At 42.6% G+C, this 576716-nt stretch overlaps 4 protein-coding genes across 6 annotated transcripts; 2 read left to right on the top strand and 2 right to left on the bottom strand.

Moving 5' to 3' along the window:
* Positions 1-161511: 161511 nt before the first annotated feature.
* Positions 161512-195500, bottom strand: LOC127572136 (RNA-binding protein 5-like). Of its 2 annotated transcripts, none has more exons than XM_052019087.1 (25): positions 195391-195500; positions 191172-191247; positions 190457-190631; positions 187221-187373; positions 185612-185684; positions 184772-184845; positions 180748-180834; positions 180307-180367; positions 179439-179504; positions 177269-177429; positions 176182-176279; positions 175268-175355; positions 174466-174552; positions 171790-171880; positions 169579-169667; positions 168929-169004; positions 168681-168772; positions 167949-168113; positions 166175-166324; positions 165985-166068; positions 164808-165002; positions 164629-164703; positions 164438-164535; positions 162825-162954; positions 161512-162303 (listed from the first exon to the last, which is right to left on the bottom strand). In XM_052019087.1, the coding sequence occupies exons 2-25, from the start codon at positions 191186-191188 to the stop codon at positions 162178-162180; spliced, it is 2511 nt and encodes an 836-aa protein (XP_051875047.1). In that variant the 5' UTR covers positions 191189-191247; positions 195391-195500; the 3' UTR covers positions 161512-162177. The 2 variants fall into 2 exon arrangements, with proteins under 2 accessions (XP_051875047.1, XP_051875046.1); XM_052019086.1 differs by having other exon boundaries at positions 161513-162303; positions 190457-190640.
* A 12267-nt stretch (positions 195501-207767) lies between these two features.
* Positions 207768-242220, bottom strand: LOC127572135 (RNA-binding protein 5-like). 2 transcript variants are annotated; one of them, XM_052019085.1, is made up of 25 exons: positions 241979-242163; positions 235871-235946; positions 234265-234478; positions 232294-232449; positions 231284-231356; positions 226991-227064; positions 225496-225573; positions 223967-224027; positions 223381-223443; positions 222262-222422; positions 221523-221620; positions 220798-220885; positions 220229-220309; positions 219398-219488; positions 217577-217650; positions 217169-217247; positions 216988-217079; positions 215730-215897; positions 215244-215390; positions 214786-214872; positions 213618-213809; positions 212965-213039; positions 211203-211300; positions 209983-210112; positions 207768-208105 (listed from the first exon to the last, which is right to left on the bottom strand). In XM_052019085.1, the coding sequence occupies exons 2-25, from the start codon at positions 235894-235896 to the stop codon at positions 207980-207982; spliced, it is 2532 nt and encodes an 843-aa protein (XP_051875045.1). In that variant the 5' UTR covers positions 235897-235946; positions 241979-242163; the 3' UTR covers positions 207768-207979. The 2 variants fall into 2 exon arrangements, with proteins under 2 accessions (XP_051875045.1, XP_051875044.1); XM_052019084.1 differs by having other exon boundaries at positions 207769-208105; positions 225496-225576; positions 241979-242220.
* An 8623-nt stretch (positions 242221-250843) lies between these two features.
* mon1a (MON1 secretory trafficking family member A) lies at positions 250844-280149 on the top strand. Its single transcript, XM_052018288.1, has 6 exons — positions 250844-251049; positions 259626-259771; positions 261548-262000; positions 264031-264796; positions 268317-268464; positions 272255-280149. Exons 2-6 carry the CDS (start codon positions 259645-259647, stop codon positions 272393-272395), a joined length of 1635 nt encoding a protein of 544 aa, XP_051874248.1. The 5' UTR covers positions 250844-251049; positions 259626-259644; the 3' UTR covers positions 272396-280149.
* Positions 280150-297500: 17351 nt separating this feature from the next.
* On the top strand, positions 297501-440527 carry LOC127571307 (macrophage-stimulating protein receptor-like). The gene is given in 23 exon segments (XM_052017578.1): positions 297501-297682; positions 318291-319720; positions 359998-360165; positions 370786-370902; positions 373481-373651; positions 384888-384993; positions 388831-388951; positions 396903-397041; positions 400252-400388; positions 401743-401913; positions 402732-403012; positions 409570-409661; positions 413755-413970; positions 416891-417034; positions 418409-418565; positions 419769-419861; positions 422098-422307; positions 425396-425473; positions 427258-427439; positions 429310-429419; positions 431468-431633; positions 436461-436601; positions 438577-440527. Coding segments are annotated over 22 exon segments (4329 nt in total). The 5' UTR covers positions 297501-297682; positions 318291-318526; the 3' UTR covers positions 438712-440527.
* Positions 440528-576716: the final 136189 nt, after the last annotated feature.

Below are 576716 nucleotides of genomic sequence, written 5' to 3'. Positions count from 1 at the left end.
CACTGGCAGGCATGAAGGTAAATGGAATAAAATGCATGGGATCTTTTGCTGAGACCCTGGCAAGCACCATCCATCTGTTGTCAACTAAAGTTGACATCAGAAGAAAGAGAGGAATAAACTCCACACTTTGGGAGGCATTTCTTGGGAAGGACAGGAAATGGGACTTTCAGAGACTGGCATACAATTGGAAGCCCAATGGGGTTCCTTCTGATCTCGGAATTCTATGAAAAAGATCCTCTACCATCACCTGAAGGGGAAAGAGTTCTCTGGAACAACATCTCTGCCTCAATATACACCAACACCAAACTACAACACCTGACTATTTTTTAATGGCAACTTGCTTTGTGCAAGTTGGCTCCCACGTTTGTCTACAGAATAATAATGCATTATGAGGTGCTGTGGGATGAACAAAGACACAAAGGATGATTTATGACCAGAAGTTCTTTCTTTCTTCAGTTATTGATTTGAAATCTAACTTGCAGATTGCATTAATGGTCAGGTAGATGCAGGACTCCATTGTTACATATCAAAGTCAAACTTAACAGAAGTCTTAGTGTGGACTTTTTACAGCAACCTCACCAGCCTGGTCTTCAATAATCTTTGGCATACACAAAGAATTGAGGTCTTCAGAGTTTCACTAATCTCCAACAACGCATATGTGAGAGAGATGAACGAGAGTTACAATAGTTTTCCTGTGTTAAATTCCAGCACAGAACAAGTCAGTAATATTGGGGACTTACAAAACCATAAATCAGACCCCCAACAATAAATCCCAGGAAGTTAAAGTTCCAAGTTCATTGTAGCTGAAAATGTAGCAAACAGGTCTGTCAATGCTCAGCGTACAGTTTATGTGAGTTTTCTGTTGCTTGAAATAAGTCACCAGCACAATATAAGCTATGAAAAACATACAAACATATATGAGGAATGACTAACTGGTCTGTACAGGTTATCACTAGTTGTTTGGCCATCACCATTCATGCCCTCACCACTATAAGGATAGAACTTTGACCTCTGGTGTATGTTCTAAACGTGTGATATAGTAACATACACATACGGAATGCCTCTTCTGAAATATGGCTCTACCGGTGTAAATGGACTCATGTCCATGGATAATGTCCTCTCTTTCTTGCACTCCCCACTACGATCTACAAGCCAGACCTGTGCCCTACTTGTTTTCCTCCCTGAGCAGTGATGAATCCTTCAAATGCATTAATCATGCTGTATTGTATCTGATGCTTTAGGCCTAGTGTGTAATTGAATATTGCAACAGCGGATCCTGGTAAAAGAACTCCTTGGTCTGCCACATACCACATTGTTGATACAAGCCACCAAAGAATTCCTGGGGCAGTTTTTCAATATGAGATATTGTTCATGCTTTTATAATTAGGATTGAGATGAGGAGTAATTTCCTCACTCAATGGGTTGTGATGCATTGGAATTCTCTTGCCAGGAGCATTGTGAATATTCAGAGGTTGATAGATTTTTGAACACTAAAGGAATCAAGGGGAAAGTAGACTTAATGTAATGATTAGTCAAGACCTTATTGTATGGCAGAGCAGGGTCAAGGGCTGGATGATCAATTCTTGCTTTTGCTTCCTATATTCTAACAAACAGTTACAAAGGCAATGGAGAAAAGGTTCAGTGCCATCAATGTCTTCCCTGAAAATACCCAGCTTTGTGCACCTGCCCTGCCAATCTACTCGCAATGATAACACTCCTTGGCAAAATAAACCAGTAAAAAAGTAGGTTGAACGCAAGTTCAGGATAATTCTATTAACGAGACAGAACCAACGTTTAGCATTTCTGCACCTGTCCAAATGATACTGCCCCTTTACAATTCAGTAGCCCTTGGCTACTTTCTCCTTCCACATCTAACCTTCTCTCTGGTGCCCTTTTCAAAAGCCAGGACTCAACAGAAATGGTGATATTGAGGCATCAGAATCCAGAAGTGAAATTATTTGCTTTCCATAATCAAAGTCAGTTGGCATCAGCAAACACAAAAGCTGTGCATCTTCACAGCAACACCTCACAAGGTAGCTCTGAGAAGTAGGCCTCTGCTTAATTCAATTAGCTTCAGTTCTCTCCAACTCCATTCATAGTGAGCTTCAAAGCAAACGTTGGTCGAGAGAACTACTCCAAGAAATCCTTTGTTTCGCACATGTCCTATTGATAAAAGCTCTGCACTCCCATCACCTTCCCTTCCCTCTCCTTTTTCACCTTCCAAAGCTTCAAACCAATAAGTGTGGCACAGTAGAGCCGCTGCCTCACAGCTTCAGAGACCCGGGTTCAATCCTGACCACGAGTGCTGTCCATGTTTCCGCATTCCCTGTGACTGTGTGGGTTTTCTTCTGGATATTCTGGTTTCCTTCCATATCCAAACACGTGCTTCTTGGTAGATTAATTGTCCACAGTAAATCACCCCTAACATGTGGGTGATTGGTGGAATTTGAGTGAAGTTAATGGGACTGTGGGGAGAATAAAGTAGGATTAGTGTAAAATGGGTCAGCATAATAGCATGGATTGGTGGGCTGAAGGGCCTGTTTCTGTGCTCCATAAGTTGCGAAGGAGTAGAATTGAGGCTTTGATATATTGCACCTGCTGATCTCAAGAGATGAAAACAAATATATAAACATTTTGACTGCTTCAATCTTAAATAAAGACCCCAGATATAATGAGACTATGTGCCCTCTGGTGCAGTAATATAAATCTTTTCATGGTTTATTCATTAAATAAAACTTTGCAGTTCTTCCATATGCATCAGTGTTTCCTGTGTAGTGTTTAAATCTGACATCAAGTCATAGGCTAATTGCTGTAAGAAAGAACCAAAAGAGTATTTGAACTCAAGCAGCATTTTGAAATAGCTTCAGGTGATCCAGCTGTCAATGGTGGCCTGGTTTCAAAGGTCAGGAGGTAGTGATCTTCAGGGGCCTACAGGGGATGGCTTGTTGAGAAATATTCAGGGGAGTCCTTCTTCCAAGGAAGGAATTTTATGCAGAGTCCCACAGCCCTCCATGACTTTCCCACACTTGACCAAGTGCACTCAAACCAGTCAGATCTTATTACGTTGTCCTGAAGTCAGTCCACTAACAGACACAAGCATCTTTAAGTCAGGTTTTGCTTGGGCCATTCTGGAAATCAGAAATAAGGTAAAAATTGGCTTGGCCTTTGGAGAGGGTGACGGTTGAAGATTATTTTTTGTGATTGAATGCCTATGACTAGTAGTGTTCCACAGGGATCGGTGCTGGGACCTTCGCTTGCTTGGAATATCTGGATGTGGATGTAGGAGGGATGATCAGTAAGTTCACGGATGACATGATTGGTGGAGTTGTTGATAGTGTTGATGGTAGACTCAGGCTGCAGAGAGATTTTGACGTGTTGCTGAAACGGGCTGAGAAATGGAGCATAGAGTTTAATGCTGATAAATGTGAGGTGATGCATTTTGAGAGTACTAATGAGGCGAGGGAGTATTGAGGAACAGAGATACCGTGGTATGCAAGTCCAAAGATCCTTGAAGGAGACAGCGCAGGTAGATAGAGTCATAGAGTAATACAGCATGGATACAGGCCCTTCAGCCCAACGAGTCCATGCCGACCATGCTGCCCAGCTATCAAGTCACAATTTCCTTCATTCGACCCATATCCCTCTAAGCCCCATCCCTGCATGTACCTATCCAAGTACTTCTTAAATGATAGTATTGTACCTGCATCAACCACTTCCTCTGGCAGCTCATTCCATATACTCACCACCCTCTGTGTGAAGGAAAGGTTTACCCTCAAGTCCCTTTTAAATCTTTCCCCTCTCACCCTAAATCTATGCCTCCTAGTTTTGGACTCCCCTACCCTGGGGAAAAACTGCTACCATCCACCTTATCAATGCCCCTCATGATTTTATAAACCTCTATAAGATCACCCCTCATTCTCCTACACTCCAAGGAATAAAGACCTAGCCTGGCCAACCTCTCCCTGTAACTCAGGCCCTCTAGTCCTGGCAACATCTTCGTAAATCTTTTCTGCACCCTTTCCAGTTTAACCGCATCTTTCCTATAACAGGGCAACCAAAACTGTACACAGTACTCCAAGTGCAGCCTCACCAATGACTTATACAACTGCAACATAATGTCCCAACTCCCATACTCAATGCCCTGACTGATGAAGGCCAGCTTGCTAAACACCTTTTTCACCACCCTGTCTACATGGTTAAGGAAGCAGATTGGATACTGGCCTTCATTCATCAGGGCATTATTATGAGAGCAGGGAGATTATGCTCCAACTTTATTAAACATTGGTTAGACCTCAGCTGAAGTACTGCATGCAGTTCCGGTCATCACATACTATGGAAAAGACGTGGTAGTGCTGGAGAGGGTGCAGAGATGATTCACCACGATGTTGCCTGGATGGAGCATGTCAGTTCTGAGGAGAGAATGGAGAGGCGGGTCTGTCTTTCCTGGAGCAGAAAAGGTTAAGAAGAGACATGATTGAATTATATAGAATTATGAGTGGTATTGATAGGATAGACTGCAGGAAACTTTTCCTCATATCAGAAGTAGATAAAGGACATAGATTTAGGGTAAGGGGTAAGAGATTTAGAAGGAATCTTCACCCAGAGAGTGGTGAGTACCTGGAATGCACTTCCAGAGAGAAAGGTAGAAGCCAAGTCGCTGACAGGATGTAAGAAATGTCTAGACAAGCACTTGAATCATGTAAGCACAGAAGGTGACAGACCAAGTGCTGGAAAATGAGATTAATATGGATGGGTGCCCATTGGTCTGCATGGATGTCCTGCTTCCATGATGTATGACTATGACTATATGACTCTAAGGTAGTGCCTGGATACACACATTTTGTAATATGCCCATCTATGGCACAGAAGGAAGCCAAATGTCCATTGAGTTCATGCCAGTGGAAAAAGTACTATTCAAACTAACCCCACTTCCCAACCGTCAACACAGAGCTTTGGAGGTTATGGGGCATTAAGTGCTCAGTCTAGTACTTTTTAAATGTGAAAATGGTTTCTGCTTCCACTATCACTTCATTCAATAATTTCCAGATTTTCCAACAGGTGAATTTTTCTTTACCCCTCAGCTCCCCTCTAATTCTTCTACTAATTACCTTAAATCCATGCCCCCAGGTTATTAACCACTACGCTAAGTGCTTTCTAATCATCCCATGACTCTCCATTTTATACACCAACTAAATCTCCCTTCATTATTGTCAGACTTTCTCATAACTAACCTTGGCCAGCCCTAGCATCATCCTTGTAACTCTCCCCTTTGCCTCTCATTTTATCATTACACATTGTTAGGGAGCATTAGGTGGGACCTAGTCTTGCTACACCAAACTGATTTCTTGCAACCTTATTTCCATCCTGTCTCCTCTGGTCCAGACCCTTCCCACTTACAACCATGGCATCTCCGACACCCTCAACCACTTTGATGGTTTCCAGTTTCCTGGTCCCAACCGGCTGATCATTATCATGAGCACACAATCCCTCTACACTTCCGGCCCACACCCAGATGAACTGAGGGCCCTGCGCTTCTTGCTTGAACAGCAGATGATACAGTGGTTAGCGCTGTTGCCTCACAGCTCCCGAGACTCAGATTTGATCCTGATCTTAAGTTCTGTGCTTGTGGATTTTGCACGTCTTCCCTGTGACCATGTGGGCTTCCCTCTGTTACTGGTTTCCCCCCCATATACCAAAGAAGTGCTGGTTGTTAGGGGAACTGGCCACTGTAAGTTGCCCTACTGTAGATGGGTGGCAGGAAAACTGGTGGGGGGGGGTGAATAGACAAATATTTGGGGGAAAACATTGGGACGGGGAACAGGTGATGGAATTGAATTGTTGTTATTCTTTAAAATGAGGATGCAAGAGGAAAAAATAAATACCTGTGGACAGGTACTTGATAGTAAGCACAGACACAGTGGGTCAAGGGGGTGCTGTACAACTCCATGACTCTGTTCCCTTCCAGCAGCACACTCATTTACGTGATTGAACTCACTCTCACGTTAAACAATTACTCCTTCAACTCTACTCATTTTCTCCAGATCAAAAGCATAGCTACGGGAACTTGCATGGGCCCATGCTACAGTTCCCTATCTGTGGAATAGTCCCACACAGGACCCCTTCCTCAGTTTTTTTTCTGGAACATCAACTATTGTATCAGTCCCTCACTCAGTGATAGCTCAAAAATGTCATTACTGTGCAGTTAAATTCCACCCAGCTCTCATCTGCACATGGTCCATCTCTAACTCTTTACTTTCATCTCCAGGGATAAGTTACTGACAAACTGCCATTGCAGTCCCACAGATTCCCACATCTATCTTCCTTCCACCCTGTTTTATCTGAGAACTCCGTTCCATTTTCCCAGTCCTTCCACTTTTGCTCCGATGATGAGACTTTCCATACAGATGTCTCTGAGATGTCCTCCAACATCCTGAACTGAGGCTTCTCCACACCATAGTTGGCAGCAGTCTTGACCACATCCTGCACCTCTGATCATATCCCCTCTCCTCCTAGACAGAGCAAGGATAGAGTTTCCCTGGTCTTCAATGTTCAGCCCACCAGATTCCAACACACTATCCTTCACAATTCTGGCCACTTTTGAAGCAATTCCACTTCCAGACATATCTTCCTCTCCCCTTTCAGCGATATGAAGGGACCATTCCCATCTTGACTTCTTGGTTCACTCTTCCATTCCAGCAACTCTGCCACTTCTAATGACACTTTCCCATGCAATTTTTTATAAGATATCTTTATTAGTCACATGTACATTGAAACACACAAACCAATACCAATACCAATACCAGAATGCATCTTTTGCATAGACTGTTCTGGGACAGCCCGCAAGTGTCGCCACGCTTCCGGTGCCAACATAGCATGCCCACAACTTCCTAACCTGTACGTCTTTGGAATGTGGGAGGAAACTGGAGCACCCGGAGGAAACCCACGCAGACATGGGGAGAACGTACAAACTCTTTACAGACAGTGGCTGCAATTGAACCCAGGTCGCTGGCGCTGTAAAGCGTTATGCTAACCACCACACTACCTTGTAGGAGATGGAACACCTAATCTTTTTCCTCTTCCCTTCCCACTATGCAGGGGCTCAAACAGTGCTTCCAGGTGAACCAGTGAATCATTTGCTATTCTTCCAGTCTAGTGTATTGCATTTGCTGCTCACATTGTGGTCACCTCTATACTGAAGAAGCCATATGCAGATTGGGTGACCACTTTGCAGAGAACCTATAGTCAGTCCACAGGGGTGATCCTGACCTTCCAGCTGCTTCTCCATCCCACTCCTACTCTGACCTATCTGTCTGTGGCCTCCTGCACTGTTTTATCGAGGCCCAATGTAAACTTGAGGAAAAGCTCTTCATCTTCTGCCTGGGCACATTACAGCCTTCAGGACTCAACATTGCCTTCAACAATTACAGTTCTCGCTGTTTGTGTCAGAACTGGTCAGTTCTGTTGTGGGTCATTTATCTGAAATAATGATTCAGTTTTTCCCTCTCTGCGAACATTGCCTGATGTACTGACATTTCCTATGGCTCTAGATTTCACAGATATTACATGTACCTTTGTTTGTTTTCTCTCTCCAATTGTCTTCATTTACCTATAAGCTAGATAGCTTCTTTTATAGCTTATCACTATGGCAACCCTGGCATCACCCGATCAGACATATTCCCTTTGTTCTACTCATCACTTCCCCTCCCTCTCTTTCCAGCAGTTTTTTTCATTTCAAATTTCCAGCATCTGCAATTTTTTGGGTTTCTAACCCAGCACATGGTTTCCTAAACACTGCTATATTTATCATCTTTAAATGTTGCCTTTTTAGCAAAATAGCTTGATCTTTAGGTTTCATTCAGTGGTCTACAAGTGAGATTGTACAAGCTCCCATTCCTCTCCTCTGGTTTGTTCCTGGCACTTGCTGAATATCTATTAATTTATTCAATTCATAGGGTGAATCAAGGTTATGACCAATCTGGTTTAACATAGGACATAGAACAGTACAGCACAGAACAGGCCCTTCAGCCCACAATGTTGTGTCAACATAGCTCATCCTTCCAACCTACAGAATGCCCATATCCCTCCATTTTCCTCTCATTCATGTGCTCATCCAAACTCCTCTTAAAAGCCCACAATGAATTAGTCTCCACCACCCTATCAGGCAACGCATTCCAGGCATCCACCACTGTCTGAGTAAAAAACTTACCCCTCACGTCTGTTCTGAACCTACCCCCTCTCACCTTAAATGCATGCCCTCTGGTATTGGATCGCTCAATAATGGGGAAAAGATATTGCTTGTCCATCCTATCTATGCCCCTTATAATTTTATACACTTCCAACACCTCTCAGCCTCCGCAGCTCCAGAGAAAAGAGCCCAAGTTTGTCCAGCCTCTCCTGAAAGCACATGCCCTCTAATCCAGGCAACATCCTAACAAACCTCCTCTGCACCCTCTCTAAAGCCTCGACATCCTTTCTGTAGTGAGGTGACCAGAAATGCACATATTACTCTAAATGCAGCCTAATCAGAGTTCTTTGAAGATGCATCATAACTTGGCTCCTGTACCCAATACAGTACCTTGATTAATGAAAGCAAGCATTCCATAAACTGTCTTAACCACCCTATCTACCTGTGTAGCCACTTTCAATGAGCCATGGACTTGCACTCCAAGGTCTCTCTGCACTGCAACACAGCCTCTGTTTATTGAAAAGGAGAGTGATGCAGTGGTGTCCAGAAAGCAGAGTTTCTAGTGGGATGGATGAGGCCTCTGGTTTAAAAATCACACGCCTTTACTCAATGGTTCATCACCCGGTGGCCCTGCTTGTTAATCAGGAAAACGAAACATACATTTAACAGAGTACAATTCCAACCTGGATCACACTGCCTGAGAAGATGGTGGAGGGAGGTATGCTGATAACATTTAAGAAGCATCTGGACAAGCACTTGAATTTCCAAGATATAGAAGGCTACAGACCAATTGCTGGCAAATGGGATTAACATAGATAGGTACATGATGGCCATCATGGGCATGATGGGCCAAAGGTCCTGTTTCTGTGCTGTATGATCTATGCCTCTCTCTAACTTTGAAAACATCATTGTTCCAATCAGGGGCCCAGTCATTTTCCACCACAGCTTTAGAGAAAAAAACATTAATTTGCTTTTCCTATTTGACTGATCTTTTCGATGGATGCCTCTTTGTTGAGGAACTTTACTTTGTTAAATGTCCGTTTCATTTTCCTGGTTGACAAGCGGGGCCACCGGGTGACAAAACATTGAGTAAGGGTGTGTGGTTTTAAACCAGTGGCCTCATCTATCCCACCAGAAACTCTGTTTTCTGGACACTACTCCATCATCCTCCCTTGCAATAATCGGAGGCTAAACCAAATTGGTCATAACCTTGATGCCTTATTTGGATGTGAGATTTTTTTCACTAAGGCTACTGCCTTCCACCTCTGGAATATCACCCAGCCACATCAGCTCAACAGATGCTGAAATCCTCATCCAGGTTTTTGTAACCTTGAGATTTGATTATGCAAATGTTCTTCTATCCATCCCCCATTAATCACCCTCTGTAAACATGAGTTCTTCCAAAAACCCCACTCTCATTCTCCTAATTTGCACCAAGTTCCATGGAACTATCTTCTCTATGCTCGCTGATTAGATTCTAGTCCAACAAGACCTGAATGTCAAAATTCTCTCCTTTGTTTTAAAATCACTCCATGGTCTCTCATCCACCTCTCCTGCCCTCAGAGATAGCTTCTCTCCCATAACTTAAACTTCTTGCATTCCTCCAATATGAAGCACCCCTCCAATAACCAACGTACCTTCAGCTGACAACATCCAAAAGTTATTCCCAGTTTAAAATCTCAGCTTCTCTATCTCTGTCTTTCTTTAACCTCCCTCTGAATAAGTTTTTCATCATCTGTCAGAATCCCCATTGTGTACTTCAGGGTTAATTTTGGTTTGAATCAGAATGAGAATCAGATTTGTTATCACTGACTTAGATGACATGAAATTTGTAGTTTTGCGGCAGCAGTACACTGCAAAGACATAAAATTACTATAAATTACAAAAATAAATAATAATGTCTAAAAAAGGAATAATAAGGTAATGTTCATAGGTTCATGGACCGTTTAGAAATCTAGTGGATTACATTCTTGTGACATAGCTTGTGTTGTTTTGCTATGTTAAAAGTGCTACAAACAATAAAAGAAAGCTGTAATCTACTATTCTAACGGTGAATGGTTACATGTACTTTTGTATATTGTTTCTCCAGGACAGCATTTTTTGCATAAGATACATTTTTTCCCAATTTAGTATCAGGTATCTCCTCATTATTAAATTCCCATTGTTTTTATTCCTTGGTGGGATGTTGGTGATGGGGACATGTCCGACAGTTATTGCCCAGACTTATCCTCCATCATGCTTGGGTGTTTTGTGAGCTTACTTCAGAGGGCAGTTCAGGGTCAATCATGAAGTTGGATCAGGAGTCACATGTAGGCCAGACTGGGCAAGGATGGTGGACTTGCTGTCCTGAAGAACATCAGTGAGCCACTTGGGTTTTCCCACAATCCAGCAGTGCCATAGTTGCCAACACTGTTACTGCTTTTATCCCAAAAAAATCCAATTCCCATGCTCCATGGTGGGATTTCAACTCTCTTCTCCAAACTATTGGTCCATCTTTCCACTCTCTTTAGATGACAATAAGACTGAAACTCACAGTGGGATGAGTGGGAACAACTTGCCTACTCTTGAAGAAATGCCTCAATTACAACAGATGGAGACCCAAAACACAAACTTCTAAAATCTTGTTTAGTCTTTGCAAGGGAAGTTACGCATATCATGTTACCTCAATTTCACACTGCCCTATTGTTCTACGATTGAAATCACAGCAACTTGTTGATGGAGACCAAGTTTACTCATGCTCCTGGTATTTTTTTCCTTAATGATCCAAGGTAGTGCAGGTAGGAACACAAACTAATGGCCAGTTCAATTAAAAAGAGCCTCACTTTCTATTTACATCAGCAGATAAGCACAGATGAAAACTTAGAATAGTTTTCTCACCCAAAATGGGCAGCACAATGATACAGCAGTTAGTGCTACTGCTTCACAGCTCCAGGGATCTGAATATATTTGAAAACAAGAAAGATGGGAAAATTTCCAATGCGGTTCCAGAAAGGGAAGCCAATGAATACCAAACAAACATATTGGATGAACAAGATTTGATGCAAGCTGAGTCAAGGCAGATAGTGTTGTGGATGAGCTTACATGCATGGATGGTGGAAGCTGGGATGTCAAGAGGGTTTTAGCTGGAGGTGGCAAAGGCACTGATGAGGTCTCAGCAGCAGACAAGCTGAGGCACAGCCAGAGTCAGGTGATATTAAGGAGGTGGAAATAACTGAGCATGTTGCTGGACTGGATGTGTGGTTACCCTCAAACACTTCCAGTTCAGATCTAGCACAGATTAGACAATGTTCCAGCTGCCTAGCCACAGTATGTCTGCACACCAACCACAGTAGTCTAAGGATTTCTTTGTTCGTTTTTACAAATACTCAACAAATGTTGGTGTCCGCTCGCAGATCAGTTTTCCATTCTAATATCCGTAGCAAACATTTCTAATCATGTACAGTACATGAAGCTTGTTCTACCCTGCTCAAAAAAACATGCCTGGACTGCACTGCACCATTCATCTTTAAGGCCTCTCTTACTGCATCGGCCAATTTACAAGCCGTTCCATGCTCCAGGTCCACACAAATGAGCAAGTGGGTTTATTTAATATTTTTACAACTGGTGGAGCGAGGATTTTCTGTCATCCCATCAATCTGAGCTGAGTTGAAACCCAGGTCCCAGAAGTGGGATTTCATCATTTTAGGGGAGAGAATCGTTCTAGAATAGATTAATGCTGTGTGCCCTCTTGTGCTATCCAACGTTCAAAATGCTTTCGAATGGTGATGTTACTCCACTTTCAGGGAAATTCGCCTTCTGTCATTTGCAATAAACATCATATTCTAATCCACTTCTGAAATTCAGGCCTATTGACCTCAGTGGAGCCTAATTTAGAAGGCAGAGTGCAGCTGCTTCTATGTATGCCTGCTTTGTGCAGGGACCAAGAAGGGGTTTAACTGAGAGAATCATATGGAATATACAGCACAGAAACAGGGCAACCAATTTACGTTCTGCTTCAGCTTTATATTTTTGACTCATACAGATATTAACAATAGAAATGCAACAGGAGCAACAATAAATCCCCATCCCCCGGTGGGTCTGCTCACCCCTCCTCCCCCCCCCCCCCACCTGTCTATCACTATCTCTTACCTGCATCTACCTATCACCACCTTGAGCCCACCCCACCTCCCCACTTTTGTCCACCTATCACTGCTCTGCTTTTCCCTCCTATATATTGGGCTTCCCCTTTTCCTATCTTCAGTCCTGAAGAAGGATCCTGACCCGAAACGTTGACCGCCTGCTTTTCTCCACGGATGCTGGCTGGCCTGCTGAGTTCCTCCAGCATCATCGTGTTTTTCATCTAGATTCCAGCATCTGCAGTCCTTTGTTTCTCTATTAAATCCGCAACATACTGAACCAGGAGATAAAGGCACAATGTCATATCATGTCGGGATAATCAAAAGGATCTGAGTACAAATAAAACCAAGGGATCTTTGGCCGGAAACAGTTGAAGCTCATTCTTATTTTCACAAGTGAACACCATCATGATTACAGATTAGATTAGGACAGCGGAGTACACCTATACAAAGGTACCTATAGCCCTAGGGGACAAGCAGTTCAGTCAGAAGGATACTCAGGAATAAAAGAAAACAAAAGAAAATCTTTCTAGGTTCTCCCAATGATTTTGCTGGTAAGGTCCCACTAGTGCGATTATAAACTGGACAGTCCCCAAGACTCAAGGCTCATTTCTTGATTGATGCACCAGGATCTACCTCAGTGTCTACTTTACCAAAGAGAAGAGAAAACCAACCAGGATTCTCACTCCTAACCGTGGATCAGCCCTCCCGGAACAAGTGTGCATGAATATATTGGTTGAGTCAGGACCGGGTTCAGCTGAAATAAAAAAGAAAATATTGGAAATACTCATCATACGTGGAGTGAGAAGCAGAGTTAATGTTTCACGTTGATGGCCTTTCGGCGGAACTGATGATGCATGAGTTGTGATGAAATGACATCATGAACTTCTGGTTCACTCCCCACTGGTTCTGCCTGAACTTCTGAACACTTTCTGCTTTACTACAGTTTTTTTTTGCTTCTGGGTTCCCTTAAGATGTCTTTGGCAAACAGAGGCACTCATTGTTTAGACTCATGCATGGTGAATGACCACCATTCACCATGCATGAGTCTAAAGACGAGGACGGAGAAACTTTGGTGGAAAATATCCTAGTTTTCGTAAGACATTCATTATCATAGAGTCATTCAGCACAGAAACAAACCTTGAAGCCTATCAGGTCTATACAATGATCAAGCACTCACTTATAATAATCCCATTTTATTCTCCCGCATCCTCACAGACTCTACCACTCCCTGCACAGTAGCAGAAAGTTACAATGGACAATTAACCTACCAGCACATATTTGGAATGTGGGAGGAAACTGGAGCACCTGAAGGAGAGCCACACAATCACAGGGGGAATGTGGAAATTCCACATAGACAGCATTGGAAGTTGGAACTGAACCCAGGTCGCTGGAGCTGTGAGGCAGCAACTCTATTGGCTGCATCACTGTACTGCCCTATAATCCTTAGCTCTAATACTGCACAGAACTATGGGCAGGTCCAAGCTATCCAACACCATCCATCCACATAATGTTTGCCAAGCTTAATTTTATATAGAGTAAACTATGATGGTAACTGAAATATTAATCAAATACAACAGCTTATACCATGTACAAATGCACCTTCTGTTACTCTCCAGCAGCTAGCAACCACCTTTGTCATAAATCTCTCTCCCACCCTCCATTCTATCACAGGCCTTCCCTTTTGTTCTCCCTGCCCTTCCCTACATTCTCTGCAAGTTAAAATTTCCTTATCACCAACTTTTCCCAGTTCAGACCATGAGCTGAAACCTGTCTTTCTCTCCACAGATGCTACCTGGTCTGCTGAGTAGTTCCACCATGAATAAAAACAAAATCCTAAACACAGAAATTAAGTCAAATAACCAATGAAGCATTTGATGTCACACTGACTTCCCAATGGTCCACAGACAAGACTGAACTCTAATAAGACCTAAATCTGTTCAATCCATCGGACTGAGGCAACAGCACCACTGTTTTTATTTAAAGAGAAAATGGAAATTGAATAACAATTGCTTTATTCCCCTTTCCATAGAGTTGGTACATTTTCTGAATTCCTAACTGTTTAGAAACAGGGAATAATTTGCTTAATTATAGACCGCAAACACCTCCAATTACTCTTTCACCCAGAATTACAGTAGTTAACACACTAAGGTATTTTCAGTGTTAAACCACGGGACAAGTACATAACAGTATGTTTCTAAACTGCCTGAAGTCAATTCATTTCCTTACTAATAAACCAATTAATGCAGTTGCTGGCTCTTGATAGTCTTCATTTAATATTTGAGGAAGGTATATGACTTTTTTGCTCTCTACAAGCATTACAAAACCTCTGCTTGTCCATGGCTCAAAGAAAACATCATTCCTGCTTCTCCCCAACAGCCACCCACCCCCCTTCCCCCTCCCCACACCAATTCTGAACAATTTATGACCTGAGCCTTAGGCTCCAGTCCAAATGAAATCACTTGTCCGTCACTGCATTTCGCTCCATCTCACTGAAATGCAGCCACAAAAAGAGCGCTGAATTTTCTGTAATAAGACACAGATGAGCTCTGAAAAGCAAAAAGAAAACATGGAAATCTTTTGCTGAGAGAGGAAGGAAAATTAAGGTTTGGCGGGTTGGTTGAGTTAGAAAGAGCGTCAAGCTTTTGAGCTCCCAATCAGAGAGAGCCAGTCACACAGATGCTTAGCAATAGAACTTCAAAGTTAATGTCTTTTAGTTCCAATTTGTGTCTATTTTTTCCAGTTTATGCTTCACTTGATTTCTATCTTACCTATACTAAAATGGTAAAGGCTGCATACATTGACATGATAATTCCAGACCAGAACAGAAATGATTAGATAATGAGTCCTTTATTCCTTCTTGGATTGACAGGAATTAAGTTTACACATGTAATTTGTATAATGCAACTATCTTCCACTCACTGCATTTTGCTGGAAAAATTACCCTGCTTTTGTTGGGGGCATTTGTTGTGTTTCTCATCATGAATCTTTGCTGCAGTTTGTTGAAACTCTCTTCTGTTTGCTAAATAAATTGACCACTTGTTGTAAGGAGTGTGTGGGCAGGATGGTGGGGTGAGTGGATGTCAGGTGAAGTTGTAAGCTATTGGGGGAGGGGTGACCATAACTGGGGAGCCCGAACAAAAGTCAAGGAAGAGTGGTGGGCTCCAAGATCCAATATTCCATAGCACCCATCCAAGCTCCACAATGTGCTGGTGTATAAAATGGAAGGGAATTTCTGACTCCTGCCAACAATCTGGTGATGATCTTTGCATCCTCACTGGCCACAGGAGTAGTGCCAGATGATTGGAGGGTGGCAAATGTTGTTCCTTTGTTTAAGAAAGGGAGTAGGGATAACCCTGAGAATTACAGACCAGTGATTCTTACTTCAGTGGTAGGCAAGTTACTGGAGAAGATTCTTTGAGACAGGATTTATGGGCATTAGGAGAAGCATAGGCTGATTAGGGACAGTCAGCACGGCTTTGTGAGAGAGGGGCAGGTCGTGCCTCACGAGCCTGATTGAATTCTTTGAGGATGTGACAAAGCACATTGATGAAGGTCGAGCAGTGGATGTGATGTACATGGATTTTAGTAAGGCATTTGATAAGGTTCCTCATGGAAGGCTTATTCAGAAAGTCAGGAGGCATGGGATCCAGGGAATCTTGGCTGTGTGGATTCAGAATTGGCTCGCCCATGGAAGACAGAGGGTGGTGGTAGATGGAGCATATTCTGCCTGGAGGTCTGTAACCAGTGGTGTTCCACAGGGATCTGTTCTGGTACCCCTGCTCTTTGTGATTTTTATAAATGACTTGGATGAGGATTGGAAGGGTGGGTTAGTAAGTTTGCTGATGATACAAAGGTTGGTGGTGTTGTGGATAGTGTAGAAGGTTGCTGTAGATTACAACAGGATATTAATAGAATGCAGACCTGGACTGAGATGTGGCAGATGGAGTTCAACCCGGAAAAGTGTGAAGAGATACACTTCGGGAGATTGAATTTGAAGGCAGAATACAAGGTTAATGGCAAGACTCAGCAGTGTGGAGGAACAGAGGTATCTTTGGGTCCACATTCATAGATCCCTCAAGGTTGCCGCACAGGTCAATAGGGTTGTTAAGAAGGTGTATGGTGTGTTGGCCTTCATTAGTCGGGGTATTGAATTCAAGAGCTGCGAGGTGATGTTGCAGCTCTATAAAACTCTGGTTAGAACACACTTGGAATATTGTGTTCAGTTCTGGTCGTCTCATGAGTGAAAGGATGTGGAAGCTTTAGAGAGGGTGCAGAGGAGATTTACCAGAATGCTGCCTGGATTGGAGAGCATGTCTGTGAGGATAGGTTGAGTGAGCTAGGGCTTTTCTCTTTGGAGAGAAGGAGGATGAGAGGTGACGATAGAGGTGTACAGGATGATATGAGGCATAGATCGAGTGGACAGTCAGAGACTTTTTCCCAGGGTGAAAATAGCTAATACGAGGAAGCATAATTTTAAGGTGATTGGAGGAAGGTTTAAGGGGGATGTCAGAGGTAAGTTTCTTACACAGGGAGTGGGGGGTGCGTGGAACGCAGTGCCAGCAGAGGTTGTGGGGGCAAATACATTAGAGACATTTGTGGGACTCTTAGATAGACACATGAATGATAGAGAAATGGGGAGCTATGTGGGAGGGAAGGGTTAGATAGATAGTAGAGCAGAATAAAATGTCGGCACATCATTGTGGGCGGAAGGGCCTGTATTGTGCTGTAACGTTCTATGTTCTATTAACTCACAAGAACCCGTTAAATTTCTCTTGGGTTCAGTGTTCCACAAATCAATTTCTAAGAAATTACAAGGTCATGAATCATATTGCTGCTTGTGGCAGCTTGCTGTGTACAAATTAGCTGTCATGTTTCCCACAATACTAAAGAACTACATTTCAAAAGATGTTTCATGGCTGCGAGAGCTTTCTGACATTCTGTGGTATTGAAGGGCATTTTATCAATGCTGAGTATGATCCTTTATTATGTAATTAAGCCCATATATCGCCCTGGTCTCTTCCATTTAGTTAAATCACAGAAACATGCCCTTCAGCCCAATTGGTCCATGCCAACCAAGATTCTCATCTAAGCTAGTCCCATTTGCCCACGTTTGGCCCGTATCCCTCTAAACCTTTCCTATCCATGCACTTGTCCAAGCACCTTTTAAATGTTGTTAATGTACCTGCCTCAACCACTTCCTCTGGCAGTTCATTCTGTGTAATCTCTGGGTGAAAACGTTTCCCCTCAGGTTCCTATTAAATCTTTCCCTTCTCACCTTAAACGTATATCCTCTAGTTCTTGATTTCCCAACCCTGAGAAAAAGATTGTGCACATTCATCCTATCTATGCCCCTCATAATTTTATACACTCTGTAAGATTACCCTTCATTCTCCTACGCTCCAATGAAAAAGGTCCCGACCTGCTCAACCTCTCTCTATAACTCAGTCTCTCAAGTCCTGGCAATATCCGTGATACCTCATTGTCTCGCCAAATATTTCACATAGCCTCCTTCACCAAGTCAAACCTAATTGGTCTGCTAGTTGCCAAAGTACCAGATCAGCTGGCGTCTGCCCCTAGCCATCTCTTTGAACTTTGCACAATCCAGAGGGAGTATCCGATATAAATGTACTAGAAAACTGGAGGAAGGGCAGCAGAACTGATAAGTGAAGGGCAATGTTGGACACCCTGACATTGCTTGGATTGGAACTGCAGTTAGATGTTCGATAAAAACCACAGAGTAGAATGGTCAACTACTGGGCTGAAGGATGGTTATGTGAGAGGAAGGATGAACGTGAAGAACAGGAGAGGCATTTCCTGTCCATAACTTGATTTCAGAAGTTGTCGTCCGTATGTGACACTACTTCCACTGTAAATATCAAAAGGAAGAATTTCAACTACAGATCATTACTGGTTGAAGAAGCCACACAATGCACTTCAGTGTTGACAAATTATGAACTTTCTTCACCAATTAAGAGTGTTCCTTTCACTTGTTCAATTACTTTACCAGGTTTCTTTAAGCAGTATTTTTCAAAGGCTGATATTTCCCCCCACAATGTGGGAGAGACTCCAGGAATAACACATTCAATGTGGAGTTAAGTGCTTTTAAAAGTATCTTGTAAAATTTCTACTCAAGAGAGGAGGTGGGAAACTTTGCAAAGCCAAAAAGGATTACATTTTTCTATTAAGTACAGTTGAATCCTGGTAAACATGTAACTTATTTGCCAAGGAATGTTATAGTTGGATGAGAAGCTCTATAAATCCAAGGTTAAGAAAATAACCTAGTTTCCTGATCTTTATACCACAGCTCATTGATCATGTATTCAGTTATTCAATCTGAGAAAAAAGAAAGTGAAGCAAGAGGCTAGTTCAATTTACAAAATTCTTCTCCCTGTGACATTAAGAGGTGAAAAAATGGGTCTGGTACACTTAGTATTGAAATAAGATAATTAAAGAAACTTTGACATTTCCTAAACATTTACTTTGCAAAGAAAACTGTGGCTTCCAAACTAAATCACTCCATCTTTAACAAGTTGTCCCCCATCACCACCTAATTCAACCAATCACGTTATCTATTTTGAACAACCCAGTCTTCCTCCCCATAAACCAACCAAAACTGCTGTATCAAATGGCCTCCCATTTTAAACCAATCAGATCACAGTTTTTCAAATGTACCTTAGAATGCTCCAATAATATCAACACTGTGCAACACCTACCACCTTATTGGCTGCATAAGCATAGCTGGACAGTCAGTAGGCCAAGTGATAGCAAGCTCCTCCCTTGCATTAGGTGGTCCTGAGTTCAAATCCCAGGAGATCTTATCATAAAACCTCATCTACTCCACTCATGTTTTTTTGGGTGAGAGATAAAACCGCTCTACTCTTCGAGGTCGATGATTCTCTACTTCAAAAAGGAGAGGTGAAGTTAATTCTATTCTCCTAGAAAATACTTATTCCATAATTAACACTAAAATGTGGATTAGTTCATCATTTGTCACATTGCTGTTTGTGGGAGCTTGCTGTGCATAAATTGGCAGCTGCATCTATATTACAACAGTGACTGCACTTCAAAAGTGACTCATTGGCTGCAAAGGTGGTGAGAGGCTCAATATAATAATTTGTTTTTCTCTTTCCAGCATACATCAATCATAGAATCACGGTTAGAAGCAATTATATTAACAACTCAAAAACCAACTCCTCATTAGGTGCCTGTGTGTTATTGTTTCCCCATCCATACATTCAAAGAAATGTTTTGTGAGTGTTATTTGGTCGCATCTACGGCATTAAGAGGCTTAATTGATTTTGTTGCGTTGATAGGTCACACTGGGCTCTGGAAGGTGAAACTATGTAGTAAGGAACTGGCTCGGTGCATCTCTTCGACAATATTATTCCTTTCAGCTCCAAGACCATCTAAATGAGCAGAAAACCTCGTGTCCTGTTTAATTTAAACTGTTAAAAGCCAAGGCTGGATCCAAAGAATTTGAGCTGCTGTTCTGAGTTTTCTCATACATTTTAGCCAAGATTAACAAGCAAAGTGACATCATCAGCTTTGACAAAAGGGCTGCTAATGATCTCCCCAGGGCAAGTAATGGCTGCACTCAGTAAGGGGAAAAACATCAGTCTGAGCTTCCTGCGTGGATGAAATGATAAAAAAAAACACAGAATTAGATCTCATAGGAATATTGCATGTATTAAATATAAGTAAGTTAGAATCCATGGTTTTCCAATAAGGCCATGGTTATATCAAGGATCCTATATATGTTGTGACCCATTGGTAGTGGATGGGAAGTGGTTTAATTGAAATTCTGTACAATGGAAGTGATCCTGTCATTGGAATTCTGCACAGAGATTTTGTTTGCATCTATCTATAGTACCTATGTTGGAAATGTATGTCCGCTAGTTACTTAAATGCATCCCCATTCTCACACCCATTCCCAGATCCCAGATTATGGTTCCTGTCAATTATGCACCAAATTGGGAATATGTGCATAGGATGAGAGCAGGCAATTTATCTCTAATTTCACACGGCCTTTATTTAAAACATGGCTTATCCTTCCATCGGTCCAATTTATCTGCACCTTCTTTACATCCCTCATACTATCATTTAATTATAATCCATCACTCTCAGAAATTTCAACTGACCAAGCATCAACATTACTTGGAATGAAAGAATTTCAAATTTCCAGTCTGCTTTCTGTGAGGAATTGCTTCCTGAATTCACTTTTCTCTGGCCTGGCTCTAACCTTCCCATTTTGTGCAGGATTTCCCCATTAGAGAAAATAGTTTCCACGTACCCACTCATAAAGTTTCTCATCTTATATACCTTCTTTAAATCACTCCCCCTCAATCTTCTATCTTCACATGAACATACACTGGATTTATGCACCCTGTCATCATATTTTAGCCTATTAATCTCCAGTATCTTCTGAATTTGCTTGTAAACTTCTAAGGCTGATATATCCCTCCTGAGGTAGGCTACCGAATACTGAACACAGTATCAGATGACCAAGGTTCTCTACAGCTCATGTGCATCATCCAACTTTTTGTATTCCAGTTCCCTTGAAATAAAGGATATATTGATTATTTTCTAACTTGTCCACTAGCTTTTAATGCACATAGATACTCAAATCTCTCCACTCTGCCACAGTTCATAAAAAGTCATTGTGTTGTTATGCTGTTACCAGCAGCATTTTATTCCTTTGATAAAATACTAATTGTCACATGCTGTGGGTTCTTGCTATAAGATATATTTAAGCTACTTACAAGAATACAATATGGATATCTTCCATCTTGGCAAGACACCGAGCTCTAAAGCTCAAAATGCTTAATGTTTACAATTGTTGTATTGCCATGAACTGGTGCTACATCACTTATAGCACCATTTAAAAATGATTCCTATTTATCTTTACTGGATGCAAAATACGTGATGTCACATTATTGTTTACCAAAATTGATTGTTATTGGGTGTCAAGTCAATAAATGTTAACCCAGCCACATCATTACGTCTGATTAACGTAGAAGCCACCTTTCCAATTGCATCCCTGTAGAATTTTCCTGATGCATCTCAGTAGAGGGGTTCAGAGGAGATTTATGAGGATTTTACCAGGACTAGAGCAATATGATTATGTGTGGAGGTTGGCTTGGCTTGGAGTATTTACTTTGGATCAAAGAAAGTTAGGGTGAGATTTAATCCACGTAAATGTAGTCTAAAGGGCCTAGAGAGTTTGAACAGGAAGGACTTATCTCCCTTACAACAGAATAACCAGAGGCTTAAATGTAAGGTCATCGGAAGACGGATAAGGGAGATTTGAGGAAAATGTTTTTACCCCAAAGAATGATGAACCTTCTGCTTGAAAGGGTGTTGGAGGTAAAAATCCATGTTACATGTAGAAAGTGTCCATGTGATTATCAACTGCAGGGCTATGGATCAAAAATATGGAAGTGGGATTAGCCTAAACAGTTCATTTTTAGCTGACATGATAAAGTGGAACAAGTGGCTGTAAATCTCTATAATCCTATAAACCACAATCATTATTCATCTTGTGAGATGACAACATGGAGCAGCTTATTTTTTTTTGTTTGGATAGCATATAAAATTGGAGTGGTACTAAAGAGTCAAAACATCTTCTGCTCATTCAGAAGGACAGCTCAAGGGTACCTCCCCATGGGTAAGTATGTGCATCCTTCCTAAGTTCTGCCAGTAAGCCATTGTTTCTGCAAGCTGCAAACAGGATAGATCTTCTTTCTTTTGGCAACTAGCATCCACCTTCCTTTCTCTTATATTTATGTTCCCTGCAGACAGATCAAAGATGAGCAGAACATCACATCCATGATGTAGTAATTTATTATATTATAACAAAATATATTTTATTTCACTGCCTGTCTTAAATCACAAATCTGCAATTTCTCAGGGCCTTATCGCAAGTAAACGCCTACGTCAGACTATTTGGGTAACATATTTATTAGAGAAAGTGAGGTAAAAAGATACCAACTTCATTTCCTTGGGAGATCTTCCCTCCACAGCCTCCAACTTCACAGCTCTCCAGTCCTATAGATCCCCCTTCTTGCTCCTCCCCAAGATCCACATGTAGGATTGTCCCATTGGACCTATTTCTTCCTACCTTGACATTATTCTGTCACCCTTGTCCAGTTCCTTCCCACATCCATGACACCTCTTATACCCTCTGCCAGTTTGACAGTTTCCAATGCCTTAGTCCTAACTAGCTCATCTTTACCATGGAGGTCAATCATTCTTGACTTCTATCCCATGCCAGGATGGTCTAAAGGCCCTTCACTTCTTCTATGAACAAAGGCCCAACCAGTCTCCCTCCGCCACCACCCTTATTCACCTGGCAGAACTCATTCTTACATTAAACAACTTCCTTGACTCTTCTCTCTTCCTCCATATCAAAGATGTGGTTGTGGGAACTCATATGCACCAAGGCTATACCAGTTTCTTTATGGAACACTGGTCCTTCCAATCCTAGTCAGGCATAGTCCTCACCTCTCTGTCTAGATGAGTGGAAATTGATTTTGCTGCAATCTAGACAGATCAGCTATGATTGATTAGCATTCATTTCCATTTTGGACAGTACTAAAACCAATTGTGTTGCCACAATTGTCACAGATATTCCCTCTTTTCTCTCCACCTCTCCCTTTCTCTACAATTTAAAACATGTTTTTTCTCACTTTCCTGGATAAGGATCATCGCCTTGAAACATTAAGCCTGCTTCTTTATCCACAGATACTGCCTGACTTACTGAGTATCCCCAGCACTTTCTGGTTTTAAGACACACAGCACATTGGAACCACACTGTAATCAACAACTAAAATGTTTCAAAACCTGGTGTAAAGTTGCACAAGTGTACATTGCTCAACCTAGATTCCCCAAAGCTTTTATCCCCTTCCAAAAATACCCAGAATATCACCTTAAACACAAACTTTTGTGATGAATAATTAAAAGTGTTGTGCCAGGGTCAATGTTTAATGAATCCAAGGAAAATGGGTTCATGCAGAAGATTCAAAAGCCTGAAAGCACATACCACCAGGCTCAAGGACACCTCCTCTCCTACTGTTATAAGACTATTGAACAGTCCCCTAGTACAATAAGATGGACTCTTGACCTCACAATCTACCTTGTCATGGCCTTGCACCTTACTGTCTCCCTGCACTGCACTTTCTCTGTAACTGTAACATGCTGCATTCTGTTCTTGCTTTCCCTTGTACTACCTCAATGCACTGTTGTAACGAAATGATCTGTATGGATGACATGCAAAACAAAGTTTTTCACAGTACCTTTGTACATGTGACAATAATAAACCAATTTACCGATTTATAGATTGGTGAATCAGAAATTTGAGTTAGTTGTTTAAAAATTCACAAATTTTAACTGTAATTATCTCAATTGAATCTGACAAATAGTGATAACAATTATCAAACAGCTGAGAAAGGATGTATGACATTTCAGCAACTGAATGGTGTCTTACCCACTTCATTGCCGTGCACTAATAGTATGATTGCATCTGGTGACTATGTTGCAGTAAGCCAGAGTGGAGATAATCGGGTAATTCCCACCATTCACTCTTGCCAAATCACTACAGTTTAGCAACACTATGACCACTTCGATCAGTTTGCACTCAAATGGACTTTGGTTTTTGTTCCAATTGTGTTCTTTTTTGTAAAAATTGTGTATAATTTATGATTAATTAATGCTTTCTTGAGAATGCTGCTTATATGATGTTCTGTGCCAGTGATGCTGCTGCAAGTTTTACATTGCACCTGTTCATACATGTATTTGTGCATATGATAATAAACTCAACTTTGACTTTGACTTTGCTGACCACACCACTGCAAGTGATGGGAATTAATTCTATCCACATAATTTATGAGTAACTTATCATAACAGTGACAATCAGTGTGTGCAAACATCAAGGAAAGAGCACTTACAGTTCAGCAGCTTTTCTCCGTGTGCTTGAGTATGTGAAGCCATTTTGTTTTGTGTCATCCTCCAACCACCAGAAGCAATTGAATAACAGCATCACAACTCAATTTCTCTAATGTCATCTACAGGGTATTACAAAAGTATCCTCCACTCAGTGCATTTCCAGAGAATTTACTTTGCTTTAACTAAAGAAGTTGCTGCAGTCGTTCTTCTGTTCATTACACAGATGCTGTTTCCTGAGTAAATTGACCTTCTTTACTTTACAGAAGACTGCTAGTGTGAACCTTCTGCCACAGTTCACTGGCTGAGGCTGTTTCAGCAAGAGAATTAAACAATGATACAAAATTTGAAATGTCATTTGCTACAAAGGGGTAACAGAGAATATAAAGACAGTGCAGAGGAATGATTGAGAACACATAAGAGCATAAGAAATAGAAGCAGGAGTGGGTCATTCCACCCCTCATGCCTGTTCAGCCATTTTATAAGATTATGGCTAATCTTTTACCTCACCCCCACTTTACTGCACTAATCACAAATCCCTTGGCTTTCTTAATATCTAAATTCAATCAACCTCTTGTCTTGAATATCGTCAGCTACAGAGCCTCCAAGTCCCCTTGGGTAGAGAATTCCAAAGATTCACTAGCCTATGGGTGAAGAAATTTCTTCTCATCTCTATCATGAATCATTTACCCCTTATTTTGAGACTTGTTCTAGACTATCCAATTAAGGAAGACATCTATCCTGTCAAAGCCCATGAGAATATTTCATGTTACAGTAAGATTACCCCTCACTCTTCTAAACCCCAGAGAGAATAACCACAGTCTGCTTAATATCTTCCCACACAACAAACCCTCCATCCCAGGAATCAATCTGGTGAACCTTCACTGCACTCCCTCTGTCACAAGTATATCCTTCCTTAGGTAGGGGGACCACATCTGTGCATAATATTCCAGATGTAGTCTCACCAGAGCCCTATATAATTGGAGCAAGACGTCTCTACTTTTTAACTCAAATCCTCTTGCAATAAAAGCCAACATACCACTTACCTTCCTAATTGCTTGCTGTACCTGTATGTTAAATTTCGATGATTCATGTACAAGGGCAGCCAGATCTCTATGAACACCAACAGATTTCAATCTCCTGCCATTTAAAAAAATGCTCTATTTTCAGTTTTTTTATACCCCAGTGGACATGTTTCCATATTATATTCCATCTGCTATGTTCTTGTACATTTTAATAACCTGTCAATAACCCTTTGAAGTCTCTCTGCAACCTCTTTACAGTCCTCACTGTCACGTAGCATTCTACCCATTGGCAAACCTGGATATATTACAAGTGATCCCCTCATCCAAATCATTGATCAACTGGGCCCCCAACGCTAAACCCTGCCTCACCCCACTGCTCACAGCCTCCCAACCCAAAAATGACCCACTTATTCTTACTCCCAATTTACTATCCATGAACCATTTCTCTATCTATGCCAGAACGTTATCTCCAGTAACATGTGCTCTAGTTTTGTTTAATAATGTTTCCTAAGCACCTTATGGAAGCCCTTATTAAAATCCAAATATATAACATCCACTGGGTTCGCTCTTACAAATTCTGTTGCTTACAGTCTTAAAAAACTCTAACAGATTTGCCAAGCATGGTTTCCTTTTCATATATCCATTTTGAGTTTGCCAGTCCAATTATTATATTCCAATTGCTCTGCTACCATCTCCTTAATAATAGATTCCAATATTTTCCCTACTACTCATGTAAGGCCAACTAGTCTACAGTTTTCTGTTTTTTTATCTTCTTCTGAAGTAGTGGGATTACAGTTTCTGCCTTCCAATCTGTGGGAAACGTGCTAAAACCTGCGGAATTTTGGAGAGATGACAACAAATGCATCCGATACCTCCATAACTACCACCTGAGATGCAGGTCATCAAGTCCTGGGGACTTATCACCTTTCAATCCCCTTAAGTTCTAATTCTTTACCAATACTCATTTCTTTGAGCTCTTCATTCACCCTAAGGGGAAATGCAGCTAACAGCAGAAGAAAAAAATTAATAAGGGGTGAAGATGTGTGGAAGGCTTGTTACTTTGAACAAGTGAGATAAACAAGATTAAAATTAAGATTTGAGATAGTATTGCAATTTTAAAGTTGCACTCCAATCCCAGCTTTCAATAAAAAAACAATAGCTACTACAGGTTCATTCTCATATAATGGAATCTCCTGGATTTGTCTTCAATTTACTGATATTTGGCCCATTGAGTCTTTGCTGACTTTCTGATGAAAAATCCATATAGTCTCACTCACAGTTCTCTCCCCATTTTACTGTAATTTGTTTCTGCAAGTACTTATCAACTATATGTGCAGTGGAGTTTTGGATGAGATAAAATCTGTAATAGAGTTACCATGATACCCTCTGTGAATAAGGCTAACAATTATTAGTGGGTTTACCCTACTGTGGAATGATGCCTCCAGAGCACGACTGACACTGGTCAATTTAATTATGCAAAGGGCCCTGATAGATGGCTTTCATTTCAATTGGGTGGGATGGAGTCTCGAACCCTATTCAACTTCCATGGTAAAACTTGAAAAGGAACTCTCAATAATACCACAACAAAATTAGAAAGGAGGGGAAGTAGAAATTAAAGTTGAATATGTTATGAAGCATAAAGTATGCTGATTAGTACATTTGATCATTTAAGATGGCATTCAGGAAATTAGCTTCAGTTTTGTGTTTTATCCCATTACACAGCCTCAAGCAAAACCCAGCCAAGGTCTATCCATAGGTTATTCTCCATCTGAACTTCTTAACTACTCAGTTAGTGTCTGCTTTTCATCACAGTAAACCTCCAAATTATGTTTTCCTCAAACTAGGTTAAAGCTTGAGATCACATCACTTGGAAGATGGAGCTTTCTCTTCATTATCCAATATGCTGAGAAAACAAATTCCTTAACAACAGTGCCAAAATGTATATATTAATCATTCCTTAATCTAATCAGTTAATTGGACTGTCCTCTGGAAGTTCCTTTAAAGATCACAAATTCTCCAAGTCTGGCTGAACTGGGTGAACTACTTTGGTCTAAGACACACTAGACATCAAGGGGGTAGATTTTCTGCTAAGCTCAGCTAAACTAATGTGACAGAACACCCAGCTTCACATGCACGTAACATTCAATTCAAGTCAAGTTTGGAACACTTTAATAAAGTGGTAAAGTGGTGCTAGAAGCCTGCCTTGACCACAAAATCTGTCCCCCATCCAGCTCTCAGATTTCATTCTCCCCTCCCCTCTCTCCCCTACCATCACCAAGCACGTCACGAAAATAACATTTGTCACCGGGTCTGTCTTCTATTGGTTGTGACCATTTGTGGAGCTCATGGGGGCTCTTAAAGTGGTTATTAGGCCCGAAAGCACTAATAGGCATCTTTTAAACATTTTTAAATATTAAAAACGTTCTAATTACTAACTATTGTGTACAAATACAACTAAAGCATAGTCCTGCATAGTTTTCAAAATCAGTTAAATAAAATCTGGTGGTAGACAAGACACTGGTTAAAAATCCTTTCTTTTATGCTGCCCATTTTTATGTGTAATGAAAAGACTGCACTAGGGTTATCCCTGATAAATATATGATGGAATATACATACTGTATATATAGCAACAAAGATTATGAAGTGTTGTCCATTTATGCTGCTTCATAGACATTTATACTTATGGATCATAAAACCAATTTGAAAAGCTCTAACATTGAATCATAGAATTGTTACAACAAAGGAGGAAGCGACTGAAGTCTACGTTAGCCCCAAGTTGAGCACCGCATCAGTCCCATTCCCTTGCTCTTTTTCCCATAGCCCTGCAAATTATTCCCTATCAACTGCTGATCCAATTCCCTCTGGATTGACTCTGTTTCCACCACAACTACAGACAGAGGTCAAGATCCTAACTGCTCTGTGCTTTAAGATAAGGTAAGATAATATATCTTTATTAGTCACATGTATATCAAAACACAGAGTGAAATAATCTTTTGCGTAGAGTGTTCTGGGGGCAGCCCGCAAGTGTCGCTACGCTTCCAGCGCCAACATGGCATGCCCACAACTTCCTAACCCATACGTCTTTGGAATGTGGGAGGAAACTGGAGAACCCGGAGGAAACCCACACAGTCACGGCAAAAACGTACAAACTCCCTTACAGACAGTGGCCGGAATTGAATCTGGGTTGCTGGCGCTGTAAAGCGTTACGCTAACCTCTACACTACCATGCCTACCCTGGTATTCACAACCCCTTGGAAATATATCACCTATCCTTCATCATTGCTTGGTCTAAATACTTGAGCTCACTAACCAATAGCGCTGTCAAGTATCTCCATCAGAAGGACTGCACCAGTTCAAGAAGGTGGCTCATCACCATCTTTTCAGGGACTGCTGGGGATGGGCAATGCTTGCTAGCATTGCCGGTGATGTCCAAATCCTGGAAATGAATTAAAATGTGATAATAATTTGCTCAACACTTGAAATCTGTGCCCTTTGGTACTTGAACATCATTAATGGGAACCTATGAACTTCTACCATTGATCACTGAAGCTACTTTTCTCGGAGTTTCTCCACTCTAACCTTATAGCTAAAACCCCTCACCACTGGCACTGTACCAGTGAGTCTCTCCTGGACCCTCTCTAAGACCTTCCCAATCTTCCAGTGACCAGAACTGAATGTAATACTCAGTTAGTGGCCTGGCCATGTGTTTTATACAGGCTCATTATAATTTTCCTGCTTTTGCACTCTATTTCTCCACTTGTAAATCTATTTATAGTGCACTTCTGTATGTGATTTTCACTAGGGCCCATTCCTCTGCTGTATCTCTCAAAGCTCATGAGGTAAAAAGATAGACAGCGCATGGGAAACTGAACTCCAGGGGGAAAAGTAGGAGAAAATGTTCGGCTCTGCCCAGTGACGTTGGCTTAACTGATGAGAACCTAAGGTCAAAAGTGAGCAAATGTCACTAGGCTCATTGGCGTTCATTCCTCCATCAGCTTATCTCTTCAGCTCTAACATGCAACTGCATTCAGACCATATCTTCTGGGCTTACTTTCCTCTAACATCTGCAAGCATTTCCTCTGACCCCTCACTTAAGATAAATCTATTTTCACTGTACCATCAAATAATAATGGCTCACGTGTCAGCAAATTGGTGATGACTCGGCCTTGCTGAGGTTTCGATGTGACTGGAGACTCAAAGCACATTGAAATTGTCTACCCTTATCCTTCAACCCCAAAACAGACAATTCTAAGTCTTTATCTGAAAAAATTCTTGCTCGCACGATGACTCACTTGTTTGTTTTTTTTGAGCCTTTGCACCGGACAATGTCATAGGTTGAATCTATAATGAATGACAGAGATGCTACTGACGATATCATAAGGGGAAAAGATCAATGAGATCAGGGGCAACAGTACAAAATCTGGATAAATGTTGTTAAATGTGCATTCAGGATCTGAAATACTATACCTTGTAATAAGGCATCCATTGTCAGGGTATATAGAGAGTTCACTGTTAGTAATTTAAATTGGTGATTAACTTTAAACATATGTTCAGTGTCCGTTCACTTAAGCTGGGTTCTTTTCCTGCTCTCACTCCAACTTTCTGAGTAACGTTACCCCTGTACCGGACATTTTCCACTGCCACTCAAAATCAACATTTGCTCAGCAAAGATTTGTGGGGGGGATAGAGGGAGGTGAGGGAGTGGGGGAGGGGGTTATATTTTCTATTGCAGCAAGGATTTAGTTTCCTATATGCCAGAGCTGCAGACATTCTGAAACAGCCTTTTGTCTTTATGGCTCAGTGACAGGTTTGTCTTGTAAACTGTTCCATAAGGGTTACATCAAATTAAATTGCCGAGTAGGACAATATTAAATGTATACTCTCGGGGTATTGGAGGTGTTCTTCACTGTTTTACTACAGCCGAAGTATTTTTTTTGTTTAAAAGCTGGGTTGCCATAGTAATGTGTTTTGGAAGACATCTTACCATACTACTTAAAACAGGGAAGTGTACTTTAATGTTTGAGTAACGGAAGGATAACTCCTCTAGAGTTTATTTCAGTCACACTTACAACAAACAAAAAGAGCAGTATTTTAGACCTTGTGGCCTTGCCTTAAAGCGCTTTCCATAATTTGAACTTTTCCCACAGATGTTAGTCCGATTGCATTTTGAAAGGAGTTTGGATGTCAGTGTGATGCTGGCTGCTCCAGTCTAAAATTGTTGTAAGCATTGTAGGTAAGTAGTTTTTGTTTTTAAAAAAATGTAGGGGTTCTATGGAGAAAGGCCAATGTTCAGGGCCAATTGCATACAAATCAGTTAAAATTGGTGTTAAAACCCCATGAACTATTTACTTTAAGTCTCTAAATGGATGATAACTGAAGATTTGTTAATGTTATGTAATGGAATAACATTACTTGTGAAAGTGTTGACTTGAACATTCTGTATTTATGTATATTAGACTTTTTAATGAATAAAGTATATTTTGAAATTAAAACAAATGTCACTCATCCCAAAGTGTTCCTGTACAGATCCACAAACTCCACAGTCCTGATGCAGAGTCTTGACCCAAAACGTCGATTATCCCTCTGCCTCCATAGATGCTGCTTGACCCATTGAGTTCCTCCAACAATTTGTTTTTTGTTCCAGATTACAACACCTGAGTCTCCCATCTCACACTGATCCTAGGCATGGAATCCACCAACTGATTCCAGTACAAATATTGACTGGTTTATTTCACCTATCGCTTGCGATATTTATAATACTGAAGAAATTTGATCTGGTTATCAGGCTGGGATCAAGGATGACTTACTTCCACTCTGGTTTTGTGAGTTCTGAGATGGCTATTGAGGCAAATGTGGAACCATAGACTGTTCCAAACATGGGGCAGGAGGTGACCAACAGATTGGGTAGGTAGGTACTTTGTGAAGTGGTCTGCTCCTCCACCACTTACATAGAGCTTCTAATGAATGTCCTTGATGTTCTCAATACCATCCCAAAATGTTCCTTCTCCACCTTGAGATTCCTAGGAGTTAATGGGGATGTCACATTTCTTCAATCAGACTTTGAACATACCCTTGAATCTTTTCTTATGCCCGCCTAGTAATTTCTTCCCATGATGAATGTTTCAAACCTATTTCCATTGGAGCAATACAGAACCATGGAAGGCATAAGATCAATCCTAATGTGTGCTGAGTAAACATATCACAATCTGTACACCAGAAAGTTCACAGTTATTCACAAAGGTTGAACAAACTTGGGTTGTTCTCCCTAGGGCGTTGGAGGCTGAGGGGAGACCTGATAGAGGTTTTCAAAATTATGAGAGGCATAGACAGGGTAGACAGTTAGAATCTTTTCCCCAGGCTAGAAATGTCAAGCTTTTAAGGTTAGAGGGTTAGAGGGGGGAAGTTTAAAGGCAACATGAGGGGCAAGTATTTTACGCAGAGAGTGGTAGGTACCTGCAATAGGTTACCAGGGTAGTAGTGGAAGCAGTTTAGTGGAATTTTAAAGGCTTTTAGATAGACACATGAATATGGATGATACACAGGAGGAGGACATTTAGTATAAATTGGCATCAAGGCCAGCACAACATCGTGGGCTGAATGGCCTGTCCACTGCTGTACTGTTCTATGTTCTATTGCTTCTAGGATCCATAAGCTGGAATAGGGGGGGGGCAGTGAGTGAGGGGGTGAGGTAAGAACATGGAGGTAAAGATGGGTCAAGTTCACAGGAGTAATTGTAGTCTAGTGGCATGACATATGTTCCATTGGAGTTACTAGATTACAATTAGCGAGAATTATATACACCTAGATGGATGGATGGATTGATTGATAGGTGACTAGACTGGTACATAACTTGTTTGCCTCTCTCTCCTCCTTTAAGGTGCTCCTTGATATCTGTCTCTTTGACCAAACCTTTGGTCATCTGCCTTAATATTCTTTGCAATGAAAGATCATCAACCTGAACATTAACTCTACTTCCCCCTTCACAGAAGCTGCCTGACCTGCTGAGAACTTCCACCATTCTCTGTTTTTATTTTGGATTCCTAGCATCTGAAGTACTTTGTTTTTGATTTCCTTACATGGTTCCCTGTCGTTTTTTGTTTCTTGACCCTCCTGTGTAATGCCTTGGTAGGTTTTGCCATGTTGAACATGCCAAGCAAATGTATGTTGTCATTACTGAGACCCTCTGGTTTATCTTGAGCAACTAGACAGTGAAGTGAGGAAAGAGCTTGACGTGAACTTATGACAATTAATTAAGGTCTGAGCTAGACCATGCCTGGAGTCCTGTATACAATTTTGGTCTTATTTCTGGAGGAGGACAATACACGTTACAGAAGGACTGCAGCAAACATTCACCACCTTGGTTCCTTGGATAGCACAGCTGTCATATAAGGACAGACTGAGTAGGCTAGACCTGCGTTCCTTTTAGTTTGGAAGAATGAGAGGCGACCTCATTGGAATATGAAAAAATCTTAAGGGCCCCATAGGGTTGCTGCGGGAAGGATATTTTCCCTGGCAAAAGAGTCTAAAACCAGAGGTCACAGTCTCAAAATAAGGGGTTAGCCATAGAGGGCTGAGAGCAGGAGAAATTTCTTCACACAGTGGAGGGTGAGATTTTGGCATTCTCTTCTCTAGAAGGCTGTGGAGACTGTTGTTGAGCTCAAACAAATAGAAATTGAAAATTGTCTGGATATTAAGAGACTTCAGAGATATGGGAATAGTGCAGAAAAATGCTGATGATTAGGAGGATGAGGGATGGTGGGACAGGCTTGAGTGGCCAAAATGCTACTCCTGTTCCTGTTTGCTTTCATTTTTATAATCTTATACTCTATATTCATATGAACTCCTGTCACCACTGCTTTCAATCAAAATCAAATCCATGTTATCACTTTTCTGCAAGCAGTACTTTAAAATTCAGTGTAACAGAATATACGGGCAGAACGTTCCCCCTCAGTTTGATCATCAGGTGTTATACAATGTCATGCTTCAAAGGCATTTGAATTCCCAGGAAGATCTTGGACATAACTCAGCAGTGTTCATTTTCCCACTTATGACTGGATGCTGGAAGCAATCTTGCTTTTTATATAGCCACCTTTGAACTGAAGGAGTCATCAACAGGACCTGTTAAGGGTGCCCCATTTGGATGAATTGACCTCTATGATCGGTATGCAAGACAAGCTTTTCACTGTACCTCAGTACAAGTGACAATAATAAACCAATACCAATACCAATTCCTCATCAAAATAGGCCTTAATGGCACCACATGATCACTGGGCTTTAGTCCAAATTCAGGTGAGACTGATGGCAATCCCTGATGGCTTATTTAATGATTCGCCAGATCTACATGATGTTGGCAAAGTGGACATCCCCAATTGCCCTTTAACATGTATTGGTATTGGTTTATTATTGTCACTTGTACCGAGGTACAGTGAAAAACTTGTCTTGCATACCGATCATACAGGTCAATTCATTACACAGTGCAGTTACATTGAGTTACTACAGAGTGCATTGAGGTAGTACAGGTAAAAACAATAACAGTCCAGAGTAGAGTGTCACAGCTACAGGGAAAGTGCTGTGCAATAAGATGCAAGGTCACAACAAGGTAGGTGAGGTCAGAGTCCATCTCATCGTATAAGGGAACCGTTTAATAGTCTTATCACAGTGGGGTAGAAGCTGTCCTTAAGCCTGGTGGTACGTGCCCTCAGGCTCCTGTATCTTCTACCTGATGGAAGAGGAGAGGAGGGAGAATGACCCGGGTGGGCAGGGTCTCTGATTATGCCGGCTGCTTCACCAAGGCGGCGAGAAGTAAAGACAGAGTCCAAGGAGGGGAGGCTGGTTTCTATGACGCACTGGGCTGTGTCCACAACTCCCTGCAGTTTCTTGCGGTCCTGGGCAGAGCAATTGCCGTACCAAGCCGTGATACATCCAGATAGGATGCTTTCTACGGTGCCTCGATAAAACTCGATGTGACTCACAAGGCTACCAGGAACGTCCCTACCATTACCCGACCTTAGAATCCGAACTGAAACTACGTGGATGTTGCTCCTGTTGGTTGCAAGTCGCCAGTACATGTTCTTCCAAAACTCCGTCCCAACTGACAATGTCACTTGGACACCCCACAGACTCAGTGTATGCAAGGGCATGATAGCACTGTGTTTAAGATACTGGATTAGCTATCCAGAATCCTGGAAGATATGAGTCCAAATCCCACATTCAGTCAGTTAAATGAATTCTGGAATTAAATAGTTTCAGTGTAAGAGAAAATTTCTTTATCAGTCACATGTACATTGAAACACACAGTGAAATGCATCTTTTACGTAGTGTGTTCTGGGGGCAGCCCGCAAGTGTCGCCACGCTCCCAGCGCTAACATAGCACGCCCACAACTCCTAACCCGTACGTCTTTGGAATGTGGGAGGAAACTGGAGCACCCGGAGGAAACCCACGCAGACACAGGGAAAACTTACAAACTCCTTACAGACGGCAGCCAGAATCGAACCTGGGTCGCTGGCGCTGTAATAGCATTATGCTAACCACTATGCTACCGTGCTGAGTAGCAATGAAACCATTAGATTATTGTAAAAAATGCATGCAGTTCACTAATACGCTTTAAAGGAAGGGAATCTGCAGTCCTTATCTGGTCTGGCCTGTTGTGATTCCAGGCTTTTATATGTCCTCTGAAATGGCCTAGCAAGTCCCTCAGTTCAAGGGCAATTAAGAATGGGCAATGAATTCTGACCTTTGCCTCATCCTACTAAAATAGTTGCTGGTTTTGCAATTAGATCAGTCTTCTTCAATACCTAGGTTGGGGTTAAGTTAGGTCAGACAAATCTTTGTTCAACATTTAACCAATACTATTCTTCATCAGGATTCTATTCATCAACAATGACTTCAAAATGAATGTCTTTCTTTCTTCACTGCAATTATCCCTCACCTCACACAACAAAACAAACAGAAGGAATGGTCTTTCAAAATAGTGGGTGTTCCACATTGTAAAGTTCTCGCTATTGAATAGATCTTGCCAGTACAGTCAAAACTTGTCAGGATATTGTCTCTTTCAATCTATGAAGAAAATAAACCAATTATTTTTGAGTGTTCTTCAAAGGTAGCCCTTGATTTCAGAGGCAACTTAATAGAACAACTTTCTTTTCTAAGATATTCCAAAAGAAATGCCCTCCCTCTCCTCCCTCTCTCTCTCTCTTTCTCCCTCCCTCAAAAAACAATCTCCATGAAGACTTTCTCTCTGTGCTTGATGTTCATGACCAAAGGATGGTCTCCAGCTCGGAGAAACCTCAATGGAACACAACCGTACAAATTACACTGGTAACACCTAATACATCCTCCCACCGGAAAAGTCCCACTTCCAGGGAATGCGCTAAAGAGGACAATCCAAGAGAGCGCAGTTGTCAGCTGGTGGAGTCATGCAGTATCTGCCTGCCCATGACATACAACAGTGTAAGGAGCTGGGCTGGCAACGCTGCTTAGTGTGCAGTTCCAGTTTCCGTGTCTGATGATGTATGGTGTGCAAAGAGCGAGAGTTATATAACACCGCAGTACACACTGGAGAACAGATGGCTGGGAGTATGTTACTTATAAATACACTCCGGGGAATCCCAAGGACATCATAAACCACACCGGTGACGCCTGAGTGATTTATGAACTTCATTTGAACCTTTCAAATGTGTTACACACTCAAACAAATTCAACTTCCAATCCTCTAACTCTGAGCACCCCCCATTCCCGTGTCTCCCACACATCCCTCAAAGCAGAGGTTTTTGGGGTGCAGGTGGCTTCCTCTTGTTTGAGATGTTGCCATTAGGAGTTTGGATCATTGTAAATGAGAAGAGTTTCTGGACACATCCAACTCATGGCTGGCCTCATCGGTGCTGACTTCTGTCGTGGCCTCACTGATGGGAAATCCACCTTCCTGATGTGAAGAAAAGGGAAAATAAAATGCACGTCTTTCTCGTGTAACAGGAAGACAATGTTTTCTCTGGAAAATAATACAGTCTCTGTCACTAATTTATAACACTCCTGTATACATTACACTGATTCAATATATACACTGAACTAAATAGGTCCTTGTAAACATTGGTGTGTGGTCTGCAAATGAGAAACAGAAATCCTGTCCTGTCACAATGCTGTCACCCTTGGTACTGATGTTGTACCATCTAAAATCCATGTAATCCTCCAAGATGTGTGTGTTATTCAGAGATGTATCATCCATCAGCTGCTGAATCTCTTAGCCATTCTTTAGTTTTGTAAGGCTCATCTTCCCCGACACTCTTGTGGATGATTTCCCATCATCTGTGCTATCTCACTCACTTTAGCCAAGTCTCTCTCAGCTCTAAGCTCACTCACCGACACTGTCTTCCCATCCAGCAATGCCTCATGCTTAAACTTCTCATTTGTATGCTCGAATCCCTGCTTGGCCCCAGTTCCATCCTGTCTCTGTAACCAACTCCAGGCCTACATGCCTCAGAGAACTCTGTCTTCCTTCATTTCTAGTTCCTTATGATTCCCTGAATTCCTTCACCTCTCCATCATTGGTAATTCCTTCCTCTGTCAATGGGGAGGAATTAGTCCTCAATTATTTGTCTTAAATGCTGGAGAGGGAGCGAGATTGAGAGAGAGAGAAAGAGAGAAAGAGTGTGTGTGGGTGTGTGTCTGTGTGGGTGTGTGTCCGTGTGTGTGGATGTGGGTGTGTAGTGTGTGTATGTATAGTGTGTGCATGTAGTGTGTTTGTAGTGTGTGTGTAGTGTATGTGTGTGCATGTGTAGTGTGTGTGTCTGTGGGTGGGTGTGTAGTGTGTGTGTGTGTCTGTATGTGTAGTGTGTGTGTGTGTGTGTCTGTATGTGTAGTGTATGTGTGTGCATGTGTAGTGTGGGTATGTGGGTGTGTAGTGTGTGTGTGTGTCTGTCTGTATGTGTAGTGTGTGTGTGTGTGTGTGTGGACAATGGACGCCTGCAATAAAGGATGTTCTGCTGTTACCTTAGACCAGATAATACTTGCGGTAATGCCAAAGCAATCCACAGACACTCGAATCACTAATAAAGAAGCTAAATTGTCAGAGTTTACATGGTATGTGAACCTCCCCACCACTCTGCCAAAAAAATCCATCCCTCGATTACTTTATCCAGTTCTGGTCATCTATATATGAAGGGGACCTTCAAAGGAATAGAAGCTATGACTCACAGGACAACTGAGATCAACATAAGTGCTGTAGTCACCTCCTGATATTCAGTCCCAGAATCTAATTTTGAGAAATTACATCTGGCATTCAATATACTTGAACCTCATTTCATACTTGTAAATAAAGACAAATATCTTCCCACTTTCCCCAAAAGCTCTGTGGTTCCTTCTTGGCACCTCTCTGCTTCCCTATGTGTCTTTCCTTATTTAAGGCACTCCTTAAAACACACCCCTATCCAAACCTCGGTCATCTGTTCTGTACCTCCTTTGGCACTGCGTCGTGTTTGTCTAATTCTGCGCCTGTTGAACACCTTCTGCTACATTAATGCAAGTTGCTTTGTGGAGCTAAACCCATGAATTTAAATTGCCTTTCCGCCCCGCCTAAAGAACCCAGCAATGAATCAGAAAACAAGAGAAAATATTTTGTTTTAAATGTCAATGAATTGAATGACAAGACTTAAGAATTTGTGCAAGGCTGATTTACAAGCATTCTTTGGGTCAAGATGGTCCCTGTGAATTTAATCCCCGTTTATTGAGATAGATTAGCAGAAAGGCCAAAAGTTAGCTCGGATTACACAGCGCTAAGGACTAAAGCTTCCTCTGTGCTCATAGCGGTCTCACGCAAAACATAAATTAATATTAAAATTACTTCATTAAAGCAACACACTAGTGTTCTAAATGTGCACTGGAGTGTGGTGAAATGGGATTTTAATTTTTACTTTATTGAGTTATAATGCCTCGTTCAAATGAATTAACTACTATTTCATTACTCCCTCCAGCATTGTAATGTTAATGTACTGATGTCAAGGACTGCTCATGAGTAAATCTGTGATTTTTGCTGCTTGATTTCAGTCACGGAACATTATGCTTTACAGTGTCTGGATTCTGCTCATTGGAAATTCACAGTAACAAAGGAATTCCCACATTAACATCAATAAAAATTCACAGCCTGGAGAGTGAATTGAGAGAATTGGGCACAGAAGATGGAACCCTGCACCAGATGGGGAGGTCCGTGGCCCACCCAAAATTAAGCTTTATTTACATTGAGCTAACAATGCATGAAAACCTGATGACCTCCAAGCAATTCACTAGTCAAGCAACTTGTACTTCAGCTGCTGTTTCCCTGCTCACTTTGGAGTTCAAGTCATGGTTGGAGTCCAACACCACCAGATTGTTATGTTCAGAGAAGGACGCCAACATCTCCAAACAGGTGCCCTTTCTGGCTGCTCAGAAAAGATAGTCAAGGTTCCAGCGATGAAATCATCAAGGAAATCACTAAAGTAGACAGAGTTAAGCTTTTCCATCTGTTCAACAGAGAAGCCCAGGTTATTTCAATTTTTACTCCAAGGATGAGCAGCTTCAAATTCCTGGGTGTCAACATCTCGGAGGATCTATCCTGGGCCCAGCACACAGATGCAACCACGAAGAAGGTGAGCTAGCATCTCTACTTTCTTGGAAGTTTAAGAAGATTTAGCATGTCATTTAAAACTCTGACAAACTCTACAGATGTTCAGTGGAAAACATTCTGACTGGCTGCATCATGGCCTGGTGTGGAAATTCCAACGCACAGGAATGCAAGAGGCAACAGAGAGTGGTGGACTCAGCCAGTTCCATCACAGGTATAGCTCTCCCCACCATCGAGGACATCTACAAGAGGTGATGCCTCAGGAAAGTAACATCCATCAGCAAGGACCCCCACCACCTGGGCCATGCCCTCTTTTAATCGCTGCCATCAGGCAGGAGGTACAGGAGTCTGAAGATCCACACCTCAAGGTTCAACTATAGCTTCTTCCCTACTGCCATCAGGTTTTTGAACCGAATTCCCTAATCCCTAATTCTACCTCAGCGTACATTTCCCTCAAATTGCACTAATGTCATGATGTTATTTTTCTTTATTGTGTCATGTAAATTATGTGTAATTTACGTTAATATAAGTTTATGTAATTTATGTTTGTAATGTACTGAGCTGTTGCTGCCAAACGCTTTCATAGCATTTACGCCCTGGGTATGAATGCCCCATGACAATAAACTTGAACTTAGAACCATAGAACCATAGAAAAACTACAGCACAGAAAACAGGCCATTCGGCCCTTCTAGTCTGTGCCGAACTTAACTGTGGAGATCGGCTTTGTAGGTCTTGGCCTCTGTCTCGTTGAAGGTCTCCTTCATGCTTGGGGTGACCAGAACTGAACAAAGTTATCAGAAAGGTAGATTTGCTTCTTCTTTGGCAGAGTGGAGGAAGAAAATGCTGGTGGGGACTTCTACGCGTCCTTTAAACTCTGACAACCCATAGACCTGTGGCGTTGCTGCAAGTACTGTAGTTCAGACTGGACAGAGCTAACAGCAGAACATCTACATATATACATAGTGTTCTCCTCAATGCCGAGATCGTGGTGTTTTTGGGAAGTTATCTGATGTTACTCTTTGGATCCTTGGCAGGCCCTATTTTGGTTAACCTTTGTAAGAGCTATGTCTACAGATTTGCACTCAGCAGAACCAAAATCAGCCTCCACATTTTTTATATGCTAATATTGGACAACATCCTTTACTGAAGGCAGCCATTCTCAAATGAATAGAGTCATAGAGAGATATAGCAAAGAAACAGACTCTTTGATCCACTGAGTCCATGCCAACCATTAAGCACCATTTACACTAATCCTACCTTAATATCCACATTCTCATCAACTGCCCCCAGATTCTACCATTAGCCTACACACCAGCAGAAATTTATGGTAGCCAATTAACCTGCAAACCCGCACATCTTTGGGATGTGGGAGGAAACTGGAGCACCCGGAGGAAACCCATGCAATCACGGGGAGAACGTGCAAACTCCATATAGACAGCACCCGAGGTCAGGATTGAACCGGGTCTCTGGTGTTGTGAGGCAGCAGCTTTACTAGCTGTGCCACTAGGCTGCCCATGGTACAACAATGTCTCAGAGACATATCACAGGGTACATTTAGTTCATAAAGGCTATGCAGACACATGTACGATATACTGCCCCCTCATTAAAACAGGAATAAACCCATGCAAACCAATAACAATCTGTATATATAAAATAATGCAAGCATTCTTAAGGTCATCTAAACACAACTTCACTCATTTTCTTAGCCTCATTCACAAAACTCTTTACTACAAGCTGTACCTAACATCTCTGATGTCAGGGACTTTTGGTCTGATATCTTCCTACATGACTTTTGTATAAACATAATTATCTCCATATCTTTGAACACGCTGTATTGCAGTACATAGCAGTATAAGCCTTAACACAAACATCCGACAATTCTAATTAATGACTATAATAAATACTATAAAAACGATGTATTTGACACACTTCTAAATAATCATGGACTCAAGGAAAACAGAGTCTGATTTGATTGGCTGCTGGCATTCTTTGCTTTCTTGCCTCTGTTTCCATGTCGTGTTCCTGGCTTTCCTTTTCTCTTTTGATTCCAAAACCAAAATTCCTTCTCCTGTTTCTTCTTTTTTACCTTTGCTGTGGATCTGTCCATTTGAGACAGGTCTCTTGGCTTGGGCTCTGTCTCCTACAGTTGTGCAGTGCTGGGCATACAGAACAATTGGGGGACCCATCATCCACTGGTGCCCCAGGTTTGATCTACCATTGCCCAGATTATGGGCAAATCTTGGCATGTTTTGTGTCCTTCAACCTGAATATATTGTCTACCTTGTTTGATCTTGCACTATATTGTCTACCTGCAATGCACTTCCTTGTAGCTGTGACACTTAACTCTGTATTCTACTATTGTTCTTACCCTGTACTACCTCAATGTACTGTGTAATGAATTGATCTGTACAAATGGTATGCAAGACAAGTTTTTCACTGTACCTCGGTACATGTGACAATAATGAACCAATACCAATACCAATACAACATAGATAACAGTGGCCAAACCTTGGTTAACTTGTTGCCCCAGGCATTTCATTCTCAAGTTCAATAAACATTACACCCTGAGATTCCAACTGGGAATTCTAATGTTTATGGCATTCTTGCAGATTTCCTTGAGGTCAGCCAACATCAATTTGTGTGGAAGATGCCCAACAATGAAAAGAAAAAATTGCAGCTGTTGGAAACCTGAAATAAAAACAGAAAATGCTCAAGATTCTCAGTAGATCAAGCAGTCTGTGGAGAGAGAAACAAAGTTAAAGTTTCTTTTTCCACAGAGGTTGTCTGATCTGCTGAGTATCTCCAGCATGTTCTGTTTCCATTTCTTAACAATCACCATGCTACCACTCTCTGAGTTATTTACTCTGTTACCTGCCTTCATTAATTTCTCTCTGGTTAGTAGAACATAGAACATAGAACATTACAGCACAGTATAGGCCCTTCGGCCCACAATGTTGTGTCGACATTTTACCCTGCTCTAAGATCTACCTAACCCTTCCCTCCCACATAGCCACCTAGTTCTCTATCATTCATGTGGGTATCTAAGAGTCTCTTAAATGTCCCTAATGTATCTGCCCCCACAACCTCTGCAGACAGTACATTCCACACACCCACCACCCTCTGTGTAAAAAACTTACCTCTGACATCCCCCTTATATCTTCCTCCAATCACCTTAAAATTATGTCCCCTCATGTTAGCCATTGTTGCCCTGGGAAAAAGTTTCTGACTGTCCACTCGATCTATGCCTCTTATCACCTTGTACACCTCTATCAAGTCACCTCTCATCCTCCTGTCCAAAGAGAAAAGCCCTAGCTCACTCAATCCATCCTCATAGCTCGGCTTGAAGCTTCTTCTCAAGCAGTTTCTTCTCCTTCTCTGTCTCTGTGGGGATTTCTCACTCCGAGGTATTGCCCTGCTCTTGTGCCACTCCACATTGCTGGAAAACCTCACCTGAAGCCTCCTTTTTGTTCAGCTGATGACTGTTCCAGTACGTTCTGAAGATCAGCTTCACTTGATGACTCAATTTAGCTTCCTTGAGCACATCACAGTGAAAGGTTTTATATTTTGAAAGACATTAAGATGTCAGGCATGTTTCCAGAAGTTTTTAAAATATGCTATCCACTGATTTAGATGCTACGTTTCAAATTCTCATGGTTTTCCCCTTCCTCAGGTAGTTTCACTGTAGCTGTCCACTCACTGGTTCCTACAGCTGGCTCACCAGAGTTGCAGAATGCATCCCAGGTCCGCAAACATCTGCCAGCTGGAAAATCCTTGGGACCTGTCGAGCCCATTTAACTAATAGTCTGCTCAGATGGGGACAGTGTAATCCAGAGTATGAGTGGCATCTGAATCCCTTCACTATCCCAACTATGATCCTTTCAAAAACATGGTCCCTCAATCTCAGGAGCTTGAGCTAATCCACTTCCAGTATCACAAGTGTGCACTATTCACCCTTAAGTACAATGGGTAACCAGACCCAATTACCCACGATATTACATCCCACCCACGATCCGGACAATCTCTCCCAAGTAAATGCGCAATACTATCTGATAGTGGAAGCTGATGGAAGTATTCCATTTACGCATACTCTTCCTTCTCAGAATGACTTACCTTGGTTTCTATACAGATATTGTCACTCCTTCAGTCAAGACAACAGCTTACATGTATCACCTTCAACACTTCTTCAGATGTGCAGCATTCCTATTAGAACATTAACCCCTCTTCATCCTTCCACTCCACTGTTTTTTTGGTAGCCCAGTGGATCGATTCCAAAGACCTCCCTCCCTGGTTCCAAGGAGTACAGGGACTACCTTCTCCATCAGCCGCTCGCTTCTTGAAGGACTAACACTTTGGTACAATGCACGCTATCCAACAGTGATCATAACTCTGTGCCATCTTGAATGGATGTTCTGATCCTGGGTGATTCCCTTAGGTTCCATGGCAAGGGCTCCCGTGTTTTCCCCCACATAACCTGCAACCTTTAGTGCTCATGTGACCTGCAACCTTACCGTTGGACCAATTGCAGCATCAACGTCACTAGACCTTGTTTGGGAAGATCACCCTGCCATTACTGTTTCTCTTTGATTTGTTTCCTGTCTGCACCTCACAACCATGCCCTCAGTCCCACTCCCTCATCTTCTCACTCACCACCTCCCTGCAATCCTGTACGTTCCTTCAAATATTGGGTTCACTGTATCAACCCACTTCACTTGAATACTCTCAAAAGCTTCTGAGGGCTCAGACTGAAATCATCAAAACATAGTCATACAGCACAGACATAGGTCTTCGGCCCATGAGTTCACACCAACCGCCAAGCACCCATTTACATCAACCTGATTTTCTTCTCCCCACGTTCCCATACACCACTCACGTGTGCACTCTATCGTGGACAAATAACCTACCGATGTCTTTGGGATGTGGGAAGAAACCAAAGCACCTGGGGGAATTTCATGCAGTCACAGGGAGAACATGCAAACTCAACACAGACAGCACCAGACGCCACCGTGCCATCCCCTTTAAGGCTTTCATAAGGTCCTCATAAAGGAGTTTGTACATAGTTCATGGTAATAGTAAACTCACCACAGCTTCACATGTCTCTGACTCTACCACCAACGCTGAAATCTCCTTCACCTCCTCATGTCATGGTGTTCCTTTATTCTATGTCCTCACACAGAAATTTACTGATGTTGTTCACCTTAAGAACCAACCGCATAGGGTCTACATTCAGGGTGAATGGCTGAGTCTGCCCAATGTACCTCACACATCCATTTCCTGCCATCCTCTTCATGTATGCTCCTGTTCAGAGAACCCTAGTTTCACCTCAGTGGATCTCCTACAAGCAGCAAGATTCCAAACTCAGCACCAATGTAGGGTCTGTGGGACTCCTTAGTGTTGCTGCAAGTACCATCATTCAGATTAGACAGAGCTAACAACAGAACATCCTCTACTGAAGGCAAACCTTTTCAAACTAAACAACCGTAACAAGTACAAGAGAAACAAAGGACTGCAGATAGAAACATAGAAAAACCTACAGCACAATTCAGGCCCTTCCGCCCACAAAACTGTGCCGAACATGTCCCTAGCCTAGAAATTACTAGGCTTACCCATAGCCCTCTATTTTTCTCATCTCCATGTACCTATCCAACGGTCTCTTAAAAGGCCCTATCGTATCCGCCTCCACCACCGTTGCCAACAGCCCATTCCACACACTCACCACTCTCTGAGTAAAAAACATACCCCTGACATCTCCTCTATACCTACTCCCCAGCACCTTAAACCTATGCCCTCTTGTGGCCACCATTTCAGCCCTGGGGAAAAGCATCTGACTATCCACCCGATCAATGCCTCTCATCATTTTGTATACCTCTATCAGGTCCCCCCTCATCCTCCTTCGCTCCAAGGAGAAAAGGCCGAGTTCCCTCAACCTGCTTTCATAAGGCATGCTCTGCATGCCAGGCAGCATCCTTGTAAATCTCCTCTGCACCCTCTCTATGGCTTCCACATCCTTCCTGTAGTGAGGCGACCAGAACTGAGCACGGTACTCCAAGTGGGGTCTGACCAGGCTCCTATATAGCTGCAACAATACCTCCCGGCTCCTAAATTCAATTCCACGATTGATGAAGGACAGTACACCATATACCTTCTTAACCACAGAGTCAACCTGCGCAGCCGCTTTGAGTGTCCTATGGACTTGGACCCCAAGATCCCTCCGATCCTCCACACTGCCAAGAGTCCCACTATTAAGACTATATTCTGCCATCATATCTGACCTACCAAAATGAACCACTTCACACTTATCTGGGTTGAACTGCATCTGCCACTTTTCAGCCCAACTTTGCATCCTATCTATGTCCCGTTGTAACCTCTGACAGCCCTCTATACTATCCACAACACATCCAACCTTTGTGTCATCTGCAAACTTACTAACCCATCCCTCCACTTCCTCATCCAGGTTGTTTATAAAAATCACAAAGAGTAAGAGTCCCAGAACAGATCCCTGAGGTACACCACTGGTCACCGACCTCCATGCAGAATACGACCCTTCAACAACCACTCTTTGCCTTCTGTGGGCCAGCCAGTTCTGGATCCACATTGCAACATCCCCTTGGATCCCATGCCTCCTTACTTTCTCAATGAACCTTGCATGGAGTGCCTTATCAAATACCTTGCTGAAATCCATATATCCTACATCTACTGTTCTCCCTTCATCGATGTGTTTAGTCACATCCTCAAAAAATTCAATCAGGCTCATAAGGCAGGACCTGCCCTTGACAAAGCCATGTTGACTATTCTTAATCATATTACACCTCTCCAAATGTTCATAAATCCTGCCTCTCAGGATCTTCTCCATCAGCTTACCAACCACTGAGGTGAGACTCACCAGTCTATAATTTCCTGGGCTACCTCTACTCCCTTTCTTGAATAAGGGAACAACATCTGCAACCCTCCAATCTTCTGGAACCTCTCCCATCTCCATCGATGATGCAAAGATCATCGTCAGAGGTTCCGCAATCTCCTCCCTCACCTCCCACAGCAGTCTGGGGTACATCCCATCCGGCCCCGGCGACTTATCCAACTTGATGTTTTCCAAAAGTTCCAGCACCTCCTCTTTCCTAATATCTACATGCTCAAGCTTTTCAGCCCACTGCAAGTCCACACCACAATCCCCCAGATCTTTTTCCATAGTGAATACTGACGTAAAGTATTCATTAAATACCTCCACTATTTCTTCCGGATCCATACACACATTCCCACTGCTGCACTTGATAGGCCCTATCCTTTCGCATCTTATCCTCTTGCTCTTCACATACTTATAGTTCACACCTGGGGACAAAATCAGGCAGGTCAGGACCCTTCTTCACGTTCTCTCTCCAAGGATGCTGCCTGATCTGTCGAGTTCCTCCAGCATCATCGTGTTTTCATCTAGATTCCAGCATCTGCAGTCCTTTGTTTCTCTTGTGCTTGTTACGGTTGTTTTTCATTGTAACTAGTACAATGCACCAATGCCACGTTAGTGGAATGCTCAATTCTTACAGGTGCACTCACACTCAGAAATGATTAAACACAGATTGAAAAGTAAAAATCAGGAGACGCTGGAAATCCATTAATAAAAACAGAAAATGCTGAAATAGGCAGTCGGTCAGGCAGCATCTGAGGAGAGAGAGGCACAGTTAGCATTTCAGGCCAATGACTTTTCAGCAGAGCGAGAAAAGGTTAGAAGCAATTGCAGAGTAGGAGGAAGGGTGGAGGGAACAAAAGAGGTGTCAGTGATAGGGTGGAGACTAAGTGAGACTGGAGGGCAGGTAAGGCAGTGGTGCTCCTTCCCTGGGACATTCATGAGTTCAATACATACCAAAGCACAAATAAGAAAGAGAGAATAAAAGCAAAGTTGGGGGGGGGGGGGGGCGCGGTGGGAGCGGAGAGAGAGAGAGAGAGAGAGAGAGAGAGAGAGAGAGAGAGAGAGAGAGAGAGAGAGAGAGAGAGAGAGAGAGAGAGAGAGAGAGAGAGAGAGAGAGAGAGAGAGAGAGAGAGAGAGAGATTCAAGTTTTCTTTTGATATCAGGCCATAGAATTCTTACACCATCTGAGAGGGAAGTGTACGCCATACCCTAATTGATACCACTCACGCTTCTGAGTTAGGATGTCCTAGGTTCAAGTTTTAATCCAAGGATTTGAGCACAAATGCCTTGGTTGAAACTCCAGTGTTGAAAGTGTCGTCGTTCAAGTGAGACTCAGAATGGAGGATCTGCCTGCTCTTTCTGGTGGATGTGAAAAGTCCTACAACATTGTTGAAAGAGGAGCAGGATATGCACACAATGGATTTATTCCTCACCTGACATTATTAAAACAGGATTACTGTATTGGCTAACTGTGTGCAAATCGTCTGGCATATTTCTCCAATGACTACACTTCGAAAGTTATTGAGCGGATGTAACGAACTTAGTGCCCAACGTGAACATTGCAACATAAAGCTTTTCAAACATGTGGCCTCATTTTATGTGCATCTGAAGGTCTCCTCCTCTGACACTGCCGTTTAGTATGACACAGCAACATCCGTCTCAGTTTTGCAATCCACTTCCCAGAATGACACTTGAACCCAAAATCTGGTGACTGAGAGGTGAGAATCCTTCCCGCTGAGCCATATCTGACCTTCCATTTGGCACCTCTGAGCCTGGATGGCAGGTGTTACTCAATTACTGCTAGCCCTGGGACTCAATCCCACCCTCACCAGCACACGGTAGGACTCCCCAGATCAGAACCTGGCAGCAGCAACATAGTGGTTAAATCAGTGGATTAGCAGCTGGAGTTCTGGACCATTGATCCAGAGACATGAGTTCAAATCCCACCATGGCAACTGGGGAATTTAAAATCAGTAATTAAATACATCTGGAATTACTGAAATAAAACTTTCCTCGGTAACAATAACCATGAAGCTACCAGATTGTTGTAAAAAACCCAGTTGATTCACCAGTGTCCTTCAGGGAAGAAAATCTACCACGCTGACCCAGTCTGGTCTACATGAGGCTCCAGATTTTCCAGTGTGGTTGCTTTATAATTATCACCTCAGGGGACAATTATGGATGCACAATAAATGCTGGCATCGCCAGTGATGTCCACACCCTGTGAATAAATAATTAAATAAAAACAAAGCAGCTGAGAATTCTGGCTAATATTTTTCCTTCTTCCACATTCTGAGGAAGACAAGCCATCTGTATCACCCCCAATGATAATAAAAAGAAAGTTAGATCGCAGTTTTGGTCAGGTTTGTTTAAAGTGTCTGAAGTTTTATGGCATACAGTTCCTTTAAATTAGCCATTTATTGGAATCCAGACCCAAGCTGTAACAATTGCTGGCCAAGTCGGCACGCATTTCTCAGGATTCAGCTGTAATAACACAGGCTGGTTTGGAAAGGTTTTCTTTCAGTGGAGTCATTGCGGATCACACAGCTGTGTCCTCTCAGCCTCTGAGCTTGAGCCCGTGCACCACACAGACACCAGACGTGCTGGAGCAGGTAATGGGCTCTCATTTAACAGGGTCCGGTGGGACCACCTCTTCCAGTGAGCCCAGGTCGTAACCTTTCCTGGCTCGTTATTCAGCTCGCTGTCTGGCTCCATCCCTTGAGGAATCAGTAACCCAACCCAAGTGAGTGACCAATTTGAGAAGCTTCCCCTTCCCCCCATACTCCCCATCTAAACAATAGCGGATTTAATGATAATATTCAAGATGAGAAGCTTTATTGTAACAGTAGCTGGAGGACCTTACTCAATAAATTGTGAGCTTAAGCAACATAAATACATGTCACTTCCACAATTAGCATACGCCGAGCTAGTAAGAGAATGGGAGACCCCTTCAGGATTTGCCACTTAAAATGTAGGGAAAGCTCCAAAGATCTTATTGAGGTATCCAAGGTTTCAAAGGTCATAGGTAACTCGAATCGTATTAGCCATTTGACATCAATACATTCACTGCAAGAACTCAACCTCAAAAAGAAAAATTTGCATTTATTGAGCACCTGTCACAATCTCAGCATGTCAAAAAAGTGTTTTAAGAGCAATGAAGAACCACCACCATTGTAACATAAGAAACAATTTGTGCACAGCAAGCTCCCACAAACAGCAACAAGATAATCACAGGATAATCAATTTTAGTTAGTTATATCATGTTGCAGCTACATAAAACTCTGTTAGGCCACACTTGGAGTATTGTGTGCAATTCTGGTCGCCCCAAATACAGGAGGGATGTGAGGCTTTGGAAAGGGGGCAGAAGAGATTTACCAGAATGCTTGGATTAAAGGGTATAAGCTATAAGGAGAAGTTGGACAAACATGGGTCACTCTCCCTAGAGCGTCAGAGGCCAATGGGAGACTTGAAAGAAGTTTATAAAATTGTGTAAAGCATAGATAGGGTAGACAGAATCTTTTTCCCAGGTAGAAATGTCAAGCACTAGGGACATGCATTTAAGGTGAGAGGGGGAAAGTTTAAAAGAGATGTACGGGACAAGTTTTTTACGGAGAGTGATAGGTGCTTGGAACGGGCTGCCAGGGGTAGTGGTGGAAGTAGATACAATAGTGGTGTTTATGTTACGTTGGCGCTGGAAGCGTGGCAACGCTTGCGGGCTGCCCCCAAAACACTCTACGCAAAAGATGCATTTCACTGTGTGTTTCGATGTACATGTGACTAATAAAGAGATCTTATCTTATCTTAGATAGACACATGAATACACAGGGAATGGATGGACATGGATCATGTGCAGGCAGAAGAGATTTATTTTAATTCAGCATCATGTTCGGTACAATCATCGTGGGCCAAAGGGCCTGTTCCTGTGCTGTACTGTTCTATGTTCTATGTTTTACATCAGATAAAGCAGATTCCTTTTAGGTTGGGGTAATCCCTGGGACAAATAGGAAACTATTCAACCTATGACACCTCTGTTCCAGAACCAAGGTCACACCAACCTCAGTGCTCGAACTGCATTACACAGAAACTTGCTTCTGTGAATGTTCGGAGGCTGAGCTCTAAGTCTTCACTGAGTTGTTCACTGAAGCATAAGAGAGATTGTGCCTTACACCCAAAGGCCCTCTATTAACCTGACTCCCAGTGTACAACACTGCCCACTGACAACAAAATGAGACCCTGGAAAAGGTGGACCACTTCCTATGTCTCTGGAGCAATCTCTCGGTGAAAGCAGACATCAATGATTAAATTCACCACGGCTGTCTATGTGCTGACACAGCCTTTGGCAAGCAAAGGGTGTTTGAAGATCAAGGCTTCAGACCTAGCAGAAAGCTCATTATCTACTGGGCAGAAATGACCCCTGACCTCCTATATGTTTCTGAGACCATCCCACGGCACAGAGGCTCATCAGATGACCTGACTTACAGAAATCAGACCGTGAAAATTTTCCTGAACATTTTAAAATATTTTTCAAGATAGTAATAATAATAACAATAAAATGTTTTGTGGTATTCATTAATGACTGGATAAGGTATATATATCCCACTCATTTAGTTATGGGCAGGGTTAGGGTGATTATTCAATGAAATTAAGGAATTATAGCAAGTGTATATGGAGCAATATGTTATGGGTTACTAAATTGGTAAATTGGATTATTATTGTCACATATACCAAGGTACAGTGAAAAATTTTGTTTCGCATGCCATTCAGACAGATCATTTCATCACGTCAATACAGGACATTTATGACCTAGGGAGAAGTCGGCTTACAGACAGTTCTCAAGAACAAAACCTACACGTAACCCAGGGACTGCTTGTACTTGGAAGTCCCACCACTGACTAAATCCAATGGAAGGATAAGCTAATCAATATCAAATTCCTCTCTGGGTCCACATCGGCATTGGGTAAGACGCATTATTTACCTGCCTGACATCAGACCTCCAAAATAGACACTATTCCAAGCTCCAGAATGGGAAGAGATTACCAGGTGGATGGAGAAACCAGTTCAAAGGTGTTCTCAAAGCCTCCTTGAGAAAATACAACATCCTAAGAAACATAGGAGCAGAATGAGGCCATTGGGCCCGTCAAGTTTGCTCCACCATTCGATCATGGCTGATTTATTTTTCCTCTCAACCCCATTCTCCTGCCTTCTCCCTGTAACCTTTGTCACCCTTAGTTCAAGAACCTATCAACCTCCGCTTTAAATATACCCAATGACTTGGCCTCCACAGCCGTCTATGGCAATGAATTCCACAGATTCACCACCCTCTGGCTAAATAAATTCCTCCTAATCTCTGTTCTAAAGGGACGTCCTTCTATTCTGAGGCTGTGCCCTCTGGTCCTAGACTCTCCCACTACTGGAAACATCCTTTCCACGTCCACTCTATCCAGGCCTTTCAATATTCAGTATGTTTCAATGAGATCCCCCCTCATCCTTCTAAACTCCAATGACTACAGGCCCAGAGCCATCAAATGCTCCTCATACGTTAACCTTTTCGTTCCTAGGATCATTCTTGTGAACCTCCTCTGGACCCTCTCCAACACCAGCACGTCCTTCCTTAGATATGAGGCGCAAAACTGCTCACAATACTCCAAGTGTTGTCTGACCAACACCTCACAAAGCCTTAGTATTACATCATTACTTTTATATTCTAGTCCTCTCGAAATGAATGCTAACATTGCATTTGCCTTCCTTACTACTGACTCAATCTGCAAGTTGCCTTTAGGAAATCCTCTACTAGGCCTCCCAAGTCCCTTTACACCTCCAATTTCTGAATTTGATCCCCTTTTAGAAAATAGTCTATGCCTTTACTCCTTCTACCAAAGTGTATGAGCATACATTTCCCAATGCTGTATTCCATCTGCCACTTCTTTGCCCATTCTCCCAACTTGTCCAAGTCCTTCTGCAGACTCCCTGCTTCCTCAAGACTACCCACCCCTCCACCTATCCTTGTATCATCCACAAACTTGGCCACAAAGCCATCAATTCCTTCATCCAGATCATTGACATATAAAGTGAAAAGTAGCGAACCCAACACCGACCCCTGAGGAACACCACTAGTCACTGATAGCCAACCAGAAAAGGCCCCTTTATTCCCACTCTTTGCCTTCTGCCAGTCAGCCAATCTTCTATCCATACTAGTACCTTTCCTATAATACCATGGGCTCCTATCTTGTTTAGCAGCCTCATGAACAGCACCTTGTCAAAGGCCTTCTGAAAATCCAGGTGAACAATATCCACTGACTCTCTTTTGTCTATCCTGCCTGTTACTTCCTCAAAGAGTTCCAACAGATTTGTCAGGCAAGATCTCCCCCTAAGGAAACCATGCTGACTTCAGGAATTTCTGGCCCATGACAGCTCATAATGGAGAAGCAACATTCGGGATGGTGTTGAGAACCTTGAGTACATGCATCAGACCACACAGAAGCCCAGCGTAAGTAGCAAAACAAATGCACTGCTTCACAAATTGGTATAGGTATTGGTATTGGTTTACCCACTTGATTACACACTTGCCTGTCCTGTCAGGCACCTCCAGCCCCAGCTGTAAGAGGGTCAGCAGTTTCCACATTAGCCTAATGAGTCACCTCAGGACCCATGGAACCAGCGTCACCCTTGACCTTGAAGGACTGCCTGAGAAGGAGAGAAAAAAGATCTGGCTTGGACACAGGGAAGAACTCATAAAAAATAATGCCACAGATCTTTACCAAATAGCTGGCGGAGAGATGACGCCTCACAGTACATTTCCTCTGTACCTTCAGCAGTGTGGTAATCTCTCCGTACTGCACTGGAGTATAATTCCAGTGATGTGTTTGAGGTAATCATTGCTTCTACAGGAACCCGAGCTAGAGTATTGGTATTGGTATTGGTTTATTATTGTCACTTATTGTGGAAAACTTGTCTTGCAAACCGTTCGTACAGGTCAATTCATTACACAGTGCAGTTACATTGAGTCAGTACAGAGTACATTGAGGTCGCCAGCCCTGTAAGAAGATTTAAAAGAACATTATTAGTAATAGTAAGTGACATAGAAATTAAGTTTAAAAGTGTAGAACGATTAAGATTAAGATAGATATCTTTATCAGTCATATGTACATCGAAACACACAGTGAAATGCACCTTTTGCGTAGGGTGTTTTGGGGGCAGCCCGCAAGTGTCGCCACGCTTCCAGCGCCAACATAGCATGCCCACAACTTCCTAACCTGTATGTCTTTGGAATGTGGGAGGAAACCGGAGCACCCGGAGGAAACCCACGCAGACACGGGGAGAATGTACAAACTCCTTACAGACAGCAGCTGGAATTGAACCCGGGTCGCTGGCACTGTAAAGCGTTACGCTAACTGCTACACTAGTAAGGGTAATGAGTAGATCTGTAGAGAGCAGCTTGCAATGAGTCGCCACACTCTGGCGCCATGTGAATAGTTGGATCATACATCAAAAAGAACTGTGCTCGACTGCAGGAGTTTGTAAGTAAATAATTGATTGGCAGTTTGATGTCAGATGGAATAGAAACTAGAGAAATATGGAAGAATAAGAGAGGAAATAGACTAACATTTTAAAAAGAGAAAGGGTCAGAGGTTTAGGGATTCAGAAACATATATCACTGTAATTTGGAAGACATGTTTAAGAAAGCAAATGAGGTCTATAATAATGCAGCAGAAAATGCTGGAAGCACACAGCAGGTCAGTCAGCATCTGTGGAGGGAGAAACAGAGTTAACATTTTAGGGTAATTTGTCCTGAAACATTCATTCGATTGAAAGGTCATTAATCTGAAATATTAAATGTGTTTTTCTCTCCACGCATACTGCCTGACCTGCCCCATGTTCTGTTCTCATTTCAGGTTTCCGGCATCTGACATTTTCTTGGTTTTCTAATGAGATTTATTGTTTTATAAGTAACATAAAGAAGTAACATATAGAAGCCGTTAATCAGGTCAAAATGTTCTACTTGTGTTCCTGTATCTTATTTTAGCAAGCTATCGTGATAATGGGGAGAGAATTTGTAGGAGATTTTCACTGTGGTGCCAGAGAATGAAAAATTCAGTTATGGGTGGCAGAACGTTTGTGAAGTCAAGCAGGGTTCTAATACAGATGTTCAAAGCTAGGAGAGGCTTTGATGGGGAGAATTATATTTATCGCCTAGAGAATTGGGAAATAAAAAGCATTTATTTAAGGTGATGACTAAGAAGTGTGCACACTCCTAGCAGTGTGGAGGAACAGAGGGATCTTGGGCTCCACGTCCATAGATCCCTCAAGGTTGCCACGCAGGTTGATAGGGTTGTTAAGAAGGCGTATGGAGCGTTGGCCTTCATTAGTCAGGGTACTGAGTTCAAGAGCTGCAAGGTGATGTTGCAGCTCTATAGGACTCTGGTCAGACCGCACTTGGAATACCATGTTCAGTTCTGGTCGTCTCATGAGAGAAAGGATGTGGAAGCTTTGGGGAGGGTGCAGAGGAGATTTACCAGGGTGTTTCCTGGATTGGAGAGCATGTCTTATGAGGATAGGTTGAAGGAGTTAGGGCTTTTCTCTTCGGAAAGGAGGAGCATGAGAGGTGACTTGATAGAGGTGTACAAGATGGTAAGAGGCATAGATTGAGGGGACAGTCAGCAACTTTTTCCCAGGGCGAAAATGGCTAACACGAGGGGGCATAATTTTAAGGTTATTGGAGGAAGATATAACAGGGATGTCAGATGTAGGTTTTTTATACAGAGAGTGGTGTGTGCGTGGAACACACTGCCGGCAGAGGTGGTGCGGGCAGATCATTAGGGACATTCAAAAGATTCTTAGATAGCCACATGAATGATAGAAAACTGGAGGGTCGTGTGGGAGGGAAGGGTTAGATAGATCTTAGAGCAGGATAAAATGTGGGCACAACATCGTGGGCCGAAGGGCCTGTACTGTGCTGTAGTATTGGTATTGGTTTATTATTGTTACTTGTACCAAGGTACAGTGAAAAACTTGTCTTGCGTACCCTTCGTACAGATCAATTCATTACACAGTGCAGTTACATTGAGTTAGTACAGAGTGCATTGAGGTAGTACAGGTAAAAACAATAACAGTACAGAGTAAGGTGTCACAGCTACAGAGAAAGTGCAGTGAAGGTAGACAATAAGGTGCAAGGTCATAACAAGGTAGATTATGAGGTCAAAGTCCATCTCATCGTTTAAGGGAACTGTTCAATATTCTTGTCACAGTGGGATAGAAGCTGTCCTTAAGCCTGGTGGTATTTACCCTCAGGCTCCTGTATCTTCTACCTGATGGAAGAGGAGAGAAGAGAGAATGACCCGGGTGGGTGGGGTCTTTGATTATGCCAGCTGCTTCGCCAAGGCAGTGAAACATAAAGTCAGAGTCAAAGAAGGGGAGGCTGGTTTCCGTGATGTGCTGGGCTGTGTCTACAACTCTCTGCAGTTTCTTGCAGTGTTCTATGCTCTATATTTTATAACCTTGTTTACAGCTTATCCCCATGGTCATCCCAGTTTTATCTTATCAGAGACATCCTCTCTCCCACACCCTCCCTGCAGCTTAATGAGCTTCTTTTGTCTTCTTCCCAGTTCTGACTAAGGGTCTTTAACCTGAAACATCAACTCTGTTTCTCTTCCCACGGATGTGGTCTGACCTCGGAGTATTTCCAGCATTTTCTGGTTTTATTTTTGATTTCCAGCATCTGCAGTTTGTTTTTTTTGAATCATCAGAGTTGGCTTGTGTAGACAGGATGCAGGGTAGGAAATGACATGTGTGTTACTACCTTGGCTTCTCTTTTGGCAACCTGCAAACCCATGACCTCTGCCACCTAAATGGACAAATGCAGCAGGTGCATGGAACTCCTGCACCTGCAGTGTCTCCTCCAAGTCACCCACCTCCCTGATCTGGAAACATATTGCCAGTCCTTCATCATCCCAAATCATGGAACTCCCCGCCCAATAACACTTTTGGGAGCACCTTCAGCAAAAGCTGCCACCTTATCCAGAACAATTAGGGATTGACCCAGAATCCAGAGTGAATTAATAAAAAAAAACTTTTGATTGGAGCTGGGGAATTTAAATTTAGTTAATTAAATAATCTGGAACAAAAAATTGGTCTCAGTATTGGTGACCATGAAAGCACTGGATTGTCATAAAAATCCCATAAAGTTTGTTAATGTCCATTATGCTAAAAAAAATCATGTCCTAAAAAACTTGCTAAAAAAAATTGTCCTAAAAAACCTCCCAAAAAAACCCATTATGTCCCCAAAAACTTGGTAAAAAACCATTATGTCCTAAAAAACCTGCTAAAAACCCATTATGTCCTCAAAAACTTGGTAAAAAAACACATATGTCCTCAAAAACTGGTAAAAAAAGCCATAATGTCCTCAAAAACTTGGTAAAAACCCATTATGTCCCTCAACCACATGCACACAGTAGCAGCAATGTGGACCATTTACAAGGTGGTTAACAAGTTCCAGGAATTAGACCCAGCTACGATGAAGGAGCAGCAACAAATTTCTAGGTCAGGATGGCAAGTGACTTGACGATGATCTATAGGTTCCCATGAGATCTGTGCCCTTGTCCTTCTTGGCAGTAGCATTGACAGGCTTGGAAAATGCTGTAGGAGATTCTACGGTGAGGAACCATACTGTATTTTGTAAATTGTCTGTGGAGTGAATGCGTAGGGTGCCAATCCGGCAATTTCTTTGCCCTGGATGGTGAAAAACTTACTCTATTGACTTAGTTGTTTTGACAAGGCTACAATGAATGCACCCAGGTCAGGGTTACACACACCATCACTCACGAATATTCATTAATGTCGATGTGATATTTGTTTTCAGGGGCCCTATATCTCATGCAAACTCAACTAAACCTGTCCAGCCTCAGGATAGAAAGAGTCGGAGTCCAGGGCTGTCTTGGGTACAGAATAAACCAGGAGGCCAAAACCCATAGTTTGAAACAGAAGGAGCTCCTAGTCTTTCACAGCATTTTAAACATTGGTTAATCAGAAGAAAGGCAGTAACACTGACACATTATCCAGCTGGGACCAACCCATCATCTGTTATTACAGATATAAACAAACCACTGAGTTATTAAAATAGTTTACGTATTACACCCAGTTGGAAATGATACAATCACCGTACCTTTTTATGTTGTTAATGCTGAAGTTATTTCTGCTTCCGTGAGGAGTTGTATAAGAAAGTAAGTCATGATAAGTGTCCAATCATCCCACGGATCATATACTATCTACACTCTCCATTTAATACAGTCAGTGACCCTACAGATAGCTTTAGAGAAAGAAGCTCAGCACATTTAGACAGTCTCCATCTCCACTGCTAGATTCTGGACAATCGCCCTTTTGTCTCATCGATGCACAAACTTTAATGTCCCATGCAGTACTTTATCAGCTCAGCCTACACCCATCTCCATTCTTCCCAGTCGGCAAATGATAGCTTTCAAAGTGGAATTGAATAACTCCTGAGACAACAAATATGAGTAAAGATTACTGTGGTGGAGATAACAGAATTTCTCCTCAAAAGAGCTAGGGAATTTTTTTTTGTTTTAGGCTGGCACAGTGTCACAGCTGGTAGAGCCGCTGTCTCGGTGCTCTCTATGTTTGCACGTTCTGTCTTTGACCACGTGGATTTCCCCTGGGTGCTCTGGTTTCCTTCTACAGCCCAAAGATGCGCTGGTTGGCAGGTTAATTGGCCACTATAAATTGCCTCTGGTGTAGACAAGTGGTAAAATCTGGAGGAAGTTAATAAGAATGTGGGGAGAATAAAACAATGGGACTATTGTAGGATTTGAATAAGTGGCTACTTGATGGTTGGCATGCACACGGTGGGCCAAAGGGCCAGTTTCCTCTCTGTATGACTCTAATATCCAGCCAGAGGAAAGATTTTTGCTGTGTGTCATTCATTTTAACTAGGGGTGAAGTGTAAAAAAAATCATTATTGAATTGGCTGTGCATAGTGCATGCTGCCTGATGTCTCCTTCTCACAGTCATACAGCAAGGAAACAGGCCCTTCAACCCAACGAGTCTGTACTGACCAGCAAGCACCCATTTACACGAATCCCATGCTAATCCCATTCCATCCTCCCCACATTTCCCTCTGTTCCCCTCAGATTCTACCACCTCTACTGGCTTGAATGAAAAGTAGCATTGGATGGGCTGCCAACTCCATTGTTCGATCCAAGCCATTGTTCAGAGTTTCAGTTGCCAGCATTCCCTCTTGGCAGATCCATGACTCTCTAAAATTCAACTTTTCCTTTCCACCCTCACTCCCCAAACAGCCCCAGTTCTGAACTTTCTCCAGCTCCTTTCTGAAGAGTTCATCCTCACAGTTTTAACCACACATCTTCTTCACTTTAAAGAGTTAAACTTGCTGTCTGCTCCAATTTAACATTGAAATTAATGCCCCCAAATTCCAGCTACCAGCAGTGGGACTGCTTCTTTGATAGGTGTCCAGATGGTGAGACTTTTCAAGAATGTATCCATCACAAAAGCCATGCATTGAAGGTGCCTTGGTTAATAAATTCCTACACTAACACAGACAGCAGCTTTTGAAACTTGTCCACTCAGCCCCTGCTGCTTATCCTTCCGTTTGCTCTGTTGTAACTCACTGTGAAGTGTTATAAATGTAATAATCTGGAGCAATACCACGGATTACCACACAGTCTCAGCAAAGAGTGAGGAGAGGCTGTATGCCAATACCTGCTGGATGTGGAAGGTCATAAAAGCACTGAAGGTCTGCAAACAGATGTGAGGTATGTGCAGCTGGCAGTTCAAACACATGTGAGTTCAATTCACAATCTGCTGTTGGAAGTAAAATTTTGGTCAGTCCAGGGCTGAAGGTCCTTGGCCTCGAAGGCAACATGATGCTTTTCATTCTAGAATTCAGATGGTGCATTAGTGGAGAGGGAAGAGCAGAAACGGCACAATAAAAACACGAAACACATCCTGACCCCTTGGTGATCATCATCCCTCAGCTCTTTGGGGTGACTAGGTGCTGTAAGAACAAATTGTTGACTAAAATAATTGTCTTCCTCCAATCCTGTAGACCTTTTGTTAATTATTTTACTGATACGAACATGACTGGATACAATTTTCTTCCAACCAGTTTATCAAGATCGCCTCTAATTTTGAAAGCTTCTGTTAAATCTATCCTTAACCTTCTCTTTCATTATGAGACAATCTGAGTGCAGGAGTAAAGAGGCCTTACTGCAGTTAAATATTGTGTTGTTGAGACTGCACTTAAAGTATTGTGTACAATTTTGATCTCCTCACATCGAAAAGGATATACTTGCGTTAGAGGGGGTGCAGTGAAGATTCATTACACTGATTCCTGGGATGGCAGGTTTGCTGTATGAAGAGATATTAAATAGATTAGGGCTGTATTTCCTACAGTCTAGAATAATGAGAGGCAATCTTCCAAAATTCTTACAGAACTTGACATGCTGGATGCAGAGAGGCATCAGGAGTCACAATCTTAGAGTAAGGAACAAAAAAAAATTAAACTTATTTAATTTGTCAGCTGGATGATAGCAGCATCACGCTATTACAGCGCCAGTGACCTGGGTTCAATTCCGGCCACTGTCTGTAAGGAGTTTGTACATTCTCCCCGTGTCTGCATGGGTTTCCTCCGGGTGCTCCGGTTTCCTCCCACATTCCAAAGACATATGGGTTAGGAAGTTGTGGGCATGCTACGTTGGCGCTGGAAATGTGGCGACACTTGTAGGCTGCCCCCAGAACACACTGCGCAAAATATGCATTTCACTGTGTGTTTCGATGTACATGTCTTATCTTAAAGATATCTTATCTTATTTAGGTAAGTTGGTAAATTGGTTTATTATTGTCACATGTACCTTTGTATTTGTACAAACTTTGTTTTGCATGCCATCCATACAGATCATTTCATCACATCAGTGCATTGAGCTGGTACAAGGGAAAAGCAATAACAGAATGCAGAATAAAGTGTTAACATTACAGAGAAAGTGCAGTGCAGGCAGACAATAAGACGCAAGGCCATAACGAGGTAGATTGTGAGGTCAAGAGTCATCTTATCGTACTAAGGAACTGTTCAATGTCTTATAACAGCAGGACAGGATATCTTTATTAGTCACATGTACATCAAAACACACAGTGAAATGCATCTTTTTGTGTAGTGTTCCATGGGCAGCCCACAAGTGTCGCCACGCTTCCGGTGCCAACATATCATGCCCACAACTTCCTAACCTGTACATCTTTGGAATGTGGGAGGAAACCGGAGCACCCGGAGGAAACCCACACAGACACGGGGAGAACATACAAACTCCCTACAGACAACGGCTGGAATTGAACCCGGGTCGCCGGCACTGTAAAAGTGTTACGCTAACCGCTACACTACCGTGCCTGCCCTAGAAGGTGTCCTTGAGCCTGGTGATGCGTACTTTCAAGCTTTTGTATCTTCTCCCCAATGTGGGGGGGGGGGGGGGGGGAAGAAGAGAGAATGTCTGGGATCTTTGATGATGTTAGCTGCTTTACCGAGGCAGTGAGAAGTGTAGACAGACTGTAGACTGAAGTGAGGTGAAATTTCTTCACTCAGAGGATGGTGAATCTTTGGAAAGTTTTACCTCAGGGAGCTGTGGAGATTCAATCATTCAATCTGTGGAGATTGATACATTTTTGGATACGAAAGGAATCCAGGGATTTTAGGGTAGTGCAGGAAAATGGATTTGAGGTGGAAAATTTTCATGAAAAGCAGAGGCTGGAAAGGTCAGACGGCTTATTCCTGCTCCTCATCTTCTCGTGCTTCAGAAAAACAGCCCCAATTTCCCAGTTTTCTCCAATCTACTGAAACCCCTCAACACCAGTAACTCTATACTCCCCTCTTGCTCTTGCTGGTCTTTCCAAAGTTTGGTGCCTAGAACTGGACACAGAGTCTCGCCTGAGGTCTAACCAGAGTGCGTTACAAAGGTTTAGCAGACATCAATGTGCTTGTGGTCAGATGTGGCTGTTGGTAACACTTCCAGCCCTTGTGTCAGAAGGCTGCTCAGCTTCACAGCTACATCTGGAAATCTGACGCCTTGGTCAGGTGCAGGAGAAACCCACTTTCTCTGGGATTGATGGACCATGGAAGGGGGGCTAGAAGGGTTCTGCTTTCATCTGGAATGTGACCAGGATGGAGCAATCGACGGGGGAGATCATGCCCTGAAAACTAAGCATCAATGTGGAAGTGCCAGAATCAACAGAGAGAAAAGGACACCTGGACTGAGAGTGGAGAGCAAAGCAAAGAATGAGAGACTGTGCAAAAAGGAAGAGTGAGGAAAGGATGCTTTCCGCTTGAGGTTTGTTCCAGTAGACACCCTGCTGACTTCTCTCACAGACTGGGTGTTGCTATACCTGTTAATCTGCTCCCAGAATGGTTCATCAACAGGTTACAGCACAGACCTCTCTTTATTAGCACTCCCGAGATTTCATGCTGTTGCTGGAGGGCCTGGGTTTCAATGATATGATAGTGATTACTTAAAACCGACTTGCTAATGGTTTGCGCTTGTCCTGTGTTATTGCCAAGGCTCTTGCCTTGGCCCGGAGTCAGCGAACGTGCTCCATGAAGTCTTACTAATGAAGCAGCTGCAGAATGACTGTACGCAGCAAATCAATCTCATTGTTAGGAGGGGTACTGTGGTTTTTACCAGGAGGTGTCTGCCTTGCCACACCCCTTGAACTGTGTGTTGTGGAAGCTGGATGGAAGACAAGCTGTGGCTGTCTGTTGCCAAAGGATACGTGCCCTTTTTTTTAATTGGGAAGCGAATTGCGATGAGAATTAGGCTTGGTCCTGGGGCATCTTTATCCTGCTGGAATTATTTTAAAGGATGAGACAAGGCAAGGTGTTAATTTTAAAAGGGATCTGGTGTCAGAGTCAACTGGAATTGAACCCGGGTTGCCGGCGCTCTAATAGCATTACGCTAACCACTACACCACCGTGCCTGCCCACCCACTACAGTGCCTGCAGTCTCTTGTGTCTCCAGTAGAAAGGCAAGTTGGTTTTTATTTGGATACAAGCATAAAGATGTCTCACTACAATTATAAAGGGCCCTAGAGAGATCTCCTTACCCTTAACAGGATATACTTGCTACGAAAGAAGTGCAACAAGTATTTACCGGAATATTTCCTGAAATGACTGGTCTGTCTTATGAGAGAGATCGAGCTGGCATGCTTTAGCATTTGAAGAATGAGAGGTGGCCTCCTAGAAACATGGATAATCCTTACTGGGCTCAACTGGGTAGAAACAGGGAGGACATGTTCCCTGGCTGAGGAATCTAGAACTAGGAGTCACAGTCTCAAAGTAAGGGGTAGGCCATTTGGGATGAGATGAGATATCTTTATTAGTCACATGTACATCGAAACACACAGTGAAATGCATCTTTTTGCATAGGACTGAAACAAGGTGAATTTTTTTCACTCACGGGGTAGTGAATCTTTGGAATTTCCTATCCTGGTATTTTGCGAAGTTCAGTCATTAAATTTATTCAAAACAGAAACTGATATATTTCTGGACATTAACGGAAGCGAGGGATATGGGGGTAGGTCAGGAAAGTGGTTCTGAGTTAGAAGATCAGCCAGTGTTGAATGGCAGTGAATGCTAAACAGCCTTATCCACCTTTTACTGTGTAGTTAGGGTAGAATTGGACACAAGCAATGCAACTGGATGCTGCCTATAATCCGAGCCAGAGACTCCATCTCTGGTGAATGTTGGGAGTGAAGCCCAGACCACATCCTTCTGAATGTGAAGTCAGTGGCCCCTTCACAAACATCCAATACCCTGCTGGATGTCAGCCCAATATTAGAAACCATGCTCTTGTCTCCAGTCACTGAGATTTTGTTTATATGGTGTTTGATGGACCAACTATAGCTAAGTCAATTTAGTCCCCACCAAGTGACTTCACTCCCTACTAGGCACAGTAAGAGAGGCATCCTTATAATCACCCTATAAGTTCTATCATCAACCAATGTTTTTAAAAAGGAACAAACATTGGGCTTGATCAAGCAAACATTTGCTCCTTGATTTTGCTTCAGATGGTGTAAAATTAGAGGAAAGTATGTTTTGGTTAAATTAGAGGACATTAAATCCATGAGAGTGAGCTGGCTAATAACGAGCCAATGACTTGTTCATACAACACACTGTAAACCAGGCAATAATCCACGCGGGCAGGTCAATGGGTGAATCCGGCTCTCTCAATAAGTGTTGTCATTGTCTGATCTAACCTTTCCCCTTTGCTTTCTGAAAAGTGGATTTGATAAATGAATGCTCGGGGCTCTAGAGACCACAGATCAACAGAGAGACAGTAAGACAGTTGAAGACAAAGGGAAATTACAGGGATCACACGCGCCCTGAGAAACAATGGCAGAGGACAGACACAGAGGAAGGAGGAAATTGCTCAACTTCCTTTTGGATAATATGACGGAGAAAGGAAAATAAAGGAGAGTAAAAGGGAACAGGGTTTCAAGTAAAACATTATTGAAAACTGGGCTTCCCTTCTTAAAGTGGTCATAGCACCTCATATTTACTTCTGGTTTTTGCTCAGTAACACTCTCTGTTCAAATATTAAGGAACAGTCCTCATTGATGGACAATACACCCTTGTTGGAAAGGATGGTCACTCATTAATGGCCACTACATGCGTGTGCTAAAAGGATGGTCAGTCGCTAATAGACACTTCATCCCTGATATAAAGGGATAGACACTCACAGACAGACACTTTATAAAGGGACAGTTACCCACGGATGATACAACATCCCTACTGTGAAAGGATAGAAGCAGCTGGTAGAGTCCCTGTCTCACACCACCAGAGACCTCAGGAGCTGTCTGTGTGAAGTTTTCACATTCTCCCTGTGACAATTGTGTGGGTTTCCTCCAGGTGTTCCAGTTTCCTCCCACATCCCAAAGCCATGCGAGTTGGTAGGTTAATTGGCCACTGAAAATTGTGTTGGTGAATCTGGGGGGAGTTGACGAAAATGTGGGGAGAATAAAAATTGGGATTAATGTAGGATTAGTGTAAAAGGGTGGTTTATATGTGGTGCAGACTCACTGGGTCTGTTTCTGTGTTGTTTGTCTTTATGACTCCAAAGTCAATCACTATAAAGAGACAGTCACTTACTGATCAACACTACACCCATCGTAAAAGGATAGTCACTCACTGACCAACACCCCACCCTGTTCTAAAGAGACAGTCATTCACTGACCATGTTATAAGGTAATGGTCACTCACTGACCATTACTACATTTCCTATTACAATAGGTTTCAACTTGCTGACCAATGTTAGAACCTTCCATACAAATAGTTAAATAGAAAATGATGGAAAGGCTTACACCTAAAAAGAGCCTTTCTCTGCTTCAGGTTCAACCCAAAGCATTTGATAGCCAATGATGTAGATTTTGATGTGCAGTCACTGTTGTAATGTTGAAAAGGTGACAGCCAATACCAACATGGCAAGCTCCCAGAAACAGCAATGTGATAAAGAACAGATAATCTGTTTTACAGAAAATGATTGAGGTTTAAATATTGGCCAGGACTGTGGGGATAACTGCCTTTGAACCAGCAGCATGCCATCTTTTATGTTTACTTAAAAGAGAAGACAGAGAATCAGTTTAATGTCTTGTTGGAAAGATAGCACCTCTGAAAATGGAGCACTCCCTCAGTACTGGATGCTCGGACTTCAATTCAAAGCAATCAGGAACTTACTCTAAATACTGGAATGGTGTTCTCTCGCAGGATTCCCAGCACGTGGTCCCCATTCATTTGTTCCTTTTTGCCTTGCTGGAAAAATTGGGCAGGGATGGAATCTCCACTTGCGAGTCACTAGCTAATTTACTGTAAAATCCAAGATATATACTGCATTGTCATATCCAGGATCTTTACTGAGATTAATCACTCCTGTGAAGAAATATTTTCCAAGATCAGTACCCTAGGGTTTTTGTTGAGTAAACCCTTCCTAACTTTTTCTCACTGTTGTCTCAAGTTCAGAACACAGAGCACAGGAGGCTCCCATCATCCCCACTAGGATGAGACCATTGCTGCCCTTTCACCTACTGTAGTTCCTACCTCCGCCCTTGGCAAAATGATAGGCTAGGAACGTGGGGCGCACCTCTCTTCAAAATGCTGCAGATGAACGCTATCGACATCTACAGTTGTAGAAGGAGCATTGCACCCACTCTGTATATCCAGAAGTAAAGCTTGGGTACCTGACTCAAGCCCAGCTGTGTGTCAGGTGTGAGATAGATCAGGTATCAAAGAATCCTCAAGCTCAGCTTGTGTTTGGACTGACCATGATCAGGTTTTAACTTTATACATGAGCAGTTGTCTAGTCCTGGGCTATCAGTGGAGGCAAATTTAATCCTGCTTTTTTAAGGCTATGTCTGTGCACTGGGAGGTCCCTTTGATGATGTCGTCTTCAGGCAACAAATGATGGATCAATCATTTAATAATTCACCATTCACCCCTCTGCTTGCTGACATACAACCTCTCCAGTTTAACTAATGCCTCAATTTTGAAATACTGGTCCTTGTTTTCAAATTCCTGCTTGGTTACTCCTCTCCCTATTTTGAAAGATACTTCATTTCTATGATCCTCCGAGAAATTTGTCCTCTTCAAGTGGTCTTCTGCCTCATTGCTGAATTTGATTGCTCAACCATGAGTGACTGTGCCTTCATCTACCGATATTCTGGGCTGGGAAATCCTTCTGCTAGTTCTTGGCCTCTCTATTTTTCTTTCCTCCTTGAAAGCGCTCTTTGGAATTCATCTCTTTGCCTAAGCTGTTGGTCACCTGCCCTATTATCTCATATAACTTGGGATCTTTTTTTTTTGTTTGATAGCCCTCCTGTGAATTACTGTAGAGCAATTCTGCTGCATAAAAGGTCTGGGAGTTGTTTTTGTTGTAATTATCTACTCTGATCCCACACCTTCCATAAAGAGACAACAGGATTTTCCTGGCAAGATCTTTATCCTTCAGCTGTGCTAGTTACACCCTCATGGCTCTACATGGGCTCTTTTGGCTTCCAAAAGCCATGTTTTCCTTGGTAACTGTTCAAGGATTACAATTTACTGACTCTGATCATTGAGTGTTGTAGATTGACCTTTGATGATACCTTCAGCCCAAAAACTCAGCAAATCAGTAGGCAATGTTCAGGTTTCTTTGCTTATGTGAGAATAAGCTCATTATGAACGTTCACAGTCAGGCATGAAGGCCAAACTAACAGCAAAGAAGCTATTGTTAGTTAAGAAGAAGCCTCTGACTTTGCTTTCAATTATTCTCCTTATTAAATAGATCTACATTTGAGTTTCATTCCTCAGCATTTAGTCACAGAGTCATAGAGAGATACAGCATGGAAACAGGCCCTTCAGCCCACCAAGTCTGTGCCAACCATCAACTACCCTTTTGCACTAATCTTACAATAATCCCAGTTTTTACTCTCCCCACATTCTCATCATCTCTCCCCCAGATTCTACCAGTCACCTACATGCTAGTGGTAATTTACAGTAGCCAATTAACCTACCAACCCACACATATTTGGGATGTAGGAGGAAATCGGAGCACCTGGGAGAAACTCATGTGGTCACGCGGAGAATGTGAAAACACCACACAGATAGCTCTGCTGGCTGCACTACCATGCCACGTTTTATTCCCAGTGTCAGAGGAAATTTCTAACCGTATCCTGCTTGGTTGTCACAGTATGCACACAAAAGTACAGCTTCCTACCCCCTACTCTCTCCTGTCCGGTTCGATGGGAGTGACAGCCCTAATAGTTTCAAACTGGAAGGTCCTGAGCCCAAGAGTTATAGTAGAAGGTGAAAGGTACAAACCTCCACATCTGTATTGTTGTTGCTGCAGACAGCTATGACACTGAGCAGTCGCATATTCATTTATTTGTTGCATCCACATATAGTGCTTGAACTGAAGTGGTGAATAGGTCGATGTATATCCACGGATCAACATTCATGGTATCAGGTACACCTTACAGCGACTGAAATACTTATAAAGTTTGGTACTGCTGCAATGTAGCAGCCAATTTGTTCACAGCACGCTTCCCACAAAAAAATGACCAGATAACCAGTGTTGTTGATTGAGGGATTTGATATCATGAAAAAGACTGTAGTCATTTGTCCTGCCCTTCTTTGAAGTTGCATCATGGGATCTTATCACCAGTTGTCCATCGTCACTGGGTCCCCAACCATCAACATCCTGGGGATCACCTTTGGCCAGAAATTCAGCTGGACAAATCACGTAATAACTGTGGGTATGAGAACAGATCAGAGGCTGGTTATTGTGTGTGTCAAATGACTCTCGTCTCCTGATACCCCAAGGCCCTTCCACCATCCACAAGGCACTGGGCAGGAGCCTGATGGAATACTCTCCACCTGCCCACATGAGTGCAGTACCAACAACTGCCAAGAAGCTTGACAATATCCAGGACAAAGCAGACCACTTGATTAGTGCTCCATCTACCACCCTAAACATTCATTCTCTTCATCACTAATAGACAATGGCTGTAATGTGGGCCATGTACAAAATGCACCATTGCAGCAACACCTCCCAAATCCATGACCTCTCACACCACAAATGAAAACCATCATTTGCATGATTGCCTCCAAGCCACACACCATCCTGACTTGGAAATGTTACCAACAGCATCTTCTCAAGACTAACTAGACAATTAGTGCTAGATTTTGCAATTGTGCACAGATCCTGCAAATCAGTCGATAGAAAACTCTTACACATCCAGCTGAGAGGGCAGACAAGGTCTTGGATGACTCCAACAGTGCAGTACTCCCACAGCGCCAGACTGAAGTGAGGGCCTAGATCGTTGTCCTTAAGTGGGACTTGAATCCACAACTCCTAACTTGAAGGAACAAATTCTGCCCACTGAACCACAGGTGGTAACTATGCTGTTGCACTGATGATATACCCCCTAAATGGATAAGTATGCTTCCACATTTATCAAATGAATCAAATACACAATGACTTACATCGGTGATAGTCATTCCTCACTTCTCTGGAGCACCAGTGTGGATGAATGCCTCGTGGCATTTGGCTAGGAAAGTGATATGAATAAGAAAATACCAATTAATTCCAGCATTAGAACCTTGTGTCTGCACAGAGATCCATGTGGTTTCAATGAAAGGGCACTACACAATGGTAACAACTTATCACCAATCATTTTGTCAGTTCTAGCACTGTGTACTAGAAACATGCCTTTACATGATAGTTCGTGTAGAGATGTGACATCAGATTAAGTAGAAAACAATTAAGTTTAAGGAAAACAGGGCTGTGTTACCTGCTTAAAGCAACAGTGGACAGCCTGATGATCAGCTCCTGCAATGTGCCAAGAGATATGGTGGTTTTCTCCGTGTGAATGACAGGCTGTGGCTCCAGTTGTTCACTGCATTCACAGGGTTCTGGTTGGGTCCTGGCCTCAATGAATGGCAGCCCTTCATCATGGTTGTCCCAAAGCAATGGGCCAGATCTTGATGGCCTGATCTTCCACCTCGAATCCACGTCCAAAATTTGGCCAAAACAGTTGGGACAAGGTCCAAGAGGCAGTGAGGAGGCTTCACCCCCTGAAGGACCCCTAAACCTTTTGATGGCTGGCAAAGCTCTGCCCCCAGCTCTGCTGCTTGTCAAAGTTGCAAATATAATTTTACATATAAAAATTGTAAAGTAAATGATTAAAAAGATATTTATTTTAAAATAAAATTAACAAGTAAAACAAATTTTTTTTAGAAAAGGAGTTCTTTTCCTCCTAGTCCACTAGAGCTATCATCATTATTGAAATCAATAAGGTCTCAGATCCTCAATCATCATCACTTAAACAGTTTATCTCTTCATTATCTCATTGCAAGGGAATCTCAACATTCCCAGATGGGGCTCCACTTCTGGACTCCACATGCACTAAAGTCCCAGGCGAACTGCTGCTTCAATGGCTAAACACCAGCCAGCAAGATCCAGCCCAATACATTCACTCTGCAGAGTAGTTTGTGTTTTGATTATGACCTCCATGCTCAGAGTTCACTGGCCAGCTCACACTGTGACAGCAGATAACAGAAAGGGCTACTCCAATGGCTCTAGAAAATGTTCATTTATGAGTTCCTGCTCACTGATCCAAATGCTGCCTTTCCTTGTCAAACCTTCACCCCCTAGGGTCAGAGTTTAAGGCTCTTGTGTTAACCCCCCATTGCTCCTTCATCATTTTCTCATTGCTTGCCTTTAACAAGATCTGAATGTTTAATCAATATGTCATCACCAATGACAGAATGGAGTCTGAATCTTATTGCTGCTTGTTCCCACATCATAGAGTCATATATCACAGAATCAGGCTCTTTGGCCCATTGAATCCATACATCAAACACACATACACACTAATCCTACACTACTCCCATTTTATTCTCCCTACGTTCCCTTCAGCTCCCCCCAGATTCTACCACTCACCTACACTTGGGGCCATTTACGTTGGGATGTGGGAGGAAACCAGAGCACCTAGAGGAAACCCATGTGGTAACAAGGTGATTGTGCAAATTCCACATTGACCGCACTGGAGTTCAGGATTGAACCTGAGTCACTGAAGCTGTGAGGCAGCAATTCCACCAGCTGTGCCAGTGAGCTGCTTGTGGAAGCATGCTGTGCCTTGGTTTCTACATTGCAGGAATGGCTTGGATAAGATAAGATATCTTTATTAGTCACGTGTACATCAAAACACACAGTGAGATACATCTTTTGCGTAGAATGTTCTGGGGGCAGCCCGCAAGTGTCGCCACGCTTCCGGTGCCAACACAGCATGCCCACACTTACTAACCTGTACGTCTTTGGAATGTGGGAGGAAACTGGAGCACCCAGAGGAAACCAATGCAGACACGGGGAGAACATACAAACTCTTTACAGACAGCAGCCAGAATTGAACCTGGATCACCGGCACTGTAAAGCGTTACTCCAACCGCTACACTACAGTGCCTGCTCTAATGCCTGGAGGACTAATGCCTGCTGAAACAAGAACCAAGGTGCTCCTGTGCCCATGAGTGAGAAGGTCCTGGTTCCAGAAACATAGCAGACTTGAGCACAAAATGTACATTGACTCCCCAGAGCAGCACTGCAGGAGTGCCACACTGTTGGAGGTGCCGCCTTTCAGATGAGACATCTCTCATACAATATAATTTTTTTTGAATGGAAAAGATCTTACTAACTTATTACACAAGCAGAAAGCATGGTGGTAGGCCATCACTGGTGACTACCAGTCCCACTTGCCTGAGCCCCAATCCATCCTGCTCACTTCATTCGAGGAAGTTGCCTCCTTCTTTCAAAGCCCCAGCCAATGTTTGCAAATTGCATGCATAACTGTGATCCCGGCTCGCCCGTATAAAACTAATAAGGGTTGAACGCCCATGGAAGTTAAAAAGGTACCAACACGTCCCCCAGGTACAACAATTTGGCAGGTTGACAAGAACTACAAGTGAGGTCATTGATTCAACGGAGCTCAACAAGGTGTCAAACGTTGACATATGAAAGCCAGGAGTATTGTTTGGTCCAGTCCAGGAATTTCACTTACCTCATTCAGTCTGGCAATAGGTGTCAAAAGTACTTCACAAGATTTCCTCCACCTCTCTCACTTTTTTTGTTCCTCTCCCTCTGCTCTGCCTCTCCACCTCTCCACGCCCCAAGACTGCACCAACACCCTCCAAACACGGTGTACAAACACAATCTCCCCAGAAGCAACAAGTGAAATATTTTGGGCCTCTGTGTGTGTTTGGAAGTCGGCTAACTCTGGACTCACACTTTCAGTGTAATAATGGAAAAGGCAGAAGTACAAATCACAACTGCAGCAAGATTCGGATCCCTGGCAATGAGCCTGTCCCAATTAGGGCTGAGCCTATCTTCGTCAAATATTATTCTCTGCACACTAAAACCACAAGGCAGCACTTACAAGGCAAGCAAGTTTCCACTGGCAATCCCCTTGTGCGAGGAGTTTCAGTCTCACCTGGGTTGTCATGGTGAATGAGGAAGGGAGGAAGAAAGATTATTCCGTACAAGAAAGCTGAGTGGAGCAGTGAGTTAAACATTGGCCCTTAACCTCGGATCAGGGGTCAGACTGTCGAAGATCCTATGCGGCAGTGTTTGGATATTTCCAATCCAATTACAGGGCACCACGGCACTGGATAGCTCCTCACACATAGGGAAATCTCACCTGGGGAGGAATGGTTGCTGTCGACAATGGAAAAGTGTTTCTCTTGTGAGGGTAAGTGTTGTGGTTACACAAAGCCTCCTGGGATCAACCCAAAGTCTGTGCCTCCTAGAACCATAACCAAGAACGTCCTGTGCCCCTGGGTGAGAAGATTGCGGCTGCAAGATTTGAACACGATATTGAGGCTGAATCTCCAACAGGTACTGAAGGAGTGCTGCGCCGTTGGTGCTTTCCAATGAGATGTTCAAAGGAGGTGCGATACGTTCTTTCAGCTGGACGTAAAGGATCTAACGGTGCCATTTTGTAATAGACTGGAGAAGTTCTCCACAATATTCTGAACAATATTTTTCCTTCACTCAACATCAGTTATTTGGTCATTATCACACTGCTAATTGTTGGGAGCTTGCTATGTGCAAAATGGCCGCTGCCTTTCTTACTATAACAGTCACCACACTTTAAAAGTACTTAATTGGCTATAAAGTACCTTGGGACATCCAGAGGTTGTGAACGGAGTGTGTAAAACCAAATACTCATTTTTCCTTCTGTTTAGACCAATGGCCCAAAGCCTCCAGAGAACTACTCAGGCTCAAAGCCAAGTTTCCAGAGCTAGGCCAATGGCTGAAGACACTTGCATTGCTCATCTTAACTTTCAAATGAAACCAGAACAGAGAGATGAAATTTAAGCACTAAAAACTTACAAAGGCTTTTCTTTCAGGAGAAAACAACATTGCTTTTAAATCTCTCGGTGCTCCATCTATAAATGTCTTACATATATATTGCATTTGCCTCAGGCAGCTCAGCTCAAAATATGGCATTCCTCACTTTAATTTCCTGTCGTGGTTATGAGCCCAGGCACAGACAACAAGCACCATTCAATACCAACAAAAGGATGACATCGTTACTGCTGCTGCGGACAGCAATGAGACAGATCAGTCACATCAGCGTCAGCCCCCAGTTCCAAGCACGCTGTGCCTTAAAGTCAATTGAGAAAGTTCTAGTCTGGAGTCAGAAAGGAACAAGCCTGTTGGGTCACCAGACCTTTCCCAAATGTCAGAAACAGCAAGGTTTTGTCTTATAGAGTCGTAGAGTTATACAGCACAGAAACAGGCCCTTCAGCCCAACTGGTCCATGCTGACCAAGATGCCCCATCCAAGCTGGTCCCATTTAGAACAGTACAGTACAGGAACAGGTCCTTCGGCCCGCCATGATAGAACATAAAACAAAATTTGCCAGCATTTGGCCCATAACCTTCTGAACCTTTCCAATCCATGTATTTGTCCAACTGTATTTTAAATGCTGTTATTGTACCTGTCTCAACCACTTCCACTGGCAGCTCATTCCACATACATACCACCTTCTGTGTAAAAGAGTTTCCCCTCAAGTTCCTATTAAATCTTTTCCCTCTCACCTTAAACCTAGGCCCTCTAGTTCTTGATTCACCAGGCCTGGGGAAAAAGTCTGAGTGTATTCACCCTATCTATGCCCCTCATTATTTTATACACCCCTATTAAATCTCCTCTCAGTCTCCTACACTCCAATGAATAAAGTCCTAGCCTGTCCAACCTCTCCCTATAACTCAGTCCCTCAAGTCCTGGCAACATCCTTGTAAATCTTTTCTTTTCTAAGCCTGGAATATAACATAGGATAAAGAAGGGGCCATTCAATCCAACATGTTCCCCAATGGTAGAGTATAGGTCTGTATTCTATGCAAAGACCACACTTCCCACAGCTTTCTCTCCGTCAAGGACAGAATGGGTTAGATGAGGTGAGATATCTTTATTAGCCACATGTACATCGAAACACAGTGAAATGCATCTTTTGTGTAGAGTGTTCTGGGGGCAGCCCGCAAGTGTCACCACGCTTCCGGCACCAACATGGCATGCCCACAACTTCCTAACCCATACTCCTTTGGAATGTGGAAGGAAACCAGAGCACCCGGAGGAAACCCACGCAGACCCGGGGAGAATGTACAAACTCCGTACAGACAGCAGCCAGAATTGAACCCGGGTCGCTGGCGGTGTAAAGCGTTATGCTAACTGCTACACTACCATGCCTGCTTCACTACACTAGATGAGTACAACAGGCAGGGAGGGGAAGAAACAGATTCAAATATCAAAACTCACACTGAAGAACATCAGTATGTTTCTCATTTGCTTGGCAACATGAAAAAATCAACTATTAGATCTGGATAAGAGGCCGGCTAGTGGCTAATACATCATGTTTCACTGTACATGACTTGTCCAACTGAACAGTTATTCCCAAATGAATTTTCAAATATTTGCACGCGTTCTGCAGCCAGAACCAGGAAAGGTCAAGTGAAGCCTACACACACATATTGGATGCTTTAGAATCAGTTCATTTCCATGTGGGGCTTCCAGCAACAACACAGTACCTGTCAGATGCAATATTCCCTTACAAAACATGCATTTCATGAGCAAGAATGTGGTGTCAGTCTAAGAGTAAGAGCGCTGCTAATGAGAAGTGATGTGTATCTAAGTTTAGCAATGTCTTATAATTAATAAATACCGTTGATAATTGCTGGAAGTGATATTTATTGAATAAACTGAAAAGATTAATCCAAGAAGTAACATGTCTCATGTTGGATCTCAGCCTGTAGAATGTGTCAATTGTTTCTCAAGGCCCTGTCCAAAAGAGGTCGATGGGGGGAAAGGGGTGGGGTGGTGGTGGGGGGAGGTGAGGGTGTTACATTAGTGGGGAAGCAGCCCAAAACCTGATCACTCTCTATTGTCCCCTTCCTGGATGATAAGTGTGTGTGAATGTTGGGTTAGGATCCTCGCTCCTATCTGGGTGAATCCTTCAATGTGACAATGTCCAACATTCACTGCCTAGGTCACACTGATGCAAGGCACAGAAAAATTGCTTGCACTTATACCATGCAACCAAACAGCAATGAGTGGTTTGCAGGAGTATATTTAGTATCAGCCAAGACTCTGATGGTGAGTTGATTCAGAAGATTGCAGGTTTAAGTTACACTCCATAAACGTGAGTGTGAAAGTTGAGGTTGGCAGCCTTGAGGTGATGTAGCACTCTCAGAAGGGTTTTTGGACTCATTACGTCGAGGTTCTCAGGTGGGAGTGAAAAAAAAATCCATGGCACCATTTTGAAGAAGAATAGAGGTTATTCCTAGTATCCTGGCCAATATTTATCAACATTTTTCAGTCAGTTGTCAGGACTTCTGGCATTGCTGGAAAGACCAGAACTTATTTCCCACCTCTAATTGTCCTTGAGCTGAACAGCTTGCTAAGCCAATTTGAGAGCATTTAAGAGTCAACAAGAGGTGGGTCTGGAGTCACATATATGCCATACTGGGTAAGGATGACAGATTTCCTCCCCTGATGGACATTGTCTGACCACTATCACATTGCTGCTTGTAGAAGTTGAAGCAACATTTCCTATAGTACTATGGAGGCTACATCATTAGTTGTAAACCTCTTTGGGAAGTTCTGAAGGAATGAATGGTACTGGTATTGGTTTATTATTGTCACATGTATCAAGATACAGTGAAAAGGTTTGTTTTACGTGCCATCCAGACTGATCATGCCTTACATAATTACACTGAGGTTGTAAAAAGAAAACAGAATGAAGAATATAGTGTTCCACTTACAGAGAAGGTACAGTGCAAGAAGACAAATAATGTAAAAGGGCCATGACCGGGTATTGGTATTGGTTTATTATTGTCACATGTACCAAGGTACAGTGGAAAACTTGTCTTGCATACCTTTCGTACAGGTCAATTCAATACACAGTGCATTGAGGTAGTACAGGGTAAAAACAATAACAGAATACAGAGTAAAGTGTCACAGCTACAGAGGAAGTGCAGTGCAGGTGGACAATAAGGTGCAAGGTCGTAACAAGGTAGATTGTGATGTCAAGAGCCCATCTCATCGTATAAGGGAACCATTCAATAGTCTTATAACAATGGGATAGAAGCTGTCCTTGAGCCTGGTGGTACATGCTCTCGAGCTTTTGTATCTTCTGCCCAACAGGAGAGGGGAGAAGAGAAAATGGCTGGGGTGGGAAGGGTCCTTGCTGGAAGTGATGAAAATCATTATATAAATTCAAGTCTTTTCATTACAATGCCCCTTTAATAAATATGCAGGTGACACATACAGTCTGCAGGTACATGAATGGCAGATGTGAGTTCTCTTGATAAATTGCTATCCTGAGAGTTACAGATGTACTGAACTTAGTTTATGTAAATACTGTTGGACATTATTACCAATTCAAATTCTTATTTGCAATGTGAATGACATTGGTGGTCTTTAAATACCCCTGGGGCAATTAGAATCATAAACAGCATGAGCAGCCATTTGGGCCATCAAATCCATGATGCCTCTTTGTCGAGCAATCCAAACTGTCCCATTCCTGCAAGTTTGCTCCGTGTCCTAATATCTAAACAAGTTTGGTGGAAACTGGAGAGGAAAATCAAAAGAGGATTGAACAGAAAGCTCCTGTCAGTTAACAGAGAGAGACAAGTAAACACCTTCCATATGTAATGTGTAATGCCCCAGTTAACTAGGGTCTAAGACTGGCTGTCCCAGCCAGCTCATTGTATCGATTCCCAGATTTAGCTATTCCTTAAGGAGAGCCAGCATTGCTGGAGTGCAGTAGAACTCGTGTGTCATTCCATTGGGGAACAGTTACTTTAATGACTATCAGAGTCAGATTACCACTGCTGTAATAATCGTCTGCAATTCAGAGACAAATCTATTGGAATTCTCCATTACACTGCTGTTTGGGGAATATACCTCTGCTGACTGCAGTGACAAATGTACACCGTCTTTGATGTATGATGTTCATGTGAACCGCTAACCTTACAACAATTAAATAGGAAAGAAATAGCACAATTTAATAGAGAGAAATATTGTTTTGTTCTCTGAAGACTGGAGTAATGTGGAATTGGTTAGAAGGGATTCATGAATGGAGGCTGCTTTCTTTAAGTCCCACTACATTTAAAGCAGCTCTGGCATTGCATGGAGATTTCTACAGTCTACACTGACCAGCAGAATTCCACGTCAGAAAGCCCCATATCCTGGAGAGGGCTGTCTCCAGCAGGCATGTTTAAGTAACCTATCCAAGAGTTTCTAAAATATAAAATAGACACCAAAGCTTTTTGAAGTATAGGATTGCAAAAGAAAGCCATTTGGTCCTTCATGCCTAGGCCAGCTCTTAGCAAGAATTATCCAATTAGTCTTTGAAATGCTGGAAATCTGAAATATAAACAGAAAATGCTTGAAACACTCAGCAGGTCAGGCAGCATCTTTGGAAAGACAAACAGTTAGCACTTCAGGTCGATCACCTTTTGGAAATGATGAAAAGTTGTCTACCTGAGATGTTAACTGTTTTTCTCTCTCCTTGGATACTGCCTGATATGCTGAGTTTCTCCAGCATTTTCTGTTTATAATCCAATTAGTTCTATCTGGGAGCCCTCTGGATCTGGCCTGGAGTCTCAAGTAAGTTAATGGAAACTACTAGGTTTTGAGAGACCTCTGTGAGAAATGGAGTTCACCTGACCCCAGGCCATAATGCACCAATGGAGTTAGTGAAAAATCCCAGATGGAAGTAACTAAGGAATAGAGCAGCAAGACAATTACATGGAATTAGGAATATCGTGGAGTTACAACCTCCATTTATATAGAGAGAAGCCAATATGGCAAACTCCCTAAAACTGACACCATGTCACAGAAGGAGACATTAGGGAAGGTGAAAAAAAACTTGACACAGAAGGTCTCAATGTCAGTTCATTGGAGACTTTCCCAGCTTTGCTGCTCTTTTGCCCTATAGTCCTGGGAATGTTTTATTCATTTCAAGCTTAAGTCCAAATCCCCTCTACAAGATACGATAGAAACTGCTTGCACCAGCTTCCCAGGCAGTGCATCCTAGATCACAACAACTCTTGATATTCTAATTCTCATCCATTCCTCTTCCATATAATTTCTCAATTGTCGTCTAATTTCGGATGTGCGTAACCACAGCAAAGGTTTCCTGGGAGCAAATGAAGTCTCTGTCCTTCGAGACCAAATGCGGACAACACACGGTAAGGTCAAAAGGCACCTAGACCATGGAAAAAACTCATTCCCAGAGGTGCGCTTGTGTTATTTTTGGAATTCTGAAGATGAACGTTCCTTTTGGAGAATAGCAGGGATGGGGACCTGTGAGCTAAAGAAGTAGATGGGAGTCTTGATCATCAGAAGAAATGGAAACAGGCTGCTTCCAGTCGTAGTGGGGTCCAGATGGCCAACCATTGACATGGCGTTAAATGAAAGAGATTTGCAGCAGGGAGCAGGAGAATTTCTTCTTACACAGACTGTTGCGAATTTGCTGAATGCACCACTGGAATTAGTGAAAGATGCCAGATGGTGGATGAAGGAAGTAATAAAAGAACAGAGGAGCAATGGCAAATTCCCCGGAATTAACACCACATCACATAAGGAGACGATAGGAAAAATGACTAAAAGCTTGGTTGAAGAGGTAGATTTTATGAAATGTCTTGAGGAAGAAAAAAAGAGGTAGACAGGCCTAGAGATTTAGCAAGTGAATTCCAGAGTTTAGGGCTGTAGGAACTGAGTGGATGGCAACTGCTCTGCCCAGGACCACAAGAAATTGCAGAGTTGTGGACACAGCCCTGCGCGTCACAGAAACCAGCCTCCCCTCCTTGGACTCTGTCTTTACCTCTCGCTGCCTTGGCAAAGCAGCCGGCATAGTCAAAGACCCCACCCACCCAGGTCATTCTCTCTTCTCTCCTCTTCCATCAAGTAGAAGATACAGGAGCCTGAGGTCACGTACCACCAGACTTAAGGACAGCTTCTACCCCACTGTGATAAGACTATTGAACGGTTCCCTTATATGATAAGATGGACTCTGACCTCACGATCTACCTTGTTGTGACCATGTGCCTTATTGAACTACACTTTCTCTATAGCTGTGACACTTTACTCTGTACTGTTATTGTTTTTACCTGTACTACATCAATGCACTCTGTACTAACTCAATGTAACTGCATTGTGTAATGAATTGACCTGTACGATCGGTATGCAAGACAAGTTTTTCACTGTACCTCGGTACAAGGGACATTAATAAATCAATACCAATACCAATAAATTCAAGAATCATCAAGAGGCCAGAAATAGAGGAGCACAGATATCTTGGAGGGTTATAGGCCTGGAGATTCCAAAGGTAGGCAGGGATTAGGTCATGGAGAGCCATGTTAGGATACAGCACCAGTTTGATAAGTTTACCTTGCTGTAATTTCGACTATAATTCAATATCAAAATGAAAACATGGAATTCTGGGTCTTTACAGTGGTTTAACTAACCTGATGTGGGATCTTTAAACCCATGTATCAGAACTCGTCCTATCTTTTTGAAGATGCTGTCTGACTTTCCCACAGTCCTACTTCCCCGGAGAAATCCTCTTGAACATCTTATATTCCGCATCAATTATTTATTCCATTTGCTTTGATGTGTGTTCTTGTGAGCACAGTGTGAATAATCTGAAGCAGTCATCAACTCTGACACCCTCCTGATTCTTCCCTTGAGAGTCCATTGTTTCCCTTATTTTGTGCCCCATTCACCATTACTGTTTACCACAGTAACCTCCCTACATTCTACTGGCAGTCCCTCCCCTGGCCCATTATAGCTATTACCAGCTCTGCCATAAATGCTAATCATTAGGCCAAACCCATCCTCAGTACCCATCTTCCCTTTCCCATTAATTCCACCCCTCCAACTCCAACAAGCTCTCCACCAAACTCCCGTTCACAAGTCTTCTACCATCTCCATTCTCCATTCCTGAACTCCATTCTCTCTTTCCATCCCCTGATCCCATCACCCAGCCCACATCCACTCTCTCCCCATCCCCTAATCTCCATTTGCCCCTCTTTCCCATCCCTGAATCAACACTCACCCTCCCTCCTCCATTCTCTGAGCCACGTGTATAGAAGTTTGACAAGTGATTAAAGTGACTGATTAAGGTAGACAGCAAACTATTATCTCCCCTGGTGGAAGAGTACAGAACTGGGAGTCAGAACTTTATAATTAGAATGAGGCTGCTCAGATAGCAATTCACACTTCACACTCAGAAGGAAACAAAGGACTGCAGATGCTGGAATCTAAATGAAAAACACCATGATGCTGGAGGAACTCAACAGGCCAGGCAGCATCTGTGGAGAAAAGCAGGTGGTCAACGTTTCAGGTCCAGACCCTTCTTCAGGACTGAAGATAGGAAAAGGGGAAGCCTGATATATAGGAGGGGAAAGCAGATCAGTGATAGGTGGACAAAAGAGGGGAGGCGGGGTGGGCACAAGGTGGTGATAGATAGATGCTCTCCTCTCCCATCAGGCAGAAGATACAGAAGCCTGAGGGCACATACCACCAGACTCAGGTACAGCTTCTATCCCATGGTGATAAGACTATTGAAAGGTTCCCTTATACGATGAGATGGACTCTTGACCTCACAATCTACCTTCTTATGACCTTGCACCTTATTGTCTACCTGCAATGCACTTCCCTGTAGCTGTGACACTTTACTCTGTATTCTGTTATTGTTTTTACCCTGTACTGCCTCAATGCAGTATGTAATGAATTGATCTGTATGAACAGTATGCAAGACAAGTTTTTCACTGTACCTCGGTGCAAGTGACAATAATAAACCAATACCAATACCTCTCCCCACTTCTCCTGATCACTGATCCTGAACTCTCACCGAGGAGCCTCTCCCTCCCACATGAACCATTTCCGCATTTCCTGCATTCCTCCATCCCAGCTCCCCGGGGCAGGGGCAGGGTGAGCCTCCCACAGGATGTTGAGCAGTGGGGTGGGCAGAGAGCTTTCACGGTGGGATATTTCATTGGTGATTCCTCCTGGGCTTCAAGATCAGCCTGAAGGGAGTGAAGGGGCAGGGAGGTCAGATTGGCAGCAGCTCCTGTTTCACTGACTCTTGACAGTGCCATTAAGATGGTTACAATGCCGCTATTTCACCACTTAATTCCAACACAGAAGGAAGACATTCGGCCCACGGAGTTTGTGCTAGCTCCCATCAGTCCCATTCCCCCTCACCTTATTCCCCTGCAGCCCTACAACTTATTCTCCCTCTCCTACCTTCCCTTTCAATTCTATGGACACTCACCTACTAAGTGGCAATCTACCTACCAACAGACTAATCTACCAGCCCGCCTTTGGGACAGGGAAGAAAACTAGACCACCTGAGGAAACCCACATGATCACAGGAAGAACATGCAAACTCCACACGGACAGCACCAGAGGTGAGGATTGATTCCGGAGCTGCGAGACAGCAGAGCCACCTACTGTACTACTCTGCAGTATCTGTCTCCCTGCTAAACTCTCCCAGACCCTTAAAACTTCTCAATATCTTTGCTGGCATTCACTCTCTGCCTGACCATAACAGTAGGCACTTAAACAAAGCCAATCACAAGTGTACAGGTTGAACCACAAATGAGAGTGTACATTGCAATGAGTAGTACAGATATGGCTGCTTCCCATATGTGCACCAGACTATCTAGAAGGCTGTTCCTGGTGGGGATTGGAATGGTGGTGGGGGAATCCCTGCCATGATGGATCCTTTAGAACTCAATCCATTACTGTCATCTCTTTTCTTACAAGAGGACCTCTACTTTCCTTCTGCCTACTCTCAAATGTACACTGAGAAAACAAAACAAAGAGCATGAACATTGATGGATTCTGTATACAGTTCGAAGTGAAGCACAGGCTCCCTTCCCCCCCCACCCCCCACCCCCCACCTCCAGTGCTTTACTCTCAGTCCTGTGAAAATGATAGATGTCCCCTTTGAGCCAGGGCAGTTTTGGCTGGTTTCTCCATTACCAGCAGAGCCAGTTGTAAAGATCAACTTGAGAATTGGGGGCAGCCTAGCCCGACGTTCATCTTTCTTGTTGTAGGTCCCCGGTGTTTCTATATTGACTGGAATTCCGGCATCTTATGTGAAATCCCATTGTCTTAAACTGGTGCATGAGGACAGATAACACTTTACGGCTTGGTCAGATGCTCATGTTGTACTGTCACCTGTTGCTCAGGGAGCTGCACACTTGTCTCCAACTCAGAAAGTAATGGGTTCTGGTCTATGAAAGGCAAGAAAACACAAAGCGGATGTTCCCATGGAATGCTTTTCAAATAAGATAGGATATCTTTATTAGTCACATGTACATCAAAACACACAGTGAAATGCATCTTTGTTGCGTAGAGTGTTCTGGGAGCAGCCCGCAAGTGTTGCCACGCTTCTGGCGCCAACACAGCATCCTATCACCACCTTGTGCCCACCCCGCCTCCCCTCTTTTGTCTGCCTATCACTGGTCTACTTTTCCCTCCTATATATATTGAGCTTCCCCTTTTCCTACCTTCAGCCCTGAAGAAGGGTCCTGACCTGAAACGTTGACCGCCTTGCTTTTCTCCACGGATGCTGCCTGGCCTGCTGAGTTCCTCTAGCACCATCATGTTTTTCATCTAGATTCCAGCATCTGCAGTCCTTTGTTTTTCCACAGCATGCCCACAACTTCCCAACCAGTGCGTCTTTGGAATGTGGTAGGAAACCGGAGCACCCGGAGGAAACCCACGCAGACATGGGGAGAACGTACAAGCTCCTTACAGACAGCAGCGGGAATTGAACCCAGGTCACTGGCATGCTAACTACTACACTATCGTACCGTGTCTCTAAATTCTGTTTCCATATTTCCCTATGACATAGAGTCATAGAGTTATACAACCTGGAATCAGGCATGGCTGGGTCACAACCTCCAAAATTTTCAGTGGCCTGACGAAGACCAGTAAGATGCTCTGGTGGTGGGTACCAATCCATCCCCCAATCCCTTCCCCACCCCCACCAAATGACCAGCATTTGCCAGGAATCTCAGTCCTTCTGTGTGTCCACATTGCCCATGGCTACCTACAATATACATGGAGCTTCTGACTGGCACCATGAATGTGTAGGGGGTGGTGTGGAGGAGGGGCATGGTGTGGTAGAAGGGTAGTCAGTGCCCATCAACCATACCAGGAAGTGGGTTTCAACAGTAACTGTGGAATTCCATGGAATTTCAGCCCCGTTAACCTCTAACCGCTTCCCTGATGGACTGGGGTGGGTAGGACCAGTTAAGAGAGGAAAAGGAGGAAGAATGTAGTGAGGGAGGGCCAGAGGAACAGCAGGACTGCAGCGGAGATGTTCGAAACAAAAGGAGTGGAATAGAGAGTTTGAGGGATGGTCAGCTCATGGTCGCTCCTACAGAATATTGGGTAAACAGAGCTGCTGTTTAACTGTGACACAATGAAACGGCAAATACGAAAGACCACAAGCTTTCTCCTGTTCCTGATACAGAGGAATTTCATACAAATTCATTCATTTCTATCGACACCACTTGGGAAGGAGGAAAAGCGGGAATGCTGGGCTGGACCACACAAGTAGTGCCTAGACCTCCACAGTTCTTCCCTCACTCGTCTGCAAGGCTCTCTTCTCAACCCTCCCCTGCCTCTTATCCCTGTGCTAGCCTCCTATCCTTCCTTCTCTGGCAATGGCCTCCTTCTGTTCATCATTGCGTGCCCACTAGTAGCCAGCATCTTGTCCCATCGGAAAACAGATGGGCTTGTTAGGTGGGCCCAGCAAAATATAACCAGCAATTCAGGGTGAATCTTCCCCTCCCTTCGACTCCTAATTGCCTGCTCCTGGTCCCCTATTAAATTGATCCCTATGTCTTAAGATTGATGCCAGTACACAAGGAGCATATAGAATTTGTTTCTGCCACAACTGTACGGTGTTAAATATTTCCACACTCAGTAAATCTGCAAAACAAATATAGTACTAAGAGGTTAAACCCGTCATTGAAATATCCCACAGAGTCATTCATCATTTCTGTGGGACAAGGTTATGGCACCTGGTGGAAACGCTATTAAATGATATTTTCCCTACAAGCTATTTTGCTTCACATCAATCAAAGATCCATTCCCTCCACTTGGGACTGCCAGTTATTTTAAGCAGAGCCCAGCAGCAGATACACTGAGTTCTAGTCCTGGAGGTTGGAATTCTCCCCATTCATCCTTCTCCCATATTTACCAAAATAATGCAAAGAAAAAAATTGTTGTCGAATGATTTAGATGACTCAGCTGGTAGAGCCCTTGCCTAACAGTGCCAGAGATCCTGATTCAATCCTGATCTCAGGTGCTATCTGTGTGGAGTACGCACATTCTTCCTGTGACAGCTTGCGTTTCCCCTGGTCTCCTCCCACATCCCAAAGGCATGCAGGTCAGAAGGTAAATTAGCGTGGCACTATTACAGCGCCAGTGACCCGGGTTCAATTCCGGCCGTTGTCTGTGAGGAGTTTGCACGTTCTCCCCGTGTCTGCGTGGGTTTCCTCCGGGTGCTCCAGTTTCCTCCCACATTCCAAAGATGTACGGGTTAGGAAGTTGTGGGCATGCTATGTTGGTGCCGGAAGCGTGGCAACACTTGCAGGCTGCCCTCAGAACACTCTATGCAAAAGATGCATTTCACTGATGTACATGCGACTAATGAAGATCTTATCTTAAATTGCCTCTGGTGTATAGGTAAATGGTAGAATCTGGGTGGAGATGATAAAATGTAGGGAGAACAGGATTAATGTAGGATTAGTGTAAATGTGTGGCTGATGGTCAGCACGGGCTCAATGGGCAGAAGGGCCTGTCTCTGCACTGTATCTTTGTATGACTCTACCTGAGCAGTGGGATTGGGCTAGAAAGCTCTTTCTCAGCTGGTAGGGGAATGAAAGGCTGAATAGCCTCCTTCTGTTAATGTTAGTCTAATGATTCTATTCTATAACTTCACAGAGGGTAAATCTTGCTTTGTTGTAGATTGGCAATGGTGAGCCTACCATCAGCGGTGGAAAAGTTACTGGGGGGGATTCTGAGAGACAGGATCTATCGGCATTTGGAAAGGCAAGGACTGATTAACATGGCTTTGTGCACGGGAAATTGTGTCTCACAAATTTGATTGAGTTTTTTGAAGAGGTGACCAAGAGAATTGACAAGGGGAGGGCAGTAGATGTTGTCTATTTGGACTTTAGCAAGACCTTGGACAAAGTCCCGCAAGGTAGACTGGTCCACATGGGATCCAGGGTGAGCTGCCCAATTGGATACAAAATTGGCTTGGTGGAAGGAGTCAGAGAGTGGCAGTGGAGGGTTGTTAATTGGAAGATTGTGACCAGTGGTGTGCCTTAGGGTCCAGTGCTGAGTGCCCTGATGTTCATTATGTTTATTAACAATTTGGATGAGAATGTAAGTAGCATGGCTAGTAATTTTGTGGATGACACCAAAATTGGTGGGTGTGGTGGACAGTGAAGAAGATTGTCTGAGGTTACAGCAGGATCGAGATTCAACAAAGAAAGTGGGCAAGGGAATGGCAGATGGAATTTAATTCAGACAAGTGCGAAGTGATGCATTTTGCAAAGTTAAACAGGGCAGGACATAAACAGTGAATCGCAGGGCCCTGGGAATGTTGTAGAAGGGAGAGACCTAGGGACACAAGTACATAGTTCCCTGAAAGCCGCCACACAAATAGACAGGTTGTGAAGAAGGCATATGGCATGCTTACCTTCATCGGACAGGGCACTGAGTACAAGACCTCAGATGTCATGTTACATCTGTACAAGACATTGGTGAGACGCACCTGGACTGACGTGTGCAGTTCTGGTCGCCGTACTCTAGGAAGGAAATGATTAGAGCACAGAAAATTCACAAGGATGTTGTTGAGACTGGAGGGCTTGAGTTGTAAGGAGAGACTGAATAGGCTGGGGTTGTTTTCCATGGAGCAAAGGAGGCTAAGGGGTGACCCTATGGAGGTTTAGAAAATCACAATGGGCATAGAAAAGGCAGATTGTCACAGTCTTTTACTCAGGATAGGGGATTCTAAAACTAGAGGACTTGGACTTAAGGTGAGAGGGGAAAGACTTAAAAGGGACCTGATGGACAACCTCTTCAACACAGAAGGTGGTGAGTATATGGAACGAGCTGCCAGAAGAAGTTGTTGAAACACATACAAAAATGACATTTAATTGACGTTTGGATAAGTACATGGATGGGAAATGTTTAGAGGGAATGGGCCAAATACAGGCAAATGGGAATAGCTTAGGTGGGCACCTTGGTGGGCTTGGATTAGTTGGGCCGAAGGGCCTGTTTCCGTGCTGTATTACTCTATAATCATATGAAAATAAAGTGAGGAATCAACCACGTTGGTGGGTCTGGAGTTACATAAGGGCCAGACTGGGTAAGGTTGGCAGATTTCCTGTGATCCCATTGTCACCTATTAGTGATACAGGCCTTTATTGAAAGGCCTCAATTAGGGGCAGTTCAATTTGAACTCAGACTGGAATATGCTGCTTTTCTGCAGAGCACCACCAGTTGTCACTCGCTGGTCAGATCATCCTTGACGTCCATGGCTCATCCAGTGCAGAGATGTAGAATGAGTTGGGAGTCATTCAGATCTCCTGAACTGAGGAACTGGATGCACATCAGATCTGGCCCCTCAGCTTTACAGCAAGGATGTTTTTGATTTCTAAAGCATAAAGATGGTTTTAATTAAATGCACTACATTTTATTTTTTTTGTAGCAATGCTTAAATCTGTTTAGACATCTGAAAGTAAGTGGTCCAGCACCAGATTCCTTGAAGATTTCACCATCAAAACAACCATCAGGAAGATTGGGACTTTGAACACCCCTCAGGATGTTGGGGTTCTGAACATCCCAACATCTTGAGGGGTGCAATGTTGGAAGTTCCACAAGGAAATGCTGCTATTATTCAGGAAAATATGGGTCTTCAGTTAATGGATATGAAGCAACTCAGGAGCTGTTGCTGATAAGAGTAATCTGTTTGAAAGAGACCAATCCCTTTGTTCTGAAAGTGGGTATTCAGACAGCTTTACCGATGATTAGAATAAACAATACTGACAAAGCAATCTCTTCACTACCCCTGGCATGGTGAGCATCAAAACAAGACTTACTCCACCTCTGGAAGAATAAATGTTGGCCACGAATGCCAAAATGTTCCAATCAGAGATGATACACAAGATGCTGGAGGAAATCTGCAGGTCAGGCAACATCTGTGGAGCGAAACGGACAGTCGACAGTACGGGTTGAGACTCATCATCTGGACTGAAAGATAGAGGGGAGATGGCCAGCATAAATAGGTAGGGGGAAGGGGTGGAGTAGTGCTAACGAGTGATAGGTAGATCTGTGTGAGGAGGGGTGATAGACAGATGGAGGAGGGGAGAGTGGGAATAGCGACAGAGGCTGGGAGGTGATAGGTGGAAGACACAAAGGGCTGTAGATGATGGAATCTGATAGGAGAGGAAGGTGGCCATGGAATCGTGAGGGAGGTGGGGTGGGCAGATGGGAACAGTGGGGGACAGGACCCAGTGGGAGGACTGATTTGACCATCTCCAGAGATCGCCCTATCACATTGCATGGAACAGAGTTATTCCAAAGGATATGAAGTAGAAAGGCAAACCCTATCCAATACAACTCTCCCTCCAGCTGGGCCGCAATTATATGGTGACCTGAAAGTTGCTGACGATATTTAACAAAGCTTTGGTGCTCTGTCCAACTCTGATATTACAGCTCATGGAGATATAGTTTACCATTACCTCCTTCATTGAATCTGTACTGAGGGGATGGGCTGAGCTAAAAGAACTTGCCCCACTCCGATTTCATTTACAGGCACGGTTCCAGATGAGCTCAAGTATGTTTATCAGAACTGACATTTATTCAGAAGACTGGCACTCTGCCTCAGATTAGAGTGATTCATTACCGTTTACCTGTTGTGCAAGGTCTGCCATTCCTGCCAACACCATTGGATGTATTTTATTGGATAAAAAAGGAACATTGAAATCTAGCTAACCCCCCAGTGAGGTTCCTGCCATTCAACAAGGCTCCGTCCTGTTTGTTCTAGATACAGGATTACCAGGAGACCCTTGTAATCTCGTTACTTTGAGTGTGCGACTGTTAGCAAGGCAGATCTGTTTTTTATCCTGCACCATTTGAATTTCCTGCTAGCAAGGTTTATAACTGCACTCTGCTCTGACATCTGCAATTTCATGATATCCAGTTCCACCCGTCCATTCTGCCTCTCCCCTCCCCCCACCCCCACCCCCCACCCCCACCCACTCAACACACAGGGCTTTGAACAACTGAAGTTCCGAGAGTTTTTACTGGACCTGATATATCTTGGTGACCCTTGTTTCCTCACTCACATCCCCACTCCCCCAATCCCAAAGATATGGCTCAGTGGGAACACCGTCTAGTCTCTGAATCATAAGGTTGTAGGCTCAAGCCCCAGTTCAAATGGGAAACAGAAAATCTCTGCTCCTATATTGGTGCAGTACTGAGGGAGTGCCACATTGTCAGGGCTGCTGCCTTTCAAATGGGGCATTGAAAGTGAGATCCTGCCTGCACCATTAAGAGGATCATCCTTGGAGCTCTAACTAATATTCAGCCCTTAAATAGAGCTATAGAATTATACAGCACAGAAGTAGGCCCTTTGGCCCAACTCGTCCATCTCGACCAAGTTGTCTCACTGAGCTTGTCCCATTTGCCTTCATTTGGCCCATTTCCCTCTAAACCTTTCTGTGCAAGTGTCTTTTAAATGTCATAACGGTACCCACCTCTACCACCTCATCTGGCAGATCATTCCACATATCCACCACCCTCAGCGTGAAAACGTTGCCCCTCAGGTCCCTTTTAAATCTTTCCCCTCTCACGTTAAACCGGTTTTGGACTCCTCTCACATTAAATCTATGTCTTCCAGTTTTGGACTCCCCTACCCTCTGGAAATCAGTATCACTAAAACAGATAATTTGATTATTATTGCATTGCTTATTACTTATAACACAGAAGGAGGCCCTTCGGCCCATTGGCTCTATGCCAGTTCCTAAGGAGCAATCCCATTAGTTCTACTCTTCTTTATTTCCCTGTATCCCTTCTACTTATTTTCTCTCATACATGCTCATCAACTCCTCTTTAATTCGTTTGCCACTTACCGACACTAAGAGGCAATTTACCTAGCAAATTAACCTACCAATACGTCTTCGGGATGTGGGAGGAAACCACAGCACCTGGATGGGGATCCCATGCGGTCTGGGAGAGAATGCGCAAGTTCCCCACAGTCAGTGCTGAAGAGAAGGATCAAACCCAAGTACCTGACCACAATAAGTGCTGTGCCACCATACTGCTGCACTGAGTGCCTCATCATGGTGTGGAGTTTGAACATTTTCTATGTGACCGCATGGGTTTCTTCTGGGTGCTCCGGTTTCCTACCACGTACCAAAGACGTGCGGGCTGGTAGGTTAATTGGCCGCTGTAAATTGCCCCTGTTGCGTAGTTGAGTGGTAGGATTTGGGGGGAGTGGGTGAGAATGTAACATTGGAGTAAATGGGTGGTGGATGGTCGGTGTGGACTTGGTGGGTTAAAGTACCTATTTCCGCACCGTGACTGAAGACCCAGCAGAGATCCCTGGCTTTGACCTCCCCCAATGAGCAGCAGGGTCAACACAGACTGTGGATGGTGTAGCCACCTTATCCGCAAGTGCTCGATGACCTAATATATGATTGAGCCATGCAATCTAAACCGTGAACTGCGCCTGCTGCAGGAGGAACCTCGTTCCTCTGCTTGGCATCTCAAGTCATTGACAGAGTGGAGATGTGATCGTGACCCTTTTCATATCATGTTAAAGTAAAAGATCACATTGATGCTTGTGGAAACTTGCTGTGTGCAAACTGGCTGGTGTGTTTCCTACAGCACAGCATTGACTGGACTGCAGAAGCACTTCACTAACTGCCCTCCCACAGGGATGTCCTGAGAGGAGTGTAATATAAATACCAGCCTTTCCTACTCTGACTTGCTGTGGTTCTTCATTCTGTTGCCAATATTGAAGTTTTGGAGCCAGTCCTCACAATGTTGTTTTACAGCACACAATGTGGCTTCATTTACAGGGTCCCAACAGCAAATCAAACTAAAAAAACCCTCTCAATGAGGCATTCCTTTAGCTGTGAGGTATCCTGCCAATATTCATTCATGCTAAATGTGCCCACGGTATGTGTAGAGAGCTCAAAGGAGAGTGGTCAACACTGTTCTCATTAGTGCAGGAAAGAGTTGCCGAGGAAGAAAGTTGGCCCTGATCTTATTGAATGGTGGAGGAGGTACAAGGGGCCAGGTGGCCTCCTTTTGCTTTAATTTCTCTTCTGTTTAAGGTGATGCCAGAACTCTCAAGTTAGCCAAGACAAACTTGTAGGCTTGAACTAGTGGAAAGATTGAGGGAAGAAGAGATCATGATCCAGATCTTTAAATGTAGATCTTTAATCACAGAGCCACTCAGGCATTGTGCATTCAGTCTGATTTTTACACGTGGGATGTTGCCCGAGTAAGATCAGCATTTAATGCTCACCTGTAACTAGTGAAGACCCCATCCTTATCCATTGAATGGTTTGCCAGACCATATCAGAGGGCAGTGAAGAGTCACCACATTGTTGTGATCTGGAGATAAGCCAAATGAGTCATTCAGGATTCATTTGCCTAAAGGGTGTTGGGAAATACTGGGTTTTTATAATAAATTGGTAGATTCATGGTCACTGTAAGCAAGACTACATTTTCATTAATTGAATTTAAATTCGCCAGCACCACGGTAACCTTCCAACATGCATCTCCTGATCTCCAGTCCAGGTCCTTAGAGCAACAATGCAGTAATCTAACCATTATGCTATCATACCCATTGTCAATAACACTCAGGGTGATATATATATAAAGAGGGTACACAAGTAGGGGGAGAGTGGAGAGTTGAAGACACTCTTCTACAATACTTATTGCCAACTTCTCCACATCTAAATAAAGTTGATGAAAAACGATACATGGCAAAGGAAAGAGGCCTTTGCTGACCCATCTACCTCCTATTTTATGCTGACGGTGTGTAAATTAAACAAAAACTTCTCCTTGGCTCCTGTTCAAAGGGTCTGTGAAACAATATTGTCTTTTATACATTGCATAGGATGAAAGTTAATGAATTAAAGCAACACTGTATTGCATAGGGGTGGAAGGGAATGCAAAGTACATTTTTGTTGTGTGCTGTGCTGTAAGTGATCAACTTCAAGGATGAAGAGGTTAATCCAAGTTGTACTTAGCCTGAGGCTGCATTCCTCCATAATCACATCCCCAAAGATATGAATCCTACTTTCAGATTCAGAGATCTGCTAATAACTGAAAGATCCAGTTCCAAACCCAGTGCAATTTCTTACACACCACCGCGCTACTCATAACAAGCAACAGCACGCAGTTCAGCTCTGCAGAAATCCGGAGTGTGCGCAGTGGTCTTGCTCCAGTGGATGAACATCACAGCAACGCTTCCACCTAGCATGTTGAAGAATGAAAAGAGACCAAGAAGAGACTAATTATTTTCCTTTGGGCAGTCAGCTTACATTAGGATTGAGCTCCACATCATCAAGGAAAAGTCAGGCATCTACATCAGGCAGCGTCAGAGTCAGCAGGATCTCTTGGTCTTGTGGTCTTCATTGTCCCTGTGTGGATGTGCTGAGCATGTCAGTGAAGGGGAACAAGGGAACTCCAGGGTGCTGCAGCAATAACAGCCTGGATTTATATAGTGACTGTACAACATTCCAGCAGTCCAGTAAAACATTGCAGAGTTTCAATACAAAACGCTGACAGTGTTCAGTTCTGGTCGCCTCATTATAGGAAGGATGTGGAAGCTTTAGAGAGGGTGCAAAGGAGATTTACCAGGATGCAGCCTGGATTGCAGAGCAAATCTTATGAGGATAGGTTGAGTGAGCTGGGGCTTTTTCTCTTTAGAGAGGAGGACGAGAGGTGAATTGATAGAGGTGTACAAGGTGATAAGAGGCATAGATCGAGTGGACAGTCAGAGACTTTTTCCCAGGATGAAAATGGCTAACATGAGGGGGCATAATTTTAAGGTGATTGGAGGAAAGTATAAGGGGGATGTCAGAGGTAAGTTTTTTTACACAGAGAGTGGTGGGTGCGTGGAACGCACTGCCGGCAGAGGTTGTGGGGGCAGATACATTAGGGATATTTAAGAGACTCTTAGATAGCCACACGAATGATAGAGAAATGGAGGGCTATGTGGGAGGGAGGGGTCAGATAGATCTTAGAGCAGGATAAAATGTCGGCACAACATTGTGGGCCGAAGGACCTGTACTGTGCTGTAATGTTCTATGTTCTAATTCCTTTCCTCCCACAGATGCTGCTCGACCCACTGAGTTCCCCCAGCAGATTGTTTGTTGCTCCAGATTCCAGAATCTGCAGTCTCTCTTATGTCTCCTTCAGAATAAAAATCTCTAAGCCAGAGAAGGTGATATTACGATGGGTGACTGGGAATTAGTGCAAGAGGTAGCTTCCTGAGTATGGAAGGGTGGTAGAGAGATTCAAGGAACGCTGCCAACGAGGGGAAAATTAAAACTGAGGACGCACAGGAAGCCAGAGACGGGGGAGCCCAGAGCTCTCAGGGGAGGTTATCGAGATCGAGGGGAGCGAGGCCCTGGAGGGATCTGAAATTTAAACCTGAACCATTGCTGAGCAAATAGACCAACAGGAACAGGTGGGATGGGCAAGATAAAAACACAACATAGTTCCATTTTCCAAGGCAGGCTGGAAGTTTACACTAATTACTGTAGCAATTAATGTCATCAAGCAAGTAACGGGAATCAGATGGTTTGCAGGCTCTTGTTTTATTCATTAGTGGGATATGGGCACTGCTGGCAAGCCCAACATTTATCGCCCATCTCTGATTGCCCTTGGAACATTGAGAATGAGCCATCTTCTTGAACCGCTCTACTCCTTTTGGTGAAGGCACTCCAACTGTGGGGGAGAGTCCAATGATAAAGGGTCAAGGGCAATAAAAGGACAGTGATACGTTTCTAAGCCTAACGTGTGACTCAGAAGGGAACCTGCAGGAGGTGGCGCTGCCCCCACTCCCACAGCTCTTGCGCTTTATGGTAGTGTAGCAGTTAGCGTGACGCTTTACAGCGCCAGTGACCTGGGTTCAAATCCGGCCACCGTCTGTAAGGAGTTTGTACGTTCTCCCCATGACTGCGTGGCTTTCCTCTGGGTGCTCCGGTTTCCTCCCACAATCCAAAGACGTACAGGTTAGGAAGTTGTGGGCATGCTATGTTGGCACCGGAAGCGTGGCGACACTTGCGGGCTGCCCCAAGAACACTCTATGCAAAAGATGCATTTCACTGTGTGTTTCGATGTACATAAAAGATATCTTATCTTAGGATGTGGGTTTGGGAGGTGCTGTCAGAGTAGCCTAGGTGAATAATTACAACTCCTGGAGATGGAGTTAGTTTGAATATTCACTCAAAAGGCATTCAACCTCACTACATTAAAATGGGTGTCAGAAACCACTGAGTGCTTCAACCAACACTGAAGTTCACCATCTAATGAACAAGGTCTGCGCAAAAGGCACATCAGGGAGATGTTTACTGTTACCTTACTGGACTATATGGAGCACAAAAACTTTTAACCAACTTAATGGATCAAATAACAAATACCCAACAACAAGAAGCAGAACATAATCCAATCAATGATTCACACAGCTCACATACAAATGTAGTGGATACCTTCAAGTGAATTAATTTTATCAAGGAGTTCAGGTAATGTCAAGGACTGCACTACCAATCATCTGCCCCAAATTTATCCACAATTTTACTTTGAGTGCAGAGGTAGTTGGTGACTGGCGCAGACTCAGTGGGTCAAAGGGCCTGTTTCTGTGCTTTATCTCTCTCTGACTTGCTGACACAATGTCAGTTTTAGGTTGGATTACAGGGGAAAAGCAATAACAGAATACAGAATAAAGTGTTACAGTTACAGAGAAATTGCAGTGAAGGTAGATTGTGAGGTCAAGAGCCCATCTTATCATACAAGAGGTCAGTTCAATAGTCTTATATCAGCGGGAAGAATGATGAGCTGCAAAACAACTGAAAACTAAAGGTGGGTCCCTAGCCTAACATTCAGGTTATCATAATACAATGGTTATGTTAATTAATTAACTAGTAATCAGGCATTTTGGTATTTGGTTTATTATTGTCACATGTACAGTGAAAAGCTTTGTTTGCATGCCATCCAGACAGATCATTCCATACATAAGTACATTGAAGTAGTAAAAGGAAAAAAAAGAGTGCAGAATATAATGTTACCGTCACAGAGAAAGTGCAGTACAGGTAGACAAATGAAGTGCCAGGATCATGAAGAGGTAGGTTGGGAGATCAAGAGTTCACCTTGAGCATACAAGAGTTCTGTTCAAGAGTCTTATAACAGCAGGATAAAAGCTTTCCTTGAGCCTGGTGGTACGTGTTCTCAAGCTTTTGTATCTTCTGCCCAATGGGAGGGGGGGTGGGGGTGAAGAAGAGAGAATGACCAGCAGAGATTATGTTGGCTGCTTTCCCAAGGCAAAAGGAAGTGTAGACAGACTCAATGGAGCGGAGGCTGGTTTTCATGATAGACTGGGCTGTGTTTACAACTCTGCAGGTTCTTGCAGCCTTGGGGAGAGCAGTTGCCATACCAGACTGTGATCCATCTGGATAGAATGCTTTCTGTGGTGCTTCTGTAGAAATTGGTGACGGTCATTGAGGACATGCCGAATTTCCTTAGTCTTCTAAGGAACTAGAGGTGCTGATGCAGGACAAACTGTTGGTGATGTTTACACCTAGAAACTTAGTCTAATAGGGTACCAGAATGATAGTTCAAATCCTAATGTGAAAATATGAATTCATCCATCCTTCCCCACTTTGAACTACATAGATCTCCAGACTCTCCAATGTTGTTGACTCTTAACTCTCTCCTCATTTCAGAGTGGATTAGGGATGGACAATAAATGCTGGCATTGCCTGCCAAATCTACACTCTGTGCTTGAATGCAGAACAAAAATTAAAACAGAAAATGCTGGAAACACTCAGCAGGTCAGGCAGCATCTGTGAAAAGAGAAAACTGTTAACATTTCAGGTCTGAGATGTTAACGGTTCTCTCTTTTGTCTGACCAAGGATCTCGGACCCAAGGCGCTAAATGTATCCTTTTCCACAGATGCTACCTGACCTGCTGAGTGCTTCTAGCTTTTTCTGTTTTTTTTTCAGATTTTGAGCATTCTGCAGTTTTATGATTTTCCAAAAGCATTGACGCCTCTCTGTTACTAGTCCGGTAACTTAATCACTATTTACTATATTTACAAAAGTAAAGCAGGAGGTTAGCCCAAAACACACAAGATTAGTAAAATTCTCCGTTGCTTAAAAAGGACGGTTCTTCAATAGTCATGGTGTTCTAAATAAGGTAATAGAGACAAAGATATTTGAATTATTCAAATTACAATTAGAAATGTAAGGGAGATGATGATTGGGATGGGCTTAATTAATGAAAGAATTTTTCATCCATTTGATTTCTTTTTATGCCTATCCTCACAGGACTTGGTTTTATCAGGAGTGTATTTTGCAGCAGAATTGGGGGAAATTTATTCTCTGCTAATTACACAGAACACTGACAGTGAAGTATGCACGTTGACAACACTCTGCCTCTCCAAACGCAAGAGTGAAACAGTTTGATAAAGCACTTCAGGGATTTTAGGTCCGTTTCGAGGCAATATACTTGAAGGAAAAGTCTGTACTCAATAAGAATAGCTCACCAGGTAGGATATTGAGTGACAGAATAAACAGAACTACACCAACCAGTGACATATTGAGCTGACATTAAAGACATTAAATACAGAATGATTTTCCAATGTACTGTGGTTTTTATTTCATTAACGTGTAGACAAAGGATTTAATATCAGATGAGTTACCCTGACACAATATTTATATAAAATCTTAATCTATCACCTTTCAACAGAAACTAGCATTAAACTAAAATGTATTGTTAGGTCTGGAGTAGAAACTGCCTTCATTATCTGGATCAAGTCTGTCAAGTCTGAAGGCATTTTTCTCAGCTAATACTCACTGAGAATCGAAGGGAGGTTCTCAGTACCGGAGAGAGGCATAAAGAGTTCTCTCTGGCAAAGCTGGGCAAAGACAGATTACCAAGGTAACCATATACCATTATAACTTGCTAATTTCCCCTCCCTCTCTCTACAGCCCCTTAAAAGAGAGGAGCCCTTTCTGCAACATCCTTTCTGAACTGGTCATTGTGCTGGAATGTTCGTACCGTTCCTCAAACCATACCCATTTGAGGGGAGCTGATGGTAATGTGGGGAGGCCAAATGGGATTAGTACAAGGGGTGATTGGTGGTTAGTGTGGACTTTCTGGGCTTGTTTTCCTGTTGTATTACTCTTTGATTCTACACCACCTGACCTGCTGTTTTTATTTCAGATTTCCAGCCTCTTGTCTCTGTCAAATTTGATCCAGGTTCCAAGAAGGAAAGTGACCATTCCTAGCTTGTGGTTCTCCCTTTTTCTTCTCCTTGTTAAAGAAGAGAGGAAGCCTACATCCTCTCTCTCTCTCTCTCTCTCTCTCTCTCTATGCTGCATTTGAATCCAAGAGTAAAGAACTCTTTGCAAGAGGTGACACAACTCCCCCGAAATATCGAATGAAAACAAACCTCATTTGAATTCACATGCAATTAGTTTTTATCACTAAACCAGACAAACCAATTGATTGCGTTTAATTGCCATCCATCTAGAAGCCTTTTGGAGGATGATAAGATGATATTGATAAAGAAAGGATTTGCACGAAACATGCTAAGGAGATTTCTTGAATTTCTCATTACTTAAGGGATGGCTGGAGACGTTCTTCATTAACATTTGCATTTATCACCACTGTCATCTCTGAAAACCTCCCCCGCTAGTTCCCTTGTTACATTAAAAGAGTCAGTGCCACTCCAGTGTAGTCTACACTGAATGTGTTTCCAAGATTTCAGGGATCAGATTAACATGGAAACATCTTTACCACTGTATGCATCAGTCGCCACTGAACATCACGCATATTAGTGATATCACAGTATTGTGATCTACTGATATCTTTACTGTGAAAAATAAGGATGAGATCTAAATCCTAAATTTAGCTTCTTGTTGAAACCAGTTTCACTTATTAGTGCTGTGTTGCCCTCATCGGAATTCACCTTGGCTGAGTTCAGACACTCTCACTGGGTCTCGCCTCATGCCAGAGAATTGAATGCAAAATTTAGGCTTACACTCTGTTCCATTACTGAGAGAGTACTGCACTGTCAAAGGTATCATGTTTTTGGACACAATGTTGAGTAGAGGTTCAGTCTCCTCTTTCAGACGGAGGTGAATGATTTTGTGGTGTAACTTTGAAAAAAGGCAGGCAATTCTTCTCTGTTTACAACACATCGCTATCAAATTCTACAACTTCTGGTAATTCTCTTTATCTGTCTGTATCAGAACCAGACTTTACATAGTAAGCCACCCATCTGTGAGATTGGCTCAAGTTTGGTCTCTTCATTTGCACGGTCTGACCTATTGAGCACGTTAGGCAGCCTTGAAGTTCACATTTTACTCTCTAACTACTGCTATTAACCCATCGACCACTGCTTATCTCCACAGCAACCCTAGGCTCACCCTACCACACTCTGTCCTATCTATCCCTCCCCCACACTCTCTGCAACTTAAAGATAACTTTCTTTTCTCTCTTTCCTGGTCCTGATGGGGGGTCTTTGGCCTGTAATCTTAACTGTTTCTCTTTCCACAGATGCTGCCTGATCTGCTGAGGGTTTCCAGCATCTCCTGTTTTAGGTTTACAGGTTATCCAACTGTAACTACGTCACAGTTTGTGGAGCCCAGATATGCATATATTCCAGAAACAATACACAATGCCCACCAAAGTAAATATTTTATAGAGCCAAAATAAAATTGCAATCATATTATGTCATTCACATAATTTAGAACAATTGATTGCTTTTCAAGTGTGACTATCATTGTTACACGAGCAAAAAGTTACCAAGCAACAAGAGTTTAAAAATTAAAAAACCGCAGACACCTAAAATAAAGCAAATACTCAACGGGCCAGGCGGCGTCTGTGAAAGAGAGAAAAGAGTTAATATTTCAGATTGATGGTTTGGCTTGGGAATAGGAGACAGAGGATGAGGGTTGCTTTTGCGATTGGATGCCTGACTAATGCTGTCTCACAAGGATCGGTGCGCGGAGCCTTGAGGTTTGTTATGTTCGTGAATGACTTGGATGTGGAGGTGGGAGGCAAGTTTGCAGATGACATAAAGATTTGTGGAGTTGATAGTGTGGAAGATAGTCTTAGACTGCAGAGAGATGTCGATGTGTTGGTGAAATGGGCTGAAAAGTGGCAGATGGAGTTTAATCCAGGCAAATGTGATGCATTTTGGGAGCACTGATGAGGCTACGACATACGCCATGAACAGTGAGGTCTTAGAGAGTATTGAGGAACCTTAGAGTACAAGTCCATAGATTCTTAAAGGTGACAACACACATAGATAACATGGTTAGGAAGGCATATGGGATACTGGCCTTTGTTAGTCAGAGCATCAACTACAGAAGTTGGGAGGTTATGCTCCAACTTTATTGAATATTGGTCAGACCTCAGCTGGAGTACAGCATGCAGTTTAGGTCACCAAGGATGTGATAGTGCTGGAGACAGTGTGAGCAACTTCACCAGGACGTTGCCTGAGATGGAACAGTTCACTTCTGAGGAGAGACTGGAGAAGCTGGGTTGATAGGACGCAATTGTGGCATATAAAAATTATGAGGGGTATGGATAGAGTAGACTGCAGGAAACGTTCCACTATATCAGAGGTAGATAACACTAGGGGACACAAGTTTAGGGTAAAGGGGAAGAGATGCAGAGGGGATACGAGGAGGAACTTCTTCACCCAGAGAGTGACAAGTACCTGGAGTACACTGCCTGAGAGAGCGGTTGAAGCTGGGTCACTGACAGCATTTAAGAAGTGTCTGGATGAACACTTGAATCGCCCAAGCATAGAGGGCTGTGGACCAAGTGCTTGGTGATGGGATTAGTACAGAAGGATGTTCACTGTACAGTGTAGGACATATCCAGGAAATGGTTGGGCTCTAAGGAATGCTGATGAACAGAGTGACCAGGAGGCCCAAGTCCATAGTTAGCTGAAAGTGGCAACAGATGTCAATAGGGTAATGAAGAAGGCATACGACATGTTTGCCTTCATAGTCAGGGTATAGAATATAATAGTTGGGACATCATGTTGTAATTTTTTTTAAAAACTGGTTGGGCTGCACTGGTAGGCTGTCCAGTTCTGGTCACCGATCTAGAGGAAGGATGTGATTGTGTTGGAGAGAGTACAGAGGAGATACACCAGGATGTAGGCTGGACTGGAGTGCTTTATGGGGAGAGATTTGTGGGCTTATTTTCCCAGGAGCAGAAGTGGTTGAGGGGCAACTTGATGGAGGTGTATGAGATTATGAGAGGCATAGATAAGGCAGATAGTCAAAATCTTTTTCCCATGGTAGGAGTATCAAAACCAAGAAGGTATAGGTTTAAGGTGAAAGGAAGGAGTTTTAAAAGGGATCTGAGGGGTATTTTTGTTTTACGCTGAGAATGGCTGATATCTGGAACTCACTGCCACAAGAGCAAATGCAATTTAAGAAAGAGAATTAAATAGGCAAGGCATAGAAAGATACCGTCCTAATGTGGGTAAATGGGATTAGTGTAGATGGGCAAAGAGGTTAGTATGGATGTGCTGGACCGAAAGGCCCATATCTGGGCTGTATGACTCTATGAATCTAGGAAAAGGTTACAGGAGAAATTAGTGGGGGTATGGGATTGTTCTGTGAGCTGACATTGACACAGTAGGCCGGATGTTCTCTGAAAATATGGAAGGAAGACAAGGATTGAGTCCACCCAGAGCTGGGAAACTGGAAGACCATCAAATACAAAGACACCTTTGAACTTCATCAGAGCCTTTCTCGCCATCTCAGCAGCTCTCAGAACACTTGCAATCACAGAAGATTGTGTGATGTGCAGTTACTGCAATGTTGGAAATATGCTTGCCTCTGCGTACAACTTTAGAGCCCATAGTTTTAAAGCAAATGTCTTTACTTGTATCCTCCCAGGCTGAATTCCTCAGTGAGTAATTAAACTGACTGAGGTAATAGATTTGTAGACTGGTTGTTTTAAGAGAAACTTAACAGCAAGCAGAAAGTTCCTTGATTTGAAGTTAATCCACAACGAGTTGGAACAGGAAGACTCGCCAATGAAATAAATTTTAGTGAAGAGCTCCCAGAGGTATACAATTCAACCTTTTCCACTAAAGAAGCCATCGAAAGAAACCAGTTCCATTTGTGTCATGGATTTGATTTAAACCAAAGAAAGAAAACAAATCTATGATTTGAAGCAATTGCATTTATATGTTTTCAAAGTGTCTCAGCACTTCTCATACATTAATAAATTGCCTTTCGAGAGTAGTGACTAATTAATGAGGTGCACAGCAAAATGCCTTGGACAGAAATGATTGGTTGTAGAGGAGAGACGGTTGGGCATCGCACCAGCTGAAATGTTTGAATAATGTTATCCAGTCTTCAAATCTGGTGGAATGTCTCTGCTAAATGAACAAGATCATTTTCAACTTCAAGGACATAGAATAATACAGCACAGGAACGGGGCCTTTGGCCCACGATTTCTGTGCCGAATGCAATGCTGAATTAAACTAAATCTCTTTTGCCTGCACATGATCCACGTCCCTCCATTCCCTGCATATTCATGTGCCTATCTAACAGCCTCTTAAATGCCACTATCGTTTCTGCTTCTAGCACTACCCCTGGCAGCCTGTTCCAGGCACCTACCTCTGTACATCTAGTAATCTCTTCCTATCACAGAGTACCATCCATTTGGGAGCCTGGAGTCAACATAGCCTAATGTAGTTGACTGGGTGTAACAAGAGCCTTAATACTGGAGATATTGGGCTGGGACAAGGCACCGATGTCGATTCACTTATCCTTCCAATAAATTTGGAGTATTTTGTCAATGGTTTGAGATGCCTGCTGGAGATGGCCCAGGTCTCAGAGGCATATAGGAGATTATCCTCACTAGGAGTTCTCTGCCAGATCTGAGGCCTTGATCTTCCAATACTCTTTTCTTCAGTTGGCTGCGCTGGTGGGTTGAAGATAATGCTGAAGTTCATCATTGATATAAACTAAGCTGATATAAGTTATCTTTATTAGTCACATGTACATCGAAACGCACAGTGAAATGCATCTTTTGTGTAGAGTGTGCTGGAGGCAGCCCGCAAGTGTCGCTACCATTCCAGTGCCAACATAGCATGCTCACAACTTCCTAACCCGTACGCCTAGACACTTCTTAAATGCTGTCAGCGACTCTGCTTCCACCACTCTCTCCGGCAGTGTATTCCAAGTACCCACCAATTTCCGGGTGGAAAAAGGCCCCCCTCAGATACTGAAAGGCATGCATTTAAGGTAAGAGGGGGGAAAGTTTTTTTATTTACACGGGGAGAATGTACAAACTCCATACAGATAGCGGTGGGAATTGAACCCAGGTCACTGGCACTGTAATAGCGTCATGCTAACCGCTACACCACCGTGCCTGCCTGTGATGCACACTTTCCCCAAGAAGTGGCTCTTTGGAGTCATTTGGATATGAGAAGCATCCATACTTCCCATATATAGACAGAGGAGACTGCAGATGCTGGAATCTGGAGCAACAGACAATCTGCTGGAGGAACTCAGCTGGTCGAGCAGCATCTGTGGGGGGGGGGGTGTTGCGGAGGAAGGAAGTTCCTATGTTTTGGGTCAACACCCCGCATCAGTCCTGAAGCAGAGAATGGTAAGGCGCAGGGGCCAGGTTGGGAGAGAATCTCTGTTGCGTTGAAGAACCATCCTCACGTATGCTTCAGTGACGGTCTGGAGCTCAGCCTCTGAGCATGTGCAAACAAAAACACTGCCTGAATACATAGCTTGACTACAGAGGTTTGGGTGACCTCAGTGCTGGAGTGCGGTCACCATGGGCTGAACAGCTTCTCAATAGCTCTGAAGATTAGGTCTCCCTCCCACAGGAAGTTATGCAAAATAGCAACAAGAAATTTAGAGGCACAAACACACATAGAGATGCACACACAAAAACCACACATATGTAAACACACACAAACACACCCTGCTGCACATCTTTGAGGAAATGTCCACTACTCATTCTTTTACAACCCCTGCCCTCTTCCCTCCCCCTCCCCGCCCTCCCCGATACACAATCAACCAAGCCCTGCATTGAATGTAAAGCTCAGCACATCCCAATAATCTTCCTGAGAACTCCTTCTCGGACTCCATTCTCCCTTGTTATAAACTCCTATAATCCAAGCCTGGTGCTGCTGAATCACTGTGAATCTCCTACATTTCTCCACCCTTGACACTGTCCTGCACAATGAGCTTCACTTTCGTTCCCTAACCTAAGACTGGCTGATAAGACGAGACCAGTTTCAGGCCCTGTACATGCAGAAAAGACTCAACAACAATTGTATGCTTTTCAGAATTGCGAACAAGTGGCAAATGGAACTCACATCGAGTGAGAGCACCCAATAATTATTGCCTGCCACAGACTAAACACTTCAGCAAACTAGTTTCCTTATTGTGTTTGACATTGTGTGAGGGACAGGAGGGTTCACTTTAAATGACTGGAATTCAGCTTTTGTCAACTGACTTGCTGATCCCGCTGACTAAATAGTGATTAAATAACCCCCTGCAACTTCATTGTGCAAGTGAAAGAATTAATCATTAAAACAACAAAGAGCTGCTCGGTACCTTAACAGTAAATTTGTGTACATGATGGCTCGATATGAATAGTCCATTATGTTGGTCGGTACTGGGATGGGCAGCATCTTCAAGTGGCTGCTTCACACTAGTTGCTCTTCTCTACCCTAGGGACCGGTCAGGCAGTTCATTCCCACATCACTGCCCTCCAAAGTGCTTTGTACACGGAAAATGCTAAAAGGAGAGGCTGCTCATTAGCAAAGGGTTGAAGCATTTCTGAGCAACAGTGAATAACATCACGGAAACCAACCTCCCCTCCATGGACTCTGTCTACGCTTTTCACTGCGTTGGTAAAGCAGTCAACATAATCAAAGACCCCACCCACACTAGACATTCTCTCTTCTCCCCTCTCCCATCGGGCAGCAGATACAAAAGCCTGAAAGCATGTACCACCAGGCTCAAGGACAGCTTCTATCCTGATGTTATAAGATTAGTGAATGGTTCCCCAGTACGATAAGATGGACTCTTGACCTCACAATCTACCTCGTTATGGCCTTGCACCTTATTGTCTGCCAGCACTGCACTTTCTCTGTAGCTATTACACATTATTCTACATTCTGTTATGGTTTTACCTTGTACTACCTCCATGCACTGTGTAATGAATTGATCTGTATGAATGGTATGCAAGACAAGTTTTTCACTGTACCTCGGTACATGTGACAATAATAAACCAATTCCAATGATAAGGAAATCTATCATCCCTTATCTGCTTTGGTTTTTTGTGACTTCAGGTCCATCACTGCAATGGCTCCTGATTCTAACTGCTCTGTGAAATGACCCAGAAGCCATTCAGTTCATGGCCATTCAGGAATTCAGGCCTCATCAGCGATGGCCACATCTGGTCAAAGAATTAAACAGAAATGCTAGTGTGACATGGTAAATCCAGCCTAGGTCCATCCGCTGATAGCTTGAATTCTGCCCATCTGTCAGTTGCATTACTATCTATGATCTTAGCCTCAGCAGATTACTCCTGGTGCTCGCAAATCAATAAATCCTAAGTCTTTATTGAAGGCCACAAGCAGGTTGGAAATGCTGATCCAGCTTACAAACACAACCGCTGTAGAAACAACAAGCAAAGAAACTGTCGGAAACACTCAGCAGGTCAGGCAGCATCTGTAGAAAGAGAAACAGAATGGTGGAAGTGAGAAGACGAGTTTGTTTTATATTGCAGAGAGGGTGGGGAAAGAGTGGATAGGACAAAGGGAATAATTCTGATAGGGTGGAACCATTGTTCCCTGCAGGATCCCAGTTTTTAGAAAGCCATCTTTGTGGCATGGGAAAAGTGCCGTAAGAAGGGGAGCGTTTGGTGGGAACATTCAATCTTACAGATGCTGCTCAACCCACTGAGTTCCTCCAACAGATTGCTTGTTGCTCTCTGTTTTCTCCATCCCTCTCAAAAACATACCTGGATGCTCAGTTTTCAGCTTCTTATGAAGCACCAATGATCTGAAGCATTAACTTTATTTCCCTCCCCATAGATACTGCCTGACCTGCTGAGAATCTACAACATTTTCTATTTTTACTTTGGATTTCCAGCATCTGCAGTTTTTTGCTCTTTAGGCTTCATTGTTTTTGTGGGGGGTAGTTATGGTGACTCCAGTCATATAGTCAACAGTACAGTAGATAACAAAAGACATTTCCCAGTGAGAAATGTGGTGCCTAGGCAAATGCCATCTGACTCGTGTATAGCTTGCTACTTTCCTCCTGAGGTTCAGAGTGCTACACCCAATATTGCACGTAGGCAGGGTTCAGGGTAGTTATCAGGCACTCTGTCACAATTCTGGCTAAGCAGGTGAAAAGAATAGATAATCTGGTGGGAGCTCCCCTGTCAAGTCGTTCCTTCCGACTTCAACCACCTCAAGGTGGGAATTGAGAATTAACAACCACACTGACTACACTCTGTGGTTTCAAGTCCTGGGCAGGAGACAAAGGAAACCCTGACCACCTGACGAGGAAATACATCTATCATTTTTATCTCCTCACCACCACCACTCCTCCCACCCCCACTCTATCTCCAACCAATTGTTTCCTCTCCTTGTGAGAGGATGTGGAGCGGGAAGGGGTTTGGTTTGTAGCAAGTTGGATTAAAGTTTACCTCACTGGAGTCTTGCACAGACATGAATGCAAGAGGCCCAGTCGGACAGAAGTAGAAGCAATTTCCCTTCGCAGAGATCTCAACAACCAAGGGGACAAAGAGTCAGGGCAGGAGGATTAAGGAGGAAGGTGAGGCATGAAAGAGTGGTGGAGGGTGTAGAATATAAGATAAGATATCTTTATTAGTCACATGTACATCGAAACACACAGTGAAATGCATCTTTTGCATAGAGTGTTCTTGGGGCAGCCCACAAGTGTCACCACTCTTCTGGTGCCAACAGAGCATGCCCACAACTTCCTAACCCGTACACCTTTGGAATGTGGGAGGAAACCAGAGCACCCGGAGGAAACCCACGCAGACTCGGGGAGAATGTACAAACTCTGTACAGACAGCGGCCGAAATTGAACCCGGGTCACTGGCGCTGTAATAGCATTATGCTAACTGCTACACATCCGTGCCTGCCCAATATAGAACATACAGTACAGAATCAGGCCATTTTGCCCACCAGCAGGATCGTATTTACATTATATTTGGTAAATTGGTTTATTATTGTCACACGTGCCGAGGTACAGTGAAAAACTTTGTTTTGCAATCCATCCATACAGATCATTTCATCACATCAGTACATCGAGGTAGTACAAGGGAAAAGCAATAACAGAATGCAGAATAAAGTGTTACAGTTACAGAGAAAGTGCAGTGCAAGCAGATGAGGTAGATTGCAACAAGGTGCAAGGTCATGATGAGGTAGATTGTGAGGTCAAGAGTCCACCTTATCGTATGAGGGGAGCACTCAATAGTCTTATAACAATGGGATAGAAGCTGTCCTTGAGCCTGGTGGTACATGCTTTCAGGCTTTAGTATCTTCTGCCCAATGTGAGGGGGGGACGGGCGGGGAGAAGAGAAGAGAGAATGACTGGGGTGGGTGAGTGCTTTATGTTGGCTGCTTTACCATGACAGCAAGAAGTGTCGACAGATCCTACACAATTTCCATTTCATTCTCCCTACATTTCAATCAACTCTCCCCAGATTCAAACAAGCACCAACACACGAGGGGCAATTTACAGTGTCCAATTAACCTACCAAGCCACACGTCTATGGGATTGAACTGGAGCATCCGGAGGGAACCCACGTGGTTACCTGGTGAACATGCAAACTCCACACACACAGCACTCGAGGTCAGGATTGAACCCAGTTTACTGGAGCTGTGAGGTAACAACTCTGCTAACTGAACCACTGTGCTGCTCTGCCACATCCCAAAGACGTGCAGGGTGGTAGGTTAGATAGCTGCTGTAAATTGCCTTGTGTGTGTAGGCTAGTGGTATAATCTGGGAATGTGAGGGGAATAGCTAATGTCGTTCCTTTATTTAACAAGGGCAGCAGGGATAAGCCAGGTAACTACAAGCTGGTAAGACCTAATGTCAGTGGTAGGGAAATTATTGGAGAAAATTCTACTCATTATACCACTGTGCTGCCTCAAGAGATGGGAGAGGTGGAAGTCCTTCCCCAAGTTTAAAAAGCACTCGATACATATTTGAAATGACCTAAGAACTGGAAAGCAGGATTAGGCTGGATAACTCTTTACAGCTGGGTATTGACACCATATATTTCTATGACTACAATTCTAGTAAAATAAAACACCCCTTGATACTGATTCTTCACTGGGATAAGGCACAGTAGACACCAGATGTCACCTATTAAGCTGAACACAATAGCTCCTGCAGTAATAGTGAGGGATTTGCAGTTGAGGTTGTTATGCTTTGAGCAATGAGGGTGAAGTGGATTTGCTGGAATTATGAGGTATTTTCAAGGGTTAGGTAAAAGGTGCTGTTTCCATTGGTATTCCTGAGAAGACAGATTTCAAAACTGTGGCAAAAGAATCAAGAGGGAAATGAGGAGAACTTCTTTTGGAAGAAAAACACATACGGCCAATTGTTTTGATCTGGAATACATTTCCTGCAAGAATGGTGGAAATTGATTCAATAGTAAACCTCAAAGGGAATTGCAGAGATATTTTTTGGGGGGTGGGGGGGGGGGAGAGTTTGGCAGCACCAACAAAACGTTTCTAACCTGTAACGTTAACTCCATTTCTCCTGAGCAGTTCTCTCTGACCTGCTGCATTTTTTTCTTTCCATTTGATATTTCTAACGTCTGCAGTGTTTAGGTAATGCAGGGGGATGACATTAATTGTTCTGACAAAGATGGAAGAGAAGGCATGGAACAAGTGGCATCCTTCTGTACCAAAAAGCAAACAGCTGGAGGAAATCAGCGGGTCGGGCAGCATCTGTGGAGGGAAATGGACAGTCAACGTTTCAGGTCGAGACCCTTCATCTGGACTGAGAGCAGAGGGGAGATAGGAAGTATAAAGAGGTGAGGGGAAGGAGTGGGGCAAGAGCTGGCAGACAATAGGTGGATCCAGGTGAGGAGTGAGAGGCCGATGGAGGAGGGAAGAGTGGAAATAGCGACAGGCTGGGAGGTGATAGGTGGAGGCGACAAAGGTGATGGAATCTGACAGAAAAGGAAGGTGGAACATGGAACCAAAGAAGGGAGGTGGGGAGAGGGGACAGTGGGACAAGTGTGTCGGTGATGGGCAGATGGAGAAGGGGGCTGGGGGTGGGGTGGGTGGGTGTGAGAGGAACTGGGTAGATCAGAAGGAGAGAGAAAAAGGGGGAATAGGTTACCTGAAGCTGGAGAATGCAATGTTCGCGCCGTTGAGTTGGAGAGTACCCAGGCGGAATACGAAGTGCTGTTCCTCTAGTTTGTGTTTCTCCTCACCCTGGCAGTGGAGGCAGCCGAGGACAGACAGGTCGGTGTGGGAATGGGGAGGGGAGCAGTCCCTTCCTATGCTGTAGCATTTGATGAAACATTGAGCAATCTTTGATGGCATGTTGAGAGTTCCCTCTCACCCAGTGGATATCAGAATGAGCCAACATCATTTCATTCGTTTATCCTCCCAGCAAGGTCACCACAGTGTGATCAAGGCCAATAGAAAGTTGCCCTCACTGGGCCAGGAAGCTTAGGACCTCATGACCAGGTCCTGATGCAGGGTTTTGACCCGAAACGTTGACTATTTCCTTTCCTCCCGCAGATGCTGCTTGACTTGCTGAATTCCTCCAGCAGATTGATTTTGCATTTTTTTCAGATGTTTCTTTCGCTGCACAATCAAAGGTGGTCTTTCAGTTGAGGTGTTGATTTGAGGCCTGTCTGACCTTGCAGGCGTAAAAGATGCCATGGCACTATTTCAAAGACAAACAAGGAGCCCGCACCCACTCCTTATCCTCCCATTGTCCTCGACACATTTCTAGATTGTAACATTACAACAGTGACTGCATTCACTGGCTGTAAAGCACCACCAGGACTTCAATACTGGCAGGGTCCAGATACCAGGATACGTGCCTGCAGATGTGAGCATAGATATGGGATATACAAGCACATTAACACATTCTATCTGTGGCGGATGAAACACCGCAGGCACCAAACCAACCTGATGTGATTTAAGAATTCTTTGGTATTGATAGGGTTAACAGAGGTAGAAAATGCTTTGACAAGCTTGTGCAAGGAACTACCAGTTTTTTCTTATCAGCGCAGCCACAGTCTTTTGTTAGTTCACTCTTGGAATTTTGGCAATGCTGGGAAGGGTTTCCCCCGGGTGCTCCGGTTTCCTCCCACATCCCAAAGATGTACAGGTCGGTAGTTTAATTGGCCACTGTAAATTGCCCCTACTTAGGTGAGTGATAGAACCTGGGGGGTGGAATTAGTGTAAAATGGGAGGTTGATTGTCTGTGCAGATCGAAGGGCCAAAGGTCCTGTTTTCATGTTGTTTCTCTCTATAACTCTGACTCCATTTATTGATCATCCCAATCTTTCCCCGAGGACACATAAGAATCAACCACTACCTGCAGGTTCCCCTTCAAGTCACACGCCAGTCTTGCTTGGAAATACATCACTGTTTCTTCATCGTTGCTGGGTCCAGCTCCATCACAGGCACAACGCGGCCTGCCATTGAGGACATCTTCAAGAGATGGTACCCCATGTAGGCAGCATCCATCACTGAGGACCCTCACCATCCGGGACACTCTCTCTTGTCCCGGGAGGAGGTACAGGAGCCCGAAGACCCACACTCAACGACTTTGGAACAGCTTCTTTCTCTCCGCCATCAGATTTCTGAATGGTCCATGAGCCCATGGATACTACCTCGTTTTATTCTGCACTAGTTATTTATTTTTTTAATTTATAAATTTTTATGTCTTTGCTCTGTACTGCTGCCGCAAAACAATTTCACATCATATGTCAGTGGTAATAAATCTGACACTGATTCCTTCCGGTGTAGGACTGCAGGGGTTGAAGATAGTTGCTCACCACCAACTTCTCAAGGGCAGTTAGGGATGGGCAATAAATACTGCCCCAGACACTCCCAAGTGGAAAGATCTTAAAACATATTGCTATAGTTTAGGAGTCTTACACAGGCCAAACAAGGAAAGGAAGGCAGATTTCCTTCCTTGATGGACATTAGTGAGCCAGATGGCATTCTTAAGGTAATCCAGCAGCTTTCTGGTTGCCATTACTGATAATTCCATGTTTACTTAATTAAATTGTGCATTGTTTACATTAGTTATCCTACCAACTGAAGTAATAGAACCACAGCCACAAGCAAAGACATTGGATGACATGCAGAAGAAGTTCTATATGTCCACAAAGTATCATCCTTATTAAAAGGAAAACAGCTAAAACCTGACAAGTATTTTTTACCAGACCACAACATGAGACCACAACAATGCAGAAATGTGTATAAAAATTCAAAAGACCATTTGAAGAATTAATCACCCATCCACACCATAAGAAGTCTGGTTTATTTGTATCACTACTCAATATTCATATATTAGTACTTCTACATGGCTACAAAATTAAAACTAGCATTGCATTACAAGGACATGATCTCCATGGCAACATCTCGTGCAAGGCACGTCGACTTGTTTACTCACAGAGATCGGGACCATAACAAGTCAGCAACATAATGCGATAGAGAAGGGAGATTTCCTCTGCCCAATTTGTAGCTAACTCAAAACACAATCTTTTATCAAGATGCTTTTGTAGTGCAGAAGAATTCTATCCCGTACGTCCAGGGAGATAATGTATAATTTTTCTGCCATTACAGAACTCATTCTTGGGATGCAAAACCTCTAACCACAATAAAGTAAATCATCAGCCACCCACCTTTAGTATCCCTCGGCAGCTCTAGCCAGAAACAGCTGGAGCTGGGTCAGCTGTGGCTCAGTTGGTTGCGATAGCTGTCCTTCACGATGCTGTGGTTCAAGTCCCACCCCAGAAACTTGAACAAAATACCTCAACACTGAGGGAGTGCTACAACGTCAAAGATATAGGCTTTTGGTTGAGGTATTAAATTAAGCTCTTCTTTTGCCCTTTGGGGTAGATATCAAATTCCCAAGGCTCAGTGTAAGAAGAAAGGGGAATGTCCCTCAGTGTCCTGACAATTATTTTTATCTCAATTGATATCACAAGGAGAATGGACTTGGTCACTATCACAGTGCTGCTTGTGGGATATTGTTGTGCACAATTTGGCTGCTGTGTTTCCTTTTTTAAAACAGTAACCATACTTCAAAAGTATTTTGTTGGATAAAAAATGCTTTGGGATGTTCTGAGTGCTATAGAAATGCAGGGCTTTTACTTAATGTTAAAGAGACCAGAGCACAGCTAGAGGGATGATGAGGGAGAGAGTTGGAGAGGACCTGAAGGGAGGTGACAGGGAAGGGGGAGGTAGGTGGGGAGGGAAAGGGGAGAGGGGAAAGGAGAGAGGATAGAGAGGGATGAAGGGCAAAGAGGAAAGAAGAAGGGAGGAGAGAGGACTGGGGTTGATGGAGAAGTGTTCCGTGATGGTGGAAGTTAAAATAACATCTGTAAGGCATGAATCAAGATTATCTCCCATTATCCCATCACTCCTGAGTGGTAATCGAAGACCTTTGGAAGTGCGTGGTTCCAGGTAAGGACAAACCTTAATCCCTTCAAGTCAAATAGATTGCTCTTAACCCTGTGTAGGATCAGCCATTAGGAATGGTTAACAGTCTGAAGGTAAGAAATAGAAGCAAAAGCAGGCCTTTCAGCCCATCACGTCTGCTCTGTCATTCAATTAGATCTTTTGCCTTAGCACTTTCCCCATATTCCCTCATTCCCTTAATATTTAAAAGTCTGGCTTTGCCTTGAGTATAGTCAGTGACTGACCCTCCACAGCCTCAAGCAGAAAATTCCAAAGACTCACTAACCTCTAGGTGAAGAAATCTTATCCCATCTTACTCTTGAATGGTCAACGCCTTATTGTGAGACTGCGACCTCTGGCTCCAAACACCCCAACCTGTAAGAACTTTGTAACATTTTAATGGGATCACTTCTCATTCTTTTAACCTCAAGGGAGTACAGACTTAATCTGCTTTAGTGTGCTTTACTCTCCTCATACACAGACCCGTAATCCCGAGAATCAACCTGGTTAACCTTTACTGCCCTCTTCTTCCTTCAGCGTCTTCAGGGTCTCTTCACAGAAAGATTATCAAACAAAATTTAACACTGAGTCACGTAAAAAGATATTAGGGCAGACAACCAGAAGCTGGGTTTTCAGTGGGATGTTAAAGAATATGGAGAGGTCTTGGGAAGGAATATGAGGTCTGGCCAATTGAATTCTCAGTTGCGACTCTAAGGAATACCAGCAACGTGCACAAGGCCACAGTTGGAATTCAAAGAGAAAACACAATCATTACTCTGGGATCATTGGAGTTGATTGTCTGATGATATCTGAGTTCACATTTGAAACTCTGGATACCAAATGGCTCTCTGTCATCAGAATACTTTGCTAAGTTGTAGATATTTTCCCCATATCCTACTATATTGCTTTTTTATTGCATCGCTCATGCATCAGTTTGAATTATTCTTATTTCAGTTCATACTGTACTGGCAATCAACTCACTAATCGTAGTTTTGTAATGAGTGAAGTAGAAACATTACCAATGGCAACATCAACGGTCTAACTAAAGATTTTCCCTCCCCCTGCACATGGATGTGAAAACCCAGGTCTCACCAAAGCTCCACGAGCCCACCAACCAGCTCCGCCATCACATTCCAGTAACAGTCACCCTCCTCCAGTCCTGGCCTGTTAATTCCCTCTGTTCCACCAGCTGGTCATCACTCACCGCATCGGCACAATTCAGAGCTGGATTGTCCTGGCACCAATATGCTGCCCCGACTCAGTTACTTTTACCAGAGGAAGGGGGAGCCAAGCAAACTGACCTCAGACCCAAGAGGTGGAGTGAGCTCTGAGCCAAGTTGGCTTCAAGCCTGGAAAACCCTGACTACCTCTGATGGCTCTACCTCTACATTTAATACCTGAACACATAGATTTAAATAATTAATCATTAAAAGAGAATTATTAAAATAAAGCTTTTACCCTCACTTACCTTCTTCCACAGGTCTGACAACCTTATTCCAATGAGCATTCTCTGTCCATATACAAGCACACCTTGGTATAAAGCTGGGGACCTGATGTAAAGTTCATTCAGCCCTGTTTTCAGTGAGCCACTGCTCCACCACCAGGTTCAATGGCAAATCCAGCAACAGAGCGGACAGTCGGATGTGCCAGCAGCTGACCTTCAGTGTGTCTCGGACTCGCGCGGTTGACCAGCCACACGCCTGTGTCCAGGGACTCCTCAAGGAAGGAGATGGTGTCAGTCAGTAGGAGACCTGAAATGTCTCTGCCTCTCAACATCACTCCCACCGCTTTGAAAAGGTCCTTCAGGGCCTCAAGTCACATTATCTCGCTTCAGCATCTGCCCAAAACACAGCTCCAGATTGGCCCCTTCTTTAGAGGAGTATCTCTGTACGTTAAAAAGGTGTTGTGTGCAAGTGGGAATTAGTGGAGAAAGGCTTTTGACCTTCAAGTTAGTTGAAGCAGCTCGAAGCATCTTGTGTGGTAATGAGCCCATGGAATATTGCAAGCATATCATTTGCCTTCCAAACAATTAAAGCAACACTGCATTCACATGTGTAAACAGTCATTTAGACAACCTGGAAGGAAGCCACTTTGGTTCACAGTAGGCAAAGATTAGGTGCTCTTTCCCTACCACCACACACTGCCTTCTGTCATTGGCATGTGCCCATTGTCAAGAGCCAGTTCTCTCCGCCCCAGTGAGCTGGCCAGGGCATAGAGTATATGGTCACGGCCAATTTCAAATACTAGGGCCTTTTGCCAGCATAGTTTGAAAGGGAAGTGTTGAAAGGGAGGTCAGGTGGAGAGGGTGAGGTGGAATAGGGCTTCAGAAATAGGGGAGGCTCTCCCAGAGACAGTCACACTGGATGGAGTTACTCACGGGGAGCAGCAGCACAAGTGGCTCAAAGATGCAAAAGCAAAAAACTATGGATGCTGGAGATTTGAAAGATATACAGGAAAGGTTTGGAACTCTGACCTCACGATCTACCTTGTTGTGACCTTGCTCCTTATTTCACTGCACTTCCTCTGTAGCTGTGACATTTTACTCTGTACTGTTATTGTTTTTACCTGCACTACCTCAATGCGCTCTGTACTAACTCAATGTAACTGCACTGTGTAACGAATTGACCTGTACGATCGGTATGCAAGACAAGTTTTTCACTGTACCTCAGTACAAGTGACAATAATAAACCAATACCAAAATACTCAGAGGTCAGGCAGCACCTGTGGGGAGAGAAATAGAGTCAATATTTCAGGTCAATAACCTTCCATCAGATGTGGGAGTAATTAGAGTTAAACAGATGCAGGGATAGTAGGGAACAAGTGGGAAGGTATGTGATATAATGGAGAGATTAAATGATTCTGTGCTTAAGTCTCTGGAGTGAGACTTGATGTATTGAAAAGACAGCAAACCAAGCAGCTCCTTCCAAAGATCAAGCCATTGCTCACACATCTCACAAGAAAAGCATCTCTACCATTCAAAGCAAGTTCAATGTAGGTCACACATGCTCAAAATGGTTTCCAGGCACCACTGCAACCAGCACATTCCCATCAATGTAGCAGAAGCTCCACCCCTTACAATCTAATTTGTCCAATCAGATAGCAGAGGAGAAGATTGATTGCAGCAACATTGTCATGTGGCCCCATCCCACAGATATCTTACTGTCTGCTGATACCAGCCATCATATAACGCTCAGGTACAAGACATCTGGTGGAAAAAAAAGCCTCCCCAAAAAAAAACATAGCCCAAGGTGATTTTTAAAAAATCATTACTTCAAGCATCATCAGGATTCCTATCAGTAAAGAGCAGCATATTCACAATATTCAGCCAGTAAAGTCAGCTCCCTGAATTTAAACAGACCCTCATTAAATGTGAAAGAGACTCAAAAATAAACTAAAGACAACTGACAGAGCCTGACAGAGCCGTCCTAAGAAACAATCAGTCCTCCCCGGAGATGTCTTCAGACCATTTTCCAGCTGAGCTAAGAAAATCAATTGGTTACAGCAGGATTTAGAAGCTGCAAATCACAGAAAAGAAAATATTTTTCTTTAAAAATTTGGGTAATTAACAAGGGAATCACTCAAAGGAGAGTCCCCACTGCACCCTACTCTCCCTCTGAAAGCCCCCCTCACAATTGGTCATTCATAAGGAACTTTTGTTGAGGCAACTGTATGGATAATTGGGCCCCAAGTGCAGTCAGAAGTGACTCCTTCAAAAGACAAGTCCCCTGATATGTTCTGAAGTCAAGGCAGACATGCCAGGTTCTTTGGACCAGTGAACATTGGGCTGCGTTCTACTATTCAGAAGAGCGCCGTTGGTGAGATAGAAGTTAAAGCGCACACACAAACACAAACGAAGCTTGCCTAATATTCCACCACCTGTTCACCTCCAGAAATTATATTCAAGAATTAAAAGTCAAGAATAGAGACAAACGCAAGTCAGAACAATGACAAACACCATTTATCTTGGTGAGAGACAGATGGATGGAGTGGCCCTTGATAAACAAAAGGCATATTTCCGCATCATTGCCAAATATTAATTTCTGTGCTTTTTGTTTAAACAGAGGAGCTCGCTGTGAATGCAAGAACAAAGCATTAATGAAATGGATCTTTATAATGCTTGGTCAGGCCAGAATCCTGTAAATAATCCATTCACAATCAGCCTGAATCTCACATTCTCAGAACACAATCTGAAAGGACACTGTGGTGCCATTATATACTGAAGGAATTTGTCTAAGAAAGATGTTAGAAGGGATGTATTCTTGCCAAGCACCCCTCCCCTTTGCTTCAGAGGGAAATTATAATAGGCTTATCATCAACCCCTCTGTTTTAAAAGGCATCGACAGTTGGAGTTGCTCACTATGATATCAGCAAATGACAGCTTTATATGAAATTTAATCCTCTATTTTAACAAGGGGCACTGATCCATTGGGGTTAGGTCTTTGCTAAGGTGGCTGAGAAAGAATTTCATATGACACATTAACACATTTGTTACTAATGTCACACAGCCTTGAAACACCCTCTGATTTACAACTCCGGTATTATTTTCCTTTGCTCTGTGACGTGCTTCCCAAAACCGAACATTCTCATCACTGAAACTTTGCTCGGATTGGCCGACTGACCGACTGTGTGTGACAATTGTGTCTGGATACAGGGAAGCCTGATTTGGTCAGTGGGGGTAGGGTTGCCTGCTGACTGAGGACTGTGTTTGTGTGTTGAATTGTAGTTGGGCATTAGGCAGTGTAAACACTTCCAGCCCTCAGTTAACCACCCTGTCTGTGTGTTCAATGTCAAGTTAAACACACTTTGCCTGCCCCATATCAATCCCTCAGCATTCAACCCAACATCCAGCTGATGGATAATTGGGACCCAAGTGCAGTCAGAAGTAATTCCTTCAAAAGACAAGTCTCCTGATATGTTCTGAAGTCAAAGCTAACAATGCCAAGTTGATTGGACCAGTGAACATTGGGCTGTGTTCTCCTATTCAAATGGTGCTATTGGCAATTTGGTGAGATAGAGGTTAAACAAATACATACCTGCCCAGGACTTGCCTATTCTCAACTGCATGTAACAAGTGCCAATGGTCAACTTTTTCAACAAAAGTGTTTTTTGGTACCAACCCCCCCAAGAAGCGACCTTCAATAAAAGGGAGATGCCATTGTCTAACCTGATCCTGCCTTCACCCAAGTTCAAGAGACCAATACATCTTGAGAGCTGAGGTAACGGCTAGGAGAAGACACCAGTTGGCATGCTGGTATTGCAGCACAGATTTGAAGATTAGAAGCAGTGATGGAGTCAACAAGGTATCGTTACTGCGAGAGCCTCTGAAAGTGTGCCTTTTTTTCTGGAAATAAAGGATCTTTTCTGGAAATAAAACGAGGAATTGTCCATTTCTGCAGGTTGTATAGATTCTTCAAGTTCTGCAGGATTTTCGGATTCCTCAGTTTCCGCAGGTTTTAAGAATTCCGAGTTTCCACTGGTTTGGGGATTCTGAGGTTCAACAGGTTTTACAGATTCTGATGTTTAAAAGGTTTTACAGATTCCAAGATTCCCCAGGTTAAAGAGTCATACAGCACAGCCCTTCGGCCAAACTGGTCCATGCCGACCAAGATGCCCGGGTCATTCTCTCTTCTCTCCTCTTCTATCAGGTAGAAGATACAGGAGCCTGAGGGCAGGTACTACCAGGCTCAAGGACAGCTTCTATCTTACTGTGATAAGACTATTGAACGGTTCCCTTATACGATGAGATGGACTCTGACCTCACAATCTACCTTGTTGTGACCTTGCACCTTATTGTCTACCTGCAATGCACTTTCTCTGTTGCTGTGACACTTTACTCTGTACTGTTATTGTTTTTACCTGTACTACCTCAATACATTCTGTACTAACTCAATGTAACTGCACTGTGTAATGAATTGACCTGTACAATTGGTATGCAAGACAAGTTTTTCACTGTACCTCAGTACAAGTGAATAATAAACCAATATCAATACCCATTTAAGCAAGTCCCATTTGCCTGCATTTGGCCCATATCCCTTTCCTAGCCATGTACTTGTCCATGTATCTTTTAAATGTTGATAATGTACCTGCCTCAACTGCTTCCTTTGGCAGCTCGTTCCATATCTGGACCACACTCTTGATGAAAAAGTTGCCCCTCAGGTTCCTATTAAATCTCTCCCCTCTCACCTTAAACTTATGCCCTTTGGTTCTTTGATTCCCCAACCCTGGGAAAAAGACTGTGTGCATTCACACTGTCTCTGCCCCTCATGATTTTATACACCTCTGTAAGGTCACCCCTCATTCTCCTACGGTCCAAAGTCCTAGCCTGCTCAACCTCTCTCCATAACTCAGGTTGCACAAATTCTGAGGTCTCCCAAGTTTTATGGATTCAGAGTTCAACAGGTTTTACAAATTCCCGAGGTTCTGCAGATTTTCACAGGTTCCCAAGGTTCTGAGGTTTCTTGCATTGAAGTTAAAAAGAGAGGTATTCTGAAATAGATTTTAAAGACACTTAGCAGAATGCTCTTGTGTGACAGTGGCATCCTTTTTTGATAAAAGCCCACTCTCAAACTTTTGAAATGGCCACGCCAAACCAACCCCTGGTAGCCACATGGCTCCTGCTATCATTGCTGCCTGGATCTGTGAGGTGGAACAGGCTGTGAGCAGTGACTAGGCTGCAGGATGCCAGTCATACACAGTCCTGAAGACCTTCAGCAGCACATCCTGGCAAAAATCTCTCCCTCACTTCCAAGTGCTTCTGACAACATTGAGAAGGAGTGGAAAAATCTGTAAATAAATTTTAAAAAATTAAAATATATTCACATAAACATACTTAACTGATACAAATCGATTTAAAACATTACTATTAATTAAAATAAAGTAAAACCATTTACCTTCTCACTGAAGGTCAGTGATCCCATTCAAATGGATGGAGCTTGATATCATCTCCATTTTAGGCCATGTCTTGGGATTGAGGATGACTTGCTTCCACTCTGGTTTTGTGCGTTCAGAAGTGACTGATGAAGCCAATGTGGGAATTGCAGAGACTTCCACAGACGGGGCAGGAGGATAGTTTGTGAAGAGGGGTCTTCCTTCTGTAGCTTATGCAGGGCTTCTGAGTGTGTCCAATGCATGGACTCCAGGGTCTCAATACCATCCCGATGATCCTTCTCCACTTGGATCACTCATAAGCCAAGGATTTCCCAGGAGGCAGTAGGAATGTTGTATTTTTTTCCAAGTGATTTTGAGCATATCATTGAAACTTTTCCCCTGTCCATCTCTATTCTCTTCCCAGTGTCTGGACGAGACTGCATGATGTTGGGCATACCCAACAAAACAATCAAGTGTAACCACAATCTCAGTACCTGAAATGGTGTCCTGGGAGCAAATGTTGACTCACTTATCTTTCCAGTAGTTTTGGTGGATTTTGTGGAGATGACATTCCAGAGGTGCTTGCTGTTGGTAGCCCAGCTCTCTGAAGCATATAGGAGCTGCCTGGTAGATCATTTGTGCCAGGTCTGAGGTCTTTAATTTCAAATATGTCACCTTCAGTCAACCAAAGGCTATGCTGGTGCATTAAAGGCAATTCAAATTAATTAAAAACACTAATACTAATTAAAATGAAGTGAGAAACAACAAATGGCTTAGCTTCTTAATGAGAGTCAGCATTTCTGTTCAGGTGAATGGGACTCGGCTTGATGTGAGGTATATCCAGCCACTCAGTAAAATGAATCATGGAGTTATGGAATGCCTAGGAATGAGCAGTGAGTACGGAGGTGTAGTAGGATGTCAGATAGAACATAAAACAATACAGTACAGGAAAAGGCCCTTGGACCCACAGTGTCAAATTAAACCAATCCCTTCTGCCTGCACATGATCCGCATCCCTCTATTCCCTGCATATTCATGTGCATGTCTAAAAGCCTCCTAAATGCCACTATGGTATCTGCCTCCACTACCACCCCTGGCAGTGTGTTCCAGACATCTACCAGTCTCTGTGTAAAAAAAAAACTTGCCCCACATATCTCCTTAAACTTTCCCCCTCTCACCTTAAATCTGGTGTTTAACATTTCTTTCTTGGGAGAAAGGTTCTGACTGTCCACCCTTTCTGTGCCTCTCATAATTTCATAAGCTTCTATCAGCCTTCAACGCTCCAGAGAAAATAACTCAATTTGTCCAGCCTCTCCTTGTAGCTAAAACCCTCTAATCCAGTCAGCATCCTGGTAAACATCTCCTGCACCTTCTCTAAAGCTTCCACATCCTTCCTGTAATGGGGCGACCAGAACTGAACACAATACTCCAAGTGCAGCCTTTTATACAGCTGCAACATGAACTCTTGACTCTTGTGCTCAATGCTCTAATCAATGAAGGCAAACATGCCATACACCTTCTTTCCCACTCTCTCTACTTGTGTTGCTGCTTTCAGGGAGCTATGGACTTCCTCCGTACATCAATGCTTTAAGGCTCCTGCCATTATACAGATAGATCCACATCTGACCTGCAATATATCCCATACTGCTGTGCTATAGTGCACAGATGTAAAGGTCCAGAAAGTACTGACACAGGCACTGCAACTAGCTGGTGGTTCTCAACAGACCACTGGTTGACTATGGGAGCAATCCGGATGGCACAAAACAAAAGGCATAGGAGATAGTTTGTTTCTCCTCCTTGGCAAAGTTGGGCTTAAGCAGGTCAAGTTCCTTAAAAATACCTTTTCAAGTCGGATCAAGATTCCTGAATCATGGATCAGAATGGCTTTGGCAAAGAACCCTCCTGAGAAATTCAACCTGTTGGATCTTTGCATTCCGAAAGACGCAAACACAATGACTTTTATCACTCAGAAACACTCAGCCCCCGCTCCAGAAATAATCATTATACTGTATTTCCATCCTCGGGGGAACTCAGTCATTCAAAAGAGGTCAAAGTGAAAATTTGTTGCGTGAGATCACTTACCCTAATATTGAATGCTAGTGGGTAACCACGACAATTTCACACCTTTCATGTATCTGAATGGCGAGTCTTGTCTTTCAATGAGTATCACTTCTGCGGGAGTAAATCAAGCAGTATATATTGCCGCCAATACCAGGAATTTTTTACCCTGGCAGTAACCTTTTAAATTGTACCTTACCAAATGCACTACAGCCACTCATTCACCCTTATCTATCCTGCTTATTATACCTTCAACTTAATTTGTCAAACATGATTTTCCTATGTTGACTCTGCTTGACACTGTCCACTTAATTAAAGGTTCTGATATTTTCCCAATGGCAGCTATTAGACTAATTGGCCTAGTTTTTCTTTTGTCTTTTTTTTCTTCTCTCTCTCTCTCTCTCTCTCTCTGAGTTATAGAGAGCGAAGAAGGTTGTCTAAGGATACAGCGGGACATAGACCAGTTGGAATGTTGGGCAGAGTGGTGGTAGATGAAATTTAAGCCAAACGATTGTGAGGTAATACACTCTAGTAGGTCAAATTCTGGTAGGGCATATAGAATAAGTGGTAGGGACCTTGGAGCATTGCTGTACAGAGAGATGTTGGTCGCAAGTCCATAGCTCTCTGGAAGTGGTGACACAGGTGGATGGGGTAATGAAAAGGGCATTTGGTATGCTTGGCTTCATAGGCCGAGACATTGAGTATAAGAGTTGGGATGTCACCGTCCAGTTGTACAGAACATTGGTTAGATCGCACTTAGTACAGTTCTGCTTGCCACACTATAGGAAGGATGTGATAGCGATAGAGAGAGTGCAGAAGAGGTTCACCAGGGTGTTGCTTGGAATGGAGGGCTGTAGGTATAAGGAGAGATTGGATAGGCTGGGGTTATTTATTCTGGAACATAGGACGCTGAGTGGTGACCTTATAGAGGTTTATAAAATTATGAGGCACATAAATTGGATAGATAGTCAGAATCTTTTTCCCAGGGCAGGGGAGTCTAGAACTAGAGGGCACAGGTTTAAGGTGAGACAGGAGAAATTTAAAGGAGATCTGAGGGGTAACACGCACAAAGTTCTGGAGGAACTCAGCGGATCAGGCAGCATCTATGGAGGGAAATGAACCGTCGACGTTTCGGGTCGAGACCCTTCATCAGGACTGGAAAGGAGGAGGGCAGAAGCCGGAATAAAAAGGCCGGGGGAGGAGCACAGGCTGACAGGTGACAGGTGAGTCCAGGTGAGACGGGGAAGGTAGGTGGGTGGGGGAGGGGGGATGAAAAGGAGTGATGTGTGAAGCTGATAGGTGATAGGTAGAAGAGGCAAAGAGCTGAAGAAGGAGGAATCTGATAGGAGAGGACAGTAGACCATGGAATAATGGGAAGAAGGGAAGCAGATGAGCAGGTCATGAGGGTGGGGGTGAGGAAGGAGAAGGGGTATGGGTCCCTTTCATCCCCCCCCTCCCCCACCCACCTACCTTCACCCCCTCCCCCGGACTCACCTATCACCTGCCAGCCTATGCTCCTCCTCCTCCCCCTCCCCCCGGCCTTCTTATTCTGGCTTCTCCCCTCTCCCTCTCCAGTCCTGATGAAGGGTCTCGACCCGAAAGATCGTCTGTTCAATTCCCTCCATAGATGCTACCTGACCTGCTGAGTTCCTCCAGCATTTTGTGTGTGTGTGTGTGTGTGTGTGTGTGTGTGTGTGTTGCTCCAGATTCCAGCATCTGCAGAATCTCTTGTGTCTTTATTCACCTGCTGAGTTCCTCCAGCATCATCGTGTTTTTCAACCGGAGGAACTCAGCAGACCAGGCAGCATCCGTGGAGATAAATCCCCAGAGTTCCTCCAGCCCTCTGTGTGTGTTGCTCCAGATTTCCAGCATCTGCAGAAGCCCTTGCGTCTCTGAGGGGTTTTTCCACACAGAGGGTGGTGAATAACTGGAGCAAGCTGCTAGACTAGGTCGAGGAGGCATGTACAATTACAGGCCTTAAAAGAGTGTCAAGCACTTTGGTGGGAAAGGTGCAGAGAGATATGGGCCTAATGTGGGCAAATGGGATTGACTTAGATCGGCATCACGGTCGGTGTGGACAATGTGAGCCAGAAGGGTCTGTTTCTGTGGAGTACAATTCTATGAAAGAACAGGACCTTTTAGAACCAAAAGGTAACTCGTGTGAGCAGAGGATGTGGGTAAGATTCCTCGTGATTACTTTCCAGCTCTCTTCACAAAGGAGGGGACTATGTCAATGTTGTGTTTAATAGTGTAAAATATTGGATGGTATATACACAACGAGAAAGAAAATATCAAGGCGTTCATCATCCTTGAGAGAAAGTAATCCCCAGGTCTATTGAAATATATCCCAGGCTCTCAAAAGAACCAAGAGAGGAAATTGCCTAGGCGCTGGTCATAATTTTTCCATCCTCCCTAGCCACAGCAGCAGTGCCAGAAGATCACCGGGACAGTTAAGGTTGCGTTATCGTTCAAAAGGGGGAGAAGGGGATAAATTGAATAATTACGGACCATTTACCATCTATGGCAGGCAAGTTACTGAAACCATTTCTGAGGGACAGCATGAACCTTCATTTAGAAAGATGTAGATTAACCAAGGACAAACAACAAAGGTTTATCAGGGGGAGCTCATGCCTAGCTGACTTGATTGATTTTTTCAGGAGGTAAGAAAGAAGATTGATGAGGGGAGTGTATTTGATGTAGTCTATGTGGATTTTTAGCAAGGCCTTTGACAAGGCCCTACATGACACGTTGATTAAGAAAACAAAAACCTACAGGGTCCGAGGAAAATTGAATCCAACAAACAAACAGCAACGTAGGGAAGTTATGCTTGAACTGTATACAACACTAATTTTAGGCCATAGATTGAGAGGTGAGTACAGGTCTGGTCACTATATCACAGGAGAGATGTAATTGTACTGGTGGAATGCAGATTTAAGAGATGTTGCCAGCACTGGAAAACCTTAACCATGAATGAGAAATGATTGGATTTCCCTAACATCAGTAGTAGGGAAGTTATTGGAAAAAACTCCAAAAGACAGGTTTAAAAATCACTTGGAAAGGCAGGGACAGATCAGCATGGCTTGGTCTGACCAATTTGATTCAACTTTTTGAGGCGATAACAAAGTGTATTGATGAGGGCAGTGCAGGAGACATAATTTACATGGACCAGTGAGACCTTTGACAGGTTCCACTTAGGGGACTGGCTTAAAAGGTTAGGGCATATGGATCTAGGAAGTTGGCAAATTAGATCCAAACCTGCTTGGCAAAAGGAGACAGAGGGTGATGGTAGAGGGCTGCTTTTGTGATTGGACGTCTGTGACTACTGGTGTTCAACAGGGTTTGGTGCTGTGACCCTTGCTGTTTGCAATATACATGAAAGATTTGGATGTGGATGTAGGAGGCATGGTGAGTAAGTTCGCAGATGACACGAAGATTGGTGGAGTTGTTGACAGTGTGAAGGATAGTCTTACGGTGATACCGATGTGCTGGTGAGATGGGCTGAGAAATAGTAGATGGAGTTTAATACTGATAAATGTTTTGCAAGTTGAAAGATCCTTGAAGGTGTGTAGCGGTTAGCATAATGCTTTACAGCGCCGGCGACCAGGGTTCAATTCTAGCCGCTGTCTCGAAGGAGTTTGTACATTTTCCCCATGTCTGCATGGGTTTCCTCCGGGTGCTCTGGTTTCCTCCCACATTCCAAAGACGTACGGGTTAGGGAATTGTGGGCACGCTATGTTGGCGCCGGAAGCGTGGCGACACTTGCGGGCTGCCCCCAGAACACTACGCAAAAAGATGTACTTCACTGTGTTTAGACGTACATGTGATTAATAAAGATACCTTTAAATCTCTAATGTGGTTAAGAATGCGTATGCGATACTGACATTTGTTAGTTGGGGCAATGAATACAAGACCAAGGAGGTTCTCCTCCAACTTTATAAAACATTGGTCAGACCTCAGCTGGAGTACTGCATGCAGACGTGGTCACCGCACTGCAGGAAGGATGAGATAAGTGCTGGAGATGGTGTAGAGGAGATCGACCAGGACGTTGCCTGGAATAAAGCGTTTCAGTTCTGAGGAGAAACTGGAGAGGCTAGGTCTATTTTCCCTGGAGCAGAGGAGGTTAAGAGAGGACAAGGCTGAGGTACATAAAATTATAAAGAGTGTAGATAGGGTAGACTGCAGGAAATGTTTCCCCGTATCAGAGGTGAATAAAACTAGAGGACATAGATTTATGGTAAGGGGTAAGTGATTTATTTAGAGAGGATCTGAGGGGGACTTTTTACACCCAGAGTACCCGGAATACACTGCCTGAGAGAGCAGTTGATGCAAAGTCACTGACAGCATTTAAGAAGTGTCCAGATAAGCACTTGAATCACGTAGGCAGAGAAGGCCACAGGCTTTAGATGGGATTAACATGGATGGGTGCCCACAGGTCAGCAGGGACTTGGTGGGCCAAATGGCCTGTTCCCATGCCGGGTGACTCTCTGGCGCAGCCCAGACAGCTTTCAGTTGTCACCCGCATGGACAGTACAGACTTCCCACCACTTCCCATTCCTTTATGAACCAACTCCGTCTTTTTTTATATATAAACGTTTATTAACTAAAAGCACTACAAAAGGACAACCAGTGCCAAAACACTACAACTAATACAGAAAGAGGAGAAAATAAACTAAGCATCTACATAAGTACAGCAAAATAACGCTAACTAAACACACGCAAAATGCACACACAACACAGCAGAGAAAAACACCCGCTGAATGCACCACGCAGCACTTCAGAGAAGAATCGCATTCTCACCGTCCACGACACACACGATCCTCTGAGGGGCCCACCGAGCGCGGAACTCAACCAGGGTGCCCGCGGAGACTGTGTGCCCCCTACCAACTCCTTCCTTCCTGCCCAGTGACCTCTCACCTGCATTCCACTGTGCTGTTCTGAAAGACCTTTGATGACATTCTGCCCACAGCACTTGCCAGTAACCTGGCTCACATTTCTCCCAAGTGAAACAGATTAAGAATTATTACTCAGTCAATAGTGGAGAAAGAAATAGCTGTGTTAAGCTGGTCAGGGAATGCACTCTGCAGATCAATGACCTTAATGGCCCTCAATCTGTGCCCCAGCCGAGCAGTGGGAGAAGTGCAGGAACTTAATGCGTCTACTGGCAGCACACCAGACCACACAGATTCATACAACATGCATTCTGCTACTGTAACCACATCACAACCACAGAAATAGATTCAATAAATAGCCATTCCCTTCCACCAAGAACAGGCTTGTCACATTATATGAGGAGGCAGAGGAGTGTGGAAGAGATTTGCTAGGCTGAGCATCATTTCCCAGCAGTCACCCTGTAAGTTATAACAGGAAGATAAAGCTGCTTTCTCAATAGAGTCTTAAAATATCGTGGTCTATTATATGATAATTTCCCTGCAGTGACAAGTTAAACTTCTGCTTGCAGGAGGGGGAGTTCTGCAAATTAACCTTTTGCTGGGAGATTGAATAACGCACAAGGTCCGAGGCCTCAGGCCCAACTCAACCAGTCTTTAAAGAGGTGAGGTCTTCCTGCGTGTGAAGGACGTCAAGTAATTTTAGGGGCTGGGTCCAGAGTTGGTGGGGTGGTGGGGTGATCGTATGGTGATCGTAGGGTGACAGCCCCAACAGTGGAAAGAACATCAAAGAATTGGGCTGGTGTGTGGTGCGGTCAGGGTGGGAGATATTGGAGGCTCGTGACCGATGAGGGCGATGTGATAGGGATTGTGGAGGGGGGTGGGCGCAATTGTTCCCGATGGGAGGGAGGTGGTAATCAGGAAAAGGGGTTGCCTTGAGGGTGGGAGTTGCTGTTATGGAGAGGGACCTGAGGGAGAAGCAAGTAAGGAAAGGGGATACAGCGTCGGATTCTCAGTGATGGCCTGGGACACACTTGGTGAGGATTCCTTTAACCCACAGAGAAGTGGGCTTCACAGGCAGCCACTATAAAAGCCTTTACCTGCATGAGTGACTTGCCAACAGCAACTGAAAAGTGCCAACATGACTCCTAAGCATCCAAGCGTCCATTGTTGGACACCCCCATGCTCACGTCCACGGTGCCCTGTGTTTTCTTCTCCTTCTCAGGTCCCTCTGGATCAACGATGACTTGCTTCCACTCTGGTTTTGCGGGTTCTGAGGTGACACATGAGGTCACTGTGGGAACCACAGACCCTCCATAGATGGGGCAGGAAGCTGCTATGGGTGGGTAGTTTGTGAGGTGGTTGTCTCCTTCCGCCACTTACATGGGGTTTCTGTATCATAGAACACTACAGCACAGTACAGGACCTTCGGCCCACAATGTTATGCCGACATTTTATCCTGCTCTAAGATCTATCTAACCCTTCCCTCCCACATAGCCCCCTATTTTTCTATCATTCATGTGTCTATCTAAGAGTCTCTTAAATGTCCCTAATGTATCTGCCCCCACAACCTCTGCCGGCAGTGCATTCCATGCACCCACCACTCTCTGTGTAAAAAACTTACCTCTGACATCCCCCTTGTACCTTCCTCCATTGTCGCCCTGGGAAAAAGTATCTGACTGTCCACTTGATCTATGCCTCTTATCATCTTGTACACCTCTATCAAGTCACCTCTCATCCTCCTTCTCTCCAAAGAGAAAAGCCCTAGCTCGCTCAAACTCTCCACATAAGACATGCTCTCCAATCCAGGCAGCATCCTGGCAAACCTCCTCTGCACCTTCTCTAAAGCTTCCACATCCTTCCTATAATGAGGAGACCAGAACTGAACACAATGTATCCTCCTGACACATGCACTCATCCCCAACCCTCTTTCTCCAATTAGAGCGATCATGGGTCAGGAGTCAGTGGGGATGTTGCATTTCTACATGGAGGCTTTAAACACATTATTGAATCTCTTCGTCTGTTTGCCTGGTAATCTCATCCATGACAGAGCTCAGAACAGAGCGCATTAGAGCATCAGATGTACAAAAGAATTGATCTGAAAATTTGCAGATCTTGTGATCCACGTACCAAGTCCCTGATTTCCAATAATGCTTGATTGTTGATAGCTGTGAGATCAGTTAGTGCACAAGCATGTGGCCTACATCAACCAATTAGAAATGCCTTGTACATCTTGTACGGTGATGGGCATTTGCTTCTGATCTTCAACCAGAAGAAGAAAACACCTGTATGTATTCCAGATAAAAGAATTTGAGATTTGCACATGAACAGAAATATCCCAACTGACACTTGCAGTACAGAGAAGAGGGAGATTATAATTTCCGTCATGGTCGACACTGACTAAATGTTACACAGTAGGGATTGATAGGAGTGCTCTGAGAGCCAGCATAGGCTCAATGGGCCAAATGGCCTCCTCCTATGTCATCATGAGATGTAAAAAAAATATGAAACTGACTTGTTGTTAGTCCTTTAACGACAAGGACAGTGGTTTATTTTGGAGACACAAGAGACTGCAGACGCTGAATCTGGGGCAACAAACAACCTGCTGCAAGTGGCGGAAGGAGAGGACCACCTCACAATCTACCCACCCATCAGCCGCTTCCTGCCCCATCTCTGGAGGAGTCTGTGGTTCCCACAGTGACCTCAGCAGCCACCTCAGAACCCACAAAGCTAACGTGGAAGCAAGTCATCCTTGATCCGGAGGGAGCCGAGGAGAAGAAAAGACAGGGACCTCAGATGTGATCACCCATTCAGTGCTTGGTTCCTCAGACTTTTCAATGAAACTCAAATGCTTGCAGCTAGACTGTCAAAGATTGTGTCTCTTGGAGGTTAAGTCAAGGCCTGTCTGCAGAGGATTGACAATATTATATTCCAACAATAATGTACAGGTTGTGGGCAAGGTCACAACACGAAGAAGATCTCAGGGACCAGCAGAGGCTCGACAAGCAAAACCACCCTCCTTTGAACTTGGTGTCATACAATATGATATGAAAGCACAAAAAGGTAGCAAAGGATAAAAGATTAGGGAACCTTGGATGACAAAGGAAGATTTGATTAGGAAAAAAAGAAAACATATGGCAGGTCATTGGCAACTAGGTTCAAGGCAGTCTATTGAGGAATATAGAGTGTGCAGGAGAGAACTAAAGAAAGGAATTAGGAGGCCAAAAGGGGCCATGAAATATTCTTGGCAAGAAAGGTTAAGGAGAATCCTAAGACATTCTTTAAGTATATCAAGAGCAGAGGGTAGCCAGGAAAGAGTGGGAGTACTTGGGCACCAAAGGGGTAATCTATATGTGGATCCAGGAGATGTGGAAGAGGTCCTAAAGGAATACTCTTCATCTGTATTTACCAAGGAGAAGGACATGGAAGATAGTGAGCTCAGGGAGGGATATATGGATAATCTGGAGCAGGTCTGTATTAAGGAGGAGGAGGGGTTAGATGTTATAGGTTGATTAATCCCCTGGATAGGATGAGATCTATCCCAAGTCACTATAGGAAGAGGGAGGAGGTAGCTGGACCCTCACAGAGATTTTTGCATCTTCATTAGCCACAGGTGAGGTTCTAGAAGACCGGAGGATAGCTAATATTAAGGTAAGATGAGATATCTTTATTCGTCACATGTACATCGAAACACACAGTGAAATGCATCTTTTGCGTAGAGTGTTCTGGACGCTTCTGGCGCCAACATAGCATGCCCACATTCAGACAAGCCCTCAGGATGAAGGCTGTAGCAAAATAGAAATACAATTCCAAGTGGTAAAAATGTTCTCCTGAGCTTAGAGTAGTTCATTTTGTTAGAGGAAGTTGCCAAGCAGTTTCTGTGTGGATCTGTTGTTGACCTGCATTTTGTTTTATGAGTCATTAAGTGTTAAAGAAGGGAAGCATTAAATTCCCCAAGATTTATATGACCCCTTTCCTGGAGAAGCAAAAGTCTGAAAAGGCCAAAAACCATATTAATAGTTTATTAGCTCAGTCAGCGGTGACTGTGCTGGGAGCTTCATTGCTAACAACAGGAAGTTACCATCTTCTGTTGTGAACAATCCGTTTCTTTCTGCGTTAAGGATATGACTTAAATCTTTTTAATCACACTCATTCACCCGCAGCCTCCCTGTCCCCAAAGGCTTTGCGCAGTGCTGAGAATTGTCACCGTAACACTTGCGTATGAAGGTTCAGGAATACACGCATTCTGAATGTCAGTTCCTGACTCATTCAGCAGCTCAAAACCAAAACAGGCTATTCTTATGTGTGTTCCTCCTATGGGGTGAGGTTTGGTTTAGACTAGTGACCTTCACTATTTACAAGTAGGGACCACATTGGCAAAAATCCTTCAATGTGAGAAACACTTGAATTAATACATTGCTTACTGCTTCTCAATGCTCTCTCTCTCTCTCCCCCTCCCTCTATCTACCCCTCTCTCTCTGCTACTCCCTGTCTCCCATATATTTTTATTACATACTCCATCTCACTTTTCCTGATTCTGTCCCTGCCCCCCTAAATGAGATGCTCCCTCCATCCCTCGCTTGTCCCTCCACATTCTTATCCTCTTTTCCTTCCTTTCTATTCCCCATTTCTTGCCCTCCCTCTTTCTCCGCTTCCCTCTCACACAGTCCTGCACTAACCCTGTCTCCCAAACCTTTATTCTCCCTCAGTTAGTCCTTTGTATTTCTGTCTCTCACACTCTCTTTGTCTCCTTCTTTACTTATTGCTTTTGGTCATCTTTCCATTTGACTACCTCTTTCTGATCTCTCCCTCTCACTACAGTCAGACCCTAAATCTCCCTCTTTCTCAATGTCTTTCTCCTTCCATCTCTTTCTCTCATTCCCCACTACCCTCTGTGGCTCAGCCCTTCCCTCTGCTACTTTCTCACTCCTGCTCCGCACCAGTCCAGAAGTGAGAGAGTCGGTGTGAGTCCATCTGTTTCTGCACACTCTCTCTCTCTCCTGTCTCTCCGCGCTCTCTTTCTCCACCATGTCTGCATAAGTCTCTTTCTGTGTGCATGCCCTTTATCAATTTTTTTTGTTGTTTTTTTTCTTCAGTCTCTCATCATCTTTCTCTGTCCCTCTCTCTTTCTCTGCCTCTGTGGCTACTTTTCTCTTTCTGTTCCCTCTCTATCTTTCTCACTCCTCCCCATCATCAATAACTTCCCCATATTCTCTCCTTCTAACTCCAATGCTCTCTCTCTTCTAATTTCACTTTCCTAATTCCATCTCCCTCTCTGTATCTCACTGGAGACTTTGTGTACTTGATTTTTATGGCTGGTAGTGATACCAGTGGAAGAGAAATTACAGGTGTAGAGTGATACAGCACAGAAACAGGTCCTTCAGTCCAACCAGTCCATGCCAACCAAGATGTCCATCTAAGCTAGTCGCATTTGTCCATGTTTGGCCCATATCGCTCGAAACCTTTCCTATCCATGGACCTGTCCAGCTGTCTTTTAAATGTTGTTAATGTACCTGCCTCAACCACTTCCTCTGGCAGCTCGTTCCATCTACTGACCACCCTCTGTGTGAAGAAGTTGCCCCCTCAGGTCCCTTTTAAATCTTTCCCCTTCCCTGGGGAAAAAAGACTGTGTGTATTCACCCTATCTATGCCCCTCATGATTTTATACACCTCTATAAAGTCACCGCTCAGTCTCTTACACTCCAAGGAATGACCTATCTGGATGGCATGCAAACAAAGCTTTTCACTGTATCTCAGTACATGTGACAACCTCTTCCGATAATGCAGATCCTCGAGTCCTGGCAACATTCTCATGTCTTCTTTGCACCCTTTCCAGCTTAATGACATTTTCCTATAACAGGGTAACCAAAACCGTACACAATACTCCAGGTGCAGCCTCTCCTTTGTAATGTAATTAGAGCTCAGGGCCCAGGTAACCACAGTCAGGCTCAGCAGTAGTGAGACAGTTAAATGATGGAGGAGTGTAGGTACTTCAAAGGGCTATAGGGCCGGAGGGGAAGGTGAGATCGAAGCAGATGCCACTAATAGTCTCAATGCATCCATTGATAGCAAACACTGCTGACAGGCACTCCTGCCCAAGCTGACGGTACCATCAGGCTCAAGGACAGCTTCTATCCTGCAGTTATAAGATTCTTGAACCGACTTCTTATATAATAAAGATGAATTCTTGATTTCTCAATCTACCTCGTCATGGCCATTGTACCTTATTTGTCTACCTGCACTGCATCTTCTCTGTAACTGAAACACTCCACATTCTGTTATTGTTTCCTTTTGTACTACCTCAACGTACTTAACTATGGAATGATCTGTCTGGATGGCATGCAGACAAGCTTTTCACTGCATCTCAGTACATGTGACAATAATAAACCAATTACCAAACTAGTGTATGACAACCAGTATTTGCCTTCATAACTTCAAAAGTAAACTACAAAACACTTGGTGGCACAGGTGACTTTGAACACCATTAATTCCTGATGTATAGAGGAGTACGTAATCTTTTGCTGAAGCTTCCATCTTATGACACATACAAGGTTTGTTAGTGAACATCTTCTTATGTGTGGTAGGCAAAGGCACAGAACAGTGACTAGAATTTTATATTTCAGTTGTTAAATGGGTAATTGTGTCAAGATCACAGAGAATATTGCAGTTATAACACTTTTATAGTTGTGGATCGATTATTGAATTAACAGTTCAACAGTGTGGTCTAGATAAGCACAGTCACATCAATTATCTGCACCTCCCAAGGTTTGGGTGGATACAATTTATAATCACTTATGAGCAATGCAGAAGATCAAAGCAAGGGAGTGACCTTCTACATTGGATCTTTCAAAGTACTTCTTGTGAAATTCAATCAGTTTTCTAATGTTCTTTGTATTCTATAAGAGTGACATCAGAAGACAGGATTAGAGCAGAGGGTGAAGCAGATTTTGTCCATGAACAGATTTATGTTCATTTGGAAAGGCAGGGATGGATCCATAAGAGACAGCATGGCTTTGTGCAGGGGAGACCATGTCTCACAAATCTGACTCAGGTTTTTGAGGTAACAAAGAAAATTGATAAAAGCAATGCGGTAGACGTGGTTTACATGGACTTTTGACAAGGTCTCGCATGGTAGGTCCAGAGGTTAACGCACAAGAGATCTGAGGGGTGTTGGCATCACAGTCAGCATGGACAGGGTGAGCCAAAATGGCACGTTCCTGTGCTGTACCTTTCTATGAAATGGGAAGGAAAGACTGAGAGACACGTACAATAATACGTAAACAGAGAGAGAGAGAGACAGAGAGACAGAGACAGAGAGAGATGCACACACATAATGACAAAGAAGAGTAACAGAAGGAGGTAACAGCTTTAAAAAGCCAGGATTCTCTTCTCTCAGTACATTGGACAATTTTCATTAACCAGTCTACAATTCACCATCCCACTGTGGTGCTCCAAGCTGACAGTGCAACATTTTAATATGTGGCAATCACGATAATCTCCAGCCAATTACTGACTTTACTTGGAGTACTAGTTTGTTTGCCTTAAGTAAAAATTGGTGGCCAGTGGAATTGTGGCAGCATCGAGCCATGCGTCGACAGATTGGAATGTGGAATTTCTCCTCAGAACTCCGCTCTTTTGACAACTTCTAAAATGAATTCAAGACAGTTTCTCTGCAGGAATTAATTACAGGCAGCCAGTCGATCAGACCATTGACTGCTCCCATATATTAATAAAGTGTCACCAGAAACCCATCCATTAGGGAGCAGTAAGTGCAGGAGGGGGCTAATAAAAGGATTGTTAGGATGCTTGTACCTCAAAGCTGTGAAACCCTTAGCTATGCAGCATATTTTTGGCTTCTAGATGTTGACAACAAAATTTGGACCCAGCCTTTTCTTGTCCAGACAAGCAGAATAGTGGTGAGTGATGGGTTCTGTAATCATAAACCCAGCATCACACTTTTATTTTACGCCATCCATCATGAAGGAATGCCTCATTAAAAATAAGGCAACTTAATTTCTTTGTGTATTCCAGTCAAATGTGACATCTTTTTCTAAAGGAAAGGATTCATTCCACATTGCCTTTCGTCATCTGTTGTCTACCCCGGGAGGGAAGGGAATGATGTCAACTGCTCAACTGCACTGGTAATGAGCTTCTGTCAGCTGTGCAGTGAGGAGGATGAGGCAGGGGGCAGAAAAGGTAAGTGTGTGAGGTTGTACAAATGGTATACACACAGTCAGGACTCAGAGAGGAAGGACAGGTTTGATACCATTACCATATACCACGTTTAGGGGGCACTTAGACAAACACTTAAACAGGCAAGGCATAGAAGGATAGGGTCCAAATGTGGGCAAATGGGATTAGTGCAGATGGGCAAGAAGGTTGGCATGGATGTGGTGGGCTGCATGACCCTATGACTCTTCACTGTACGACACAGGAGAATCAACCTCGATTGTGTTCTTCAGTCGGAGGACATTGCAACATGCCGGAGGCTGTAAGATATCTTTATTAGTCACATGTACGTCGAAACACACAGTGAAATGCATCTTTTTTTGCGTAGAGTGTTCTGGGGGCAGCCCGCATGCGTCGCCATGCTTCTGGCACAAACATAGCATGCCCACAACTTCCTAACCCATATGTCTTTGGAATGTGGGAGGAAACCCGAGCACCCGGAGGAAACCCACACAGACACAGAGAGAACGTACAAACTCCTCGCAGACAGTGGCCGGAATTGAACCCGGGTCACTGGCGCTGTAATAGTGTTACGCTAACCACTACATTACCGAGACCAACTGGTGCTTCGAGTCTGCTACGCACTTTTAAGATGGTGCATGGTTTATTAAGAAGGTGTTGTCCAATGAACCCCCAAGAGGCTAGCTAACTGCTGACCAACACATGGAGGGCTTTTTCAAATCTATCCCTTGTTGCAAGATGCACATTGTCACACTCCTGACTTGAACCTTGTAGATGGTGGACAGGCTTTAGGGAGTTACAAGACGAATTACTCACTGCAAGTTTCCTAGCCTTTGATCTGCTCTTGTAGCCACATTGTGTATATGGCTAGTCCAGGTCAGTTTCTGGATATTGATAGGTACCCTGAATGGTGCCTTTCCTCTTGTTGAAGCTGCACTCACCCAGGCAAGCAGAGAGTCTTCCATAACTTTGTCTTGCTGATCTCTTTTGTAATCACGGTACTGATGTTAGAGCAGCGCGTTCTCCTATTGAAGTGGGTGAGGAGCACAACAGCCGAGTGTTGTATCTCTGGGATGTGGGACGTTTCTTCCACCTGCATGGAGTCATGTTAACTTCAGCCAGTGATGTTGGTATAGAGTAGGAAATATCAGATTGCCTGTCAATTGTAGATCAACCTCAACTGCGTTCCAGTTACATTAAGAAATTTTCTACAGTATTGTACAAAAATCAAGGTTGAAAAGTCGAGTTAATTGCTATTGTCACATGCACAAGTACACATATGCACAGGTGCAATGAAAAACTTACTTGCTGCAGCATCACAAGCACATAGCATCAGATAAGCAGCATTCACAAGAAAAAAAATAAATGATACACAATTTTTACAAGAAAGAACACAAGTAGAACAAAGTAGTGCAAAGTGATTAAAGTGGTCATGATGTTGCTATACTGTAGTGATTAGGGTTGTGTTGGTTGGTTCAAGAACCGAATGGTTGAAGGGAAGTAGCTGTTCTTGAACCTGGTGGTGTGGGACTTCAGGCTTCTGTACCTCCTGCCTGAATTTACACCTTGGGTGAGTTTGTACTCAATACCAGAAAAGTAATGGAGAAAATTGCACACGTCTCATAGAACAGAACTGGCACTACAACATTGTCTGAAACCACAAGGGTTGGTTAAATATTGGTATTGGTTTATTATTGTCACTTGTACCGAGATACAGTGAAAAAGTTGTCTTACAAACCGATCGTACAGGTCAATTCATTACACAGGGCAGTTACATTGAGTCAGTACAGAGTGCATTGAGGTAGTACAGGTAAAAACAATAACAGTACAGAGTAAAGTGTCACAGCTACAGAGAAAGTGCAGTGCAATAAGGTGCAAGGTCACAACAAGGTAGATTGTGAGGTCAGAGTCCATCTTTTATAGTTCGGTTGGTTGGGTGTCTACTAGTCATGGAACATGAAGGGTTTCCAAGCTAAACACTCTTGGCGTTTGTGACTGCTTGGTCAGGAGTGCACCCATTCTCCCTGTAAAGACACTTCCCACTTACCCATGCTGGATACCTTAGATCCAGATTCCTATCATCCATGGGTTTGGAACACCAAAGATGAACCAACCAGCCACACCACATGTCTTAGCTGAGAACTGGAAGGTGGGGGCAGATCCTTCTGATCCTTTGACACTGCACCAAAAACAAGACTCAATCACTTAACTTCTCCTGGAGAAGTTCCATTCGGAACCAGGTATTCCAGCGTCAAACTTTCAATAGCCAGGAGCTCCGGCTGATATGATGGGCTTTTAATGGAATGGGAACAAGACCTACATTTGCTTCGGCTTCTTGATGATAGGTTACACTAAAAGTCGCAGAAGATCATTTGTTGGGATTTTAATTGGGCAATAATGTGAGCGGCAGATTTTGGTGCCTTCATTATTTCCTGGCCCCATTCTCTCTGGAGTAGAGAAATGCTGCCATGAGACGGAAAGCCAGCAGGGGGAGCTGCCGAGAGCCATGCGGAGCTCAGTTCCACTGGAGCGTTCAATACAGCAGACACCATTTACTGGTCAAATGCACCATTTACAGTCTTCCTGTGCTGATTCAGTCGACCAGAACCATACAGAGCAGAGATTGGTTTTAGAGTATTCTGAGGAAGACTTCGCTCAGACTCTCCACACCTCGTCTCCCATAACCCATTAATAATTAATTTAAAATGTCACTGCCCTGCAGTCAGTGCACATACATCAACCCACAGGACAAGTTAATTCTTTATCACAAGGATTGACTAATTTCAGAGAAAAGAAATTAAGCCTTTTTCCAAGCAAGGGACTAAGAGCCATGGTCTGTCAGTGATGGAATTGCCCAACTCACTGCGGTTTTAAAATCAAGAAAACATTTCACATTGAATCCAGTTTGCATAAGAACATAACCAGGATTAGTGATATATGTGTCTCTAATGACCACAGCTAGCAATAGAGTCTGTCTGAAGCTCATATTGAGATAATATTGCAACAGCCTATGAGACCACCCTGCTTCCTGTATTCTACATTGAATGCTTCCCACATCTTCCAACCAACCATATTAGCAGCCGTATCCAGTCCATGCTCAACAGAACCAGTCGGTATTTTGGACGCTGTGGTTTGCAAGCACAAATTAAAACATTTATAACATTTTCAATTCCCCACGCCCTGGATTTACTCAAAGCCAAGTGGAGTGTTCCAAGCACATCACATTGGAATCATCCAGGAGGCAATGTGTAAATTAAGTGATCCAGGCTGGGTGGAAACACTCACACTCCCCACTGCCACCCTGGGCTCTTTCTTCTATCTATCCATTCCCCCCACCCTGGCATTTCTCTCTTTCCCAGTTCCCACAAAGGATCTTTGACCTGAAATGTTAAGTGTCTTTTCTCTCCACAGATGATGCCTGATCTGCTGCGGCCTTTTCTGTTTTTATTACACTTAGTACTTTTGCCTTGTAGATCCCTGTTGTGGTCCTGGTACTGTTGAATTGGGGGAACAGCTCAACACCCCTGAGTGTTGCATCTCAGTCATTTAGAGTGAGAAGGCGGAGAGTCATACAGCACGTAAAGAGACCCTTCGGCCCACTGAGTCTGTGCTGACACACTTACAGTAACTGCATTTCATCCTCCTCATATTCTCATCAACTCCCTCCAGGTTCTGCCACTCACTGCGTGACTTGCAGCAATTCAGTGGCCATTTCGCCTTAATATCCCGCACGTCTTTGAGATGTGGGAGGAATCCAGAGCACCCAGGCCAAACCCACAGGGGTCACAGGGAGAACATGCAAAGGCCACACTGACAGCAGCGGAGGTCAGGATTGAATCTGGGGGTCGCTAGAGCTGAGAGGCAGCAGCTTGACTAACTGCATCACCGTGCCGTGGTCATGTGGGAACGTTTGTAGAGGTTCATCTTCCAACTTGGCACATCACATCTCTTGGGAGCTATTGGTACCTGTTTTGGTCCATAAAGCATGTGCAATACTTTTCATTACATTTCTAGTATGGAATGTAAATGACGATTTTTATACACTACCGTAGAATATTTTCAACCTATACCAAAAGAAAATAATTGGGGTGAATATATAATCAACAGGTGATCTCAATCTGACACCAACATCACTGGGTGAAGTTGACATTAGCCCATGGTATGGGTTACTGTGGATGGAGGAAACACCCCACACTCTAAATGACTGAGATGCAATACTCAGGGGTGTTGAGCTGTTTCCCCCAATTCAACAGTACCAGGACCACAACAGGGATCTACAAGACAAAAGTACTAAGTGTAATTAAAAACAGAAAAGGCCGCAGCAGATCAGGCATCATCTGTGGAGAGAAAAGACACTTAACATTTCAGGTCAAAGATCCTTTGTGGGAACTGGGAAAGAGAGAAATGCCAGGGTGGGGGGAATGGATAGATAGAAGAAAGAGCCCAGGGTTGCAGTGGGGATAAGCAGTTATTGATGGGTTAATAGTTAGAGAGTATTAATACAGACAAAGAGTGTAAAATATTGTGAAATGCAGGGCCATCAAACACGTATACCAAAAACCGAAAACGCTGGAAATAGTCAGCAGGTCAGGCAGCATTGGTGGAGAGAAAAGCAGGGTTAACATATCAGGTTAATGACCTTTCATCAGAAATAGTGTCCAGTATCTGCATTTATTGGTATTGCTATTGGCTTATTATTGTCACTCGTACCGAGGTACAGCGAAAGACTTGTCTTACAAACAGATAGTACAGGTCAATTCATTACACAGTGCAGTTACATTAAGTCAATACAGAGTGCATTGATGTAGTACAGGTAAAAACAATCACAGTACAGAGTAAAGTGTCACAGCTACAGAGAAAGTGCAGTGCAATAAGGTGCAAGGTCACAACAAGGTAAATCGTGAGGTCATAGTCCATCTCATTGTGTAAGGGAACTGTTCAATAGTCTTATCACAGTGGGGTAGAAGCTGTCCTTAAGTCCGGTGGTACGTGTTTTCAGGCTCCTGTATCTTCTACCGGATGGAAGAGGAGAGAAGAGAGAATGACCCAGGTGGGTGGGGTCTTTGATTATGCTGGCTGCTACACCAAGACAACGAGAGGTAAGGACAGAGTCCAAGGAGGGGAGGCTGGTGTCCGTAATTCGCCGGGCTGTGTCCACAACTCTCTGTAGTTTCTTGCGGTCCTGGGCAGAGCAGTTGCCGTACCAATATTTATTTGCTTCAGAATTCAACACAGAGTTCAGCAGTGTCCAACAATCAGCCATTTCCATTTATATCTCACATTTCAGTTTTTTGTTCTCTCGTTTTCTCTCTCCTGGAGATTTCGGAGTTTGTCTGCCTTCTCCCATTTCCACCTTGCACAGGTACATTCTCACCTGCTCTTGTAGGTGTGTCATTAACTTGTGTTCTTCACTCTTTTCTGTTCACCACATTCTCTCCAACCTTCCCTCTGACCCTCCACCCTTTCTCTGTGACTTTCGGCTTGTTTCATTTCTAACTTCTTCCAGCTCTGACTAAAAGTCATCGGCTTAAAGTAATAACTCAGTCCCTTCCTCCACAGATGCCGCCTGACCTTCTGAATATTTGTTTTTATTCTGTGAATAGATGGTGTCCTAAACATAGTAAAACATCCTTAACAAGGGCATTGGTAGATAACGTTAGAAACTGGGGCACATAAGGATATTAGATCTGGGGGTCACTCAAAACTTGGTCAGGAAGGCACCTGTCAACATCAATGGTGTTGAGGTCGAGAGGGTTGAGAGCTTCAAGTTCCTGGGAGTGAACATCACCAATAGCCTGTCCTGGTCAAATCACGTAGATGCCGTGGCCAAGAAAGCTCACCAGTGCCTCTACTTCCTCAGGAGGCTAAAGAAATTCGGTATGTCCCCTTTGACACTTGCCAACTTTTATCGATGCACCATAGAAAGCATCCTATCTGGATGCATCATGGCTTGCTATGGCAACTGCTCTGCCCAGGACCACAAGAAACTGCAGAGAGTTGTGGACACAGCCCAGCGCATCACGGAAACTAGCCTCCCCTCCATGGACTCTGTCTTTACCTCTCGCTGCCTTGGTGAAGCAGCCAGCATAATCAAAGACCCCACCCACCCGGGTCATTCTCTCTACTCTTCCATCGGGTAGAAGATACAGGAGCCTGAGAGCTTAAGGACAGCTTCTACCCCACTGTGATAAGACTATTGAACGGTTCCCTTATACAATGAGATGGACTCTGACCTCACGATCTACCTTGTTCTGACCTTGCACCTTATTGCACTGCACTTTCTCTGTAGCTGTGACACTTTACTTTGTACTGTTATTGTTTTTAACTGTACTAACTCAATGTAACTGCACTGTGTAATGAATTGACCTGTACGATCAGTATGCAAGACAAGTTCTTCACTGTACCTGGGTACAAGTGACAATAATAAACCAATACCAAGGTCGGTTTCAGGAGTGTTGGAAGAAGGTGAGAGAGGTAGACAAACAGAGGGCTGCAGAGTTCAGGACTTGAGGAGTGGAAAGCAGGCAAAATTCAGGGATCGCTTTGTGGAGCACCTGTGTTCACTGACAGGAGTGGCCCTGAGCTCCCTACTGCCTGTCACTTTAATGCTTTGTCCCACTCCCTCCTGTCTGTGGCCTCTTGCACTGTTACAATGCAAGCTTGAGGAACAGCACCTCATCTTCCAACTTTGGCCCTCCGTCCTCTCCAATTTTAGGTAACCTGTCCTGGGCCCAGCACACAGATGCAATCACAAAGGTGTGCCAGCGTCTTTACTTTCTGAGAAGGTGAAGGAGGTTCAGCTTGTCACCGAACACTCTAACAAACTTCTATAGATGTACCATTGAAAGTATCCTGACTGGTTGCATCATGGTCTGGTGTGACGATTGGAATGTGTAGGAATGCAAGAAGCTGCAGAGAGTAGTGGGCCCAATACATCACGGGCACATCCCTCCCCACTATCGGAAGTACCTACATGAGGCACTGCCTCAAGGTGGCAACATCTATCATTAAAGATCCCCACCGTCCGGGCCATGCCATCTTCCCACAGCCACTGTTGGACAGGAGGTACAGAAGCCTGAAGTCCCATGCCACCAGGTTCAAGAAGAATTATTGGTATTGGTTTTGGTTTATTATTGCCACTTGTACCGAGGTACAGTGAAAAACTTGTCTTGTATACCGATCATACAGGTCAATTCATTACACAGTGCAGTTACATTGAGTTAGTACAGAGTGTATTGAGCTAGTACAGGTAAAAACAATAACAGTACAGAGTAAAGTGTCACAGCTACAGAGAAAGTGCAGCGCAATAAGGTGCAAGGTCACCACAAGGTAGATTGTGGGGTCAGAGTCCATCTCATTGTATAAGGATTACTTCCCTTCAACCATTTGGTTCTTGAACCAATCTACACAACCCTAATCACTGCCCCAGTACAGCAACACTGTGACCACTTTGCACTACAATGGAGTTTTTTTTTTGTTCTACTTGTGTTCTTTCTTGTAAAATTTTTGCATGATTTATGTTTAATTTGTTTTTCTTGTGAATGTTTTGTCTCTGATGCTATGTGCCTGTGATACTGCTGCAAGTTTTTCACTGCACCTGTGCATACATGTACAGAGTCTTCCTCCTGAACCAAGGTACCACAGGAATCTTCTAGGAGGAGGATTCAACATCTCATGACTAAATCAAATCTTGACAGTTTTGTCCCAAAATTCACATCAGAAGCTTAGGTTCTGGCTCCTGGCCCCTTTGCTGTAAAGGTCAATGAAACTGCTCAGCTGCAATCTCCCAAAACAGTTCCGGTGAAGGCTCATTGACCTAAAATGTATCTCTGTTTCTCTGCTAACAGATGCTGCCTGACCTACTGAGCGTTGCCCACATTTTGTTTCAATTGCCTGAAACAGCTTTGATTAATTGTGCACTGCTGCCCCTTGGTGGTCGAGACAATTATTGCAGCAGGTACAGCAAAAGTTGACCAGAGCCATGTTCAAATGTCAGTAATTTCATCAGTGTGTTCCCCACCCCTGCCACTATTTACCTTGCTCAAGTTCCTCTTCGTTTGATTTCAATAGAAAGGAATGTCAGGCTGGTAATTAAAGGGTGGTCTATTTTTCCAGACAAAGATAACATTGTCTCTGATACCTCATACCTTGTCAAAGAAAGACTCCTTGGCAGCGTATGGATTGAAAATATAACCAAGAAACTTGCCTTTATTATTTAATCATGGAGTCCACCACTCAGTGTAAATGGCCCCAGACTCAGTGATGCCATAACTATACTGAGACAGTAACCCAATGCTGTATTGTGCTGGATGGGATGTTGTGGCGAATTCATACTTGTGTTAGAGGCACACCACTGACAGCTGGTGAAAGGAATAGTTTATGGCTTTATTCAAACTTTTAATTGCAGAGACAAAATTACAAGCGCCCCCAGTTTGTATGGTGTACTACCTGTCAAGGCCCTCCTTACACCTGTTGGTCCCAGGCTCTTGTGTTGTCCCAAGTCTTGATAAGGAACCAAATCCTAATTCCACGATGCATCCCCCTCGTATTCCTTCCAGTGTCCTCCAATGAGACTGCTTCATATCAACAGAATAGTCAAGGTCTGACCAATTGCCACCATCTTTGTTGCATCACAGCCGGACTGTTGGTGAACACGGCATCACCTCTCATCTGCCGCCTCACCAATGTTTAGCCTCTTAACTGCTGTTCCCGAGGCAGCACATGATTGATTGCCGCAGATATCATTAACCCTGGATTATCAACTCGTACAAGGAACTGATTCTCCTCATGGGTCATGACCTCATCATTGAGGTATTTCTCCATCTTGGCCCAAGACTCTGGTTCTCTCCATTACCATGGAAACAGCCCATGGTGCTAATGAGGCCATGGGTATTACTGGGGTGGGCACACAGTCTCTTATCTCATCTCAATAGAAAGGTTGTGCTGACATTTTATCCTGCTCTAAGATCTATCTAACCCTTCCCTCCCACATAGCTCCCCATTTCTCTATCATTCATGTGTCTATCTAAGAGTCTCTTAAATGTCCCTAATGTATCTGCCCCCACAACCTCTGCCGGCAGTGCGTTCCACGCACCCACCACTCTGTGTAAAAAACTTACCCCTGACACCCTTTATTTCAAAAAAAAAGAATCTGTAGGCTTTGTTTGCTTTTATAAGGGTGCTTGACAGGGTAGATGCTGAAAATGTTTCCCTCAGAGGGCAGCACAGTGACACAAGGCAATGGCCCAGGGACATAACCAGTGGGTCTGCTGCCTCACAGCTCCAGCGACGAGTGGACAGTCAGAGACTTTTTCCCAGGGGGACAATGGCTAACATGAGGGGACATAATTTTAAGGTGAATGGGGCAAGCTATAAGGGAGAAGTCAGGGGTAAGTTGGTTTTTTTTACACAGAGAGTGGTGGGTGCGTGGAACGCACTGCCGGCAGACGTAATGGGGGAAGATACATTAGGGACATTTAAGAGACTCTTAGATAGACATATGAATGGTAGAGAAATGGGGGGGTTATGTTGGAGGGAAGGGTTAGATAGATCTTAGAGCAGGATAAATTATCGGCACAACAGTGTGTGCTGAAGGGCCTGTACTGTGCTGTAGTGTTCTATGTTCTATGTTAACCCAGGTCCAATCCTGACCTCTGGTTGCCATCAGTGTGGAGTTTGCACATTCTCCCTGCAACTGCTCCAGTTTCTTCCCACATCCCAAAAGATGTGACAGTTAGTAGGTTAATGTCACTGTAAATTGCTGCTGGTGTGTAGGTGAGTGGTAGAATTTAGAGGTGGGGTGGGGCGGTGGAGCTGAGAAGAATGTGGGGAGGATTGGCGTAAATGGGAGCTTGATTGTCAGTGCAGACAGGTGGGCTGAAGGCCCTGTTTGTGACGATATATGGGCGACTCCTCAGAACAATTCCTGATCCAGAATTCTTTGATCAAACAACTCACTCCTCCTTCAGAATCGAATAACTAGGGCTGGCATTGGAGGAGGTGGTGGGGAATGGGTTCTGGGGAGGGGAAGATCCTTCAATTAAAAAGAAAGAGGAAAATTCATAATGCAGGGTAGTGAAATTAGGTGATAATGACCAGAGTTGTGTCAGGAAAGGAGAAGAAAAAGTATAACTTCAATTAGAGTCAGAGCAGGGTAAAAATGATAAAGAAGCAAAACTGAAAGCTCCTTGTCCAAATGCACACAGGGTTCATAATGAGATGGGTGAATTATTGGACAAACAGACATAAATGGGTACAATCTGATACAGAGATTTGATAGCAAAATGACCAAGGATGGGGATCAAGTACTTGGAATTGGTTTATTATTGCCACATGTACCAAGGTACAGTGAAAAACTTGTCTTGCATACTGTTTGTACAGATCAATTCATTACACAGTGCATTGAGGTAGTACAAGGTAAAACAATACAGAATTCAGAATAAAGTGTCACAGATACAAAGGAAGTGCAGTGCAGGTAGACAATAAGGTGCAAGTTCATAACGAGGTAGATTGTGAGGTCAAGAATCCATCTTATCATACTAGGGAACCGTTCAATAACAGCAGGATGGAAGCTCTCCTTGAGCCTGGTGGTACGCGCTGTCAGGCTTTTGTATATTCTGCCCAATGGGAAGGGGGAGGAGAGAGAATATCCAGGGTGGGTGGGGTCTTTGATTATGCTGGCTGCTTTACCGAGGCAGCAAGAAGTGTAGACAGAGTCCATGGAGGGGAGGATGCTTTCCGTGATGTGCTGGGCTGTGTCCACAACTCTCTGCAGTTTCTTGTGGTCACGGGCAGAGCAGTTGCCACACCAAGCTGTGATGCATCCAGATAGGATGCTTTCATGGTACATCGATTAAAAATTGGTGAGGGTCAAAGGGGACCTGCCAAGTTTCTTTAGCCTCCTGAGGAAGTAGGGGTGCTGGTGAGCTTTCTTGGCCATGGTGTCTACATGGTTGGACCAGGACAGTCTATTGGTGATGTTCACTCCTAGGAACTTGAAGTTCTGAACCCTCTCGAACTCAGTACCGTTGATGTAGACAGGAACATGTGCACTGCCCCTCACCCTTCCTGAAGTCAATGACCTGTAGGATACATACCTTTTGCAAGGATTCAGCAAGTGGAGAAGGAAGTGAGGTAGCCCTGATATTACAGAACTGGAAAAAGGCAAAAGAGAGGAAGGATCTTAGTTGAGAAAATCAGGGAGAAGAATCAGTTTGGTTGAGCCAACCTCTGACCACACACTGCAGCTCGATTGCAGAGGTTCAGTTGACCTCGACTCTGGTGTGGAGTCACCATCCTTTGAAGAGTTTCCCCTTAGTTCTAAGTATTAGCTCCTCTGCAGCTGTAGGGTTGTTGGAGGCGAGGTGCAGCATTGTGGCAAAAAAAAAAGGAACAAGGTAAGAGTCAGGGCAAAGACACAGCCTTGCTTGACACCGGTCTTCACTGAGATCGCCTCTCGTAGATCTGCAGATCGGGATCACGGTTTGCATCCTAATGTGAGGCAATGTAAGATGGAGACGAATGTCTGCGCGCAGCCAGATTTGAGCAGAGTGATCCACCATCCCTCCTGGTCGATGGAGTTAAGGCCTTCAGTGATGTCAAAGCTGTCCACGTGTAGTGGTCCGTGCTACTCCCCACATTGCTCTTTGACAAGCGGTGTTCATGTAAAATTCACACGCGATACACACACAAACACCCATATACACGGACACAAAAACCCAAATACACACACTTGCAAACACCTATACAGACATGCAAACACCCACACACAAAACTCAGACACAAGCACCCATAATATATACAAAGTGAGAGAGGTAGAACAGAAGACACAAACTTGAATCAAAGACGTATCTACCACTTAACAACCAAAAATGAACATGCAATTCATTCACCCCGACAAATACAAATAACCATAAACCTCAGGGTTACCCATCCGAAATATCACCCACGTTTACTTTTTTTTTTAAGAAACTACTCCATGGGCAGTCAAACATCTACCAAGGAGAACGCCATTCTTGTGCATAACTAAAGAATTAAAAGAGCAGGTGAGGCAAGAATAGATTTGGTTAACTTCAAATCCGTAGGTCTGTATGAAACTTTGGTCAGGCCACATTGGAGTATTGTGTGCAGTTCTGGTCACCACGTTACAGAAAGAATGTGGAGGCTTTGGAGAGGGTGCAGAAGAAGTTCACTAGGATGTTGCCTGGATTGGAGAATATTAGATATAAGGAGACATTGGATAAACTTGGATTGTTTTCTCTGGAGCGTCAAGGTTTGAGGGGTAAACCAACAGAAGTATATAAAATTATGTGAGGCATAGATGGGATAGATGGTCTTTTTCCCCCAGGGTGGAAATATCAGATACTAGAGGGAATAGGTTTAAGGTGAGAGGGGGAAAGTTTAAAGATGATGTGTGAGGCAAGTTTTTTTTAAAAAAGGGAAACACACAGAGAATGGTGTGCTTGGAACATGCTGCCAGGGAACAGTAGATACAATAGCAACTTTTAAGAGGCATTTAGACAGACGCATGAACAGGCAGAGAATAGAGGGATATGGACCAATTGCAGGTAGATGGGAGTACTTAGATTGGCATCATGGTCAGTGCAGATAATGGTGGGCCGAAGGGCCTGTTCCTGTGCTGTACTATTTTGTGTTCAATGTTCTTTTAGGAAACAAAAGTTCAAATCGCTTTACATACTCGAAGTATTACAGAGAAAAGTGGTACTGCACACTGGTAAAATTCTACCAGACTCATGGTTAATGAAATTTAATATGAAGTGAGACACAAGAGATTCTGCAGATGCCTGAATCTGGAGCAGAGCAGACCAGAGCAGAGCAATGCAACGCCCAGCTGGAGGAACTCAGCAAGTCAGGGAGCATCTGTGGAGGGAAATAAACAGTCGACGTTTCAGGCCGAGACCCTTCATCAGGACTGGAGAAAAGGAGGGCAGAAGCCAGAATAAGGTGGTAGGGGGAGGAGCACAGGCTGGCAGGTGAATCCAGGTGAGAGGGGGAAGGTAGGTGAGTGGAGGAGGAGGGATGAAAGGGAGTGATGCAAGAAGCTGGGAGGTGATAGGTAGAAGAGGTAAAGGGATAAAGAAGGAGGAATCCGGTAGGAGAGGACAGTAGACCATGGAAAAAATGGAAGGTGGGGAATAAATGGGCAGGGAGAGGGGGAGGGGGTGAGTGGGGGTTACTGGAAGTTGGAGAAATTGATGTTGAGGCCATCAGGTTGGAGACTCCCAAGGTGTTGTTCCTCCAATCTGCGTCTGGCCTCAACGTGGCAGTAGAGGAGGCCGTGGATAGACATGTCAGTGTGGGAGTGGGATGTGGAATTGAAGTTGGTGGCCCCTGGGGGATCCTTGCTTTGTGAAGTGATTCACTTTGGTAAAAAGCATTAAGAAAGGCAACTTAAACTAAATGGGACCATTTTAGAGGGTGCCAGGACAGTGACCTAGAAGTGAAAGTAGGCCTATCGCTGAGGCTGGCAAGACAAATTGTGGCAGGTTGTGAAAACAAAAAAGGGATCTTTAGCTTCAGAGGCAATGTGTCCAAATACAAGGAGATTATGCTGATCCCTTAATCAACATTAGTTAGGCCACAGCCAAAGTATTGCATTCACACCTTCCCACCACACTTTAGGAGAGACGTCAGTTGTCAAGAATGATCAGAAGGGCAGACTTTCAGTGACGTGCCGAGACTGGGGAAGCTGACATTATAAACCCCCTTTTTTGCTCTAAAGTGAACAATTTCACATGACAGAGGAGGCCATTTGGCCCATCGAGCCTTGTGTTAGTTCTCAGAGTAATCCCCTCAACCTCATTTCCCCACTTATTTTCCTCCCTGACATAGTTATGGCCTTGCACCTTATTGTCTGCCTGCACTGCACTTTCTCTGTAACTGTAACACTTTATTCTGCATCCTGTTGTTGTTTTCCCTTGTGCCTCAATGCACTAGTGTAATGAAATAATCTGTATGGATAGCATGCAAAACAAAGTCTGTCACTGTACCTCCCTACGTGTGACAGTAATAAACCAATTTACTATCAACTTCTCCCCACTTCATTTGTTTCCACTTACACCAGGAGCAACTTACAGTGGCCAATTAACCTACCAAACAGGACTGTAGTCCTAATGCAGAGTCTCAGCCCAAAATGTTGATTATCCCGTTGTCTCCACTGATGCTGTCTGACCCTCTGAGTTCCTCCAGCAGTTTGCTTTTTGCTCCAGATCCCAGCACCTGCAGACTCTTGTGTCTCCGACCAACCAAAGGAAACTCACACGGGGATAACATGCAAAATCCTGATAGGACAGGAGATCAGGATCGAATCCAGATCTCTGGAGCTGTGAGGCAGCAACTCTACAGTGTCACCGAGAGGGCACAATTACAAGGTGATTCCCAAAAGGAACAGTAGAAAATATTTTGTTTTATATACAATGCAGAAAGAGCTGCTTTAAAACTTAGTGGAAGCACGCTCAGCAACAACTGTCAAAAGGACTTGGGATAAATATATCAAGGGAAAGGGACAAGTATGGGACTAATCGGATAACTTTGCCAAGGACTCACTGGTTGAATGGGCCCCTCCTGTGTTGTCTGAGAGTGAAGTTAATGGAGATGGAGTTTCTCCTTTCGATCATCGCAGTGAGCCGTTTTGCTTAATATTAGGGTGTGGACTCCGACTCACTGTAAAGGCATCCAGGCCCACGGGAACGTGTATGGTCACTAAGTTAAGAGACGACTGAAAACAGCGAGGTTTTTATAGCAGTTTACAACCTGTAATTGAAGTGGTTCAGATTCTATTCAAACTGTTGCCTTGAGACAGAGATGAGTGTAGCCTTGCAGCAGCTATAAGTGGGAACCTCTTGAAACCTAATCTGGGTCCATGCTGGGTAACAGGCATTTCAACTTGATCTAAATCTGGGTTTGTGCTGTTGAAAGGGATAAGTGGATAACTGGAACATAATAATGTATCCAAGCCCAAAGCACATTGACAGGTATAAGACTAGAAGAGAGAGGAGGAACAAGCCATGTAGCCCCTTGTGCTTGTTCTGCCATATAACAAAGAACAGTACAGCACAGGAACAGGCCCTTCAGCCCACGATGTCTGTGCTGAGCATGATGCCACATTAAACTAATCCCTCCATATTCATAGAACACTACAGCACAGTACAGGCCCTTCAGCCCACAATGTTGAGCCAACATTTTATCCTGCTCTAAGATCTATCTAACCCTTCCCTCCCACATAGTCCCCTATTTTTGTATCATTCATGTGTCTATCTAAGAGTCTCTTAAATGTCCCCAGTGTATCTGCCCCCACAACCTCTGCATAGAGTGCGACCATGCACCCACCACTCTCTGTGTAAAAAAACCTACCCCTGACATCCCCCTTATACCTTCCTCCAATCACCTTAAAATTATGTCCCCTTGTGTTAGGCCTTGTCGCCCTGGGAAAAAGTCTCTGACTGTCCACTCGATCTATGCCTCTTATCATCTTGTACACCTCTATCAAGTCACCTCTCATCCTCCTTCTCTCCAAAGAGAAAAGCCCGAGCTCACTCAACCTATCCTCATAAGACATGCTCTCCAATCCAGGCAGCATCCTGGTAAATCTCCTCTGCACCCTCTCTAAAGCTTCCACATCTAAAATCATGTGTCTATCTGAAAGCCTCTTGAACGCCACTATCGTATCTGCTCCCACCACTACCCCTGGCAACCTGCTCCTGGCAATCTACTGCTATCTATGTAAAAAGAAACTTGTCCGGCACATCCCCTTCAAACTTTACCCCTCTTACCTTAAAGCTACGCCCTCTAGTATTTGACATTTCTACCCTGGGAAAAAGATTATGGCTGTCTACTCCATCTATGACTCTCATAATTTTGTAGGCTTCTATAGGGGCTGATCTTCTACCTCAGTGCCACTTTACATCACTAACCCCAGATCCTTAATTATCTAAGAATCTATCGAACTCTCTCTTGAATACACTCAGTGACGGAGCCTCCACAGCCTTCTTGGGTAGAAAATTCCAAAGCATCATCACTTTATAAAGTCATGGAGTCATACAGCAAAGGAAACAGGCCCCTCAGCCCAACTCGATCATGGTGACCAAGTTGCCTACTTGAGCTTGTTCCATTTCCCCACGTTTGGCCCTTATCTCTCTAAACCTTTGCTGTCCAAGTATCTGTCTAAATGTCTTTTAAACATAGTAATTATCCCATCTCCTCCGGCACTCACCACCCTCTGCGTGTAAAAGTTAGGTGAAGAAAATTCTTCTCATCTCAATCCTGAATGAATGACTCTTTATTTTGAGACTGTGGCCCCTGGTTCGAGACACCACCCCAGGCAGGGTGAGGTGCTTTGTGAGGCCAAGGTGGTCAAAATGGAAAGAAGAGGTCATGGCTGGAACTTGGCCACATTGCCAAAAGGTTAAATCCAAAAAACAAAACAAATCTTTGCTTCTTCATTCACTAATTATGCCTGTTGATTTATGGTTCTAGACGGAACATCAACAATTTTAGAGGTGACCCTACACATCACCTGGTTTGACCCAACCTCTGGTTAGTTGTTGCCCCATTCCATTGTTTGGCTGTCAAAGCACTACAATCACGTACTCAACGAGCAGTGTCATAGCAGGAAGGAAAGAGCAGGAGCGAGGGTGAGCGAAGGGCAGAAAAGGGAGTGAAAAGGGGAAAAGGAAAATGGAAGAGAGAACGAGAGAAAAAGAACAAAAAGAGGAAGAGAGGAAAAAGGAGCAAAACACAAAAGAAGAGAAGTGCAGGGTTTTAAGGAGAGAATTAGAGCAACTGTCAGTAACACTGCACAAACTTTAATCAACCCAGGTAGAGAGATTGACTGTGCTGGTTCCACGAATCAGCAAACTGAAAGTAGCCATAATCCAGTGAATCCAGTCTTTTCACAAGCTACCTTATTACTTATCGAATGGATATGGTGCTGCTGCTGCTGCTGTGACTAAGTGACTGGATTCAGTAATCCAAATACCTGGATGGACAAACAGCAGAACTCAATTCAAAACAGGAGCTGTGGAACTTAAATTCAGTTTATAATCTAGAATTTAATTTTAAAAAAGCACAGCTAGTCTTTGTAACAATGACTACAGAATTACCAGAATGGCATTCAAACCCAGCTGTTCCACTGAAGCCCTTCAGGGAGGAAGTCTGCCAGTCTTACCCAATCTGGACCACATGTAACTCCAAACCCAGAGCACTGTGGTTGTTTAAATATCCTCTGACAGGGGCCAGCAAGCCACTCTATTCAGAGGCATTTAGAGTTGGGCAATAAATGCTGACATTGCTTGTGATACCTACCTCCTGAATAATTAGTAAATAAATAAATGGAGATCTTTATCACTGAGCCTTCTCACCTTGACTGATAAAGAGTAAATGTTAACTGAATCACATCCCACAGCCCTTAATTCCTGACACATTCCTCTTTTTCATTATCTTCCTCCTATGATGTGTCCAAATCTAATGCTGTCTAAGTAAGGTTTTGCACAATTTGAAGTAGGAGTTGAGGCTCTTATGACATAGTGGAGCAGTTCAATCTCCTTCTTTTCCAGTTTCGTGTGTTCTTATTAAATCCTTGGTCCCTATGTTTCTAGATACAAGACCAAAAGTATATAACAGATTATTTTCCTTTCTCACTTCAACTTCAAAGTAATCCCCATTGCCCTCACGCCACCAATTGTTGATCATTAGTTCATGTTGTGGAGTGTAACATACACTTGTATCACACACTACTGAAAATAGCACAAGTGAAATAAAAGACCACAGATCTCAATGCCACTAATCCAAATAAAACTATAGATAAATTAGAAGAATTAACTCTTACCTCAAGGAAACACACCACAGCTTCATGAAGGAGCTGACAACAATTGAATTAAAGTCACCAACAGAAACAGCTGTGTGAAATTATCACACTTTAAGTGCAAACAAACTTCTATCATCGATAATAGGTTGCAGGTGATGCAAGTAATACACAGTACATTTAGTTTTCCCAAAGATTAATTTCAAATGGTGGAAAGACAATTAAATAGTTTATTGCATTACCTTAAGACATTCAACCACTGATTTTTTTTGAATTATAATCACTGTCATAATGTGAGAAATTCAGCTTCAAACCTGCACACAGGAAGCAGCAAAGTGACTTTGACCAAATAATCCATTGGGCAGTGGAGAAATAATGGCTGGGACAGTGAGGAGAATTCCCTTACCTTCTTCAGAAGAATGACATGGGATATTTTACGTGAGAGTGCACAGGAGATTCACCAGATTGGAGGATTTTGGTTATGGGGAGATATTGCAAAGGCCGGCTTGTTTTCCCTGGAGCGAAGGAGGCTGAGGGGGGTAACCTGATAGAAGTATATAAGATTCTGAGGCATGGATAGAGTAGATAGAATCTTTTTCTGATGATAAGGGTGTCAAAAACAAGAGGAAGGAATTTTAAAAGGAATCTTAGGGTTAAGCTTTTTTTTACACAGAGGGTGGTTGATATCTGAAACTCGTTGCCAGGGGAGGTGATGGAATCAAATACAATTGCTATGTTTAATAGGCATTTAGACAGACACTTAAATAGGCAAGGCATAGAAGGACAAGGCAAGTGGGATTAGTGTAGAGCAGCAAAAAGGTCGGCATGCATGTGGTTGCCTGAAGAGCTTGTTGCTGTGTTGTACAACTCTATGACTCTAAATAAGGAGAACCCATTACCAGTGTCTAAAGGACACAGATTTAAGGCAATGCACAAAACACTGGAGGAACTCAGCAGGTCAGGTAGCATCTACGGAGGGAAATGGACAGTCAATGTTTTGGGTCGAGACCCTTCATCTGGAGTGTGTGTCCACAGATTTAAGGCAGTCAGTTAAAGAACCAAGGAGATGATGAGAATTATTTTTACACAGCAAGTTGCCATAATCTGGAAAGCAATGCTTGAAAGGATAGTGGAAGCAGATTCAGTAACTTCCAAAAGAGAGTGGATAAGTATTTGATGTAGAAACTTTGCAGGGTCAGCATGACAGAACAGAGACATTGGAGCATAGGTGGTTCTCTTAAACACGCTGGCACAGATGTACTGAATGGCCTCCCCTCATTGCTGTATCAGGCCATAATTCTTCTGTCTCTAAGAGCATGCCCCAAGGTCCAGGCCAATCTCTCCTCTTCCATCAGGTAGAAGATACAGGAGCCTGAGGGCACGTACCACCAGGCTCAAGGACAGCTTCTATCCCACTGTGATAAGACTATTGAACGGTTCCCTTATATGTTGAGATGGACTCTGACCTCATGATCTACCTTGTTGTGACCTTGCACCTTATTGCACTGCACTTTCTCTGTCGCTGTGACACTTTACTCTGTACTGTTATTGTTTTTACCTGTACTACATCAACGCACTCTGTACTAACCCAATGTAACTGCACTGTGTAATGAATTGACCTGTACAATCAGTTTGTAAGACAAGTTTTTCACTGTACCTCAGTACAAGTGACAATAATAAACCAATACCTATACCAATATCCCCCAGCCATTTTTACATAAAAACAGACCATGTTTTCATCACGATGCCATTTTCAGGACCTTGCTCTGGATAAACGCTCTGAATTAAGTGAATGAGCAGTTCACATCCAAATGAACGACTTGCATTTACCTATCACCTTTCACGTCCATTTCAGGACATTCTATGTGCTTGACAGGCAATGAAGTGCAGTTGAAGTGGAGTCACTGTTGGAATGTAGGAAAGGCAATGGCAAATCCCATAAACAGCAAGAGACACAAGGTACTGCAGATACTGGAATTTGGAGCAGCAAACAATCTGCTGGAGGAACTCAGCATCTGTCGGGGGGAAAGTAATCGGCAATGAGTCGGGTTGAAACCCTGCATCAGGACTGAGAGCAGATAGGGGAGATGGCCACAACAAAGAGGAGAAGTAAGTAGGAGGGTAGGTGGTGAGGTAGGAGCCCGAGGTGATTGGTGGACCGGGGGGGGGGGGGGGGGGGGGGGGGCAAAAGATGACGGCCAGGTTGCGCCAGGTAGCGGAGGGGAGAGGTGGGGTGGGGTGGAGTGAGGTGGGAGGAGGGGAGGCTGAAGGTTGGAGACAACTGTTGGAAGGTGATAAGTAGGAACACAAAGGGCTACCGTAAACAACAATTTGATCATGACCAGATAATCTGTTTTAAATTAGTTATGCTGAGTCAGGAACATATATTGACCGGGGCACCAGAAAGAACTCCAATGCTTTTGTGTGAAACAGCGACTATCAAATAAGGCTTTCTGTGTAAGCATCTGCATGTGGCCTTTGGCAAGGATAATGGTTTACTCTGACGCCCTTGTTAGTGATACATTTATCTTTGAGACACTCCAAAAACGGGTCTTTTGATTCGCCTGTGCTCTCCTTCAATATAACCATCTTCCTGATGTTTGCAATATGTATCCTATTCCTGATCATATATCTCAAGTTAGGCTTTTTTTGCTTCCTTTTATACAGAAATTACATTTCTTGAACAAATTGTTCTGTGCTTCGAGGTCAAGTGGAACATTGTTAACGGAAAATTATTACAGGCACACGTGTTGACACTGAAAACTCTTACATCATGGATGCAGAAAGAAAACTTTCTTTAGATTACCACCATCAATGACTGCTGTCTGTAGAAGAGTCACTACTTTGATTGCCAGGACAGCAGAAAACCTCCCAGTTTGGTATTGGTATTGGTTTATTATTGTCACTTGTACTGAGGTACAGTGAAAAGCTTGTCTTACAAACTGATCGTACAGGTCAATTCATTACACAGTGCAGTTACATTGAGTTAGTACAGATTCCATTGATGTAGTACAGGTAAAAACAGTAACAGTACAGAGTAAAGTGTCACAGCTACAGAGAAAGTGCAGTGCAATAAGGTGCAAGGTCAGAACAAGGTAGATCGTGAGGTCATAGTCCATCTCATTGTATAAGGGAACCATTCAATAGTCTTATCACAGTGGGGTAGAAGCTGTCCTTAAGTCTGGTGGTACGTGCCCTCGGGCTCCTGTATCTTCTACCCGATGGGAGAGAAGAGAGAATGTCCTGGGTGGGTGGGGTCTTTGATTATGCTGGCTGCTACACCAAAACAACGGGAGGTAAAGACAGAGTCCAAGGAGGGGAGGCTGGTGTCTGTAATGCACTGGGCTGTGTCCACAACTCTCTGCAGCATCTTGCGGTCCTGGGCAGAGCAGTTGCCGTACCAAGCCGTGATACATCCAGATAGGATGCTTTCTATGGTGCATTGGTAAAAGTTGGTGGGGGACAAACCAAATTTCTTTACCCTACTGAGGAAGTAGAGGCGCTGGTGAGCTTTCTTGGCCTTGGCATCAACGTGATTTGACCAGGACAGGCTGTTGGTGATGTTCACTCCCAGGAACTTGAAGCTCTCAACCCTCTCGACCTCAGCACCATTGATGTAGACAGGTGCGCGTACACTGCCCCCTTTCCTGAAGTCAATGACCGGCTCTTTAGTTTTGTTGACATTGAGGGAAAGGTTGTTGTCATGACACCATTCCACTAAGCTCTCCATCTCCTTCCTGTACTCCGACTCATCGCTGTTTGAGATACGGCCTACAACGGTGATATCATCTGCAAACTTGTAGATGGGGTTAGAGCAGAATCTGGCCGCACGGTCGTGAGTGTATAGGGAGTAGAGTAGAGGGCTGAGGACGCAGCCTTGTGGGGCACCAGTGTTTGAGAATAATCGTGCAGGAGTTAAAGTTTTCTTTAACTGCAAACATAGAGCAGCTGTCCCTACTTGCAGTTCTTCCATCCACATGCCAGATCTGATAAAAGGCAGTATTGTATTGCAGGAATGCAGTTACTGAGACATTCGAGTCTCTCTCTGCTGGATGCACCCTAATAGTATCAACAGCTCCATGCTTAGGTGGGTCTATGTATCTACCATATGGACGGTAGGAACTAATTTCATGAAAACACACAAGGGAAATCCACCCCCTTTTTATCTCCTGATACAGTTGGGTGTCAGTACAGCAAAATAACATTCACCACCACCGTACACCCTTGCTGTGCAAGTAAACGGGTGTCACAGAAGCATGGAAAATTTACAAGAGGCCATTCAGCTCATTGTGTCTGTGCTGATTGGAAATGTGCTACCAAATCTAACCCTACTTTTCAGCCTTTGCCTATCACTATCTCTTACCTGCATCTACCACCTTGTGCCCACCCCACCTATCACTGCTCTGTTTTTCCGCTCCATATATTGGACCTTTTCCTATCTTCAGTCCTGAAGAAGGGTCCTGACCCGAAATGTTGACTGTTTTTCTCCATGGATGCAGCCTGGCCTGCTGGGTTCCTCCAGCATCTTGTTGCTTTTTCATCTAGATTCTGGCATCTGCAGTCCTTTGCTTCTCTTCCCTACCTTTCAGCACTGGATCAGTAATCCTGATGGTCATGATTCTTCAAGTGTTCCAGGTACCTCATAAATCTGCTGAGGACTTGTGCCTTTACCACCCTTTCAAGTAATGAGCTCCAAGCCCAATAACTCTCTGTGTGGACAAAGTATTCCTCATTTCTCCTCTCACCCTTCTACCAAAATACTTTAAATCAATGTCCCCTGGACCTGCTGTATTTCTTCTGTCCTGGCTTCTTTTAATTTTATACACCTCAGTTAAAGCTTCCTATCGAGCTCTTCAGTTCCAAAGAAAACAATCTCAGCCTATCCAATTCTTCCTCAGAGCTAAAGTATTTCAGTCTTGGCAACATACAGTCATGGAGTTGTACAGCACAGAAATGGGCCCTTCGGCCCAATTCATCCATGCTAACTGTGATGCCTATCTATGCTAATTCCATTTGCCCGCATAGGCCCATATCCCTCTACTCCTTTTCTGACCAAGTACCTGTCCAAATGCCTTTTAAATGTAACATCTTTGTAATTATCCTCTGCACCCTCTCCAGTGAAATCACTTCTTTCCTATAATGTAGACTAGTACAGTACAAATACATATAGTTCAATACACAAAACGTGCTGGAGGAACTCAGCGGGTCAGGCAGCATCTATGGAGGGAAATAAGCAGTTGACGTTTCGGGCCGAGACTCTTCATCAGGACTGGAAAGGAAGAGGGCAGAAGCCAGAATGGGGTGGTGGGGAAGGGGGAGGCACACACGCAGACAGTGTGTACAGCACGTTCCAAGGTCCACTGCCTTGTCCTACCGGATTCCTCCTCCTTCAGCCCTCGGTCTCTTCTATCACCTCTCAGCTTATTACATCTTCCCCCTCTCACCTGAACTCACCTGTCCCCTGCCTACGTGTGCTCCTCCCTCTCCCCCTACCTTCTTATTCCGGCTTCCTCCCTCTTCCTTTCCAGTCCTGATGAAGGGTCTCAACCTCAAACGTTGACTGTTTATTTCCCTCCATGGATGCTGCCTGACCTGCTGAGTTCCTCCGGCACTTTTTGTGCTGTGCTCCAGATACTTCCGGCATCTGCAGAGTTTCTTGTGTCAAGTGTATATAGTGTAACCTCTTTACTCTTAGATTCAATGCCCCATGTGATACTGGGGCTGCAAACATGGATGTTCCAATAATTGTGGGCAGGCTCATTCAGGGATTCAATTAAGATAAATAACATTCATAACATAATACACTTAGGAACCTCACACCTGCCAGAGATTTAGCTTGCCCAACAAGAATCTCAACACCTATTTATAGCATCGATGATTGTACAATGGGGAATAAAAAGGGTAATTGGGAAATAATGTACTGGGTTATTGAACCGTGCATAAGTTTAGCACTGACGGCAATGATGAGAGTTGCTTTCATCCTGTTATTGCTACACATTTTGAAAGCATGGAGGTGACTGGTGTGAAAATGGCAGACATAATGGCATGGTTTTCTAAGTTCCTAACTCCCTAATTCAGTCTAGCAATATTCTACCCTGCAGACTAGATTTTCCATTAATTCACCCATTGTCAAAGGCTGGAGGATTTAAACTGCGGTTGATGTATTTGAAATAAAAAAAAACGCGGTAATAGAAACATGTCCAAGTCTCTCGTATTGGTATTCCTCATCTTACAGAGATAGTTGATTTTTTCTCTGACAGCTTGGCCTCGTCTCATTGTCACCACAGGACTTCAAACATTCTGTAAACTTTATGCTTTAATCTCCCTGTCAAGCCTCTGCTTAACTCAACGATCTTGTACACAATTTCTCATTCACACTTCTGATTCACCATTCACCAACACTGTGAGTACTGCCCAGATGTTCGATTTTTGTTTTATAAGATGCAGAGAACAAAAAACATTAAATTATCGCTCTTTAAGATGATCAGTGTCCATAATTTAATTTGCCCTTGCACCCAACATGGATGCAGTTTATCCTAAAAAGAATCACAACATCTATTTATAGCGCTGGTAATTGTACAATGGGGAATAAAAATGGTGATTGAGACAATGTGATGGGATATTGAACTGTTTCTCTGTCAACATCAGCTCACCAGAAACAGCCTCAGATGCACTCCATGAATATTAATAAGCACTAGAGGCAACTATCAAATTTTCATTTCATAGCCCTGTAAATTACATAAACTGGAACAGGCAACAATTAACATCCCTCAGGCACAATCTGCATACCTAAAGAATGTGCCAGTGAGTCAATTTTAGAATCTTGGGTGGGATACTGAAATGAATGAGCTTGATATTCAGAGTACGATCTATTACACACTAAATTGCAAAGATTTGTCTTTAATTCTCTTCATGAAATATTTTTGATTCAATATTCCCAAAGGTAGGGTGGGACAGTAAAAGCTATGTATAAAATGTTTACTTTGTTCCCAGTGATATTCAAGAATATTAGTCTGCAGAGAATGTGCATTTTTCAGGGCAAATGGCTGAGTCTGCTCATGCTGTCAGCTTTCCAATGTACCTCATGAGTTAATTTCCTGCCATCCTCACCATCCAACCCCTACTTAGAGAATTCCGATTGCCATCTCCTGTTACTCTCGGAAGTAGCGACACCCCATCCTCATCAATGGATTTCTTAGATGTTGCAAATGCTATCGCTCAGACTAGGCAAAGCTAATGAAAGAATGTCCTTGATTTAAGCATCCATTCTCAAAACTAAACCAGTTTCTGGTACTCTGTGTAATATCACGATCATACCACATATTACACTAAGTTCTTAAAGGTACATTAACATTCTTATTTATGGAAGTGATGGTTATGCTGTTGTCATTTACACTTCCACCAGACACCTCGTTACTTGAATTACTACCACCCTCTTTATGTGCATCACTTCATCCCCAAGATGGCTCCTCTCATCCTTCACTGCTCCACCACCACACTTCCTTCCCAACCTCTGGACAGATACAGCACAGAAATGGGCCCTTTGACTCATTGAGTCTGCACTGATTATCAACAAGTCATTTACTCTGATCCTACATTAATACATTTTTAATATGGACACCCTTTATGATAATTAGATCTCTAACTTTTCACTTCTGGTGAGACTTAAACTTGGTTTCTCTCTCTGCCAGATCTTGAGTATTTCCAGCAATTACTGCCAGACCTTCTGAGTAATTCCAACAAGGGCGGCACGGTAGCATAGTGGTTAGTGTAATGCTACTACAGCGCCAGCGACCCGGGTTCAATTCCGACCACTGAGTGTAAGGAGTTTGTACGTTCTCCACGTGTCTGCGTGGGTTTCCTCCGGCTGCTCCGGTTTCCTCCCACATTCCAAAGACATACAGGTTTGGAAGTTGTGGGCATGCTATGTTGGCGCTGGAAGCATGGGGACACTTGCGGGCTGCCCCCAGAGCATTCTACGCAAAGATGCATTTCACTGATTGTTTCGATGTAAATGTAACTAACAAAGATATCTTAAGTTTAATATTTACTTCCACCATCCATATTTCGCTTTAGTGTTCAAACATGGAATACATTACATGAAACAGTTGGATCTGAAATTCCATCTGGATAAAATGAAAAATAAAACATTGGGAGTGAGACTGTATGCATTGCCTGCAGGCAGCTGATACAGGCATGAGACGGGCGGCCACCTTTTATGCCATGAAATGATGTCAATGCAGAAACTCATTCTTAAGCATTTATATTGCACCCTTACTGCATTAAAATGTTGAACTGCCCTTTATCCCAACTTCATTCTTTTCAAGTGTTTGCAATCCTACCTTCCTCAGAAGAGAAAAATGTACATTTATATAGCACCTTCGTAAAAAAAAACAGGATTTCTCTCATTATTAACAATGACAAGAAGTTAACGACAAAGCTTTCAACTGCACTGAGAATGGAACTTGTTTCCATAACCTAAAGAATTATGCCTAGTCCTTAATAGTTCACTATCCCAATTACCTCTATTTTTTTCTTCTTTTGAAATTGGTACAAATTATCACAAGCAGATTAGGAATGGAAGAACGCCATGGCAATAGTTTCCCATAATATCAGATGGCACTGCAGCTGCAGTCAGATCTTGTGAAAATGACTGTAACCGCTCAATATTAAGCTTGCCAACCCTTGAAATCAAACCAACACTGAATTTAAATGGAATGCCTACTGTTCTGTGGGTAATGGAAGCTGCAGCTGATATCCGTTGCCAGAGGTACGAGCTAGTGCCATATCCACAGAGGTTGGAAAACACCACAGACCAATACAATCTTCTGTATTACTGTTCTATTTAATTAAAAATTCCAAAGATTATTTCAAAATGTTGACATTTTCCTCTCCACAGATGCTGCCTGACCAGATTAGAATTTGTTTTATTTTTTAATTCCTTGTGCATTAAATGGTCTGTAGTTCCTTCAGCTGAAGGGCATTTTAATATCAAATGCTCAATGGATGAGGTCAGTCTATTGAAGAGCTAACCTTTTAGCAGGAAACACTTCCTTTTATAGCCTTCTGCTGATTGACCTGGAGTTACCCAACATTAAGACCATGGCAGCCATGGGTATGAGAATTAGTCGAATGGTCAAGTTGTTGTAGCTAGCCATCTTCCAGGCCACATTTTCATTCTTGTCAAAATATCTGCAGAAAGCACTGCAATGTGATCTAAAATGTCAGAATACTTGTTGGGTTCTCAGCAGCGTACACCTGCTGTGCTTGCAGAAATCAGTGTCATGACTGGAGGACAAATAATGAGTTGATTTCTTTTAAGGTTACTGAAGGAGGTTGATTAGGTTTTCTTTGCAGCTAACCCATAAAAGATTTCCAGTAAATGAAGGGAACAGCAGATGACCTTTAACCTGAGTTAGTAGGGAAAAGGGATAAAGGGTACAAGTTCTGACTGGAAGCACTTGTCATATCTATCAGTCATTAAGGTCTTGAGAGTTGCATTTCCAAGATTGAAGTTGATGTCATTAAGGGCCTCCTTTAGCAGCTCCTCAGGGACAAGGACAATATGTTTCCACTCCAGTTGACTGGTGGTAAATGGCTTTATGGGAATTCTTACACTGTGGGGTGGGCATTGCACACTAGCAATCACAGTCTTGACAAAGCAAGAGCTTGGTCTGAGGGCAAGGTCCCATTTGCACAGTATAAAACACCACTTTTATGGCCTTTTGAAGCATTTCTTCCATTCATAAATCCAACTTGAACAGCATGGACAGATTAGCTATGGCAAAAAGTTCAATATGGGCAAGTGGTTAATCATGAATTTTAAATCCAAAATGATGAGATTGAGACTGTAAAAAGGGCTGATTGAAATAATTGGACAGCATAAAATGCATTAGTTTCAATGAACATTCTCCCCCCTTCACATGTGCATTCTATAGCAGCTCTGCCTCAATCATTGTACAATTCAATGAGAATGAACATCAGAATAGTTTGTCCAAATACTTAAGTAATTATTGTCAATTTAGAATTTCTTTTTGCACTACTTTATTCAGATTGCACTACTCTCTGTGCACTATTCTGCTGCATGGCCCTCGCTGTATTATTACTATGTGAGCAAGGAATTTCATTGCACCCTGATGTATCTAACTAAACTAATCTGATCAAGAAAGTTCAATTATACCAAGTAGGAATAGAACAACAGATTAAGATAATTGCAAGCTACAAAAGGGATCAGCGTATTCCAAACAAAAATACTGTCGCAATAGAATTCTGGATCAACAGGTCCTTCAGTCACATTGGTCATTTGTTTCCCAGGTCACTCCCTTTGTGCTGCAAAGTGGACCACAGTCAAGTAAATAAGAGACATATAACATCAATCTATACCTGGACTGATGTGACCAATTCATAGTGTCTCCTTTCTGATGTTCTGTCGCCGCTAAGAATCACATCCCATAAACAAAAGCAAAACTAGAGGAATAAACCAGGTGATATTAGGGAGCTACTTGAATGTTATGTTTAGGTTGTGATTTTTCAAATGCTTTGAAGTGCACTCTGCATGAAGCTCAGTGTGAGCACTAATTAGCTTACCAATCCCATGACCTTTTCCCCCATTAAATGCACATTTTAAATCCGACTTGCCTTCCCTTTCATCTCCTCTACAATTATATGAAAAGTCCAACATTGTCTAAATTTACTCAACATTTAACAGTGATCAACTTTAAAGACTCCTTCCAGAGATCAGTCAATGTCCCACTCATTTGCACTCTCCGTGTCCCACATCCCAACATGTCTCAAAATTGCCGAAGCCTCCTCAACACTGAAGAACACAAATGCAATTTTTTATGTTCCCTTACAACACGGGAACCATTTGGTGCAGATTCTTTGCCAGCTCTCAGACCCATCCCATCAATTCCACTCCCTCACCCATTTCACAGAAAAACATTCTATAAAACACCCCAACCTCAACTCATCCCTCTGACCACCTAACAATACCAGGGACAATCTACAGAAGCCAATTTACCTGCTAACCCACACGGCTTTGGGATGTGGGAGGAAACCTGAGCACCTGTGGGAAACCCATGCAGCCACAGGAAGAATGCCCAAACTCAAAAGAGTTGCACCTGAGGGCAGAATCGAACCCAGGTCCCATGAGCTCTGAGGTATCTGCAGCATCACTGTGCCACTTTATCTGCAAGCCCTCCCACACTAATGCTTCTGCTTTTACGTACAGCAATGACTCTTTATGTTCTTTCTTTTACAACACCCACACACTTCCATTTTATCCTGCCTCTGTCTTTGTGCATAAAGTGGACAAATCTTTCATTGATGCAGTAACAGAGGTGGCACACCAGCAGCTCTACTTCATTAGGAGTTTGAGGAGATTTGGTATGTCACCAAAGACTCTTGCAAATTTCTATGGATGTACAGTGGAGAGCATTCTGACTGGCTACATCACCGCCTGGTACGGAGGCTCCAATGTGCAGGATTGAAAGAGGCTGCAAAGGGTTGTAGACTCAGCCAGCTCCATCACGGACACAACCCTCTTCGTCATCGAGGTCTTCTTCAAGAGGTGGTGCCTCAAGAAGGCAGCACCTCTCATAATTAAGGATCCTCGCCACCCAGGACATGCCTTCTTCATGTTACTACCATTGGGGAGGTGGTACAGGAGCCTGAAGACTCACGTTCAATGTTTCAGGAACAGCTTCTTTCCCTCCGCCATCAGATTTCTGAACGGTCCATGAACACCACCTTATTATTCCTCTTTTGCACCATTTATTTTTGTATCTCATAGTAATTTTTATGTCTTGTACTGCTACCGCAAAACAACAAATTTCACGACATATGTCAGTGATAATAAACCTGATTCTGATTCAAATCTCTGATTAATTCCCGTATTGAAGACCAATCTGAAATGCAAGTAGTAAACATCTGTAAACAAATGTTGCCTGGCCTATGGTAACAAGACACTTTTTTGTAAAAAAAAGTTTACATATTTTCTTTTAAGCAGTTTCAATCCTCTCTTTACTCCTTTGCCCATACCAACTCAATTAAATGACTTGGGCTTCAAAATCAATCCTGCAATTTGAGACTTTGTTGCTCTCTTATTCACAACTTTCCAATAAATCAGCAGTTTATTAGCACCGAGGAATTTATTTAGGGAACAAGAGAAAAGAAAGGAAGTAGAAAGAAACAATTATTCAAAATAATCAGGTTTACAGTTCCTATTCCAGAATCTGTACAAAGGCTGCTGTGACTATAATACAGAATGTACACTGTGCTGGTTTTGTATCAAAATCCACATAAAACAAATCTTCCCCATGTATGTCATGCCCACCAGCATTTCATAACCTCCAGTTTTACAAGGTCATAATTTAAAAGACTAAATTGCAGGTTTTTTTTTGTTGGAACTTAGAAATATAACCAAAGCAGGAAGTGAAAAAGTTGACACACAAACATTCTTTCTTGGCACAACAAAACAGTAACAATATTTACATATTTACAACACAAAGAAATATTATTCCATTTCCGAGAATCTGGCAAACATGGCTTTTCGAACTGCATCTTTATAGGTGTCTGCAGTGTTGACACCATAAGAGCTTCCACGTGTCCCAAGTCCAGCTCCTTTCATTCGCAACTGTGCCTGTTCCAAGGAGATTCAAAGTCGTTTTTAGTACTATGCAGCTCAAAAGGACCAAAATTATATTCTCAGGTAGCTGAAATATTTTAAGCTGTAAACATGTTTAATTTTACAATAACATCCATGTTGCCATTGTTTCTGTGCTTTCCCTGCCATTGGGCTGGTTGCTCTTCCATGCTTATTTTGCAGCTGATCTATATTCCTCTGACAGTATAACAAGCTAAATAAGTATGGAAGAGCAACTTGGTTAGAAATGATCTTGTAAACCCTCAGTGTCTTGCTTCTGTTCTCCACTTCCTTCTCTCCAATCACATTCTAGACTACCAGCCATCCAAGTATTTGCAAACTATGCCCCACTAGTTCCACAGTAAGAGAACTGCATGCATGGTGCTGCCATTTTGAATGATAGGAATTCTAAAAACCAAAATACAGTCCCCTAAGTAACCCAACCAGTGCCCCAGTAATATGATCTGTTACAAGTAAAATTTCCACCTAGCTGCATTCCTTAATAGTCAAAAACAAACCTCAATTGGTGCAGTAATGCCTTGTTGGTTTCGACCGAGTCCTGAACCTTCTTTCCAGCCCATGGCTTGTAACATCCGGCTTCCAATATTATCACTACCGATGCCATCTTTGGTTGGTTGTTCAAAATCACTGTTCAGAAAAAAAAGTAGATATTTATAATGCAAGAGAACTTCGTTTCACTCTTCACATTGATATTTGTAGAGATAGCTTTTCAAGTATCAAATAAATTTCAATTTAACACAGGGACAGTTCAGGAAACAGCAAGTTGCTAAGATCAGTGATAGAACATAGAACAGTACAGCACAGCACGGGCCATTCGGCCCATGATGTTGTGCCAAACTATATGAACACCTCCTCCATGATCAATCTAACCCTTTCCTCCTGCACAGCCCATAACCCCCCATTTTCCTTATTTCCACATGCCTATCTAAGGGCCTTTTAAATGTCCCTATTGTATCAGCCTCTACAACCACCCCCGACAGTGCATTCCAGGCACCCACTACTTTCTGTGTAAAGAACTCTGACATCTCCCCTGAACATTCCTCCTCCAATGTTAAACAGATGTCCTCTGGTATTTGCTATTACCGCCCTGGGGAAAAGGTACTGGCTGCCCACTCTATCTATGCCCCTCATAATCTTATACACCTCTATTAAGTCGCCTCTCATCCTGCATTGCTCCAAAGAGAAAAGCCCTAGCTTGCTCAACTTTCCCTCATAAGACATGTTCTCTAATCCAGGCAGCATCCCAGTAAATCTCCTCTGCATCCTTTCTAAAGCTTCCATATCCTTCCTATAATGAGGTGACCAGAACTGAACACAATACCCTAAGATTGGTCTAACCAGAGTTTTGTAGAGCTGCAACATTATCTCGTAGCTCTTGAACTCAATACCCCGACAAATGAATGCCAGCGCACCATACGCTTTCTTAACCACCCTATCAACTTGCATGGCAACTTTGAAGGATCGATGGACTTGGATCCCAAGATCCCTCTGTTCCTGCACACTGCTCAGAATCCTGCCATTAACCTTGTACTCCACCTTCAGGTTTGTTCTTCCAAAGTGCATCACTTCACACTTACCCGGATTGAACTCCATCTGCCACTTCTCCACCCAACTCTGCATCCTGTCTATATCCTGTTTTAGCCTACTACAACCTTCTACACTATCCACAATCCCTCCGACCTTCATATCATCCGCAAACTTACTAACCCATCCCTCCACTTCCTCATTCAAGTCATTTATATATATATAAAAAAAATCACAACAGAAATCACTGATGTGCAGGAAACAGGTTCCTCAGTGAAGAATAAGAATGACCAAAGGCAACAGAGTAGTTGCACACAGAAGGTGATATACCAAAAATAAATACCCCAACAGTGAAGATGCAGGCTCTATGCATGTGGCATCAAGTACCCATTTCTGATGGCATAGTGGAGGCATCAAATGAATTAATATTGTTTATTGTGGATGGGTGGATGAGTCGATGAGTCAAAAAGTCCAATAGCCTCATTAAATGGATCATAGAAAAGCACTGACTGACCAAATGCTAAGTGAACTGGGAATGATATACACTGAAAGGAAACAAATGACTTCATAGAGGAACATTACTCACACAACTTGTGGTGTAAAGAACTTCTTTCTCTTGGGTTCTGGAGGCTCTGGGATCCCATATTTCTCTCTCCTCTCTGCTGCTCTGTCTCTGTATTTCATCTGTGGAAAGAGTTAAGATTCAGTGACACTAAATTACTTCAAAACAAAAGCATTATAGACTTGTGCTCTAAATTATAGAAAAGGCGATCATACCTCTCTTTCCGTCTTTTCTAAAGCTTCAAGTTCTAAATCAGTCATTTTTGCTCTTCTGTGAATCTCTAAATTTTGCTTTATGGTATAAAGAAACAAATAAACATGTAATTGTACAATTTAAGTGTTCTTTTAAAGTACTTCAAACCTACCTAAAAAATTTTTTTGTGAGATTTATATACCTTGTGCAGTTCAGAGAGCTGCTGGTGCCTGATAAGTGTCTCTTTACTAGGAAACTGCCGTCTACACAAAAGGCAAGCCATTTTCTTCCAATCTGTCAGCTTCTCCTCTCCTTCCTCAGCCTTTTCCTGCTCTTCTTCAGTGTCACTTTCTCCACTATAAGCTGCTACAAGTCCTTGCTGAGGACTCGCTTTTCTCTGAATTAAAGATTAAACAAAAGTTTACTCATATACCTCAAGTACAAAAGTATATGCATGATCTTTGTAAATGCAATCACTTTTTAAATTGGTAATTCAATGTACAAATAACTCTTAGCAGTTTTGCATCTGTTGCTTCTTTTACAGTGGATACAACAATTCTGTAATAAATAACATTCAACTAACTTAACATCTGTATCGGACTGGACATGGCTGATAAAAGATTTAATGGTAGGTACCTATAAAAGCACTATGTATTCTATGTAATAATAAACACTAACTGACATAGACTGCTTTAAAGGAACCAAGAGAAATCATTCCCTGAAGTATCCAAATTTTCAACAGTTACTTTGAGGTATGCACAATTCCATTTTAACTTGTTACGGTAATCTGTTCTAGAATGCAATCACAAGTAGGAAACTACAATAATTTCACCATTACTGCATATAGAGTGAGAACATATAACATCACAATTGAGCAACATGAATCATCCTTGGCAAACCATAGAACTATACAGCACAAAACAGGCCCTTCAGCCCACTGGAGATTTTGGAATTCTCAGACAAGTTATTACACACCATAAAACAAGCCCCAAAATAATTTGCGTACATGCAGGGAGTGCAGAAATGCTAGTGCCATCAATCAACTCAAATAGGACTTTTCATGCCCATATATTAAACTGACTCGACAAATTCACAATGTGCACCAACTCAAGTTGCACATGAAAACAAAATTCAGCAAGGAATAGTTGCCAAAAGCCATGTGCCAGTCCTGGCATTCATAAAATACTAATGTAACTTTACACATAAAAGCAGAAAAGGCTGGAAATACTCAACAGGCAGCATCTGCGGAAAAAGTTAATTTCAATTTGTGACTTTTCAGCAGAACTACACATGCTGCCTGAATTTCAAGCATTTTTTGTTGTTAGTTCAGATTTCAAACACCTGCAGTACTTACTCATAGGCATTTACACAAAACCAACCTTTACCATGTAGTCCTCATCATCAGGAGCGGACCTCTTCAGGATCTCTACTCTTGTTGGTGACCTCTCTGCTGACATACCCTGCTGCAAGAAAGCCACACACAAAAAAATAACATTTAAAGTGATGCATGTTCTCGTGCAAGACCTTCTGAACTGTAAGCTCACACTCAAAGTCAATGAAAATTTGCACCTTTTTCTCAAACAAAGCAAAGCCTGCGTCTGCTGCTGCGGACTCCTTCTTCTCATCTTCTCTCTGTGCACCTATGGGCTGAAAGCTGGTTTTGATATTTTCCTTCTGTTTGTTCAAACTCTTAGCCCATCGTTCCATGTCTTTGGCAATCTAAAGAGCCATAATCAAATTACCATTTATTTGGGAGTAACACAAGCAACAACTTTATTTGAAACATGCACTAACCAGAGTGTGATAGGAAAATGGATTGAACCTACTTGTGCAGTGGACTGAAAGATTGAGTATGATATTGGACAGGACTTTATTTTGGTATTTCCACATCCTCTCCTGCCCAGCAGTGCTCTCAATTTCACAGAAAGGCAATGGAAGATTAAAGAAAACCAGCAGTGGGCATGTCAATGTGGTCCACAGTCCATAACAGGGTTGGAGTTTAGAAAAAGGGAAGTAATGTTACAATTGTACACAGAACTTGTGAAGCATCACCTGGGAGTACTGTGCACAATTTTGATCCCTTTAAGGACATACTGACATTAGAGGCCATTCGAAGGGCATTCACCAGGCTAATTCATGGGTTGAGAGGGCTGTCCTGTTACAAGCAGCTAAAGAAATTAGTTCTATATTCTTTGAAGATAAGAATGTGGGATGGTTTTATTGAAACACAAAACCCTGTGTGGGCACGACAGGGTAGATGTTGCCACTAGAAAGAAAATCTCAAACGTGGGCAAAAGGTACAAAATTAGGGGATGGTCACTGGTCACTTAAAACAGAGGCATGTAGGAACTTCTCACATAGTGGTGAATCTCTGGAATTCTATATCCAGGAGGTTTGTGGAAGCTAGATCATAAATTTTGAAAGATTAGGGAACTGAGGGCAAAACAGCAATGATCATATTGAATGGCAGGTTAGACTTGAGGGAAAGAGTGGCCTACTCATATTTTATTATGCATTTATGCCTTTATATTCATTAAGAAGGGGTAATGATGCTCTCAGTTTGAGAGAACAGAGACACGAGATGAGAGTAGGTAGTTGTGCTATTTTCCATCTCTGGCTGACTGAGACTTTGATTCTGCTTGTTTCTCATTGGAGATTACATTCAGGAACTTAAAAGATTAATACACAAAGATAGAGTCTTAACTGGTCCTTTTCAGCAAAGGAAACATTGAAGCTGACAGGGCAGAGGAAATTAGTACATTACAAACCTGGCTGTTGACATGGTTATCTTTAATCCCAAGGGACAATGGGTAATTTTGTTATTGGATGTCAGTTTTAGGAAGTTCCCTCCCATTGGCTTTGGATGAGAATCAAGAACCAACTTTCAAGTGAATAAATTTACCATGGAAGGTAAGCAAGGCCCAAGGCAGACTATCTTAAAAACAGAGCTGACCAAGTGTTAGCCTGTGTTGAACCCAAGCTTCCCAAATGTATGTTTGTTCCGTCCAGCACAGACAGGGTGGAATAATTATTTTTTTTTCTCTATCACAAGATGGAAAGCAACTGAAATGGAGTTTATGTTAAAACAATCTGTATATCGGTCTTTCATTCTGAAGACTGGAGAAGTGCATTTCCAAACAACTGTGTCCTCTTTGTAATGAGGTTTCAATGCCAGTGATCATATACTAAGATACTGGATATCAATAGAAATATCTCTTCCCACTCCCCCTAACTGCAGATAACATGAGCCCATTTACACATGGATAACAATACTACTCAAAATACAGATCTATTTTAAAAAATACTTTATACATTGTGGATGTGCAATTTATTTTTTTTTTACCTGTTGTGCTGTTTTGCTCTTTGGTTTCTCTTTCTTCTCTTTGCCATCTTTGTTAGCTCCACCAGCAGCAGCATTCTGCTGTGCAGTAAATTCTGATGCAGGCAAATACTTTTGCTTCTCTCCATCCCAGTACAAATATTGTTGAGTTTGTGCATTATAGTAGTACTACAACAACATCAAGTTAAAAAAAGGTCTTCAATACACTTTTGATTTTAAAGGAATTGTAGTCAGCAAGCTACTGAAAAGATGACAGCAAACCACCTAAAAGGTGAATGAAGATTCTTTTAACCACAATTTGACTACTGGATTTTGAGAAGCAGTCATGGTTCTAAACACAACTCTGGAAGCTGAGCACGTAATGTTGCTGCTATTTCAATGCAGACCTGAGGAGCGGTGTATTATTTGAGACTGATCTTTCAGGTGAAGCCAGATAAATATATCATTACAAAGAGACAAAGCGCTTCCATGTCTTCGGCCAATAGTCATACCAATCAAACACTAATGGAGGAAATAATTTGGTCATTTATCACACTGACATATGTGGGACCTTGCTCTGTTAAAATAGGGTTCTGTGTTTGCATGACTGAATGCTGCAACAACACTTTGGAAGTAATTATTGTGAACTGCTTTGAAACAACCTAATGATTTGATAAGCAATGTAAATGTGTAAGCTTGCTCTTTCTTACAATATAGGCATATTTGCAAAGCTAACAAATGTAGTGTTTTTTTTACCTGAGAGTTAGGATCATAGTAAAGTCCAGACTGCTGATCATAGTAAAAACCGGAAGAATCATCATACTGGTAATTGGAAACATCAGGTACAGCTGTAAATGAGCATAAAAATATTTAAAGAGGCCCATCATTCTCATTGACTTGTGTAAAACAAACTGCTTGCTGGACTCTAAAATGTCAACCAATAACTTTTACAAGTATTTGCATTACCAGAAGGTGTGCGTATTATTTAAAACTAAATCACTTACAGAATTTAGAATCTGTAGATGCAGCATTTGAACCTGTACTCTGTTGACTAGTCGATATTTGCTGTCCAGCATCTACCTGTAGCATACAAAAGAAAGCCACATCACTTTTAACATTTAGAAGATTAAAATATATGCACAAAACACTTCAATTAATAATTGACAAAATATCAAGGCACTAGGCACTCAAGAATGTGGGGAGATACCTGGGAACAGATCCATCACTATTTAAGGCCAATAAATTATTTTAGTCAAAGAGCCCAACATTGGGAAAAGAATAAAAATGCTTTCTAAAAACTAAATATAAATTGTTTTAGATTTCTTTGCCAAAATCCAAGAAAGGAATGATTGATTACTACTTCATGATTATCCAGAAAATGCATAAAATGTGGAAAATGCTACAAGTTAAGTCTGTAGACATATTAGTGGGGGTGGAGATAACAATATCTTCTAGTGGCACATTTACATAAGATCTTTCACAAGTCAAGAATGCACGATATAACTTTCCAATTACCAGAAAAACACCCAAGCACGTATCTGAAAGAGCCAATGCCCTGTAGGTACTTAATGCTAATGCACAATTAAATCTGAAGATGGGACAAAAGAACAAAGCAACTTTAAAGAAAGACCAGTTCCAGATAAAGTAATCTTACCTGAGCGTTTTGCTGGTAGGTTTGAGCATGGCTTGAATATACCTGAACCTGTGATTCAGATGTATTTGATGAAGTGCTGACAGGAGGCCCTGCAAGAAAACAGAATTGTTTGTTTTAAACACACCAATTAAAACAGATGAAGTATCAGGTCCAAAAGACACGAGATTGCTTAATTTAAAGCAGCATATTTTAATATTTAAAAAAACATTGTGACTACACATTATGCCACTTTACAACTTAGATTCCATATCCCACATAATATTCAATTTGCTACTCATCTGATGGAGGGGGAAAGCAAGCATAATGCATGATTGTTCCCTATTGGCAAGTCAAATTCTCAAACTTCCTACATAGGATAAGCAAGGGTTCAAGGTGGCAGCTCACCAGCATCTTTTGTATTAGGGTCAGATAATAAATTCTGGCCTTTCCAGCAATGTGCATTTTCCATAAATGAAAAAAGGCACCTAGTACATTTAGTAAAACTCTAGACTGGCCCATTGCTTCAATTTGGCATTAATTACAGAATAAATTATAAAGTGCCTAAAATCAAGATTTCATTGTTTACTGTCACTGAATTTTAATTTGCTTTTTCTTAAACAATTGAGAAATAAAGTAAATAATGATCCTCTACAACAGAAGCAATTAGAATGTCAAATCTAATTCAATCTAACATACTTTGCATGCAATTTCAACGAAATAACCTAAGCATGCAATTCTGAGTTGAGGAAGCACATCACGATTTGCACTAAATTCAATCTAGTACATCAGTTAATACAAATAAAATACCAACATTTCCTATCTTGCAATTTTTCAATGCTCAAGGGAGCCTGCAATATATCAGTATTGTATTGAACTTTTAAAACTGGATAAAATAAGCCAGTGCCTGTTCTTTTTCTGTAACCTCTACAAAAGTTAATTTAACCCTAAACTTGATTTAGGAGATAATTTAAAAGTGTGGTTCAGAATGAAGATTACTAAATTACGACTCCAGTGATTCTACAATAAAATGTGCCAAAACATAGCTGAATACTTGACTCCTCACCTAGAGCTAATCAGTTCAAAATTATCAATCCAGACAAAACCTCCATTTGTTCTGAGTATTTTTCTACAGTGCAAGTGGACAGAGTGCAACAATTACAAGTGTAAACCACTGGGTTTCCTAAAATCCTGATGCCATTGCTGGAATCTACAACAGAGAAACTTATTTACAAGGCAAAATATAGACACACAACCTTGAATGTGTGGAGTACAGAGCACCACTGGAATGCACTTAAATGCTCCATTACCAAAATACAAGTGACCACCGTGTTACAACCATTCAGGCTATGGAAATGTGTCCTTACAGAATTCACAAATCACTACCCGAGAATTTGAGATATGGAATAAAATTCACTCTTACAGAATTTATGTCAGAAGAAATAAACTAATTTTATTTTTAATCACTCAATACTGTGGGGCAATAAGGTATGATGTTACCACATCGATTGGATCGGCGATCGCAGCCGAGTCCCTCCTTTGCCATGCCCTCTTCAGTCTGAGGACATGTGAACAGACGTCTCAGAGAAAATGCCTTGCAGATGAACAGTGCAACATGTGTCTATTCGCATGTTCTCAGACTGGAGAGGACAGGGCAGAGGAGGAACTCAGCTGTGACTGGCAACAAAATTGATGTGGTGACGTCATATACAAATCTTATTACCCCACAATACTGAGTGATGAAAACTAAAATTGACAGAATTTGTTTTTTCTTTCACACGAGCCTTGTCCACCCCACAGGCTAATGTTGGCCTTACCAATAAAATGGCTTAATACAAGAGAAAGACATCCCATAGGAACACATCTCCATTTATAACATGGGATTCGAATTGGAATAGGGGGTTCGCATTACAGAAAAGTGCAATGCAGATAATTTTCTAGCAACGCAAACCCTCTGTAACGCAGGGGTCACTGTAATGGCAAAACTAAGATAAATGTTACTTAAGTATTCTTGAGCCAATGTTTCGATAAGATTGAATTGTTGTAGGTGAACAAAGATTGACAAGTTGGCAAGTTTTAAGCTGAAGTTTATACAAAAAAAAACCCTGTACATTTCTCAGGATTTAAAGTATCTATTCTTCAGCTAAACCTGGTTTAATGGTTTAGTAAAGGAATAACATTTCACCAACCTCTCAATTCAGTCTTTCTTTCTGAAAGAGAACGCTGACACCCTACCTGTGAGAGTAGCTGCTGCCTGGTATGTGACAGGAGGCTGTTGACTGGGGTCCACAGAGCCTTGTTGAAAGTACTGGTATTCCTGCGAGTACTGTGCCGATTGCACACATTTCATAGTTAGTGTGGTGCACACAGAAGAACTAATTAAGACTGCACTTTAGAATATCTGTACATAAAATACATACAAGGCACTGTCCTGTGTTTCCCAGTGAAGTAAAACTCAAAACGTTGAGGCACAGAATAGAATTCGCAGATTTATTTTCTCCTTTACAGAGGCACCTTTGCCAGCTGCAAATCCTTGGACAAGGCAACCAGACAACATCCCGTTTGCAGGCTTTTGTCAGTGTTGCTGGCAACAAAGCCCACAAGTGCAGATGTGATATAACTTTTACTTTCATTTTACATTCCTTTAAGTTTGCAAGGAGGCACCTGGATTCTCCAACCGCTCCAACACCCCTTCACCATTCTCCCCCACTCTCCCCCCACCCCAACTATTAGCAAAAAAAAAAGTTGTTTTGAACTGTTGGTACCTTTTGAAAATTCATGTGTCTGGTAAAACTACATTGCAGGTGTTACAAAACGTCCCACTTTTCCCAAGATAACAGATGCCAGGACTCGGGACACATTTACAAAATTTTCAAGCACTGCATTTGCAGATCAAGACTTTGGATGGCTGGAATATTCAACTACACTAGTCTGATACTTGCATATTTTCATTAGCACTGGAGAACAAGCAATATTTAAGGTACACCTAGCACTTATATTTACATCAATTTATGAAGCAAAAGCTACCATTATTATTACTGTGGACTCACAGAAAATGAAATATAATTGCCAGGCTGTGAAGTAGAACATTTCACAAGCTATGTATTTATAAATCAAAAGCACTAAGCTCTGTGGTGATTTGGCATAACAGTACATTAGTCAATCATTAAAACCTTGACTCAATTGGGAAAAACATCCAAGCTATCACTGGGTGGGGATGAAAGGAAATGTCCCTTATTGGTGGAAGCCCAAATATCCTAGAAATCTGGTAGCATGTGGGAATCTGACTCTTATTCTGCAAGTAAACTATTCAACATAATCTGGTAGACTAGGTATTAACAGAAACCCCTTAGAAAATCCCTCAGCACTGATATGCATTTTCTTTGTTGAAAGTAAAGAATATCTAAAGAGACATTCCTAGGTCAGGGACAGCATATTTGCTGTAGAGTTTACACACATCAAGGCTTCATCTCAAGAAGTACCTCAAACGTACAAATATATCATGCTGCTCTGCAAATGATGAATATTAAGATAGAAAATAGTGCAGTTGGGCTACAAGCCTTTGAGTACATTAAAATATTGAGAAATTATACAAAAATAAAGTAACAACCAATTTGGAATCTTGATCAGGACAAAATAACTTGGAAACTTTTGCTAAAAACAAATGTTTAGAAATATACTTCTTGGAATGATAACATGACACAACATGCTCACTTTCCGTTCTTATTTTCATGACATGGTAGGGCACAGTCACAGTTCCCAATCCCTTAACACCACCCTCAAGCCACAGCCAAAACACCTCTAGAAAGGTACTTCAAATTTGGTTATGCCATTGTAATAAAGTGCTCATACTTAGTACATAATAGGGAAAAAAAATTGCACCACAAGACAGCTGGTCTGCACTCCAGAGTAGACAGAGCATTACTGGCTGTTTTAGGACACTGGAAGTAGGCAGTGACATGAGACATTTTAAGTCTTGGACAACTGTACTATTTTATCAATAAATTGCACTCCCATGTCTACCAATGCTCTCTGTAACTAGTTACTTGTATGTTGGAGATGACTCTTCAAACATTCCCAATATGGCATTTCTCACTTAAGACCTTACTCTGAAGATTTCTTAAGGTAAAAAAAATACTGGGAAGGTGACAAGCTAAGCAAGTGGGAAGCAACTGAACCTAGTCTCAGCACAATTCAAACAATACAATACATCTTAAGCTATTAGGTTTTGCTTTAGTTTTAGGATAGGAAAGTAAGGTTCTTGGTTGTCATTATAAATATTGCACCCTTTCCAGATACCAACTTTAACACCCTCAACATTACTGATTCATCAGAGGCAGCAAATATTGAATCAGTTAATTGGACCAGGAATGATTTCACAGCAAGAATGGATTACCTGATGCTATATACAAAGTATTTAATGAGGTATTTTAAATCTTATGGCTACTTAACAGTAGAGTTAATTGCCAAATTTTAAACATATTTCAGAGAAATAATGAACTTTACATGGATTTGATTTCTACTGTTAACATATATTATATATGCCACCACACATCAATTTAATCCTTGAAAGAATGTTTAATGAAATGTTCAGTAAAACACAGTTACACTTATTTCCCTCTGCCATTTGACTCTCGAGAGTACAAGTTTAACACCTGACATAATGCTGGAGTGATTGATGGGTTTCCTCCCACATTTCAAAGACATACAGGTTAGGAAGATGTGGGCATGCTATGTTGGCGCCGGAAGCATGGCAACACTCACGGGCTGCCCCCAGAACACACTACACAAAAGATGCATTTCACTGTGTGTTTCAATATACATGTGGCCAATCTTATCTAATCTTTGCCGCCAAAGCTGCTACAAAATTATACTTAGTGTATACATATTGTCCCTGGAATAATTACCAACCTGTGCATAATGCTGATTGTAGTTGTCCAGGCCAGGCTGTGGGACGTAACTGTAATCCTGGTTCACTGGATCTGTAGTTTGTTGAGACTTTATAAAAGGGAAGTAGAAAACATTTCAATAATGACAAAGAAAAATTACCTGAAATACAAATGAACATCTGTAGCTACGTTATGCAATGATGCAATGATTAGTACAACACTGGAAAATTAAACCAAAACATATCATACAAAGGCCATAAGAGTTATGAATGCTTCCCTCCAATCTACAACCTTAGCTAGGGGAAAGACATTCCGGCACTCACTATTCTAGGACAGGAATTACTTGAAGTACATTTAGACTTTGTGTATATATACACATATATGCATACCAGACAATCACAAAACCACTTTATCTACAATGTATATAACTAAGGTGCTCCAAATTTAACCAATAGAATGAGCTAAAGCAGCTTAGTGTGATTTACTCCCCCATTTCCCTTCCTAGGGACAGCAAGACTATAAGCTCACTAATGTATGCAAAATACAGCTGACCTTAAAGCAATTAAACCTTTTTAATTTTAGATACTTGGTCAGAACTTGAGTTGTGTGATCTACTTTAGGAACTTCGCCATTGATCACATACCAGCATTAATATGAAGGTTAGTAATCTACTCTCACATGCACTGCCATATTCCCATTTCACTGTACATTACTCATTTGTCATTTTCTTTGTTTCCCAATTTTCTAAGTAATTTAACTGGAGAAAATCCTCAAAGAATTAAGTTTACAGTACAGAATATCTGTCTGAAACCATACGACTTTACCTGACTAGATGACCACTGAGCCGCAGCAATGGCTGTACTTGCAACAGTCATGGCATTGATCCGATTTCCATCACCAAGAAAGAGATCTCTGTATAGGAAAGCAAGTTGACCATTAACAATTCTAATTAAACTACATTGCCAGTAAAATTTGGCCAAATCAAATCCAAGCCCATAATTGATAGAACATGGACTAATCAGTCATCTTTCTGAGAATACTGTATACTTTCAGTGTTCAAAATGTGCTAAATCTGTCAGAATGACCAGTTGACTTTGGAGATGGAACTGAATGCTTCATCTGAATGATACAATGAAACAGTAATTGATTTCAACTAGATTGTTGGATGATGCCAACAAAAAAAGTTCCAACAATAGAAAGGGAGAAAGAAATAAAAACTAAATCAACTTTTGCTGTTGTGCTCTTGTCCCAACTGCTTGTTCAGATACATATATCTTTAAAAATCATTCTCAAAGGTTATATTTTATACGTGTAGCTCCACACAGTGGTAGGATATGAAAATAAATTGGGAATTTCCTAGGTTTTCAAATTTCAAATGTGCACCCATGGGAAAGCAGGGAGTAGGACCCATAAGGAGGCAAGAAAAATCAGCATCTATTATTCCACTGTGATTCCCTCCCATGCTACCTCCAACACTTGATGAAGAGCTGCAACATAAGCTGTCAGTCTATCATTTCAGTTTGTGGTACAAAGATGACGAAACAAGATTGGATTCAAATAATTTTCAAACCTCCCCAGACACCTGGATCCTCAAACAACTGATCCATGGCAACACAGGTAGAAGTCTGGGAATTAATTTCCCAACTCAAGATGTCTTTAGCTGAAGGAAATTGTGTGCTGGAATGGTATCAATGCCAGTCATAAAACTAATTAGTTTAGCTTTAGTTCTGTTACTTACTTCCTTGCACTCTTTGCAAAATCAACACCAATAGTTTTCCCATCAATACTCAGAGGTGGCTGCAAGGACTGCAGGATCTGAAGAAGCTGAGATGCCTCCTGTAAATTTTGTAAAGAGAGGAAGACAGTGAATGGTCAATTTAATTGCATTAAAAATGCTTTCTCCTGTGTGGGTCATTAGGTGCGGTATCCATCATTTTCAAAGAGGGTTGTGGTTAGCAGGCAAGATTTCAGTCTGATTGTGTTTTTCTGTCCCCCAGTGGATTTAAGTAGAAACTTTAAGAATTTAACAGTTGTTCATTTTAGTTTCATTAATAATAATATTCCTTCTTCCTGTGCGGCATCGTTGATAATGTCTCAATAAAAATAAATCATGGTTCCTTCAGAATGGCCATTTTGGGCTCATTCGAGAACAGCTTCATCAGCTAGCTTCAATTCACCTGGTTTTACAAATTAAATCTAGTCTAAATTTAAGCAAGCTTAAAGACAATCGTAAAATATTACTTGCTCAAAGACATGTACATTAAATCATTCCGCCCATAACAGTAGCAGTCCATATTCCCACGAAGAAGGTATCTGTTTGCATAGCTTCTAGTATCTGAAAGTGTTTTATGGAACCAAGTGCAGGGACCATTATGACCTCAGTGATTATTGTATGATGGGATGAAAATTACACATTCACTGGAAAAGTCAGAGAAAAGCTTGTTCCCTTCATGTTGTGCACAGGCCCAAAGCTGTCATTTAATATGATGGACAGTTTGTTATTTGCAACTGGTATGCAAAATGGAAAATTGAGTGCAGTGGGGTATACTTGAAGTGAGATTGTTATATTATAGTATCAGACATGAGCATTCATTTCTCCATCCAAACACCCCTCAATTTGATAATAAAATTCAGAAAAATCTCCTCAAAGATTATGAGTTGTTTTTCTCCGAACATTACAGGCTATGTTATGATAGGTTTCCTTGACCATATCATCCTACTACAGTTTAAATCACAGGTTGTAAACTAAAATTTAAAAAAATTTTAAATTTAACACTACACATGCTTTATAACAAATACTGTGGTAATTATTGACTAAAACTCACCACAATAGAAGCTAGCTGCACAAAAGCAAAGCCCCTGTTCAGTTGGGTCTGCTTGTCCTTAATCAGCCGGATGTTGGAGAGAGCCAATGCAGCATATGGAGCTAGTGCACTTAAGATGGACTCCACAGAGGTGTGAGAGCTAATATTTCTTAAGATGACAGCTATTTAAAAGGAAATAAAGATTTATGTAAATCTGATGAACATTTACACAGCACAGACAATACATTTCCCCAACAAAGCATCGGATTTACCATGATGTTGCCCGGATTGAAAGACTTTAGTTATGGGGGAGAATGAATAAGCTGGGCTTGTTCTCCCTGGAGCAAAGGAGGATGGGGAAAATCCTGAGAGAGGTATATAAAATTATAAAAGGCATAGCTAAGGTAGAGATAATCTTTTTGACCCTGGTAGGGGTATCAAAACCAAAAAAGCATAGGCTTAAAGTGAAAGGAAGGAGTTTTAAAGGGAATATGAGGAAGTTTTATTTTAAACAGAGTGGTTGATAAAGTGGAACTCATTGCCAAGGAAGGTGGTGGAATCAGATACAATCAATACGTTTAAGAGATAATACGACAGACAAAAAAGTCAAGGCACAGAAGGATAAGGGCAGATGGGATTAGTGTAGATCAGTAAAAAGGTTGACATGGATGTGGTGGGTCAAAGAACCCATTTTCTGTGCCATACAACTCTATGACCACTGAAGTTTAGAACCAGATATTTGCCTCATACGATTTAAAAGTTAGTCTCGGTGTCTCCCAAGAACTCAACCAGTTCACTTAGTGAGTCACCAAGTCAATCACAACACAAAAGACCTGCATCCAGTTAGCTGGTCTCAGTCAGTACATGAATTGGCCCCACTGCTGCAGGACCATTTTTGAGAGAAGGCTATCATCGTTCAGCGACTGTCGGTGTGAGCACTCATAGGTTGGGGTTATTAAACAGAAAAGGAAACAGATAACAGAACAACACAGGCTCTTTTAGAGTTATGGGACTTGGCTGATGGAATAGAACAGGCTTCATACAAATTCAACTCGAGGGCATTTGCAGTGGGCATTTCTATATTGATGGAACAAATCAACTATCCACCTATCAATATTTCCACAGCACAAATGAAAAATTGTGATTGCATTGTCACTGCATTCAGAGATGTGCATGACAAATGTAGCACAAAGTGCATTTCGTCGAAATAAAAGTATCATTGTTCCAACTAATGGCCCCAAACCTAGCAACTCCTTGGACGAGGTCAGTGCAAGGTTCAAGGTGTGAGTGCATATTAAAAACACAGTTAAATTGATTCAAAATCATACTGCGACATTCGAGTCAGGAATCATATGGAAAGATGAGAATTGATGACATGGTTACCTAATGAGTGGCAGAAGCTGAAGGCAATGACCTTGGAATTTGATCTGGACATTTCAGGTATACAGTTAGCTCTATCAGCACTATTTATTGACTGCGCATCTATGGTGGAGAGTGGGGGAAGGGCAATAAAGACACCAGCATTTAAGACTTCCCCTGCACAACTCAATGAGAGCCAGCATACCTTAAAGGGGAGTTGCTCTCTTGCTGAAGACAACAGGGTAGTAGAGGGAGGGCACCCTCAATTGACTTGCATTAATTCCACACCTTTAGCCTAGCCAAGAGTCCCAGGGTGATTTACAGAAGTATCAAGCCACAAAAGATATTAGGATATCTGAGAAGAAAGTAGGATCTAAGAACTGCCTTAAAGGAAGGAGTAGCTGACTGTTTTGAGCACAGGAGACCAGTCAGCTCATCATGTCCAAAATGGCTTGCACTAGTTCCAGCCCATTCTCCATGGTCATGCAGTATTTTCCTCACCATATATTTATCAATTCCCTCTCTTTTGCCTTCACATCCTTCCCATGATTAGGTGACCAGAACTGAAACATAATAATCTGGTTGGGTCAGACAGTGCTTTATAAAGTTACTGCGGAACTTCCCTGCTTTTATATTCTGCCTCTATTGTGTTATGTCGAGAATGACATGTCTTCTCAGAAACAATACAACGTGCAAAATTACTGGAAAACTATTCCAAAAACAAACTGCAAAAATTAAAAATTCAGTGTTTACCATAAAACTTATTGATGTGCCTTATGAAAATATTGTTTAACAGACCACAAAGAGTGAACAGAAAACTACTTTAACTTACTGTCGCTGTAGTAATCAGGTGACTGTTGAACTTCCACTGATGCAGGTTGCTGATCCTGTTCTGACTCTGAGCAAAAGAAAAATAGACATTTTTCATTACTAGATGAAGAAGCCAGTGATGGAATTATTTTTATAAATTGGAAATCATTCAACATTTAGAAAGGTACCACTCAAGGTTTTTGGTAGCTAAACTATTTTCTTAATTTGCACATAAATTTGTGAAGTCAGTGGTTTCTATCAGTTGTATCAGTGGGGTTAACTCTACATGGGCCAAATGCAACCTTTCAGGTAGTAATATTTTCAATACAACAAAGGAAGTCTTCACATTGAAACTACCTTTGAATATAGCTGGGTCATTTGCCTAAACTAAGCCAACTTCAACACTAACATTAATTGGACTAAATTTTCTTGGCAGATACTTCTTATAAATGGTCTAAAAAAAATGAACACATGTAAGGGATAGGGAGAAAAGATTCAATGAGGACATTAATTTTAAGATAAAGTAAGTGCAGATTAGGACTTCATCAGTAGAGGATGCATGCCAAAAGCAAAAGACTTGACAAATCAAATGCAAAACGTGTGCATAATTCCAGAAATAGCCTAAAGGGAAAAATCAATGTGACATAAGGCATGGGAGCCAGAACCATAGGCTTGCTTTTGAAGGCGAGTCACAGCAAACTTCAACTCAAATCTCAAGTTAGAAGGGCATTAACAACACATGTAGAAGTTGTAAATAATAAAATGGAAATTCAGTCCTGTGCCATAACACATGCACACATGGACCACTCCCAAGAAGCTGAACCCCTTAAAAATCAAATAAATCTAGAGCTTAGCAACAGTGAAGAGGACAACCTACAATATCTCCTTACCAGACTTTGAAGCACCACATTTGAAACATTTTTCTCGCCTCTTGAAGTTATAAATGCCGCACTGCATTTGAGTTTATAAAACGTAAAGTCAGCAAAATATCAAACTGATTTATACATGTTCAGCAGTCTAATTGAGTTAATTTAAAAAGTGCAGTCAACATTTTATTAAGACACTAACTTGCCCAAGTCCACAGTCTTCCACATTTTCCATTTACAATTATTTACTGAGCTAAAAAAAGGTTCAGTCAAAATGCAATAAAGAGAATATGGATACAAGATTTACTGAAAAAATACATTTTTGAATAATCGTTAAAACATAACTTGTAGATCTAATGATATATTCCAAAAAAAATAAGCAACTCAAACCCACATGTTCATGTCATTCATAAAACTCCCCAACACACCAAGTATTTACACCCCTGTAGTGCAAATTCAAAATACCTTGCCACAAAGCCAATCTTCATAAGCCTTTGGACGCGGATTACTGTAATGCATGGTGACGTACTTCCCCTGTATAGTCAGATGTTTCTGTAAAAAATAAATAATTATTTAGTATTATTTCAAGACAAAATATCAATTATTCCCATGGCAGTGCACACAAGTAGGAAGGGAGCAATTTCTCCCAAATTAGTGCGTGAAAGTATGCATATTCATTTATGATGTAATGGGAACAGGGACCTCAGGGGACTAGGTTACCTACGCTTAGTCCATCCTAGTCTTCAGTAAGATGGAAGCAGGCCAAGTCACAAACAGTCCAATAAGAAGAGCATTATCAGAAGCAGTCTGGAGTAAGACACGCCCTAATGCGTTAATGCTTGCAGAAAAAAAATTAAATTTATGCTTCAAAATCGGAAGAGATTTCTTTTAAGTCATGCTTTAGCAATAAGAAAATTCTCTTTTTCCATTTTTAGAATGTGCTGACTTTAATGGAATCTGCTATTAGATCTAGTATCACTAATGGATACTGAATTTTCTGACCCATGAAGTTGAACATGTGAAGGAGATGCAAGATTGCGCTCAAATCTGTAACTAGATTTTCTGGTCCAGGTACTTCTTCCTAAAGACTAGCAAACCTTTTATTTAAATAAATCAACATGCACCCCCATGTTTTTGGAAATTCATCTGTACTTTGAAGCTTATATTTGGAGTACAATAAAATTGGTATTGCATGTTTTGTTCTTGGCAGTAAAACGGAAGGAAAACAAACCCTACATTTAGTAAAAGTCTGTTGCCATTACTGAAAGCCGATGTTATTGAATAGAAACACCATGAGCATATGATTAAAAATTAGATGTGCAAAGGATTTTAACATTTTATATTAAAACACAAGTTTTGAACCATGGACTTACAGAGAGTGGTTTATGTTGTATTTTCAAGATCTGTCCTAGTTATTTAATCAGAGTCAGGAACAGCAAGTACTCTCAACAATTACTAAAATTGGACTACCATCATAACAGATAACGCATGCCAGGAATCTAGTGGATAAGATGTTTATCCACAAGCCAAAATATCACAGCAACATGAAAGTTAAAAAAACACTTTAGCTGATTAAATTTCATGTCAAAAATTCTGTGCTATCCAATTTGCACTTAAACTTGCATTATCTCTCTACTTTCAAAACTAGTGTTTGCAAAGCCATACAACATTCTTGGTTGGTCAAACAATATAAAGTTACCTGAAAACAAGTTGTAATTTCTGAAACATTTCAAAGTGTGAAGTCAACAGCAATTTTCAGGAATCAGATTATTAAATTCAAGTATAGATAATTGTTTTATTCAGATTTATCATTTCTCTTCTCAAACTGCACTAGCAAAACACAAATTTTATAAGAAACCTAAAAATTTTTCAAATTAGGTATGTGCAGAGGAAATGCCCTGCCTAATCTCAGAAGACCTCTCCAATATCGTCCTCAGACTCCAATTAGGGGAAGGTCTGACAATACCAACTAAAAACTAGAAATATGAAAGAGATTGGGAAGTAAACACACCATCTATCACCTCTGATGATAGTTTCCTCTCTGCAGATCGCAATCCTAAGCAAAATGACTGTTGGCTAAATTAGTTCTACAAAATGAAGTTTGCCCAAGTACAGTAAATGTCACTTGCAAACTTAGTCATTTTTAATGACTCCGCTGAATGATATTTAATTCTCCATTATTGCAGACAATACCATTTCTAGTGCAAGAAGGCAAAAGCTTGCTGTCAATTCCACTCAGAAACCACATAAATATGAATTAAATGAGAGAAACTACCATTTCCGTGGCAAATTCAGAGATTAAAGGAGGGAACTGTTGCAACCGGAGGGTCTACTTGCATGAACACCATCCTTTATGTTTTCTCCACAACATCAAAAGTCCTTTGAAACCCGAGCAAGGGACGCCTTCTTATCAATCATACTAGAAGAAGGGAAGACCTTGGGCCTACTAATATAAGTCAGTGTATTTCACCGAGATTGCAGTTTATTTTGTAAATTAAACTCTGAAAACTGACTGATCTTGTCCAACTGCCAATATCTCTTTTGATACACCAGCAACATCCCCACACTTATCACACAAGCATACGCCACCCAACATGAATAAAGCAGTTATCAAAATTCTGATAACAAATGAAAACCCAATAATGGGACACAGCAGTACATCACCATGTGAAGTGGCACTTACTGGAAACAGACAATAGGCTACCTCTAACTCAAGTTTTACCATGCATCTATCGCTGCTACAGTGCACCACCCATACTACGTCTGGAACACACAAGTCTACGACGCTAGTTGAGAGCCATAACTGTTTTAAGTGCGTTATTGTTTAAATTGCAATATTTTTGCTCTCCTCTCACTGACATTATCAGGCTGCTTCTGAACATCATCAACATAATATACTTTAATCCCAAAATCAAAGTGCCAATTTTAAATTTCTAACAATGTCCTTCATTGTATCATCACAAACAACGCTAAATTACGAGAAATTTACTGTTGCAAATTCATATCTATTTAGTGCTGTATTCCAACTGGCAAAATGCACTTGATTATTATCATTGTTAAGAGACACTTATTCAAAATGCTGGCCCAAATTTAAAGCTAAGACATAAATGTGAAAGGATGGTGCTAAAATAAAAACTACTCAATTGTACATATAGTACAATTTCAAGCAACAAAAAAAATGTATTTATTTCTCACAAACATCATGGTGACTGATTTTACAGCAGGTGAGCAAGGCCAGAGAGTGAATCACTCAGTTGCCTCCAGCAGTGGTACAACGCGCATGTGGAATAGGACCAAAACTGACGAATATAAAGTACAAGATAATTTGAGGTTTATAATGTATTACTACCAAAGCTTGTTCCTGACATTCTGATGGTCAGCAGAGATTTTCTTGGTATTTATGCTTGTTTAGGCTGCTCATGACGTTGAGTGCATCTCAAAAGCAACTTGTATTTTAATAAAAACGCCTTTGACACACATATTCTTCTGCATAAAGGACAAATACAGAGTTGATAACAAGCACAAAATGTAGTAACTTAGAACTGGATAATAAATTAAAACTATAAATGGGGGTTTAGCTTCTGTTGCCCATTACCAGGAAAATTGTGTACCAATTTGGTTACAAAATGTAATGGCATGTTAGTGGTACCAAAATTCCACCAGGATGCAAATTTGGTTTTCCCTGCTAGTTCCTTATAAGCACAAAAGTCCAAGGGTAAAGAACAGTGCCCTTGGGCCATACCATCCAGCAAATGACTCAGGTGCACTAGGCATCTTGGATCAGGTCATTTCATTTCCTGATCCCTTGATAGGAAAACAACTTATAAACTTAAAAGCACTGCATAATCATTGCTACTCTCACAGGAATCATATCCTCTTTACTATGCTCAAGCTACTCACTACATACCACAAAGCAGTTTCAGTACTCTTTTGCATTGTTGCCTTTAAGAAATAGGAGCACAAATAAGCTGTAGGGCCCCACAAGCATGCTCCAAGATTAAATAAGATTGACTTATTTATTAGCTCAGTGCCACATTTCTGCATTAACCCCACATCCCTTAAAATCCAAAAATCTTTGTTATGAGAAAATTAACCTGTTCTCTGCTCTCAAAAAAAATTACGCTAGACATTAAGACTAATAACAAAATGTCTTATTAAACCCAATAAAAAGTTTCTTCAAAGTGAATGAATAAGCTTTCTATTAGCTGAAAGGAAACAAATTTAACCACTGCTCTATTCCCTTACTTTCACCATCATCTTTGATGCCTTATGCCATTTGAAACACTGCTTTAGCTGCTGTTTCTATTTATACATGGGTTGTACTTGTAATCAATTCTTTGCTATTTGTAGTTTACACAGAAATCTATGAAAAAAAGAATCACTTGTTTTGGGGAAAAGCCCTTGTGTCTCTTTACATCAGTTTTCAATACAGACAATTTGATCCTTTTATTTTTTTTCTCCAAGAAATCTAGACTTGTGATGAAGCAACCTGATTGGCTTCCATCCATCTTGTTGCGTCCTGCAAGTGATTAAACTCCACGAAGGCGAAACCACGGCTTTGACCTAGAGACAGCATTCAGATATAGACGGGATTGTGTTAGTCAACGGGTTTAAAGCAGCCATTCTCAGATGAATCTCTCATGTCACCCTCCTGCTTCAAAGCGTCTCCATTTACAATTTTGTGAAGCAGTGATTCTGTGTGATCTTTTCTTTGCCATGGCAAGGAACTGAACAGTGCAAAATGTCAATGCCTAGGAGTAACAATGCCTCTACAAAGAGAACAAAAATTGCAATAAAAGACTTCTTTCATGCAGACTGTGACAAATTGGAAACAAGAGATTTATTTTGCAGTACCCACCTGTAACCCAGTTTTCAATGGCATTACTTTTTTTGTACATTACATACCACTACCACTCCTGTGCATAACACATGAAGAAAAATGCAGTGGAAATAGTGTAAAATGTTGCAGAAAAAGAAAAAAAATTGACAAATAAACAAATCCGGAAATTATATTTTGGGAAAGATAATACAACTTTGGTCACACCAGTTATTAAATGATGGGACTGTAGTTTAATCCTGGGCTTTTACCTTTAGTCCATTATATTCAAAGGGGGAAAGAAAAAAGTACAGCGACTGCTGCTGTCACTGCATAGTCAAGAGGTTACATTTTGCTTTCAATTAAACTAACAATTTTACTTTTCACATTCCTCAGCCATGGCAAATTTCTGTGTTCTAGTTCTGACCGCTCAGCCAGTGGGTAAACCAAGTGTGTTCTTTCTTTGTTTTGGGGAAGCAGGGAGGAAACCTGGAGCAGGAACACAAATCTCACCTGACATTTTGCTCCTCATTAGTCGTACATCTCTTGGCTGAACTCCATCATAAGGTTCTAAAACAGTTCGAATCTAAAAGAGAAAATGGTGATTACAATCCTAAATCAAATCCTAGCCCCCAATTCAACCTGGATCAAATTGCACGCCTCCAAAACAGGTAGTGTGGATCAGCTACTCTAAAGGGAATGAAAGACACAGAAACTGATGGCACCCCAACACAATGCACCAAGTACTGCAGAAAACAGCTTTCCACCTTTTATTCTAGAGGGTTTGCATGCTGGGTTTGCAATCATACCCATACCAGAAACAAAAAAATGCAATATGCACCTCAGGACAAATAAATACAAAATGAAATTTGAGACAAAAAAAAGGTTGTGCAAGGCAATAGGAGTCAGCTTGAAGTTCAATTAGTCTTTATTTTGTCCCATCATTCTCAGCAAACTTCAGAAAAAAAATGCCAGACTGCAGTAATAGGTACTACTCCTTTCTAGTTCTAGATTGTGCTAATTATCACCCGAATTCTCTTTCGTATACCACTCCCTCTTCATAATCAGGTGCAATTTATTTTCCAGTATTGATTAAACTACTGTCATCTAGAAGTTTAAATAGTATCTCACCACCTCACTAAATGTCTTTCAGATACAAATTATGAATTCAGATAACATCCATTATACACCAAAATAACAACAGTCTGCCGTGAACCCTTTCGGTCCCAGCCTTCTGAACTCACATCTACAACGTTCTAATACTCAAGAATTAAGATGTGAACAATTTTGTTTTCTATGCTGCAACTCACAAACAGCTGAAGAATGACTTAAAATAATCTGCACGTATACGCGCACTTAATGACCACAAAAAAAACCTAAAATACTTTAATTGCAATGAAGATTTGTGCACAGGCAGCAATGAGATGATCTGTATTTACTAGCACTGGCTGAAAGAACTTTTGACAAGGACATCTGTAAGCAAGTATAAACTTAAAAAAACACTATTCAATTCTCAAATATTCAATAGTCTCAAATTGAAATCATTGTACAATTTCTTTTGCAATAACCTGGTGTTAGAGAACTGAGCTCTTGCCTGCAAAAGAACCCCAAATTCTACAAGCCTCCACAGAATAACAGAACTGCCAAGGATTTTCAACAGATAATAAAGGTCAGAGTTCAAAATTCATGAAGAAAATGAATAATACAAAACTAATTTTAACCCAGTTAACATATTTGCATTAAGTATGTTGCTTTCACAGGATTGGCAGACAGGCTGGGAAGGAAATTCTTATGATGAACAAAACTCCAATATTGGTAATGATTGCTGAAAAGTCCTTTTACGTGGCTTTCAAGACAATCAGATTGGCTTGGACTCAAATTTCAATATCCGACACTGATAATGAAAATGTTTTCTGCTTGTGTACAATATAGACAAAACTACTTGCTATAGGAACTTCTAACGTGCCTTTTATTAGAGCAAATTAGCTGTAAGCATTCACAACTTAAGACATTGCATATCCCACATTTTCATTCACTTACCAAGCTGCCATTTATATTTTTCCGCAAGAATCATAATCAGAACCACAATACAAACATTAAGAAAGAGAATAAAAAGACTTACATCATCCTCTGTTGTAGATGAGGGAAGTCCTCGTAACATAATAGTTTTACTTTCTTTCTCATTATTTAGGTCATTCCGATCAGTATCCCTGTAGTCGCCATCAGAATGGTAACCGCCATCTGATCTGTCACTGCTTCTTCTCTCCTGATGCCTCTAAAGGAAAAATTCGTACCAATTACTTGATAGCACTAAAATCAAAGAAAACTTTAGAACATGGGCAACAAAGACAGTGACTAAAACATACTGGAAAATAATGTACCAAGGAGAAGCATTCAGCTTTCAGGTTTGAACAGTTGACCATGCTAAACAAAGGCCATGTAACTTCCAAACAGGAATGAAAAAATGGATCATTACCCCTCATCTAGTTAAGGACACTTTCTAGGAGAGAAATTTCTCACCCCTTTGACACCAAAGGCATTAATGGTGCATGATCACTGAAGACAAGATTTCACTTCAATAGAAAAAAGCAGTCACAAATCACTCACTCTGTTTGCAAATTAACATTCCACACAGACTGCTAGGTGACCAAGTTCAATAACAAAAATAAGCTAAAAGCAGGGCAGGATGTTATGGACAAAGTTAGGGTGACACATTGGGAAATAATGGATAAATACAGAGAATAAGCATCACAAATAAATCATTAGGTCTGGATGAAGTGCAGCCCAGGCTATTAAAAACAGCAAGTGTAGAAACTGCAAAGGCTCAGATCATGAAATTCCAAGAGTAGCAAACTGCTAGCACAGTAGCATTATTAAAGACTAGATGTAATAAGTACAAATCAGTCAGCTAAACAGCAATGATGGCAAATTATTAGAAAATATTATGAGGCACTAAATTTATCATTCAGAAAAGCACAGATCAATTAAATCACAAATGAATTTGTCATGGGATGGCTTTACCCAACTTGCTGAGTGCTTTCTGTATTTTGTGTTTCTGACAGCAACAGATTTCCCAAATTTAGTTGGGACCATTTGTCCCATCCAGTACTGGAAGCTAGAGCAACAATTTTACAATGTAGTGGAACTGACTTGGATATGTTGCCATGGAGTTGTATATGGACAGGAAAAAGATAGCTGCCAAGAATAGAACCTGGAGTCAATAATAGTTATGCCACAAAATATCAAGTAGAGGAGGTTAAATTCCCAGGGCGTGCTAATATGCAGGCGTAAATCATTTCATTTGCTTTGAAGCTACAAGTGGATTGTAGCCCGAGAACTTGCTGCCTACTGATTTCAATTTAACCATACAATCCTGATGCCACTCTAGACCAAGGGTAGACAAGCACACTCAGCTCTGGAGCTCAGCCCTTTGTTCCATGTTTATGCCAAGGATACAAGGTCTGGAGCAGAGTGGCCCTGGTGAAACTAAAATTGGCACTTGATGAACAGGTTATTGGCAAGTTGAGCAGCATTTGGTGCCACTTTCAACAACACTTTTCGTCATTTTGCCAATGATTCAGGGAAGACTAAATGGATGGTTATTTGTCAGATTGGATGTGTCCTGGATTTTGTGAACAGGTCATATGTGGACAATATTCCACATTTGTTTCTGACAAGATCTAGTAAATGTAACTGTATTTGAACAGCTTAGCTGGAAGCATAGTTAGTTCTAGGGCACAGCCCTTTAGTAATACAGCCACTGACTTTGCTGTATCCAATACTCAGCTGTTTCTTAATATCAAGTGGTGTGAATCGAATTGGCTGAAAAATGATCTCTGTGATGGTAGGATCTCAGAATGCTGAGATGGATCATCTACATGGTACTTTTGGCTGAACATTGTTGCAAATCCTTCAATCTCATCTTCACAATCACATGTTGGGCCTGTCATTTATTATTTTTGGAACTTCCTCACTTATAGATATGCTAGGTGCTGCTGCTAGCATTCCCTCTGATGATCCCCTGGCTTAATATCAACTGTAGTTTGTCAAGGTTATGGTGATGTATATTTCTGCTGCTGGTGATGGCCCACAGCACCCCATGGATGCCCAGTTTTGAGCAACTGGATCTGTTTCTGAGTCTATCCTATTTGGTATGAATATAGTAGTGCCACCAAGGGTGCCCTCAATATGAACACAAGACAGTCTACACAAGGAGTGTGCACCGGTCATTTCTACCAATGCTATTAAGGATGTAACACATTTGCCCTAGGCTGATTGGCATGGTCAGCTTGGTTAACCCCTCATACCTACTGCAGAAACAATGTGGCAGTCACATCCTTCAGGTCTCAGCCAACGTGTTCAATGATGATGCCACCAAGCCACTCTAGGCACTTGCTACTTGCAGTGCTTTTTCTAAGTGTTATCAATGCTGAGGTGCTCGAATTCATCAGTTGACTAACAATGGTTGGTGCTAGGCTATTTGTTCTTGTGCAGCAAATCTAGATCCACAGGTTGAAATTCCACCGTAACAAATTTAGTCACATAATTTCTAGATAAAAAGCTTCTTTTCGCAAAGATGATTGAGAAATTATCAGACTGTCAACAAGACACATCTGGCTCTTGAATGTCCTCTGGGGTAATCTGCCATCCTTACAGGATCTGGCTCTCCAGAGCTTTAAGTGCCCCCTGCTTTGGTCCAAGCCAGCCATCAAGTTGAAGGTCAATTAAGGCTGGAAATTAAATATTGGTCTTACCAGCAAGCCCCCTATCCAGTGAATGAATTTCACACATATTTCTTTAAATGAAAACATTTGCTGTGGAAAACCAAGCTCATTAAATGAGCTGGATGCACAGCTCATTTTGGAGGGAAAGGGAACAATAATGGAAGGAGCAGGTCCTGTTTTAAAAAAACATTAAATACATGAAAATCAAATTAAACTATGTGGTATATCATCAGCTAAATCGGAATACTTTCAGTACCAATTACTTTGCTACCCAATTGTTTTCTTTTATCTAAAGGGCACTTCTGCAAAATTTCCAGAAGAAGCTAAGAATGTTCAGCTGGTTAGGCAGCATCTGTAGAGTTAGCATTTCAAATCAACAACGCTTTATCAGAAGAGTCCTATTCATATTTTTGACTTTAGCAATATTTAACCTTGTGTGCATGAGTGCATTACTTGATTCATTAACAAAGTACAGCTCTTAGCACGACCCAGTGATATTTGCAACAAAAGAGAAAATACATTCAAAGAATTTCAAACAAAAAAGCACTAAATCATCGATCAAATTAACCAAATACTGCGCTAACAGCATCTTCACTGAAGATTGAAAATCAAATTCCACTAAATTTAAACTTACACCAATTTCAGAATTTTCAGAAGTCCAGTGGTCTTGATGTCGCCGCCGCCGATCATCACCAGAACTTCGGTGATCATAGTCTCGATCAGTGCCTCTCGAGCTCCGTTCTCTCCGATCTCTCAGATCAACTCTGTCTTTAATCTGATCAGATCCATATCTGCCATTCCGCTCCGTTCTACTTACTCTGCAAAAACAGAGAACAATAAAAGCACATCTGCACACATTGATCCATTGCAAACCCTGCACCAATAAATGGAGAAATAGGAACAATGATGCAATGGTACAATATCTTTCTTAAAAATAAATTAGTGAACTATACACATAGCCCAACTAATTTAACTGATGACAAAGTATAATGCATCTGAGCTACACAAACCAAGGTGTTCAAGGCTCAGTTTCTACTTCTTGATTTAGTTAATCCCAAACTGCTAGAATGGATGTGAAAATTGGTTTTAGACCCCTCAGTTTAGATAGTAGTTGAGATGAGATTTAGGGAAATAGAAAACAAAGCCAGAATATCACAGCAGTTCATTACCTGGTTACGTTCTTTTGGAAAAAAATTCAATTCCAGGAATGATAGTTACAGAAAGGTCACACTGGTAAAGTACTGGAGATCCATTAGATGTTCTTTTAAATCTCTTAACACAAACATTAAAACATTCACAATATTGCAATGTTCTATTTGCCATATAAAGGACAAAAAAAATTGACTCACCTTTTATTAGAACCCATACTTCAAAAGGATTCACTTGCTAAGATAGTTTCAAAATGCTGACCTTTGTTTATAACACCTGGTAAAAACAGTTATTACATAATGGTAAACTTTGTTTTCTAACAATGAAAAATACTATTGCTTTACAACACAACCCGCACTTTGATAACCACCCTCCTTTCTCTAATAAAACTGAAAAGAAATTGTGCTTTTAATAACCCTAGGAAGGTTCTTTCTATTCTGATTTCATAGGTGGCATTATCTACATTGTCTTTTTGCTGATTTCTTTGTAAGTTCCACCCATTTGCCAGGATCTATTCTAATTCTTACCTGTGTGGATACTTCAACTTTTAATTTTATTCATGGCATTTTTTTTTTGATAATTAGACCTCATCTATCGGGAATATAAATTATTATACTAATTTCCTTTTTTTAAAGTCTGCCCAAAGATCTTTCCATTTTAAATTACCTTGGTTATCCTATTAAATATTCCATAATCCCAACACCCCATTAAAATTGGCCTAGAATTAGAGGAAAGAATCTCATGTAAATATTAACGTACCATTAAGCTATTAAAATAACAGCAATCTATTCCAAACCTCCAGGTACAGAAAACAAGCAGCTGGTGCTGCACAGCCTTGTAAATTGTAAACAACCAGCGCCACCTAATAAGAACTTGGAAGCCAAATTTGACCTTCACACCGCACACTGGACATTCCTGAAATAATTTTCTATACAAACTAAGCTTTATTCAGCTCCAAAATGGCAGTCTGATATTATTCAGCAGCACAAAAAGGATCAGGAGGATTTGGTATGCCAGATTCCTATGTGGTAATATCTCAGCAAAAAGGAATGTAATTCTTCAACTTTAAAGTAGGTGCATATTATTTTGCCTCTACAGGCAGTTCTTTTATGAATATATCTTCGTGAAAAAAGCCATTAAAATACAGTACCTCACCACCATCGCCACCACTGACACCCCCCACCCCCACCCTCAGACAAAAAGTATCACAGAATAAACTCAAGCCAGAGTTTTAAGGGTAATCTTAAAAAGGAAATACAGGCACAAGGAATATTGGAAGAACAAGCTTCAAGCCAGGTTTAAATACGCAAAAGAGAAAGTGTGAACAGTAGGCAACCATCTTCCTACGCTCAAAAATTTTGTTTCTGAAAGACAAAGAACTAGCATTAAATAAGAACTTGCATTTATAAAATGCTTTCATTATCTCAGGATATCCCAAAATGCTTCATATTTGGTATTAATTTGAAAATTCACACTTGCAATGTGCACACGTGATAATTTCAGTCCCAGAAACAATAATGAGATAATTACTTTACTTGGTATAGGGATAAGCATTGATCAGGACAGCTGATGAACACTTACACTTTGCCGAGAGTCTTTTATAATCTTTCATACTCACCAAAATAACGGGAAAAAAGAAATTTAGTATTTCACTTAAAAGACAGAAACTCTTCCAAATATTCCTTTGAAATATCATTCCAATTTTGTGTTGAAATCCCATTGATAAACACAACTTTCTGACCGAGAAGCAGGAATTCAATAAACAGATGTCTAATACTCTGATAAACCAAGTCATAAACCAAATTGGAATATCCCATATATACCCAAGTAACATTCCTCAATACTATACAATGCAGCAGAATTCACCTCATTAGAACCATCTAGAAGCCTCTATTTATAAACTGGACTCAATGCAATGGATCAGGAGACAACTGCAGTGTTTCTATCCATCAAGTTTAATGCCAAAAGAACTTAAAAATTACTCACTCAAATCTTGTTTGTATGGCTACAAATCAGACTGGTTTGTTAACATAATAAAAGTTCATTTCCAGCTGTGCAAGTTCTGTTACAAATCCTCAGATTAAGCAAGATGGGCAGGAATCATGTAGATCCTAAACTACAATATCTATGTGATAGCTTTTCACTAGGAAAAGTGCCCGATTTAAATCAATGAATTCAAAGGAGATGCTGACTTAACCTTTTGCATTCTTCAGGTACGAAAAAGCAACTTGCCGCTATCATTTCAACACTTTTCAAGAACTCACTTTGCACATCCTCACCTAAGCTGTACAACAACTAGAAATTTCACAAAGTGCTCTGAAACATGGGGCCAAGCACTTCTGAATGATATTATGACTGAATAAATTTAGGTGCTCCCGTGCCTTCAATGATTAAATAAGCGTACCATGAGGTAGCTCACAAAAAAAAGTTCCTGTGTTAAAATTACAGATCCATTTTTAAAAAATCTTCAAATAGGAAAACAATATTAATACAAATACACAAGTGTATCAAAATGAGCAGGTGACTTCAGTCAAAAGATCTAGTCATCTAATCCATTTAACTTTTATCTTTGACAGTAGGAGATGACAAAAACTAGACTGGGACTGAAGGAGAAATACTCAGGATCCTCCAACTTGCAAGTGATCATCACCTAACAGGGATGGAGACAAGATCAAGTTTCTACACAATAAGAAATTCAATGCTCACATTTTGGCTGAAGGCTACCATTCATGAACTAAGCACAATTCAGCAGGAATTGTGAACCTTGTGTCAGGCCGATTTCAGCCAATATCTACATCAGCCCCACCCCAATGATGAAGCATGCATACAAGACAATATTTAACTGAAATAAATAGAGTCCACTGTGTCACTGGTGTCATCTTTTGGGTGAAATTGAACCACGTTCAGATGTTAAAGGTCTTGAGACTTTGAAAGCCAAGGATGATACAATTACTTACTGCATCATAATACATTGATCATGAGGTTGTGTTTTAAGCTCCAATTACTACATCAAGAGCTCCTGATCTAACATTTTAAAAACTTATTCCTACGTTCAAATCATTTCACAGCCTTACTTCAGTAACTTACCCCAACCCTCCTTCTACAACTGACTCCACATCAAAAGGATTCATTAATGTAAGTTTGAAACATCTTAAGTAATTACACTCAGCCAAATGTTTTTTCCTGTATATCCCCTACTACATCTGACAAATCGCTGCAATTTCCACCATCCTTTAAAGACACTCCTGTAGAAAATTGAAGGCCATCTAAAATCACATTCTTTGGTGTCAAATTTCATCTGGTTTGATCATCTGAAGTGGATAGATAGAACCTGCTGCAGCTATGTTTAAAAAAAGATTGCCCATCTCAAATAGGTAAAAGGAAACATTTTTGATATACAATTGAACCTCATGAGAAAAGTTTTAAAGTAATTCAAAATAAAGCTGTTGATAACATGCAAATATAAATCTGACACAGATCCAACACTGCTATGTCAACAGGCACATGTAACGATCACATAAATGCCACTGGAGTGCCAACTGTGCCCAATGTGGCAGAGCTACCAATTAGAAAACTGCGGTCAAGTCCTCATGAGCCCAAAATCCAGGCTGATGCTCCAGAAACCGAGGCAAGCACTGGAGAAGTTCTGGAAAGAGCAGCCAACTTTCGTAAGGGGGAAAACAACAGAGAATGTGCTGGAAGAACTCAGCAGGTCGAGCAGCACCTGACAAAGGAAAGGAATACCCTGATGCAGGGTTTCGACCTGAAACGTCGACAATTCCTCCCCTCACCACCACCACAGATGCTGCTCGACCCTCTGAGTTCCTGCAGCAGACTGTGTGTTGCTCCAGATTCCAGCATCTGCAGCCCCTCGTATTTCTTTCAAAAGGGAAAGTTTAAAAGAAGACACTAGCAGCATTTCATTTACCGGTGTCACGTTCGCTATACATCCATCAACGTCACTTGCTGTTTGGGGGATCTTACTGTGGATAAACCATCCGTCTTATCACAGCAGTGACCATAACTTTGTGGGATGCGGAGAGCTTTGAGGTGCCCCTGTGAAACGCTGCAGTCGCCTTCAGACTGGCTGCCTTGTTTACTTAAAGGTGGTCAGGAGGGGATTGGAAGGAGAAATGGCCGCATTAAGGCGACGAGTGTTTCCCGCTCCGACCGTGGATATGTCAAGGCCCTTCAGCGTGAAACAAGGACTACAGTAAAAGCCCACCATTCCCCCCCTCACCGCCCGCTGCCGGCGGGCTCTCCCCACAGACCCGCCACCGCCGCCGTTCACCCGAACTTCCCGGGGCCTCCGCCACTCCCTCGCCGCCCCAGCTCCCGGGCGCGCTAGAAATGGACCCCAACCCCCCTGTCAGTCGGGTACCGACCGGGTCGCACGCTGGGTTGCGAAGGCGCACCTACCGTTCGGTGGGCAGAGATACCCCGATGGTTCTGTCCGTCTCGTCCACCTGTCAACAACCAACCGCCATTACAGGCGACGCGCACGCACACACACACAAGATGGCGCCGGGCTCTGCATCACCCGGGGGGCGCGCGCCGCGCCTCCGTCTCTGATTGGCTCAAAGTGCAACACCCCTCTGCATTCTGGGAGTTGTAGGCGTCTCCTTCACCCCCCGCCGCCCCCGCCAATTCAGCGCAAACATGGCGCTGGGATGTGCTCAACTTACTTTGTGCTGCTGTTGTGGTACAATCTCCCCCCTCATGAGACGCTTCACAGGACGGGAGTTACTACATTTTAACCTCTGTATTGGAAGGTTAAGGAAAATATCACACCGGAGCTCAAAAATCCAAGCTGCAAAATGTATATTGATAACCGTCATTAAGTGTGTGAGGATGTCTTACAATACCAAAGGTGCTGTATAAATGCAAATGTACAGACTTGACATTTCAGACTTAATCCTTATATTTCTGCTTTGCAGTTGTTGTGGGTTCTAATAGAATGGGTCACTGGAGGGTTCGAGATTAAACTCTCACTTCCAAATTTCCTATCTAATCAAACACGCTTTTTTCCCCATCTACATTTTTTTTGTGACTAATAAATCATCCAGAGAAAAAGAAAAATCTTCATGCCCTGCAACATTGCGGGCCATCTGGGAGAAAATCGCAGGGCATTAAGATTTTTTTCCCCTGGATGCTTTATTGCTTGAAGGATTCCTTAAAGCAAAACAAAATTGAGAGAAGATTTGAGAGATATGTGAATAAGACCATGACTGGTTTAGATGATCTGAGGGCCAAAGGAGACAAATGTAAGATTTTGGCCAATAGAAACATGGGAATGTGAGGAAATACTTTCTCAAGCTGATAATAGTTATGATCTGGAGCTCAGTAGCTGCAGGGGTGGTAAAAGACTTTTCAAAAAGAAACAATAGGCCTAAGTGAGAATAATTTGCAGAGTTATTGGGAATAATTGCTGTAGTTAGTTTATTGTCATATACACCATGGTGCACTGAAATTCCTTGCTCACATGAAGCTCACTGAGTAAACGGAATACATGATAATAAATACAACAATGAGAACAAAACAGCAGAGGGGTGCAAAGATTGTAGTACACTCTGAAGTAGTGCAAACAGAAATGCTAAACTGCCAATAAAGGAATAACCGAGAGAAGTAAAATTGAATGGCTTCTGTGCCATAACAGTGTTATGATCAATCATTACATTTGCAAAGCTCCGTCAATCTTTGAGGGTTTTCAATCAGCCACTCGTTGTTCTGCTGCCCTAATTTTTTTTCTAACTTGGCTAAAGAATACAAGAGACAGAAGCCAGGTGACCCACAGAATCCTCTCCAAGATTCAATCAGATCATGGCTGATCCGATATTGGCTTCAAGACCACTTTAACATTTTTCCCAAACAACCTGACTCCCTTGTAGTCTGCAAGTCTCACCTTGAATCTATTCAATGACTCTGTCTCCACAGCTCTCTGGGGTAGAGAATTCCAATGAGTCACTGCCCTTCTCATCTCCACCTTGAATTGCAAACTTCTTATTTCTAAAACTATGCTTCCTAGTTCCAGATACCTGCACTGGGGGCAACATCTTCTCAGCCCTGGCAATAAATATTCCTCGAAATGTTATATGTCTCAATAAGATTACTTCTCATTCTTTTAAATTTAAGTGAGCGAAGGCTCAACCTTTCTTCATACATCAACTCTTTCACCCCAGAAATCAACCAGGTGAATACCTTTTACACCTCTTCCAATGCAAATATATCATACATTAAATACGGAGACCTTATCTGTATGCAGTACTCCAAGACCAGTCTCACCATCACCCTGCACAGTTCATCAAAACTTCCCTGCTTTTTTGTACTATACTCCTTGCAATAGAGGCCAACATTTCATTAACCTTCCTATTGTCCTAGTACATGCGAAACAAAGGGCTGACATGGTATTCCTGTATGCCACACTTGTACTAGGTCTCCCAGATTGCTTTGTGCTGCCACATATAATAATCTCACATATTTAAATAATTTGCTCTTTAGTTCTTCCTTCTAAAGTTTATAACACCACATTTTCTCACATTACACTCCATCTACACAACTCACTTAACTTGTCTATATCCCTTTACTAGCTCACCATGTCCTCCTCACAACTTGCCAGCTCACCTCTCTTTATATCATCAGCAAATCTGGTACAGTACACATGGTCCCATCATCCAAGACATGAATGTAGACTGTAAATAGTTGAGGGTCCTGCGGCATCCTTTTAGTTACTGATTGCCAATCCGGAAATGACCTATTCATCCTAACTTTCTTTTCCACTGGTTAGTCAATTCCTGATTCGGGCCAATATATTACCTCCAACCCCATGTGATCTTGCACCTTATCAATTGCCTTCTGGAAATCGAACTGCACTGGATCCCCTATATTTATCCTGTTTGCTTCATCCTCATAAAGCTCCAGCAAATTTGTCAGACATAATTACCCTTTCATAAAGCCACGTTGACTCTGTTGGATTTAACAATATTCCGTTGAGATGGGTCTGACAAAAATATTTTAGTGCCCTTGTCTGTAACATTTCGGTGAAATGAGGAAGAGATTATTGGACCTTGGTAAACCTAATTACCTACTTGGTACAAGTTAACACTTTCTACAGATAGAGAGCAATTTTATTGTGTTTAGCAAGGGAAATGTTACAGAATTTAATAAGAGGCTTGATATGGGTAGTAATGAAGCAGAATTCAGGGTGTAAAAGAGGGCCAAATTCAGTTTATAGATGATTGCATTTTTGATGCTGCAATTCTGGCTGCAGCATTACTTACATAAAGTAGATGAACAATATGTCATTATGTGTGACTGAAGTGGCTGCTTCAGAGTGATACAGGAATACTGCAAGGAAACAGGCCCTTTGGCCCATCAAGTCCACACCAACTATCAAGCACCCATTTTTACATGAATTCTGTCCTAATCCATTTTAGACTTTCCACATTCTCCTCCCAGATTCTAACAATAAGGGCAATCTACAATAGCCAATTAATCTACCAACCCAATGATTTTGGGGATGTGGGAGGAAACTGGAGCACCCAGAGGAAACCCACGTGGTCACAGGGAGAACGTGAAAGCATCACACAGACAGAACCAGAGGCCAGGATTGAACTCAGGTCACCAGAGCTGTGAGGCAGCAGTTGTACTAGCTGTGCCACTGTGCTGGCCCAGTAGAGTGAAGTGGAGATGGAAATGTCATGACAGAGGAAGGGATCTTAAAAGTCAACTTACACATGGATCCAACTTCTCATTCTGCTATCAATTGTCACTACGTAACCGGTATTTTACACACTTGTAGATCTGCTGTCAATAGGATCTGATCTTGGCACTCTGCACACCTGTATCATGCAAAGCATATTTATTGTTAAGGTCTATTGCTAAGTCCATATCTATTGTTAAGGACTTGATTGGAATTTGTATTTAAACGCTAAAATCCATTTCACCGTCACTTTAGCAATGACTTTTAAATTTGTCGGCAAACATGACAGCCAAACTGTACACAAACAGCAATGATAATATTGGTTAATTTGATAATACTCTTAGGGAGGTGTTGATGAGTGATTGACTCCAAATAGTGCAATGGGAATTTTTATATCCACCAGGTCAGGGCATTTCTGACAGGGCAGCACCATAAAACATGGCTAGATACTGGGCTCAGGTTCTTATACTTGATCCCACAAATGTCTGATTCAAAGCCAAAAGTTCTACCACCGGGGAAAACTAGCATTCATAAGTATCATTCCACCAGAGTAACCTATTTTATGTGATTTCTGCATAAGCTTGGGTTGGTGCGTGATATGGAATCAACAGCAGCAAGCACCTCCCCAATCAGAAGAACAGAAACTATGGCCCAACAGCTGTCTCAATTCCACTTTGACCTGTTTTCCTGCTTCCTTTGTTCCTATGTTACCAATAGTATCCAAAAATGTATATATAATGGCCAAGTATGGGAGAAAACTCTTATCAGATTCACAACCACTAAAATGAATAAATTGTGCCTCATCTCAGCCCTAAGTGCCAAAATCCATTATCCCTCTAATTTTAAATGTCATTTCATTTACTCTGACATACCCCTGAAGAATATTACTTCAACTGGATTGCATATCATTCTTCTAAACCAGAAGGAATATAATCCTATTCAATTGCAACTCACAGGACAATCTATTTCATTCCAGAAATCAGTTCAGTAGGAAGCCATTTCAATCCCTCTAGGGCAATTTTAAAATTTTATTTATTTATCTGATTCTGGGTGTTGCTGGGAAAACTAGCATTTATTGCCCTTCATTAATTGCCCTCAAGAAGGTAAGCTGTCTTCTTGAAAATCTGCAGTCCTTCTGGTGAAGGAACTCCTGTGGTGCTGCTGGCTAGTTCTGGGATTTAGAACCATCCTGACATCAGTGGTTGGGAAAATAATGGAATACATTGTTAAGGATGTGGTAGCAAGGCACCTAGAAAATAATAATAGATTGAGCAGAGCCAACATGAAGTGAGATAAACATAACAGCACACAGGCACGGTAGTGTAGTGGTTAGCGATATGCTTTACAGCGCCAGGGACCTGGGTTCAATTCTGGCCACTGTCTGTAAGGAGTTTGTATGTTCTCCCTGTGTCCGCGTGGGTTTCCTCTAGGTGCTCCGGATTCCTCCCACATTCCAAAGACCTACAGGTTAGGAAGTTGCGGGCATGCTATGTTGGTGCCGGAAGCATGGCGACACTTGCGGGCTGCCCCCAGACCACTCTACGCAAAAGGTGCATTTTACCGTGTGTTTTGATGCACATGTGACTAATAAAGATATCTTACTTACAAATCTTTTAAGAGATTGTTGAGGTCCAATCAGCAGAATAGACAAGGGGACAAAGAGTAGATGTAGTGTATTTGGACCTTCATAAGATTTTCAATAAGTGTCACACCAGAGATTATAAAACACAGTAAGAGTATGTGAAATTGAGGAAATACATTGGCATAGATTGAGGATTGGTTAATGGACAGAAAATGGAGAGTAGAAATAAACACATAATTTTTGGGTTGAGAGGCTGTGACCATTGGGATCCTGCAGTGATCAGTGATAGGGCCTCAGTTGTTCACAATCTATACCACTGAATTGGATGAGGGGACCAAGTGTGACATACCCACAATTGCTATTGGATAGCAGTACGGGTTATGAGGAGGATAAAGAGAGGTCTCAGGTGGATATAGACAGGCATATTGAATGGGCAAGGACATGGGAGATGGAATATATTATGGAAAAATGTAAGCTTATCCATTTTAAGAAAAAAATACAAAGATAGGATATTTTTTTAAATGGTGAAAATATGAAAGGTGCTGGTATTCGGGGGACCTGGGTATACTTTTACGTAACTCACTGAAAGTAAATGTGTGGGTACAACAAATAATTAAGATGGCAAATGTTTTGTTGGCCTTTGTTACAAGACTGAAGACATCATTCTGGAATTATATAGGGTCCTGTTCAGATTGCACCTGGAATTGAAACCTACCGAGTATTGAAAGGCCTGGATAGAGCGGACGTGGAGAGGATGCTTCCAGTAGTGGGAGAGCTGAGGACCAGAGGGCACAGCCTCGGAATAAGAGGACATCCCTTTAGAACAGATGAGCAGGAATTTCTTTAGCCAGAGGGTGGTGTATCTGTGGAATTCATTGCCACAGATGGCTGTGGAAGCCATGTCATTGGGTATATTTAAAGCGGAGGTAGATAGGTTCTTGATTAATAAGGGTGTCAAAGGTTACGGGGAGAAGGCAGGAGAAAGGGGTTGAGGGGAAAAATAAATCAGCCATGATTGAATGGCAGAGCAGACTCGATGGGCCAAATGGCCTAATTTTGCTCCTATGTCTTATGGAATATTATGTACAGCTCTGGCATCATCACATAAGGAAGGATGTACTTGCAAAGGAGTGAAACAGAGTTCACCAGATTTATTTCTGGGATGGTGGGAGATTGTTCTATGAGGAGAGATTAACCTGAACTGTGCCTACACTGTCTAGAGGTTAGAAAAATGGAACATACAGAACTCTTATGGGGCATAACAGAGTAGTTGCAGGGATGATTTTTCTGTTGGCTTGGGTGGCAAGAACTCAAAGGGTCCTGAAGAAAGGTCCTGACCCGAAACGTTGACCGCCTGCTTTTCTCCACAGATGCTGCCTGGCCTGCTGAATTCCTCCAGCATGATAGTGTTTTTCATCTAGATTCCAGCATCTGCAGTCCTTTGTTTCTCACTCAAAGTAAGACATTGGCTATTCAGAACACATGAAATTTCTGCACTCAAGGAATAGTGAATCTTTGAAATTCTCCATTCAAGAGATTGTGGAGGCTCAGTTTCTGAGTATATTCAAGAGAGAGATCAAAAAATATTTTAAGGGAATCATAGGGTTTGTTCAGGAGAGTGCACTGTGTTAACAGATTAGCCATGATCTCATTGAATGGATTAGGCAGGAGGGGCCATGGCCTCCTTTGTTTCTATTTCTTATGCCCTTTTGAAGGAATGCAATATATTTCCAAGTCATGGTCATTTGGTACTTGGAGGGGAACTCACAAGTGGTTTTATTCCCATCACCATCCTTCTTGGTGGTGGAGAGCACAGATTTAGGAGTTGCTGTTGGAGTAGGCTTGGTGAGTAACTGCAGTGTATTTTACAGAAGGTACGCACTGCAGCCACCATGCACTGGTAGTGGTGGAAATGAACGTTTCGTGGATGGACCTACCCTGTGCCTTGTAGATAAGAGGAAAGGCTTTAGGTATCAGGTGATGGGCCACTCACAACAGGACACCCAGCCTGTGATATGTTCTTGTAGTCACAGCGTATGTGTGGCTGGTCCAGCTGAGCTTCTAGATGATCTTCAGGATGTTTCTGCTGGGTAATTCAGCAATGGAAATGCCATTGAGTTTCAAAGGTGGGTGGTTGGACTCCCTTTTGTTGGAAATGGTCATTGTTTGGCATTTTTGTGCCACTTACCAACCATGCCTGAGCGTTGTCGAAGACTTGATGCATAAGCAGGTGTGGGCTGCTTTATTTCCTCAGGAGTTGTGAACGGAATGAAACATTGCGCAGTCATGCGAAAACCTCGACTTCAACATTACGATAGAAGGAAGGTCATTGATGAAGTAGCTTATTATGATTGAGCCCAGGACGCTGCCCTTAGTAACTCCTGGAGTGATATCCTGAATATGGGATGATTGACCTGCAGTAACCACAACCATCTTACTTTGTGCAAGTAAGACTCCAACTATTGGAGTGTTATCTACTTGATACCCATTGACCTCAGTTTGACCAGGGCTCCTTAATGCCACACTCTAGTCAAATGCTGTCTTGATGTCAAGAGCAGCCACTCTCATCTCAATTCTGTTTGGTCCAAAGCTTGATAACTTGTGGAAACGAGTGGCCCCGGTGAAACCTAAACTGGGATTTGATGAGAGGTCATTTTAGAATAACATTTTTGATTACACCTTCTATCATTTTGAGAGTAGGTGGATTGGGGGATAATTAGTCAAACTGGATGTGTTGTATTCACAAAAAAAAAGTTGGGTAATTTTCCACATTGTTGAGTAGGTGCAGCTGGTTCTGGAGCACAGGTCTTCAATATTACAGTAGGGATGCTTTCGGTCCCATGGCTTTTGTCGTATCAAGTGCTCTTAGCCATTTCTTAATATCATGTGAGTGAATTGAATTGCCTAAAGACTGGCTTCTGTAAAGGTAAGGCTCTCAGGAAGAAGGCAAGGTAGATTGTTCACTTGACACTTCTGGCTGAACTTGGTTGTGACTGCTTCTGCTTTGTCTTTTGCTTTCATTCGCTTGGCCCCCACTGTCATTAAGGTTGAATGTTCTTGGAGCCTTCTCCTCCCATTAGTTGTTTGATTGCCCTCAGTATTCATGACTACTTGTGGCAGGACTGCAGATGTTTTCATATACTCCATTGCTTATGAGCATTTAGCTCTGACTATTTTTGTCCTGTATTTGCTATTTAGCACACATGTAGCCCTGTATTGCAGCTTTACCAGTTTGTCACCTGCTCCCAGCATGTCCCGTGCAAGAGCAAGAGTTATTCTACTGATTTGATGGTCATCATGATGGACTGTGGGATAGGCCAGCCATAAGGTTACAGATTGTGCTGGGAACATTTCTGGTGCTGCTGATGGTCCACAGTGCCTCACGAGTGTCCTGTTTTGAGCTTAAAATAAACCATTCTGCAAATATATCATTCTCTATGTAAGGAGATGAACACTTTACATGGTATTTCAGGTGTGGCCTCATCAAATCCCTATACACATTCATACTTATACTCTAACCTCTTTGTAATAAGCACTAGCATACTACTGATTTATAGAAAAAGATACATGGATTTCTGTGCAAGGATACCTTGGTCCTCTCAATAACAACATTTCACAGACGCTTGTCATTCTTATATATAAAAAAAATCCTCTGCTATCTCTCCACATTATATTCTGACTTGTTCTTGCCCATCCACATAACTTGTAAATACCCCCTTTCAGTCTCCTTGTGTTATCTTTCAACTAACTTTCCCCACTTGGCACTGTGTAGTCAGCAAACCTGAATATATTATACTCAGTCCCTTTCTAAAATTATAGACATTTATGGCACAGAAGAAAGCTACTTCAGTCATTCAGTACAATTTGGCAGGAAAATAGCTGTGTTTTAATCTCTCACCAGCTCTAGGTACACTACCTTGCAGGTTATCTGGCACATCAAGTGTATTTCCAGGTACTTTTTAAGCATGAGAAGTATTACATCCCTTTGTAAGGAGATGAAGACTTTACAGTTCCCTTTCAGACAATGAGTTCCAGACTCTTACCACTCTTTTTCCTTAATTTCCCTCTAATTCTTACCTTATTCCCATGTTTCCTGGTTATTAACTACTTTGCTCAGAGAAATATTTTCACCCTTTCTAGGTATCTATTTTATCCAACTCAATTAGCCTACTCTGTTCAAAAGAAACAAACCCAGTCTCACCAATCTTTCATCATTACTAAATCTTTGCAGCCCTAGAAACATCCTTATATATCTCTTCTGTAGTACCATCACACCAAGCACTTATCCAATGGAATTTAAAAACACATTTAACTAGTTCTCACCCAAGGTTTCTATCACAGATAACAGAGGCTTTGCACTGTCAAGAGCCAGGAGTTTCAATAATGAAGACATCACAATGCAATATGATGTCATATAGCATTTGTAACTGATTTTCCTAGTAGGAGTACAAACTAAGGTTGCATATACAGCTCAAGGTTCTCAGCAAAACATTTCTAAAAAGGATTATAACTTGAATATTGGATAGTTTTTGAGAACTTGCCAAATTGAGGCAACCTCCACTTTTGCAAACATTGATCTGAAAAATTGCAGTGGACTCCATGACTTGAATGCACACAATGGACTTGAACAGTACACCAATGGAGTCCTGTAATGGCTTAAGTGCTGTATTTCAAATGCATTATTGATCTGTGGTGGGAAAATCATTGGAATCAGTTTTGAGGGACAGGATATACCTTCATTTAGAAAGGCACAGAATAACTAAGGACAACATGAATTAATAAGAGAACATCCTATCTAACTTGTCTGAACTTTAAGTAACAATGATACTTCCTCAAAGTCCAAACAGATTTTAAGCAAAGGAATACACAATAAATGGAAGGATGCCAAGTGATGTGAAGGAACAGAGGGATATTGGACAATGTCTTCAAAAATTCTTAAAGTAGTGGACAAGGTTGGTTAAGTGGTTAAAAAGCAATAAGGAACAATTTTTATTCGCTGAAATGCAGAATACAAGTGAGGTTATGCCCAAACTATATGCCAGTTAAAACTGCAGCTTGAGTACCAAGCTACAGTTCTATTCACCAAATCACAGGAACATGCAAGGATATTAGAGACCATGCAAAGGAGATTCCTGAAGATTTTGCCAGGTAATCTTTAGGAATGAGGATACGCTGGGGTTGTTTGCTTTGAAATGTGAATTTTCTTTTCCCTCCTCAATTCTCCACAGCAACCACCAAACAGATTACCAGTTCTCAGGCTCATAGGTGAAATCTCTTGCATTGGATGCTCAAGATCACCATCACTTCTGTGGGCAGTTCCCTCCATGTAACAACTCACCATCCATGAGAATGTTTATATGTGGATCATGATGTAGAAATAGAAACAGCAAAACATGGCACAACTCCAGTGGCCTGGGTTCAATCCTGACCTCTGGTGCTATGAGAATGTGCAAACCGCACATGTAGGTTTCCTCCTAATGCTCCAGTTTCCTCCAACGTATGAAAGTGCAGATTGGTAGATTAATTTACCACAATAAATTGCCCCTAGTGTGCAGGTGACTAGTGGAATCTGTGGGGAGTTAACGGGAGTGTGGGGAAAATTAGATTAGATTAGTGTAAATGACTGTTGGCATGGTCTTGTTGAGCCCAGGGCTGATTTTATGTAACCTACCAATGTTTTGGTAGCACTTAATGGCAGATAAAACATTGGTAGGTTACATAAAGTCAGTCACCAATCAGTTGTAATATTGGGCACAGTAGAAAACAGGAATTAGAGATATAATAAAGGTATTACAGAATCATGAGAGAAACCAAATCTTTCAGTGGCTGACACTGGATTCGACAAGGGTCTCTTTAATTTCTGTGAGTAGCACAGTAAATAGAGCTGCTGCCTCACAGCTCCAGCAATCTAGGTTCAGTACTGACCTCCAGTGCTGTCTGTGTGGAGTTTGCACATTTTCCTTGGGTGCGCTGGGATGCCCCCTACCCTGCATCCCAAACTTGTGCAGATTGGTAAGTTAATTGATCACTAAATTGACCCTTGTGTGCAGTTGAATGATAGAATTTGGAGGGAGTGGATGGGAATGTAGAGAGAATAAAATAGAATTAGCATAAATGGGTGTTTGATGGTTTGCAGAGATTCAGTAGGCCAAAGGGCCTGTATCCATACTGTGCGACTCTATGACCAAGTCCAATTAGTGATAATGAAGTAGAGGATGAATTCTTAAAGTGTACATGCAGTTATTTTCTGGATCAACATGTTGAGAAACCAACTTGGAAAAAGGCTATTTTAGATTTGATATTGTGCAATGGAAAAATACTAATTAATGTTATGAAGGAACCTTTAGGGAATTGTGCCAATAACATGACAGAATTTTACATGAAGCTTTAAAAGATTTGGTTCAATCCTATAGTCACATCTAAACAAAGAAAACAATGAAAATACAAGGGAAACTCTGGTAAATAGGCAATGGCTATATAAAGAAATAATGCATAATTGCAAGAAGTTCTTTTAAGTTGCAATATTCAACAGAACAGGGCTGTCTAAGTTTGACACAAGAAATTAAAGAGATTAAATCAAAGGAAGAGGGATATACAAGTTGCTGGAAATAGTTGTTGGCCCAAGGATTAGGAGTGTAGAAGACTAAAAAACCTGACAGAAATACAAGAGAAATGAGGTTCTAGCAAGAATGTGGCACTGAAGGGAATTAGTTTAAAAAAAATCCATGAGAAGTTGGTGAGACTGGAAGTTGATAAATCTTAAGACCAGCTTGTAATAGAGGCCACTAATGGAATGTTAGACTATTTCAAGGGGGTAAGAGCATTAAAAAATGGGGAAAGCTTACTGCAACTAAAAGCAATAGTGAGACCAGATCGAGTATTGTGATCAATTCCAGTCCCCCTATTTAAGGAGGATATTATTTTACTGGAGGCAATTCAAAAGATCACCAGGATGTTCAAGTATTGGTGTGTTGTCCTACAATGACAGGTTAAACAAGTTGGGACTGTATTCATTAAAGTTTACAAGTTTCTTATTGTAACACAATTTCTTAGGGGACTGAAAAAGGATAAAATGAGGGGATGGGAGAGTCCAGAACAAGGAGGCATGGTCTCAGAATAAGGAATGCCCATTTAAAACTGGGACAAGGAAGAATTTCTTCTTAAGGTTGAGTCTCTTTGGAATTCCTTGCCACAGAGTTGTAGGATCAAAGTCCTTAACTATATTTAAGACTGAGATAGTTTTCTAGTCAATAATGTAATCAAGGGTTATAGGGAAAGGGCAAGAAAGTGGACATGAATGTCAAATGTTAGCCATGATCCTATTGAATGGCTGAACCTGACTCCTATACTCATGACCTATAAGTTCAACAGGCTGGATCATGGAGAATGCTTCCTCAGGATGAATCTTCTCTTAAATTAATCATTTGCAAAATAAAACATTTGGTACCAAATCTTTTCAATTATGTAATTATAATTTTGAGCATAAACAGATTTACAAAGAAAAACACATTCTTTTCAAAATTTATTCTGAAAAAGGAAACAGTAGATACATTATTGTACACTTCATAGACAATACAAAATGTACATTGTACATTTAACATAAATAAGATTTAACCAAAGCGTCAAAAAATTACATTTCCTACAGACAAATTACACCGTTTACTCAAGTATATACCCGGTAGCAAAAATTAGGAAAAGTTATTTACATATTTACAACCATTCTTAAGTTACTCCAATTCATTAAACCTTGTAAACATTGCTTTTTTAACAGCATCTTTGTAGGAATCAGAAGTAGTGACGCCATATGAACTTCCTCGCGCTCCCAAACCCGCACCTTTCATCCTTGTTTGAGCCTAAAATTAAAAATTAGTTGTTACAACATTGAACCATGCAGCTTTTACATTGGTTCAACAGAGCACAAATGTCCTTTATATACGCTGTTGCCAAAAAAGTCTCCAAAAGGTACAAATGTTAATTGAAGCAATAATCAATGCAGCTCCCAGTTTCAGAATAAAGGGTCGTTGACTGAAGCAGAGCAAAAATAATTTCTCGAACCCTGGCAATTTTCTACTAGTGGGCTGAGAAAACTGAATCACTGAATAAGTTTTAAGATCAAGAGAAACAGAATTTGGGTCTATGAAGGGGTATAGGGAAAAGACAAAAAAATGGAGCTGAGCCCAATAGCTGTCAGTGAATTACTTTCACCAGATCACATTTTGATGACAATTCTGGCTTCAAATGCCAAAAATATTTAAACAAGCATTCCCAAAAGTTACCAAGTATGCAGAAAATCCTGGGTCACATGTCTAAAAATATATACTTCGAAGGAAGATCATGAGGTGGGACAAACTACTCAAAGTAGGGCATGTCCACTGACAGACAATCCCCTTTTGTAAAGTGGCACAATACTTTTAAACAGTAATTTCACAGAATCAGATAATGAAGGCCAGAAATTAGGTAGAATTTAGAAGAGGTTCCCAAAGCTGACCCTCTGGACCCTTTTATGATGCTAGAGGTTTCAATGTTTCTCTCCCATTTATCTGCATCCTTTCACCTTACAATTAAGTGATTGGGGCAATTGAAAAGTACATTCTCTCATCACCTTGGCTGAGGCAGACTTTATAAAATTGTGAGGGGCATAGATAAGGTGAATAGCCAGTCTTTCCCAGGGTAGGGGAGCCCAAAACTAGAAGGCATAGGTTTAAAATGAAGAGGGAAAAATTTAAAGTGGATCTAAGGGACCTTTCCCCAGAGGGCAGTGTATATATGGAACGAGCTCCCAGAGGAAGTGGTAGAGAGGCAGGTACCGTAAGGACATGGACAGGAAACATTTAGCAGGATATGGGCCAAAACGCAGGCAAATGGAACTCAGGTAGGCAATTTGGTCGGCATGTATGAGTTGGGCTGACGGGCCTCTTTCCTTGTTGTATGGCTCTATGATTCTTGGCTCCCTGATCTCTATGTGTCAGTTGTTAATTGCCAATCATGAAGTGCACCAAGGCAATCCTCCTCAGTTTTTGCTCTACAAGATAGTAGCTAGTTTCCACAATCAGTACCCTAAAATATACCCTATTCAGTATGCAATACATTGCTTATTACCAGAAGATGATGCAGGAGAAAGCAGCAAGCAAATATCATGTTATGTAAAATGATAAATGGGTGAAATCAAAATTGGTTGGTGGAGTTGGACTAATTTGAGTGGTCTTAATGACAGCACTTTGATTCTGTACTTGAATGACAGTATTTTCAGGAAACAGTTCTAGATTTCTTCTCTTACTTCTTCCCTAATAATTGCAATGAATAATACAGGCAACACAAAAGTCTGTGTTTTGCCTTGTTTCATGCCAAGGTCTCGACATCAAGTATCTTGTTACTTGATAGTGGGGATATGTTAAATGCTAGCCTATTCTTGTCAGAGCACACACAGAATGTGGTACTTGGAGAATAAGCAAAAAGGGGGCTTGGGGGGTGGGGGTGGAGTCTGAATCCCTGTCTCCCTTGTATAATTGTAGAAATGCCAAAAATGAAAGCCTGCTCAAGACTAACAAAAGCAATGTTTAATCAGGGATCAATTCAGAAACATTGTAGCTTTAAAACTTAAAATGGGATATCTTATCACTGAGGAAGCAAACATTTTATAGACATCCAGTTATAAATATCCAAATCCTTGTATTAAATATGAATTGCATCAAGTGACAACACAATTAGAAAAATGTATTAAACACCTTACCTGTATAGGCGCTGTAATGCCTTGACGATTTCTACCCAACCCTGAGCCTTCCTTCCAGCCCATAGCCTGCAGCATTCGACTCCCAATATTGTCACTGTTAATACCATTTTTTGTTGGTTGTTCAAAATCACTGTCACAAGGAAAATCTTATATTATTTTTTTTTAAATCACAATATTTATAAATGCTGAACACTCTTCTGGTACAACAGGGCTAGCAAATATCAATTCAATTTGTCCAAGAGGAAAACATGTAAACTGGAGGATCTACAAAAAAAATTCATTGAACCTCTTTGAAGGAAGTTTAAGTTGATACTTCCAGTCCTTGATGTTGTTCCAGGTGCTAATCAGATCCAGAACAATAAGCTTTCTCTTGCATCACTATAACGTGATCCAGTCTTATGGCAGAACAAAGTCAATCTGGTTACTGACAGTGTTACAGTCCCACAATGTGCATCAAAGAGAAAACATTCCATAACAGCAGAAAATTAGCAATGGAATAAAAGAAAGCTCAATCTGTAGATCAAATTCATTCTTCTCACATCATAACCCATGTTATTGATTTGACAGATCTGACCAGTCTTGCATTTCTCCATAGTCACTTCCCAATCTGTATCAAATTTACTGAGGACTTGCAGTGGTTTAGACTTTTTTTAAAAAAAGTTACTGCAATTATTCTTCATTTAGAGCTCAAGTATAAGGAACAAAACCAAACTGACCACTCAGCCCAGCTGACTAATCATCTATCTCAACACCATTGCCCAGTCACCTTCATATTTCTTAGTAACCAATAATCTAGGATTTACTCTGTGCATGCTGAACAAAGATTTTCCAGGATTCATCACCCTTTCAGTGAATAAATTTCTCTCAGTTCCAAACAGTCAACCCCATTGGAACTACTACTTCAAATTCAGGGTACAATAGGCAGGGCGATTCCCATATCCATTTTGCCGATCCACAAACAAAAACATTGGTGTGTTCTAGGGAGCATAATTGAATCACTATGTTTCATAGACTTAAAAGCCTCAGCTGAACCTGGGTTAACTTAACTTTCACAGAGAAAAAATGACACCAAGAGATTGTTAATCAAATAAACCAAGGGAGCAAGGGAAAGGATATGCAATTAGATCATATCAGATATTAGTCATGATTTCACCTAATGTTAAAACAGTCTGTGAGGGGGTGAATGGCCTAATCCAGTTCCTTTGTTTATTGATGCTTACATTGTGGCAGCATTATTAAATCTCTTTCTCTTGGGTTCTGGAGGCTCTGGGATTCCATATTTTTCTCTTCTTTCTGCTGCCCTGTCTCTGTACTTCATCTGTGAGAGGGAAAGGAATAATTAAAGTATAAAAATATTGAAATAATGTCAATAAAATAATTTGATCTAGAACTACAGATTACAATTTCTTATTCATTAATATGCAGTCCTACCACTTAAGGCAGATTCTACCATTTTCAAACAATATTTGAGCAAGCCATAGAAAGAGTAAAAGGGAAATAGAAGTTTAATCCAAGTGGTCAGCTAAAGAAACTTCTCAATTTCCTAAAGGAGGAGCAAGATGTGGAGAGGTTTAGGGAGAGAACTCCACAACAGCTGAATAAAAGGCCACCAAGTGATTATGAAAAGCAGGCTATGGAAGAGGCCACAAATGGAAAATATGAAGATCTCAAGAGCATTGCGGGGCTGAAGGAGGTTACGAAATAGAGTAGGGCAAAGCTATGGAAAAAAAACAGACAAGGTAAGAAATACAAAACTTGGTGCTACGAGATCAGAACACAGGAACAAGAAAATAGTACACCACCTGGCCCACAAAGTCTGCCTCACCATTATTGATCGATGCTGACCTGAATTGCTCTTCTGTGCCAGTTCCCCATAACCCTCCATTCCTCAACCTTTCAAATATTTATCTTTCCCTTAAATATATCTAATGATCAAGCCTCCACAACCCTCGGGGTGCAGAGTATTCCAGAGATTTACTAAAAGAAAAAAATTCTATGCCCCTCAGTTTAAAATTTATTTTGTAGCCATTTTGTAACTAGTGAAAATACGTCAACACCTATCCTACCCAGCCCCCTCAGGATCTTATATATTTGAACAGGGTATCCCCTCATTCTTCTAAATTCCAAGGAATACAGACCCAAATTGTCCAGGAGAATGCTCTCGTCAGGAATTAGCCTGGTGAATCATCTTTGGACTGCCTATAATGCCACTGTATCTTTTTTTTAGGCAAGGGGACCAAAATTGTTCACAGTATTCCAGCTGTGGCCTCACAAACACCCTTGTACAACACTGTACTGTAACAAAACCTCCCTATTCTCAATACAGGCCAAAGTATTATTTGCCTTCTCAACTACTTGTTGGACCTGCCTGCTCATCTTTGCGATTCATGCACCAGAACACCTAGAGTCTCTCTGAACACTCATTTGCAGTCTCTCTCCATTTAGATAATAATCCACCTTTTGATTCCTCTTACCAATGTGCATGAACTCAGAAGCCAATACACGCATGAACAGAATAATGGCTGAAGGCCAGATGAAAACTGTGGAGGGTGGAAAGTCCAACCAAAAGAGCATTGAAATCTAGCACATGAATGAGATGAAGTGTGAGCAGTGGTCTCACTATAGAGGCTTTAATAGGGGAAATGATACTGGTTTGGGAGTTTAGTTCAGTGTTAAATTGAATATCAAGACTGAACATTCTGAATTCACCCCTGATATTGACTAGGAGATCTAAGGGAGTGGTTTCAGTCTTCTCACTACTTAACTAGACAAAATTTCTGTTCATTCAGTAACAATATCACAGTTTAACAAATCAGAGGCAGTGAAGGTTCCTAGAGAAGTTACATTGGAGTAAAGATTGGTCTCTCAGTATATACATGGAAGCCAAGGTGTTCTGGATGATATCATTGAGGGCCAAATGATTGCTGAGAAAAAGAGGAGCTCAGAACTAACTTTACAATTGTACCTTTTAAATCAACTTACCTCTATTTCTGTTTTTTCTAATGCTTCAAGTTCACGGTCAGACATTCTTGATCTTCTACGGATCTCTAAGTTTTGCTGCAATTGAAAACACATGATTACTGTGCCCTCCCCAAAGCCCTTGCATACCTTCCTCACCAAGAAATAGAGGTAAACCTCGAGCTGTTACAACTAGTGTTAAGAAATTTTATCACAAAATTAACTAGATTTGAACTGAAAGCTCAGTACACAACTGATCAACCTTATGGTTACAAGATACATACAAAACCAATAAATTTTGTCACTGGCTAACAATGTACATTGACATTATTAATTACCATGCAATGTTGAAAATTCAAAGCTGCAGTCAGATAATTCTTTCCTGGACACCCCCCTCCACCAAAAAAACATTCTCAAGGAATACAAATTTTCCTTTCATCGTTTGGTCTCAGTTTCATTTCACTGCATCTTTTCAGATGTGTCAGAGTGGTGCATGTTTTCTCATCATGGGCCAAAGTAATCAACTAATGAGTATGACTGACATCTCCAATGAAGGGCAATGAAGACCCATTCAAGAAATACAGATGGGAATTCAACTAAAAGTGCGATTGCATCCTCATACTTTGTAGTGCAAGCATAAATATACTTATTATAAATATTAATTTTACTGCAGTTACCCTGTGCAGGTCAGAGAGTTGCTGATGGCGAGTAAGTGCCTCTTTATTAGGAAATTGTCTTCTGCACAGCAGACAGGCCATTTTGGTCCAATCTGTCATTTTTTCTTCCAGGTCTTGAGTTGTTTCTTGCTCTTCTTCATCACTCTCTCCACTATAGGATGCCACAAGTCCCTGGAGTGGACTTGACTTTCTCTGCAAGGCAGACATCAAGATTCAATTTAAACAACATAATTTGAGGTAAGCAGCTTTATCCTTTCATTTAATTCTCTATTATTCACCCAGTAGATGTAAAAACAGTCAAAATAAACAAGCATCAGATTATCCCAGAAATACAGCAGAGATGCTCTAATCATAGAAAAGAATGGCACAAACGTATTAAATAATTTCCATCATGAAAAAAAAATCAAGACTCATTTAAAGTGTCTCACTTAGAAATTTATCAGATAAAACGTATGGTGGGTAACTGAATGTCCATAGCTATAATAATGTTAATTCTAGACACAAAATTCAAATTAGTGAGGTATTTGTTTTCTCAATTAAATGCCCTCATTTTTAAAACTATTTTCTTAACTTGACAGAATTTCATTCTTAAAGTTTGGACTATCAGCCTCTACATGTGCAAGTTGAGAAGGCAGAATTAGGTTTAATAACTCACGTTCAACAGCATTCAGTAAAATAATAGATATTATTTTATTTCCATTCCTTGGAATGGAAATGGAATCAGTCATTCCACCTGCAGCTGTATACCATTTCTATTTCTTATTTCTAAACTTCAGTTGGTGCCCACTGTATCAGATTTGTATCTCCACATCATGAAGTAAATAGTTCATCGTAAATCGACAGAGCGGGTTACTTTGCACTGTCAACAGTAAACACTGGAGGGTGGGGGGGAAGAATCAGTGGTACATGTTAGAAAAATTGTAATGGGATGAAAATCTTTCCATGCAAGCCACTTGCAAAGCTGTGGGATGAAGCCTGCTATTCTGTACAACACGTTCACATTTATATAGGCACTTCCCTAAGGGGTCACATTTTGTCAAATAAAACCATAGGGAATTGACCTGATCTAAACTTGACAACACTGCAAGTCCCTCAACCCATGATATTTGGAGTAAATGGAAACAAAAATAATTCAGACAATTTAAGCTTGAAAGAAAGACATTCCAACCTTCAATGGACTTTCATCATCATCTCGTAGGTGTTCCGATAGACCACTGAAAGGTTCCAGTACCATCGGCTGGCGTTCCATCATCCCCTACAACAAATGTATTCAACATCCATTATACGATGTACATTTGAACAACCCAAGCTATTTGAGAAGTGACAAATGCTGAGAGCTGCTAACTCTAAAATATTCTTTTCTTTTGTAAACTGTTCGCGAAGTACCCTCTAATTCATTCTTCCTTAAAAGCTCACACCTCACTTAGTTGTACTTGTACACTCACAATTGCAAAAAACCTTAATACTTTTCAATATTTGAACTTCTGCTCGCAGTAGTTTCTTTACTCCTTGAACTTCCCTCAATTAGCAAATATCCACTTGCAAAATAAAATAATGTTCCATCAAGTGGTCTACAGGTAATACCCCACTACACCTAATGCAACCTTTTGATTCCCATCAACATACCCTTTTCTCAAATAAAGCAAATCCTGCATCAGCAGCAGCAGACTCCCTCCTCTCCTCTTCTTTAGCTGCAATCATCTGCAAGGTACTTTTGACGTTATCTTTCTGTTTATTTAGGCTTTTAGCCCATCGCTCCATATCCTTGGCAATCTATGGTTAAAAACAAAGCATTCAACATTCAGTTCCAATGTATCTATTATTGGATGGAACAAAATCAATGACTATGGATTGGCTTTTTAAAAAAAATGTTGGACATGCAAGGAATTAGCTAATATGAAATTAAATTAACACCAAATGGCAAATAGGAAAACTCCAAAGGAGAGGGAACCAAAGCAGAAGCTATTACGATGACATTCTTAAGTACCTTCCTGTAGGTCCATAATATTTATCTAACAGCAATTCACCTGCAGTTCTCAGCTGCAAGAGTTAATTATTGGGATGGCAGTAGCTAAACCATTTGCATTTAGAAAATAATGCAAAAATTCTCACTTGTTGTGCTGTCCTGCTCTTTGGTTTCTCCTTTTTCTCCTTCCCTTCTTTACTTTTTGTTCCCGTTGACTTAATATTTTGCTGTGCAGTTTGATCTGGAGCAGGCAAGTAAGTTTGTTTCTCTCCATCCCAATACATATACTGTTGAGTCTGTGCATTGTAATAGTACTGAAACAGAATTTTAAAAATGCACTGTTTTATAACACAAAGAAAGAGTCTAACATTCATCAAGGCACCCTTTAAATCACTCACTGACTTGTACAAGAATTAAACATAACCAACATCTTTAACTCAAGTGTGGATCAAGAGTGAAGCACCCTTTAAAAGAGTTGGGAGTATCACAATGTGCATTCACCACTATGCTTCCTTTAAATTTCCATTACACCCAACTTGATATGCATCTTATGCAAGGAAAACAGTTATATCAGTGGAATAATCATTTTTCAGTACATTCCTAGCTTGTTTATGCCTTAACCTCCAGTCTCAGATTTAATCCATTGTATCCATCAGATGTATCTCAGAGTGGTGCATGGTATCTTTCATCACAGACTAGGGTTCTGTGAATTTGAATCTGATTTAAATTGTAAGATATTCCTTTTAAAATGAATATTTCTCTTCACACAATGGAACATACACTAATAATAGCAGGACTAACTCGACAAAAAATGTGCTAGTCTAGAGCACAATCATTTAGATTTCTTTCTTCACTGGAAAACAATTAAGTCCCTTTTGGACAGGATCATTTGAAGTAGGCATATTATTTACACCCACTACTTAATGTTTATCCATGGATCAATGCACTGGGGATGAGACTTCAGGAAAAATAATTTTAACTGTGTATTTGTTGCAATACAAGTTAAAATAAAAGTGAATTAAAAAAGTGGGTTGTGGTACTAATAAGAGGAGTAACATCCAATAGTCTAGAAAATCTGCAGTTGGCATTAAAGACCCAACTGTGCCAGATTATTGGAGTTTTACTGTATTCTGTTTTAATGTTCCAGTTTAAGCTGAAAAACTGTAAGGATGCTGAAAACTTGCAGGGTTATGTCCAGGGTAAACACCCGGAGTTCTGCTACATCTTATGGAACAGTCCAATACAACTGTGATTGATTTAAAAACTTCCTGGATTTGGAAACCCATAATTGGTCATTTCACATTGATACCTGCAGAACATTTGAAGAAGTTACCCAAATACCAATTTGAGGAAAACTGTACATAACAAGCTTTTGAATTAAGCATTGTTTTAACAAGTAGGTACCTGTGAATTTGGATCATAGTAGAATCCAGTCTGTGCATCATAGTAATATCCAGATGACTCATCATATTGGTAAGTGGACACATCTGGTACAGCTGGAACAGGAAAACAGCGACTTCTCAGTAACATCTAAATAAAGGGTACTCAAACACAAAGCACAGTAAAATCTGGGTAAAGCACTCACGATAGCTTGAATCCTTTGAATCTGAAGAACCATTGGGTGGGGCAGTATCTGTATGCTGGGACTGGCCTGCTTGCAGTGCCTGAAAAAAAATGCCTTGTTTTAAAATGAAAGCTGGAATTTGAGGGTTAAAGAAACAAGAAGCTTTTTTTTTTAAAAAGTTAAAAATTTGGACCTTATTCTGTTTTCTTGTTCTTGCATTTCACTGATAGGTTCAGCTTAAACATTTAGTAGAAAGGTTGCTGCTAAACTGCTTTAAGTCTGTTTTACTTGAGATCTGTTTCATCATACATCGAATAATTTAAAGCATTAAAAGCAGAATGATCCCAAGAGTACATTTCCGTGATGACTTGAAGAATTAAACAATTCAGTAACTTCAACAATCCTAAACATTGAAAAGTCCCCACATACCTCAGATTGATTCTGTAACTGGTAGGTTTGACCATCTTGGGAAACTGTTGCAGGTTTAGCCACTGTAGGAGGGGCTGTAAAGGAGAATATATAAACTTAAGAGTAATGCATTAAGGGAATGAGTGATAAATGAGTTGTATCAACATTTACATTGGTCAATATGTTATTAACCTATTAAACCAGGATTAGTATTGCCAACATCACAAATGAACTGATTTTAAAGTAACAAAAAGTACACTGGTGACTCGTGTTCCTTTTTCTGTCTAGAAAGGAATCCATATTGTGATTTTCCGTAATGCAAAGCCCAATCAAGAAATAAGAGTTGAAAAATATATGTTTTATATAGATTTACTTTTTCCCCCCCTCATAAGATTGCACAAGCGCAAATTTTATTGTGTCTCAAATTTTTGGGTAGTGATTTGTGAATTCTGCAAGGGCAAATTCCATAACCTGAATGACCTTAACACGGGGGTGGCCTGTACTACCATCACCCATTTCAGGATAAGGACCTATTTTATTCCGATAGAGTTAACAAATATTGTTAGTGAGCAGTGAACTGCTATGCGATTTATTACAAAAACAATCTGCCCATGACCACAGTCTACGTTAATGGGAAACACTCTGTTGTATTGGTATATAAAAGAAAATGGAACAGAAATACTGGTAGGAAAATAATTGAAACTTGAGCACCAAAAGTACTGCACTGACAGAGAAGGTAGTAACAACTATTCTACACTACAAAACCTAATTGTGATATATCAGAATTCTTCTCTTGTTAGGTAGCCCCTCAGAATCTAGGTTGACTTCTATCAACTACAGTTTTGTGGGTTCTGAGATGACTAATGTGCCCAAAATGGCAGCCACAGATGGGGTAGGCAATGGCTGTCAGTGCCAGCTGATTGGTGAGATGGGCTGCTACTTCCACAGGGTCTCCGTGTGCACCCAATTCATGGTCTTGAGGTTGACTCATTTCCAGGAGCCAGTAGGGATGTTGCATTTCTTCACAGAAGCTTTTGAGCACATCCTTGAAACTTTTCCTCTGTCCAACTGGTAATCTTTCACGACAGAGCTCAGAATAGAGTGTAGTGATAGCCAGAGCATTAGAAACAACTATCGGACAACAGAGGAATGGACAGCATTTGGCAGTTATCAAATGCAAGGTAGCCATGAAGTTCTCCAGGTATTTTGTTTTATATATTATGCAAGGATATTAATAACAAATTAATTGAAGGAGCAAATCTCCAGTATTAAGTACAGAATTAAGAATCAGGAACAGTTTTGAGAAGCCATTCATGGCAATTAAACAATGAAATAAACAATTACAGACTGAAATTAGACCAAAATGATTTAAGATATAACATTGAAATGTTACATTCTAATCAAGTAATAGTGACAAACTGGGAAGTTTAGCTTGCTTTAAGATTCAAGATCTTAGAGGACGATATATTAGAAGCAATAAAACTGGCAATACAGTGGCAGTGAGATAAGAACAGTCCACTCTTGAAGCCCCTGAGACTCAATGGCAGGCAGAAAAATTATGACAGAATCCACATGGAATACCATGTACCAGCCACCAAGTGGCAAGATTCAAGTTCCCACCCATACCTAACCAGCAATGCCTCATTTTTCATGAAATTGAGACCAGAAAATTTCCTATGAAGGTAAGATGAAAATTGCCAGGATTCCTCAGTATTATTCTCGTATATTCTTAATTACAGGTGTAATCCTTAAACAACCAATCTGTGCAGTTAGAGACCAAGAGTTAAGTAGAAGACAGTATTAATAAAATATTCCATGAAAAAAGTAAAATGGACATCCCACCTGTGATTACTGCAGGTGCCTGGTATGTTGTCACACCTTGTTGCGTGGAATCCAAAGAGCCACTTTGACCATAATCTTGTGAATATGACATCTGAAACAGAGGTAATCGTAAAATCATTAGTACTTTGCTTGATTGGACATTACTGATCTCCCTCATCACAATGCAGCAATACCTTGCACCTTCACTTGGAAAGGAGTGTAAGCTGAAGAGGAGCTGGGATTCAATGAAACATCACCTCTCATGATAATCCTCAATTTGATCCTATCATATGCTATAAATTTTTTTTTAAAAATGAATCAATGGAATGTAGGCATCACTGAAAGCTAGTATTTATCTTGCTTATTCCCATTTGCCTTGGACAACATGACGGCAAGCTGCCTTCCCGAACTGTTGTAGACCAAGTGAAGGTACTTCGAGCTTTCAAAAAATCTTGTTATGAAAGGTAATTGGCTGAGGTTTCCAGAATATAATCAGGAGAATATGCACTTGGAATAAATACACACTTCACAGAATTCATCCCACTGACTCAAACAATCATTAGTGGCAACACTTCAGTGAGAGAGCAGTCCTTAAAATCAATGTACTGCTGACCAGCATAAAGTAAAAGCGATGCCTCAACTTTTGCCTTTTGAAACAAACTATGCAAAATGTTCCATAATTTGTCATTTGCATGGACTCAAAACTATTAAAGCATTTTTTCCCCACCAAATAAAGATGCACTTTTCTAAAGTTTACAACCACTGAGATGTGCCCCATCATCAATATCATTCAATTCTACATTTATCACAAGCAGCTTACAATTAAGCACTTCAATATTTTCTTTAACATACTTGTTCATATTGATTGTAGCCATCTTGTCCTGGCTGGAAGTAGTTATAGTCAATGTTTCCATCTTCTGATCCTTGCTGCACCTACAACAGGTAAAAACAGATGGTATTGAAAAAAGATGTAATCCCAATTTTAATCATTAAACCATCACTTACACAGGATGAGAGCCGGATCAAGTTCATGGAAATAGCTTGGTGCAGCTGAGTAGCCAGGTGGCACTCAGAAGATCACACCTGGAGAACCATATGGCCAAAATAGCAGAAGAGCCCTGCACATTTGGAACTGTAACCTTTATTAGGATTAGTACTCAGGAGGAAAAGAGAAAACACAAAATGCAGCAACCTTGAGAGCCTACAGCTTTTGACTGGTCCACATTTATGATAAACTCAGGCAAATTCCATCCACACTATGCAGGATGTTAATATGGATTATAAATTGATGAAGGGTACATATTAAGTGAAGTGGTGATCATCACCTTAAAAAATAGATGAGATACTGCTGTCATACTAAATTACTAAATAAGCAGTACAAATTACATACGCAGCAAAACCACATAAAAGGGGCCATTTACCTGGCTCGACGACCACTGGGCGGCAGCTATAGCTGTGATTGCAACAGCTGACGAACTGATCTTATTACCATCAGAAAGGATATGGTCCCTAAGATAAACAGTTAATTATGGATTGATGAGGACATCAGAGTACAGGAGCAACCAGTTTTTTTTTTCACTTAGAAAGAAGGGAAATTGTGCTAGAGTCCACACCCAATTTTTCAGGCCACATCAGCTGTGCTTGCCCCTTTAACATTCCAAAGTACCTTAAAATGCGTTACCCTCAACCAGCAAAGTATCCATTCAGTGACTGTTGCCAAAAAATTGGCACCAATTGACAGGAAGTAACATTGGACTGCTGTGTGACATCACTAAATAATGCAAGTATCCTCCAGCCACAGGTAGCCACTTTAGCCACACTGTTCTAGCTGGTGGCATCCAGAGTTTATAGATAACAAACACTACATTTTTTTTCTCCAGTCTAACGTGCATGGAAAGAGACATTCTTTAATCTCAGGATATAAAACAATACAGGAAACGAAAAACAAAATGAAAAGTGTAGCTTTAACTCATCTCCCATCAATTCAAAGTGACACTGATGGAAGGATGTGAATCACCGCAATTAGGTTAGAAATTACACATTTTGGGATTGCAAGCTTTTAAAAACTTTCTTAAAGTCAAGAGGGAATCCATATCAAAATAGTGCAGCCATACTTAAAACGTGTTCACATTTGGAGACAACCTACTTTTTTAAAGATTTGGCAAAATCAACATTAATAGTCCGACCATCAATATTTAATGGAGGCTGTAGTGCAAGCAGTATCTGAATAAGATGAGAAGCTTCCTGTAAAAGGAAAAAAATTAAAATTTTTAAGAATACATTGTATGGTAGTCTTTTAAAAAAAATCTCCTGGCTCAGTAGTGCAGAGCGTACAGCTTCCAAAAAACAACCTACAAGAACTTAACTGATAAAGCTGGTGGAATCTAACACAATATACCTTAGGACATAATGGAATTTGGTAGCCCATCAAATATTATACTCGTTGTTATTGTAAATTCCATTATTCTTGCGAAAGTTGAGCCATGACATCAATGAAAAGCATGTGATCAGGGAACAGGATTGTTCCACAAAAAATTCTACAAAATCCATCAAAAAATAATTGCACTTCTACTGGGCACATCCTCCATGAATTTGATCTTAAATCCCTGTTTTCTACAATTCCTCAAACCCACTAGTAACAGCCTGACTTCTTAATAAACGTGCCAATGCTCAAAGTCACAATCGAATTGCTTCCTTCAGAGATATTTACTTGGATCCCTAACTTCTTGCTAGTTCTACTTACGTAAAACATTCATAAAGCGAAGAGTTGGCTACAATGCTTTCACAGAGCATGAACTGCTGCAACATCTTAGTTAAAATAACCCTGTGGCAATATGATCACTTTATGATATTAGTCATTACGTAAGAGGGAAAACAAAACTTACAAAAGACGAATCCAGCTGAACAAAGGCGAACCCCCTGTTTAATTGGGTCTGTTTGTCCTTGATCAACCTTACATTTGCAGTGGAAAGCACAGCATATGGAGCCAATGCACTCAGGATAGATTCCATTGGTGTGTGTGGGCCTATGTTTCTTAAAATAATGGCTGTTGACAATTAAAATGATATTAGAATACAATGTCAACTTTTAAATGCAAGGACAAATGACGAAGGTTTCTATCTTGCTCCATACATAATTTAAGTTGTTAACTGTTCATTGGAATGGTGGTGATCCAATTAAATTAGTTTAGAGCCAAACAGGAAAAAAATCCAGAACTACAGCCAGTACTCGTGAATCATCAGTTCAAAAACAGCCATTTCGGACACTGACTTAAATGTCAAAAATGGTGCTTCAGCAGTGGAGAATATTTTATTATTGGAGTGTAGCAGCAGTTCCACTATGCAACAGATGACCAGTGTGTAAAACACAATTTTCTGCTGTTAACATTTCTAACAAACAAAATGAAAACATGAATATACACCCTCCATTTAAAAATGGAAGATGACTGTACCAGACATTTCCTCCCTTGGTTTCAAATACCAAAAAGATTGCTATGTGAATCACAATTTACACTTAACTCTAAAAGTGTTGTTTGCAATTCACAGAATGTTAGGATGCACTCCGAGCAGAATATTGGAATTTTGGTTCACCACCTGCATTTATACAGTCCGTCTGACACAGAAAGGCATCCCTAGGTCATATCATTGAAAAAACACCGGCTTCAAAGTTCCAAGTGACTTTAATGTTTTTGACAACCACTACTTCAATTTTAGAACAGGAGAAATAGGGAATCTGCAAGTTAATTCCAAAATTGCTGTAAACAAATCAAGCATGTTTGAAACCACATACAATTTAACATGTACACTTGTCAGATTGATATATACGCCTGGTTAGTGAGCAGATACAGAGACAAAAGCTTAACCACTTATCACTTCACTATACCAAGACTGGATCTAATGCTGATAGGATCAGTACATATTAGATACACCTTGTGGAGAAGGCCAAATAAAGCCAACTAGAAATTAGCAATACAAAGTAATAAGTTTGCTTTTATAAAAACTTACTGTCATTTGCATAGTCAGACATATATGGCTCTCCTTGCACACGAACTTGTTCTTCTTCAGTTTCTAGAAGAAATTGAAAAATACCATTCATCCCAAGAATTATGGATTAAGCTTCAGTAAGGTGAACAAGAGGAGAGTGCAAGAACAAAGGCAGATGCTAATTATTTTCAGTTGAAGCATCCTTACATGCCAAAAAGGGACCATCAAAATGTGTTTGTTCATTGAGATTACACTACAAACAAAATACAGTTCCTAACAGGTTATACTGGAAAAATACCAAATATTAACATTTCTGCCAACATTGAAAGAATCTTTGGGCATTTATCAATTTGTTCCCCATTTTCCTTAACCAAGAACACAGCCTGGACACCTATTCCTTTGCACTCAGCAACATCAGTTCAGATCAATTTTGATGGGCAAATCGAAGTATGGTTACCCCTCCAATTTTCTCCACAAGTTTGTGTAGTCACGCCAGGAGTTGCACTGAAAAAGCTGAAATACCTTCAAGCCTACCACTGTTTGAAATAATGCATTTTTTAAAACCATTAATACCATCCCAGCATAATAAACCCTCACCACTGCTTACCAGGCTTCTGAGCATCACATTTAAAGCATCTTTCACGTCGCTTGAAGTTGGTTACTCCACACTAGCAAAACAAAAATAAAGGTTTATATAGCATCACTATATTCAAAGTATTTTTTTAAAATCTTATCACTGTGAAGTACAGGATAGATAGCAAACAAAAATCTAAATTTTGGGAATGGCATCTAGATTCAAAATATGCAAAACAGATATATACAATTTAAAAACTGTGATATCACAAGATCCATAGCTGCCTAAATCTGAGTATCTAATTTGAATCCAGTTTAAATCGAGTTTAAAATCTCTACACATCTTTTGACTGTAACTAAGTTTAGGGCAATGCAAATGAATGCATAACATGGAAAATGCTACATTCAACATCAATTTCCCTCTACCCAAGTATGAAATTGCATAAAAAATTACAGCTGCTCATTGACATCTATTGAGCTCTTAAAAAAAGTCTTTCCTTAATCATAGCATAACAGGGTCTCTTGCTACCCTTACTAATTAATACACTGGTGCTGAGCAACTTGGCATAAACAGCAGCACTGTTCCACATTTCTCACCAACTTTCCCCAAAGGGAAATCATGGGATGGTATAAACATGTAGCATTACACAATTAACTATGGCTATCTGTCATGAGCTTTCACATCACAATAACTTTACAACCTTAGCAGGTCATGTGATGAAAAAGAAACACAAGGAATAAATATTATGCATAAATTCTTAGACCTCTCTGAAATAACAAATGCACAAAGTGAGCAAATTATATAATCCCTCACTGTCCTACCATTCATTTCAATCATAATTCTGTATCTCAAACTCACTTGCTCCAGGGTCATATCTCCGATAAACATATCGATAAATCTATATCCTAGCCTTGAAATCCCCAACTGCCCCAGCATCCACATCCATTTTTCAGTGAGAACGAGATTTTCAGTATTCTTAAAGTGTTTGCTGAATTCTCTAAACAACGCAGCATTCATTTTAAGAATGTGTTATGACAGATGGGGGAGGGGACAAAGTTTAACATTTTAAAAATTTAAAAACCTCAAACCAAACACCTTTCAGTTTTCTGCAATGAAAGAAATACAAAGTGAGAAGGGAGCCAAGATTAGACCCTCAATAAAACTGCTCCACCGACATACATCTTCCCTTCCCCAAAGGAAGAACTCTTCTGCACAGACCACGCACTTTCTAAAGCCCATGGCTCAGGGAAAGGAAAATAAGCAATTGATCTTTTACAACAATGCATACTGATTTACTAGAAATGGCCCAGAGATAATCTTCTGTTAAAGGCCTGTGGAGACAATTGTAGACCCCCAGGAACCAGAGCTAAAAGACTCCGAAAACTCTGCTCCACTAATCTAAGGCACAATACCCAGAATGCAACATATAAACGTAACAGTTCTAAATACTTGTCTCCAAATAAGGTCTCATTGCTGAAACAATATCAACAATTTTCACCTTCTCACTCATGAGACAAAACTTCAATTGCAAGCATGAGATTGTGGCAGTTAATTTTTACTACCTTGTTGCAGCCCCAGTCCTCAAAAGGCTTTGTGCTGTAATGCATCGAGACGGACTTCCCAAGGATTGTGAGATAACGCTGCTGGAAACAAAGGGCAAGTCAAAATCTACATAATGGAGAACAATGGATTCCCTTTTAGACTATATAGATCACAACGGTTGAGGGATCTCAAGAAATTTGATATGAAACAAAATCTCCTGGACGCAGATGATTTAGTCTCTTAGATATTCATGGTTTTACTTCAAAGCTGAAAGTGGGTCACAACTCTTGCAAAATGAGGGATACAGATGATTTTTGCCCTACCCAAAATGCAAATCTAAATAAGCTCAGTTTGAAAATAAATTGATTCTTCACTGCCACTGCAAATATTACCTGCTGCCTTTTATCTATCTCCCATACATTCCTCAAATAATCTGAAAATAAACTTCACCCTGGGATTGCTTCATTTTACAATAGCCAAGTTAACACTCCCTCAATTCAAATATTGTATTGTTCTAGGCCATACTAAACGTATAGATTTGTCATCTGCAAAATATTCAGGATATTTCCACAAAACATAGTCTGCTTACAATATGAAAGTTGGACATCGTATTCAACTAGATTCCTACCTACATATATGTTGCCAATTGCCATCCACCTTTCAAGTCATAACACAATTAGTTACAGCCTAATTCCACGACGAGCACATGCCCTATGCTCTAAATGAATTTCAGCCAACAAACATTTACTCAACCGATCAAGTGCGCTCACTAATTTTAAGGCAACTGAGGTTCTTGAAAACAGCTTAGTTTATGAAAAACACCAAGCATGCTCAGCATTTGTTTCTCTTGCCTCCAGAACTTGTAAATACATTTATAGCCTTGACTATTTATACAACATAACACAAACAATTAACACTAACAAATCAGTACCTCTCCTTAGAGGCATGCCATTTTGAATGGACTATCAATTATGACCATGGCTCTGATTTCTTCCCCCTCCCAATGAAAAAAACCACAGAAACAATAAGTTACATTCATGAAAATTAGACTAATAAAACAAGCATGAACTACATATTACTGGAATTTAAAACAGATCATTACACTGGACACTCAGCATCACTGGAGTTTTTTTTTGCAGGTGGAAGAGGGAAAGACCCAAAAAGCAGGCACTTATGATGTACAACGTTTGCACATGTAAAAGGGCAAGTAAATGGTGCGGCGTTGCATAACACAGGCATCCTTAAGAGATACTTGAGAAAGAGTCACATGATACAGGCTATTACAATGAGCAACTAATCACAATTAGTTTATCCTTTTTACTGCAAGTAGTTAAGCCCATGGCCACAAAAGCTGATAAAAATATAGCCATCCATAAAATAACTTGTCTGTTCCATAAATGTAATTGGAGGATAATGGCATGAGGGAAAGGGTAATAATTGGGCCCTCTGCGTCTTTTCTGCAGCATAAATACTTGATCATTCCCCCTCCAATAAAGCTGGACGTGATGAAGCAACCTGGTTGGCTTCCATCCATCTTGTTGCGTCCTGCAAGTGATTAAACTCCACGAAGGCGAAACCACGGCTTTGACCTAGAGACAGCATTCAGATATAGACGGGATTGTGTTAGTCAGCGTGTTTAAAGCAGCTATTCATCATGTCGCCACGTGTTATGTAAAAATGTCTACACTTGTGTGGCTTCATAAGTAGGCTTATTGGTTTTGTTTCGTCACAAGAGAACAAATACATTTAAAGACATATTCAAAAAATGTACTTGATGTTATACATATTCTTTTAGCATTTCTATCAAGTGCCCTTATCAGTCTATCCCCTTCCAACTTTGAGATGCTGCAATAATTTAAAACCAACAAATTAGTAAGTCCTCGGTATAACCTACATTAAAAGTATTAAAATAATTCAACCCTTCAAATATAGCTAGCTTCCAACACCAAGTTGTTCTGCAGAATATTAGTGTTCCTCCCCACCAGATTAAAATTAGGGCACCCAATAATATGCTATTTCATAGTTCACCACTGATAAATATGCAACCAGAGTCAAGAGCTTTCTGAAAATTCATATCCTAAAGACCCAAAATTGTGTCTCAACTCCAACTCTCCACAAATGAAGCGTCCATTTGGTACCATAAAATTAATTCTACTTTATAAACTATGAAGCTATACACAGTGATAGCTTTGCATGAGGGCTGCACAACATGAGCATAGGCACAATCCTGATAGTTACCATGTTTATGTTTTGCAGTTTGATTGCAAACAAACGCAGTTGCATTTCTCCTACATAAATAATTTCTTTAAAATTCTCTTACATCAACAAATTAAACTTATTTATGGTTGTACAGTTAATCTCCGAAGTTATCGCTACAATCTTTTGTGTTTTTTTTAAAAAAAAACAGCCTGAAGTTGATGCTTTATCCACAAGCCTTCCTTATCCTCCTGCCTTAATTGTCTCACAGAAGTTCAGTCTGATGAGACAAAAGGAATGTTTGCAGTCCACACTTTAAAATAGAATAAACCAATAGATGGCACTACAGCCAATAGCTAGCAAAAGGCTAGTTCTAAGTGTTTAGGTTTGAGTGATAGTATTGCTAAATACAATTCTCACCACTCCTGAAAATAGCAGCATCAACTAACATGTGACAGGAAACTCTTGCCATGTGCAAGCGTTCACGTAAATGCAATGCTTCAAGGGTCAATAATCTTCCCATGGTCTAAATTGCACGAACTCTAGGACCATTGCACTTTCAAGGTGAGGAGACACAAGGTTGCCATCCTATTGATACTATTCCATAAGCAAAAGCATTTCAGCAAGCACATCTCACCAGAATTGCAAATAAGACACATTATAAACATCAAAAATACATACAGGTGACGCCACAAAGTGGAATCCACAGGTGGAATCCACAAATCACTACCTATAAATTTGAGACACGAAATAAAATTTGTTCTTATGGATTTTATGTGGGAATGAAATTAACAAAATGCAACAGAAACAAATTATGTCAATTTTTATTTTTAGTCGCTCAGTACTGTGGGGCAGAGATTGGGTTGACGATCACAGCCAAGTTCCTCCTTTGCCACGCCCTCTCCAGTTGAGGACATGTGAAGACATCTCAGACTGCAGCGCTGCTGTGCTCTTCATTTTGACACACTGCGTTGTGGAGAGCTGCAGTAGCCATGACCAGTTCAAAGTCATCTCTCAGCCTTTACTCCATTTCCACAAGGTTACCCATTACCCTCCCCCCCCCCGACCCCCCCATGAACTGCTCCTACACCACCTTTCCCACATGAACCCCGATCCTCGAATCCCACCCTTTTCCTGATATTCCCACTTCCCAAGACAATTTCCTAATCCACGAGACTCGCATGTCAGAGAAAATGCCTCTGAGATGAAGAGCTGCACTGAGATGTCTGTGCATGTCCTCAAACTGGAGAGGGCGTGGCAAAGTTAGAACTTGGCTGTGACCACCAACAAAATTTACACAGTGACATCATATCTAAATCTTATTGTCCCACTGGATTGAGTAAAAATAGACAAAATTTGTTGTTTCTTTCGAATGGACCTTGTCCACGTCCCCAGTCTAATGTTAGCCTCAGCTGTTAAATAATGGCAGTTATTAAATAATTGTCATCACCGATAAAATGGCTTAATGAGAGAGAAACATCCCATAGGAACGCATCTGCTTTTAACATGGGATTCAATGGGAAAGGGGTTTGTGTTACAGAAAATTGCAACAGGAATGCAACCCCTCCATAACACGAGGGTCACCTGTAATGGATTGCAACATACTTAATCACTTTAGACTCAGGAAAATTGATCATTTCATTGCTGGGTGCCATTATGGAATTATGTACATCCAACAGAAGCTTTATGATGAATATTCAGATGGTTTAATATTCACAAATTCATGATATATGTGCAAAGCTCATAATTGCTAATATTTTACCCATAATCTCAAATATTCAAATGCCAAATGAAAAGGGGACAATGAATTAAGTGCAGCTTCTTAATTTATATATTCTGACCATAACCATACATCCCAATGCTTCCAGATACTCTGCCAGGGGTGATTTTCAATTATTCAATACAGTTTAAGTAATTTATTAATTCTTCAATATAAACAAGAAATATGTAGTGACTTTTTAATTTTAAAATTTTGCTTGTGAGATCAACAATTTAGAATGTGAAATTCTGGATATCTACTTTCTCCATGATTGTAGAATGAGCAGTTCAGATGGCATGCATACCTCGAAGATACAAGTATATCTAATTCCCCTGATGTCACAATATAACACAAACAACTGGCAAACTTGTACAGCAAAGCCCATTCAGACCTGGTTTTAATATATTTGTCATGAATTGAGAAGGCAGCCACAGCAAATGCTTAAAACTACATAGCTACATTCTTACTGGAGCCCTGATCAAAGTTGCCACAGCTCATATTCAAAGAAAAACAAAACTTTACCATCACCACCAGACCCTGCCTCTTCACTTTTGCAAAGAAAACTCTAGGCCACTTCCAAACTATATTCACATTTCCCTTAACTCAGGTCCCAAAAAATCAGGCATATAAGCTATAAGCAGCGTCAAATATATTCTACAAAATTTAGAGAAGCAATTAACTGGTTTAGAGCTGAACGCCTGTTATTGCCCTTGCCAAGCACACATTATAAGAATATGCTAGCAAGTTTAGATTGGTTTCTTTCCAAAGTAAAAATACAGCATAATGTTTTAATTTTTCAAATTGCATTCTCTAATACCGAGTCAGTCAAGATTTGCCAATAGCAGAAGAAATTATTTCAATGTTAAGAGGCTTTTTATAAGGTATGAGAATGTAAGCACAGCACAATAATTTTTTTCTAAAATTAAAGTGAAAATATTATTCAAAAAACCCTGCTGCACCTCATGGCATTCTGACCACTAAATTTCTCAAACTGTCCTCATCACTTTTTTCCCCCATCTCAGAAAGCAAAACATTTCCTTGTCTAATATAGGCAAGGATGCCAAATATACTGTGATTATACACAGGATGGATATAATGTGGCAATGAAAGGGTTGGCATCTTTATTTGAAATTTCCATCATCTTACATACTTCAAACACCTCACCACATATGTATTATGTTGCAACATCCATCACAAGTTCCTCTATTGGCCTGCTCTAGGTTAGGCAATTGTCTCAAAACCAGTTCAGGGAACTGGTGGTAAAACTCCTTATGCTAAGTAAGGCATTGCAAGGAAAAGAACAACCTATGGTGGATTATAGAAAATAAAATAGATTCCATACTCTTAGAAGAGAAAATACACTTTTCCAAAGCAATGTTATATTGCTTTGAAAGTCATCAATCATTGAAAGAGAAACAGAATCAAAAGGGCTAAACTTTTAGCAGTTTGAAAGGTTATGAAACTAAACTGAAAGGGCTCAAGCAATCAAATAAGACAATCCAGAAACACAAGTGAAGTTTGCATGAACAAAGTAATATTTTAAGAGTGAGCCACTAGCAGGAACACAACCTCACTGCTAAGGTACTAAAAAACCCCTCAGCATTCTTTGCTTAGAATCATTACTATAAAAACACAGGTCATGGACAGTTTTTGTTCCAATTATCAAACTTTAGTAAATTTCATGCAAGTTACTTCTATCTACCCATTACAGGTCAAAGAACATTTATTTCTAACTCAATTTTACAGTACATGTTGCTCAGCCATGGCAAAGATCTGTGGTCTTTCCTTCATAAGAACAGGAAACAGAATATTTCTTTCTTCATGTGCATGTGCAAGACCAGCCAAAATCTCACCTGAAACTTTACATTTCATTACTCGCACATCCTTGGGCTGAAATTCATCACTATCCTGAAATATTTCAAGAATCTGAAAGGAAAATTTTAGAATTTGTTGTTTTTAATTTCTTGGAAATTTTAAGAGTAACACATCTAAAAATATTCTAATTTATATCTGTTTTTAATCAGATAATAAAAGCATTGTTTTTGATACAGATGTGGGGAAATCTCGAGATTCAATTTATTTACTCTATCAGATGACAGATGAGTATATTATAATATCTAACCATTCCCTGCTTCGACAGCACAGGGATTTTGCTGAAATACCCACTGAAATAGAGTTGACTGTTACAGCTTATACTCGAATAATATCCCGATTCTGACATGACTGCATAATTAGCAAGGAATGAACGCCTTTGAGAAAGGCAAGGAAAACAATTGTGGAGAATATGTTTTGGATACAAACTCAATTACATCCAACCTTGCAGGATGATCTAAATCTACCGTAACTACAAGTTCAAACTGATTACATTAAACTGGTCATGTATCAGCAATATCAGAGACAGGTACTTCTGCTCAGAGAAAAAATGGAATTGCCACACTCGTACAATGACCTGCTCATCCATCTCATTACACAAGTACCAAGTATTGAAGTTGTACTTTCCCAAGGGAAGTAGTATGACAAGCTTGGAGCTCTCAAATTCCTGCATTTTAAAAGTTACTTTGATATGTCAATTACCTTTGTATCCCTTCTTACTTGTTTCCTATAAATCATATCCTGGAAAGGCAAAGTCTAAACTAATAGTTCTTACAGATTATCCTTTCACGCTCAGCCTAGCCTCCCAAATCAAATTAGTTACAAGAAAGCAAGAATTCTAAATTAGCCCTCATTCATCATTATATAAAGTTTCAGCTAGTTAATCAGTGATTTCAAATATTTTATTCCCAATCTCTCTCCAAATAACCTCAACCAAATCTACCCTCAACACTCTCAGAATCTTAAATACAAACTTTCGTATTATACGCACATCTTCCCTGGTTGTTGATGGTAGAAGACCTCTTAACATAATTGTTTTGTTCTCCCTCTCTTCAGATCCATCATTTCTATAATCATGGTCTTTATAGTCACCATCACAGTACTGGTTTCCCTCAGGTCTTTCATATCTGCCATCATCTTCATAATTCTGGAAGCAAAAACATTGTTAATCTTCTAAATTTCAATTCTTAAATTTCACTGTTTAGTTGAAATTCCAGTAATGCCGAATGGTGAGCACATCAATTTTCTTACAGAATGGGAAGCATTCAGCAGTTGCACTTTGCTCCCTATAATAGCTTCAATGCATCAAACTCAGTTCTACCATTGTGGGTGGCATAGAAGGTAGTGTTGCTGTCGCACAACCCCAGCAACTAGAGATTAATCCTGACATCTGGTGCCATCTGTGTGGATTTTGCATGCTTGCACTTTGACCACATGGGCTTCCCTGAGTGCACCAGTTACCATCTCTGCCCCCCCACCACATCTCAAAAACATATTAGTTGGCAGATTAATTGACTCCTGGGTAAGTGGGGGTAAGTTAATGGGCACAAATATAGAAAAGTTATAGAGAATTAGAGGAATTGGATTAACAGAACTGTTCTGAGAGTTGTCATACACTGGTTAGGTCAAATTTCGATGTGAGATATAATGCAATTTGAGATGAACAGAGGATGCAAAAAAAAGTCATGCTTGAACTGCAGAGATAGCCCTGACCTTTTGATAACAATTTAGAAACTTACACTATGTAATCAACAAAGAGTGGAATTCCAGGGCTAGCTTGATTTCATTTGTCAATTTGTTTGGCAAATATAAAGAGTCAAGGCATGACAACTAGCACAATAAAGAGTTAATTCAACCCTGTTAATCACATGGTACTAATTTTTAAACAATTTGAATATAATTAGCATAGATAGTTAAAAGAAAAATCTACTTGAGAGCTAGTGAGTTTGGTGTACTCTTTCATTAGACTGGCACAATCTCTGGAATTGGGTTCCGAAAACACCATTCAGTTCCAGATAGCAGGCATACTTACAAGTGCCTAATCCCAACACTGAGGTGTCAGCAGCCAACTTTGATAGCAAGGCAGCTTTCCACAAAGCACTGTACAGTTAAACTCTGATAACTAACCTACTGCTTGGAAATCCAGATGGTTTGGCATCTGGCTCACCTAGTTGTGTTTCTAATGCTCCCTTTAAACTCACCAGAACCCTGTTCCCATATTCTTTTTAAACTCAACAAGGCCTTGTTTCCTGCACTACCTTTAAACTTACTGGGGATTGTTTTGGGTGTTCCCTTTAAACTTAACTGGTTCACTGGAAATATTATACTACTATGTGACAAAAAAAATTGAACTAAAAATTGTTAAAGACATTAGATGCAACATTTAACAGTCGAGAAAATCTACCAGTCCAGCACCAAAGTTCTGAGGGTGTTGGATTATCAGAGTTTTACTGTACCATGTAACCACAGCAAAAGTGATGTCAACAAAATCAAATGGAAAACCCTGCAGTGGCCAATATTACGATCGAGGAAAGATGGATGGCAGCTGGGAGTAAATGCCCACACAATACTATACTGCTCTACAGATTTCTCTAGGAAACACATTTGAACCAATCATCCTCTTTCAAGATAAGCATTTATTTCACAATTTCTGTGTTTGGCTCCATTTGTGATCTTTCTCATAATAAATTTCTAACAACAATCTGCAACAGACATATACAACAGACTTGTACTAACATGGTAGTTTACATTCATGCCACACAAATGCCGATTGTGACCATCCTGAGAAGGGTCAGCACTTCCCTCTCACCTTTATTTCCTGCATCTACCGGATCTTCTCTTGACCAGCGAATGGAAGAAGCCATATTCCATACTTTTGGATTAAACAATGAAACCCAAAACGGGCCATAACAAAAAGCTAATGGGAGTGATATAAAATATTCTGGCTAAGGAGGGGCCATACCTCAGAACTTTCATAATTCCTGTAGTCTTGATGGCGATCATTGTTCCGATAATCACTGCGGCGTCTATCACGTTCGTAGTCCCTGTTGTGATTTGGTGGAGCACGATAATCAACATCTTTATAGTCATAGTCTCGTCTACCTCTTGACTCCCTATGCTCATCTCTGTTCCATTCAGAACCATAACGTCCACTTCGCTCACTTCGACTAGTTTCACTGAAAAAAAGAGAAAGAATTTACTGAAATTGATAAAATTGTGGGTTCCCTGTTAACCTAATCGCCCCCTCAAGGGAATCAACTTGCTAACACATCTCCCAGCACTAATATACTCATTCTGGTAGGGAAAATAAAGGCTATCCCCATTAACTCAAGACTTCAATGACTCAACCATCAAAATCAGTGAATTTTTAAGCTAAACTGGCATAAAAGCCCCAGGTTCACATTAGCTTAGTTTAGTTCTAGAGGAAACATATGACTTATTTATCATTTCCTCAGTTGGTTTGGGACCCAGATTCAGCAAACAATTTTCAATTTCCCTCTTGCAATATTAATCATGTTAAAAAATTTGTGCAAAACACCTGCTCACTATCCATAAATGCAAATTAATTTCAATACAACTTTGAATATTGGCAACTTCATCTATCTACAAGAGACCAAAAGATTTTGTTTTGCAACAATTTGTATTTTAATTGCTTCAACTGCAAACACACTAGCCATATAATTAAGTTTTAATCTCATTTCTCCAAGGTGATACTGAAATTTGTTTTGTATAGCTCCAAGAATGGCAAGTAAGATCTAATAATAACATCGGGCTCACTGATTTCGCGTAAGCATCAACTCCCTGATGTGTTACTTTTGCTAATGTAGAAGAATGGCTTAAAGTGCACATTGAATGCTCTGGAATGTAATCTCTAAAAGGAGACTGCAAAATTATACAATGGCCAAGCGTGCCATTTTCAATTTAAAGTATGCACTGACTAAATGACGACAAGAAATTATTAAATTTTAAAGTTACTAGAAAAGGCTAATTAAACACAGAAGCAAAATTGACAGTGTAAAAATAAAATTGCAGAAAGGAAGAAAGTTTTGATTTGTTAAAGGAATACAGTTTAGTAACAATAATAGGATAAGAAATGAAAGATTTTACTTTTCCATTAACGCTAACCTTTAAGACCTATTTCCAAAAGATGCTTTAAGGATTATAAATTAATGTATTTTAACAGAAGTGCTGCAAAGATAAGAAAGTTCTTTGACAAACTTATGCTCTCTCAAAGTCAAAGTCTCAAAACAGCCTTCATTATCCCCTTGAGGACAGATCAGGTATTGTGAATGATGACAGTACAATAACAGAAACCGTAAATAAATGGACAAAATTCAAAAACAAAATGCTATAAATACCTGGGAGCATCTACGGGGAAAGAAACAAAGTTAACGTATCAGTTCGATGACCTTTCCTCTGAACATTCTGCCAGTTCTGAAGAAGGGTCATAGACTTGACACGTCTCTCTCACCAGATAATTCATGACCATTTGGGTACTCAGAATATTCTGTTTTTATTTCAAATTTCCAGCATCTGCAGTATTCAGTTATCAAAAAATAAATTCTTACCGTTTATCATATTTATCATAGCCCATTGTGACTGGCTATCGTGAAGTCAGCTTTCCCAAACCAGTTGAGTGATAATCTGCAAATAAATTCAGAAGTATTCTAAATGAGACAACATTGACATTAAAGTGGATTAAATAATTTGTTATAACTCAAAGCATTTCCTCCCAATCCAATATCCAAAAAAGTTAAGACATTATGATCCGTTGAACATCCATATCTAAAGCAACAATATTATCAAAGGATTCTTTTTTAAGTGCCTCAAAAGCTTTAAAAACCCAGCAAACTCTAGACAAAATCTCAATGCCTTCACCTGGAGAGAGACAGCATGGATCAGAAATGCCACAAAGGGAAAGACAGACAAGGAGTAAACTCCAATCTAAATTCCTCATCTGCAGCCGAATCCAGCTAAATCTTGCTAAATTGTCAGGGGATTCATATGATCACATTATTGCCCCCAAACAAATTTGTTAAATGAATAACCCAATCATTCTCCATTAACTTTGCTTGTAATTTATAATTATGACCAGTAGACAATATGCAGCACCTGGGCCCCCATTTTAACAGTTGTAATGCAATGCCACAATTAAAGTTGGTGTATGTGTTTACTGCGCAAATTATCATCTTTGATAATCCCAAAGTGCTGTTGTGTATATTGTGACTAAAATGCAACAGCCCACTACTCCAGAATTCAAATCTGAAACATTCACGAACATTCCACAACTCGAGGGCAGAATTAAACTGAACTCAATACAGGCATGATGTCATTGCCCCACCTAATGTCCTTCTTCCCTCATCCCCTCACTTCTCAGTGATTTTCCACTCAAGTCACTGTATAAAACCAAACAGATCCATCAACCAGCATGTCTATTATCCAACAAGTAAACCCTAAAATATAGATCTTTTCTGCATATGACAACTCCACAGAAGGTGAGAAAAATGAATAATTTTCAAAGCAAATCAGGTTATAATAAGTGAGCAGTTGAACAGGTCATTTAATTGATCCCCTCTCTTTGGATTTAAAACCAACAACTTGAGCCAACCTTAGTTGAAAGACCAGAAGCTACAGGATTTAATCCAAGTGATTCCAAACAAATTCCAAAACAATGAAATAACTAAAGCACAATCAGTAGTGAGCTCTGATCTTATAGTATGGATGTTTGTAGGAATTTTATTCTTGAATCCATTCTTAAAAATTCAAAACAATTGGGTATAATTTGCACTCGTCACACTGTCAGTGTTAGAAAGTGAAAAGCAAGTATTTGTAGAGTAGGGATAACTGGACCATCACATAAAATTGTGTTTGAGTCATTAGAAATTCCTCATTATGCAGCACCTATCATTCATTCATGATAGAAACCTGTGGCAATATAATTACTCCATCCCACTACTAAAGGCATTCCTTTCATAAGAGTGAAATATCACAATTCATTAAATTTTCATCACAACAGTTTCAAATGTGAAGGTAGAACATTTATCAGTAAATACAAGCAGGCATTGAACTATACAGGTGACCTGTGTTACAGGGGAAGGGAGGTTTGCCTTCCCAGAAAATGGCCTGTATTGTGATTTCCTGTATTGTAACACTGCGTCATCTGCACATGCATCAAGAAGTGTGAGGTGGGAAAAAATAAATTCTGTATTCACTTTGCACCCCCCCTCCCCAAAATAAATGCTGGAAAAGTGCATCTTATTCTGTATCTCCAATCTTTGGGTAGTGATTTGAGAGTTCTGCAAGGGTGAATTTCTGTAACCTGAATGGCCGTAACATGGAGGTCGCCTGCATTTTGATACTTGTAACAATTCTCACTTCCAAAGGAACACTATGGTCAGGGGAGCATATGTGAAGCCAAACGGGATGGACTAGCTGCTCTACAACACCTTCCAAAAAGATTTACTATCCAAATCCTCCTACAAAAGGCTTGTTAGATTTCTAATGACCAATCATATGCATAATTCCGATATACTCCTGTTTCTTTCTGACATTTCCGAAGGAACCTTCAGTACTGTAACAAATACTAATGAGTGAAAAAGCATTGTGAATACATAAAGCAGGCATTCTTATGCAAGAATTCAATAATGACCATTCAAATTTTTTTTGACAATTTTGCATTCAAGCTGGAGTGCCTCTTTGAAAGGAACAGATTTACATTTCAGATCCACCAAGATTTGCTATGGCCTAATAACATGCCTGAGGAAAAACTGCTTCTAAACCATTCAGAGCACACTTATGAAGATGCTCTCCTTGGTGTGGTCTAGAATAAGGGACAGACAATACTAGGGTTTAGCCATTTAAGACTGAAATGAGAAAGAATTTCTTCTCGGGTGGTTGCAAGGTACCAGAATTGTCTATTTCAAAAGGTTACAAATCCTTGGACATTATGCATGTTCTCTCAAGGGAATTGGGCCAGAAAGGGGAGTTGAAGCCCAATGTCAAATTAGCCATTCTCCTACTGCAGCAGAGAAGCAAACATTTGACCTTTTCCTCATTCTACTTAGGTTAAATTCCAGATTCACACCACTTTTCAGATTTAAAAGAGACAAAAGTGCAAGCAAAGTAATTTGTGAATCCTATAATTGTTGATGTGACAAAAGACCACGGTCAAGTAATGAAAAGAAACATCAATGAAATATCATAATACGTTTAAGGTAAGAAAATTTAACAACCGGAAATCAGCTCAGTTTACCTCTGAGAAACCACCATTACTATTCATAGCTCTTCCCCATCTCCCCACCCCAGGACGTGGACATTGGCGACAACATCAACGCTAAATACCATTAGCTGTGAAACTAGTTACAAATGGACCAGAATGGTTAAGTACAGGAATTAGTTAGGTAAAGATATTAGTGACACAGCAATGATACAATGCTAACGTCAACTAAAATTAAGACTTGATAATCTCAGCTGCTCAGAGAGTGAGAGAAAATCTGAAATAAAAGAGAATAATGCAAATAATATTCAGCAGGTCAGCAAGTATCTGTGGAAAGAGGGGGAAAAAGCAGCAGAGTTTGACAATCTTATCAGAAATGAGCAGGTATGATAGAGACTAGAAAAGCTGGTTATCCAAACGGTTTAACTCAATGTTGAGTCCTGAGGACTGTAATGAAAGATGAGATGCTACTCCTAGAGTTCACACCCAGATTCATTGGAACAGTGCAATATGTCAAAGTACCAAATTGGGAGTAAGAACTAATGACAGGTAACTGGAAACCTTAGGTCACTCTTGTGGACTGAACAGATGTCTGCAAAGATGTCACTCCAATGTTGAGGGGATGACATGATGAGCACCAAATACAGTGCACTGGAAAATATACAGATAAATAGCTACTTCAAACGGAAGGAATGTTGGATCCCTGGATGGTGGGCAGGAAAGAGGCAAAAGGGCAGGTGTGGCATCTCCCAAGATTGTTTCGGAAGGGTGCCACAGTTGTTAGTCGAGATTGAAGAGCTTAGCACCGAGTTGTGGAGGGAACAGTCCCTTCAGAATGCTGGGAGGGGAGAAGAGAAAACATGTCTGGTAGCAGCATCACAATTAATATAGTGAAAATTAGAGAATGATCCATATGATTAAATGTGGAGGCAGGTGAGGTGGAATGTGAGAATAAGAGAAACCCTTTCCTGAGTTTGGGTGGGAGGCAGAGTGGCATAGCTGGTAGAGCTGCTGCATTTCAGCTCCAGCAAACTGAATTCAAACCTGACTTCCAGTGCTGTGTGTGTGGAGTTTGCACATTCTGCTTGTGATCTCCTGGGTTTCCTTCAGGTACTCCAGTTTCCTCTCACACCCCAAAGTGCAGGCTGGTGGGTTAATTGGCCACTGTAAATTGTCCCTAGTATGTGGGTGAGTGGTAGTTTCTAGAAGCTCATGGGAAAGTGGGGAGAATATAATGGGATTATTGCAAATGGATAACTGTAGGCAGAAGGGCCTGATTCCATGCTGTATGGGAATACGATAATAGAAATGTGCAAAATAGAATAGACATGATCAAGTGTCTGTTAACCACAGTTTCTTCTCCATGTTGGAATTAAGATGTTGAAAGTGTGGAAAATAGAAGCAATTGAGCCAGAGAAATTGAGAGAATGGAATAGAGATCTTACAAAAAGCAGAGTAGGAAGAGGTGTAGTCAAGATAGTTATGCCAGTGTGTGGACTTGTAATGGACAGAGGTCACTAACCTATGAGCATGGACAAATACAAATCAGATTTAACAACCTTTTTGAAGTGTTTGAAATAACAGACAATGGCCAATCAAGTGGAGATGAATTCAGTGACACCTTGTTAGAGGTTTTATTTGAAACTGGCACAGTGGTACAGCAAAATGAACGGCTGCCTCACAATGCCAGAAACTAGGGTTCAATCCCAACCTCCGGTTGCTGTGTGAAGTCCGCATGTTCTCCCTGTGACAGCATGGGCTTCCTCTGCAGACTCCATATCCCACAGACTTGCAAGTTGGTAGGCTAACTGCCCACTGTAAGTTGACCCTTTTGTGTATGTGTGGTGGGAAAGAGTTCATGAGAATATGAGAAGAATAGAACTGGGATTGATGTAGGATCAGTGTAAATATGTGGTTGATTTTTAGTGTAGATTCAGTGAACTGAAGGGCCTGTTTCTGTGCTGTATGACACTATTATGTCATGAAATACCAAAGTCAGGTCATTTGGAAATCAAGAATCAAGTTGAAAACTTGATTGAATGATTGCTAAATAAAAAGTGAGATCACTGTTGTTCACCAAATTTATAAACAAGCTATGCTTCAATATGCAGTTGATACTAAACTGAAAAAGAACTGCAGTCATATTGTGCTTTGTGTACCCAAGCAGCTGACTGTCAATGAAATACTTAAAGCATTGACATTGTTGCAAGAATGGGGAGTGCAGCCAAAAATTTGTGCACAACCAGCTCCAACAGTATGAGACAGATTTTCTGGAAGTTTTAGGAACAATCAACTCTTCACTATGCTTCAAAATAGTAGCAAGGAGTGTTTCATATCCACCTGAAAAGATGGACAGCCTTGCTTTAATGTCTCATTCAAAGGATGGCACTGTCTGGAAATCTCATCTTAAATTTTAGTGCTCAAGTAGTTACAATGGCTGACATAAATTAAAAGAGATTAGCTAACAAACCAAAATAAAAATAAAAACCCTGCAGATTGGCTGAATAAATGACAAAAATGTTCAATATTGTTCACTGTACAACGTTGGTCAATTTGGTAGGAGGAATAAGAACGACACCGTCCATGAAGGTAGGAGACCAACTGAGGTAGAGATCTAAGAATACAAATACATAAATGGTTAAATGTAGCATTATACATACTGAACGCATTTCTAGAGGCAAAGAATGCAAAGGCAGAGAGACAACAATCAAAATGCATATTATGTGGTCTTGGTTAATTAAGCTACTACTGGCAAGGTGCATGCAGGAAATAAGTAGTGAATAAAATGCAGAAGAAACAATATTTTAATCTGAATTTGCAGAATGTATCCACAAAAAAAAAAGCAGTCAGTTCTCATTTCTGGAAAAAGACAAAAAAAACATTTTAAATTATGAAGAGGTTCAACAGGATGGATTTGGAAGTAATATTCACCTGTTTAAAATACAAATAATTTAGGAAAATATTTTAAGGTTGAACAAAAAAAAACTGTACAATAGTACTAGCAGGTGAATGTGCTGAGAGAGAGATCTAGATTCAAATGGCCAAATGCTTTTGAGAGAGGGGAGGGTCGTGAAGTATTGCAGACCAGTTGGGCCAAATGGCCAGTTGCTATGCTGCAGCCTTAACATTTGATTGTTAAATAAAATGTGGATATTTAATCTCTATAATATTAAGAACAAAGGAAACGACGTCGGTGGTAGACTTTTAACATTTTTGAGAACAGACATCAGATGCTTCGGGCAGCACAAAGAAAATTCGAAAATAATTAATGCAAATATTAAAATATACAATATTGCACACGTGTTTTTTGAACCTTCTCTCCCCCCTGGATATACCTGTATTTAAAGCAGACGGTCCCCGCCCTGGGCCCTGCGCTGTGCCCGAGGCTGACGCTCTCTCCCTCGGCGGCCTCTACCGACCACACCGCCAACCTCACACTCCCACCTCGACAAACACTCACTTTTTCCACCGAGATATCCCCGGAAGAGGCCAGGAAAATACGCCGCGCTGTTAAAAGCTGTCGATGCGGTGTCGCAAAGGCCGGGATTTCTCCGGTAAAGCGGACAAGCGCCTCTCGCGTCTGCTCCGCTTCCCCTCGCAGACAACACCAACAAAATGGCGCCGCTTCTCCTTCCCCCTCGGATTGGCACCGAAACGCTCGCGGGGCACGCTGGGAGAGAGAAGGTCCGCCCCATCGGCTTCAAGGTGGCATAGGGAGGAGGGTGTCACGTGGCATGCCGGGAGCGAGAAGGTCCGCCCATCGGCTTGCAGACGGCATTGGCGAAAGGAGGCTATCACGTGTCAGGCCGGGAGCGCTAAGGCCCGCCCATCGGTTTTCACGCGGGAGGGGGAGGGAAAAGGAGGGTGTCACGTGGGACGCCGGGAGCGCCGTGGTCTCCCCCATTGGCTTTAACGGAGCACTGAGCAAGAAGGACGCCGCGCAGCATGCTGGGAGAAAGAAGGTCTTTTCCACCACCAAACCCCCATCTCCATTGACTTCAACGCAGCATTGAGTTAGAGAGCGCCGTGCGGCACGCCGGGAGAGAGAAGGTCCGCCTATTGGCTCCGACCGAACATTGGAGATTGAGATTAAAAAGATCCTGAAAACACTCAGCAGATCAGGCAGCAGGTTTGGAAGGAGGCATGGAGTTGATGTTTCAGGTGGAAGATCCTTCGTCAGAACTAGAGAAAGAAGAAAACAAGTTAGTTGACGTTTTGGAGAAAGTGGATGGATAGATATAGTACAGGGAGTGAAGCCAGGATTGCCTTGGGGATAAATTGTTGAGGTCATCTTGTTGATGGGTTAAGGGCACCTATGGGAAAAAATGAACAAAAACCATGAAATGAGGGCAGTTTGTGTAGGAGAAAAAACAGTGGAATTTAGAAATTTGGAAAATGTAGGGATATAGATATGCCCAGCAAGTTAGGCATCCAGTGTCCTGCATTTGGATCTCGGTGTGATTTTCTCTCCACTGAAGAAACCAAACGCAGATTGGGTAACCACTTGCCTGTCACTTTAATTCTCCATCTCACTTGTCTGACCTACCTGTGATGTGGAATTGGTTTGGATGGAAATATTGAGGAGCAGGGGAAAGGAGAATACAACTGCTAGTACCATGCACTATAGTGGTTTGTGTCATAGTCCCACGTGGCACTTTATCAAAAATGTTCTGAAAGTCCAAATACACTGTACCAACTGAATCCCACTTATCTATTCTGTTAGATTCAATCTCAAAGGTTAGTCAATTTGGAATTTCTCTTCATCAATTCACATTGGTTCTACCCAATCCTTTTATTAATTTCTGTGTGCTTTAATACCACTTCTTTAATAATGGATTCTAGAAATTTCCCTTTTATTGATGCCAGGCTAACTGGTCTACAATTCTCTTTTTCTTTCTTCCACTTTTCATAAATCATGAGGTCATATTTGCTTTATGGAAACCATACCAGAATATGTGGAATTTTCAATGATGACAAGCAGTGCATACAATATCCCAAGGCCAACTCCATCATAATCCTAGGATGCACGTCATCAGATCCTCAACATTTATCAGCTTTCAGTCCCATTAATTTCTCCAGTTTTTTTCAACTGTACAATCCCAAATTCTCTTTCTCCATTTTCAGCAGTTGTGGGCCAATTATTCCCATGAGTCGCTGAATTGTTACTCTCCATCGATGAAGCTTTGAAGCCATCTGTTGTTTTCTCTGACTACTGAGTAATCTCTTGCCATGACAGAGCTTGGATTGGAATGGCTATATCAGGAATCTGGTGACAGATATGTGATGGATGTGGCCTGCCCAACAGAGCCAACTGAATGCATTTGGAGCCTAGAGGCTGGCATGGTAGAGGATACGAGTATTGGTTTGATTCTCGTCCCAGTATTTGGTGGATTTTGCAAAAACAGCATTGGTGGTACAAATCTGACACTTTGACCTGACTGCTGTAACTAGTCCAAATTTTAGAAGCATTCCAGATGAGAAGGATCCCAGCCACATGGTACACCATGAGCTTTGCACTTGACCTTCCTACATTTTTCTCCTCAGGTGCCCAAAGGCTGCGCCAGCTTAGCTCCTGAATCTTCTGGTCATTCTCAACAAACAAATCCTGGTCTTTTCAGGTAGGGAAGCCAACAGTCCTGTCACAGGTGTGATTCTGGTGGACTTCAAGGCTGGCTAGGCACTGTGAAGACTCTGTGACTCCTGCAGGGTGGGAATTGTCAGGACGTGAGGCGCTGTGTGAAGAGAGCTATTTCCGTGGGTTGAAGTTCCTGGACGTCAACATCTCAGAGGATCTACCTTGGGCCCAACACATTGATACAATCATGAAGAAGGCACGCCAGTGGCTCTACTTCATTAGGAGTTTGAGGAGATTTGGTATGTCACCAAAGACAACAGATATACAGTGGAGAGCATTCTGACTGGTTGCATCACTGCCTGGTATGGAGACTCCAATGTGCAGGATCAAAAGAGACTGCAGATGGTTGTAGACTCAGCCAGCTCCATCACGGGCACAACCCTTCCTGCTATCGAGGATATCTTCAAGAGGCGGTGCCTCCAGAAGGTGGCATCCATCATTAAGGACCCTCACCACCTGGGATGTGCCCTCTTCACGTTACTGCCATCAAGGAGGAGGTGCAGGAGCCTGAAGACCCACACTCAACTTCTTCCCCTCCGCCATCAGATTTCTGAACAGTCCATGAACCCGTGAACAGTACCTCATTATTATTCTTTTGAACTATTTATTTACTTTTGTAACTTATAGTAATTTTTTGTGTCTTGCACTGTACTGTATGATTAGATTGCATCATTTCTGACCTTGGTAAACAGATCAATCCATCTTTCTCTGGGATGTGGGCATGTCCTCTCCTCTCCTGTCCTCTCCTATCAGATTCCATCTTCTTCAGCCCAACCCAAATCTCCAACCCAAACTCCCCCCAATTTAATTCAACATTATTTAACAAAATCTGAAATCTGCTGGAGATCTTCACTCAATGGACTAATAAAATGGACTTTTTTTGTTATATTTGTGTTCTTTCTTGTAAAAATTGTTTATGTTTTTCTTGTGAATACTGCTTATCTGATGCTATGTGCCTGTGATGCTGCTGCAAGTAAGTTTTTCATTGCACCTGTGCATACATGTGCATATGACAATAAACTTGACCTTGAATTTGATTATGGTGGACCATCTGACTTCCATGTGATGCACCATGGGATCTTTTGCTGTCCTTTGTCTGACATGCATTGTACTGACAATCGTAGTGTACAAATGATTTATCATCAGTACTGGTCCTGTATTTCTTCATCAGCAATTGTCTCTTGTGCGAGAAGAGAACTAAGACCTGTGGTATTACCCAGCTTTGCAAACAATAAAATGCTTAAATACTCACAAGTTTGAATTCCATCTTTGAACTCAAAGGGAAACCATTTGATACACAGATTTCATTTCTCGGAGCAGGGATATCAGGGGTTTCTGATCTGCGTAAAAGTTATGATGTCCATAAATGTACTCATTGAAACACTAAGTGAATTTTTTTCTCTACTGCTGCCAACGTTCTGGACATAAACCCTATCGGCTTTTCAGAACCATCTTCCAATCAATGGGACACCATAGCGCTGATACCATATGGTGATGTATCACAAGATTAGATAATACCTCTGTTTAGTGGAACGACACATCAGCGGACAGGAGCAATCCTTTGGAATGCACAAAAGCCTTTCCTTGAGCTTGATTCCACATACACTTCACATCATTTTTAGCACTTTGTGCAACAGAGCTGAGAGCATTGCTAGATTTGGCAAGAATTGACTATAATAATTCAACTTCAGCTCTTTCGCCAAGAAAGCACACTTCTCTAAATATGAGCAGACTGGAAAAGGTAGGACTAGCAATTCTAGATTCTGTAGGCATTCATCTGCCAAGGCTCCCATAACCAGGATATTTTTCAAGTACATAGAAACCCGAGGAATACCCTGCAGCAATATCTCCATGGACCTCTGAAAGCTGGCAAGTGCAGGTGGAGTTGTAAAAGCTAGGCGGTTATACGTGGACAAGCCCTTGTATGTAATCTTGCAGACTGCTCCTCTAATGCTATCTATTGATGCGCATGACTCATGCCTAACCTAGTGAACTGCTGCCCTCCAGATAAAACTGCATATAAGTCTCCTATTAAGTCTTTCTTCAGGGAAGAGACTCGAGCTCAGATGTACATCTCTGACATTCACTTTTGTGTCAACAATCAGTGATTCAATGTTTATTAAGCTGGCATTGTAAACTTACTCTGTCGATACTTCTCGCTGCCTCGGTGAAGCAGCCAGCGTAATCAAAGACCAGACCCACCCCAGACATTCTCTCTTCTCTCCTCTCCAGGCAGAAGACACAGGAGCCTGAGGGCACATACAACCAGGCTCAAGGACAGCTTCTATCCCGCTGTGTATCTCTTATAAGATTGGTATTGGTTTATTATTGTCACTTGTACCGTGAAAAACTTGTCTTGCATACTGTTTGTACAGATCAATTCATTACAGAGTGCATTGAGGTAGTACAGAATGCATTGAAGTAATTCAAATTTAAAAGTGTAGAACAATTATAGTAAAATTAATGAGTGGATCTGCAGAGAGCAGCTTGCAACAAGTCGCCACGCTCTGGCGCCATCTTGCAAGTTGGACTCTCACCTCACAATCTACCTTGTTATGACCTTGTGCCTTATTGTCTACCTGCACTGCACTTTCTCTGTAGCTGTGACACTTTACTCTGTATTCGGTTATTGTTTTTATCCTATACTACCTCGATGTAATGAATTGATCTGTATGAACGGTAAGTAAGACAGGTTTTTCACTGTACCTCGGTACAAGTGACAATAATAAACCAATACGAATATCACCACTTGCTTCGTTCTAGTGGAAACTTCTGAAATTTTGAATGCCTTCCTTTAATTTCATGCTTTCATTTTGTTTGTTCAACTTCACTCCATGTTGATGCCTACAGGCTCTGGTGATGTGGTCTTTTAAATCACATATATGGCACTCTGTCTGAACCGACATTTAGAGCACATATCAAAAAACAAACTGAACTGGAAGAAAGGTATTGTCCCAAAACGTCGACTGTCCATTTCCCTCCATGCGCAGTTTGTTTTTTCCTCCAGATTCCAGCATCTGCAGTGTCTCGTGTCTTCAGAGAACGCATGTTTCCCTCCACGATTGTAACAACCTCTGTTTACTTTTTTAAAATGATGTTCAGTTTGTATTGAAATATGTTTTCTCACTTGTCCTGTATGCACAGTTACATGGAAGAGCCAGTCTCACTTGCAAGTCCTATATGTTACTTGCCGCGTCCACTGCTTCAGCAATTTCCAATGAGTTCTTACAGGTCAAATTCACCTCTGATACCAAGTGCCTCTTGAATCCAGTCATCATCGATTCTGCATAACTGGTATCTAGCATCTGAAGGGGTTTGTTGCTATAACTACAGTTTTGTGATAGCTTGATTCAGGTACATACTCAACAACTGTTTTGTTAGGTTTCCTTAACAGTGAGTCAAAGTTCAACCTTTGCATGACATTGGGTTAAAGTGATTCTTCAACAAATCAACCAACTCCTCAATTTTTTTTTCATTACTGACTTTCTCCAGGGGCATTAAATTTCTCATTAAACTATATGACGAGATTCCCATCACAGTAATTAGGATAGTTCTTGGTTTACCTTCATCATCAATGTTGTTTGCAGAGAACAAATACATCTCTCAATATTCCTCCTATATCCGGGTTTAACAGTCAAATTATTCCTATTGTTTTGGTCATTTTCCCTTTCCTGATTATTTTTTAATTGCTGACAGTTGCTAGACTTGCTCTCTATTGTTTTTTTTGAGAAGATGAGTTTCTCTTTGGTCCTGCCTGACTTCAGAAACAGTTTTCCTCATCGCCAACGTAACACCTTTGCAGAGAAAAGGTGGAGGCTGGGTTTCACCCTTCAGGAAATTTGTTTCCTTCAAGTGCGTGGTGATACCCTGTGCTGCTTCCAAATTTACTTGAGTGATGAAAATCAAAATTATTTTCCTATCACAGACAGGAACACAGATTAGTAGGGACATAGATTTGCCGATGGAAGCTTATTTTTACACTGGGATATGGGTTAATTAATGGCATCCTGCTCTACCTCTTTATTGTGAGTGAGGGGAGGAGGGCAGGGAGGAAGAGAGAGAGGGTACAAAAAGATAAACATGCTGGGATATATGGACACCAAAGTCAATATCCTTGGCATTTGCGTTATTTTGCTGTTGACTCCATTCCCTTCCATAGATATCTCCTCAGGCTGGAACAAATTGTTTGGCAATAATTGACAACCACAGCATGGAGGAAAGATCTTAGATTAAATGATCCAGTTATTGGACATTCCCAAGAGGTTGTGGTTGAGGCATTTTGGGTCAAGTTTGGTTTTGATCAAACATATTCTACTTCATTTGGCCTTCAATAAATGCTTATATGGATGCATTCTGTCCCCCACGTCTGGAACCCACTGTCAGAGGAGCTGGTGGAATTAGATACAGTACTACGTTTAAGAGGCTTTTAGACAAACACGTAAATAGGCAAAGCATAGAAGGATACAGTCCTAATGCGGGCAAATGGGATTAGTGGCAAAAGATTGGCATGGATGTGGTGGGCTGAAGGGTCAATTTCTCTTCTGTACTACTCTATGGATCTGACAAAATTCAGATTCAGAATCAGGTTTATTATCACTGATGTATGGCGTGTTGTTTTATGGCAGCAGTACGGTACAAGAAATAAAGACATAAAAATTACTGTAAGTTACAAAAATAAATAGTGCAAAAGAGGAATAATGAGGTAGTGTTCATGGGTTCATGGACTGTTCAGAAATCTGATGGTGGAGGGGAAGAAGCTGTTCCTGAACTGTTGAGTGTGGGTCTTCAGGCTCCTGTATCTCCTCCCCGATGGTAGTAACGAGAAGAGGGCATGTACCAGGTGGTGAGGGGTCCTACTGACGGATGCCGCCTTCTTGAGGCACCGCCTCTTGAAGATGTCCTCAATGGCTGGGTAAGGTTGTGCCCATGATGGAGCTGGCTACAACCCTCTGCAGCCTCTTGCAATCCTGCACATTGGAGTCTCCATACCAGGTGGTGATGCAACCAGTCAGAATGCTCTCCACTGTACATCTGTAGAAATTTGCAAGTCTTTGGTGACGTACCAAATCTCTTCAAATTCCTAATGAAGTAGAACCGCTGGTATGCCTTCTTCGTGATTGCATCAATGTGTTGGGCCCAAAATAGATTCTCTGAGATGTTGATGCCCAGGAACTTGAATCTGCTCACCCTTTCCACCGCTGACCCCTCAATGAGGACTGGTGTGTGTTCTCCCGACCTCCCCTTCCTGAAGTTCACAGTCAATTCCTTGGTCTTGGTGTTAAGTGCGATGTCTTAATCTTAAACTTAATCTTAAACTTAATCCAAGTGCAAACTGGAGGAACAGCACCTCATTTTTCATCTTGGAACCTTGCAGCCTAATGGCATGAATATTGAATTCTCCCACTTTAGGTAATCCCCACCCTCCTTCCCCACAAACCCCTTCGCCCCCCCCCCCCACCATGCTTCTTCTCTTCTTCCCTTTCCTAGCCTTTTTTTTCTCTCTCTTCTTACCTTTTACCATCTCCCCTCCTCCCCCCCACCTGCCTATCACTATCTCTTACCTGCATCTACCTATCACCACAAGTGCCCACCCCGCCTCCCCTCTTTTGTCCACCTATCACTGCTCTGCTTTCCCCTCCTATATATTGGGCTTCCCCTTTTCCTATCTTCAGTCCTGAAGAACGGTCCTGACTGGAAACGTTGACTGCCTGCTTTTCTCCACGGATGCTGCCTGGCCTGCTGAGTTCCTCCAGCATCATCGTGTTTTTCATCTAGATTCCAGCATCTGCAGTCCTTTGTTTCTCTATTAACAACATGCAACATATACACCAACAAAGCCTTGAAATTACAGTAGCTTCTCCATCATTGCTTCAAGTGAGCACCACCCCTAAAAACGAAACATTCAGCAGCAGCAGAGGTCTTGTGACAGTCAGGAAGCCAAGGAATTTAAGGGTTAATTTACTGTTTGTGTACTGGCACTGCCTGTTGAAAGATTGCTTGCACATGACCCAGGAACTTCCAACCATTTCAGGCTATGGACAGGCTTGAGTCCTGCACAAATGTTATGTGCTGGGTCAGGCAAGTGAGAACATCACCCTCAACTCAAGTCGTCAGGTATTACATGACCACAAGAGTCCATGTGTGGAAGAGTTTTCTACATTAAAGGTGCTATGTAAATGTATTTAATGGGAACATCGTTGGTAAAGAATAAATTACAGAACAGATTAAAGAAATCAATGACTTGGTTGAGCTCAGAGCACCAGAAATGAGGGCTGGCCACTCGGGTTTGCGGTGATAGGACCGTGTGAAATTTGGGAATAAAGCCAATTAGATAAAAGCTCATTTGCATCTCTGTTCTCTTTGCCAGTTTTATTTCGTATCCCTGTTCATCCGAAAACCTATTTTGTTCAGGGCTTTTGGAGAGGGGACGTTACAATTTTTAACCACCCTTTGTGTGAAAAAGGTGCTTCCCGACTTTGATCCTGTATGGCCTAGGTCCAATTACAAGATTGAAGAGATAAATTAAATCTTTAGGGGATCTGGAATCTGGTCAGGCGAGGACGTCTCTTGCTGTTCCGAGTGAATGGCGTGCGGCTGCGAACTACAAGTCCCAGCTAACCGCCGCAGAAGGCGGAGGAAGAGAGGTTCTTCCTCATTGCGATGTCGCCGTTGACCTCTGTGATGCAAGGAGGAAGTTTCCGAGGGGTTTTAGACGTCCCTGTGGACTCTGGACGCATTGCAAAGGAAGAGCGGGGGACGAGCACGCTGTGCAATAAACAGTCCAAGCCAAGCAGCGAGGAAGCAAGGGAAATAGTGGCAGAGAAAATAACAGCAACGTTTACAACCTCTGCCCTTCCTCCCAGAATCTGCAGTACAAAGGCCTGAAGATTGAGCAGGTTAGTGTAGGAAACCGACTGTATTGTCTAATTAAATGCTCTCATCAGTGATTAATAATTAATGGTCGATTCGTTTAGGAGGGAGGAACTTCCTTGGAAAAATATTTTTTTTGCCATTTCCTGTCCTTAATCGATTGGGTACTGAAGGCAATCCCATCAGTAAAACTCACCAAAACAATTAATAATAATACCACGTAATAATTATTTGCATGCGTTTGTGAAGACATTAAGTCCTGTTGTAATTTGCATGTGTGGTGGGTAGAGGAGAGGAAAAAGGAGAAATAGAGGGGTAGGGGAGGATTGCTGAAGAGAGCCAGTGATTGTACGTCTACTCATCAGTAGGACTGCTTCATGTATCCGGGTGGTAATGAATACTGGTCATTGACAGTTTGGAGGGAGGAATGGATGGAGGGGGAAATGAGGTAATGATAACCTCGAAATAGAAGTGTGTGTGTGTGTGAGAGAGATTCACTTCTAAACTTAGATTTTCATTCACAGTCTTCCTCTCTGTAAGGGAAGTACCTGAAATAAAGTCGGTGGGACATCTGAAATTGAGACACAAGAGGCTGGAATCTGGAGGGGGACAAAACCGAGCTGCAGGAACTCAGCGGGTCAGGCAGCATCTGCAGTGGGGAAATGGACAGATGAAGGGTCTCGACCCAAAAGGTCCACTGTCCATTTCCCTCTACAGATGCGTCCTGACCAACTGAGTTCTTCCAGCTGAAGTTGAGTTCAGTTCTTACTACAGTAACCCCAGAAACAGATCCATTGAGAGGTAGAATTTTGTCCTAGTCTCAAGGAACTCGAATGCTTCCCCGTCATGGGAGCTGCCTGATTCTTCCATTGATATAAATCTAGTTCAGACTAAATCAGTAGGTAATAGAGGTGGAATTCTACCCCATCAACTTTTCAGTGATAAAACCAATCAGTGCAGAAGGATTCCACTTCCATGCCATTTCTCTTCATTTGACCTCCCCTCCTCAGCTCTTGCCTGCAGTTCTGCAAATCTTTCCTTTTTGAAGTTGCAATCGGATCTGCTTCCGCTGCTTTATCTGACAGTGCATTCTAAACACCTCCCCTTCTTGGCCATTCCAATTTTTTCTGCCAATGAACATAAATCCATGTCCTCTGTTGACCGACATACTTGCCTGTGGAAATGGGTTTTTCCCATCAAAAGGTTAATTGGTGCACTTTATAATAAAAAAAAACATGCGTGCCAGAAAAAACAAGTTGGTTCCATGTTAGTTGTATCAGGAACTGACCTTTTTATATAATCACTGAAAACTGTTCCTTTCATGCTACCCACCAAGGTTTTTATCTGTATGAAGAGGGTAGTGTGAATGATGTGGAGAGTGTGACAAGAGGGACATCAAATTGAGTGTATGAGTATGCTTTCTTGTATAGAGTTGGTTACTGCTCCTCCTTTGCATTGCCATCTTTGAAATCAACTTGGGAAACGAGTCAACCTAGATAGAATGAATTTCTCATTTATTTACGTAGGAATAGATTATTTTGTAAAATAAGATTACATTTTGTGGATATGCATCCAAAGTATACTCCAGATAGCAAATTACTGCAGTTGCTGGATAACTAAACTAAGACGGCATATCCTGGAAATGTTTGCTTCCAGCAGCATCAGTGGAGAGAGAACAGAGTTAATGTTTCAGTTGATGATCTTTTGTCAGAACGCTGTATAATTGGGATATTTAACTTGAAGTGCAGGAGATCAGTGGCAATGATAAAAGTACTAGAAATAAAATTGCCCATGGTGGAATTCCCCAAAATGTAATTCATACAAGCAATAATTTCTTTATGCAATTGCCAGACTGAGGTGTTGTTTAACTTTCAAACGAGTGAACAGCGTCTCATGGAGTCATATGGTTAGATCTGAGATGAAGCAGAAATTTCTTTAGTCAAAGGGTTTGGAATATTTGGCTTTCAGTCCCTTAGTTAAAGAGTCACGGAGCTCAGGAAATGGGTCCTTCGGCTCACCACATTGTAACAGTGCTAGAGGCCACAGACCAGTGAGGCACAATGTAAGCTCAAAAAACAGCAGCTCATTTTCTGCCTGAGCACACGTCTAGACTTAAGACTGAACTCTACAACTTCATTTAACTTAATTTCTCTGCCTGTATCAGATGTCCACCTGTGATGTTGGCGTTTTCCTCTGGGAGTGGAGGACGTGCGCACCCTGACGTGCCAGGCATGTCTTTCTGCTCTGCATTTGCAATGCCTATAGTCTTTTGTTTATGTTTTTTTTGGTCTATGTTCTCGCTCTCTAACTGCTCCCATTCAATCATTGGCCGCATAACCTAGTTTACAGCTTATTCCAGGATAAAACTGGGGTGATCATAACAGAAACATCTACCCTCCCCCTGGTCTTAACAAGCTTCTTGTGTCTCCTTCTCAGTTCTAATGAAGGGTCTTCGACCTGAAGCGTTCACTTGGTTTCTCTTACCACAAATGTAGTCTGTCCTGCTGAGTTCTTCCAGCATTTTCTTTGTTTTTATTTTAGATTTCCAGAATTTACATTTTTGTTTTGATTTCCATAGATGTAAAGTCATGGGAAAAGGATTTGAGGAGGATCAAAAAAACAATCTGCTGGAAGAACTCAGCGGGTCGACCAACATCTGTGGGGGAAAGGAATTGTCGATGGTTCAGGTCGAGACTTTGCATCAGGGCTGAGACTGCATCAGCGCTCTTAGTCCTGATGCAGGGTCTCGACCAAAACATTGACAATTCCTTCCCCACCACCACCTCTCCTGCTTCCCTGCCCCCCCCCCCCCCCAACCGACAGATGCTGCTCGACCCACTGAGTTCCTCCAGCAGATTGTTTGTTGATCTAGATTCCAGCATCTGTAGCCTCTTGTGTCTCCATTAGAATAGGATGATAGGGGTCTAGAACTCACCGCCGGAAAGGGTGGTAGTGGAAATCTTTGCCACATTTATAAAGCGGCTGGATGTAAACACCAAGGAGTTGAGACTTGCAGGATTATGGATCAAGTACAGGAAGGTAGGATTACACCAGGAAGTCCTTTTTCAGCTGATTGCATTTATATAGCACCTTTAACATAATGAAGTGCTCCAAGACGCCTAACAGGTGCATTTTTAAACACAATAATCTGGATAAATTTGAGTATTGTATCTGTAATTAGTGACAATCTCTTGCAGACTCATTGACCGTTACTCCATAGTCGTTGTAATACTGTTTCTCCTTTCTAATGCTAGGCAATGATTTGGCACTGACGGCTTACCGCTGTCAGGGAGGCAGACTTGTCTAAAGCTCTTTCTAAGTTTAATCAGTAACAGGATCAGTGCTTTGCTTGCATTTTTACCTGTACCTGATCCTTATCAATGTTGCACTGGAGGTTGTGGCTAGCGCAGATGTGTGCAGTTTTCTGTCTTCTATTGAGCTGCCTCTTCGTGGTAACACAGCTGAAGTTGAGATTTGGACTGGTAGGTCACAGTGTCTTATGCCAGAACAGAAAGAAACAATGCCACAATCACATGGAACTCCAATAGTCCAGCAAGCTTGAGAGTGGAGTTTGTTGTCATGTGCACAAAACTTGCTTGTTGCAGCATCAGCAGGCACGTAGTACAGAGTTGGGTGCTGGATTGGAAGATTTTTGGGACTATTGAGTGTTAATCCTGTTGATACCTCAACATGTTTTAAAATATTACACGGTATTATCTGAAATTTTGGTGAATCCAGTAAGTTTATAGAGTGAGTAGGAGCTGGGGCTCTGGCGAGTTTCCGGGAAGTGCAGGCAGATGCCAAACAATCGGGAATTCTGAATAGTCTGAGTTTTGCTGTACAATGAGTGGTGCTTAGGGCATACAGTTCAGACCACAAATCTTGCTTTCTGTTACCAGACTTCAGATCAAATTTGGCACCGGCATTTGAGTTGCTGTCTGTCATCATCATGTAGTTACAGACTCTTGCCACTTAGTGGCTGTGCAACACGTGTTTCTGTGATCTCCCGACTCCAGGTCCACCTTGGTGTTAGAACTTCATGGGTGAACTGGTAGAAGCAGATACAATTAGTGTTTAAAAGGCATTTGGGTAGGAAAGGAGTAGAAAGACGCAGACAAATGGGATTAGCATAGATGAGCACCACGGCCGGCATGGACGAGTTGGACTGAAGGGCCATTTTCTGTGCCGTACAGTTCTATGACTGCACCAAAACATAGTATTGGTTAATATCTCAATGAATATGATATGTGACCTTTCTTCACCTAACCTCGTCAATATTTACTTATTATTCACTATAAAACTCACTGTAATAATTGATTAATTTCTGTTTTTAGTAATCCAAACTGGTCCTTTGCCACATCCACAGAGCAAAGGGTAGGCCCTTTATCTCCCTGTAATAGACACCTCCTCAGCAGCGAGTGACATTGACTCTTTATTCACTTGTGAGTAATGTGACGGATATTTCCCCAGTTACATCAAATAAAGAAGGAGTTCTCGCAGGCAATCATTTCTTCGGTGCCGGCCTCATTAAATAACTTGGCCAAAACCGACTTTCTGGTGCTTTCAAGACACTGGGAAAATAGCCATCGGAAAAGACCAGGGTTGCATTGCATTGACCGCACCATGTGGACAGCACAGGAGTAACATTGCCATCACTCATCCATGTTTGCTTCCTGTAAATTGCAATCTCTAATGCTGTGGGTGGAAATTTTTACAGTTGGCTTCAGCATCTACTCATGAGGGAAGAGAATATGGACCAAAATTGACGCTCCTGACCATTATGGTGTGATTGTACTGGTCTCACAGAATTAGATTTTCTCAAAGGATGTAGAATGGGCTGAAATTAAGTGGAGAAAAAATTGTTCCTTTCACCATGGCAACTGCTGAGTTAGATGACATGTTAAACTAACACACCTTCTGCCTGTGTTTTGTATATATACCCTTTTGTTCATCTTATATCATCTTTGCTATTTTTAGGACAGATTTTGTTTCGGGTAAACTTGATCATCCTTTCAGTCTGATTTCTGAAGGGCAGCAGGTCTGTGTGAGTGATGCCCATTGCCTGGAAGTAAATGCCTCTTCTGTGCATAATTATAAATACGAGAACCAAATCATGTCCTCAATTAATAGACTAAATTAAGTTTTTCATTGCACTACTTATAACTCCCATTTCATTGCCCATGTTTAAGTACTTACAGAGTTTTGTTGCTGTTGATTTTTCTTTTATTAGCTTTGAAGTTTAAAAATTATTACAACGGTATGCAAAATACACTTAAATAGAATATACACCTTGGGAATAGCAAAAATGCCATAGCAGCTTGTCAGTTGCGAGCTCTGCCTTCCCCAAGTGGTTCTGCATTGCCCAGAGTGCGATCTAGGATTTATCTGCATTGCTGAGAAGTCAGCTTTCCCAAATGCACTACTTGCTGTTGAATTATGTTAATCTACAGAAACCCTGTCACATTCAACCTCTGGTTGATATAGAGTTTCCAGATCTCAGATAAGGCACAAGTGTTCTTGCATTCGGTAAGAGAAAACGACAAATTACTTGGTGTTCCCGTGGAGGCCTCAATAGAGAGAGAGAGAGAGAGAGAATTTGAGCTCATGTTCTCTGGATTACTTGTCTAGCCCTCAGGATTATTCAGGCAACAGAAACAACTACGCCACAATACCATACTGTCTAATATTGTGACAGGTTTGCTATAAATGTCATTTAATATTCATCAAGCCTTCTGCTATAAATATTTCAGAAATATAAAACGCACGTCACAAATAATTGGGATACGTTGAATTTGTGATGGTCCAGTTTGACTTTGTGGCACTTAATTATGGCAGCAATTGTCTTGCTGGCAATGTGCAGATGTGTAACTGCAGAGTGATTCATTCACAAACCAAAGTTTAAGCAGATGTATTTTCCTAAGGGAACGTGAAGTGCATAAATGTTTCACAAAGGAAGTGCTGTGGCCACCTAATATACTCAATTTCACCCACCAATAAACAGCCTCGTACCAAAATTCTAAACTCATTGAGATGTTAATTCATTTACTTCATCCCATTAATGTAGTTGAGGGAAGAATCTCATGGAACCATGGAAAATTTAGGAGACAGAGGGAGACCATTCAGTCCATTGTGTTTGTGCTGGCTGAAAAAGAGCTGGCCACCCTATCCCATCTTGCAGAACTGGGTCCATAGCCCTGTGGGTCATGGTTCTTCAGCTACACATCCAAGTACTGTTTAAGTATGATGAGGGTTTCTCCCTTTCACCCTTTCATGCATTGAGTTCCACATCCCTATGATCCACTGAATGGGAAAAAAAAGTTTCTGCGTCTCCCCCTCATCCTTCTGCAATGGCTTTAACTCTATGCCCTGGTTATTGACTGCTCTGCTAAGGAAAATTTCAATTTGCTCTATCTAGGTCCCTTGCAATTACATCCATGGTAATTAAGTACCCCCTTGGTCTTCTCTGTTCCAAAGGAAGCAACCCTAATGGTCCCATACAAGTTTCCATTTGCAGCAATATATTTGTAAATCTTCTCTGTACCCTCTTTTGTTCAATCACATCTTTAATGTGACCAAAACTCTGCGCAGTGCTCAGGGTGAGACCTAAGCAGAGTTACATACAGTTCCAGCATAACTTCCCTGCTCTTTTTATTCCATGTCTTGGCAAAGAAATGATAACATAATATACATTTTTTAAAATCACTTTATTGACCTGTCTTGCTAGTCTCAAGAATCTGTACACATATACTCCAAGGATGCTTTGTTCATCCATTCAGCATAGTATCCTCCTGTTTACGGCATACTTCCTTGCCTTGTGCATTACCTTGCATGGCATTTCTGGGTTGAATTCAATTTGCTATTTATCTGCCCAACTGGCTGGACATATGGATTGGAAGCAGGAGTAGGCGACTCAGCCCCTCGAGCCTGCTCTACCAATTAATAGGATTTGTTAGCTATTCCTGGTAACCTTTCATCATTCTTGTCGTCAAGAATCCATCTACCTCTGCCTCTTTAGGAAGAGATTCATAAAGACTTCAACCCCACACCGCCTCAGGATAAAAGATTTCACCTCATCTGTCTTAAATGGGTTATATTTATTAGTTTTAGAAGAGTGACTCTAGTTCTAGATTCTCCCATGTGAAGAAGCATCCTCTCCACATCCACCTTGTTAGGGCTCTCAGGATATCACAAGTTTCAATCAAACCCACTCTCGCTGTCAAATCCAGCAGATACAAGCCTAGAATGTCCAACCATTCCTCTTAAACAACCCGCCCACTCCAGTTATTAGTCTTGTCAACCTTCTCTGAACTGCTTCCATACATCTGCATCCTTGAGACAAATACTGTACATGATATTCCAGGCGTGGTCTCACTGCTGCTCTTTCTTACTGAAATCTTTACTCCCTAATTTTTGGATTCAATTTCCCTCATAATAAATAATATCCTGTTAGACTATCTGTTTTCTTGTAGTTTAAACCTTTTGTTCTCACTAACAGACGTGTCAGAAAAATTTTTTGTCAGGAATTGGAGTTCGTTGTCACATAAATCAAGATACAGTGAAATGCTTTTGTTTGCGAGCCATCCAGACAGGTCATTCTATACATAAGTACGTAGTGAAAAGGAAAAACGGAATGTAGTATTATTGTTACAGAGAAATGGCAGTGCAGATAGACAAATAAAGTGCAAAGGCCAGGACAAAGAAAACTGGGAGATTAAGAGTTCATCTTTAAGGGTACAAGTGGTCCATCTAAGAGTCTGATAACAGTGGGATAGAAGCTGTCCTTGAGCCTGGTGGCATGTGCTCTCAAGATTTTGCATCTTTTGCCCGACGGGAGGGGGGAGAAGAGAGAATGACTGGGGTAGGAGGGGCCCTTGATTGTGTTGGCTGCTTTCCCAAGGCAGCAGGAACTGTAGATGGAGTCATTGGAGGGGAGGCTCGTTTGTGTGATGGATTGGGCTTTGTTAACAACTGTCTGCAATTTCTTACCCCCTTATTTTAAGTTCAAATCACTATTATATATTACAAAAGATAATGGTGTTTACTGAGCCCTATGAAACTCCACTGTTAACAATCTATCAGTCATAAAATCGCCTATCAACCATCATCCATTGCTTCAGCCACTGAGCCAGTTTTGGATCCAGTTTAACACTTTCTAACTTCTTTGATCAAACTGCCATGTGGGACTTTGTCAAAAAGCCTTGTTATAATCCATATGGTTCACCTACTCCTCATTGGCCCTCATTACTTGAAAAATTAATTGAGAATTTGTCTACTAATATAAATCCCCAACCTCAATTGAAACTGTAGTATAAAGCCAGATATGTTATTTATTGGGACCTTGCATAGCAGATTGTCCCAAAAATTTTATGCTACAATTAATTACATTAAAGTGGATCTGTCAGGGTCATGAGTAAATGCATCAGAAAATCTACACATGGCAAGATATAATCTCTGGTATAATGCTGATTTATCGAAGAGGTTAAAGTGAGGTATGATCCTTGACAGTCAGTTATGTGAGTACCTCTCCAACTCAGGAGACCTGACCTCTCCAGACATTATGAGTTCATTATTTGATTTAAATAGACTCTTTGCCTGCTTACAGTCACCGAAGGAGTGAGAACATGGAGGCTGATGTTCACAACAGGAAAGTTTCTTGGGAGGTTAATGGCTCCCTGGTCCCAGTTGAGCTGCAGCGCGGTAACAGGTCGGAAAGTCCCACTCCCGGGCTGCTGGAAGGCACGGAGCCAGGTAAGAAATCCTTATCTGGAGCTGGGAAAAGAATGAGTGAAGGAGGCGGAGAATTTTCAAAGCTTGAATTGAGTAGATGTTAAAACTCAGCTTTCCAATTGTGGAAGGTTTAAAGGTCATGTTAATTTTATGCCTTCCTGTGCTACACCTCAGCAAAGGTTAACAAAACAATCCATGGTCGAATTACAGATCAGGCTGAATTATAGTTGCCTGCAGCTGCTGGTCTGTACCTTGTGGACCTTTGTGCTTTGAAACATAGGGGTTGGAAAAGACCAAAGGTCAGATGCCAGTGTATCTCCTGCTCTGCTGCCAGACTTGCCACTGAGCCTAGTAGAGGGACACTGACAGGGTGTGGGGAGGGTCTGAATGCACTTTGAATCTGGCCCCTCGGACATGTATCGGGTGCCCAGCATATCAGCCCTGACCATGGTCATTTGAATTGAATCAGTGACCTTGTGGGTGGGAAAAACAGATATGCAGAGGTAAGTGTTTGAGGTATTTTATTTTATTTTATTTTATTTTATTTTAATGTTTTTAATTATTTACCAACATTTTGAAAAGTTTCCATTTAATTTTGTTAAAATTTGAAAGCTCTAAATAGTTTTTAAATATCTCTGATTATCAAACATGGTTCAAAGGCCTTTGAGAATGATGAGCTGTCAAAGGCTGTTGGGGCATCCTTGGGGTTGGGCAGATGTGGGACTTCAGTAATATGGAGCCTGAGGCCTTCTTTCCACTTAGAATTTGCTCTGCCTCAAAGGAGGCTTCCTCCTTGTGTGCGGAGAGTTGGTCCCACACATCCCAAGAAAGTCAATCCCTGCAAATGAGACTGTGTAACCCTTTCCTGGCCAGTCAGGTGAAGTGAAGGTGTATTTATGTTGGAACCATCATCTTTTAGTTATCCTCTGTACAAATCAAAGGAAAATATTATGCTGCTCAAATATTGAAACTCGTTCCATGAGGAGCAATTGAAAATTTGGATTCAGTAAAGATTACACCAAAGGAGTGTGATGCTGAATGTAAATGCATTTTAAGGCATTTGCCTCTTCAGCTGTGTACTTCTGTTGATATTGTATGAGAATTTAATGACAAACAACTGAAAACTGTCTCATTTTGTGGAGCAATAATCCCTGATCGTTATTGCTCGACTGTAGGCTGCCGTGTCTCCACCTGCTCTGGAGTTTCCTTCCTGTACCTGTATGTCCATCTTCCCTTATGAAGCACCTCCTCGGACCATGATTTCAGTCATCTTTTTTTAATACATCAAATTTTGATAGATGAGGCTCGTATGAAATGGCCTGGACGCTGAAGGCACTATGTAAATTCAGGATATTGCTTTCAATGCCAAAATCACTTTAACAGGAGCTCTTCTCCAGCCTTGCAGTTTACTCCCAGGTATTTAGCAGTAGTCAAACCCCTCAGTTGCATTGCAAACTGTAACTTAGTATTACCTATGCTTATACTTTTGATGCACATTCATTGCTGCAATTTTTTATACCTAGTTTGCTGGACCCTGCTTCTTAGATCTAAACAAGACTTGTTAATGAATTATTATGAAAGAATTTCTTGTTCCATATGCCTATTGTTCCATACAAACCATGTGAGCTTCACGATAAGATTACTATCTATCTCATTCCCAGAGAGGCTACAAATATTTGAACCCCCTCATTTAAAAGACAGCTGAAACTCACTCACGCAGTCATTATTCATGCCTGCCACTTATCAGTGACAAGATGTGTTGGAGAATGTAGATAAACCATGCATTTCTTTACCTAGGAGCAGGACAGGAGAGCGCAATGTTTGTCCACACCAGGTCCTATGAAGACCTAACTGAGGACGATGAAGTAAAGAGGTGCCTGGACAGTGTGGATGAGGGTGGCACCGAGCAATCCCAAATCGAAGAGATCAGCAAAGATTTTAATGAGTTGAGCACACAGCTGACCGGCGTGGCGATGGACGTGAACAAGGAGATGAGAGACAGTGACGCAGAGGGTGAGGTGTCGTCCGGATGTCCGTGCAGAGAATCGGTGCTGAGTGACAAAGAGGAGGACGTAACGGCCGACTCGTGGAAGGAGCACCGCAAGCACGTATTTGTCTTCAGCGATGCTGGAAAGCCGATATATTCTCGTTATGGGACAGAGGAAGCTCTTTCCTCCATGACAGGGGTGATGGTAGCACTTGTGGCTTTCATTGAGGCAAGCAAAGATATGATCAAGTCCATCCATGCAGGTGTGTTTGGTTTCATTTTTCTTTCTATTAGCTTTCCCTTCTCCAGGTGCATTCAGACCCAGCTTGTAGGATTGGGGCGATAACTGCGGGAATTTGTTATTAAATTTATGCATTCATGGGATGTGGCTGTGGTGTTAATTTTCCATCCCTAATTTCCCCAGAACAGGAGGCAGTTAAAAGTGGAGCAGAGTGGTGACTCTAGTGTCCCACGTAGACCAGACGGGCTAAAGGTGGCAGATTTCCTTTCCTGAAGGATATTGGAGAATCATATGGGGACTTGGGACAACTCTCGTCACTGTCACTGATGCTAACTTGTTTTTTTTGCATTTCTGTATTTTATTTGATTAGTTGAATTTAAATTCCCTAGTTCCTGTGGTGGAATTTGAACTTGAATGACAAAGGGATAAAGAAGTAACAACAATGATTTTCAAAGTAGAGTCACAGAGTTGTACAGCATAGAAACAGGCCCTTCGGCCTCCAGTGTCTATGCTGACTATCGTGCCATACTAGCCTCACTTGTCTTCGTTAATTCCATTTACCTCTATGCCCTGCTCATTCAGGTACCTATCCATATGCTGCTGAAGTTTTATTACTGTTCCTGCCTCCTCCTCCACCTGGAATAACCCACCAGAGATACCAACTACTTTGAGTGAACAATTTACCCCTCAGATCTCCTTTAAACCACCCTCTTGCCTTTAAATTTATGCCCTCTAATTTTAGACACCCCTGCCATGGGAAACAGACTTTCTTTCCACCCTACTTGTGCCTCTCATAATTTGCAGACATGTATCATGTCACCTCTCAGCCTCCTTCAATCTAGGGAAAACAGACCTTGTCTGTCTAATTTCTTCTGATAACTTGAGCTCTCCATTCCAAGATGAACATGCCTGGAATGCGTTGCCTGATAGGGTGGTGGAGGGAAATTCATTGGGGGCTTGGATGGGCACATAAATGAGAGGAAAATGGAGGGATATGGGATTTCTGCAGGTAGAAGGGATTAGCTATATTGGCACAACATTGTGGGCCGAAGGGCCTGTTCTGTGCTGTACTGTTCTATGAATACATGCTCCCAGTCATCCACAAATGGTCTCTATAATTGTCACTGGGACCATTCAACAACACTTCATAAGCTGAATGTGACTAATACTGAAAGAGCTACTTTCAACTAGATTTCAACTACTCTTATCAGGCCTCCTAATGAAAAGAGCTTTGGTTATTCTATACTTGCCTATAACTGAAGTCTCATTTCTTGACACAATGTTACGAAGTCCTTTTTGCACTCCTACTCCCTACCCAGTAAATCAAGTGCCAAGATATGGACATGGTATTTTAATTGTGTCTGAGCCTTTCACTGGAGTTGTCTGTGTGGCTCATGTTCTTCCTAGCGGAGCTCCCAAATGGTCACTTGGTATCCATTAAGGATTGAAAACCAGAAAGGAAATGGCACTTGGGTGTACCGTCTGCGTTTCTGAAGGATAGCAGGAATAGCACTCCTGTTGCACAAGTATCGGGGTGGTACAGCTGGAAGGGTGCCCGAGACCTGGTTTCAAACCTGCCAATCGGTGCTGTCTGTGTGGAGTTTGCATGTTCTTCCAGTGACACTATGAGTTTCCTCTGAGTGCTCTGGCTTCTTCCCACATCCCAAAAGCATTCAGGATTAGTATGTTAATTGGCCACTGTAAATTCCCCATGATGTATAGGCGAGTGGTAGAATCTGGGGTTGTTGATGAGGATTTGTAGAGAATTTAAAAAAGAAATTGGGATTAATGTAGGATTGGTGATTTTGTGTGGTTGACGGTCATTGCGGACCTGGTGTCCAAAGGTCCTGTTTGCAGGCTGTATCTCTCTAGGACTCTGAGTGTGAAGGTTTTAGTTATGAGCAGTTGGTACACAGCAGGGATGAAGGTGTGCCAAAGTGAGCAGTCTTTTTATCCACCTGAAATATTTATACAATGGCCCTGGACTAATAACCCTCCCCTTCATCTGCCTTTCTCGGAATGTGTTGACTAAGTCTATCCTTCCTTTTGCAGAGGGTTACAAGGTGGTTTTTATCCGTCGAAGTCCTCTGGTCCTCGTGGCAGTAACGCACACCCGCCAGTCAGAGCAGGAAGTGGCCAAAGAACTTCTGTATGTTTACTACCAAATCGTTAGTCTCCTGACTTTAACGCAGCTCAACAGGATCTTTGAGCAGAAGAAGAACTACGATCTTCGGCGGTTGCTCTCTGGGTCGGAGAGGATAACCGATAATCTCCTCAATCTAATGGACAAGGATCCCAGCTTCTTAATGTGTGCTGTGCGATGCCTACCACTGTCGTCTTCTGTGAGGGATGTGATTAGTAGCAGCCTCCAGCAAGCCAAAGACAAAAGTCTTGTCTTCTCCATTCTAGTTGCCCAGAACCAACTGGTATCGTTGGTGAGGAAAAAGGACCAGTTTCTACATCCCATCGATCTCCATCTTCTCTTCAACCTCATCAGCGCATCTACCTCCTTCCGAGATGGAGAGGTCTGGACGCCGATATGTCTACCCAAGTTCAACTCCAGTGGTTTCTTTCATGCCCATATCTCCTACCTTGATCAGGCAAGCAGCCTGTGTTTGCTCCTCATCTCCACGGACAGGGAGCACTTTTTTCCCATCTCAAACTGCAAAAGTAAATTCCTGGACCGGCTGAAGAAGCGGAATACCTTCCAGATGCTGCTGGAAGAGCTGCAGACTCCATCTTACAGCATTTCGCAAGTGGGGATACCAGATCTGAGGCACTTCATCTACAAATCAAGAAGCTCAGGTTTGTTCACGAGGTAAGAATGATCTGTGCTTCTGCACCATTCACCAAGTTCAAGTTACAAAAGCTAAGGAATAACTTGGATTTTTGCAGTGTCTTTTGTGACATCCAAAATGCTTTAGAGTCACAGAATTAGATGTAATGTAGTCATTGTGACCACCAACTTGTCCACAATAGACTCTGATATCCAGTTAAGTGGTAATGACTGGGTGATGTGATTGCTGAGGGATAAATATGGCCGGGACATTGCATTTAAGGTGAGCGGGGGAAAGTTTAAAGGAGATGTGCGGGGCAAGTTTTTTTTTACACAGTGATGTGCATGGAACACGCTGCCAGGGTTAGTGGTGGAAGTAGTGGCGTTTAAGAGGCTTTTAGGTAGACAGATGAGTATGCAGGGAATGGAGGCATAGGGATCATGTGCAGGCAGAAGAGAGTTAGTTTAATGGAGACACAAGAAAGACTGTAGATGCTGGAAATCTGGAGCAACTCAAAATGCTGGAGGAACTCCAGATCAGGCAGCATCTATGGAGGGAAATGGACAGTCGACGTTTCGGGTCGAGACCGTTCATCAGGACTGGTAAGAAAGAGGGAAGACAGCCAGTGTGAAAAGGGGGAGGGGGAAGGGATGGAGCAAGATCTGGTGGGTGATACGTGGATCCAGGTGAGGGGGGGATAATAGGCAGGAGAGGGAGAGTGGGAGTGATGTAAGAAGCTGGGAGGAGATAGGTGGAAGAGACAGAGGGCTGAAGAAGATGGAATCTGATAGGAGAGGATGGTGGACCATGGAATAAAGGGAAGACAGTGAGGAGGAGAACTGGAGAGAGGAATATGTGGGTAATGGGCAAATCAAGAGGCTGTGGCAGGGGATAAAAGAAAGGGCGGTGGGGTAAGGGGGGGAAAGAGGGGGCAGAAAATTTGGTATCACACAAAATTTGACTTTGCTTCATCTGCCGCAAAAGCAAGGATCTCCCGGTGGCCTCCCACTTCAATTCCACATCCCACTCCCATACTGACATGTCTATCCACTGCCTCCTCTACTGCCACGTTGAGACCAGTTGCAGGTTGGAGGAAAAACATCTCCTGTTCTGCCTTGGTGGTCTCCAACCTGACGGCCTTAACATTGATTTCTCTAACTTCCTGTAACCCCTCCCCTCTTTCCCCCTGCCTTTTTTTTCCTCTTTTTTTATCCTCTCCCTTTGTTTTCTCTCATTCCTGTGGCTCTATCACCCCTTCTCTTTCCCCTCCCCCGCCCTCATGACCTGCCCATCAATTCCCCACCCCCTTCCGTTTGTTCCATGGTCCACTGCCCTCTCCTACCGGATTTGTCTTTTGGCTCTTTTGCCTCTTCTACCTATCACCTCTCAGCTTCTTACTTCTCCTCCCTCCCCCACCCTCACCCTCCTACCTTCCCCCTCTCACCTGGACTCGCCTATCACCTGCCAGCCTGTGCTTCTCCCCCTCTCCCCGTCATCTTATTCTGGCTTCTGCCCTCTTCTTCTCCAGTCCCGATGAAGGGTCTCGACCCGAAGCATCGACTGTTTATTTCCCTCCATAGATGCTGCCTGACCTACTGAGTTCCTCCAGCATTTTGTGTGTGTTGCTCCAGATTCCAGCATCTGCAGAATCTCTTGTGTCTCAAAATTTGGCATCATATTTAGTACAGACATTGTGGCCCCAAGGGCCTGTACTGTTCTATGAGACAATGCACACAGGATCTTTTGGGTCTATGTTAGTTCATCTGAGCATCTGCCTGGATTCAGTGCCAGTAGTGGGATTTTAGCCCTCAAGCTTTCAGGGCAGAGATGCAGGTGTTACCTACTGAACCATTATCTATTGGGTGGCCCAGTCACACAACTTGTAGAGCTGCTGCCTCGCAGCTCCAGCGACCAAGTTCAATCTCGCCTTCCGGTGCTGTCTGTGTGGAGTTTGCGCATTCTCTCTGTGACTGTGTGGACTTCCTCCACCTGCTCCAGTTTTCTCCCACATCCTAAAGGCATGCTGGTTGGTAGATTAATAGGTTGTTGTAAACTGCCACAAGTGTGTAGGTGAGTTGTAGGATTTGGAGGGAGTTGATGGGAATGTGGGGATGAAATGGGATTTGTGCAGAATTAATGTTAATGGGTGCTTGGTGGTTGGCATGGACTTGCTGGGCCTGTTTCTGTGCTGTCTAACTTTATGACTCTGGACCAGCTGAACAATTTCTGAACAATGCCCAGTGTACTGTACTGATTCAACTCTGATTGGTAAAGTGAAAGGGTCCAGAATTGAGAAGAGTTTAGGTAGTCTCAGTCCAATTCTGAAATTCAGAGTTAACACAAACTTCCAAGTTGAAAACTGTCGTTGGATGCTACTCTGATTCAACATCACGATGCAGGAAAATACTAAGTTGTAGGACTGCTGTAGAAATGCACACCAGGAATACTCAGCCTCTGTGTGGAAAAACTTGCCCCTCTAGATCGCCTTTAGATTTCTCCCCTCTCACTTCAAACCTGTGCTCCGTAGTTCCAGTATTATGGAATCAGAATTATTTTGGCACAGAAGGAAGCCATTCTGTCCCTAACTAGCAATCCTGTTCCATTTTCGTGCTCTTTCCTCACAGCCCTGCAAATTATTCTCAAGTACCTAGGCAGTTTTCTTTTGACAGTACTGATTGAGCCTGTCTCCATTGCTCCTCCTCGCCTTTAATTCTAAAATCTGTGTTCCATGGTGTGTGTACCAACCTCTAATGAGGAACACTTCCTCTGTTTATTCTAGTCAAACCAGTAACAGTTTTGTAGACCAATCAAACCTCCTTTGAACCGTACAAAAGCAAAATACTGTAGATGCTGGAAATCTGAAATAAAAACAGACTATGTGGGGAAAACCTGAGCAACTTTTTGACTTGAAGCATAAAGTCTGTTTCTCCCTCTACAGATGCTGACAGATCTGCTGAGTGTTTCCAGCATTTTCCAAGCCCTCCCTTAACTTTTTTTTTACTCCAAAGTCAGTCGAGTTTATTGCCATGTGCACAAGTACATGTATGCACAGGTGCAATGAAAAACTTACTTGCGGCAGCATCACAGGTGTATAGCATCATATAAGCAGCATTCACAAGAAAAAATAAATTAAACATAAATTATACACAATTTTTACAAGAAAGAACACAATTAAAAACAAAACACCACAGTCCATTTTAATGCTAAGTGATTAAAATCGTCAGTGTTGCGAAACTGCAGTGAACAATCTGCTTTTCTTCAGTCTAATCTTACAACTGAAAGACCTCATCCCTGTAGCCATTCCAGGAAACCTCTTTATGTATGTAATGAGAAGGGGAAAAAGTCTTTCAACATGTAGATTAAACAACCATTCCACATAAATGGACAATGCACAAGGTTGTCCAGTGAAGATATTTTACTGAAATTTGTCAGGCTCTTAAGTGAAAGAATTTTTCTTCAGCTTCAGACAAAGCAAGAGAAATCCCATTCTTTCCCCACCTGATATTAAAGTTTTGACGATTTTGCATTCAATAATGACACATGTTTTGTTTCCTCTTGTAGTCCTGAAGTAGAAGCTCCATACACAAGTAAGCAGCAGCGGGAGAGACTCCTGGAGCTGTATCAGTATTTGTACAGCCGCATTCACAACTCTGCGAGGCCTCTGAAGTACATCTATTATGCAGGAGAACGGGAGAACCTTCTGGCATGGGTAAGAAATGAAGCTGGGGCGATCTAGGATACATCGAACTCTCGGACAGAAGCAGGCTACTAGCATCAATGGTCCACAAGAGACTTATTCCTATCTTAATAAGACCACCCTTCTCTCACCATATACAGTGGCATGCAAAAGTTTGGGCACCCCGGTCAAAATTTCTGTTACTGTGAATAGCTAAGCGAGTAAAAGATGACCTGATTTCCAAAAGGCATAAAGTTAAGGATAACACAATTCTTTAATATTTTAAGCAAGATTACTTTTTTATTTCCATCTTTTATTGTTTCAAGATAACAAAGAAGGAAAAGGGCCCGAAGCAAAAGTTTGGGCACCCTGCATGGTCAGTACTTAGGAAAACCCCCTTTGGCAAGTATCACAGCTTGTAAATGCTTTCTGTAGCCAGCTAAGAGTCTTTCAGTTCTTGTTTGGGGGATTTTCGCACATTCTTCCTTGCAAAAGACTTCTAGTTCTGTGAGATTCGTGGGCCGTCTTTCATGCACTACTCTTTTGAGGTCTATCCACAGATTTTTGATGACTTTTAGGTCGTGGGACTGTGAAGGCCATGGCAAAACCTTCAGCTTGAAATTCTGCACCCTTTTTTCTCCAAACTTTCCTGCGTCCTCACCACAAAATTCAGTGTCAGAAGTTTGCAAAGGAACATCTAAAGAAGCCTTATGCATTTTAGAAACAAGTCCTGTGGACTGATGAAGTTAAAATAGAACTTTTTGGCTGCAATGAGCAAAGGTATGTTTGGAGAAAAAATGGTGCAGAATTTCATGAAAAGAACACCTCTCCAACTGTTAAGTACGGGGGTGGATCAATCATGCTTTGGGTTTGTGTTGCAGTCAGTGGCATGGGGAACATTTCACTAATAGAGGGAAGAATGAATTCAATTAAATACCAGCAAATTCTGGAAGCAAACATCACACCGTCTGTAAAAAAAAAACAAAAGCTTAAGATGAAAAGAGGATGGCTTCTACAACAGGATAACAATCCTAAACACACCTCAAAATCCACAATGGACTATCTCAAGAGGCACAAGCTGAAGGTTTTTCCATGGCCCTCACCGTCCCCTGGCCTAAACATCGTCGGAAATCTGTGGATAGACCTCAAGAGCAGTGCATGCAAGACGGCCCAAGAATCTCACAGAACTAGAAGCCTTTTGCAAGGAAGAATGTGCAAAAATCCCCCAAACAAGAACTGAAAGACTCTTAGCTGGCTACAGAAAGCATTTACAAGCTGTGATACTTGCCAAAGGGGGTATTCCTAAGTACTGACCATGCAGGGTGCCCAAACTTTTGCTTCGGGCCCTTTTCCTTTTTTGTTATTTTGAAACTGTAAAAGATGGAAATAAAAAAGTAATCTTGCTTAAAATATTAAAGAAATGTGTCATATTTAACTTTATGCCTTTTGGAAATCAGGTCATCTTTTACTTGCTTAGCTATTCACAGTAACAGAAATTTTGACCGGGGTGCCCAAACTTTTGCATGCCACTGTATATTGAGTTCCTCCAGATACCCATTGGAATCTCCTGATTTTGCTAGATGACATATAACAAGTGCACAGTAATCCAAATAGTAATTAAATAAAATGATGGGCTGGGGACACAAGGGGAGCAACAGAACAGAGTGACAGGAAATTGGATGATATCAGTGTTCCCTGATCCAGGTTAAAGACCATTGAATGGGAGGCTAGTCCCAGGAACTCTTCTGATATTTCCAGATCTCTGGAATTATCAACACCATTTTCAAGAGGCCTAGATCCATAGCACATTAATAGGCTTTGCCATCAGCAGTACAACAATTTTTGCATTATTCCTTTGTTACCTGAATCTCTGACGGATGTGGTGTTTGGGGTCTTTACCATTGAACCTTCCATATTTTGGGTTCACTTCCTACAGAGCCATAAATAACAATTAGGCTCCAAGTCAGATGATGTGTGAGAATTCTGATGTGGTTAAGGGTGGGGTTAAGGTAGAATTTTGAAGTAGTGAAGAAAGCCTGACTCCAAGCTTGGCTTGTGCTAAAGCTAGTGCATTGCCATTTGACAGGGCAACATTGAAAATAAGAATCCTAAAGCAAAATACTGCAGATGCTGGAAATCTGAAATAAAAACAGGAAATGCTGGTGGCACTTGGCTGGTAAGGTAACGTGTGTGGAGGGAGAAACAGAACATTTCACTTCATTGAGAGATGTTGGGATAAAAGCTCTTTGATCTTAATAGTCATCTCTGTTTCCTCCACCACAGATGTTGCTGGACCTATGCAGGGTTAGGTTTCAGTGTTTTCAGCATCTTTTTGTTTCATTAGCTAGGTGTTATGTACCAGCAACAACAGAAACACACTGAGTCATGTACAAGTGTTGAAAACTATTTTATTAATGACTACTTGTAATGATAATAAAAGTAAAAATGTTAGATATCAAACATAATCCCCAAAACTAAACTCAATATGTGTGTGTGGCAAATTCCTGAACTCCAAGTCCAGGAATAATTCTCAAAGTTCAGTTCAGTAAGTCATCAGGTGAAACGTGAGCAAAAGCCTTTTGCAAAACCACCGTTGACTGAAGAGAAAATATAGAGAGAGATTACGAAATCCACATGTTCCACGATGGAACCCAAACGACACCTCAATCACTGATGATCTCCATTGCTTTGTTCCGAAGTATCTGCCACCCCGAAGGCATTCGATACGTGGCCACCCACAGAAATACCTGTTTTCCAGCACAGGTCAATGACAAAGTGGACTCCACTTGTTTGCTCCAAAAATCCATACATGGATTGTAGTGACAGACACAGCTATTGTTCTTCATCTATTGATACGGAGACCAGTAGTGAGTCAGGCTCTCGCTCTCGACTCACTGAGCAAAACCATCAGCATGTTGTGATCTTGCTGTCATGATGACACCACACACATACTACTGCTGTACTGTCCATGTGCCTTAAAGGGACATTCACCAAATAGCAACCTGTCTCGTAACACAGGAAACAAGATCTGCTCTGCACCTAGCCAGGGCAATACTTGATTTCAGGAGGTAAGTGTGAAGGTGTTGACCCTAACTATCCTGCAGCAGTCCTAATATTACATTGATCTATTTTTCATATCGGAGCAGAGGCTCATTGGGGACTGAATCAAACCATCTCAGCGCCTGACTTGCAGTGTACCTTATCCAATTGCAGCTTGTATTTAATCGTCCTTCACTGTGACCTGAGCTTGTTTTGTCAGGGAGTTTAGCAGAGACTTTCCACTGTCTTCAACCTATGCTGCCTGTCAGTCTGGAAAGCTCAATGTCTGTGAATCTGTGGGAAAGATTTAAGTTTAAAGAGCTATGGCTCAAAATGAAGTTTATTGTCAAATGTACAAGTACATATGTACAGGTGCAATGAAAAACTTACTTGCAGCAGCATCACAGGCACATAACATTAGAGACTCAACATTCACAAGAAAAGCATAAATTATATACAATTATGCAAGAAAGAACAAAAATAAACAAAATCCATTGTAGTGCTAGGTGGTCATAGTGTTGCACTACTGAGGTAGTGATTAGAGTTGTGCAGGTTGGTTCAAGAACCTGATGGTTGAAGGGAAGTAGCTGTTCTTGAACCTGGTGGTGTGGGACTTCAGGCTTCTGTACCTCCTACCCGATGGAGAAGATACCTGGCCTTTATATACTGTTATTCAAAAACTCAAGGTGCATGAGGCCTCTGCTCAATATAAACAGGAACAATGAAATGGGCAGAAAATCTGTTTGTTTGTTTACTCCCACCTTGTGTTTCTCTCACTACGCAGGTTACGAATGGATTTGAACTCTACATGTGTTTTACTCCAATGGGAACCAAAGCAGCAGCAGTAAATGCTATCACCAAACTGATGAAGTGGATCAGGAAGGAAGAAGACAAGCTCTTCATCCTCAACCCAGTGACGTACTGATGCTGCCTTTAACAGTTTCCCTTGTTACCTCCAGAGAGAACAGAGATGGACTGACTACTGAGATTGTGTGGCAAGTGATTGAAAGCTTACAGACCATCAAGATGGTCATAACACCAAGGGTGAGAAACATAATGTTAACTCTTTGTAAAAACACTATTTCCATTTCAAACACTTTACTCCAACCTCTTTGGTTTTCCCACAAGTCTCTGTCTTATCCAGTGTTGAATTCTGGAGGTATGTTTGTATTGTAGGAGCAATAAATAAACCCATAGGATCCAATGCACTGAAAGAAAATGGTCACTGCTCGAAATTAGTGAGGGGTTCCCAGGATAGCGCGCCTCACCAATGGTGAAATATCTTGCATCAAACCTTAATTCATTATCCCGAATAGGAGTCCCCGAATTTTTGTTTTTAAACAAAATGTATAAAATATTGTTCAAGCATGAACCATGACCTGTCTTGCCTCTAATTAGAAGGTTGTGAGCTCAACTCCTTCAGACTCCTGAGCACAAAACTCTAGACTGACACTCCAGTCCAGCACCAAGGGAGTGCTGCAACCTCTCTCAGATGTTGAATAGCTCAAGGCCCTTGAGAGGAGTGAGAGTTATCCCCAGTGTCGTGTCCAATTTAACCCACACTCAGCATCGCAATATGACCAACGATCTAGTCATTGTCACATTGCTGTCCAAATTGGCTGCCATGTTTCCTACATGATAACAGTGACTACTTATAACAGAAGTATTTGAAAGCATTTTTATGGTGTCCTTAGATTGTCAGACATGCTCTAGAAAGTACTTTTTTTTGTTGTATAAACGGTCGTGCACTTTGATATGAATTTTGGAATCCTTTTGGTCTGTAATCTTCAGATACCAATGGAGAGACTTCAGCTCACATCATTGTTTCCCAGGCTGCTGCCCAGTTGGCCTGGAAACAATGAAATAAAATGGCTGCTGGGCTCTATCTCAGTGGAAATTAGGAATTGGAGGAGGACATTCAGCCCCATGAACCTGTGCTGTGAAAGTGCAGGGATTCGACTTTTAAGAGGAGGGTCTTGCTGCAAAGGTTCATTTGAAAGACAAACTGTGGGTTACGCTGAACAGGCTATCCCTGGGTAACAAATGGATTCCGTTTTTACAGATGTCCATAAGTGGATTTGTGCATAAGTCAGAAAATACACAAAAATCACTGTACGGTAACCATACCTCCACAGTATTGTGATGAATGGCATTAAAAGCACATAAGACTGGTAAGGAGGAGCAATTGCTGGAAGCCGAGAGAGAGAGAAAGAGAGGAAACTAGTTCTGCCGCTCGTAGGAACGAACGTGTATGTATGTATGTCGGAACTTTGAATTTAACAACATTACGGGAGTTCATTCGTATGTGGGGATGTCTATAAGTTGGGCATTCATAACCTGGGAATAGCTTGTATATGGGAACCTGAGCTTGGTCTTTGACGAGAGGCCTCTGGTGGAGGTAGACAGTCCGATAGTTAATAAACAGATTGGAGTGCCCCATTTTGGATTAATGGAAAAGCAGACCATCTGACCTGGGTTTGTGAATACTTTAGGTCTAATTTGCATCTGTAATCAGTGCAATAAGAGGGAAAGTTATCCCAGTGAGTAATGCAGCCCCAGGCCCCACCATTTTCCATTTCTGCAGCTCCTTTAACACGGTAAAGTGCTCTGAGGTGCCTCACAGGAGGGTTACCAAGATTTGGCAGGTGAGGAACAAGGGAAGGTTTGGATGAAGAAGTCGATTTTAAGGAGCATCTTAAAGGAGGTGAGGAAAGTGGACATGTTTAGGGAGCAAATTACAGAGCCTGGAGCTTTAGCTGTTGAAGACACAGCTACCAGTAGTAACACTTTTTAAATCAGGCTATACAAAAAACTGGAAATTGATTGCAGATATCCTGCAAAAGTTGTAGTCATGAACGTGGAAGGAATCGCGTCCATTGGTCTCTCCACTGAAGGACAGGATTGCATTTAGTTTTGTACCACGTCTGCTTAAGCTGAACCAGGGGTAACTTTATTTTTCCCCTCTGCTTTCCCTGAGGTAATTCCTACAGGCTGTCACCAATTGGTCCAGTACATTCCCTGTTCCTCTCCATCCCAGGGAAGGATTCCTTTGGCTTGACTGCTCATGCTCACATAGTCGCAGTATGAAATTCTCTAAGGAGCTTGGGTGCAATGTAGTTTTTATTTTCAAGTTAATTTCTCCTCTGATGGACTGGGCAAAGTAAGCTGATTGGAGCCAGGGAGTGCAGACGTTACAGTAGCCTGATTTAAAATCTGCAAGGAACCTGGCTTATACACCTTCAGAATATACACAACGAATGTGTGTGAGTGAAAGGGAGAGGGAAGGTGTGTCAGAAGAAGAGAGAGATGGAGTGTGTGTAAAACAAAAAGGAGAGAGAGAAAGTGTGCTGCAAGAGGGAGACCTGATGTCACATGGTCACTGGAATTGAGGCCACTCTCTCACTGTCTCTGTCCATACCTCTGCTTTTTGTTTTATCCAACCCCCCCCCCACCCCTTCAAGAATTTAATGTAGTTCCTTTTTGAATGTATTTCCTGCTCCCCCCTCCCCCAACCTACCACCAGCTCGGCAGTGCATGCCACACTCTAACCAGTTGCATTGTAAAAGAAGTTATTCATCTTGTCACTTTTCGCATTCAATCAGTAACGTGCCAGGGAAGGGGGAAGTAATGGATTTTCCAGTTCAAAGAGAACTTTACTGAACACGTCGTGGTCACAAAGCACAGAAACAGGCCCTTCAGCCCATCGTGTCCATGCCAACCATCAAGCATCTTTCTTTACTAATCCCATTTACTAGCGCTTGGTCCATCGCCTTTTACGCCCTGATGATTCGAGTGCTCATCCAGATGCTGTTGTGAGAGTACTTGCCTCCACCACATTCTTGGGCAGTGTTTTACACATTCTTACCGCTCTCTGGGAGGGGGAGAAAAAGAATCCTCAGATCCCCTCTAAACCTCTTGCTTCTCTCCTTAAACCTATGCCCTCTGATTTTAAATATTTGGGGAAATGTTTCTCACCATCCACCCTATCAACGCCTCTCATAATTTTGTACACCTCTATCAGGTCTCCCTCTGGCCACCTCTGCTCCAAGGAAAACAAATCCAGCTTCTCCAGTTTCTCCTCATAACAGAAGTGTTCCATCCCAGGCAACACCCCGGTAAATCTTGGCACCCTATCCAGTGCAGTCATGTCCTTAAACCTGTTCGGGGCATGACCAGGCATTGGGGGTGATGACCTGCCTTTCTCCCCTCATGTTTTCCTGGTCTTTAGAATTTCAGTGCCAATGTTTGAGGAATAGCCTGCACCAGGTGGCCCACCAGCTGAAAGCCTGGATGTCCTCTGCCAGTGTCAACAGCTCCATCAGTCAGCGATCAACCCACCACGCGCAACTTCAGCTATCTTTAATCTGTGTGCACTCTACTCTGAGTCCTGACAGCCAATGGACAGAGGATCCCATGCTGTGAAGCTTGATGTAAAAGACTGGAGGTAGCACAAGGCAATGGACTTAATGCAGATTTAATGGGATAGGTACAATGCGCAGCATGGACTTGATGGGCTGAAGGGCCTGTTTCTGCTGTATGACTACGGCACTCATTATCTGTATCCCTCCACCCCACTCCCTTGCCCCTTATGTCCTTCGCATTAGTCTTTTTCATGTGTATACAGTAAATACTTGGTAATTTAATATACACTGAGTATTATAACTTGACACAGTGTTTATAATGTTTGCAACAAACATCCAGTCTTCTATTCAGCTTAAGGCAGGGCAGAAGCAGGAGGTCTTAAAACACCGTACCTCATGTCACATGACAAGCGTGCAAGAGGAAGGAGCTGAACACTGGTTGTCAGTGAGAGCGCACACTGCCAAGGCTATTTGCATTTGGCTTCAAATTAGTGATATAACCCATTCCAAATAATCTACATGAATTGGTTTTGAGTGCAGCTCACAAGCAATAGACTCGTTGAGTCCCTGTAAGGGCGTTGTCTTGATTGCTCATTCGAGTCAAAGTCTAGGCAAAGGTCCCTTGGGGAATGCAGTTCACCCTATTAAACCAGAATCTCTAATGTTGTGTCACTGTACAGACATTCCAGCTACATGGAGTTATTGTTTGCTTAATATCTCGCCATACCAAATGGTACTTCTGGTCCTTAGTCTAAAGCTCATCCAATTCTCCAGTGTCATAGAGTCATACAGCATGGAAACAGGCCCTTCAGCCCAACTGGTCCATGCTGACCAAGATCCCATCTAAGCTAGTCCCACTTGCCTGCATTTGGCCCATATCCCTCTAAACCTTTCCTATCCATGTACCTGTCCAAGTACCTTTGAATGTTAATGTGCCTGCCTCAACCACTTCCTCTTCTTTCTTCATGAGTTACCACAGCTAGCCTTAATTTCACCTGTTTCTCTATTTGACATCAGTTGGAAAGAGAGCCGTTCATCCCTTCTACACCCAGAGAATTTGTGTATACGTGTAACTGTGTGCATGTGTGAGTAGTGTACATTCACACGCGTGTGTTTGTGTCCAAGACTGTTCCCAAGTTCTCCGATGTAAGATGTCAGACTGAACTCCTGTTCTGACCAAGGTGAGGGTCAACTGCAAATACTTGGCTTAGGCTTTTTAAATAGATTGCTGATCAACCTTGTTTTGGTTCTTCCTGTCCCACCCCGTTTGAGGAGCCATTTGGATCCAATTGACCTTTATTCCTATTTATCTTAGCACTGGTACAGTAGGGTTTATGGTGGAGTTGATAATCAGCTAGGCAGGTTAATCAAAAACTCCATATTGCATCTGAGAAACCATGTGGGAAAATCATCCCACACACATGTCCAGTGTTTGATCCCACAAAATTCCACTTTTCAGTCATTACTTGGGTGCCTTCACACTTTGACTACCATTGCTCCCAATTCTTTTAGTCATTCTTGACACATAAGCATTGTTGGATATATCGTCCATCCTTAACTGCCCCTGAACCAAGGTGGCTGTTGAGAATCATCCACATTGGTGTATCTGGAATCACACAGGTCAGACTGGGCAGGCACTGATTGATATCACTGAACCTGAGAAAAGTACTTCATTTAAAATCCCAGATTTATTTAACTACTTGAATTTAAATTCCCGCTGTCCTGGTGGGATTTGAACTCGTGCCTCTGATTCAGTGGTGCAGAACTCTGGCTGCTAGTCCAATACCTTACCCACTATACCATTGTGTCCCTTTGAAGGAGGTGGTCAGGAAGGCAGCAGCAGAGTTTCTTGGCACTGAAAATGGTCTGAGAATTCTTTATTGTTCACAGATATTTAGAGATCTTTGTCCTTTTGTGGTCGTATCTGACCTTGCCACTCAAAGGTTGAGGGGAAGGAGGTGGTTGATGGAGGAGGGGGTGGTTAGTTGATTGTAGGATTGGAAAGATATACAAACAACATGTTGTATCTTAAATCACAGGGATTTAAGGTCACTGAAGCTTGTAACAGGTTGCTGACTGGTAAAAGCTGCTCCTGGTGAGCTGCTGCAGTGGAGGGAGAGCAGGCATTGAGTAGATGATTGAAGGGTGGGGACTGAAGGTCTGGGGATACCACATGATGGAGTATGTCCTAATAATCTCAAAAGGAAAATTACTGGGTCTTAAATTTTATGATAGGGCAGAGCTAAATGTATATCACCCATTACACTTGCCACTCTGACCTGGTTCATTCTTTAAGTGGTGTTTTTTTTCAGGCAGAGTAGCTGTGAATGGAATTCACTGCCTGTGAGAATGGTGGAAACAGTCAGTGCCTTCAAAGGGGAACTGGATAAGCACTTGAGGCAGAACTTCCAGAACTGTGGTGGTGGAAGTGGGTGGGGGAGGGGGGTGGTGGTGGGGAAGAGCAGGGGAACGGAAATGAGTGGATTGCTCGTGGGATCTAGTGTCAGTACTCGGCTGCTTTTGTGCCTTAACGGTTCTGAGATTCTGTGCCCACCGATTGTGTGGCATTGGAAGTGGAAGCAAGCATCTGTCCTTTAAACCAAAGGCAAGCATTAAGGTAAAACTGAGTTTAAGGTGCCTCTCAGTATAGGAGCAGCTGCTTTGAGAGGGGGAAAGGTGCAGGAAGTGACAAATTGAGAGATCATATTTAAGAATTGACAAAATGCTCTTGAAGAGAAGGTTTTTCCTTCCGTACATTTTCTAAATGCCTTTGAGCTTTAAGCCAACAAGCATTGCTGGAAAATGTGGTTTCCAAACCATGGAGTTGGACTTGGTTCATGAGTTTAGGTTAATGAATTGCCAGAGTCAGACTTTGTTCATGAATTGTCCATCTGGCCTTTGGTTCATGGGTTGCTGGCCTGTGCCCTCTGTTAGAACAACTGTAACTGTTCGCTGTCACCTCACTAATGCAAAGTGGTCTGTTGTATCCTCTCGGGTACCTCCCATGACTACCAGAGGCACAACAGTGGTGTGTGAGCTATCCCGAGGGAAGTATGGGCTAGTTTAGAAAGAAAAAGTCACATCTCGGGTCGAAACCTTGTATCAGGGCTAAGAGTGGAGAGCCAGGATTGATGCAGGGTTCCGACCTGAGATATCGACAATTCCTTTCCCTCCACAGATGCTGCTCAACCCGCTGAGTTCCTCTAGCAGATTGTTTGCTGCTCCAGTTTAAAACAAAATCACCTGGCAAGGGTCAATCATCTTTTCCATTTTCCCATTGATGAGACAGCCATGAATTGCAGCCACAATAAGTTTGTACCACAGTTGAAGCCTTTACTTTCCAAAGATGCACCAGTTCTGACAAATGGGAACTTTAAGAAGGACTCTGTTCTCCCTACCCTCGCGTGGATTTCCCTTGAAGGGATTTATCCAGCAGTTAATGAGAGTCTTGGGATTCTTGTACTTCTTAACTGCATAATGGTTTCCTACAATTTCTTGCACTTGACTGGAGAGAAAATATTGCTCAAGCTTTGAGATGGTGGTGCTGAGTGCTGGGGGAGTTGTGCAGAATTAAGTTCTATAAACAATTGCCTACTGACTAATTCCAAAAGCGAGATAATTTCTCCAGAGAAATGCAGTGAGTGGAGGATGGATTTGATCTGTGTAGAATCAATCAGTTGCACACCGCCCTGTGACTATTAGATTTGATAGCCAGGGAATGATGCAATCACCTGAAATCACACTGGCTACAGTATTGTTGCAATGTACTGCCCAGTAAAGTCCTGCAGTACTGGCTGACCTGTGTCAGGAGACTGGTCATACCTCTCAGCTCTCTACCACACTTGATAAGGATAGTTGGCATTACAGTGGTAGTGTCATGGCAGCCTCACTTAAAGCTCAAAAACTTAAGCCTGGAGGATTTAATACTGACTGTAAAGATTTTTTTTGTTGACTGACAGGTTATTTAATCTTCAATTACAAATGTTTGAGGACTCAATTGATGCAAAACTAATCCGGGCAGGATGTATTATGGTGGAAGAAAATGGGACCAGAACCTAATTTGCTCATAGGCTATTAAAATACACTTGTTGTACAATTTTACTTGCCTTCTAATTAATACAGAGGCATACAATCACTGAATGGAATCCTAGTCTGCTACTGGAGTCAGAGTGGGATAATGCTCCCTCTAGTGGCAGAATGAAAAACCTGATGTTGAAAATCTCTGTAATTAAACAACATGGAAGTAAATTTACTATTTTCCTTGAATTTTCATAATTATTACTTTTCAATGGAAAATGTGAAAACAATTGTAATTCAAATAAAAATGATATACAATTAATTTTACTGTGAACTCTTTTGTAAATATTTTATAGTTCAACTTCAGTTGAGTTGCTTTGGGTACTGTGTACTTGTTTAAAAAAGAATTAGCAGCCCAATTGACTCAAGTCCTTTCTCGTGCAATAAAATGGGGGTTTCCGCGAAGGGTCGGCAACAAGGCTGACGTTATGAAGAGTATCCTGGTTTGGGGTGAGTGAGTGTGTAGTTACTGATCTCCATTACGGTGGTGGTAAGATTGCAGACACTAGCCACAACATTTGCAGAGAGGCAAGGTCATTCTGGGCTTCCTTCGTTGTCTTACAGGCAGTCAGGAATCGTACATGAGCTCTGGCCTCAAGCAAAATACCAGAAGGAAGATGCTGGTGGTGAAAATGTAGAGTTGGGGGCAGCAGGAGGGAAAGGAAGACAACTGGAAGAAAGGGGAAAATGAAATAGCATGGAAACAGGCCCTTTGACCCAACTTATCCATGCTGATCAAGATGCCCCATCCAAGCTATTTCCATTTTCCAGTGTTTGGCCCATAACCTTCCAAACCTTTCCAATCTATGTATCTGTCCAACTGTCTTTTAAAAGTTGTTATTGTACTTGCCTCAACCACTTCCCCTGGCAGCTCGTTGGTGCGGGGGAGCAGAAGTTACCCCTCGGGTCCCTTTCTAACTCTATCCCCTCTTCTTAAACCTGTGCCCTCTAGTTTTAGACTCCCCTACCCTGGGGACAAAGGACTGTGACCTTCCACCTTATCTACTCCCCTCATGATTTTCTATACCTTATATAAACAGGATCAACAATAAAGGTTCTCCGTCATTCTGATTAACTAACAAGGTTAAGAGTATAAATGGTTCATTAATAGTACATCATCCTGTCCAAAATGTTGAAAAGGTGAGTTTACAAAGTTGGAACCCAACAATTTGTGTAGATGAAAGGTGTTACTGAGGAGAGGGTTTTGCAAACTGGTTTGTTTGACGTGAATCAAATTTGGAGATACGAAAGCAAAATCCTGCAGGTGCTGGCAATACTCAGCAGGTCAGGAAACATCTGTGGAGAGTGGAATGGAGTTAAAGCTTCAAATTGCTGACCTTTCCTCTGAATTGATCACAAATGTAAACAGAAAATACTGGGAACACTCGTCAGATTTTTAATCTAAGTTTTTCAACCTGAAACATTAACTCTGTTTCTCTCTCACAGCCACTGCCTAACTTGCTGATCATAAGATATCTTTATTAGAGACATGCACATTGAAACACACAGTGAAATACATCTTTTGCGTCGAGTGTTCTGGGGGCAGCCCGTAAGTGTCGCCATGCTTTCAGCGCCAACGTAGCATGCCCACAACTTCCTAACCTGTATGTGCTTGGAATGTGGGAGGAAACCGGAGAAACCCACGCAGACACGGGAAGAATGTACAAACTCCTTACAGACAGTGGGCGGCATTGAACCCGGGTCGCTGGGGCTGTAATAGCGTTATGCTAACCGCTACACTACTGTGCCAGTATTTGCAGTATCTTCTGTTTTATTTCAATCTTAGTGCTGCTAAGACTCTAACTCCAGCTTAGCAATATTGCACCAGCTATTTCATAATCACCAGCATCGTGATAGCAAGTGTGTGTGAACACTACTGGCAGTGAGCTCCCACCATACTGAGTTGGACAAAAACTGCTATTTTTTCAACACCAGTCTTCAGCTCCTACCTCAACATCACTGTAATTTATACAGCACAGGCAATGCAGAGGATCAAGGAAAGCCCGGCTGCATCTTGTCTGGATGGCTCGGGAGACAATTAGTTGCTTGCTGTAATTTCTTTGCTGCCTCACCAAGTTCTGTTCATACATTATTGTTGCTCTTGACACCTGATGCTGGTTCCGAGTTAACAGAGTCTAGTTTTAAGTCTTGTTATGAAATTGCTCCATGGCCTTGCCCCTCCCATTTCCAACCCTTGCCTTCAGCCCCTATAAACCTCTGAGATCGCCATGCTCCTCCGATTATCCCAGAATTTATGTGGTCCACCATCTATGGCCATCCCTACCACTCCGAAACTCTGGGTTTCTTCTTCGCCCCTCTCTTGTCCTTAAAGTCACTCCTTAATGCCTATCTTTCTGACTAAACTTTTCATCAACTGCTCTATGACCTCCTTATTTGGCCCGATCATACTCCTGTGAAATGCTTTCGGGCAGCTCTCTGCAATGAAGACACCATGTAAATCGAAGTTGTTTGGCAAAACATTTTAAAAACTGACTTTTGAATTTGAGATCGCTCCATCTATTTGCCGGTCTACTTTGCTGCATGTCGAGTTGTTGATGGAGCTGGCCATTTTCCCCTGGTGCTTGCTCAACTCTTAGAAACAGCAAAGAGAACAGAGATTGTGGACAATTTATAACAAAACAGGAAGAGGCAACGCAGCCTATCAGGTGCATGCTAGCTCATGGGAGCAAACCTGTTCATCCCACTCCCTGCTCTTTCCCTATGTCCCTGCAACCTACTCTCTCTCACATCTGCCCATCAACTTCCCCTCTGATTCCTTTTGCTGTTAGTCACCAACCAGGGGTAATTTACCGTTGGTGATAAACCTACCAACATGTCTTTGAGATGTGGAAGGAAACCTAGCGAACGGTCACAAGGGGAGAACCTGTAAACTCTGCTCACTACCAGAGGTGAGAATTGAACCTGTGTCCCTGAAGCTGTGAGGCAGCAGCACTTATTGTGGTCGCACTACCACCCTGGGATATAATGACAGACGCACCAGATCTCCAACCCCACAGGGCTGCCCTTTGGGGTTCCTTGGAGGGTCTTCAAAGCAACTTATCCGGGTGCGCCTGTGATGGCTTCAGGGTGAATGAAGGGTGTTCCACAAAGACTTGGATGCCCCCTCCAGAGATATACCTGATGTCAGGTTGATTCAATCTTCTTAACTAATGTGAGCAGGGAAGTTCAAAGGAGATGTCTGGGGCAAGAGAGTGGTGGGTGCCTGGAATGCGCTGCCGGGGGTGGCGGTGGAGGCAGATACAATAGAGGTGTTTAAGAGACTCTTAGATAGGCACGTGATTGGAGGATTATGGACCATATGCAGGCAGAGGGGATTAGGAGTCACTAGCTTAATTAGTTCGGCACAGCATCGTGGGCCGAAGGGCCTGTCCCCGTGGTGTACTGTTCTATGTTCTAAACCCCCACAACACTGTCCCTGGGTTACTTCAGCTGGTGTTGTGAACAGCTGCCGGGATCTCCTCATGACTCTGGTCAAGGGCACAGTGCCAGATCACGAAAGTCTCCAGATGTATTTCAGGGCCACAGTTAGGAAATCCTTTTGTGGCGGGGAATGACGAGCCAGAAGGACTCCGATCAGGGGACACGTTTCACAGAAAGGTGACGAAGGGAACCGTACAATTTCCTAGGGATTGGACAATGATTCCACGTACACTACCACCCCTGGAGACCGGGAATGGTGGAGAGAACGAACCGCATAATTAAAACCACATTAGTTAAGGCCACAGCAGAGGCAGCAAAAACCTGTGCTGATGCAGTCCTGGAGAGATGGTGAGCAGCCCCAAACTACCTGCTGGGCCTCGGGTTCTCTGATCCACTGATGGGGTGGGCAATGCATCAGTCATAACAGGTTGTGGCGAGGAAGGTACCTATGGGGATAAGGTGACCCAGTATGTGAGGGACCTTTGTAACCAGCTTTAAACACTGGGTCAAATAGCACCAGGAGGAACTGGAGGGAGAGAAGGTAATTGTCCCACAGATGGACGACCAGGTGATGTTAAGGGAGATAAAGGCAAGGTTCACTCTCGGATGGACATAACCACAGACGCTGCTCCTAACCAATAATGCCCCTGTCTGTGTGCAGACTCGGGAGCAACCTTCCTCAAAAATAAACTTTAATCATAAAAAAAATTCAAGAAATACAAAACAGTGCAGAGCTTTTTTTACATTCATAGTGTCATCCAGTCAATATGTTCATAGAGTCAAATCGACAATGAAGTTTGAAACATCAATTTGAAAAATTCTGATTTAACTTGTACAGCCCATCTTGTTCCAGGTGTCCTTTTCTTTTGGTTAAATAATTGGCGCTAAATCCATTCTGTGCATTTGTGGTTTAAAAGATATCTTTATTAGTCACATGTACATCGAAACGCACAGTGAAATACATCTTTTGCGCAGAGTGTTCTGGGGGCAGCCCGCAAATGTCACCACGCTTCCAGCACCAACATAGCATGCCCACGACTTCCTAACCCGTATGTCTTTGGGATGTGGGAGGAAACCGGAGCACTCGGAGGAAACCCATGCAGACACAGGGAGAACAAACAAACTCCTTACAGACAGGCCGGAATTGAACCTGGGTCGCTGGCGCTGTAATAGCATTACACTAACCGCTACACTACCGTGCCTGCCCTTGGAGCATTAATCCCAAGCAGTAGGCAGCAGAAAGACGGATGGTGTGGAAGGGTTTAAATGGGAGAAACAATATGAAAGTTAAACCTGTGAAAATGCTTCAGTGCTGTTCAGGACAAGAGGACTGGACTTGAACATCAGATTTGTGTCAAAGTTCTTTCATGCAAAGAGTGATTAACTCATGGACTGGGCAGTACTGCCCTTTGGAACCAGAAAACCTGGAATCATTTCATAAAAGGATTGTACAGCACTGTGTCTATGCTGACCATCGTGCCTATCCATACTTGAATCAGAATCAGGTTTATGTCGTGAAACTTGTTGTTTTGTGGCAGCAGTACAGTGCAAGACATAAAGACATAAAAATTACTTTAAGTTACAAAAGTAAATAAATAGTGCAAAAGAGGAATAACAAGGTAGTGTTCATGGGTTCATGGACCATTCAGAAATCTGATGGCAGTGGGGAAGAAGCTATTCCTGAAATGTTGAGTGTGTGTCTTCAGTCTCCTATACCTCCTGCCTGAAGGTAGTAACGTGAAGAAGGCATGTCCTGGGTGGTGAGAACATAGAACAGTACAGCACAGAACAAGCCCTTTGGCCCACAATGTTGTGCTGACATAGCTAATGCCTCCTACCTACAGAATGCCGATATCCCTCCATTTTCCTCTCATTCATGTGTCCATCCAAGCCCCTCTGTAAGGCCCCCAATGAATATGCCTCCACCACCCTATCAGGCACGCATCGCAGGCATCCACCACTCTCCGAGTAAAAAATGTACCCCTCGCATCTCTTCTGAACCTACCCCCCTCACCCTAAATGATGGATGTCCCTTGATGCTGTCCATGTGGAGTTTGCATAGTCTCCCTGTGACTGCGTGGGTTTCCTCCAGGTGCTCCAGTTTTCCTCCCACATCCCAAAGATGTGCAAGTTGGTGGGTTGAATGACCACTGTAAGTTGCCCCTAGTGTGTAGGTGAGTGGTAGTTGATGAGAATTTGGGGAGGACAAAATGGGATTGGTGTAACTGGGTGCTTGATGGTGCAGACTAGGTTAGTCGAAGGGACTGTTTCTGTGCTGGATCTCTTTAAGACTCTATAAGGCAGTGTTGGCTTGTCTGAGACCAGGCACTCCTACAGCCAACAAACAAAATGCTGGAGGAACTCATCAGGTCAGACACCATTTGAGGAGGGATGACGACTGCCACAAAATGACGACTGTCCATTTCCCTCCATAGATGCTGCATGATATATAGATATTTACTTATTAGTCACATGTACATCAAAACACACAGTGAAATACATCTTTTTGCGTTGCTAAGAATATGCTGGGGGCAGCCCGCAAGTGTCGCCGCTCTTCCGGCACCAACATAGCATGCCCACAGCTCCTAACCTGTACGTCTTTGGAATGTGGGAGGAAACCGGAGCACCAGAAGGAAACCCACGAAGACACAGGGAGAACGGTCAAACTCCTTACAGACAGTGGCCGGATTTGAACACAGGTCGCGGGTGCTGTAATAGCGTTACACTAACCGCTATGCTACCGTGCCGCCTGAGTTCCACTGAGTTCCTCCAGATTCTTGTTTATTGCTCTAGATTCCAGCATCCGCAGTCTCTTGTGACTTGTCTAGCCAACAACCTTTCACAGCACTACAAGGCAATCTATCACAGCATGTACTTAACAGATCTTATGGCACCTGCCTGTGGATGTGACTGGGATCACCCAGCCTGCATTTGCACAATGGAGATCAGCAAAGGACAGCATCTCACAGCACAGGTGATATATTATGGACAAGGTGAATACTGTGCCACCACAATGACTCAGTGTCAATATGGTGAACAGTTGACATGTCCTAGCAGGAGCCGGCCTTTGAGTCTTACCATCAAAAGACGTTCTGCTAGGCAATAAATAATAACAAATATAGGTGCACGGGACAGATTGACATGGTGGCCGAAAACTCCCCAGTGAAACCTCCACCACGGTAGCGTAGTGGTTAATGCAATGCTATTACAGTGCCAGCGATCGGTGTTCAATTTCCGTCACTGTCTGTAAGGAGTTTGTACATTCTCCTGTGTCTGCGTGGGTTTCCTCCAGGTGCTCCGGTTTCTTCCCACATTCTAAAAGACGTACAGGTAGGTCAATTTGGGTTTAAAATGGGCGGCGCGGACTCGTTGGGCCAGAAGGGCCCGTTACCACGCTGTAAATAAAATTTTAAAAAAAGTCACTAGTTTCAGCTATGACATCCGCAAGATGCCAGAACACTTAACTGAACTCATGAGTCATAAAACTACCATCATATCCTCACATCATACAACAAGTTCTTGAAGATAACACAGCATCATCTAGGATGACTCACACTGGTGCAACTGAGCATCAAGCACATAAATTCTGCCATGGATCCAGATCATTTCCCACGGTAGTATAACAGTGACCCGGGTTCAAATCCAGCCACCGTCTGTAAGGAGTTTGTATGTTCTCCCTGTGTCTGCACGGGTTTCCTCCGGGTGCTCCAGTTTCCTCCCACATTCCAAAGACATACGGGTTAGGAAGTTGTGGGCATGCTATGTTGGCGACAGAAGCGTGATGACACTTGTGGGCTGCCCCCAGAACACTACGCAAAAAGGTGTATTTCACTGTGTGTTTCGATGTACATGTGACTAATAAAGAAATCTTACCTTATATGTGTAGTGAATCATTTAGAGATAATTATACATCTCCTTTAGATTAACCGCACCATGAAACAACGAAACAATACAGGGCAGTACACAACTCACCAGGTACCTAAATGTAGGTTGATATAGGGGCAGGCTTCTGTAAAGGTTAAGTTTGGGGGAATATTTTAGTGAGGGCCATTGTAGCCCTATTCTATCAGAGCCAGATGAGGGGTGTGTCTGTGAGGACGTACGGATGGACGTACGGATGGACGGACAGATGGACGGACAGACAGACAGAGGATATTGTTAATATTTACCATTGATAATTTGCAAGCATTAACTTTCAACCTATTCCTATTTTATCCTATATTGACATCACAGAGCTCTGAGCCTTCCATTGATAATCATGAAACTCTAATTAGCGATTGAAAATCACCAGGACACACTTGCCTATCAATTAGAATGGCAGTGGTACTATGTTTCTACAAACTTCCCTTTGCAACTCTTACAGCACTTCCCCTTGCAACAACAGGTGAGGCAACTCTCATCCCTTCGCCTCTTCCCCTCTCACTATCCAGGGACACGGTCTTTCCAGGTGACGCAGTGATTCACTTGCACTTTTTCCAATCTAGTGTACTGCACCCTGTGTTCACAATGTGATCTCCTCTACACTGGAGAAACAAAACGCAGCTTGAGTGACCACTTTGCGGAACGCCTGCGTTCAGTCCGCAGGGGTGACACTGAGCCTGTTGCTTACCACTTTAATTTTCCATCCCACTGTCACACTGATCCTTATTGGTCTGTGGACCCCTGTACTGTTAGAATAAGGCCCAATGCAATCTTGGGGAACAGCAGTTCATCTTCTGCCTGAGCACGTTGCAACCTTCTGGACTCAATATTGAATTTTACAACTGGTAACTTGATTTCTCAGTCGTTATCGGTCATCCATCTGTGGTATTGGCTCAGCTTGTTTGCTTCCCCTCCTTTTTTTTTACTTTTTTCTTTTCTCTGGGAGTGGACGACATGTCCAACCTGACCTGATGGGCATGTCCTCCTGCTCTGCATTGTGCAACTCCTATGTTCTTTGTCCATGTTCTCTCTCTCTAACTGCTGCCATTCACTCATTGACCAAATGACTTGATTTACAGTGTATCCCCATGGTCACCCCAGTTTTACCCTATCAGAGACATCCCCCTCTCTCACCCTCCCTGCAGCTTCACAATCTTCTTTTCTCTCCTTCCCAGTTCTGACGGAGGGTCTTCAATATGAAACATTAACTCTATTTCTCTCTCCACAGATGTGGCCTGACCTGCTGAGTATTTGCAACATTTTCTGATTTTATATTACATTTCCCAGCATCTGCAGTTCTTTTTGATTTTCATACACCAGGATCAAAGACAGCTTTGATCCTGCTGTCATAAGACTATTGAATGGACCTTTTGTACGTTAAGATGGACTCTTGACCTTACAATCTACCTCGGTATGGCTGTGCACCTTATTGTCTGCCAGCACTGCACTTTCTGTGTAACTGTAACACTTTATTCTTCATTCTCTTATTGCTTTTCCCTTGTACTACCTCACTGTACTGACGTCAAAGTTGAGTTTATTGTAATATGCACAAGGACATATATGCACAGGTACAATGAAAAACTTACCTGCAGCAGCATCACAGGCACATAGCGTCATATAAGCAGCATTCACAAGGAAAACATAAAATAAACATAAATTATACCCAATTTTTACAACAAAATAACACAATTAGAACAAAAAAAAAAAGTCCATTTTAGTGCAAAGTGATCAGAGTGGTCATAGTGTTGCTAGACTGTAGTGGTGATTGGGGTTTTGCCGGTTGGTTCAAGAATTGAATGGTTGAAGGGGAGTAGCTGTTCTTGAACCTGGTGGTGTGATATGATGAAACAATCTTTATGGATTCCACGCAAAACAAACTTTTTCACTGTACCTCAGTACACGTGACAATAATAAACCAATTTACCAGATTTATCAGTTATATTGGCGTGAATGTGTATGTATTTGTTCAGTATATTTTCTTTTAGAAATAAAGTTTAAAATGAATAAGCAGTGCAGGACTCTTTACATTCCTAGTGTCATTTGTTCAATACATTTAGTAGTGTTAACACACGTTTTAAACAACACCATTGCCATTCATGTGGCCCTCAAACACACTCTTGTTGTTTGAGGCGCTTCACTACCCAGCCCCTCAATGTTCAGTATCGGAAGGACCCTAGACTTTGGTCCTTGGTACTGGGATAGACAATTGTGACATGACATTGCACCTCTGGGATACTTGGCTAGAGGTAGACAGACCACAATAGGTCACATTGATTCAGATGACGCAAAGGGCTGAGTTAATGGGAAATCCACGTCACACCTTGAGAGACACATTGAAACTAAGAGCCAGGAAACACTGATGAGATAAGGATAACAATAGATGGATATACTGTAAATAGATGTGAAGTGTATCAGATGGCTGAGAACAGCCAGGCATAGGAAGCAGACAGCATGTGATTGGACAAGGCATTGAGAGCACGATACATTTAAGAATTAGGATATTCTGCACCACTGTAACATGGACACACCTTGAGAACCCTCTGTTTCAAACTGCTGCATGCCAAAAATGATCATGGTCACATTTGGTGGGCTGTCAATCAATCGCCTGTCACATCTTATCATTGAAGCTGATGTATTGAAACACAAAGTATTTACTTCTTAGGGACTCTCTCCTGATCTTCCCTACATATATCGAGGCTGAATGAAGGCTGGTTGCACCGACTGCTCTAGTTTCCAAGTGGCTGTTCATCTCTGGTACAATGACGAGGTGAAAATCCATATGCCTGTTTATCTCTGTTTGGTAATCGGAATAAATTCCATGATCGTAAAACTTCAGATGGTCTTACAACTATCAGGAAGAGTCTAAAAATGAACTGGCATGAAGAAGCAATTATGTTTGCTCAGGGACAGTACAGTGTGCTACTCTGTTCGGTTTGTTTAAGATTAATGTTCCGTAGAAAGTAAATGAACTGAATCGTCAGGCTGGATTGTACTGTTCCAACTGGTATTGGTATTGGTTTATTATTGTCACTTGTACTGAGGTACAGTGAAAAACTTGTCTTGCGTACCGATCGTACAGGTCAATTCATTACACAGTGCAGTTACATTGAGTTAGTACAAAGTGCATTGATGTAGTACAGATAAAAGCAGTAACAGTACAGAGTAAAGTGTCACAGCTAAAGAGAAAGTGCAGTGCAATAAGGTGCAAGGTCACAACAAGGTGGATCGTGAGGTCAGAGTCCATCTCATTGTATCATCTATCCACAGTGGGATAGAAGTTGTCCTTAAGTCTGGTGGTACGTGACCTCAGGCTCCTGTATCTTCTACCCGATGGAAGAGGAGAGAAGAGAGAGTGACCTGGGAGACCCGGGTTCAGTTCTGACCTCAGGTTTGCGTATTCTTCCTGTTACTGCGAGGGTTTCCTCTGGGTGCTCTGGTTTCCTCCCGCATCCCACACGCCGTGTAGGTTGGTGGGTTAATTGGTCACTGTAAGTTGCCCCTAGTCTGTTAGTCAGTGGTAGAATCTGGGGGGGCGAGGGCAGCTGAAGATAATGTGGGGGAATATAAGTGGGATTGGTATAGAATTAATGCAATTGGGTGGCTGGTGGTCGGCATGAACGCAGTGGGTTGAAGGGCCTGTTTCCGTGCTGTATAACTCTATAACTCTATCGCAGTCCATCTTCCTGGAGTTGATGCCAGAGGCCACCACCTGCTGGATGTGGTGGGCTGATTTCACTGGTGCCTGGGTGGTAGAGTGCTAAGTTCCATCTTGGAAAACCCTTGCAGTCGTTGACAGCTGGCAAAGCTGGCGACAGGGCTTTCCCACCTCTAAAAGCTATCAGTAATTTTGCTGAACCAAGCAATCCAGCTGAATCCCTGCAAATTTCGAATTTCTGCCTTCCCCTGGGAATGCACCAAAGTCCGGCACTTATTTCAGCTCCAACTGATGAATGCCAATGGTTCTGAGTGGAAGTCAGCTAATCTCAGTGAGATTTGATCCATTACAGCCGTCAGCTTTATGAAACTGTACAATGGGCAAAAGTGTTATGCACAAAGATAACCCATGTTGTGTGTGGCGGTTAGCATAACGCTATTACAGTGCCAGCGACCCCGGTTCAATTCCGGCCGCTGTCTGTAAGGAGTTTGTATGTTCTCCCCGTGTCTGCGTGGGTTTCCTCCAGGTGCTCCGGTTTCCTCCCACTTTCCAAAAGACGTACGAGTTAGGAAGTTGTGGGCGTGCAATGTTGGTGCCGGAAGTGTGGCGACACTTGTGGGCTGCCCCAGAACACTCTACGCAAAAGATGCATTTCACTGTGTGTTTCGATGTACACGTGACTAAGATATCTTAGTAAATGGGATTAGTGTGGTTGGCATGGACATAGGGCCTGTTTCTTGCTGTTTGATTTTATGACAGAGAATAGTGGGGAGTGGGCAATGGAAACTGACAAGCTTGCTCTACTAGGAGCAAACACAGACCTGAGGGGCTGAATAGTCTCCTTCTGTCCTGTAACAATTCCATGATTCTATGACCAAAAATTGGAAATGGTTGAGTGGGCTCAGGAACTTAGAGGAAGTGGTGCCAGGATCCCTATAGTTTTAATAGCAGAAATCGAAATTGAAAGCAAATTTCTTAGGCTTGCAGTACGCGAGCAGAAGATATAGCAAATGATTTACAAAATGAGATAATGTGTCTGGACAGAGAAAAGAAAATTGAAATTCCCCAGTAATGAGTTAATGTCATTGCACATCGGATGTGCATCATAACCAAGTCAGTCACATTCATTATGTTTAATAACAGGGATGACGAGATGAAAGAGCTGGAGATCTTAGTCACGACATCTGATCTTTGCACTGTGAAGTAAAAATAAGCATGCAGGGTAGTAGGATATACAACCAGAATGTCAGTGTAATAGTCACTCTGGGAATTTCCAATATATTATCCAAATTCCAATGGGAGGAATGTCTAATCATGAAGCAAAAAGCATTAGCAAACTAATGAAAGCACAATTCTGATTTTGCTTGTTAAAAGGGCATCCAATTATTTATTTGGCAGTGTTAACATCGTTCACTGTGTCCAATAATATAGTTTTATGATGAACTTAAGTTGAAATTATCTTATTTATTCATTTTTATTGCTGTTTTGGGACTGAATTCTAACCATTTCCTTGTGAAAGCAAAATCACTGTTTTTGATTTTGTGATTATATCTAGCGAACATGATAAAGTTAATTTAAGTGAGGCAGTTTTAATGAAAGTTTCATAAGATAAGATTTCTTTCTTAGTCACATGTACATGGAAACACACAGTGAAATGCATCTTTTGCGTAGAGTGTTCTGGGGGCAGCCCACAAGTGTCGCCACGCTTCCAGTGCCAACATAGGATGCCCACAACTTCCCAACCCGTACATCTTTGGAATGTGGGAGGAAACCAGAGCAGCCGGAGGAAACCCACGCAGACACGGGGAGAACGTGCAAACTCCTTACAGACAGTGACCAGAATTGAACCCGGGTCGCTGGCACTGTAATAGCGTTATGCTAACCGCTACATTACCGTGCCTGCCCTAAATGCAGGAGACAAAGTTTGCTGGTTATACAATACAATGAAATGAAAAGTGTAAATTGCATCTACCTCAACCCTAATGTAACATATACACTTCTGGTCAGGTTTTGGAACTCAGAGAAAGAATGGCTAAATTTAGTAAAATTCAACTTTGTTTATTAATGTCACTAACTTTCAAAAGAATTAACAAGTAAAACTACTGTACAAGAAGTCTATGTGGGTGGTATGAGTGCGATTATATCTGATACTAGAGGCATGCATTTAAGGTGAGGGGGGTAAGTTCAAAGGAGGTGTGCGAGGCAAGGTTTTTACACAGAGTGGTAGGTGCCTAGAATGCCCTGTCAAGGATGGTAGTGTAGGCAAATATGATGGAGGCATTTAAGAGGCTCTTAGATAGGCACATGAATGTGCAGAGAATGGAGGGGTATGGACATTGTGTAGGTGGAAGGGATTAGTTTAGTTAGGCATTTAATTACTAGCTTAATTGTGCAGCACAACATCATGGGCTGAAGGGCCTGTTCCTGTGCTGTACCATTCTATAGAGTCATAGAGTCATACAGCACGGAAACAGGCCCTTTGGCCTAACTAGTCCATGCCAACCAAGATGGCCCATCCAAGCTAATCCCATTTGCCAGTGTTTGGCCCATAACCTTCTAAATCTTTCCGATCCATGTACCTGTCCAACTGTCTTTTAAAAGTTGTTATCAGCCCTGCCTCAACCACTTCCTCTGGTAGCTCATTCCACATGGATACAACCCTCTGTGTAAAAAAGTTCCCCTCAAGCTCCTATCAAATCTCTCCCCCCTCACCTTAAACCTTTGCCCTCAAGTTCTTGATTCCCCAACCCTGGGAAAAAGACTGAGTGCATTCACCCTATCTATGCCCTTCATGATTTTAAGATCACCTGTCAGTCTCCTATGCTCCAAGAATAAAATCCTAGCCTGTCCAACCTCTCCCTATAATTCAGACTACGTACTAAAATATATTCTTTGATATTTAAACAGACTTGCAAAACTCAATATATTTTGGAAAAGTCCCAACAGATTCATAAGTAGCTGTTCTACTCAAAAAAGTTATGAAAGAGAAAATAAGTTTACATAGTATGTCATAGGATTTCCCAGGAGATATGGTGTAAAAACAGGCCATTACAGGAGTCAGGAAGACAAAAGACAATGCACGTGCTGGAATCTGAAACAAAAAACAGAATGCTGGAAGAACTCAATGGGTCAAGCAGCATCTGTGGAGGTAAAAGTTGTAAGTCGACATTTCGTGTCAAGACCCTGAGTTCTTCCAGCGTTCTGTTTTTTAAGGAACGCCTGCTGCAATTTTACAGGGCTATGATGAGGCCTCAGCTGAAGTGACATGTGCAGCTTTGTTCTCCGCGTCTCAGGATAGATATATTTGTTTTTGAGGCTGCACAATGTAAATTCAGGAGACAGAAGAGACTGTAGATGCTGAAACTGTAGTGTAGCAGTTAGCGTAACGCTTTACAAAGCCAGTGACCCGGGTTCAATTCTGGCCACTGTCTGTAAGGAGTTTGTACGTTCTCCCCGTGTCTGTGTGAGTTTCCTCCGGGTGCTCTGGTTTCCTCCCACATTCCAAAGACATACAGGTTAGGAAGTTGTGGCCATGATATGTTGGCGCCAGAAGTGTTGGTATTGGTATTGGTATTGGTTTATTATTGTCACTTGTACCGAGGTACAGTGAAAAGCTTGTCTTACAAACCAATTGTACAGGTCAATTCATTACACAGTGCAGTTACATTGAGTCAGTACAGAGTGCATTGAGGTAGTACAGGTAAAAACAATAACAGTACAAAGTAAAGTGTCACAGTTACAGAGAAAGTGCAGTGCAATAAGGTGTGAGGTCAGAACAAGGTAGATCGTGAGGTCATAGTCCATCTCATCGTATAAGGGAACCGTTCAATAGTCTTATCACAGTGGGGTAGAAGCTGTCAAGTCTGGTGGTACATGCCTTCAGGCTCCTGTGTCTTCTACCCGATGGAAGAGGAGAGAAGAGAGAATGTCCTGGGTGGGTGGGGTCTTTGATTATGCTGGCTGCTTCACCAAGACAGCGAGAGGTAAAGAGTCCATGGAGAGGAGGCTGGTTTCCATGATGTGCTGGGCTGTTTCCGCAACTCTCTGCAGTTTCTTGCGGTCCTGGGCAGAGCAGTTGCCGTACCAAACCGTGATACATCCAGATAGGATGCTTTCTATGGTGCATCTGTAAAAGTTGGTGAGAGTCAAAGGGGACAAACCAAATTTCTTTAGCTTCCTGAGGAAGTAGAGGCACTGGTGAGCTTTCTTGGCCGTGGCTTCTACTCGATTTGACCAGGACAGGCTGTTGGTGATGTTCACTCCCACGAACTTGAAGCTTTCAACCTTCTTGACCTCAGCACCATTGATGTAGACAGGTGCATGTACACCGCCCCCTTTCCTGAAGTCAATGACCAGCTCTTTCGTTTTGTTGACCTTGAGGACAAGGTTGTTGTCATGACACTTGCGGGCTGCCCCCAGAACACTATATGCAAAAAGATGCATTTCACTGTGTGCTTTGATGTACATGCGGCTAATAAAGATATCTTAGCTTAACTTGGAGCAACAAACAGTCTGCCGGAGGAACTCCATGGATCGAGCAGCACCTGTGGGAGGAAAAGGACTGTCGATGTTTCAGGTTGAAACCCTGCTTCGGGACATCACAGATGGAGGAGTGCAGAGACTGAGGAGGGTTATAGGCAGGCGGAGTGTACAGGGATAGGAGGGCTGAGACTGTGGAGGGATTTGAAAACAAAGGTAAGAACATTAGAACTGAAGTGTTAGCAAACAAGGAGGTGAAGGGTAATCGAAGCTTGGTACCAGTTGCAACACAGGCTGCAGACTTTTGGTAGACTTCACGCTTATGCAGAGCAGAACAGGGAAAGCCAAGCAAAACTTCTGGGATAGTCTGGGGGTAAGAAAGCAATGAAAGGGGATTCCATCTGCAGATGAGATGAGACAGGATGGTATTCTGTAGGTGGAAACAGGCAGTTTCAGTAAGGCGATCAATAGGTGGTCTTATGCTGAACTTGGGGTCAAGTATGACTCCAGGGAGAGAGTCAAATGATGATGGGGACTGGGTGCAATGGTTTCAGCCTTTTGAGTATCCAGTCGGAGAAAGATAAGATACCTTTATTAGTCACATGCACATCGAAACACACAGTGAAATGCATCTTTTGTGTAGAGTGTTCTGGGGGCAGCCGCAAGTGTCGCCGCGCTTCCGGCGCCAACATAGCATGCCCACAACTTCCTAACCCGTAAGTCTTGGAATGTGGGAGGAAACCAGAGCACCCAGAGGAAACCCACCGCAGACACGGGGAGAATGTACAAACTCTCGCAGTACAGCGGCCAGAATTGAACCCAGGTCGCTGGCGCTGTAAAGCGTTACGCTAACTGCCTACACTGCCGTGCCTGCCCAAAGTTCTGCTGGGAGTAGACGTTGGGTACACCTGCTTGGGGAAGTTAGAGAAGTGTGGGGTCAGGGGATCTGGCTACAACCTCATGTCATGTTTTTAGGTGACTCTACTGTTGCGTTCCAGGCAGACAACAGACAGGAGGGGACCAAGGATACTTTTTTTGAGGGAGATAACTGTGGGGGTGTGGGAAGAGAAGAGAAGCCAGAAACTGGTGACAACCTGGCCCCCATGGATAGAAATTCGTGGATCTAGGTCGGTGTGGTTCCTCCTAGCTAAATAACAGAGGAGAAGCAATGTGAAAGAAGAAGGAGCTATCTCTCAGTGTGTAGGACAAATACATCCCTCAGTTAACGTTACTGAAAGAAACCTATTTGGTCATTCTTATCTTGTGGGAGCTTGCTGCTGGTGAATTGGCTGCTATCTTTCCTTCATCGCAAGAGTTACTGCAGTATCAACTGAAGAAGCTTCACTTGACTGCACTCTTTGCCTCTGAGTCAGAAGGTGGAGAGTTCAAAGCCCACACGAGTCACTAGAGCTTGAAAATCCAGGCTGACTCTCTCCAGTGCAGTATGGAGGGAGTGCCACATTCTTTGATGAGACATGTTCTATTCGGTCAATTGGGTTGTGGAGATGTGAAAAAAAATCCCTGGAAATATTTCACAGAAGACTGGGAACGTTCTCCCCAGTTTCCGTCAACATCAATCCCTTAAACAATATCAGAATCAGATTTGTTATTATCGACTTATATGACATGAACTGTGTTGTTTCGCAGCAGCAGTACATTGTCAAGGCACAAAATTACTATAAATTACAATACATAATGCAAAAAAAAGGAATAAACGAGGTAGTGTTCACGGATTTCATGGACCGTCCCGAAATCTGATGGCAGAGGGGAAAAAGCTGTTCCTGAAGATTATCTGATATTATCAAATTGGTGGTTGTAGGATCTTGCTCTGCACTCCTTAGACCTGTGGCAATGGCTTGCACTTTAAAAGAAGTGCTCGCTGCTGGTAAAAGGATTTGAAAGGCGTTTCTGCGTTGCAAATGTTTGCTTTAATCCTATATTTACTTGCGAGGTCTGGTGCGCTCGGTGAAGGTGGACGCGGTGTAGAGTGTTGTCAGTAGGGGGCGGTTGGCGCTAAAGTGGCCAGAGCAAACAGCCTGGGTGGGAAAGTTGTGGAAGTTGACGTGAGTGAGACGGTGTGGAAGGACGTCCCGGTGGCAGCAGCCTGTTCCCCAGCGCTTCAGCTTCTCCTCAAGGGGGTTCGGTGCTCAGGTGAAGGGGCAGCTCCAGTGGGACAAGTCCCAGTGAACCGCCAGCCCTCGGCGTCCAGGTGTGAGACGGCACCTTCCAGCAAACCACTGGAGCAGGAGCTCACAGGAGGCAGCATTACCTGAACCAGGTAAGTGAGGCTCGGCTCCTGTACCCTCCTCACCTCCCAATCCCCCTCCGCCCACAGGCCCCAAACCCCTTTGAATTGCTGATCAAAAGGTCCACCATCAGGAAGGATCCTCACTTTCATTGAAATATATCTACTAACAATCTGCTGAGAATTCTTCAGGGCGTGGGGAGATAGAGGGCCCTTTAGATAACTTCAGGGCAGTGACGAATTCTGTTCGCCAGGAACTGCGTGGAATTCTCAAAGGTGAAGGAAAAGTTTTATACCAAGAGGACCCAAATTCTAATTCAGGGGGTTAAGGCATGCCAGATAGTGGGTTAAGAGTGAGTATTGTTTGAAATTTTAATGCATGTATAATTATCTGCCTACTATCCATAAAATTTGTTTTTGTTGGGATTACTCAACAGAAAGATTAACCACAACAGCAAAATCCCCAAGAAGAGATCATTCAAGAATAGATGAGATTATTTTAAATCTCAAAATATATTTTATTCATATTTAAAACATACAAAAGAAAAAAACGGTCCAAAACTTTTTACATTCATAGTCAATACATTCAGTAGTTTTTTAAACCATAGTACTCATGTGGCCCCCTGGGGTGATAGACCATTGAGGGGCTTCCCCACCTGACTCAGAAGCCCCCCATGTACGGTAGCAGAAGGAGCCTAGATTGTGGTCCTTCCCCACAGAGCCTTTGCATGGGCTGCACTGAGCTTCAGTGCGTCCCTCAGCATGTCCTCCTGCAGTCTGGAATGCGCCAGTCGGCAGCGTTCTCTTATGGACATCTCGCTCTGCTGGAAGACCAAGTTTTGGGCAGACTAAAGGGCAGTAATTTCACCATCGAACAGGAGTGTCTGTGTGAGAGAGAGGGGGGCGAGAGGGCTTGTATGTATTTTGCAGTGAGAGAGAGAGAGATCAATCTTGGATTAAGGTCATTTAGTGCTGGCTTTTTTTTTGACGTGGAGCCTGGAATTAACAGGTAACCACTGAAATCCACAATGACCCTCCCAGGGCCGCAGTGAGCTGACAATTGTTTCGAGTATTTGGGGTCTCCTTGTAACATTAAATTAAAAATTGCAGACGCTGGAAATCTAAAATAAAAACAGAAAATGTTGGAAATACTCGGGTCAGAAACAGTTGATGTTTCAGGTCGAAGACTCTTCATCAGATCTGGGAAGGAGAGAAAAGAAACTTGTAAAGCTGTAGGGAGGGTGTAGGAGGGGGGATGCCTCTGATAGGGTAAAACTGTGGTGACCATGGAGATAAACTGTAAACTATTATCTGTTCAATGAGTGAATGGAAGCAGCTAGAGAGTGAGGAAACAGATAAAAGACTGTAGGAGTTGTGAAATGCAGAGCAGGAGAACATGTCTGGAAAGTCAGGCTGGGCACATCCTCCACTCCAGGGGTGGGGGGGGGGAACAAACAAGCTGTGCCAATATTAGAGCTAAATGACTGATACAGGGAGAGAAATCAAGTTACCTGAAGTTGTAGAATTCAGCATTGAATCCAGAAGGCTGCCATGTGCCCGGATGGAAGATGTAACATTAATCTTGACAGCAAAGCTCCATTCTATATAGTGTACTTTCAATGCAGAAAAATGCTCCATAGCACAGGCCAAGGAGGGTTATCAAACAGAAATCAACCTGAACTGCAGAGGGAGATTATTGTGGAGGTTTGGTTAAGGAGGTGGGTTTTAAGCTGAAGGGGGGAGAGATGGGTGGAGAGGTTCAGGAATGAAAATCTAGGGCCTTGCCAGTGGTGATGTGGTTCAGTCCAGAAGTAGAAGGGCTCTGAGATCTCTGAGTATTGTGGGACTGGAGGAGATTGCAGAGATGGAGAGGGGCGAGACCATTTGAATATGAGCACGAGGATGTTAAAAATACTGTTGGTTGATGAGCAGCCAGTGTAGATCAGGAGGTCGGGGGAGGTGGCTAAGAGGACTTGGTGTGAGTTAGGAGATGGTCAGCCAAGTGTGGGATGGTTTTAGGAGATTGGGCAGGGGCACAGTCATAGGGTTGTACAGCGCAGAAACAGGACCTTCAGCCCACTACGTCCATGTTGACATTTTTGTACATCTACACTAACCTCATTTACCTGCATAAGATCCTATTCCTTCTGTGTGCCTTGCCTACTTAAGTTTCCAGATATCAATGTAAAAAAAAACCCTCCCTTCAGATCCCCTTTAAAATTCCATCTTCTAACCTTAAACCTTTGCCCTCTTGGTTTTGATACCCCCACCAAGGGAAAAAAGATTCTATCAACTCTCATAATTTTATATACCCCTCTCAGGTCACCCTCCAGTCTCCTTTGCTCCAAGGAAAATTAACCCAGCCTCTCAAACCTCTATTCATAACAGAAGTCCTCCAATACAAGAAACATCCTGGTGAATTCCCTCTGCACTGTCTCCAGTGCAACCACATCCTTCCTGTAGTGTGGTAACCAGAACTGTGTACTATACTCCATGTGTGCTCTAATCAGTGTTTCGTTAAGTTGCAACATAATGTCCCAACTTTTATATTTTATGTCCTGGTCTATGAAGGCAAACATGCCATGTGCCTTCTTCAACACTCTGTCTACCTATGCTGCCATTTTCAGGGAACTATTGTCTTGAACCCAGAGGTCCCTCTGTTTATCAGCATTTCTTAGTGCCCTACTATTTACAGGTATGCCCTACCCCTATTTAGAGTTATAGAGTAATACAGCATGGAAACAGGCCCTTTGGCCCAGAATGCTTCACCTTGTTGGGATTAAATTTCATCTGCCAACATTTCACATAACTTTCCATGTGATCTACATCTTGCTGTAGCTTTAGACAACCTTCCTCGCTATCCAGAATACCACCAACTTTCATGTCATCCACAAACTTACTAATTCATTATCCAAGTTGATAACATATCTCAAGCAACAAGGATCCCTGCCATACATCACTGGTCACAGATTTCCAATCAGAAGGGCATCCTTCTGCCACCACCCACTGCCTCCTATTACCAAGTCAATTTAGGATCCAATTCGCCAGCTCGTTTTGGATCCTATGTGCCTTAACCTTCTGGACCAGGTTACGATGTGGGACCTTGTCAAATGCCTTACTGAAGTCTATATAGACAACATCTACTATCTTGCCTTCATCAAACATAGGTGGAGTTGGTTGGTGAAGGTTGGAGTTTGTATTGAGGTCTGAAGAAGTAGCTCCTGGACCCATCATTAAGTCCTGGCATGTTCCGTGAGTCGACGAATCCAGGGACTGGATGCATTTTGTACCAATCTTTCTGCTTTATGCCAATCATAGCTGAGCGTTCAGTGCATTCATTAGCATTCCTGCACATTCCTTGGACTCAGCTAAGATTTCAGTTTATTTCTGTTAATTTCATTGTATATTTATGTTTTTCATTAACAATTTGTGTTTTTGAATACATTTTTAAAAATAATTTTTATTTAAATAAAATTCAACTGACTTTAAAAGTCTCTGACTATCAGAGCATCTCAAAGGAGTGAAACAGACCTTTGGGAATGTGAGCAGGGAGCTCAGGCCTGGGATCTGGATTCTAGTTATGGGCTGTTCTGCCCTGTTCATTGGACGATTGTGGAACCAAGGCCTTAATGTCATTGGGAGGCATGGGGTTGGCTCAGGCTGAATTGAGTACAATCTGACCAGATGACGTTGATCTTCCCAATTTGTAGCAGGAAGGAATTTCTACTCATCCAGTATTGAACAGTAGGACACAGTAGTAACTGTGGATGGGTCAAGAGAGGAGATGGTCATTGTGAGTTTCTATGTGGAAGCTGACACTGCTTTATGATGAACTTAGAGTTATAGAATCATACAGCACAGGAACAACTTTTCCATGCTAACCAAGATGTCTTTCAGAGCTAGTCCCGTTTGCCTGTGTTTGGCTTATAACCCTCTGAACCTTTTCTATTCATGTACCTGTCTAAATATCTTTTAAATATTGTAGTTGTACCCGTCTCTACAACTTCCTCTGGCAGCTCGTTCCATATACCAACCACCCTGCGTGTGGAAAAAGTTTCCCCTTGAGTCCCTTTTAAATCTTTCCCTTCTCACTGTAAATTGCTGAGGAACAGCGTGTGGGTCAGAAATAGATTGGGGAGTGTCCACGTCCATGGTACTGCCTGTCTCTTTAAGGCCATACAAGTTATTATAGCTGTTAAAGATCTGTGACCTTAAAGGGACAGTCAATACCATGGATGTGGACACTGCCTATACCCTCTCCTTTCTCTATAACTCACATCCTTTTACTTTGTCAACAGCATGTCTATCGACTTGCACTGAGTAACATCCTGGGAGATCTAGTGTATTCCTAGTTTTGCATTAGATGGTCAACCCAGCAGGTGATCTCTTTGAGACTTGTGGCGCCTTTTACTGCCTCTGTTGCTCTCCTGCTGAAAGTTAATACTAACCACCAGTTGGCTATTAGCTGCACCTCTCACGGATGAGGGTAAGCCTGTGGGGAATTGATTCTTGGCAGAAATAATCCGTGTTCAAAACAAGATTGCATTCAAGATTGCAAAGAGCGGTATTTGGTAAGACAAGGAATTAAGAAAACTACTTGCACAATTCCTGCAATAATATTACAAGACACATCTGGGGGACTGTGTTGCAATGCTTGTACTTTCCTTTCCTGAATAATGTTTGAGTTAGCCACTTTTTTTTGCACTGCATGTGTAATTAAAATGTTTTGCAAGTTTTTTTTGCTCTTTGGTGCAACTGTAGTTATTGAGATAATTAAAGATTTCTAATCTCGGCATTGATGGTTGGTCAGGCTTTGTGTGGTGTGTGGTATTTACCCCTTCCTGACGAATCCTGATTTTATTTTTAGTTGGTATCTAGGAATATCAGGCAGAGGTAAAACGATAAAATTGTGCAACACAGTGGATTCCTGAAACCAGAATTCACAGAGACAATTTTTCTTTTCTCATTTAGCTGCTTGTTCGGAAGGTGTGCCTGTTCTTTTTCCTCAAATATCTTTTTACTGCCAACTCTTTCCTGCCTTTCTGCTGGGAGTGCTCATTCCTTGTTAAGGTACAGTGTTGTCAGAAATGTAGCGTCAGCTGGCTGTTATCAGCTGGGCTTCATCACGAAGGATAGAATGACACAGCACTTATTCAGCATGAAGGGGAAAGGCCAGTTCTGTGAAAAGCAGCACATGTCTGACTAAACCAGTATCACTTTTTTGACGCAAGGACATTAGTAACAAGCCAAATAAGGGAGAGCCTTTACATTCTGCAATTCACATAGATAACATTCAATCAATAAGGTTCCAGTCAAAAAGCTTCTGGCAAAAATGAGAGAATAAGGATCAGAGGTGACATTTTTCCTTTGGTTAGAAATGAGGAGAAAGGGGATAGTTCAAGCTGATTGCCATAGGCATGCATACCCTGGGATAAATGCCATGGAAGTTAGATTTTTGTATATTATAAACATGACAAACATCAATTACCCAAACTTAGGTTCTTGATTGGTAAGGGGTTTAAGTGTTATGGGGAGAATGGGGTTAGGAGAAAAAAACAAATCAGCCCTGATTGAATGGTGGAGCAAACTCGATGGGCCAATGGCCTAATTCTGCTCCAAGAGCTTATGGTCTTAAATTAACATAAATTATACATAACTTGCATGACAAAGTAAAGTAAATGTAATGATATTAGTGCAAGTTGAGGGAGAGAACAGAAATATAGATCGAGGTAGTGATAGTGACCTTAGAGCAAGGACAAAGAATTTGAAGGGTGTAACCAATAATTTCCCCGGGACATAACTTTTTTTTTAAAACCATGTTAATGACCAGGATGGAGGAATGAAGTTTTACAGGTTCAGGTTTTCCTAAAGAGAGAGAGTAAAGAGTGTGGGTGAAAGTGGTAAGTTGCAAAGGGAGATGGGCAAATGATGTATGTGGCACACAGTTTAACAGGAACATGCGGATTGGCCAAGCTGGATGCAACAATGGAAACTGCCAATGGTGGGAGTCTAGAAACCACAGAGGAAATTTGAGAACCCAAGCAATAAATAATTTAAAACTCGCTGAAATACCCAAAGCAATTAAAAATGTGAATAGGATTTTGATATTTTATTTTAAAAGGCTTGGAGGATTATATGTGCTTCTCTTGTACAGAACTGTAATGACGACTTGAGTTACAGGAGCATTACTTCAGGAAGGAGGATGCCTTGGAGGCAATGCAGTGTAGATCCCCTGGTGATACACCAGGGGTTAGGGTTACAATATGAGGACAGACCACATTAAGTTGGCTTCTGTTTCCTTGAAAACAGAAGACTGATGGGTAATCTAGTGGAGATGTTAAAAAGTTTAAAATAATTTGATGTAAAGAATTATTCCAGCATAAAAGGAAGCCATTCAGCTTGGTATCCATGATAGTTCATTATAAAACAATCTATTCTATCCTATTTTCCTGCTTTTGCTCCAGTGCCCTGCAAAATTCTGCACCCACCCTCCTCAAGTCCCATCCAATTCCCCTTAAAGGGTGTGACTTACTCTGCATGCACCACCCTTACAAGCAGGTATCCAGGTCATCATCACTTTTAGTGGTGTTGGTTGAGGGTCCAGATACCCCAGGTAACTTCTCTCTGCTTCAAAACAATGCATGGAATCTTGTACTACTAAATGAAAAAAGATATTTCTCACATGCGTCTTTTACCTTCTGCCCCTCACGTTAAATCTCTGCTCCTTCATCCTTCAACCATAATCCAATGGGAGCAGTTTCTCTCTTTGCTTCTCTAAAGCTGCCATGACCTTGTCCCCCTTGAGCAAGTCTCCTCTCAACCTTCTTTGTCCCTGGAAAAACAACCTTGACTTCTCCAGTCTAACCTTGTAGCTGAAATTTCCAGTGTCCTGGAGCCCAGGTAGAATGTGGTTACAGTTGTACAAAACATTGATTTAGACTGCACTTGGAGCGCTGTGTACAGTTCTGGTCGCCACACTACAGGAAGGATGTGGTTGGCAATGAGATAGTGCAGAAGAGATTCACCAGGGACGTTGCCTGGAAGGGAGGGCATATGACCTCACAATCTACCTTGTTGTGACCTTGCACCTTACTGCACTGCACTTTCTCTGTAGCTGTGACACTTTACTGTTATTGTTTTCACCTGTACTACATCAATGCACTCTGTATTAACTCAATGTAACTGCACTGTGTAATGAATTGACCCGTACGATCGGTATGCAAGACAAGTTCTTCACTGTACCTCGGTAATAAACCAATACCAATACCAATTGGATAGGCTGGGGTTTATTCTCACTGTAACGTTGGTGGCTGAGGGGTGACCTTATAGAGGTTTATAAATTTATGTGGGGCGTAGATGGGTAGAATCTAGTTAACTCAGCACAGGCTCTGACTGGATCAGACTCCTGGCAACTGTTTATTATAATTGTTCATCATTGGATAGTTGGATAACCTATAACATAGCCTCTTTGGTCTTTGTCTTTATCTTTGTACAGTCAATAATGCAACAGAGGGGTATTTTATTTTCTGAATCTATAAGGAATATTGGAATGTATAAATGGGGAGCTGGGTTATAAAATGCCCCTGCCCCAATGTGCTTCAACTTGTCCGTGCTGTGAGTTTACTGTGATGCTGCTATGTGTGTCTGTGTCTGTCTCTCCATGTGTGACAGACTCTGTCCATTTGCCACGATGGAAAACTCAAGGACTTATTTTACTACTTACCTGGGACTTGTAAAAGCCAGTTTGAGAACAAGTTTGCCTGCTTTAGCTGGGAAAACTCTGTATAAGGCCTGAACAGAGGAAATTGGAACCTGGTCAATTTATATTTTGGATTTAGTGTAAATAAGTAGTTGAGCATTGGCATGGATACAGTGCCCGTTTCCGTGCTGTATCTATCACTTTATTTCTTTACTGTTACGAGAATCTCCCAGCATCTTGCCACATGTGTAACCCTAATTCCTTTTACTCCACCATTGAAATTCCTTATCTTCCATTTCCGAGGTTGGAACCTCTGGATTTGGCCTCCTTGTACTGCTCCAGCTCCTGGAAAAGTCAACTTACTTCACTCCATCTGCCGCACCAGCCGGGATCTCCCCGCGGCCAGCCATTTTAATTCCACTTCCCATTCCCAGACTGACATCTCTCTCCACGGCCTCCTCTACTGCCAAGTTGAGGCTAGATGCAGATTAGAGGGACAGCACCTCATATTCCATCTGGGCAGTCTCCAACCTGACGGCATCAACATCGATTTCTCTAACTTCTGGTAACCACTCCCCTCTGCCCCTTTTTCCCTTATCCCATTGGCCCCCATCACCCATCTCCTTCCCCTTCCCTGCCGTCTTGATCTGCCCATCACCCACACATTCCTCCCTCTGGTTCCCCTCCTCACCTCCTTCCCTTTATTCCATGGTCCTCCGTCACCACCTATCAGATTCTACCATTGCAGCCTTTTGTCACTAGCACATATCACTGCCCAGCTTCCTGCATCATTCCTACTCTCCCCCCTTCCCAACTGGCCTATCACCCCTCCCCCCCTCACCTGGATGCACCTATCACCCTCCAGCTTCTGCTCCACCACTCCCCCCCTCCCCTTTTTAATACCAGCTATCTTCCCTCTTTCTTTCCAGTCCTGAAGAAGGGTCTCGACCCCGTCCGTTTCCCTCCATAGATGCTGCCTGACCCATTGAGTTCCTCCAGCTTTTTGTGTGTTGCTCCAGATTTCCAGCAACTGCAGCCTCTTGTCTCCTGATTGCTCACACTGTTGTTTCGTGCTTTAACTTTGTGGTTTTATCTTCTCTTTATCACTTCAGGATGGATTGCCAGTTTGAAAAGGCCATATAATAAATCCAAAATGTTATTATGCAATTGCTTCACTTAACTTTTAACTGGCTGGCCTCTAACTTGATTTGGATGTGGCTGCTTCTAATGGCAGTGAGTGGATTGGTGATTTAGCTTTTCCAGAGCTGTTCCAACCGCAGGGCTGTTACAGAGCGAGGTGGTGGGATAGTGCAACAAAGCGAGATGTCTGGTATCTGGGCACCAAGATGCAACTAAAATGGGCGTGCGTCGTTCCATAATCAGTCACACTCGTTAAAGGGGAGAGGAGGATAGGTAATGGCAAGGGGATTGAAATTGATGTCCAAGAACTTTTAATGAACAGCAATGATTTGCTTATGCAGCAGCGGGAATGTGGAGAAAACCCAAGGCGTGTTCTTGAATAAAATCTGACAGCAGGCTGTATGTGAATGTACTGGGCTGGGTCTTGCTAGCTGATTGAACCACTGCTCTTCAGCCATTTAAAACTACAGCAAGTGATAGATTTCCTGGAATTTACTGCATGCTGGATTCTCCAGCATCCACTCCTGGTATCTGAGAACCCCACTGATCCCAGTGGAGATTCTGTTGCTTGGTCTTCAATAGTAAGAAGGGAAAAGTAAGTTGTTTTGCTTCATTGCTTTTAATTGTAGTTAATTTTTAAAAATTTAATCTTTAACTGTTAATATCAACGTAATCATTGTCTCCAAATGTCAGAGATACTTAAACTAGTAAAATAAATTGCAGCTATTGTGGCTACCAAAGGTAGACACACATCTTTGCCTACCGTCAAAGGCTGTTGGATGTTTTGAGGGCAGGTCTTCCACTGTATCACCTGAGGGCCTGTTGTTCTCCAGAGCATGAGTCATGCTCATGGGCCAGTGAGATCAACCTTCTGCACTGATTCATACAGTGGGTGGTGGGTGTATGGAATGAGCTGCCAGAGGAAGTGGTAGAGGTGGGTACAGTTACAATGTTTAAAAGATATTTGGACAGGTACGTGGATAGGAAAGGTTTAGAGGGATATGGGCCAAATGCAAGAAAATAGGACTAGCTTTGATGGGAATCTTAGAGTCATAGAGTAATACAGCATGGATACAGGCCCTTCGGCCCAACGAGTCCATGCAGACCAAGTTTTTTTAAATTTTGTTATTCAAAATAAACTTTATTCATAATAAAAGACAAACTATATACAATTACAAAACAGTGCAAACCTTTACATTCTTGTACAGATCATTCATTAGTGTTACCTTTTTATATATATAAAAAAAACAGCACCGATGCCACACATGTGGCTCCCTGGAAGCCACTCGGTCCCGTATTTACAATATTTAGGGGCTTTCTCGCCTGTCCCCCGCCCCTCCCTCTCCAGTGCAGAAGAACCCTAAACTGTAGTCCTTCCCCATCGAGCCTTTGCATTGGCTGCGCCCAGCTTCAGTGCGTCCCTCAGCACGTACTCCTGCAGCCTGGAATGTGCCAGCTGGCAGCATTCCCCTACAGACATCTCGCAATGCTGGAAGACCAACAAGTTTCGGGCAGACCAAAGAGTGTCTTTCACCGAGTCCATGCCGACCAAGTTGTCCACCCAGCTTGTCCCAATTTCCTGCATTTGGCCCATATCCCTTCAGGCCTCTCCCCTCCAGGCCTCTCCCCTCCATGTACCTATCTTGGCCAGCATGGACAAGTTGGGCCAAATGTCCTGCTTCCATGCTATATGACTTCTTGCATGTGTTTGGGATCAGGAACCTGATCTATCAGGGCAGATTAAATACTGGATCAAAGAGGCTGGTTTTAAAAACATCTCACTGGAGGAAACAGAGGTAGAGAGGCCTAAAGGTTTCAGTTGGAATTCCAGAGCCTAGGAACTGAAAGGTGCTGATGGTGAAGTGATTAAATTCCGAGGTGATATCAAGAGCCAGAATTTGGTGTGCAGAGATGTTTTAGCGGGCTTTAGGTCTGAAGGAATTTACAGATAGTGGGTAGGTCAGGAGTTTGAAATCAGATATGGGTTTTTTTTTTCCATTCACTTTTTCTGGAGCTTGATGTTGCAGCCAAGACCTGCATTTATTGCCCATCCTACACTGCCCTTGAGGAGGTAGTGGTGAACTGTTGTTTTGAGCCGCTGTGATTCTGGAGAAGATGCTCCCGCAGTGCTGTTGGGATGGGACTTCCAGGATTTAGAGCCAGCAATGATGTAGAGCCAGCAATGATGTAGGACCAGAAGTGCATTTCCAAATCAGAATGGTGTGCAACTTGGGGGGTCAACGAGATTCACCCTCGCGGATGTCGGTGTTCCTGCACGCCTGCTGCTCTTGTTCTCCTTAGAGGTAGAGGTCAGGGGTTTGGGAAGTGCTCTCTAAGCTGTCTAGGGAAGTATCTGCAGCGCATTCTGTAGATGGTACATATTGCAGCCACTCACTGCCAGTGGTGTTGGGAAAGAAGGGTGGTTGATGGGGTCCCAGTCAATGGATGGTTTATCCTGGATGTTGTTGAACTTGAGACCTGTTGGAATTACACAACTTCCAGCAGGAGAGGAGCGTGATGGAATACTCTTGACTTTTCCACATTATTGGGTAGATGTCAGTGCTGTAATTGTACTGGAATAGTTTTCCTGGAGACTCATGAAGTTCTGGAGAAATATTGTAAGATATATTCTGTGCCAGTGATAGTGGCAATTGTCTGACCCTTGTTAAGATAAAAATGATGTTAATTACTTTTTGGTATCCCATAATATTTTCCACTAATAACTCATAGCACTGTGTTAAAGCCACTGTTGTAATCTATCGAATGCAGTTGCCAATTTATTCACAGCCAAGTTTGCCATATGGCAATGTGACAGTGACTAAATAATATATTTTTGTGGTACTGGTAAGGGGATAACTATTTAACAAGATACAAAGAAGAAAAGAAGCAATGTTTTTTATATTAACTTGAAAAGATAGGACGTCAATTTAATACCTCATCTAAAACAAAAAACATCCAACAGCATGGCACTCTTTCAGTCCTGCACTAGATTAGCTGCCTGGATTTTGTTTGTTTCTGGAATGGGACTTGAACACAAAATCTTCTGACAAGAAACAAGGCAATGCTATGACATGATATAAATTCAAGTTCAGGCATTCCCCAGGTTACGTAAAGGTTCCATTCCTGAGAACTGTCTGTAAGCTGATTGGTCTGTAATGTAGAAATGCCTGTTTTCTACAGTAAGGCATATCTCATTGCTGTACATACACCTACGATAATTCATTCATTTCATTGAGTAGTCACCCTAACACTTATAATTAAACTCGTGAAATATATACTGAGTCTATTCTTTAATGAACGCCATGAAATATTTTATTATTATTGTTTTTATTTGTGGCTTGAAAAACGTTTTAAACATGTATGGGTAAAATTGCATAAAGTTGGATTTCCTTTCGTCAGCTTATTCATAACCTGGGCAGCCTCTACTTTTTTCTTAAGTCATTGTAAACAATTAGTGACTGCGGTTCCAGGAGTCAATCAGAAAATTTCTGGGTGAAAGCTAGCTTTGGCTCAACCATCTTCACTTGCTTCTTGAATGACCTCCCAATCAGAAGTTCTTGTATTCTCCGTAGACACAAGAAATGCTGCAGATGCTGGAATCTGGAGCAATACACAAAAAGTGCTGGAGGAACTCAGCAGGTCTGGCAGCATTTATGGAGGGAAATAAACAGTCGATGTTTCGGGAAGGGTCTCGGCACGAAATGTCGACAGTTTATTTCCCTCCACAGAGCAGGACAAGTGTGGGACATCACCACCTTCAATTCCTCCTCCAAGTCACAAACCATCCTGTCTTTTTTTTGTCGTTGCGTCTAAATCCTGTAACTCCCTACGTAATGGCGTTGTGGGAGTACCTTCACCAGAACAGCAGCAGTTCAAGGAGGTGGATCATCATCACCTCCTCAAGGGCAATTAGGGATAGGCAATAAATGCTGGCCTTTCCAGAACAAAAACAACTGAGCTGCCCCTTTCTGGGGGATCAATTCAATGATCCAACAGTTTGTCCTTTTTGTAATTGAATATGGATCAAAATATTGAACACCTGCCTGTTACATCAGTTGAACTCTGTTGTTGCCCAGGGCCTGAATGTGCACACTTACTGCACGAGTTACTAGACGGTGCTGAGAGGTAGTGCTGAGTGTCTGTGATCTCCTTCAGAAAGGAGAATTGGATTGGGGAGAAGTGTCCACTCTCTCATATAAATATTTTGCAGAGTATTGGGTAAAGTGACACAAAGGAGAACGCCAAAACATAATACAAGACAAATTTATACTTCCTCTTAAATTGTCTGATTAACTCCTAGAAGGGTAATTACTAGTTGTTGACTGACAAATACCATAGGGAAAAAGAAATACTTTTAAGTTTGTCAAATCATTTTGCCTTAAACACTTTACAATGAGAGAGCCACTTTTGAAATGCCATGATGATTGTTAGTCAGGCAAAATTGCACGCACTAAAGACCCCAAAATAACAGCATTGAGGTTATTTGTGCCCTGTTGGTTTAGGAAAGATCATGATTCACTGGGAGGACCACCTACAGACATAGCAATTGGGAGCAGGAGCAGCCCACTTAACCTCTCAAGCCTGTTCAACAGATCTGCTATAATCATACTCAGACCTCAACCTTGCTTTCCAAGCAGTGGTGTAGGATGCATGATGGCCATGCAGACCACAGTCTATACACCCATCTTATTTTGGCTGGGGTGCCTGAGGTGGACTGTGGTTTAATGCCACATGCAGAGCTCACTACCTCTTGCTATGCTACTCCAGACTGTTGGTCTTGACTATTCTTCTTCACAAAATGAAATACTATATTTCCTAAAAAATGTATACACACAGATTCTGTATCAATGGACAATATTTTGTGCACAGTCCATAATTTCATATTTTCTTTTAAACAACGTTCTCTAAGTGTCAGCTTGGATTGTGTGCTCGTGGAACAGCTGATGCTCGTTTCCTACACCTATTTCATGAGTGTGCATTGATAAAATTAGTCTAGACTTGGGGGTGTGAACCAAAACTGTGAACTTCAAATGCTTCCAAAGGCTGAGTAATTATTACAAATAAAATGATATAAATACAAGCACACGATAATACAATGTGTTGCAAGATACTACCAAAGATTACATGATGCACTGCAAAGCACCGCGCCCCAATATGACCTCTGGACTCTAAGTCTTAACTATACCTAACCTCATTTTGCCTACTCTTCTCTCTAACTCAGAATCTGGATGTAACTCACTCTGATGATTATGCAAAGGAATTCATTTCTACAGGATCTCTTCTCCATGGTTCCCTTGCAAGCTGTCCCTTAAATTTAAATATCTAGGCGCATATAGAGTTCCTTTTAACTCTGGACAATATATCTCTCAAGGAGTTTATCCTCAGCTATCCTGCAAGTTGCTAGACTTGAACCTTATTTCGTATTTTGTAAAAAATCACTCCCTTGATAATTTACATGGAATTTAGAGCAGTACAGCACAGGAACAGGCCCACAGTGTCTGTGCCGGACACGATGTTGAATTAAACTAAATCTCTTCTGCCTGTACGTGATCCATTTCCCTCAATTGCCTGCGTATTCGTGTGTCTAACAGCCTTTTAAATGCCACTATCATATCTGCTTCCACCAATATCCCTAGCAGCCCATTTCAGGCACCTACCACACTCTGTGTGTTAGATTAAAAAAAGTTGCCCTGTACACCTCCTTTAAACTTTCCCCCTCTCGCCTTAAATGGATATCTTCTAGTACATTTCTACCCTGGGAAACAGATTCTGACTGTCTACCCTATCTATGCCTCTCATAATTTTATAAAGTTCTATCAGGTCTCCCCCTCCGGTCTCCGATAGTCCAGAGAAAACTGCCCAAATTTGTCCCATTTGATTGATGCAACCCTAATTTTGATTGTCTTTACATTAATCCTGTCTGTTTTCTGTAAGTTTGTGTATTGGTTTCTTTATACTTCTATGTCAGTGAATTAGTATAATGTCCTCTCAAGGGAATGACATTTTGTCAGATGTTTTAACCATTATCACACAGAAGTTTTGGTGGGAAAAGTTTTGATAGTATTTTGAAAAGCCGATGAATAGGTTTCACTCCAGCAATACTTTAAGATTCCTATTTCCAAGAGCTTTGGGAATGAATCCAGACTTGGTGGAACTGGGGCTGCTACCTCTTTGTGGATTTGTAACAGGCAGACCACAGGGTTTAGAGAAGGAAACGGACAGTTCACTTCCTGCAACTCACTGCCAGTATTAGAAGTTTACTTAACAGCCCCTTGGTCCTCATGGTATGCTGGAATATCAAACTTGCCATTTTTTTTAGTCAATAATGGTTTATCACAAGAAAAACATGTTCCGGGTGCAGGTATGGTTGCAGGAGATTGAATCCAAAACCGGATCGGGGTGAGAATAGCAACCTCTGCGTAAAGTGAATGCCCTTATTACTCTTAATGGTAAGAAAGGAGTGCATCAGCTTTTTAAAGAGAAAAAAACTATTGGAGGAACCAAGCATTCCATTTTCACTGCGGTATTTTACTGACTCGTGTAATTTGGAATGGTCCCTCAAATGGTTAGATGCTGAGAAAGATCACTACTGAATGTGCAAAATTGTTTTCTGCAAGTCTCTTAAGGAAGTTAATATTTTTTCACTGCAGAAGATGCCTGACTAAGCATAGAGACTGTTTTAATGTCTTAGTTTCTCTGCGATGGTGCTTAATAATTCACTGAAGTTGTGAAACTTGACAGTTCAGTTAAGGGAAAATGTGCCCTTTGCAACTCTACCAAATAGATTCTTTTTGTGGATGGCTACTGTTTAATTTTTGAGAATGAGAAAACAGGCTGTAAATGGTTGTTGTGCTGGTAATGATAATGCCCATCACGTTTGAAAGTTCCTGTTCAGCACACTTTTTTTTATTGATTGCTTATTACTAATTTGATTTTTTTTCCTGGTGGTGCTAAATTGGAGAACTGCAGGTTTAGCTGCCATATGCTGATTAGGTGTAATTAAGCCAAATGTTCATCTCCCAGTCTGTCTAGAAACCAAGGGGACCGCAAGGTAAAATGTCGCTGGTCAAGTGATAGTCACACAGCACAGAAACGGGCCCATTGGCCTACTGAGTCTGCAGCGAGCATCCCGCACCCATTTACACCAATTCCATTTTATTCTTCCCACGTTCTCATCACACTTCCTCAGATTCTTCCACTCACCCGCACACTGGTGACACCGTAGTGGGAATTCGAATGCGCAGGAATGTAAGAAGCTGCAGAGTGTAGGGACTCAGCCCAATACATCACTGGCATATCCCTCCCTGCCGTCAGAAGTATCTACAGGAGGTGGTGCCTCAAGAAGGCAGCATCTATCATGAAAGATCTGGGCCGTGCCATCTTCTCACAGCTACCGCCAGGCAGGAGGTACAGAAGCCTGGAGTCCCACACCACCAGGTTCAAGAACAGCTGCTTCCTTTCAACCAATCGGTTCTTGAACCAACCTACACAGCCCTAATCAATACCTCAGTACAGAAACACGAGGACCACTTTGCACTATTTTTCTTGTTCTAATTGTGTTCCTTCTTGTATAATTTAGTATAATTCATGTTTAATTTATGTTTTTCTTGTGAATGTTGTGTCTCTAATGCTATGTGCCTGTGATACTGCTACAAGTAAGTTTTTCATTGCACCTGTGCATACGTGTACTTAAGGTCATAGAGTTGTAACGTAATTCTATGGGAAATAGGGAACACAGGGAAACAGGCCCTTCGCCCCAACCTGTCCATACTGACCAAGATGCCCCCCCCCCCCCCCCCCCCAAACTGGTCCCATTTGTCAGTGTTTGGCCCATAACCTTCTAAACCTTTCCAATCCATGTACCTGTCCAACTGTCTTTTAAAAGTTGTGATTGTTTCTGTCTCAACCACCTCCTCTAACAGCTCATTCTATAAATATACCACTCTTTGTGTTTTAAGAAAAAAAAGTTGCCCCTCAAGTTCCTATTAAATTTTTTCCCTCTCACCAAAAAGCTATGCCCTCTAGTTCTTGATTTCCCCAACCCTGGGAAAAAGACTCGTGTGCATATCACGATAAACTCGACTTTGACTTAGTGACCCATTAACCCAACAACCTGCATGACCTAGGGCAGTGGCAGGAAACCGGAACACCCGGGAGAAACCCATGAGGTCACAGGGGGAATGTGCAAAGTCCACGCAGACAGACCGAAGGTCAGAATTAAACGCAAGTCACTGCAGTGATTCCAACAGCTGCACCACTGTTCTACCCTTGAGCAATCCCTTTTGGCAACTTCTAAGAGGCAAAACAGTACAATACACACATTATTTAGCTGATGTCTGTAGAGGATTTCCCCCAAAAAAATGTTGATATGAGTGTTGCTGATGTGGTGATAGTGTATCAGATAGACTCCTGATAGGTTTTGTAAGTACTCCTCAAAATTTCTACAAGCAGATAGTAAAGGATTCTATATCTTTAAGTTGTTCTCAGCAGCTGTTCTACTCCTTGGCAGCTGCTCAGCGCTAGGAGAGGGTGTTGCAGTTTCATTAGTGAGTGCCAACCAATTGCACGCTGGCATCTTAGCTGGGTGGAGATCATTCAAACCATCCCAATCGCAACCATATGAATGATAGAGGAATGGGGGGGGGGGGGCGATGTGGGAGGGAAGGGTTAGATAGATCTTAGAGCAGGATAAAATGTTGGCACAACATTGTGGGCTGGAGGGCCTGTACTGTGCTGTACAAACCCTGACTCTCTCAGGAGGTTGATGTCTTGTGCTAAGTGCGGGTTAAAACAGCATTTCAGTGTAATTTTCCACCTCATAAAGCTTTTGTGGCGACAGTTTTTTGAGAAACTAACTTGTGAAATTCCATTATTAGCCAAAATTGAGGTTACAAACATATTTAAAAAAAAGTCATAAGAATCAATTGAAATTATGGCAACTTTGGATCCAACTCTTTCAAACTTTTTAAAACCATTTGAAGGGTTAAGGAATTAAATGTGAAGCTTTCAGTTTCCCTGGCTTTCCTGTGGTAATTTTAGCAGAAGCCTTGAGGGGAGAAAAAGGTCCTTGGGGAGGGGAGTTGGGGGTATGCCAGTGGCTGGGAAATCTCTCCAGATTCAATTCTTCATTGATCGTTCTCTAAAATGAAGAAATGCGTTTAAGAATGAGTTGCACAGTGCAAAAAATAAACGAGCTGCTGGAGGAACTCAGTGGGTCAGGCAGCATCTGTGGAGGGAAATGGACAGTCAACGTTGAGGCTTGAGACCCTTCATCTGAACTGAAGGAGTAGAGGGGAGGTGAGACAAAGTGGGGGGGGGGGGTGGGGAGAGCTGCCAAGAGATAGGTGGATCCGTGTGATGAGGGATGACTGGAAGATGGAGGAAAGTACAGTGGAAACAGCGCGAGAGACGTGGGTTCAGTCCTGAGCTCAGGTGCTGTCTGTGTGAGATTTCCATGTTCTTCCCTGTGACCATGTGGGTGCTAGGTTAGTTGGCCACAATGAATGAATGGCCCCTTGCGTGTAGGTGAGTGGTAGAATCTTTGGGGGTGGGGTAGGGAGTTGATGGGAATGGAGAATAAAAATCAATGAGGTTATTGTAACTGGTTGGCGTGCACTCAGTGGGCCAAAGGGCCTGTTTCTGTGCTGTATCCAGCTATGACTTCACTCCCAAAAATGAATCGCTTCTGGATTGAGGTGACCTTTGTTATGCATGAATTGTCACAATTGCCTGACGGGGAGGGGAGAGTTGTGTGAAGAGAGGAGGTTACCAAAAAGGAGGAACCCAGTGACAGCACATTTGGTTGAAAGTTAATGAACACAAATCAAACCATCAACAAGGCTCCAGGGCCATAATTAGTAATTCAAAGTCACGGCGTGAAGATATTTACAAAGTGTACGGGATTGATATGCTGAAAATACTTGGCATCCGTAATGATTTTATTAGATTCTTTCTGTTCTCATTATTGGAGGTAAGCTGTCTTGTTACGTCTGTGTTTGTAAGAAAAAAAAAAACAATTTTTTTGCAAGTAATTCTGATGAATGTTTTTAGAGTCAGAGAGTTGTACAGTATGGAAACTGGCCCTTCAGCCCACATGTCCCTGCTGACCAATGGGCACCCATCCATATTAACCCCATCTCCAAGCACTTGGTCCATAGTTCTCTGTGCCTAAGCGATTCAAGTGCTCATCTAGACATTTATTAAATGCTGTCAGCAACATAGCTTCAACCACTCTCTCAGGCAGTGTATTCCAGGTACTTGCCACTCTCTGGGGGAAGAAGGTGCCCCTTCTGTCTCCTCTAAATCTCTACCCTCTTACCTTAAATCGATGTCCTCTAGTTTTGTCTACTTCTATGGTGAAAAGTTTCCTGCAGTCTACCCTACTGATACCACTCATAGTTTTATATACCTCAGTCATGTCCCCTCTTAACTTCCTCCACTCCAGGGAGAACAGACCTGGCTTCTCCAGTCTCTCCTCATAACTGGTGAATTTACTCACACAGTCTCCAGCGCTATAACATCGTCGGCGACCAGAACTGCACGCAGTACTCCAGCTGAGGGCTGACCAATGTTTTATAAAATTGGAGCATAACCTCCCTACTTCTGTATTTGATGTTCCAACTAACAAAGGCCAGTATCCCATTTGCCTTCCTAACTGTGTTATCTACCTGTGTTGCCACCTTCAAGAATCTGAGGACTTGTACTCCAAGGTCCCTCTGTTCCCCAATATTCTCGAAGAGCCTACCATTCATGGTGCATGTCCGAGCCTCACTAGTGCTTCCAAACTTGTCTGGATTAAATTCAATCTATATTTAATCTGTCACAACCCAAAGCATGTTAAAATCCATGAGAAAGTCAGAGTATTACATAGTAATTAGATACATCTGGTGAACGTAAAAGTAGACAAAATGGGCAATAAAGATTTGATGTGTTAAAAATATAAGTTGGATAAATTTCCTTTCTGTGATCAACTTTTGACAGTACATATCTTCCCCAGCTGTTTTGGCTTATTTCATGTTGTGTTAGCTTTCTGTTGCTAAGACCCAAGCCAATTTAAACCAAACTGATGTCTTCCTTTATTCTGATATATTTATATTTCCAGATTCCTTAATATAGGGAATTTGAGACTGGAAAAACTAGCTTGTTTTTTGGTGTGGGAGTACCTTTAACTTGGTGCCATCAATGCGTGGTAGGATGGTCATGTGACCTGTGTTCACCAGTGAGTGTGGGATTCACCAGTGGCAGAGACTAGTTAGCTCCAGGCAGTCAGTGATACTCATGGACCTCAATAATATTTGGATTCAATGGCAGTATTCTGAAGAATAATGCCCTGGTTGTAATTTATCCTGTTCCAAACAACAACAAACTACTAATTATCGTCATCACTGAGGAGAGGTGACATCATTAACAAATGATTTGGATTCCTAGAGTAAAGGGAGCTTGAATGAACAACGTTGAATGAGATCTCACCTTGGTAAGACAGGGCCATCTAAAGAAAATGTCTGTATGCAAGAGTTGAGGAATGTGAATCACTGGGATGGTGTAAATTTGATCTTTGATCAAAAGAAAATGATTAGTGAAAAGCTTCTGTCTTTAATTTCCCTGAGGTGATCTTTTTAGAATGTGCATAACACTTGAAAGAACTGTATGTGATTTAAGAGTTCTTCAGCAAATGGAGAATTTGGTGAAGTTACTTGTCTTTTTATATTATAAAGTAAAAATGTAAAGGTTATTACATTTGATGAGAGACGTAATTTTTGACAAGCTAACTATCTTTATTCCTTCTGGTGTGGTTTTCTGCAGAAGGAATGCTTCATTGAAGACTCTGGAGTTTGAGCTGCATAATCCTCTACCTCATCTTTAGTATACGAAAATAGTTCTTTGTAGAGCTTTGGCCTTGTTTCCTTGGGCTACAGTGTCATGGTACCAGCTTTAAAAGGGAATGCTCAAATGTTAAGGATTTTTTCTTGATTGTATTTAAATTGTTGATCTCTTCACCTCTCATCCACCACCTTATCGAAGTGACACCTGAAAACGTGATGACATCTGGGTCAGAAATCTTCCTCTGGCTAAGTGCATGGATATTGGGAAATATTTCATTCATTGGTGGTCAAGAGTGCATGAGGGAGCCCAAACACTACAACTTTGATGTCCAATACAAACTGAAAAGTTTTAATGCAGGGCAACCAATCCAGAACATAGTGGTGAATTCTAAGCCTCCAGGGGTCTATCTTGCGGTGCGGAACCGAATATTATCCCTAAACTTTTCCCTTAAGAAGAATTATGAACTACAGACTGGTCCAGTTGGCAGCCCAGATTGTGTGATCTGCAAACTTTGTGAGACAAACTGGGAGCCAGAAGTTGGCATGGAGGATAATGACAATGTAGTTCTGACGTTTGATCCTTTTGAACCATTCTTGTATTTCTGTGGAACCTCTCAACATGGCGTATGTTACAGACATGACATCCAAAACATAAATGATAACTCTTGCCTATTTAAGAAGAAAAATAATCGTGTTGACTTATGTCCTGATTGTATAGCAAGCCCATTGGGCACCCAAGTGTTTGTTCACGAAGAAGCATTTTCCACCTATTTGTTTATTGGTGCCACAGTCAACAGTACGATTGCAAAAACTTACAGTCCAAAATCAGTGTCAATAAAGAGACTGTTAGGATCACTCGATGGATTCACGTTCACTTCTGAAGATCACTCTTTAACAGTGTTGGATGAATTCCTAGACTCGTATCCCATTGATTATATTTATTCCTTCCGCTCTGGTGAATATATCTACTTTCTAACAGTTCAGAAAGAAACAATAGATTCAAAAAACTATCACACGAGAATTGCACAGTTGAAGGCGGGAGAGTATGAAGTTAAGAACTATCGCGAGCTTGTCCTGGAATGCCAGTATGAACCAAGACGGAGGAAGAGGATGCTTGGCGATGGGGACACGCTGTACAATGTGTTACAAGCAGCTCACTTGGCTAAAGCAGGCACAGATCTGGCCAAGGAGCTCGACGTTTCAGAAGGAGATGACGTGCTATTTGCCGTTTTTGTGGAGAGTGAGCCCAACAGCAAAACCTTGCGCAGGAAGTCAGCACTCTGCACTTTCCCTGTCAAAACAATCGCTGAGATAATTGAATTTGGGATGATGGCCTGTTGTCAGCCAGCAGATGAATCCCAGGAAAGGGGGCTGGAATTTTACCAGGAGTTGGAGTACTGCCCTCATATTGTGAGTACAGAATTCTCCCTTTGTTTCTTTCCCTGTTTTATTCCCATCTTTGTGTCAAATTTTCAGATATGCCATTTGGTGCAAGAGTTCAACTAGGCCTTGAATTACTTGTGCTGAGTCATTCATGCAATCCTAGTTCAAGTTTATTGTTGTCGTAGGCATACATACACGGTATAAATGCCTTGAAAATTAGCTGCAGCAGTACATTACCAGCTGAGGACAAGCATAAGTTAACTTAAGCGTAAATGAATATAAAAATTATACATAACTTACGCATGTTCAAAATAAACAAAACAACACTAGTGCAAGATTGAGAGAGAGAAAAAAATATATGACTGAGAGTAAGGCTGCATTTAGCCAATTATAAGCCTTGCGGTAAGGTCTTTTGTCTTAATTGGAGAGTGTCTATTACCAGCATTTGAGCATGAGGAAGGGAATTCTCACTGTGCTGCTGAAAATGAGAGATGCTGTTGTTGCAGAGTAGAAATGTTATTCTGCATTTATTCTATTTTTGAACTTGATACCAGCCATTCCAATGACTTTATATTCTTTCCTGTAACTAACAAATTAACCGTGCAGTGATACATTGCCCCAGTGTAAGGTGTGTGCTGCACTCCTCATCCATACCTGTCCTGTGTTCCACTGAACATGAACGTCTAGTATCTCGCTCATGTAATCCATGACAGAGAATCCCTTTGAATAAAGGAGACAAGGGACGGCAGATACTAGAATCCGGAGCAACAAGCGATCTGCTGGCGGAACTCAACAGGTCGAGCAGCATCTGCGGGGCGGGGTGTGTGGAGTTGTCAATGTTTCAGGTCGAAACCCTGCGTCAGGTTGTGATGTAGGGTTTTGACCCACAACATGGACAATTCCAGCAGATTGTTTGTTGTTCCTTTGAATAATGTATTGAATAAGGATCTGGAGTCTGGATGCTGCTACATGGAGAGCAGGAGTAGGCCATTCACCAAGATGGTGGCTGACCTTCTACCTCAACACTGTTTTCACACCCTTCCTCCTATCCCTTGATTCCCTTTAATATCCATAAATCTATTTTGAAACCAACCAGCCATCAAGGCCCTCCAGGATACAGAATTCCAAAGGTTCACTGCTCTCTGGGTGAAGAAATTTCTAGTCATTTCAGTCCTAAATGACTTGAGCCTTATTTTGAGTCTACAACCCCTTGTTTGATGCAGTTAGTCAGGACAAGCATCTTCCTGCATCTACTCTATCAAGCCCTCCTTGTCGATTCCAATGCCATCTTTCCTCATTCTTCTCAACTCTAGAGAATACAGGCTTTTTCTCCTCAATCTCTCCTCAGATGGTAAACCTGCCATCCTTGGAACCAGTCTAGTGAATCTTCACCACGATCTCTCTATGGCAAGTACATCCTTCCTTCAGTAAGGAGACCAAGACAATGCACAATATTCCAGGCGCAGTCTCACCAAGGCCCTGTATAGTTGTTGTAAGATGTCCTTACTCTGAACTGTAGAAAACAGAGGCCTAGCTGACTCCAGCTCCCCTCATGTGACAGACCTGCCATCGCAGGGACCATCTGCAGCAGCTTAAAAGATGGAGGTAATAGTCATTGCTGATTCTGGTGAAAAATACATGAGAGCAGTCCCTCTGCACTAAAGGAAGGACAACCTGTCTCTCTCAGTAGCTGAGGACAGGCGAAGCTTAAGCCAGCAAGTTTGGGAAGAGCTGACTAAACAATTTAATGCCATTAGCATTGGACTTCCAAAAGAGTACCATAGCCACAACACCATCTTCGGTGTGGGAAATGCTTACTGCGCAAATTGTGTTGGAAATGGATGACTGGATGAGTGAAACAACCCTTTCTTACTTCATGTTTTAAGTTCTTGTAGAACTTGCAGATTCATCGCATCTTGTATTTTTCTGCAAATAATCTGCTAAACCAGGAATACAGACGCAGGTTTAAAAATTGCACATCTGAAGTTGGAACAGCAAATGTTGGGCATATATGTTGAGTCCAAAGGGGGAGATAAGATAATGTTTAAATTGAAGACTCTGAAGGATTTTGCTGAATCCTCAGTACTTTGAGAGACATAGCTTTTCCTCCTTTAGATGCAGCAGCATTTTGTAGTCTCTGAGATAACTAAGCTCAATCCTACTAGTTTCAAAAACTGAGGGAAAAGGAAGTTAAGAGTCAACACCTTCAGCTTCCCTGTCTCCAATCATGTTTGGATTTTGTGTCTCAAAATGATGGCCGATTCAACCGTATAAGTATTGCAGTCAGGAGGATGCCACAGAAATATCTTAATTTGACTGAAGCAGCCTCCTATGACCAGAGAAGTTGCATTATTGGATTAGAGGAGATCATTTTGTACTTCAACCCTGTTCAACTATATCATGGTTGATCAGAACCTAGGTACTGTTCATCCATGTTTGTTCCACATCCTTTGGTACCCTTAAGAGGGACCAATATCCTTGCAGGGAAGTTAGTTAGTGCTACATGGAAGGATTTAAACTAGACTGGTGGGGGTTGGGGAGGGGGAAGTGGGACTCTGAGCAGGAGGAAGTCATGGGTTAAAGCAGTAGCCAGCGAGAGCAAGTTTAGTAATCAGGATAGCCAGGGGCACAGTAAAGGGAGGGAAAGGAATACTCAGTTAAACTGCATTTATTTCAATGCATAAGGATTAACAGGTAATGAACTCGGAGCATGGATTGGCTCTGAGGACTGGGATGTTACAGCCATAACAGAAACATGGCTGAGATAAGGGCAGGACTGGCAGCTCAGTGTTCCAGGATACAGTGGCTTCAGGTGTGACAGAGGTACAGGTAAGAGAGGAGGGGGTGTTGCCTTTTTGATAAGGGAGAACATAACAGCAGTACTTAGAGATGACATTCTTGGGGGATCGTCCAGTGAGGCCATATGGGTAGAACTTAAGAACAAGAAGGGGAGGGTCACTCTATTTATAGACCCCCCAGTAGTCAGCAGGAACTTGAGGAGCAGGTGTGTAGAGAAATTGCTCATAGTTGTAAGAATAACAGGGTTGTATTAGTGGGAGATTTTAATTTCTCCCGGTATTGTCTGGACTACCCAGAGTGTAAGGTCTTGGACAAGGTGGAATTTGTGAAATGTGTTCAGGGAAGTTCCCTGAGTCAATATATAGAGGGACCTACTCGGGAGGGTCCAACATTGGACCTCCTCTTGGGGAATGAGGCAGGGCACGTAACAGAGGTAGCAGTCAGGGAGCACTCTGGCTCTAGCAACCATAATTCTATTAGTTTAAAGTGATGGAAAAGGATAGGACAGGCCCACGGGTTAGGGTCCTGAACTATGGCAGGGCTAATTTTGAGGGAATTAGGCAGGATCCAGCAGAGGTCAATTGGGTGAGCCTGTTTGAAGGGGAAGGAACAAATAGCAAGTGGGAGGCTTTTAAGAGTGAAATATCAAAAGTCCAGGAGCAGCATTTTCCTGTTAGGGTGAAGGGTAAACCTGGCAGGTTTAGGGAACCTTGGGTGATAAGGGATATTGAGGCTCTGGTCAAGAAAAAGAAGGAAGCATACACTGGGTTTAGGAGGTTGGGGACAAGTGAATCTCTCGATGACTATGAAAAGATTAAGAATACACTTAAGGGGAAAATCAGGAGGGCAAAGAGGAGGATATGAAATGGATCTGGCAGGTAAGGTTAAGGAAAAGAGGTTCTATAGATATATCAAGATTAAAAGGGTGGCTAGGAAGAGAGTAGGTCCCCTTAGAGATCAGCAGGGCCGCCTATGTCTCGAGCCGCAGGAGATGGTTAGGATCTTAAACAAATATTTCTCCTCGGTGTTTACTGAGGAGAAAATCATGGTTGCTCAAGAGATAAAGGAAACACATGGTGAGGTTTTGAAGGATATTCATATTACCAGGGAGGATGTATTTGCAGCCTACAGTGCATTAAGGCAGATAAATCCCCAGGGCCTGACCGAGTGCATCCTTAGACTTTGTGGGAGGCTAGAGAAGAAATTGCGGAGGCCCTTGCGGACATATTTGCTTCATTGTTCACCATTGATGAAGTTCCTGAAGACTGGAGGGTGGATAATGTTGTTCCGTTGTTTAAGAAGGGTAGCAAGGACAAGCCAGGGAACTACAGGCCGGTCAGCCTGACGTCAGTAGTGGGAAAGTTACTGGAGGGAATTCTGAGGGGCAGGATCTACCAGCATTTGCGTAGACAGAGTCTGATTAGGAGTCAGCATGGCTTTGTGCGTGGGAAGTCATGTTTGATGAATCTTTTAGAGTTCTTTGAAGAGGCAACTAAAAGGGTAGACGAGGTTTAGGCAGTGGATGTTGAGGACTACTTGGACTCTAGCAAAAGATCTTCGACAAGGTCCCGCATGGTATTGGTTTATTATTGTCACTTGTACCGAGGTACAGTGAAAAACTTGTCTTACAAACCGATCTTACAGGTCAATTCATTACACAGTGCAGTTACATTAAGTTAGTACAGAGTGCATTGATGTAGTACAGGTAAAAAAAAACAACAACAGTACAGAGTAAAGTGTCACAGCTACAGAGAAAGTGCAGTGCAATAAGGTGCAAGGTCACAACAAGGTAGATCGTGAGGTCATAGGTCATAGTCCATCTCATTGTATAAGGGAACTGTTCAATAGTCTTATCACAGTGGGGTAGAAGCTGTCCTTAAGTCTGGTGGTACGTGCCCTCAGGCTCCTATATCTTCTACCCTATGGAAGAGGAGAGAAGAGAGAATGTCCCGGGTGGGTGCGGCCTTTGATTATGCTGGCTGCTACACCAAGACAACGAGAGGTAAGGACAGAGTCCAAGGAGGGGAGGCTGGTGTCCGTAATGCGCTGGGCTGTGTCCACAACTCTCTGCAGCTTCTTGTAGTCTTGGGCAGAGCAGTTGCCATACCAAGCCGTGATGCATCCTGATAGGATGCTTTCTATGGTACATCGGTAAAAGTTGGTGAGAGTCAAAGGGGACAAACCAAATTTTTTTAGCCTCCTGAGGAAGTAGAGGCGCTGGTGAGCTTTCTTGGCCATGGTATCCACATGGTTTGTCCAGGACAGGTTGTTGGTGATGTTCACTCCCAGGAACTTGAAGCTCTCAACCCTCTCGACCTCATCACCATTGATGTAGACAGGTGCATGTACACTGCCCCCTTTCCTGAAGTCAATGACCAGCTCTTTTGTTGACATTGAGGGAAAGGTTGTTGTCATGACACCATTCCACTAAGCTCTCTATCTCCTTCCTGTACTCCGACTCATCACCGCTTGAGATACAGCCTACAACGGTGGTATCATCTGCAAACTTGTAGATGGAATTAGAGCAGAATCTGGCCACACAGTCATGAGTGCATAGGGAGTAGAGTAGAGGGCTGAGGACGCAGCCTTGAGGTGCACCAGTGTTGAGAATAATCGTTCCGGAGGAATTGCTGCCTATCCTCACTGATTGCGGTCTGTTTGTTAGAAAGTCAAGTTGAGTCCTAGGTCTCGGAGTTTGGTGACAAGCTTGCATGGCAGGCTAGTCTAGGAGGTTAGGTCTCATGGAATCCAGGGAGAGCTAGTTAGTTGGATTCAAAATTGTCTTGGAGGTAGGAAGTAGAGGGTGCTGGTTGAAGGTTGTTTCTCGGAATGGAGACTGGTGACTAGTGGTGTGCTGCAGGGGTCAATGTTGGGACCTTGTAATGCTGGGACCTTGTTATTCGTTATATATATAAATGATTTGGATGTGAATGCAGAAGGCTTGATCAGGAAGTTTGCAAATGACACGAAATTAGGAGGTGGTTTTGATAGTGAAGAAGGTCATTGTAGATTACAGGGGGATCTTGATCAGTTAGGGAAGTGGGCTGAGGGATTTCAATATGATAAGTGAGATGATGCATTTTGGAAAGTCAAACCAGCGTAGGACTTGTACTATGTACTTGGACGTGTAATGGAACAGAGGTACCTAGGAGTACAAGTGCATAGTTCATTGAAAGTGGCGTCACAGGTAGACAGGGTGGTGAAAAAGGCATTTAGCATGCTGGCCTTCATCAGTCAGGGCACTGAGTCTAGGAGTTGGGATATTATATTGCATTTGTGTAAGTCGTTGGTGAGGCTGCACTTGGAGTACCGTCTACAGTCTTGGTTACAGGAAAGACATGGTTGAACTGGAAAGAGTGCAGAAAAGATTTACGAGGATGTTGCCAGGACTAGAGGGCCTGAGTTCTAGGGAGAGGTTGGCCAGGCTAGGTCTTTATTCCTTGGGAAGTAGGAGAATGAGGGGCAACCATATAGAAGTGTGTAAAATGATGAGATTAGGTGGATGGTAACTGTACTTTCCCCAGGATAGGGGAATCCAAAACTAGGGGGCATAGATATAGGGTGAGAGGGGAAAGATTTAAAAGGGACCTGAGGGGCAACTTTTTCACACAGAGGGTGGTGCATACTGTATATGGAACGAGCTGCCAGAGGAAGTGGTTGAGGCAGGTACAATAGTATCATTTAAGAAGCACTTGGATAGGTACATGGAGAGGAGGGGCCTGGAAGGATATGACCCAAATGCAGGAAATTGGAGCTCGCTGAGTAGAAAACATGGTCAGCATGGACTTGTTGGGCCGAAGGGTCTGTATCTGTGCTGTATTGCTCTGTGACTCTCCTGAAAAAATCGAATAAATCGATCTTCAATATTTATTACAATGCACCAAGGTGGCTCCACTGTGCACCTCTTGAAATGAACTGGATTCAATGACCATTCAATGACGCATGTAGAGAGTGTCACAAAATGAACCCCTTTTGCCTATGAGCCTCTCCGTGAACCTGTTAGCCATTTGCTGAGATGTGGACAATTTGTGACCTCGCTCCATATACGTAACTGCCCCTCATTCTCCAATAACTTTGGATATCAAGGATGCATCAATCCCAGCTTTAAAGTTAGCTATTAATAAAACAAGCATCAACTTGAGTTTGTAGAGGGGAGTTTGAAATTTCTACTATCCCTGCACCTGAAGGCATTTCAGAACCTCATTAATGAGAGGCATGTCTCTAACTTTCAGACTGTTTTCCCCTGAGGCTCCAAGTACACTCTGGGGAAATAAAGTGTAGACCACTGCTTTACTGACAAAATAAGAGAGACGGTGGGGGGGGGGGGGGGGGGGAACAAATAATGGATTTAAATGTGCTGCTCAAATGAAAACATTGAGCTGCATCTAATGGATTCGAAAGCTGAAAGTGATTATGCTCGTAGGGATTGAGTTTCAGTCAAGGTCTTCTGATCTCTGTGACTGTTACAGCAGATCCTGTGGAGAAGAGGTGTAAGCATCCATTTATAATTTTTTTCCCCTAAGGTTTCCATTAAACTTCCAGATTACTGCAGAAAGATCTTCTGCACTCCCTGCTCAAAGGGATTTTGCAGTGATTGGCATGCTTGACAACAAGAATCTGTTATCTAAAGAGAATCAGGTTTATATCACTGACATATGTCATGAAATTTGTTGTTTTGTGGCAGCAGTACAGTGCAAGGCGTAAAAATTCCTAAGTTACAAAAAAAATAAATAAATTGTGCAAAAGAGGAATAACAGAGCAGTATTCATGGACCATTCAGAAATCTGACGGCGGAGGGGAAGAAGCTGTTCCTAAGTCATTGAGTGTGGGTCTTCAGGCTCCTGTACCTCCTCCCCGATGGTAGTAATGTGAAGGGGGCGTATCCCAGATGGTGAGGGTCCTTAATGATGGATGCTGCCTTCTTGAGGCACCACCTCTTGAAGATGTCCTTGATGGTGGGGAGGGTTGTCCCCTTGATGGAGCTGGCTGAGTCTGCGCCCTCTGCAGCTCCTTTTGATGCTGCACATTGGAGCCTCCATACCAGGTGGTGATGCAACCAGTCAGAATGCTCTCCACTGTACATCTGTAGAAATTTGCAAGAGTCTTTGGTGACATACCAAATCTCCTCAAATTCCTAATGAAGTAGAGCCACTGGTGTGCCTTCTTCATTGATTGCATCAATGTGTTGGGCCCAGGATGTTAATGCCCAGGAACTTGAAGTAGATCACCTTTTCCACTGCTGACGTTGAGTGCAAGGTTGTTGTTGGGACACCACTCAACCAGCTGCTCTATCTCACTCCTGTACGCCTCCTCGTCGCCATCTGAGATTCTGCCAACAACAGTGGTGTCATCGGCGAATTTATAGATTGTGTTTGAGCTGTGCTTAGCCACCCAGTCATGAGTGTAAAGAGAGTAAAGCAGTGGGCTAAGCACGCATCCTTGAGGCGCACCTGTGTTGATTGTCAGCGAGGAGGAGATGTTACTACCGATCCACACTGACTGTGGGCTTCTGATAAGGAAGTCAAGCATCCAGTTGCAGAGGGAAGTACAGAGGCCCAGGTTTTGAAGCTTGTTGATTGTCATTAGCTTTATCAAAAACAATTAACTTAAAAAAAAATCCTTGCATTTATTAGGATGTTATTAATGTTTATTTCTGTATCCCAGGATTGGGGGAATCGAGAACTAGAGGGCATAGTTTTAAGGTGAGAAGAGAGAGATATAACTGAGGGGTAGCATTTTTCACCCAGAGGGTGGTTCATGTATGGAACGAGCTGCCAGAGGAAGTGGGTGAGGCAGGTATCTTAACAACATTTAAAAGACACTTGGACGGGTACGTGGATAGGAAAGGTTTAGAGGGATATGGGTCAAGTGCTGGCAAATGGGACTAGCTTAGATGGGTATTTTGGTTGGCATGGATCAGTTGAGCTGAAGGGCCTGTTTCCATGCTATATGATGCTATGGTACTGTCGGTTTTAATATTAATTATGTCTTTATTCTGTCTGTATTCCCTTGCCTGCCTGAACTTGCTCTTGAGTGTCATGCTTTGAATTCTACTTCCTTATCTTGGTAGATATCATAGTCATAGAGTGCTGATGCAGGGTTTTAGCCTGAAACGTCAACAATTCCTTTCCACCCACTGATGCTGTTCGACCCACTGAATTCTTCCAGCAGATTATTTGAGATGCAGCATGGAGATAGAGCAGAGAGACAGGCCCTTTGATCCACTGCATCTGTACCAACCACTAACCACCTATTTATTCTAATCCTACATTAATCCCATTTCTTATTCTCCCCACACACCCATCAACTCCCCCAGATCCTACCACTCACCTACAGACTAGGGGCAATTGACAGTGTTCAGATAACCTACAGACACACGTCTTCGGGACGTGGAAGATACCAGATCACCCGGAGGAAATCCATGCAGTCACATGTGCACACTCCACACAGACAGCACCCAAGGTCAGGATCGAACCCGTGTCTCTGGCGCTTTGAGACAGTGGCTCTGCCAGTTGTGCCACTTCGTCGTCCACTTTGAACCAAACCCTGATAACCCCGGTCTGTGAGTGTGCAGCGGCTGTAAGGGGGCTGGTTGAAATATGTCACCTCTTGGTACTTCATGAGAGTCTGCACATCTTCCAACTGGATTTATGAGGAGGCTGCCAGGAGCCAAGGACCTGAGTTATAGGGAGAAGTTGGGCAGGCTTGGACTTTATTCCTTGGAGCATAGCAAATCAAAGGGTGCCCTCACCGAGATGTATAAAAGGGGTATAGATAGGGTGAATGCACATAGTCTTTTTCCCAGGGAAGGAGAACTAAAAACGAGAGAGCATAGGTTTAAGGTGAGGGGGGAAAGATTTCAAAGGGACCTGAGGGGCAACTTCTTCACACACAGGATGGTACATATATGGAATGAGCTGCCAGAGAAAGTGAGAAGCAAAGGAATACAGATGCTGGAATCTAGATGAAAAACATGTTGCTGGAGGAACTCAGCAGGCCAGGCAGCATCCGTGGAAGAAAGCAGGCAGTCAACATTTCGGGTCAGGACTCTTCTTCAGGACTCGTCAATGTTTTAGGTCAGGACCCTTCTTCAGGACTCAAGAAGGGTCCTGACCCGAAATGTTGACTGCCTGCTTTTCTCCACGGATGCTGCCTGTCCTGCTGAGTTCCTCCAGCATCATTGTGTTTTTCATGCCAGAGAAAGTGGTTGAGACAGGTTTAATAACAACATTTGAAAGACACTTGGATAAGTACATGGATAGGAGGGGTTTAGAGCGATATGAACCAAATGTGAGCAAATGGGACTAGCTTGATTGGCACCAGGGTCGGTGTAGACAAGTTGGGCTGAAGGGCCTGTTTCCATGCTGTATTACTCTATGACAATGGAGAATGTAGTCCGGTCTTTGTACCTTGAATTCTTCTGTCTTGACATATTTTGCTTAATTAAAGATGCTGGAGAAATGCAAATGTTGATGTAGGTTACACCAAGATCTGTCTCACCATTCCCCTTCTCTTTATACTGGTTATCTCCCCTCTCTATTCTCAGTCCTGATGCAGGGTTTCAACCCAAATAGTCGGCAGTTCCTTCCCCTTCCCCACCACCTACAGAAGCTGTTCAACCTGCTGAGTTCCTCCAGCAGATTATTTGTTGCTCCAGATTCCAGCATCTGCAGTCTCTTGTGTCTCCAATTGTGACATTAAGATTTCTTGTGGATTGAGACCACAAGGTAGAGACCCAAATCCCTAATTCAGATTGAAATTTGTTGAGCTCTTTGAAGGTGCACATAGAAAAAGGTGAGGTGAGCTCAGCACTGGTGTTTCTGCCTCCAAAACACCCCTGGGTCACTTCCCCTGTTGGTTGCTGTGTTTCCAGGTTATAACAGTGTCTACAGCATGTTAATGAACATAAGTAGATTACAACAGGACATTGATAGGATGCGGAGCTGGGCTGAGAAGTGGCAGATGGAGTTCAACCCAGAAAAGTGTGAAGTGATACACTTTGGAAGATCGAATTTGAACACTGAATACAAGGTTAATGGCAGGACTCTTAGCAGTGTGGAGGAACAGAGGGATCTTGGGTTCCATGTCCATAGTTTCCTCAAGGTTGCCATGTGGGTTGATAGGGTTGTTAAGAAGGCGTATGGTGTGTTGGCCTTCATTAGTCGGGGTATTGAGTTCAAGAGCTGCGTGGTAATGTTGCAGCTTTATGGAACTCTGGTTAGACCACACTTGGAGTATTGTGTTCAGTTCTGGTCACCTCAGTATAGGAAGGATGTGGAAGCTTTAGGGAGGGTGCAGAGGAGATTTACCAGGATGCTGTCTGAATTGGAGAGCATGTCTTATGAGGATAGGTTGAGTGATCTGGGGCTTTTCTCTTTGGAGAGGAGGAGGATGAGAGGTGACTTGATAGAGGTCTACAAGATGAAAAGAGGAATAGATTGAGTGGACAGTCAGAGACCTTTCCCCAGGGTGAAAATGGCTAACACGAGGGGACATAATTTTAAGGTGATTGGAGGAAGGTATGAGGGGGATGTCAGGGGTAAGTTTTCCACATAGAGAGTGGTGGGTGTGTGGAACGCACTGCCTGCAGAGGTTGTGGGGGCAGATGCATTAGGGACATTTAAGAGACTTTGCAATTGGCACATGAATGATCGCAAAATGGAGGGCTTTGTGGGAGGGAATGGTTAGATAGATCTTAGAGCAGGATAAAATGTTAGCACAACATTGTGGTCCGATGGACCTGTACTGTGCTGTAGTTCAGTGTTCTATGTTCAGTGCTTTGGGGTGACCAGAGTCTGTGGGAGCATAGTGGTTAAGATACAGGACTAGCAACCAAGATCGATCCGGAGGTACAAGTTCGAATCCCAGCATCAAACCAGGAGAATTTAAAAACAGTTGAGTAATTTGGGAATTCAGAAGTTGGTATTACTAATTATGAACGTACTGATTGTTTTGATAACCATTTGACTTGTGCATGTCTGCCATTCTTACCTGTCCTGATCTGTAAGTGACACCAGACCTACCAATGTGGTTCACTCCCAGTCACTCAATTCAAGGTTGAGGCGATTACAGTTGGACAATAAGTCTTGGGACTTGCAGGTGATATCCACATCCCCAGCTAAAACAGACAATGCTGCAAACACTCAACAGTCAGGCAGCATCTGTAGAGAGAGGAAACCAAGTCATTGTTTCAGGTTATTGACCCTTTTATCTGTTTTTTTTTCACTTTTTTTCCAGTTTTGGCGAAGGCTCGCGGACATGTTATGTTAACTGTTTTCCTCTCCCCACAGATGCTGTCTGACCTGCTGAGTGTTTCCAGCATTCTCGGTTCTTGTTTCAGATTTCCAGCATCAGCATTTTTTTCCTCAATGCTGCATTCTGAGAATGAATTTAAAATAATATATAAATACAAGTAAGAATAAAGTGAAAAGGATAGGATCAGTGTTGTAAATGTCCTCTGTGTACTGCTTGTTGACCAGGAGGTGACTGAGTATTTCCTCATCATTTTGACATTAGCTTCATGCAATTATAGACATGCATCAACTCTGCTAACTAATCTGACTGCTGCTCAACAGCTGGTCTTCCCATGCGGGAGACACCTCCAGTTGCTTGCTGATGAGAAAACTTACTAATAAAGTTTTAAACACACCCTGCAATTAACTTCTGTTGGATGTGTGGGACACTGTCGTTTCTGGTCCAAAGATTTTGCCTACTTCTTCACCCTTTCCAATCCCAAGGAAATATTATGTCATTTTTCTCGAATAATATTTTTGCTTTGGAAAGAATTGTCCAGATAACTTGGCACCAAAGGGAGTCTGTAATGAAATGCCTCAGTTACAGAATGGAATTCAGACAATTCGTTATTCTGAAAATATAATGAACCATCTCACCCAGATACACACAAAGACATTTTTGAAATAGTTTGGCCATGTATGCATTCCCCTTTTTTGGCTTTAGAAAACCTGTGGGCTTTGCGGATGAAATCTCTGCTGGATTCTGATCAGGTTCACTCCCAGGGTAAGAGAGTGCAGTGTCAAACGACAGACTTGTTGAAGCAATATTTATCAAACCTTTCCTTTTAAAGCAATCCCATCCTTCTCCAACAAGGAAATGGATTTTAAGTAAGTTAGCCAAGTTGTGAGTGTTGTTTCTATGGGCAGATGGTCTGTGTATATATTTGACCAATGAGAGCTATTTTCGAAGTTTGTTTGGATATAGAAGGGAGGGCATGTTTAGTGGGGGATGGGGAGAAAAGGGAAGTATTTCAGATCTAGGTTTGGATGTGAGGGAAGTCAGCTATGTTCCCACATTTTCTGGCGAGATCATCACATTCATAGCTTCATTCAACGAGAGGGTTAATTTGACTGACAGTGATACTTTGGGTTCTGGTTGCAATAGGTGTTCTTGTCACAAGGAACGGATAGAGGAAGCAGGCAATGTCTCCAAAAGGCAGTGCTGGGAAGATGGGTTTCGAATCGGAGAGGCGATTGGATTGATTCAGAAGGGGTAAGCATTGAGGCAAAATGCTTCAGAGGTTGCTGGCAGAGGTTTTGGGGGCAGATACATTAGGGACATTTAAGAAACTCTTAGATAGACACATGAATGATAGAGAAATGGAGGGCTATGTGGGAGGGAAGGGTTAGATGGATCTTAGAGCAGGATAAAATGTCGGCATAACATTGTGGGCCAAAGGGCCTGTACTGTGCTGTCGTGTTCTATGTTCTAAAATAGACAGAGGGAATCAGCAGAAGGGTCAAGACCCAAATTCAAGGTGACTGGCAAATTAATCAGTGGTGACATGAGGGAAACCAGGGAGCTGTTGTGATCTGGAATTCTCTGCCTGAAAGTAGATACAGTTACTACTTCCAAAAGGGAATTGGATGGATATGCTTTGCGTCCTGGATTCCCTCTCTGCACCCCATCTGTGTGCCAGAGGCCCCTTGGTTGCAGGTAACACTGTTCATTTGCTCTTTCAGAGAAGCAATCAAAGCAAGAACCTCCCTGGTGTTCATAGCTCTGCTATTCATGGTTTGAGCCCTGGAAGCTGGAGCAGAAGCTCCAATAAATATCTTGAATTGAAGCTCCAGTGTTCTTTACTTATGGGTTTGACTTTTCTCTACCCGGTAGGAGAAAGGTTTGAAAATTCAAACATCTTTAGGAACTCTCAAGGCACCCTACAGCTGAAGTAGCTGTAAAAGGTAGTCACTGCTGTAATTGAGGAACTCTGACAGCCAATTTGTACGCAAGCTCTCACAAGCAGTAATGTAATAATGATCAGATGTATAGTGTTAAAGTTTGGTCAGGACATGAGGAAGAACTTCACTTGCTCTGCTATGAAATATCTTGGTATCCACATGAGAGAGCAATCAGGGCCTCCATTTGATGACTCCTCTGAAAGATGAACTTTCAGCAATGCAGCCTGATGGCACAGCAATTAGAGCTGCCATCACATGCCACCGGGGGCCCCGGTTCGATCCTGATCTCGGGTGTTGTCTGTGCTGACTTTGTGTGTTCTTCCTGTGGCCATGTGGGTTTCCCCTAGGTTTTCTGGTTTCCTCCCACACGCCAAAGGTGTGATAGGTTAATTGGCCACGACACCTTACCCCAGGAGTAAGTAAGTGGCAAAGTAATCAAAGTGGAGTTGATGGTGAAGTGTGCAAGAGAATAGGAACAGAGAAATGAGGAGGGGGAGAATGAGCCCAATAGGGTTGCTATAATGGGAACTGGCATGGACACAATGGGCCAAATAGTCTCCTGTGTTGTGGTAAGTACATGGACCCTCCCTTGATGAAACATTGGGAAGTTAGGCTTGGGGGTTTTATTGTGCTCAAGTCCCTCAAGTGGAATTCATAATGTCGTACCTTCTGAGCTAGCGGGTGATTGATTGCTTGACTCTGTCCCGACTTGTAGCTCTCTGTCAGCAGTGTTCAGGCAGACAACATATCAGCCAAACTCCTGACTATTTGAGACCAACGCCCTGCCCATGTCTCAGGGCAAGGGGAATATTTCTAACGTGTTGAATTTACCACAAGTTTATTTAAATCCAAATCACTGTCCGGTTTAGGAAATGCCCTTTGTCTCATGTTCCTTCTCATCTTGGGACGTGAAGTGACTGTATGTCCATGCATTTTTGGAATTGGGGCGGGCTGTGAAGCAAAAATATTTTCCTTGCGTTTAATATTGATAGTAAACGAGATTTTCAGTTCAGTTACTCAGGTAACAAAGAGGATTTGTGTGAGCAGGGTGAGGCTATTTTGAATTAAATCACACTGCAAAATGGCGATGTGTCATCAATAAGATAATGATGGAAACATGCAGGACAGCAACAGCTTTGCTGTTGCATGGAAGGCTGTTTTCAGTACCTCCTGTACTGGCAATCCTTGAGCAAAGTTCACACAGCTCCACAGATAGTTGTGGTTCTGGGAGGTCAATGATCGGGATATCACTACAGGAGTGCCTCAGGCCAATGGAGGATCTAACATCCTGGCTGCTCCATCAATGACCTTAGTGTAGTGGTTAGCGTAATGCTATTACAGCACCAGCGACCCGGGTTCAATCCTGCTGCTGTCTGTAAGGAGTTTGTACGTTTGCCCCGTGTGTGCGGGCGACACTTGCGGGCTGCCCCCAGAATGCTACACAAAAAGATGTATTTCACTGTTTGTTTCGATGTACATGTGACTAATAAATAAATAACATCCTTCTATCATACAGTCTAAGTGGTTTGTTTGGTGATAATTCTTAGACCAGACCAGTACAGCACAGGAACAGGCCCTTCGGCCCATAATGTCTGCACCAACCATGATGCCAAATTAAACTACTCCCATCTGCCTGCACATGATCCATATCCCTCCAGTCCCTGCCTGTTCATGTGTCTGTCTAGCTGTCTCTTTAACATCACTGTCGCATCTGCTTCCACCACCACCCCTGACAGCGCATTTACCACTCTGTGTAAAACAAGAAACAACTGTACAATGAATCATAGAGACATAGAGCATAGAAACAGGCCCTTTGACCCACACCGACCAAGATTCTCATCTAAGCTAGTCCCATTTGCCCACATTTGGCCCATATCCCTCTAAACCTTTCCTATCCATGTACATGTCCAAGTACCTTTTAAATGTTGTTAGTGTACCTGCCTCAACCACTTCCTCTGGTAGCTCATCCCTGGCTCACTCCCTGGCTGAAAAAGTTGCCCCTCAGATTCCTATTAAGTCTCTCCCATCTCTCCTTAATGTATGCACATCCCCTTTAAAATTACCACCCCCCCCCCACCTTAAAGCTGTGCCCTCTAGAATTTGACCTTTCCACCCTGGGAAAAAACCACTCTGACCATCTACTGGATCTACTCTCATAATTTTATAAACTTCTATCAGGTCGCCCCTCAGCCTCCGACACTCCAGGGAAAACAACCCAAGTTTACCCAACCTCTCCTTATAGCACATGCCCTCTAATTCAGGCCTGGTTTGCTTTGCAACTCAGTGGATACTTCTCTCCCCACAGAAGGCCACGGGCTCCTGTCTCACTCAATAGAGATGTGCACAAAATTCATGCTGATATTCAGAGGGATGTGCTGTGCCCAATTTGGCCACTGCATTTCCCCAGTGCACACAGCAGTGACTCAACCTCAGCAAGGAAACTGCAGAGAGTTGTGGACACAGCTCAGCACATCACGGAAACCAGCCTCCCCTCCATGGACTCTGTCTATACTTCTCGCTGCCTCGGTAAAGCAGCCAATTTAATCAAAGACCCCACCCAGCCCAGACATTCTCTCTTCACCCCCTCTCCCATCGGGAAGAAGATACAAAAGCCTGAAAGCACGTACCACCAGGCTCAAGGACAGCTTCTATCCTGTTGTTATAAGATTATTGAACAGTCCCCTGGTACGATAAGATGGACTCTTGACCTCACAATCTACCTTGTTATGACCTTGCACATTATTGTCTGCCTGCACTGCACTTTCTCTGTAACACTAACACTACTCTTCATTCTGTTATTTTACCTCAATGTACTGATGTGATGAAATGATCTGTATGAATGGTGTGCAGGACAAAGTTTTTCACTGTACCTCGGTACAAGTGGCAATAATAAACCAGTACCAATACCAGACTTGCATGCCATCCTGACCTGGGTGTATATGGCTGACTCTTCAATGTTACTGGGTCCAAATTGTGGCACTCCCTACCCAGCTGCCTTAACCAGAAGGACTTCAGAAGTTCGAGAAGATGACTACAACCATCTTTTCAAGGACAGTTTGGGATGGACAATAAGTACTGGGCTTACCAGTGACACCCAGATCCTGTAAAATGAAATGTTTAAAATTATGAAAAAAAAAGGCAAGAATCCTAAAATCCACTCCTCTTCTCAACTGAAAGGGTCACAGAGTATTTCCTCAAAATTTTAATGTCGCTGTATATAATGCAGATGGATAAATGTTATTAATTTGTGAAGAGAATCTTGGTTTGTGGATATAATGCTGATTGGATTTAGTGTCATTCTGGGCCCTTTACTGATTTATTCCCCCCTCCACTGGGAACTCCTGCACCTCCAAGAAGAATGTAAATTTCACAGTGGTTCTAACTGGCAGCTGCCCACACCCATCTCAAGATTGTTTGTTGCTCCAGATTCCAGTATCTGCAGTCTCTTGTGTCTGCACCTCAAGTGGTTGTCCTGTACGTGCTGCTCTAGGCAATGGGATATAACGCAACTCATCGACTGGGAGAGGAGCTATTGACAAGTCAGATTCTTCCTTGCGAAAAGAATCATCGGGAACTGTTTGGTTTCATTGCACCTCTCACAGCAGGTTCTGCTGGGCAATGTCTTTTACTTGGGCTGTTTGTCGGGGTCTAGGATGACTTGCTTCTGCTCTAGTTCTGTGGGCTCTGAGGAGGTTGACAAATCCTATGTGGGATCTGCAGTCTCTGCCACAGATGGGGCAGGAGGTATTTGACAGGGTGGGTGGGTAGGTTAGAATTGCACAGCGCAGCAATGGGACTTTTGGCCCACCACATCCATGTCAACCTGTTTGCCCCTCCACACTAATCCCATTTGCCCACATTAGTATCATACCCACCCGTGCCTTGTTTTAAGTGCCTCTTATAATAATTGTATCTGGTTCCATCACCTCCTCTGACAATGAGTTCCAGATATCAAACACTCTCTGTGTAAAGCAAACTTAACCCCTCAGACCCCCTTTAAAATTCCTTCCCCTCATCTCAGACCTATGCCCTCTTGTTTTTGATATCCTTATCATGGGATGGTTGTATGAGAAGATTTGCACTCCTTCCACCACATTTTCACGGGCATCTGCATGCTTCTGTTGTAGAGACTTGAGGGGTTTTTGATGTTTTTTCAAATGCTCCATTTGAGCCGTCAGGGATCAGTCACCGATGGATGTTTTGTTTTTTTTCCAGGGAGGGTCTGCGAATATTTTGAACTGTTCCCTCTGTCCTCCTGGTAATCTTTACTGTGACAGAACTCAGAGGAGAGTACCTGTGTGGGGATAAAATAATAGGAAATGCTGGAAACACTCAGCAGGTCAGGCAACATCAGTTCTGATGGAGGGTTCCAGACCTGAGATGTTGACTGCTTCTCTATCCACAGATGCTGCCTGACCTTCTGAGTATTTCCAGCACTTTTTTTTAATTTTGGATTTTCAGCATCTGCATTTTTTTTATTCTCATTAACTGTTTTGCAAGTCTGATGTAATAATGATAATGTGACCTACATATCAGAATGCAAGTAGAGCAACAAAGGTGGTGTCTTTGATTGGTTGCTTACCCTGTTAGTGGATTTTGTAGAGACAGCAATGGTGGTACACCTCCAGTGCTGTTAGTCGATTTCTCCAAACTGTACAGGAAGATGGAGATCATTGCTCCCTGGAAGATCACAAGCTTGGTGTTAGTTTTGAGGTCCTGAACTTTGAACACACTTTTCCTCATATGTAGCTAGATGTAGTGGTGAATTTCATCATCAATGTCTGTCTTCATTGAGCGGTGACTCCTGAGATAGGGAAAATGACGCATGGTCTTGAATTTTTATGTCAGGAGGAGGTGAGATGCCGTAGAGGCAGGTTAGTAAGGACCTTTATCTTCTGGATGTTCAGCGTAAGGCCCATTCTCCTGTCTGCATCGGTGAATGAGTCAAGTACAACTAAGAGTGTGGGGTCTGAGTGTGCACGTACACAGATGTGTACTCCACCTCACTGACCGAATTGCCGAGACCTTAGTTGCAGGGTTAAGGCAGTGGGTAAGCAGTTTCCCACATGTTCTGCTCCATCAGGAAGCTTGTTGAAGGGGAGGTGCAATACTGCAGCAAGAAAGTGTGAGAAGCAGGTTGGAGCAATGGCAGAGTCTTGCTACATTCCAGTCTGCACGGGGATCGAGTCTGTATTGGACCCACTGGATTGTAACGAGAAATAGGAACACAAACTATTTCCACTTCTTGCCCTAGCTGAGTACAGCGTAGTGCTGACACCAGATTTGATCCACACCATAAAGGTTAATTTGAACCTCCTGATAAGTGGGACCCAGTGGCTTAGCGTGAAGGAGTGAATAAACTTTCCAAGTTCCTGAAACAAACCCACTGACACAACTCATCAAGGTAGTTTTTCAGCCTTCTGCTCTTGAACAGATGCAAATTTTAGTGAGCACTTTCCAGCTGAGTTGGTATACTTTAAAGTGCTGGGCAAAAGACTTGGGGGATGGGGATTGTTGGGAGAAGGAGGTGTGAGGAAATCCTATTCATGAAGAGAGTGTTTATGATCTAGTATCCGCTGCCTGTGAGGATGGTGGAAGGAGTTAATCAGGAGAAACAAAGGACTGCAGATGCTGGAATCTAGTTGAAAAACACGATGATGCTGGAGGAACTCAGCAGGCCAGGCAGCATCTGTGGAGAAAAGCAGGCGGTCAACGTCTCGTGTCAGGACCCTTCTTCAGGACTGAAGATAGGAAAAAAGGGGAAGTCTGAGAGATATGAGGGAAAAGCAGAGCAGTGATAGGTGGGCAAAAGAGGGGAGGCAGGTGGACACAGGGTGGTGATAGGTAGGTGCAGGTAAGAGATAGTGATAGGCACAAAGCACTTCCCCCCTCCCCCCACCACGCTTCTTCTCGTCTTCCCTTTCCTAACCTTTTTTCCTCTCCTTACCTTTGACCCATCCCCCGGTGAATCTGCTCTCCCCTCCTCCCCCACACCTGCCTATCACTATCTCACCTATCCCCTGCCTGCATGTACTCCTTCCCCTCCCCCCACCTCCTTATTCTGGCCTCTGCCCTCTCCTTTCCAGTCCTGATGAAGGGTCTCAACCCGAAATGTTGACTTTATTTCCCTCTATGGACGCTGCCTGACCTGCTGAGTTCCTCCAGCACTTTTTGTGTATTGCTCCAGATTCCAGTATCTGCAGAATTTTTTGTCTCCGTATTTATTACTTATTTTTGCATTGTAATCATTCTCTGATATTAAAATAATGTGTTTAAAGATATCATAGTATGTTAAAGTGTACCATTGCAAATTTGAAAATATTTTTAGAAGTGTATGTGCACGCGTGTGTGTGTGTGTGGAGAGGGGGGGGGATACTTCTGCTGAAATGGGGGAAAGAGGCCTAAAATTATGAGGAGAGTTTTGTGCATCTGCAGTAGTGAGATCAAATGTGTGCAAGTATCTTCTCCACAACTTCACCCCACTGTACCTCTCTAAGCTGCTCCAGACTTTTGAGGTATCCGTATTCTTCCTTGAGTCTCTCCTGTCTGATCTTGGAAAGGAGGTGCTCAAGTGCTGATCTTATTGCTACACAGAAGATTATTGAATTGTGTGCACAATTACCTTAAATTTAATGTGAGGGACAAAGGGCACACATAAAAATTAACTTAAGGCAAAAATAGAATTAAACAACAGTGTGATTACTAAATGATCAGGCATGGTAGTGTAGCAGTTAGTGTAACACTTTACAGCGCCAGTGACCTGGGTTCAATTCTGGCCACTGTCTGTAAGGAGTTTGTACGCTCTCCCTGTGTCTGCGTGGGTTTCCTCTGGGTGCTCCGGTTTCCTCCCACATTCCAAAGACGTACAGGTTAGGAAGTTGTGGGCATGCTATGTTGGCACCAGAAGTGCGGCGACACTTGCGGGCTGCCCCCAGAACACTCTACGCAAAAAGATGTATTTCACTGTGTATTTTGATGTACATGTGACTAAGATATCTTACGACAATTTTCAAGATCTGAAGAAAATGGAAAGGGCTAAGGAAGCTTTCAAGCTTATTGAGCTAAGGTGAACCAAGCAGTGTCTTCACGATTGTGAAGTTCACCTCCTGGGTATTACAATGAAACCATTGCCAGGTGCCTGATCTTATTCTGTCTACTTATGCAACTATTAATGCACCGAACAACAAGGTGGTGTCACGTGAGAAGATGGAAACAAGTGGCTTTCCAGCTTTTGTGACTTATTCATTCATGAGGTGTGGTCATTGCTGGCAAAGTTGGCGTTATTTGTCCATCCCTCATTGCCTGGGTTTCTGGCGGAGGAGGACTTTTGAGAACCAGATGGATTTTTACTGACACTCTGGTCATTTCATTGTCACTATCTGCTCCTAGTCTCTTAGGCTAGATTTACTTAACTATTTAACTAGGGTGGGATTTGAACTTGTCTCTCTAGTTGTCCATGTCTCTGAATACCAGTCTAGTACCTTAACAGTGGTAGCTATTCCTTTACTTGCTGCGATTAGGTCAGTGAAATAATTGAATCAAACCAACCTCAAGATGTCTTGTTAAAGGGAATGCATTTGAGTTCTGAAGGAGGGTTGGAGGAGCAAGTTGAGCTATTGGATGATTCTGTGCTGCAAATTAATGCAGTTTTGGATGAATATGAACACATAAATGTAGAAGAAGGTTGTACAGAACCATATTTATTTTTTTTAAATTTTATTTTTTTTATTTACAGCGTGGTAACAGGCCCTTCCGGCCCAACGAGTCCGCGCCGCCCATTTTAAACCCCCAAATTGACCTACCCGTACGTCTTTGAAATGTGGGAGGAAACTGGAGCACCCGGAGGAAACCCACACAGACACGGGAGAACGTACAAACTCCTTACAGACAGCGACGGGAATCGAACCCCGATCGCTGGTGCTGTAATAGCGTCGCGCTAACCGCTACACTACCGTGCCGCCTTCACCCAATATGTTGTCAGGTGACAAGAGCTGCAAATTTTGTTCTCTGAATGGGTGGACAATGCAACCCCCAACCTCCCCAGCCCTTTTGTATTTCAGTTAGCTGTTGTAGGAAGTGGCATAGTGATGCTGCTGGTAGAGCTGCTGCCTCACAGCTCCAGCAAACAAGGTGCATTTTTCACCGCTGATGCTGCCTCTGTGATGTTTGCAAGTTCTCCTTGTGGCTGAATAGGTTTCCTCCGGGTGCTCTGGTTTTCTCCCACATGTGGACTGGTAGGTCAATTCGAATCTGACTCTGTGACTCTCTGAAATGCCCTTTGTTTTGTGACTTGGGCTGGAATTAATACAGAATGTCAGTGCAATGGTGTCACTGGACTGAAGTTAGCGAAGCCCCTACCTCTGGCTTCCAGCTTAAAACTGCAGTTCTGTGGGGAAGCCCCCAAGCAGACATTGAATAGGATAATCTATGGAACAACAACTTACATTTGTATAGTGTATGGCTCATCCCAAACCACCTCACAGGAACATAATCTGAGAAAATCTGGCACGAAGTGGCCAAGAGCTTAGCCAAGAGATGTGCTTTCAGAAAATGGAGATATGAAGAGGTGTAATGGAGAATTTCCAGAGATTTCAACCTCAACTGCTTAAGGCACAGACACACTTTTTTCCAGCACTACAGGGTGAACTTGGGAAAACATTGTGTTGTCCTGGAGGTTGCCGACACATCAACCCTTTCACTCAGTGCTCACAGTTTGTAAATGACCTCAGAAGGTAAGCAAACACCATCATGTCCTTGAATTAACCACTAAAAAAGTAGAGTCACAAACAACCAACACATCCCCACTGACCTTTGGAAAGTGTCACTTTGGTGTGCCCAATATTAACTCTGAACCTAGTGTTCCTTGTTGCTATGGTATCAGCCAACCATTGTCCTCACCTGTCAAGGAGAACTGGCAGTTTCTAGTTGATGTGCACATTCACATGAAAATCTTAACACTGCTCATAGCTCCAATCCAATGCTGTTACTGTTTGGAAGTCAAAGCTCTGTTGCATTCCAACAGGATAGAAAGGGGGAGGACGATACCCCTGGCTGAGAAATCTGGAGGCCATGGTCTCAAAATAAGAGTTAGGCCATTAGGATTAGGATGACGGAAACAGTATTGAGGTAGAAGATGGGAAGAGGTTTCAAGGACTAACTGAATGCACAATAAGGTAGGCAGGTGGAGATAATGTGATAAAAATGTGAAGTAGAGTTGGTCGAAAAATACAAAACACTAAGTGATTTTTAAATGGTGATTGGGAAATATGTTCACAGAGACACGGGATCCTTATACTCTAGCATACAGGTACAGCAGGCAATTAGGAGGCCAATGTCATGTATGCCTTTGATTGACTGACAATTGAGAAACAAGAGCAAGGATGTCTTATGAAAATTACATGAGTACGATCACATTTGCTTCCCTCCAATCTACAGTAACCACTCTGAAATCGGTAAGATGATAACCAGATGCTCCACTCCCTCCACAGCCACCTCTACCAAAACTCATTTTGGTCCTTGGATCCTTGCCATCGATCAGTTTTCAAACTCATTAACTTCTCCAGTCATTCATGGACACCCACAAGCAGCCACAGGTTGCAAATATGCAAACAAGACTGCTCTCCATTAGGACAGCAGCTGCCAGACACTTTACACATCAGGCAGCCACTGAACAATTACCTGGTATTGGAAACTAATCCCCGTAACGCGTACAAACAATGATTGCTTCTTTAGTATAGAAATATATACTTGTTCAATTCTGGGGCACAGCAAATGGCCATCGTATTTTCTGGGATGTTTGGCCAACCATAATGGATCACACTGAGGTAGGCAAGACAAAGGACTGTGTTGACAAGAATCCAGTCACACCTTGAGGCCCATTGAAACTTCAAGCCACGGCACATTTTTGAATAAGGATAAGGAAAACAACACGTAATGTACTGTAACTGGGTGGGAAATGTACTGGATGGTCGATAACAGCCACCGATATGAAGCAGAAAAGGTCTGTATTGACCAGATATCAGGATCACTGTATATTTTAAAGTTAGGTTTCTGGCACCATTTGGGGGCGCTTTGTTTCAAGATTACGCATAGGGCAATGGGAGGTCCGAGATGGATACTTGGCCTCACCACAAATGGCAACATATGGAAGGTCAATTACCTACCATGTATTATATCTGTCCTTTCTTCTGCTGCTCCCATCCTATTCCACCCTTTTCTCCACAGTCCAATGTCTGGACTCTTGTTTATTGTAATGTGCTTAGAGCTGGGAAATTACTTTTCCAGGATAATTGTAGACCAGCCACATAAAACCAGACAAGAGAGTCTTGAGGACAGGTGCATGTAATGCAATTGGAGGCATTTTGGAATGGTAGGTAATGAGACAGGGTGGAAGATGCTCCTTCATGTAAGCTGGCATTAAAGTAACAATTAGAAAGGCATAAGGTAAGAAGTGGAACCATTTTGCACGGAGATGGCAAATAACAAGGGACAGTAAACGCCAGTGGGAGTAGTCTGTAACCCACCCCCAATGCATCTGTACTGCTGGACTGAGCATCAACTGAGTATCAAATGGGGGCTTGTAACAATGATAATGCAATAATCATGGGACATTAACCTTTATGGGCAAATAAAACTGACCAAGTTAGTCTTGAAGACGGGTGCATGATATATGTGAGACAGTTTTCCTGAACAATACGTTATGGACCTAACCAGAGATCAGGCTATATTAGACTTGTTCAGGATTAATTAGTGATATCAATGAAGTAATAGTAAAGCTTCTCAAAGAAAAGAACATCAGTTTTAAATGGTGAGACATTGAGGGATGTTGATGTTCAAAGGGACTAGGGTATTTTGTACTTACATCATTGAAAGCCAACATGCACATGAAACAAGCGATTTGGAAGGCAAATTCTGTGCCCAGATGAAGGGTCTTGACCCGAAATGTTGACTGTCCATTTCCCTCCATAGATGCTGCCTGATCCGCTGAGTCCCTCCAGCGCTTTGTGTGTTGCTCCAGATTCCAGCATCTACAGTCTCTTGTGTCCCCTGTATAGTACTGCAGTTTGAGAAAGGAGAGAGAGAGAGTGAACAGTGAGCTGCTGACACGTTAGCTGAACATTAGTCATTGGAAGGATGCAGAGGAAGAATTGGGGGGGGGGCTTGGAAATCATGATTTGATTAAATAGAGTGAATATGGTTTTATGAAAGGGAGGTCATGTTTAACAAATTTATTTATACATTTTTGGGGATATAACTGGCAGGGTAGATAAAGAAAAGCCAAGATGTAGTGTATTCACATTATTTCCAGGAGGCCTTCAGTAATGTGCCATATTAAAGTTTACTTCATAAGGACTAATGGGTTTGAGGTAATATGGTATTAAATTATTGGTTAAAAGGTAGAAAACAGAGCGGGGATAAAATGATTTTCAGGATGGCAAACTGAGTGGTATGGTGCCAACCAGATCTGTGCTGGAACAGTAGTTATTTACATTTGTACTAATGGCTTAGATGAGGGAACTGAGTGTAACACATCCTAATTTGCTATTGATGTAAAAGTAGGTGGGAAAATTGTTCACAAGGAGGACCAGGGGTATATACAGATTAGATTATTAGGCATAAAGATGGTAGGGAGAACATAATGAGTGAAAGTGTCTGGTTATCCGCTTTGGGAAGAATGGAATTGAAGAATATCCTTTACAGGGAAAGGTTATGGAATGCTGCTGCACAGAGCGATCTGGTCAGGAAACAGTAAGAAGGAGAAAGAATTAAGAAGGTATTAGGATGTTGATCTTTATTGCAAAGGGACTGGAGAGCATATATAAGGAAGTACACTTGCACCTTGGAATGTATTAAATAAAGCAATGTAAACTACGGATTGATGTGAAGTTTCCTGCATTTCTGTCGGGATGGTAATCTTCTCTTCTGTCTTCAAAAACAAGAGTGCTGCCATGCAATATTTCTGACATCAAACAGGTGAGCAGTGGCTTGTGAAAAGTGATGTCAGCACTCCTGAGCCTTTCTGAGAGCAGATCCTGATATGGCCATGTTCTCTTCTCAGGGTGGCGATGATGGAAACAAGGAGAGATAAACTGTCTGAAAAAGAGAGTTGGGAACCACATGTAAGCATTAAATAAGTAAATATTTGGTTTGGTAGTGAGACTGGACAGATGATCCAGCAATTCCTCATATTATTTTTGTCGAGAAGGTGCTCCTCACAGACAACACGGGTTCAATTCCCGCCACTGTCTGTAAGGAGTTTGTACATTCTCCCTGTGTGTCTGCGTGGGTTTCCTCCGGGTGCTCCGGTTTCCTCCCACGTTCCAAAGACGTACGGGTTAGGAAGTTGTGGGGATGCTATGTTGGCGCCGGAAGAGTGGCGACACTTGCGGGCTGCCCCCCAGCACATTCTCAGTAGCATGTTTCACTGTGTGTTTCGATGTACATGTGACTAATAAATAAATATCTTATCTTATATCTAAATGTTTTTTTCTGTCTTTACCACACTACTTCTGTATCTTATTTTCATTTGGTCTTGCTCCTTTTTTTTCCCCCTTATTTTTCTCTTGAACATCCATACTTTTGGACACCCATTCCCTTTTTTTCCATCATTTTCCCTCCCACTCTGTTCCCTGCACTCCCCCAAATAAAATCAATGTTGTAGTTCAGATGCTTCTGGCAAACTTTTGCCATTGCCACTGGGTGTTGTCTTGGGCATCATTTAATAAAGCAAACATTTATGGGACAGTATCTCCACTCAACCCACCCAGTTTTACAGTGGGTGGTGATTGAACAGTACAAGTCCAACCCAAAGATTGTTAATGACTGAAGAACAGTATTTGTTATTCTGTATTAATCAAAGTGAAAGTCGAGTTTATTGTCATATGCACAAGTACATGTATGCACAGGTGCAATGAAAAACTTACTTGCAGCAGCATCACAGGCACGTAGCATCAGATACACAACATTCACTGGAAAAACATAAATTAACAACATAAATTATACAAAATTATAGAAGAAAGAACATAATTAGAACAAAGAAAAAGTCCATTGTAGTGCAAAGTGGTCATAGTGTTGTGACACTGAGGTAGTGATTAGAGTTGTGCAGGTTGGTTCAAGAACCGAATGGTTAAAGGGAAGTAGCTGTTCTTGAACCTGGTGGTGTGGGACTTCAGGCTTCTGTACCTCCTGCCCAATAATCCACCTTTATTGACAGAAGATAGTAATTTGATTGATAATAATTGGCACTACAATCTCTGCTGCCCTCCACTTTGTTGATGGGCTTAAGTCAAGGTAGTCACAGCCACCTCGTGAACAGTCCACAGACGATCTGGGGATGTATACCTCATGGTGACTAACCAGGACACCCCTTCCCATCTGCAGTCTCTGTTTCGGCGGCTGGATCAGTGATAGCTGAAACTCTTCAATGAATCCACATAGACAAATATTGTCTGCACAGAAAAAGATGCATGGAAGTATAAATTTTGTTAACCCTGCATCCCTTTGATCTTGTAAAATATGAATGCACCATAAGATAATTTTGAAGTTGGGATCTAGTTACAAGATTCGGGTTTGTAACCTTAAATATTGGTTTCTTATTGCCACTTGTACCGAGGTGCAGTGAAAAACTTGTCTTGCATACCTCTTGTACAGATTAATTCATTACACAGTGCATTGAGGTAGTACAGGGTGCACTGAGGTAGTATAGGGTAAAAACAATAACAGAATACAGAGTAAAGTTTCACAGCTACAGGGAAGTACATTGCAGGTAGACAATAAAGTGCAAGGTCAGACAAGGTAGATTATGAGGTCAAGCGTCCATCTCATCGTATAAGGGAACCTTTCAATGGTCTTATCACCGTGCTATAGAACTGTCCTTGAGCCTGTGATGATCTGGTGGTCTGTCATTTCAATTAAATTGGAGTAACCCTTGACATAGTTCCCTTGTTTTTGGTTAGTTTAACAAATAACACACACATTGTTTAGTTGTATAGGAAGAGGCATTTCTCATTTAGATGAAAGTTGTCTTTGTCAACTTGAGAATGTCAAAATAGGTTCCAAGAAATCTCAGCACTGGGGGAGAACCTTCACAGGAGGATGTGAGTGGTTTAAGAAGATAGCGGATTCTGGTGTAATCGGGCAGAGAGTAAATGTGGCCTTGTCCAATGAGACCATGTCCCATGGAAGAATTAGAAACATTCCAATAGTCCAGTTGTAGTTAGAGCATCATTCTAAATGAGCCAGGTCTTACCAATTGAATATTAAAAAATTTTTGTTGGTGGATGGCCTTGTGCACGATCTTTATTGAGTCCTGTTGATTGCTCAGATCATATTACAGCAACAACATATATCACACTTTGTTGTAATGCCACAACGTGTTTCACAAGGGCATTATTAAACACAATTTAATACTGAGCTACAAGAGGAAACTTTGAGACAAATGGCCAAATGTCTATCACAGTGTAGGTTTTAATAATCTTCGAGGAGAGAGGGAGACGGCGAGGTGGAGTTGTTTAGAGAGGGAATTCCAGCTTGCCGAGCCAAGGCAAATTTTGCATCATTCCAGCTGGCCTGCTGTCTGATTGGGTGGCCTTATCCAAGGATCTGTCCTTACTCAGCCTCTGTAAAGTTGTGGAATGTTCTGGCTTGATACATTTGGAAATCATTCCATTATCCACAAAGTATGTTTCACCATTTAGATATCAGGTTGTACGGTTTCTAAAGATTTAGAAATATTATTTGCTGGTTTGTTTTACTTGGTTGATAAACAAAAAGGGAGCTAACACAATCCCACACTTGTGCATCTAAACACACACACACACACACACACACACACACACACACACACACACACACACACACACACACACACACACACACACACACACCAGTCTGACCCCACTTTTCTTCGACAAGGCGCTGAAACTGGAGCAGGCACTTGTGTGTTTCCTCAGACGAGCTTTAGTTCCAGCATTTGAGTAATTTTTTAAATGTTTATTTTCATTTTTCCATAAGATGGTCATGTACAAACATATGAATTAAGAGCAGGATTAAGCCACTTGACCCCTTGTAATCATACAGTCATACAACTGACATCATACAATCAGGTCATGACTGGTCTGATTGTTATCTCAACTCGGTATTTCTCCCTAACCCCAGTAACCTTTGATCCCTTTGTTACCTACCTCTGTCTAGCACAATACTAAAGCCTCTTGCTTGCTCTGTCCTTCAAGGAGACACAAGAGAGACTGCCGATGCTGGAAATCTGGAGCAACACACACAAAATGCTGGAGGGACTCATGCTGCCTGACCTGTTGAGTTCCTCCAGCATTCTGTGTGCGTCTGTCCTTCAAGGAAGTGTGTTCCAAATATAGACACCACTCTGAGGGGGGAAGCAAAATTGCTTCTGTCTTAAATGGGTGACCCCTTATTTTTGAAACATGACCCCTAGATCTAGATTCTCCAACAAGAGGAAACATCCTCTCTACATTCACAAAGTAGCTCAGGACCTTGTGCTTCAATCAAGTCCCTTGTCACTCCTCTAAACTCCAACGAGGCAAGCATGCCCTCAGACAACCTGCGCATTCCACGCATTGGATTAGTGAATCTCCTTTGATGCTGAACCATTGAGATTTCCAAACAGTCGGATGGCGGATTACCAGAGTTTTACTGCACGTCCATGGATGAACCGGGAGATTTACTCCCTACTGAAGGAGAGGACTGCTGCACACAAATCTGGTGATCCTGATCTGTACAAGAAATTGAGGTATGACCTTCAGAAAGCTATCAGGGATGCCAAGAGGCAATACCAACTCAAAATAGAGTCCCTGACCAGCCACCAGTTATGGCAGGGCTTACATGCCATAACAGGCTACAAGTCGAAGTCGGGCTGCATAGCTAACAACAGCGCATCCCTTCCTGATGAACTTAACGCATTCTATGCGCATTTTGAACAAAAGGGAAGTGGATTGTCACCATCCTCCCTGACAGCCACCAACACAGCTGAACCTGTAATCACAGTGGAGGACGTAAGGTCAGTCTTCCGGAGAGTGAACACGAGGAAAGCACCTGACCCAGAGATGGTGTCCCGGGCCGCGTGCTCAGATCTTGTGCTGACCAGCTGGCAGAAGTATTTGCGGACATATTCAACTTCTCCCTGCTTCAGTCTCAGGTTCCCTCCTGTTTTAAGAAGACCACTATCATCCCGGTACCAAAGAAAAGCAAGGTAACATGCCTCAATGACTACTGACCAGTGGCTCTAACATCCACCATCATGAAGTGCTTTGGGAGGTTGGTCATGGCACGCTTCAACAGCAGCCTACCAGACAACCTGGACCCATTGCAATTTGCCTATCGGCGAAACAGGTCTACAGCGGATGCCATCTCCCTGGCCCTTCACTCAGCTCTGGAGCATCTGGACAGTAAAGACACATACATTAGACTATTGTTTATTGACTACAGCTCTGCCTTCAATACAATAATTCCAAGCAAGCTTGTCACCATACTCTGAGACCTAGGACTCAACACCTCCCTCTGTAACTGGATTCTTGACTTTCTAACAAACAGACCGCAATCAGTGAGGATAGGCAGCAATACCTCTGGCACGATTATTCTCAACACTGGTGCCCCACAAGGCTGTGTCCTCAGCCCTCTACTCTACTCCCTATACACTCACGACTATGTGGCCAGATTCTGCTCTAACTCCATCTATAAGTTTGCAGATGATACCACCGTTGTAGGCTGTATCTCAAACAGCGATGAGTTGGAGTACAGGAAGGAGATAGAGAGCTTAGTGGAATGGTGTCATGACAACAACTTTCCCTCAATGTCAACAAAACAAAAGAGCTGGTCATTGATTTCAGGAAAGGGGGCGGTGTACATGCACCTGTCTACATCAATGGTGCTGAGGTCGAGAGGGTTGAGAGCTTCAAGTTCCTGGGAGTGAACATCACCAACAGCCTGTCCTGGTCAAATCACGTAGATGCCACAGCCAAGAAAGCTCACCAGCGACTCTCCTTCCTCAGGAGGCTAAAGAAATTTGGTTTGTCCCCTTTGACTCTCACCAACTTTTACCGATGCACCATTGAAAGCATCCTATCTGGATGTATCACAGCTTGGTATGGCAACTACTCTGCCCAGGACCACAAGAAACTGCAGAGAGTTGTGGACACAGCCCAGTGCATCATGGGCACCAGCCTCCCCTCCTTGGACTCTGTCTTTACCTCTCGTTGCCTTGGTGTAGCAGCCAGCATAATCAAAGACCCCACCCACCTGGGACATTCTCTCTTCTCTCCTCATCCATTGGGTAGAAGATACAGGTGCCTGAGGGCACGTACCACCAGACTTAAGGACAGCTTCTACACCACTGTGATAAGATTATTGAACGGTTCCCTTATACAATGAGATGGACTATGACCTCACAATCTACCTTGTTGTGACCTTGCACCTTATTGCACTGCACTTTCTCTGTAGCTATGACACTTTACTCTGTACCGTTACTGTTTTTACCTGTACTACATCAATGCACTCTGTACTAACTCAATGTAACTGCACTGTGTAATGAATTGACCTGTACGATCGGTTTGTAAGACAAGCTTTTCACTGTACCTCGGTACAAGTTACAATAATAAACCAATACCAAATACTTGCTGTAACAACCTTCCGTGGATCGTGCATAAGGACACCCAGGTCTCTCTGTGCCTCACAGCTCTGCAACCTCTCACCATTTCTTGCTGTGTAGGTGACTACATTCTCTGCAGGTAGCACTGTTGCTCGTGTGCGAGCTTGGAGATGCATTTTGAAGGGCGTTTTGACTTCTCAAGGATTCAAACTTAGGTTTCTCCAGCCTGTATAGATTGAATGACTGCGGGAGAGGTGCATAAATCGGGAACGCACAGTGAGCCAATGAGCGGGGACGTGCTCGGGTTGCGAAACTCAGGAGCAGCTGAGGCCCGTGCAGGATCTGCTTCAGATTGGGTGGGGAGGTGGTGGGGGGGGGGGGGTGGGTGACGTTGGTGGCATGGCAGTCTGAGAACAGAACTGCTGATCGGTTTTTGAAGTGGAGGTTGGGGGTTTGCCAGCAGCCAGGGATTGCTGAGCTGGTAGATATGTGGTCGGTGTGGGGGAATGGGGGACAGGCCTTGTGGTCGCTAGTTGGGTGGACCAGTTAATCAGTGGGCCGACTTGAGGTTGAGAACCTTGTGTGTCTCTCCGTGTGTCCAGGCTCCGCTGTTAGTGCGGCAGATGCACGGAAGATGTGGAAGGAACATTGTACACTGTGCAACTCCCAATAGTCTTTCATCGCAATTAGCATCTCTTTCCAAGTGAATCTCGTTGGGCATAAAAACTCCAGTTAATCCAATTTCTAGACAATTGCACCTCTGCACTTGCCAAGAAGACTGGTTGATATACTGAGCAGCAGTGGGGCCCTGGCCGGGTATTCTCTTGCCTCCTCTAGCCCAGCACAAGTGATGAAACCTGGGACCTTTTGTTGTGGGACCCCATAGAATTCCCCGTGAATGCTCCCCCCCACCACTCCAGGGGGTTTTCACCTGGGCACAGCAATAGGCCATTCAGCCCATTTTGATGGCCCATTCAATTAGATAATGTTTGGTCTGTGCATTTTAATTATCTCAAATAAATCAGACTCCAATCTAAACTTGGGTAGACAAGCCAGGCTTATGAAGGGCTCATAACTGAATCCCTTAAATCCTGGCAAAATTCTGGTGAATACATGATGTCCTCCAACACCGGTTTATCCTTGCCTGAAGTGCAACGTGTGATTCCAGGGATATACAATTGATCAAGGCAATAAGTTATTTTCCCCTCTGTGTTCCAACATCCTTGAGATGAAGACAACTGTGTTTTTAATCTTCAGTTTCCTGTAAAAGTGGAATAGATTTTAGTGAATTGATTCTACACACTCAAAAGCTTTTGCTTCTGTATAGTTCCTGGTTCCTTTCCACTTGAGGAAGAAAAGTCCTTGAGTCTGAAGTGGGTGTCTAATGTGGGTGACACAGTGGTGCAGCTGGCAGAGCTCCTGACTCACAGCTCCAGTGACCCGGGTTCAGCCCTGACCTCGGCTGCTGGCTGTGTGGAGTTTGCATGTTCATTCTTGACTCTGTTAATTTCCTCTGAATGCTCCAGTTTCCTTCAATATCCCAAAGATGTGCAGGCTGGTAGGTTAATTGGCCACTGTAAGTTGCCCCTAGTGTATAGATGAGTGGCAGAATCTGGGTGTTGATGGAATGCGGGGAGAATAAGAATGGGATTGATGTCGGATTAGCGCCAATGGGTGCTTGTTGGTTGGCATGGACTTGGTGGGCTGAAGGGCCTGTTTCCGTGCTCTATGACTCTCTGATCTTGTACTTCCATTGGCTAAAGTCCATCTCTTAGTTTTGTACCACTGCACAGTTGTGTAGCAGTTAATGTAACGCTTTTACAGCGCCAGCGACCCGGGTTCAATTCCAGCCGTTGTCTGTAAGGAGTTTATACGTTCTCCCCGTGTCTGCGTGGGTTTCCTCCAGGTGCTCTGTTTTCCTCCCACATTCCAAAGACATACGGGTTAGGAAGTCGTGGGCATGCTATTTTGGCGCCAGAAGCGTGGCGACACTTACGGACTGCCCCCGGAACACTCTACGCAAAAAAGATGCATTTCACTGTGTGTTTCGATGTACATGTGACTAATAAAGAAATCTTATCTCTTATAATGAAATCCTTTGAATTGCTGCTTTGGTCTAAACAATTTACAAGCATATTGAGGCTCAGGACTGTTGTGAAACGTGTGCTAAATAAGCTGCCTTATGTTTCTGTAAACCATTAAAACCTGTTTATTCTTTGTGCATAGTCTATTTGGTTTAGTACTTTCTGTTATGCAAGGACTTGTTCTAGTGGAGGCATCAACAGAAACAGCATCTACTGTAACCTGGAGCAGAGGTTCCCCAACTGTGGTTGATGGCCAGAGCTGGAAGCGATGTAGGTCAAATAAAGTCCCATTTGCCCTGTAGATTCGCTCCACTCCAGCGAGGTGCACGTTAGAGGAGAGGTGCAGCATGAGGAGAAGTGTTGGGGGGATGATACAATCTTGCTTGATGCCAGTCTGCACTGAGATTGGGTCTGTTGCAACTCTTTGACTAAGAGTAGTCGGGAGAACATGCACCAGTCCTCATTGAGGGGTCAGCAGTGGAAAGGGTGAGCAGCTTCAAATTCCTGGGTGTCAGCATCTCCAAGGATCTACCTTGGGCCCAACACATTGATGCAATCACGAAGAAGGCACACCAATGGCTCTACTTTGTTAGGAGTTTGAGAGGATTTGGTATGTCACCAAAGATCTTTGCAAATTTCTACAGATGTACGGTGGAGAGCATTCTGACTGGTTGCATCACAGCCTGGTATGGAGGCTCCAATGCGCAGGATTGCAGAGGGTTGTAGACTCAGCCAGCTCCATCACAGGCACAATCCTCCCCACCATTGAGGATATCTTTAAGAAGCAGGGCCTCAAGAAGGTAGCATCCATCGTTGAGGACCCTCACCATCTGGGACATGCCCTCTTCTCATCACTACATTCAGGGAGGAGGTACAGGAACCTGAAGACCCACACTCAACAATTTAGGAACAGCTTCTTCCCCTCCTCCATCAGATTTCTGAACAATCCATAAACCCATGAACACTACCTCATTATGCCTTTTTTTGCACTATTTATTCATTTTTGTATTTTATAGATTTTTACGTCTTGCGATGTACTGCTGCCGCAAAACAACAAATTTCATGTCATATGTCAGTGATAATAAATCTGATTCAGAGAGACAATTCTGGTACAAATGCAGAGGACTGGAAGGACTTGTGTGAAGCACAACTGCCCAGAAATTCAACGATTGCTCTTATTCATCATTTGTAGTTGAAAAACCGATTTGATTTTTTTGTAACATGGTCATATCTGGGTTACTCCAGACCACTCTGAAAATTCAAGTTAAGTCAAGTCGAGTTTATTGTCATGTGCACAGGTAGGGTGAGGTACAGGTACAATGAAACGCTTGCAGCAGTGTCACAGGCACGTAGGTACAGACTACACATAGATTATAAATTATACAAAACAGTGTAGAGAGTGAGAAAAAAACTGTCAAAAACAAGACCCCAGTGCAAAAAAAAACATAATCAGAGACAAGTTTATGGTATTGCAAGAGGTGGTCCGTAGTGTTACGTTGTTGAGATAGGATTAGGGTTGTGCAGGTCAGTTCAAGAACCTGATGGCTGTAATAAAGTTGCTGTTCCTGAACCTGGTGGTGTGGGACTTCAGGCTTCTGTAGCTCCTGCCTGACAGTAGCAATGAGAAGAGGACATTCCACTGAGCACTTCCTCGTACCAGCTCTCCATACACAAAGCATAATTTCCATGCTGGCAAGACATCATTTCCTTGTGGAACACTACTTTTGGACCACTGCAGGATAACTTGATCCCTGTCGTTGGACAGTCCAGGGACATTATGGCCTTACTGAGTGACAAACTGGGATGCTTGACAGGCAAACAAATTACATATCTACATCCTTGGCCCCCACTCCCTTCCACACACCCAAAGCACTTGTTGCCACTGAGCTGCTGTTCCACTCTTCAGGGTCCGCTAGAATGTTAGGCGATCATTTTATGCCTTATGTAATCATGCATGAACACTTCCGTTCATGTATCTGGCTTTCCATGCACGATGTTTGGAGCCACCGTCACATCAGCACTGACATCTCAGGGTCTCCGATCACCTGTCTGACAGACCCTCCACCCCCGCTCCCTGCTCCCCACTACACCACCACCAAATCACGGGTCCGTCCAATCCTTCCATCGCAATCCTCAAGCGCCTGAAGCCCAATGCCAACCTCCAAGTGACCCCCATCACCCCAACCTGCCACCACCTTGGCCTGATGCTCCGTCACTGCCCACATTTGAGACACTTAGACAGACACTTAAATAGGCAAGGCACAGAAGGATTCAGTCCTAATACAGGCAAGTGGGATTAGTATAGACATGCAAAAAAAGGTCAGCATGGACAAGATGGGCCAAAGGTCCTGTTTCTGTGCCCTATAACCGTCTGACTGTCCATCACCACTGCCTGCAGGTTCCTTTCCAAGGTGCACATGAAAATATCCTGCCGGTCCATCTTCATCTCTGGGTCTAAATCCTGGAAGCCCCTACTCAATAGCACAGCGGGAGTACCTTCATTAGCGGTTCGAGGTGGCAACACACCACCACCTTCTCAAGGGTAATTAGGGACAGGCAATAAAGTCAAAGTCAAGTTTATTGTCACATGCACAAGTACATGTATGCACAGGCGCAATGAAAAACTTACTTGCAGCAGCATCACCAGCACATAACATTAGGGACATAACATTCACAGGAAAAAATATAAACAGAAATTATACAAGAAAGAACACAATTAGAATTAAAACAAAGTCCATTGCAGTGCAAAGTGGTCATAGTGTTGCTATAATACTGAGTAGTGATTAGGGTTGTGCCGGTTGGTTCAAGAACTGGAGGTTGAAGGGAAATAGCTGTTCTTGAACCTGGTGGTGTGGGACTTCAGGCTTCTGTACCTCTTGCCTGATAGAATAAATAGAGGCCTTGCCAGTGACTCCCAGATCCCAAACAACAAAACAAAATACACTATTAACATGACCTCGCAGTGCCACTATTCCACAGCCAAATAAGTACTCTTAAACGCCTTTTCTACGAACCTACTCCCTTCATGGACTTACACTGCAAGATCCATCTTTACACTTAAGAATGTAGAACTAGGAGCAGAAGTTGGCTATACGACCCCTCCAACTGCTCCAGCATTCAATAATATCATCATGTATATGATCTGAGCCTCATCCCTGCATTCCAGTCTCTTCCCCATAACCTTCAACTCCATTACACACCAAAAGCTAAATAGGCAGACTTGGTTTCTCACAAAGTAACCAAAAATCAAAAAAAACACTTGGAGATGAGTGAATGGGTGGCACGTGAATTCCTGTTTTCTGGATCATTACTCCCATGTTTTCAGATTAACACTAACATCACCCCCATGCCACCAGATCTGATAATGTACCACCACACCACATGATATTGTTTGTGTAATTCTGCAGATGTAATCCAGAATAAATAAATGCAGCCTGCATGCTAGTGATTCAAACATTGTCCCATCCTCACAGCAGTGAGGCAAGGAAGCCAGGAAGATGCTGGGTTCACAGTCTAGGCTGAGCTAGTTGACCTCATAACGACTATAGTGTTTGCTGCAATTGGCTTCACTGGCCTGGTGCCTTCAGGCATGAGATAGGACAGGGAATTTCTTTTGAATAAAATGGGAGGAGCAAGTAGTTAAATTTCTTCAAGAGTCAGTTTTAAAAACTATCACCCTTCAGTGAAACTGACTACATCGTACTCCAGAGATTCAAGCACAAAAATCTCAGCTGGCGCTCCTGTGTGGTACTGAGGGAGTGCTGCGCTGTCAAAGATACAAACTTTTTGAATGAGATGTTACATCAAAACTTCTCTGTCAGGTGAACTTGAAAGATCCCATGGCACTACTCTGAAAAGCAGGGCAGTTATCCCTGAGATTCTGCCTAGTATTTGCGTAGAGTCAGGGTGGCACACAGAACAGGTCCTAAACCCACTGAGTCCTTGCCAATCATTAACCAATCCCACACCTGTCTCACTTTTTATTCTCATTAACTCCACCCAGGTTCAACCACTCACCTACAAACCAGAGGCAATTTACAGCAGCTAATTAGCCTACCAACCCACATGTCTTTGGAATGTGGGAGGAAACCAGAGCACCCGGAAGAAACCCATGTGGTCACAGGATGAATGTGCACTCCACAAGACAGCACCAGAAGTCCGGGTCGAACCCAGGTCTTGTGGTACTGGCTTTGTCACTGTGCCGCCCTGAGGTTGTGAAAGGTGATGTGAATATGCACGTCTTTCCCGCAAGGACTGACACTAGTGTGGCTAAATCACAGAGGATGCCTGGCCCATTCTGTTTTAATAATGTCACAGAATTTGCTCTGTAGCTGAAGCTTTTATCTTCTGCATGGAAAACTTGGCCAACAGCCAGCGCACCAGAAAAACTCAACCTTCCAGAGCACGCTACCTCTGGAGTTAAAGCAAAAAAACGAGCTGCTGGGGGGACTCAGTGGGTCAGGCAGCATACTGTGGAGGGAAATGGACAGTCAGTGTGTCCAGTGAGATCCTCCACCTGGAACTAATCTTATCCAAAGGTTCCCCCTGAAGTGCAACTATTCACTTTGAAAGATTTTAATTAAGCTGTAAAATGCGTTAGTCGAAGGGTTCCTCCACACCTGACACATGCTCCATTACACACAACAGCAAAGCTGTCGAGGTACGAGTGCTGTGTACTGTTATTGAACCCAGCATGCATGGAGTTGTGTGTCACATAATGCACGCTTGCAGTCAGTGAACCACACATTCTCCAAATTCCCAAGTGGATTCCCACTCTCCCAGGCAGAGCTGGTCTGCGTCAATCAAAACCTTGAGTGAGTTATCGGCTGGCTGCCCGATGGTTCTGAGTGAAACCTCGGAAAAGGATCCAGTTGGCTGTCTGGTGGGTCCAATGGCTGGACCGAGGCCTGTATTCTGGCAGGGATCCTTCCTGGGTTTCCTCTGAAACTCTGGTAGTTCTGCGGCTGTGACTGAGGTCAGCCAGACCTTGGGTCTGGACTGGAGGTGACATAGGTTGAGCAGATTCACTATTTCTTCTGCAGATTAGCTCCACTCCAGTGGATTCCCATTGGAGAGGAGGTGCAGCATTGGCAGAAGTGTCTGGGTGATGACACAGCCTGATGCCAGTCTACACTGAAAAGGGGTCCACAGCCATTGGCTCAAATCCCCCAGGGCCAGCAGTGTGAGGTCTCCCGGTTATGTCGTGGGAGGATTGCCAAGTCCCAGTTCATCCCTCACCTGTCGGTGGGAATGCGTCATTCTCAGGCCAGGAATGTGACCCATGCCTCCAATGTCACCAGAAGCAGCCAGCAGACCATTCCACCGGAAGGGCAAGGGAGGGAATCGAGAGGAGCTGTGCAGCAGTTTGGCTGTCCACAGAAACCTGTCTCCATCTTACATCCGCTACACAAAGGCACGCAGGCAGCACAGTGGCTCGGCGAGTAGACCCGCTGCCTCACAGCACCAGAAGCCCAGGTTCAATCCTGACCTCCGGTGCTGTCTGTGTGGAGTTTGCACATTCTCCCTGTGACTGCATGGGTTTTCTCCGGTTTCCTCCCACCTCCCAAAGACTTGTGGGTTGGTAGGTTAAGTGGCCACTATAAGTAAGAATCAGGTTTATTATCGCTGTCTTATATGATGTGAAATTTTGTTGTTTTGCGGCAGCAGTACAGTGCAAGACATAAAAATCTATAAATTACAAAAATAAATGAATAATGCAAAAAAAAAGGAATAATGAGGTAGTGTTCATGTGTTCATGGACCGTTCAGAAATCTGATGGTGGAGGGGAACAAGCTGTTTCTGAATCGTTGAGTGTGGGTCTTCAGGCTCCTGTACCTCCTCCCTAGTGGTAGTGATGAGAAGAAGGCATGTCCAGGATGGTGAGGGTCCTTAGCGATGGATGCTGCCTTCTTGAGGCACCGCCTCTTGAAGATGTCCTCAGTGGTAGGGAGGGTTGTGCCCGTGATGGAGCTGGCTGAGTCTACAACCCTCTGCAGCCTCTTGTGATCCTGTGCATTGGAGCCTCCATACCAGGCTGTGATGCAACCAGTCAGAATGCTCTCCACCGTACACCTGTAGAAATTTGAAAGAGTCTTTGGTGACGTACCAACTCTCCTCAAACTCCCAACGAATTAGAGATGCTGTTGTGCCTTCTTTGTGATTTTTTTAACTCCAATTCAGTGCACCAACCCAGACTTTACAACTAATGCTATAATGCTGAAGAAATCATTACACAACCTCAGTGCTCATAGGCAACACCATTCTTTTTGAGAAATCGGTAAAAATCTTTACACGTTGTTCTTTTGTCCTGTGTTCCTGAGATTTATTGTTCCACAACCCCACAATGAATTTCCGTTCGCTCATGATGAATGGGATTAATATGGGATTGGTTTAAGTGGGTTGTTGAAGGTCAATGTGGACCTACTGGGCTGTACTCTTTCCATGCTGAATTTCTCTCTGACATCACAGGAAACCTGCTAATCTTCCCAAAGCATGCATCGGTTTCCTCCTGCTGCTCTTCAGCCCATATTGAAATATACTCTCCCTTTCCCAGCAGCACAATGTCTGAAACTCTACTGATCGATCTTTGCCTCATTCTTTCTCTTCCAGGATGCAAGAAACTGTACCAACAAGCCGACCAGGGTCTGGAACGCTTTTATCCGCATGGATCGATTTGACGGCGAACTGCATGATACCAAATTGACATCCATCTTCGTAACCGTGATCGGAAATTACACAGTCGCTCATCTTGGGACGTCAGATGGAAGAATCTTACAGGTAAAAGGTGTTTAACAAACGCACAGCTCTCTATGAGTGATGTGCCTCTGGTTGAGGTAACTAGCTGGGTGAAAGAATGTATTTGTCATAGACTTATACAGCACGGATTTGTCATATACAACATGGAAACAGGCCCACTGACCATCAAGCACCCATTTATACTAATTCCTACACAAATTCTATTTTATCCTCTATTTATACTGTTAGACCACAGACTATTGTGTCCAGTTCTGGTCACCTCATTATAGGAAGGATGTGGAGGTGTTGGAAAGGGTGCAGAGGAGATTTACCAGGATGCTGCCTGGTTTAGAGAGTATGCATTATGAGGAGAGACTAAGGGAGCTAGGGCTTTACTCTTTGGAGAGAAGGAGGATGAGGGGAGACATGATAGAGGTGTACAAAATATTAAGAGGAATAGATAGAGTGGACAGCCAGCGCCTCTTTCCCAGGGCACCAATGCTCAATACAAGAGGGCATGGCTTTAAAGTAATAGCTGGGAAGTTCAAGGGAGATATCAGAGGAACGTTTTTTACCCAGAGAGTGGTTGGGGCATGGAATGCGCTGCCTGGGGCGGTGGTGGAGGCAGGTACATTGGTCAAATTCAAGAGGTTACTAGATAAGCATATGGAGGAATTTAAAATAGAGCGATATGTGGGAGGAAGGGGTTAGATAGTCTTAGGCAAGGTTTAAAGGTCGGCACAACATTGTGGGCCGAAGGGCCTGTATTGTGCTGTACTATTCTATGTTCTATACTCCCCACATTCAACCCCCTCAGATACCATTCACATGCACACCAAGGGCAATTTACAGAAGTCAATTAGCATACCAACATGCACATCTTTGGGATATGGGAGGACACTGGAGCACCCAGAGGAAACCCACATGGTTACCGAGAACTTGCAACCTCCGCTGAGGTCAGGATTAAACCTGGATTGTTGGACCTGTAAGGCAGCAGTTCCATTAGTTGCACCACATGCCACCCCAAAGCAGGTTTTTGTTTTCCTGAGTGAGACAGGCCACTCAGCTTTTGCTTGAATTGGACATTTAATTTCCCTGTGAGCAACAAACAAGATGCTGGAGGAACTCAGCGGGTTGGGCGGCATCTATGGAAGGAAATGGACAGTTGACGTTTCAGGTCTACTTCCCTCCACAGATGCTGCCTTGACCCACTGGGTTCCTCCAGCATCTTGCGTGTTGCTCCAGATTCCAGCATCTGCAGTCTCTTGTGTCTCCATTTAATTTCCCTGTGCCTGGGTAATTGTTTCCCCCTTGTCACTGGCTCCCTGAAATCTTATTCTGAACATGTATATAATGGGAGTCAAGTAGATCAGACCAGGGCTAACTATCTAAGATAGGATAAGATATCTTTATTAGTCACATGTACATTGAAACACACAGTGAAGTGCATCTTTTCGCGTAGAGTGTTCTGGGGGCAGCCCGCAAGTGTCGTCATACTTCCGACGCCAACATAGCATGCCCACAACTTCCTAACCTGTACGTCTTTGGAACGTAGGAGGAAACCGGAGCACCTAGAGGAAACCCACGCAGACACATGGGGAGAACGTACAAACTCCTTACAGACAGCGGCCAGAATCGAACCCGGGTCGCTGGCGCTGTAATAGCGTTATGCTTTTCTCTCTCTGAGACACGTTAACCACGTAAACCCTAGCTCAGGTGTGACGCACTCACCGTGATCTCACTCCTGAGATTGGATCATAAAGCAAAATAGTGCAGATGCCAGAAGCCCAAAATAAAACACAAAATGCTGGATGTACTCAGCCGGCCAGACAGCATTGGTAGAGACAGAAAAAGCAGAGTTAGCTCTTTGGGTCAACAACCTGTCATCAGAAGAGTTAGAGGTCAAGTGCAGAGCAAGGGCAATGGGAGAGAGAAGGAGGAAGTTCTGTGATAGGATGGAGAGAGAGAGAACGGTAAAAGAGAACGAGGAAGCCAGATGAAGAAAGGTAAAAGATGATGAGTAACAAACATAGTCTAGGGATGGTGTAGGTAGAAGGGGAGGAGGGGACTTATAACTGGCAGAAACTGGAGAAAAGTATGAGTGCTTGGTCACAAACTATAGGCTATCACTTCAGTCCATACTGAGGGAGTGCTGCACTGTCAGATGTGCTGCCTTTTTTGCTGAGGTGTTTCACAGACTTCCAATTTGATGGACACGAACAATCTTACGGGACTATTACAAAAAAGAGCAGCCGAGTTCTCCCCAGTGTCCTGCATCAAGGTTTGTCTCTCACCTGATAATAATAACGTTACCTGGCTGTTATATTGTGGCAGCTTCATTGCCAAATTGTGATGCATTGGCTGTAAAATGCTGTGGTTGTGACATCCTGCGGCTGTGAAAGGTGCTACTGAAATGCAGGTCTTTAATAAAACGCTTGATCTTTACAGTTTTGTGCTTATTTTTGCAGTGCTAGCCAACCATTCAATTTGTTTCACCACTTGATGTTGTGGGATCTAAACTTCTGATCTCTAGTTCCTGACCATAACAGTGCCCTTATTATCATTGATTAGATGTGGAAAGTTTTGACATTGTGACAGAGTCGTGGAGTGGGGCCAGGATTAAACAAAAGAATATGAAGCAACTTTCAGTGTGTGCCTCAGCGTGGGAGATTTATTTTTGTTTTGCTTGGAATACCATTGTGTTCTTTTTTGGATTAGGTAGGATTATGTATCCAAATACAGGAAGCTCTTAAATGTTGCTAGCCCTTTTCTCAGGCCTGTAATTAAATTGTGAACAAATTGTAATTTAGGACAGTTTTCTGAGTCAATCACTTCATTACGTTCCAGTTCATTGTCTTGTTGAAGTCACTGAATTTTGACAACTGTCCCCAGAGTGCACTCTGTGGGTTCTGAACCACACCTGTTTGATCAGGATCTTTGTTGGCCACAACTGCATTTGCATCGTGAGCCTTTTAAATTCTTTTATTGCGTTTCTTGTTTGCTCTTGCTCTCTCCTTGTGGATATGCGAGCTGTTCTTGGTTCTCCTGGAGTTCTGAGCAGGCTGTGTAACTGGGACACTGGCCAGAACAAACAGAGTACTTAAAGCTGTGTGCAATAATGAGCCTGGTGCCTTGTCCTTCCTCCTGTAATAAAGGATTGACTGTCCTTTTAAAAGGCATTAATTGAGCTGCAAGATGATCTACTCAATCTATTTTAAACATTTGCCAATGTAAAAACATTAAACATATCAAACAATCTATGTAGAATTTGTGAGTTGCAGGGGGATTGAGTTCTTCTGGAGTTAGGGTTAGGGTTTATGAGGACTCTTGACTCTCTTTGTGGCTTCTTGTGGTAGAGTCACTCATTGTGATTGGGCTTCAGACTAGGTCTGGTCCAGTCTCTCATGGCTTCCCACTCAAGTCCCTCTCGATTCTACCACTCATCGACACCATAGAGCCAATTTACATTGGTCAATTAACCTACCAGCGCACTTGTCTTTGGAAGCCTGAGTGCCTGGAGGAAACCCATGTGGCCATAGGGGCAACACCAAACAGGCAGCACCGGAGGTCAAGATTGAACCTAGATCGCCAGAGCTGTGAGGCAGCAGCTGTGCCACTGTGCTGCCCCAAAAAACTGTGGCAGCCAAATCACAGAATATATTCCAAATTGGGACAGATTTATGGATGAGAGGTTATAGGGACTAGTGAGGTATTGGTTTATTATTGTCACTTGTACCGAGGTACAGTGAAAAGCTTGTCTTGCATACCAATCGTGCTGGTCAATTCATTACAGAGTGCAGTTACATTGAGTTAGTACAGAGTGCATTGAGGTAGTACAGGTAAAAACAATAACAGTCCAGAGTAAAGTGTCACAGCTACAGAGAAAGTGCAGTGCAATAAGGTGCAAGGTCACAACAAGGTAGATCGTGAGGTCAGAGTCCATCCCACCGTATAAGGGAACCGTTCAATAATCTTATCACAGTGGGATAGAAGCTGTCCTTAAGCCTGGTGGTATGTGCCCTCAGGATCCTGCATCTTCTACCTGATGGAAGAGGAGAGAAGAGAGAATGACCCGGGTGGGTGGGGTCTTTGATTATGCTGGCTGCTTCGCCAAGGCAACGAGAGGTAAAGACAGAGTCCATGGAGGGGAGGCTGGTTTCTGCGATGTGCTGGGCTGTGTCCAGGAGAGTGGAGTTGAGGTCAAATCAGCTCAGCTGTAACCTTGTTGAATGACAGAGCAGCCTCGATGGGCTGCATGGCTTGCTGTTCCTACTTCATACGAGCTCGTGGCGTGTGGGCTCTTTAATTCAAATCTAAATCCTTGCTGTTCCATTCTGATGCCATGGGTTTGTGTTGTTATTCACAAATGGAATTAGATAAAGAACAGTGTTGCCAAAACCTATTCTGAGGGGATGTTGTTTCTATACCCTGGAGACTTTTTTTGCTTCAATCTGTTGGACTGTTTCGTGGAGGAACTGTGAATGAGGCATTTCAAAAAGCCAAACTGCTGGAGAGAGAGGAAGAGATCCAGGCTTAACTATGAAGAAGGAAATTGACTGACATTCAAGGCAGAAGCAAAACATTTTACTCCAACAGGCAGTGGGAGTGGGTAAATTTTTTTTGTATGTGAATTAGGAGCCCTGCAGGATGTTTTCTAGTTAGTCTGCTTCATTGTGAATAGCTTTGCCATTTAAAAAAGATTGATCTTTGCCACTTAGAACATGACCTGTTTGGAGACTGTACCATAATGGTTGTAGAGTCATAGAATTGTACAGCATAAAAGCAAGCCCTTTAGCCCACTGCCTCTGTACTGACCATCATGCTTGTATACACTAATCCCACTTGCCTGCATGAATTGTATATCTCTCTCTGCCTTGCTCATTCAAGTGCCTATCTAGATGCCTCTTCAATATTACTGTTCTTGCCTCCAACACCTCCTCTGGCAGCTCTTTCAGGATACCAGCTACTCTGTGTGAAAAATTTACCTCAGACCCACTTTAAACCACCTTCTTCTCACTTTAAAGTGGTGATATCCAACACCCTTGGATAGAAACAGATGTTGTCTATCTACCCAATCTATGACTCTCTATCATGTCACATCTCAGCCTCCTTTGCTCCAGGGAAAAGAGACTCAGTCTATCCACTCTCTCCTTGTAATCAAGCCCTCCAATCCAGGCAACATCTTTCTGAATCTTTTCTGCGGCCTTTCTGTCTTAACCACATACTTCTTATATTGTGGTGACCAGAACTGCAAATAATTCTCCAAGTGCAGTCCAACCAATGGTTTGTACAACTGTAATATGATATGCCGACTCTTGTACTCAGTGCCTCATCTGATGAAGGCAAGAATACTGTAGGCCTTCCTCACCACTCTGTCTACCTGTGTTCCTATTATCAAGGAATTACGTACCTATACCCAAAGGTCTCTCTATTCAACAGCACTCCCCAGGGCCTCGCCATTCACTGTGTCTGTTCTGCCCTGGTTTAATATCCCAAGATGCATCACTTCACACTTGTCCAAGTTAAATACTATCCGACATTCCCTTGCCCACTTTCCCAGTTTATTTATATCCAATTGTAACCTTTGATAACCTTCTTCATTGTTCACTATACCATCAATTTTTGTGTCATCTGCAAACTTACTAATCATAGAACATAGAACATTCAGCCCACAATGTTGTGCCAACATCTTATCCTGCTCTAAGATCTATCCAACCCCTCCCTCTCACACAGCCCTTCATTTTGCGATCATTCATGTGCTATTGCAGAGTCTCTCAAATGTCCCTAATGGATCTGCCTCTACCACCTCTGCCGCCAGTGTGTTCCACGCACCACCCACTTTCTGTGTAAAAAACTTACCTCTGACATCCCCCCTATATCTTCCTCCAATCACCTTAAAATTATGCCTCCTCGTGTTAACCATTTTCGCCCTGGGAAAAAGTCTCTGACTGTCCTTTTGATCTATGCCTCTTATCATCTTGTACACCTCTATCAAGTCACCTCTCATCCTCCTCCTCTCCAAAGAGAAAAGCCCTAGCTCGCTGAACCTATCCTCATAAGACATGCTCTCCAATCCAGGCAGCATGCTGGTAAATCTCCTCTGCACCTTCTCCAAAGCTTCCACATCCTTCCTATAATGAGGTGACCAGAACTGAACACCATACTCCAAGTGTGGTCTAACCAGAGTTTTATAGAGCTTCAACATTACCTTGCAACTCTTGAACTCAATACCCTGACTAATGAAGGCCAACACATCATACACCTTCTTAACAACCCTATCGACCTGTGCAGCAACTTTGAGGGATCTATGGACATGGACCCCAAGATCCCTGTGTTCCTCCACACTGCTAAGAGTCCTGCCATTAAACTTGTATTCTGCCTTCAAATTCTATCTTCCAAAGTGTATCACTTCACACTTTTCTGGGTTGAACTCCATATGCCACTTCTCAGCCCAGCTCTGCATCCTATCAATGTCGTGTTGTAACCTACAGCAACCTTCTGCACTATCCACAACACGACCAACTTTCGTGTCATCTGCAAACTTCCTAACCCTTCCCTTCCACATCCTCATCCAAGTCATTTATAAAAATCACAAAGGTGATCATGCCACCTACATTCTCATGTAATGAAGCATAAAATAACTGTAGAATAGAATTAACAGAGTTTGTAGTATAGCAGGAACCATCATCATTGGAAGATGGCAATGTTGCATTAGTCATGACTGCACAAGATACTAATGGGCCCAGTTTTACTGGGCCACATTTGGGCATATTGGTAGTGGTGAGAGTTAGGAATTAGCCCACTGCTCCAGAAAGGGACTTTTTTCTTAAACTGCTGGGTCTTAAATGGTGTCAAAACAACTTATAATCTGTTGTGGTGGGAAGTGGCTAAATGTTGTTTGAGGGAAGGCTGTTTGCAACAACAGTTGAGGGCATCCCTTGGGAAAACTGTGGGGAGGCAGGTGATGATAGGAGTGATCTAATCATTACTTGGTAGTGAATCTCTGGAATTTTCTACCTAGTAGATTTGTGGAGACTAGATCATTGTGAGGAGCTAGTGAAAGATTGGGGAATTGGGGGCGATGGGGAACTTGCACAAAAGTGGAGTTAAGATCTGAGGTAGATCAGCCATGATCATATTGAGTTGCAAGGCAGGCTTGAGGTGATAGTTGTCCTACTGTGCCGATGTTCTTATGTTCAAGGTACACATTCCTATGGGGAATGTGTAGTTTGCTTGTAATAATTGATTCACTGACTTTACCTGGTACTGCACAGAGATTGGTTGAGGTGTCTTTTTTGAAACTCAGTAGCTGGAAGGAATGGAGTAATTTTGACTACAGGTGGTCTGGAGTTAAAGGTTTTGCTCTCTATTTCAGAATCAGAATCAGGTTTATTATCATGACATGAAATTTGTTGTTTTGCGGCAGCAGTACAGTGCAAAGACATAAAAAAACTATAAATTACAAAATGAATAGTGCAAACAAAAAGGTAGTGTCCATGGACTGTTCCGAAATCTGATGGTAGATGGAAAGAAGCTGCTTCTGAAACATTGAGTGTGGGTCTTCAGGCTTCTGTACCTCCTCCCCAATGGTAGTAACGAGAAGAGGGCATGTCCCGGATGGTGAGGCTCCTTACTAATGGATGCAGCCTTCTTGAGGCACCGCCTCTTGAAGATGTCCTCTTGCCATCCTGCACATTGGAGCCTCCATACCAGGCTGTGATGCAACCAGTCAGAATGCTCTCCACCGTACATCTATAGAAATGTGCAAGAGTCTTTACCTTCCACCATTTAGACAACGTCCAATTTCACTCTGTGCTATTTTTGGATGTTGGTGTGCACTTAAAAATAAAAGTACATTAATGAGTGACCCTATTGGAAAGTAACTCAAAAATGCAGTGGGATCAGTGAAGCAGCCACAGGGCTGGTGTATGGAATTAATTGTGTGCTGTTGGGTGTGGCCAGAAGTAATGGGATTTGTCAGGGTAAAGATTCAACCAGTTTGACTGGCAGCTGAGGGCAATGATGCAGGCAATGGCAAAACAAGATAAGGGGAGAAGGGAGGGATCTGCTGGGTGCTGATGTATTTGGTGTGGAAGTCAGTCGTAAAGAAAGTAAACACAGACTAAAGGTTAGTCCATGTGAAGCCAAGGTGAAAGGGAATGAAACAATGACAGAAAGCCAGCTGGGTCTCCCGGGAGGACTTTCTTCCCTGTTCCGATACAAAGGTTTGGCATGTCCATTTACCCCTCTGAGATGGCCATAAGCAAGGAAGTGGCATTGTAAGGAAGTGTTTCCTTCCCTGAGGACAGGAATTCCCTCCTGAAACACCGGGCAAAGGGTGGATTTGATGGGCTTCTCGGTTTGGTCCTGTCAGACTGAATGGTCAGATGAAGGCGATGCATCAACACTGAAACATCAGTGGAGATGGTGCCAGAGAAGAAGACTAATGTAGTTGTGTGGTTAGATTGAATGGTGACCTATGAAGGAAGCTTGCCTGAGCTTTCTTTGGCACTGAGCATTGAGAAGCCAGAGTAGACCAGGAAACAGATTCAAAGTCGCCTAATTTCCTCCTGTTTCTGTTATGAAGCATAGGAGCTGCACGGTCCGGGTGTGGCTACTCAGTACTTGGAGTTCGGCCACATGCTAGTTGGGGGGTGTGAATGCCAAGAGAGGGGAAGAGATGGGCCGGGTCCTGAGGGGGTGTACGTGGTATCACACGGCACCCCAGTGTATTCAGCGCAAGCGTTATACCAACTCCCACCACACATCATTCTCACTGAAGAAGACTGTATGTATTCAGAAAACGAGGCTGGCCAGAAAGAAAACTGAATGACAGATAGGTGGAGATTAGCAACAGGGTAACAGAGGGACAGGAAACAAAGTCACCAAACCATCAAAACCAACCTCTGACAATCCAGACAGTAGCCCTTTGTGAGACGCCATTGAGCAATGTGACGACAATGTGAAACATCTGCTGGCAGTCGTTTAAACTGTCACAAGACTAGGAGTCCTGATAAGCTGACTGTTGGGTTGGTTAGCAGCTGAAATATGTGCATCGTTGTGCCCTGTTAGGCTTCTTGTGTAATAGCAAAACAAGTTCTCATAAGTGCAATTTTGGAATTCTGAAACAAAACCATTTATAGTGACAGTATTATAAGGTTAATTGAAATTCTCCGCAATTACTACCCCAGGGTCTTTGCACTTGTCAGAAATCTGCCCACAAATGTGCTCTTCTCTATCCCTTAGAACGTATGAATGCCTCTTTTTTTGTTCTTTATTTCAACCTGTGTCATCTTTCATCATGGTCTTACACTCCAAGTATAATTCCTATGCAAAATCTTGAATGGTTGAGTTATGTGACAACGGTTAATTTCTTCCATTACTAATTGTCCTTTTTTAACCTGAACTAATCTGGTCCTTGGCATTGCTCCTCTGCAGAGGTCAGTTTGCTTGTACGTAGGTACTTCCTGCTTTCTCTTCTTCTGTGACCAGTCAGCATGAAAGAGAAGCAACAGTTTCCCCAGTCTGTTTCCTTGATTTCTGCCTAGCCAATTTAACAGAGTGAGATGATTCAAGAGGTCAACAGCTGGGGGTTTTTGCTTGCTTTTGGTGATGTTATACTTGAAATAAGGAGTTGGCCATTCAGAAAGGAATAAATTGTTTCACAAAGAGATTCATGACTCTTTGGAATCCTCTACCCAAGAGGGCTGTGGATGCTCAGGCACTGAGTGTATTCAAGGGAATCAAGGAATGTGGAGTTAGTGAAGCAAAGTGGAGCCACAAGCAATTAGCCACGGTCTTATTGAAAGGCGGGAGAGGAAGTAAAAGCTGAACTGTAATTCCCCATTATAACCCAGTGACAAAATGCATTTCTGCTTTGGAGACACTATAAGCTTAAGTATATTTTTAAATCATAATTGTCTCTCGTTGGAAAAAACACTAATATCACCAGTGTTACCACTAATTATTTTATCTTGTATATCTGGAATGCAGGAGGCTCAGTGATGATCTTATAGAGGTTTATAAAATCATGAGGGGCATAGATAAGGTGAATGGTCACAGTCTTTTCCCCGGGATAGTGGAGGGAGTAGGTTTAAAGTGAGAGGGGAAAGATTTAAAGAGGACCAGAGGGGAAACACTTTCACACACAGGGTGATGGGAGGTATGGAACGAGCTGCCAGAGGAAGTGGTAGAGGCGGATACAATTACAACGTTTAAAAGACATTTAGACAGGTACATGGACAGGAAATGTTCAGAGGGATATGGGCCAAATGTAGGCAAATGGGATTAGCTCAGGTCAGCACCTTGGGCGGCATGGACAAGGACCTGTTTCTGTGTAGTAAAACTCTATGACTGTATGACCGTTCCATATCAAATTAGCATTGTGTTCTGATGCAGCATTCAGACTTTAGAATGTGCCTAACATGCTTGATAAGGGAACGGCACATTGTGAATCCTATCCAAAACTAGACTGTTGTGAATCCCATCCAAACTAGGCAGTCATGAATCCCATTCAAATCAGACGGTCAAAACTAGCCTAAGTATTGAACGTGTTCTGAGTATGCATGTTGTTCTGTGCTGGTGTTTTGGTCATGGAAACAAAATTTGATCGTATGTTACTGAATTCCCCTCAAATGTTTTCTGATTCCTTACTCCTTGCAGGTGATTGTTCAAAGGTCCTTTTATCCACATGCCAACTTCAGCCTGAGCCAATCGGATCCTGTTTCCCAAAAAGTCGCACATTTGAACAACTCCTTGCTGTTTGTAACTGGAAAACAGGTAGGAACTGGGACGTAGAGAGAAAGCCAAGGATTTACTGAATTAACTGCTCACTGCAATAAAGTAACATGCAGAGCACAGGGAAAAGCATGTGTGAATGGGGCTGATGGGATTGCCATGCTAACACCTGGCACAGACTTAACGGGCTGAATGACCTCTTCCTGTGCCATAACAATTCGATGATTTTAACCTCTCATTCCCAAGCCCCAGATGGTGGGTTTAACAAACTGTACAAGATTAATTTTATGAATGGAATTTATTTGAAGAAAATGCACCTTTTTATTTCAGTTGATAACGGAAAAATGACTTGACATTTTTGTTTCTAGTTGTTTAGTTTCTTTCCGTTCACCTTTTTTGTCTCATAATTTTTGAGAACTTAATTTAATGAATTAAATCTAGACTCTTTTAGATTCATTCTTGAATCACTTCATTAGAGGCTTCAAGTGATTAGTGTGGGATGGTGTCTTCAGTTGGTCTGTCTTCTGGTGCAAGTTCAAGTTTATAGTCATGGGCATACAGACACAGGGTATAAATGCCATAAGATCAGCTTTTTGCGACAGCAGCACAGTACGTTACAAACATGCAACTGTGCATATTAACATGGGTCAGAAATGTATTTCAAGAATTTGATATACTGGGTGGATTCCAGTGTCATCTGTGCTTCTTGCTGAATTATTCCTCCCATGTACCACATTGTACAGGACCCAACCCCTGCCAACAGTCCCTCTGTATGTTAGCAATAACCAAGCTTTGGGTATTGGTATTGGTTTATTATTGTCACTTGTACCGAGGTACAGTGAAAAACTTGACTTGCATACCATTCATACAGATCAATTCATTACACAGTGCATTGAGGTAGTGCAGGGTAAAATAGTAACAGAATACAGAGTAAAGCGTCACAGCTACAGAGGAAGTGCTACGCAGGTAGACAATAAAGTGCAAGATCATAACGAGGTAGATTGTGAGGTCAAGAATCTATCTTACCGTATAGGGAACTGTTGGATGGTCTTATAACAGCAGGATTGAAGCTGTCCTTGAGCCTGGTGGTATGTGCCCTTAGGCTCCTGTGTCTTCTGCCTGATGGGAGAGGGGAGAAGAGAGAATGTCCTGGGCGGGTGGGGTCTTTGATTATACTGGCTGCTTCACTGAGGCAGCGAGAAGTATAGAGTCCATGGAGGGGAGGCTGGGTTCTGTGATGTGATGTCCACAGCTCTCTGCAGTTTCTTGCAGTTCCAGGCAGAGGCATACCAAGCCGTGATACATCCAGATATGATACTTTCTATGGTGCATCGATAAAAGTTGGTGTGTCAAAGGGGACATGCCAAATTTCTTTAGCCTCCTAAGGAAGTAGAGGCGCTGGTGAACTTTCTTGGCCATGGTGTCTACAGGCTATTGGTGATGTTCTCTCCTAGAAACTTGAAGCTCTCAACCCTCTTGACCTCAGCACCATTGATGTAGACAGGTGCATGTGTACCGCCCCCCTTCCTGAAGTCAATGACCAGCTCTTTTGTTTTGCTGACATTGAGGGAAAGGTTGTTGTCATGACACCATGTCACTAGGATCTCTATCTCCTTCTTGTACTCTGACTCATCGTTATTTGAGATAGGGCCCATTGCAGTGGTATCATCTGCAAACTTGTAGATATAGTTAGAGCAGAATCTGGCCATACAGTCATGACTATATAGGCAGTGAAGTGGCACGCAGCCTTGTGGGGCACCAATGTTGAGAATAATCGTGCTGGAGGTGTTGCTGCCTATCCTCACTGATTGTGGTCTGTTGATCAGGAAGTCAAGGATCCAGTTGCAGAGGGAGGTGTTGAGTCCCAGGTCTCGGAGTTTGGTGACAAGTTTGCTTGGGATTATAGTATTGAGGGCAGAGCTGTAGTCAATAAGCAATAGTCTAACGTAGGTGTCTTTACTGTCCAGATGCTCCAGAGCTGAATGTAGGGCCAGGGAGATGGCATCCGCTGTAGACCTGTTTCAGCGGTACGCGAATTGCAGTGGGTCGAGGTATCCGGGAGGTGAAGTAGAGCCGAGGCCCTTTCCCCTACAGGCTTTGGCAGAAGGAGAAGCTGAGGGCAGAACTTTGCCTTGTGTCAAAACAGTCAAGAATTTTAACTCTTTAAGTGTCTCTGACATTTGGAGACACGAGAAAGCAAGTAAATTGATCTAACCGATTAAAAAAATCTTGAAAAAAATCAGGAAAAAAAAATCAAAGAAAAAAAATTAAAACACAGAACACTTGGAAATAATTAAAAACAATGAAGTAATGTGGAAAAAAACCTTTCCATTCGTTTCTTAATCCACTGCCTGCTATCTCATTCAAGATGAAGTGAGTCAAGGGTGGTGACCTGGTGTGGGATCTGAATGGTACTTTCCCTACTGCTGGGGGGGGCGGGGGGCGGGAGTGGAGGGAGGAGGAGGGGGGTTCCAAACACGACGAGATTCAGCAGACCAGTGTTTACTGAAATTTAAGCAACTGATTGGAATCCAGCTCTAACCAGCTAGATTTGCCCTATTATCATATCTGAGGATTTCCCTTCCCCCACGAATATATACCTCTTCCTTTTTAATTGCAGGTAACCCAAGTGCCAATCAATGGACCAGGCTGCCATCACTTTCTGACCTGCAACAAATGCCAGATGGCACCTTCCTTTATGAAGTGCGGTTGGTGTGATGGACAATGCACCTGGCAGGAGGAATGCTCGAAAACATGGATCCCAGATACTTGCTCTCCTGCCGTTGTTGAGGTAGGCTTCGAGATGTCTGCAACTTTTCAGTTTTCTTTCCATCCGTAAATCAGGATATTTATCTGATGATGTATCTATGAAGACCATTGTTAACCTTGACAACATTAATAGTGTTCTCTTCTCTGAGTCACAGTCATGGGTTCAAGTTCCTTTGGAGAGATTTGAACACATAATCTGAGTTCACACTACATGCCTGAGGTCCCTTTCTATAGACCAGACCACATCTGGTTCCGAGACTGCAAATGCTGGACTCCGGAGCAGAAAATAAACTGATGCAGGGTCTCGACCCAAGACGATGACCATCCTTTTGCTTCCACAGATGCTGCTTGACCCATTGAGTTCTTCGAGCAGTTGATTTTTTGCATCACGTCTGGCCCCATCTTGGGTCGATGTAAAAGGTGTATTTGTTGAAGGACGATGCAAAGGAGAGCAGGATAGTTGTCTCATTGTCTTGGGGAACGGTAATATTTAATCCTTAACCAACACTACAGCAACAGCCAAGTCATTTATTTCACTGCTCTTGTGTGAGATTGACTGCAGTTAATGTTATACAGTCACTGTGGAAATACTTCAATGGTTATAAAACACTTTAAGACAGATGTGAAATGCATCACGTCGAAATACTTCTGTTTTACTTTTTCCTTCATACTCGCTCTCTGCTAATAGGGTTATGGAGCTATACAGCAGGGAAACAGGCCCTTCGGCCCAAATCATCCATGCCGACCAACTTGCCTTCTTGAGGTAGTCCCATTTGCCTGCATTTGCCCCATATCTCTACATCTTTCCTATCCGCATACCTGTCTAAATGTCCTTTAAACATTGTAATTGTATCTGCCTCTACTATTTCCTCTGGTAGCTCGTTCCATATACCCACCACCATCTGTGTGGAAAAAGTTGCCCCTCCAAATGGGCCCCTTTAAATCCTTCCCTTACACCTTAAAACGGTGCCCTCTAGTTTTAGACTCCCCTACCCTGGGGAACAGATTGTGACCATTCACCTCATTTTTGCCTCTTGTAATTTTATATACCTCTATAAGGTCACCCCTCTGCCTCCGACTCTCCAGGGATAGAAGCCCCAGCTTATCCAGTCTTATAACTCTAGCCCTCTAGTCCTGCTAACATCTTCGTGAATCCTTTCTGCCAGCTTAGTGACATCCTTCCCATAGCTAGTTAACCCGAATTGCACACAATATTCCAGGTACAGTCTCACCAATGTCTTGATCTCAATTAGCAGTAAGATTATGAGGTCATGCATATGAATTAGAAGGAGTAGGCCCTTTGAGCCTGTTAGAACATAGAAAAATACAGCATAGTACAGGCCTTTCGGCCCACGATGTTGTGCTGAACTATATGAACACCTCCTCCATGGTCAATCTAATCTTTCCCCCCTTCACAGCCCATAACCCTCTATTTTTCTTACTTCCATGTGCCTATCTAAGGGCCTTTTAAATGTCCCTATTGTATCAGCCTCTACAACCACCCCCGGCAGTGCGCTCCAGGCACCCACCACTGTGTGTAAAGAACCTACCTCTGACATCTCCCCTGAACATTCATCCTCTGACCCAAAACGGATGTCCTCTGGTATTGGCCATTGCCGCCCTGGGGAAAAGGTGCTGGCTGTCCACTCTATCTATACCCCTCATAATCTTATACACCTCTATCAAGTCACCTCTCATCCTGCATCGCTCCAAAGAGAAAAGCCCTGACTCACTCAGCCTTTCCTCATAAGACATGTTCTCTAATCCAGGCAGCATCTTGGTAAATCTTCTCTGCACCCTCTTGAAAGCTTCCACATCCTTCCTATGACGAGATTATCAGAACTGAACACAATTACGTGTGGTCTAACCAGAGTTTTATACAGCTGCAACATTACCTTGTGGCTCTTGAACTCAATCCCCTGACTAATGAAGGCCAGCACACCAGATGCCTTCTTAACCACCCTATCAACTTGTGCGGCAACTTTGAAGGATCTATGGACTTGGACCCCAAGATCCCTCTGTTCCTGCACACTGCTCAGGATCCTGCCCTTAACCTTGTACTCTGCCTTCATGTTTGTTCTTCCAAAGTGTATCACTTCACACTTTTCAGGATTGAACTCCATCTGCCATTTCTCCAGCCAACTCTGCATCCTGTCTATGTCATGTTGTAACCCACCACAACCTTCTACACTATCCACAACCCCTCCAACCTTTGTGTTAACTGCAAACTTACTAACCCATCCCTCCACTTCCTCATCCAAGTCATTTATAAAAATCACAAAGAGCAGGGTTCCTAGAACAGATCCCTGCGGAACACCACTGGTCACCGACCTCCGGCAGAATATTCTCCACCTACCACCACCCTCTGTCTTCTGAGGGCAAGCCAATTCTGAATCCACACAGCCAAGTCTCCATGGATCCCATGCCTCATGACTTTCTGGAAGAGCCTACCATGGGGAACCTTGTCAAACACTTTATAAAGTCCATATACACCACATCCACCGCTCTACCTTCAGCTATTTGTTTTGTCACCTCCTCAAAAAACACAATTAGGCTTGTGAGGCATGACTTGCCCCTCACAAAGCCATGCCGACTATCCCTAATAAGACTATACCTCTCCAAGTGCTCGTAAATCCTGTCCCTAAGAATCCTCTCCAATAGCTTGCCCACTGATGTAAGACTCACTGGTCTATAATTCCCAGGATTATCCCTATTACCTTTCTTGAACAAGGGAACAACATTAGGCATCATCTGGTACTGCTCCTATGGCCAGGGAGGATACAAATATCATTGTCAATGCCCCAGCAATCTCTTCCCTCACATCCCGTAGTAACCTGGGATAAATCCCATCTGGTCCCAGGGACTTATCTATCCTAATGTTTTTCAGCAGTTCCAACACTACCTCTTTCTTCACCTCAACATGCTCCAACACATTAGCCTGTTCTATGCTGACCTCACATTCGTCAAAGTCCCTCTCCCTAGGGACCTCTCCTACCTCCTCCGCCTCCAGGCACATGTTTCACCCTTTATCCCTGAGTGGTCCTACCCTCACTCTAGTCATCCTCCTGTTCCTCACGTACATGTAGACTGCCTTGGGGTTTTCCTAATTCTACTCGCCAAGGCCTTCTCATGTCCCCTTCTAGCTCTCCTAAGTCCCTTCTTAAGCTCCTTCCTGGCTACCTTATAATTCTCAAGAGCCCTCTCTGAGTTTTGGTTCCTAAAGCTTAAGTATGCTTCTTTCTTCCTCTTGGCTAAATTTTCACCTCTCTTGTCAACCATGCTTTCTTTATCCTATCATCCTTTCCCTGTCTCAGTGGGACAAACCTATTCAGAAACCCATGCAGGTGTTAGGCGGGAATCCAAGGAATTCCAAGGATCGAAGGAACCCCATGCATGGAGGTGGGGATTGCTCTCTCCCACTTTAGGTAATCCCCACCCCCCTTCCCCACAAACCACCCCCCCTACGCTTCTTCTCTTCTTCCCTTTCCTAGCCTATCTCTTTTTTCTACATTTTTTCCCCTTTATCTCCCTATCTTTGACCCATCCCCTGACGGATCTGCTCTCCCCTCCTACCCGCACCTGCCTATCACTATCTCTTACCTGCATCTACCTATCACCACCTTGTGCCCACCCCGCCTCCCCTCGTTTGTCCACCTGTCACTGCTCTGCTTTTCCCTCCTATATATTGGGGTGCCCCTTTTCCTATCTTCAGTCCTGAAGAAGGGTCCTGACCCAAAACGTTGACCGCCTGCTTTTCTCCATGGATGCTGCCTGGCCTGTTGAGTTCCTCCAACATCATAGTGTTATTCACCTTAGCCTCCACTCACTTACTCCACCTCTTCACGCAAAGCCTCTTGAGCCAAAACCTCAAATTCCCACTCACACAATGGCCGCTCTACTTGAGCTTACCTTCTTTTTATTGGCTGCTGCTGCCCAATTAGCTAAACAATGAGACTTGCTCTCCAAACTGCTTCCTCCTCTTGTAAAATGAAACTTACCAGCAATTCTGTTCGACCAACAGTATCCAAAACAATATACTAATTATTGAGGGGAACAGCCACAGGGGTACTCTGTAGTGACTGTCTATTCGCTTTCCCTCCCCTGCCGGTCAGCTAGCTACCTGCATCCAGCAACCTTGGTGTAACTGCCTCCCGGTAACTCCTGTCTATCATCTCCTCAGTTTCCTGAATGATCCGGAGTTCATCCAGCTCCAGCTCCAGTTCTCCAGCGGCTGATCTGATTGCAACCTCAACTCTGCATTCCCTTTGAACCATAGTAACTTTTCATCCCTTTATTTATCAAGAATCTACCCCTTCCTTAAAAATATTTAACAGCTATGCTTCCACCAACTTTTGAGAAACAGAGTTTCAACGATTCGCAATTCTCTGAAAGAAATAAGTCTCAATCTTAAATGAGGACCACGGAATTAGAAACAGGGACCTCTAGTTCTAGATTCTCCTATAAGAGGAAGCATTCTCTTCACTTCCACCTTGTCAAGATCCCTTAGGGTCTTACATGTTTCAGTCAAGTCTCCTCTCGCTCATCTGAACTCCATTGATGCAAGCCTAGTCTGTCTGACCTTTCAACCCATCCAGTGCAGGTATAAGTCTAGCAAACCTTCTATGAATAGCTTCCAGTAAATTAATGTCATTCTTTAGATACGATAGAAGTGTTTAAGAGACTCTTAGATAGGCACATGAATATACAGAGAATGGAGGGATATGGACCTTGTGCAGGCAGAAGGGATAGTTTAATTAGTTTTCATTAGTTTAATTAGTTTGGCATAATATCGTGGGCCGAAGGGCCTGACCTGTGCTATGTCCTGTGTTAGATAAGAATACCAATATAGTACTCAATATTCAACTGGTCTCACCAATGCCCTGTTTAACTAAAGTATAATCTCCTGATTTTTGTGTTCAATTACCCTGGTAATAATTAATAATATTCTGTTAACCTTCCTAATTACATGCATATCAGCCTTTTGCAATTCTTGTACCAAGACATTCAGATCCCACTGCATCTCCGAGCTCTGTGATCTTTCACCACTTAGATGCTGTTTGTACAGTGTCTGCATGTTCACCCATTCAGTGCATGGGTTTCCCCTCGGTGTTCCGGTTCCTCCCACATTCCAAAGATGTACAGGGAGGCCAGTACTTAGGAGGTATAGATTTGAGGAAATTGGTGGAAGGATTAGAGAGGAGCTGAGGAAATGTTTTACATTTAAAGAGTCTAGCATTGGTTTTGTGAATGGGTGGTGGAGGCAGAAACCTTTATTTAAACCCACATCTCTAACATCCCTGGAGGAGTACTTGAAGCGTTGTAACCTCTAGAGCTGTGGGCTTAGAACTCCGAAATGGGAATGGTCTGAAGAGTTCTTTGGATCTGTGCAAAGTGGGAACAGTGAGCTGTATGGTCTCCTTTCTGATTCTTTGAGTGCAAAAGTTAGCTTCTTTGGCTGTGCATCAAGCAGGGATAAAGTCAGCTAAAATTCACTTGGAAAATTTGCTGGAAGTTTGCTGGTAGTTGGCTGTCACAGATTAGTCATTGGGTTTTGATGCCACTCACTGTTGCATAGCCTGGCACATGGCCCAAACACGAAGGAAAACCTCTTCAATAAAGTGCTGGAAGAAACATTGATGCCCATTGAATTGTTTTAAAGTAACCTTCTATACCTTGAAGAGTGAGTGTGAATATCAACTGGTGATGAGGAAATACCTTCAAGAATATTAAGAAGAAAAGCCATCAGCCAGTTTGCGAGGGCATGGAGATTCAGTCTCTTCAGCTGTGTAACTGTACAGATTATTTGCAGTTCTTTGTACAGCAGAATGCTGCGACCACTCAGCTAAAGAGTTTGATTCGGATTTTTACAAACCACGTGGATCAAAATGACTGATGTTCAAAACTTGGTATGATAATTGTAATTTGTATGATTGAATACTTGTTCAAAAACCTTGTCCTGATGCTATAACGGAAAGTACTCAACATGTCTGAAATGTTCAGATATTAGAAGTGTCCTACCATTTTGAACCTTGGAATTGTCTGTATTTAGACTGCTGAAGTTTGAACTTTGAACATTTCGTAATTGCCTAAAACCTTACCTCTATACAAAGTCTACTTGGTTTGGTATGCTCCATACAAGTGTGGGTTATGGAAAGCAAGCTGAATAATTAAACCAAATGAGAGACAATGCCAGAAATTCATTGGAAACTTATACGGAAATATGAAATTATATGTTGCATTACAGAATTCAATACTGTAACATTGCAATTTTCGGGAATAGGCAACTGACATCTGAAAATGGTTAAGCTCCAGTAGAGCCAACTGTAAAGGTTATAGATTATTGGCAGTAAACTTGAAATCCTTTAACTATGTTAACAAGAACTGTGCACTCTGCTTCAGCAAAGGCACATGGAAGGAAGTCATTTGGCCATAGCACCAGTTCCAGCCCTTGAAAGATATAACCATTTAGATTTTAAAAAGCATTTGTGGTTTGCAATTAAGGCCAGTACTAATTGTCCATTCCCAGTTGCCCTTGAGCTGAGGTACCTGTTCAGCAAAGTCAACCACATTGGTGTGGGTCTGGAGTAGCATGAAGTTCAGCCTGATAAGGAAAGCAGATTTTATTCCCCAGAGAACATTAGTGAACCAGGCAAACATTATTACTAGTGTTAGCTTTTTATTTCCAAATTCATTTAATTCCCCTCAGTGGACGTGGTGGGATTTGAACTTGTGTCATTACCTCTTTCAACCAGACCTCTGGAATACAGGCCCAATAAAATTTTCAGTCCTTTGGCCTTTCCTCATGGAGTGCAACTTTTTCTCCTTCAATTGCATCTCCATCTCCCTTTGAAAAGTTATTATTGAATCTGCTTCTACCATCAAAAGAGGTCTTCCAAATTATAACACGTTGTGTGTCAACAGTTCTCCCCATTTCACCTGTGTTTCTGCCAATTACATGAATCTGACCTTTCTGTCACAGGGCAGCAATTTCTATAATTCACTTTATCAAAGTCCTTCTGCTAAGGCTACTGAATGCCATATCTTTGGAGTGTGGACTTTGGTGAGTAAGGGACTAATTTCATTTTAAGTATATATTAATTTACTTAGTCTTTTTGATTTTTTAACCTTGTAGTTTTCATTTGCGGTGGTAACTAAGTTATATAATGTGGTAAACAAATAACCTGCCAGGTAATTGGGTAACTGGTTAGCAAAAGTCAGCTCATTCTGAATGTGTGGACCAGTGTTATTGTGTTCAGTTCTGGTCGCCTCATTATAGAAAGGATGTGGAAGCTTTAGAGAGGGTGCAGAGGAGATTTGCCAGGATGTTGCCTGGATTGGAGAGCATGTCTTATGAGGATAGGTTGAGTGAGCTAGGGCTTTTCTCTTTGGAGAGAAGGAGGATGAGAGATGACTTGATCATGGTGTACAAGACGATAAGAGGTATAGGATCAAGTGGACAGTTAGAGACTGTTTCCCAGTGCAACAAATGGCTAACACGTGGGCACATAATTTTAAGGTGATTGGAGGAAGGTATAAGGGGCATGTCAGGGGTAAGTTTTTTACACAGAGTGGTGAGTGCGTGGAATGCACTGCTTGCAGAGGTTGTGGGGGAAGATGCATTAGGGACATTTAAGAGACTCTTAGATAGACACATGAATGATAGAAAAATAGGGGGCTATGTGGGAGGGATGGGTTAGGTAAATCTTAGAGCAGGATAAAATGTTGGCACAACATTGTGGACCGAAGGGCCTGTACTGTGCTGTAGTGTTCTATGTTCTATGTTCAGTCTGTGGTTCTGCTATGGTGCAGTGCTCTCTGAGTACACTGTCTATGGAATGTGTTCCTTGGTGAGTCAGGGGCTATGGCATGTCAGGGTCTTAGAGGGAAGGATAGTGGTGCAGCTTTATGTTGAAGCAACTAAGTTGGTTATATTAATTACTGTAATTAATGTAAAACAGGCATGGCAGGGCAGGTGATATATTGCAGTATGTGGGAGCTGATGGAAGCCATTAGGATCCATAACAACCACATCTACAGAAATGCCTGCAACACGAAGAACTCTGCTCACTTTGATGTATCAGGGAAGGTAGAGTTACCTGGACACTGTTCCAGAAGGTACTCACATGTCTTAGAATATGTACTGCAGAACTGGTCAATCAAGAGAGAGAGGAGGCTGTGACCACCCTTTTTATTTCTTGCCACAGATGTTGCTCTACCTCTCTGATTCAATTTACTTTTTCTTTTCTGTCTCCAACTGCTGCTTTTTAAGGTAACTGATATCTGGATGATTTTTGTCTGCATCCTATGACAGGCATTCCTTCTTTTCTCTCTACTGCAACTTAAAACATGCTTGTTTTCTCTATTTTACAATTCTGCTGAAGGGTCCCTGACCTGAAATCAGTGTCAAACAAGGCCACGTCTTTGCCCTGACACTTTCTTCAATCTATCTTGCTTCCAACAAAAAAAAGCCGGTCTCTAAAGGCCAATTAATCACCAGATTATCAATTAATTAACCCTTCATCTTTCAACAACATTGTTTCCTTAACATACTGATCTCGAGAACCATGTACACTCCATGAATTTGGCCTCTACATATTCATTGCTGATCTACTCTGCCCGGTTTCCCTCCCCATGGATACTGCTTGATCTGCTGAGCACTTGCTGCATTTGTGGTGGGGATATTGTAGGGCATGGCACAAATCATGAAACTGATGCATAAATGAGGAATACAGCATACTTCATTTGTCAGGAGTATAAAAGTCAGAAAATCATGTTGCAGCTGTATAAAACTTTGGTTAGGCCACATTTTAGAGTATTGTGTGCAGTTCTAGTCACTGCATTACAGGAGGGATGTGGAGGTGTTGGAGAGTGCAGAAGAAGTTCACCAGGATGTTCCCTAGATTAGAGAGTATTAGCTATAAGGAGAGGTTAGACAAACTTGACTTGTTTTCTCTGGCGCATCAGAGGCTGAGGGGTGACCTGATCGAGATGGATAAAATTATGAGAGGCATAGATGGAGTTTTTTGTCCCAGGATGAAAATGTGAAATACTAGAGGGCATAGCTTTAAGGTGAGAGGAGGAAAGCTTAAAGGAGATTTATGTGGCAAATTATTTTGCACAGAGAGTTGTAGGTGCCTGGAATGTGCTGCCAGCAGAAGTGGTGGAAGCAGATATGAGAACATCTTAGACACATTTAGAGAGTCATATGAACAGACAGGGAATGGAGGGATATTGCTCAGGTGCAGGTGGATGAGCAGTTTAAAGTGGCCTCATGGTCGGCACAGATATTATGGGCTGAAGGACCTGTTCCTGTGCTGTATTGTTCTATGGTATGATTAGATATGGGCGATTAAATGCTGGCTTAGCCTGCAAAGCCCACATTCCTTGAGTGAATAAAACAATTAGTAGGAGAAAAAGAAGTGGGGAAATTAATGGGGCTGAAAGGATTTTGTCTTACTCGGTCATGTAGAAATATGGCTGCAGCACTTGTCACTACTTGTTTGACAATGGCAGCTTGCCACTTCAGTTTAACTGAGGCCAGACCATGGCTTTCATGAATTTCCTAAGAAAAAGATTGGCTCTACCCACCTGCTGAATATTTCAAATATAAAATTTCTTTTAGATCTTCCTGATGTGTTGGTCAACATAACTCTGATTAAAAAAAATTGGAAGTCCTTGTACACAAGTCACTGAGTGTTAATATGTGGTGAAGAAGGTAAGAAAGCAAATTATATGTCATATAGGGCCTAAAGATTACATCCTAAAGATTATATAGTGTCTTGATGATTCCACACCTGGAATTTTTTGGTCTTCTTACCTAAAGAAGGATGTACTTGCTGCAAGAGGAGTACAGCAAAGATTCACCAGATAGGTTCCTAAGATGGGTTCAGTATATGAGGAGAAATTACTTAGCCTAGTTTAGAAGAGTTTTAGAGATGCACCACAGAAAGCATCTGATCCAGATGCATCACAGCTTGTTAAGGCAACTGCTCTGCCCAGCATTACAAGAAGTTGCAGAGAGTTGTGAACACAGCCTAGTCCATCACGCAAACCAACCTCCCCTCCATTGACTCCGTCTACTTCCCATTGCCTCGGGAGAGCAGCCAATGTAATCGAGGATGCCTCCCACCCCTCTGTCTCCTCCCACTCCCATTGGGCAGAAAATACAAAAGCTTGAGAGCACATTCCAAGGACAGCTTTAGTCCCACTGTTATCAGATTCTTGAACAGACCTCTTGTGCACTAAAAGGTGAACTCTTGATCTCCTAAATACAAAAGCTTGAGAGCACATTCCAAGGACAGCTTTAGTCCCACTGTTATCAGATTCTTGAACAGACCTCTTGTGCACTAAAAGGTGAACTCTGCCTTCTCCTGGCCCTTGCACTTTATTTCTCTACCTGCACTGCACTTTTTCTGTAACTGTAACACTATATTCTGCATTCTGTTTTCCCTTTATACTACCTTGATGTACTTATGTATAGAATGATCTGTCTGGATGGCATGCAAACAAAAGCTTTTCACTGTATCTCAGTACTTATGACAATAATAAACCAATTTCTATTCCAATTCCAATTCCAATTATTGAATGTCAGAGCAGACATGAGGGGTCAAAGACTCCGTGCCTGCTTCTGTTCCTTGCGTTCTAAAGCATTCATGAATTTGAACACTCCTATTTAATCTTCCCTTGCTTTACAAGACCTTCTCAAGTCTTTCTGCACAGCTATGGTCCTAAATCCCTGTTACCAGTCTAACGAGTTTTTCCTGTACGTTCTAAGGTCTTGAGATCTTTTCTAAAGCACGATGACCAGAATTGGACACAGTGATTCAACTGGGGACCAACTAGTGATTTACAGAACTTTACTGTAAATAACTTGCATTTTGAAGTCTAAATCATTCTGCTTATAAGGCTGAGGATAGCATTTTTGTACATTAATTTTCTTGAGACCAATTATTTGTGACAAATAACCCCAGCCTCCCCTTCTCAAGAAGCAACAGACTGTAAAAGCTTCTGTATCTGTCGAAGGTTTTACAGCCTGGTTTGTACTTCTTGCTCGTTTTCCCTGTACGCTACTTTCCTTTTCCCTCCTGAACTTTGGAACCTATTTATGCTGTCTGCTTCATTTGCTTTATCCATATGGCCTTAAGCATTTTTGTTACAGTTTTCCTTTGTGATAAACATTGGTGGCAACTGCAAATCCACTATCATCCTAAACAAAGCTACAACGTGAAATCTTAATGACATACCTTCATGTGGTCAAGGAAACCTCCTGGTGTTTACTACCGGCCTTGCTACCTAAGGTGATAAGCATCACCCCCGTCATGTTGACCGCCGATTGGAAGGAGTGGAGGAAAATGAGAATGCTCTGTGAGTACTCTCAGTGGGGACTTCAGTGTCCATCAGCAAGGTTTGGTGGTGATTGGGGTGGCTGAATCTTGGGCTTGGCTGCCAGACTGGGCTTGCACAAGGGAATTCCTTCTTGACCTCCTCCTCGCCAGTCCACCCATTGAAGATGCACCTCCTGATGGTAGGATGGGGAGGACTGACCACCAAGTACGCTTTGTGAAGACTAAGTCACATAGCCTTCCTCATGGCTCCTTTGACAGCATCTTCCAAACTGGTGTCCTTCATCTTCTGGAAGGGCCATGGTAGCAGATGTGGAAACTCAACACCATCTGTAGGTTCCCCTCCAAGTCATCCCACCTTCATTTGGAAATGTCACCATTTCTTTGTTGCTGCCAAAACTTTTTCCCTAACCTCAGTGGGGGAATACCTTAACCAAAGGATTAGCAGTCCAAGAAGGTGGCCTATCACTGCCTTTTGATGGCAGTTGAGATGGGCACTAAATGCCAGCCTTGCCAGTGATGCCCACATTCCACCATAGAAAATATGGTTCAATGGAAACAGTGATCCCTCTATTGCCACTCATGGCACATCCTTACCACTCAGGACATGCTCCCTGCAGCTTGGACGTTGGGGACATGCATGTTATGGTTTTCTTTCCCAAGCTTGGCACCTTCATAGTTATTTACTGACAACTAAAAGTGAAGGTTTGGGTTCACGGTCAAGGACATTACAATGCTGAAGCACAGAAGGGAACAACAGATTAGGTAAATGACCTGGTGAGCTTGGATCTTAAGCAAAGATCAGGACAAAGTGAAATTAATGGCTTTTTTATTTGTTGAAGGAAGGAATTGGTTTATTATTGTCACTTGTACCGAGGTACAGTGAAAAACTTGTCTTGCATACCGTTCGTACAGATCATTTCATTACAACAGTGCATTGAGGTAGAACAAGGTAAAACAATACAGAATGCAGAGTAAAGTATCACAGTTCTCCCCGTGTTCACATGGGTTTCCTCCGGGTGCTCCGGTTTCCTCCCAATTCCAAAGACGTACAGGTTAGGAAGTTGAGGGCATGCTACGTTGGCGCCGGGAGCATGGCGACGCTTGAGGGCTGCCCCCAGAACACTCTACGCAAAAGATGCATTTCACTGTGTGTTTCGATGTACATGTGACTAATAAAGATATCTTATAAAAAGAAGTTACAGAGAAAGTGCAGTGCAGGCAGACAATAAGGTGCAAGGCCATAACAAGGTAGATTGTGAAAGTGGGTTGTTGGTACTGGGAGAGAGCGAGTTGGCAGAAAGGGAATGGTGTTTTATACATTTCTATCATAACCTCTCTGTTCTTGTATCCTGTGGCTCGGCTAATAAAGGAAAGTATCCTGTTGCCTTTTTAACCACCTTTATGACTTGTCCTGCTACTCCAGGGATCTGCACACAATCATACCAAGGTCTCTGTTCCTTCACACCATTCAATATCCTCCCATTTGTTCTCTCGCTTTATGCATTCCCAAATGCATTACTTCACAATGCCTTGGATTAAATTTCATTTTCCATTTTTCTGCTTACCTGACCAGACCGTCTGTTTTCCTGCATTCGAGAGCTTTCCTCCTCATTGTCAACGGCATGGCTAATTCTTGGGTTGTTGCAAAATTCTTTATCATAGCCCTCAGATTTAGGTCCGAGTCATGTACTGTGAAACACAAGCTCTATGGAACCCCATTGCCTTCTAGTCATCCATTACCCTTCTTGCCACTGAGCCAGTTTTTGTTCCTGAGTGCCACTATCCCATGGGATTTTATCTCTTTGACTACTGTGCCATGTGTGAATTTGTCAAAAGGCCTCACTGAATCCATTTCAAATACACTGACCTCATGAGCCTTTTTAAAAATTGAATCTAGTTGGTAATGCAAGCTCTTCCTTTAACAAATCCACCTGTCCCTGATTAACCTGTGTCTTTCTTGATGAAGTTTTATGCTGCCCCATAGAATGGTGTTCCTTGTCAATAATTTGCCCACCACTGCAGTTAAAACCATCTGACCTATAGTTAGTTGGCTTATCCTTGCGTCTCTTTCTAAACATTCCTCAACAGTCCTTTAAACCACTGGCACCATTCCTGTAGCCAGAAAGGACTGACAAATTGTGGTCAGATCCTTGCTTCTTTTAACACCCTGGGATATATTTCCATTTGGGCCTAGCTCTTTATCCAATCTCAAATACTTTTCCTAAACAATATTTCTCATACATTTGTTAACAACATTGACATCATATGCTGCATTAGTGTACACAGATGCAAAATACTCACTTGGAACCTTGCCCACGTCCTCTGTCTTCAGCGACAGGTTACCTTTTTGGTCCCCAGAAGGGCCTTATTCTGCCATTGATTATCCTCCTGCTCTTTATCGACTTTAAATTAGATTAAAATGCTGTTAGAGTGGATACATATTCATGCAAAAACAAATGCTAGAGAAATCTTTGGCAGCCAATCTTACTGCGACAGGAAGAAAGTACGGGTGTTGCCTGCATCTATATGTGTGTTGTCTCTAATAATCCCTATTCCATAAATTACTTTTGAGATCAAATAGCAAATACAATGAATTAGATTTGCACTCTCTGTTTCCACTCTTGGTTGTACCACAACTAATTCATATCAAGTTTCCATACAATTTAGGTGATCACAGTGTATCTTCTATAATACTTAACTGACTAAATGTAAAAGCAGGAGCAGAAATTCACTGGACCAGCCTTGTAAATGGAATGGCTATTAGATTGGATTAGAGGCTGCCCATTCTCTATGAGTGACTCCCACCCAACAATCTAAATCCTTACTACTATCTACAAGGCACAATTTGTGAGTGCATCTCCAACAACTCAGTGCAGAGTGTCTCCTATCCATCTTTTTAAATATGTGCTTTCTCAACCACTAGAAGGCCTTGGTTCTAGTCTGTTGTATCCAATGCAACAAGATTTCTTCATCAATGTTTTCCAAACCTCAACCTCAAAAGACAAGGGATCTGGCGCATAGGAACTCTGATACTGCAGCTTCTCCTGCAAGTCGCATACTATCCAAATATTGCTGCTCCTTCAGTTGCTTGATCTAAGTCCTGGAGCTCCCCTCCAACAGCACTGTTGGAGAACCTTCAAGAAGTCAGTTGGTCACCACAAACGCCAAGGGCATTTAGGGATGGGGAGTAAATGCTGACCTTGTCAGCAATGCCCGATACTGAAGATGAATAAAAATAATTCACCAAGTGTGTGGGTGTTGTGATTCACACTTCTGCATGAACCCAAGGCAGCTCAACTTGTCAGCTTGCAGTGGTTTAAGAACGCTGTTCACTCTCAATTTAGGATTCCCACATCCTGAGAATAAACAGAAATTTCTGATTTCAAAAAAAACGGCAAAAGCTAAACTGAGCATTTTTTCTCCCCAAAACAAGCTTTGCAATGGAAGTTATAAAGCCAGACTCTGTACATTTCGTTGAATAATACCTTCTTCAGGGCAGGCACAGTAGTGTAGCGTTTAGGGTAATGCTATTACAGTGCCAGCGACCCGGGTTTGATTCTGGCCACTGTCTGTAAGGAGTTTGTACGTTCTCTCTCCCGTGACTGCGTGGGTTTCCTCCTGGTGCTCCGGTTTCGTCCCACATTCCAAAGACATATGAATTAGGAAATTGTGGCCATGCTATGTTGGTGCCAGAAGCGTGGCGACACTTGCGGGCTTGCCCCCAGAACAGTCTATGCAAAAGATGTATTTCACTGTGTGTTTCGATGTACATGTGACTAATAAAGATATCTTATCTCCGTGTTCTGTGTATTTCAGTTTCATCCCAAAAAGAGCGCCTGTCAATGGAGAGACTGAGCTCACCCTGTGTGGCTGGGACTTCAAGTCTCCAGCTGGCCCCAAGATACAGCAGCCTCTCACGTAGTGCGAGTGGGAACACGGTCTTGCATAGTTATTCCCAAAAGCAGCAATGCAAAAAGGTACGTTTTCCTCAATTTTCTCTTCTCTGTTTAAAATCAAAGCAACTCCTTGGGAGGATTCTCTTTCCGAAGGTATAATTGGTCCCATGGAGCCCTTAGAAGCAATGCAAGTTGGAGCGGCAGTGAACAATGAATTTAATGTTAATTGTTCTGATTCTTGGTGGTTGTTATCGATACGAAGGAACAGAAAAGGGTCCGGAGACCTAGTTGTGTGAGGTCTCCATAATTTTCACTGTGGGATGTCTATAGTGAGCTTCTTGCCCCACCTCAATATCTTGCTCTAGTGCACAACGTCTGCCTCAGTGTGGGAATGTCAAAGCACTGCATCCTTTGATAGAGTCCTAGAGTCATGCTAATGTCAGAAATGTATGTGTTTGATATTGCTACTGGTATTGGTTTATTATTGTCACTTGTACTGAGGTACATTGAAAAACTTCTCTTGCATACCGTTTGTACAGATCAATACATTACACAGTGCATTGAGGTCGTACGGGATAAAAACAAAAGCAGAATACGGAGTAAAGTGTCACAGCTACAGGGGCGTGCAGTGCAGATAGACAATAAGGTGCAAGGTCAAAACAAGGTAGATTGTGAGGTCAAGAGTCCATCTCGTCATATAAGGGAACTGTTCAATAGTCTTATCACAGTGGGATAGAAGCTGTCCTTGAGCGTGGTGGTATGTGCCCTCAGGTTCCTGTATCTTCTGCCTGATGGGAGAGGGGAGAAGGGAGAATGACCCAGATGGGTGGGGTCTTTGATTATGCTGGCTGCTTCACCAAGGGAGTGAGAGGTATATACAGAGTCCTTAAGTATCCTTTCATCCTTAAGTATCCTGCTTCATGACGTTTACAGGGCAACTCTACGAGCAACAGCAGATGGGAAGCCTCTATGGTATCTATGGTTTAAATTTGTGAGTTTCTAACCAGTGCTGATATCAAGAGTCATTGAAGTGAAGTATCTATTGAGTTGTAGAATTTGGAAAAAAAAAGTCTGATAGACTAACAGGAGGCTTTTCCTGGTGTGCCTCAACAAATATTATGAAAAGAGATTAAATGGCTGTTCATCTCATTGCTGCTTGTGGGTGCTGTTGTGTACAAAATGATGTGGTTGTTGTTTGTTTTTTTAAGAGCATTTCATCCAACAATAAGCATTGGAATTTACGAATATTATGTAAGAAATTTTTTAAAAGGCAATGTTTCCCTTTTATTTTGTTTGTCGGGCTTCTATTTCTCTCCTCTCTATGAGAAGGGTGCAGTTATTGACAAACAAGTTGCCACCCAACTCCACCACCAGGAGGTCTATAAACAGGTCAATTAGACAGAATATCAAGAGAGAGATGGCACTCCTATTTGGCTTGTAAGATGATCTGGGCCCTCCAAAGGCAATCAGTGGCCTGTAATTAATCCAAGGTATCTCTCTCTGGAGAGCTCCTCAGGAAGTAAGTAGGTAGACATATGTTCTTACTCAGTTATGTATGGAAGCTGTAAAGAAGATGGACCAAGTCGTGCACAAGTTAAGACTGTTCATTTGTACCTGTTAGCTGAGAGTTTCAAGAGGCATATAACCTACATGCAGTAATGAATCAATATTCTTGCTTTAAAAGGTATAGTAAGGCAAGTTTGCTGATTTTTTGATAGCATAATAGAAACTTGCAATTACAAAACCAGAGGAAATTGCATGACAGATAATGTAATGCTAGGGATATGTTCTCATTATCTAACTGCGGTGGCTTGCAACCCTGTGGTTTATACTGTCAAGTGCATGTGTTGTTTCCTGTTGGTGAATCAAGTGGTTGCTCATGCTAAGGTAGTCGGTCAAGGTGTGGCATTTATCTGCTGTTTTTGCAGCAAAGTGAATCAGTCAATGAATGGTTTGCAGCCTCTTGGTCTGCCCAACACTGAGTCCCGTCCACAGACTTGTCCCTACTTACCCGCACTCATCTGCACCAGGTGTGGAGGACAATCTCCACAGCCTGCAGTTAGGCAGCAAGGTCTCCCAATGCTACCAGGCCTCAGCGTGGTGTCGTAGCCTCATTCCGACATTCTGAGACATTTAACAACCATAAAAAATAAAGAAATAAAAGTCTTTGTAATTTTAAGTGAATTTCAACATTAAAGTTTAAAGAAATGATAAAAACACTTATCTTCCCATTTGCCTCTCAATCAACTGCTTGACACTTGTCATTGAAATCAGCGCGGTCACCGATACTGCATCTGGTGCAGGAACTGAGAAGTGGTTCCCAGCGAATCCCATCAAGGCAGGGGTCTGACATGAGCCGAGGTAGGGTGGAGTTGAGGCCTGAAATGCAGTGATAGATGCGGTGTCTTCTGTAAGTGAAGGTCAGAGCTGCACGTTGGGGTCAGGGATTACTGAAGTTTTAAACAGCTGAACATCAACCAACAAGATTTGCTCATTGTTTGGTCTCGCTCTATCACTGTTATTCCCTTTGATCTACCCATCTCTCCTCTACCTTCTCTGCTACTGAAAACTAATTTTCTTTCTCCCTTTCCAAGTTCTGACGAAGGGTTTTGGACCTGAAACTTTTATTGTTTCTCTTTCCACAGATGCTGCCCTTTTTCAGCATTTCCTCTTTTTATTTCAGGGTTTCCAACATCTGCAGTTTTTAGTTGGTTTTCATTGAAGAGCAGGGGAGTTCATCCTGGTGTCCCAGAAATGATTTCTCTCCACGTGGTGTCACTGTAAACAGAGTTGGCCAAATTTTGATCTTAAATATATACAAGAATATCCTTCGGTTGCTGTGACTTTGCAGTTAAAAGTGCCCTACCCTACAAGGTCATGTACCCTGATTGAGGGGCTGGGTCGGGCACCGTGCATCTTCGTCTTCCTGCATTGGTGCAGTGCAGCATGCGAGCTGCTGATGCGCAGGAGGTTGGGTGTTGGCACTATGGATCTTCTTGTTCCAAAGCCAAAGTCAACACTGAACCCAGGGCAGAAAGGACAGCTGCACACAAGGACACCATAAAATAGAACATAGAACAGTACAGCACAGAACAGGCCCTTCGGCCCACAATGTTGTGCCGACATAGCTAATCCCTCCTACCTACAGAATGCACTTGTCCCTCTATTTTCTTCTCATTCATGTGCCCATCCAAGCCCCTCTTAAAAGCCCACAATGAATTTGCCTCCACCACCCGATCAGGCAACGCATTCCAGGCATCCTCCACTCTGAGTAAAAATGTACCCCTCACATCTGTTCTGAACCTACCCCCTCTCACCTTAAACGCATGCCCTCTTGTATTGGATCACTCAATAATGGGAAAAAGATATTGCTTGTCCACCCTATCTATGCCCCTCATAATTTTATACACTTCCAACAGATCACCCCTCAGCCTCCACCGCTCCAGAGAAAAGAGCCTAAGTTTGTCCAGCCTCTCCTGATAGCACATGCCCTCTAATGCAAGGAGCATCCTAGTATACCTCCTCTGCACCCTCTCTAAAGCCTCGACATCCTTCCTGTAATGAGGTGAACAGAAATGCACGCAATACTCTAAATGCAGCCTAACCAGAGTTCTCTAGAGATGCATCATAACTTTCTGACTCCTATACTCAATACCTCGATTAATGATAGCAAGTATTCCGTAAGCCTTCTTAACCACCCTATCTACCTGTGTAGCCACTTTCAATGAGCCATGGACTTGCACCCTGAGGTCTCTCTGCTCCTCAGCGCTGTTAAGGGTCTTGTGTACTGCCTCTTGACATTAGGTGCAATATCTCACATTTATCTGGGTTAAACTCCGTCTGCCATTTCTCTGCCCACATCTGCAACTGATGTATATCACGCTGTATCCGTGATATAGAATAGGAGCAGAATTGGACCACCTGTCCCTCAAGCCTGCCCTGCCATTCAATATGATCATGGCCTCAACTCCTCTTCTGTGCCATTTCCCCATAACTCGCAGTTCCTCGATCTTTTAAACATTTATCTGTCTCCACCTTAAAAATATTTACTGATACAGCCTCCACCGCCCCATGGGGCAGAGAATTCCAGAGATTCACTACCCTCTGTGAGAAGTTGTTCCTGCGCACCTCAGTTTTAAATGACCGGCCCCTTGTCACTATCTCCCCTTGTTCATGACTCTCCCACTGGTGAAAACATTCCAACATCTACCCCCCGTTAAGCCCCCTTAAGATCTTCTGTGTCTGAATAAGGTCACCTGTCATTCTTCTAAACTCTAAGGATTACAGGCTTAAACTGTCTAACCTCTCTTAATAGGACAACACTCCTATCCCAGGAATTAGTCTGGTGAATCTCCTTTGGACTGCTTGCAATGCTATAAAATCCTTTTTTAGGTACAGGGACCAAAACTAATCTGAAAAGCTGCATGCTTGTATCCAAATAATGACCTTTAAATAGGGTCATCACACTTCATTAGCTAAGATTTTAGTTTATTTTTTGTTATTGTAAAATTATTTTCAATTAAGCGTACCATTTCTAAGCAAATTAATTTTTTTAGTTCTCATAATTTAAGCATTTTTCTATTTCAACTGCTTTTAAATTTCCCCAAATATCAGAGATACTTAAAACAGAAGATGACTTTGACAGCAGTGAGCTATCAAAGACCGTTGGGGCTGTGCTGAGACTTAGTTGCTGCTCATGATGCATTCTGCTTTCTGAAAGTTCTGTGGAATGGAGTCTACACCAGGGGTGCCATGGCAGATAGACGCAACAGTAGGATTGGCCCAGGAACACATTGCAGGCAGCAGGGCGAATGTTACCCCTTACGTGTTAACAACCCCCTCCCTGCAGTCATTTTAAACCCTTGCTAACTAATCTTTCAAGCTCCTTCATCTTCCCTAGAGTAGGATTTATTGTCAGAATGGCAAAATTAGTATATAGAATTGGGAGATAGGGAACATGCAAGAGGCAAACGTAAGGGTGTGAGTGGGGGCGATCCAGCTTAATAGATATTTGGACGTTAGGGAAATTGAGGAATATGGGCTTTTGACAAGGGTTGTCCAACGTCTCACTGAAAGGCAATGAGACAGGCCAATGAGTAGTATAGACTGTGCACTCTCACTATGAGGTGGTGAATTAATCAATTGATAATCTCACTCCGTCACAGAATTACTGAATTTGGGGCTCAAAATTAATTTCTATTGTGAGATTGCTTGATGTCTGATTAACTAGGGTATTAAGCATTCTGGATCCAAGATAGGGAAGGTACAGATTAACCACGATATTTTGAATGCTGGAACACCTTGAGAGGCTGAATGCCCTCAGTGGAGCCAATATTTAAAGCGGACAATTCAGCCCTAATCCAAACTGTTTTAATCTGGCACTGCAATCGCTTTTACACAATTCTGTTGCACTAATTGTTTCCAGCGCAGCATGCAACAACGTGTTTGTAATCTGTACTAAATGGGTGGTGCACAGTTATCAGGTTTTTACAGATGTTGCCTCTGTCAACTTTAATTACCTTTAGAGCATCTGTTTGACCTGACATTGACCACATTTTCACCATTGTAGAGTTTAGGATCCAATCGGAGTGAAGTTCAGCAAGTACAAAATTATTGCACACTCCATATTGAGTAGTTATAAAAAGGAAAGGTTTATATTTATATGGGAAATTAAGTAAACTTTCCAAAATTATTTCAAAGCACTATACGTGAAATTAATTAGTTTTGAGGTATAGTTAAGCTAATTACACCAGATATATTCAGACCTTCCTGCTGATGCTAAAGCAAGTCATTGTCACACACAGCACTTCTGTTACACTGACTGCTCAGCTCTGCTCAAGAACCAGAGTTTCAACAATGATCTATTTTTATTTTTTGGACTTGTGTATTGATGAAGCCTGCCATTCCTTTATAGGGAACGGTACTGGACTGACACTTAACTGACCTGAAATCTTTGGTATTTTTGGAGTAATGATTAAACTGAAACTCTTCTAGAAAAGGAAGATGAAAATGTAACAGTCCCTCTCCCATTTACAAAGCCTCAGAGATACTCATCCGACTTATTTAATGTATCCTTAATTAAAGATCGAGAATTTTATTTTGTTTCTTGTAGGCTCCTCCCAAAGTTAACTGAACTCAATTAAATTATCTGGTCAGTGGTCATTGGTGATTATGGGAGCTGACTAAATGGAGATTGGCTGCCTTGTTCTTTTTGTTACATCATCAGCTGTAAGCACACTGGGGAAACCTAGGGTTGGGACTAATACAACATAAACACAAACCTTTCTTCTTCCCCAAGGTGAATGGGCTATTGATCCTTGGGTACCGGTGGCACTCCAGAACTTTGGTCAAACGTGAGCTCTTCCATAGTGAGCGTTTGACTAAGCCGATCATTCCTTGTCTGATGTATATCCACTCTTGAATTCACAAGCACATGTGCAGGAATGTCGCATGCATGTATGCATGTATACACATGCTCATCTGTACACAATCATACACATGTATGTGCATGCCCACACATGTCCCACACCACCAGGTTCAAGGACAGCTACTTCCCTTCAACCATTTGGTTCTTGAGCCAACCTGCACAACCCCAATCACTACCTCAGTATAGCAACACTATGACCATTTTGATCACTTTGCACTACAATAGACTTTTTTTTGTTTTCATTGTGATTTTTTTCTTGTATAAATTGTGTACATTTTATGTTTAATTTATGTTTTTCTTGTGAATGTTGTGTATCTGATGCTATGTGCCTGTGATGCTGCTGCAAGTAAGTTTTTCATTGCACCTCTGCATACATGTACTTATGCAAATGACAATAAACTCGACTTTGACTTGCACACATTACTCAAGTCATGTTGCTGGAGACGAGGTGGTGAGTAGGCAATGGTAGAATGGGAAACTTTGCACTTTGAACATAAGGGAATCAGAAATCTTGTCTAATGCAGCATGGAGGAGTAAGAGTGCAAAACCAGTTTTCAATGCTGTGTACATTGTTGACTGGTAGTATGTATTGATACTCGCTCCTGTGTTGAAATTGATTAAGGTGTGTCAGCTGATTAGCTATGTCATACTGGAAATAATCGAGAAGAGAGGGGGAGAGAGAGAGATCCAGAATGTTGGCCTGGATATTCAGTTTAAAGAGCGAGCAGTTCTGTGTCGAAGTGTTAGCTTTCAGCTCCATCACTCTGCGAAGGATCAGGACTGTGCATGAACACAGAAGACCCAAACCCCTGATCACCCCTGTCAGGACCACTGTGCTCTGATGCTGGACTTAGTGCTGCACTGTGGAACTCCACGATAACTACTGTTTCCCAGTGGAACCTGCGCAGGTTGATCAAGGTTGCACCTAGTTCAGATTCAGCAACCCCATTCACTGCATTGGAGACTGACGGCAGCACAAGAGACTGGGTAGTTTTCAGGTAATTTAGACCCAAGAGACTGCAGATGCTGGAATCTGGAGCAACACACAAGATGCTGGAGGAACTCAGCAGGTCAGGCAGCATCTGTGGAGGGAAATGGACATTTCCTCCAGCATCTTGTGTGTTGCTTCAGGTACTTTATATTTTCATCATTTAATTGAGTTAATCTGAATGTATTCCATTGTTTAAGTGTTATTTTTAATTTAAACTTTTAAAATATTTAACTTTTAATTGTTCTAGAGTGTTTGTGAATGACCGCTCAAGAACTTTAAAGCTGCCTGTCAGCTCTCACAGCCGGTTCAGCCCAAGGCCAATGCTTAACCGGCTGTCAAAGCATTTTGGTGTGATTCAGTGAGCTACTCAAGATCTCGCTGATCAGCTGGGAGCCAACTTCTTGCTCCGTCAGACCCGGTCTGGGTAAGGGGGCAGGCTCACAGAGGAGAATTCAGACCACTGTCTTCAGTGACTCAAGATTGAAAAGGAAAACCACTGCAAAAGTGGAAAAAGAGTGCTGGGATTAACACTGCTGGCTGCTGCTCTTGTGTGTAAAGGTCAGCCTAATTCACTTCTGAGATGAAGGAAAAATACTGTCTGTGTTTTCTGTCAGGTTGGTGTGTAAACTGCAAGTTACTGGAGTGCATCAGCCCATTGGTTCCACAGAGATCAACATCACGATTCATGAGACCAAACGTAGTGGAGAGTTCTCCATCGTTGGATCCACCTCAATTGCTGGATTTGAATTTGTGGTGAGGTTTCTGCAGCATTGTAATCAGAAATAATCCTGATTATCTTTCCCTTGTTTTGTTTTATGCTCCATTAATCATCACAATGCCCCTTTAGATTGCAGAAATAACTGATGGAAAAGTTGTTCTTCAGTCTTCCAAGGGTGTTGTAGTTGTCAGTGCAACATGACCTGTTTATATTGCGAACCATAGACCATTAAGATTTATGTAGCCCTGTGGGTTGGACACTTTAAAGCCACTGGACCAATAGCAATGGAAAAGCAATTGTTCCAAAGCAAAATATAAGGCACTCATATTTGTTTTCTCTCAACTGGAGCCAGTCTTGCTCAGATGCATTTAAAAATAATGACTACTTGGACTTAAAAAAAAAGGGCAGCTCTGTGTGTTTAATCAATCTTCATTGTTATCAGAAAGTTCAGTCCTGATTCTTATACAATCTTTGAATAAGTGTCCTGGCCGCATTGTTATTTACAAAGAAAATGCTTGAAATACACTCCATGTGAGCCAGCATCAGCTTATTTTTCTCTCTGAATGGTACTTAATGGGTATGCAGTAAATCATGATGCTTCGCAAGTTGCTTACTTATTTGGCTGTAAAATAACGTGACGGCTGAGCCCACTGACTGTGTCCCCACACCCCACTCACACACTCACACTCTCACACTCCACGTCTTTCAGCCGAGGTTGTGTTAAGACTTCACCTCTACAACAGTGACTCAGAGTGGAGGTTGCGTTGGCTCGTGGAGAATTCCTATCAATTGCTCTTCCCCACATTATTTTCCTGTGACCCATTCTCTCTCACACACAAGACCATTAACTCTCCTTTGGTTTTCCTGCCACCCACTACACAATGGGAATTGCTGGTAACCATTTAACCTACTGGCACATCTTTGGGACATGGGAGGAAACCAGAGCCAGGAAGAAACCCATGTCGTCACAGAGAAGATATACAAAGACAGCATGGAAAACATCTGATAGAACCCGGCTCACTGGAGCTGTGTGGCAGCAGTGCTAAATACTGTGCCACTACACAGTGCAGGGATTGCTTTGCTTTGCTCTTTCTGCCCTGAACTTTTCCGCATACAAACTCTCCGCCCTCTCCCATTGACATTCCACAATGTCCTGCTCTGGGTTGGTTTGCCACCCGGAACTTGGTTTCTCCCTGTGTGCCAGCCCTTGAATTACGCAGTGATTTGCTTGAACCTTCTCAGGAGAGCTGACAAGCGATACACTGCACTTTCAGCCTGACTTTCCGACTCCCTATGATTGGAGTTGACATGGTTTTTGTCTGCCTTTCTGTAAATGATCATCCGACTGGCCGAGTTTCACTGATCTTCACCAACCAGTGAAAGCAGACTTGGCTGCCTCGCCTCCAGAGAGCAAAGGTGGCTGGCGAGGCAGTTCCCACTCCTTGGGAGATTAGAATAGGACAAATGCACCACCAGCAGGTAAGACTGCACTAGACAACAATTTGTCTTTACAACATCTCCATTTTATCTACTGTTTTTAATGTTGCTTCATGGAAGTCGAAGCCAAAGTAAAATTGACACAAATGGGGAGATGTTAAGAAAGGTGGCCAAGTGTTTGGCCAGAGGGAAAGGTATTAAATAAATGCACAGTGGGAGTCAAAAAGATTTTGAGAGGGGACTCCAGAGCCCAGGGCTTAGGTAGTGGAATGGAGACATAAGAGACTGCAGATGCTGGAAACAAACTGGTGGGGTTCCTCAGCAAGTCAAACAGCAGCTGTGGAGGTAAAAGGATGGTTGAAATGATAGAAGTATATAAAATTATAGATAGGGCAGACTGTCAGTCTTTTTTCCCAAGGCGAAGATGTCAAATACCAGATCTCAGCAATGATGCAGACTGAACACTTAGCGCTTCGTGGTTTATGCTGCTCCTCGCATTTCTCTTGGACTTGTTGCATGGAGGAGGTCATGTCCATCGTACCTTTTGATGGAATGAATGTACATTCTACTCTGGGAGGAGCTCTTTGACCATTGGGAGCAGGCAGGAGAAATCTTACGATGAGTTTCCCTGTGACAGGTAGCAGGGAAACTTCTCTGCAGTTGGCGTGATCAGATTTGTCTCCTTTCTTGAAGATTGGTATTGGTATTGGTTTTCGTACTGGTTAATTATTGTCACTTGTACCGAGATACAGTGAAAAACTTGTCTTGCATACCGATTGTACAGGTCAGTTCATTACACAGTGAAGTTAGATTGAGTTAGTACAGAGTGCATTGATGTAGTACAGGTAAAAACAATAACAGTGCAATAAGGTGCAAGGTCACAACAAGGTAGATCGTGAAGTCATAGTCCATCTCATTGTATAAGGGAACCATTCAATAGTCTTATCACAGTGGGGTAGAAGCTGTCCTTAAGTCTGGTGGTACGTGCCCTCAGGCTCCTGTATCTTCTACCCGATGGAAGAGGAGAGAAGAGAGAATGTCCTGGGTGGGTGGGGTCTTTGATTATGCTGGCTGCTTAGCCAAGACAGCGAGAGGTAAAGAGGAGAAGCTGGTGTCCGTGATGTGCTGGGCTGTGTCCACAAGTCTCTGCAGTTTCTTGCGGTCCTGGACAGAGCAGTTGCCATACCAAGCTGTGATACATCCAGATAGGATGCTTTCTTTGGTGCATCGGTAAAAGTTGGTGAGAGTCAAAGGAGACAATCCAAATTTCTTTAGCCTGCTGAGGAAGTAGAGGCGCTGGTGAGCTTTCTTGGCCGTGGCATCTACGTGATTACAGCATCTCTGAAATTTCCAGGCATGTTCTCCATGAGAATCCACATCAGAAGTGTTTTTCTGCCTTGTTTTAGTAGTTTCAGCAGGGATTTTGTTTGCTCCAGAAACCTTGTCTTTTGACTGATGGATAATCTTTTCAATCTCTTCCAACCAGCATCTCTTGTTTAGTTTTGTTTTTTTAATTAGACCATTGCCTTAAAATGCTTTCAGATCTTTCACTTTACTGTGAGACCAACAGTGTTTCCAGCCCACATCCATGTTGACTTATCTATTCCAATTCCATTGACCAACACTTGGGCCATAGCCTTAAATGCTTTGGGAATTCAAGTGCTTGTCCAGATACTATATAAGTATCACCCGCTCAGAAACTGTGCTCTCGTTATGCCAATGGATGGAATATGTTGGAATATTGAGGTAGATGTGTTATTTTTACAGATGTTGGAGGTACCTCTAAATCTTTGTAATATTTCCCTTAGGAACCCGTTATAACTCATGTGGTACCAACATACGGCCCTCTGGATGGTGGGACTTTGATTACATTATCAGGGCAACATCTGACAGCTGGCAACACCCAAAAAGTGACCATTGGCGGGAAGGAGTGCCTATTACAGAGGTGAGGTGTTCAGGATGGAAAATAGCTAGAGGGTGGAGTTTTCCAAACCTGTGATTTTTAGAACATGTTACTTGGTTTCAAATGTTGGTGTCTAAAGACACTGGCTGTTGCCTTGGTTTTGCATGAGATCCTTAGTCCTGGACAAGGTGCAAAGCAAAAACCCTGTAAGTATTTGGACTGCAGCTTTGCAACAGCACAAGCGCTCACTGTGGCAGAGATTGATTAGCAGTTGACAGTCTGATGCAGCCCATCACCCCAAAGTTACCTGGCTCAGCCTTAAGTATGCTGCTTTGGTAGTTGAAGGGTAGTGATTTGGTGTGGGTGAACAGGAGATCGTGGAGGGGGAGAACACAGAGTTCATGAACTGAGAGAAGGCCACACAGCCTATTCTTTCATACAGTTAGATTGTGTCTGATCTGTGCCACAATTCCTTCTCTCTGCCTTGATTCCATATCCCTAAGTACCACTGCCTAACCTCAACAGCTTTTCCAGGGGAAAGCCACAATCTCAACAGCTTTTCCAGGGGGAAATCCCCAACCTCAACAGCTTTTCCAGGGGAACTATTTCCAGATACAAGAATGCTGGAGGCCCTTTAATTGCTGAAGCCAAGGCACCGACTTCCCTGAATTCCAGGGGATATTGAATATTTCCTGCTCCATAATGTAAGAATGGAAGGATTAGAAGCAGAAACAGGCTGGCCTGCCCCTCATGTCTGCTCCACCATTCAATAAGACCCAAGATTCACTGCCCTCTGTGTGAAGATATTTCTTCTCGTCTCTGTCCTGAATGGCTAGCCACTTATTTTGAGACTGTCACCCCCCTGTTCTAGAGACCCAGCCAAAGGAAACAGCCACCCAGTGTCTACCCTGCCAAATCCCTTTTGTACATTTTCATGAGATCACATCTGATTCTTCTTGAAACAAAAATAGAATTATTCTGTTTAATCTCTTCTTGTAGGACACATCTGCCATTCCAGGAATCAATCTGGTGAACCTTTGCTGCACTTCCTCTCTCACAAATATATCTTTCTGTCAGTAGGGAGGCCAGACCTGTACACGGTATTTCCGATGTGGTCTCACCAGAGCTCTGTATGCCAAGAGCAAGAGACCTCTACACGTATATTCAAATAGTCTTGCAGCAAAGGCTATCATATCATTTGTTTTTCTAGTTAGTTGCTGAACCTGCATATCAAGCTTCAATAATTTGTGAACAAGGACTCTCTTATCCCTCTGATAAAAGATCTTGTGTTGCATTTTGTACTTGCTATGGTACATTATAACTGGGGAAAATATTTCTATGCAACAACTACTGGTATGGTTTTTCATGTTGTGTTTTGTACCTATTCCAATCTTAGGCAAAATGATACTTCTATAGAATGCATAACTCCAAAAATGGATGAGTTGAAGGAGGAATTTCCTGTTGTGGTGATAGACTTGGCAAATGTACCAATCAAGGGCAATTTCAAGTTCCAGTACCGAAAGAATCCTGTCATCCACAACATCTCCCCCAAATGCAGCATCATAAGGTAAGCCGTAACCATTTAACCGAACCCTGTGTGGATGACCAGGTTGGGTAGTGAGATGTGAAGCTATTTGTTGTAATTAGAGTTATAAGGTGGGTGCAAAATATTACTTGAGTCCTAGAGTCATACAGCATGGAAACAGGCCTTTAAACCCAACTGGTCCATGCCGACCAAGATCCCCATCTAAGCTAGTCCCATTTGCCCGCATTTGGCCCATATCCCTCTGAACTTTTCCTATCCATGTACCTGTCCAAGTACCTTTTAAGTAGAACATTGGAACAGGAGTTGGCCATTCAGCCCTTTGAATCCATTCCAGCTCTCAGTTAGATTGTTCCTGCTACCTTGTGCTTTAAATGAAAGGTTTCGTGTATTGAGGAAAAGGGGGTGTACATCCATGCAGTGAGAGTTTCACATCAGGAAAGTGGGCATTGGAGATGGTGCGGCCACCAGGCATGTTAGGAAATTTAAATACAGTTAATTACATTTGTAACAAAAAGCTGGCAGCAGTAGTGGTGACAGTGACACTACTGGATTACTTAAAAAAACCTCTTGGTTCGCTCTTGAGTCCTGAAGAAGGGTCCTGACCCGTAACGTTGACCGTCTGCCTTTCTCCATGCATGCTGCCTGGCCTGCTGAGTTCCTCTAGCAGCATCGTGTTTTTCACCTAGATTCCAGTGAGGAGTCTGTTGGTGGCGCTCCATGGACTAAGTCATAATTTGGCTTTGGTCCAGGCACTTTTCAATCTATTATTTACCACCCTTTAATAAGTCTTTTACAATACTGGCACAATCTTGATTTTTAACTGTGAAAATGACCACCAGATCTAAAGCCTCGGCTAATGGTAAAGGTAGTGGAGAACAACCTACTTTGGAAGCTATTTCTAATCTGGACAGAAAGTTTGATCAGAGCTTTGCCGAATTGAAGTCTATTTTAAAAGACTTTGAAGAAAAGCAAAATACACTTATCCAGGAAAACGCCAAACAAAGGCAATTAATTGCTGAACTTGACCAAGCTGGTAAAGAGAGAGATGCCAAACTCCAATCACTTGAAAAAGCCTTAATTACGACCAAGCAAAACCTGGAAAAGCAACAAGAGAGGATCAGTGACCTGGAAGGACGCAGCAGGAGGAAAAATTTAAGGGTCATCAATTTTCCAGAAAATACCGAAACTGGTAACCCTACGGAATTCTTCTCTAATCTTTTGGTCGATGTTTTTGGTTCTGAAATGTTTCCTCGTCAGCCCATTTTGGATAGGGCTCACAGAGCATTAAGATCCAAACCTGCTCCGGATCAAAAACCTCGGCCAGTAATACTGAGATTTCATTTTGTCAGTGTCAAGGAGCTCCTGATTCGTACTGCTCGTAGACGTGGAATGATTTAATTTAAACAATGGAAGTTTCGAATAGTTGAAGATTACACCCCATAAGTTATGAAAGAAAGGCTGACCTACAAACCAATTATGGCTCGTCTTTATCAAAGCAATTATCATCCTGCATTATTATTCCCAGCAAGGCTGCGAATTACACTGCCTGATAAATCTCGTAAATGGTTTAAATCTATTCAAGAAGCCGAGAATTTTCTCTTGAATTAGCTTTTAATTTTAAGAAGCTAAGAAATTGCGGAAGAGACAGTGTTTTTCCTTTGATTTACTACCTATTTGTTTTATTATATAATTAATTTTTAGATTTAAACCTTCCTTTTTTCTTCTTTTAATATTTTTAATGTCTTGTTTTAATAACAATTAAGAATTTAACAAAATAACTGATCGTTTGCTTTCTTTTGGAAATAATTATTAAACCGTATTTTTTAACTGTCGGCTGTTAACGCCCTTTGGCTCTGTTTCAATCTCACAACTATGTTATGAGTTCGTTATCTCTGTTTGTATTATGCTGTTCATTTTAAGACAAAACATGGGTGGTTTATATATTTTTTCAATTTGGACTATTGCCACCAATAGAACAGGGGTTAGTTCAATTAGAGGGTAGCGTACTGGCTGCCTATTGGCCAGTTTTCGGGCTGTTGGGGGAAGGGGGTGGGGTTGTTTTTACGTCTTTTTTCTTCTGGGCTAAACTACAAATTTTTCTAAAATGTCGTCACATCCGTTTCCTCTTTGAATTTTTTTTTACTTCTTCCTGTTGGTAAGACTTGGAAATATTAAGATTAACCCTTTACATACCATATTTTTTTTAACCTGTTAAAATGGATAAGACTATTAATTTTATTTCATGGAATGTTAATGGCTTAAATAATCCACTTAAACGTAAGAAGATTTTTAAAGTTTTTCATAGACGAAATGCTCAGATTATTTTCATTCAGGAGACTCACATCGGGAAGAAAGACAATCAACGTTTGTTTAGATTTTGGAGGGGTCAACAGTTCCATTCGAATTCACAAGCAAAGGTGAAAGGAGCTTCTACTTTTATAGACTCCTCAATTTCGTTTGTTCATCATGAGACAATATCAGACCCAAATGGTAGATTTTTATTAATCACTGGTCTGCTTCATAATAAAAAAGTTGTTATGGTTAATGTTTATGCACCCAATGTAGATCACCCTGAAATTTTTAAACCTATTTGCATTTTTTCCTAATTTAAATGAATACACTTTGATTATGGGTGGAGATTTTAATTGTTGTCTAAACCCTTCCATGGATAGATCTGTATCAAATCCTGCACTTCCAAACAAATCCGCTGTTCTTATTAATTCCTTTTTAGTTGAATCTGGAATTTTAGATGCTTGGAGATTTCTACATCCATATGATGAAGAATTTTCATTTTTTTCTCATGTTTACCATAACTACTCGAGGATTGATTATTTTTTTATTGATGCTAGATTAGCTCCACTTACTATGGACTGTAAATACGATGCAATTGCCATCTCTGATCATGCACCATTGATTTTATCAATTAAATTACCAGATGTATCCTTTGATGTCAGACAATGGCGATTTAATCCTTCTCTATTACAAGACTCAGATTTCATCCAATTTATCAAAGAACAGATTTAATTTTTCTTTTTAACTAATTTTACTGAAGAAATTTCCAGTGGGATAATATGGGATACTTTTAAAGCATATATCCGAGGTCAAATTATTTCATATTCCGCTGGCTTGAAAAAACGAACTAATAATGAAATACGTATATTGGTTGACAAGATTAAAGAAATCGATAAAAAATATTCTGATACTCCGAATCTGGAGCTTTTTAAAAAGAGAACAGAACTCCAATTGCAACATAGTTTATTATTAACATCTTCAATTGAAAATCTACTACTTAAAAACAAAAGTCAATTTTATATACATGGTGACAAATCCGGTAAATTATTGGCCAACCAATTGAAAGCTACTTTATCTAAACGTCAGATTAATAAAATTTGTAAACCAGATGGTACCTACACGATAGATCCTGTTCAAATCAACAAATCCTTTCAAGAATTTTATTCTTCTTTATACCAATCAGAATCCCCTGAGGATCCTACATCAATGTATGAATTTTTAAGAGATCTGAAGATTCCCCAACTATCTTTAAATGAACGTTCTACATTAGATGCTCCCATTTCGGAGGAAGAAATAAAGAAAGTAATATTTTCAATGAACTTGGGTAAAGCACCCGGCCCTGACGGATATACAGCTGAATTTTTAAAATCCTTTTCTGATATTCTTGTTCCCTGGTTAGCCAAAATTTTTAAAGATGCCCAATCAGTGGGTAAACTACCACAATCTTTCTATGAAGCAACTATTTCTTTAATTCTTAAAAAGGATAAAGATCCCACTGATTGTGCATCTTATAGACCTATTTCTTTATTAAATGTAGATTCAAAAATATTTTCCAAAATATTGGCCTTTAGACTGGAAAAGGTTCTCCCGCAAATTATCTCTGAAGACCAGACAGGATTTATTCAGAATCGTTATTTACATTTTAATATCAGGAGATTAATGAATATTATATATACTCCTTCATCCCAAATTCCAGAATGTGTTGTTTCACTAGATGCTGAAAAGGCGTTTGACAGAGTCGAATGGGAATATCTATTCACTACACTTCAAAAATTTAATTTTAGCCCTAAATTTATATCTGCGATTAAGATGATTTATCATACACCTATGGCTTCAATACTTACTAATAATCAAAGATCTCCTGATTTTAGGCTTTTTCGAGGTACTAGACAAGGTTGCCGTTAAGCCCTTTATTATTTGATATTGCTTTAGAACCCTTGGCTATTGCACTTTGGGACTTTTCAAATGTATGTGGCATTACTCACGGACAGATGATTCATAAGATATCTCTCTACGCCGATGACCTGTTACTTTATATTTCTAATCCAGATGAATCTATCCCCGCAGTACTATCACTACTAGATCAGTTTAGTGTTTTTTCTGGCTATAGATTAAATCTTAATAAGAGCGAACTTTTTCCATTGAATATGCAAACCCCAATTTATAGCCAATTACCTTTTAGATTGGTAACTGACTATTTTATGTATTTAGGTGTTAAAATTACCAAGAAACATAAGGATTTATTTAAAGCTAATCTATTGCCTTTAATTGACCATGTTAAACAATTATTTACTAAGTGGTCTCCACTGTCTTTATCATTGGTAGGCCGAATTAATGTGATTTTACCAAAATTTTTATATTTATTTCAAGCGATTCCAATTTTTGTCCCGAAATCTTTTTTGACACAATTGATTCTAAAATTCATTCATATATTTGGCAGAATAAAAACCCAAGGTTAAGTAAGAAATATTTACAAAAATTAAAAAAGGGTGGTGGTTTGGCCTTGCCTAACTTTAGATTATACTATTGGGCAATTAATATCAGATACTTAATTTTTTGGATACAAGATTCTGATGTAATTCAATGCCCCAAATGGGTATGCCTTGAGCAACAATCAGTTCCTGACTTTTCATTAGTTTCTATTTTAGGTGCTTCTCTCCCTTTTGCACTTACCAAGTTAAGTAAACATACGACTAACCCAATTGTTAAACATACAATACGAATATGGTTTCAATTTCGTAAAGTTTTTGGATTGAATAAATTTAATTTGTCAAGTTCCATTCAATCTAATTTTTTCTTCCATCCATCTAGAGCTGACTCAGCTTTTTCCATACGGAAAAGGAAGGGAATAGTATGTTTTTGGGATCTATTTAGTGATAACTGTTTTTCATCTTTTGAACAATTGTCTAATAAATATAATTTGCCTAGATTACACTTTTTTCGATATTTGCAGATTAGAAAATTTTTAAAAACTACTATACCCTCTTTTCCGATGCCTTACAAAATTGAAACTATGGAAAAAATTTTAGGTCTTAATCCTTATCAGAAGGGCTTGATAGCGATAATTTATGATTTAATTATGAAAATACGTCTAGAATCATTAAACAAAATTAAGAATGAATGGGAAAGTGAACTCCAGACATCTTTACCTACAGAGACTTGGAAGAAAATTCTTCATTTAGACAATACATCTTCAATGTGTGCCAGACACTCGTTGATACAGTTTAAGGTAGTCCACAGGAGCCATATGTCCAAAGATAAGTTAGCTCGTTTCTATAACCATATAAATCCTATATGTGATAGATGTAAATCGAATATGGCTTCTTTGACACATATGTTTTGGTCCTGTCCTCTTCTGGAAAAATATTGGAAAGACATTTTTAACATTATTTCAAACATATTGAAGATTGATTTACAACCTCACCCTATCACTGCAATTCTTGGATTACCAAGGATAGAGTCTGGTCATTTATCTCCTTCCGCTAACCGTATGATTGCTTTTGTTACATTAATGGCCAAACGATCCATTTTGCTTAAATGGAAGGATCCAATACCCCCTACTACTTTTCAATGGTTTTCTCAAACTATATCATGTTTAAACTTGGAAAAAAAATAGGAGTGGTACTGTTGATCCTTCGCTTAAATTTGAAGATATTTGGAGTCCATTTATTCAATATTTTCACATGATGTAGATCCCCTTTCAATAACTTTCCAACTTGGAGGAATGGACTTGACGACATAATATTGCTCTGTTTCTACTGAGAAATTTTAGCCCAGTTTTTCTTTTCCCTTTTTGTTGTTTGTTTTTCTTTTGAAAAGTTTTTTTTTGTTTAGTTTATATTGTTTATAATTTTTTTTATTGATTTGGGTTTTATTTTAAAATTGATATAATAAATCTTTTTCTTTCCTTTCTTTTACTAAGAGATCGTTGGATCTACAGATTTTTTTTATATTTTATTGTTCTTTATGAATATGCTATGATTGTTATCCTGATCTCTTTGTATTACATGTATAAATATTGATGCTATATATCAATCTCTATTAATTTGAAAACTAATAAAAGGATTGAAAAAGAAAGAAAGAAAGAAAGAAAGATTCCAGCATCTGCAATCCTTTATTTCTCTTGGTTCACTCCTGTGCTTTACAGGTATGAATCATCCTTATGCAGTGTGGCCTCTCCGTGACTCCATTCCTTCAGCAATGTGGTTGATGCCTGGTATTCAGTGCTGACCTTGCCCTCATTTCATGTATGAATAAACATGAACATGTTATGACTTTGAAAGAAAATGACCATAGAATATAAACGCATTGGGAAAAACCAGCCTCTGCTTCTGGTGTTTTAAAATGGTGGCTTTTGCATGGGAATTATTGGCATAAAGATGGTGTGCATTGGTGCAATGCACCAGCTGCCTTCCACTGTTGTGTACTGTCACTGTGTTACTGAATTACTGATGTCATTATTTGGGACTTATAGGTATGACCTTTTGTCCCATCATTATACACTGCAACCAGTTGGTGTCTGAATGCACCCTTGATAGTCTGTCTGAGCGTGACAGTCACTTGATAGGCTCAGTGAATACTACATTAGATTTGCAGTACTTGTCATACCTATCTGTCACTAACAGTTGTGCCTTGGATTCTATACTTTTCACAACTAAAACATGCTAAGTGCGGTGAAACTTTTAGACACTGAGATATTGGTGCAGTTCAGTTAAAGATTCTTATTACAATATTAGCCAAACTCTAAAGTAGTTTCTCAATGCACCAGCCAAGATCAGATTCATTACAGAATAAAATACAGTTGCCTTGCTTAAACAAGTCACCATTGTTTGTAGGTCAATGTTTTGATCAACACCATTGTGATTTGCTCGATTGTTTGATTATGGTAATATTATAAAGTTTTTGTGTAGTTAGCTTGCCACCTTCCCTGTGTATCCCAGTGTTTTGCTCACTTCTGAGTCCACTTTCCTGTTGCTGGTTCTGAAAACACAGCAGATGAGGAGGGAAGTGGGTGCTGGTCCTCCAGCTGAGTGTTTTCTTGCCTGTCTGTCAGCCTTTGTCTCCTGCATGGAGACTGTGCAAGGAAAATCTGACTTTTCAAAACATCACGCTGCAGTCAAAGTGCAGCTGGATACATGGTCATTGCTTGGGTTTCTGCTGAAGCATTTTTCAAAGTGTTTTGCACACTGTGGCAAACAATAATCTTCTCCTTGCAAGCAGAATAGAAAAAAGTGGCAGGTGAGTTATAGAATCAACTTGACCATGTGCTCTTGTGTGTGATGTGTATGTGTGTGATGTGTATGTGTGTGTCTGCACATGCGTGTGCATTAATAACATAAGCTCATTTACACTTCCCAACAATAAATGTTGCTACTTTCCACAGAGGCCTCAATGTCACAATATATGGGACCAATCTGAATTCTGTGTATCAGCCAAAGCTTTTATTTATTGACGAACGTGGAGACAAATTTGAAAAGGTAGGTTATTAGGTTGTAAATATTTTATTTTTATTTCTTATTCTGCACTTCTGCCAACCCTACTCCCAAACTCTTCCCTCCAAAATATAGACAGAGGAGTATTTTAGCAACAAAACCATGAATTCCCTGTTGTCAGTATGAAAAGGCCTTGCTTAATTGAAGGGACATCTCAAGTTTCTGAATGGACAGTTATGTCTGTGAGATGATATTAAATCCAGCAAGGAACAATTTTAAGTGCTCACCGTAGTACCCTGAATCCTGTTAAGCCACATGAGATTACACTTTCCTTAAACACCCTTGATTGTTAAAACGAAAGAACTAAAAATACTTCCAAAATCTTTATGATCCACAATGTTGCAAAGTGCTAATCTCTGGCACTTCTGGACACCACAGTGCATTTGCTGATCATATTTGTAGAGCCAGAATTTTGCACTCGTGGTTTCTAAGGGAGAAATGAATTTAGCAATGACAATGATTGGAAAATCTGCCAGTTAGTGTGCATTAGTTTGTGGCTAATGTACATTAACTGTTAAAGTGCAACTTATTTTGTGGAATTTGTTTCTTCTTAAGAAACTGTAGACTATTGCAACATTGAGTGAACTGTGCTTCAAGTTGAGCGTCAGCTATTGCAACGGACATACATGATGCCTCCTGTCTAAGTGTGTTGCTCCACAGTACATGATGACTCAAGTGTGAGCTTAGTGATATAGCTTGGTGTTGGATCCTACAACAAATCTTGTGACTTTCTACCTGTCACAACTTGGTGCAGAGCACAGTAATTGGGCATTAGTGGTCATCTGATGAAGGGTCACTGACCTGAAACTTTACTCTGTTTCTCTCTCCACTGATGCTGTCTGACATGCTGAATATTTTCATGACCTTTTCTTTTTATAGCATTTTATACACTCCAACATAGAGTCCATGAGATATTTCAGTTGTGAATAGTCCTCCCACATCTGCTTGTAACTGGTTGCTGTTTATTTTGGCCTGGTTGAACTGAGCCATATAGAACAGAAACAAGAGAAATAAAGGTCTGCAGATGCCGGAATCTAGATGAAAAGCACGATGATGCTGGAGGAGTTCAGCAGGCCAGGCAGCATCTGTGGAGAAAAGCAGACATGATGTGTCAGGGACGTAGGTGGGAAGGGATTGGACCAGGGGGGAAAGGATAGTGTCCGGATACGAGGATATGAGCTCTGTGGGGCAAGAGCATACGGAGACAATAGATGTGTCACAGACATAGGTGGGAAGGGATTGGACCAGGGATGTGTCACGGACGTAGGTGGGAAGGGTCCTGACCCGAAATATTGACTGCCTGCTGCCTGGCTTGCTGAGTTCCTCCAGCATCATCGTGTAGACAGAAACAAGCCCTTTGGCTCACCACATCCGTGCTGACCATCAAGGACACATTGACAGTAACCTCATTTACTGACACTTGGTCTGTGGCCTTCTGTGCCTTTGGTGATTCAAGTCCTTGTCTCGATGCTACTAAATGTTTTGAGAGTATCTGCCTCCGTCACCTCCTCAGGCATTGGATTCCAGATTCCAACCAACCTCTGGGTGAAAAAAATTCCTCCTCAAATCCCCCTCTGAACCTCTTACCCACTAACCCTAAAGCTATGCCCTCTGTTTTAGACACTGTTCCGATGGGGAAAGGTTTCCTATTATTAATTCCCCTCATAATTTTGTATAACTCTATACAGGTACCCCCTCAGCCTCCTCTACTCCAGGGGAGACAAATCCAGCCTATCCTCATAACTGAAATGGGATGCAGTTCTCTTCCAGTTATGCTTTCCATGCTTTGGGCTGCTGAGGTTCCATTTACCCAGGGACACTACAGTTGTACAGTTATACAGTTGTACATTGTGACCAGTCCTTTTACCTCTTCATTTCCTCTCTGAGTCACTGCCATGACTTTGATCTCACTGTATTCTCTGCAAGCGTGCTTGGCATATGGCCTGACTTTGTCCCTTCATTAGTATTTTTCTGTTTGCTCCCATTGCATTGGGACGAAAATTAATTTTTTGAATTTGCGGCATTCCCTCCCATAATCTGGGTATCTCTCCTCCAGTATTCACGATATTTGCTCCTGGATTCATACTTCTTTTTTGACTGCATCAACACAATTGTGTTGCCTGCATTTCCGGCTCCCTCTGGCTTCACATCTCTGAGGCCAATATGATTTTATGTGCATTGGCAGGCCTAGGTCTGTTTCTCTCAACAGAGGCTTCCTCAGTTTTGCATCGCAGCTTGCACATAAAATCTTTTTGTGGATCAGAAGGCCCCGAAGGTCTCAGAAGTTACAACTTGCAAGCCAGCAACTTCAGTTCACCAAGTATGTGTCAAAAATCTCCCCATTTCCCTAAAAAACTTGAATCTGTTTTCTGTCTGATTGTGTGGAGCCTTGCAGTAATTCTCAGAGGCTTTGAGATCTTCTTCCAGTGCCTCATCGGTAGGCCCGATTGGTCGGCAGGGCTCATTATCTCAGTAACCAACCAGATACCACAACATCTTTACTAATGCTTTCTCCTCTTTGTTAGTCATTACAACTTGATAAAAAGAGAAGATTCCTCTTTCTATTGCTTCCATTCCTTTGGTATGTTACTTGCCTCCAATTCTACCTACTTACCCTTGGTATTACCTTTTCTAAATCCCCACCATCAGCACCTTTGGCATCACCTTTGACCAGAAGCTCAATTGGGCCAGGACAAATATACAATGACTATAAGACCAGCTCAGAGCATGACCGTTCTAGGTGACTGACTCATCTTCTGACACCATAAAGCCTTTCCCCCACCTTCAGGTCTCCATTCTGGAGTGTGATGGAATACTCGGTGTATGTCTTGATTGGATGAGTGCTCCTCCAATAAGACTCAAGGTGCTCAATACTATTCAGGACAAAGAAACCCGCTTGATTCGTACACCATCTGCACACAGTGGCTGCAGTGCATGCCATCCACAAAATACACTGCAGTTACTCACCCAGGCTACTCTGAGAGCATCTCCCAAATCCAAAAACAGCAAAGTCTTTGGGTAAATGGGAACACCATCACCTGCAGGTTCACTTCCAACTCGCACTACCATTTTGATTTGAAAATAAATCATTGTTCATAAATTATTGCTGAGTTTAAATCCTGGAACTCCCTCCCCAACAGGACTATGGTGTACCTTTACTTGAAGCTCTGTTGAACAATCAGACCCACCAATAAGACATGGGAAGAAGTTCTTGAATCCCTTGAGAACCACTTCACCTTTCCACATGATGAAACAGATTCAAGTTTTTCAGGGAAGTGGAGGCATTTAACACATCATGACTTAATTGAAGAATGTTGGTGGTTCAAGTTAGTGCTTATCACCGCCTACCTACACAAAGGCAATTAAGCAAGGGCAATAAATCTGGCATAACAGTGATAGCTACATCCCAAACACTGAAAAAGGGATACTGAGGTGGCTTTATCTGATTCATCTTCCAGTACACAGGCTAGGGTACACTATCTAATGGAAAGAAACCAAGTGTAGTGTTTCTCGTTACTCATGCACCACGTGCTGTCTCAGTGGAGTTGTACCTATCTAGTATCTGGCTACGTAGCCGTCCGTCACCAGTTCCAGAAGGTGAATTCACAATCTGTCTTTCAGTCTCGCCTTACTCCCAGGCTGTCCTTTAATGATCCGTGAAGCATTTCTCAGCAACACGTCAATGTTCCAAGGAAACCCACACTCAGTCAATATAACTTGTTCAAAACTGCTTTCTGACACCATGTGGTGTTTGCTGCCTCCAGTAGCTATTGTTCCTTTAAGTAAGGTTTTCTGAATCACTTTTTGTGGGTTCTTAGTGAATTCTATATATTGCTTCCAAGCTGCTCACAAGCCTGTAGTGTGGTTGTCCTCCATCTTGGCAACATCGTCTGACCTGAAAATGTTTACTCATTACAGTTGTTGCATTATCGTTAAAAGGCACAACATCTCTAACACCAGCCTCCTTTCCCTTGCTTCCACTGCCCAGGATTTGTCTGCATACTTTGAAGCACCTGTGTGAGCCAGATAAATGAATCAGAACAGCTTCATTCACGAATGCCCTTCCTGTTACCTGCAGGCATGCGGAGAGCCAGAGTCTAATGACGTAATGATCTGCCAGACTCCTGCGATCAAGGAAGATGAAGCCGAAGGGAAGCTTACCGTGATCATGGATGGTGTATCACCCCAAAAGGCATTTGACATAGAGTACATGCAGAACTACGAGGTTATCCCATTTGAAAATGAGGAGAAGATATGCAAGCTGACGAAGGGTGAAGATGAGATTGAGTTACATGTGAGTTGATGGTTTTAAATGCAAAGAATTTTTTTTTACCATAAATGACAGTATCCCGACAGATGAACAGAGATGTTTTGGAGATCAGTCAGAAGTGCTTGGCAGTGGTGCAGAAGAGCTGGAGTTGTGAGAGCAAAACCTTCCAACTTGAGTTTGGACCAGACCAAGATACTGTGGGTTCTCCTAATTATTGGTGGAAACTGTGAATATCTTGAGACTGGGATCAACCTTGTCCGAATCTTAGTGTTCCTCTGGCTCACCTTCCACTTGAGTTAGCCATAATGTGCAGCTTTTAACTCACGGTTTTGAGAATGTGTCCCAAGTGGATTGAAACGAATCTGTGATTAAGTCTTACCAATTTCAGATGTAAAATTCTGTTCACCATAGGTATTAAGAGATACTGGAGTAAAGTTGTATTGTCAGAGGTCAGCCATCGAATGGTCAGACAAATTCAAGGGGCTGAATGGTGTCCCTCTGCTCTTGTGTTCCAATTTGGTTGTTCAGCTCCTACGAGAAACTATGAATTTTTTTTTGTATTGTAAGTATCTTCTGATTAAATTGGAAATTTGTTCCCTGGGATGGATTTCTCTGTTTTGAGCTGACCAACAAAGAACTAGTGACCAGCGTGGTGAATTACCTTATTACCTGGGGCAGTGCTTACAGATTTCCCATCATGAAGCTTAACTGATACAGTACAGAGGAGTTCCCTGAACATGCAAATCTGTGTCTGACACATATGCCACAGTACCATTTTATCACTTTTGGAACTTTCAATTGACCGACCTTGATATTTTTGTGAGTGACTTGGGCCATGTAGGTGGGCTCCAAATTTGTCTTACCCTATGTGAAGAAGAGCTTTCTGATAATGTGTCCCGGTTCTAGTTCTACCTCTTCCTCAATTCACCCAAAAAGGGAAATTGTTTAACTCCATCTACCCGATTGTTTCCTTTAATCATCGCAAACACTTGACAAAGGGCACCCCTGGACTTCTGAACAACCATTTTCTGAAAGATGATGACGTACCCAGCAAAGGGAGGAGAAGTGTTTGCCGTTGGCCCAGATACTGGCGGGTTAGCAACTCCCAGAATGACGAGTTCAAACACGGAGCCAACAGGTCAATCTTTATCTGCATGTTTTCGTTTGACCACGTAGTGACCAGACTTGCCGCCAATCATCCTCTTTAGCTTGTATTTGTGATTTCTGGATGTGGGAGCCAAATGAACTCAGCACTCAGCTCAGTACTTGAGATGGGTCCAGTGAGGTAGAGGGGCAACAAGGGGTGACCACGCCTCAGTCAATTGTCAAAGGCTTAGTTAATAGATTTAATGTCTTTGATAGAGACATTTACAAGCTACTAAAATAGATTTGACTAATTCTTAGAAAATAAAAATTGAAACAAAAGAAGTAAGACGTATTAAAACAATGAGAAATAATTAAGAAAGCAAATTGATGAAGATAGAGCAGTGGATGTGGTGTATATGGACTTTAGTAAGGCGTTTGACAAGGTTCCACATGGTAGGTTCATCCAGAAAGTCATGAGGCATGGGATCCCTGGAGACTTGGCTGAGTGGATTCGGAATTAGCTTGCCCACAGAAGGCAGAGGGTGGTGGTAGATGGAGAGTATTCTGCCTGGAGGTTGGTGACCAGTGGTGTTCCGCAGGGATCTGTTCTGGGACTCCTCTTTGTGATTTTTATAAATGACTTGGATGAGGAAGTGGAGGGATGGGTTTGTAAGTCTGTAGATGATACAAAGGTTGGAGGGGTTGTGGTTAGTGTAGAAGGTTGTCGTAGGTTACAACAGGATATAGACAGGATGCAGAGTTGGGCGTATAAGTGGCAGATGGAGTTCAATCCTGAAAAGTGTGAACTTTGGAAGAACAAATATGAAGGTGGAGTACAAAATTAATGGCAGGATTTGTAGCAGTGTGGAGGAACAGAGGGATCTTGGGGCATATGGTGTGCTGGCCTTCATTTGTCGGGGTACTGAGTTCAAGAGCTGCGAGGTATTGTTGCAGCTCTATAAAACTCTGGTTAGACCACACTTAGGGTATTGTGTTCAGTTCTGGTTACCTCATTATAGGAAGGATGTGGAAGCTTTGGAGAGGGTGCAGAGGAGATTTACCAGCATACTGCCTGGATTAGAGAACATGTCTTATGAGGAAAGGTTGAGCAAGCTAGGGTTTCTTTGGAGCGACGCAAGATGAGAGGTGACTTGTTAGAGGTGTATAAGATTATGAGGGGTATAGATAGAGTGGACAGCCAGCACCTTTTCTCCAGGGCGGCAATGGCCAATACCTGAGGACATCAGTTTAAGGTCAGTAGAGGAATGTTTAGGGGAGATGTCAGAGGTGGGTTTTTTACACAGAGAGTGGTGGGTGCCTGGAACGCACTGCCGGGGGTGGTGGTAGAGGCTGATACAATAGGGACATTGAAAAGACTCTCATGGAAGTAAGAAAAATAAGAGGGTTATGGACTGTGGAGCAGGGAAGAGTTAAATTGATCAGGGGGTAGGCGTACACAGTATATAGGTCGGCACAATGTTGTGGGCTGAAGGGCCCGTACTGTGCCCTACTGTTCTATGTTTAAAACATTGAAATTATGTAAAATCAGTACAAGTTTTTCTAAATGGATGAGGTAGCTGTTCCTCCCTGACATGGAGCGAAGAGGAGCTGTGCATTGCATTCCTGAGGGATCCAGTGTTGGAGCGGACAGTTAGACACAAAGGGGACTGACCTTCAGATGTCCAGGATCTCCCTGTCAGGCTGCGTGCTGGCGGAAATTCAAGACATTCTAAGACACGAGCGGCGGTTTCCTTCAGAACTGCTGGTTTTCTTTCAGCTGTGAGGTTGTGAAAAGGGGCAAAGGTTAATTTATTTGTCTGCCTAATGTGAGATTTTCTTTTTCTTCCAATGGAGATAGCATGTCATGCTGCTGAAGCTGAAGGATTGCTTGAATGTGACTCTTGTCGTGGGAGACACCATCTGTGATGCAAAAATACTGATTCAAGAGATCACCTGCAGAATCCAAGCGGAACTGATTCCCAGCGAAGGACTTCCAGTCAAGGTTTACAATTTGAACTTTGTAACTCTCCGCAGGGCAATTGTTTTCTGCTGAGAGCTTTCTGGCAAAATTTGAAGCATTTTATTATAAGATTGGTTAATGATTTCCATTTGTAAAGAGCTCCAGAAGGAATCCTTTGTACCTCTGAATATAACATCCTAAAGTGTTAGGCCATATCATTTCCGGTTTCATCATATATCTTCATGTAATAGCTGATCAGTGGTTAGGTTCCTTCCCAGAGACTAAGAAATTATGAGCTCATAACTCCCAGAATTGCTGGTTAAAAAGTGGAGAGAGGACTTCATAGGGTAGGGACAGGGCAGATATTTCACCTGGCTAAGGAATCTGGAATGGAGGAATCTCAAAATAAGATGTCGGCCATTAAGGATTGAAATGAGGAGAAATTTCTTCGTTTGGAGGATGAAGACTTCTTTATCCTGGAGGGTTGTGTAGGCTCAATCATTGACAGCATTTAAAACATAGATCGGTAGATTTCTGAGTATTAAAAGATTTCCTGGATATGGAGGTTGGGCAGAAAAAATGGTGTTTGAGGTGGAAGATCAGCTACAGTCTTATTGAAAGACACAATAGGCCTGAGGGCTTAATGGGCATCTACTGCCCTTATTTCTCATGTTCTGATGTTGTGTTATGTTCCCACCCCCTGCTCTTTATATTTCTTACAATCTTTGGATTACCAGAAGTAGACGAAGTCCTTTAAAATTGATGTTTGAGTAATGGTGTCCAATTTAAGAACATTGATTGAAATAGTCTCCCCGTGATAGGATGGAAGAGGAGAGAAGAGAGAATGACCCTGGTGGGTGGGGTCTTTGATTATGCTGGCTGCTTCGCCAAGGCAGCGAGAGGTAAAGACAGAGTCCAAGTAGGGGAGGCTGGTTTCCTTGACGAACTGGGCTGTGTCCACAACTCTCTGCAGTTTCTTGCAGTCCTGGGCAGAGCAGTTGCAGTACCATGCCGTGATGCATCCAGATAAGTCCCAACAGCATTGAGGGTATATCCACACTTCAAGGACTGCAGTGGTTCAAAAAGGCAGCTCACCACTACCTCCTCAAGGGCAACTAGAGATGGTGAATTAACTGCTGGCTTAGCCTGCAAAGCCCACGTCCCTTGAGTGAATATCAAATATATAAAAAATTAGCATACTGTAGGTAGGCAACACAGTTGGCATGGATGAGTTGGCCAAAGTGCCTGTTTCTCAGTCACCCTAATGTTTTGTTGTTGGTGCATTTCCTGCCAGATGGTTTGGGTTAGATATTGTAATTAATCATGGTTGGTGGGGAAAATTTTAGTCCTTTATTGTTCTCAGTCAAGACTCAACTTGTCAATTTGATCTTTTTATTTTGCCACCTGCACTGCAAGCTCTGGGTGAATCACGTGGAGTACTTCATTGGGTACGTCATCTATGTCGATGAAAATATCAACACAATTGTGGGGATTACCATTGGAACCATTGTCTTCCTTGTGGCGATTGTGATTCTGGTCGTTGTGCTGGTGATATACAAGAAGAAAAGCAAAGGTAACGGCTTTTTTCCTTAATCTGATGCCTGACTCCACCATGACAACAGTTCTGGGTTACTGACCGTCTTCAGATGGATAGGGTGATGGGACAGGGTTGAGAAAGGGGCAAGTTGCTCATCAAGCTGGACTGGGTGGGTAGGGAGAGGGGTAGGTGAAGAACGAAGGAATAAAATCATTCCACATTGGGGAAAAATGCTCCTACTTTGGGCATCTTGACTAGACCTTCTACATAATTGAATTGGGTCCTAGGCAATCGGTTATCAATAGATGACCATGGCTGGATCAGAGGAGTAAAGTAAATTAGATCCCTTTTTCTAACTGGATCTTCCACACTAGAAAGCAGTTATTAGCGAGATTAGCTTGGGGATCACACATAACAGACACTAATCTACTCTTTCCTCCGGGGTTATTTGAAATATGCCTCAGTACTGCACTATGGCCCCAAAGCAGAAAAACCACTCTCCAACCAGAAGACCTCTGGCTTCAGAGACAGCTGATTTGATGAGTCTGTTGATCAGTAATTAGGTCAGCCTCCTCACCTTCATGAGCGTCTGCCTTTTGTATCACTGGTACAAGGTTCTGATTCTTGTAATTAAGGATTGGATTGGGACCTCTGACAATGAGGGAGCCACGGTGTAGCACTATATCATCCACAGCAGAACTTTATTGGAACATTCCTTATCTATGTTGGTCTAGCTTCCCTTAATCAATACAACTCCTCAGGTACTGAATCAATGTTCCAGCAGCCCAGGCACTAGGGAAGAAGTTTAAAACAAAAAGCTAACCAGAGTTTTGGTTCCCAATCTTGATCCAGAAGCACTGTTGGAAGGCACATCAGTGTGGATATTGGATGACAAGAAGACTTTGCTTAACCTTTGTTGCTGTCAGAATCTGGTGGTTTAAATTTGGTGTAAAATTCTTTTCTCTGGTTGAAGAGATTGTGTTCACTGTGAGGCAGTTTATGACCCTCCCCCAACATGGATCCAACCTAATCTGTAGCACAGAAGTATCTTTTGTTCTGCTATTAGTGGATTTGCAATCTATAGTACATTACATCAGTTGACTGAAGCCTATTAAAATGGCCTAGGAAGAGCATTCACCTGGATGTTCAGCTTACCCATTCCATTGCCCCCACTATGATCCACTGTATCAGTTTATATTAGTTTAATGTGAAGGCTGACAAAAATGTCTTATTTTTCAGAGCATGCAGACTTAATGAGCCGCTTAGAAGCTTCAGTTAACATGATGTCTCTCAACACGGTACCACCTGTTCCCAGTGATTACAGGAACTCTCGTAAGTCCAGTTTAAAGTTAGTTTCTGTCCCTGTAAAAGCAGTTTGTTCGTAATTTGCAAATAAATTTGTAAATGTTTTACAGCGTCATTTTTCAAAACAGGCCATGTTTTAAAAATAGTCTTACCTGTCCATATTTCTGTAGAATCCCAGAATTAGTTGCAGTAAGGTAAGGAATGAGGGGGGACGGGGCTAATGGGAGATGAGACAGGGAGGTGAGAGGGAATGGGATGAATGGGACTGTTCCCCTTGACCAGATGGGCTGAGTGGCCTCCAAGTGTGCCCTTATAAGTAAAAGATATTCTACAAGGGTTCCACCCTCACTACTACTACTACCACTACAACAATTTCCAGTTATATAGCACCGTTAGGTTGGTAAGAAGATGCTTCGTGAGGCTGTTTTCAGAAAGACCTAACACTGAGCTACATAAAGAATGTTGGAAGTCAGGTGACCAAAGAAGTAGATTTTCAAGAACTGTGTTAAGTGAGGCAAAGAGGCAAAGAGGTTTGAAGTCCAATTCATGGATTTTCAGCCTATAGTATGTTACACCAGTTGACGGATGGTGGAGAGAATCCAAAAAGCTTGATGGCAGCAATGATGAATCGCCAACTAAAGAATCACTAGTGATGGGATTCACTTTCGTCCCCACACTATCGGTTCATATTTCATGCATTCATCCAGAGTCAGCCTATTTCTATTCCTGGTCGATACCTCGCTCCTCAGCAACACCAACCAAAAGCTGTCAGTTTCTACATGTACACTAACAATACTCAGCTTTTCTTAATACCATCGAGGGACTAGGTTATAGGGAGAGCTTGGGCAGGCTAGGACTTTATTGCTTGGAATGTAGGAGATTGAGGGTGACTTTATAGAGGTTTATAAAATCATGAGGGGGTATAGAGATGAGGTGAATGCACATAATCTTTTTCCTAGGGAAGGGGAACTGAAGACTAGAGGGCATAGAAACATAGAAACATAGAAAACCTACAGCACAGTTCAGGCCCCTCACAAAGCTGTGCCGAGCATGTCCCTACCTCTGAAATTGCTAGGCTTACCTATAGCCCTCTGTTTTTCTCAGCTCCATGTACCTATCCAAAAGTTTCTTAAAAGACCATAGGTGTAAGGTGAGAGGTGAAAGATTTAAAAGAGACCGGAGGGGCAATTTCTTCACCGCAGAGGGTGGGTGCGTATATGGATCGAGCTGCCAGAGGAAGTGGTTGAGGCCGGTACAATAACAACATTTAAAAGACATTTGGTTAAGCACATGGATGGGAGGGATTTAGAGGGATATAGGTCAAATGCAGGCAAATGGGACTAACTTGGTGGGCACCATGGTCGGCATGGACGAGTTGGGCCAAAGGGCCTGTTTCTGTGCTGTATTACTCTATGACTTTTGGCTGACCCCAGCTGATACATTTGTTGAAAGAGTTTTTACTGTTATGAACTGTGCTTTTTTCCATTCCACGTAGGCCCCCATGGAAAACTCATCAATAACAACAGAAGCTGCAACGGTTCAGAGATGTTTTGCATTCATTGAATGATATCTTCCAATTTTTTTTTGTGTCTATCATCACACAGTGCAACTTCTGCAAAAATCAGGAGAGTCTCCCAGTTTTCCTGATAAATTCGATCCTTCAACCGATGTTCTATTCATATTAAACTGATGTCATTGCTGTGGGCAGAACCTTCTCGAATGCACATTGATTTCCATGTTTCCTGCAATGTGCTTTGGGACATCCTGAGATTGTGAAAGGCAGTATATAAGTTTGAAATATCAAAACATCAGTTCAGAAAGAAACTATTTGGTATTCTCCCTTGATTCCAGCTGTAACCAATCATTGCCTTGTGCACTAAAACAAGGTTCACATAGTATATGTGACAAATGTGTGAAGAATTTGGACGGGTACATGAATAAGAAAGGATTAGAGGGATATGGGCCAAACACCGGCAAATGGGACCCGCTTAGATGGGAATCTTGGTTGGCTTGGTCAAAGGGCCTATTTCCGTGCTGTTTGACTCTATAACTTCAATGTACATAGTGTCTTTATCGCAAATGCAGGCAAATGAGACGAGGTCAGGTAGGCAGTTTGGTTGGCAAGGACAAGTTGGGCCAAAGGGTTTGTTTCCGTGTTGTATCACTCTATGACTCTAATTCTGACAAAGCATCATAACCATTAGTCACTTAATAATCTTTAGGATATACTACTGCTGAGTATTTAAAAAATATTCTTGTTTAGGTTATCCTCACAGCCCATCATCTGGGTCGAGTGGGATTACATTTCGGGGAACTGGTTACAAGAACAGCTCCGATGGTGCAATGGTCCCGCTGCTCGGTCCGAGAGAAATTACATCGGAGAACCTGCGGACTGAGCTGCTGGAAGAAGTGAAAGATGTCCTGATCCCGAGTGAATGCTTAACTGCGTACATGGACCAAGTGGTTGGCAAAGGTGAGTAGGACTCCTCGTCGACATGAAGGTTCATGGGGCAGGTTGGCACCTCTCAGAACAGCACTGTTTGGCAGGGCATAACATCGAAACTTCTTTCTCATGAATTGCCAACACCCATAAAGGTGCAAGTTAGTTTTGGCCATCACATACACTTTCTCTTGTCTGATTATTCTAGCTCTCACTCTCTCTGTTTATCTCTGCCTATTCTATCTTTTCCTCTTGCTGTTCTTATAAGTGGCAGGATTCTTCGCAGTGTGGAGGAACAGAGGGATCTTGGGGTCCAAATCCATAGATCCCTCAAAATTGCCGTGCAAGTTGACAGGGTTGTTAAGAAGGCATATGGTGTGCTGGCCTTCATTAGTCAGGGTAATGAGTTCAAGAGCCACAAGGTAATGTTGCAGCTCTATAAAACTCTGGTTAGATCACACTTGGAGTATTGTGTTCACCTCATTATAGGAAGGATTTGGAAGCTTTAGAGAGGGTGGCAGAGGAGATTTACCAAGATGCTGCCTGGATTGGAGAACTTGTCTTATGAGGGGAAAGTTGAGCAAGCTAGGGCTTTTTCTCCTTGGAGCGACGCAGGATGAAAGGCGACTTGATAGAGTTATATAAGATTATGAGGGGGCATAGATAGAGTGGACAGCCAGCACCTTTTCCTCAGGGCAGCAATTGCCAATACTAGAGGACATCAGTTTAAGGTCAGTAGAGGAAAGTTTAGGGGAGATGTCAGAGGTAGGTTTTTTACACAGAGAGTGGTGGGTGCCTGGAATGCACTGCCATGGGTTGTGGTAGAGGCTGATACAATAAGGACATTTAAAAGACTCTTAGATAGGCACATGGAAGTAAGAAAAATGGAAGGTTATGGGCTGCGTAGCAGGGAAGAGTTAGATTGATCATGGAGTAGGTTTATATAGGTCGGCACAACATTGTGGGCTGAAGGGCCTGTATTGTGCTGTACTGTTCTATGTTCTATGAGTCTTGGTATGTGCACACTCCCAATGTCTGTGATGTTACTTGCTCTGCCATGGCTTGGATCGTGCTTATCATGTTATTTGGGAAAAAGACAGGGGTATCATTTTACATTTAAGATGGTGTCAGATGCCTGTTATACATCTGGACTGAATTTTACTATATCCTGGTCACGCCCTTTCCTCTCCTCTCAGGGCAGCACAGTGGTGCAGCTAGTAGACTGGCTGCCACACAGTTCCAGCAGCCTGGGTTCAATCCTGACCTCCGGTGCTGCCTGTCCGGAGTTTGCATGTTCTCCCTGTGACTACGTGGGTTTCCTCCCACATTCAAAAGATGTATGGGTTAGTAGGTTAATTAGCCACTGTAAATTGCTCTGGTGTGTAGATGAGTGGTAGAGATAGAGGTGTTGATTTGATTGCGGGGAGAGTAAAATGGGATGTGTAGATGGGTGTCCGATGGTTGATATGGATTTGGTGGGATGGAGCAACTGTTTCTGTGACTCTGTGACTCTATGATCTGATTTAATTTTGTTTTCTTCCCTGTACAATTTTGAAATTTGAGTTCACAGGAAACTAATATATTTCCAAGTCATGATGGTGTGTGATTTGTAGGGCATAGCGCCCCATCCACCAACTCCCTTTGACCTTGGAAGTGGAAGATAATGTAGACCAACAGTGAGTGAGATGTTTTCACCTGTTCTCCCCCACCATCTCACCTCCCCACCACTGCTTCAGCCCATAATGAATGTATTGAATTTGACACCCAAATTTGCCTCACGAGGGAGGAAGATAAAATGAGTTGCACTTAAGGTGAGATGAAGCAGGGAGGCAAGAAGCTCAGAAGGAGCTGTTTAAGCTCAGTGTGCTGTTCCTATAATATAAAACTATTACTAGTGAGAATAGATAACTAATACAGTTCACTATGAAGAGCTCAGAGAGCTGCAGAATAGAAGCAGGAAGAAAGGGTTTATTCCCAGCTTTTTAGAATTGGAAGGGAAATTTTTAGAAAGGTTTAGAGGGATATGGGCCAAACGTGGGGAAATGGAACTAGTTGGACCAAAGGGCCTGTTTCCGTGCTGTATGACTCTATGACTCTAATGAACTGGTGAGGAGGTAGTATCATAGAATCATACGGAAATGGGGCCCTTTCAGCCCAGCTCGATCATTTACTGATGATATAGTACTGTTTACTGGATTCACAAGTGGAGGAGGATTTGCTTTGCCACTTTTGCACTCAATAAGCCACATCACTCACGTCTTCTTCCATTCCCCTTTTGAGTTCCCAACTCCATTGAGTCCGATGAAACCCAGGGATCCCATGATGTTGGGTCTTGATTGAGTTCAGTGGTAGTTTACCAACTGGCTGGAGCTGTATTTTTTAACGTTTGGGAGAATGAGACATGCTCCCATTGAAACTTACAGAATTCTTACAGGGCTTGACAGGCTGGATGCAGGGAGGGTGTTTCCTCTGGCTGAGGAGACTAGAAACCAGAGGTCACAGTCTCGGAATATGGAGAAGAACATTTAGGATTGAGATGAGGAGCAATTTCTTCACTCAGAGGCTGGTGAATCTTCGGAGTTCTTTATTCTGAACTCTGCAGAGGCTCAATCATTAAGTTCACAGATTTCTGGATATTAAGGAGCAACGGACATGGCGATAGCACAGGCAAATGGCACTGAGGTGGAACATCATCTGGATGAATAATGGAGCAGACTCGAAGTGCCAGGTGGCCTATTTCTTCTTCTAATGTTCGATTAGGCAAGAGATGGAAACAGCCTCCTAAGCAAGGTTGTTAAATGCAAGAAATATCTGTGTTAGGCTTCTAATATCTGTGTTAGAAGTCTCTAAACCTGAACCTAATTTGTAATGCCTTAGTTTTCTGGCCTTATCGGCTGAAGCTTTGCTATGGGATGAGAGTGCAAACTCTTTAGGCAAAGTGAACTTTGCCTTGTAGATTGCAGAGTATGGTGTTGGTTTCTTGCATGTGGTAATCTTTTCATGTGGCCACAAATCTACTGGAAGGATTAAATGAATGTTTTGTTTTATTTATAAATTAAGTTGCATTAAAAAGATCTCCATGATATTAGGAAAGAAGTTGAAATTGCTTGTCTCATTACAGGGCATTTTGGGAGCGTTTACCATGGTCTGTACAAAGATCAGAACAAGGAAATTCATTGCGCCGTGAAGTCATTGAATCGTACGTACAAAGCACACTGTCATTGTTTTATGGATGTTTTATCCTTTCATCCTAATTTAGTTTTTTTTTAAGAATCTCTTAATCTCCTAACTTTGGCCATCCACTGCTTCACATCCAGGGGATTGCACAAGTGGCTTGTTTTGAGGCCCCTGACACACTTGGTGGTTGTGGTGCTCAACAGTAATCTACGATATGCTAATAGTTTTTGTTTGTGGACTCATTCCATCTTCCTTCCCCATTTCTTTGTTCATTGAAATGGCAAAGTTCTTTGTCACTGCCGGGAGTGCTGTCTTTTGGATGAAACTATGCCCTCAGAGGGGTGGTGTACTGTGACTCGATGTAGCCCACATCCTTATTCTTATCCAGGAGATGTGTTGGGGAGAATTCCTGAACCACCAAAGGAAATGCCCACTCTTCGTACTCTTGGTAATCTGACATTGGTTTGAAGGTATCTGACAACCCCAAATCTTTACCAGAACCAAGGAACTGACTGCTGAAGGAATTGGATATCACGTCTTTTGGGGTGGATTCAGTAAGAGACTTAACATTTCCTGAAATATACTTTCTTCACACTGCAGCACGAACAGCCTGCTGGAGGAACTCAATGGAGGGGTGGGGGGAAGGGGGAAAGGAGTTGTTGATGTTTCGGGTCGAGACCAGAAACGTTGACAATTCCTTTCCCCCCAATGATGTTGCCTGACCCACTGAGTTCCTCCAGCGTTTTGTGTGTTGCTCCAGATTCCAGCATCTGCAGTCTCTTGTGTTTCCACTTTCTTCAGCTTATTTGGATCTTGGGGAAAGCCTCGCTCCACTTCAGATGGACCAACAGCTCCGGTCACTTACCTACAGTATATTTGATCCACCCTGACACATGTGACATTGAGATCTCCAACTTTAGAAGCAAGTTCAGCTCCATTGCTCTTAACCCTGTGGGGGCAGAAGCTCAGGAATTATTAGGCAGTTTAAGAAGGCAGCTCACCACCACCTTCTCAAGGGCAAATAGGGATGGGCAATTAAATGCTGGCTTTGTTTGTGAAGCCTACATCCCTTTATTGGTATTTTGTTGGTTTATTATTGTCACTTCTACCGAGGTACAGTGAAAAACTTGTCTTGCATACCGATCGTACAGGTCAATTCATTACACAGTGCAGTTACATTGAGTTAGTACAGAGTGTATTGAGGTAGTACAGGTAAAAACAACAACAGTACAGAGTAAAGTGTCACAGCTACAGAAAAAATGCAGTACAATAAGGTGCACGGTCACAACAAGGTAGATCGTGAGGTCAGAGTCCATCTCATCGTATTAGGGAACCATTCAATAGTCTTATCACAGTAGGACAGAAGCTGTCCTTAAGCCTGGTGGTACGTGCCCTCAGGCTCCTGTATCTTCTACCCGATGGAAGAGGAGAGAAGAGAGAATGACCTGGGTGGGTGGGGTCTTTGATTATGCTGGCTGCTTCACCATGGCAGCAAGAGGTAAAGACAGAGTCCAAGGAGGGGAGGCTGGTTTCCGTGATGCGCTGGGCTGTGTCCACAACTCTGTAGTTTCTTGCGGTCCTGGGCAGAGCAGTTGCTGTACCAAGCCATGATGCATCCAGGTAGGATGCTTTCTATGAATATATATTTAAAAAATGCACAAATCCAGCATGCAAATAAAACATGCAAAAGTGTCTCAAAGTCCCACTGCACTCCCTGCCCTTCATGCTGTCCTGCTTCCAAGTATTATTGCAACTTAAAATCTGCATTCTGCTGAATTGCTTTTCTGTATTGTGGTGTTTCAACAGGAATTTCAGATGTTGAAGAGGTGGAGCAGTTTTTGAGGGAAGGCATTATCATGAAGGATTTCCACCATGAAAATGTCCTATCTTTGTTGGGAATTTTCCTTCCTAAGGAAGGGTTACCGTTGGTAGTATTGCCATATATGAAACATGGAGACCTCCGACATTTTATCCGTAAGGAAGAGCGAGTAAGTAACGGTGAATCGTACTCCATCAGTGTGCATGAATAGGGAGAGCAGGGTGATGCAGTGGGTTAGCACCTGTGTGGGCTGAGGGTGGTGTGATGGTGGTTTTCTGCTATTGGCCCAGGTGTCACCCGATGGCTCACCCGACGCTTGACGCCCCCTGTCACTTTCCCCCGCTTTGCTGTCTCCTGGCTGCAGTGAAGCCCCCTCATGTCATTAGAGAATATGATCTGTTTGAGATGCAGTAGAGGAGCTGAACGGAAACACATCTTGTGGATTATTGTGAGTATGATTTAAAGAGCTGTCACTCTGTAGTATGTAGCTATCCAGTCTTGGAATCCAGGTTATTTTCCTGATCCCTTGCAGTCTTCCAAGATCTTTTCCCACTTGAAAATCTCCACATTGACCATGTCTTCTGTAAAATGCCCCAATTTCTTCCTCAGTGTACAATCTTCCTGTTTAAAGGCAACAGTTACTGCCACTGCTGTCAATGAGGTTCCAACGCAGTTTGTCTCAGGTTTCTGTCCCCTTCTAAGATGATGCCACCAAGTGGTAGAGCACAGTACTGAATGTACAGCCTCTGATCATTGTTATACTGCATGAGGAGGCCAGTCACTTTCTACTGATCTAAAAAATAATCAGATGTTTTCCAGTAAAACTCCCATAATCCAGCGTCTGATTGTTCGGTATCCATCTCACTCAATAGTCTGTGAGCTGGGGTCCAGAGTGTAAGTGGGTGTAAGGTCAGAGCTGGGGGTACAGAGTGCAGCTGGGGCCAGGATCTGGACTGTGGGCTGGGTGTTCAGATTGAGTCAGGCCTAGGATCAGGCTTGAGTCACCAAGGATCAGGAACCTGGGTAGCTTTGTGGCTTGGGCCGGGGTCCAGAGTGCTTGTGTATTTCCCTCTCCTGTTAAACCTACTGGGCTCACTGGAAAATGTTTATACAACTGCGTACCATGTAAAAAAATGTGAAATAAATTATTATGCATATTAATGTAAGTAGCATCCAATTGCCGAAAAAATTGGCTAGTCTGGCACTACCAAAATCCTTATTGGGTGTTGGTTTATATGGCATTGCTTTACTACTGTCAAGTGTACCAAGATACAGTGCAAAAGCTCTGTTTGCCTGCCATCCTGGCAGATCATGCCACACGTAAGTACATTGTGGTAGCTTTTTCTATAACTATCGTGTTCCTGAGGCTGTGATGACATAGTTTAGCTCTCCATCTGAACTTACTGGTTGTCTTGTGGCTCCCAATCATCTGTGAAGTTATTGCCATTATTGGAGGCACAAGAGAGAGCAGATGTTGGAATCTGGAGCAACAAATGATCTGTTGGAGGAACTCAGTGAGTAGAGCAGCATCTGCAGGGGAAAGGAACCCCACAGAACATAATCAGGGGCTGTGCAGGGTTTCGACCTGAAGTGTTGACAATTTTTGTTACTGCCACTATTCCTGTGTTTGGTAAAAAAGCAAGTTTTTGTTTTAATTGATTTGATAATTTTAGTAATATCTGTTCGTCGAGAATCTACTTCCTCCTCCATCTGAGGCCTTTTTCCTGAACCACATTGAGAGCCAGGAACCTTGTTGCAACGGGGAGTGGAAGTTGATCTGACTCAGTGCAGGGCAGTCTCACACACTTCCCTTGGCCAGGATGGATTGGCATTGGTGGTGGACTACACAATAGGTGTTCTGTCCTGAAACCATGTGAGGCACACCTGGTGAATGCTCCATTATGAGAGAAAGAGTAGGAAATGGATTTTTATTTAAAAAAAGGGCCAAAACTAACAGTTTGGATTGCAGTTGCTAGAAGGCCTTATTTAAGTGATGTTGTAATTTGAAATGCCTTCTGTTTTTCCCTTTTCATCCACAGAATCCAACAGTAAAAGATTTAATCGGCTTTGGCCTCCAGGTTGCCAAGGGAATGGAGTACCTTGCCCAAAAGAAGTTTGTTCACCGAGATCTTGCAGCAAGAAACTGTATGTAAGTACGTTGGTGAACCCAGTAAGGAGATGATATTGGGATACAAATATTGGGCTGGATTGTGCGAGGTCTAACCTAGTTCTAGTGTTCGCCTCCAATGGGATGCCTGCAGTTGCCGTTGCGCTTTGCAGATGTTCCGCTGGTCTCACTGCCCCACATTACACCAAGTGAAGTGGATCACAGGTGGTGACCTGGCTCCGCCCATGAACTCGCCTGATGGCCTTCTGACAGCTCAGGACACCGCTGTCTCAATGTCTCAGATCACTGTAAACATTAGAAATAATTGGAAAAGAATTTTTAAAAAATCATGCACAAATTAAATAATACATTAATTTAAAACCACACTCAACCTATAAAGTTAACATTAATGTTATAATGAATTTACAATAATGTTTTTAAAAAAAATAAACCATTTACCTTCACCAATCTTTTTAGTAAATGTCAGTGACCCCATTGGAACTGAATGGTGCTACAGTGGGTGTGTCTGCTGTGGCTGGTGTCAACATAGAACATAGAAGAACATAGAAAAACTACAGCACAATTCAGGCCCTTCCGCCCACAAAGCTGTGCCGAACATGTCCCTACCCTAGAAATTACTAGGCTTACCCATAACCCTCTATTTTATTCAGCTCCATGTACCTATCTAACAGTCTCTTGAAAGACCCTATCGTATCCGCCTCCACCACCGTTTCCGGCAGCCCATTCCATGCACTCACCACTCTCTGAGTAAAAAACTTACCCCTGACATCTCCTCTATATCTACTCCCCAGCACCTTAAACCTATGTCCTCTTGTGGCCACCATTTCAGCCCTGGGGAAAAGCCTCTGACTATCTACCCGATCAATACCTCTCATCATCTTATACACCTCTATCAGGTCCCCCCTCATCCTCGGTCTCTCCAAGGGGAAAAGGCTGAGTTTCCTCAGCCTGCTTTCATAAGGCATGCTCCGCATTCCAGGCAGCATCCTTGTAAATCTCCTGTGCACCCTCTCTATGGCTTCCACATATTTCCTGTAGTGAGGCGACCAGAACTGAGCACAATACTCCAAGTGGGGTCTGACCAGGGACCTATATAGCTGCAACAATACCTCACGGCTCCTAAATTCAATTCCCCGATTGATGAAGGAAATACTAGGGGTAGAGAAGAAGAAAGTCAGACATGCTGGCATTTGACCTCCAATGTGTTCCGCAGTGTACAGGTGTGGAAAGGGGGAATGCCCTGATACATACTCAGCAGCTAGCTGGTGTTGCTCAATGGAACGTCAGCACTGAGTGACCCTTTACAGTGTGTGTGGGCTAAGAGCCACTGTGCAGCACACCATCCGTGGCTTCCCCTGTGTACCCTCACCACACTCCCATGGATTAACTTTGCGAAACAACTTCACTGGCACTTGCTCCTGTCTCTTTCATAAAATCCTTCTGGTAGTTTAGTTAGTAAAGTGTCACAAACCCAATCAATGATGCCCAGTTTGTACTGCCCTGGCTGATCATGCTGAGGGTAGTTTGGATGTCTTGATTGCCCATTGCAACACTGTCCCGGAGAAAGTGGGTTAGGATATCAGTTCCTCTGCATGTGGTTGGAGGTCGGAATTGATTCCACTGTTGCACTTCCTCCCAGCACTGGTTTAGATGTGGCCCATTGAAAGTTGACACCAAACCTCCAGCAAACCTCCGAGGGTTCAGGAGATGAAGAGAGAAGGTTACAGGAGAGTTATGTTAAAAGAAAATGAATGCTCCAAAAGAAATGCCACTGCCTATCGCAGCTGTCACTTTTGAATAATAGGTAATTAGTCTGTGGTTTAAGGACAGGTTGGAAGCCTGCTGAGAGTCAGTCAGGGGACAGGACTCTAAAATTCAGTGGGTCAAGTTACCACATGTGAACAATTAATAACTTGCTCCCTCCACTTAGGACAGCCTGCCTGAGAAAATTACAGGTTGATTAGTTTCTTTGCAAAGGGATATTACTGGGATTTCTAAGTTATAGATTCATACAGTCTGGGGCTCAATCAGCTTAACATTGTTGACTTGTGTTTTCATTGGCTGCTTAGGCTGGATGAGGCATTTGTGGTTAAGGTGGCAGACTTTGGGATGGCACGTGATGTCTTGGATAAAGAATATTACAGCATTCAGAACCATCGAAAAGCCAAGTTACCTGTGAAGTGGATGGCATTGGAGAGTCTGCAGACCCAAAAATTCACAACTAAATCTGATGTGGTAGGTCTGCTTGCGGTTGTTTGGGCATTTGATAAGATTTCTTTATTGGCCACATGTACATCGAAACATACAGTGAAATGCATCTTTTGCGTGGAGTGTTTTGGGGGCAGCCCACAAGCATGCTTCTGGCACCAACATAGCATGCCCACAACTTCCTAACCCGTACGTCTTTGGAATGTGGGAGGAAACCAGAGCACCCGGAGGAAACCCATGCAGACACGGGGAGAACATGCAAACTCCTTATAGACAGCGGCCAGAATTGAACCCGGGTCGCTGGCGCTGTAATAGCGATACGCTAACCGCTACACTACTGTGCCGCCCGTCTTTGGTCAGTCTTTGGTGGTGATTCCTCATTGCATAGATTACCACTAAACCTTTCAGTACCCTCGGGGTCTGTCCTCACCAGTCTGTTGATCAGGTGAATGGAGCCTGCAGTCTCACTCTGCAGCTGACATTTTGTTTCGTTCTCACTCTAACTTCCAACTTTAACAGTAATTGTTACCGGGACAACCTGTGTGTGCACCCTATCACAGACATTCCTTCTGTTCTCTTTACCCCTCCCCTTCTCTGCATCTTAAAGCACACTTTCCTAATATCTCCAGTTCTGCTAAAGTGTCATTGACCTGAAACATTAATGTTGCTTCTCTTCAGAAGCCGCCTGACCTGCTGAGTGTTTGCGGCATTTTGTTTTATTGGTGGGCCAAAGGGCCTGTATTGTGCCGTATTGTTCTATGGTTCTATGGTTTCAGGTTTCCAGCAAATGCATTTTTTTGTTTCAATCCACTCTAGTGAGTGACTAACCCTATGCAATTCATCTCTGGGCTGGTGTCACACAGTGAGCTGGGCCTTAGGACATTTAATCACATTAAAGGTGCTATGCAAATGCAAGGGAGATGAGTGTAGCAAGTCTGTGCCTTCTCATAAGGGACATATGGGCCTGTTTCTGTGCTATATACTTTTATGATGACTAAATGACAAGACAGCAATGAGCTGGTCAAACAAGCTGAAGTCTGTGCTTTATATTATATAGAGTCATACAGCATGGAAACAGGCCATTTGGCCCATCATGTCCATACTGACCAGTGAGCACCCACCCGTATTAACCCCATCTTCTGGCCCGTAGCCTTCTATACCTCGGCGATTCCAGTGCTTGTACAGGCACTTAAGTGCCGTCAGCAACTCTGCTTCCATCATTCTTTCCAGCGGTGCATTCCAGATACTCGCCACTCTCTGGGTGATAAAGGTCCCCCTCTGATCCTCTCCAAACCTCTTACCTGTTACCCTAAATCTAGGTCCTCTAGTCTTATTTGGGGAAAACTTTGCTGCAGTCAGCTCATAATTATGTCCCCCCCTTAAGCTCCATCGCTCTAGAGAAAATATCCCCAGCCTCTCCAGTCTCCACAGAGAGTTTTTCTCCCTTAAAGTATTTCTGAACTCACCTGATTCCTCAGGTGAAGGAGCAGACAGATAAGCTTCTCTCTGGCTTCCACAGCTGAGAACTCTGCAGTGGCCATACCCTGGACAGTAGCAAGAGGAAAATGAGAATGATGATTTCTACTTTTCCTTCTCTTCCTTCCAAGCATCAGTTCACTCCCTGACCAGGATTACTGAGGTCTGGTGACACAAGAGACTGCAGATGCTGGAATCTTGTGCAAACACAAAGTGCTGGAAGAACTCAGTGGGTCAGGCAGCATCTGTGGACGAAAACATTGACTGTCCATTTCCCTCTGTGGATGCTTCTCGACCCTCTGAGTTCCTCCAGCGCTTTGTGTGTTGCTTACTGATGAGGTCTGGTGCCCTCCAAGTCACACACCATGCTGACTTGGAAATATATAGCTGTTCCTCCACCATTGCTGGGTCAAAGTCCCGGAACTGTGTCCCTAACAGCACCCACGACTCAAGGACCGCAGCAGTTCTAGAAGGCAGTTCACCACCATCTTCTCAGGGGCATCTGGCAATGGGCAATTAAATGGTGGCTCAGCCTGTGTAACTGACATCCCTTGAATGAATAGATCAAAATTGCTTGATCTACTACATTGGACTGCATGGTTTTTACTGCGTGCCAACCACATATCTGCCAGCTTTCTTGTAGCATAGCTGAGTTAAAGCTACATAGGTCATGCAAGCAGTTGGTGTCACTGCTCTGTCACATGTCCTGTGATTGTGGCTTGGTTAGACTTACAGCTGTGGAATGGAGATAGGTTGCATTTCATTGAAACCTAGAGAGTCCAGAGGCAGGCATCGTTAAGGTCCACTTGACCTGCCTTTGCAAATGTGTCCTTTTCCAACTGAAATGTGTCCTGCGGAGTTCCTTGGGATGGCACAGCGGGTAGTGCTGTTTCCTCACAGCTCCAGCAACCCGGGTTCAATCCTGACCGTGGCTGCTGTCTCTGCAGAGTTTGCATGTTTTCCCAGTGACTGCATGAGTTTCCTCAGGGTGCTCAGGTCATCTCTCACATTCCAAAGACGTGCAGGTCAGTAGGCCACTGTAACTTGCCCCTGGTGGGTAGGTGAGCAATAGAATTGGGGGTAGTTGAGGAGGATGTGTGGAAACTAAACTGGGATCACAAGATCACAAGACAAAGGAGCAGAAGTAGGCCATTCGGCCCCTCGAATCTGCTCCGCCACTTTACCATGAGCTAAACTATTCTCCCATCTAGCCCCACTTCCCGGCCTTTTTCCCTTATCCCTTGATACCCTGACTAATTAGATACCTATCAATCTCCTCCTTAAACACCCCCAATGATCGGGCCTCCACAGCTGTACATGGCAACAAATTCCATAAATCCACGACCCTCTGGCTAAAGAAATTTCTCCTCATCTCTGTTTTAAATGGGTACCCTCTAATTCTAAGACTGTGGCCTCTTGTCCTGGACTCACCTACCAAGGGAAACAACTTAGCCACATCTACTCTGTCCAATCCTTTCAACATTCGAAATGTTTCTATGAGGTCCCCTCTCATTCTTCATTACTCCAATGAGTACAGTCCAAGAGCCGACAAACGCTCCTCGTACGTAAGCCCTTGCATTCCGGGAATCATCCTCGTAAATCTTCTCTGAACCCTCTCCAACATCAGTACATCCTTTCTAAGATAAGGGGCCCAAAACTGCACACAGTATTCTAAATGAGGTCTCACCAGCGCCCCATAGAGCATAGGGATTAGTGTAGGATTAGTGTAAATGGGAGCTTGATGGTTGGTGTGGATTTGATGAGCTTGAGGACTTGTTTCCATGACTCTATGAATAAAACTACTTGCCATGTCAACCTCCAAAATTCAACCCAGTGAAGGAATGTGAAACCAACTCTCCTCAGTTTAAATTTGTCTTCCTTTGTTTCACTATCCTGCACTCAATCCTTTGATTTTGTATATGTAAACATCCCTGTATAAAATCCCATGGTGAGCCATTTCAAGTCATCATTAACCTAATTTCAAATCAAGTAATTATAAAAGTGCCAGTCACAGGATTTTTAACGTGCATATTAATTAGCAAACATGCCACAGAAAAAATTAAGTGAATAAATATGTTTTTAATTTGCAGGTCTCGGGGAGTGGCAGTAGATTAGGGGCTTGTTTATAATGGGCTGAGTTGAGCTGACAGACAGCCAATGGTTCCACAGGGGGCTGCTGGCTGTTGGTCACTTGGTGCCCAGTTTGTTTTGGGCTTCCAACGTGGAAATCCAAGACAAACTGCTCATTAGATGCCCACTCATCTGACCCCTCCTGCCCTACCTCTCTCCATTGAGCCTAGCTGTGGCACACTCCCTCAGCTTTACACCAGAGAGGCCTGGCTTTGGCCTAGCGACTTAATTTGAATTTGATGTCTATAAAGATTAATCATTCAATTTTTCACTTTATTCCAAAGCTTTGATTTTTTTTTCACTATTTTATGATGTTTTTAATTACATTTATTATTTAAATTTTTAAATTAGAGTCATAGAGTCACACAGCACGGAAACAGGCCATTCGACCCAACTCATTCATGCCGACCTAGATATTGGTATTGGTTTATTGGTATTGGTTTATTATTATCACTTGTACTGAGGTACAGTGAAAAATTTGTCTTGCATACCGATCGTACAGGTCAATTCATTACACAGTGCAGTTACATTGAGTTAGTACAGAGTGCATTGATGTAGTACAGGTAAAAACAATAACAGTACAAAGTGTCACAGCTACAGAGAAAGTACATTGGATGGGCACATGAATGAGAGGATAGTAGAGGGATATGGGCATTCTGCAGGTTGGAGGGATTAGCTATGTTGGCACAACATTGTGGGCTGAAGGGCCTGTTCTGTGCTGTACTGTTCTATGTTCCATGTCACAGCAAGGTAGATCGTGAGGTCAGAGTCCATCTCATCGTATAAGCGAACCATTCAATAGTCTTATCACCGTGGGATAGAAGCTGTCCTTAAGCCTGGTGGTATGTGCCCTCAGCCTCCTGTATCTTCTACTGATGGATTCCCATCTAAGCTAGTCCCATTTTCCCCGCATTTGACCCATATCCCTCTAACCCTTTCCTATCCATGTACCTGTCCAAATGACAGCTAATGAGTTGTCCAAGGCTCAGGGTCTTCGGGGACGAAGGGCCTCAAGATACGTCACCTGAGTCCCAGTGGCCACTTGGAACCCATTTCCCCTCCTGGAGCACCTCTTGGGCATGAAGTGTCTGCTCTTTCGGCCCCTTGCATCCAAGGGGCGGGTGGGTTGGCAAGAATGGAGGCAGATCTGGGCAGTGGGCCCCATCCAGCAGGATACCTGGTCTTCTATCTGTAGGTTCTGTTGGCATTTCGAGTTTTATTGACGTCCGTCGGTGTTGTTGTCTTCAGTGGTCTTTCGGAGTGCTGCTGTGGGAGCTGCTAACTCGAGGAGCACCGCCCTATCCAGAGGTCGACCCATATGACATCACAAGATACTTGTTAAAGGGGCGAAGGTTACCTCAGCCGGAATACTGCCCGGATGAACTGTGAGTGCTTTTGTATACAGTCTGTCCTTGCTCCTTCTCAATGTTGAAGGCAGATCTCACCTCCTCTGTCAATGGCCATGTGTCATGGGAACAATAGAACTAAAGAAATAGGAGCAAAGTAGGTCATTTCGCCCCTTAAGCCTGCTATGCCATACAAGTTCACGGCTGATCTTTTCAACACCATTTTCCTGCTCTGTCCCTTATCCCTTAATGTCTCCAATGTACTGCAATCTATCTATCCATGTTTTAAATGCAATTAACGACTGAACATCCACAGACTTCTGGGATAAGGAGTTCCAAAGATTTCCCAGTGGTAGATTTGAGACTGTGGATCCTTGTACTAGTCTCCACAGCCAGGTGAAGCATTTCCCTGCATCTCCATTGTTAGGACCTTTCAGAGAATAGAAAATAGAAGGGTACAGCCAACGAATAGGCCCTTCGGCCCACAATGTCTGTGCTTACCATGATGCCAATTTAAACTACACATGTGCCCGTCTAAATGCCTCTTAAACGTTGCTGTGGTATCTACTTCCACCATCTTCCTGGCACCATGTCCCAGGCACCTACCATTCTCTGTGTAAAAAAAACTTGCCACCTAAATCTCCTTTAAACTTTCCCCCTCTCACCTTAAACCGATACCCTCTATATTTGTCATTTCCCTCCTGGAAAAGGACTCTGTCTGTCTACCCTGTCTATGCCCTCATATTTTATAAACTTCTGTCAGGTTGCCCCTCAGCCTCCGATGCTCCAGAGAAAACATCCAAGTTGGCCAACCTCTCCTTATGGAGACATAACCTATTCGGTCTCGCATATGGCAGACCCACCATCCCATTAACAGTTCCCGACAAATCCCCGCTGTACTCCCTCTGTAACAAGTACATCCTTCCCTTCCAATGTCAGTCCTTTTGCATTAAGCATTCCTCTGTGATCATTGTTAATTTTCTAACCCATAGCAATCATTCATTAATATTGGACGCATGTCATTTAAGTTTTGACATCCATTTGTTGCATTTCCAAGCCTTTGGTCCATTGGTTTCAGTTTGAAGATGAATCTGCTAGATGTAGCATGCAGAAGGGAATCATATTATGGAAAACTTACAGACATGGAGGCCTAATCGGACCCATCGTGCCCATGCCACCCATAATGCAATATGTGACCTAATCCGCCTTCCAGCCCTGCAGATCACGCCTCTTCACATATACATCCAGGCACTTTTGAGTGTGGTGAGGATTTTCTGCCTCTGCCATCCTTTCATGCAGTGAATTCCAGATCCAAATATTACCCATATCACTTTTCTAATCTTTCTACCATTATTTTAAAATCAATACCCCTCAGCCAAGAGAAGTAGTTGTCCCTTCGTATTAACTCTGGCAAGGTCCCTCAATAAACTAATACCAATACCCATAATTTTACCCCTTAATTGTCTTCTTCTGTTCCAAATAAAAAACAGTCCCAACTTATTCAATCTTTACTCACAGCTGCAATTTTCCAGTCCTGAAGGAGAGGAGAAATAGACTTCTTACTTTGATGCTCTGGGTATAGTGGCAGAAATTCTCGCATCTAAATCTCCTCTCTGCTAATTTCTGTGGCCACCCACCAACCTGTGAGAAAGAACATGGTGACTCCTGTGGTGTTAAAACAGCAAATACTTCTGTTCGAAACCAAACGATGGTCCTGTCGAGAATGCGGGCAGTAATGGGTTTCCTTACTGGCATATTAAAGGGGAATGGCACCAGGTTTCTGCTCCATTACACAACCTTGCCAAGAATTCTTGAGCATCAGTGAGATCCAATGGCTGAGCTCGGTTTGGGAGTGGAAGCGGGAGCAGGAAGATTAATGAGCGCAGAGAATTGGGGCTGGTTTGCCAGAAGTAGTGGTGTGAATGGCCCATTGTGCAGTGCTCCTCTCTGAATGAGCCAGATGTGTAACCAACCATCAGGCTATTCTTTTATTTTAATACGACATTTGTCTTGTGTAGGTTGATATTATGCTGCGCTGCTGGGATCCAAAGCCTGAACTGCGGCCAATATTTACCGAAAATCGTCTATGAAATTGAATCAATTCAGTCATATTGAAAGGAGAACACTACATCAACTTGCAAGTAATTATGTGAACTTGCAAAACGACCCAGCCTTACCCTGCAGTGGACACTACTGATGATGAACTGGACCCGGATTCAGAATGATTACATTGTGCTGTTTCATTGTGGTAAATCTGTTTGGAACATTGACTTGAATTTCAGGAGGATACTGTTTTTTTAAACATTGCAACTTATTCCATTCGATTAAGGTACAACTCTGCCTCATTACTTTCCCTCCTCTCTGCTAACTTCTGTGGCCACCACCAACCTGTGAGAAAGAACATGGTGACTCCTGTGGTGTTAAAACAGCAAATATTTCTGTTCAGAAACCAAACAATGGTCCCTGTCAAGACACGGGCAGTAATGGTTTCCTTACTGGCACATTAAAGGCGAATGGCACCAGGTTTCTGCTCCATTACACAACCTTGCCAAGAATTCTTGAGCATCCAATGGCTGGAGTTACCTGCCCTCAGAGATCACAGGCAGTGAAGGCCCATTGCCAAGACAGGTGAGAATGGTGCAATGCCATCTCCAATAAGCTGTGATCTTTCTACCCAAAATAAGGGATCCAATGATGCTTGGTCAATTCTGCAAACACAAAGAGCTGTGGCAACAAAAAGCAAGGTTTGATTCTTCACATTGTTCCCTATATTAATTTCCAGTGACTGCATTTTATTACTATTCAGCACAAGCAATGAAAATCTTCACCAGGCACTGCTCTCTCAAGTGGAACATTTCACAGTTAAGATGGCCTCAAGGTTAGCAATATTATGCTTTTGTTTTTTACAATGAGCCATGAGGATTCATCACCATTCTGACAGCCTAAGAAGGTACTCATTAGTAGATATAACAAAGAAAGTATAAGATTTTGCAGGTAATGTTTCCTGCTGTTTGGCTAGAGTGATTTGATGCACTGGCAGTTACCGAGGCGACTCTGACGACAACTCTCAGACCTGGGAGGATAAAGCAAGAGGGCACATGGGAACACCACCACGTGCATATTCCCTTCCAAGTCTCTCACGCCATCCTGATTTGGGAATGCCGTGCCATCACTGGGTCTGAATCCCAGAACCGACCTCCATTGGCATTGTGGAGTGATTTCACCGGGAGGATTACAGAGGTTCACAATCATCTTCTGGAGGATAATTAATAATAAATGCTGGCCTTGCCAGATCCGGCAACCATTGCATTTCAAAAAGAATAAGTAAAAATGCAGCATTGCACTATTTTACACTGTAGTCTTTTCCTTCTGCTTATCAGGGAGTGTTTAACCTTTGCTCCTCTTTCACTGATTGTTATGATGGAGTGTGAATCTCACTTTTTCCTTTTTATGAGCAGCCAAGGCATCAGCATTAGTTTGAAGCCATTAGCAGCGCCCTATATCACAGGGTGATCTGGCAGCGACAGTTGTCACCCCATTGATCACTGGGTTTGATTTGCCGGCAAGGTCGGGTGTCCCCCTTCCCTCACAACTCCATGTGCATCTGTTTCCCGCCCCCCCCCCCACCCCACCCGAAGCTCAGCATTTGGTCACAGAGGATGGCTCCCTAGAAGAGGAGTGCTCCGTCGGTCTAAGATATATGATGCAGCTACTCCCCCGCTAGACTAAGCCTCTGACAACCATTTGTAGGATTACACAGGGAAGTTAAGCTCCAAGAGCTTCAGTAAGACAATGGATGTGGCAATCTGCCATTCTTTTTTTTTAAAAGAAAGACCCCTTGCTTGCAGTTGATAGGCACAAGATCACAGCTTGCATGTCCACAGATCCCCAAAGTCTCCTGTCCAGCCACCTCCCCTCCGACTGGGGCAATTGAACTAACCACTAAGGTGCAACTTGTTCGTCTGCCATTCAGTTTCCTGAGTTTGGACCAATAATCGTTCTGAAGGTTCTGGCTGCAAAGTAACAATTCAGTCCATCAATGTTAATTCTGTGTGGAAATCCCATTCAGCTTCGTGTGTAGACAACCCCACCTGGTAGATTATTGATCACTGAGTGAAGAAATGCTCCTGAATGTCTGTATTTAAACTTATTTCTCATTTTATTTGGGATGGCAACACAACAAATTGTTAAGTCACTGGACTCAGAGAGAGAATTCAAACTCCATCATGCTGGTTAATTAAATAAGTCTGGTATCAAAAGTATTGACCAATAAAATTGGGATCATTGTACAAATCGATCAGGGGTAAATATCTGCCATCCTTAACTTGGTCTGGCTGGCATGTGACTGCAGGGTGGTCTATAACTGAACTCTGGAACATACAAATGCATGAATTAGGAGTAGAAGTCGACTGCTGGCTCTTAAAGATGAATCCAGCATTTAATGAGATCATTGCTAATCTGTTTGTAACTTCAACTCTGCATTCTTGTCTACTCCTGATAAACATAGAACAGTACAGCAAAAGAACAGGCCCTTCAGCCCACAATGTTGTGCTGAACCAATTACATCAGTAATAAAATGCCCAACTAAACTAATCCCTTCTACCTACACAATGTCCATATCCAACCATTTCCCTCACATTCATGTACCTACATAAGAGCTTCTTGAATGCCCTATCGTATTTGCCTCCACCACCATCCCTGGCAGCACGTTCCAGGCACCCATTACTCTCTGTGTGAAAAAAAACTTGCCCCACACATCTCCTTTGAACTTTCCCCCTCTCACCTTAAATACATGCCCTCTGGTATTAGACATTTCAACCCTGGGGAAAAGATACTGGCTGTCTACTCTATCTGTGCCTCTCATAATCTTATAAACCTCTATCAGATCTCCCCTCAGCCTCCGCTGCTCCAGAGAAAACAACCCAGGTTTGTCCAACCTATCCTCATAGCACATGCCCTCTAATCCAGGCAGCATCTTGGTAAACCTCTTCTGTACCCTATCAAAAGCCTTGACATCCTTCTTATAATGGGGCAACCAGAACTGAATGCAATACTCCAGATGTGGCCTAACTAAAGTTTTGTAAAGCTGCAGCATAAATTCCTGACTCTTGAACTCAGTGCCTTGACTAATGAAGGAAAGGATGCCACATGCCTTCTTTACCACCCTATCAACCTGTGTAGCCACTTTCAGGGAGCTATGAACTTGGACCCCAAGATCCCTCTGCTCATCCACACTGTTAAGGGTCTTGCCATTAACAGTGTACTGTCTCTTTACATTTGATCTCCCGAGGTGCAACGCTTCACATTTGGCCGGGCTAAACTCCATCTGCCGTTTCTCTGCCCATATCTGCAACTGATCTATATCCTGCTGTATCCTTTGCCAGTCTTCTATGCTATCCACACCACCACCAATCTTCATATCATCTGCAAATTTACATGTACATTTTCATCCAGGTCATGTATATACATCACAAACTGCAGAGGTCCCAGATCCCTGCGGAACACCACTAATCACAGACCTCCAGCTAGAATAAGTTCCATCGACCACTACCTTCTGTCTTCTATGGGCAAGCCAGTTCTGGATCCGAATGGCAATTCACCTTGGATCCCATGCATCTTAACCTTTCACAGCTTTGCTAATCAAGAATCTATCTACCTCTGTCGTAAAACTATTCAAAAACTCTGCTGCCACTGCCCTTTAAGGGAGAGAATTCCAACGGTTCATGATCCACAGAGAGAAATGTTTGCCTCATTTGGGTCTTAAATGGGTAACTTCTTATTTTTAAACAGTGATGCTTAATTCTAGGTTCACCCACAAGGGAAACGTCCTCTCCACATTAACCCTGTTAAAACCACTCAGGATCTTATATGTCAATCAAAGCACTTTTCGCTCATTTCTAAACTCCAGCAGATACAAGTCCATTCTGCCCAACTTTTCTTTATAGGACGACCCACCCAGTCCAGTCCTGGAAACCCATTCAAGGTCATTGAGGCGATCCCACAAGTGAATGGGAAACAACACAACTTGATGCCTTCTGACACTGCCTATTTAAGAAAAAAGGTTTGCATTGTTTTAGCCTCTTTATTGTGCACATTTCATTGATGCACTCTGAGAGGAATTAATTTTGTTACTCTTCCCTGCATATTTTCCATTGGGTATATTGTTGTGCCAGGGTATTTGTTGGATTTATGTTCTCATTTCATAAGCAAATGAAGAAAATCCCAATATGATTCAGTTCTGCTCAGAGATATTCTTGGTTTTGCTTAGGATTTTTGTGAAGTGTGGTTATAACTGTTTGATTTGCTAATTGGTGTCTCACAGCCCATTAAATTGCCTTTAGCAAATCAAGCTAAAAAGGTACACTGAACCAAAGCTTGTTATTCCAAAGATGTGCTGCTCTCTCCAGATCGAACTGGATAATAAACTGATTGAACTGCATTCAGTGTTAGAAATGCAGATAAATGAGGAAGTACTTTTTTAAAAGTTTTGATTTAAAGAGTTACAGAGTTAAGAGTGAATGAGAAGTAGTTTGAGCTGTTCAGAAAGTAAATGTGGATGAGAATTATATTTGAAGTCAAGCCCATCTTTAGCTGTAGTTGATGGAAGTAGTAATCTAGTAATCAAACTGTGCAAATAGTACAGATTTCTAGTAAAATGTGTACAGGCTGATATAATGCAACATTTATTTTTGTACAATTTTATTTTGTATTTTTAAATTATAATACTGATTTTAAAATTGGACTACTTGAACGTTTAATGAACTTGTATCAAAATTCTTCTCTGCTGTTTAATAGAGGGACACAAATCTAAATGGGCCTCATATTCTGTTTAATATAAATTTTGAACATGGCTTTTTGTAGAGCCTACGTTCAAGGCAGTTGGATTCTATTGAAAAATAACTTCTTTTTCCTTGACTCTAAATATTATGCATTCAAAAAGAATTTTGAATAATTTCAAAATTAAGTAACCATTTCCTGTCTTAGTCTTTGTTGCATTCCAGACTGAATGTTTATGAAATCATGTTGGCAAGAACAAAAGTTCCATGACTTCAAATAACTGTTGCAATGTTTACCTTTATGAAAAACAAACCCTAACTTGGACCAAATGGCAGATAATACGATACCAGAGCCAATCTGCACAGAGTGTGCCTGAACCCAGCTTTTGAACCTGAGACTATGATTGCACCCAACCTGACATGAAAATTGGAGAGATTTGAAACAAACTTGAACATTGAATCTCCTCCTACGTTTCAAAATCTGACTGTTCCCAAATTCACCGCTGTTGGCTCAGGGCCATTTTGATTCAACCAGGTGTTGAGGTACACATGTTGCGGGGGTGGTGGTGATGTGCCCACATGTTTTCTTTTCTCTACCTCAGCAAATAGCAGACAAGGTGGGTGCTAATAGGCAAATGTGAGAGGAAAGGTTATAGAGAAATGAGTGGAGGACTGGAATTGCTCTGAGAGCTGGCGTACTCAAAGGAGTGAGTGTCATAAGGAAATGTGAAATATCACTGTTTTCTATTTTCGTGGACTTGCTGTTCTGGGCACCAGCAGAGGGGAGGATAGAGACCAGCTGAATTGTTGCCCTGAGATACAGGAAGCACTTCAGATTAGGGCCACTGGTTGTGTGGAAAATAGCACTGTAATATTCTTGTGGTAGCATTGTGGTTAAGTGACAACTAGCACCAGTGTTCTGGACCATTGATACAATGATGTGAGTTCAAGTTCTGACAAGGCAACTGAGGAATTTAACTTCCAGTATTTATACAAATCTGGATTTAAAACTAATTTGGAGACTTTGAAACATATGGTTATAAAATTCCATTTGGTTCACTAATGTTTTTAAGGGAATGAAAGGTGCCATCCTTATCTAAGCATCTTTCACTCCTTAGAGTTTAGGAGACTGAGGGGTGATCTCACAGAGGTGCATAAGACCTTGAAGGGCATAGATAGGGTGAGTGGTCTTTTTTCTCGGCTTGGGGAATCGAAAGCATACGAGAGGTCCGTTCAAGAGTCTGATGACAGCAGGATAGAAGCTGTCCTTGAGCCTGCTGGTACGTGTTCTCTAGCATTTGTATCTTCTGCCCAATGGAAGGAGTGGGGGAGAAGAGAGAATGACCAGGATGGGAGGGTTCCTTGATTATGTTGGCAGCAGGAAGTGTAGAATCATTCGAGGGGAGGTTGGTTTGCGTGATGGACTGTTCTGTGTTCACAAAACTCTCCGCAATATCTTGCGGTCTTGGCCAGAGTAGTTGACATAACAAGCTGTGATGTGTCAGGATAGGATGCTTTCTATGGTGCATCTGTAAAAATTGGTGAGGTTTATCAGGGATATGCCAGATTTCATTGCTACTGATGTCCACATCCTGTGAATGATTGAATAGAAATATAATACCAGTGTAAATGGGTTGAACTGTATGACTTATCCTATCTTTTAATGCAACTGTCTCACCAGGCAATGTGTAATGAATAAGCCTTTCTACCTTGCTTATTAAAGCATGCATTGTCTGTCTGGTCTCTGTGTGAATCAGGCAGTTCTGACGACTAGTACTACGTAGTTCTCTGGATCCCTGTTGTTATACTGTAGCCTTTGCTAGTCTGCTGTGATGCCTGTGGCTGTAGGTTTAGCTAGCATAATGATTAGTTGCCTCATCCACCTAGATGTTTCACATAAAGCTTCCTATCTCTCTATAAATAGCAATAACTTTGGTGTTTGTACAGCAAAATATCCTCAGGCAATATATAGAACAGCAATGTATTCTGATGGGCAACGGAAAGTTTGGCTACAGGGGTAGGTTTGAAACAGAATTTTAAAGGAGGAAAGAGAGGAGGTGAGGTTTTGGCAGGGAATAGAAGTTCGGGAGACTGGTGGCTGAAGGGGTGGTCGCCAGTAGAAGAACGATTAAATTGGAAAACATTGCCAGAATCGGAGGATAGCAGATAAATCAGAGTTGAGAGGTTAAGGGGGATTGCAGAGATTGCAGAGTGTTGAAAGGCGTGTGCAATGGGTGGGAGTTGGGGACTCTGGGATCAGAAGCATTATGGGAGGAGCCATTCTGCCAATGCCCGTGAAGTTGCAAAGTGCTAAGTGTGGAAGAGTTGGCGTGCAATTGTTCGTCATTATGCCAGGTGCAAGGTTAATGCCGTTAGTGAGGTTTGGAGCAACTCTGATCCAGAGGGAACCGGGTCTTTCCAATGTTCTGAGTGTGGGTTAGAATTTCCTTCAAAAGTAGGGTTCAGTCAGCACAAGTGGCAATGGCATCCTGTGCTTCATAATCCCAAAAGGGTTTTGCTTAAAGGTTCCTATAGGGAAGCCATCATAACCAATGGTAAGGATAGTGCCCCGTCCATTTGGACAAAGCCTAAAGCTGTTAGGCCCATTGCCAGCAAGAAGAACATTAAATGTTTTGATTGTCGCAGAGCTCGAGCTGAAGACAAATAAACAGACCTCCAACAGGTTTTGCACAGTAGGAGTAATGGGATATTTGAAGAGAGATCCATTTCACCTGTGGGGACTGTGGAAGCAGATGTTATAAAGGATAGGAGTGAAGAAGAGGTATAGTTACCCAGGCTACAGATGCTCATAGTGTAGTGATGAGCTCTGATAGAATGCTTGTAGGCAGAACTCACGTGGACGCCCGTTCTTATCAGATCTTAATAGTTCCAGCTTGGGTAGCACTAGGGACAGCAGAATTTCTGTAGCATAGGTTCTTAATGAAGTGGATCTTCTGTGCAATGAGAAGGATGCTGGCAGCAAGCTACAGTGTGTGGCTTTGCTGTTTAACATTCTGAGCATGCTAGTGAGGTGACCAGCAATGACAAACAGAGGAGGCCCAAAGAGGAATCGGAAGGGGAGGGAGCATTCTAATCCAGGGGCATGGAGGAGGAATGCCAAAGTATGTGATAATACTGAGGGTGTTTAAGGAAAATAGAAGAGTCTTGGCAAGACAGCTAATGGGTGGCTCTATTAATGTGGTCTGATCATTAGCTACAGATGTTTTAGAAGATCACTTTAAATCTCCATTAGTGATAGGTAACATTAAGGAAGATGTAGGTAAGTTTAGCCCTGACTCGTTTCAGGATAAGAATGAAGATTTATTAGTTGACATGAGTGGCCAAGAGTATGGAGGTACTTGATGGTTTTAAAAGAGATGCTGCTGCCTGCCTGATGAAATCAGGAAAATTGACATCAAAATTTAGGACAGTTTTATTCCTCTTGGATGAAATGCAGTAAATGCCAGATAACATTAGAACAGCCACACTGTCCCTATTCTCAAGTCAGACAATCCAATATTGTTGCAAAATATCAATAATTAGAGGCCGATTACTATCATTTAAATTTTACCCAGGCTCTTTACAACAGTTGAAAGATTGGCAGAAGCAGTCAATATGAATGACTATGAAGGATTTTTAGTGGTGACCCCTGGGTGCAATCAAACTTTATTTAATTTATTAACCGGCGCCAAGAGAAATATAAAAATCACTGCAAGGTCTTTTCTCAGTTTTGCTAAGACGTTTGATTCCGTGAGCTATAAACTTATTACGAAAGCTTTTGGCCGGAAGGGTGAAGTTAGACATTTTATTGACCTCATCGCTGGCTTATATTTTAATCCGGTCACAGCAATCAAAGTTGACAGAGCAAAGATGAGTCTTATCCCTATAAGGAGAGTGAAGCAGTGTGACCCAATTTCGCTGATTTTCTGCAATATCATCGGGGCATTTTATTGTATTCATTAGATAGAGAGGGTTACAGATTTTATTTGGATAGTTGACAGTACAAATTATACCGCCCTGCTGAAGTGTCAGTTTTCTATGCCTAAAAATCTTTAAATTGTGGAAAGATTGGTCTTGAGACCTTAGGTTTTGAGATCAACATGAACAAAATGGGTTTTTATATGACATCAGGGAATAAGACCTTTATTTTTAATATCACCAAGAAATAGATGATCAAGTCTAGGGTTGTATTTTATTTCAGAAAAATCTGGACTCCCATATTGACCTGTGGATAGGCTGCATGGCTGATGATTGGATAGGCGAGTTAGTGAGTTGGTTCCTGAATTTAAGGCAAGATTGAAACCTATGTGGGAGCTAGAAATGTTCAGCGTTTTTGCAATACCTCATTTTTAATAACCATTAATTTTAAGAGAGGAATTACAAAATACTTTATTCAAGTTGGATGATATTAGGAATTTTGTTAAGAGGTTTTTAGACCTCCCTGGTTGTATCAATAATAGCATCAATATTAGATGGTGTGGGATGAGGATCTGCAGTTGCCTAAGTTGGAGATCCACATCTCCTTGTGATAATTAGGAAGCTTAAGGGATTTTTACAGGCAAGTGATAGCCTCTTGTTTTATTATGGTGGTATCACTTTGGAGAATGCCATCAGGAGATACAAGAATCTAAATTGCTTCAAGTTGATGATGATGATTTGAATGTCCATGCAACTGGAGAAGGAATATTTATGATTGGAAAAGCAGGGAATTTGATACTTGTGCTTGTCCGCTGCAATGGGAAGAAGAGGTAAAGGATTTAAAAAGTAACACCAGCTTGAGGAATTGGGTAAAAGGTTTACAATCTAATCTTATTGATGTCTTGCTTTGAAGAACAAATATTTGCCCCACACAAAGTAACCTTTCCTTTGGCCTGACCAGGGATGGGCAAGATATGTCAGTGCTGATGAGTGGCCAATGAAACCCTGGGCCATTTTCATAGGTGATGACTTTATGTGAAGAATCCCCTGATCAGGAGATATATCAAGGTGCTCGAGCTTTTATGTGGCAAAGCCTCTCAAGCTAGAAGGATGGTTTTTAAGATGTTTATGTTTTTAGACAATGGTGGCAGGAACTGGATTCCAGATGCAATTTTTGGCAAGGATAGCTCTGTAACAGTCGTAGACGTCATGGTAAGATTTAAAGATAATCTCTGGATGAAGCCTTTATTGAAAAATCATCAAATATTTGCATTTTGCATTGTGCAATCAGTGAGTTTCTTTGGATTCGTGATTGGTGTTGGGGGGAAGTGGTTCCTGGACAAGGACTCTTGCTGATGTTATTGAGAATCAAGAAATTTAAGGGATTTTCTTCCCTAGTTTCAAAGATTCAGCTTTTAGGAACTGTTGATATTTTAAGATTTTTTTATGGACTTTCAATTTGGTGGTGGTTGTTTTGGCATTTTTTAATTTGTCAATAGTTTTTCTTATTTTTTTTATTGACGCACTCTAGATTTTACCCTTCAGCAGCCTTTACTCAATATAGGCACATGTCCGTAACCTGTCTAATTTGCAGTGTTTAATGTGGCTCTCCAAAAATGATCAAATTTAAATTCCCACAGCAGCCCCGAGTGAGACAATGAAAGGATCTGAAAGTAAAAGTGAAAAATTTTAAAATTGAGGCATTACTTGGTTAGCAAGCAAGGAAGGAGTGGGTGAAAGAGACTGGATATGAGTCAACTTCCTTCTGCTCTATGACCCACCAAGGTCTCTGTGCTCCTCTAATTCTGGCCATTTGTGGTGCTTTGATTTCCTATTGTGTGGCTGAGTCGTTGTCATCCAAGTCCCTGATGCCTGAAAATCCCTCCTTTGACTCCCCTTCACTCCACTGCACCCCACTCTTGGACATTTTTTTTGAAACCCAGCTCTTTGTCAAGCTTTCCGTCGCCAATTCTAATCAGCTTATGTGGCTCAATGTCAAATTCATGGAATCACCAAAAATTATGGACTTTAGGTTAATCCTAAATAATGCTTCAGTAGTGCCAAAGGTTTTTTTGCCACATTAAAAGCAAGTTGTCACTAAACTCACCATCTGGAGCAGATTACATCAATATCCTCTTTAAGATAAAGCTGGGCTCCCTCATGACTTGACACAGTGGCTTTAAGTCCAAGTTTCGTAAGAAGTTGCCCAAATGTGACATCCTGTCTTCACCAAAGCCATGGGGAGTTGGAAGCTTCTGGGGCACAGCAGTGCAGGAGAGGGGACTCCACTAGCTGTCTGATAATCTGCAGAGAGGTGTTGAAATACATGGTGTTATATGAGGAGCAATGGTCACACTCGGAAATATCCAAAGAAGCAGTCTGAATAGGTTTTCAACAAGCGTGTGGAATGAGTTACAACAGGAATTCAGAGCAAATCTATTTGCACAAAGTAGGCTCAACTTTGAGTTTATAACTACAGTTATTACAGAGGGAATCCACACTTTGTTTTCATTTCTCTAAAGTGATGTTCATGCTGTGCAAGTATGTTTGAAAATATTTCTTATTCCCAGAATTAAATCCCAATATCTGGAATGAGAGGTCCTGTATACAATAATATAAGTAGAAATCAGAATAGACAACAAGAAAATTTTTTTAGACTAAGAGTTGATGTAGGTGGAGATCTCTTCCAGGAATGTAGAGATTGCTTCCACCTAAATGGAAGTGAGGTGGAAACTATCTGTGCATTCAAGATTAGCCTAGAGTGGTGAATGAAAAGGAAGAGGATAGGTGAATATGGTGGATTATTTAGTCATGTGGAGACCAAGGTCTGCGATTGGCCCTGTTTCACTGTAACAATCTTGAGGTGAACATATGTGTTCCACTTAAAGTGGGAGCAGTATTCTAAAAAATGGAAAATGATTTCAAACTGAGCCCTGTTCAAAGTAATATCGGGCAGATCTGACAGAATATAAAATGCCAAATCGGATACTGTTTTTTGATAAAGTTTTATTAAAAGTTTGAGTTTCAAAATAAAAATGTTGGTGTTGGTGAAATTAATTTACTTAATTCTCAACTTTAGACACAGGGATATTTGCGATAATCTGTATATATAGAGGTGTACCACTGTGTGGCAGTGCACTTTCTCATGAATGTGATTACATGATTTTTTTTAAAAAGGTATGTATATATTTCCATGAATAAAATGAGTTGTTTGATATTAAAGCTGCTGATTCTGAGTTTATGCTGTTTGTGGATTTTGTTCTGACTTCATGTATCCAAAGTAAGAGACCTGGTCAAAAGTGCAAGTCTCCAAATGCAGAATGGCCCTGGACTTGTCTGACCAATAAGCACCAACTTATACCAACCCTGCTCATTCTCTCCCATCCCTGTTACACCCCTCCTCCAATTCTCCTGCCTCCCCATCCCCCCCCTCACCTACACAAGAGGTAATTTACAGCAGCCAATTAACCTACCACCCAACATCTTTGGGATATGGGGGAGCCCTCATAGTTACAGGGAGAAAGTGTAATCTCTTCTCAAGATGAAGATTGAACCTGGGTCTCCAGAGTTGTGAGGCAGCACTGTTAAAGACTGCCCGCAGGCAACATATAAGACGGATCAACATATCCAGATGGATATCAGACTTGTGTGGAAGTAACTACTCTCAACCACCAACAAACTGGAGAAAGGTGTCATCAATAGCGCTGTCAATCTGCTCACCAATCTTCACTTTGGTTTTCCAATGGGTGAGACTGTTGCCAGAAGCTGGTATAAACACCACAAAGAAAATGTTTTACACCTGTTTTGATCTGCAATTTATGAACAAAAACAGGTGCAAATGTCTTTTCCAACTTTGGTTTCTACACCTGTATCTCTGCCACTTTGTTGAAGGGTGGATACTGGCTGGGAATAAGCTAACTTTTCTTCAAACTATTGACGTTCTGAGGAAGCAGGTGGGTTTTGGTTTGTCTTATCCAAAAGGTGCACCTCCTTCCATACGACACTGGGGTCCTGTCTTAGGTATCTGCTGAAGTCTCTGGAGTGGGGCTTGAAAGCACAAACTTCCTCCTCAGAGGCAGGAGTGCCAGCTGTGGAGTCATGGGTGATGAAACTTAGTAGAACGAAAGAGTAATGCAACCCTAGTGGTAACCACAAGAAAGACAAAAGATCAAAATGGAATGAAAAGGTTTGAGGTCCTGTCATAGAGGCCATCTCTTAAACCGTTCTGTTTTCACTAACTTCTCTGCACTATCCCAAGTTCTCCCAACCTACCTTCTGCCTAAAAAGACGGTAGTTTTACAGGTAATGCACCAAAGAAACCAGTGAGTTGAAGCTGAATGGTTTCATATTATTCAACTCAATAAGTGCAGTTTAGCTGAACCTAGTCTGACTCTTTTCAGGTGGACTTTCTTAATCCTTTGCAAAGGGCAAGACCCACAAGCATGTTCACTGTGAATTTATCCCATACATTGTTAAAAGTCATAGACGGTAAGAGATAATCCAAAGGCTTTATTTAGTTGGCCTGGTATTTTTCTAGAATTGAAACATTTTTATTTGCAGTAAAGCTGTCTGGACAAGGATGAGTTTTGTAATGGTGAGAGGAATAACCATAGGGCCTGAGTTACTCTGTGATTTTCACAGCGTTGGCATAGTTGGGGGCCATTTGGTCCATCCGTTCCGGGGCAGCTCCTAGTAGGGCAACCCTGTCAGTTCCATTCTGCCACTCTTTCCTCATGGTCCTGAAATCTCTAAGTACCTGGACACTTTTCCATTGATTGATTGATTCTGTTTCCACCACTTTTACTGGCAGTGAGTGGAAAAGAATTATTCCTCCTTCCTTCTGCTTTGTACTTGGGCCCTGCCATCATTAAGAATTAGGATATCCTTGGAGCTTCCTCTCCTGTTGGCTGGTTAGTTGTCCACCACCATTCACGGCTAGGTGTGAGAGGACTGCAGAGCTTTGATCCAACGAGATCTCTACGTTCCATCTATTGCATACTGCCCTTGTTAGTTAGAATGCGTGGAACTCTTGTAGCTTAATGCCTTATTTTTAGATGTTCTTATTGCTGTTCCCAGCATGCCCACCTGCACTCCGATGAACTAGTGTTGATCCCCTGACTTGATGCTAAATGGTAGAGTGAGGGAGATGAGGTGGTGGTGCGTATCCCTGCTGTACCACTTCCTCATGGATGCCCGGTTCTGAGCTGCCAAGTCTGTTCTGACTCAATCCCATTTAGCATGAATGCAGTGCCATCCAATAATGTGGAGGGACATTGTCTCCACAAGGATCGTGCAGTGCTCAGTTCTAATCATTGATACGTGTGGATTCATTTGCGACAAGTAAGTTGGTGAGTTTGAGTTGAAATAGTAGCATGCCTCATGTTGGTCCATTCACTACCTGCGGATCTCACTCTAGCTCCGTGCCATGCTTAGTCAAACCAGTGTAGGACTTATACTATGCATGGTAGGGCACTAGGGAGTGTAATGGAACAGAGGGAGCCAGGAGTACAAGTGCATAGTTCATTGAAAGCGGCGTCACAGGTAGACAGGGTGGTGGAAAAGGCGTTTAGCATTCTGGCCTTCATCAGTCAGGGCGTTGAGTATAGGAGTTGGGACATCATGTTGCAGTTGTACAAGTCGTTCGTGAGGCTGCACTTGGAGTACTGTGGACAGTTTTGGTCGCCCTGTTATAGGAAAGATGTAGTTAAACTGGAAAGAGTGCGGAAAAGATTTACCAGGATGTTGCGAGGACTAGAAGGCCTGAGTTACAGGGAGAGGTTGGCCAGGCTAGGTCTTTATTCCTTTGAACATTGGAGAATGAAGGGCAACCTTAGGTGTTTAAAATTATGAGATGCATAGATAAGGTGGACGGTAACAGTCTTTTCCCCAGGGTAGGGGAGTCCAGAACTAGGGGGCATAGATTTTAAGTGAGAGGGGAAAGATTTAAAAGGGACCTGAGGGACAACTTTTTCACGCTGATGGTGGTGAGTGTGTGGAATGAGCTGCCAGAGGAAGTGGCTGAGGCAATGACAATAATATCATTTAAGAAGCACTCGGATAGGTACATGGAGGGGCGGGGCTTTGAGGGAAATGGGACTAGCTGGGTGGACAGCTTGATTGGCATGGACTGGTTGGGCCGAAGGGCCTGTATCCATGCTGTATTGCTCTATGACTCTAGTGATGGACAATGAAGTCCCCCACCTAGTGTCTATTCTGTGCCCGTGCTACTCTCAGTGCTTCTTCCAAGTGTTGTCCAAGATGGAGGAACACTGATTGATCAGCTGAAGGATGAAAGCGGGTGGAATCAGGAGGATGCCATGAGGTCTGGAGTCGATGTTGAGGACTCCCTGAGCTATTCCATTCTGCCTTTATACCATTGTACTGACCCTTCGCTGGTTCTGTCCTGCCAGTGATGAGACATACCCAGGGACTGTGGTGGAGGACTCTGCCACATTATCTGTAAGGTATGATTCTGCGAGTACTTCAACATCAGGCTGCTGCTGAAAGTCACCATTGGCCAGAAATGCAGTCACATAAATACCGTGGTGACAAGAGATGGGATATCCTGTAGTGAGTGACTCAGTTCCTGACATCTCAAGGATTTACCGCCATCTCCAAGGCACAAGTGAAGAGTATTCCATCGTGCTCCCAACATGCATAATGGAATACTCCCTGCTTGCCCAGATCTCCAAGAACTCTTAAGACACTTGATACCATCCAGGACAAAGCAGCCTGTTTGATTTGCACCCCCATTAACCACTCTAATCATGTGTTGCCTCCACCACTGGCACACACTGGCTGCAGTGTACACCATCTTGCCTGTGAACAGTTTTGGGCCCCATATCTAAGGAAGGATGTGCTGGCGTTAGAGAGGATCCAGAGGAGGTTTACAAGAATGATCCTGGGGGTGAAAGGGTTAATGTATGAGAAGCATTTGATGACTCTGGGCCTGTACTCACTGGCGTTCAGAAGGATGAGGGGGGACCTCAGTGAAACCTACCGAATATTGAAAGGCCTGGATAGAGTGGACGTGGAGAGGATGTTTCCAGCAGTGGGAGAGTCTAGGACCAAAGGGCACAGTCTCAGAATAAAAGGGCGTCCCTTTAGAACTGAGATGAGGAGGAAATTCTTTAGTCAGAGGGTGGTGAATCTGTGGAATTCATTGCCACAGACGGCTGTGGAGGCCAAGTCATTGGGTATATTTAAAGTGGAGGTTGATAGTTCTTGATTAGTAAGGGCTGTCCCCTTTGACACTCATCAACTTTTATCGATGCACCATGGAAAGCATCCTATCTGGATGCATCACGGCTTGGTACGGCTCTGCCCAGGACCGCAAGAAACTGCAGAAAGTTGTGAACACAGCCCAGCACATCATGGAAACCAGCCTCCCCTCCATAGACTCTGTCTTTACCTCTCGCTGCCTTGGCGAAGCAGCCAGCATAATCAAAGACCCCACCCACATGAGTCATTCTCTCTTCTCTCCTCTCCCATCAGGCAGAAGATACAGGAGCCTGAGGGCACATACCACCAGGCTTAAAGACAGCTTCTACCCCACTGTGATAAGACTATTGAACGGTTCCCTTATACGATGAGATGGACTCTGACCTCACGATCTACCTTGTTGTGACCTTGCACCTTATTGCACTGCACTATCTCTGTAGCTGTGACACTTTACTCTGTTATTGTTTTTACCTGTACTACCTCAATGTACTCTGTACTAACTCAATGTAACTGCACTGTGTAATGAACTGACCCGTATGATCAGTATGCAAGACAAGTTTTTCACTGTACCTCAGTACAAGTGACAATAATAAACCAATACCAATACCAATACCAAAGGTTACGGGGAGAAGGCAGGAGAATGGGGTTGAGAGGGAAAAATAAATCAGTGATGATCGAATGGTGGAGCAGACTTGATGGGCTGAATTGCCCAATTCTGCTCCTATGTCTTATGGTCTTATCCACGAAATGTACTGCAGTTACTCACCCAGGCTACTATGACAGCACTTTTTTTTTATATAAACATTTATTGACTAAAAGCTCTACAAAAAGGACAACCAGTGTCAACGCACTACATCTAATACAGAAAAGGAAAAACTAAGTAACTATGTAACTACAGTAGATAATGCAACTAGTACTAGCAAAGCACACACGCAACACTACACCCGCTAACGCAGCAAGCAACACTTCAAATAAGAATTGCGTTCGCGCCGTCCATGACACACGCGATCCCCTGAGGGGCCCACTATGACAGCACTCCCTCAGCGTAACACTGCTCCACCACTGAGCTCACTGGTGAGCAGGGATGCGGAACAGTCACGCAGGTGTGTTGGGAGCACCTTTGACTGCACCTGTGCAGAAAGGCAAAGAGCAGCTGAGGTGCAAACAGAACTGCTGGCTGCATCAGTGTGATTCCATGCAGTACGTTTTCACTGATGTTCAGTTGCTTGCTGGATCTTATCACCTTCTAGGGTAACTGATGTACCAGTGACAACACAGAAAATGTTGAATCAAATGTGGACCGACAGTGTTGATGTGGCTGGTGATCTTACACTCATGTTCAGTGATTCCTTCCTGTAACTGGTTTTCCATGTTCCCATACAAGGTATGGTTTAAAATCAACATCCGTCATCAAAGATCCCCACCATCCGGGCCATGCCATCTTCTCGCAGCTACCATCAGGCAGGAGGTACAGAAGCCTGAAGTCCCACCAGGTTCAAGAACAGCTACTCCCCTTCAACCGTTCTGTTCTTGAGCCAACGGGCATAACCCTAATCACTACAGTTTAGCAACATTATGATCACTTTGCACAAAGATGGGCTTTGTTTTCTTTGTGTTCTTTCTTGTAAAAATCGTGTATAATTTTTTTATGTTTTTCTTGTGAATGCTGCTTATATGATGCTCTGTGCCTGTGATACTGCTGCAAGTTAGTTTTTCGTTGCACCTGTGCACACATGGACTTGTGCACATGTCAATAAACTCGACTTTGACTTTGAATGTCTAGAAACATGAATGGAGAAAGTAGGAAAAATTACTGAAATAAATGTACTGGCTGGGACATAACCGTGAGTAAAAAAAAATTAACAGCACCTTGTGCTTTGTGTTTTGCTGATACCTTCTTTTTCAGAGGGAATGGTTCCCAGTATGCCTTCTTGCTGAGTTTTTGGTGAAGTTTGAGCCACTCCACACCAGACATTTACTGAAAAATGTTGGAATTTTGATCTTTCTGGGACTAGCGCAGGTAGGCACCTTGGTCAGCATGGATGTGTTGGGCTGAAGGGCCCGCTTCCGTGTTGTATAAATCTGTGACTCTGTCAGGGTCACTGTTACACGTTCTCAATGTATCATTAACCCTCGTTTCATTAATTGGAATCCTGCAGATCACAACTTTGACAGCTGAGGGCGCTAATGCCTCACTTTTCTTCGCTGAGTTCCTCAGTGAATACCTGCATGGATTTTGCTGAGTTGTAAGGAAGCAGTTGATTGATGGACACTATGTGTGTAGACCTGTTTTAACTGGATTCTTCCATCTGTACAATGATATGCATCCCTACTGTAACTGCACTGACCACCACTTATCCCAGAAGAAGTCGCTGGCTGAGAGTATTTTGACTTGCTTATCTAGCCAGTTAGCAGCGTTAGGGTCTCACATGATGTCATCAGGTCAGGTGGGCAGGCCAGAGCAAACCCAGCCCACAAAACTGCTGACGGAACATTTGACAGCCAGCAAAGCCCTGCCCACCGCTTTGCCGTCTGTCAAAGTGGTCAGAGTTTCTCAGAGCTTCTGATTGACATTCAAAATCTCTGCAAAAGGAAGTGTTATAAATGTGTTGCAAATAAAATGACTTAAAATGGTCTAAATAATTAAAAAAATGTAATTTGCCAATCTTCCTTGCAGATATACCACTCCCATTCAAATATTTGGTTGACAAGTGCTGTGTCATGACACAAAGGATTCAAGAGTCCATTCTACAGGGCACATGTCAGGAAAGTGTGATAAGCTCAACTCTGTCATTGGAATGCGCTATCGGGAATTCAACAGACAAGTCCACCCACCATGTTTGGGACCTACACATTCAAATGGGAGTCCCAATCTTGCTGGCACTCAAGAGTAAATCGCAGCATTTGTTTGCACAACTGTAGGCAAAACCCAGTAAAGTCTGGGCAATTGAAACCACCAACAGTGGTCTCATTATAGAGAGAAACCTGTATATCCAAATGAGCAACAAATTATCTGCTGGAGGAATGTAGCGGTTAGCGTAATGCCATTACAGTGCCAGCGACCTGGGTTCAATTCTGGCCATTGTCTGTAAGGAGTTTGTACGTTCTCCCTGTGTCTGTGTGGGTTTCCTCCGGGTGCTCCGGTTTCCTCCCACATTCCAAAGACGTACGGGTTAGGAAGTTGTGGGCATGCTATATTGGCGCCAGAAGAGTAGCGACACTTGCAGGCTGCCCCCAGAGCATTCTACGCAAAAGAGGCATTTCACTGTGTGCTTCAATGTACATGTGACTAATAAAGATATCTTAAATCTATCTGTGGTGGGGGGAAGGAATTGTTGATGGTTTGGGTCAAAACCTTGCATCAGGACGTTTGTTGTTGAGATTTTGTGTTGCTCCAGATTCCAGCATCTGCAATCTCTTGTGTCTCTATGTCCAAATGAGAGCGACGGTCTGTGAAAATCAAAACAATATCTGCAGGTGCTGGAAATCTAAAATAAAAACAGAAGTTCCTGGGAATACTCAGCAGGTCAGGCTGCATCAGTGGGAGGAGAAACAGAGTTAATGTTCTAGGAAGAAGACCCTTCATCGGAATTCTGATGAAAGGTCTTTGACATGAAACTTTTACTCATTCTGACAGATGGAGCCTGACTGCTGAGTAGGATAGGATAAGATTTCTTTATTAGTCACGTGTACATTGAAACACACAGTGAAATACACCTTTTGCGTAGAATGTTCTAGGGGCAGCCCACAAGTGTCGCCACGCTTCCGGCGCCAACATAGCACGCCCACAGCTTCCTAACCCGTACGTCTTCGGAATGTGGGAGGAAACCGGAGCACCCGGAGGAAACCCACGCAGTAACGAGGAGAATGTACAAAGTCCTTACAGACAGCGGCTGGAATTGAACCCAGGTTGCTGGCGCTATAAAGCTTTATGTTAACCACTACACTGCCGTGCCTGCATTTTCTCTTTTTATTTGAGAGCTGTGGTCAGTGCAATTACTGTGAAGGTGCTGCATGGTTATCAATGTATGGAGGGAATAATCTAGTTAAAGTAGGTCAGAATGGAGTGTTCAACAATCAACTGTCTCCTGATAATTTTGCACTGATTTTCATGTAATTAACATTAAATGAGTGCTTGCAAAACCAATTCCTTCTCCATGGATTCTGTCTACACTTCCTGCTGCCGTGGGAAAACAGCCAACATAATCAAAGACCCCTCCCAGCCCGGTCATCTCCCCTCTCCCATTGGGCAGAAGATACAAAAGCTTGAGAACACGTACCATCAGGCTCAAGGACAGCTTCTATCCCGCTGTTATAAGACTATTGAACAGACCTATTGTATGATGAAGATTAACTCTTGATCTCTCAGTCTACATGATCATGGCCCTTACACGTTATTTGACTTATTTGCACAGCACTTTCTCTGTAACATTATATTCTGCATTCTGTAGCAACACACACAAAATGCTGGAGGAACTCAGCAGGTCAGGCAGCACCTATGGAGGGAAATAAACAGTTGACGTTTCGGGCTGAGAGGACCGGAAAGGAAGGGGGCAGAAGCCAGGATAAATGGGTGGGGGGAGGGGGAGGAGCAAGAGCTGGCAGGTGGACCCAGGTGAGAGGGGAAGGTAGGTGGGGGAGGGGGGGTTAAGTGGGAGTGATGTGAGAAGCTGGGAGGTGAGAGGTGGAAGAGGCAAAGGGCTAAAGAAGATGGAATCTGATAGGAGAGGACAGTGGACCATGGAGTAAAGGGAAAGAGGTGGGGAACCAGAGGGAGGAAGGTGTGGGTGAGGGGCAGGTCGTGAGGGAAGGGGAGGGGAAAGAGAAGGGGTAATGGGGCCAGAGGGGTAAAGGAAAACAAATAGGGGAGGGGGTGTGGTGGAAGCAGAGGGGGGTGGTTACCTGAAGTTCGAGAAATCGAGTCAGGTTGGAGACTACCAATAAGGAATATGAGGTGTTGTTCCCCTAATATGCGTCTAGCCTCAAACTTGGCAGTAGAGGAGGCCGTGGACAGACATGTCAGTGTGGGAATGGGAAGTGGATTTAAAATTGCTGGCCACCGGGAGATATCTTTATTAGTCACATGTACATCGAAACACACCGTGAAATGCATCTTTTGCGTAGAGTGTTCTGGGGGGCAGCCCGCAAGTGTCGCCGCGCTTCCGGCGCCAACATAGCACGCCCACAGCTTCCTAACCTGTTTGTCTTTGGAATGTGGGAGGAAACCGGAGCACCCGGAGGAAACCCACGCAGACATGGGGAGAGCGTACAAGTTCCTTACAGACAGTGGCCAGGATCGAACCCGGGTCGCTGACACTAATAGCGTTACGCTAACCGCTACACTACCGTGATCCTGGCTAGTACGGCGGATGGAGCTCGACAAAGCAGTCCTCCAATTTTTTGTCGAGTCTCACTGACGTAAAGGAGGCCTTCTGTTTTTTTCCCTTTTGTACCACCTCAATGTACTTATGCATAGAATGATCTGTCTGGTTGGCATGTAAACAAAAGCTTTTCACTGTATCTCAGTACATGTGACAATAATAAATCAATTACCAATTACCTTTTACTCTGCCTTGCACCCTTCAGAGACAAGCGACATCAAGATTTTTTCATGTAATTATATATCCCTGGTGGCGTTTAAAAAAACATGAATTAAAATTGTGTTGGAGTCTTAATATATAAACAACATTCAAGAATCCAGAAAATCTGCCAGGCGACCAAAGTCTTGCCAGATGACTGAAATTTTACTCCATTGCCTTAAGCTGTAATGCCAACTTGATCCTAGAATAGACTTTGCCAACCAACATGAGTCTGGTCCTCCTTCTGCAGATGCTGCCTGACCTGCTGAGTGTTTCTGGCATTTTCTGTTCATGTTTCTGATATTCAACACCTGCATTTTTTTTTGATTTTCATCTACTAGTGTGCAATGGTTTCTTGCTTCCTGCTTATAAAAAGATACACAAGGAATGTTATTTTCCCTCGGCATTTCAAGGCAAAGATTGTATTACTGTAGTGTGAGTCATGCATGCATTTTATCAACACAAATTATATCTGCAGAACCTTTTAAAGTTGAAACACTTAAGTGAAGGACCAAGCCTTGTTATGTAGAACACTATAAAGATTGAAAGGAGTAACCACAGCATGGATTTGCAGAGTGCTTTTCATATTATAACAATGTCATTTGGGGCTTAACAGCAATAAAGACCATTACATTAGGGAATCAAAAGCAAGGTCAAAGAGGTGGGTTTTCAGGAGAGACTTTTATTCACAAGACATAGGCATGGATTGGCAATTCTCGCATTTATTGGTCATACTGCATTTGGAATATTGTGGTCAATTTTGGGTCCTGTTTCTAAAGAAAGATGTCCTGGCCCTGGAGATGATCCAGAGGAGGTTCACAAGAATGATCCCAGGAATGAAAGGGTTAACATGTGAGGAGCATTTGATGTCTCTGGGCCTGTACTCGCTGGAGTTCAGGAGGATGAGGGGGGATCTCATTGAAACCTATCGGATAGTGAAAGACCTGGATAGAGTGGACGTGGAGAGGGTGTTTCCATCAGTGGGAGAGTCTAGGATCCGAGGGCACAGCCTCAGAATAGGGACGTCCCTTGAGAACTGAGATGAGGAGGAATTCCTTCAGCCGGAGGGTGGTGAATCTGTGGAATCTGTTGCAACAGAGGGCTGTGCAGGCCAGGTCACTGGGTGTATTTAAGGCAGAGATTGATAGGTTCTTGATTGGTAAAGGGGTTAAGGGTTACAGGGAGAAGGCAGGAGAATGGGGTTGAGAAAAAAACCAGAGAAAATAAAACAGCCAGGTTGAATGGAGGAGCAGACTCGATGTTGAGATAAAATGTTGGCACAACATTGTGGGCTGAAGGGCCTGTACTGTGCTGTAATGTCTATGTTCTATGTTCTATGATGGGCTGAATGGCCTAATTCTACTCCTATATCTTATGGTCTATCTAATAGTATTTTTGAACTGCTGTAGTCCTTCTGATGAAGGTTCTCCCACGGTGATGTTCCAAGATTTAGACCCAGTTACAATGGAGATATATTTCCAAAACAGGATGGTATGCTACGTGGAGGGTGCCCCTGCTACCCTTGCCCCTTTTGATAAAAGACTGTGGCTTATGGAGTTGCTGTCAAAGAAATTCTGGCAAGTATATTTGATTAACAGTACACACTGCAGCCTTGGTGTGATAATGACGGAAGCGATGAATGTTTAAGGTGGTGGATTGGGTGCCAGTTCTGGACGGTGTCAAGTTTCCTGATTGTTTTTGGAGTTAGAGCCATCCAGGCAAGCGGAGAGTTTCCATCATTTTCCTCCCGGCTTGTGCCTTATGGGTGGTTGTAAGGCTCTGAGGCATCAGGAGGTGAGTCACTTGATAGGGCAGATGTGGATTGGATATTTCCCCTGGCTGGGGTGTTTAGAACGGGGGGTCCTTGTCTCAAAATAAGGAGTTGGCAATTCACGACTGGGATGAAAATCAACTTCTACTCCCAAGGGGGAGCGAATCTTTGGAAGTATTTGCCCAAAAGGAGTGTGGAGGGATAGTTGCTGAGTATATTCATGATACATTTTTGGAAATAAGGGGAACAAAGGACATGGAGTTAGTGCAGGAGACTGGCACTGAGGTAAATGATTAACCACGATCTTATTGAACAGTAGAACAGAGCTGCTTTTACCTCTTGTGTAATCTGTTTCATAGTGATCTCCTTTCAGATATGATCAAATGTAAAGTGACAGTACACAGTTAATGGCAGGACCGTTAAGAGTGTGGATGTACAGAGGGATCTGGGGGTCCAAGTCCATAGCTCCCTAAAAGTGGCTGCCACAGGGTGAGAGGGTGGAAAAGAAGGCGTACGGCATGCTTGTCTTTATGAGTCGAGGCATTGAGTCCAAGAGTCAGGATGTTGCAGCTTTATAAAACTCTGGTAAGGCTGCATCTGGAGTATTGCATTCAGTTCTGGTCAGCCCATTCCAGTAACGATGCGGAGGCTATGGAGAAGGTGCAGAAGAAGTTTACCAGGATGTTGCCTGGATTAGAGGGAATGAGAATAAGGAGAAGTTGGACGAACTTTCTCTGCTTTCTCTGGAGCAACAGAGGCTGAGGGGAAACCTAATAGAAGTTTATAAGATTATGAGAAGGATAGATAGAATAGGCAGCCAGTGTCTTTTTCCCAGGGTTGAAATGTCTAATCCTAGAAGGTATGCATTTAAGGTGAGAGGGGGTAAATTCAAAGGAGATGTGTGGGGCAAGGTTTTTACACAGGGAGTGGTGGGTGCCTGGAATGCACTGCCAGGGGTGGTGGTGGAGGCAGATATGATAGAGACGTTTAAGATGTTCTTAGATAGGCATATTACTGTGCAGAGAATGGAGGGATATGGATATTGTGTAGGCAGAAGGGATTAGGCTTTTAATTATGAGCTTAACTAGTTTAGCACATTGTGGGCCAGAGGGCCTGTTCCTGTGCTGTACTGTTCTATGTTTTATAAGGTGTTGGGGAATCCTTCTGAGAAAGCAGATAGTACTTTAGTTTAGCACTTCATCTGAAGAATGTACCTCTGGGAGTGCGGCACCCCCTCAGAACTGTCATAGAGTCATAGAGATATACAGCTCGGAAACAGGCCTTTCAGCCCAACTCATCCATGTTGACCAGGTAGCCTACCTGAGCTACTCCCTTCTGCCTGCGTTTGGCCCATACCCCTCTTAATCTTGTGCTGCAGTGTCACCCAAGAACTCATGCTCTTGTCCCTGGAATGAACCATAACCTTCTGCCTCAGAGGCTCCAAACAAGTGACAACTGACCCTTCATAGCTCGGCCGTGACCTATGAAATTCTGACGAGAACCATCAACAGGATGCGACATGTTAACAAGGAATGAAATTAAAATCTGACATTTTGAAGAAAGACCTCCTGGTCATTAACTGTCCCAAAATAGCATATTTCTTACCATCCGAGTAGCTACTGTGCAGAGGGCAACCTTAGAAATGCTTTCCAGCTAAAATCTGTCCTTTTCAATCCTATATTACCAACCAGGTCAACTTTGCACTAATTATTAACGGCCTTGAACAGTTGGAAAACATTTTCAACTCAGACCACAGGCCATAGAATTTCCCAGGGCTGTCAATCATCAACACTTGAGGAAACATTTCACTGAGAACACTATCTGTTGATCCTGTGCCTGATTCCGCTGGTTTGAGATTGCATACTTTATGATTGTTGTTGTATTTCTGCTTTTTCAATCTTAGCAACACCCCGGTGGGATAAACACTGGTTAGGCCGCATCTGGAGTATTGCATTCAATTCTGGTCGCCCCATGAGAAGAAGGCTGTGGAGGCAATGGAGAGGGTGCAGAAGTGGTCTCTGCAAGGGATGCAGAAGAGAAGATGGGATGCTGCCTGGATTAGAGGGTATGCGCTATAAGGAGAGGTTAGACAATCTAGGCTTGTTTTCTCTGGAGCGGTGGAGGCTGAGGGCAGATTAGAACATAGAATATTACAGCGCAGTACAGGCCCTTCAGCCCACAACGTTGTGCCGACATTTTATCCTGCTCTAAGAACTATCTAACCCTTCCCTCCCACATAGCCCTCCATTTTTCTATCATTAATGTGTCTATCTAAGAGTCTCTTAAATATCCCTAATGCATCTGCCCCATAACCTCCGCTGGCAGTGCGTTCCATGCACCCACCACTTTCTGTGTAAAAAACTTACCCCTGACAATCCCCCTGTGTGTGGTAAGCAGAGATGTCCAGCACTCTCGATCTGTGATCTAACTCGTTCTTTTTTCTGGAAATGAAAATAGAACCTGCTGGAAACACCTAACAGCTCAGTCAACATGTGTGGACAGAGGAAAAGAACTGACATTTCAATCGACGATGACGAAAAGTCTCCTCCGACTCACTCCCTCCCCACAATCTCTCGTGCCAACACTGGCACTGTACAGATGCATGGTTCCAATTGCTCTGGGTCTCCTAATCCAGGAATTGGTTGCTGAGGCACAATGAGACCTTAGTGCCCACTGTGTACCACTGTGGTCTGGCTTTGGAGCATCCTATCAGACCTTGACAGCAGGTAAGGCTGGGGGTGGAAATTGCTCCCTGTTATAATCTGTGAAGCTTTATCTGCGATATATGCAGAGATATTTAAATCAGTGAGGCTTTGAGTGCAATGTATTTATTTAAAAGCTATGAAGACTGCTTTAAATACTTAAAAAACTAAAAAGAAGAAAAATTATTAAAGAACAACTTAATTGATAATTAAAACCATTAAATAAAGTAAAATGAGTACAAAGAAATTCCTTTCTCCTCCTCGCCTTCAAGTGAGGATTCAAAGTGCATTCACCACTCACAGAGTAACTGGAAAACCCATTGTATTTGGGCTCCGTGTGAGGATTAGCAATGGAGCAGAGTGACAGATGTACTGGCATCTGGCGCTCAACGTGTCTTGGACTTATGGTGGGACTATGTAAGTCCAGGACATCCTTACATACGAGTGACTAAACAACAGCTTGATTTGGCCCACAGTCTCTACATTTTCATTCTTAGTCTTTTCTTCCCTCATCGTTTCCAGATGTTTCGAGATTCTACCTCAAGTTATGTTGGGTGGCATGGTGGTAGAGTTTGTAGAGCTGCTGCCTCACAGCTCAAATGACCTGTGTTCAATCCTGTGGAGTTTGTATATTCTCCTTGTGACCTTGTAGGTTTCCTCCAGATGCTCCGGTTTCATCTCTCATCCCAAATATGTATTGGTATTGGTATTGGTTTATTATTGTCACTTGTACCGAGGTACAGTGAAAAACTTGTCTTGCATACTGATCGTACAGGTCAATTCATTACACAGTGCAGTTACATTGAGTTAGTGCAGAGTGCATTGAGGTAGTACAGGTAAAAACAATAACAGTACAGAGTAAAGTGTCACAGCTACAGAGAAAGTGCAGTGCAATAAGGTGCAAGGTCACAACAAGGTAGATCGTGAGGTCAGAGTCCATATCATCGTATAAGGGAACTGTTCAATAGTCTTATCACAATGGGATAGAAGCTGTCCTTAAACCTGGTGGTACGTGCCCTCAGGCTCCTGTATCTTCTGCCTGATGGGAGGGGAGGGAAGAGAGAATGACCCGGTTGGGCAGGGTCTTTGATTATGCTGGCTGCGGGCTGCTAGGCTAATTAGGCGTTGTAAATTACACACAGTGTGTTGGTTAGTGGTAGAATCTGGGAAAGAGATAATAGGAATGTCTGCAGAATACAATGGGATTAACACAGGATTAGTGTTCGTGGGCGCTTAACAGATGGTGTGGACTCAGTGGATTGAAGGATCTGTTTCTGTGCTGTAATACTCTCTCTTTCTTTGTCCATATACTTCTAGTCAACCAAGGAACATCACTGCTCATGTCAGCTGATACCACACAGACTAGATAGTCTAATTCCTCGTTTGGAGACACAGGAGACTGCAGATGCTGGAATCTGGAGGAACTCAGCGAGTCAGGCAGCATCTGTGAAGGTAAATGGACAGTCGATGTTGGGGTTGAGACCCTTCATCTGAACTTCCCTGTTTGACTGAGAATAATTAGTGGGAAAGAGAAAGTAGATTATCTGGTCTGCGTGGTGTCAGCTGACGTGGCCAGTTTCTTAGGTTAGAGACCATGAACCTATTCATCCCTATGCCATATGACATAAAGGTCCAGTTAAGGTTTAGCATTCTGGCATATCAGAGATAAAATTGTGTCAAGTTATGGCCCAAGTTCAGAAAGGTCAAAAGCACCCATTCTCTTGTAATGCACATCAATTTCCTTAAAGGGACAGTAAATGGTTAACAAGACATTTTCTAGATCATCCCGTTTTATTCATGTTCTGTGAGAAATATTGCTTAAAATAAAACAGCTTTCAACACGTCAGTTATCTTTCTGAAACAGGCGGCTGGAGAAAGGCAAATAGTGGAATATGAATGCAGACAATGAGAAAGGGGAGAGAAATTTGGCTGTTGCTGTTTGGGCTAAATGGCCAATACAGTCACCCACCTAAGTTGAATTCTGCTCCTGAAACTTGGTTATACTGACTTTAATAGAATTGGATTTCAGAAATGGAGTTCAACACATTTACAGTACCACAACGGTAGATGAATTTCTACTCCATCAAAGTGTTGAACCCTTTCAGTGTTGAATGTGAATATGTACAGAGCAGTAGATATGCCAGGTATAAGGTACATTTGCAGTAACTTGTAGACTGTGTACAATTTGCTTCACTTTTAAAATGTAATTTAAACTAACCCAAGAGGCTTGTTCATGACTAAAACAAACCTCCATGGGTACAAGCACACCAATTTTATTGAGTAACTTGCACACAGAACAAAAGAGCAATTCTTAATGAAGCAGACAGTTGCAGAGTTTTCTTGAAACCTCAAAGGTGCACCCTCTGACTGATTGTGCTGTGGCCTTTTCTCCCCCTGCTGTGTCCTGTTGACTGTAATTTCTCACCCTCCTGATCATGCTTGCCTCCTCTCCCTCTGACCCCACACTTTTATACACTTTTTCTCTACAGTCTTGCGCAGTAAATCCTACCCTGAACATTTCAAGAATACATGTGCTTTATTCATAACTTACCCTGTTTCTTCTTTTGCAGATTGAATTATTTCTTATCATCTTTGATTGCTTTCACCTAGACTAAGCTTTTCCTTGAAATGGAGACCACCACACAATTGTCTTGTGTTCCATCACAAATGTCGTTAGCTTCAGTAACACATCCCTTTAATTGTCTCAACACCTCTTTTGTCCATTCTTAATTAGTAGTCGACCTGAAATTTATGTTTCATACTTTGCTAGTACTTGTTCTTTCCCTGGTTGGCTGCTTCCAGCAGAGCACCATAGTCTCATGAACTCCACAGGTCCTTTTGATTGACAGAGCCAAAGCCCATGCATAGTGGTTGCTAATGCTTGCTGCATTTAACTTGGTGTTGTCAAGCGGTGAAAATCATGGCCATTGTGTTTCTCGATGGACAGAATATAGATACAGTCATTAGAGGAGCACTTCTTTGACCACTGGGGGGAGGATGTTAAGGATGATCCTGGTGATGACATTTCCTGTGCAGAAGGGAGACCCTCCTGAGGTTACTGTAATTGAACTTACCTAATTTTTTGAGGATCATCACAATTACGGTGTCTCTGAGGTCCTGTGACATTTTTTCCTTTTTTCAGGCACTTGGAAATGAGGCTCTGAATTTGTGAAGGAAGTCCCCCTTTGCCAAGTTTGAGAACTTCAGCAGGTCCTGAGGCCTTGTTGTTTTCAAGTTGAGCTTTTCAACTTCTGGGGTGGTGGTGAGACTAGATCAGAGACCTACTTGTGGGATAGAGTCAAGGACATTCACATCAAAGACAGAATCACGGTTAAGGAGTTCTTTGATGGCTCCATCCAAGGGTGCTGCTGCCATTGATAAGTTCTTTATTGCTTGCTCTTAAAAGGGTGGGCCCTTGGGTTTGTAGGTCATTGGTGGTCTTGACAGTTCTGAAGAATCCATGCATGTCGTGGTTCAGGATGTTATTATCATGTTGGTGAACTATTTGTGGAATGTGTTGATTCCTGTTAACGTGGAAAAGATTTGGTTTAAAGAGAAATCAATGTTTCATTAATGTTTTCCTGACCTGATAGGGGTATATAAGATCATGAGGGGCATAGACAGGGTGAAAGCACATAAGTCTTTTTCGCAGGGAGGGGCTGCTAAAAACAAGAGAGCGCAGGTTTAAGATCAGAGGCGAGAGATTTAAAAGGGACATCAGGGGTAGCTTCTTCATGCTAAGGGTGGTGCGTATTTGGAATGAGCTGCCAGAAATAGTGGTTGAGGGAGGCATATTAGCAATGTTTAAAGCCATCTGATAAGTACATGGATAGAAGAGATTTAGAGGGTCATGGGCCAAACATGGGCAGATGGGACTTGTTCGCTGGGCAACACAGTTGGCATGGAAGAGTAGGGGTAGAAGGCAAATTTCCATGCTGTACGCTCTGTGACTCTATTTACTCATAAAGAAATACAAAAATCAAGGCCCATTGGTATTTGTTACTTAGCAGTATCACATCCTTAGAGAAGAACAAGAGAAACACATGATGTAATCACCTGGTTTTTCCATTGACCAATGTCCCCGTGGTTACTCAGTGAAAACTTGCCGCCCGTCTCACAAGGTCATTATGGTTAACCTTTGAGGTAGCTCAGCTGGATCTATAGCCCTCTGGCACAGCTGCTGCCGTTTCATCATGATGGGAAAGTGGCAGCAAAGCTCATGCAAATGTCGGTAGACCATCAGAGTGAAAGGTGTGAGACCCGCGGAGGCTGGTTCTCTGGTGCGCATGTGGAAACAAAGTTCTGGCTCGACAACTAGCACTTTCACACTTGCATGCCTTCCAACCTTCCAATCCATGTGTAACTTATGTTTGATGTATCTGCTGTTCTGTTAACAATGGCATATGACAAGGAAAGGATTAAATACTTCAAGAGAGAACAGTATCTGGAGTGTAATAGCTTAGAGTTATAGAACAATACAGCATGGAAATAGGACCTCTGGTCCACTGAGTCCATGCTGACCATCAACCATGCATTTTTACACTAATCCTACCCAAACTATTTTATTCTTCCCAGTGTAGCAGTTAACGTAATGCTTTACAGCGCTAGTGATCTGGGTTCAATTCCCATCATTGTCTGTAAGGAGTTTGTATGTTCTCCCCGGGTCTGCGTGTGTTTCCTCTGGGTGCTCTGGTTTCCTCCCACATTCCAAAGACGTACGGGTTAGGAAGTTGTGGGCATGCTACGTTGGCGCCGGAAGCATGGTGACACTTGCGGGCTGCCCCCAGAACACTCTACGCAAAAGATGCATTTCGTTGTGTGTTTTGATGTACACGTGACTAATAAAGATACCTTATCTCTTATCTTATCTTATTCCCATCAACTACTCCCAGATTCTGCCTCTCATATTAGGGTCTATTTACAGTGGCTGATTAACCTACCAACCTGCACATCTTTGGGATGTGGAAGGAGATCAAGAGCACCTGGGGAAACCTGTGCTGTCACAGGGAGAACTTGCAAACTCCACGCAGTCAGCACCAAAGATCAGGATTGAACTCAGATCTCTGGACCTGTGAGGCAGCAACTGCACTCATTGCACCACTGAACTGATGGGTTTTCCTCCAGACCATTGCCTCTTCTCTAAACTCAAATGGATTTCCACCTTGCTGCCAGTACCTGCATGGCTTAGTCACAAGGCAGCATCATGGTGTTTTTCATCTAGATTCCAGCATCTGCAGTCCTTTGTTTCTCCGGTATTACTGCAGGTTCAAGGCCCACCTTTGGATCTGAACAGATAACGCAGTACTGAGGTGGTGTTGTGCTGTCAACAATGGTGCTTCTCAGATGATGTTTCCACTGAGGGGCCCATCTGCCCTTTCAGGCAGATGTAAAAGATCCAGTAGCACTACAGGGAGGACACCTGTTCTCCTATCCTGCTGGCCAATCAGCACCAAGTCTGGCCAACAACTCATACAGATGGGTTGTTCACCTGTCTGTCTGTCTGTGAGATCATGTTGCACTCAGTGGGGCTGCTGTATCTGATGACATGACATCACTGACTACACTTCAGCTGTAACTGACTGGATGTGAAATTAAGGAGACAGAAACCCTCATCACATCTAAAAGGTGTCTGCCTGACTACTTGATGTGCCATAACCTACAAGACCACATGGGAAGTAGGATTAGATTGGAAGGTTATTTTGTTTTGCCTCACATTGCTATGATGTATGAGCTCCTTCTGCTACTGCACATGGAGGACCAGAGTTGGGTGGGGAAGCCTCTTGAACAATGAAAGGGGTATCACCTCAGAGAGCCACGTGAGGGGGAATGGTGCGATGTTTGTTTGTGTATTTTTTTCTTTAAAGTTTACACTATTAACTGTAAGATAAGATTTCCTTATTAGTCACATGTACATCGAAACACACAGTGAAATGCATCTTTTTGCATAGTGTTCTGGGGGCAGTCCACAAGTGTCACCATGTTTCTGGCGCCAACATAGCATGCCCACAAATCCCTAACCAGTACGTCTTTGGAATGTGGGAGGAAACCGGAGCACCCGGAGGAAACCCACGTAGACATGGGGAGAACATAAAAACTCCTTCCAGGCAGTGGCCAGATTTGAACCCAGGTCGCTGGCGCTGTAGAGCGTTACTCTAACCGTTACACTACCATGCCTTTGCACTGTTTCTTCCCTTTGTATATATACTATTATTATGAATAAAGGTTATTTTTGGAATTTAAAAAAAAGCATGGCCATGATGGGCCAAATGGTCTCCTTCCCTCTCATAAGATTGTCTGGTGGGATAAGGCATCATTTGAATCAATTCTTTTTCTTGACTTTATACAATGTTTTCCCCAGGACATGTGTCTGCAGGACATGTCTTGGGATCTGGATCTGACCATTATCTCAGTTAGCTGTGCTGTGTGGCAGTATAATGTTAGTCTCCTGAAATGGATACTGTCTCAGTGCCAGAAGATAGGATCAACAGTGAGCATTCAGCTCCCCAAGCCTGTTCCACCATCCATGAGATCTTACCTGGTTTGTATCCTAATTCCTAATACCTTCAGCCAGTGGAAAAACAATCAATTTTAAAGTTATTAAGTGAGCTCGCACCAAAGCTGCAGCCTTTATCACCAAATAAAGCAATAAATGTGGGAGCTTTACAGATACCATCTGGCCAGCATCACTTCTGATTTAGTAGCTGTGTTGTATGATGGAGTTTAACTTTAACAAGGAGTGTGGGAATGGAATCCGCACAGAATTAACAAGTTTCAAGTGTGACTTGATAACGGAAAATACTCTTCCTTCCCCTGCGGAAAAGTGGATTTGAGGAGCAGATTGCTGGCAGATGAACACTTAACTCCATGATGGCCAATTCCTCCAGCTGGAGTTGTCTAAAAGTTTAGTTGTATGGGGATTGGGGATTGGTCTGGGATAACCAAATTCTCTATCACCACATGGCCTACTAAGAACAAGCGAGTACAATGACAAGAAAAGGACCAGGTTTAAATAGTGGAGAGTTTTTCTTGATTAATTAAACACCAAGAAGTTGTTGCACAAGAACATTTCTCCAGGAGTTAAGTAATTAATGCAGCTTTCTTGTTAAGGCAGTTGTTCTGAGGTCTGTGGAAAGAGTTGCAGTGAGGTGAGATTTGCTCCGTGTATTTGTACTGGCAGTATTCTGGAAGTGTGTGTTTGGGTGCACACATACATGTCTGTCTGTCTGTTGGTAGGAGTCTATCTAGCTGGTCTGGCATGGTCTGATGGCACTGTAGGCTATTGGACTAGAATTGGGACAGAGAAACAGGAGTGCTTATCAGAGTGAACGTGAAGCATGAAGTCTGGCGAACACAGAAACAGGAGTGCTTATCGGAGTGAACGTGAAGCATGAAGTCTGGTGAATGGGAGAGGTTTTAAGGAAAACCTTTATTGAGCAGTTGGCTGTCACTTTGATGCTCCATCCCATTTCCACTCTGACATCTCTGTCATCAGCCTCCCACACTGGTCCATCAAAGCCAAATGCAAGCTTGAGGAACTGCACCTTACAGGCACAATGCTACCTTCTGGACTTAACGTTCAACAACTTTAGATCATCAGCAGATCTGGCCTTTGCCTCTCACATTTCCAGCATTAATAGTTCTTTTATTTATTCCCTTTTTGCATATTTGTCTTCTCTGATTTGTATCTCCTCCAGTTGCCCTTCACAAAATGCCTTTAACACTGTAGTCACCCTCTCCCTTTGTTATTCAACCTTTCCTCCCTCCAACCTAGCACTAACTCGCTCTTTAGTTCTTCCCTTCCCTCATCTTGTTTCTTTGAACTTAAAACTTGTTTCATTCTGAACTAGAGATGGTGGAGATCTTGAGGGTAAGTAAAAACAGAAAATGCTGGAGACACTCAGCAGGTCTGGTAGCATTAAGGGAAACAGAGTTAATGTTTTCGGTCTAAAACCCTTCGTCAGAACTGGAGAAAAGACAAAACAAGTTAGTTTTCAGCACAGAGAAGGTGGTGGTGGTAATTGGGAGGAAGAAGGGATGGGCAGGATGAAGGGAATGTCTGTGATAGGATGGGGCAAGTGTTGCCGAGGGGATAAATTGCGTTTGATGGATTAACAGGGGGAGTTGGAGAGTGATGTAACAAACGTAAGAGGAAAATGCTACAAAATGCACTGTTGGTGGGCATGCTCAAATGGTCAGGCTATACTAATGGAGAGAGAGAAAGCAAGCCAATATCACAGATTGTTGACTTGCAGCAGAGATGGTCAGTTCTATTACAGACAGAAGAAGGAAGCTAGCAGAAGGTGTAGATCTCAATATTGAGGCTGGAAGGCTGCAACATTCCCAGATGGAAGGCAAGGTGCCGTTCCACAAGCTTGCGCTGGGCCTCATTAGCAGGAGACCATGCACAGAAAGGACAGAATGGGAGTGGGATTGAGAATTTCACTTCACAAATCTGGTGTAATGTTATCAACTGTTCTTCTCTCTCTATAGCTGCTAACTGACCTGCCGGGTATTTCTAGCATTCTATTTGTTTTTATTTTATTCATTTCCAGTTGTTTGTTCCAGTAACCCTGATCTCCTGTGTGTACTGGTCCAAGCCTCAATATCATGTTCCATTTGGTCGCCATTTTGTCACACCACTTCGATACCGTAGTGCATTGATTAGGTTACTAGGCAAGCAGACAGATCGTCGGACCATTGAATCAGACAAACGAGTTCGAATCCTTGATGTTGCTAACTGCTAACTGTTTCCCAGGAGAAATTTTCTCCCAGTTTTCCAGAAAGTAGTGTCTTGGAATCCTTCTATATCTGTCTGAAAGAAGACAGCTCTAACTGTGCAGTACCAAGTATTTAGAATGGAAATTGAACCAGTAACCCGTCTAGGGATGAAAAGATGCTATGACCTGGTTAAGGTTTCTTATTTTTCTTATACTTCCCATGACACTGAAGGGCCCCATTTGGCCCATCGAGTCTATGCCAGCTCTCAGAGTTATTCCATCAATACCATTCCCCCATTTCTTTCCAAAACTGATAGTGCAATGCAAGTAGTGATTCTTCTATCTGAATGCAGTGGAACAAATTTGTATCAAGGAGTGACTAATGCTTTTGTAATGGACAGGCAGATAGCTGGTCAATGGGATCAAAAAGATAAATGTAGCCATTGATGGTGCAATGTTCAGCTGAATCCTAATCACTCCAATCCTATCGCTGGTTCATTTCAGCCTGTTTTCAAACCTTTGCAACGTTCTTGAAAGAAGGAAACCTTCACTGAAGTTGACATTTCTCTGGAACATCAGCCAATGGAATATTGCTTCTGGAGACTAAGGAAGGAAATCAAGGAGCCCTGCCAAATTCACATGAATTATAATCTATCTTTGTTGAAGTGTTCTTGACACCTACACGTTTGATAGCTGTTAAGTGAACTGCACAGACACCATCTGCTCATTGTCTCATCTGCTCCAATAATCTCCACTAATTGTGTGAATTGGAATTAGTTTGTCGAGCACAGATTCATTTTGCTGACTTGCGGTGCAAAATTGGTCCTCTTTGCCCATGTTTTTCCCGGGGACAATGAGTGCAATGAGAACCAGTGTCTACTGCAATTACTCTGCAGATTGGCTTACAAAAGGTTGACAGTCACGCTGGCTCCACTTCTAGGACTCTGCCAGAGTTATTGAGACCTCATTAATCAACACAATTCCACAGCGTCTTACTCAGCTCAAAAGTAAGTTGTATTTTATGAAACATTGGTTCTCATATGTACTTTCACAACCTTACCAACTTGTCCTCTAGCTTTCAAATTTTTATCTGTGACTCAATATTTCTCTACTTCTCTACCTTTTTAATCATTTACTGTATATATCCTCTCATTACCTCAAAATATATCACACCAAATTAAATTTCGAGACAGCTACTTTCCTAATCTTGTCTATGTCCTGCTCATACCAGTCACCGAACACAAGAACACACCCTGACCCCCTCAAGCCTGCCCTGCCATTCAATATGATCATGGCTGGTCTGTCCCAGGCCTCTTCTTTACAGCTAACCCCCTATCCTCTTTAAATTCTGATGTTGTGTCTTCATAACAAAGTCTGTGTCATTGGGGAGAGCCTCTGGACCATAGGTGAACCTTGCCCCTTTCTCCCATCCATATCCCATTATTTCCACCTCTTCGCCCCTCTACCTCCAACCTCTAGACAATAATTTGGGTGATGACGGATTACCAAGTTAAACTGAAGAGGAGGAGAACATCATTATGAACTGGGAGGAAGGTACAGGTGAGTCACTGTGGAAGAGTTGAATAGCTGAGGATATTATGTTATATTATATTATATTATATTATGTGTGATATTATGGTGTTGGTTTATGACAGAGTAAAATAACTTGGTAAACCGGGAAAGCAGGGAATTCGATTAGCTCATTGACAGAGCCACTGGGAAAGTAATCATTAATTGGTCAGCTGAAAATTCATGTTCCTTTCTTTCCTCACCACCCCACCCCATGTTTTACAAGAATCAAAATTTATTTATTAATCAAAATTAATTCAAAATAAGAATGGTTGAAATTAACACACTCTTTTAATGTTACAATTCAAAGTTTTCCTTGTGAGTGTGAGGATAAATCTTGGAAGTACACTGAAGACTTTGAAACTGTTTCATCAGCTTTTTTTTCTGTCTTGGCATAAAAAGACTATGTTGGCATAAAGGAACAGAGTGCGTCTCTGTGGACTCAGAGGCATGGAGACTCAAAATTTTGAATTGTAATATTCCAGGGGTGCCTTTGTTTCTGAAGCATGTTAACTCAATCGAGACCTTAGCAATGACGGTTTTGCATTTCTCGAATTCTGGAGCACAGTGAGATTGTGGAGGAACAATCCAAAAACTGCAGAATCCCTGAAGAAGCCAGATCCCCTGAGTGGGGAGAAGCCATATGTGAGGGCATTTTTCAGAGTAGTCGTTAAATTATCGCATTACTATCGAGGGACCTGGATTTTTAATCTGCAGTCATGAGATCACATCCATCATTAGTTAAGCAGTTTAACTTAAAGTAATTAAGTAAATTTGGAGCAAAAATAAATAGAATGCTGGAAAAATTCAGTGGGTCAAACAGCATCTGCGGAGGCAATCGTGCATGTCAATGTTTTGGGTCAAGACCCTGCATCAGGACTGAGAGGGAAGAGGAAAGGTTGCTAGTGTATAGCAGTACAAGGAGGGATGGGTCAGAGGCTGGTAGGTGATAGGTGGAACCAGATGAGGGAGGAGGAGGGGAGAGGGGATGGGAAAAGTGAACAAAGGGAGCAGAAACCTCGGTAGACAGGTGAAAGTGTATGACAAATTTTCCAATTTCAGAATTCAGTGGGTTACCTGAAACTGGAAAATTCATTGTTCATACCATTGGGTTATAAGCCACCCAAGTGGAATGTGAAATGTGGTGAAGAAGGCTTTTGGCTCACTGGCCTTCATCAGTCAGGGCATTGAGTATAGAAGTCAGGGAGTCATTGGTGCAGTTGTAGTGGTGAGGCCACACTTGGAGTATTGTGTTCAGTTTTGGTCACCCTGCTATAGGAAAGACATTATTAAACTGGAAAAAGTACAGAGAAGATTTACAAGGATGTTGCCCCAACTTGAAAGTCTGGGTTGTAGCGAGAGGTTGGACAGGCTCAGACTTTTTTCCTTGGAGCGTAGGAGACTGAGAGGAGTGTATAAAATCATGAGGGGCATAGGTAGGGTGCATGTACTCTGTCTTTTACCCAGGGTTGGGGAATCAAGAACTAGAGGGCAGAGGTATAAGATGAGAGGGGAAAGATTTAATAGGAACCTGAGGGGCAACTTTTTGACACAGAGGGTGGTATGTATGTGGAATGAGCTACCAGAGGAAGTGGTTGAGGCAGGTACAATAACAACTTTTAAAGACAGTTGGACAGGTACATGAATATGAAAGGTTTGGAAGGTTATGGGCCAAATGCTGGCAAATGGGACTATCTTGGATTGGGCATCTTGGTCAGCATGGACCAGTTGGGCTGAAGGGCCTGTTTCCGTGCTCTATGACTCCATGACTCTTTGTTATTCTTCCAATTGTTCCAATTTTTTTTCCAGATTCCAACACCTACAGTCTCTTCTGTCTTCAAGTAACTTTGGAGGGCAGCACAAACATTCCTCAGAGAAAGAAATCTGTCATATTTAATTGACGTGGCCTATTTGTGACTCCAGACCCAACCAATGCAGTTGATGTTGAAACTGCCCAGCAAGTCACTCAAAGGAATTCAGGGAAAGGAATCAGATGCTGGCCTGGGTGACAGTATCCTCCTCCAGAATATCTTTAAACCCTGTTGAAATTCAGAAATAGCTTGCCAATGGAGGAAATGTTAGCACTAATAATAGTTATTTAACCCATTGTGCTTTGAAAGAGCTGTTCTATCAACTGCTAATTCAGATGATGCATTCCAGACCATAGCAGCATGTAGTCTCAAATTAAAGGGTCATCTCAGCTAACCCCTCGTTCTTCTGCTTATAATATTCATACCCTAGGCTGTTGTAAACATGTTGGGAAGTCTGTCAGTGTGGCTGGAGTGGTTGTCCATGTTCAGAACCAGGGCCAACAATAACGTATCATTCCTCCTGAACCCAACACCACATCACAACCTATGCAGAGAGGTATATTAAATGTAAGTTATAATTTAAAGAAATAGTCCTGACTTCACATCTATGAACCTGGGCACATTGGGAGGCCTTGCAACTATCAATTGCCCGGGAAATACCTGTCTTACAGATCTATGAGTAACTCCACTGACTATAATAAGCCCATAAGATATAGGAGCAGATTTAAGCCATTTGGCCCATCAAGTCTGCTCTGCCATTCAATGATGGCTAATTTTTTTCAACCCCGTTCTCCTGCCTTCTCCCCGTAACCCGTAAGCCCTTTACCAATCGAGAACCTATCATAAATACATCCAATGATTTGGCCTCCACAACCCTCTGTGACAACGAATTCCACAGATTCACCACCCTCTGGCTGAAGAAATTCCTCTTCGTCTCAGTTTTAAAGGGATATCCATTTATTCTGAGGCTGTGCCCTCAGATCCTAGACTCTCCCACTGATGGAAACATCCTCTCCACGTCCACTCTATCCAGGCCTTTCAGTATTCAGTAGGTTTCAATGAGATCCCCCCTCATCCTTCTGATCTCCGTCGTGATCAAGAACACTCTGAGATCGTGAATGACAGGAACTCCCGAGGTGAGGTGAAAAATCAAAAAAAAACTGCAAATGCTGTAAACCTAAAATAAAAACAGAAAATTCTGGAAATACTCAGCAGGTCAGACCACCTCTGTGGGAAAGGTTGTTGAGCTAAAACATTAACTCTGTTTCTCTTCCCACAGATATGACCAGACCCGCTGAGTATTTCTAGCATCTTCTGTTTTTATTTACCCTGGGCTAGGTGTTCTTCCTTAACCCTCTAAATCTGCACAGGTTTTATGTAAACTTGTCTTTACAAAATTATTACACAAGTGCAGCAGTGGGAATGTGTGTATGGATCCAGAAGAAATAGTGGAGGTAATTAATGAATACTTTATGTCAGTATTCACCATGGAAAAAGATCTGGGGGATTGTAGTGGGGACTTGCAGTGGCCTGAAAAGCTTGAGCATGTAGATATTAGAAAGGAAGTGGTGCTGAAACTTTTGGAAAGCATCAAGTTAGATAAGTCGCTGGGACTGGATGAGATGTACCCCAGGTTGCTGTGGGAGGCAAGGGAGGAGATTGCGGAGCCTCTGACGGTGATCTTTGTGTCGTCCATGGAGACGGGAGAGGTTCCAGAAGATTGGAGGGTTGCGGATGTTGTTCCCTTATTCAAGGAGGGGAGTAGGGATAGCCCAGAAAATTATAGACCAGTGAGTCTTACCTTGGTGGTTGGTAAGCTGATGGAGAAGATCCTGAGGGGCAGGATTTATGAACATTTGGAGAGGTATAATATGATTAGGAATAGTCAGCATGGCTTTGTTAAGGGCAGGTCCTGCCTTACAAGCCTGATTGAATTTTTTGAGGATGTGACTAAGCACATTGATGAAGGGAGAGCAGTAGATGTAGTGTATATGGATTTCAGCAAGGCATTTGATAAGGTACCCCATGCGAGGCTTATGGAGAAGGTGAGGAGACATGGGATCCAAGGGGACTTTGCAGTGTGGATCCAGAACTGGCTGGCCCACAGAAGGCAAAGGGTGGTTGTTGAAGGGTCATATTCTGAGTGGAGGTCGGTGATCAGTGGTGAACTTCAGGGATCTGTACTAGGACCCTTACTATTTGTGATTTTTATAAATGACCTGGATGAGGAAGTGGAGGGGTGGGTTAGTAAGTTTGCGGATGACATGAAGGTTGGGGGTGTAGTGGATAGTTTGGAGGGCTGTCAGAGGTTACAGAGGGACATAGATAGGATGCAGAGTTGGGCTGAGAAGTGGCAGATGCAGTTCAACCCAGATAAATGTAAAGTGGTTCATTTTGGTAGGTCAAATATGTCGGCGGAATATAGTCTTAATGGTAGGACTCTTGGCAGTGTGGAGGATCAGAGGGATCTTGGGGTCCAAGTCCATAGGACGCTCAAAGTGGCTGTGCGGGTTGACTCTGTGGTTAAGAGTCAACCTGCGCAGGTTGACTCGGGGAATTGAATTTAGGAGCAGTGAGGTATTGTTGCAGCTATATAGGTCCCTGGTCAGACCCCACTTGGAGTATTGTGCTCAGTTCTGGTCGCCTCACTACAGGAAAGATGTGGAAGCCATAGAGAGTGTGCAGAGGAGATTTATAAGAATGCTGCCTGGAATGCGGAGCATGCCTTATGAAAGCAGGTTGAGGGAACTCGGCCTTTTCTCCTTGGAGAGACGGAGGATGAGGGGGGACCTGATTGAGATGTATAAGATGATGAGAGGTATTGATAGGGTAGATAGTCAGAGGCATTTCCCCAGGGCTGAATTGGTGGTCACAAGAGGACATAGGTTTCAGGTGCTGGGGAGCAGATATAGAGGAGATGTCAGGGGTGAGTTTTATACTCAGAGAGTGGTGAGTGCGTGGAATGGGCTGCCGGAAACGGTGGTGGAGGCGGATACGATAGGGTCTTTCAAGAGACTGTTAGATAGGTACATGGAGCTGAGTAAAATAGAGGGCTATGGGTAAGCCTAGTAATTTCTCAGGTAGGGACATGTTCGACACAGCTTTGTGGGCCAAAGGGCCTGAATTGTGCTGTAATTGTTGTATGTTCTATGTCCTAACATCAAATATGTGTCCAATGTGCAATGAAAGTTCTTTTTATGCAATTATTTGAGGCTTCCCTGGTATCTCTGGTTAAAATCTCATTACAGCTTTGTTCCAAAGAATCAAATTCCAGAACTGGGAAGGATGTGATTGCCTTGGAGAGGGTGCAGAGGAGATTCACCAGGATGTTGCTTGGGCTGGAGTGCCTCAGTATTGAAGAGAGACAGGAAAGGCTGGGTTTGTTCTCCTTGGAGCAGAGCAGGCTGAGAGGTACATTAAATTATGAGGGGCATAGATGGGGCAGCTGGTAGGAAACTTCCCCCTGCAGCAGAAGTATCTGAAACTAGAGGGATAAGGTCTAGGATAAGGGGGTAAGAGGTTTAAATTGGTTAATTGGTAAATTGGTTTATTATTGTCACATGTACTAAGGTACAGTGAAAAACTTTGCCTTGCATGCCATCCATACAGATCATTTCATCACATCAGTACTCTGAGGTAGTACAAGGGAAAAGCAATGACAGAATGCAGAATAAAATGTTACAGTTACAGAGAAAGTGCAGTGCAGGCAGACAATAAGGTGCAAGGCCATGACAAGCTAGATTGTGAGTCCATCTATTGTACTAGGGGACCGTTTAACAACAGCGGGATAGAAGCTGTCCTTGAGCCTGGTGGTACGTGCTTTCAGGCTTTTGTATCTTTTGCCCGGTGGGAGGTGGGAGAAGAGAGAATGTCTGGTGTGGGTGGGGTCTTTGATTATGTTGGCTGCTTTACTGAGGCAGCGAGAATTGTATACAGAGTCCATGGAAGGGAAGCTGGTTTCCGTGATGTACTGAAATGTGTCCACAACTCTCTGCAGTTTCTTGTGGTCACCGGCAGAGCAGTTGCCATACCAAGCTGTGGTGCATCTGGATAGGATGCTTTCTATGGTGCATCGCTAAAAATTGGTGAGGGTCAAAGGGGACATGCCAAATTTCTTTAGCCCCCTGAGGAAGGAGAGGCATTAGTGAGCTTTCTTGGCCATGGTGTCTACATGGTTGGACCAGGACAGGCTATTGGTGATATAGACTCCTAGGATCTGGAAGCTGTCAACCCTCTCGACCTCAGCACCGTTGCCGTAAACAGAAGCACGTGCACCAACCCACTTCCTGAAGTCAATGGCCAGGTCTTTTGTTTTGCTGACATTGAGGGAAAGGTAGTTGTGATGCACCATGCCACTAGGCTGAACTGAGGAAGAACTTTGTCATCCAGAGGATGGTTAGAATCTGGAATGCACTGCCAACATGGGTGGTGGAGGCAGACACTCCCACAACAAAAGCATATGTACAAGCACTTGAATCACAAAGGTATTGACCAAGTGCTGGGAAGTGGAATCAGTATAGATAATACTATTAACGATTAGCCTGGACATAGAACATAGAACATTACAGCACAGTACAGGCCCACAATGTGGTGCCAACATTTTATCCTGCTCTAAGATCTATCTAACCCTTCCCTCCCACATAGCCCCCCATTTCTCTATCATTCATGTGTCTATCTAAGAGTCTCTTAAATGCCCCTAATGTATCTGACCCCACAACCTCTGCTGACAGTGCACTCCATGCACCCACCACTCTCTGTGTAAAAAACTTACCCCTGACATCCCCCTTATATCTTCCTCCAATCACCTTAAAATTATGCACCCTTGTGTTAGCCATTGTTGCCCTGGGAAAAAGTACACATGGTGTACTGAAAGGTCTGCTTCTGTGCTCTATGGCTCTAAGTTTGACGTCATAAAACAGACAACTTGATTGGTAATCGTTCCCTCCACCACCCAAACCACTGCTGCCGAAGCACGTAGAAACTACAAAGTACCCTTCAGCAGCTTAGCAAGACTCCTTCAAAACCCAAACCCAAACTCAGGACGTCTGCCACCAGGAAGAACATTGATAGCATCATCCACTTCTCCTCTGATCCATGTGAGCAAAAGCTGTGTCGTAGGTGGAGGTTTCAAGTTCAATTTTATTGCCATAGGCATGCATACATGGGGTATAAATGCAAAGAAAATTAGCTTTTTTTGCAGCAGGATTACAGTCCATTACAGATGTGACAAACGTCAATTCATAAACTTAAATTAACATAAATTATACATAATTTACATGACAAAGTAAACAAAATAAACATACTGACATTAGTGCAAGTTGAGAGAGAAAAAGAAATGTAGTCCAAGGTGGTGTTTAGGTTTTTCAGGTCGGTTCAAGAACCTGATGAAGCTGTTGTTGAACCTTGAGGTGTGGGTCTTCACAAAGGAGCTTCTCAGAGGAGAATGAGGTGAAGAGGTTTGGGGATGAAGTTTCTTTTCAGCTGAAGACACGGCTGTCAACGATGGAGTGATTTTGAGGCATGAACTCATTCTATTATAAATTCCTTCCAAGTTTTCCCAGCCTATACCACTGCCCCAGTTTTAACACAATGCAATGTTTGCTTCAGGAGAAAGCCAACTTTAAATTGACTGTGTGATTTGTTCAAATATATATCCAATTGCTTCAGCTTCCTGGATTTACTAGGCAGTCACTTAAACACTGCTTACCTCTTATTGTTATCATTGAAGCATTTCATGAGCCTCTACTTTTCCAATCAGTGAGTCTGATTTGGTGCTTTTGAAGAAAGGCTGTCTGAGTGGATGTTTTGGAAGAATTAGCCTAAGCAGTCAATTATAGTTGGTAAGGCAAAGATGAAGATTTAGTGCATAACGTGTCAATTATAGTGTCACTTTAGTGTAAGTTATTAACTTTAATTATTACATGTTGTAAGAAGAGCCAGTGAGGGTTAATAATTACTGTTAAATTGGATATTGTACAGTACTTTCTGTGCTGTTTAATAAAATTGACAGTTAAAGCCTATAAAAGATCTAATGTCTGTTTCTTTGAAGGCAAGGGGAGTCTGAGGAAGAATGAAATAGGACCTGTTGCTATAGCAATTCTTTTTTTATATAAAAAAAGGTTTTCCATTTGTTATCCAGACTGGGCACAATGCTTCAGATACAACACACACAAAATGCTGGAGGAACTCAACAGGTCAGGCAGCATCTGTGGAGGGGAATAAACAGTCGACATTTCGGGTTGAGACCCTTCCTCAGGACAGTGCTTCAGATATCAAGTCCATATAGTTCATGGCTCTGAAACACATATATCAAGCTCATTACTGAAGGAATGAGAATTAAGATACAAAAAGGCTTGGGTTTGTAGGATAACAGAATCCCTAAAATTTTGCTGTCCATAATAATCACTACAGGTAGAGCATGATATACAGAATTACATAAAGAACTTCTTAAAAAAACTAAATGATTATCTCTGGTTAGCCTCAGGCTAACAATTTAATTGCAGAAAATGCAAGTCAAGGAGGTGTTGATGCACCAAATGTTATGGACAATGGAATGGATGTTGATGTTGGACAATATCGTTACACAAGTCCTGGCAACTTGGCAGCTTTCTTTAAATCTATGTACTTCCAAAGTCATTGTCAATGGAAATATATAGGGGCTAATTATAAAGCAGTCCACTGACTCTCTGTCACATTTGAACACACCAGTTGGGAGCAGAATGTGGATTGTCACAGGATAGAAGAGTCTAACACTAGATTTAAGGTGTGAGGGAAAGATTTAAAAGAGACTTGAAGGGGAATCTTTTCCACACAGAGGGTGGTGGGTATGTGGAACAAGCTTCCAGAAGAAGTGGTAGAGGTGGGTACAATTTAGGCAGGTACATGGATAGAAAAGGTTTAGAGGGTTAAGGGCCAAATGCAGACAAATGGGACTAGCTTGGAGAAACATCTTGGTCGACATGGATGAGTTGGGCTGAAGGGCCTTTTTCCATGCTGTATCACTCTATAACTCTATGAATGGAGTAGTGATAGATGAATAGTTTATTTTCTGTTAAAAGTGGGATTATAGCACAACTTTTAAGTGCGTAGTGCTTACCTTTCTTTAAGATCTAGTTGGATCAGGTAACGAGCGGTTTTCTTTTATAGATGAATGGGCTCCAGTGGCCTTCTCAACTATATTTATCTTCTGATCTATCAAGAGTAACCCCTGAGGGCATTGCACCATTCTATTTTAAGATGGCAATTTGTTAAAAATGCGATGGATTGCATGCTCGGGGTCAAAAGGGACATGTAAACATGAGGCTGTGAAGTTTTTGTGGGATGTTACGGGGCTGGATCAGCCCAGCTGCCTGGCTTTGTCCACTGCATTAGCCCCAGAGCTCCATTAACTATTTCCAGCTGCGTTGCAAATTGACTAGCGTGTTTCTTACAGTACAACAGCAGCCAAACTTCACCAGCTGGAGAACACTTCTGTAGGTGCTGAAGTAGTGAAAGGAGCTATGTAAATGCAAATATTTCCTCCCCTCCAATGTTTGGTCATATCCGTTGAGTGATGCCCAACCCCTGATATTGCACTGAAGCATTTAATTAATTATGTGAGCATTCCCCTTCATCCACTAAAAGTTTATCGAGGCTCCTACATTAATCAAGTATACAATTCACCTTTTTTATTAGTGGAGCGGGCCGCAAATGGGAACAAAACCTCAGTGCCTAGTGCGTCTCCAGAACTGTCCTGTCTGCCTGTGATAGCTCTTTCTGCTTTACTGTTAATCAGAGACAGTAATAAATAGTTTAAATTTATTTAACTAATTAAAAAAAAATACTTTTTTAAATTAAACATATTTTAGAACATGCAACTACTGTTGAAGTGTAGACCCCAGCCTCGTCCACACATCTAGTGACAATGTAAGGGTGGTTCCTCCTGAATTAGGTGCAGCAGGTTTGGAAGAGGATAGTTTCAAATGCATGAGTGGAAAGGAAACATTGACACCAGCAGTGGCGATAAAAAGAGAGAGGACAAGTTGAATGGGAAGTTCAGGGCTTCAGGGTGGCTGAGTGGTCTAAGGCACCAGACTCAATGAATGAAAGTCCTTCTGTGGAAACATGGATGTTCAGGTCTCCAACTGGGGGCATGGGTTCGAATCCCATTCCTGACATATGCTGATTTTTGTGGCAGGCACTGTAGTGTAGCTGTTAGTGTGACGCTATTACAGAGCCAGCGACCCGGGTTCAATTCCAGCTGCTGTCTGTAAGGAGTTTGTACGTTCTCCCTGTGTCTGCGTGGGTTTCCTCCGGGTGCTCCGGTTTCCTCCCATATTCCAAAGACGTACAGGTTAGGAAGTTGTGGGCATGCTATGTTGGCGCCGTAAGTGTGGTGACACTTGCAGGCTGCCCCCAGAACACTCTAAACCAAAAGATGCATTTCACTGTGTGTTTTGATGTACATGTGACTAATAAAGATATCTTATCTAAATTATGACAGGAGGGAGATAGGGTGCAATGTGGAGGGTGTAAAGTTTCTCCACCATGGCAGCCTGACTTGAACATTTCCAGCATGTTCTGTTTTATTCCAGATTCCCATCATTTGCAGTATTTTGTTTTTGTGTGTGACAGTGAGCGTTGGGCTCTTCCTTTCTTTATTATCCTTGTCAGCTCTGGCTCAATTGGCAGTAGTCTTACTTCCTGGCTCAAATATCACTCTTGAGATCTGAGCATTAAAATCTGGACTGACGTTCAGTGTCACACTGTAGGAGTGCTACGCTGTCAGACATTCAGACAACCAATGCCCTTTTTGCCCCAGGTGTGAATAAAAGATTCCATGACATTATTTCGAAGAAGAGTAGGAGAGTTGTCATAATATCTGGACAATGTTTATCTCTCAATCAACTTCACTAAGACAGCTGATTTATCTGGACATTATTGCATTCACAGTACAGGCATGCTGTATATACAAATTGACTAGCGTGTTTCTTACAGTACAACAGCAGCCAAACTTCACCAGCTGGAGAACACTTCTGTAGGTGCTGAAGTAGTGAAAGGAGCTATGTAAATGCAAATATTTCCTCCCCTCCAATGTTTGGTCATATCCGTTGAGTGATGCCCAACCCCTGATATTGCACTGAAGCATTTAATTAATTATGTGAGCATTCCCCTTCATCCACTAAAAGTTTATCGAGGCTCCTACATTAATCAAGTATACAATTCACCTTTTTTATTTTGCACTTTTTATTAGCCACACAATTACTTCAAGTGTCCTGCGGCACATTTGTAAAACTTAAACTTAATGTTGATGCAGGAATATCAGTCATGAAGAAATGTTGTATACTGGTACATGTTCAAAGGTATGTTGGAAAAGTGTCGGCAGAGTTGGACTCCGGTCAGATAGCATGGAAACAGGCCCTTCACCCCACCTAGTCCACACTGACCATCAAGCACCCATTTACAGTCATTTATAATTTTATTCTTGCTAGATTTTCATCAACCCCCCCGCCCAAATTCTACCACTCACCTACCCAAAGGGTCAATTTACAGTGACTGATTAACCTACCAACCCACGCGTCCTTGGGATGCGAGAGAAAATCAGCGCACCTTGGGAAAACTAGGTGGTCAAAGGGAAACTTGCAGTCTCCACACAGACAGCACGGGTCCAGATTAAACCCATGTTACTGGAGCTGTGAAGAAGCAGCTATACCTGCTGCACCACACTGCCATGCAGACTTGGGCCTCCTTGCCATTGGACCAAGAACTCCCATGTGGTAGCTGACATGCAATGACTCCACCCTACTTTAATGGACATTGCACACAGGCATCTTTCACATTTCACCACAGTGGAAGAAAGTCATCCTTGGCCCCAAGATGATTGGAGATTTGAGGGGGACCTGTTCCACCCTGGGAATGATGAGTGCCTGTCTGAGGGAGTGATGGAAGCAGAGTTGCTTACAGCATTTAAGCAGGGTCTAGATGAGCACTTGAATCGCCTAGGAATGGAAGGTTATTGGCCAAGAGCTGGAAGGTGGGATTAGTGCAAAAGGTCAGTGTGGCTACAGTGGGCCAAATGACCTGTTTCCAAGCTATATTATGACTCTAAGGCAATACCATCTCATTCATTATATATCTTTTAACACAGTCTGCATAAGTACATGGAAAGAAACAATTTCTGAAACTGAGTTGGCTAATCACGTGCTTGTGTAATTTTACACTGTCTTATCCAAGAGGGCTCGGAGAAACCAGAGCTCTTACCAACCATTCTCATTATCTAGGATTCCACTGCTTATTCATGCTTGTTACAGAATTCTCAAGAATCAAGTCACTTGGCAACATAGAAAAAATGTTTTATTATGGATTGAATTAGCTGTTTAATAATTCACAGATGCCTCATTTTCCATCAGAAATGAGAACACACTGTGACTTAAACACCCTGAAGCTTGGTTAGTTGTTCTACTAATGGTTGTTAGATGTTCTGCTGCTGCATCAACACAAGCTTGCGTTTGCATGTATCTGTTTGTGTGTGGAGGGATGGAGTTTTGCCCTCTGAAACCATTTTTCCATTTCAAAGGATTCTATGTGCTTTCGGACTGCCAACAAAAACAGAACTGAGAAACTATTCACCACAAGGTAGAAGGTAAAATCTGTATTTTTTATTGTTATTGAGCAAGAAATGGCTACCTGAGATGGTCTTGTTGTCTTGGTGGCGTGTTGATATTAGAGGACGATGCTGAAAGATGTTATGTGGACCTGTCAACCAACCTTAGAAAGACCCACACCTGACAAAAAGGCCTGCCACCCCTTCCTATTTTTCACGTTCACTATCAAAGGGGAGAGCTGGATTTTGGCGGATGTACGGTGGCCTTCACAACAGGTCCAAGCCATGCTCATTATTGAGCAATGGGAGTCATCCTATTAAAAACTGCCTCTGTCCAATGGACTTGGGGACATTTTACAAGAGATACTCTGCTGGTACCACACAAGCAGCTACAGCAAATAAATGTCTTCCTTCCCCAAATTGCAGTCTATACTTCAAGAAAGACTTGGGCTGCACTTGAAATGCAGTTTGAGTTACTGAATTAGGGTCAGAGTGACCTTCCTGTCCTTAGGAGAGGGCTGCAGTCAGCTGGAAGCAGGAGTTAATATGTTGAGTAATTCATAAACTAACTACAACATCATGCCCTCCCAACATTTAACCCCTACCATCTAGAAGGAATAAGGGACCAAATGCATTGGAACACCACCACCTCTCCAAGTCACAAACCATGCTTACTGAGAAATATGTGATCATTCCTTCATCCTTGGATCAGAGACCTGAACCTCCCTGCTTAATAGTTTAGTGTGAGTGCCTTCATCACAAGAAGTATAGAGTTTCAAGAATGTGGCTCACCACCACCTTCTTCAGGGGAATTAGGACAGGCATTGAACGTTGGCCTTGCCAATGGTGCCCACAACTCATAAAGGGACAGAAATATTGTATGTGAACAGATAAAAGAGAAAAGCTTTCATCCCTAGGCATTTCTCTGGACTACAATGGAATCAGAGAAGATACACTAGACAAGAAAACTTCTTGATTATTATACAAGTGATAGCTTTTCACCCACAATTGTCTAATCTGGTTTGATTTTCCTGCTCTTTGCACTGTATCCTTCTACATTTCTTTTGATATCTTCATTAAAACCTATTTTAAGATTCCATTCTAGCTTCTGCCTGAATTACTGTGTGCAGAAAAGCAAAATAAATTCTGACTTCTCCCTTCAGTCATCTGACGATTGATAAGAGATAAGATATCTTTATTAGACACATGTACATTGAAACACACAGTGAAATGCATCTTTTGCATAGAGTGTTCTGGGGGCAGCCAGTAAGTGTCGCCACGCTTCCGGCGCCAACATAGCATGCCCACAACTTCCTAACCCCTACGTCTTTGGAATGTGGGAGGAAATCGAAGCACCTGGAGGAAAACCACACAGACACGGGGAGAACGTACAAACTCCTTACAGACAGCAGATGGAATTGAACCTGTGTCGCTGGCGCTGTAAAGTGTTACGCTAACCTCTACACTACTGACTGTGATTGTCCTGGCCTATGGATTTATTGTTCCCATTGAACGAACCAGCAACATTACTTTCTTGTCTAGTGGCTGGCCACCTCATGGGTGGGATTTGGATACGAGGATTAGGTTTGTCCTCGCAATCTTCAATGCCTTCTGGCCTGAAATAGTTAAAGTTTGCAACAGAATATGTATTTTGATCAATAGTATCATTTAAAAATCTACTTTCCCCAATTGTTTTTTAAGCTCATTATCTATTATATGAATGCTGCCATTATTCAAAGTTCTGATTAATAATTGATTACAATAGACTTGTGCATTTCCAATTAGAATATCTTATGCTTTTTTTTTCCTGAACTTGTTGAGTGTTGCCTTGAGAGTGTTATGACAGTAATCAGTGCAGTATTACATCACCTAAAGTAGTGATGAACCAGTGCACCAAGATCTCAGAGTATAACCAAGACTCCATCACTCTGTACAAAATCCAACCCCATTGTATCATGATGAACAAAGGGAGGTCATTCAGCCCATCTTTGAACAATTTATCCAATGTCTCTGTTTATTTCCCAAATGGTTTTTGTTTGGACATCTATCTCCAAATTTACTGACTCTCACAGGTTTGAGCTCTCTTATCTCTGGCTTCTCTGAAGACTGATTTATTGGAGTATTTCATTTTTATCTAATTGGATGTTTTTTGGTTGAATTCATTGATTAATCTTGTGTGATCAAGGTGTACCAGTCTGAGAAAGATTATGGAGACCAGTATCCCTTGTTTGAAGAGGCTGTTAGTAAACCTGCAGCTGTATATACAGAATTAAAAATGGAAAATTCTGGAAACACTCAGCTAGTTAGGCAGTATCTGTGCACATAGAAACAGAGTTAACGTTTCCTGCAGAAAGTGGGAAAACAAGTTAGCTTTAAGTTGCAGAGATGGTGGGATAGGACAAGAGGAATATTGCTGATAGGGACAGCTGGGGTTGCCCAGGAATTTTTGATATCTATGGAGCCATCTGGTTTAAAGGTTCATGGGGAAAGTTGGAAAGAAAAAAAACAGAGGAACATCTTAAAGCTGTGAAATGCAGATTAGAACTGTTGCTGAAACCTGAAATCAAAAGAAGAATGGAGGAAATACCCTTGTTCAACTCTCCAACCCCTAAAGCCTTCCAAGGTACTTGATCTACTCTAGTTCTGGAGGAATGTAACCATCTCATCCTCTGGCAGTCCTGCCTTCTGCAGACAAGACCCTAAGCCCTGGAATTCCCTCCCTAACTCTTTCTTCCTTTTTAAGCTGCCCCCTAAAACCCTAACTTTTTGACAAAAGTTTTCATCTGCATTTATAGCCTTATTTGGTTCCATTGTCACATTTTGTTTTATTTGGGTCCAGTGTCAATTTGTTGTGCTAAAGCCACTGTATATATGCTGTTGATTGTGTAGTTTGGTTTTAGTTAATGTGTCTCTGACATAACTTTCTTTGTGTGTATCTGTTGCCTTTTCTATTGCAACATATACTCATCAGTGTGAATGTTTTCCTGTAAACTGCTTAGGCATTTTCACAATTCCACTCCAATGCAGTGAAAACATAATGTACTGTGAACAGCTTGGTGCCAAAATGATGTCATTCCTTTCCATACATGTCCTCAAGCCCCCAACTGCATAAAACAACTAAGTAAGTCAGTTGGTGTCTTGACAACCAGTCGTCTAAGATGATGGAATCTTAATCAGATTTTAAAAATAGTATTTTATATAATTTTGCATGCTTTTTCTTGGTCCTTTTCCTTTTGTTATATTAAGGTATCAGAACAGTTACTGTTGCTGTTTGAAGCCACATTGTCTTTTTAAGGATCTCATCCGTTTTAACAGAGATCCCAAAATGACAGGTGCACGTGATATCTTTTTCTTTTTGCTGCACTGCAAATTTAGTTAGTGGATGATGACACTGGCCAATCAGTGGTTGCTGACAGCGATGCTCCTTTGACATCTTCAAGCTGTTAAATTAGCACTTAACTGGAATGAATGCTGGCTGTTTTGTCCGTGGAGCAGTAACTGGTAAGCAATATTAGCATACAACATGATGGAAAAACTACAGATGTGTCCAGGAAAGTCAGTGCTGGTGAGAAAACAAGACCTAGGTACCCTTGTTTGAGGATGTTCTGATCCCCAGGCAATATTGTTTGCCAACTTGCAGGGAAATGTATAAACTGATTTTTTTATTTCAAAATTAGACTTTATTCATAATAAAAATATTGGTATTGGTTTATTATTGTCACTTGTACCAAGGTACAGTTAAAAACTTGTCTTGCATACTGTTCGTACAGATCAATTCATTACATAGTGCATTGAGGTAGCACAGGGTAAAAGCAATAACAGAATACAGAGTAAAGTGTCACAGCTACAGGGAAGTGCAGTACAAGTAAACAATAAGGTGCAAGGTCAAACAAGGTAGATCACGAGGTCAAGAGTCCATCTCATCGGAAAAGGAAACTGTTCAATAGTCTTATCACCGTGGGATAGAAGCTGTCCTTGAGCCTGGTGGTATGTGCCCTCAGGCTCCTGTATCTTCTGTCTGATGGGAGAGGAGAGAAGAGAGAATGACTCGGGTGGGTGGGGTCTTTGATTATGCTGGCTGCTTCGCCAAGGCAGCAAGAGGCATAGACAGAGTCCATGGAGGCGAGGCTGGTTTCCATGATGTGCTGGGCTGTGTCCACAACTCTCTGCAGTTTCTTGTGCTCCTGGGGAGAGCAGTTGCCATGCCAAGCCATGATGCATCCAGATCGGCTGCTTTCTATGGTGCATCGATAAAAGTTAGTGAGTGTCAAAGGGGACATGCCAAATTTCTTTAGCCTCCTGAGGAAGTAGAGGCACTGGTGAGTCTTCTTGGCTGTGGCGTCTACGTGGTACAAAAATATGTACAAAGGAAGAAACAGTGCAAAAAACGTTTACATTCATGGTCATTACATTCAGTAGTGTAAACTTTTAAAGAAAAATACACAAACAAACATAACACAATTGTCACTCACATGGCCCCCTGAGGTAATACCCCTTTCATTGTTCAAGGGGCTTCCCCACCCAACACCTGGAGCCAGTCAGCAGCATTCCCTTACAGACATCTCACTGTGCTGGAAGACCAACAAGTTCTGGGCAGACCAAAGAGCGCCTTTCACCAAGTTGATGACCTTCCAGCAGCACTTGACATCTGTCTTGGTGTGTGTCCCCGGGAACAACCCGTAAACCAGAGAGTCCTCCGTTACACAGCTGCTGGGGATAAACCGGGACACGGACTCTTGCATCCGTCTCCACGCTTTCTTAGCAAATTCACAGTCTGCAAAGAGATGGGTGAGTGTTTCTTCCCCACCGCAAACGTCCCGAGGGCAGCGTGCTTGGGGATGATATGTCGTCTGTGCAAGTAGGACTAGACGGTGAGGACCCCTTCACTACCAGCCAAGCGAGGTCTTGTCAGTGAGATCTGGTGATGAGACATTCTGCCAGATGGTTTGGACAGTCTGCTCATGGAACCACCCCACTGTATCCATGGTTACCTGTCCTGCAGATACCGCAGGACATTCCACACTGACCACTGCCTGATGGACTTGTGGTCAAAGGTGTTTACTTGGAAGTAGATGCTGTAATTGTTTAATAGCTACAGACCTCAAGCTAGTTGGCACAGGGTTTGAGTTAAGCATGAATGGCATCAACATCAACAGGGAAGGTAATCCAGAGAGGCAGATCCCCAACAACAAATAAACAGAGGATGCTTTAAAATTCAGATTAAATCAGGCTGAAGAGCATGTTGTCTTGCTTTTGAAGTCTCAGGAATCCGGTTTTGTGTTTACTAATATGCCATGTAAAATATTAATCTTCTCCATGTATTTTTCATTCATTTATCACTGAAGAGAACTGGAGCACACAGTGTAATCAATGATAAGTCTGCTGGTGAGGGAAACCTGGCCATTTGTGTCTCCATGTGTTATAGAATTATATTATTGGATAGAATTAGCAAGAATGCTTCATCCCTGGATGATGCACAAAATAAGAAAGAATTTTGCATTAATTATTCATCCAAGGGAGGTGGCTGGCTAGGATGACATTTATTGCTCATTCCTTATTACTTCTGAGATATATGGCTTGCTTGGTCATTTCAGCGGGCAGTTAGTAGTTAAACATATTACAAAGAGTGTGCAGTTAGATACCTGGACCAGGATAGGAGCTTTCCTCCCCTAAAGGACCATTGTGAACCAGTTGGGTTTCAATGACAATCCAGTACTTTCATGGTTACTGTTATTGGTGTTTCTCCAAATTCCGGATTTGTTTAAAATTCCCCAGCCAGCATGGTGGGATTTGAACTTGGTATAATTACATGGACCTTGGTTCAACCATCCCTGGAGAATTTTGCACAGTTTTGGTCTCCTTACTTAAAAAACGGGTGTATTTTTCATAGAGATGGTGCAGCAAAGATTCACTGGACTGTTCCAGGGGTGATGGGCTTGCTGTGTGAGGAAAGCAAGCACTGTATTCACTATAGTTTAGAAGAATTGAGAAGACATCTCATTGAAACTTACAAAATCTTTACAGGGTTTAACAGGCTGGATGCAGGAAGGATGTTTCCCCTGGTGGAGGAGTTTAGAACCAGTCTCAGGACAAGGGAAGGCTGTTTAGGACCCAGATAAAGAGAAATTTCTTCATTCAAACAGTGGTGAATCATTAGAATTCTCTATGCTGGAGAACTATGGAGGCTCAGTCTTTGAATTCATTCAAAACAGAGATCAATACATTTCTGAATATTAATAGAATCAAGTGATATCAAGGATTGTGCAGGAAAATGATTGAGTAAAAATATCAGCCATGAATCTTGATGAATGGTGGAGTAGGTTTGAAGGGCCAAATGGCCTCCTCTGACCCCTGTTTCTTATGTTATTAACCCGGGTCTAGTCTGATGTTTCCAAACTGGAAAGGACTCAGCATGCAAAATAAAATTCAGAAAACAGAAAAAGAAATTGTTTTGACCTTAGAAAATGGTTGACGTAGAATGCTGGAGCCTGAGGAGATTGGGCAGGCATCTTAAGGAAAGGTGAATGAATTAGTTTTGTGAGCAAATGATGTCTCAATGCAATCAGTATGTTATGGAACAAACAGTGGAAAGAAGGTGCCTTAAGATGTCAATGAAAATTAAAAATAAAACTGCAGATTCTAGAAATCTGAAGTACAAAAAACAAACGTTGGAAGCACTCAGCAGATCAGACAGAATCTGCGGAAAGAGAAACAGTTAATGTTTGAGGTCTAAGACCCTTCATCAGAACATTATGTCACTTAAGTTGTTAAGTTACTTATTCAATGATATCTCTTGACACTGGTCAGTCAGTGTGTGCTTTACACGTTTGGCCTAATATGGAAATCTTGTCCCTTACTTGTGTAACAAACTCACACATCCGAATGTGAGATACTTCTCCTTCTTTTATTCTCCTTAACGCTGCACAAATTTGCTGGTATATTTTTGTGTCTGGCCTTCAATGAAGTGTTAACAAACTGCTGTTTCCTTATTGTATAATGATACTCAGCATGGCAAACCTGGAAGGAAAAAATATATCACTCCTTTTAACAGATCCTGGCTTTCACTTTTGACAAGGGGACTACAGACCCTTTAAAGTGTCCTTTAAAGTCTTGTACCAGAGTGAGCTGATTCTCCCATTGAACTAATGGTAGGAGAAGCTTCTGAAGATGAAATTATTTCAGAGGCTGATGTATACAGATTAAGCATTTCTACCTAGTGTGTGTTTTATAACCACAGAAAGGTCTTGTGCTATCTGAGGGGCTGCCTCAACAGTTTTGTTTCCTGCTGTGGAGCATAATGTTTCTTCATGAGGAAAAAGATAAATGAAAAGGTTGGAACACTGTGGTCGCCAAATTACAAACTACAAGAAGAATGAGGAAATGGCCCATTGAGTCCATTCTATCTTCCTTACCTGGTTTGGCACAGAAGGAGGTCGTTTGGTCCTTTGTGTCGATGGTAATGCATAGCAGAGCAATTCCATCAATCCCATTTCCTCCTTATTTTCCTTCCACTACCAACTTACTCCCTCTCAGATGTTCATCAACTCTCCTTTTGTTTATTTTGCCACATTACTACACTAAGGGCTTAGTTGCAGTAGCCAAGTAACCAATCAGCATGTCTTTGAGAGGAAACTAGAGTACCTGGGGAAAACTCACACACAAATGTGAGAATGTACAAGTTCCACACAAACAGCACCTGAGGTCAGGATCGAACCTAGGACCCTGGAACTACGAGGCAACAGTGCTAAAAGCTGTGCCACTGTGCCTGCCCTGCTATCCAGATATCCTGATACATTATTTTGCACAGAGCTCCAGCTACAGCAATAGTGTTGTCAATGTCAGCACCGAGGCTCACAAAACCTGCTGGGTGTCTGGCTGAGAAAGCAGAGTTAGGCAGATGTAAGCAAGTGAGACTTGCTTAATTATCTGGCACCCCACTCTTTACTTGGCCTAGGACCTGAGCTCTCATTCCTTGTACATCATGTCTCGGCATCACTGTGACAGAATCGCTGAGAAAACTAATTATTTTTTCAGAGAATGTGGGCAATGCCAGGATTTATTGCCCATCCCTAAATGGCCTTGGGAAGGTGGTGATAAAACTTCTTCTTGACTACTGAAGCTTGGTCTTCAGACTCCGTGTTGTGACTGGGCACTCTGTCTGGTCCAATAAGCGTTAATGTCAATGGCTCCTTTTGGGTTGCTATTGGTGCCATTGCTCAGGTTTGGATCCATCTGATGTGCCCTCCATTAATAAAGTTTAGTTTCCTGGAAGTGGGTGATTGTAAACTTTTTTATGCCGCTTTCCCCACACTGAAGGATGCAACAATGTGAGAGAACGGGGCAGCATTACCTTTTGGTAAGTTTCCTCTGAAGTGTACTGCTTCGTTGATTGTGAAGAGGTAGTTATCAAGGACACTAACAATAAATGCATGACTTGCATGACTTTTAGTTTATTATTGCACAGTGGTGAACCCTAAAAGCTGAATAATTCTCTCCACTGAAGTTTTGCATCCTTTACCCTTTGCTAGTTAAAGCTGCCACCACCAAGTCATGTGAGAGAGTCAAAAAAATCGAGTAGAAAGGAACACACTCTATCACATCACGACAGGAATCCAGAAGAAATTGGTTCTTTCCTATGATGTACAAACTTAGGCCTAGAAGTGGCTGCTTTTGAATGTCCACGTCCACTTGAGTTGCTTAAACTTTCACAGAGGAACACACAAAACAAATGGATCATAATCATCAACTGGAAACAAAATGATATATTTTACACTTCAGATAGGATGGGGCACTTTGGAAACAGTCCCTTGCCACAGAGACTTTTTTTTCTAATGGCTCCAGTTTCTTTGCAATTTTTTCATTGCTTTTCTGTAAATTGCTATAGCAACAATGGTCTGTGCTGCCTTGCTGTTCTGTGCTTGCTGCCTTTGTAATGTCTTTACTGTCTCCACTACATCAAGCCAAAGGAAATGAATGGTAAACTCTCACTGCCCTTAAACTTCTCTTACTTTCAAACAAACTAGAAAGATAAAGAGTGGCATAATTTAATGAGCTTGGGGCCTGTTGAGCTAGATAGGATATTGCCACATTTATTCAGTGGATTGTTTTTTTCTCTGTGGCCATTTGAAGCTGTATTTTGAGCTTGGAATTCTCTGCATTATGATTCTAACATCTTGCAAGAAGCCCTACATTTAGTTAAGAGGGGCAAATCGTTCAGCATGTTAAACAAAAAGCAATGTTCAATTTGGAACAAGTTGACAGTGAGACAGTGGAATCCACATTTATCCTTAGCTTCCATTACTAGAATTGCTGTCACCTGTCACATTTTCAGAATGCTCAGAGTGTTTCAGTGCACCGAAGTACTTTTGAATCACGCTCACTTTATTGGACGATATGGAAACCAAGTTTTGCAGAGGAAGCTCCCATGACAGCAATGAGTTGACCTCTTTTGGTGTTGTTGGTTGGGGGAGAAGTATTGGCAGGTATTAAACAGAATTCCATTTTCTATATTGGATAGTGCTGTGTGTTGTACATACATTGGTGTTGGTATTGGTATTGGTTTAGCTTGTCTTACAAACCGATCATACAGGTCAATTCATTACACAGTGCAGTTACATTGAGTCAGTACAGAGTGCATTGATGTAGTACAGGTAAAAACAATAACAGTACAGAGTAAAGTGTCACAGCTACAGAGAAAGTGCAGTGTAATAAGGTGCGAGGTCACAACAAGGTAGATCGTGAGGTCATAGTCCATCTAATCGTATAAGGGAACTCTTCAATAGTCTTATCACAGTGGGGTAGAAGCTGTCCTTAAGAAGGCAGACATGCCATCTGAAAAAATGCACCTCCGGTAGTTCAAGACTTCCTCAGCAGGTCTGAACTTTCTCTTCTGACACTGCTGCCAAGAATGAAACTAATTCCTGCCTGTTTTTCATCACCTGGCTCACTTCCAATCTTTCTCCTGGATTACGAAGGATTAATTCCACATTACTGGAACTGACGGTCATTGTTACTCATTAGTTTTTGATTTCCATCTTTTCACAGTATTGATGAAAGATCCTCAGCCTGAAACATTAACCCTGTTTCTCTCTCCACAGATGCTGCCTGGGCTGCTGAATATTTCCAGTATTCTCTGTTTTCATGCCAGAACACCCATTGTTTGAACAAAATGTTCCTGGATCCAGAAAAGGAAGTGCTTGAGAAACAGACTGCTTTCATTTCTTTAGTTAAGATGCTTTGCATCCCTTAAACTTATTTATTATTCTACTTCTTCACACACAAGAATTTTCTAGCTCTATTTAACCCTTTACACCCACTGCCACCTCTTCTCTGTATTTTCTAAATAGCATGAAAATGGGAGCTTTGGAAGTGGAAAGAAAATTGGGAGTGAAAATATCCAAAACAATTGAAGCTTGTAAATAGGTACAAAGTTAAATCAAAGAGACCAGAATACAACTTATATTTCAGGTATATGGAGACCCCATGTGAAGGACTGCAATCAATTTTGGGCATCATTCTTCAGGGAGGATACATTGTACAGAGATAATCTGCATGGTCCGATCTGTGCAAACATCAAGTAAAAACATGTTTGATTCAGAACGTTTCTCATTTCTGTCGATGGGTTATCAACCTTTGTTTTTCTCTTCACAGATGCTTCCTATGCTGCTGAGCAACTTCGGCAGCCTCTGCTTTTATTTCAGATTTCCGGCATTTGTATTTTTTTCGCTTACTGAGAAAAATTAAGACTCACAGTTCAGCAGCTTAGCATATTTTGTTGTCATTCAGCCACTAGAACAATAAGGTCATAGAAGCTCTTAAAATCACCTTCAGGTCATCACATCTCTCCCTCATTAATTCAAATAAAAATCTTATGTAAGATAGTCAAGTAAGTACAATATTAAACATTGTGCTTATATTAGGTGGATGCTAACATCTCATTTTGAGGGATGTCCTACATTAGTTTCAGTAACATGGGAGCTGACACCAGGTTCTGGTGAATCCCGTGCTTGCTTGGCCATTGATTCCATTGATTGGATAATATGAATAAATTAGTAAATTGGTTATTTATTGTCACATTTACCAAGGTACAGTGAAAAACTTTGTTTTGCATGCCATCCATACAGATCATTTCATTACAACAGTGCATTGAGGTAATACAAGGGAAAAAATAAAGTGTGACAGCTACAGAGAAAGTGCAGTGCAGGTAGACAATAAGGTGCAAGGCCATAACAAGGTAATTGGGAGGTCAAGAGTCCATCTTATCATTCTAGGGGACCATTCAATAATCTTATAACAGCGGGATAGAAGCTCTCCTTGAGCCTGGTGGTATGTGTTTTCAGGCTTTTGTATCTTCCGCCCGGTGGAAGAGGGGAGAAGAGAGAATGTTCGGGGTGGGTGGGGTGGGGGGGTCTTTGATTATGCTGGCTGCTTTACCGAGGCAGCAAGAAGTATAGACAGAGTCCATGGAAGGGAGGCTGGTTTCCGTGATGTGCTGAGCTGCGTCTACAACTTTCTGCAGTTTCTTGCAGTCACGGGCAGAGCAGTTGCTGTACCAAGCCGTGATGCATCCAGATAGGATGCTTTCTATGGTGCATCGATAAGAAATTGGTGAGGGTCAAAGGGGACATGCCAAATTTCTTTAGCCAAATGTTAATCTTTAGCTAATATCAAATGCCTGCTTGAAGTCCTCACTGGGCAGCCTCTCACAAATTCTGCAATCCTGCAACATCTCTTCCAAACAGATCATTCCAGCAGAGTTCAGCAATCCATCCAATAATAGTTTCATCTGGACACTGCTTCTGGCTGTTAAACTTATACAATAGAACAGGGGATGGGAGACTTATGCCTTTTATAGCTTAACCAGCTCTGCAAATGAAGCAGTGTCCTGACCCGAAATGTTGACCGTCTGTTTCTCTCTACGGATGCTGCCTGACTTGCTGCATCTTGTTGTTTTTTTATCTGTAAGTGTCTTGTCTCCTGGTTTGTCCAGAGCTAGCAAAGTACTTTTTTATCAGCTTGTACATCTTAGTAGATGAGAACAAATGGACTTCCTCTTCCCTTCTGCAATATGAGTTGCAGCAGAAAATTGTTCCACTCTTTCTCCATATTCAATTCATGACCCAAATGAAGTGTTAAAAGAACCAAAAGCACCATTTGTGGTTTCTTGAGGTATAAAATGCCACGTTATAAGTGAAGCAAGCACAAGAGCTGAATTATCAAAATCCACTCAGTCTCTGTAAATCTTGTTGCTTCGGAGAAAGAATCTTAAAATGTCATGGATAGCAAGCACCAGTTGCTTCTGTAAACAGCCTGGTTAATCTTCTTTCATTTGCCTTAGCCACTTATTGTGAAAGCACTGTTCAGCTTACATAAGAATTAACTAAAAACAAGATTTCTTATTCAGCAGTTTAGCATGTGCTATCTGCGCATAAATATAAATTCTTTTATCATCATCCAACCACTGGAGGGATTTGAGCAATCGGATCACAATAACTCTTAAAAGTCTCTGAAAGTTACCTTCTGGATATTACATAATAATAAACCAATACCAATGCCTGGTTTGCCAGGATCTTACCAGAGCTGGAAAGGTTACGGTGTGAAGCCAGGAGGTGGCTTTCATTGCCCTCAATACAGAAACCTGATTGGATGGAGGTGTTTAAAATGTTAAAAGGATCTGATTTAAGACACACAGAGTGAATCCATTTCCTATGAGTGGGGAATCAAGAACAAAGAGCTTAATCTTAAACTCAGAAAGCTCTTATTCATACACAGAGGGATAGAAATCTGGAACTCCAAAAATTTGTGGATGCTGAGACAGACAGTAATAGATTTTACCAGGGAAGGCGATCAAAGCATACGGATAAGTAGCTAAAATTCCAAGTGTAGAAGGAGCAGAGGGCACTTTATCTGAATGCCCATAGTATTTGAAACAAAGTCAGTGAACTCATGGCACAAATCAGTACAAAGGGGTGTGATTTAGTGGCTATTACAGAAGCGTGGTTGCAGGGTGGAGATGAGTGGGAATTAAATATCCAAGGGTATCAGGTAGTATGGAAGGATAAGCAGGAGGGTAAGGGAGGTGGGGTGGCTCTCTTAATTAAGAATGAGATCAGGGCGATAGTGAGAGACGATATAAGATCTAAGGAGCAGAATGTTGAGTCCATCTGGGTAGAGATTAGGAATAGTAAAGGGAAAAAGTCACTGGTGGGAGTTGTCTATAGGCCACCGAATAATAACATTACAGTGGCACAGGCAATAAACCAAGAAATATTTGAAGCATGTAAGAATGGAACGGCAGTTGTCAAGGGGGACTTTAATTTCCACATGGATTGGGCGAATCAAGTTGGTTGAAGCAGTCTTGAGGAGGACTTCATAGAATGCATCAGTGATAGCTTCCTTGAACAGCCCGTTAGTGAACCTACAAGGGAAAATGCTATTTTAGATCTGGTCCTGTTCAATGAGACAGGTAAAATTAACGATTTTGTAGTTAGGGATCCTCTAGGAAAGAGTGATCATGGTATGGTTGAATTTCTCATACAAATGGAGGGTGCAATAGTTTGATCTAAAACCAGTGTATCATGCCTAAACAAGGGAGTCTACAAAAGGATGAGGGAGGAGTTGGCTGGCATAAACTGGAAACACAGGCTATATGGTGGGACAGTTGAGTTCTTCAAAGAAATTTTTCATGGTGCTCAACAAAAGTATATTCCAGTTAAAAGCATGGACAGTAAGGGTGGGGAGAGCCAGCCTTGAATAACTGAGGAAATAAAAGAAGGCATCAAGCTAAAAGCTCATGCATACAAAGTTGCCAAGAGTAGCTGGAAACTGGAAGATTGGGAAAACTTTAAAAAGCAACAAAGAACTACAAAGCAAGCAATAAGGAAAGGGAAGATAGATTATGAAAGTAAACTAGCACAAAATATAAAAACAGATAGTAAAAGTTTTTATAATTATATAAAGCAGAAAAGAGTGGCTAAAGTGAATTAGGTCCCTTGGAAGATGGGAAGGGGGAATTAATATTGGATAATGTTGAAATGGCCAAGGGCTTGAATGACTATTTTGTGTCAGTCTTCACAGTGGAGGACACATCTAACATGCTAAAGAGGGATGTAATGGATGCAATAGGAAGTGAGGACCTTGATATAATCGCTGTTACTGAAGAGGTAGTGATGAGCAAACTAGTGGGTCTAAAGGTAGACAAGTCCCTTGGTCCTGATGGGATGCATCCCAGGGTACTGTAAGAAATAGTGGAAGTTATAGTAGAGGCGTTTGTGATAATTTACCAGAATTCTTGACTCTGGGCAGGCCCCAGTGGACTGGAAGACAGTGAAAGTCACACCACTGTTTAAAAAAGGATGTAAGCAAAAGGCAGGTAACTATAGGCCAGTTAGCTTAACATCTGGCATTGGGAAAATGCTTGAAACTATCATTAAGGAAGAAATAACGAGACATCTGGATAGAAGTAGTTCCATCAGGCAGACACAGCATGGATTCCAGAAAGGCAGGTCCTGTTTGACAAACTTACTGGAGTTCTTTGAGGATATAATGAGCACAATGGATAGAGGGGAACAGTGGGATGTTGCATACTTGGATTTCCAGGAGATGTTCGATAAGGTGCTGCATAACAGACTTATCCATAAGATAAGGATGTATGGAGCTGGAGGTAATGTATTAGCATACCTAGAGGATTGGTTAACCAACAGAAGGCAGAGAGTTGGGATAAGTGGGTGTTTCTCTGGTTGGCGATCAGTGGTATGTGGGGTACCACAGGGGTGGGTGCTGGGCCCTCAACTGTTCACTATATACATTAACGATTTGGAAGAGGGACCGAGTGTAGCGTATCTAAGTTTGCTGATGACACTAAACTGAGTGGAAAAGCAAATTGTACAGAGGATGCGGAGAGTCTGCAGAGAGATATAGTTAGGTTAAGTGAGTGGGCAAGTGTCTGGTAGATGGAGTACAATGTTGGTAAATGTGAGGTCATCCACTTTGGAAGGAAAAGTAGAAGATCAGATTATTATTTAAATGGTGAAAGACTGCAGCATGCTGTTGTGCAGAGGGACTTGGGAGTGGTTTCGCAAAAGGTTGGTTTGCAGGTGCAACAGGCTATCAAGAAGACAGATGGAATGTTGGCCTTCATTGCTAGAGGGATTGAATTTAAGGGCAGGGAGGTTATGCTGAAACTGTACAGGGTACTGGTGAGGCCGCACCTGGAGTACTGTGTGCATTTCTGGTCTCCTTGCTTGAGGAAGGATATACTGGCTTTGGAGGTGGTGCAGAGGAGGTTCACCAGGTTGATTCCGGAGATGAGGGGGTTAGCCTATGAAGAGAAATTCAGCCTCCTGGGACTATATTTACTGGAATTCAGAAGAATGAGAGGGGATCTTATAGAAACATATAAAATTATGAAAGGGATAGATAAGACAGAGGCAGGAAAGTTGTTTCCACTAGTAGGTGAGACGAGAATGAGAGAACATAGCCTCAAGATTCAGGGAAATAGATTTAGGATGAAGATGAGGAAGAACTGCTTTTCCCAGAGAGTAGTGGATCTGTGGAATTCTCTGCCCAGGGAAGCAGTAGAGGCTATCTCATTAAATATATTTAAGACACAGTTAGATAGATTTTTGCATAGTAGGGGAATTAAGGTTTATGGGGAAAAGGCAGGTAGGTGGAGCTGAGTCCACAGCCAGATCAGCCATGATCTTATTGAATGGCGGAGCAGGCTCGACCGGCCAGAAGGCCTGCTCCTGCTCCTATTTCTTATGTTCTTTTGAGGGGTGGGACTAATGGATATCCCACCCGAAGACTTAGGAACTATGGGCTGAATGGCCTTCTGTGGTTCCATCACAGATGTAAATGAAACTGAGGACCTAGTTGTATTGGTACAACGTGCAGGAATTTAAATTGGATGTCTTCTGGATAGTCGGTTTAAGCAGGAGCACATTATACTTATGCACATAAGTGCTCACTCTTAATCTGCAGAGTGAATAATGGGACCATGGAGGTGGGGGAGAGGGCAGAGGGCAGATAGATGGATAGGTGTGTCCCTGCTTCCCCACCCTGAACGTGGCCCAGCACAATCAGTTGAAGCTTGTTCCAATGTTCCTCATCACTGCCAATCAAGGCAGACAGCTTAAGATGGTAAAAATTTGGCTTTTCAAGTCTTTTCATCCAAATAGCCTTAATCTTCATAAATAATCACTTGAGAATGTGTCTTAAGGTTAATGCCGAGAGTCACTTGTTAGCCATTTATCCCATGGGCTGATTTTTCAAAATAAGAACTCGCAGTTTATAAAAGATGAACTGATCAGTGTTGTCACAATGGATAATTTTACCCTGGCAAAATCTGACTGAACACAAAGGAGAATTGACAAATCCAATCTTCTTTAAAATAATCTAATGTGATAGTGAATTTATGACTTCGCAAAATCTACCCAGATGCTGAGTACTCCAAAGAGAATGAACTCTCTAAGGGTTTAAATGCATGTCTCCCATCAGCCTTGGACAGAACTGCTCAGCAGTGCTTTATAATAAGGAAGAATCAATCCTGACTAAACACAAAGACTGGAAGAGATTTAAAAAAATCCCTCAGAAAGAAAAGAAGTTTGAAAGTGTCTTCTTGGAAGCTTGAATAATAGGTTTGAAAGAAACATCTGTGGGGGAGGAAGGTTAATTATCCTCATGATCTGTGAACATTGATGCTGTAAATATTGTCTGATTGAATCTTTGAAATTCAATTCCATAATAGGGCAATTTTGTTCAAAAGCTGTAGGGAGCCAACACATTATGTGGTGATTTTACGACTGTCATATTGTTTGAAAATGCAGACTTTGATTGGATGGTCACGGTGCATTGAATAGTTGATGAGGTACCTTTCAGCTTGATTTGCATACACCTTTTGTTTAGACATGCTGGGTTATGATGAATTGTCCAACACTGCTGAAGCTTCAAGTTCAATAAGCTTTGAAAAATCCAAAAGGAATCAAAAGGCTAAGATGGTAGTTACTTTTGCTGGCCTTCTAAGACTTCATCTGTATTGCACCGAAAGACCGAGGTGACCAGGCTGACTGATGATCTGTGTAAGCATCCTTCACACCAAACCATGTATTCATATTCCCCACCAAAGTCTAGGCTATTTGCAGTTCATCTTGGTTGGATATTTTACAGGTTTTAGGATTTGGAAGGGCCTTGACAGAAAATGTTTCCCCTTCAGGTATTTAGAACTAGAAGATTTATAATACGGGGGCACAAATTTAAGATTGTGATGGGGACTAATTTCTTCTCTCAGACGATCACGAACCTTTGGAATTCTTTTGTGCAAAGAGTCATAGAATTGTAGAGAAACATCTACACGTAACAGATTATTCCATCCATTGGTGGTTTACTGAGTAACGGACCTCAGCACTGGACAACATTGTAAAATGTTGCAAAAGGTACAGTCATCCATTTCTCTGTTTTTTGGTTGTTTCAATGGCTTTTTCGTTAAAGCACAAGGAGAATAAAAAGAATATGACATAAAATTATAAGACAACAGGAAAGCTTAATAGTCACAGAGTTATACAGCATGGAAACAGATCCTTAGGCCCAACGTCCATGCTAACCAAGGTGCCTTCCTGAGATAGTCCCATTTGCCTGCATTTGGCCCATATCACTGTCATACTATGGAGGCAGAGTCAGTGAATATCCTACAGAGGATCTGAGGGTATTGGGAAACAGACAAGAAAATGGCTCTGAGGCAAAGATCAGATTCAGCCACAATCTTATTAAAAAGCAGAGCTGGTTCAAAGGGGTATCTGGTCTAATCCTGCTTCTGTTTCTTATGTTTGAATTCAGTGTTGACTCTGATATAGGATCGTTTGATATTACTCTGGTCGTAATGGGTATTTGCGGAGGAAATCAAGGACATCAGTTTTAAGGGCTGTCTTAAAAGAGATAGTGAGGTAGAGATGTTTAGGGAGGGAATTCTAGAGCTTAAACTGGAGAGCTGAAGATATGGTCACCAAAGATCGAATGAAAAAAAGGGATAGAATCAGAGAATTACAGAGATATTGCAGAGCTGTGAAACTGGATGTGCTTGCTGGGTTAGGGAGAGGCAAGTCTCTGAATGGATTTTGACCACATACAGGAATGTCCAGATTGATATTTTGCTGTAATGGAAGCCAATACAGATCAGTGATGGGTGAATAGGACTTGGTGCAGGTAGTGGAGATCTGGATGACTAAAGCAGCCATGGTAAGCTGGCTGGGATAGCACTAGAATGGTCAAATATGAATGAGGTTTTCAACATTAGACGATGTGGGGTTGGGCAGTGATACAGAAGTGAAAGTAGCCTTTGTAATGGCACAGATATATGGATGGAAGCTCATGGAATATATTATTAAGGTTATGAAGGGACTGGTTCAATGCATTTGTAAGGGTGATAGATGTTGTCTATGACTAGGGAACAGAGTTTTTTGTAACCTTTTGTATAGTGATAGGCTCTCACTTTACTGTTAGGGGTTTCTGGATTCAGGCAAGGTGAAGCGAAGGAACAGTGATATGTGCCCAAGCTGGGAAAATGCGATATAAGCTTTCAGTGGCTGCTGTTCAGTACTGAGCCACACTAACTGAATACACTCCCACTGAGGTACTCTTCAAACAGACTATTTGATTTGCTTTCCTGTATTTGCATTAATAGGAGCTTGTCAAAATTATACAGGAACTCCCCCAGGCTATTGCTAGTCATGTCTTACTGGGTAAAGTTGTGAGCCCACAGCTATGTAAATTAACAAAGCAATGCTCACACAAATTACTCAATTTAATACTGAGGCATGACTGACCATCCACCTGACACCCCCTTTCTCAGTGCCTTTGAAGGTCTTGGAAGGATCTATAGATGCTCCTCAACAAGTCACTTATATTCCAAACATTGCTTGTGCATATCTCTTACTGACTGAGCATCTGAATAGTTTTCTGATGGTTCATTTTAGAACCAAGAATGAACGTTAATAATATGTTACACGCTCCCAGTCCTGATGCACGGTGTCAACCTGAAACGTTGACCATTTGTTTCCCTCCACAGATAGAACATAGAACATACAGCAGTACAGGACAGGAACAGGCCCTTCGGCCCATGATGTTGTACCGAACTAATTAAATAAAATTAAAAGCCTAACTAAACTAGTTCCTTCTGCCTATACAATATTCCTCTATTCTCTGCATATTCATATGCCTATCTAAGAGCCTCTTAAACGCCTGTATTGAATTTGCCTCCACCACCAGCGCATTCCAGGGACCCACCACTCTCTGTGACCCCACACATCTCCTTTGAATTTACCCCCACTCACCTTAAATGCATGTCCTCTGGTAATAGATATTTCGACCCTGGGAAAAAAAGATACTGGCTGTCTCTGCCCCTTATAAACTAATAAACTTCTACCAGGTCTCCCCTCAGCATCCGCCACTTCAGATGCTGCCTGACCCACTGAATTCCTCCAGCAGCTTGTTTTTTTGCTCCAGATTCCATCATCTGCAGTCCCTTGTGTCTCCAATGAGCTTTCACATGTTCTGAAGAAACAGATAACTGTCTCCAAGGAGTATTTCCTTCCTTTGTTAGCAGAATGTAATGCACCTCTGATGCACCAGTATCCTCAGTATTTCCCCTAGAATCTGGAGTGGGGGGGGGGGGGGGGCTGGTGTATTTGGACCACTGAGTTCTAAGCCATTACGTATTAGCAGCAGAATAATATATCAGGACTGAATTTCTTCCGTGTCTTCCTGAGTCATATGTACCCAATTTCTATTAACTACTGAGGAAATTCACTGTTATTTTGCATGTTATACTGTTATGAAACTGTGCTTTATTTACTTTGCCAGTGTGGTGTGACGGGAAATCATGTATAAATACACACCTATATTGTGTATATATTTATTACACACACACAGTTTATACAGAATGTTGCAAGTGAAACAGTATATGTTGGATAGTTCGAGTGAAGTGTCTTGAACCCGAAGCGTTCTCCCTGCACAGGTGTTGCTTGAGTTCCAGATAGGGGCATAGTGGCACTCTAGGTCATGTCAAACAGAATCAGAATCAGAATCAGAATCAGGTTGATTATCTCTGACATATGTTGTGAAGTTGTTGTTATGTGGCAGCAGTACAGTGCAAGACATAAAAATTACTATAAGTTACAAAAATAAATAAATAGTGCAAAAGAGGGACATTGAGGTGGTGTTCATGGGTTCATGGACCGTTCAGAAATCTGATGGTGGAGGGAAGAAGCTGTTCCTAAAACGAGTCTTCAGGTTCCTGTACCTCCTCCCTGATGGTAGTAATGTGAAGAGGGCGTGCCCCAGATGGTGCGGGTCCTTGAAGATGTCCTTGATGGTGGGGAGGTTTGTGCCCGTGATGGAGCTGGCTGAGTCTACAACCCTCTGCAGCGTCTTTCAATCCTGCGCATTGGAGCCTCCATACCATGTGGTGATGCAACCAGTCAGAATGCTCTCCGCTGTACATCTGTAGAAACTTGCAAGAGTCTTTGGTGACGTACCAAAGTGTAGTTGTACCACAGTTCCAGAGACCGTGGTTTGACCCTGACCTCTGGTGTTGTCTCTGTGGAATTTGTATGTTGGTTCCCCAAAGGTGCTCCAGTATCTTCCCACATCTCAAAGAATGTGTGAATTGATAGGTTAGTTTGTTACTGTCAATTACTCCTAATATAGGTGGGTGATAGATGACTCAAATTGGATATGATGAGCATGTGTGAGAGGATAGGGTGCAATGATATATGTGGAGGAATGAAATGGTTCTGAGAGCCAGCCTGGACTTGATGGGCCAAATGGTCTCCATCTATGTCATAATATGAGAAATAAATATGAGAAAATACAGGGCAACAGGGAGGTAAGTGGGGAATGGGATTGACTAATCGGCTACTGTAAATTAGCCGGAATGTAGGTGGCAAGTGGGATAATCAGAGGAGTGTTAACAAGCATGCATGGGAGACTATAGGCTACAGGGAAGTCAGTGAAAAAATGATTGATGGCATTGCTCTGAGAGCCAGCATAGACTCAGTGGTCCAAATGGCCTTCTTCGCTGCTGTGAGGAAAAGTAAAATGTGAGGATCTGCTGAGTGCTTCTGGCATTTTCTGTATCTGTTTCAGATTTCCAGTATCTGTGTTTTATTGCTTCAATTCGGGGAGGTGGGCCTTGACGTTTTAACAGAAGTGGGACAAGGTTGCTGGCACCCAATCTCAATCCCCCTAGGATCCGGCAAGATGCATCCTGGACCCCACTTCAGAGCTTATTCACCTCACCCCAAAAATAGTCTTTCCGAGTCTGGTGGGTTTCAACCTTTGGAGCATCTGGATGGTTTTTCCGTAAAGAATTGGCATGGAATACAGTCTGCCAAAGACGGGAGCAGTATGAACAGGTTAGCATTATATAATTGCTTCTGTCTTATTTCAAAACAAACTATTAAATTATTAGTTTGGCATTTAATTACTAGTTTAATTAGTTCAGCACAACATTGTGGACCGAAGGGCCTGTTCCTGTGCTGTTCTATGTTCCATGCTGTTCTAAAAAAAAGTGACTTTTATAGCTCACTAGGCTCCAAGTATTCCCAGTGCTTCAAGCTGAGATCTACTTTAACTTCCAGAGATATATTATTGAGGTACAAGTTAACCCTGAAACCCACTGTGTTTATTTGGTCATCCAGATGTTTCACAGTCTGGTCCTACAAAATAACTTTGTGATTGACACAACTACAGTAAATCTAATTAAATGTTTATGTATAGATTCTCTGTATGAATTTAACATGTTCCCCTTGTGCACAGTCCTCAATCTCATAAACAGTCAGAAATACCCAACAGATCAAGCAGTATATGTAGAGAGAGAGAAACAGTTAGTGTAGCGGTTGGCATAATATTACTATAGCACCAGCGACCCAGGTTCAATTCCGGCCGCTGTCTGTAAGGAGTTTGTACGTTCTCCCCGTGTCTGCATGGGTTTTCTCCGGGTGCTCCGGTTTCCTCCCATGGGTTAGGAAGTTGTGGGAGTGCCTGAACAGTGGCAACACCTGCGGGATACCCCCAGAACACTCTACGCAAAAGATGCATTTCACTGTGTGTTTCGATGTACATGACTAATAAAGATATCTTGTCTTATCTTATTTTGGGTCAGTGACCTTATCTCCATCTCTTCTCAGCTTTGTGAGATCAAGGAATGTACTTTACTTATCCATCTGCCCACAAGATTGGCCAGTGCTACTTGCCAATCCCAATTCCTCCTGAATTGAGTAGCACTTCAGAGGATTTAAGAGTCCATCACATTGTCATATTTGTGAAGAATTACAAAAAATAGACAGGAAATGTAATTCATTCAACAGAATGTGACAATCATCATTGAACCTTCTGTCCGCCACTGACCAAGGACAAAATATGTTTCATTATTCTCTCTCATCTCTTGGATGACCCGTAATGATCTCCTTCCTTCGAGTATGTTAGTGAAAACAATCCAGTAGAGACTATTGTAGATTTTTAAATTACATTCCATGTTTATTGAATTACTCAGATTTATTTAACTAGCTGATGGGGTGGAATTCAAACTCATCTCTAGCTCAACAGTTCTGAAATGCTGCCTCTGTTTCTCTCTTCACACTTGCTGCTTGACCTGCTGAGCGTTTCCAGTATCTTCGGTTTTTATTTCAGATTTCCTGCATCTGCAGTATTTTGCAACAGCCTAAGTTCAAGAAATTACTCCGGTCACTTAACCTTAATGTTACTGTACCCATGTATGAGGTAGTGTATTCTACCAGTTAATCATGATCCAAGTACAGTAAAACTCCAATAATCTGCTATCTGCCTATTTGGAAATCCCAGTGGTTTAGTATCTGGCTCACTGTGTGTTGATTCCCATGCTGCCTTTCACAGACTGAGGCCCAGGTTCCTGTGAGCCTTTGGTTCCTGAGCTTCCTTTCATACACAAGGGCACCAGTTCACACACTTCGCACACCAGTTCGCAGGGATCAGTGCTGGGTCTGTTGTTGTTTATCATCTATATTAATGATTTAGATGATAATGTGGTAAACTGGATCAGCAAATTTGCGGTTGACACCAAGATTGGGGGCATAGTGGACAGCGAGGAAGGCTATCAAAGCTTGCAGTGTGATCATGACCAGCTAGGAAAATAGGCTGAAAAATGGCAGATGGAATTTAATGCAGACAAGTGTGAGGTGATGCACTTTGGGAGGACGACCCAGGGTAAGACATGCACAGTGAATGGTAGGGCACTGAGGTGTGTGGTAGAACAAAGGGACCTGTGAATACAGATCCATTATTCCTTGTAGGTGGCATCACAGGTAGATATGGTTGTAAAGAGAGCTTTTGGTTCTTGGCCTTCATAAATCAGGGCATTGAGTACAGGACTTGGGATATTATGTTGAAGTTGTACAAGACATTGGTGAGGACCAGTTTGGAGTATTGTGTGCAGTTCTGGTCACCTACCTACAGGAAAGATATCAATAAGCTTGAAAGAGTGCAGAGAAAATTCACAAGGATGTTGCCAGGACTTGAGGACCTCAGTTATTGGGAAAGGTTGAATAGGTTAGGACTTTATTCCCTGGAGCACAGGAGAATGAGGGAAGATCTTATAGAGGTATACAAAATTATGAGGGGTATAGATAGGGTGAATGCATATAGGTGTTTTCCCTTTAGGTTGGGTGAGACTAGAACTAGAGGACATAGGTTTAGAGTGAAAGGTGAAATATATAAGGGGAATTTGAGGGGGAACTCCTTCACTCAGAGAGTGGTGCGAATGTGGAACGAGCTGCCAGCGGAAGTGGTAGATGTGGGTTCAATTGTAACATTTAAGAGAAGTTTGGATAGGTACATGGATGGGAGGGGTTTGGAGGGATATGGTCCTGGTGCAGGTAGATGGGACTAGGCAGAAGAGCAGGTCGGCATGGACTAGATGGGCTGAAAGGCCTGTTTCTGTGCTGTAGTACTCTGTGACTCTGTGACTCCATGACTCCCTTTAAACTCACCTGGTCCTGTTTCCAATGCTTTCTTGAAACTTAACAGGATTTTGTTTTGCCCGTTTCCCTTTAAACTTACTGAGTTCACCGCAAAATGTATTATTATACTGTGCAATATTTTAAAAAAATGTGAACTATGAATGTGATAAGCTAGAGAGGATACAGAAAAGATTCACAAGTATGTTGCTGGAACTAGAGGGTTTGAGTTAGAAAGAGAGGAAGAATGTGGAGGCTTTGGAGAGGGTGCAGAAGAGGTTTACCAGGATGTAGTCTGGATTAGAGGGCATGTGCTGTAAGGAAAGGTTGGACAAACTTGGGTTGTTTTCTTTGGTGCAGTGGAAGCTGAAGGGAGACCTGATAGAAGTTCTTAAGATTATGAGAGGCATTGCTAGGGTAGACAGCTGGTATTTTCCTGGGGTCAAAATGTCTAATACAAGACAGCATGCATTTAAGGTGAGAGGGAGAAAATTCAAAGTGTGTGTGATTGTACAATTACAATGTTTAAAAGACTTTTGGACAGGTACATGGATAGGAAGGGTTTAGAGGGATATGGGCCAAATGCAGACAAATGGGACTAACTCAGGTCGGCAACTTGGTCATTCAGGACGAGTTGGATTGAAGGGCCTGTTTCTGCGCTGTATAACTATAGCTCTAAAAGTTTGTTGGAGGATTAATAGGAATAAATCCAATAGTCTGGAAAATCTGCTCGTCTGCCTTGCTGGATTAACAGAGTGTTACATATGGGGAAATTTGTTCACTGTTAGTGAGGTCTTCTCACAGTGATATGGAGGCAATATTAATTGAACATTCTGGGAGAGAAACCAGCAGGATAGGAATGGGCACTCCATCCAGTATTAACTTCTACTGACTACTCCATCCAGTATTAACTTCCATTGACTCCAGATGAGAATAAAATTGTAAAACTAGTCTGTCCATCACTACCCCATTTCCATCAGTTTTTCAATAACTGGGTTAGGTTAAAACTTCATCCATCTTCATAATTGTCCCATTACATCGAACGTGTGCTATACCATTGGATGGTCACATTGCATGGCAGATTGTCAGGCATGCTTAGCTCAAGCTGCTAAAATTATTATGAAAGGAAACACATTCATTTGTTTAACAGTGTGGTGAAGTGGAACCATCTGTCAAGCCTAACAAGCACAAATAATAAATAAGTTCATCACAGAACCACAGAATCATGTTTAACACAGATCCCTATGGTATGATAATATGTGGTCACATATCTATTAATAATCTCATTTATGAGCTGAGTATTAAAGAATAATTTCCTCTGTTTATTTATAAAAATGCAGGGACATTCACTCAAAGATCCATTAGCAACTAAATTCTTGTGAACAGAATTCTTTCCTCCCGAGCCAATATTTCAGACGTCAATACAAAATTCATGTGTTTGACCAGCTGCCAGATACCCAAACAGAGATTGCGACAGGCTGTCTGTTATTGAGCTTGGGCTCTATTTGTCAAATTGTTACTAAGTTAGCTGAATTTTATTAATGAATGAGTTAAAATGGCGCGGTTTGTAACAGTAAGTGATATTGAAAATGGGAAAAGGGTCGGAAACTGAGAGGAATCAAAAAAAGAGGAACATTTATCGTCCAAAACAGGCATATGGTTTCCATGTGAAGCTGGTTCTTAACGCCTTGTAGGTAGTTGGGAAATAACAGAGGCAAATACCAAATTAAATCTTAGACAAAAATGTAGCATTTTAAACAACCGCTATGCCTTTGTCGGTTTTATAATACCTGGCTGGCTGTCTGAAGGCTTCGATTAATGAACTTAAGGTGTTGGTTAAAGTCCCACTGAGGTAGCCGGGGCATATAAATTCAACGTTAAGTAAACTTAGAAAGAAAGATTGCTATCAATTGCAATAATGAACATGAATGTAGATTGTCATTAAAACCCTTGATTTAGTGATGCCTTTAGGGAAGGAAATCTTTATCAGGTCTGACCTCGACATGACTTATTAATTGCCCTTTGAAATTGTTAGTGAAGGGTAATAAACAATGCCCAGAATGAATAAAAGTATATATTTTTGGGGTATTTGTTGCTCTGGTTGTCTGGAAAAACATCTCCACTGTAGTGAATTCCACTGTTAGCTTTGGAGAATTTAGAAACACAATGATTTGCTTGCTTAACCTTAATAAATAAATGAATAATGAATAATGAATAAAACCAGTGCACAAATAGAGGTAGTTTCTCCAAAGCATCATGTAGTAAAAACCAAATCCGCAGAATTAAAAGTCAACAGAAGACAAACAGAAAGAAGGCAGTTCTTGGCCACCTTGGTGACACCAAGAAGCATTGTTTCTATTAGCTATCCAGAATAAAAGTCCTTTTCACTGCAGTAATTAAGGAATTTAAATGGATTAGGTTTACAGAGGAATGCAACATCCTGCTTGTGGAGCTGTGTGGAGATAATTGATCTTGGCTCATTTATTTAAATTCAGTGAGTGATTTGGAACTTATGAATTTGAATGATCAAAATTCCAATCCATTACTAAGGAAAAAATAATCAGGTGAAGGGACATTACTCAATAAAAATATTTCCCTATATGCTGCAATGTCAAAGTGTGTTCGATGTCACTCGTAATAAGCAGAGAGCTTGAGCACGCCAGCTGTGAAGTCAGGGACATTTGGCTTGAGGCATTGATGGCAGTTCCGCAAGTCAGCATCAGCAAATGATGAATAAACTTTACATCTTGAGCTTGTGTGATGAGAGATCACTGTATCTGCAAAGGCTGGGAGAAGTGAAGTATAAAGGTTTTAGTATTCTGCACAGATTTCCTGAATTGATTTAGAGTGTTTGCTCAGTAATTCTCATATTTGTGATGTAACTATCAAGTGTGGGATTCAGGTACCCTGACCCAATCCAATAATTAATTCAATATCTAGTGTTCCACTTTTAAAAGAAATGTTTTGGTACGCGGAGCATTTGCAAGATCAATGTTGACTGCCCATCCTGTTTTTATCAGCAGGAAACAATGGACTGAATAGATTCTCTCTGCGCCATGAATTCTGTGATCTCTGCGGCTCCATTCCTGCGCAAGCAGTTTGCTCATCTGGAATTAAGTCACCATAAGGATGCTGTCCCTTATGCTAAGCTTTCTCTTTTGTTTATTACCCTTCCCTTGCTGTTAATTTGATTCATAGAATATAGAACATAGAACAGTACAGCATGGAACAGGCCCTTCAGCCCACAATGTTGTGCTGATCCAATTAAATTAGTAATCAAACGTCCAACTAAACTAATCCCTTCCGCCTAAATATCCATATCCTTACATTTCCCTCACATTCATGTGCCTATCTAACAGCCTTCTGAACGCCCCTCTCATATTTGCCTCCACCACCACCCCAGGCAACGCATTCCAGGCACCCACCACTCTCTGTGTAAAACAATTGCCCCGCACATCTCCTTTGAATTTACCCCCCTCATCTTAAATGCATGTCCTCTGGTATTAGACATTTCAAACCTGGGAAAAAGATACTGGCTGTCTACTCTACCTATGCCTCTTATAATCTTATAAACCTCTTATCAAGTCTCCCCTCAGCCCCGCTGCTCCAGAGAAAACAACCCAAGTTTGTCCAACCTCTCCTTACGGCACGTGCCCTCTAATCCATTCAGCATTTTGGTAAACCTCTTGTGCACCATCTCCAAAGCCTCCGCATCCTTTCTATAATGGAGTGACCAGAACTGATTGCAATACTCTAGATGCGGCCTAACCAGAGTTTTATAAAGCTGCAGCATGAGTTCCTGACTTTTGAACTCAGTGCCTCGACTAATAAAGGCAAGCATGCCATATGCCTTCTTTACCATCCTATCAACCTGTGTAGTCACCTTCAGGGAGCTATGAACTTGGATCCCAAGATCCCTCTGCTCATCCACACTGTTAAGGGTCTTGCCATTAACAGTGTACTGTCTCTTTATATTTGATCTTCCAAGGTGCAACACTTCACATTTAGCAGGGTTAAACTCCATCTGCCATTTCTTGGCCCATATCTGCAACTAATCTATATCCTACTGAATCCTTAGCCAGTCTTCTACGCTATCCATAACACCACCAATCTTCGTATCATCTGCAAATTTACTTACCCACCCATGTACATTTTCATCCAGGTCATTTAACTACATCACAAACAACAGAGGTCCCAGTATGGATCACTGTGGAACACCATCAGTCACAGACCTCCAGCTAGAATAAGTTCCATCAACCATTACTTGTCTTCTACAGGCAAGCCAGTTCTGAATCCAAACGGCCAACTCACCGTAGATCTCATGCATTTTAATCTTCTGGATGAGCCTCCCATGAGGGACCCTGTCAAATGCCTTACTAAAATCCATGTAGACAACATCCACAGCTCTACCTTCATCAATCACCCTAGTCACCTCCTCAAAAAACTCAGTCAAGTTAGTAAGACATGACTTGCCCCGCACAAAGCCATGCTGATTGTCCCTAATTAAGCCATGGTTTTCCAAATGCTCATAAATCCTATCCCGAAGAATCCTCTCCAGTAACTTCCCTACCACTCACCGGTCTGTAGTTTCCAGGATTATCTCTGATCCACCAACTATTTTCTGGTATCTCAGAAAGAGGAAAAGATACCGAAATGGACGTAAATTACACAGCATGGACGTGAGAGTTATTTTTTACCTTATCACAGACTGAAGACATATACAAGTTGAAGAATACAAGAGCCACTCAATATCCAACTGGCATGAAGTTTGGTCCAGGGCTTTTATCAACTTTACATGTTGTAAGAAGATAAAAGTTAACAAATGCAGCTTTGAAAAGATAAAACAGAAGTGACTTTGGTATAAGACTAACAACACAGGAGACAAAAATCTAAATCCCTACATGAAAATGATGGTTTGTGAACAATTATGTAATTCAGATACATAATTATGGTTTAATCTTAATGCCCTCAGAAGTAGGCCAGTAGTCAGTCAATTCTCTGCTCAAGAACGTGACCCACATCTACAAACCCAGATCAACACAGTGAAAAACTTGTACCAAGAACATAGAAAGTAGTTGGTTTCATGCTAAAATTCTAAAAGGGCTTCACACCCAATATTACATAAACTACTTATGTCACATCCTTATTTTAGTGATAGTAAATTTAATTTACTAATGAAAAAAGAGGAAAAATATCCAAAATGACTTGGATGAGGATGTGGTCCTGCAGACTTCTCTACTCCCTCGGAAGTAGAGTTAACTCTAGTAAAGTTATGCAAACAAAGCTGTGAAGCTATCCCAAGCCAGATTAGTTATGTTGGGTGGACAACACAAGGAAACAGATGTGGTGAAGCAGGAGGCAAAATGCAAAAAAAGAAAGTACAGTAACGTAAATGCACTGTGTAATGAATTGATCTGTACGAACGGTATGCAAGACAAGTTTTTCACTGTACTTCAGTACAAGTGACAATAATAAACCAATATCAGTACCAATACACTAAATCTAACTGGAAAATGCTCTCTGAAGGTGGTGAAGCCAAAGAATCAAGAGAACTATGATATCAATTTCCCAACGTTGGACAAGTCATGTATGTTACAATGTGCAACTCAGTGGGAGCTCTTGTAAACCTACAGTGGGCCCAGAATTTACAGAGACAATCAAAAAATAAACTGCTGGAGGAACTCAGTGAGCTAGGCAGCATCTGCAGAGGGAAATGTACAGTCAATGTTAAGGGTTAAGACCCCTCATCTGGTCTAAAAGAGTAGAGGGGAGATGGCCAGTATAAAGAGGTCCCTTTCCCTCTACAGATACTGCCTGACTCACTGAATTCCTCTAGCAGTTATTTTGCTTCATATTCCAGCATCTGCAGTCTCCTGTGTCTCCATTTAAGCAGAGGATGTTGATTCTGAGAACTTCACACTGTTAGGTTATGTTGTACATCTCTCAGAGCAGAGGAGCCAGCTAAGGTGAACAAATTGCATTGGTGACAATATTCTAGTATCTGACATTTTAACAGCTGCTTCAGTAGAGCAGATGTCTCAGCTGGTGGTGTGTAGATTTCAAGAAATCAATGGACCTATATCAAGTCAGCATGTTCTGTATAATTTGTTGGCAATTTGTTATTGTCAAGGGAACCAGACGGTCTCAACCTTATTAAATAGAATGAAATTAATTCAGGAAATCAACAATTTTAAAAATGTTTTGAAATCTTTCTTTAAACTGTAAATTTCTGTGGACCTGTTGCAGGTTGGGTCCTGTTATTAACTGACTTCATTTACCTTCTGGCATGGACCCAGTGCCCGGTGACCTTCGAATCCCTACTGTGAAAGTGTGCTGAAGTAATTTGATGGATTCCATTAGGAAATATAGGACAGAAGGGAATTAGCTGCATTAACTAGGTAAATATTATGACTCCCAATCCACTCCTTCCTGGTAAAAGGCTTTGGGGAAAAATACTGTGACCTATTTCTGAGTGTATAATAAATATGCAGTTTCCAGTATAACTTGCTGATCTATTGCTTGCCTCCAGACTGAACTTCTCTAAGTTAGTGCAACAACACAAAATTTGTTCACTGGGGTATATGCAGTGCAGAAGGAGCTGAAGTGAAGATAATCAATGGCACATGTAGTGATTCCTGCATTTTACTTTAATTTTTATTTTCAAAATGCTGCATTGCCCTATGCTCAGTCCACTACCCAGAACCAACCCCTGCACTCCGTACTTGCTGGACTATGAATTCTCCAGATGTGGAAGGTCTGACACTTTGTACCCAACAAGTATCCAACAGTTCAGAGTGGGCTCCAAGCAGTGAGTAGCCATCAACTGCTTTTTAACTATTTTTAAATGTCTCTACTTAAGCTGGTTTAACCAATCAAAATGCCATTATATAGTGGAAAAGGGTAGATGAATGTTACTTAACATCTAATATGCATTTGACATTTAAGTGGTTCTTGGTGGTTTAGTACAAAAGGTGGTGAGATATTCTGTTCCTTTACCCTATCCTTCCTGCCTTTTCTACCATAGAAAGCATCCTAACTGGATGCATCACGGCTTGGTACGGCAACTGCTCTGCCCAGGACTGCAAGAAACTGCAGAGAGTTGTGGACACAGCCCAGCGCGTCACGGACACCAGCATCCCATCCTTCGACTCTGTCGTTACCTCTTGCTGCCTTGGATAATCAAAGACCCCACCCACCCGGGTCTTTCCTCTCCCATCAGGTAGAAGATACAGGACCCTGAGGGTACATACCACCAGGCTTAAGGACAGCTTCTAACCCACTGTGATAAGACTATTGAATGGTTCCCTTATACAATCAGATGGACTCTGACCTCACGATCTACCTTGATGTGACCTTGCACCTTATTGCACTGCACTTTCTCTGTAGCTGTGACACTTTACTCTGTACTGTTATTGTTTTTACCTGTACTACCTCAATGTACTCTGTACGAACTCAATGTAACTGCACTGTGTAATGAATTGACCTGTACGATCGGTATGCAAGACAAGTTTTTCACTGTACCTCAGTACAAGTGACAATAATAAACCAATACCGATAAAAGACAGAGCATCTTAACCTAGGCTTGAAGCTATTTTTTTTACCATTTATCGCAAGTTTGTTTATGTATCCTTTGCAACTTCTCAGTTGCTGGCCCTTCATCCAGTTTCCCCATTTAATAAATAAAATGGCATCTAATTGGACTTCATGTGGAGTGTGACTCAACTCTATTTGGACCTGCTCCCAGAAGGTTCATCACATGATCTGATGGAACCAATCACCTGACCCCACTCTCACACCATGAGTTTTCCAGCATGTTGATTGTACACAAATTAGCAAATAAATAGACTCTTCGTTAATTCATTCAATGAATTTTTCAATCTGTCAACAGCCTTTTATCTCAAAATCTAATATCCTTATAACAATTAAACAAATTTGTTCAAATAAAATAAACTAATCATTTGCCCAAAAATTGATTCATGGTCAGGACAGTCAATGCACTTGACAGGAGCCCTAGCCTATTTTATTCTGCCTCTGAAATTCAGTAGCTCTGAAGTTAATGGAACTGACTTTTCAACATTGAGTGCAACTAATGACACTTAGCACTAAGGGTCTAGAGATGAATTTACAGGTAAAAGATGCTTAGAGAACCATCAGAGGACATTTGTCCCACTGCATCCACATTGGATGAAAATAAGCCATCAAGACGAATCATACTTCCTAGTCCATAGTCCTGTAGAACATCAAGTAAGCGACCAGGTAAATGAGATGAGGATTGCTGGCTTTGCCACCCTTACAAAACAAGAGTTCCAGGCAGCCAAATGCCAAGCACTCACAAAACGCAATTTGCAACCTAATAGGTTGAGGGTACTTGGAAGAGGCATGTAGAAAATATGAATTTTGTGGGTAAAATACTACCAAAGGTTTACTTACATTTAGGATTGCAATGGCATAACAGTCTGAATATCAGTATTGTAAAACAGCCTCAGGACCACAAATGGTGTGTTGAACTGGTTAGGAATGGTGGGAGTGGATCAGTAAAGTTGCCAATCCTCCTGAATTGTCTTCAGATTAACGCCTAATTTCCAGAACACTGCTGCAAGCAACCTGAGAGAGGAAAATAACATCGAGGCGATAAGTGATTGAAGGAGGAAAGAATGCTGCAGACAATTATTTAGTGAGATAATGTAAAATCTATTCAATGATGTAGGAAGGCATGGACTGTGAAGATGAACAGAGCAGGAGAGAGATGGTGGGAGTGTGGGGGCAGGACAGTTGGGTAAGGGGCCAAGGGCGCAGGAGGTCTGTGATGAAATATCCAGGTGTAGGTCCAACTTAGGTTGGGACCCTTGTGAGCAGTCGGGCTCCAAGATGGATGGAGTTGGTGCTGATGAGGTTGGTGGACATGTGGGAAAGAACAGAGCAGAGGGTCTAATTTGATAGTTCTTTCAAAGAGGCGGCTTGGACACCATGGGCTGAATATGTCCTCTGGTGCTGATTGCTTCATGATTCACTGGGCAGAAATTCCTCTTGGGCAATGGATTGTGTCTAAGTGACCTTTCTCAAACATAATGCCCACTAGCTAAGAACTAGATGTGATGTATTGAGCACCTTAATACTTCCTCACTTTTCCACCAGAATGTTAAGAGGCACCCACCCTACAGAGAAGAAAGGGACAGAGAGAGGGCAGAATGTTAATAGAAGACTGTGAGTCCAAATTAACATTTCCAAATCAGTTTTAGATTAGAAGCATTTGGCCCCCTCCCTTGTTTGGTTCCTCTCTTCACCTTCCTTTCTTATCAGATTCCACAATCTGCGGCCCTTTGTGTCTCCACCTACCACCTCCCAGCCTCTGTCGCTATCTCCACCCTTCCCTCCCCCATCTGACTCTATCTGCCAGTCAACCCCTCCTCACCTTGGTCCACCTATCGCTTGACAGCTCTTGCCAAACCCCTTCCCCTGACCTCCTTATACTAACCATCTCCCCTCTACTCTTTCAGACCAGGTGAAAGGATTTGACCTAAAATGTTGACAGTCCATTTCCTTCCACAGATGCTGCCAGACCTGCTGATTTCCTCCAGCAGCTCGATTTTTGCTTTATTTTCAGATAATTCAAGCAATCACTTAGTCCAGATTGATAACATAACTCAACCCAAAATTATCCTTTGGTTGTAAGATTTTTCAGTATGTACTGTTACCAACTATATTTTGTTTTTAATTATTTGTAGTCAGGCTACTGGAATTCCTAAAAAAAACACAAGGATTACAAACAACCATCGGTGTTGACCATTTTTTATAAGAAGAAATGCATCTTTTGCATAAAGTGTTCTGGGGGCAGCCCGCAAGTGTCGCCACGCTTCTGGTGGCAACATCCTAACTCGTACATCTTTGGAATGTGGGAGGAAACGGGAGCACCTGGAGGAAACCCACGCAGATGCGGGGAGAACGTACAAACTCCTTACAGACAGTGGCCGGAATTGAACCCAGGTCGCTGGCGCTGTAATAGCATTACGCTAACCGCTACACTACTGTGCCTGCCCTATTTTTGTATTGTTTAGATAGAGCTGCCCTCTATGGAAATTAGTATTGTAGGAGTAACTTAAGATTGTCATCCATGGGGGGGGGAGGGGAAAGAAGCATCATTGTACTGCTCTGGGTTCCAAGAAACAAATATCTTGCATTTATATAGCACCTTTCACAATGTCACAAGTACTTTCTAACCAAGAATTGGTTGAGGAATAAGTATTGGTAAGGACACCCCCCTCTGTTATTTGAGGTGGCATTGCTAGATCTTGGTTGGCACGGACAAGTTGGGCTGTGGGGCCTGTTTCCATACTGTATGACTCTATGACTATTTTTTTATATCAACATGGGAATGCATATTATGGTGTCAATTTTACCTCTCTTCCCTCAGTCTTGCTCCTCTGATGCTGCTGCACTCCCTCAGTACAGCTGCTCTGACAGTTCAACAGTCCCCCCCCCCCCCAGTGCTACATTGGAATAGTTGTCCCTGTGTGTGAATAGGATGCTTCCAAGGCTAACCTGGCAGCTTAAGAGTTAAACCAAACTCTCAAAGGTTAAAATCAATTATTTAAAATTGGATTATGATTTCTCAAATGCAGGGAGCTAGCTTTGCCTCACCTAAGTGATTCTGGAGGTTAAATTTGATGGCTTCATAAACAGGTGCAGAGAATGTGATATGCAATTAATCCATTCCTGTTCAGTGTTTGTTGGTAACATTCCAAATTTGTAGAGCTTTGTAATTGGAATAGAAACAGAAAATACAGGAAAAACTGAAAAACAGGAAAAAAAACCAAAGAAGCAGAGTGAACATTTCAGATGGTTGACCTTTCATCAGTTCTATTTTTATTTCAAATTGCCACCGTCTGTAATCTTTCAATGCTGGCTGTTCGTTGTCCGGGAGTTTCATCATAGGTTTTATACCTCCGGTGACTAGTCAGAGCTAACATACAGGTTTATAGAGTTACATTGTAGCAGGGCTGGTGTTGTCCAAGTTCTGTGGCTGAATCTTGGGGGAAACAATCTCACATCATTTAGAATTGGAACTTGGAAGTGGAAAAGAGATGTCCTGTATTAACAGAAGGCCAGAAGACCTCCACTCCCTTCACCAATGCCCACCCTCCAAGGTCATATTCAGAAGGGAGAGAGGGCTAGATATCCTTGGCAACAGTCAAGTCCCAAGGACCTGCTTGCAGTGCCGTAAGATGTCCAATGATCTCACATGAGTAGTCAAGATCGGTGCGTTCATCTTCAGATCTCATCTTCCAATTACCTTCAGACATTACCTTCATCCCATTACTCACCTACTATAATCTACATCAGTCACAACTTAAGCCTCACATTCGTATTCTCCACCTGACTATCATACACTTAGCACAATTCCAAACCATGTTGACCCTGCCAATTTTTTAAAGATGCACCATAGAAAGCATCCTATCTAGATGCATCGCTGCTTGGTATGGCAACTGCTCTGCCTGAGACCGCAAGAAAGTGCAGAGAGTTGTGGATACAGCCCAGCGTATCACGGAAACCAGCCTCCCCTCCATGATCTCTGTCTGCACTTCGCACTGCCTTGGAAAAGCAGCCAACATAATCAAAGACCCTGGTCATTCTATCTTCTCCCCTACGCCCCTCCTTCCATCGGGCAGAAGATACAACAGCTTGTAACTATGCACCACCAGCTCAAGGACAGCTTGTATCCCGCTGTTATGATTATTGAATGGACCTCTTGTACGTTAAAGATGAACTCTTGATCTCTCGCTCTACCTTGTCATGGCCCTTGGACTTTATTTGTCTACCTGCACTGCACTTTCTCTGTAACTGTAGCAGTATATTCTGCATTCTGTTATTGCTTTTCCCTTGTATTGCTTCAATGTACTTATGTTTTGAAAAGATCTGTAAGGGGAGCTTGCAAAACTCTTTTCATGTGACAATAATAAAGCGATTCTAATAATGTCCAATTCCAATTCTAATCCACAATTGCATTTCACAGTTTGTATGCACTGACAACTATTTAACAATGAGAGACACATCACATATCATTGGCTTTTGCAGAGCAAGGTGATCCACAACCAGAAGGTGCAGCAACTGACCAGAGGGGATGGCATAGCTCAGTGCCTTGAGGGAACAGTTCTGAGATCATGGCCAGCGATGGGGACTGAAACCAACAAAGAGTATGACATCCTCATGCCTTCTCAACACTCCACCTCCCAACAAGCCACATGAACTGCAGGCCATGTAAACGTTTTAACCGCTTCACAACCTCTTTCATTTTGAGATACGCGCAATCTGACCAGGCAGCGTTGGAAGAGGAAGAAGGCAGTGACAATGATTTCACACTCGCAGCTGGCACTGAGTAATTCACTGGGAGGCCCAGAGGCTGGATTTATACATGATGAGGGCTTGGTGACACTCACCATGCGGACCATGCTCTCTCCTCATTGCTGCCATCGGGCAGGAGGTACAGCAGCCTGAAGACCCACACAACAGCTTCTTCCCCACTGCCATCAAGTCCTTGAACCAACCTGAAAGACCCTAATTTTACCTTGGACTATACTTCCCTCAACTTGCACTAACATCATTATGTATTTTTGGTTATTGTGTCATATGTTATGTATAATTTACTGTATGTTAATTTAAGATTATGTAATTTATGTTTGCAATGTATTGTGCTGCTGCCACAAAAAGCTAATTTTCATGGTATTTATACCCTGGGTACATAAGCCCATGACAATAAACTTGAACTGGTGGTGAATGACCCAGATAAAGGGAAATAGTAGCATGGAGGCACTGCTGTGTAGAGGGTAGGGTTGCTTGTAGCTGATGCTGATGAGGACTAAAGAAGATTTTGGTGGGGGAGTTTGCACATTATATATATACATGTGCAAACTCCCCCACCAAATACATATATACATGCAATGAAGTGTTGGCAAACTACCAGAGAGCCCATGTCCTGTGTTGAGGAGAATGCTGAAGTCTGGCACAGGATTGTTGTGGTTCTTCATGCCTAAATATTCGAATGTGCAGATGGCAACTAACTCCTCTGGGGCACCAATGAATGCAAGTAGCTCATGCCTGATGTCAGAACTTCAACTGACTTACAATTCAAGGTCACACTCAATGACTCTGGTTTACAATGTGAAAAAGTGCTCCTAGAATCTGACAACAGTCCAATAATCTGTCCTCTTATGGTGAAAGTAGCCTGCTTGACTGGCACCTCATCAACCACTCTAAACTTTCAATCCCTTCACCACTGGTGCACAGTGGCCGCTGTGAGTATCAGCTACAAAATGAACTGTAGTTACTAGCCCAGGCTGCTCTAACAGCACCTCCCAAACCAGTCGTTTTGATCATATGTTCAGCTGTTCAAGTTAGGAGAAGGCCTTAAATGGAATATAAAGCTCTCATTTGGGAGCACTGGCATTGTATGCTGATTAACATCATTGTATGTCCTCTCTTCATACACTGGACAGCTGTTCATAGAGCATAGAACAGTGCAGTTCAGGGACAGATCCTTTGGCCAATGACATCAAATGGAACTAAATCTCTTCTGCCTGCACATGATCCATTTTCCTCCATTCCCTGCATAGTCATGTGTCTGTCTAACAGCCTCTGAAACACCACTATCCTATCTGCTTCCAGTACTGCCCCTGGCAGCATGTAAAAAACATTGCCCCAATATCCCTCTTAAGCTTTCTCCTTCTTAGCTTAAATGCATGTCCTCTAGTAATTGACATTTCTGCCCTGGGAGAAAGATTCTGACTGTCTACCCTATCTATTCTCATCATTTATAAACTTCTATCAGGTCTGATGCTCCAGAGAAAACAACCCAAGCTTTTGCAACCTCTCCTAATATCTCATACCATCTAATCCAAGCAACATCCTGGTAAACCTCTTCTGTACACCTTCCAGAGCCTCCGTATCCTTCCTGTAATGGGGTAACCAGAACTGCACACAATGCTCCACGTGCAGCCTAACAAAAGATTTATACAGCTGCAACATGATTTCCTGACCCTTACATTCAATGCCCCGATCAATGAATGCAAGCATGCCATACACCACCTTTACCACCCTGTCTGCTTTTAGAGAGCTATGGACTTGGAGTCCAATTCCTCTGTACATCAATGTTCAATGTGGATGAGTGAACACCCATCATTGATATGGTCTTCAGGGCAACTCATACTACAACAGCATATAGGGGACTGATAGGCATTTTAGCAATTTTGTCAAAAAGATCCCTGAACAACAGTCAACATGTTAACAGATTAGATGAGAGAGCAAAAGGGGTGAATCACTTCGAGTTATTTAGATGCCAGATGCTTAGACCAAAAGGGGCGATTCCCCCTTTTGCACTTTCATCTAATCTCTGAAGTGTCTCAGAACAACTGAGAGGGAATAATTTTGCATTCAACTTGAGCCTAGATTATCAGGGATCGATGAAGATGAGATTAAAATACGGATAAGTACATCAATTCACATGCACTCAGGAGTATTACTGTCAGTTAGATCCCATCAAAATTGTATTTATTTCCTGCTTTTCTACGTCTATCCACTATTGCCCCATTAGTTGCAACATTTGCAGTGGTAGACACAATTAAGCTTTTACTTCACAGACATTCTAATCCTGAGGGCCAAATTACAATTGGAAGAAACGAAATATTAATGTAATCTCACCAGGCTAGCAGAGAAAGAAATATATATGAAACTGCTGGTTGTTATTAAAGATGTCAAAGTTGCGCAGTTGTAATTCATCCACAATGATCATTTGGCAGCACTGGAGTGTTATACTGAGAATCATTAGCTGTTGAAGAGAGCTGAATCCCTTCCATTGGGGGATGTCATTTATAAACACAAATGCATCAACCCCTTCTGGTCTAAGCATCTGGCATCTGAATAACTTGAAGTGATTCACCCTTTTTGCTCTTTCGTCTAATCTGTTTGTTAATATGTTGACTGCTGTTCAGGGGTCTTTTTGATGGATTTGCTAAAATGCCAATCAGTCGCCTGTGTCGCTGTGGAGCTCCCTGATCCAACATGTGAGACAACAGGCTGGATCGTTTACCCTGGGCACAAGGTGCTGGTTATGCTCTGGGCGATGGCTTCATTTATCTTCCAGAGTGGTCCCACTAGCAGAGAACCTGGTGGGACTTTCTTCCACATTTCAGCAGCCTGACACTGACTGAGCTGCCTTATTGTGTCTTCCCATATCTGGTGGAAGTTCATTCACTGCAGCACAGGGTACACAGAACAGGCCGGTGGCTAGCGTAACGTTTTACAGCACCAGCGACCCGGATTCAATTCCGGCCGCTGTCTATAAGGAGTTTGTACCTTCTCCCCATGTGTCTACGTGGGTTTCCTCCCACATTCCAAAGATGTACGGGTTAGGAAGTTGTGGGCATGCTTTGTTGGCGCCGGAAGCGTGGCGACACATGCGTGCTGCCCCCAGAACACTCTATGCAAAAGATGCATTTCACTGTGTGTTTCGATGTACACGTGACTAATTAAGATACCTTATCTTATCTTATAACAGTCACACAGCCTTTATTCAGTCTTTCCTTAAAAAGGATATGCTTGCCATAGGAGTGCAGTAAAAGCTCACCAGAGGGATCCTGGGATGATGGGTTTGCTGTGTGAGGCTCGTCCCACCAGACTCAAGGACAGCTTCTAGCCCACTGTTATCAGACTCCAGAATGGGCCTCTCATACACTGAAGATAAACTCTTGATCTCCCAATCTACCTCATCATGTCCCTTGCACTTTATTTGTTTACCTACACAGCACTTTCCCTGCAGCTGCTACACCATGTTCACTCCACTGTCCTGTCATTCCCTACAGTGTGGGTTCCTTTATGTTGCTGCAAGGATATGCAATTAGACAGACACGGCTATGAACAGAACACTCTTTACTGAAGGCAGTAACTCAACAAAACAGCAGTATCTGGTACAGCATTGTATCAGGGTTATAACAAATGATGTGTTCACGCTTTTTCAACCAACAGAGTTACTATAAGCTGAATGGCACCTTCTACACCTAAATCGTTATCAACTTTTCTTTGATTTTATGAAGGCATTTGAGAGATTAAACCTTTAAATTTTGCAAATAACTTAAATTTTAAGAGCCACAGAAATCCAGACTATTACATCAAAAATAAGACAGTAAAGTTGGATAACAGGACAACTAATTGCCATAAAATCCAGGAATCAAAATATAAATAGATCATCTCCCAAGGCATGATAGGGGAATGGAATATGTCCATTCTCTCTGGGCTTTGTGTTCATTTTCAGTGATCAGGAGCTGGGACTTGGAACGAGAGGTGGGAGATTTCAAAAGAGGTGAGTCTCTGGGCTTTTTGTTCAATTTCAGTGAGCAAGACCCTTAAAGAGGCACACTTGCACGAGGTTAGTAATAATTGATTGGCTAATTAGCAGCAGCCAATAAAAAGAAGTTAGGGTAAAGTGGAGAGACTATTGGGTGAGTGGTTATGTAAGTGAGACATGAGGCTTCTGCAAATAGAAGTGGAGGCTAAGGTGATGTTCTGTTAAGTTCTCTTTTTCTCTTTATTATTCCCACAGATAGAGCAGTGGGAATGATACCCAGGGCAGTGGTGTGCCTTGCTTGTATGATGTGAGAAGTCAGGGAGACCTCTTGTGTCCTGGATGACTCCACCTGTGAGAAGTGCATCTGGCTGCAGCTCCTTATGGACTGTGTGACGAAACTGGAGCTGGATAATCTTTCAGTCATTTGGGAGACTGAGGGGTTGATAGACAGGAGTTACAGGGAAGCAGTCACACCCAAGCTGCAGGAGGTAGATAGCTGGGTGACTGTCTGGAGTGGGAAAAGGAATAAGTAGTCAGTGCAGGGTACCCCTGTGGCTGTTCCCCTCAATAACAAGTATATTTCTTTAGATAGTGTTTGGGGGTGGGAGTGACCTACCAGGGGAAAGCCACAACAGTCAGGTCTTGGGCACTAAGTCTAGTTCTCTCCCTCAGAAGGGAAGGAGGGGGGGGGGGTGGTGGGAAGAGAAGAGGCAAGTGGTAGTGATAGGGGATTCATTGGTCAGGGGAGCAGACAGGAGGTTCTATGGACAAGAACAAGACTCTTAGATGACATGTTGCCTTGCAGGTGCCAGGGACAGATGTCTCTGAGTCCCTAACATTCTTAAGGGGGAGGGTGAGCATCCAGCAATCATGGCACACATTAATAGCAATGATGTAGGCAGGAAAAGTGATGAGGTCCTGCAAAGTGAGTTCAGGGAGTTAAGTCTTAAGTTAAAAGACAGGACCCCCAGGGTGGTGATCACAGGATTGCTACCTGTGCCATGTGTTAATGAGGCAAGAAATGAGAAGAGAGTGCAGTTTAACACATGGCTAAGCAGATGGTGCAGGAGGGAGGGCTTCAGATTTTTTTAGATCATTGGGTGCTCTTCCAGGGCAGGTGGGATCTGTACAAATGGGATGGTTTGCACCTGAACTGTAGGAAGGCTTGCTAGTGTTGTTCGGGTGTGGGGTTGTTAAAATAGGGTGGGAACCAGAGTGTCAGTGCAGCAAGTGGAGAGGCTATGGGGAAAGTGGATGTTAAGATTGCAAGCAAAGATAGAAACTGAAAGGTTGAGCATGGCGGGACTAGTGTCTTGAGTTACATCTATTTCAGTGCAAGGAGGATTGTAGGTAAGGCAGATGAACTTGGGGCATGGATCTGTATGTGGAATTATGATGTTAGAGCCATTAGTGAGGCTTGGTTGTAGGAGGGGCAGGACTGGCAGCTCAATATTCTGGGGTTCTGTTTTAGACATGATAGAGGGGGAGGTATTAAAGGGGGAGGGGTGGCATTACTCATCAGGGCAAATGTCACGGCAGTGCTCAGAGAGAACATACTGGCAGGCTCGACCTCTGAGGCAATTTGGGTGGAACTGAGGAATAAAAAAGGATGACCATGTTAATGGGACTATATTATAGACCTCCAGATAGTCAGTGGGATTTAGAGGAGCAAATTTGTAGAGATAACAAATAGTTGTAGGAAATAAAGTTGTGATAGTAGGTGATTTTAGCTTTCCACATTGACTGGGACTCTCACACTGTAAAAGGATTGGATGGGATAGACTTTGTCAAATGTGTTTAGGAAAGTTTCCTTAATCAATATGTAGAGGTCCCAATTAGAGAGTGTGATACTGGATCTCTTTAGTAATGAGACAGGGCAGGTGACAGAAGTGCCTCGAGGGGAACCCTTTTGATCTCATGATCATAATTCCATTAGTTTCAAGATAATTATGGAGAAGGATAGGACTGGTCCTAGGGTTAAGATTCTAAACTGGAGGAAGGCCAATTTAGATGGCATGAGAAGGGATCTGGCAGCATGGATTGGCATAGGTTATTTTCCAGCAAAGATGCTTAGTAAGTGGGAGGCCTTCAAGAATGAAATATTGGGAGTAGAGATTTGCATGTTCCTGTTAGGATAAAAGACAAGGCTAACAGGTTTGGGGAACCTTGGTTATTGAGGCCCTGGTAAAGAAAAAGGGGGTACATATCAGGTATAGGCAGTTAGGATCAAATGAGGTGCTTGAGGAGTACAAGAAATGCAAGAGAACACTTAAGAGAGAAATCAAGAGGGGTAAGAGAGGACATGAGGTTGCTCTGGCAGACAAGGTGAAAGAGAATCCAAAGGGTTTCTATAGCTCTATTAAGAGCAAAAGGATAGCAAGGGACAAAATTCGTCCTCTTGAAGCTCAGTGGAGCTGAAAGAGATGGTGGAGATCTTAAATGAGTTTTGTGTCTATACTTATTCGAAAGACAGAGACTTCCTCTATAGAACTGAGGAAAAAGTAGTGAGGTCATGGTCCATACCTGGATAACAGAAGAGGTGCTTGTTGTCTTGAGGTGAATTAGGGTGGGTGGATAAATCCCCAGGGCCTGATGAGGTGCCCCCTCAGACCTTGTGGGAGGCTAGTGCAGGGGCCTTGGCAGAGAGATTTAGAATGTCCTTCCAACAGCTGAGGTGTTGGAGAACTGGAGGATAGCTAATGTTGTTTTCTTGTTTAAGAAAGGCTCTTGGAATAAGCTGGGAAATTATAGGCCAGTGAGCCTGACATCAGTCGTGGATAAATTATTGGAAGGTATTCTAAGGGGCAGGGTATGTAAGTATTTGAATAGACAGGGTCTGATTAGTGATAGTCAACATGGCTTTATGCATGGCAGTGATCAGTGCAAGGCCTGTTGTTTATCTATATTAATAATTTGGATAATGTGGCAAACTGGATCAGCAAATTTGCAGATGACACCAAGATTGGGGGTGTAGTGGATATGCAAGGAAGGCTATAAAAGCTTACAGCTTGATCTTGACCAGCTGGGAAAATGGGCTGAGAAATGATGGATGGAATTTAATGCAGACAAGTGAGGTGATGCACTTTGGGAGGACAAACCAGGGTAAGACTTGCACAGTGAATGGTAGGGCACTGAGGTGTGTGATAGAACAAGGGACCTGGGAATACAGATCTATAATTCCTTGAGTGGCATCACTGGTAGATAGGGTTGTAAAGAGAGCTTCTAGCACATTGGTCTTCATAAATCAGGGCATTGAGTACAGGACTTGGGATGTTATGTTGAAGTTGTACAAGATGTTGGTGAGGCCAAATTTGCAGTATTGTGTGCAGTTCTGGTCACCTACCTACAGGAAAGATATTAATACTCTTGAAAGAGTGCAGAGGAAATTTAAACAGATGTTGCCAGGACTTGAGTTGTACGAAAAGGTTGGGACTTCATTCCCTGGAGTGCAGGAGAATGAGGGGAGATCTTGTAGAGGGGTACAAAATTGAGGGATATAGATAAGGTGAATGCATGCAGGCTTTTCCCCCTTGGGTTGGGTGAGACTAGAACTGGATATCATGGTTTTAGGGTGAAAGATGAATATTTAAGTGGAATCTGAGGGAGGACTACGTCACTCAGAGGGTGGGGTGAGCTGCTAGCAGAAGTGGTGGATGCCGGTTCAATTCAAATATTTGAGGTTTGGATAAGTGCATGGATGAGGTATGGAGGGCTATGGTCTGGGTGCAGGTAGATGGGATTAGGCAGAAAACCAGGCCTGCATGGACTAGATGGGCTGAAGGGCCTGCTGTGCTATAGTGCTCTATTACTCTATTACCACTTCCATATGGGCCCTCACTGCAGGCTCCTGATTTGCAAATGCAAAATATCCACTGCTGGTTTCTGAAGCTCAGATCCAGCTTGTGAAGCAGAATCAAGGAAACGTATGGCTTACTTGACTCCTATTTAATGCCTGCACTTCCAGTTGAAGTCTGTAAATATCTTAAAACTGACACAACATGCTGATGGCAACTTTGGTTGCTGTGACCACCATTACTAATCTTACTCATTATTTTTGACCTGCTTACTGTTACTCTGCCTTGTGAGACGTCACCATGGAAACACTTTTTATACAAGCTAGAAAGTTACAGTGCAGCATAAAAGCAGGTACAAGGATATGGTGTCAAAGGTAAAAGGGACATCTTTCTTGACCCAAAGCTTTGACTACCTCTTTGCCTCCACAGATGCTGCTTGACTTGCTCAGTTCTTCTAACACTTTGGTCTTTCTCCTTCAGATTCCAGCATCTGCAGTCTCTTGTCTTTCGTTATCTGATCGGCAGTTTCCTGAACGATTATAGGCTGTGCTTGGTAGCTTCACTTCATGCTGGTCAGGTTCTGTAATCTGGGGAGACGAGGCTTAGTTTTTGCAATGTGAGAAAAAGCAATTACGAAGGCTGGCAGAATGCTGGAATACTTCTGTATTCCTCCACAAGATGTCATTGGCAATGCCCACATTTATTGTCCAGCCCTAATAGCTCTTGATCCTAGGGAAACTTAAGACTTTTTCCCAGGGTGACAATAGCATAATTTTTAAGGTTATGCAGGAAGCTACAATGGGGATGTCAGGGATAAGATTTTTTAAGTGGTGGGTGCATGGAACAGACTGCTGGCAGAGGTTGTGGGGGCAGATACATTAAGGACATTTAAGAGATGCTTAGATAGCACCTGCCCCCTATTTCTCTATCATTTATGTGTCTGAGGGAGGGAAGGGTTAGATAGATCTCAGAGCAGGATAAAATGTTGGCACAACATTGTGGACTGAAGGCCTGTACTGTTCTGTTCTCTGAAGGGTAACATGAATGAGATGGGTCTTTACAACAATCTAGTTATACCATTGCAAGTTACTGATACTACATTTAATACTAGATTTACTTGAATTGAAATTTCCCTGATTCTGTGGTGGAATTTGGGTCTAATGGTTGAGACCTTGGGTTATTTACTAATCCAGTAACTTAATTACTACAACAACATACTTGTGCTTGAATGAGCAGTTTAAAAACAGTGGACTACAGTGATGACAGTTCTAAGTTTTTGGTATGCATTTGTCCAATCTCACTTGGACTACTGGGTTCAGTTCTAGTCACCAACTCTCAAAAGCATAAGTTAACATTGGAGATTTTTCAGAGATGCATTGGGGGAACAGATCCTCCAATAGAAAGAGAAAACTCTAGTTAAAACGAAGAAGCACAAGCATTTCACTAGTAGATGGGTCAAAAAAAAAGACACAGAATTAAAATCAAACATCTGGAGGAACTCAGCGGGTCGGGCAGCATCTGTGGAGGGAAATGGACCATCGACGTTTCAGGTTGAGACTCTTCATCTGGACTGAGAGCAGAGGGGAGATAGGAAGTATAAAGAGGTGAGGGGAAGGAGTGGGGCAAGAGCTGGCAGGCAATAGGTGGATCCAGGTGAGGAGTGAGAGGCCGATGGAGGAGGGAAGAGTGGAAATAGCGACAGGCTGGGAGGTGATAGGTGGAGGCGACAAAGGGCTGCAGGTGATGGGAAAGGAAGGTGGAGCATGGAAGCAAAGAAGGGAGGTCGGGAAAGTAGATGGGAACAGGGGTGGGTGTGGGGGGGTGGGGTTGGTGGGGTTGGGTGGTGTGGGGGGGGGTTGGGGGGTGGGATTTTGGGGTTGGGTGGTGTGGGGGGTTCGAGGGGTGGGGGGGGGAACCCAGTGGGAGGAGTGTTAATGAGCAGATGGAGAAGGTGGAGGAGAGGAAAGAAAGAGGGTAATGGGGGGCTCAGGGTGGGACGCTTGGGTGGGTGTAGGAGGAACTGGGTAGATCAGAAGGAGAGAGGAAAAGGGATGGAGAAAGAGCAGTTTACCAGAAGTTGGAGCATTCGATGTTCGTGCCATCAGTTTGTAGACTACCCAGACAGAATGTGACGAGCTGTTCCTCCCGATTGTTTGGCCTCACTCAGGCAGTGGAATAGGCCGAGGGTAGACAGGTCAATGTGGGAATAGGGAGGCCAACAGAGACCTCCAGATGGCCAGGGTGGATGGAGTGCAGGTGATCGACAAAGTGGTCGCTTGCCAGCTCTTGCCCCACCCATTCCCCTCACCTCTTTACACTGGCTATCTCCCCTCGATCTCTCAGTCCAGACTAGGTCAGGCAGCATCCCTCCACAGGTGCTGCCTGAACTCAGGTCAGGCAGCATCTGTGGAGGGAAATGGAGAGTCAACCTGAAACGTTGACTGTCCATTTCCCTCCACAAATGCTGCCTGACCTGCTGAGCTCCCCCAGCAGTTTTTTGCTCCAGATTCTGGCTTCTGGGGTTTCTTGTCTCTGCAGAATTACAATAATTACTAAAAGAATTTGAGGAAAGATGAGGGGAACTTGGTAGGTGTTTGGAACTCATGGCCTGAAAGGGTGGTAGAGGCAGAAACTGGCATCATATTTAAGAAGCACTTGGTGTGTACTTGAAGAGCCCGTATGGCTACAGACATGGAGCTGGAAGGTGGAATTAGGCTGGGAAAGTTTTTTGAGCAGCAGAGTTACTATAAGATGAATGGCCCCTTCTGCATCAAAATATTTATCAAATTTTCTTTGATTCTATGAAGGAATTTCAGATTATGCTGTTAACTTTTGCAAATAAATTAAATTATAAGAATTGCACAAATCCATACTATTATGTCTAAAATAAAGCAGTAAACTTGGAGATGGGGTGGGGAAGACAACTGTTTGCCACAAAATCCAGGAACCAAACTATAAATAGATAATCTCCCTAGGCAGGAAGAATGGAATGTATCTACCTGCATGTGGATAATTACTCTGCAGTATTACAGAAACAACAGAATTGTGATATTTTAATGCATTTTCTGTCATTCATACCACAGCACAGGGACTGTTGGCACAATCCACAAGTGTTTGCCCCATTTACATTTGCACTGCTTCTAAATATTTACCAGTTTCATTGAAGGTTGCAACATTTAGTTTACACCACATATTCTAAACCAACTGGGCTGTCTCCTCTTCTGAACATGGATATTTCCTTGGCTATTATAGGAATAGAAGCAGGAGTTGGTCATTCAGACACTCATACCTCTTCTGCCATTGGGAAAGACCATGGCAGATCTCTCACCTTGGCACTACTTTCCTGTACTTGGCCCTTGTCCTTTGATTCCCTTAATATCTAGAAGTCAAAACTACAGTATGCTAAAGATTGGTTGGAAAGCATCTGCACAGTCTGTTTGATTAAACTATTTTGCCATTTTAAGAGACTTTTCTGCTAGTTAATGATTTTTCAGTGTTTCTGGTATTCAGGCAGCAACAAGATCAACACTGCATTTGACAAACCTGTCCCTCTGGAGACTGCAGATGCTGGATATCTGGAGCAACAAACATCTGCACAGTCTGTTTGATTAAACTATTTTGCCATTTTAAGAGACTTTTCTGCTAGTTAATGATTTTTCAGTGTTTCTGGTATTCAGGCAGCAACAAGATCAACACTGCATTTGACAAATCTGTCCCTCTGGAGACTGCAGATGCTGGATACCTGGAGCAACAAACAAACTGCTGGAGGAACTCGGCAGGTCAGGCAGCACCAATAGAGAGAAATGGGCAGTCAATGTTTCTGGTCAAGACCCTTCACCCAGTCCCTTGGGATTGAGGAGGACTGGCTGCTACTCTGATTTAGTGGGTTCTGTGGTGATGAAGCCAATGTGGGAACCATGGGGCAGGAGGTGGATGAAGGGGTGGGTAGCTTAACCAATCCAGACTAAGGGTCTTGACCCAAGATGTTGACTGTTCATCTTCCTCCATAGATGCTGCCTGACCTGAGTTCCTCCAGCAGTTTGATTGAATGTCCTTCTGGAAGTTGGATGCTGCCATTGGTTGATGTGTGATCAGAAACTAAACTTGGCTAACATGGGGCTTCTCTTGACTTCACAAAGGGTTGCCATCCATCTGGCTTTGGACCTGGCAGTTTATTGAGTCACTGAGGTTGAAACAAATACGAAAAGTTTTTTTAGAACAGAATCATCCAGTCTCCACTATTGCGGCACTGTGGTTACAGTATGTACTGATCTACAGCAAACAGAGTATTTGGCAGTATCTCTCAAACCTGAGGGCATAGGAACATGACCACCAGCAAATTTCCCTCCAAGTTGCACACCGTCCTGACTTGGACATTCATTGGCACTGGGTAAAAAAATCCTTGAAGTTCATTCACCAACAGACTGAGGTGGTGCAAGAAAACAGCTGACCACCAGCTTCTCGGGGCACCTTGAGATGTGCAAAGATACCAGTTTATGATGCATCTCTATAGACCTCTGGTTAGGCTGCATTTAGGGTATTGCATGCAATTCTAGTAACCTCACTATAGGAAGGATGTAAAGGGTGCAGAGGAGTTTTACCAGGATGCTCCTTGGATTAGAGGGCATATGCTATCAGGAGAGGCTGGACAAACTTGGGCACTTTTCTCTGGAGCGGTGGATGCTGAGGGGTGATCTGTTGGAAGTGTACAAAATTATGAGGGGCATAGATAGGGTGGACAAGCAATCTTTTTTCCCCGTTATTGAGTGATCCAATACCAGAGGGCATGTCTTTAAGGTGAGAGGGGGTAGGTTCAGAACAGATGTGAGGGGTACTTTTTTTTTACTGAGAGTGGTGGATCCCTGGAATGCATTGCCTGAGGGTGGTGGAGGCAAATTCATTGGGGGCTTTTAAGAGGGGCTTGAATGGGCACATGAATGAGAGGAAAATAGAGGGATATGGGTATTCTGTAGGTAGGAGGGATTAGTAATGTCGGCACAACATTGTGGGCCAAAGGGCCTGAACACTGGCATGATATATTTTTCCCTGCCTTTTTGCTGACCTGACATGCCAGAGAACCAATCACATCTTGAGGCATGGGGGCAGACTCACCGCAACCAATGCTCAAGGTCCCACATGTTTTGGTGCACTGAGTTCATCTGGCTAAAACTGGAACCTACTGCCAGAAGATTGCTGGTTCAGAAGCAGTACCTGAGCCCTCGTATCATTAGAAATCGAAGGAGTAGGAGCCCATTGTCGGTGGCGGTCTGTCACTCCAACTCCTGTTGATGATCTAGGCTGGCTGATCAGTCTGTCTCTTTCACCATTTGTACACTGAACATTTCAATGGTAGAATGCTTATAAAGAAGAGTCTCAGACCTGAAAACTTCTGTTTCTCTCTCCATGGATGCTGTCCTAGCATTTTCTGTTTTTATTTCAGATTTCCAGCATCTGCAGTTTTTTTTTACTTTGAACAGTTCGATATGAGTTTCTGATGAACTTTTGTCATTCATACTTGAGCATCAACCCCATTTGATGCTCAAGTCAGCTGTTCAACTTGTCAACTGTTGGGCTCTGCAGAATCTGAGAACCTTCTTGCAACATTTCAACAACGACTATATTTCAAAAGAAGTTCATTGTTTGTGAAGTGATTTGGAAGGGACATGAAAGGAGAAATATAAAGGCAATAAAATAGTACATCAGGCAGTATCAGTGTCGAGAGAAACAGTTGATAATTCAGAACAATGATATTTCATTACAACTGAGAACAATTAGGGAAATTCTTATGCAGTCCCTTGGGATTGAGGATGACTTAGAACATAGAACAGTACAGCACAGAACAGGCCCTTTGGCCCACAATGTTGTGCCAACATAGCTATTCCATCCTACCTACAGAATGCCCATATCCCTCTATTTTCCCCTCGTTTAATGTGCCCCATCCAAGCCCTTCTTGAAAGCCCCCTATGAATTTGCCTCCACCACCCTATCAGGCAACGCACTCCAGGCATCCACCACTCTCTCAGTAAAAAAAAAATGTACCCCTCACGTCTGTTCTGTACCTACCCCCACTCTCCTTAAATGCATGCCTTGCTGCTACTCTGATTTACTGGGTTCTGTGGCGATTATTAAAATCAATGTGGGAACCATAGACTCTCCCGCCTGTGGGGCAGGAGGGGATGAAGGAGTAGGCAGGTGGGTAGTTTGAGGTAATGGGCTCCTTCCACTGCTTATACAGGGCCTCTGTCTTCCCAATGCATGGTCTCAAGGTTTTCAATACAATCCCAAATGCTCCTTCTCCACTTTGAGTGATCACAGGCTAGAGATTTTCAGGAGTTAGTGTGGATTTTGCACTTCTTCAAGGAAGATTTGTGCACATTCTTGAACGTTGAGCCTTTTGTTACTTCCACCTATCACCTCCCCAGCTTCTGACATCATTCCTGCCCTCATCTGCCAATCACCCCCCTCACCTGGATCCACCTATCACCTGCCACCTCTTGCTCCACCCCTTCCCTCCACCTTTTGATACTGGCTATCTCCCTCTTTCCAGTCCAGGTGAAGGGTCTCTGCCTGAAATGTCAACTGTCCACTTCGCTCCATAGATGCTGCCTGACCTGCTGAGTTTCTCCAGGGCTTCCAGTGTTGTTCCAGATTGCAGCATCTGCAGTCTCCTGTGTCTCCATCTTGAATCTTTTCCTCTGTCCAGCTGGTAACCTCGTCTCATGACAGAACTTGGAGCGGACTGCCTGCTTTGGTGTGCAAGTGACGTAGGTTGTCCATTGCAGCCAGCCTGGTTGCATTGGCTTGCGGGACAACACTGATATAGATTCATTTATCTCTATTGTGAACTTGGAGGATCTTGTAGAGGCAACATAGGTGGTGCTTCTCAAAGCCTTGAGGACCTCAAAGCATACAAGATGATGGGCTTCCATTTCTATATCTGCAACTCAGCAAGACTCCTTGGACAGGACCTTCCAAATCTGCAATCTCCACCAGCTAGAAGAACGAGCAGCAGGAGCATGGGACAACCACCTGGATGCTGCCCTCCAAGCCACACACCATCCTGACTTGGAAATATCTCACTGTTCCTTCACCGTCACTGGGTCAAAATCCTGGAACTCTCTCCCTAATGGCATTGTGGGCATACCCAACACCTCAAGGACTGCAGTGGTTCAAGAAGGCAGCTCACCACCATCTTCTCAGTGCTGGCTCAGCCTGAAAAGCCCACATCCCTCGAATGAATATAATAACAAAAAAAGACACAGGTCCTCTACCAACCTGCCCATGCTACACCACACTGCCTTCTGACAATATACGTTCATGGAAAGATCCTGGAAAATCTGGACCACTTCCCATATCTCCGTAGCCGACTCTCAGTGATGGCAGATATCAATGATGACAGTCACTACCACATATCAATTGAGGAAAAGGCTGTCTGAAGATCATGACTCGGCCCTGGCACAAAGTTCAACCTCTAACAGTGATCTCTGCCTTTCCATATCGTTCTGAGACGTGGACTCACTGAGACCGCTGCTCTGCTCTCTCTCTACACTCATGACTGTGTGGCTAATTACAGCTCAAATGCCATCTATAAAGTCACCGATGACACCACTGTTGTTGGTAGAATCTTAGATGGCAATGAGGTGGCATGCAGGAGTGAGAGAGATCGGCTGGTTGAGTGGTGTCGCAACAATAACCTCTCACTCAACGTCAGCAAGACCAAGAAACTGATTGTGGACTTCAGGAAGGGGAGAACACAGACCAGTCTTCATTGAGGGGTCAGCGATGGAAAGAGTGAGCAGCTTCAAGTTCCTGGGCATCAACATCTCTGAGGATCTCACCTTGGCCCAACACATTGATGCAATCACAAAGAAGGCACACCAGTGGCTCTACTTCATAAGGAGATTGAGGAGATTCAATATGTCACCAAAGACGTGCAAATTTCTGTCGATGTACGTGGAGAGGATTCTGATTAGTTGCATTACCGGCTGGTATGGAGACTCCAATGCACAGGATCACCAGAGGCTGCAGAGGGTTGTAGACTCAGCCAGCTCCATCACAGGCACAACCCTCCCCACCATCGAGGACATCTTCAAGAGGTGGTGCCTCAAGAAGGTGGCATCTATTATTAGGGACCCTCACCATCCAGGACATGCCCTCTTCTCATTACTACTATCAGGGAGGAGGTACAGGATCTTGAAGACCCACACTCAATGATTTAGAAACAGCTTCTTCCCCTCCACCATCAGATTTCTGAACAATCTGTGAACCGTGAACACTACCTCATTATTCCTTTCATTTTCTTGCATTATTTTTCTAATTTATAGACTTTTATGTCTTTGCACTGTACTGCTGCTGCAAAACAACACATTTCATGTCATTTTTCAATGATAATAAATCTGATTCTATCTGTGACAGACAGGAGGCAGAGAAAGAGGAGAGAGAAGGAGAGTAAAAGGGAAGGTATGTAACATGGTGGAAGGCTGGAGAGGTTAAATGGGTGAAAGTTGACGGTAACAGGAGTCAGGACGAGATGAAACTGCAGAATAAGCATCTGAAATGAGGAAGCAATGCTGGGAATGTGAAATAAAAATGGTAGCACATGTAGAACCTGAAATGATTGGAAATGACGCAGACTCCAGAAGCTGTGGTGTACCTTGTTGGAAAAGGAGTTGCTCTTCCTCACACTTGAGCTTTTTTGGGGCAGTATGGCAGACCAAAAACACAGGTCGGAGTGGGAGTGGGACTGAGAATGACAGGCAACTAGAAGTTAAGGGTCACTCTTGCAGACTGAACAGAGGTATTTTGCAGAGAGGTCACCCAGTCTGTGTTTGGTCTCCCACTGAAGAGGGGTCCACACTGCAGAGAGTTGTGGACACAGCCCAGCACATCACGGAAACCAGCCTCCCCTCCGTGGACTCTGTCTACACTTCTCACTGCCTCGGTAAAGTAGTCAGCATAAACAAAGACCCCACCCATCCCGGAAATTCTCTCTTCTCCCCTCTCCCATCAGACTGAACACATACCACCAGACTCGAGGACAGTTTCTACCCTGTTGTTATAAGACTATTGAATGGTTCCCTTGTACGATAAGGTGGACTCTTGACCTCACAATCTACTTCGTTATGGCCTTGTACCTTATTGTCTACCTGCACTGCACTTTTTCTGTAACTGTAACACTTTATTCTGCATTTTGTTATTGTTTTCCCTTGTATTGTCTCAATGCACTGTTGTAAAGAAATGATCTGTATGGATGGCATGCAAAACAAAGTTTTTCACTGTGCCTCAGTACATGTGACAATAATAAACCAATTTACAAATTTAAATTGTGAGCAGTGAATATAGTATTCTAAATTGGAGACTGTAAAGATAAATCATTGCTTCAGGTAAGAAGAGTGTTTGGGTATCTGGATAGTGGCAAGGAAGGAGGTAAAAAGACAAATGTTGATTCTTAAGCTGACCTGCTGACCAAATCCATTACATTCAGCTTTTATTTCAAGTTTCCAGCTTCTGCAGTGTTTTGCCTTTTCTGTGAAGGCATTTCTTGATTTCCCAGAGGGTCCTTTTCTATCTCTTGCTCTCTGGGTCTGTGTTCTCAATCATCTCTATTGTCAAGGGAGAAAGTAGGGATAGGTCAGGTGCTTGAGCTCCCCTGTATGAATTAGTTGTGGCTGTCAAAGTATGCTGACATAATGATGAATCGCATTCAGTGCCTGGCTATAAGAAGGATTCCAGGACCTCTGCTCACTATGTTATCTTTAGCTGATTACTACCCGTAGGTATAGAGTTCCTTAATGTGCATTCCTTAAGGATGTTGCTTTTATAATCTATTGGTAAAAGGTAGTGTAAACCCCTTTGAAATCCATGTGGCTGAGTAATTATTTAACATTGCTATAGAACGATGCCACACAGCAGCTGAGCCAAATTATTAATCTGTGTTCTGATACGCAATTCATTGATGTAATGTTGGATATGATCAAACGAAAGTGCAATTAATTAGTCTCAAAGTAATTTGAGCATCAATCAGAACCTCCTCCCAATGTCTCAGAGCAGCTGAGTTCAAAGAATAAAGCGTGCCCATGGCACAGAAGCTGGTCTGTTCTTCCGATTCGCCTCGGAAGAATAAATATGAATGAGTGAAGAGTGAGAGTCTATCAGATTTACATGCAACACTTCATTGAAACATGCAGAGGATAAAACAGGCTGGGGGCTGAAATTGGACACCTCTGAACATGGGTACAGGGTTTGGGATGTGCAACAAAGACCAGGCAATTGATTGCACTTTGTCCCTCCTCATTTGAATTGAATTATGCATCCAGTCATGGCTCACTGTGCATGCTCACTGGCTGGATGAAATCAAGGTGCGAGTATTGTGAATGGTTTTGTTAATAGACAAGTAATATACGGTTGGCACAGTGGTGCAGTTTCGTAGAACTGCTTCCTCACAGCTCCAGCGACCCTGGTTCCATCCTGACCTCTAGTGTTGTCTGTGTGGAGTTTGCATGTTCTCCCTGTTACTGCATGGGTTTCCTCCCACATACACAGTCATACAGCACAAAAACAAGCTCTTCAGCCCAACTGGTCCATGCCAACCAAGATGCCCATCCAGGCTAGTCCCATTTGCCCACCCTTAGCCCATAACCTTTCCCATCTATGTACCTGTCCAACTGTCTTTTAAAACATGTTATTTTACCTGCCTCAACCACTTCCTCTGGCAGCTCAAATGAATACCACTGTCTATGTAAAAAAAAAGTTGCCCGTCAAGATCCTACTAAATATTTTCCCTCTCACCGTAAACCTATGCCCTCTAATTCTTGATTCCCCAATCCTAGGGGAAAATACTGGGTGCATTCACCCTATCTATGCCCCTCATGATCTTATACGCCTATAAGATCACTTTTCAGTCTCCTACACCTCAAGTAACAAAAGTCCTAGCCTGTCCAACCTCTCCCCATAACTCAGTCCCTCAAGTCCTGGCAACATCCTTGTACATCTTTTCTGCACATTTTCCAGTTTAATAACATCTTTTCTATAGCAGAGTGACCAAAACTGAACACATCCCAAAGATGTGCATTTTGGTAGGTTAATTGACCACTGTAAGTGGCCACTTCAGGTGAATGATGGAATCTGGAGGGAACTGATGGGAAAGTGGTGAGAACAAAATGGATTTAGTGTAGGATTAATGCAAATGGGTACTTGATGTGGACTCACTAGGCTGAAGGACTTGTTTCCATTAATGTCTGACTGTAATGATTATTGTTAGCTTCCACTGTTTAAAATAAAGCTGCCTCTCACAGACAGGTCATGGCTGGAGCAGCTGTTGGCAGCCAGGCAGGAGAGCTTGGCTTGAGAAACACAGAAGAGTGGCACTACATGTAATGGGCTCCAAGGTTTTCCGAGGATGCACTGGAAGCTTTGGTGGAGGGGGTGCAATGTAGGAGATCTTAAGAATGTGGCGGTACTTCAGATACACACAGAGAAAGCAAAGGGAGTAGATAGCCACAGAGGTTAATGCCTGCATTCAAGCTCCAAGGCCCTTGATGCAGTGTTGCCAGATGTTTAATGAGCTTGTATAAATGATCAAAGCCAGTGAATGCATCTTCATTGCATTGGACTGTTAAGTGCTCCACTAGCCTTTGGTACTGCTCAATTTGTCAGACTCCCAGTCCTCACAAGCTCCATCAATCAGGCCTCATATATAACATTCATAAGCTTCATCTCAATATCACATATTTAGCACTGCATCAAGCCTCACAGCCACTTCTCAGAGCTTACACACACAGCCTGCCATTTATTGAGTGGGCATAATGAAATACGGTGGTTCCTTGTACTGAAGAGTTCCACGGACTGTGAGTTTGGGTCAGTTCCTACAGTGAGTGGAAATCAGAGGACCTTTTCCTTTTCTGGAGTAGGTTGTGTGAGATTTTACACAATTATGTATTTGGTTTGGTTACCTTCAATATTTACAATTAAATAACCAGTTTATTATTATACTAAAGCATAGCTGCTAATTCAGACAGGACAGTTGAATATACAACACCCAGAACAGTGCACAGCACTCCTGACACACCTCTCACTCCCTCACAGGACATTATACGTTACTGAGAGCAAGGTAGTGGGACAGGAGATGCCTAGATTGTCAAGTGATTTCTCTGACTTGATGACAACCACTCTCTTGGATTGACTCCAGATGTCTGGAATGATGCCAGTGCTGTGGATGCTGACAAACAGCTTTGTTGGCTACTTCCTTCTGCATGGTCTGAGTTCCAGATAGAAGAGTTATTCAAAGTCTTACCGAGCTCAATGGGGGATAAATCCTCAGAGCCTGATGAGATGTATCCCAGACCACTATGCAAGGAAAGAAGGGAGATTGCTGGGGGTCTGACAGATTTTTAGATGTTCACTGGCCTTGGGTGGACTTGAGGATAGCAAATGTGGTACCTTTATTTAAGATGGGCTGCAGAGATACACCAGGTAATGACAGGCCTATGAGTCTAATGCCAATAGTTGGGAAGGTATTGGAAAATAATTGAGAGATAGGATTTAATTTGCACTTGAGCAGGCAAGGATTAATGAAGCCACAAACAATCTAGTGGAAGAACTCAGCGAGTCAGACATCTATGGGAGGAAAGAAATTGTCGACGTTTTGGGTCGAATGCATCGGTACTTGGTTATACCATAGCTGGAGTGCTGCTGCTGTACTGGCTATCATGCTATAGGAAGGATGTGACTGGACTGCAGAATGTGCAGAGGAAATTCACAAGGAGATTTCTAGGGATGGAAATATCTGGTACCTCCTGCCGGATGGTAGCTGCAAGATGATCGCATGACCCAAATGGTGGGGATCTTTGATGATAGATGTTGAATTCTTGGGACAGTGTCTCATGCAGATACTTACGATGGTGAGGAGGGATGTGCCTGTGATGTATTGGGCTGAGTCCACTATCCTCTCCAGCCTCTTATGTTTCTGCGCACTTGAATTGCTGTACCAGATCATGATGCAACCAGTTTCTCAACATTGCCTTTCTCTGATAAAAGGCACTCGACCTTAAACGTTGACCCTGTTCCATTCTACTCAGAAACTCCCTGACCTGCTGAATATTTCCACCATTTTGGACTTTATATACCATTACCCCCTGTCCTGAGTCCAGGACACTTGATTTTGGTGACAAACTGTGAGCAGGATCGATATTTGAGCTGCTAGCTGGGAGAGTTGGTGTTGTATTGGAGGGAGATGGACCTTCCTGCTTCTGGTGGGTGACCTTGCTTCACATACTAATGCCCTTATCAAAATAGTGCCCAGCACAATACACCCTACCTACGTTGCAGATGTACCTTTAAAACTCAAAGGTCACTTATAGCTTATGAAACAGATGTTAACAAACCTAATTTCTCCTCAAAAATTATCGGGGTAGATCCCTCTGCTCTCCTCATACTCATAGAAGTAATTTATATTTGCCTTCTGAATTCTCTGGTTTCTTGGCCAACATTCATGCAAGTTATGTTCAATATTATGTGATTGGTTACAAGAACTTGCTTTGTGACTATAACAGTGACCGGTCTTTAAGAAGGTCTTAATTAGTTGTAAACCCCTTGAGAGGCATAGGTTGTGCAGATAGTGAGAAACTTTACCCCCTGGCAGATATGTCTAAGACCAGAGGGTACACGTTTAAGGTGAGGAGTAAAAGTTTTAGAGGGTATGTGAGGAAGAATTTTTTCAGCCAGAAGGAGGCTGGAATCAGGAACACACTGCCCGAAGGGGCTGTGGAGGCAAAGGTTCTCACAACATTGAACAAGTATCTGAACAAGCACTTGAATTGTCAAGGCATGGTAGGCTAGAGACCAAATGCCGATAAATGGGATTAGAATAGATAGGTACTTGTACATGGTGGACTGAAGGGCCTGCTTCTTTGCTGTATGACTCTATGAAATCAATTGCAAAGTAAAGACACTTTATAAAAACATCTGTGTTTGATAAATTTGAAATAGATAATTTGCAAATTTATAAGCTTGAGCTCAGTAATGTATTGGCCTAGAAATTGCATGTTAAAGTGCAATGTCTGTTTAGGTAGAAGTATTGATTTGGTGAGCCCAGTACAGCTCACAAGCAAACAACATTTGAAAATAACCTTCATATCCCTGACTATGACAGAAAGTCGAAGGTACAGATCTTCTTCTTGGGCAGTCCCTTGGGATTCAAAATGACTTGGTTCCACTCCAGAGTCTTTCTGGGGTGACCTATGAGGCCAGAACGGGAACTGCCAATTCCTCCACAGATGGAGTGGGAGGTGCCTGACAGGGTGAAATGGTGCATTCCTCTGCCATTTACCATGGGCTACTGTGTCCTCCTCCTGCATAGAGTTGAGGTTCTCTATACCAACCAACAGCACTGCTTTAAGAGGTGTGTTAAATTTGATTCAATATGTTGATGGCAGATGGGTGCAGTTCAATAATGTGTCGAGGTATCCTAAACAAAAAATGGCTGGCCAATTAGAAATTGATTACTTTTACTTGGCATCTGTTTGCTGCTATTTTTTAGTTCTCAGGGTGAGGAAGTTTGGGAAGGAAGTTGTTACCAAAGGTGACGATCACACAAGATGTCTGGCCATTCTAATATTCTGCAATAAATCCTGCCAAGTTCTACATTTATTGCCTGCAGTGCACTATGCCGTCCGAATACAGAAAAGACCTGGAGGCTGTGTGATTGCTGCTTGATAACAAATTGCTTGCCAAAATAAGGGATGAATTGAATATTATTGCAGCAAAGTTATTGATAAAATAATTTCCCTCAGCTGCGGGAAATGTTAAATTCCATTGATTTGTAAAAATGAACACATTTTTTCCCTTTTTTTATTTTTCTACTCTATTCTCCTGTTGTCTCCACACACAGATGTCACCAAGGAGAGGGAAGCTGGACTGATTCAAGGCTCCTGTTCCCAGGGGAGCAAAGAACCTTTCAGCCATAGATGAAGACTCAGCCAAGGCAACACAACAAAAAGAAGTGTTAACGTACTTGAAGTGAATAGACAGCAGAACAGTCAAGAGTGACAGGTTTAAAGTGATTGGCAATAGAAACAAAGGCAATATACGCAGTGTATGCTTATGATCTGGATGTCATTTCCTGAAGGATGATGGAAGCAAATTCAATCATAGATGTTAAAAGGAATTAGCTAAGGACTAGATGGAAAAACATCTTCAGGGCTATGGGGAAAGAGTCAGGGATGGATCTGAAGAATCAAAAAAAAATCTGCAGATGCTGGAAGTCCAAAATAAAAATGGAAAATGCCGGATAGACTTAATCAATCAGTTCTGAAGGGTCTCAGACCTGAAACATTAATCCTGTTTCTCTTTCCACAGATGCTGCCTGACCTACTGAGTTTTTCCAGCATTTTCTGTTTTTATTTTGGGGGAATCAATGGAACTAACTGGATTGCCCTTGCAGAAAGTTGGCATAGTCTCAGTGGGCCAAATCAGCCTGTTCTGTGTTACACAGACTCTGATTCTAACATGTAGGATCTTTAATGTAGTAAAACCTACCACAGTACTTCACAGGAAGGTTATAAAACTAAATGTGATAACAAACCACTTATTGAGGATTTTGGTTGGTTTCAAAGATTGCCTTGAAAGAGTGAGAGAGAGGTTTAAGGAAGGAATTCCGGAATTTAGAGGCCAAACATCAGAAGTAGATACGGAAAATAGCACAGTAGTGTAGCTGGTAGAGCTGCTGCCTCACAGCTCCTGCAGCCTGGGTTCACTCCTGACCTCTGGTGCTGTCTTTGTGGAGTTTGCATGTTCTCCCGGTGACCATGTGGGTTTGCTCCAGGTGCTCTGGTTTCCTTCCACGTCCCAAGGATGTACAGGTTGTAAATGGAATTGGAATTGGTTTATTATTGTCACTTGTACTGAGGTCTTGCGTACCGTCCATATAGATCAATTCATTACAACAGTGCATTAAAGTACTACAAGGTAAAAACAATAACAGAATGCAGACATAACTGTTACAGTTACAGAGAGAGTGCAGTGCAGGCAGATAATATGGTGCAAAGTCATAACAAGGTAGACTGTGAGATCCATCTTATCATACTATTGAACCGTTCAATCGTCTTGTAGCAGTGGGATAGAAGCTGTCCTTGAGCCTGGTGGTACATGTTTTCAGGCTTTTGTATCTTCTGCCCGATGGGAGAGGGGAGAAGAGAGAATGTCCAGTGTGGGTGGGGTCTTTTATTATGCTGGCTGCTTTACTGAGGCAGCGAGAAACACTATAAATTGTCTTTAGTGTTGTGTGGGTGGCACAGTTGATGGGAATGTGGAGAGAATGGGTTGTAGGGAAAGCTAATGAGGGAATAGTATTCAATAGTATAAATAGTATTTCAGTTCTGTGAGCTGGCAATGGACTTGATGGGCCAAATGGCCACCTCCTACATCATAAGGAGATGCACAAGAGGCCAGAATTGGAGAACAGAGACTTCCGATAGTGCTGAGTTGGAGGAGATTGCAGAGATAGGGAGTTGGTAAACATGGATGAAACTATTGAAATTATTGCTGATTTGAGTCCATGTAAGTCAGTGATCTCATTACTTCATGGGATTACCCAGACACAAATCTGGATCATCTGCTTCCATACCTGCAATAATGCTGGGAATTCCCTCTGCTTCTCCGTGGAAGATGTTTCCAACGCTAGTGTGGGCTCAAGCTAGTGGGGGTAACTTTCACCCTGCCACCAAGATTGCCAATGGACTCTGTCCAGCAGTGTGGTGGACTCCTCATGAAGTCCTACAGGCCTCAATCACTCAGGCTGGCTAATCTCTCAATGGGCAGAATTGATCACTTGAAAAATTACTCTTAATTTTTTTGCCTGACCCCATGTTTTGTAATCAATCAGACCTGATAGAGGTGTGCAAAATTATGAGGGGCATAGATCAAGAGGGATGGTGAGAAACTTTACCCCATGATGGAGATATCTAAAAGCAGAGGACGTAGCTTAAGGTGAGGAGCAAGAGATTTGAGAAAATCTGAGGAAAAATTTCCTCACCCAACACACAGTTGCAATATGGTGCTCACTGTCTAAGAAGGTGGTGGAGGCAGATACTCTCACAACATTTAAAAAGTATCTGGACAAGCCCTTGAATCACCAAGGCATTGAAGGGTATGGACTAGGTGTTGGTACATGGGATTAGTTTAGATATTTACTTGATGCTCCACATGGACATGGTTGTCCAAGGGACCTAATTAACTCTATGACTCTAAAGAACAATTTGAATCTGTAATGTCAATGAAAGAGTTAACCATACAGCGCAAATGCAACAGGTTTCACGGATGTCATTTCACCCAACTGGTCACTGACTTTCAATGGCAATTGATTGCCTGAATGAAGTAGTTGACAGTGATAAACGAATGCATCTGACAACCAACGTGGGGAGGAAGGGGAGCTGTCAAGAATGACATCCTTGATCGCTGAGAGTAATCTTTTTTACAAACCCATTTAAAGATACTGAGCTGTATTTATATTGTTGAAATGACAGATGTTAAGTAAGTTATATTTTCAGGTCAAAATGGATGATTGTAATACCCAATGATTGACATTCAGTTGATTGTTGGGGAATGGAGAGGAGGGGAGGGCTCCATTTAGCCTCTTTAGATGGGCTTCCCTCTGTAAGAATTGAAACATTTCCCCATCTATGTTTGCTCATCTTGGAAAAATGTCAAAAGTTCCACTAGGGAGCACATCTGGAACACCAGCTTGTGCGATCCTTGGGTAAACTCAGCTGAATGTGTGACTTGACAAATGTGTCAATTCAAAGTTAACAGTGACCCTGGCAAAGTAATTTTACATTAAGAAAGGTTTTATCTTCTTCTCTCTCTTCCTACTTGGCCATCCTCGCAGGTGGAGAATAACTTGCTTAACATTCTGATTTTGTGGTGTGAAGCCAATGTTTGATCTGCAGACTCTTCCACAGACAGGGCAGCTGGTGGCTGATCGCGTGGGTAGGTGGATAGTTTGTGAAGTGGTGCATTCCTTCCACTACTTAGACAGGACCTCTCTCTGCTCATGATGCATGTCCTTGAAAATCCCAACAGCATCCTGAGAGCTCTTGCTCCACCTTAATTTGTTGTGGGCCAGAATTTCCCAGCACTGCTCAAAGCCTCAAGATGGATGGTATCCACACTGTGATTCGGGGAACAACTCTTTGGACATTGGGAAGTGGTATAGAGGAAGACTTTCCCTGTGGTAGACCGTAGGGAGACACAGACAAGGAGTTTGTACGTTCTCCCTGTGTCTGCGTGGGTTTCCTCCAGGTGCTTCAGTTTCCTCCCATATTCCAAAGACATACAGGTTAGGAGGTTGTGGGCATGCTATGTTGGCGTCGGAAGGGTGGTGGCACTTGTGGGCTGCCCCCAGAACAGTCTACACAAAAGATGCATTTCACTGTGTGTTTTGAAGTACATGTGACTAATAAAGAAATCTTATCTTTTTGTTTAATGCCTTAGGAAGCCAGCATTAGCGAGTTATTCCTCACTTTCTGGTCAGTTGCCAGTTCCTGGTGGGAGGCTGGTGGAACTCGATGAAGCTTGCGATGTTAGCCTTGAACCCACAGTTTAACTGATTCATTTACCACCCCAACCCCGACTCACCAAGCTCTGTCCACGTGAATGCTGCCCTGAGTTAAAATCAAAGCTGAACTCGTATATTCACATTCTCTAATGATATATAAAGAGGCCATTCAGCCCATCTAGTTTATGTCAACGCTCAGAGCAATCCCACATCCCTGCTTATTTCCCTATAGCCTAATCTAGGGCACGGGTCTGATTCCTGCCCCTGTTTCCTCTGCCACTTCTCCACACTGGCAGCAATTTACAGAATCCAATTCCTCTGGTGAAGAGGAAAGGAAAGGTTACACCACAATAAACAATTTTGAAAGAGAACTATATCCACTCAAAATCAAGAGGAAAAGGAGAAAGAGAGAAAAAGAACATACCAGATAATTAAAGGAAATGGATAGTTCAATTGTTCAATTATATCAATTAAATCATGAATATATCATTAATAGATTGTTTTGGGAGTTTTAGAGCTTAATTACTGTGGTTAAATATTTAGAAATTGCTATAGCAAACCAGAACAGAGAAGACTGGGTAATTCCCCTGTCAATCAAGTTGATACCTGTTATGTTTATGTGTACACCTTTTTAAGAATACTCATAAGAGAATGACATCAGTTCTGGTTTATAATATGCCACCATTTTGATTAGCAAGCAGGTCAGTAATAGACTACGTAAAACACAACAGGTTGTAATGAGAGACTTACTTGCTTGTATGTATAATAGTCAATTTCCAACTACAACAATGTCTGGTCAAGCCTATGAGGGAGAAGGTTCAACATATCGACATAATGAATATATAACAGTGCCCAAATGCTCTAAGTAGTGGGGGTGAATTTTATGCACACAATTTGTACATACCTATCCTCCATTTACTGCATATTTCTTGAGGAATTTTCTTGCTTTTATTGGGAGAAGTTGCTGCAGTTTCTGTTCCCTTTAAATGGACTGTATTTTCTCAGTCGGTTGACTACGTTTGCTGTAAATAGACTGGTTGTTGTGAGTCATGCATCCTGCCCACCTTCAGCTCCAAAGGCAGGTATATGAATTTCAGCAGTGTTTAAGTTGGAGTTGACTGACATATCGAAGTGGAAATAAGTGGTTTTACTAATGTGTTGAAGCGTGGCCTGAGACCGACCAGAATGGCAAACATGTCACGAATAGTGCGTAATGCTCTCTGCTCTATATTCTCTACAATTAACAAAGTCAAAGTCAAGTTTATTGACATGTGCACAAGTACATGTACGTGCAGGTGCAACAAAAAACTTACTTGCAGCAGCATCACTGGCACATAGCATCGTATAAACAACATTCACAAGAAAAACATAAATTAAACATAAATTATACATATGCACTGCCTCTGGAAAAGAATATATTGAATCAGTTGAACATTACCAGGGCTACAAGGGTTAAACTAAACAGTGTGATTAGCTAAAATATTGGTAATTGATTTATTATCGTCACATGTACTAAGATACAGTAAAAAGCTTTTGTTTGCATGTCATCCAGACATATTCCATACATAAGTACATCAAGGTAGTACAAAATGGGTGAAAAAAAGCAATGCATAATATAGTGTTACAGTTACAGAGAAAGTACAGTGCAGGTAGACAAATAAAGTGCAAGGGCCCTGATGAGGTAAATTGAGAGATCAAGAGTTCATCTTTATCGTACAAGAGGTCCATTCAAGAGTCTTATAACAGCAGGACAGAAGCTGTCCTTGAGCCTGGTGGTACTTTTGTATCTTCTGCCCAATGGAAGGGGGGACAAGAGAGAATTACCAGGGTGGGAGGGGTCCTTGATTATGTTGCCTGCTCTCCTGAGAAGTATACTTGTATTAAAAAGTTTCAGAGGTAATTTGATGTTTTGTTTTTGTAATTTTACAAAGAATCGATGTGGTTGATCAAAGTCCAGGACAGGATGGCATGACCTTAACATCGGAGTCATGCATTTCAGAAACTGGAAACAACTCTACATACAATGGGTAGTAAGGGATTGTAACTCTCTCCTATAACATGCACAATTAGTCATCTTAAATCTGAGGCTGGTATATTTTTGATTATGAAGGCAAAATGAGCAAACAGATTAAGGGCAGAAAACGCCATGATCTAACAAGGCAGGAAGAAGCTCAAGGGGATGGCTTCCTCCTATTCTCGCACCCTGATCCACCGTGATGTAAATCTCAGTGACATGGACTCAGTGATTTTATAAGTCAAGCTAAAAATGAATATATTTTTTACATCCTGTTAGCTAATGGATCATGATATCTTCAGCATATGAAGCAGACAGATTACCACAGTAATGTGCCTATTAAGTCCCTGCAGAACATCTCCCAAAAAAATTGTCCAGGAATGTAAGCCCTCGCTGAAGTAACTCTTTCCCTACTGATTAACTTTCCTGTATACAGGGTCCATACAGCAACAGTAAAGCTTAAACCCTTGTTTAATCCTCATTGTTGCCCTTGTGGCCACTGGCAATGCTTTTCTGGGGTGGATTCCTTCAATTGCAAAAACCCTGTCAATTCCCATCACCATTGATGAGACAGCCTCTCCACTCTGGCCTTTATTTAACACAAGTGATATAACCACAGAATCCCCTTACAGCCCAATGAAATATTCTCACCTGGAACTGGGGACGCTAGCACATTTCCAGATTTATTACAGGCAGGGGAACCAATGTGTCTGGTCAGCACAATATTGCAAGCACAATATCTTTGCAAGGAATCTATTCCCAGCAGTCAAGAATCCAAGAATAAGTCAGAGCAAAACACAGCTCTTTGAGAGACTACCTCTCTCTCCATCAATTATCACTCACATGAATTTGACCAGTCATACCATATTGGTGAACAATCCTTGTCCAATATTATCCATTCTCCATCTCTATTCACCAATTACTATTGCCTGAATTATGCCAACATAATGCATTAATAATTTTCAACTGCATTGAAATTGTAAGTAACTGATTAATTTGGGTGCACAAGTAAGATTGCTGTGCCACTGGCTTGATCGAGCGACCATGTTATGGTGATAGATTGAAGCTCAGATTGATCCAAGAACCACATTCTGTTGCAGGTTAGGGGAATTGTTTGTAAATGGAGTTAATTAAATGGATTATCATCACATGCAAATTATTGAAAGAAAAATCAGTTCTTTAAGACCTATCTATTCTCTGAACACATGACTGTAAAGGTTTCACATTGGCCTGTGCTGCTTTGCTTTATCTGTGCCAATAGATTGTTGATATTTAATATTTAAACCTGTCAGTGCTGCTGATGAAGGGGGTACAATGGTAAAGTAGTTATGTTGCTGGACAATGTTTACGCGATACAAGATCAACACCCACCATCCTTGCATGGAAATTCAGGTTTGGTTAATTAAATAAATCTGGTATAAAAAGAAAATATCAATAATGGTGACTGCGATATAACCAGATTGGTGTAAAAACCCATCCGGTTCACTTAGGGAGGGAAATCTGACATCAATTAGCCAATATATGACTCCAGTCCAGCTGCAATGTAGTTGACTCAATCCCCCTTGAAATGCTTCAGCAAGCCACTTGGTTATTTCAGGTCTTAGAATTACACAGCAGTGAAATAGACCCTTTGCTCCACTTAACCCATGCTGACAATCAAGCACCCATTTACACTAATTCTGCGTTAATCCTGTTTTATTCTCCTCACGTTCCCATCAACTCCCCCTCCCCCTGAGATTCTACCACTTGTCCACACGGGTGGGGGGGGGGGGAGCAATTTGCAGTGACCAAATAAACTAACAACCCCACGTGACTTTGGGATGTTGGAGGAATCCCACATGTTCACAGGGAGAACATTTCAATTCCACACAGACAGCACCGGAGACCAGCATCGAACGTGGGTCTCTGGAGCTGTGAGGCAGCGGGTCTCTGGAGCTGTGAGGCAGCAGCTCTACTTGCTGCACCACTGCACTGTTAAAGGCTACTATAAAAAGCTATTGAAGCAGTTTGAGAATGCAGTGCACCAGCTTCTGAAGGGCAATTAAGGATGGGCAATAAATACCCGTGCTTACCACATTCCATGAATGACTCAAAAAAAGTGCTTTCCTGTTGCTTGGCAACACTGGCTCCTGACCATTTATCTCCATCCTCTGTGTGAGCTGGGATGTTTAAGGAAGGATAAAATTGATAAGCGGTCAGTTTCACCAAGCTCCTGGAAGCACCAAAAATGCTGGACTAAAATTAGCATTAGAGGAGGCTAATGTGCAATATAATAACATTACTGTGTCATCAACTGGGCCAGAGGCAACCCCTGAGCACTGAGGAAATGGTGCATTCTCAGATGGTCCTGATGAAACCCCGTCTGCTCTCTCAGTAGTTCTGGTAACCCACCATCCGCTCTTACTTTGCCTATTTCACTGAACCTCTGTATCCCAGAGTCCAGTGATGTGATCTGGACAGCGATAGGGCCCAAGGCCACATCATTGTGTTGGCCCCTGTTATGTTTGTTTGTTTTCTTGCTTGGCTTTTTTTGTTTGATTTTTTTTGGCTTGCTTTCCCTCTCTTTTTACAGTCACTTCCTGTTCCCCCATGTGACCCCTTGCATTGCCTACTGGGAACTGTAGTTCTTTATTCTAACTACATAATAACGCAGCCCTACCACTAAAACATACCCGACCCTCTTTGACAGCTGGCTCTTGGACTTCCCTGGCTGTAAATAATGTGTCTTCTAACAGTTTTTAAATGTCCCTGAGATTCACGGAGCCATACAGCACAGAAACAGGACCTTAAGCCCACCACGTCTATGCTGACCTTTCATGCCGTCAACACTAATCCCATTTGCCTGCATTAGGATCTGTCTAAATCCCTCTTAAACATAGTAATTGTATCCGATTCCACTACCTCCTCTGGCAGCACGTTCCAGATATCAAACACAAATAATTAGTTTTTTAAAAATTAAAAGCCAGTAAAATTTAGAAAAGAAAAACTCAAGTTAACTGAAAAATCATAAAAACACCCATAACTAGGGATGTTTATTTTGTTTCTCACTGGGGTTCCACTGGATTCCCACTAAGGTGACAGTGGGATACTGAGACAGCCTCCTTGGAAGTTTCATGGAGCGCATTGGAAGAGCTGCTGCCCATCCAACTGCAGTGCACTGACTCTCAGTTCTGTATTAGCGAGAAGATTAATACTCGTAATTTTCATAACACACAGATGCAACAGCTGAAGGAGTTACTGTGTGAGGATAGAGATGTTTAATTTTTAGCTGTGTTAGATTGCTGTAGACTCATTCCAATTCATAACTATTGGTCAACGCTTTGAATTTCGTGAGTAAATCCTTTTGTTTCTATTCCAACACACTGGACTGCATAGATTCAAAGGGAGGACATCCTAATGATCATTCCTTCTGGTTTCTATCTAAAATGATTTCTGGAGCACAGGGGTAGGAGAATTGGAAAGCTACCAGCCCGTGGGCAGCCTTGGTCAGGACACCAGAGAGAATTTCCCTACCCTTCTATCAAAATGGGCTCGATTGTGCCAACTATTGCCACCCTGGCGTTCCATTCTGATTGGTTATTTGCACTGGGCAGCTTTTATGATGGGTGGCGCAGTGGCACTGCTGGTAGAGTTTCTGCCCCAAGGCTCCGGTGACCTGGATTCAATCCTGACCTTTGGTATCGGTTTATTATTGTCACTTGTACCGAGGTACAGTGAAAAACTTGTCTTGCATACCGTTCGTACAGATCAATTCATTACACAGTGCAGATACATTGAGTTAGTAAGGAGTGCATTGAGGTAGTACAGGTAAAAACAATAACAGAATACAGAGTAAAGTGTCACAGCTACAGGGAACTGCATTGCAGGTAGACAATAAGGTACAAGGTCAAACAAGGTAGATTGTGAGGTCAAGAGCCCATCTCATCATATAAGGGAACCATTCAATTGTCTTATTTAAGCTGTCCTTGAGCCTGGTGGTATGTGCCCTCATGCTCCTGTATTTTCTGCCTGATGGGAGGGGAGAGAGGAGATAATGACCCATGTGGGTGGGGTCTTTGATTATACTGGCTGCTTTGCCAAGACAGCGAGTTGTCTGTGCAGAGTTTGCACATTCTCTCTGTGACCGTGTGGATTTCCTCCAGGTGCTCTGGTTTCCCCCCACATCTCAAAGTTGTGCGGGTTGTTAGATCGATTGGTTGCTGTGGATCGCCCCTGGTGTTGGTGAGTGGTAGAATGAGAGGGGAATTGATGGGAAAGTGGGGAGAATAAAATGGGATTACTGTGAATGAGTGGCTGTCGGTGGACATAGACTCGGGGGGGCCAAAGGGCCTGTTTCAATGCTGTCTGACTGTAAATAAGGTTGCGAGGGGGCTTGACAGGGTAGATGCTGGGAGGATATTTCCTCTGATGAGAAAAAACCACAACTAAAGAGGATAGTTTCTGAATAAGAGGTGGAGATGAGGAGAAGGCTCTTGTCTCAGAGCATCTCTAGAACTCTCTATGGCAGATTGTTGTGGAGGCAAAATCATTGAATATTTTCCAGGTTGTGACAGGTTTTTGGACTATAAAGGAATTATGGGTAATGGAGAAGAAGCTAGAAAGCGCACAGGCAGTATCATCAGTCATGATGATATTGAATGTCAGTGCAAGCTTGAAGGGTCCATTTCTGTTCTGATTTCTCGCACTCTAAATCTGCCTGCCAATAAACTGAAGGGACAGAATATTACCCATCTTCTTGTCCAGTCTAGAGGGAGGACACCCTGGTCCCTCTCTCACTGGTGAATTAGAATAAGACAAGATAAGATATCTTTATTAGTCACATGTACATCGAGACACACAGTGAAATACATCTTTTTGCATAGAGTTCTGGGGGCAGCCCGCAAGTGTCGCCACGGTTCCGGCGCCAACATAGCATGCCCACAACTTCCTAACCAGTACGTCTTTGGAATGTGGGAGGAAACCGGAGCACCCGGAGGAAACCCACACAGACACAGGGAGAATGTACAGACAGTGGCCGGATTTGAACCCAGGTCACTGGTGCTGTAAAGCGTTACGCTAACCACTACACTACCGTGTCTGCTCAGGAAACCTCCTGGAGCATGGCACAATCTATCCACTCAGTTGAAGCCCTTCTCCTGTTCATCCATGAGAGTTACTGCTCTTGCTACTGACGGGCATGATACAGAGCTAATGAGTTGGGCCTGGGAAGGTTGCATACCATGTAATGGCTGTCCACCCACTGGCAAGGGGCAGGCCAAAAGCTGTCTCATGGTCTGTCTCTCATTGCAGTCACAGGTCTCTGGCGTCATACCACAGCCTATCATTCACCATGTAGACTCCTGTGACTCAGGCAGGGAGGCTTTCTAGATGGTCCACTTCCCCTGTCCCCACCAGCAGCTGCAGTGATAGCTACCCATATTGTCCTGAGGAAGCTCCTGCAGCAGAATGACCATCTTGGGGCCAGTTCCTTGCTCCTCCAGCTCTCCAGATATGGGATGACTATTCCCAGCTGTGTCTCTGAATAAGATAACAACAGATATTTACAATGTAGATCACTTCCCAATAGTAGATCAATGATAATTAGAACATTGGAACCATTAAAATAAAAATGTCAGCGATACTTTTATATACACAGCTACTCCCCCTCATCAATTTAGCTTTCATGGGCAGTATCCTTTTGCCAAATAACAATTAGTTTGATGGTTAGGATATAAGAACTCCCCTTCCTTTGATTATTACCCAAAATAATTGATACTTTCTTGTATGACATCCATGTGTGGGGCCTATTGACGTTAAGAGAAATGATTTTTGCCTCTTGTATAAATATTTTCATTAGTGACAGCTTAAAAACTCAAAGGTGGGATTGAACTGTAATGTTTTAGCAGCTGTAGCAATCCTTTAGCCTGTGAATAATTATCATGTTCACTATAATTGACATTGTCTTCTGTACAAGCTTAGAATTTACAGTATATTTCTATGAATTTGGAGTCACTTTGGTCCCAGCTAAGGTTGGATATTAACCATTTAATGAAAATCTGCTTCTTTAAGCAGATGGAAAAAGAAGGCTGAGTAGATAGGAAGACGGCACTCGAAATTTGACGCCGACACTTTGCCACCACTGTACTGTAGGTTGGAAGAGCAGGAAGCTGCTTTCCATGCAGTAGGGAATGTGGAGAGGTGATGCCACTGTCTATCTACCCTCTTGAGTCTCTTGACATTCAGAGAAATTTAAAAACCATTAAAGTTGATGTTTTAATTGAAGCAAATAAAAATGAATATAACAATTTAAAAAGTTGATTAAAACATATTAAAATACACAATTAATTATAAACCTTAAACTAAATTAAAATATTTAAACATTACCTTACCCATCCTCTCTTCACCACTGTCTGTACTCCCAAATTCCTGACTTTAACTTGTCCATTGGGCAATAAAACTCAATTGTAAGTCTTGATCTGAAGGTGTAGGAATGTAAAATTTAACTTAGTTGGCAGGGGTTTAAATGAATAACTAGTTGGTGAGGGTGTTACGCCCTAAATAATTCAAATTTAAGATTCATTATGAAATCCATTTAAAATGCAAACTGATTTTTCTCTGCCCTTTTTTACATGTTCCCAAAAAGATCTAAAATTGAGCAGAAACAGTGAATAAAAGTTGATATAAGATTTGGAAGGGGCTTGACAAGGTAGATCATGAAATGCTGTTTCCCTTGTTGGAGAGTAACGGTGGTGCAGCTGGTAAAGCCACTGCCTCACAGCACCAGAACCCTGTGTTCAATCCTGACCTTGGGTGCTGTCTGTGTGGAGTTTGCACGTTCACCCTGTGACAACGTGGACTTCCTCCAGGTGTTCTGATTTCCTCCCACATCCCAAAGTTGTGTGGATTGGTAAGTTAATTGATCGCTGTAAATTTCCCCTAGTGTGTAGGTGAGTGGTAGAATCTGGGGGGAGTTGATGAGAATGTGAGCAGAATAAAAAAAATGGGATTAATGCAGGATCAGTGTAAATGGGTCATTAATAGTTGGTACGGACTTGGTGGGCCAAAGAGCCTGTTTCTGTGATGTTTGTCTCTATGAGGAGACTTGTAGCTTGTGAACTCCCCATTTGTTTCTACCGCAAAGTATTGAACAAGGTTATCAAGTTCTACCAAACAAAATTCAAAATTCAAATGGCTCCTCCACTCTGGAGGACCCTCATCCAAGAATCTCTATAGAAGTGAATGATGTCTCCAATCCTACACCAGGTCAGATCACATGGGGTCCAGGTGGAGCATAATGACAGATTGCAGTGCCACCTGTCACTCTGTGGGACTGACTTACAGTGCAGCCACAGAGAATTCTGACCTCTTGGAATGGCTGATAATCTGGCCAAGTCAGACAGATTTGCCCCAGCGTTTTGGTGCCTTCTAAAAGGTTTTGATGGAGTTGAGAGGTACAAACTGTTTCCACTGCTGGGAGGGTCAATAACTAAAGGACACAGATTTAAGGCAAGTCAAGTCTAGATTATTATCATGTGCACAAGTACGGTGATGTACAGTACAATGAAAAACTGCTTGCGGCAATATCACATGTAGGTACAGACAACACACAGAATATAAATTATGCATAAATTATGCATAAAATCATACCATACGGTGAAAAAAAATTGTGCAAATCAAGCCCTTCGTGCAAAAAAAAAAGACATAGTCGAAAACAAGTCCATGGTGTCCCTGGTAGTAGAAGAGGTGGTCCGTAGTGTTCCTTTGCTGAGGTAGGGTTAGGGTTGTGCAGGTAGGTTTGAGATTATTGGCAGAAGAACCAAGGAGGGGAGGAGAAATGTTTTGCAGCAGGAAATGGCTGTGCTCTGCAAAGCACTGTCTGAACAGGCAGAGGAAGCAGAATTAATACCAACTTTCAAAAGGGATGGAAAACAGCAAAATTTGCGAGAGTGTGGGGAAAGGGGAAAGGAAGTGGGTGATATTGCTGAATGCTTCAAAGAGCCGGAGCAGGCACAATGGGCTAAATGGATTCCTTTCATGTTGTAACGCACTTATTCAGTGCTAACACTTGCTTCTTTTCACAGTGGGAAGGCCACTTAAGCAGGGAGTGAAGAATTAGGCGAGCGACGTGGAAGCAACTTGAAGTGACTTGTCATCATTCAGCTGCGATTATTACTTTCCATTGGAGGTCAGCACAATACCAGACTAAATCCTATCATGTTTTGCATTGACCACGAGGAGCCCAAGTATTACAAATTCTGCATTGGAAGGCCTGGAGCTGGAAAGGAATAATCACAGCTGAATGATAAAGATTCATTTCACCAAATCCAGGCTTAGCACAAGCCTGAAGGAAAAGTAAGTCATGGTTTAGTAACACGAGAATGTCACAAGGCGTCAAAGAGCTTAAGTTTAAAAGAGGTCTTTGAGATCAGAACTCGATCTACCTTCTATCTCCCCTTTACCCCTGCTCCCACACCCAATTTTCTGATTTTTACCTTTTCAGAAGATAAGATATCTTTATTAGTCACATGTACATCGAAACACACTGAAATGCATCTTTTGTGTGGAGTGTTCTGGGGGCAGCCCGCAAGTGTCACCATGCTTCCGGCGCCAACATAGCATGCCCACAACTTCCTAACCTGTACGTCTTTGGAATGTGGGAGGAAACCGGAGCACCCGGAGGAAACCCACACAGACGCGGGGAGAACGTACAAACTCCTTACCGACAGTGGCCAGAATTGAACCCGGGTTGCTGGCACTGTAAAGCGTTATGCTAACCACTACACTACCGTGCCTGCTTTAATGCTCAGTTTTGAATCTTGATATGAAGGTGTGAGAATGCCGCATTGAACTTAATTTGGTGTTGGTGGGGACTTAATTAAGTAATACTTTAGTGAAGTTGTTTCATACTAAATAATACTAATTTAAGATTTCTATCAAAACCATTTAGAACACAAATTGATCTGTCTGTGTTTAAGATGTCACCCAAAATTGATTTTTATTCTTTTTTTAGGTTCTAAGTATCACTGCGAAGGCCATCGTTCATTGCCAATCCCTAACTATTCTTTGAGAAAGTAGTGGTGAGCCACCTTCTTAAACCACTGCAATTCCTACTGGAGAAGGAGTCCCGGGATTCAGACCTAGTGATAATGAAGGACCGGTGATAAATATTTCCAAATCAGATGGCGTGTGACTCAGAGGGGAAGCTGCAGGTTCCTGTGTTCCCATGTGCTCACTACCCTTGGTCTTTCCAATGATAAAGGTTGTGGTTTTTAGAGGTGTTGCTGGAATAGCCTCGGAGAGCATCTGCAGTACGTTTTGTTGATGGTACATGCTGCGGCCGCTGTGGGTTGCTAGTGGAGAGGATGAATGATTAGGGTGGTTGATAGATGTCAATCAAGTGAGCTGTTCTGTCCTGGATGGTGTTGAGCTTCTTGAGAGTTGTTGTTGTACTCATCCAAGTAAGTGAAGAGTATTCCAACACACTCTCGGCATGTGCCTTGTGGATGGTGAAAAGAGGGGTTAAGAGCTGACACTTACACCAGGATACCCAGACTCTTACCAGCTTTTGTAGCTGTGGTATTTATGTGGCTGGTGTAGATGAGTTTCTGATCAATGGTGGCTCCCGGGATATTGATGGCAGATGCTAATACTAGGGTATTGGATGTCGAGGATAGATGGTTAGACTCTCTCTTGTTGGAGATGGTCATTGTACTTCTGCGGCATGAACATTGCTTTTCACTTATCAGTCCATGCTTGAACGTTGTCTTGGTCTTGTTGCATGCAGGCTGATAAGTTTGCTGATAAGTTGTGAATGGAATTGAGTATCATGAAATCATCAGTGAACATCCCCACTTCCTACCTAATCATGGAAGGTAGATCACTGATAAAGCAGCTCAAGAAGCTCAGGCCAAGAACATTGACCAAAAATAACCTCCAGCAATGTCCTGGGGCTGGGATGACAGACCTTCAACAACAACAACCATCTTCTTTTGTGTTAGGTACGACAACAACCATTGGAGTGCTTTCTCCTTGATACACATTGACATCAACTTCAGCAGGGCTCCTTGATGCCACACGTGGTTAAATGATGCCTTGGCGCTGAGGGCAATCACTCCCACCTCACCTCTGGAATTCAACTCTTCGGACGATATTTGATTTAATATTGCAATGAGGCCTGGGGTTGCATGCTCCTGGTGAATTCTAACTCGGCATCAGTCTGTATGTTATTAAAAAGTAAGTGCCACTTGATAGCACAGTCGATGACAGTTTCCATCACTGTGCTGATGATTGAGAGGAGATTGACTGGGCTCTAATTATCCAGGGTGGATTTGTCCTGCTTTCTGAGAGCAGTACATACCTGGGCAATTATCCACATTGTGTCAATGATCTAACGTTGACCAGAAACCTGACCACTACCCAAGCTGGGAATGGAACACTGACCAATATAGATTAGGGAGGTGAGGATGTTAACCTTGGAGAAGACAAGGATGGCACGAGATTTAAGAGAAGTACATAAACCAATGATGTTTCTAGACAGAATGAATAGTGAGAGATCATCCCCCTTGGTGGAGGGGTCGAGGACTGGAGGTCACAAGAATTAAAAAAAAAGATCCAAGAGTGACATGAAGAGAAACCTTTTTTTACACAGTGTGTGGATAGAATCTGGAAATACACTGCTTGCAGATGTGGTGTAGGCAGGTTCTATTGTGACCAAGAGGGAATGGGATAATTATTCAGTGAGCTCAAAGGTAAGTTCAATGTGGCTTTGCCTCTCATATATCAGGTTTCACAACTGATTATTGGCTCTGAAAGGCCTGAGGTCCATATGGATTACAACAATTCCTTACAGTTCCAGGAAAGAGTGCAGAAAAGATTTATGAGGATGTTGCCAGGTCTTGAGGGACTGGGTTATAGGGAGAGGTTGGGCAGGCTAGGACTTCATTCATTGGAGCAGAGGGAATGGAGGGGTGATCTTATAAAGGTGTATAAAATCATGAGGGGTATAGATAGGGTGAATGCACACAGTCTTTTTCTGAGGGTTGGGGAATCAAGAACTAGAGGGCATAGGTATATTAAGGTGAGAGGGGAAAGATCTGAGAGTAATATTTTCACACAGAAGGTGGTCCATATATGGAACGAGCTGCCAAAGGAGGCAGTTGAGGCAGTTACATTTAAAAGAGATTTGGACAGGTTGGGAGGGATATGGATCAAACAGGGCTAAATGGGATTAGCTTAGATGGGCATCCTGGTCTGTACAGAGAAGTTGGGCTGAAAGGCCTGTTTCTGTGCTGTATGACTCTACGACCATCACATGACTTTAGGGTGGTTTAAAAGTAACCTTCCTGCTGGTTCTCGCATCACAAAGTCTTCCACGTTTGGAAGGTAGCTACACCCTCCACAACTGAACGACGAGAGTCGAGTGTTCAAAGTCAGGCAAAAGTCAAAGTCGAGTTTATTGTCATTTGCACAAGTACATGTATGCAGAGGTGCAATGAAAAACTTACTTGCAGCAGCATCATAGGCACAGAGCATCATATAAGCAGCATTCACAAGAAAAGCATAAATTAAATATAAATTACACACAAGTTTTACAAGAAAGAAGGCAATTAGTGGGAGGGAGGGAACAGTTAACCCAGAATGATACAGCACGGGCTTCAAGTATCCATGGGTCTCTTTGGCTATGGTTTGATGACAGTAAAAGAGCTGTGTGAGCAAACTCAAGCTGGAGCAGTCATAACCTCTTCAGCAGCTCCTTGAACCTGTCAGTTTGATGACACAGTGCAAAGTGCCTTCTTTTGCTCAATTATGTCATGTGGCATTTAATCAGCCCCCAGGCGCACAGGAGCAGAATGCCAAAGAAAGTTAAAGATTTTTTTTAAAACATAGCATGCTGCCAAAAACACAAATCCATATGAGGATGACCTTTCCTAAGCTCCCAGCTAGAAACTTAGAATACACAGGCTGCTTTAGCGCACGGCAGGAAGGAGGATTAAAAATTGAAATGAGAAATGTTTGGAATTGTTAGCATCCTATTAGCTGACTGCTGTGACCTTCTGTGAGAGTTTATGTCAAAACTAGTGTGGCAAGAAGTTGGATGAAATGATTAAGTATATTCAGCTTATTGTAGAGGAGCAAGTTACTGTGAGAGACATTCATCCGCAGTATTAGGGACAAGGGACAGGCAGATACCCATGTTAATCGGCATGTGGCATCTCGCACCCAGGAAGGACTGTGTCCTGACACATCATGTTAAAGCAGTAGGGAGACCCAAAGGGGGATTGAGGTGGGGAATGAGGGAGGGGCAGTTGAGGAAAAGAATGTGTGCATGACAGTGGTGAGTGGGTGGTCAGAGTACAGTTGTGTGCACTTTGTGTGTGTGTGTATCCCAAACCTTACCAGCACAACCTGGTCTCCCAAGCAATTCTCTGGACCTCCTTGCCATTGGACCAAGTTCCCACTATGTCAAGGATGTGCAGTAGGTGGTTTGCAACAGCTATCCCGTGTTAAAAGAAATCACACATGAACACCTACCACCCCTCAGTGGAAGATGTCATCGATCCAGAGGTCCTGCCAAAGAAGAAGATGAAGAAAGATGCTATATAAATGCAGATGTTATACAGAAGTACCACGTAGCGGGCTAAATGAGAGATTGTAAATGGGAAGTGCAAACTCAGGCAAGTAGAAGGAGGAGCCCACTGCAACCTCCTCTGCAGGTCTCAGTCCAAGTTGCAATGTGCATTTTATTTTGCCTGTGGTGGGTCTGATTAATGTTGGCACCATAACTCATAATGCAGCCTATTTGCAGCAGTAAACTGAAAGCAGGTTTGCCTTCTGTAAATGTGCTATTAAGCACTTTATACAGTTGACTGGTTTAAGAACTTGTCATTCCATTTATCCTCCAAGACTTGCTCCTGTGTAGGACTTTTGCCAGCATCTCTCAACCCCCCTCTAGAGGGCAGCAATGCCCAGATAAATCGCACCAGTGCTCAGCGGACTTCAAATGATCTCACACCTCTTCTTGTCAAGGTTAATACTTACTTAACGTGTCTCAGAATTGCGAGAGAGCTCACTGACTTCAAGCCTTTGACTTTTCCCAATAGGTAATCAAAGCATTAGATGCAAAAATGAGCAAAGAGGAACCAGTGATCCCTCAAAAATTTCAGCTCTGGATGCAGTCTTTGTGACACATGAGGGGAAAGGATGGTGCAAGGGACAATGGATTGTCACAACCCAGTTAACAGAAGATCCAACTTCTCAGCTCTTTTATTGCCAATAAATGTTGAGCACCGCTTACTCTTTTGTGATAGCCAGAATACTTATTTGGATGTAAAAATGATTGTCTATCATCAGCTATAAAAAACTGAAACGATCCAATGTCAATATCCTCTTCCAAGCCAACATTCCCACCAATGTGGCCCAAGTTACACTGAAGAAATTGTTCCTTATCTCTATCATAAGGATGACCCCTTTTCCTGAAGCCATGTCACGTACATCTAGACACCCCACTAAGGGAAATATCTTCTCAGCATCCACTCTGTCAATCCCCGTCAGAATCTTATACCTTTTAATAAAATCACTTCTGACTTGTCTAAGATAAAATGAGCCCGGACCCAAACTGATAAACTTTTCCTCATAAGAACATTCATCCCAGAAATCAAATGAGTTATCTTTCTTTGCACTGACTCCAATGCAAGTATATCCTTACTTAAATATTGCAACCAAAAGCATACTTGGTATTCCTTATGAAGGGTCTCAGCCCGAAACGTCGACTGTTTATTTGCCTGACCTGCTGAGTTCCTCCAGCACTTCTTGTGTATTGCTCCAGATTCCAGCATCTGCAGAATTTCTTGTGTCTCAGTACTCCTGGTGCAGTCTCACCAACATCCAGTAAACTAACCTCAGAATTTCACCTTTATTCTCCATCTCCCTTGGAATAAAGGCAATATTCCATTAGTCTTCTTCATTATCTGCATTGCTGCCCCTTTGTGTTTCATGCACTGGGACTCCAGATCACTCTGTGTGTGTGTGTGTGTGTGTGTGTGTGTGTGTGTGTGTGTGTGTGTGTGTGTGTGTGTGTGTGTATATATGCGCGCATATATATATATATATATATATATATATATATATATATATATTTATTAGTCACATGTACATTGAACCACACAGTGAAATGCTCCTTTTTGCATTAACAGCCGACACAGTCTGAGAATATGCTGGGGGCAGCCCGCAAGTGTTGCCACGCTTCCGGCGAAAACATAGCATGCCCACAACTTCCTAACCTGTACATCTTTTGGAATGTGGGAGGAAACCGGAGCACCCGGAGGAAACCGGAGCACCCAGAGGAAACCCACGCAGACACAGGGAGAACATACAGGCACGGTAGTGTAGCGGTTAGCATAATGCTTTACAGCGCCTGCGATCCGGGTTCAATTCTGGCCACTGTCTGTAAGGAGTTTGTACATTCTTCCCGTGTCTGTCTGGGTTTCCTCCGGGTGCTCCGGTTTCCTCCCACATTCCAAAGACGTACGGGTTAGGAAGTTGTGGGCATGCTATGTTGGCACCGGAAGCGTGGCGACACTTGTGGGCTGCCCCTAGAACACTCTACGCAAAGAGATGCATTTCACTGTGTGTTTTGATGTACATGTGACTAATAAAGATATCTAATCTAATCTTAAAAATCCTTACAGACAGCGTTGGAATTGAACCTGGTTCGCTGGTGCTGTAATAGTGTTATGCTAACCGCTACACTACCGTGGTAACCACATTCACATTCTGCAGTCTCATCCTTCTAATTTGCCATGACAACCTCGCCCAAAGCTGAAGAGAACTCAGTTTTATTTTTTAAGAGCATTTATGACCCATTTAGCTTGCTCTCTAATGAAGTGGCTTGCCAGGCCACTTCAGGGGACAATGAAGAGCCAATGTGGATATGGACTCACATGTAGTCACAGAGTAGGAAAGATTTCCTTCCCTAGAGGGAATTAATATGGCAGGTAGGTTTTTATAACAGTAATTTGGATAGTCATCATAAATGACTTGAGCGTTTTTCAAAACTGGATCTGTTGGCACTCAAGATGGTTTAACCCGGGTTAGATTCCAGGTGAAACTGTGCCCACTAGGAACCGGCTGGGGCTTCTGTGCAATTCACCTTTGTGCATCTAATGCCACACACCTAATACCATCACAAATTGTGCACCACATATTTCCTCCCTGAATCAAAATGGTGGCGCTTTAGGGTACCATCTGAGATGTTCACTGAACCCTCAGTGTACAACTGTGGGAGAACCAGGGTAGCTAGTGGATCCACTGTCTCACAGCACCAGAGATCCGGGTTGCATCCTGACCTCCGGTCCAGTCTGTGTGGGGTTTGCACGTTCTCCCAATAACTGGGTGGGTTTCCTCCAGGTGCTCCAGCTTTCCCCCAGATCCCAAAGATCTGCGAATTGAGAGGTTTATTGGCCGCTGTAAGTTCCCCCGAGTGTGAGTGATACAACCTTGGGGAGTAGTTTATAAGAATGTGGGAAGAATACGAATTGGAATTGGTTCATTATTGCCACTTGCACTGAGGTACAGTGAAAAACTTGCATACTGTTTATACAGATCATTACACAGCGCATTGAGGTCGTCCAAGATAAAACAATAACAGAATGCAGAGTAAAGTGTCACAGCTACAGACAAGGTGCAATGCAGGTAGACAAAAAGGTGCAAGTTCATAACAAGGTGGATTGTAAGGTCAAGAGTCCATCTTATCAGACTAGGGGAACATTCAATTGTCTTATAACAGTGAGATAGAAGCTATCCTTGAACCTGGTGGTATGTGCTTTCAGACTTTTGTATCTTCTGCCCGAGGGGTGAGGGGTGAAGAGAGAATGTGCTGGGTGGGTGGGGCTTTTGATTATGCTGGTTGCTTTACTGAGGCAGCAAGAGGTATAGACAGATTCCATGGAGGGGAGGCTGGTTTCCTTGATGTGTTGAGCTGTCCCCACAACTCTGCAGTTTCTTGCGGTCCCGGGCAGAGCAGTTGCTCTACCAAGCCGTGATGTATCCAGATCAAAAGCTTTCTATGGTGCATCAATAAAAGTTGGTGAGTGTCAATGGGGACCTGCCAAATTTCTTTAGCCTCCTGATGAAGTAGAAGTACTTGGTCATTGCGTCTACGTGGTTGGACCAGGACAGGCTATTGGTGATGTTCACTTTTGGGAACTTGAAGCTCACAGCCCTCTCAACCTCAGCACCGTTGATGTAGCCAGGAGCATGTACACTGCCCCCCTTCCTGAAGTCAGTGACCAGCTCTTTTGTTTTGCTGACATGACTAAAATGGGATTAATGTAGGATTAGTGTATATGGGAGGTTGGTTCTTGTTGTATGACTCAATGGGAGTGCATCATACTACTTTGTTGTACATCTGTCGATATAAAGGTTTACACTGTTGGCATCTTTTTTACAACTTTAATACAATTTTTAAATTAAAATCTATTTTAGTAGTCTCAAACTACCAGAACCATTTAAAAACTACTAAAATACCTTTTACACCTTTGACATTGGCTCTCATCAAAGGCTGTCAATGTGTCAAGGCTTCAGGATAGGTTGATGCTGATTGGAGCCTGCTCCACCTCAAATGATACCTCTGGGCTGGAGGAGAAATGCTCGACTCTCCGCAGCTGGGAAAAATAAACACAACCAGAGGTGGAAAATCTGAGCTTTAAGCCAGGTCCAGAATCCGTGACTTAGCAACCACATCGCTGGGGTAGACAGTTCCAAAGAGTGCAATAAGGTTCCATTGGGAAATATTCTTAGATTCCCACAAGCACATAATTTGGAACAAATAACACTGCGAGAGAAAAACAACGATATTTTATAAAGTGAATGCTTCAGGCATGGTTGGTGATGTAACAGTATCATTGAGACAAAGAACATGTCATTAGATTTTGCTCAGTGTACAACCTGGTATGATGGCTTTCAAAGCCCATTACCATGGCGACAAGTGGAGATTCAAAGAGCCTGTGCCAGGATCTACACATCCATTTTAAAAATCGAGCGATAACGGTTGAGCTAAAATTGAGTTTAAGAACCTTTCAGTACCTATTGTTTCTTCTTGTTGATTTTGTTCCAAGCTTTAATCAAATTTTCAAGGGAAACTGGATTATAGCTTGGAATTGGCTTTGCCAACATGAGGAAAGGAGTGATATTTCCTGCCGAAGGAAATTTGCAGTGGATTTTTCCTCATTCCTCTGGAAGAATTGTAAGCTCTGTATAGTAAGTTGCTTGACATTGCATGAAGGCATTTTCTTCTACATGAATATCAGGTTTCAAATATGATCTCATATTCCAGGGTTATCCTTGCCCACCCACCCCACCCCCCCCCCCTTCTCCCCCACCCCAGCTTGCCTGCAGGTCAGCGGAAACATCTGAGCCAACATCAAAGTAGTGATGGCCATCTCTGTCCTAACTCTCTTCTGCTCCACCAACTTCAAGTCTGTAGTGCTCTGGGGAGAGACAAGGCCAGAGCACTGGGGGAAGGAAATAGATGCACACCAATATGGGCAGCTTGTAAATTGAATGAGATTGTGGAAAGAGGCTCAAGTGTATTGTGAAGAGGATTAGAAATAAGGTTAGTGTCTTCTGCGATGTTCTCTGTGCCACCACGGGAATCTGACTCCATAATGTTCACTCTAGTGATGGTGAACATGATCTCTTCTATAGGAATTGGGTGTTGCCTCTGCATCTGACTCCTGCTAGTTTTCACCTCCTAATGCCTCACCATGTCTCACAAGAGAGAGGGAAATATGATGGTGGGTGGCCCACAATGTGATTCAATGATATACCTGTCATAGTTGAATTGCTTACAGCTTCTGCAAACTTTGAGATCTGAGTGTTGGACCTTAAGAACATAAAAAATATATGGCCCATCATATTGTGGTTGACCTTATCTTGGACTCAACTCCACTTTTCTGCCTAAGCTCCCCATAACCATTGACTCCCTTATAGTCTAAGCATTTTGACCTTGAAGTCGTCAGGTCCTCTGACAACATTTATCAAGTTGAACACTTGAAAAGCCAAGCATAGACAGGTACAAATCATGTGCTGGTAAATGGGATTAGACTACATATGTGCTTATGGTTGGCATGGATATCAGGGCCCAAAGGCACTGTCCCTGTGATCTATGACTCTATGACTCTGTAGTCCCACCTCCATAGCAAATGCTCCATCACAGGCACAACCCTCCTCGCCATCGAGGACACCTTCAAGAGGTGGTGTCTCAAGAAGGTGACATCCATCATTAAGGACCCTCACCATCCAGGAAATGCCCTCTTTACATTACAAACATGTCCTTCTCAACTCCAATGAGTATAGACCCAACCTGCGCAACATTTCTTCAGAAGACAACCTTTTCATCCCAGGAATTAAAACTAGTGAACATTCCTGAATGGCATGAACATTGAATTGTCCTGTTTCAAGTAACCCACACCCCCTCTGTTCCTTCCTCTCTCCTTCTCATCCACCTTGGTCCTCTCATATGCATCCCTCTTTCCACCCCCATCCCAACCCTCTGTTTCCCAGTTTCTTTCCCCTCCCCCACGTGGCTCCATCTGCCGATCACCCACACATTCTACCCACTCGGTTCCCCCATCCTGTCCCCTTATCCCACACTTGCCCTTTTGTCCAGCATTCCTCCCTTCTCTGATTCCATTCACCACCTTCTTTTCTTATCAGATTCTATCATCTGGTGCTCTTTGTCATCTCCAGTATGACTTCCCAGCCTCTGTCTCTGTCTCCACCCCTCCCCCATCTGGCCCCACCTTCCCAGCAACCCACTACAAGATAGTTGGACAGGTACATAGATTGGAAAGATTTAGAAGATTGTGGGCTAAACGCAGGCAAGTTGGACTAGCTTGGATGGGCATCTTGTTTGGCATGGACCAGTTGGGCCAAAAGGACTGTTTCCATGGTGTATGAATCTATGACTCTATAACCCTCCTCATCTAGATCCACCTATCGCTCGCCAGCTCCTGCCATGCCCTTCCCCCTCACCTCTTTATACTGGCTCTCTCCCCTTTACATCCTCAGTCCTGATGCCGATTATCCCTTTGCCCCCACGAGTGCAGCCTGAACCATTGGGTTCCTCTAGCAGTTTCTTGTTGCCTCCAAGTAAGGAGACCAAAACTGCACACAGTTCTCCAGGTGTGATCTCACCAGTGCCCTGTATGTTGTAGCACTTTGCTTTATTCTTTGTTTTTATACTCCACCCCCTTGCAATAAAGATCAACGTTCTGTTTGCTTTCCTAATTACTTGCTTTACCTGCATTCAACCTTTTTGTGTTTCATGTACAGGGACACTAGAACCCTTTCTTCTGCAGCAATTGGAAAACAGAATTTAAATAATATTCCGTTTTCTAATTCTTCCTACCAAGTGGATAACCTCACATTTTCCTGCATTGTATTCCATTTGCTGAATTATTGTACACTCTTTAACCTATCTATGTCCCTTGGCAGACACTTCCCATCTACCTCGGTATTGCTGATGATTGGTAACCATATACTCAGTCCCTTTACTTAATCATTGATGTAGTTGGGGTTCTAGCCCCGATTCTCACAGCACCCCACTACTATCAGAATTCCAACTAGAAAATGACCCATTTATCCCAACACTGTTTAGTGTCTGTTAGCCAATCCTCTATCCATGTGAATATATTAACCACAACTCTGTGAGCTCTTACATTCTCCAGCAATCTTTTACAAGACATTATACTGTCTATGTCCCCTTTACACCCCTTCCCCTCCCGTCTTTATATTGGCTACCTCTTCTCTACTCTTTCAGTCTAGATGAAGGGTCTTGACCCAGAACTTCGACTGTCCATTTCCCTCCTCAGATGCTGCCTGACCCACTGAGTTCCCCCGGTGTTTTCTGTGTTGCAATGCATCCATTATCCCCGTAGCCACTTATTTTAAAATCTGAGGATACAGACCACTTGGTCCAGGGGAGTTATCTGTCTCTTGTCTCATACCTTTTCCAAGTGCTTTTTCTCCATTGGGTGGGGTTGATTGCTTCAAGTTCTGCCTTTCCTTTTATCTTCTGTTATGGAGGTGCTTTTAGCATCTTCTACAATGAAGACAGATGAAACATATTTGTTCAAAACCTCTGTGGTGTCTTCATTTTCTGTTAGTACTTGCACAGTCTCATCCTCCAAGGGACCAACATTTATTTACTCCATCCCTTTTCATCTATTTGTAGAAACTCTTGTTGTCTGGTTTTATATTTCTTTGTTGCATTCCTCTCACAATCTATTTTCATTCTCTTTATTACCTTTGCTAGTTTCTAAAATGTTCCCAATCTTCTTATCGACCACTAATCTTCACAACTCCATATGCCTTTACTTTCAATTGATGCTGTCCTTAACTTTCTTCATTAGCCATTGACAGATCATGCTTCCCTTTGAATCTCTTTTTTCTTCAATGGGAGCTTGCAATCCTCACAATGCTCTGTGCTTTCTTCACCTCCTGCTTTCTGACAGAGGAGAAGGACATGCATTTATCTCCCTCGGCATTGAGTGCGTCTGTGACACTTCTATTTCTGGCAAACTTGGTTATCTCTGTCCCCTTGATGAATAAGGTCATGGCCACTGCATTGGCATCATGAACTGCTGGAGATGCAAAGATCTTCCACGCAGCAAAGCTTGAAATGTGTTGGTATAAAATTATGCATATTAGACATTTTAAGTTGACTGCCCCCTCTGTGAATTGTCTATGCTTTTTATTGGTGGAGTAGGGGTGGTTGCTTTGGAATCAAATGGTAGTTTGACATAGTGAAGAACAGAATCCAATTTTTAATGCGTCTTGACCTGGTCATCTTCTCCTGGTCTGCCTCTTGTTGGTGACCTTTGTGAACATTTCAACCATTGGGGCATTGTAGAGAAGCCCAACATTTACTGGCCATCCTTAATTGCCCATGGGAGGGTGGTGGTGAGCAGTCATCTGGATCTAGAGAAACAAAGGACTGCAGATGTTAGAATCCAGATGAAAAACACTATGATGCTGGAGGAACTCAGCAGGCCAAGCAGCATCTGTGGAGAAAAGCAGGCAGTCAACGTTTCAGGTCAGGACCCTTCTTCAGGACTGAAGATAGGAAAAGGGGAAGCCCAATATATTGGAGGGAAAAACAGAGCAGTGATAGACAGACAAAAGAGGAGAGTTGGGGTGGGCACAGAGTGGTGAAAGGTAAATGCAGGTAAGAAATAGTGATAGGGGAGAAATAGTGCATGGGAGGAGAGGAAAGCAGATCCACCGGGGGATGGGTCAAAGGTAAGGAGGAAAAAGGGGGGGAGGGGTAGAGTAAAGAGAGATAGGCTAGAAAGGGGAAAAAATAAGAGCCATGGTTGGGGGGGATGTTGGGCGGGGGGTGTTGTGGGGATTACTTAAAGTGGGAGAATTCAATGTTCATGCCGTTAGGCTGCAAGGTTCCAAGACAGAACATGAGGTGCTGTTCCTCCAGTTTGCGCTTGGACTTCTTGTCTCATTTTCCATCTTGGAACCTTGCAGCCTAATGCATGTACATTGAATTCTCCCACTTTAAGTAATCCCCCCCCCCCCAATAATGCCTCTTCTTTTCTTCCCCTTTTTAACCTATCTCTCTTTTCTACCCCCCTTTTTCCCTCCTTACCTTTGACCCATCCCCCGGTGGATCTGCTCTCCCCTCCTCCCCCACACCTGCCTATCACTATCTCTTACCTGCATCTACCTATCACCACCTCGTGTCCACCCCGCCTCCCCTCCTTTGTCCACCTGTCACTGTTCTGCTTTTCCCTCCTATATATTGGGCTTCCCCTTTTCCTATCTTCAGTCCTGAAGAAGGGTCCTGACCCGAAATGTTGACCGCCTGCTTTTCTCCACGGATGCTGCCTGGCCTGCTGAGTTCCTCCAGCATCATAGTGTTTGTAACCCAGTCCTTCCAGTGAAAGTACTCACATAATGTCATTATGTAAGGGATTCCAGGATTTTGCCCATATGATGGGATTTTCAAGCATCAACTACCCCTGTCCTTCTCAGTATTAGAGGGATGGAGCAACACACAATCTGCTGGAGGAACTCAGCGGGTCGAGCGGCATCTGTGGGGGGGAAGGAATTGTCGACATTTCGGGTCGAAACCCTGCTGCTGACAGTGAGTGGAGAGGCGAGATGGACAGTATGTAGAGGAGAAGGGGAGTGGCAAGAAAGGAGTCCGAAGCAATTGGTAGACTGAGGAGGGGTGTGAGATGACAGGCAGGTGGTGCCATGTAAGGGAGGGGAGTGGGGGTGGAGTTGGGAGACGGTGGCAGGTGAATGATAGAAGGAGGCAGACAGAGAGATAGAGGAAAAAGGGGAAAAAAACAGATGGAGCGAGGGGAGGGGAAGGTGAAGGTTGGAGACAGCTGCTGGAGGGAGATAGGCAGGAACACTAAGGACTACCAGAACGGGACTCGGATAAGTAAAGGAAGTGAGAACAGGAACCATTAGGTGAATGACAATTGGAGCCTGATTTGGGGGGACGGAGGTGAAACCTGTGTGTGAAGCGAGTGGATGGAATCAGGAGGACGAAGGGGATGAAGGGTGAAGGGGGGGCTGGGGGTTAATTGGAAAAGGGGACAAAAATGGGAGGACTAGAGGAGGATCGGGGGGGGGGGGTGGAAGTAAAAAAAAGAGGTTACCTAAAGTTGGAGAACTCAATGTTCATGCCATCAGGTTACAGACTGGAAAATGCAGTCGAAGATCCCTTGATGACTTGTTTTGCTCCTGCATCTAAATTGAGGCTCCTCCCGTGTTCTCAGACTCCACACTTGTTGTTTACCTCTCTATGCACCAGACCATAATAAATATTTTAAAAAGATTTCTGTAAAAACTGCGCCTAGCCTCAGTGGTTCGCTCTGTGAGAGGATTGTTCCGAATTGAAGAATGTCAGAACTACTGGCACAACATAAGGCTTCATTTACAATGTGTGCTGTCCCACTGAGCTCCAGTTCCCCATTGCTGCAGCTATTTCAGGTTCTTGCGTAAATAGCATTGTGTTACTCGGTTAAAATAAGTGCTTTAAGTAACTTTGATTCCTTTTTACGCAGAGTATTAATATAATCATAAATTAAACTGTCTAATTTGTGTTCTTTTTGGCTTTAGTTCAGCATTGCTGTTAAAAGCTGTGAATCACCAAATTAACAATTGGCTACATGCTAAGCATAATAGAAACACCTGATTATTGATACTCAAGTTGTCTCCATCTCTAACTGCGAGTTACAGATGTAAAGACTCCAGGCAAAAGGTACCAGGAGGACATAAGGAAAATAACAGCCAAAGCTGTGGTGAAAACAGAAATAGACCGTTCCTTCAGATGGGAAGTGGATCAGCACTTGAGGGAGAGTGGGGTTGATGATTCTACCAGACTCAATGGGGCAAATGGCCTCTTTCTGTGCCATGACTATATAATTCCAGGATTTTGTAATTATCATCTTGTCGGAATCTGAGGTGATGAGGCCCTAACTTTGACTGGGGTCCTGTTAGTAGAGTGTTGATGAGAGATAATGGGAGAATAAAAGGAAGTGGGGGATTGTTATCAGTGATTAACCTGGGATGTTCTGCACACAAACTTTGCGCTGACTTATCATCAGCAGGATTGAGGAGTAATGCACCAGTATCCTTCCTGACTGACGGAGTCAAAGGCTTTGGTGAGGTTGAACAAGGCCTTGAGCAAAAGAGCAAAATGCTGGAGGAACTCAGCAGGTCAGTCAGCACCAGTGAAGGGTCAACGTTTCGGGTCGAGATACTTCACCTAGACTGAAAGAGTAGAGAGGTAGAAAGAGTAGAAAGGTAGATAGCCATTATAAAGAGGGGAGGGGAAGAGGTGGAGCAAGCGCTGGCAAGTGATAAGTGGATCCAGTCTCAAGGATCCTTGCCTTGTTTCTGGTGATTTCCCTGCATTTTTCTTGGAGGTGATGCACAGTGAAGGTCATGTCTACCACGTCTCTGGAGGGATGGAATCCATATGGTGATTCAGTGAGCAGCTCTTCAGCCAGTGGGGGGAGGTGATTGAAGACGACCTTGGCAATGGCTTTTCTTATGTCAGACAACAGGAAGACCTCTCTGCAGTTACTACAGTCAAGTCTGTCTCCTTTCTTGAAGGTGGTCATGATGGTGGTGTCCATGAGATCCTCTGACATGTCATCTTATTCCCAGATTTGGAATATGGAGTAGGGAGCGGGGGGGTTGGAGGTGAGGTTGTGGACTTGTGACTGAGGTTCCGCAGTATCCAGTTTCAGAACCTCAGCAGTGTCTCTATCTGTTGTTTTCTGGTTGGTATCTGGCCTTTTCAATTTCTTCTCAGTGAGGAGGGACGGCAAAGCTGGATGGATAGTTTGCTGTAGGATGAAGTCAAGGGAACTCACTTCAAGGACCAAGTCACCATTAAGGAATTCTTCCTTCCTTTCAGGGGACACTAATTGCTCTTCTGTCCTTGATAAGTTCGCCTCTATTCTTGACTCTCAGTGGTTTGGGCCTTTGGGTGTTTGGGCCATAAAAGGCTTTGACTGCACTGAATACTCTACACATGTTATGGTTATCAGCAAGTTGTTTGATCTTTCCACTCATCCTCTGTTCTATAGGTAATGGGTTTTCTGTCATGCCCTGGCCTTTAAGCATCTATGAAGCTTTTTCTTTTTCCTTGAGTCAAAGTGGAGTTTCCAGTCCAAGAAAGCCTTGTGTTTGCAGTTAATTTGCTCCTGGATCTCCTGGTCATTCTCATCCAACCAGGGTCAAGAGTCTCTTCACAGGAGCTATTTATAGTGGACCTTAAGGCAGTTATGTGGACACTATGAATGTCCTCTTGGTTGAGTGGTG

This window comes from Pristis pectinata, chromosome 6 (assembly GCF_009764475.1).
Source record: "Pristis pectinata isolate sPriPec2 chromosome 6, sPriPec2.1.pri, whole genome shotgun sequence".
In the NCBI taxonomy this organism is placed as follows: domain Eukaryota; kingdom Metazoa; phylum Chordata; class Chondrichthyes; order Rhinopristiformes; family Pristidae; genus Pristis; species Pristis pectinata.
This window is presented reverse-complemented; position numbering and strand designations above follow the sequence as displayed.

Bases quoted from the DNA above. Each gene is read 5' to 3' on its own strand.
- LOC127572136 (XM_052019086.1), bottom strand. The intron at 180,368-180,747 runs GTATTTTGAATT...ACTCAAATGCAG, and splicing joins AAGATTGGCTTTGTGGCAAG to TGCGGCATTTATAACTTCAA. The intron at 169,005-169,578 runs GTAAGATTACTT...TGTATGCTACAG, and splicing joins CCTACCAGCAAAACGCTCAG to GTAGATGCTGGACAGCAAAT.
- LOC127572135 (XM_052019084.1), bottom strand. From the start codon at position 235,896: ATGGGCTATGATAAATATGATAAACG. The intron at 215,898-216,987 runs GTACCTACTTGT...ATTCTGTTTCAG, and splicing joins ACTATGATCCAAATTCACAG to TACTATTACAATGCACAGAC. The intron at 215,391-215,729 runs GTGAGAATTTTT...TTTTAACCATAG, and splicing joins AGAGCAGGACAGCACAACAA to ATTGCCAAGGATATGGAGCG.
- mon1a (XM_052018288.1), top strand. From the start codon at position 259,645: ATGGAGGCTGATGTTCACAACAGGAAAGTTTCTTGGGAGGTTAATGGC. The intron at 264,797-268,316 runs GTAAGAATGATC...TTCCTCTTGTAG, and splicing joins AGCTCAGGTTTGTTCACGAG to TCCTGAAGTAGAAGCTCCAT. The intron at 268,465-272,254 runs GTAAGAAATGAA...CTCACTACGCAG, and splicing joins GGGAGAACCTTCTGGCATGG to GTTACGAATGGATTTGAACT.